We start from the raw sequence: 576,716 nt of genomic DNA, 5'->3' as shown, positions 1-576,716 counted from the left end.
TCCGTTGCTTTAATCTCGAACACACGCTTTTCGCGCAATTCCGAGAGAATTGTCTAAATGCATCCACGACGACTTGTAAAACTGACGTGCTTATACCTATCTCGTTACGTTCTAAAACAACCTATCCTGTTCTTTTAGCATGAATGCATGCTTTTACCGCAGTTCTGAGAGATCGTATTTATGCGCATCACATAAAGAATCGTAAAACCGATGTGCTTAGATCTGGCTCGTTCCGCGCAAAAACAACTTATCCCGTTGCTTTAATCACGAGCACACGCTTTTCGCGCATTTCCGAGAGAATTTTCTAAGCGCATCACACGACGAATTGTAAAACGGACGTGCTTAGACCTGGCTCGTTACGTTGAAAAACAAGTTCTCCCGTTGTTTTAAGCATGAATGCATGCTTTTCGCGCAGTTTTGAGAGATCGTTTTGACGCGCATCCCATAAAGAATTGTAAAACCGATTTGCTTAGATCTGGCTCGTTCCTCGCAAAAACAACTTATCCCGTTGCTTTAATCACGAGCACACGTTTTCGCGCAATTCCGAGAGATTTTTATAAGCGCATCACACGACGAATTGTAAAACCGACGCGCTTAGACCTGGCTCGTTACGTTGAAAAACAAGTTCTCCCGTTGTTTTAAGCATGAATGCATGCTTTTCGCGCAGATCTGAGATCGTTTTGACGCACATAACACAAAGAATTGCAAAATCGATGTGTTAGATCTGGTTTGTTCCACGCTAAAACAACTTATCCCGTTGCTTTATTCACGAGCACACGCTTTTCGCGCAATTCCGAGAGATTTTTCTAAGCGCATCACACGAAGACTTGTAAAACCGACGCGATTACACCTGGCTCGTTACATTCTAAAACAACTTCTCCTGTTGTTCTAGGCATGAATGCATGCTTTTCGCGCAGTTCTCAGAGATCGTTTTGACGCGCATCACACGAAAAATTGGAAAACCGATGTGCTTAGATCTGGCTCGTTCGAGCCTAAAACAACTTGTCCCGTTGCTTAAATCACGCACAGATGCTCTTGTCGCAATTCTGAGAGATTTTTCTAAGTGCATCACACGACAACTTGTAAAACCGACGTGCTTAGACCTGACTCTTTACGTTCTAAAACAACTTCTCCCGTTGTTTTAAGCATGAATGCATGCTTCTCGCGCAGTTCTGTGATTTTTCGAAGTGCATAAAACGACGACTTGTAAAACCGACCTGCTTAGACCTGGCTCGTTACGTTCTAAAACAAATTCTTCCATTGTTTTAAGCATGAATGCATGCTTTCCGCGCAGTTCTCAGAGATTGTTTTGACGCGCATCACACGAAAAATTGCAAATCCGAAGCGGTTATACCTGGCTCGTTCCACGCTAAAACAACTTGTCCCATTGCTTTAATCACGAACACACGGTTTTCGCGCAATTCTGAACGATTTTTCTAATTGCATCACACGACAACTTGTAAAACCGACGCGCTTAGACCTGGCTCGTTACGTTCTAAAACAACTTATCCAGTTGTTTTCGGCATCAATGCATGCTTTTCGCGCAATTCTGAGATCGTTTTCACGCGCATCACACGAAGAATTGTAAAACCGATGCCCTTAGATCTGGTTCGTTCTGCGCTAAAACAATTTGTCCCGTTGCTTTATTCAGAACACACGTTTTTCGCGCAATTTTAATAGGTTTTCTAAGTGCATCACACGACGACTTGTAAAACTGACGTGCTTAGACCTGGCTCGTTACGTTCTAAAACTCCCGTTGTTTAAAGCGTGAGTGCATGCTTTTCGCCCTGTACTTAAAGATCCTTTTGCCGCGCATCACACGACGCATTGTAAAACCGACATGCTTAGACCTGGCTCGTTACGTCCTAAAACAACTTCTCTGGTGGTTTTAAGCATGTATGCATGCTTTTCGCGAAGTTCTTATAGATCGTTTTGACACGCATCACATAAAGAATTGTAAAACCGATGTGCTTAGATCTGGCTCGTTCCGCGCAAAGACAACTGATCCCGTTGCTTTAATCACGAGCACATGCTTTTCGCGTAATTCCGAGAGATTTTTCTAAGCGCATCACACGACGAATTGTAAAATCGACGTGCTTAAACCTGGCTCGTTACGTTGAAAAAGAAGTTCTCCCGTTGTTTTAAGCATGAATGAGTGCTTTTCGCGCAGTTCTGAGATCGTTTTGACGCGCATCGCATGAGGAATTGTAAAACCTATTTACTTAGATCTGGCTCCTTCCGCGAAAAAACAACTTATCCCGTTGCTTTATTCACGAGCACACGTTTTTCTCGCAATTCCGAGAGATTTTTCCTAGCGCATCTCACAACGAATTGTAAAACCGAAATGCTTAGACCTGGCTCGTTACTGTCTAAAACAACTTCTCCCGTTGTTTTAAGCATGAATGCTTGCTTTTCGCGCAGTTCTGAGAGTTCGTTTTGACGCGCATAACACGACGAATTGTAACACCGATGCGCTTAGATCTGTCTCGTTCTGCGCTCAAACAACTTGTCCCGTTGCTTTAATCACGAACACACGGTTTTCGCGCAATTCTGAACGATTCTTCTAATTGCATCGCACGACGACTTGTAAAACCGACGCGCTTAGACCTGGCTCGTTACATTCTAAAACAACTTATCCAGTTGTTTTCGGCATCAATGCATGCTTTTCGCGCAATTCTGAGATCGTTTTCACGCGCATCACACGAAGAATTGTAAAACCGATGCACTTAGACCTGGCTCGTTCTGTGCTAAAACAACTTGTAACTTTGCTTTAATCAGAACACACGCTTTTCGCGCAATTCTAAGAGATTTTTCTAAGTGCATCACACGACGACTTGTAAAATTGACGTGCTTAGACCTGGCTCGTTACGTTCTAAAACTTCCGTTGTTAAAAGCATGAATGCATGCTTTTCGCGCAGTTCTCAGAGATCGTTTTGACGCGCATCACACGAAAAATTGTAAAACCGAAGCGCTTATACCTGGCTCGCTTCAGGCTAAAACAACTTGTCCCGTTGCTTTAATCACGAACACACGCTTTTCGCGCAATTCTGAACGATTTTTCTAAATGCATCACACGACGACTTGTAAAACTGACGAGCATAGACCTGGCTCGTTACGTTCTAAATCAAACTATCCAGTTCTGTTAGGCATGAATGCATGCTTTTCGCGAAGTTCGTATAGATCGTTTTGACACGCATCACATAAAGAATTGTAAAATCGATGTTCTAAGATCTGGCTCGTTCCGCGCAAAAACCACTTACCCCATTGCTTTAATCACGACTACATGCTTTTCGCGCAATTCCGAGAGATTTTTCTAAGTGCATCACACGACGAATTGTAAAACCGACGAGCTTAGACCTGTCTCGTTACGTTGAAAAACGTTCTCCCGTTGTTTTAAGCATGAATGCGTGCTTTTCGCGAAGTTCTTATAGATCGTTTTGACGCGCATCACACAAAAAATTCTAAAACCGAAGCGCTTAGATCTGGCTCGTTCCGCGCTAAAACAACTTGTCCCGTTGCTTTAATCATGAACACACGCTTTTGGCGCAATTCCGAGAGATTTTTCTAAGTGCATCACACCACGACTTGTAAAACCGACGTGCTTAGACCTATCTCGTTACGTTCTAAAACAACTTATCCCGTTGTTTTAGGCATGGATGCATGCTTTGCGCACTTCTGAGATTTTTCAAAGTGCATAAAACGACGTTTTGTAAAACAGACATGCTTGGACATGGCTCTTTACGTTCAAAACAAATTCTTCCATTGTTTAAGCATGAATCCATTCTTTTTGCGCAGTTCTTAGAGATCGTTTTGACGCGCATCACAGGAAAAATTGTAAAACCGAAGCGCTTAGATCTGGGTCGTTCCGCGCTAAAGCAACTTGCCCCGTTGCTTTATTCACGAACACGCGCTTTTCGCGCAATTCTGAACGATTTTTCTATATGCATCACACGACGACTTGTAAAAAAGATGCGCTTAGACCTGGCTCGTTACGTTCTAAAACAACTTATCCAGTTGTTTTACGCACGAATGCTTGCTTTTCGCGCAGTTCTGAGAGATCGTTTTGACGCGCATCACATAAAGATTTGTAAAACCGATGCACTTAGATCTGGTTCGTTCCGCGCTAAGACAACTTGACCCGTTGCTTTAGTCACGAATACCTGGTTTTAGCGTAATTCTGAGAGATTTTTCTAAGTGCATCACACGACGACTTTTAAAACTGACGTGCTTAGACCTGGCTCGTTACGTTCTAAAATACCCGTTGTTTAAAGCATGAATGCATGCTTTTCGCGCAGTTCCTAGAGATCGTTTTGACGCCCATCACACAACGAATTGTAAACCTGATGCTCTTAGATCTAGCTCGTTCTGCGCGAAAACAACTTGTCCCATCGCTGTAGTCACGACCACAAGCTTTTCGCGCCATTATGAGAAATTTTTCTAAATGCATCACACAACGACTTGTAAAACCGACGCGCTTGGACATGGCTCGTTACGTTCTAAAACAAATTCTTCTATTGTTTTCAGCATGAATGCATGCTTTTCGCGCAGTTCTTAGAGATCGTTTTGACGCGCATCACAAGAAAAATTGTAAAATCAATGCGCTTAGATCTGGCTCGTTCCGCGCTAAATCAACTTGTCCTGTTGCTTTAATCACGAACACAAGCATTTCGCGCCATTCTCAGAGATATTTCTAAATGCATCACAAGACGACTTGTCAAACCGACGTGCTTGGACTTGGCTCGTTACGTTCTATAACAACTTCTCTCATTGTTTTAGGCATAGATGCATGCTTTTCGCGCAGTTCGGAGATATTACTTTGACGCGCATCACACAAAGAATTGTAAAACAGATTCGCTAAGATCTGCCTCGTTCTGCGCTAAAAAAACTTCTCCCGTTGCTTTAATCTCGAACACACGCTTTTCGCGCAATTCCGAGAGAATTGTCTAAATGCATCCACGACGACTTGTAAAACTCACGTGCTTATACCTATCTCGTTACGTTCTAAAACAACCTATCCTGTTCTTTTAGCATGAATGCATGCTTTTACCGCAGTTCTGAGAGATCGTATTTATGCGCATCACATAAAGAATCGTAAAACCGATGTGCTTAGATCTGGCTCGTTCCGCGCAAAAACAACTTATCCCGTTGCTTTAATCACGAGCACACGCTTTTCGCGCAATTCCGAGAGAATTTTTTAAGCGCATCACACGACGAATTGTAAAACAGACGTGCTTAGACCTGGCTCGTTACGTTCTAAAACAACTTATCCCGTTGTTTTAGGCATGGATGCATGCTTTGCGCACTTCTGAGATTTTTCAAAGTGCATAAAACGACGTTTTGTAAAACAGACATGCTTGGACATGGCTCTTTACGTTCAAAACAAATTCTTCCATTGTTTAAGCATGAATCCATTCTTTTTGCGCAGTTCTTAGAGATCGTTTTGACGCGCATCACAGGAAAAATTGTAAAACCGAAGCGCTTAGATCTGGGTCGTTCCGCGCTAAAGCAACTTGCCCCGTTGCTTTATTCACGAACACGCGCTTTTCGCGCAATTCTGAACGATTTTTCTATATGCATCACACGACGACTTGTAAAAAAGATGCGCTTAGACCTGGCTCGTTACGTTCTAAAACAACTTATCCAGTTGTTTTACGCACGAATGCTTGCTTTTCGCGCAGTTCTGAGAGATCGTTTTGACGCGCATCACATAAAGATTTGTAAAACCGATGCACTTAGATCTGGTTCGTTCCGCGCTAAGACAACTTGACCCGTTGCTTTAGTCACGAATACCTGGTTTTAGCGTAATTCTGAGAGATTTTTCTAAGTGCATCACACGACGACTTTTAAAACTGACGTGCTTAGACCTGGCTCGTTACGTTCTAAAATACCCGTTGTTTAAAGCATGAATGCATGCTTTTCGCGCAGTTCCTAGAGATCGTTTTGACGCCCATCACACAACGAATTGTAAACCTGATGCTCTTAGATCTAGCTCGTTCTGCGCGAAAACAACTTGTCCCATCGCTGTAGTCACGACCACAAGCTTTTCGCGCCATTATGAGAAATTTTTCTAAATGCATCACACAACGACTTGTAAAACCGACGCGCTTGGACATGGCTCGTTACGTTCTAAAACAAATTCTTCTATTGTTTTCAGCATGAATGCATGCTTTTCGCGCAGTTCTTAGAGATCGTTTTGACGCGCATCACAAGAAAAATTGTAAAATCAATGCGCTTAGATCTGGCTCGTTCCGCGCTAAATCAACTTGTCCTGTTGCTTTAATCACGAACACAAGCATTTCGCGCCATTCTCAGAGATATTTCTAAATGCATCACAAGACGACTTGTCAAACCGACGTGCTTGGACTTGGCTCGTTACGTTCTATAACAACTTCTCTCATTGTTTTAGGCATAGATGCATGCTTTTCGCGCAGTTCGGAGATATTACTTTGACGCGCATCACACAAAGAATTGTAAAACAGATTCGCTAAGATCTGCCTCGTTCTGCGCTAAAAAAACTTCTCCCGTTGCTTTAATCTCGAACACACGCTTTTCGCGCAATTCCGAGAGAATTGTCTAAATGCATCCACGACGACTTGTAAAACTCACGTGCTTATACCTATCTCGTTACGTTCTAAAACAACCTATCCTGTTCTTTTAGCATGAATGCATGCTTTTACCGCAGTTCTGAGAGATCGTATTTATGCGCATCACATAAAGAATCGTAAAACCGATGTGCTTAGATCTGGCTCGTTCCGCGCAAAAACAACTTATCCCGTTGCTTTAATCACGAGCACACGCTTTTCGCGCAATTCCGAGAGAATTTTTTAAGCGCATCACACGACGAATTGTAAAACAGACGTGCTTAGACCTGGCTCGTTACGTTCTAAAACAACTTATCCCGTTGTTTTAGGCATGGATGCATGCTTTGCGCACTTCTGAGATTTTTCAAAGTGCATAAAACGACGTTTTGTAAAACAGACATGCTTGGACATGGCTCTTTACGTTCAAAACAAATTCTTCCATTGTTTAAGCATGAATCCATTCTTTTTGCGCAGTTCTTAGAGATCGTTTTGACGCGCATCACAGGAAAAATTGTAAAACCGAAGCGCTTAGATCTGGGTCGTTCCGCGCTAAAGCAACTTGCCCCGTTGCTTTATTCACGAACACGCGCTTTTCGCGCAATTCTGAACGATTTTTCTATATGCATCACACGACGACTTGTAAAAAAGATGCGCTTAGACCTGGCTCGTTACGTTCTAAAACAACTTATCCAGTTGTTTTACGCACGAATGCTTGCTTTTCGCGCAGTTCTGAGAGATCGTTTTGACGCGCATCACATAAAGATTTGTAAAACCGATGCACTTAGATCTGGTTCGTTCCGCGCTAAGACAACTTGACCCGTTGCTTTAGTCACGAATACCTGGTTTTAGCGTAATTCTGAGAGATTTTTCTAAGTGCATCACACGACGACTTTTAAAACTGACGTGCTTAGACCTGGCTCGTTACGTTCTAAAATACCCGTTGTTTAAAGCATGAATGCATGCTTTTCGCGCAGTTCCTAGAGATCGTTTTGACGCCCATCACACAACGAATTGTAAACCTGATGCTCTTAGATCTAGCTCGTTCTGCGCGAAAACAACTTGTCCCATCGCTGTAGTCACGACCACAAGCTTTTCGCGCCATTATGAGAAATTTTTCTAAATGCATCACACAACGACTTGTAAAACCGACGCGCTTGGACATGGCTCGTTACGTTCTAAAACAAATTCTTCTATTGTTTTCAGCATGAATGCATGCTTTTCGCGCAGTTCTTAGAGATCGTTTTGACGCGCATCACAAGAAAAATTGTAAAATCAATGCGCTTAGATCTGGCTCGTTCCGCGCTAAATCAACTTGTCCTGTTGCTTTAATCACGAACACAAGCATTTCGCGCCATTCTCAGAGATATTTCTAAATGCATCACAAGACGACTTGTCAAACCGACGTGCTTGGACTTGGCTCGTTACGTTCTATAACAACTTCTCTCATTGTTTTAGGCATAGATGCATGCTTTTCGCGCAGTTCGGAGATATTACTTTGACGCGCATCACACAAAGAATTGTAAAACAGATTCGCTAAGATCTGCCTCGTTCTGCGCTAAAAAAACTTCTCCCGTTGCTTTAATCTCGAACACACGCTTTTCGCGCAATTCCGAGAGAATTGTCTAAATGCATCCACGACGACTTGTAAAACTCACGTGCTTATACCTATCTCGTTACGTTCTAAAACAACCTATCCTGTTCTTTTAGCATGAATGCATGCTTTTACCGCAGTTCTGAGAGATCGTATTTATGCGCATCACATAAAGAATCGTAAAACCGATGTGCTTAGATCTGGCTCGTTCCGCGCAAAAACAACTTATCCCGTTGCTTTAATCACGAGCACACGCTTTTCGCGCAATTCCGAGAGAATTTTTTAAGCGCATCACACGACGAATTGTAAAACAGACGTGCTTAGACCTGGCTCGTTAAGTTGAAAAACAAGTTCTCCCGTTGTTTTAAGCATGAATGCATGCTTTTTGCGCAGTTTTGAGAGATCGTTTTGACGCGCATCTCATAAAGAATTGTAAAACCGATTTGCTTAGATCTGGCTCGTTCCGCGCAAAAACAACTTATGCCGTTGCTTTAATCACGAACACACGTTTTCGGGCAATTCCGAGAGATTTTTCTAAGCGCATCACACGAAGACTTGTAAAACCGACGCGCTTAGACCTGGCTCATTACATTCTAAAACAACTTCTGTTGTTCTAGGCATGAATGCACACTTTTCGCGCAGTTTTGAGAGATCGTTTTGACGCGCATCACACGACGAATTGTAAAACCGATGTCCTTAGATCTGGCTCGTTCCGCGCTAAAACAACTTGTACCATTGCTTTAGTCGCGGCCACATGCTTGTCGCGCCATTCTGAGAGATTTTTCTAAATACATCACACGACGACTTGTAAAACCGACGTGCTTAGACCTATCTCGTTACGTTCTAAAATAACTTATCCCGTTGTTTTAGCATGAATGCATGCTTTTCGCGCAGTTCTGAGAGATCGTTTTGACGCGCATAACACGACGATTGTAACACCGATGCGCTTAGATCCGGCTCGTTCTGCGCTCAAACTACTTGTCCCGTTCCTTTAATCAAAACACACGCTTTTCGCGCAATTCTGAGATTTTTCCTAAGTGCACCACATGACGACTTGTAAAACCGACGCGCTTAGACATGGCTCGTTACGTTGTAAAACAACTTATCAAGTTTTTCGCAAGAATGCATGCTTTTCGCGCAGTTCTGAGATCGTTTTCACGCGCATCACACGAATAATTATAAAACCGATGAGCTTAGATCCGGCACGTTCCGCGCTAAAACAACTTGTCCTGTTGCTTTAATCACGAACACACGCTTTTCGCGCAGTTATGAGGGATTTGACGCGCATCACACGACGACTTGTAAAACCGATGTGCTTAGATCTGGCTCGTTCTGCTCTAAAACAACTTGTCCCGTTGCTTTAATCACGAACAAACGCTTTTCGCGCAGTTATGAGAGATTTGACGCGCATCACACGAAGAATTGTAAAACCGATGCGCTTCGATCTGGCTCGTTCCGCGCTAAAACAACATTTAGCCTTGATTTATTCACGAACACACGCTTTTCGCGCCATTATGAGAGATTTTTCTAAGTGCATCACACGACGACCTGTAAAACCGACGTGCTTAGACCTGGCTCGTTACGTTCTAAAATACTCCCGTTGTTTTAAGCATGATTGCATGCTTTTCGTGCAGTTCTGAGATCGTTTTGACGCGGATGACATAAAGAATTGTAAAACCGGTGCGCTTAGATCTGGCTCCTTACGCGCAAAAACTACTTGTAACGTTGCTTTGATCACCAGCACACGATTTTCGCTCCATTATGAGAGTTTTTCTATGTGGCTCAAACGACGACTTGTAAAACCGAGTTGTTAGACCTGACTCTTTACGTTCTAAAATAAATTGTCCCGTTCTTATAAGCATGATTGCATACTTTCTGTGCAGTTCTGAGAGATCGTTTAGACGCGTATGACATAAAGAAATCTAAACCGATGCGCTTAGATCTGGCACCTTCCGCGCAAAAACAACTTGTCGCGTTGCCTTAATCACGAACACACGTTTTTCGCGCAATCCTGAGAGGTTTTTCTAAGTGCATCACACGATGACTTGTAAATCCGGCGTGCTTAGACCTGGCTCGTTACTTTCTAAAACAACTTCTCCCGTTGTTTCAGGCATGAATGCAAGCTTTTGGTCCAGTTCTGAGAGATCGTTTTGACGCTGATCACACGACAAATTGTAAAACCGATGCGCTCAGATCTGTCTCGTTCCGCGCTAAAACAACCTTTAGCGTTGCTTTAATCACGAACACACGCTTTTCGCGCAATTATAAGAGTTATTCCAAGTGCATCGCACGACCACTTGTAAAGCCGACGTGCTTAGACTTGGCTCGTTACTTTCTAAAACAACTTCTCCCGTTGTTTTAGGCTTGAATGCATGATTCTCGCGCAGATCTGAGATTTCTCTAAGTGCACCACACGACTTCTTGTAAAGTCGACGTGCTTTGACATGGCTCGTTACGTTCTAAAATTTCTCACGTTGTTTTAAGCATGAATGCATGCTTTTGGCGCCGTTCTGAGATCGTTTCGACGCGCATCATACAAAGAACTGTAAAACCGATGCGCTTAGATCTGGCTCGTTCCACGCTAAAACGACTTGTTCCATTACTTTAATCAGTGACACACGCTTTTAGCGCAATTCTGGGTGATTTTTCTAAGTGCACTACACGAAGACTTGTTAAACCGACGTGCTTAGACACGAGCCGTTACGTTCTAAAACAACTTATTCCGTTTTTTAAGCATGAATGCATGTTTTCGCGCAGTTCTGAAAGATTGTTTTGACGCGCATCACATTAGCATTGTAGAACCGATGTCCTTAGATCTGGCTCGTTCCGCACTAAAACAACTTGTCCCGTTCCTTTAATCGTGAACACACGCTTTTCGCGCAGTTATGAGAGATTTGACGCGCATCACACGAAGAATTGTAAAACCGATGCGCTTAGATCTGGCTCGTTCCGCGCTAAAACAACTTGTCCCGTTACTTTAATCACGAACACACGATTTTAGCGCAATTCTGAGATATATTTTTAGGTGCATCACACGACGCATTGTAAAACCGACGTGTTTAAACCTGGATCGTTACATTGAAAAACAAGTTCTCCCGTTGTTTTAAGCATGAGTGCTTGCTTGTCGCGCAGTTCTGAAATCGTTTTGACGCTCATCACATACAGAATTGCAAAACCGATGTGCTTAAATCTGGTTTGTTCCGTGCTTAAACAACTTGTCCCGTTGCTTTAATCACGAACACGCGCTTTTCTCGCAATTTTGAGAGATCTTTCAACGTCCATCACACGAAATCAACATCTGCTGTTGTTTTAGGCATGAATGCATGCTTTTCGCGCAGTTCTGAGATTTTTCTAAGTGCATCAAACGACTTGTAAAATAGACGTGCTTGGACATGGCTCGTTACGTTCTAAAACAAATTCTTCCATTGTTTCAAGCATGAATGCATGCTTTTTGCGCAGTTCTTAGAGATCGTTTTGACGCGCATCACAAGAAAAATTGTAAAACCGATGCGCTTAGATCTGGCTCGTTCCGTGCTAAAACAACTTGTCCTGTTGCTTTAATCACGAACACAAGCTTTTCGCGCCATTCTGAGAGATTCTTCTAAATGCATCACACGACGACTTGTAAAACCGACGTCCTTGGACATGGCTCGTTACGTTCTAAACCAACTTCTCCCGTTGTTTTAAGCATGAATGCATGTTTTCGCGCAGTTCTGAGATCGTTTTCACGCGCGTCACATATAGAATTGTAAAATCGATATGCTTAGATCTGGCTCGTTCCGCGCTGAAACAGCTTCTCCCGCTGCTTTAATCACGTACACATGCTTTTCGCACACTTCTGACAGATTTTTCTAATTGCATTGCACGACGACTTGTAAAACTGACCTGCTTATACCTATCTCGTTACGTTCTAAAACAACCTATCCTGTTCTTTTAGCATGAATGCATGCTTTTACCGCAGTTCTGAGAGATCCTATTTATGCGCATCACATAAAGAATCGTAAAACCGATGTGCTTAGATCTGGCTCGTTCCGCGCAAAAACAACTTATCCCGTTGCTTTAATCACGAGCACACGCTTTTCGCGCAATTCCGAGAGAATTTTTTAAGCGCATCACACGACGAATTGTAAAACAGACGTGCTTAGACCTGGCTCGTTAAGTTGAAAAACAAGTTCTCTCGTTGTTTTAAGCATGAATGCATGCTTTTTGCGCAGTTTTGAGAGATCGTTTTGACGCGCATCTCATAAAGAATTGTAAAACCGATTTGCTTAGATCTGGCTCGTTCCGCGCAAAAACAACTTATACCGTTGCTTTAATCACGAACACACGTTTTCGGGCAATTCCGAGAGATTTTTCTAAGCGCATCACACGAAGACTTGTAAAACCGACGCGCTTAGACCTGGCTCATTACATTCTAAAACAACTTCTGTTGTTCTAGGCATGAATGCACACTTTTCGCGCAGTTTTGAGAGATCGTTTTGACGCGCATCACACGACGAATTGTAAAACCGATGTCCTTAGATCTGGCTCGTTCCGCGCTAAAACAACTTGTACCATTGCTTTAGTCGCGGCCACATGCTTGTCGCGCTATTCTGAGAGATTTTTCTAAATACATCACACGACGACTTGTAAAACCGACGTGCTTAGACCTATCTCGTTACGTTCTAAAATAACTTATCCCGTTGTTTTAGCATGAATGCATGCTTTTCGCGCAGTTCTGAGAGATCGTTTTGACGCGCATAACACGACGAATTGTAACACCGATGCGCTTAGATCCGGCTCGTTCTGCGCTCAAACTACTTGTCCCGTTCCTTTAATCAAAACACACGCTTTTCGCGCAATTCTGAGATTTTTCCTAAGTGCACCACATGACGACTTGTAAAACCGACGCGCTTAGACATGGCTCGTTACGTTGTAAAACAACTTATCAAGTTTTTCGCAAGAATGCATGCTTTTCGCGCAGTTCTGAGATCGTTTTCACGCGCATCACACGAATAATTATAAAACCGATGAGCTTAGATCCGGCACGTTCCGCGCTAAAACAACTTGTCCTGTTGCTTTATTCACGAACACACGCTTTTCGCGCAGTTATGAGGGATTTGACGCGCATCACACGACGACTTGTAAAACCGATGTGCTTAGATCTGGCTCGTTCTGCTCTAAAACAACTTGTCCCGTTGCTTTAATCACGAACAAACGCTTTTCGCGCAGTTATGAGAGATTTGACGCGCATCACACGAAGAATTGTAAAACCGATGCGCTTCGATCTGGCTCGTTCCGCGCTAAAACAACATTTAGCCTTGATTTATTCACGAACACACGCTTTTCGCGCCATTATGAGAGATTTTTCTAAGTGCATCACACGACGACCTGTAAAACCGACGTGCTTAGACCTGGCTCGTTACGTTCTAAAATACTCCCGTTGTTTTAAGCATGATTGCATGCTTTTCGTGCAGTTCTGAGATCGTTTTGACGCTGATGACATAAAGAATTGTAAAACCGGTGCGCTTAGATCTGGCTCCTTACGCGCAAAAACTACTTGTAACGTTGCTTTGATCACCAGCACACGATTTTCGCTCCATTATGAGAGTTTTTTCTATGTGGCTCAAACGACGACTTGTAAAACCGAGTTGTTAGACCTGACTCTTTACGTTATAAAATAAATTGTCCCGTTCTTATAAGCATGATTGCATACTTTCTGTGCAGTTCTGAGAGATCGTTTAGACGCGTATGACATAAAGAAATCTAAACCGATGCGCTTAGATCTGGCTCCTTCCGCGCAAAAACAACTTGTCGCGTTGCCTTAATCACGAACACACGTTTTTCGCTCAATCCTGAGAGGTTTTTCTAAGTGCATCACACGATGACTTGTAAATCCGGCGTGCTTAGACCTGGCTCGTTACGTTCTAAAACAACTTCTCCCGTTGTTTCAGGCATGAATGCAAGCTTTTGGTCCAGTTCTGAGAGATCGTTTTGACGCTGATCACACGACAAATTGTAAAACCGATGCGCTCAGATCTGGCTCGTTCCGCGCTAAAACAACCTTTAGCGTTGCTTTAATCACGAACACACGCTTTTCGCGCAATTATAAGAGTTATTCCAAGTGCATCGCACGACCACTTGTAAAGCCGACGTGCTTAGACTTGGCTCGTTACTTTCTAAAACAACTTCTCCCGTTGTTTTAGGCTTGAATGCATGATTCTCGCGCAGATCTGAGATTTCTCTAAGTGCACCACACGACTTCTTGTAAAGTCGACGTGCGTTGACATGGCTCGTTACGTTCTAAAATTTCTCACGTTGTTTTAAGCATGAATGCATGCTTTTGGCGCCGTTCTGAGATCGTTTCGACGCGCATCATACAAAGAACTGTAAAACCGATGCGCTTAGATCTGGCTCGTTCCACGCTAAAATGACTTGTTCCATTACTTTAATCAGTGACACACGCTTTTAGCGCAATTCTGAGTGATTTTTCTAAGTGCACTACACGAAGACTTGTTAAACCGACGTGCTTAGACATGAGCCGTTACGTTCTAAAACAACTTATTCCGTTTTTTAAGCATGAATGCATGTTTTCGCGCAGTTCTGAAAGATTGTTTTGACGCGCATCACATTAGCATTGTAGAACCGATGTCCTTAGATCTGGCTCGTTCCGCACTAAAACAACTTGTCCCGTTCCTTTAATCGTGAACACACGCTTTTCGCGCAGTTATGAGAGATTTGACGCGCATCACACGAAGAATTGTAAAACCGATGCGCTTAGATCTGGCTCGTTCCGCGCTAAAACAACTTGTCCCGTTACTTTAATCACGAACACACGATTTTAGCGCAATTCTGAGATATATTTTTAGGTGCATCACACGACGCATTGTAAAACCGACGTGTTTAAACCTGGATCGTTACATTGAAAAACAAGTTCTCCCGTTGTTTTAAGCATAAGTGCTTGCTTGTCGCGCAGTTCTGAAATCGTTTTGACGCTCATCACATACAGAATTGCAAAACCGATGTGCTTAAATCTGGTTTGTTCCGTGCTTAAACAACTTGTCCCGTTGCTTTAATCACGAACACGCGCTTTTCTCGCAATTTTGAGAGATCTTTCAACGTCCATCACACGAAATCAACATCTGCTGTTGTTTTAGGCATGAATGCATGCTTTTCGCGCAGTTCTGAGATTTTTCTAAGTGCATCAAACGACTTGTAAAATCGACGTGCTTGGACATGGCTCGTTACGTTCTAAAACAAATTCTTCCATTGTTTCAAGCATGAATGCATGCTTTTTGCGCAGTTCTGAGATCGTTTTCACGCGCGTTACATATAGAATTGTAAAATCGATATGCTTAGATCTGGCTCGTTCCGCGCTGAAACAGCTTCTCCCGCTGCTTTAATCACGTACACATGCTTTTCGCACACTTCTGACAGATTTTTCTAATTGCATTGCACGACGACTTGTAAAACTGACCTGCTTATACCTATCTCGTTACGTTATAAAACAACCTATCCTGTTGTTTTAGCATGAATGCATGCTTTTACCGCAGTTCTGAGAGATCGTATTCACGCGCATCACATAAAGAATCGTAAAACCGATGTGCTTATATCTGGCTTGTTCCGCGGAAAAACAACTTATCCCGTTGCTTTAATCATGAGCACACGCTTTTCACGGCATTCCGAGAGATTTTTCAAATTGCATCACACGACGAATTGTAAAACCGACGTGCTTAATCCTCGCTTGTTACGTTGAAAAACAAGTTCTCCCGTTGTTTTAAGCATGAATGCAGCTTTTCTCGCAGTTCTGAGATCGTTTTAACGCGCACAACACAAAGAATTGCAAAATCGATGTGCTTAGATCTGGTTTGTTCCGAGCTAAAACAACTTGTCCTGTTGCTTTAATCAGGAACACGCGCTTTTCGCTCAATTTTGAGAGATCTTTCTAAGTGCATAAAACGACGACTTGTAAAACCGACATGCTTGGACATGGCTCGTTACGTTCTAAAACAAATTCTTCCATTGTTTTAAGCATGAATGCATGCTTTTCGCGCAGTTCTTAGATATCGTTTTGACGCGCATCACACGAAAAATTGTAAAAACCAAGTGATAGCTCTGGCTCTTTCCGCGCTAAAACAACTTGTCCCGTTGCTTTAATCACGAACACACGCTTTTCGCGCAATTCTGGATGATTTTTCTGAATGCATCACACGACGACTTGTAAAACCGACGAGCTTAGAAATGGCTCGTTACGTTCTAAAACAACTTTTCAGTTGTTTTAGGCATGAATGCATGCTTTTCCGCAGTTCTGAGATCGTTTTCACGCGCATCACACGAAAAATTGTAAAACAGATGCGCTTAGATCTGGCTCGTTCCGTGCTAAAACAACTTGTCCCATTGCTTTAATCACGACAACACGCTTTTCGCATAATTTCGAGATTTTTCTAAGCGCATCACGCGACGAATAGTGAAGCCGACCTGCTTAGACCTGGCTCGTTACGTTGAAAAACAAGTTTTCCCGTTTTTTTAAGCATGAATGCATGCTTTTCGCGAAGTTCTTATAGATCGTTTTGACACGCATCACATAAAGAATTGTAAAACCGATGTGCTTAGATCTGGCTCGTTCCGCGCTAAGACAACTGATCCCGTTGCTTTAATGACGAGCACACGCTTTTTGCGAAATTCCGTGAGATTTTTCAATGTACATCACACGACGACTTATAAAACCGACGTGCTTAGACCTGGCTCGTTACGTTCTAAAACAACTTCTCTCGTTGTTTTAAGCATGAATGCATGCTTTTCGCGAAGTTCATATAGATCGTTTTGACACCGATCACATAAAGAATTGTAAAACCGATTAGCTTAGATCTGGCTCGTTCCGCGCAAAGACAACTGATCCCGCTGCTTTAATCACGAGCACACGCTTTTCGCGTAATTCCGAGAGATTTTTCAAAGCGCATCAAAGACGAATTGTAAAATCAACGTGCTTAAACCTGGCTCGTTACGTTGAAAAACAAGTTCTCCCGTTTTTAAGCATGAATGCATGCTTTTTGCGCAGTTTTGAGAGATCGTTTTGACGCGCATCACATAAAGAATTGTAAAACCGTTTTGCTTAGATCTGGCTCGTTCCGCGCAAAAACAACTTATCCCGTTGCTTTAATCACGAGCACATGCTTTTCGCGCAATTCCGAGAGGTTTTTCTAAGCGCATCACACGACGAAATGTAAAACTGACGTGCTTAGACCTGGCTCGTTACGTTGAAAAACAAGTTCTTCGGTTGTTTTAAGCATGAATGCATGCTTTTCGCGCAGTTCTTAGTGATCGTTTTGACAAGCAACACATAAAGAATTGTAAAACCGATGTGCTTAGATCTGGCTCTTCCGCGCAAAGACAACTGATCCCGCTGCTTTAATCACGAGCTCACGCTTTTCGCGAAATTCCGTGAGATTTTTCTAAGTGCATCACACGACGACTTGTAAAACCGACGTGCTTAGACATGGCTCGTTACGTTCTAAAACAACTACCGTTGTTTTAAACACGAATACATATTTTCGCGCAGTTGTGAGAGATTGTTTTCACGCGCATCATATATAGAATTGTAAAACCGATATGCTTAGATCTGGCTCGTTCCGCGCTGAAACAACTTGTCCCGTTGCTTTAATGACGAACACATGATTTTCGCGCACTTCTGACAGATTTTTCTAAGTGCATTACACGACGACTTGTAAAACCGACGTGCTTAGACATGGGGCGTTACCATAAAAAACAACTTCTCCCGTTGTTTTTATGCATGAATGCATGTTTTCGCGCAGTTCTGAAAGATTGTTTTCACGCGCATCACATAAAGCATTGTAAAACCGATGTGCTTAGATCTGGCTCGTTCCGCGCTAAAATTTGTCCCGTTGCTTTAATCACGAACACACGCTTATCGCGCAATACAGAGAGATCTTTCTAAGTGCATCACACGACGACTTGTAAAACCGACTTTGTTAGACCTGGCTCGTTACGTTCTAAAACAACTTCTCCCGTTGTGTTAGGCATCAATGGATGCTTTTCGCGCAGCCCTGAGAGATCGTTCTCACGCGCATCACACGGCGAGTTGTAAAACCGATGCACTTAGATCTGGTTCGTTCCGCGCTAAGACAACTTGACCCGTTGCTTTAGTCACGAATACATGGTTTTAGCGTAATTCTAAAAGATTTTTCTAAGTGCATCATACGACGACTTGCAAAACGGACTTTGTTAGACCTGGCTCGTTACGTTCTATAAGAACATCTCCCATTGTTTTAAGCATGAATGCATCCTATCGCGCAGTTCTGAGAGAGCAAGTTTTGACGCGCATCACAGGACGAATTTTAAAACCGATGTGCTTAGATCTGGCTCGTTCTGCACTAAAACAACTTGTCCCGTTGCTTTAATCACGAACAAACGCTTTTCGCGCAGTTATGAGAGATTTGACGCGCATCACACGAAGAATTGTAAAACCGATGCGCTTAGATCTGGCTCGTTGCGCGCTAAAACAACTTGTGCCGTTGCTTTAATCATGAACACACGCTTTTAGCGCAATTCTGAGAGATTTTTTTAAGTGCATCACGTGACGACTTGTGAAACCGACGTGCTTAGACCAGGCTCTTTGCGTTCTAAAACCACTTCTCCCGTTGTTTTCGGCATGAATGCAGGCTTTTCGCGCAGTTCTGAGATCGTTTTGACGCGAAACACGAAAAATTGTAAAACCGATTTGCTTAGATCTGGCTCATTCTGCGTTAAAACAACTTGTCCGGTTGCTTTAATCGAACACACGCTTTTCGCGCAATTCTGAGAGATATTTCTAAGTGCCTCACACGACGACTTGTAAAACCAATGTGCTTAGGCCTGGCTTGTTCCGTTCTAAAACAACTTCTCTCGTTGTTTTAAGCATGATTGCATGCTTTTCATGCAGTTCTGAGAGATCGTTTTGACGCGGATCACATAAAGAATTGTAAAACCGATGTGCTTAGATCTGGCTCGTTCCGCGCTAAAACAACTTGTAACGTTGTTTTAATCACGAGCACACGATTTCGCCCCATTATGAAAGATTTCTCTAAGTACCTCAAACGACGACTTGTAAAACCCAGTTATTAGACCTAGCTCGTTACGCTCTAAAACAACTTCTGCCGTTGTTATAAGCCTGATTGCAAGCTTTTCGCGCCGTTCTGATAGATCGATTTGACGCGCATCACACGAAGAATTGTAAAACCAATGCGCTTAGATCTGACTCGTTCCGCGCTAAAAAACCTTGTCCTGTTACTTTAATAACGAACACATGCTTATAGCAAAATTCTGAGAGATTTTTCTAAGTGCATCACACGAAGACTTTTAAAACCAACGTGCTTAGACCAGGCTTCTTACGTTCTAAAAACTTCTCCTATTGTTTAAAACATGGGTGCATGCTTTTTGCGCAGTTCTTAGAGATCGTTTTGACGCGCATCACATAAAGAATTGTAAATGCGATGCACTTAGATCTGGCTCGTTCCGCGCTAAAATAAATTTTCCCGTTGCTTTAATCACGAACACATGCTTTTCGCGCAATTCTGAGATTTTTCTGTGCATCACACGACGACTTTTAAAACTGACGTGCTTAGACCTGGCTCGTTACGTTTTAAACACTTCTCCTATTGTTTAAAACATGAGTGCATGCTTTTGGTGCAGTTCTGAGAGATCGTTTTGACGCTGACCACAAGAAGAATTGTGAAACCGATGCGCTTAGATCTGGCTTGTTCCGCGCTAAAACAACATTTAGCATTGCTTTATTCACGAACACACGCTTTTCTCGCAATTCTGAGAGAATTTTCTAAGTGCATCACACGATGACTTGTCAATCCGACGTGCTTAGACCTGGTTCGTTATGGTCTAAAACAACTTCTCCCGTTCTTTTAGGCATGAATACATGCTTTTCGCGCAGTTCTCAGATTTTTCTAAGTGCACCACACGACTTGTAAAACCGACGCGCTTATACATGGCTCGTTACGTTCTAAAACAACTTCTCCCGTTGTTTTAAGCATGAATGCAAGTTTTCGCGCAGTTCTGAAAGATTCTTTTTGCGCGCATCACATAAAGCATTGTAAAACCGTCGTGCTTAGACCTGGCTTGTTTTGTTCTAAAACGACTTCTCCCGTTGTTATAAGCATGATTGCATGCTTTCCGTGCAGTTCTCAGAGATCGTTTAGACGCGGATGACATAAAGATATGTAAAACCGATGCGCTTAGATCTGGGTCCTTACGCGCAAAAACAACTTGTCGCGTTGCCTTAATCACGAACACACGTTTTTCGCGAAATCCTGAGCGGTTTTTCTAAGTGCACTACACGATGACTTTTAAATCCGACGTGCTTAGACCTGGCTCGTTACGGTCTAAAACAACTTCTCCCGTAGTTTTAAGCATGAATGCGTGCTTTTCGCGCCGTGCTGAGATCGTTTTGACGCGCATCACACGAAGAATTGTAAAACCGATGCGCTCAGGTCTGGCTCGTTCCGCGCTAAAGCAACTTGTCCCGTTACTTTAATCACGAACACCCACTTTTAGCGCAATTCTGAGAGATTTTTCTAAGTGCATCACACGAAGACTTTTAAAACCAACGTGCTTAGACCAGGCTTCTTACGTTCTAAAAACTTCTCCTATTGTTTAAAACATGGGTGCATGCTTTTTGCGCAGTTCTTAGAGATCGTTTCGACGCGCATCACATAAAGAATTGTAAATGCGATGCACTTAGATCTGGCTCGTTCCGCGCTAAAATAAATTTTCCCGTTGCTTTAATCACGAACACATGCTTTTCGCGCAATTCTGAGATTTTTCTGTGCATCACACGACGACTTTTAAAACTGACGTGCTTAGACCTGGCTCGTTACGTTTTAAACACTTCTCCTATTGTTTAAAACATGAGTGCATGCTTTTGGTGCAGTTCTGAGAGATCGTTTTGACGCTGACCACAAGAAGAATTGTGAAACCGATGCGCTTAGATCTGGCTTGTTCCGCGCTAAAACAACATTTAGCATTTGCTTTATTCACGAACACACGCTTTTCTCGCAATTCTGAGAGAATTTTCTAAGTGCACCACACGACTTGTAAAACCGACGCGCTTATACATGGCTCGTTACGTTCTAAAACAACTTCTCCCGTTGTTTTAAGCATGAATGCAAGTTTTCGCGCAGTTCTGAAAGATTCTTTTTGCGCGCATCACATAAAGCATTGTAAAACCGTCGTGCTTAGACCTGGCTTGTTTTGTTCTAAAACGACTTCTCCCGTTGTTTTAGGCATGAATGCAAGCTTTTGGTGCAGTTCTGAGAGATCGTTTTGACGCTGATCACATAAAGAATTGTAAAACCAATGTGCTTTGATCTAGCTCGTTCCGCGCTAAATCAACTTGTCCCGTTGCTTTAATCACGAACACACGCTTTTTTCGCAATTCTGAGAGATTTTTATAAGTGCAGCATACCACGACTTGTAAAACCGAGTTGTTAATCCTGGCTCGTTACGTTCTAAAACAACTTCTCCCGTTGTTATAAGCATGATTGCATGCTTTTCGTGCCGTTCTGATTGGTCGTTTTGACGCGCATCACACGAAGAATTGTAAAACCGATGCGCATAGATCAGGCTCGTTCCGCGCTAAAACAACTTTTCCCGTTACTTCAATCACGAACACGCGCTTTTCGCGCAATTCTGGGGTTTTTCTAAGTGCATCACACGACCACTTGTAAAGCCGACGTGATTATACCTGGCTCGTTACGTTCTAAAACAAGTTCTCCTGTTGTTTTAAGCATGAATGCATGGTTTTCGCGCAGTTCTTAGAGATCGTTTTGACGCGCATCACACGAAGAATTGTAAAACCGATGTGCTTAGATCTGGCTCGTTCCGCGCTAAAACAACTTGTCCCATTACTTTAATTACGAACACACGCTTTTCGCGCAATTCTGAGAGATTTTTCTAAGTGCATCACACTATGAATTGTAAATCTGACGTGCTTAGACCTGGCTGGTTACGTTCTAAAACAACTTCTCCCGTTGTTTTAAGCATGAATGCATGTTTTCGCGCCGTTCTGAACGATTATTTTGACGCGCATCACATAAAGCATTGTAAAACTGACGTGCTTAGACCTGGCTTGTTTTGTTCTAAAACAACTTATCCCGTTGCTTTAGCATGAATGCATTCTTTTCGCGCAATTCTGAGAGATCGTTTTGACACGCATCACATAAAGAATTGTAAAACCGATTAGCTTAGATCTGGCTCGTTACGCGCTAAAACAAATTGTCCCGTTCGTTTAATCACGAACACACGCTTTTCACACAACTCAGATTTTTCTATGTGCATCACACGACAAATTGTAAAACCGATGCGCTTAGTTCTGGCTCGTTCCGCGCTAAAACAACTTTTAGCGTTCCTTTAATCACGAGCACACGCTTTTCGCGCGATTATGAAAGAATTTTCTAAGTGCCTCACACGACTTGTAAAACCGAGTTTTTAGACCTGGCTCGTTACGTTCTAAAACGACTCCCGTTGTTTTAAGCATGAATGCATGTTTTCGCGCAGTTCTGAGAAATCGTTTTCACGCGCATCACATATATTTATTTTATTTATTTTATTTGTACATACTATCAGTCCAGCTGGACTATGATAGGAGTGGGTACGACATCAAAATTTATAAACGCAGGCCAGTACGATAAAACAGCCAGTACAGTCAAACACAGTTCATAAAATACAGTCAATGTAATGTACAAATTATGTGCACTCATGCGTTAAATATTTGCACATGAGGGTAGCAAATTGCTCTCGGGATTGGGCATTCACAACATGGTTAGGAAGGTTGTTCCAATCGGACGATGTGGCAGGAAAAAAAGAGTATTTAAAACAGCCTTTAAAGAATTTTTCTACCTGGACGTGTTTATTATGTTTATTACGTTTGACGCGTGTCTTTGCTTCGTTAATGTATTGTTCTTTCTTAACAAGACTGAACCATTTATTACACAATAAAAAAGAGTTACTGGTTTTCCTTTTCGTCGGTGGGAAAGAAGAGGCACATCTGCTTGGGCATAAGGAGGGGTCACTGAATCCAATCGTCGATAGCGGGAGAAAATGAAGCGTAGCGCCCGTCTCTGTATCTGCTCAAGCTTAGAGACAGACTTTTTGTGATATGGGTCCCATATTTCGCATGCGTAATCAAGTAAAGGCCGTACAAGCATCTTGTACGCGGTCAGTTTTGTGTCCGTAGAAGCCTGTTTTAGGACGCGCCTAATGTAGCCTAATCGCTTGTTTCCCTTCGCGACAATGTTGTCAATATGTTTTGCCCAGCTAAGATTTGAGGTGATGGTCAAGCCGAGGTACTTGTATTCAGTTACTCTGGAAAGCGGGTTACCTTGCAAGTTATACACATAATTCAGGGGCTCAAGCTTGTGAGTAATTGTCATGCAAACTGTCTTGTGCGGGTTCAGTGACATCTGCCATTCTGTACACCAACTATCTATTTTGAGCAGATAATCATTAAGCTGAATTTGGCCCTTAACGCATCTAATTTTATGGTAGATAATACAATCGTCTGAGAATAGCCTCGCTTTTACTGGTGAATCCCGGATCATGTCATTAATGTATATCAGGAATAAGGGGGGGCCAAGAACTGACCCCTGGGGTACACCCGATCAAACTTCGCAACAATCGGACCTCTTGTCCCCAATGACAACATACTGTCTGCGACCTCTTAGGAAGTCCTCTACCCATCTAAATAAACAGTTATGTCCCAAAACAATTTTTACCATAATTAGAAGCTTTCTGTGGTTAACCTTGCCGAAGGCTTTTTTGAAGTCTAAGAATATAACATCCATCTGTCCCCTGCAGTCAATCGCTTTACAAAAATCATGACAACATTCCAATAGTTGCGTCACTGTTGACAAGCCCTCCCGAAAGCCATGTTGGTATTCACTAAAAAAATCATTGCGCGTTAAGTGCTGGCGAATGTGTTTTGATACAATATGCTCTAAAAGCTTACAACACACAGATGTTAGTGCTATTGGCCTGAAATTGGAAACATTAGCAGTGTCACCATCCTTAAAAACTGGGGTAACCTTAACAATCTTCCAGTCATCAGGAAGCGTACCTGTGGTTAAATATTTTTTAAAAATTATGAAGAGATAACTAGCCGTCCATTCAGCGTACCTCTTTAAAAATAAGTTCGGTATTTCATCCGGGCCTCCAGCCTTTGAGGTGTCTAGCTTCAGCAGTGAAGCCAGGATTCCCTCGTATGACACTTGCAATTCGTCGAATTCGGGTAAATTGTTATGCGACGTAAACTGTGTCGGTGCTCCATCATCTGAAGTAAAAACACTTGCAAAGAACCCATTGAAAGCCTCCGCAATTTTAGCCTTATCCTCAGTGAGACCCTGTCGCGTATTCATTTTTGTTATTGGTGTCTTGGATGCCGACAAGTGTCTCCAAAACTTTTGGGGAGATTCGCGAAGATATTTACTCATTGTGATGTAAAATTTATGTTTCGATTCATTAATCGTAGATTTCAACCTTTCACTTAATATCATTAAGTCATGAGCTAACGCCGGGTTCCCTGATCGCCGCAACCTTGCTTTACGTCTGGACACTTTTCTTTTTAGTTGAAGAATTTCTCTCGTAATCCACGAATTGTGGATACGTTTTTTTCTTACATTTCATGGGTACATATTGTGTTATACATTTGTGAACAGTTCCTTTGAAAGTTAGCCATAGTTCATTTATGTGTGCGGACTCATCGTGGCTTAGTTTGTCAAAGTAATCATAACGGTAGCTTAATTCGTCAATTATGTAGTGTCATCTGCTCTATTGAAATCCCTGTAGTATGTCAGGCGCTTTTGCGTACAAGAGAATGGACCCAACTGCAAAGTTATACTGACTAAGGAATGATCCGAAATTCCAGGTAGAATGGAAACATTGTGCAGCCATGATGCTACACTGTCTGTTATGAAGACTAGATCCAGAACGGATCCACAATCACCGTGAACACGAGTAAGCTCCCTGACTACCTGTGTGAGCCCGTGGGAAAAACACATGTCAACAGCAGCTATCCCAGATTCATTCTCCCGTGAACCCGGTTCCATTTCATCCCATTTTACATCCGGAAGGTTAAAATCTCCAGCAACAACATGTTTGTGCTGTGCGCGCAGGTCATAAAGAAAATCGTTTAGCTTATTAATACCGTTTGAACCGGACCCAGGTGCACGATACACAGCCCCTACAAACAGCTCTTTTGTTCCTAAAAAAATTTTACACCATAATGTTTCGATGTCGGTCATTTTGCAAATGAATCTGTAATTAATCGGCTTTTTAATAAAAATAGTTACCCCGCCCCCTCTGCTGCCACCAGGTCTCGGTCATGACAACAACATCAGGGTCATGTTCAATCAGCACATGTTCGAAATCAGCACACTTATTTACAAGGCTACGAGCGTTAAGGTTCAGCAGCCTGAACACTCCGTCATGCGCAAGTCAATCCCCTGCGTGGTCGTGAGCCGCTGGCGCTTTATCGGGTAGAGGTTCTTTCACACGACAGCGCCGGTTTGTCGCTTCGTCCCACGCGTAAGTCACACCTTTTATGTTAATTTTGTCGAAAACAAGTGAAACTTTTTTCCATTTTTCCTATCGTTTACTGCGCTGCTCCAAAGACGTTGTCGTATTCGTCTTAATTCATATAAAAAGTCTTCGTGAATGAAGAACTTTATTCCTTCCAGTCTGGTCAGGTAGCGCAATATTTCTTTCTTTTCGTTATATCTTCCAAGCCGCACAATGACTGGTCTCGAGTTTCCCGTAGAAGGCTTTCCAATTCTGTGTACCCATTCTGCACTCGTCACCGGTACGTTCAGTTTCTGCGCGAAGACGCCCGCAATCACTTTCTGCTTCAATTGTTCCTCGGTTTCATTTTGTAGCTTAAAAATGCCCCGGATCACCAAGTTCTTACTGCGGCTACGATTTTCGATATCATCAAGCTTTTTTAATACGCCTCCAACACTGGAGCTCAAATCTGCAATTTCATGTTCAGCCTGCTCAATCCTCTTACATTCTTCTGATGTCTTCGAGAGCCCCATTTCTAGGTGAACGAGCCTTTGCTTCAATTCAGCTATACCCGCTTTAATTTCATGCTGCCCGTCCAAGAGCATCTGCATCATACCTATTATATCACTGTCAGGACCTGGATTTGCTTCAATATCCCCGCAACACATCAGCAACAGTGCCATTGTGTCCCAAAAGTCAGCAATACTTACACAAAGTGCCTGTGGGCTTGGCAGCACAAGTAGGCCACGACAGTCGTCTCTGATAGCAGGTACAAAACGCTTTTCACCAAACTGTGCGAACAACAGAAGAGCGTTGGTCATTGTCGTTGTCAAACCGGTGCCGCCCAACCCACTGACGGTACGACGGAAATCCCGGCCCGAAGAAAACGCCCCCTCTGTTGATGTCCATTTTCCTGGCGTTGTCGAAGTGAAATCGTCGACCGCCGGCAACTCGGCGAGTAAATGCCTGTGGTGGTCAAATTTGTCGGTCTTGATGTAGGTATCCTCGTCTGGCCTTACTGCGAAGAATTCACCGCTGGCCTGCTCTGGAGAAGAACAAAGCAGCAGCAGGACCTGTGCGAACAACAGAAGAGGGTTGGTCATTGTCGTTGTCAAACCGGTGCCGCCAAGCCCACTTTATTTTTAGAATATTAAAACCGATATGCTTAGATCTAAGTCGCTCCGCGCTGGAACAACTTGTCCCGTTGCTTTAATCACGAACACACGCTTTTCGCGCACTTCTGACAGATTTTTCTAAGTGTATTGCACGACGACTTGTAAAACCGACGTGCTTAGACATGAGCCGTTACGTTCTAAAACAACTTCTCCTATTGGTTTAAACATGAATGCATGTTTTCGCGCTGTTCTGAAAGATTGTTTTGTCGCGCATTACATAAAGCATTGTAAAACCGATGTGCTTAGACCTGGCTCGTTACGTTCTAAAACAACTTCTTCCGTTGTTTTAAACATGATTGCATGCTTTTCATGCAGTTCTGAGAGTTCGTTTTGACGCGGATCACATAAAGAATTGTAAAACCGATGTGCTTAGATCTGGCTCGTTTCGCGCTAAAACAACTTGTAACCTTGCTTTAATCACGAGCACACTTTTCGCGCGATTATGAGAAATTTTTCTAAGTGCCTCACACGACTTGTAAAACCATGTTGTTAGACATGGCTCGTTACGTTCTAAAACAACTTCTCCTGTTGTTTTAAGCATGATTGCACACTTTTCGTGCAGTTATGAGAGATCGTTTTCACACGGATGACAAAGAATTGTGAAATCGATGTGCTTAGATCTGGCTTGTTCGGCGCTAAAACAACTTGCCCCGTTGCTTAATCACAAACACACGCTTTTCGCGCAATATTGAGATTTTTTTAAGTGCATCACACGACCACTTGTAAAGCCGACGTGCTTGGACCTGGCTCGTTATGTTCTAAAACAACTTCTACCGTTGTTTTAGGCATGAATGCATGCTTTTCGCGCAGATCTGAGCTTTTTCTAAGTGCATCACACGAAGAATTGTAAAACCGATGCGCTTAGATGTTGCTCGTTCTGCACTAATACGACTTGTCTCATTACTTTATTCACGAACACACGCTTTTAGCGCAATTTTGGAGTGATTTTGCTAAGTGCACTACACGACGACTTGTTTTGCCGACCTGCTTAGACATGGCTCGTTACGTTCTAAAACAACTTCTCCCGTTGTTTTAAACATGAATGCATGTTTTCGCGCAGTTCTGAAAGATTGTTTTCACGCGCATCGCATAAAAAATTGTAAACCAGATGTGATTAGATCTGCCTCCTTCTGCGCTAAAACAAATTGTCCTGTTGCTTTAATCAGAACACACGCTTTTCGCGCTATTCTGAGAGATTTTTCTAAGTGCCTCCCACGACGACTTGTAAAACTGATGTGCTTAGACTTGGCTAGTTAAGTTCTAAAACAACTTCTCCCGTTCTTTTAATCATGATGCATGCTTTTCATGCAGTTCTGAGAGATCGTTTTGACGCGGATCACATAAAAAATTGTAAAATCGATGTTCTTAGATCTGGCTCTTTAGCGTTAAAACAACTTGTAACGTTGCTTTAATCACGAGCACACGCTTTTCGCGCGATTATGAGAGATTTTTCTAAGTGCCTCACACGACTTGTAAAACCGTGTTGTTAGACCTGGCTCGATACGTTCTAAAACAACTTCTTCCGTTGTTTTAAGCATGATTGCATGCTTTTCGTGCCGTTCAGAGAGATCGTTTTGACGCAGATGACAAAGATTTGTAAAACCGATGTGCTTATATCTGGCTCTTTTCGCGCTAAAACAACTTGCCAAGTTGCTTTAATCACAAACAAACGCTTTTCGTGCAATTTTGAGATTTTTCTAAGTGCATCACAAGACCACTTGTAAAGCCGACGTGCTTGGACCTGGCTTGTTACGTTCTAAAACAATTTCTCCCGTTGTTTTAATCATGAATGCATGCTTTTCGTGCAGATCTGAGATTTTCCTAAGTGCCTCACAGGACGACTTGTAAAACTGATGTGCTTAGACTTGGCTAGCTACGTTCTAAAACAACTTCTCCCGTTGTTTTAAGCATGATTGCATGCTTTTCATGCAGTTCTGAGAGATCGTTTTGACATGGATCACATAAAAAATTGTAAAATCGATGTTCTTAGATCTGGCTCGATTGCGTTAAAACAACTTGTAACCTTGCTTTAATCACGAGCACACGCTTTTCGCGCGATTATGAGAAATTTTTCTAAGTGTCTCACACGACTTGTAAAACCCTGTTGTTAGACCTGGCTCGCTACGTTCTAAAACAACTTCTTCCGTTGTTTTAAGCATGATTGCATGCTTTTCGTGCCGTTCAGAGAGATTGTTTTGAGGCGGATGACAAGGATTTGTAAAACCGATGTGCTTAGATCTGGCTCGTTTCGCGCTAAAACAACTTGCCCCGTTGCTTTAATCACAAAAAATGCTTTTCGTGCAATTTTTAGATTTTTCTAAGTGCATCACACGACCACTTGTAAAGCCGACGTGCTTAGACCTGGCTCGTTACATTCTAAAACAACTTCTCCCGTTGTTTTAATCATGAATGCATGCTTTTCGTGCAGATCTGAGATTTTCCTAAGTGCACCACACGACGACTTGTAAAACCGACGTGCTTAGAAATGGTTCGTTACGTTCTATAAACACTTCTCCCATTGCTTAAAGCATGAATGCATGCTTCTCGCGCAGTTCTAGAGATCGTTTTGACGCGCATCCCACGACGATTTGTGAAACCGATGCGCTTAGATCTGGCTCCTTAGCCCCAAAAACAACTTGTCGCGTTGCCTTAATCACGAACACACGCTTTTCGCGCAATTCTGAGAGATTTTTCTAAGTGCATCACACGATGACTTGTAAATCCCACGTCCTTAGACCTGGCTCGTTACGGTCTGAAACAACTTCTCCCGTTGTTTTAGGCATGAATACATGCTTTTAGCGCAGTTCTCGGATTTTTCTAAGTGCATCACACGACTTCTAAACCTGACACGCTTATACATGGCTCGTTACGTTCTAAACCAACTTCAACCGTTGTTTTAAGCATGATTGCATGTTTTCGCGCGGTTCTGAAAGATTATTTTGACGCGCATCACATAAAGCATTGTAAAACCGACGTGCTTAGACCTGGCATGTTTTGTTCTAAAACAACTTATGCCGTTGTTTTAGCATGAATGCATTCTTCTCGCTCAGTTCTGAGAGATCGTTTTGACGCGCAGCACAAAGAATTGTAAAACCGATGAGCTTAGATCTGGCTCGTTCCGTGCTAAAACAAATTGTCGCGTTGCTTTAATCACGAACACACGCTTTTCACGGAAATCTGAGATTTTTCTACGTGCATCACACGACGACTTCTAAAACCGAGTTGTTAGACCTGGCTCGTTACGTTCTACAACAACTTCTCCCGTTGTTTTAAGCATGAATGCATGTATCCGCGCAGTTCTGAGAGATCGTTTTCACGCACATCACATATACAATTGTAAAACCGATATGCTTAGATCTAGCTCATTCCGCGCTGAAACAACTTGTCCCGTTGCTTTAATCACAAAAACAAGCTTTTCGCGCACTTCTGACAGATTGTTCTATGTGCATTGCACGACGACTTGTTAAATTTACGTGCTTAGACATGGCTCGCTACGTTCTAAAACACTCCCGTTGTTTTAAGCATGATTGCATGCTTTTCTTGCAGTTCTGAGATCGTTTTGACGCGAATGACACAAAGAATTATAAACCTGATGCCCTTAGATCTGGCTCCTTACGCGCAAAAACAACTTGTAACGTTGTTTTAATCACGACCACACGATTTTCGCGCCATTATGAGAGATTTTTCTAAGTGGCTGAAACGACGACTTGTAAAACCGATTTGTTAGACCTGGCTCGTTACGTTCTAAACTAACTTCTCCCGTTTTTATAAGCATGATTGCATGCTTTCCGTGCAGTTCTCAGAGATCATTTAGACGCGGATGACATAAAGATATGTAAAACCGATGCGCTTAGATCTGGCTCCTCACGCGCAAAAACAACTTGTCGCGTTGCCTTAATCACGAACACACGTTTTTCGCGCAATCCTGAGAGGTTTTTCTAAATGCATCACACGATGATTTGTAAATCCGACGTGCTTAGACCTGCCTCGTTACGGTCTAAAACAACTTCTCCCGTAGTTTTAGGCATGCATACATGCTTTTCGCGCAGTTCTCAGATTTTTCTAAGTGCACCACACGACTTGTAAAACCGACACGCTTATACATGACTCGTTACGTTCTAAAACAACTTCTCCCGTTGTTTTAAACATAAATGCATGTTTTTTCGCCGTTCTGAAAGATTATTTTGACGCGCGTCACATAAAGCATTGTAAAACCGGCGTGCTTAGACCTGACTTCTTTTGTTCTAAAACACCTTATCCCGTTGTTTTAGCATGAATGCCTTCGTTTCGCGCAGTTCTGAGAGATCGTTTTGACGCGCATCACATAAAGAATTGTAAAACCGATGAGCTTAGATCTGGCTCGTTCCGCGCTAAAACAACTTTTAGCGTTGCTTTAATCACGAACTCACGCTTTTTGTGCAATTATGAGAGTTTTTCTAAGTGCATCACACGATGACTTGTAAATCCGACGTGCTTAGACCTGGCTCGTTACGGTCTAAAACAACTTCTCCTGTAGTTTTAGGCATGAACACATGCTTTTCGCGCAGTTCTCAGATATTATTTATAAGTGCACCACACGACTTGTAAAACCGACACGATTATACATGGCTCGTTACGTTATAAAACAACTTCTCCCGTTGTTTTAGGCATGAATGCATGCTTCTTGCGCAGATCTGAGATTTCTCTAAGTGCACCACACGACGACTTGTAAAACCGACGTGCTTAGACATGGCTCGTTACGTTCGAAACTTTCGCACGTTGTTTTAAGCATGAATGCATGCTTTTCGCGCCGTTCTGAGATCGTGTCGACGCGCATCACACGAAGAATTGTAAAACCGATGTGCTTAGATCTGGCTCGTTCCGCGCTAAAACGACTTGTCCCATTACTTTAATCACTGACACACGCTTTTAGCGCAATTCTGAGAGATTTTTCTAAGTGCATCGCATTACGACTTGTAAAACCGGCGTGCTTAGACCAGGCTCGTTACGTTCTGAAAACACTTCTCCCATTGCTTAAAGCACGAATGCATGCTTTTCGCGCAGTTCTGAGAGATCGTTTTGACATGGATCACATAAAAAATTGTAAAATCGATGTTCTTAGATCTGGCTCGATTGCGTTAAAACAACTTGTAACCTTGCTTTATTCACGAGCACACGCTTTTCGCGCGATTATGAGAGATTTTTCTAAGTGCCTCACACGACTTGTAAAACCCTGTTGTTAGACCTGGCTCGCTACGTTCTAAAACAACTTCTTCCGTTGTTTTAAGCATGATTGCATGCTTTTCGTGCCGTTCAGAGAGATTGTTTTGAGGCGGATGACAAGGATTTGTAAAACCGATGTGCTTAGATCTGGCTCGTTTCGCGCTAAAACAACTTGCCCCGTTGCTTTAATCACAAAAAATGCTTTTCGTGCAATTTTTAGAGTTTTCTAAGTGCATCACACGACCACTTGTAAAGCCGACGCGCTTAGACCTGGCTCGTTACATTCTAAAACAACTTCTCCCGTTGTTTTAATCATGAATGCATGCTTTTCGTGCAGATCTGAGATTTTCCTAAGTGCACCACACGACGACTTGTAAAACCGACGTGCTTAGAAATGGTTCGTTACGTTCTATAAACACTTCTCCCATTGCTTAAAGCATGAATGCATGCTTCTCGCGCAGTTCTAGAGATCGTTTTGACGCGCATCCCACGACGATTTGTGAAACCGATGCGCTTAGATCTGGCTCCTTAGCCGCAAAAACAACTTGTCGCGTTGCCTTAATCACGAACACACGCTTTTTGCGCAATTCTGAGAGATTTTTCTAAGTGCATCACACGATGACTTGTAAATCCCACGTCCTTAGACCTGGCTCGTTACGGTCTGAAACAACTTCTCCCGTTGTTTTAGGCATGAATACATGCTTTTAGCGCAGTTCTCAGATTTTTCTAAGTGCACCACACGACTTCTAAACCTGACACGCTTATACATGGCTCGTTACGTTCTAAACCAACTTCAACCGTTGTTTTAAGCATGATTGCATGTTTTCGCGCGGTTCTGAAAGATTATTTTGACGCGCATCACATAAAGCATTGTAAAACCGACGTGCTTAGACCTGGCATGTTTTGTTCTAAAACAACTTATGCCGTTGTTTGAGCATGAATGCATTCTTCTCGCTCAGTTCTGAGAGATCGTTTTGACGCGCAGCACAAAGAATTGTAAAACCGATGAGCTTAGATCTGGCTCGTTCCGTGCTAAAACAAATTGTCGCGTTGCTTTAATCACGAACACACGCTTTTCACGGAAATCTGAGGTTTTTCTATGTGCATCACACGACGACTTCTAAAACCGAGTTGTTAGACCTGGCTCGTTACGTTCTACAACAACTTCTCCCGTTGTTTTAAGCATGAATGCATGTATCCGCGCCGTTCTGAGAGATCGTTTTCACGCACATCACATATACAATTGTAAAACCGATATGCTTAGATCTAGCTCATTCCGCGCTGAAACAACTTGTCCCGTTGCTTTAATCACAAAAACAAGCTTTTCGCGCACTTCTGACAGATTGTTCTATGTGCATTGCACGACGACTTGTTAAATTTACGTGCTTAGACATGGCTCGCTACGTTCTAAAACACTCCCGTTGTTTTAAGCATGATTGCATGCTTTTCTTGCAGTTCTGAGATCGTTTTGACGCGAATGACACAAAGAATTATAAACCTGATGCCCTTAGATCTGGCTCCTTACGCGCAAAAACAACTTGTAACGTTGTTTTAATCACGAGCACACGATTTTCGCGCCATTATGAGAGATTTTTCTAAGTGGCTGAAACGACGACTTGTAAAACCGAGTTGTTAGACCTGGCTCGTTACGTTCTAAAATAACTTCTCCCGTTTTTATAGGCATGATTGCATGCTTTCCGTGCAGTTCTCAGAGATCATTTAGACGCGGATGACAAAGATATGTAAAACCGATGCGCTTAGATCTGGCTCCTCACGCGCAAAAACAACTTGTCGCGTTGCCTTAATCACGAACACACGTTTTTCGCGCAATCCTGAGAGGTTTGTCTAAGTGCATCACACGATGATTTGTAAATCCGACGTGCTTAGACCTGCCTCGTTACGGTCTAAAACAACTTCTCCCGTAGTTTTAGGCATGCATACATGCTTTTCGCGCAGTTCTCAGATTTTTCTAAGTGCACCACACGACTTGTAAAACCGACACGCTTATACATGACTCGTTACGTTCTAAAACAACTTCTCCCGTTGTTTTAAACATGAATGCATGTTTTTTCGCCGTTCTGAAAGATTATTTTGACGCGCATCACATAAAGCATTGTAAAACCGGCGTGCTTAGACCTGACTTCTTTTGTTCTAAAACACCTTATCCCGTTGTTTCAGCATGAATGCCTTCGTTTCGCGCAGTTCTGAGAGATCGTTTTGACGCGCATCACATAAAGAATTTTAAAACCGATGAGCTTAGATCTGGCTCGTTCCGCGCTAAAACAACTTTTAGCGTTGCTTTAATCACGAACTCACGCTTTTTGTGCAATTATGAGAGTTTTTCTAAGTGCATCACACGATGACTTGTAAATCCGACGTGCTTAGACCTGGCTCGTTACGGTCTAAAACAACTTCTCCTGTAGTTTTAGGCATGAACACATGCTTTTCGCGCAGTTCTCAGATATTATTTATAAGTGCACCACACGACTTGTAAAACCGACACGATTATACATGGCTCGTTACGTTATAAAACAACTTCTCCCGTTGTTTTAGGCATGAATGCATGCTTCTTGCGCAGATCTGAGATTTCTCTAAGTGCACCACACGACGACTTGTAAAACCGACGTGCTTAGACATGGCTCGTTACGTTCGAAACTTTCGCACGTTGTTTTAAGAATGAATGCATGCTTTTCGCGCCGTTCTGAGATCGTGTCGACGCGCATCACACGAAGAATTGTAAAACCGATGTGCTTAGATCTGGCTCGTTCCGCGCTAAAACGACTTGTCCCATTACTTTAATCACTGACACACGCTTTTAGCGCAATTCTGAGAGATTTTTCTAAGTGCATCGCATTACGACTTGTAAAACCGGCGTGCTTAGACCAGGCTCGTTACGTTCTGAAAACACTTCTCCCATTGCTTAAAGCACGAAAGCATGCTTTTCGCGCAGTTCAAGAGATCGTTTTGGCGCGCATCACACGACGTATTGTAAACCCGATGCGCTTAGATCGGGCTCCTTACGCGCAAAAACAACTTGTCGCGTTGCCTTAATCACGAACACACGTTTTTCGCGCAATCCTGAGAGGTTTTTCTAGTGCATCACACGATGAATTGTAAATCCGACGGGCTTAGACCTGGCTCGTTACGGTCTAAAACAATTTCTCCCGTAGTTTTAGGCATGAATACAGGTTTTCGCGCAGTTCTCAGATTTTTCTAAGTGCACCACACGACTTGTAAAACCGACGCGCTTATACATGGCTCGTTACGTTCTAAAACAACTTCTCCCGTTGTATTAAGCATGAATGCGTGCTTTTCGCGCCGTGCTGAGATCGTTTTGACGCGCATCACACGAATAATTGTAAAACTGATGCGCTCAGATCTGGCTCGTTCCGCGCTAAAGCAACTTGTCCTGTTACATTAATCACGAACACCCCCTTCTAGCGCAATTCTGAGAGATTTTTCTAAGTGCATCACACGAAGACATTTAAAACCAACGCGCTTAGACCAGGCTTCTTACGTTCTAAACACTTCTCCTATTGTTAAAAACATGAGTGTATAGTTTTGACGCGCATCACACGGCGAATTGTAAAACCGATGCGCTTAGATCTGGCTCCGGAAGCGCAAAAACAACTTGTCGCGTTGCCTTAATCACGAACACACGTTTTCGGGCAATTCTGAGAGATTTTTCTAAGTGCATCACACGATGACTTGTAAAACCGACGCGCTTATACATGGCTCGTTACGTTCTAAAACAACTTCCCCCGTTGTTTTAAGCATGAATGCATGTTTTCGCGCCGTTCTGAAAGATTATTTTGACGCACATCACATAAAGCATTGTAAAACTGACGTGCTTAGACCTGGCTTGTTTTGTTCTAAAACAACTTATCCCGTTGCTTTAGCATGAATGCATTCTTTTCGCGCAATTCTGAGAGATCGTTTTGACACGCATCACATAAAGAATTGTAAAACGATTAGCTTAGATCTGGCTCGTTCCGGGCTAAAACAAATTGTCCCGTTCGTTTATTCACGAACACACGCTTTTCACGCAAGTCTGAGATTTTTCTATGTGCATCACACGACAAATTGTAAAACCGATGCGCTTAGTTCGGACTCGTTCCGCGCTAAAACAACTTTTAGCGTTGCTTTAATGACGAGCACACGCTTTTCGCGCGATTATGAAATATTTTTCTAAGTGCCTCACACGACTTGTAAAACCGAGTTTTTAGACCTGGCTCGTTACGTTCTAAAACGAATCCCGTTGTTTTAAGCATGAATGCATGTTTTCGCGCAGTTCTGAGAGATCGTTTTCACGCGCATCACATATATTTATTTTATTTATTTTATTTGTACATACTATCAGTCCAGCTGGACTATGATAGGAGTGGGTATGACATCAAAATTTATAAACGCAGGCCAGTACGATGAAACAGCCAGTACAGTCAAACACAGTTCATAAAATACAGTCAATGTAATGTACAAATTATGTGCACTCCTGCGTTAAATATTTGCACATGAGGGTAGCAAATTGCTCTCGGGATTGGGCATTCACAACGTTTTTAGGAAGGTTGTTCCAATCGGACGATGTGGCAGGAAAAAAAGAGTATTAAAAACGGCCTTTAAAGAATTTTTCTTCCTGGACGTGTTTATTATGTTTAATACGAGTGACGCGTGTTTTTGCTTCGTTAATGTATTGTTCTTTCCTACGAAGACTAAACCATTTATTACACAATAAAACAGAGTTAGTCGTTTTTTTTTTCGTCTGTGGGAAAGAAGAGGCACATCTGCTTGTGCATAAAGAGGGGTCACTGAATCCAATCGTCGATACCGGGAGAAAATGAAGCGTAGCGCCCGTCTCTGTATCTGCTCAAGCTTAGAGACAGACTTTTTGTGATATGGGTCCCATATTTCGCATGCGTAATCAAGTAAAGGCCGTACAAGCATCTTGTACGCTGTCAGTTTTGTGTCCGTAGAAGCTTGTTTTAGGACGCGTCTAATGCAGCCTAATCGCTTGTTTCTCTTCGCGACAATGTTGTCAATATGTTTTGCCCAGCTAAGATTTGAGGTGATGGTCAAGCCGAGGTACTTGTATTCAGTTACTCTGGAAAGCGGGTTACCTTGCAAGTTATACACATAGTTCAGGGGCTCAAGCTTGTGAGTAATTGTCATGCAAACTGTCTTGTGCGGGTTCAGTGACATCTGCCATTCTGTACACGAACTATCTATTTTGAGCAGATAATCATTAAGCTGAATTTGGCCCTTAACGCATCTAATTTTATGGTAGATAATACAATCGGCTGAGAATAGCCTCGCTTTTACTGGTGAACCCCGGATCATGTCATTAATGTATATCAGGAATAAGAGGGGGCCAAGAACTGACCCCTGGGGTACACCCGATCAAACTTCGCAACAATCGGACCTCTTGTCCCCAATGACAACATACTGTCTGCGACCTCTTAGGAAGTCCTCTACCCATCAAAATAAACAGTTATGTCCCAAAACTGTTTTTACCATAATTAGAAGCTTTCTGTGGTTAACCTTGCCGAAGGCTTTTTTGAAGTCTAAGAATATAACATTCATCTGTCGCCTGCAGTCAATCGCTTTACAAAAATCATGACAACATTCCAATAGTTGCGTCACTGTTGATAAGCCCTCCTGAAAGCCATGTTGGTATTCACTAAAAAAATCATTGCGCGTTAAGTGCTGGCGAATTTGTTTTGATACAATAAGCTCTAAAAGCTTACAACACACTGATGTTAGTTCTATTGGCCTGAAATTGGAAACAGCAGTGTCACCATCCTTAAAACTGGGGTAACCTTACCAATCTTCCAGTCATCAGGAAGCGTACCTGTGGTTAAATATTTCTTAAAAATTATGAAGAGATACCTAGCCGTCCATTCAGCGTACCTCTTTAAAAATAAGTTCGGCATTTCATCCGGGCCTGCAGCCTTTGAGGTGTCTAGCTTCAGCAGTGAAGCCAGGATTCCCTCGTATGACACTTGCAATTCGTCTAATTCGGGTAAATTGTTATGCGACGTAAACTGTGTCGGTGCTCCATCATCTGAAGTAAAAACACTTGCAAAGAACCCATTGAAAGCCTCCGCAATTTTAGCCTTATCCTCAGTGAGACCCTGTCGCGTATTCATTTTTGTTATTGGTGTCTTGGATGCCGACAAGTGTCTCCAAAACTTTTGGGGAGATTCGCGAAGATATTTACTCATTGTGATGTTGTAAAACTTATGTTTCGATTGTTTATTCGTTGATTTCACTTAATGTCATTAAGTCATCAGGTAACGCTGGGTTCTCTGATCGCCGCAACCTTGCTTTACGTCTGGACACTTTTCTTTTTAGTTGAAGAATTTCTCTCGTAATCCAAGGATTTTGGATACTTTTTTTCTTACATTTTAAGGGTACATATTGTGTTATACATTTGTGAACAGTTTCTTTGAAAGTTAGCCATAGTTCATTTATGTGTGCGGACTCATCGTGGCTTAGCTTGTCAAAGTAATCATAACGGTAGCTTAATTCGTCAAGTATGGTAGTGTCATCTGCTCTATTGAAGTCCCTGTAGTATGTCAGGCGCTTTTGCGTACAAGAGAATGGACCCAACTGCAAAGTTATACTGACTAAGGAATGATCCGAAATTCTAGATAGAATGGCAACTTTGTGCAGCCATGATGCTACACTGTCTGTTATGAAGACTAGATCCAGAACGGATCCACAATCACCGTGAACACGAGTAAGCTCCCTGACTACCTGTGTGAGCCCGTGGGAAAAACACATGTCAACAGCAGCTATCCCAGATTCATTCTCCCGTGAACCCGGTTCCATTTCATCCGATTTTACATCCGGAAGGTTAAAATCTCCATCAACAACAACATGTTTGTCTTGTGCGCGCAGGTCATAAAGAAAATCGTTTAGCTTATTAATACCGTTTGAACCGGACCCAGGTGCACGACACACAGCCCCTACAAACAGCTCTTTTGTTCCTAAAAAAATTTTACACCATAATGTTTCGATGTCGGTCATTTTGCAAATGAATGTGTAATTAATCGGCTTTTTAATAAAAATAGTTACCCCGCCCCCTCTGCTGCCACGGTCGTTCCTAAGCACGTTGTAACCCAGCGGGCATATTTCAAAGTCACGTACATCATCGTGTAACCAGGTCTCGGTCATGAGAACAACATCAGGGTCATGTTCAATCAGCACATGTTCGAAATCAACACACTTATTTACAAGGCTACGAGCGTTAAGGTTCAGCAGCCTGAACACTCCGTCATGCGCAAGTCAATCCCCTGCGTGGTCGTGAGCCGCTGGCGCTTCATCGGGTAGAGGTTCTTTCACACGACAGCGCCGGTTTGTCGCTTCGTCCCACGCGTAAGTCACACCATTTATCTTAATCTTGTCGAAAACAAGTGTAAGTTTTTTTTCCATTTTTCGTATCGTTTACTGCGCTGCTCCAAAGACGTTGTCGTTTTCTTCTTACTTCATATGAAAAGTCTTCGTGAATAAAGATGTTTGTTCCTTCCAGTCTGGTCCGGTAGCGCAATATTTCTTTCTTTTCGTTATAATTTCCAAGCCGCACAATGACTGGTCTCGAGTTTCCCGTAGAAGGCTTTCCAATTCTGTGTACCCATTCTGCACTCGTCACTGGTACGTTCAGTTTCTGCGCGAAGACGCCCGCAATCACTTTCCGCTTCAATTGTTCCTCGGTTTCATTTTGTACTTTAAGAATGCCCCGGATCACCACGTTCTTACTGCAGCTACGATTTTCGATATCATCAAGCTTTTTTATACGTTTCCAACACTGGAGCTCATATCTGCAATTTCATGTTCAGCCTGCTCAATCCTCTTACATTCTTTTGAGGTCTTCGAGAGCCCCATTTCTAGGTCAACGAGCTTTTGCTTCAATTCAGCTATACCCGCTTTAATTTCATGCTGCCCGTCCAAAAGCATCTGCATCATACCTATTATGTCACTGTCAGGAGCTGGATTTGCTTCAATATCCCCGCAACACGTCAGCAACAGTGCCATTGTGTCCCAAAAGTCAGCAATAATTACACAAAAGTGCCTGTGGGCTTGGCAGCACAAGTAGGCCACGACAGTCATCTCTGATAGTAGGTACAAAACGCTTTTCACCAACCTGTGCGAACAACAGAAGAGGGTTGGTCATTGTCATTGTCAAACCGGTGCCGCCAAACCCACTGACGGTACGACGGAAATCCCGCCCCGAAGAAAACGCCCCCTCTGTTGATGCCCATTTTCCTGGCGTTGTCGAAGTGAAATCGTCGACCGCCGGCAACTCGGCGGGAAAATGCCTGTGGTGGTCAAATTTGTCGGTCCTGATGTAGGTATCCTCGTCTGGCCTTACTGCGAAGAATTCACCGCTGGCCTGCTCTGGCGAAGAACAAAGCAGCAGCAGCACCTGTGCGAACAACAGAAGAGGGTTGGTCATTGTCATTGTCAAACCGGTGCCGCCAAGCCCACTTTATTTTTATAATTGTAAAACCGATATGCTTAGATCTAGGTCGTTCCGTGCTGAAACAACTTGTCCCGTTGCTTTAATCACGAACACACGCTTTTCGCGCACTTCTGACAGATTTTTCAAAGCGCATTGCACGACGACTTGTAAAACCGACGTGCTTAGACATGAACCGTTACGTTCTAAAACAACTTCTATTGTTTTAAACATGAATGCATGTTTTCGCGCTGTTCTGAAAGATTGTTTTGTCGCGCATTACATAAAGCATTGTAAAACCGATGTGCTTAGACCTGGCTCGTTACGTTCTAAATCAACTTCTTCCGTTGTTTTAAGCATGATTGCATGCTTTCATGCAGTTCTGAGAGATCGTTTTGACGCGGATCACATAAAGAATTGTAAAACCGATGTGCTTAGATCTGGCTCGTTTCGCGCTAAAACAACTTGTAACCTTGCTTTAATCACGAGCACACTTTTCGCGCGATTATGAGAAATTTTTCTAAGTGCCTCACACGACTTGTAAAACCATGTTGTTAGACTTGGCTCGTTACGTTCTAAAACAACTTCTCTTGTTGTTTTAAGCATGAATGCATGCTTTTCATGCAGTTCTGAGAGATCGTTTTGACGCGGATCACATAAAGAATTGTAAAATCGATGTGCTTAGATCTGGCTTGTTCGGCGCTAAAACAACTTGCTCCGTTGCTTAATCACAAACACATGCTTTTCGCGCAATATTGAGATTTTTTTATGTGCATCACACGACCACTTGTAAAGCCGACGTGCTTAGACCTGGCTCGTTACGTTCAAAAACAACTTCTCCCGTTGTTTTAAGCATGATTGCATGCTTTTCGTGCCGTTCAGAGAGATCGTTTTGACGCGGATGACAAAAATTTGTAAAACCGATGTGCTTAGATCTGGCTCGTTCCATGCTATAACAACTTGCCGCGTTGCTTTAATCACAAACAAACGCTTTTCGTGCAATTTTGAGATTTTTCTAAGTGCATCACACGACCACTTGTAAAGCTGACGTTCTTAGACCTGGCTCGTTACGTTCTAAAACAACTTCTCCCGTTGTTTTAATCATGAATGCATGCTTTTCGTGCAGATCTGAGATTTTCCTAAGTGCACCACACGACGACTTGTAAAACCGACGTGCTTAGAAATGGTTCGTTACGTTCTAAAAACACTTCTCCCATTGCTTAAAGCATGAATGCATGCTTCTCGCGCAGTTCTAGAGATCGTTTTGACGCGCATCACAACACAAATTGTGAAACCGATGCGCTTAGATATGGCTCCTTAGGCGCAAAAACAACTTGTCGCGTTGCCTTAATCACGAACACACGCTTTTCGCGCAATTCTGAGAGATTTTTCTAAGTGCATCACACGATGACTTGTAAATCCGACGTCCTTATTCCTGGCTCGTTACGTTCTAAAACAACTTCTCCCGTTGTTTTATGCATGAATGCATGTTTTCGCGCCGTTCTGAAAGATTACTTTGACGCGCCTCACATAAAGCATTGTAAAACCGACGTGCTAAGACCTGGCATGTTTTGTTCTAAAACAACTTATGCCCTTGTTTTAGCCTGAATGCATTCTTCTCGCTCAGTTCTGAGAGATCGTTTTGACGCGCATCACATAAAGAATTGCAAAACCGATGAGCTTAGATTTGGCTCGTTCCGCGCTAAAACAAATTGTCCCGTTGCTTTATTCACGAACACACACTTTTTGCGGAAATCTGAGATTTTTCTATGTGCATCACACGACGACATTTAAAACCCACGTGCTTAGACCAGGCTCGTTACGCTCTAAAAGAACTTCTCCCGTTGTTGTAGGCATGAATGGAAGCTTTTGATGCAGTTCTCCGAGATCGTTTTGACGCTGATCACACGACAAATTGTAAAACCGATGCGCTTAGATCTGGCTCGTTCCGCGCTAAAACAACTTGTCGCGTTGCCTTAATCACGAACACGCGCTTTTCGCGCAATTATGAGAGATTTTTCTGAGTGCATCACACGACCACTTGTAATGCCGACGTGCTTAGACCTGGCTCGATACCTTCTAAACCAACTTCTCCCGTTGTTTTATGCATGAATGCATGCTTTTCGCGCAGATCTGAGATTTTTCTAAGTGCACCACACCACAACTTGTAAAACCTACGTGCTTAGACATGGCTCGTGACGTTCTAAAACAACTTCTCCCGTTGTTTTAAGCATGAATGCATGTTTTCGCGCAGTTCTGAGATCGTTTTCACGCGCATCATATATAGAATTGTAAAACCGATATGCTTAGATCTGGCTCGTTCCGCGCTGAAACAACTTCTTCGGTTGTTTTAAGCATGATTGCATGCTTTTCATGCAGTTCTGAGAGATCGTTTTGACTCGGATGACAAAGAAATGTAAAACCGATGCGCTTAGATCTGGCTCCTTACGCGCAAAAACAACTTGTCGCGTTGCCTTAATCACGAACACGCGTTTTTCGCGCAATCCTGAGAGGTTTTTTTAAGTGCATCACACGATGACTTGTAAATCCGACGTGCGTAGACCTGGCTCGCTACGGTCTAAAACAACTTCTCCCGTAGTTTTAAGCATGAATGCGTGCTTTTCGCGCCGTGCTGAGATCGTTTTGACGCGCATCACACGAAGAATTGTAAAACCGATGCGCTCAGGTCTGGCTCGTTCCGCGCTAAAGCAACTTGTCCCGTTACTTTAATCACGAACACCCCCTTTTAGCGCAATTCTGAGAGCTTTTTCTAAGTGCATCACACGAAGACTTTTAAAACCAACGTGCTTAGACCAGGCTTCTTACGTTCTAAACACTTCTCCTATTGTTTAAAACATGAGTGCATGCTTTTTGCGCAGTTCTTAGAGATCGTTTTGACGCGCATCACATAAAGAATTGTAAATGCGATGCACTTAGCTCTGGCTCGTTCCGCGCTAAAATAAATTTTCCCGTTGCTTTAATCACGAACACATGCTTTTCGCGCAATTCTGAGATTTTTTTGTGCATCACACGACGACTTTTAAAACTGACGTGCTTAGACCTGGCTCGTTACGTTCTAAAACAACTTCTCCCGTTGTTTTAGGCATGAATGCAAGCTTTTGGTGCAGTTCTGAGAGATCATTTTCACGCTGATCGCACGAAGGATTGTGAAACCGATGCGCTTAGATCTGGCTTGTTCCGCGCTAAAACAACTTTTAGCATTGCTTTATTCACGAACACACGCTTTTCTCGCAATTCTGAGAAATTTTTCTAAGTGCATCACACGATGACTTGTCAATCCGACGCGCTTAGACCTGGTTCGTTATGGTCTAAAACAACTTCTCCCGTTCTTTTAGGCATGAATACATGCTTTTCGCGCAGTTCTCAGATTTTTCTATGTGCACCACACGACTTGTAAAACCGACGCGCTTATACATGGCTCGTTACGTTCTAAAACAACTTCTCCCATTGTTTTAAGCATGAATGCATGTTTTCGCGCAGTTCTGAAAGATTCTTTTGGCGCGCATCACATAAAGCATTGTAAAACCGTCGTGCTTAGACCTGGCTTGTTTTGTTCTGAAACGACTTCTCCCGTTGTTTTAGGCATGAATGCAAGCTTTTGGATCAGTTCTGAGAGATCGTTTTGACGCTGATCACATAAAGAATTGTAAAACCAATGTGCTTTGATCTAGCTCGTTCCGCGCTAAATCAATCACGAACACACGCTTTTCGCGCAATTCTGAGAGATTTTTCTAAGTGCCTCACACGATTAATTATAAAACCGATGCGCTTAGATCTGGCTCTTTCCGCGCTAAAACAACCTTTAGCGTTGCTTTAATCACGAACACACGCTTTTCGCGCAATTCTGGGGTTTTTCTAAGTGCATCACACGACCACTTGTAAAGCCGACTTGATTATACCTGGCTCGTTACGTTCAAAAACAAGTTCTCCTGTTGTTTTAAGCATGAATGCATGGTTTTCGCGCAGTTCTTAGAGATCGTTTTGACGCGCATCACACGAAGAATTGTATAACCGATGCGCTTAGATCTGGCTCGTTCCGCGCTAAAACAACTTGTCCCATTAGTTTAATTACGAACACACGCTTTTAGCGCAATTCTGAGAGATTTTTCTAAGTCCATTGCATGACGACTTGTAAAACCGACGTGCTTAGACCAGGCTCGTTACGTTCTAAAAGCACTTCTCCCATTGCTTAAAGCTTGAATGCATGCTTTTCGCGCAGTTCTAGAGATCGTTTTGACGCGCATCACACGACGAATTGTAAAACCGATGCGCTTAAATCTGGCTCCTTAGGCGCAAAAACAACTTGTCGCGTTGCCTTAATCACGAACACACGCTTTTCGCGCAATTCTGAGAGATTTTTCTAAGTGCATCACACGATGAATTGTAAATCTGACGTGCTAAGACCTGGCTCGTTACGGTCTAAAACAACTTCTCCCGTTGTTTTAAGCATGAATGCATGTTTTCGCGCCGTTCTGAAAGATTATTTTGACGCGCATCACATAAGGCATTGTAAAACTGACGTGCTTAGACCTGGCTTGTTTTGTTCTAAAACAACTTATCCCGTTGCTTTAGCATGAATGCATTCTTTTCGCACAGTTCTGAGAGATCGTTTTGACACGCATCACATAAAGAATTGTAAAACCAATTAGCTTAGATCTGGCTCGTTCCGCGCTAAAACAAATTGTCCCGTTCGTTTAATCACGAACACACGCTTTTCACGCAACTCCGAGATTTTTCTATGTGCATCACACGACAAATTGTAAAACCGATGCGCTTAGTTCTGGCTCGTTCCGCGCTAAAACAACTTTTAGCGTTGCTTTAATCACGAGCACGCGCTTTTCGCGCGATTATGAAAGATTTTTCTAAGTGCCTCACACGACTTGTAAAACCGAGTTTTTACACCTGGCTCGTTACGTTCTAAAACGACTCCCGTTGTTTTAAGCATGAATGCATGTTTTCGCGCTGTTCTGAGAAATCGTTTTCACGCGCATCACATATATTTATTTTATTTATTTTATTTGTACATACTATCAGTCCAGCTGGACTATGATAGGAGTGGGTACGACATCAAAATTTATAAACGCAGGCCAGTACGATAAAACAGCCAGTACAGTCAAACACAGTTCATAAAATACAGTCAATCTAATGTACAAATTATGTGCACTCATGCGTTAAATATTTGCACATGAGGGTAGCAAATTGCTCTCGGGATTGGGCATTCACAACGTGGTTAGGAAGGTTGTTCCAATCGGACGATGTGGCAGGAAAAAAAGAGTATTAAAAACAGCTTTTAAAGAATTTTTCTACCTGGACGTGTTTATTATGTTTATTACGAGTGATGCGTGTCTTTGCTTCGTTAATGTATTGTTCTTTCTTAACAAGACTGAACCATTTATTACACAATAAAACAGAGTTAGTGGTTTTCCTTTTCGTCTGTGGGAAAGAAGAGGCACATCTGCTTGGGCATAAAGAGGGGTCACTGAATCCAATCGTCGATAGCGGGAGAAAATGAAGCGTAGCGCCAGTCTCTGTATCTGCTCAAGCTTAGAGACAGACTTTTTGTGATATGGGTTCCATATTTCGCATGCGCAATCAAGTAAAGGCCGTTCAAGCATCTTGTACGCTGTCAGTTTTGTGTCCGTAGAAGCCTGTTTTAGGACGCGCCTAATGTAGCCTAATCGCATGTTTCCCTTCGCGACAATGTTGTCAATATGTTTTGCCCATTTAAGATTTGAGGTGATGGTCACGCCGAGGTACTTGTATTCAGTTACTCTGGAAAGCGGGTAACCTTGCAAGTTATACACATAGTTCAGGGGCTCAAGCTTGTGAGTAATTGTCATGCAAACTGTCTTGTGCGGGTTCAGTGACATCTGCCATTCCGTACACCAATTACATATTTGGAGCAGATAATCATTAAGCTGAATTTGGCCCTTAACGGATCTAATTTCATGGTAGATAATACAATCGTCTGCGAATAGCCTCGCTTTTACTGGTGAATCCCGGATCATGTCATTAATGTATATCAGGAATAAGAGGGGGCCAAGAACTGACCCCTGGCGTACACCCGATCAAACTTCGCAAAAATCGGACCTCTTGTCCCCAATGACAACATACTGTCTGCGACCTATTAGGAAGTCCTCTACCCATCGAAATAAACAGTTATGTCCCAAAACAGTTTTTACCATAATTAGAAGCTTTCTGTGGTTAATCTTGCCGAAGGCTTTATTGAAGTCTAAGAATATAACATCCATCTGTCGCCTGCAGTCAATCGCTTTACAAAAATCATGACAACATTCCAATAGTTGCGTCACTGTTGACAAGCCCTCCCGAAAGCCATGTTGGTATTCACTAAAAAAATCATTGCGCGTTAAGTGCTGGCGAATGTGGTTTGATACAATATGCTCTAAAAGCTTACAACACACTGATGTTAGTGCTATTGGCCTGAAATTGGAAACATTAGCATTGTCACCATCCTTAAAAACTGGGGTAACCTTAACAATCTTCCAGTCATCAGGAAGCGTACCTGTGGTTAAATATTTCTTAAATATTATGAAGAGATACCTAGCCGTCCATTCAGCGTACCTCTTTAAAAATAAGTTCGGTATTTCATCCGGGCCTCCAGCCTTTGAGGCGTCTAGCTTCAGCAGTGAAGCCAGGATTCCCTCGTATGACACTTGCAATTCGTCTAATTCGAGTAAATTGTTATGCAACGTAAACTGTGTCGGTTCTCCATCATCTGAAGTAAAAACACTTGCAAAGAACCCATTGAAAGCCTCCGCAATTTTAGCCTTATCCTCAGTGAGACCCTGTCGCGTATTCATTTTTGTTATTGGTGTCTTGGATGCCGACAAGTGTCTCCAAAACTTTTGGGGAGATTCGCGAAGATATTTACTCATTGTGATGTTGTAAAATTTATGTTTCGATTCATTAATCGTTGATTTCAACCTTTCACTTAATGTCATTAAGTCATGAGCTAACGCCGGGTTCCCTGATCGCCGCAACCTTGCTTTACGTCTGGACACTTTTCTTTTTAGTTGAAGAATTTCTCTCGTAATCCAAGGATTTTGGATACTTTTTTTCTTACATTTTAAGGGTTTATATTGTGTTATACATTTGTGAACAGTTTCTTTGAAAGTTAGCCATAGTTCATTTATGTGTGCGGACTCATCGTGGCTTAGTTTGTCAAAGTAATCATAACGGTAGCTTAATTCGTCATGTATGTAGTGTCATCTGCTCTATTGAAATCCCTGTAGTATGTCAGGCGCTTTTGCGTACAAGAGAATGGACCCAACTGCAAAGTTATACTGACTAAGGAATGATCCGAAATTCCAGGTAGAATGGAAACATTGTGCAGCCATGATGCTACACTGTCTGTTATGAAGACTAGATCCAGAACGGATCCACAATCACCGTGAACACGAGTAAGCTCCCTGACTAACTGTGTGAGCCCGTGGGAAAATCACATGTCAACAGCAGCTATCCCAGATTCATTCTCCCGTGAACCCGGTTCCATTTCATCCCATTTTACATCCGGAAGGTTAAAATCTCCAGCAACAACAACATGTTTGTGCTGTGCGCGCAGGTCATAAAGAAAATCGTTTAGCTTATTAATACCGTTTGAACCGGACCCAGGTGCACGATACACAGCCCCTACAAACAGGTCTTTTATTCCTAAAAAAATTTTACACCCTAATGTTTCGATGTCGGTCATTTTGCAAATGAATGTGTAATTAATCGGCTTTTTAATAAAAATAGTTACCCCGCCCACTCTGCTGCCACGGTCGTTCCTAAGCACGTTGTAACCAGGCGGGCATATTTCAAAGTCACGTACATCATCGTGTAACCAGGTCTCGGTCATGACAACAACATCAGGGTCATGTTCAATCAGCACATGTTCGAAATCAGCACACTTATTTACAAGGCTACGAGCGTTAAGGTTCAGCAGCCTGAAAACTCCGTCATGCGCAAGTCAATCCCCTGCGTGGTCGTGAGCCGCTGGCGCTTTATCGGGTAGAGGTTCTTTCACACGACAGCCCCGGTTTGTCGCTTCGTCCCACGCGAAAGTCACACCATTTATCTTAATCTTGTCGAAAACAAGTGTAACTTTTTTCCATTTTTCCTATCGTTTACTGCGCTGCTCCAAAGACGTTGTCGTATTCATCTTAATTCATATAAAAAGTCTTCGTGAATGAAGATCTTTATTCCTTCCAGTCTGGTCCGGTAGCGCAATATTTCTTTCTTTTCGTTATATCTTCCAAGCCGCACAATGACTGGTCTCGAGTTTCCCGTAGAAGGCTTTCCAATTCTGTGTACCCATTCTGCACTCGTCACTGGTACGTTCAGTTTCTGCGCGAAGACGCCCGCAATCACTTTCCGCTTCAATTGTTCCTCGGTTTCATTTTGTACCTTAAGAATGCCCCGGATCACCAAGTCCTTACTGCGGCTACGATTTTCGATATCATCAAGGTTTTTTAATACGCCTCCAACACTGGAGCTCAAATCTGCAATTTCATGTTCAGCCTGCTCAATCCTCTTACATTCTTCTGAGGTCTTCGAGAGCCCCATTTCTAGGTCAAGGAGCCTTTGCTTCAATTCAGCTATACCCGCTTTAATTTCATGCTGCCCGTCCAAGAGCATCTGCATCATACCTATTATATCACTGTCAGGACCTGGATTTGCTTCAATATCCCCGCAACACATCAGCAACAGTGCCATTTTGTCCCATAAGTCAGCAATAATTACACAAAGTGCCTGTGGGCTTGGCAGCACAAGTAGGCCACGACAGTCGTCTCTGATAGTAGGTACAAAACGCTTTTCACCAACCTGTGCGAACAAGAGAAGAGCGTTGGTCATTGTCGTTGTCAAACCGGTGCCGCCCAACCCACTGACGGTACGACGGAAATCCCGGCCCGAAGAAAACGCCCCCTCTGTTGATGTCCATTTTCCTGGCGTTGTCGAAGTGAAATCGTCGACCGCCGGCAACTCCGCGGGTAAATGCCTGTGGTGGTCAAATTTGTCGGTCTTGATGTAGGTATCCTGGTCTGGCCTTACTGCGAAGAATTCACCGCTGGCCTGCTCTGGCGAAGAACAAAGCAGCAGCAGCACCTCTGCGAACAGAAGAGGGTTGGTCATTGTCGTTGTCAAACCGGTGCCGCCAAGGCCACTGACTGTTCGACGGAAATCCCGGCCCGAAGAAAACGCCCCCTCTGTTGATGTCCATTTTCCTGGCGTTGTCCAAGTGAAATCGTCGACCGCCGGCAACTCGGCGGGAAAATGCCTGTGGTGGTCAAATTTGTCGGTCTTGATGTAGGTATCCTAGTCTGGCCTTACTGCGAAGAATTCACCTCTGGCCTGCTCTCGCGAAGAACAAAGCAGCAGCAGCACCTATGCGAACAACAGAAGAGGGTTGGTCATTGTCGTTGTCAAACCGGTGCCCCTAAGCCCACTTTATTTTTAGAATTGTAAAAACGATATGCTTAGATCTAGGTCGCTCCGCGCTGAAACAACTTGTCCCGTTGCTTTAATCACGAACACACGCTTTTCGCGCACTTCTGACAGATTTTTCTAAGTGCATTGCACGACGACTTGTAAAACCGACGTGCTTAGACATGAACCGTTACGTTCTAAAACAACTTCTATTGTTTTAAACATGAATGCATGTTTTCGCGCTGTTCTGAAAGATTGTTTTGTCGCGCATTACATAAAGCATTGTAAAACCGATGTGCTTAGACCTGGCTCGTTACGTTCTAAATCAACTTCTTCCGTTGTTTTAAGCATGATTGCATGCTTTCATGCAGTTCTGAGAGATCGTTTTGACGCGGATCACATAAAGAATTGTAAACCCGATGTGCTTAGATCTGGCTCGTTTCGCGCTAAAACAACTTGTAACCTTGCTTTATTCACGAGCACACTTTTCGCGCGATTATGAGAAATTTTTCTAAGTGCCTCACACAACTTGTAAAACCATGTTGTTAGACTTGGCTCGTTACGTTCTAAAACAACTTCTCTTGTTGTTTTAAGCATGATTGCACGCTTTTCGTGCAGTTCTGAGAGATCGTTTTCCCGCGGATGACAAAGAATTGTGAAATCGATGTGCTTAGATCTGGCTTGTTCGGCGCTAAAACAACTTGCCCCGTTGCTTAATCACAAACACACGCTTTTCGCGCAATATTGAGATTTTTTTAAGTGCATCACACGACCACTTGTAAAGCTGACGTGCTTAGACCTGGCTCGTTATGTTCTAAAACAACTTCTACCGTTGTTTTAGGCATGAATGCATGCTTTTCGCGCAGATCTGAGCTTTTTCTAAGTGCATCACACGAAGAATTGTAAAACCGATGCGCTTAGATGTTGCTCGTTCTCCACTAATACGACTTGTCCCATTACTTATTTTACGAACACACGCTTTTAGCGCAATTTTGAGTGATTTTGCTAAGTGCACTACACGACGACTTGTTTTGCCGACCTGCTTAGACATGGCTCGTTACGTTCTAAAACAACTTCTCCCGTTGTTTTAAACATGAATGCATGTTTTCGCGCAGTTCTGAAAGATTGTTTTCACGCGCATCGCATAAAAAATTGTAAACCACATGTGCTTAGATCTGGCTCCTTCTGCGCTAAAACAAATTGTCCTGTTGCGTTAATCAGAACACACGCTTTTCGCGCTATTCTGAGAGATTTTTCTAAGTGCCTCCCACGACGACTTGTAAAACTGATGTGCTTAGACTTGGCTAGTTAAGTTCTAAAGCAACTTCTCCCGTTGTTTTAATCATGATGCATGCTTTTCATGCAGTTCTGAGAGATCGTTTTGACGCGGATCACATAAAAAATTGTAAAATCGATGTTCTTAGATCTGGCTCTTTTGCGTTAAAACAACTTGTAACCTTGCTTTAATCACGAGCACACGCTTTTCGCGCGATTATGAGAGATTTTTCTAAGTGCCTCACACGACTTGTAAAACCGTGTTGTTAGACCTGGCTCGCTACGTTCTAAAACAACTTCTTCCGTTGTTTTAAGCATTATTGCATGCTTTTCGTGCCGTTCAGAGAGATCGATTTGACGCAGATGACAAAGATTTGTAAACCCGATGTGCTTAGATCTGGCTCTTTTCGCGCTAAAACAACTTGCCCCGTTGCTTTAATCACAAACAAACGCTTTTCGTGCAATTTTGAGATTTTTCTAAGTGCATCACACGACCACTTGTAAAGCCGACGTGCTTAGACCTGGCTTTTTACGTTCTAAAACAATTTCTCCCGTTGTGTTAATCATGAAAGCATGCTTTTCGTGCAGATCTGAGATTTTCCTTAGTGCCTCACACGACGACTTGTAAAACTGATGTGCTTAGACTTGGCTAGTTACGTTCTAAAACAACTTCTCCCGTTGTTTTAAGCATGATTGCATGCTTTTCTTGCAGTTCTGAGAGATCGTTTTGACGCGGATCACATAAAAAATTGTAAAATCGATGTTCTTAGATCTGGCTCGTTTGCGTTAAAAGAACTTGTAACCTTGCTTTAATCACGAGCACACGCTTTTCGCGTGATTATGAGAGATTTTTCTAAGTGCCTCACACGACTTGTAAAACCCTGTTGTTAGACCTGGCTCGCTACGTTCTAAAACAACTTCTTCTGTTGTTTTAAGCATGATTGCATGCTTTTCGTGCAGATCTGAGATTTTCCTAAGTGCACCACACGACGACTTGTAAAACCGACGTGCTTAGAAATGGTTCGTTACGTTCTATAAACACTTCTCCCATTGCGTAAAGCATGAATGCATGCTTCTCGCGCAGTTCTAGGGATCGTTTTGACGCGCATCACACGACGAATTGTGAAACCGATGCGCTTAGATCTGGCTCCTTAGCCGCAAAAACAACTTGTCGCGTTGCCTTAATCACGAACACACGCTTTTCGCGCAATTCTGAAAGATTGTTCTAAGTGCATCACACGATGACTTATAAATCCCACGTCCTTAGACCTGGCTCGTTACGGTCTGAAACAACTTCTCCCGTTGTTTTAGGCATGAATACATGCTTTTCGCGCGGTTCTGAAAGATTATTTTGACGCGCATCACATAAAGCATTGTAAAACCGACGTGCTTAGACCTGGCATGTTTTGTTCTAAAACAACTTATGCCGTTGTTTTAGCATGAATGCATTCTTCTCGCTCAGTTCTGAGAGATCGTTTTGACGCGCAGCACATAAAGAATTGTAAAACCGATGAGCTTAGATCTGGCTCGTTCCGCGCTAAAACAAACTGTCGCGTTGCTTTAATCACGAACACACGCTTTTCACGGAAATCTGAGATTTTTCTACGTGCATCACACGACGACTTCTAAAACCGAGTTGTTAGACCTGGCTCGTTACGTTCTACAACAACTTCTCCCGTTGTTTTAAGCATGAATGCATGTATCCGCGCAGTTCTGAGAGATCGTTTTCACGCACATCACATATACAATTGTAAAACCGATATGCTTAGATCTAGCTCATTCCGCGCTGAAACAACTTGTCCCGTTGCTTTAATCACAAAAACAAGCTTTTCGCGCACTTCTGACAGATTGTTCTATGTGCATTGCACGACGACTTGTTAAATTTACGTGCTTAGACATGGCTCGCTACGTTCTAAAACACTCCCGTTGTTTTAAGCATGATTGCATGCTTTTCTTGCAGTTCTGAGATCGTTTTGACGCGAATGACACAAAGAATTATAAACCCGATGCGCTTAGATCTGGCTCCTTACGCGCAAAAACAACTTGCAACGTTGTTTTAATCACGAGCACACGATTTTCGCGCCATTATGAGAGATTTTTCTAAGTGCATCACACGATGACTTGTTAAACCGACGTGCTTAGACCTGGCTTGTTACGTTCTAAAACAACTTCTTCCGTTGTTTTAAGCATGAATGCATGTTTTCGCGCAGTTCTGAACGATTGTTTTGACGCGCATCACATAAGGCATTGTAAAACCGACGTGCTTAGACCTGGCTGGTTTTGTTCTAAAAGATCTTATCCCGTTGATTTAGCATGAATGTATGCTTTTCGCGCAGTTCTGAGAGATCGTTTTGACGCGCATCACATAAAGATTTGTAAAACCGATGCACTTAGATCTGGCTCGTTCCGCGCTAAAATAAATTTTCCCATTGCTTTAATCACGAACACATGCTTTTCGCGCAATTCTGAGATTTTTCTGTGCATCACACGACGACTTTTAAAACTGACGTGCTTAGACCTGGCTCGTTACGTTCTAAAACAACTTCTCCCGTAGTTTTAGGCATGAATGCAAGCTTTTGGTGCAGTTCTGAGAGATCATTTTCACGCTGATCGCACGAAGGATTGTGAAACCGATGCGCTTAGATCTGGCTTGTTCCGCGCTAAAACAACTTTTAGCATTGCTTTATTCACGAACACACGCTTTTCTCGCAATTCTGAGAGATTTTTTAAGTGCATCACACGATGACTTGTCAATCCGACGTGCTTAGACCTGGCTCGTTACGGTCTAAAACAACTTCTCCCGTTCTTTTAAGCATGACTACATGCTTTTCGCGCAGTTCTCAGATTTTTCTAAGTGCACCACACGACTTGTAAAACCGACGCGCTTATACATGGCTCGTTACGTTCTAAAACAACTTCTCCCGTTGTTTTAAGCATGAATGCATGTTTTCGCGCAGTTCTGAAAGATTGTTTTGGCGCGCATCACATACAGCATTGTAAAACCGTCGTGCTTAGACCTGGCTTGTTTTGTTCTAAAACGACTTCTTCCGTTGTTTTAGGCATGAATGCAAGCTTTTGGTGCAGTTCTGAGAGATCGTTTTGACGCTGATCACATAAATTGTAAAACCAATGTGCTTTGATCTAGCTCGTTCCGCGCTAAATCAACTTGTCCCGTTGCTTTAATCACGAACACACGCTTTTCGCGCAATTCTGAGAGATTTTTCTAAGTGCCTCACACGACGAATTATAAAACCGATGCGCTTAGATCTGGCTATTTCCGCGCTAAAACAACCTTTAGCGTTGCTTTAATCACGAACACACGCTTTTGGCGCAATTATGAGAGAATTTTATAAGTGCATCACACCACGACTTGTAAAACCGACGTGCTTAGACCTGGCTGTAAGTTCTGAAACACTCCCGTTGTTTTAAGCATGATTGTATGCTTTTCAAGCAGTTCTGATATCGTTTTGACGAGCATCGCACGAAGAATTGTAAAACCGATGTGCCTAGATCTGGCTCGTTCCACGCTAAAACAACTTGTCACCTTGCTTTAATCACGAGCACACGCTTTTCGCGCGATTATGAGAGATTTTTCTAAGTCCATCGCATGACGACTTGTAAAACCGACGTGCTTAGCCCAGGCTCGTTACGTTCTAAAAACACTTCTCGCATTGCCTAAAGCTTGAATGCATGCTTTTCGCACAGTTCTAGAGATCGTTTCGACGCGCATCACTCGACGAATTGTAAAACCAATGCGCTTAGATCTGGCTCCTTAGGCGCAAAAACAACTTGTCGAGTTGCCTTAGTCACGAACACACACTTTTCGCGCAATTCTGAGAGATTTTTCTAAGTGCATCACACTACCACTTGTAAAGCCGATGTGCTTATACCTGGCTCGTTACGTTCTAAAACAAGTTCTCCCGTTGTTTTAAGCATGAATGCATTCTTTTCGCGCAGTTCTTAGAGATCGTTTTGACGCGCATCACACGAAGAATTTTATAACCGATGCGCTTAGATCTGGCTCGTTCCGCGCTAAAAGAACTTGTCCCACTACTTTAATTACGAACACTCGCTTTTAGCGCAATTCTGAGAGATTTTTCTAAGTCCATCGCATGACGACTTGTAAAACCGACGTGCTTAGCCCAGGCTCGTTACGTTCTAAAAACACTTCTCGCATTGCTTAAAGCTTGAATGCATGCTTTTCGCACAGTTCTAGAGATCGGTTTGACGCGCATCACTCGACGAATTGTAAAACCAATGCGCTTAGATCTGGCTCCTTAGGCGCAAAAACAACTTTTCGCGTTGCCTTAGTCACGAACACACACTTTTCGCGCAATTCTGAGAGATTTTTCTATGTGCATCACACGATGAATTGTAAATCTGGCGTCCTTATACCTGGCTCGTTTCGGTCTAAAACAACTTCTCCTGTTGTTTTAAGCATGAATACATGCTTTTCGTGCAGTTCTCAGATTTTTCTAAGCGCACCACACGACTTGTAAACCCGACGCGCTTATACATGGCTCGTTACGTTCTAAAACAACTTCTCCCGTTGCTTTAAGCATGAATGCATGTTTTCGCGCCGTTCTGAAAGATTATTTTGACGCACATCACATAAAGCATTGTGAAACCGACGTGCTTAGACCTGGCTTGTTTTGTTCTAAAACAACTTATCCCGTTGCTTTAGCATGAATGCATTCTTTTCGCGCAGTTCTGAGAGATCGTTTTGACGCGCATCACATAAAGAATTGTAAAACCGATTAGCTTAGATCTGGCTCGTTCCGCGCTAAAACAAATTGTCTCGTTCGTTTAATCACGAACACACGCTTTTCACGCAAGTCTGAGATTTTTCTATGTGCATCACACGACAAATTGTAAAACCGATGCGCTTAGTTCTGGCTCGTTCCGCGCTAAAACAACATTTAGCGTTGCTTTAATCACGAGCACACGCTTTTCGCGCGATTATGAAATATTTTTCTAAGTGCCTCACACGACTTGTAAAACCGAGTTTTTAGACTTGGCTCGTTACGTTCTAAAACGACTCCCGTTGTTTTAAGCATGAATGCATGTTTTCGCGCAGTTCTGAGAGATCGTTTTCACGCGCATCACATATATTTATTTTATTTATTTTATTTGTACATACTATCAGTCCAGCTGGACTATGATAGGAGTGGGTATGACATCAAAATTTATAAACGCAGGCCAGTACGATGAAACAGCCAGTACAGTCAAACACAGTTCATAAAATACAGTCAATGTAATGTACAAATTATGTGCACTCCTGCGTTAAATATTTGCACATGAGGGTAGCAAATTGCTCTCGGGATTGGGCATTCACAACGTGGTTAGGAAGGTTGTTCCAATCGAACGATGTGGCAGGAAAAAAAGAGTATTTAAAACGGCCTTTAAAGAATTTTTCTACCTGGACGTGTTTATTATGGTTACTACGAGTGACGCGTGTCTTTGCTTCGTTAATGTATTGTTCTTTCTTAACAAGACTAAACCATTTATTACACAATAAAACAGAGTTAGTCGTTTTTCTTTTCGTCTGTGGGAAAGAAGAGGCACATCTGCTTGTGCATAAAGAGGGGTCACTGAATCCAATCGTCGATACCGGGAGAAAATGAAGCGTAGCGCCCGTCTCTGTATCTGCTCAAGCTTAGAGACAGAGTTTTTGTGATATGGGTCCCATATTTCGCATGCGTAATCAAGTAAAGGCCGTACAAGCATCTTGTACGCTGTCAGTTTTGTGTCCGTAGAAGCCTGTTTTAGGACGCGTCTAATGCAGCCTAATCGCTTGTTTCTCTTCGCGACAATGTTGTCAATATGTTTTGCCCAGCTAAGATTTGAGGTGATGGTCAAGCCGAGGTACTTGTATTCAGTTACTCTGGAAAGCGGGTTACCTGGCAAGTTATACACATAGTTCAGGGGCTCAAGCTTGTGAGTAATTGTCATGCAAACTGTCTTGTGCGGGTTCAGTGACATCTGCCAATCTGTACACCAACTATCTATTTTGAGCAGATAATCATTAAGCTGAATTTGGCCCTTAACGCATCTAATTTTATGGTAGATAATACAATCGTCTGAGAATAGCCTCGCTTTTACTGGTGAATCCCGGATCATGTCATTAATGTATATCAGGAATAAGAGGGGGCCAAGAACTGACCCCTGGCGTACACCCGATCAAACTTCGCAAAAATCGGACCTCTTGTCCCCAATGACAACATACTGTCTGCGACCTATTAGGAAGGAAGTCCTCTACCCATCGAAATAAACAGTTATGTCCCAAAACAGTTTTTACCATAATTAGAAGCTTTCTGTGGTTAATCTTGCCGAAGGCTTTATTGAAGTCTAAGAATATAACATCCATCTGTCGCCTGCAGTCAATCGCTTTACAAAAATCATGACAACATTCCAATAGTTGCGTCACTGTTGACAAGCCCTCCCGAAAGCCATGTTGGTATTCACTAAAAAAATCATTGCGCGTTAAGTGCTGGCGAATGTGGTTTGATACAATATGCTCTAAAAGCTTACAACACACTGATGTTAGTGCTATTGGCCTGAAATTGGAAACATTAGCATTGTCACCATCCTTAAAAACTGGGGTAACCTTAACAATCTTCCAGTCATCAGGAAGCGTACCTGTGGTTAAATATTTCTTAAATATTATGAAGAGATACCTAGCCGTCCATTCAGCGTACCTCTTTAAAAATAAGTTCGGTATTTCATCCGGGCCTCCAGCCTTTGAGGCGTCTAGCTTCAGCAGTGAAGCCAGGATTCCCTCGTATGACACTTGCAATTCGTCTAATTCGAGTAAATTGTTATGCAACGTAAACTGTGTCGGTTCTCCATCATCTGAAGTAAAAACACTTGCAAAGAACCCATTGAAAGCCTCCGCAATTTTAGCCTTATCCTCAGTGAGACCCTGTCGCGTATTCATTTTTGTTATTGGTGTCTTGGATGCCGACAAGTGTCTCCAAAACTTTTGGGGAGATTCGCGAAGATATTTACTCATTGTGATGTTGTAAAATTTATGTTTCGATTCATTAATCGTTGATTTCAACCTTTCACTTAATGTCATTAAGTCATGAGCTAACGCCGGGTTCCCTGATCGCCGCAACCTTGCTTTACGTCTGGACACTTTTCTTTTTAGTTGAAGAATTTCTCTCGTAATCCAAGGATTTTGGATACTTTTTTTCTTACATTTTAAGGGTACATATTGTGTTATACATTTGTGAACAGTTTCTTTGAAAGTTAGCCATAGTTCATTTATGTGTGCGGACTCATCGTGGCTTAGTTTGTCAAAGTAATCATAACGGTAGCTTAATTCGTCATGTATGTAGTGTCATCTGCTCTATTGAAATCCCTGTAGTATGTCAGGCGCTTTTGCGTACAAGAGAATGGACCCAACTGCAAAGTTATACTGACTAAGGAATGATCCGAAATTCCAGGTAGAATGGAAACATTGTGCAGCCATGATGCTACACTGTCTGTTATGAAGACTAGATCAAGAACGGATCCACAATCACCGTGAACACGAGTAAGCTCCCTGACTACCTGTGTGAGCCCGTGGGAAAAACACATGTCAACAGCAGCTATCCCAGATTCATTCTCCCGTGAACCCGGTTCCATTTCATCCCATTTTACATCCGGAAGGTTAAAATCTCCAGCAACAACAACATGTTTGTGCTGTGCGCGCAGGTCATAAAGAAAATCGTTTAGCTTATTAATACCGTTTGAACCGGACCCAGGTGCACGATACACAGCCCCTACAAACAGGTCTTTTGTTCCTAAAAAAATTTTACACCCTAATGTTTCGATGTCGGTCATTTTGCAAATGAATGTGTAATTAATCGGCTTTTTAATAAAAATAGTTACCCCGCCCCCTCTGCTGCCACGGTCGTTCCTAAGCACGTTGTAACCAGGCGGGCATATTTCAAAGTCACGTACATCATCGTGTAACCAGGTCTCGGTCATGACAACAACATCAGGGTCATGTTCAATCAGCACATGTTCGAAACCAGCACACTTATTTACAAGGCTACGAGCGTTAAGGTTCAGCAGCCTGAACACTCCGTCATGCGCAAGTCAATCCCCTGCGTGGTCGTGAGCCGCTGGCGCTTTATCGGGTAGAGGTTCTTTCACACGACAGCGCCGGTTTGTCGCTTCGTCCCACGCGAAAGTCACACCATTTATCTTAATCTTGTCGAAAACAAGTGTAACTTTTTTCCATTTTTCCTATCGTTTACTGCGCTGCTCCAAAGACGTTGTCGTATTCATCTTAATTCATATAAAAAGTCTTCGTGAATGAAGATCTTTATTCCTTCCAGTCTGGTCCGGTAGCGCAATATTTCTTTCTTTTCGTTATATCTTCCAAGCCGCACAATGACTGGTCTCGAGTTTCCCGTAGAAGGCTTTCCAATTCTGTGTACCCATTCTGCACTCGTCACTGGTACGTTCAGTTTCTGCGCGAAGACGCCCGCAATCACTTTCTGCTTCAATTGTTCCTCGGTTTCATTTTGTACCTTAAGAATGCCCCGGATCACCAAGTCCTTACTGCGGCTACGATTTTCGATATCATCAAGGTTTTTTAATACGCCTCCAACACTGGAGCTCAAATCTGCAATTTCATGTTCAGCCTGCTCAATCCTCTTACATTCTGCTGAGGTCTTCGAGAGCCCCATTTCTAGGTCAAGGAGCCTTTGCTTCAATTCAGCTATACCCGCTTTAATTTCATGCTGCCCGTCCAAGAGCATCTGCATCATACCTATTATATCAATGTCAGGACCTGGATTTGCTTCAATATCCCCGCAACACATCAGCAACAGTGCCATTTTGTCCCATAAGTCAGAATTAATTACACAAAGTGCCTGTGGGCTTGGCAGCACAAGTAGGCCACGACAGTCGTCTCTGATAGTAGGTACAAAACGCTTTTCACCAACCTGTGCGAACAAGAGAAGAGCGTTGGTCATTGTCGTTGTCAAACCGGTGCCGCCCAACCCACTGACGGTACGACGGAAATCCCGGCCCGAAGAAAACGCCCCCTCTGTTGATGTCCATTTTCCTGGCGTTGTCGAAGTGAAATCGTCGACCGCCGGCAACTCCGCGGGTAAATGCCTGTGGTGGTCAAATTTGTCGGTCTTGATGTAGGTATCCTGGTCTGGCCTTACTGCGAAGAATTCACCGCTGGCCTGCTCTGGCGAAGAACAAAGCAGCAGCAGCACCTCTGCGAACAGAAGAGGGTTGGTCATTGTCGTTGTCAAACCGGTGCCGCCAAGGCCACTGACTGTTCGACGGAAATCCCGGCCCGAAGAAAACGCCCCCTCTGTTGATGTCCATTTTCCTGGCGTTGTCCAAGTGAAATCGTCGACCGCCGGCAACTCGGCGGGAAAATGCCTGTGGTGGTCAAATTTGTCGGTCTTGATGTAGGTATCCTAGTCTGGCCTTACTGCGAAGAATTCACCTCTGGCCTGCTCTCGCGAAGAACAAAGCAGCAGCAGCACCTATGCGAACAACAGAAGAGGGTTGGTCATTGTCGTTGTCAAACCGGTGCCGCTAAGCCCACTTTATTTTTAGAATTGTAAAAACGATATGCTTAGATCTAGGTCGCTCCGCGCTGAAACAACTTGTCCCGTTGCTTTAATCACGAACACACGCTTTTCGCGCACTTCTGACAGATTTTTCTAAGTGCATTGCACGACGACTTGTAAAACCGACGTGCTTAGACATGAACCGTTACGTTCTAAAACAACTTCTATTGTTTTAAACATGAATGCATGTTTTCGCGCTGTTCTGAAAGATTGTTTTGTCGCGCATTACATAAAGCATTGTAAAACCGATGTGCTTAGACCTGGCTCGTTACGTTCTAAATCAACTTCTTCCGTTGTTTTAAGCATGATTGCATGCTTTCATGCAGTTCTGAGAGATCGTTTTGACGCGGATCACATAAAGAATTGTAAAACCGATGTGCTTAGATCTGGCTCGTTTCGCGCTAAAACAACTTGTAACCTTGCTTTAATCACGAGCACACTTTTCGCGCGATTATGAGAAATTTTTCTAAGTGCCTCACACGACTTGTAAAACCATGTTGTTAGACTTGGCTCGTTACGTTCTAAAACAACTTCTCTTGTTGTTTTAAGCATGATTGCACGCTTTTCGTGCAGTTCTGAGAGATCGTTTTCCCGCGGATGACAAAGAATTGTGAAATCGATGTGCTTAGATCTGGCTTGTTCGGCGCTAAAACAACTTGCCCCGTTGCTTAATCACAAACACACGCTTTTCGCGCAATATTGAGATTTTTTTAAGTGCATCACACGACCACTTGTAAAGCTGACGTGCTTAGACCTGGCTCGTTATGTTCTAAAACAACTTCTACCGTTGTTTTAGGCATGAATGCATGCTTTTCGCGCAGATCTGAGCTTTTTCTAAGTGCATCACACGAAGAATTGTAAAACCGATGCGCTTAGATGTTGCTCGTTCTGCACTAATACGACTTGTCCCATTACTTTATTCACGAACACACGCTTTTAGCGCAATTTTGAGTGATTTTGCTAAGTGCACTACACGACGACTTGTTTTGCCGACCTGCTTAGACATGGCTCGTTACGTTCTAAAACAACTTCTCCCGTTGTTTTAAACATGAATGCATGTTTTCGCGCAGTTCTGAAAGATTGTTTTCACGCGCATCGCATAAAAAATTGTAAACCACATGTGCTTAGATCTGGCTCCTTCTGCGCTAAAACAAATTGTCCTGTTGCGTTAATCAGAACACACGCTTTTCGCGCTATTCTGAGAGATTTTTCTAAGTGCCTCCCACGACGACTTGTAAAACTGATGTGCTTAGACTTGGCTAGTTAAGTTCTAAAGCAACTTCTCCCGTTGTTTTAATCATGATGCATGCTTTTCATGCAGTTCTGAGAGATCGTTTTGACGCGGATCACATAAAAAATTGTAAAATCGATGTTCTTAGATCTGGCTCTTTTGCGTTAAAACAACTTGTAACCTTGCTTTAATCACGAGCACACGCTTTTCGCGCGATTATGAGAGATTTTTCTAAGTGCCTCACACGACTTGTAAAACCGTGTTGTTAGACCTGGCTCGCTACGTTCTAAAACAACTTCTTCCGTTGTTTTAAGCATTATTGCATGCTTTTCGTGCCGTTCAGAGAGATCGATTTGACGCAGATGACAAAGATTTGTAAACCCGATGTGCTTAGATCTGGCTCTTTTCGCGCTAAAACAACTTGCCCCGTTGCTTTAATCACAAACAAACGCTTTTCGTGCAATTTTGAGATTTTTCTAAGTGCATCACACGACCACTTGTAAAGCCGACGTGCTCAGACCTGGCTTGTTACGTTCTAAAACAATTTCTCCCGTTGTGTTAATCATGAAAGCATGCTTTTCGTGCAGATCTGAGATTTTCCTTAGTGCCTCACACGACGACTTGTAAAACTGATGTGCTTAGACTTGGCTAGTTACGTTCTAAAACAACTTCTCCCGTTGTTTTAAGCATGATTGCATGCTTTTCTTGCAGTTCTGAGAGATCGTTTTGACGCGGATCACATAAAAAATTGTAAAATCGATGTTCTTAGATCTGGCTCGTTTGCGTTAAAAGAACTTGTAACCTTGCTTTAATCACGAGCACACGCTTTTCGCGTGATTATGAGAGATTTTTCTAAGTGCCTCACACGACTTGTAAAACCCTGTTGTTAGACCTGGCTCGCTACGTTCTAAAACAACTTCTTCTGTTGTTTTAAGCATGATTGCATGCTTTTCGTGCAGATCTGAGATTTTCCTAAGTGCACCACACGACGACTTGTAAAACCGACGTGCTTAGAAATGGTTCGTTACGTTCTATAAACACTTCTCCTATTGCGTAAAGCATGAATGCATGCTTCTCGCGCACTTCTAGGGATCGTTTTGACGCGCATCACACGACGAATTGTGAAACCGATGCGCTTAGATCTGGCTCCTTAGCCGCAAAAACAACTTGTCGCGTTGCCTTAATCACGAACACACGCTTTTCGCGCAATTCTGAAAGATTGTTCTAAGTGCATCACACGATGACTTATAAATCCCACGTCCTTAGACCTGGCTCGTTACGGTCTGAAACAACTTCTCCCGTTGTTTTAGGCATGAATACATGCTTTTCGCGCGGTTCTGAAAGATTATTTTGACGCGCATCACATAAAGCATTGTAAAACCGACGTGCTTAGACCTGGCATGTTTTGTTCTAAAACAACTTATGCCGTTGTTTTAGCATGAATGCATTCTCCTCGCTCAGTTCTGAGAGATCGTTTTGACGCGCAGCACATAAAGAATTGTAAAACCGATGAGCTTAGATCTGGCTCGTTCCGCGCTAAAACAAACTGTCGCGTTGCTTTAATCACGAACACACGCTTTTCACGGAAATCTGAGATTTTTCTACGTGCATCACACGACGACTTCTAAAACCGAGTTGTTAGACCTGGCTCGTTACGTTCTACAACAACTTCTCCCGTTGTTTTAAGCATGAATGCATGTATCCGCGCAGTTCTGAGAGATCGTTTTCACGCACATCACATATACAATTGTAAAACCGATATGCTTAGATCTAGCTCATTCCGCGCTGAAACAACTTGTCCCGTTGCTTTAATCACAAAAACAAGCTTTTCGCGCACTTCTGACAGATTGTTCTATGTGCATTGCACGACGACTTGTTAAATTTACGTGCTTAGACATGGCTCGCTACGTTCTAAAACACTCCCGTTGTTTTAAGCATGATTGCATGCTTTTCTTGCAGTTCTGAGATCGTTTTGACGCGAATGACACAAAGAATTATAAACCCGATGCGCTTAGATCTGGCTCCTTACGCGCAAAAACAACTTGCAACGTTGTTTTAATCACGAGCACACGATTTTCGCGCCATTATGAGAGATTTTTCTAAGTGCATCACACGATGACTTGTTAAACCGACGTGCTTAGACCTGGCTTGTTACGTTCTAAAACAACTTCTTCCGTTGTTTTAAGCATGAATGCATGTTTTCGCGCAGTTCTGAACGATTGTTTTGACGCGCATCACATAAGGCATTGTAAAACCGACGTGCTTAGACCTGGCTGGTTTTGTTCTAAAAGATCTTATCCCGTTGATTTAGCATGAATGTATGCTTTTCGCGCAGTTCTGAGAGATCGTTTTGACGCGCATCACATAAAGATTTGTAAAACCGATGCACTTAGATCTGGCTCGTTCCGCGCTAAAATAAATTTTCCCATTGCTTTAATCACGAACACATGCTTTTCGCGCAATTCTGAGATTTTTCTGTGCATCACACGACGACTTTTAAAACTGACGTGCTTAGACCTGGCTCGTTACGTTCTAAAACAACTTCTCCCGTAGTTTTAGGCATGAATGCAAGCTTTTGGTGCAGTTCTGAGAGATCATTTTCACGCTGATCGCACGAAGGATTGTGAAACCGATGCGCTTAGATCTGGCTTGTTCCGCGCTAAAACAACTTTTAGCATTGCTTTATTCACGAACACACGCTTTTCTCGCAATTCTGAGAGATTTTTTAAGTGCATCACACGATGACTTGTCAATCCGACGTGATTAGACCTGGCTCGTTACGGTCTAAAACAACTTCTCCCGTTCTTTTAAGCATGAATACATGCTTTTCGCGCAGTTCTCGGATTTTTCTGAGTGCACCACACGACTTGTAAAACCGACGCGCTTATACATGGCTCGTTACGTTCTAAAACAACTTCTCCCGTTGTTTTAAGCATGAATGCATGTTTTCGCGCAGTTCTGAAAGATTGTTTTGGCGCGCATCACATACAGCATTGTAAAACCGTCGTGCTTAGACCTGGCTTGTTTTGTTCTAAAACGACTTCTTCCGTTGTTTTAGGCATGAATGCAAGCTTTTGGTGCAGTTCTGAGAGATCGTTTTGACGCTGATCACATAAATTGTAAAACCAATGTGCTTTGATCTAGCTCGTTCCGCGCTAAATCAACTTGTCCCGTTGCTTTAATCACGAACACACGCTTTTCGCGCAATTCTGAGAGATTTTTCTAAGTGCCTCACACGACGAATTATAAAACCGATGCGCTTAGATCTGGCTATTTCCGCGCTAAAACAACCTTTAGCGTTGCTTTAATCACGAACACACGCTTTTGGCGCAATTATGAGAGAATTTTATAAGTGCATCACACCACGACTTGTAAAACCGACGTGCTTAGACCTGGCTGTAAGTTCTGAAACACTCCCGTTGTTTTAAGCATGATTGTATGCTTTTCATGCAGTTCTGATATCGTTTTGACGAGCATCGCACGAAGAATTGTAAAACCGATGTGCTTAGATCTGGCTCGTTCCACGCTAAAACAACTTGTCACCTTGCTTTAATCACGAGCACACGCTTTTCGCGCAATTATGAGAGATTTTTCTAAGTCCATCGCATGACGACTTGTAAAACCGACGTGCTTAGCCCAGGCTCGTTACGTTCTAAAAACACTTCTCGCATTGCCTAAAGCTTGAATGCATGCTTTTCGCACAGTTCTAGAGATCGTTTCGACGCGCATCACTCGACGAATTGTAAAACCAATGCGCTTAGATCTGGCTCCTTAGGCGCAAAAACAACTTGTCGAGTTGCCTTAGTCACGAACACACACTTTTCGCGCAATTCTGAGAGATTTTTCTAAGTGCATCACACTACCACTTGTAAAGCCGACGTGCTTATACCTGGCTCGTTACGTTCTAAAACAAGTTCTCCCGTTGTTTTAAGCATGAATGCATTCTTTTCGCGCAGTTCTTAGAGATCGTTTTGACGCGCATCACACGAAGAATTTTATAACCGATGCGCTTAGATCTGGCTCGTTCCGCGCTAAAAGAACTTGTCCCACTACTTTAATTACGAACACACGCTTTTAGCGCAATTCTGAGAGATTTTTCTAAGTCCATCGCATGACGACTTGTAAAACCGACGTGCTTAGCCCAGGCTCGTTACGTTCTAAAAACACTTCTCGCATTGCCTAAAGCTTGAATGCATGCTTTTCGCACAGTTCTAGAGATCGTTTCGACGCGCATCACTCGACGAATTGTAAAACCAATGCGCTTAGATCTGGCTCCTTAGGCGCAAAAACAACTTTTCGCGTTGCCTTAGTCACGAACACACACTTTTCGCGCAATTCTGAGAGATTTTTCTATGTGCATCACACGATGAATTGTAAATCTGACGTCCTTATACCTGGCTCGTTTCGGTCTAAAACAACTTCTCCCGTTGTTTTAAGCATGAATGCATGTTTTCGCGCCGTTCTGAAAGATTATTTTGACGCACATCACATAAAGCATTGTGAAACCGACGTGCTTAGACCTGGCTTGTTTTGTTCTAAAACAACTTATCCCGTTGCTTTAGCATGAATGCATTCTTTTCGCGCAGTTCTGAGAGATCGTTTTGACGCGCATCACATAAAGAATTGTAAAACCGATTAGCTTAGATCTGGCTCGTTCCGCGCTAAAACAAATTGTCTCGTTCGTTTAATCACGAACACACGCTTTTCACGCAAGTCTGAGATTTTTCTATGTGCATCACACGACAAATTGTAAAACCGATGCGCTTAGTTCTGGCTCGTTCCGCGCTAAAACAACATTTACCGTTGCTTTAATCACGAGCACACGCTTTTTGCGCGATTATGAAATATTTTTCTAAGTGCCTCACACGACTTGTAAAACCGAGTTTTTAGACTTGGCTCGTTACGTTCTAAAACGACTCCCGTTGTTTTAAGCATGAATGCATGTTTTCGCGCAGTTCTGAGAGATCGTTTTCACGCGCATCAGATATATTTATTTTATTTATTTTATTTGTACATACTATCAGTCCAGCTGGACTATGATAGGAGTGGGTATGACATCAAAATTTATAAACGCAGGCCAGTACGATGAAACAGCCAGTACAGTCAAACACAGTTCATAAAATACAGTCAATGTAATGTACAAATTATGTGCACTCCTGCGTTAAATATTTGCACATGAGGGTAGCAAATTGCTCTCGGGATTGGGCATTCACAACGTGGTTAGGAAGGTTGTTCCAATCGGACGATGTGGCAGGAAAAAAAGAGTATTTAAAACGGCCTTTAAAGAATTTTTCTACCTGGACGTGTTTATTATGGTTACTACGAGTGACGCGTGTCTTTGCTTCGTTAATGTATTGTTCTTTCTTAACAAGACTAAACCATTTATTACACAATAAAACAGAGTTAGTCGTTTTTCTTTTCGTCTGTGGGAAAGAAGAGGCACATCTGCTTGTGCATAAAGAGGGGTCACTGAATCCAATCGTCGATACCGGGAGAAAATGAAGCGTAGCGCCCGTCTCTGTATCTGCTCAAGCTTAGAGACAGAGTTTTTGTGATATGGGTCCCATATTTCGCATGCGTAATCAAGTAAAGGCCGTACAAGCATCTTGTACGCTGTCAGTTTTGTGTCCGTAGAAGCCTGTTTTAGGACGCGTCTAATGCAGCCTAATCGCTTGTTTCTCTTCGCGACAATGTTGTCAATATGTTTTGCCCAGCTAAGATTTCAGGTGATGGTCAAGCCGAGGTACTTGTATTCAGTTACTCTGGAAAGCGGGTTACCTGGCAAGTTATACACATAGTTCAGGGGCTCAAGCTTGTGAGTAATTGTCATGCAAACTGTCTTGTGCGGGTTCAGTGACATCTGCCAATCTGTACACCAACTATCTATTTTGAGCAGATAATCATTAAGCTGAATTTGGCCCTTAACGCATCTAATTTTATGGTAGATAATACAATCGTCTGAGAATAGCCTCGCTTTTACTGGTGAATCCCGGATCATGTCATTAATGTATATCAGGAATAAGAGGGGGCCAAGAGCTGACCCCTGGGGTACACCCGATCAAACTTCGCAACAATCGGACCTCTTGTCCCCAATGACAACATACTGTCTGCGACCTCTTAGGAAATCCTCTACCCATCGAAATAAACAGTTATGTCCCAAAACAATTTTTGCTATAATTAGAAGCTTTCTGTGGTTAACCTTGCCGAAGGCTTTTTTGAAGTCTAAGAATATAACATCCATCTGTGCCCTGCAGTCAATCGCTTTACAAAAATCATGACAACATTCCAATAGTTGCGTCACTGTTGACAAGCCCTCCCGAAAGCCATGTTGGTATTCACTAAAAAATCATTGCGCGTTAAGTGCTGGCGAATGTGTTTTGATACAATATGCTCTAAAAGCTTACAACACACTGATGTTAGTTCTATTGGCCTGAAATTGGAAACATTAGCAGTGTCACCATCCTTAAAAACTGGGGTAACCTTACCAATCTTCCAGTCATCAGGAAGCGTACCTGTGGCTAAATATTTCTTAAAAATTATGAAGAGATACCTAGCCGTCCATTCAGCGTACCTCTTTAAAAATAAGTTCGGTATTTCATCCGGGCCTGCAGCCTTTGAGGTGTCTAGCTTCAGCAGTGAAGCCAGGATTCCCTCGTATGACACTTGCAATTCGTCTAATTCGGGTAAATTGTTATGCGACGTAGACTGTGTCGGTTCTCCGTCATCTGAAGTAAAAACACTTGCAAAGAACCCATTGAAAGCCTCCGCAATTTTAGCCTTATCCTCAGTGAGACCCTGTTGCGTATTCATTTTTGTTATTGGTGTCTTGGATGCCGACAAGTGTCTCCAAAACTTTTGGGGAGATTCGCGAAGATATTTACTCATTGTGATGTTGTAAAACTTATGTTTCGATTGTTTAATCGTTGATTTCATCCTTTCACTTAATGTCATTAAGTCATCAGGTAACGCCGGGTTCTCTGATCGCCGCAACCTTGCTTTACGTCTGGACACTTTTCTTTTTAGTTCAAGAATTTCTCTCGTAATCCACGGATTTTGGATACGTTTTTTCTTACATTTCAACGGTACATATTGTGTTATACATTTGTGAACAGTTTCTTTGAAAGTTAGCCATAGTTCATTTATGTGTGCGGACTCATCGTGGCTTAGTTTGTCGAAGTAATCATAACGGTAGCTTAATTCGTCAAGTATGGTAGTGTCATCTGCTCTATTGAAGTCCCTGAAGTATGTCAGGCGCTTTTGCGTACAAGAGAATGGACCCAACTGCAAAGTTATACTGACTAAGGAATGATCCGAAATTCCATGTAGAATGGCAACTTTGTGCAGCCATGATGCTACACTGTCTGTTATAAAGACTAGATCCAGAACGGATCCACAATCACCGTGAACACGAGTAAGCTCCCTGACTACCTGTGTGAGCCCGTGGGAAAAACACATGTCAACAGCAGCTATCCCAGATTCATTCTCCCGTGAACCCGGTTCCATTTCATCCCATTTTACATCCGGAAGGTTAAAATCTCCAGCAACAACAACATGTTTGTCTTGTGCGCGCAGGTCATAAAGAAAATCGTTTAGCTTATTAATACCGTTTGAACCGGACCCAGGTGCACGATACACAGCCCCTACAAACAGCTCTTTTGTTCCTAAAAAAATTTTACACCATAATGTTTCGATGTCGGTCATTTTGCAAATGAATGTGTAATTAATCGGCTTTTTAATAAAAATAGTTACCCCGCCCCCTCTGCTGCCACGGTCGTTCCTAAGCACGTTGTAACCAAGCGGGCATATTTCAAAGTCACGTACATCATAGTGTAACCAGGTCTCGGTCATGAGAACAACATCAGGGTCATGTTCAATCAGCACATGCTCGAAATCAACACACTTATTTACAAGGCTACGAGCGTTAAGGTTCCGCAGCCTGAACACTCCGTCATGCGCAAGTCAATCCCCTGCGTGGTCGTGAGCCGCAGGCGCTTTATCGGGTAGAGGTTCTTTCACACGACAGCGCCGGTTTGTCGCTTCGCCCCACGCGTAAGTCACACCATTTATCTTAATCTTGTCAAAAACGAGTGTAACTTTTTTCAATTTTTCCTATCGTTTACTGCGCTGCTCCAAAGACGTTGTCGTTTTCTTCTTACTTCATATGAAACGTCTTCGTGAGTAAAGATCTTTGTTCCTTCCAGTCTGGTCCGGTAGCGCAATATTTCTTTCTTTTCGTTATAATTTCCAAGCCGCACAATGACTGGTCTCGAGTTTCCCGTAGAAGGCTTTCCAATTCTGTGTACCCATTCTGCACTCGTCACTGGTACGTTCAGATTCTGCGCAAGACGCCCGCAATCACTTTCCGCTTTAATTGTTCCTCGGTTTCATTTTTACTTTAAGAATGCCCCGGATCACCAAGTTCTTACTGCAGCTACGATTTTCGATATCATCAAGCTTTTTTTAATACGCCTCCAACACTGGAGCTCATATCTGCAATTTCATGTTCAGCCTGCTCAATCCACTTACATTCTTCTGTGGTCTTCGAGAGCCCCATTTCTAGGTCAACGAGCTTTTGCTTCAATTCAGCTATACCCGCTTTAATTTCATGCTGCCCGTCCAAAAGCATCTGCATCATACCTATTATGTCACTGTCAGGACCTGGATTTGCTTCAATATCCCCGCAACACGTCAGCAACAGTGCCATTGTGTCCCAAATGTCAGCAATAATTACACAAAAGTGCCTGTGGGCTTGGCAGCACAAGTAGGCCACGACAGTCGTCTCTGATAGTAGGTACAAAACGCTTTTCACCAACCTGTGCGAAAAACAGAAGAGGGTTGGTCATTGTCGCTGTCAAACCGGTGCCGCCAAACCCACTGACGGTACGACGGAAATCCCGGCCCGAAGAAAACGCCCCCTCTGTTGATATCCATTTTCCTGGCGTTGTCGAAGTGAAATCGTCGACCGCCGGCAACTCGGCGGGAAAATGCCTGTGGTGGTCAAATTTGTCGGTCTTGATGTAGGTATCCTGGTCTGGCCTTACTGCGAAGAATTCACCGCTGGCCTGCTCTGGCGAAGAACAAAGGAGCAGCAGCACCTGTGCGAACAACAGAAGAGGGTTGGTCATTGTCGTTGTCAAACCGGTGCCGCCAAGCAAGCCCACTGACGGTACGACGGAAATCCCGGCCCGAAGAAAACGCTTCCTCTGTTGATGTCCATTTTCCTGGCGTTGTCCAAGGGAAATCGTCGACCGCCGGCAATTCGGCGGGAAAATGCCTGTGGTGGTCACAATTGTCGGTCTTGATGTAGGTATCCTAGTCTGGCCTTACTGCAAAGAATTCACCTCTGGCCTGCTCTGGCGAAAAACAAAGCAGCAGCAGCACCTGTGCGAACAACAGAAGAGGGTTGGTCATTGTCGTTGTCAAACCGGTGCCGCCAAGCCCGCTTTATTTTTATAATTGTAAAACCGATATGCTTAGGTCTAGGTCGTTTCGCGCTGAAACAACTTCTCCCGTTGCTTTAATCACGAACACACGCTTTTCGCGCACTTCTGACAGATTTTTCAAAGCGCATTGCACGACGACTTGTAAAACCGACGTGCTTAGACATGAGCCGTTACGTTCTAAAACAACTTCTCCTATTGTGTTAAACATGAATGCATGTGTTCGCGCAGTTCTGAAAGATTGTTTTGTCGCGCATCACATAATACATTGTGATTACGAGCGGGCAGATGACACTTCTGTTTTTGCTCGCCTGGAATCTTGTTACCCAGCATTTGAAGCACTCAATGACGTATGTGAAATGTGGTCCTATTTCAAAAAAACTGTTCACTTCTGCGAAAAGCAGTACATTCCTTTGAGGAATAAACGTGTGAACCGAGAATATCCGTGGATAACGCGAGAAATTATCCATCTGAAAAGAAAGATTAAGCGGCGGCGCAAGCGTTGCCTATCAAGCAACTTTGCATGCCTTGTCAGTACACTCAAAGGTAAAATTCGAGCTGCGAAAACACGTTTCTTCTCGGAGACGGTACCGTCATTTATGAAGCATGACCCGGCAAAGTTTTGGCGCTACTTAGCATGCTAGCAATCCACAGTTTCTGAAATAAAAACGTCCAGTGAAACTATAACCAACACTGCCGCTATTGCTACCAAATTTAACTCGTTCTTTCAGTCTGTTTTCTCACGCTCGGTTTCAGGTGCTTCCCTTGATTCTTACTCCATCACTCATCCCATGTCAGAAATAAACATTAGTGAAGACGGCATTTTCTGCCTGCTGCGCAATCTAGACGTAAAGAAATCTCCGGGGCCTGATGACATCTCAAATAATTTCCTGAACAGATACGCCTTCTGGGTTTCCAAATATTTGTTCCGAATTTTCACTCTGTCGTTGCAAACCCTAACAGTCCCGGATGACTGGCTCAGGGCTAAAGTAGTTCCAATTCATAAAGGCGGTCCCAAAAATGAACTAAACAACTACAGACCGGTCTCGCTAACAAGCTCTACTTGTAAAACACTCGAACATATTATTTACAAAGCAATTATTAACCACTTAGAGGTTAACAACCTCCTCTACAGTAGGCAACATGGCTTTAGGTCGAAATTATCAACAACCACACAGTTGGCAGAGATAACGCACGATATCGCAAGCGCCCTTAATGTAAGGAGTCAGTTAGACGCCATTTTTTAGACTTCTCTAAGGCATTTGATTTAGTTCCTCACCTAGATTTAATAACAAAACTGCAGGCTATAGGGATCGAAAACACTATCAGTTCATGGGTTGAGTGCTTTTTGAAAAATCGTAAACAGTGCGTCAAACTGAAAAGTTCCGAATCTGATAATTTGGATGTCTACTCAGGTGTACAACAGGGTTCAGTCCTCGCCCCCTTATTGTTTTTAATATATATCAATGATATTTATCTATGCGTTGACCCTGAGGTACAAATTCGGCTCTTTGCGGACGACTGCGTGGTATATAAGGAAATAGACATCATTAATAATCAAATTAAACTAAATGAATCTCTATCGTCTATTCAGACTTGGTGCACTAGGTGGGGAATGAGACTTAATGCCACCAAAACAAAGAGCATAACTTTCAGTAAGAAAAAAAACCCACTAGATTTTTTATACACTATAACTAATGTTCCTGTCGAGAGAACTAATAACATTAAATACCTAGGAGTGACACTATCCAGCAATCTATGCTGGGAACAGCACATTAAAAACATATATCATAAGGCCCAAGGTAAGCTGTATTTCCTTAGAAGAAGATTACGCAACGCACCTCCTAACGTGAAACTTAATGCGTATAAAACACTCGTAAGACCGACCTTAGAATACGCGGATCTTATTTGGAGCCCACACCAAAAATATTTGATAGGCAAGCTGGAACGTATTCAAAACCTAGCAGTACGCTTCATATACTCAAATTTTTCTAGACATTCTAGCGTATCTAACCTACTTCACAAAGCAGATCTTCACACCTTAGCACAGCGCAGAATAACATCAAGGCTTAAATTTCTGTACTTACTTTATTACGGTCATTTGAACATCTCAAGAGAAACATACCTCCAGGAACCATTCCGTCACTCTTCAAGAAATAACCATGAAAAAGCACTTCATCAACCCATAAGCCACATTAATGCTCATAAATATTCTTTATTCCCATCGGCTATTTTTTGCTGGAATAAACTACCACCGGCTGCTGTAAACTGCAACTCAATCGAATCATTCATAGAGCATGTTAACAGAGTTGAATCACTGTCAGTACCACCGTGATGAACCTATGTCGCCCAATTTCCATTTGTGTTTTCTTTGCAATTACATGTGTTTCCTTTTCAACCCGCTAGTTTCTTCTCCTGGCTTTGACGTCATTAGTACCCTGTGCCACTGTAGCGATGAAATGTTATTTTTGTACCCTTGTACTTTACGTATTCCCTTTGTTTTATATTCCCTCCTTGTAACCACTCCTGCATGGGCCCGAGAAGGGCCTGCAGAATCTGTAAATAATAAATAATAAAAAACCGATGTGCTTAGACCTGGCTCGTTACGTTCTAAAACAACTTCTTCTGTTGTTTTAAGCATGACTGCATGCTTTTCATGCAGTTCTGAGAGATCGTTTTGACGCGGATCACATAAAGAATTGTAAAATCGATGTGCTTAGATCTGGCTTGTTCGGCGCTAAAACAACTTGCTCCGTTGCTTAATCACAAACACACGCTTTTCGCGCAATATTGAGATTTTTTTAAGTGCATCACATGACCACTTGTAAAGCCGACGTGCTTAGACTTGGCTCGTTACATTCTAAAATAACTTCTCCCGCTGATTTAAGCATGATTGCATGCTTTTCGTGCAGTTCTGAGAGATCGTTTTGACGCGGCTCACATAAAGAATTGTAAAACCGATGTGCTTAGATCTAGCTCGTTCCGCGCTAAAACAACTTGTCCCGTTGCTTTAATCACGAACACACGCTTTTCGCGCAATTCTGAGAGATTTTTCTAAGTGCCTCACACGACAACTTGTAAAACCGATGTGCTTAGACCTGGCTAGTTATGTTCTAAAACAACTTCTCCCGTTGTTTTAAGCATGATTGCATGCTTTTCGTGCCGTTCAGAGAGATCGTTTTGACGCGAATGACAAAAATTTGTAAAACCGATGTGCTTAGATCTGGCTCGTTCAGCGCTATAACAACTTGCCGCGTTGCTTTAATCACAAACAAACGCTTTCCGTGCAATTTTGAGATTTTTCTAAGTGCATCACACGACCACTTGTAAAGCCGACGTTCTTAGACCTGGCTCGTTACGTTCTAAAACAACTTCTCCCGTTGTTTTAATCATGAATGCATGCTTTTCGTGCAGATCTGAGATTTTCCTAAATGCACCACACGACGACTTGTAAAACTGAAGTGCTTAGAAATGGTTCGTTACGTTCTAAAAACACTTCTCCCATTGCTTAAAGCATGAATGCATGCTTCTCACGCAGTTCTAGAGATCGTTTTGACGCGCATCACACGACGAATTGTGAAACCGATGCGCTTAGATCTGGCTCCTTAGGCGCAAAAACAACTAGTCGCGTTGCCTTAATCACGAACACACGCTTTTCGCGCAATTCTGAGAGATTTTTCTAAGTGCATCACACGATGACTTGTAAATCCGACATCCTTATACCTGGCTCGTTACGGTCTAAAACAGCTTCTCCCGTTGTTTTAGTCGTGAATACATGCATTTCGCGCAGTTCTCAGATTTTTCTAAGTGCACCGCACGATTTCTAAAACTGACACGCTTATACATGGCTCGTTACGTTCTAAAACAACTTCTCCCGTTGTTTTAAGCATGAACGCATGTTTTCGCGCCGTTCTGAAAGAGTACTTTGACGCGCATCACATAAAGCATTGTAAAACCGACGTGCTAAGACCTGGCATGTTTTGTTCTAAAACAACTTATGCCCTTGTTTTAGCATGAATGCATTCTTCTCGCTCAGTTCTGAGAGATCGTTTTGACGCGCATCACATAAAGAATTGCAAAACCGATGAGCTTAGATTTGGCTCGTTCCGCGCTAAAACAAATTGTCCCGTTGCTTTATTCACGAACACACACTTTTTGCGGAAATCTGAGATTTTTCTATGTGCATCACACGACGACATTTAAAACCCACGTGCTTAGACCAGGCTCGTTACGCTCTAAAAGAACTTCTCACGTTGTTGTAGGCATGAATGCAAGCGTTTGATGCAGTTCTGGGAGATCGTTTTGACGCTGATCACACGACAAATTGTAAAACCGATGCGCCTAGATCTGGCTCGTTCCGCGCTAAAACAACTTGTCGCGTTGCCTTAATCGCGAACACGCGCTTTTCGCGCAATTATGAGAGATTTTTCTAAGTGCATCACACGACCACTTGTAATGCCGGCGTGCTTAGACCTGGCTCGATACGTTCTAAACCAACTTCTCCCGTTGTTTTATGCATGAATGCATGCTTTTCGCGCAGATCTGAGATTTTTCTAAGTGCACCACACGACAACTTGTAAAACCTACGTGCTTAGACATGGCTCGTGACGTTCTAAAACAACTTCTCCCGTTGTTTTAAGCATGAATGCATTTTTTCGCGCAGTTGTGAGATCGTTTTCACGCGCATCACATATAGAATTGTAAAACCGATATGCTTAGATCTGGCTCGTTCCGCGCTGAAACAACTTCTCCCGCTGCTTTAATCACGAACACATGGTTTTCGCACACTTCTGACAGATTTTTCTAAGTGCATTGCACGACGACTTGTAAAACCGACGTGCTTAGATATGAGCCGTTACGTTCTAAAACAACTTCTCCTATTGTTTTAAACATGAATGCATGCTTTCGCGCCGTTCTGAAAGATTGTTTTGTCGCGCATCACATAAAGCATTGTAAAACCGATGTGCTTAGACCTGGCTCGTTACGTTCTAAAACAACTTCTCCCGTTGTTTTAAGCATGATTGCACGCTTTTCGTGCAGTTCTGAGAGATCGTTTTGACGCGGATGACATAAAGAATTGTAAAATCGATGTGCTTAGATCTGGCTTGTTCGGCGCTAAAACAACATGCCCCGTTGCTTAATCACAAACACACGCTTTTCGCGCAATATTGAGATTTTTTTAAGTGCATCACATGATGACTTGTAAAACCGACGTGCTTAGACCTGGCTCGTTAAGTTCTAAAACAACTTCTCCAGTTGTTTAAGGGCATGAATGCAAGCTTTTGGTGCAGTTCTTAGAGATCGTTTTGACGCTGATCACACGACGAATTGTAAAACCGATGCGTTTAGATCTGCCTCGTTTCGCGCTAAAACAACATTTAGCGTTGCTTTAACCAAGAACACACGCTTTTCGCGCAATTCTGAGAGATTTTTTTTAAGTGCATCACACGATGTCTTGTAAAACCGACGTGCTTAGACCTGGCTCGTTATGTTCTAAACAACTTCTCCCGTTGTTTTAAGCATGAATGCATGTTTTCGCGCAGTTCTGAAAGATTGTGTTGACGCGCATCACATAAAGCATTGTAAAACCGACGTGCTTAGACCTGGCTTGTTTTGTTCTAAAACAACTTATCCCGTTGTTTTAGCATGAATGCATGCTTATCGCGCAGTTATGAGAGATCGTTTTGATGCGGATCACATAAAGAATTCTAAAACCGATGTGCTTAAATCTGGCTCGCTCCGCACTAAAACAACTGGTCCCGTTGCTTTAATCAGGAACACACACTCTTCGAGCAATTCTGAGATTTTTCTAAGAGCATCACACGACGACTTGTAAAAACTACGTGCTTAGACCTCGCTCGTTACGTTCTAAAACTACTTCTCCCGTTGTTTTAAGCATGAATGCACGCTTTTCGCGCAGTTATGATATCGTTTTGACTCGCATCACATAAAAAATTCCAAACACGATGTGTTAACATCTGGCTCGTTCCGTATAAAACGACTTGTCCCGTTGTTTTAGTCATGGACACACGCTATTCGCGCAATTCTGAGAGATCTTTCTATGTGCACCACACGACGACTTGTAAAACCGACGTGCTTAGACATGGCTCGCTACGTTCTAAAACAACTTCTCCCGTTGTTTTAAGCATGAATGCATGTTTTCGCGCAGTTCTGGGAGATTGTTTTCACGCGCAACACATATAGAATTGTAAAACCGATATGCTTAGATCTGGCTCGCTCCGCGCTGAAACAACTTGTCCCGTTGCTTTAATCACGAACACATGCTTTTCGCGCACTTCTGACAGATTTTTATAATTGCATTACACAAAGACTTGTAAAACCGACGTGCTTAGACATGAGCCGTTACGTTCTAAAACAACTTCTCCCGTTGTTTTAAGCATGAATGCATGTTTTCGCGCCGTTCTGAAAGATTGTTTTGACGCGCATCACATAAAGCATTGTAAAACCGATGTGCTTAGATCTGGCTTGTTTTGTTCTAAAACAACTTATCCCGCTGTTTTAGCATGAATGCATGCTTATCGCGCAGTTATGAGAGATCGTTTTGACGCGGATCACATAAAGAATTCTAAAACCGATGTGTTTAAATCTGGCTTGTTCCGCGCTAACACAATCTGTCCCGTTGCTTTAATCACGAACACACGCTTATTGCGCAATACAGAGAGATCTTTCTAAGTGCATCACACGACGACTTGTAAAACCTACGTGCTTAGACCTGACTCGTTACGTTCTAAAAGAACTTCTCCCATTGTTTTAAGCATGAATGCATGCTATCGCGCAGTTCTGACAGATCAAGTTTTGACGCGCATCACACGACGAATTTTAAAACCGAGGTGCTTAGATATGGCTCGTTCTGCGCTAAAACAACTTGTCCCGTTGCAGTAATCATGAACACACGTTTTCGCGCAATTATGAGAGATTTGACGCGCATCACACGACGACTTGTAAAACCGATGTGCTTAGATCTGGCTCGTTCCGCACTAAAACAACTTGTCCGTTGCTTTAATCACGAACACAAGCTTTTCGAGCAGTTATGAGAGACTTTACGCGCATCACACGAATTGTAAAACCGATGCGCTTAGATCTGGCTCGTTCCGCGCTAAGACAACTTGTCCCGTTGCTTTACTCTCAAACACACACGTTTAGCGCAATTCTGAGAGATTTTTTTAAGTGCATCACACGACGACTTGTAAAACCGACGTGCTTAGACCAGGCTCGTTGCGTTCTAAAACCACTTCTCCTGTTGTTTTAGGCATGAATGCATGCTTTTCGCGCAGTTCTGAGATCGTTTTGACGCGCATCACAAGAACAATTGTAAAACCGATGCGCTTAGATCTGGCTCGTTCCGCGCTAAAACAACTTGTCCCGTTGCTTTAATCACGAACACATGCTTTTCGCGCAAATTTGAGATTTTCTATGTGCATCACACGACTACTTTTAAAACCGACGGGCTGAGACCTGGCTCGTTACGTTCTAAAACACTCCCCTTGTTTTAAGCAAGATTGCATGACTTTCGTGCAGTTCTGAGATCGTTTTGACGCGGATCACATAAAGAATTGTAAAACGATGTGCTTAGAACTAGCTCGTTCCGCGCTAAAACAACTTGTCCCGTTGCTTTATTCTCGAACACACGCTTTTCACGCAATTTTGAGAGATTTTGCTAAGTGCCTCACAGGACGACTTGTAAAACCGATGTGCTTAGACCCGGCTCGTTACGCTCTAAAACAATCTCTTGCGTTGTTTTAAGCATGATTGTATGCTTTTCAAGCAGTTCTGAGATCGTTTTGACCCGCATCGCACGAAGAATTGTAAAACTGATGTGCTTAGTTCTGGCTCGTTCCACGCTAAAACAACTTGTAACCTTGGTTTAAACACGAGCACACGATTTTCGCGCCATTATGAGAGATTTTTCTAAATGGCTCAAACGACGACTTGTAAAACCGAGTAGTTAGACCTGACTCGTTAAGTTCTAAAACAACTTCTCCCATTGTTTTAAGCATGGTTGCATGCTTTTCGTGCCGTTCTGAGAGATCGTTTTGACGCGGATGACATAAAGAATTGTAAAACCCATGTGCTTAGATCTCGCTTGTTCCGCGCTAAAACATAAGCCCCGTTGCTTTAATCACAAACAAACGCTTTTCGCGCAATAATGAGAGATTTTTCCCAAGTGCATCACACGACGACTTGTAAAACTGACGTGCTTAGACCTGGATCGTTACGTTCTAAAATAACTTCTCCCGTTGTGTTAGGCTTCAATGCATGCTTTTCGAGCAGTTCTGAGAGATCGTTCTGACGCGCATCACACGGCGAATTGTAAAACGGACTTTGTTAGACCTGGCTCGTTACGTTCTAAAAGAACTTCTCCCATTGTTTTAAGCATGATTGCACGCTATCGCGCAGCTCTGAGACATCGTTTTGACGCGGATCACATAAAGAATTCTAAAACTGATGTTGTTAAATCTGGCTCGTTCCGCACTAAAACAACTTGTCCCGTTGCTTTAATCACGAACACACGCTTTTCGCGCAGATCTGAGATTTTTCGAAGTGCACCACACGACGACTAGTAAAACCGACGTGCTTAGACATGGCTCGTTACGTTCAAAAATTTCTCCCGTTGTTTTAAGCATGAATGCGTGCTTTTCGCGCCGTTATGACGTCATTTTGACGCGCATCACACGAAGAATTGTAAAACCGATGCGCTTAGATCTGGCTCGTTCCTCGCTAAAACGACTTGTCCCATTACTTTAATCACGAACACACGCTTTTAGTGCAATTCTGAGAGATTTTTCTAAGTGCATTACACGACGACTAGTAAAACCGACGTGCTTAGACATGGGCCGTTACGTACTAAAACAACTTCTCCCGTTGTCTTAAGCATGAGTGCATGTTTTCGCGCAGTTCTGAAAGATTGTTCTGACGAGCATCACATAAATAATTGTAAAACCGACGTGCTTAGATCTGGCTCGTTCCGCGCTAAAACAACTTGTCCCGTTGCTTTAATCACGAACACATGCTTTTAGTGTAATTGTGAGATATTTTCCTAAGTGCGTCTCACGACGACTTTTAAAACCGGCGTGCTTAGACCTGGCTCTTTACGTTCTAAAAGAACTTCTCCCATTGTTTTAGGCATGAATGCATGCTATCGCGCAGTTCTGAGAGATCAAGTTTTGACGAGCATCACACGACGAAATTTAAAACCGATGTGCTTTGATATTGCTCCTTCCGCGCTAAAACAACTTGTCTCGTTGCTTTATTCACGAACACACGCTTTTCGCGCAATTCTGAGAGATTTTTTTAAGTGCATCACACGAGGACTTATAAAACCGACGTGCTTAGACCATGCTCACTGCGTCCTAAAAAAACATCTCCCGTTCTTTTAGGCATGAATGCACGCTTATCGCGCAGTTCTGATATTGTTTTGACGCCCATGACACGAAGAATTGTAAAACCGATTCGCTTAGATCTGGCTCATTCTGCGCTAAAACAATTTGTCCTGTTGCTTTAATCAGAACACACGTTTTTTGTGCAATTCTGAGAGATTTTTCCAAGTGCCTCACACGATGACTTGCAAAACCGATGTGCTTAGACCTGGCTTGTTACGTTTTAAAACAATTTCTCCCGTTGTTTAAGCATGATTGCATGCTTTTCATGCAGTTCTGAGAGATCCATTTACGCGGATCACAAAGAATTGTAAAGCCGAGTTGCTTAGATCTGGCTCGTTCCGCGCTAAAACAACTTGTAACGTTGCTTTAATCAAGAGCACACGCTTTTCGCGCCATTATGAGAGATTTTTCTAAGTGCCTCAAACGACGACTTGTAAAACAGAGTTGTTAGACCTGGCTTGTTACGTTCTAAAACAACTTCTCCCGTTGTTATAAGCATGATTGCATGCTTTTCGTGCAGTTCCTAGAGATCGTTTTCACGCGAATGACATAAAAAATTGTAAAACCGATCTGCTTAGATCTGGCTCAATCCCTACTAAAACTACTTGCCCCGTTCCTTTAATCACGAACACACGCTTTTCGCGCCATTCTGAGAGATTTTTCTAAGTGCATCACACGACGACTTGTAAAGCTGACGTGCTTAGACCTGGCTCGTTACGTTCTCAAACAACTTCTCCCGTTGTTTTAGGCACGATTGCATGCTTTTCGCGTAGATCTGAGATTTTTCTAAGTGCGCCACACGACGACTAGTAAAACCGACGTGCTTAGACAAAGCTCGTTACGTTCTAAAACAACTTCTCCCGTTGCTTTAAGCATGAATGCATCCTTTTAGCGCCGTTCTGATATCGTTTTGACGCGCATCACACGAAGAATTGTAACACCGATGCGCTTAGATCGGGCTCGTTCCGCGCAAAAACAACATGTCCCGTTACTTTAATCACGAACACACGCTTTTAGCGCTTTCTGAGAGATTTTTCTTATTGCATCACATGACGACTTGTAAAACCGACGTGCTTAGACCGGGCTCGTTACGTTCTAAAAAACACTTCTCCCATTGTTTAAAGCATGAATGCATGCCTTTCGCGCAGTTCTTAGAGATCGTTTTGACGCGCATCACACGACGAATTGTAAAACCGATGCACTTAGATCTGGCTCTTTACGCGCAAAAACAACTTGTCGCGTTGCCTTAATCACGAACACACACTTTTCGCGCAATTCTGAGAGATTTTTCTTAGTGCATCACACGATGACTTGTAAAGCCGACGTCCTAAGACCTGGCTCGTTACGTTATAAACAACTTCTCCTCTTGTTTTAAGCATGAATGCGTTTTCGCGCAGTTCTGAAAGATTTTTTGACGCTCATCACTTAAAGCATTGTATAACCGACGTGCTTAGACCTGGCTTGTTTTGCTCTAAAACAACTTATCCCGTTGTTTTAGCATGAATGCATTCTTTTCGCGCAGTTCTGAGAGATCGTTTTTGACGCGCATCACATAAAGAATTGTAAATCCGACGCGCTTAGATCTGGCTCGTTCCGTGCTAAAACAAATTGTCCCGTTGCTTTAATCACGAACACATGCTTTTCGCGTATTTCTGAAAATTTTTTATGTGCATCACACGACGACATTTAAAACGGACGTGCTTAGACCTGGCTGGTTACGGTCTACAACAACTTCTCCCGTTGTTTTAGTAATGAATGCAAGCTTTTGGTGCAGTTCTGAGAGATCGTTTTGACGCTTATCACACGACTAATTGTAAACCAGATCCGCTTAGATCTGGCTTGTTCCGCGCTAAAACAACTTTTATCGTTGCTTTAATCACGAACACACGCTTTTCGCGCAGTTATGATAGGTTTTTATAAGTGCATCTCACAGCGACTTGTAAAACCGACGCGCTTAGAACTGGCTTGTTACGTTCTAAAACAACTCCCGTTGTTTTGAGCATGATTGCATGCTTTTCGTGCCGTTCTGAGACATCGCTTTGACGCGGATCACATAATAATAATAATGATAATAATAATTGGTTTTGGGGGAAAGGAAATGGCGCAGTATCTGTCTCATATATCGTTGGACACCTGAACCGCGCCGTAAGGGAAGGGTAAAGGAGGGAGTGAAAGAAGAAAGGAAGAGAGAGGTGCCGTAGTGGAGGGCTCCGGAATAATTTCGACCACCTGTGGTCTTTAACGTGCACTGACATCGCACAGCACACGGGCGCCTTAGCGTTTTTCCTCCATAAAAACGCAGCCGCTGCGGTCGGGTTCGAACCCGGGAACTCCGGATCAGTAGTCGAGCGCCCTAACCACTCGGCCACCGCGGCGGGGCGGGATCACATAAAGAATTCTAAAACCGATGTGCTTAAATCTGGCTCGTTCCGCACTAAACCAACTTGTCCCGTTGCTTTAATAACGAACACACACTTTTCGCGCAATTCTGAGATTTTTCTAAGAGCATCACACGACGACTTATAAAACCGACGTGCATAGACCTGGCTCGTTACGTTCTAAAACTACTTCTCGCGTTGTTTTAAGCATCAGTGCATGTTTTCGCGCAGTTCTGAGATCGTTTTGACGCGCATCACACGAAGAATCTTAAAACCGATTAACTTAGATCTGGCTCGTTCCGCGCTAAAACAACTTGTCTCGTTGCTTTAATCGGAACACACGCTTTTCACGCAATTCTGAGATTTTTCTAAGTGCACTGCACGACAACTTGTTAAACCGACCTGCTTAGACATGGCTCGTTACGTTCTAAAACAACTTCTCCCGTTGTTTTAAGCATCAATGCATGTTTTCGCGCAGTTCTGAGAGATCGTTTCCACGCGCATCACATATAGAATTGTAAAACCGATATGCTTAGATCTGGCTCGTCACGCGCTGAAACAACTTGTCCCGTTGCTTTAATCACGAATATATGCTATTAGCGTAATTCTGAGAGGTTTTTCTAAGTGCATCACACGACGACTTTTAAAACCGACTCGCTTAGACCTGGCTCGTTACGTTCTAAAAGAACTTCTCCTATTGTTTTAAGCCAGAATGCATGCTATCGCGCCGTTCTGAGAGATCGTTGTGACGCGGATCACAGGACAAATTTTAAAACCGATGTGCTAAGATACGGCTCGATTCGCGCTAAAATAACTTGTCCCGTTGCTTTAATCAAAAACACACACTTTTCGCGCGTTATGGGAGATTTGACGCGCATTACACGACGACTTGTAAAACCGATGTGCTTAGATCTGGCTCGTTTCGCTGTAAAACAACTTCTCCCGTTGTTTTAAGCCCAAACACACGCTTTTCGCGCAGTTCTGAGAGTTTAAGTTTTCACGCGCATCACACGACGACTTGTAAATCCGATGTGCTTAGATCTGAACCATTTAACTCTATAACAACTTCTTCCTTCGTCCCAAGCACGAATGCACTCCTTTCGCGCAGTTCTGAGAGAATAAATTTTGACGCGCATTACACGACGACTTTTAAAACTGATGTGCTTAGATCTTGCTCGTTTCACTCTAAAACAACTTCTGCCGTTGTTTTATGCACGAATACACGCTTTCCGCGCAGTTCTCAGTTATTGAGTTTTGACGCGCATCACACGACGACTTGTGGTACCGATGTGTATGGATCTGTCTGGTTTTGCTCTAAAACAACTTCGCCTTTTGTTCTATGGACGAACGCACGCATTTCGCTTAGGTGAATATGACGGGAGATTAGGAAAAAATTTGGTACGGCACTTTTGGTGAGGCTCCACTTCCCTCGCGGAACTTTCATGGTTTTGCCCTCAATTACGTGTGTGATCGTTTTCAGAACATATTGCTCGTGCAAATACGGGTCACATACTCTCGAATTCCCTGAGAGGTACTTGTCCGCACGTAGAATGGCTCTATTCCACGCAGCCAGAGATGAAAAGTGATGCCGGGCTGAATTGCTCTTGTCTTTTCGATAGCCACTCGTGCAGCCGCGCACGCTGCACGTCGGCATGGTTCCTTTCAACATAAAAGCCCGCAAATCATCACTCTTGCGCCGAACACACACGACACTTTCAAAATGTGACGCCGCTATGTCGGGAGCTTCGAATAATTGGACGGCGGGAACAGCGTCTTGTTTTGCCTCTATTCTTCGAGCCTAATGCGACTGCAGCGCTACTGACTCGCACATGAGGTGGCAGTTCCGCGCATCACGACGCAGTTTGAGAACTAACCTGGTTGTAGTAACATTTGTTTGTGACAAATGGGCAATATATTTTATTCTTTACAGTGGTTCATTTATGCCTGTCGAAATTTAGTAGGGTCGCGCTCGTTTACAATATAGTCTTGTAGCAGGTACCAGTTTTCTTTTTCAATTGACAGCAAATATTTATTAAATGCTAATGTCAAGCCATGTATACGTTGACGGCTGAGAAGGTTAAAACAGGCGGCTTGAACTTCTGATGGGAGCTAGTAATAATGTGTCACGAAGATCAGGAAAATTGCATTGCAATTTATGAAAAAGGATCAGTCGTGCGATTTTTCGTCGGTGCTCTAGTGGCTGAATGTTAAGTGTAGATTTAATCCTGGCGATACTGTTGTGTCTACTGTAATTTGAGGATATGAAACGGGCTGCTCGGTTTCCTTTCTTTTGATCATTTTTTGAAGGAAAGCACTTGTGTTAGCGACTCTTCAGTATGCCTCCGTAGAAATGAAGTTTCCTTTCTTGATAATTTTTTGTGATATCATGTACTGTGCGACTTTTCTGCCCTGCATTTCTAGCAGCCGTCTGTAGTTTATTGTTTTTTTTTTAGGTGGGCTGGTAATTTTTTATCGGTTTTCTCGTTTTGGTGTTTGTTCTTTTCGGTTTCTCACTGCTTTTGCTTCATACGTTTGACCCTGCTTTTGCTGCGATTGTTATTTGTTATTGCTTTTTTACTTTTGTTTTGTATTTGTTTTTTTTGTTTCTGACTGCTTTTGCTTCTGATGTATGACTATTTTGTTGCTACGAATTTTTGACACTGCGTTTGCTAGAAGATGGCCCCCTCCTTTTAGATTCTAATTCCTTTAATCAGAATCTGCAGGGGTTAAGTTTTCTTGTCCGTTATCCTGATGTTACTGCTTTTTACTCCACGTGCTAGGTTCGGAGCGATAATGCGACGAGTGTCATGCTTGAGCTGAATGTTTAAATATGGCACTTTTATGCGCAATAAATAGTTGGTAGTGTGCGCATGTGGTGTCTCTTGTTCGTGTCTTTGTTTGCGCCGCCGTTCATTTCATCATGCACCAACTCGCCCTCAGGCCGTTATTCTGGAGTACCTGAAGGATGATTGTCGACTACTGTGTATTGGGAGCGACCTGTTAAGAAGCAGTGCCTCCAAGCTAGAACGACAGGATCGATGGACAGACCAGATATTTTAGACATGAATGAATGAACGTTTATTTCAGGCAGACCAGGCACAAAAAAGTACATGTCTGTATAAGAGGCTGACAAAAAGGCACGGATGCCTCACTGGTGTCAGTCTCTCAATGCACACAACCCGTCAGCACAGGGTGAGAAAAAAACAATCTGTTGATTCACTACAGAACTGAAAACAGCGGCAAAAATAATACAGGCATTCACACACAGCGGCACTCGAGGGTTAGAAGATATAATGGAGGCATTCAAACCAACCGACATGATTTAAGAAATCAAATTTCTCCAAAAGTAACAACAAGTATGCATTCAACTTTCTTCAGAAGATTGCTAAAAACATCGTCGATTTACTAACGTCATAATGGCATGGTGGTGATTTAAAAAAATCTGGTATAACAAATGATTGCTGTTGCATGCCGTAATTGGTTCGTATTTTACCCTCGTTGTAACTTGTGTACATTGCGATATAATGGTGTTCATTCGGAAAGTATTTTCGATGAAATTCTCTTTCATTAAGGTTGATTGCGTGAAATATTGTAATTGCTGTTTTCCTGTTAATGAGGTTTCCAACTGTTAATAAATTGTTCTTCTTGAAGTGCGGAGCGGAATTACGGGTGAACGGTGCGTTCTCAATAATGCGAAATATGCGTTTATTTAAAACAGATAACTTATCTGTATTGGTTTTTGTTGTTCCCCAAACGGATAAGAGCATAGAAGGCGTGAATGCACTAGACTATAACATAGCTGTTTTTTAATTGTGGAGGTAATAGATTCCTTAGTTTATAATACCAACGGGTCTCGCAATACTGTTTTTTATGTTGTCGATATTTGACCAGTTAAAATATTCTGTATGCACATCTCCAGGAAATCTATGAAATGAGCAGCGGTGGCTGACTTCATCATTGCACTTTAATACTATGGTTTCATCGATATGCCTAACACGAGGCCGAAAAATAATGTATTTCGTTTTCTTAGTGTGTAATTCTAATTTGTTTATTCTAAGTCCCTCATAAACTGTCATTAGCCAGATATTTGCTTCTCGCTGGACAGCGCATAAGTTTCCACCAGAAAAAAAACTTTAGGGTCATCGGCATATACGCTTATGTCTGCAATAAGAGGCACGTTAATGATATCATTGAGGTACAAAACGAAAAGAAGCGGATCGAGAATAGACACTTATGGTATACCAAATTTGGTTTCTCCTTGCGCTGATTGCGAACTAAGTATTTCTTAATAAGGTAGAACTTTGGGCTTGTTGGTGCAACACATTTGAAAAAGACAGCGCATCACTTTTGATCTTTGACCGCGCTCTAACCAAAAATTCAACACTGAACCCGTTGCTAAAGTTTTTAGGTACTTTGACGCCTTCCTGGTCCTTTTACAACAAATGGAAGATAATATCGCTTTTATGGCTGACAAAGTTCTTCACGCTTTTTCATCTGTTTCTAAGGGCCTAAAATTCACCTTTCAGCTCCCACAACATCATTCACTGCAGTTTTTAGATTTGAGATTGTTTCTTAACTAGACTAGCTACATTTGTTGGGCCTATGTTTCCCGTTCAACTAAGGCTGTGTTGCCGTTTGAGTCTTCGCAATCTAAACTCGTGAAAAGAAGGAATAGTTGCGTTGTCTTTTTAGAGCCGCGCTTTTAAAGTCTTCAAAGCGCTACAGACGGGACAAGGTGAAAAAGGAGACACAACAGCAGTGCTACTAACAACTGAAAGAAATTTATTGCTACAAGAGCAATATATACCCTTTGGCACGCTCACTGCGTAAAAACATGAAAAATAGAAGGTAAAACAGTATCAAGATTCTATGCATGATCAGTCATCGAGGAATCTAACCTCTTTTCTTTTTAGCGTTAAGGAGGGCGCGCTAACGCAGGTTATCCCTCTGCAATGAATAAGATAAGCTTCATACAGTTCGTGCACACGCTGATGCTGGTATTTTCTCAGAACCGTGCTTTTGTTAATGTTAGCCGTGCACTTGCATATTGCCACGTGGTCAGGTAAGTTTTTCGTGGCGCCATCTTTTAAGTCTTTGCTATGCTCCCGTAGCCTATCGTTTAGGCAGCGTCCTGTCTGCCCAATGTAAGATGACCCGCATGATAGTGGTATCTCATATACGACTTCTTTTTTTTTGCATTCAGCTAACTTCCTTTCATGTTTCTTTTCGCAGAGTTTTGACGCTGGGCGATCCTTGTTTACAAAGTTGCAAAGCTTTTCCAACTTGTTGGGGGCAGAAAACACGAGCTTCACGTTGGCCCGGCCCATGACCTTTTTCAAAGGTTGGCTTATCCCATGCATGTAGGGAATCACCACAGCTCTTGCTTGGACCACTTGCCTCTGGGTAGCTGTGCAAGCTCGAGTTAAATATTTCACCAACTTGTCACATACACTGCGTAGAACGGTATCCGGGAACCCCGCAACGCGAAGTCTTTGCAGTTGGCGCTTGAAGCTCTGATCAATACGATGATTGCATGACCGGTTAAGGCTATTCTTCAAGGCACTTGTGGTGATTGATCTTTTGACTAGCTTGGAGTGTGCTGAACTGTATGGCAGCAGGCCTTTCTTTGAGCGTGGAGAATAGCTCCAACAGATGTGCCTTGGGTTTATAAAAAGTCGCAAATCAAGGAACTGAAGCTGGTTTTCTGTCCGCGATTCCAACGTCAGAGTGAAGCCTCTTAGCGTTTCTGAGAGTCTTGAAAATCCTCTCTACATCATTCCGCGAACTTGCAGCAGATTCTTTGTAGATGACCAAAAAATCGTTCACATAGCGAAAAACGCTAACCACGCTGCTGTTTTCCAGAGCTTTTTCCAAAATTCTGTCATAGTGGCCGAGTAGCAGATCGCTAAGAATCGGCGCTACGCACGATCCTATGCAGACCCCTTGTATCTGGATGTAAAGCCCATCTTGGAAAGATATGAAGGTTGAGTTGAGATAGAACACCAAAACATCAAGAAGGTTGTCGCAGCTTACTCCACAGGCATTTTGAAATCTTACAGCTCCCACAGCATCAATCCTTTCCTTAACTACTTCAAACAAGCGTTCGTGGGGTAGCGAATAGTACAGGTCTTTTAGGTCGATCGAGAAGAGGTTTGCTCCTTCTGGGCACTGTTCTTGTAGGTACTTTGAGACCTGCTCTGGCTTTTTTATCAAGTAAGGGTCGTCCATAGTTAGCAAGGTGAGCGAGTCTTGGAGGAACCGGCCGCCAAAAGACATGTTGCCAGCTACCTCGTTCCGACCGATTGTTCTCAAAGGCCAGACTTCTTTGTGGTTCTTCACCTTGAAAAAAGCATTCAAACTCGCATCCTTAGCCTTTATTAAAGCCTGCCCAATCTTGGTTAAACCACATTCGTCACAAAGCTTTCTTGCCTTTTTCCTCACAGCTTCCACCTTAACCTTGTCCACTCTTCGAAAATTTGCCTTGATCGCCTCTTGAGCTTTTTCCCAAAACGTACCAGTAGGCAAAACTACAAATCCACCCTCGTTATCGAAAGTCAAGAGGCGAAGGTCTTTCGTTTTGGAAAAAAGCTCAAGAGGCGATCAAGGCAAATTTTCGAAGAGTGGACAAGGTTAAGCCCGAAGCTGTGAGGAAAAAGGCAAGAAAGCTTTGTGACGAATGTGGTTTAGCCAATAATGGGCAGGCTTTAATTAAGAGTAAGGATGCGAGTTTGAATGCTTTTTTCAAGGTGAATACCCACAAAGAAGGCTGGCCTTTGAGAACAATCGTGTCGGAACGACGTAGCTGGAAACATGTGTTGGGGCGGTTCCTCCAAGACTCCCTCGCCTTGCTAACTATGGACGACCCTTACTTGATAAAAAAGCCAGAGCAGGTCTCAAAGTACCTACAAGAACAGTGCCCAGAAGGAGCAAGCCTCTTCTCCATCGACCGAAAAGACCTGTACTATTCGCTACCCCACGAACGCTTGTTTGATGTAGTTAAGGAAAGGGTTGATGCTGTAGGAGCTGTAAGATTTCAAAATGCCTGCGGAGTAAGCTGCGACAACTTTCTTGAAGTTTTGGGGTTCTATCTCAACTAAGCCATCATATCTCTCCAAGATGAGGTTTAAATCCAGAAAGAAGGAATCTGCATAGGATCGTGCGTAGCGCCGATTCTTAGCGATCTGCTACTCGGCCACTATGACAGAATTTTGGAAAAAGCTCTGGAAAACAGCAGTGTGGTTAGCGTTTTTCGCTATGTGGACGATTTTTTGGTCATCTACAAAGAATCTGCTGCAAGTTCGCAGAATGATGTAGAGAGGATTTTCGAGACTTTCTGAAAAACGCCAAAAGAATTCACTCTGACGTTGGAATCGCCGACAGAAAGCCAGCTTCAGTTCCTTGATATGCGACTTTTTTTAAACCCAAAGCACATCAGTTGGAGCTATTCTCCACTCTCAAAGAAAGGCCTGCTACCCTACAGTTCAGCACACTCCAAGCTAGTCAAAAGATCAATCGCCACAAGTGCCTTGAAGAATAGCCTTAACCGGTCATGCAATCATCGTATTGATGAGAGCTTCAAGCGCCAACTGCAGTCCTCGCATTACGGGGTTCCCGGACACCGTTCTACGCAGTGTGTGTGTGATAAGCTGGTGAAAGATTTAACTCGAGCCTGCACAGCTACCCAGAGGCAAGGGGACCAAGCAAGCACTGTGGTGATTCCCTACATGCATGGAGATAAGCGATCCTTTGAAAAAGGTCATGGGCCGGGCCAACGTGGAGCTCGTCTTTTCTGCCCCCAACAAGTAGGAAAATCTTTGCAATTTGGTAAACAAGGATCGCCCAGCGTCAAAACTATGCGAAAAGAAACATGAAAGGAAGTTCGCTGACAGCAAAAAAAAAAGTATATGAGATACCACTATCATGCGGGTAATCTTACATTGGGCAGACAGGACGCTGCCTAAACGATAGGCTACGGGAGCATAGCAAAGACTTAAAAGATGGCGACAGGAAAAACTTACCTGCCCACGTGGCAATATGCAAGTGCACGGCTAACACTGACAAAAGCACGGTTCTGAGAAAATACCAGCATCAGCGTGTGCGCGAACTGTATGAAGCTTATCTTATTCATTGCAGAGGGATAACCTGCGTTAGCGCGCCCTCCTTAACGCTAAAATAAAAGAGGTTAGATTCCTCGATGACTGATCATGCACAGAATCTTGATACTGTTTTACCTTCTTTTTTTCATGTTTTTACGCAGTGAGCGTGCCAAAGAGATATATTGCTCTTGTAGCAATAAATTTCATTTGTTAGTAGCGCTGGTGTGTTGTGTCTCCTTTTTCACCTTGTCCCGTCTGTAGCGCTTTGAAATCTTTCTGTCATGAACCAACTGGCCCAGCTGACTCCCCTCTTGGATCCAATTTCTTCTACATCGGACACATCTTTTCCATGGTTTCTCCAAGATTCTTCTGTGTGCATCAGTCTCACCGTGACAGCCACATGCAGAGCAAGGCTACTGACCTATTCCATCAAAAATTACTACATTCCACGTGAGGTACGCTGCGTGATAGGACCGCTACCTCCTTCTGGAAGACATGGTACCAGGATGTGCCACTTACTGCGGTCTGAAGCATGGTACCAGGTAGGCTACTTCAAGGACTGTTTAAAGTTGGCGTGTTTCCGGGAGGCCCCTCCGGGTGGAGGGGAAAAACGCTTTTTTCAGTCCCTTCGCACTCTATCTCAAACATCTGACTTTCTTTGGAGAAAGTTTCTACCAAACCTTCCGAAAAAACACCCACGTTCCGCTGGGCGCGAAACAGTGCATGTTTTTTATTCCACAGAAATACCTGTAGAAGCAGCGAAAGCCTTGAACCTGGGACCAAAGTTATGTGTGGAACCTCGCCTCGATAAGTTCGAGCTTCTTTCTCTAGTCAGACAATGTGCTGCAAAAGCACACCCAGAAGATGCCGAAAGATGTATCAGCGAAGGCGTAGACGCCATGAAGAATGCCCCTGCGAAGAAGGCTCAGATGAATCTCTCCAAAGTAGCAGCAAGGCTAAAAAAAGAAAGACCTTCGGCTCTTGACTTCCGATAAGGAGGGTGGATTTGTAGTTGTGCCTACTGGTACGTTTTGGGAAAAAACTCAAGAGGCGATCAAGGAAAATTTTCTAAGAGTGGACAAGGTTAAGCCGGAAGCTGTGCGGAAAAAGGCAAGAAAGCTTTGTGACGAATGTGGTTTAACCAAGATTGGGCAGGCTTTAATAAAGGCTAAGGATGCGAGTTGAAATGCTTTCTTCAAGGTGAAGACCCACAAAGAAGGCTGCCCTTTGAGAACAATCGTGTCGGAACGATGTAGCTGGCAAAATGTTTGGGGCGGTTCCTCCAAGACTCGCTCACCTTGCTAACTATGGACGACCCTTACTTGATAAAAAAGCCAGAGCAGGTCTCAAAGTACCTACAAGAACAGTGCCCAGAAGGAGCAAGCCTCTTCTCGATCGACCTAAAAGACCTGTACTATTCGCTACCCCACGAACGCTTGTTTGAAGTAGTTAAGGAAAGGATTGATGCTGTGGGAGCTGTAAGATTTCAAAATGCCTGTGGAGTAAGCTGCGACAACCTTCTTGATGTTTTGGTGTTCTATCTCAACTCAACCTTCATATCTTTCCAAGATGGGCTTTACATCCAGATACAAGGGGTCTGCACAGGATCGTGCGTAGCGCCGATTCTTAGCGATCTGCTACTCGGCCACTATGACAGAATTTTGGAAAAAGCTCTGGAAAACAGCAGCGTGGTTAGCGTTTTTCGCTATGTGAACGATTTTTTGGTCATCTACAAAGAATCTGCTGCAAGTTCGCGGAATGATGTAGAGAGGATTTTCAAGACTCTCAGAAACGCTAAGAGACTTCACTCTGACGTTGGAATCGCCGACAGAAAGCCAGCTTCAGTTATTTGATTTGCGACTTTTTATAAACCCAAGGCACATCTGTTGGAGCTATTCTCCACGCTCAAAGAAAGGCCTGCTGCCATACTGTTCAGCACACTTCAAGCTAGTCAAAAGATCAATCGCCACAAGTGCCTTGAAGAATAGCCTTAACCGGTCATGCAATCATCGTGTTGATGTGAGCTTCAAGTGCCAACTGCAAAGTCTTCGCATTGTGGGGTTCCCGGATACCATTCTACGCAGTGTGTGACAAGTTGGTGAAAGATTTATCTCGAGCTTGCACTGCTACCTAGAGGCAAGTGGACCAAGCAAGCACTGTGGTGATTCCCTACATGCATGGGATAAGCCATCCTTTGAAAAAGGTCATGGGCCGGGCCAACGTGAAGCTCGGCTTTTCTGCCCCCAACAAGTTGGAAAAGCTTTGCAACTTGGTAAACAAGGATCGCCCAGCGTCAAATTTATAAGAAATGAAACATGAAAGGAAGTTCGCTGACTGCAAAAAAGAAGTCGTATATGAGATACCACTATCATGCGAGTCATTTTACATTGGGCAGACAGGACGCTGCCTAAACGATAGGCTACGGGAGCATTGCAAAGACTTAAAAGATGGCGCCAGGAAAAACTTACCTGACCACGTGGCAATGTGCAAGTGCACGGCTAACATTGACAAAAGCACGGTTCTGAGAAAATACCAGCATCAGCGTGTGCGCGAAATGTATGAAGCTTATCTTATTCATTACAGAGGGATAACCTGCGTTAGCGCGCCCTCCTTAACGCTAAATAGAAAAGAGGCTACATTCCTCGATGACTGATCATGCACAGAATATTGATACTGTTTTACCTTCTATTTTTCATGTTTTTACGCAGTGAGCGTGCCAAAGGGTATATATTGCTCTTGTAGCAATAAATTTCTTTCAGTTGTTAGTAGCGCTTGTGTTGTGTCTCCTTTTTCCCCTTGTCCCGTCTGTAGCGCTTTGAATTCTTTCTGTCATGAACCAACTGGCCCGGCTGACTCCCCTCTTTTAAAGTCTTGTTTGCACATTGTGGGTTCAAGTTTTGACGTCCAAGTTGAGCGACTCAAGGAAGCTGGTTTTCCTGTGTCAGTTCTCACGGCAGTAGCAGAAACCCTGATGAAGAAATTACGTCGGGAAGAAAGGCGGTTCGGTTTCAAGAAAGAAAATCATAAAAAGAAATTTGAAGTACTGCATTACGGCCACAGCATTTCGCATAATTTAAGAAGAGTAGCTGGAAAATTCGGGCGTTTTCACAGCCCCCCGAAAGCTTTCAAGTCTTTGTGCTCTTTCTAAGAGGAGTAATGCCAAGAAACCAGCTTGCAACATCAAGCATTATTCTAAATTTCTTGAGTACACTCTTTGCTTTGTGTACGAAATGCCTCTAAGCTGCGGCAGCGTCTACATAGGCCAAACTGGCTGATGCTGGAATGATCGCTTACGCGAGCACTTCAATTCACTCGAGGGTGTAAGCGGTAGGCACTTGCCCATGCATTGTAGGGACGGCAGATGCCGTCCTCTTTTGTACAAAACTAAGGTTGTTGGCCGCGCCAAAGACCACCTTGCCAGAGATATTCTTGATGCGCCTAACATCCAAAAGACTGGAAGGAACAAGTGTGTTAGCGAACCTTCCCTTGCTCTCTTGCATAAAGAATTTTGTTTCCTTAAATCAAAGTAAAATTTTTTCTTCGTGCTGAAAGTTAAAGATCAAAGGGGATTTTTCCTGTTACCATTTGTCTGGGGCTCTGAATTTTTGTAGATGTGATGTTTTCATGATGACTGTATCGGCGTCCTAATCTTTCCGTTTGTTGCTGTGTGGCTGAGCATGCGGACTGTTTCCCTCGAGTGTGGATTTCAAATAATCCTGCAGTTGTCAGTTCGCGCTCCTCCTGTGTTGTCTCTGCTCTGTCCTGTCTTCATGCGCTCTTTTCTGTGTACTGCAGTCTGTTAGTTAAATAACTTGGAACTAGGTTAAGAGCAAGTCCCTTTATCCCATACTTATTTAACTTTTGCAATATGATGTCAAGCTTGATGCCTTTTTAAAGTGAAGAAATATCCCTATTGTATACAGTTTATTCTCATAGTGGCTGGCTATTATTTTTAATGTTTAGCAGCGCCAATTCCGTACACTGTTGCTTCCGAAACCCATATCGTTTTTCTGTTATAATATTATTTACAGAGCAGAAATCTAGTATACGTTCATTAATAACTTGTTCAACAAATTTTGAAAAAATTGGCAGGATTGAAATTGGTCCGTAGTTGTTAGTCATTCCTGTCACCCCCTTTAAATATTACCGATACCTTTCCAATACTTAATTCATCAGGGGAAAATACCAGTCAACAATATGAGATTTCTGATGTATGACGGTGGTTCGCTTATGTACATCGCGACTGTTTTTATAGGCTCTGCTGTAATGCCATCAACACCACAGGCTGCTGAGTTCTTTAATTTGAGCAGTTGGTTACTTATCTCCGCGTCATTTGTAGGGGCGAGAAATAAAGACCTGCTTATACTAGCCGAAATATAAGATCTATAGGCAAGGTTGAAAGTGTCCAAAGCACTTGATGACCCGCTTTTTCGAAAATGTTGATTAAACTTATTCGCGAGCGAATCTCCTGTGTATATTGTTCCGTTATCCCTTATCTTAGAAGCAACTTTCTTTAATGTTAAGAAACAGTTCATTTACCGCTTTCCTGACTTTTTTTGGTCAATAAGAATATTAGTGAATTTATTCTTATTATACCATTCGCGTGCTAACTTTATATCTCGGCTCAGTCTGTTTCTCACTTTTTTTTTTAATTTTCCGGTTGCCTTGTCTTTATAAAAGTTGCAAACAGTCTTTCTCTTTGTTTAATTTTTTTAACAGCTCGTTGTCAATACATGTTTTTCTACATTTGTTATTGCTTTTAGAGTGTCCTAAAGGAAATGCTTCATTATAAAGCTTTTTGATTAATGCAGCAAATTGGCTGAATGCCTTTACAGGATCTGCCAGGTTGTACATGAGAGTCCATTCCATTTTTCTTACTGATCTCGCAAAATCTGCAATCGTGTTCTTATTTATCGCTTTGTGTGGTGGTCGCGCTTTGCGTTCACTTTGTCTTCGTTTTTGTTTCAGGTGTAGAGAATACAAATATCGGCATATGATCAATTACTTCGTATATCAGGAGATCTCATTCTAGACCAGTCGTTTGCGCCTCGAAGCACAAACCAAGCAGGCTCTCAGATGCATTCGTCCCTACATTTTCATAGCCAAAGAGAAAAACACGTCCAAAAATGCCTGTGCGTAGGGCCCGAAAAAAAAACAGGTTAATATTAAAATCACCCGTGACAATCAGGGATTTACCAAGTTGTGAGCAGTAATCAAGTATGCGTAGCACATTCAGTCATGAGAGATTCATAGTGGCCATGCATAACAGAGAAATCACGAATGACATCAAAGGAGAACACACATTTAACATAAAAGGCCACACCTCATCCTTTTTTAGTTTTCCGAGATAGTGAGGCGCATCTCTATCCTGGGAAGTGTGCCACACCAGAATCATCCAGGAACCTTGTCTCCTTAAAATCCAAAATATCAACTTTGTGGTCTAATTCATCTAGGAGCCTGCAGACCGACTCGTGTTTACTTTTTAAATTTTGGACATTCAAATGGAACAAAAAAAACACCGGTTGTTGTGATGTAAGGTGGTGCTTTGTTTAAACGAATGCTCATCGTAGTATTGTCATCCGTGGAACGGGCCTGTCATTTTCACTGACGACTAAACAAATAACTAAAACTGTTTAATGCCTTTGCCAAATTTTGTTAAGGTGTTCCATCGTGACAATTCTGATAACTCCAGAGCGGAGAGCACAGCGTACAAACATTTTACCATTTTTGTGCCACGCAAACTGATACTCTTTTTCATCGGCAAGTGACTTCGTGTGCCAGAAAACCTTTTGTTTTACACTGTAAGATTTTCATTCAGATAAATGTTTTTCCTTAATTTTTTTCAGTTCAGTCTTTTTCTCGAGCCATGCATCTCTTCTTGTACGGGATGAAAACCGAGCCAGAACTGAGGGAAACTTTACATTCTTATTTGTATTAGCATTCACGGTTTCGACGTCTGTCGTCTCAGCTCATGATTTCAACGGAAGGCGGCGGGCGTGTTCAATGTCTTGTCCGGAGAGATGCGGAAGCTGCAGATCATCTGCGAGGCGGTTAAGCTTTTCTAGCAGGTTTTCACTTTCATTTGGTGTAAGTCTAGACTAAGCCACTTCTAGATTAAGCCGCCTGCCACACTGACGAAGGTCGTTAACTTGCTGCCGATGCTCTGCGATTTCATGATCATTTACTTTGTCTTCCAGCTTTTCCACACGTTTGCGTTGACCTGCAATATCTGCATTTTGTTGCTCATCTGAATGATGACCTCATATTTTGAAGAAATTTCTTGCATGGACTGTTCCACGCTTGCCACTGTTTCTTAGATTTCTTAGAGATCATCTACCTTAACTTTCATTTCTAGCAGGACGGAAACTTTACGGTGAATCTCCGATATTTCATCCGGAAGGCAAAGTTAAGCTATGTCATCATCAGTTGTGGAATTTTGACCACTTCGTGCTTTGGCTGTTTTGCAAGTCACACATTTTAAGGATTTTAGGGCAGCCTCTGATTTGTTTTTTGGTGCGCACTTAGCGTTACCACAGAAAAGGTGCCCACATGATAACTGAATTGGCTTTCAGAACGAGATAACTGCAATTCGCAGCCCTTAAACGAGTTGAAACAGATAAGGCAGGAAGAGAGTTTACAGGAACTTCTATTTGGGCTAGATGGTTCATTTCGATCCTGAAAGGAAAACAGCAGCGCCGAAAAACAAATACACAGTAGAAGAACGACGTAGGACAATCGCAAACTTCATCTGACTAATCCTTGAAAAGCAAGCAAACATACAGAAAATCTAGGCATTAGCAGGCAGAAATCTCACGTGCGGTCAACAAAACCGTCCAAGATGTTAAATCTCGGCTTTAACAAGGTTCACAGATAATTCGCTGACACACCCTTTTCCTCTTTTTCTGATGTGGTAAGCCTCGAAAACCTCTCCTGCCTTATTATCACCGCTCCTGCCAAGAATCTTTATCTCGTCAAGTCGTGGTTCACACTTTTTGCACTGTTTGCAATTTTCCCCTGCAGAATGTTCAGCCGCTCGGTGACACTCTGCGCAGTGTATGAGTGGATGCGTGTCACATATAATAAGGAGTTCAAAATAAAATTATGAAGGAAAGAGTTGTGAAGAAGACGACATGGAATAACCGAAGAATAAAGAAGATGAAGAAGAAGCATTCGGTGAGGTGGAGAGAGATGATTGATGGAGAAGAGAAGACGACGACGACAAGGCTTAGGTGTACTAACGCCAAGGCTATAAAAGGGCGAGCGACAGTGAGGCACGGGGGGAAGAACAGAGAAGCGGAGCCTCCGGCAGGTCAGGGACGCGTCGGCTGGAAGAGAGCGACGCCGGCTACTGCTCCGGTGAGCTCGCGTTCTACGGCTTTGCATCGTGGACTCCCTGCTGTGCCTGAGCCCGTTCCGGGGAGTCAACGGAGGACGCTACCACCTACTACGGCCAGGGGTGTCTCTAGAGCTGTTGTCAATCATCCGGGTAGTGCACCCAAGGCCAACAACACAGGCATCACCTCCACGGGCACTTGGACAGGGAGCTTGTACGACGCAGCCAGCGACGCCAGCCCAAGCACGTCGGACGCCGCCTCGACGCCGGATACGGGATCCATATAACGCCGCAGCCGCACCGAACCAACCGTGAGCATGAACGCCGACCACGAATAGTAGAGCACTAGTAGTAGATGATGGTAGCAGTGTGCCCGGGTCGTGCGTAGTTAGTCTATGTGTTTTGTGTTAGTTGTGTTCTAGTGTGTGTGTCACGTAGGGGGGGGGGGCATTATATGTGCGTCTGTGTGTACACATGTCACCTAGTCCATTCTTCCGGTCCGAGTGTACTCCGGGGAAATCCGTGACAAAGATAAGTGGCGAGCCTGCCAGGATTCATTTCCTTTTTTTCTTTTTGCTTTGTCTCGGATCTTTCCGATCTCTCGACGGTAGAAAATATAGACTTGGCAAAAACGTTACAGCTGGCGCTCAAGCTAGGGTTAAGCAAGGAAGAGGCAATCCACCTTTATGAGGAGGAGAGAAATAGGCTGGGAGAGAGGAAAGGGCGCAAGCACGCGCAGACGCTAGCGAGGCAGAAGAGCGAGAAGCTAGAAGAGCGCGCGAGGCAGAAGAACGGGAGAAAATAACGATAGAACGGGAGAAGGAGATTCGTTTGTGGAAACAGGCGCATGTCGCGGGAGGATATGAGGAGATCACGGACAGTGATCAGCGTTCCTTAGCGGGTAGATAATCTCCTAGTCCGGCCAGAATTTGTCCAAGGAAGCTGACGGCTCCCTTCGATGACAAAAGAGATGATCTGAACGCATATCTGCAACGATTCGAGCGGATAGCTTTGGGCAAGGTTGGGAGCGCAGTGAATGGGCTGCGGCATTGAGCATGTGTTTAGTCGGATAGGCGCTGAATGTGTTTGGAAGTATCATCATCATCATCATCATCATCATCATCATCATCATCATCATCATCATCAGCCCTACTACACCCACTGCAGGGCAAAGGCCTCTCCCATGTCTCTCCAATTAACCCTATCCTTTGCCAGCTGCATCCACCCTTTGCCTGCAAACTTCTTAATCTCATCCGCCCATCTAACCTTCTGCCGCCCCCTGCTACGCTTACTTTCTCTTGGAACCCACTCCGTTATCCTTAAAGACCAGCGGTTATCTTGCCTTCGCATTACATGCCCTGCCCAAGCCCATTTCTTTCTCTTGATTTCGACTAGGATGTCATTAACCCGTGTTTGTTCCCTCACCCACTCTGCCCACTTCCGATCTCTTAACGTTACACCTATCATTTTTCTTTCCATGGCTCGCAGCGTTGTCCTTAACTTAAGCTGATCTCTTTTCGTTAGCCTCCACGTTTCTGCTCCGTAGGTGAGTACCGGTAAGATTATGCTGTTGTACACTTCACTCTTGAGGGAAATTGGTAAACTGCCACTCATGATCTGCGAGAATTTGCCATATGCGCTCCACCCCATTCTTATCCTTCTAGTTATCTCCCTCTCATGATCCGGATCAGCTGCCACTACCTGCCCTAAGTAGACGTATTCCGGCACAATTTCTAGGCTCTCGCTGCCAATTGTGAACTGTTGTTCCCTTGCTAGGCTGCTGAACATTACCTTGGTTTTCTGCATGTTAATTTTTAGACCCATCGATCTGCTCTGCCTGTCTAACTCGTTGATCATGATTTGCAGTTCACCTCCTGAGTGACTCAGCAAGGCAATGTCATTAGCAAATCTCAGATTATTTAAGTATTCTCCATTTATTCTTATTCCCAACTGTTCCCAATTCAGGCCTCGAAATACCTCCTGCAAACATGCGGTGAACAGCATTGGCGAGATCGTGTCTCCTTGCCTGACGCCCTTCCTTATTGGAATATTATTGCTGACTTTATGGAGGACTATAGTAGCTGTGCAGTTGCTATATATATCTTCCAGTATTTTAACATAAGGCTCTTCTACCCCCTGATTACGCAATGCCTGTATGACTGCTGAGGTTTCCACTGAGTCGAATGCTTTCTCGTAATCAATGAAAGCTATATATAGAGATTGGTTATATTCTGCGCATAACTGCTGCTGATTCCATGGACTACGAGAAAATAAACAAGGCGCTCCTCCAAATGTTCAGGCTTACGGCAGAGGGTTTTCGTGAGAGATTTCGCACCGCGAAACCTGAGGATTCGGAAACCGCTAAGCAGTTTTCCTGCAGTATGACCAACTATTTTGATAGCTAGCTTGATATGTTAAACACAGAAAGAAGGTTTGAAAGGGTGCGTGACAAGCTGGTCACAGAGCAATATTTACTGTGTTGCAACTCAATGCTAGCGCTATTCCTGAAGGAAAGTTGTGTTCATTGGAAGAGTTCGCCAACACTGCACACCAATTCCTCGAGGCTCAATGGCTAAGAAATTTGAGTATGGCAAAGGAGGAAACCCGAAAGCTCCTAGAGACCTATACGGCAAACCCAAGAGCATATTACGGTGGATCTGAGGCGCCAGTAACGTGTTTTCTCTGCGCTCAAAGTGGCACACCGTGCAATTGACTGTCAGACTCGTAGCGCTGCCCAAAAAACACAGGTTGTGTGTCAAGGTTGTAAGAGGAGGGGTCATACTCTGGATGAGTGCCGATACAGAACGCAGGACCGAGCTGCATGCGTTGTGGAATCTAGGGTAGAACTTGTCACGCCATCTGAAGTTCCACAGCTGAAAGGAAAGCAAACGCCGCTGGAAAATGAGGCAGTGAGTGGAAGACCCAAGTCGAAAGCAGAAATGCCGGTGGCGGTTGGGCAAATAGGGGACCGTCCTATATTGGTGCATAGAGACAGCGGCGTCAACAGTCTTGTTTCGGAGAACCCTGGTGAAGGACGAGGGTCTTACAGGGGAAGCATTGGCCGTCACTCTTGTAGATAGCGAAGTAAATTACCTTCCTGAAACCAGGATTCTTGTGTCCACGCCAAATTATACTGGGAACGTAGTGGAAAAATGCGTAGACCACCCTATTTACGATCTCATCTTGGAGACATTACGGGTGCAAGAAGTGTCGAAGACCCCGATCCCGAGTGCAGGATGCTCCACGTTGAGCAACGTCCAAAGGAGGAAAGGCCCGCGACAGCTCAGACGGGTGCAGTCAGTTTCTCGCCGGCAGTAGAGAAAAGAGCTCAAACGACAGCCCGAGCAACGCAGCGTCCGCTCTCTACTCCTATTACGATGTGCCTGAGCGTAACGCCGGGCAAAATTGCAATTAGGCAAAAAGAAGACCCGAGCTTGAAGGCCTGCTTCGAAAGAGTCGGGGAAAAAGTGAAAAGAAAGAAGAGCCCTACGTCATTCGAATATCAATTGGTGAATGGTCTTCTGCAAGGGAAATACATAGTTAGTTCAGGGAGGCGGGTCCAACAGCTGGTGTTACCGAGAGATATGCGAGAGACCGTGCTACCTTTAGGACATGACGCCATTATGGCCGGACACCATGGTGTTCAAAAACGGTGTCTAGGATCACCGAGGAGGTCTTTTGGCCGGGTGTTCAGAGTGACGTTAGGCGCTTTGTTCGCTCATCTGACGTGTGCCAGCGCACAGGTCTGAAGGGAAGAGTTGGTCCCGTACCTCTAGGCAAAATGCCAGCCATCTACCTACCGTTTCAAAGAGGGGCTATTGACATTGTGGGGGTGGGATAAGGTACTAATGAACCCTATTTTCAATGAAGACAGAGGATAACGTTAGAACGGACTTCATGAGTAGAGCCAACTGAACAGATGTAGGTATCTCTGGGAGGTATCTTGTTGCTGTTGTTGGTGTTATATGTGATTATACAAGGGAGTGTGTTGCGGACACCAACATGTTTAATAAGAACTCTGTACGGACAACGGCAGTGGTGTGTTAGTGTTCTGAAAACGCCGTTTGGTGTGTTATGTTAGCGGTGCGCTCTTGATGTCTGCTGGACATTAGCGGTGTATTGTGTGCTGGGTCCAGAATCGCCACAGAAGTTAGTCGGTTGGCGGGATGGCTTGAAGATGAGTATGACGTGAGCAGTTTTTCATGGAAAAACTCTTGATAGAGGAGGCCCTTGTCACATATAATCATCATCAGCATCATCATCATCAGCCTTACTACACCCACTGCAGGGCAAAGGCCTCTCCCATATCTCTTCAATTAACCCTATCCTTTGCCAGCTGCATCCACCCTTTGCCTGCAAACTTCTTAATCTCATCCGCCCACCTAACCTTCTGCCGCCCCTGCTGCGCTTACTTTCTCTTGGAACCCACTCCGTTACCCTTAAAGACCAGCGGTTATCTTGCCTTCGCATTACATGCCGTGCCCAAGCCCATTTCTTTCTCTTGATTTCGACTAGGATGTCATTAACCCGTGTTTGTTCCCTCACCCACTCTGCCCGCTTCCGATCTCTTAACGTTACACCTATCATTTTTCTTTCCATGCAGCAAGCATCGCTCGCTGCGTTGTCCTTAACCTGAACTCTTTTCGTTAGCCTCCACGTTTCTGCCCCGTAGGTGAGTACCGGTAAGATTATGCTGTTTTACACTTTCCTCTTGAGGGAAATTGGTAAACTGCCATTCATGATCTGCGAGAATTTGCCATATGCGCTCCACCCAATTCTTATCCTTCAGTTAACTCCCTCTCATGATCCGGATCAGCTGTCACTAGCTGCCCTAAGTAGACGTATTCCGTCACAATTTCTAGGCTCTCGCTGCCAATTGTGAACTGTTGTTCCCTTGCTAGGCTGTTGAACATTACCTTGGTTTTCTGCATGTTAATTTTTAGACCCATCGATCTGCTCTGCCTGTCTAACTCATTGATCATGATTTGCAGTTCACCTCCTGAGTGACTCAGAAAGGCAATGTCATCAGCAAATCGCAGATTATTTAGGTATTCTCCATTTATTCTTATTCCCAACTGTTCCCAAGTCAGGCCTCGAAATACCTCCTGTAAACATGCGTTGAACAGCATTGGCGAGATCGTGTCTCCTTGCCTGACGCCCTTCCTTATTGGAATTTTATTGCTGACTTTATGGAGGACTGTAGTAGCTGTGCAGTTGCTATAAATATCTTCCAGTAATTTGACATAAGGCTCTTCTACCCCCTGATTACGCAATGCCTGTATGACTGCTGATTGATAGTGTGAATATGATCTATTGTGGAATATCCTTTACGAAAGCCTGCCTGATCATTTGGTTGATTAAAGTCTAACGTTGCCCTGACTTTATCAGCGATTGCCTTAGTAAATACTTTGTAGGCAACGGACAGTAAGCTGATCGGCCTGTAATTTTTCAAGGCCTTGGCGTCTCCCTTATGAATTAAGATAATGTTTGCATTTGTCAAAGCTTCTGGTACAGTTAGGTCATAAGGCATTGCGTATACAGGGTGGCTAGTTTTTCTAGCACGATGTCCCCTCCATCCTTCAACAGATCTGCTGTTACCTGATCCTCCCCAGCTGCTTTTCCCCTTTTTATTGCTTCTAAGGCTTTCTTTACTTCATCTTTCGTTACTCGCGGGATGGCGCATTGCTGTGCACTGCTGTCTTTCTCATTAACGCTCTGATTACATTGGCTACTGTGCAGGTCTGTGTAGAACGCTTCGGCTACGTTAACTATCTTATCCATATTGCTAATGAAATTGCCCTGCTTGTCTCCTAATGCATACATCTGGTTTTTACTTACGCCTAGTTTCCTCTTCACTGTTTTTATGCTACCTCTGTTCTTTATAGCATGCTCGATTCTCTCCATATTAAACTTCCTTCTGTCGCCTAACTTGCGCTTATTTATTAACTTTCATAGCTCCGTTAGTTCTATTCTATCGGTAGGGTTAGATGCCGTCATGTTTTGGCGCTTCTTAATCAGATCTTTCGTCACCTGAGATAGCTTCCCGGTATCTTTTTTTCGAACTGTTCTACCGCCTACTTCTACTGCGTACTCCGTAATCATTGATGTCAGATTATCGTGCATTGAATGAACATCAAGATCATCTTCCTCAGTTAAAGCCGAATATCTGTTTTGCTGCGCTATCCTAAACTCCTGTGCTTTCCCTCTTACGGCTAACTCGTTAATGGTCTTCTTCACAAGCTTCTTCGGTTCCCTCTTCAAGACTAAGCTAATTCTAGACCTTACCATTCTGTGGTCGCTACAACACACCTTTCAGAGGACGGCCACATCCTGAATGATGCCAGGTTTAGCGCATAGTATGAAGTCGATTTCATTTTTAATCTCACCATTGGGGCTCGTCCAGGTCCACTTCCTGTTTTCTCGTTTGCGAAAGAAGGTATTCATGATCCGTAAATTATTTCTATCCGCGAATTCGACTAATAACTCTCCCCTGCTATTTCTACAGCCTATCCCATAGTCACCTACCACGTGGTCGTCAGCCTGCTTCTTGCCCACCTTCGCATTGAAGTCGCCCATCAGTACAGTGTACTGCGATTTTACTTTATTCATTGCCGATTCTACGTCCTCATAGAAACTTTCAACGGTCTGGTCATCATGCCAGGAAGTGGGTGCGTAGGCCTGCACCAATTTCAGCTTGTGTCTCCTATTCAGCCTAATTACTATAGCTGCTGCCCTCTCGTTAATAGTGTAGAGCTCCTCTACGTTGCCAGCTATATCCTTAATAATGAGGAATCCCACACCTAGTTCTCGTCTATCCTTTAACCCTCGATAGCACAGTATGTGTCCGTCCTTTAGTACTGTATACGCCTCACCCGTCCTCCTAACTTCGCTAAGCCCTATCACATCACATTTAATTCCCGCTAGTTCCTCAAACAGCACTGCTAGGCTAGCCTCACTAGCTAAAGTTCTAGCGTTAAACGTTGCCAGGTTCAGATTCCAATGGCTGCCTGTCCGGAGCCAGAGCTTCTTAGCACCCTCCGCTGCGTCACAGGTCTGACCGCCGCCGTGGTCAGTTGCTCTGCAGCCACTGGGAACTGAGGGCCGAGGGTTAATTGGTTTGATCATAGATGGTTGTGGCCAAGTACTACACCAGGGTGGCCAAATCCTGATCTGGTGAGAGAGTGCGTTGTCGGTTCTGGTCACCGATATCAGGCCGCACTCCAGGCCTGGTTACGCAATTCCATCGACACGCGGATTTTTTTTTCAACCCGGTGGAGAATTGCGCGGCACCAGGATTTGAGCCCCGGTCCTCTATCACGCGAGGCGGATGATCTACCTCTACGCCATCGCTGCATCACCGCTTCACATATAATAAGGAGTCCAAAATAAAATTATTGAAGGAAAGAGGTGTGAAGAAGACGACGTGGATTAAGCGAAGAATAAATAAGATGAAGAAGCATTCGGGGAGGCGGAAAGAGATGATTGGTGGAGAAGCATCCGGTGAGGTGGAGAGAGATATTTAGTGGGGAAGAGAAGAAGACGACGGCAAGGCCTACGTGTTCTAATGCCAAGGCTATGAAATGGCTAGGGAGAGCGAAGCACTGGGAGGGGGGTGGGGGTGGAGAGAACAGAGAAGCGGAGGCTCCGGCGGGTCAGGGACGCGTCGGCTGGAAGAGAGCGATGCCGGCTACTGCTCCGGTGAGCTCGCGTTATACGGCTTTGCATCGTGGACTCCTGCCGTGCCTGAGCCCGTTCCGGCGAGTCAACGGAGGAAGCTACCAGCAGCTACGGCCAGGGGTGTCTCCAGGGTTGTTGACAGCCATCCGGGTGGTGCCCCCAACGCCAACAACACCGGAATCACCTCCACAGACGCTTCGACCGGGAGCTTATACGACGCAGCCAGCGACGCCGCCAGCGACGCCAGCCCAAGGACGTCGAACGCCGCCTCAACGCCCGCTACTGGATCCGCACCGAACCAACCGTGAGCACGAACGCCGACCACTAATTGTAGAACGCTAGTAGTAGACGCTGATAGCAGTGTGTCCGGGTCGTGTGTATTATATAGTAGTTGTGTTTCGTGTTATTTTTGTGTTCTAGTGTGTGTGTGTGTGTTGTAGGTGGCATTGAATGTGCGTCTTTGTGTGTACACCTGTCGCCTAGCCCATTCTTTCGGCCCGAGTGTTCTGCGAGGAGATCCGTGACAATGCGCTCCTCCTACTTCTTTGAGCGAGCGCGCATGCTCTGCATCACGGTCATTGATGCACCTGCCCGTTTGGCGCACATAGGCCTTCCCGCAGGTCAGTGGCATCTCAGAGGCCACACCAGTGCAGCACTTCGCAAACTGTTTTCTATGGTTTTTGCTGCAACCGTTCTTATTTCTATAGTGGTGGTTCAAATGCGCGAAAGACCGTACAGACCAAGTAGGAGCCGAGACACACAAACCAGTGCGGAACATACAACTGATTTTTTATTAGGAAGAAGCACGTCATATATACATTCACGGAAAAAGCGCGCACATGCGGAATATCAACAAGACACCTAGTGATAGTACATGGCAAAAACCGCTTTAAAAGCATGGGTGCATCTACAGGACCCCTGCCCACTATGTAGCATATTGATTTCACGAGGCGATAATGAAATAGATGGCGTACTCACGCATCCTTCACTTTTTCTGATAATATAGAAAACCTCAGCTACTCCTCGAGTGCGCTGTTCAGGATGAGCGAGCCGGACATCAGTATCATCAAAAAACGGCGTGCATTTTCACGTGAAACAACGTTTAGCTAGGTTGGTTCCTTTCTTTGTTAAAGAATTAGCGTGCTCCATGAGCCGCACGTTAACGCAGTGGCTCATAAACCATGAGAATAAATGAAAATAGAGAAAATAGAGAAAATTGCAGCAAAACCATGAAATTAGATATGCTTCCTGCGAGACGTGCGTAGTGTATCAAATTCCCCTGTCCTGTGGCCTTACATACATAGGACAGAATGACCGCTGCGTCAACTGGTGGTCGAAGTGAAAGGTGGTCAAATGGAGCTGGCTTGTGGAACGGACAGGGCACGTGCAAGTGACGGGATTAAACCTGTAACATATGAACGATGAACGTATGTCTTAGGCGAACGCCAGGAACATTCGGCACCGCTGCTGCTGAGTGTGTGTGGAAACTGCGGTCGATATGTGTGCCTTTTGTAGTCGTCTTGAGGTGACGTAGCGGTGATGTGGCGGTGACGCGGCTTTGAACGGCGCCGAGGCGTTGTCTGCTGGTGGTTAAATGGAGCTGGCTTGCAGAACGGACAGGGCACGTGCAAGTGACGGGATTAAACCTGTAACATATGTACGATGAAAATCTGGCTCAGACGAATGCCAGGAACATTCGGCACTGCTCCTGCTTAGTGTGTGTGGAAACTGCGGTCGATATGTATGCCTTTTGTAGTCGTCTTGATGTGACGTAGCGGGGATGTGGCGGTGACGCGGCTTTGAACGGCGCAGAGGCGTTATCTGCGGGTGGTCAACTGGAGTAGGCTTGCTGGACGTACATGGCACGTGCAAGTGACGGGAGTGAAACCTCTAACGTATGAACGAATAAGGCCTGGCTTAGACGAACGCCAGGAACATTAGGCACCGCTGCTGCTGAGTGTGTGAGGAAACTGCGGTCGATATGTGTGCCTTTTGTAGTCGTCTTGAGGTGACGTAGCGGTGATGTGGCGGTGACGCGGCTTTGAACGGCGCAGAGTCGTTGTCTGCTGGTGGTCAACTGGAGCTGGCTTGCGGAACAGACAGGGCACGTGCAAGTGACGGGATTAAATCTGTAACATATGAACGATGAAAGTCTGGCTTGGACGAACGCCAGGAACATTGGGCACCGCTGCTGAGTGTGTGTGACGAAGATGGGGTACTCGATGAAAGGCTTCAGAAAATCTTAAAGCATAATGTCAGTTTTGGACGAAAAGTTCAAATTTATGTGGAGGTAATTTCTAAGTTGAAACGGCTGAGTTTCACCCAAGAGAGCGGAACAAAAATCATGCTACTTAGTAAAAAGAATTTGTTCTGATCTAGGTGTGGTGCAACATGCGAATATATGACGTGCTCAAGAAACTCGCAGACAATGCATGTAAGAGAGATTGGGTGATAATTGGACAGATCTGATTTGTTACCGGCACAGCTTTGCTTATTTTCCAGTCTTTCAGAAGGAACCCGTTGACAATGACTGTTCGATAATCACTTGAAGGAATACGCTAGAACTTTTCCAGCTTGCAATTCTTACTTAAGTAATATTTTGTATTCCCAGTACATATCTCGGTAATTAAAATACTCAAAGAAAAATGTAGGAGGAAACTCTCCGCTACTTTGTGAAGATTTTTAGCGTACGCCTAGAGGCAGTTTTCTATGCAGCGTGACACATCAGCCAGAGCAATTGCAGTTGTTCGTGGTACTGGAACATGACAGCTGGTATACGGCAGTGCCTTCATTCAGTAGGGTATAGATTTCCGACGCTGAACAAATTGGCGCGGCTCTCACCTGAGATCAGCGGGCGATAAATTGGCACCTAAGAGAAGATACCTCTGCTTCGTCCCCTGTAGAACGGGGGTCAACTACAAGATACCGTTGTGCTATGGAAACAGCGGACAGACGGGTCTCAAAGACAGAGCACCGCAAGGAAGTCCAATCGCTTGTGGCGTGCAGCCACCTGGCCGAATATCGCAGCCGCAGCCAAAGCAAACCTAGCACATCACTGAGCACTACTGCGCTCTGGAGTACACAAGGAGAGCGGTTTTGAGGCCTCGGAGACATGTACCCAACGCGCAAAGGTGTTAGCATTGCTAAAGACCAACATGACAGGAGCAACTAGGTTTTTCTGGTGGTTTTCTAATTTTATTTTATTTTGAGCAGCAGGCGAAGCGTTAGGGAAAATGCTTGTGATCTGGTGCTGTTTGTGTTCTTGCTTGCGCGTACATATTTCACCTTCAATTCAGCTTTTGTCCTGCGTTTGTCTCTGTCTACCTCGTGTATTCTAAAAAATGCATTCGAGTAAACAAAAACAATTAGCCTCTCCTCAAGTTGGCCCTTGGCAAGAATAGTTTATTTCCTCGTCACTGCTGGCAGCAGCGCTAGAGGCAGATGCACCTCTTGGGATGCTCGCTGTCGCAGACGCCCCGGCTGTTCATCAGCACCCGGCAGCGGGTGTGGCACACCTCTTCGTGCTCGGGGCAGCCGGCGTACTTCTCCGCTGCGTCCGGAAAGAACAAACACACAATGCCACTGAACAGCAAGCGAATAATTTTCACTGGTGTGTGAGCAGCCAATTGTACATTCAGCATATTCGTACTTTAAATAATGAGGTTCCGCAAAAAGGACGACCACAAAAGGAAGGCGCCATGAACAAAGAAACCGCATCCTTCGCGCCGTACATTTTATTCAAAGTATGTGCCACCAGCTAGGCCAGCAACGAGTTTTATTCAGCACATCCGCACTGTGTGCATTCAACTCAAGGAGCGCTTGCTTCATGTGTAGGAACAGCAACTCTCTCTACTCTTTTGCTGCATTTTATTTACTTTCGTGAGCTCGGTGAAAAGCGCCAAGGCCCGAAAAAATATATGTAGATAAGCAATCGTTTTATTCTGTCTGGAAAGCAAGATATCACACCTCGCCGGAGGAAGAGATTAAAAACGCGTGAATCAAAATATTGCCGCGAATATTTGCAGTGTTTATTCGTTTTTCAAATCTGCCGCGACACCACCTTATCGCTTCGTTTGCGACGCAAGACGCGACTAGATTTATCTCGATTGATCGCAGCCAGGCAAAGCTGATTCTACGTTGTTCCGGAATGTTCTAGTAACTTTGCGCCATTTATCTCGAATGTTCGCTATCAGCTTTAAATTGAGCACGGCCGACAGCGGCGGGCATTCTGTTCGACGACCGCCGAGCACGCTTGTCGCTTCGCCGCCGCCGAGTGATTCATTCCATTTTGGGTGCAAGTCAATCCAATAAACAGTTCTTTTAGAAGATCCTTTCGTCCGTCTTCATCGCTGCTTCGACAGCCGTCACCACTACGTGACAATATGAAAGTTTACACTGTAAAATTATTAACCCCGCAATACTGCCTAACTATCATGGACGATATTAGCTCCTCAGCGACGATGCAGACTGCACTGTCTGCTGCTGAGCTGGTCTGTAAACCTTCTCAGGTTTCAAGTTTGAAGTTTACTTACATCATATATATGCGGGTAGTTCCGGGTAAAAGTGATCGCAGATCACTTGAGGGACCCCCGCACCCACTTTACATGGCATACAGCACGAAATATGTGTTTTATGTAAAAGAATGAAAACATCGGAAGATCGGCCAACAGAATAGACAAGTTTTTCCACGTCCACAGATATACATACAAAATAATTTATACAACAAAAATATACTGAACAACCTTTTGCTGCTTATGTAAAGACAGCTTTAATTTCGCGCAAGCTGCTCTTTGAAATATCGATATTCATAGACTGGAACTAGTTAACAAGCGTGGCATATTGCAACGTAACATATGACTGCCATAGTTAGTGCTGCAAAAAGGAATAAATCATTTTCTGTATTGCGCGCAGTATAATCCGGTAAAGTTTTAGTGAGGCAAGTCAAGTCTCAAATCCTCGGTCATTGTATTGTAAAGAATTTTTGTATCTGGTTGGTAAGTAATATTTGTATATGCTATGAACAGGTATAATCTGGTACTCTGAAAATAAGTGATCATTAGGGGCATGGCAGTCAACATGGCCAATGTAACAGACAGCTTTCTTTCGCCGTAGGTAAATTTTATGCGTATTTGTCTCTCTTGTAGTTCTGGTGTGGAAGACTCCAGCGATTCTGGGCTTCGGTGGTAACTTTCTTCAGAGATGTTCTACAGCTTGAGCATCATTTCTCTGAAATGCCCTCTTGAGGATTTAAAACGTGCAGCGTTGAATTCCAACGTGCCAGTTTTCCCCAGGTCCAGTGAGGATCGTGATGCCGTTCAAGGAGTTTAAAACAAAGCCTTTTGAAATGCCGCGGCTGCGCCTCCAAATGCCATCTTAGCACTTAATAAAGCAGTGTTCCGCATATCAGACAGTATAAAAGAGCGAATTAAAATTAGCTGCGATTTAACTGCTGTTGACCTGGTTAGAGAGCCAAAGCTCTGTAACGGTTGTAACGATGAGTGCCTTCTGAACTACTGCCGGCAACCGAGTTCATCGAAGCGACTGCATCTCATTCTCGTCCATGTCGCCGCCGTCTGTGGCGATCGAAAGCATTCTGGGTGGGCCCCTTTTCAATGCGCACATTGATGCCATGCTGCGTCACGAGACTAACATTGCGTTATAACGTGTATCAGGTCATCCGTTCACCCATTGTTATTCTTATGCTTCGCTAACTTATCGGTTGCTATTGCAACATACATATTAACTGATTTACCATCATATTTATCAGCCTGACTACACCCACTGCAGGGCAATGGCCTCTCCGATGTCTCCGTTTCCTTTGCCAGCTGCGCCGACCCTATGCCTGCGAACTTCTTAATCTAATCCGCCCACCTAACCTTCTACCGTCCCTGTTACGCTTGCGTTATATTGGAATCCACTCCGTTGCCCTTAAGAACCAGTGGTTATCTTGCCTTCGCATTACATACACTGCCTAAGCCCAATTCTTCCTCTTGATTTCGACTAAGATGTCATTAACCCGCGTTTGTTCCCACACCCACTCTGCCCGCTTCCGGTCTCTTAACGTTACACCTATCATTTTTCTTTCCGTGGCTCGCTTCGTTGTCCTTAACTTAAGCTGAACCCTTTTAGTTAGCCTCCATGTTTCTGCCCCGCATAGTTTTTGCATGACAAAGGTTTTATTCGATGTTATTACCCACATGACAAGAAGAGTTTGCAATTAACAGCCGATGAACTTTCTCATTTGCAGTTAAACAGTTAAGCTCCCTATGCGAAGAGTTAGTTCTGTTTTGGGATGCAGTCTGCTTTCTATTTCGTATTTGTGCTTACTGTCTATGTTGGGGTGCCTGCACAAAGTTGTGCAGCAGGTTTTGATGCTTTGCTTTACTTGGGGTTTTCATTAGGTAAAACAAAAGGAAAGCTAATCTGCCTAGCAGCTTGTGTTATTACTTACCTACCTTACCTCCAACGCTTTGAATAAAATGCATCTTTTATATTTCCACATTTCTGTACCTGTGCATCAACAGCAGATGTGCCAGCCATAGAGGACATCTGTCCGTACGTTGGCTAGTGTTTCTTCTTCGACCAGGCTCCGAACACTAAGTGCACGACAGCAAAATGGCTACAGGCTCTCCTCTGCCTTGTTGGGAAGCCACTTTGATTTACTTTCGGTTCCTAGTGAGCATTCAAGAGATGCTATAAAACAAAGCATTTGTTTTATTACTCCTTTTTCATCTACATAAAACAGTAACTAGCATTGGGAAATCAAGCACAGGAATTCTTAACATTCCGAGCAGCAAGATAAATGTAAATGCATGTAATGTCCCACACCACCATACAGGCTGTCAAATGCATTGCATGGCTAATTTTGTGTGTGAGTGAGGTTCTTGTACGCGTACCGAAGCCCCAGTAAATGGGCGCACCTCTCTCAGTGCTGGAATAGCTGCTATGTCACTTGCCTATCCATGCCCTTGACGCACATTAGTAGAGGTTTTCAGCCACAATATCTAGGCACATGCTCGGTGCAATTCGTACTGGCAGAAAGAATACAGTAGTGCTGAAAATTCAAGACATTTGTAATGCAGTTGCATTTTTGCATTACACACGAACTGATATTCAGTTGCTTGAGACAGGTGTTATGACAGCCAGCTAGGGCAGTAATTATACCATAAGCCATAGCAAATATTCGAGAAAAGTAGTTGACCTGACAAGAACACAGCCGACAGAAAAACAGATTGTGCACCTTTGCTAAGGCTGTGAAGCATTGTTAAGTACAATGGAATGAGCTCAACGTGCCGCATGTGCATGTTTTAGCGCAACTAAAACGCGGTCTACCTTGATTGCAGGCAATGCTGCTCCGGTGCTACCGCGTGCAAGAAATCTTTGCAGCTCTGATGCCATGTACATGAAAGCTTTGTACACTAGAAAATCACTAAATATTGTAAATTGTATGGTGGTGCGTCTAGAAGCGATCAATGGGGAATGAGGTATGTCGTAGTGAAGGGGTTCAGATTAGTTAAGACGGGTTCTATCGCACAGCAAACGGCGCCTTTCGCGCTCCGCCGCCATCGAAACGCGGCTTCCGCGCCCCGGATTGAACCCTGGTCCACCGTTTCGGTAGCCGAGTGCCCTAACCACTAGGCAACCGGGGCTGCTTTAGAAAAACCACCTCAAGTCCTCCGAAGATTTGCATGATGCAAGCTCTTCGCCGTCGTAGCCACTCTGTTGCAATGTCCGCAGCACTACGCTTGTAATGCTAAGCTACGGTCGCTGGTAGTTCATATATTCAGCGCCTGGTAGCGGAGAACATCTCGGAAATATGTACGCTAACGTATATTAGGGATCAATGCAGCAGCCGAATAACAACAACAGAACTTTTTTTTTGAAGCGAAATTTATTGCCCCTGTGCATCAATGACGGGTGAAGGTGTGATGAATGATGTAGTAGAGATAAAATGAATGGAAAAAGGTTAGCTGATTTGATGAAGTCCAGTAGAGAACAATTGTACGGTCCCTGCGTCCATGCAATGTATGAAGCAGAGTTGCTTGGTGAAAGACCTGCTACCATCAGGTGCCGGATATTTGTATGCTTGAGAGCTGGGCAGTCCCACAGTAAGTGATGAATGCCGGCCTCAATGTCCTCGTGTTTACATATCAGACACCCTGGCTGAGGAAACAATTCTCGGTACTGAGGCCACTTTTGAGTTATGGCTGGTGTGAGGGAAACCCCTACCCGGATACTCCTAAGCGCAACCTCCTCTACACGGGTAAGACCGCGGGGGAGGGTTACCGCACACAAAGGGATGAGAGCACGTGTGCGGCGTCGGAAGAGTTCCTTTCTTGATGAAAGGAGGGTAAAATTGTCCAAATGAAGGAGCCGAGGCGGTGACGAGTTTGTATTCGCAAGGCTGGTCGCTAAATCTGCCTCGCTTTGATATGTCAGCAGTTCCCGTGGGACCCACTCAATACGTGCTGGCTGCGGGATGCGTGCCGTGAGCCGGTGGATGTCCTGACATATCGTTGGACAGCGGCTAACACGTCGTAGCAACCGGACAATTTTAAGGGCGTCAGTGCGGATGACAACGCGGGCCGGAGGGAGCATAGTTATGTCGGCCACGGAGCTGAGTGCTTCTTGAACTGCAACGAGCTCAGCACAAAAGGACGAAGGGGGTTCCGTAAGCTGAAACCAAGAGGTTCGATTCAGGGCAGGTCTGCCAGGGCAGTAGATAGCTGCTGTTGCTTTGCAGTCATGTTTGCGTCTACGTAGACAACAATGGATCCTTCAGGGAGGCAAGCATCTCGTTCCTCAAATTTCTGGCGAAGCAACGATGCTGAATGAGCAGATGTTAGCCGGCGATTATCGGTTGGCTTGTTGTCGCTGAGCTGTAAAAACTTCCATGGGGGAAGAACTGGCGTTAGCGGCTGAAGAATGGAATGTGACGTTGCATAAGTCCTCAATGCATGCGTGGAGTGCGATAGACTGGCCTTAAGGCTGCGCGCTTCACAGCGCTGCTGCACCAGCTCATCAATGGTAATGAGCTGCGCATTTTCTTGTAAAGCTATGACCGGTGTGATGCGTGTAAGGCACGTAATGGTCCTCATAGCCTCTCGGTTCACGGCTTCAAGGCGATCCCATTGGGCTCTTGTCAGATGTTGCAGCTGGGCTTCATAAACAATACGGGGCTGCAGAACTGCCCTCACCAATTGCCGTGCAACGAACGAGCCTGGGCCACCAGTGTTAGGGGCAATTCTAATCAAACCCAAAGCCTGAATAGCTTGCCTTTTCGCCTGAGAAAGTCATGCAGTCGCTGATCCTGATCGGTGAATCATTAAGGCAAGGATTTTTACACTGGGACTTTCCTGTATTAGGGTGCCTCATAGACAAAGACGGATTGGACTTGCAGCACGTTAACGGCGTCCCCAGCGGTTGGCGACTGACGTGTATGTTGTTTTATGCACGGAAAGCTGAGGTCCGATGGATGATGCGTAATTACAGGTAACATCCAAGGCAGATTGAAGGGCAGCCTCCTGAGTACGGAGATATTGGTGAGTACTCCACACCGTGATGTCGTCAGCGTACTGAAGAAATTTTATGTCACGAATGTCATATAAGCGCCAAGCCAGCGGGATGAAAGCAATATTAAGTAACGTCGGCGACAATACTGATCCCTGGGGCACACCGCAGAGAGGAACAAATGATCCGACCGCTTCGCCGCTGAGGTGTATTGCAAATTTTCTGCCTTCCAAAAATGATAGGACAAAACTACGCACTCTCAGAGGTGGATGAAGCATGTCAATGGAGTTCAGAATGGCTGCATGACAGATGTTATCATGTGCCTTTTCAACGTCCATTGCCAAAACAGTACGCACATTGCGGCTGCGGGTAGATGACAAAACTGCAGATGCTAAGACAGCCAACCCAACCTCTGTACCAATATATGGACGAAAGCCGATTTGTGCTGGGTGATAAAAGCCGTGCTGCTCTAACCACCATGACAATCGTGTGGCTAGCATTTTCTCCGCCAGCTTGCACAGCGTAGGAGTTAAGGAGATAGGTCGCAAGTTTGCAAGGTCCGTCGGAGGCTTTCCTGCTTTCGGGGTAGGAATCACGACAGCGGATTTCCAGCTCTCGGGCACTACGCCATCCAACCATACTTTGTTTATGGTTTCAAGTAGTTGAGGGAGTGCAGCGCTACTAAGGTTCTTGTACACCTCGTACTGCATATTGTCCGGGCCTGGCGCTGTTTTCCGTTTCGCATCATCTATTGCAGCCAGCAACTCCGGCATAGAGAATGGACACGCAAAAACATCTACGCCGACATCAGACGGCATTTGATATACATGCTCTGTGATGCCTGCCATATTTAAACAAGCGGATAAAGAATGCACAGCATCGTATTTTGGGAAAACTTTCGCGTTGCTTCTTTGGCGAGATCATTTGGCGACAAGTTAGCCGCGAAGCATGCAGTTGCCGCTGCGTCAGTCGAACGGCGACCGCGTTCCATTGTACCGAATGTTCGCCAGAGAGAGGCATTCGAGGATTTTGCAGAATATTGCTCGCACCAAGTATGCCACTGCCGCCGAGAGAGGTTGCGCTTATATTTGCGTGCCTTAGCAGTAAGATAGTGCAATCGCGTACGCGCCTCCGACGAAGTAGGCTCTCGCGTAGCAGCCAGCTCGGCTTGACGGCGTGCCGCCCACAAGTTAGGAAGGCCGAGGCCAGGTGCCGGTCGACCAACATCAGTCCAGGTGGTATTTGTAGCACTGTTGAGTGCTGTTTGCATGCGCTGAACAAGGATTGACGAAGAATCTGAGGAGAGATTGTCCATACAGGAGCGAAAACTGTCCCAGTTGATCGCAGAACATTTGTAGCGTAACGGTCGGAAATCTGATGTGTGAACCCGATGATGATAGGGTGATGATCAGTTCCCCAACAGTCTGGCTCCATGTGCCAGGAGGAAACACCCGGACCCGACCACCACGTCAAGTCTGCAGCATAGGAAGCACTGCAAATTTGACGAACTGGCCGTGTTGCTGTTCCAGGACGGTTGAGCAGCACAAATTGGGCATCCGTGAAGGTGTCCCGCACACGCCTGCCACGAGGGCTCGAAGTGGGGTACCCCCAATCCTGATGAGATGCGTTAAAGTCTCCTCCGACTAAAATCGGACACCCGGGATACTGCCGACGGACACTTGTAAACCAGTCAATATTAATACGGGAGGAAACACCACCGGCTGGTCTAACGTAAAATTAAACGACCACAACGGTTCCCTTGTATAGTTTCGCAGCCACTACCACTACCTCTTGATACGACGTGCATCAGTTTTCGAGAGAAGGCGTACATGCGGAAAACGTGAGTCCACATACACCGCCGCCTTTCCCGGGCGAGCAGCAGTTTGTACACGGCGGTCTATCATTGAAGGAGACATGTAGGCACTGAAGCCTGGAGTAGATGGCAAGGAGTGTTTCCTGTAGCAGCATGGGCCATACCTGGAGCTTGTGAATTTGTAGTCGGGTCTTGAGCTCTCCCACCTTCGTGGAGATTCCTCTGCAGTTCCACTCCAGCACTCCAGCACGACTGGAACTTGCAATTTCTAGTTACTAGCCCAAGCGCTGTTGCACCACGGACGTCAGGTTGGACAACTGGTCGACCATAAACCGAAGCAGAGAAGTCGCAGAGCTGTGCAATGGCATTGCGGTAATCTTGGAAGAGGCGGCAGGAGATGACAATGGTGGGCGGCAAGAAGGCGATGTTGCTGCGTCATTGATAGATGTGGCGGATGATTCCGCTGCCCCTCTACGTCGAGCGAGCAGTTCACGGTGTTGCCGGAGCTTGGTGACTTCCGCTAAGAGACGTGCGATCTGTTCGTCGACTGCGGCCATATCATCCTGCGGTAGTTCAGGCACACTGCGCTGCTTTGTTGGCTATTTTCAGAGGCGTTCTTTTCGCACAGTACAGTTAGAAGGCTGCTGAGCTGAAGGATCATGCGAGGTGTGCTCAGGGAGCTCCGGCCACTCGTCGTCATCCGACTGGAGAGCTGCGAACCAGTTGGATGTCTGCAATGAAGTTATACTGTCTTGTATTGGCCAATGCTTAGTCATTCGATGTCTAGCGTTTTGTGTTGCCTTTTTTTTTGTCGGACAGCTTGGAGATGTTATCTCGTGGTCGTCGGATTTACAAAGGCCACATCGATAAGCCACTTTCCCTTCCGACGTACTTTCACCGGCAGCAGTGAAGGGGCAAAATTTGCGCACATGTCCAGTACAGAAGCAGTTTTACCAAATACCAACTCGGTTTAATGAACGAGGCCGTAAAATACAGCCAAATAGTACAGACGGGCTGGTAGTGTCAGACGTCCTTGCAAGGTGACTATGCAAGAGCGCCCCTTTCCCATGCGTCGGGCCTGGATTGCACGGTGCGCGGGGCAGTAGAGCTCACGCTGGAGTGCAGTTTGATCCTCAGTGATATCGACGTTGTAGACGACGCAGCGCTGCAAGTCGGAGCCTTCAACTAAATACACTTGTACTGGCACTGAGATTTCGCTTGTCAGAGAAATACTGGTGAGCGTTTGCAGCCGTTCTACGACAGTCAGAGTTGGAAGCCACACTGCAATGATGTTGGACGTGGTCCTGGCTGTGAAGCCCCAAAAGCCTTTGGTTCCGGGGCAGGCGTCCAAGTTAACTTGTAAAATCTTGTTCGGTATATCCGTAGGCTTTTGTTGGCCAGTGATTTAATGGTCACTTTGTAGGAAGACGATCCGGGTGTAGGCTCCACCGAGTTCTCGATCGTAAGACAAGTGCACTGACCTTGGGAGCCATCACTTGCCGAAGATGGAATCGGTTGGCTGTAGTTTGAGGGGCGCTTGTGAGTTGCACGAGGGCACTTTTGCACCGGTAGAGGTGCCGATAAGTCCATTGGAATGCCCGGTTCATCACTCCGTGCGGTTTGAGGCCCATCCTGTGGCGTAGAGTTGACAGTCATGTGCCCTGGTTGCAGACCGCTCACGAGCAGTCCGCCATTTCGGCATTGCTGTTCAGAACTTTTTAGCGAGTGAATGAAGCGTCCTGAACCTGTGCGCGAACAGACGACGCACGCCGAAACGTTCGCACTTGAAACGCTGTTTCGCCATTAATTCAAATACGGAACGTCGAGCGCGGGCATAATAATGATGCACGTAAAGCATGCTCACCCTTTTTACGACTTTATCTCCACGTATTAGCACATCAAGAGCGGATTCAAGCTTATCAATTTCGCATTTCAGGCAGTGCTCCACACGCGTATCTAGCCGGACGACACAGAAGTCGGAGTACCCAGCATGCTTTGTGGCTCGTTCAGATTGGACACCTCCTATTCCAGCACCCGTACACATTGTAAGTGAAAACTGGAAGCGAAACTGGATTTCTGCCGCTATGCGGCCACACCGAAGGGCCTCTATGCGCAGTGTACAGAGATTGCTGAAAAGGAATACAGGCCCCTATCGCAGGCATTTCTGGAAATTAGTGGAGCTTACGACAACGTTATTCAAGAGGATTTGCGGGACATACTGGGCACATCAGATTATTCTTTTCAATTTATTTTAAGTAATTATTCTTTTAAAAGATATATATAAAGGTAACAGAGCGCTTATAAACTGTGAAAAAAATGTATCAGGGCATATTATGATGCAGCGGAGGCGTAGGCAAGGATGCCATCTGTCTCCTTTGTTGTTCATGTTGTACCTGCAAGGGTTGGGGACCAAACTAGAGACGAGCGCACTAGACTTCAACCTTTCTTTTTTCAAGCAAGGCGAATGGATTAAACAGTCATTACCGGGACTAATGTACGCGGATAATTTAGTGCTAATGGCTGACAACAGGGAAGATTTCCCGAAGTTGATAGACATCAGCGGTACAAAGGAAGATAGATTAGGTAATACGCTTAGCAATGAAAAATCTTCAGTCATGATATTTAACGAAGAGGGCGGTGAGCATGATGAGTGCGGTGGGCACGCTAAAAGTACCGGATGAGTACAAGTATTTTGGGGTGTGGATAAACAACGGTTCTAAGTATCTGACAGAGCGTTAGAAATGCGTAATGAATAAAAATTGTGGGAATACAGCTGTCATGAAAAATAGGCACTGTGGAATTACTTTAGGTATGAAGTAGTAAGAGGGATCTGGAGAGGGGTGATGGTTCCTAGCCTGACTTTCGGTAATGCGGCCCTGTGCATGAGACCAGATGTTCAAGGGAGGATAGAAATTAAACAGCGCGGCGTAGGGAGGCTAGCTTTGGGAGCACAAGGCAATACCCCAAATCAGGGGGTAGAGGGTGATATGGGATGGGCGTCGTTTGAGAGCAGAGAAGCTAGCAGTAAGATAGCATTTGAGGAGCGATCGAGAAAAGTGATGGAAAAGCGGTGGGCTAAGAATGTTTTCAGGTATCTATACATAAGAAATGTTGACACGAAATGGAAAAAGCAGACTAGAAAATTTTCAAGCAAATATCTGGACAGCAGTAGAGGGGCAAACAAGCAATTATCTATTAAGAAAAAGGTTAAGGAAACAGATAGAGCTCTATGGAAAACAGGGATGCTGATGATATCGGTACTGGGAACATACAGGATCTTTGAGCAGGAAATTGCGAAAGAAAATATCATTGATAATTGTAGGGGAAGCGCGTTGTTGTCTGAGGCCAGGAAGGGAGTTTTGCTTACTAAGACATATAGAGTCAGGTACCACGAGATAGACATGTTGTGCATTGCGGGCGGAGAGGAGGAGGAAACGGCTGAACCCTTGATACTTTTCTGTAAAGGGCTTCACCCTGCAGGGGAAAGCAGCGCAGTTGATTTACTCAAAGCATTGGGGTTTAAGGACAGTAAAGGGAAAGTAGATCTTAAGCGGGTAGAAGTAACGAAGCGAAGGTTTTGTGATTGGTGGCTAAAATCAAAACAAGAATAAAATTTCACAAGTCATGGCTAGGGAGCCTGAACCGCCGCCCGATGTAAAGGGTTCGGCCTTATGCATCCATCCATCCATACTTTGTTGATTTTTTTTTCCGGCCTGTAATGTGGGTGCGTCGTCAGGCGTCGTGGTCTGTGCGCTTAAGTGGTTGATGAGAACGGCGTTTTTGACCGTGTGTTTCGAGGTATCGTAGTGAACTGAAGTGGTTTTAGTGTGCATATATACCTAGAAAAGTGCGTAGGTTTGTTGATTGCTGTCCAAGTACCTTGTATGACGCATCACGACAGAAGCAGCCTTTAGAGGCTCTGCCGAATGCCTTTCTTTCTTCTAGATTGCCAGAAAGGGCGGCGCTCGCTCACGTTTGAAAGATTTCAAGTCGGAAATCACGGGCGAAGTTATGTGCGTGTGTTAATGTGGCAGAATGTATTTGTAATGCAGCAATCGTTGTCCTAAAGTCGGCGTCATTGCCCTGATGTGGAGACCTGGGGCAGCTCGGCACGACTGCCTCGAATCGTGCATCTTCATGCATGCTTTTTCCCAATTACAAAGGATATGTAATGAAAGAGCGGCCTCAGGTCGTGCCGCTTCTTAGTATCGAAGCGCCAAGATCTGCAGTGCGACTGGCCGCTCTTTCCTTGTATTCTAGCAAGGAAAGCAGCCTTGAACAGAGTTCGCCGACAACCATTTTGCGCATGGTTGTTTTTGTTTTGACGGAACGAATGTTTTAGTGTACTACAGCATGCTGCTTAAAAGCTCTAGTATCTGTGGTCTGTCAAATTTAGAGCCCTTTAACGCTATTTCGTCAAATTCGTTGTCCTACTGTTCATTTTTGGGTGGTAATTTTTGCAGCTGTGCGTAGGGTCCGTAACTTAGCTCAGAATAAAGTGCATTGCGTGTCGTCTGAGATAAACGTTCAATTTTATCTGCTGCACAGGCGCTGATTGCCGGTCGTTTTGTGCCTCAGACCGCTTTGCAATTTGTTGACGCTGCCGTCTATTTTGGTTTTTAGTTGTTTTTAGAACGACACCCAGATTAAGAAATCCTGTGCTGGTCAAGCTACGCATATTTCAAATCAAATCAAATCAAATTTTATTTCTGCCTTGAAGAGGTACAGACAGCGGAGGCGCAGAAAAAGCTATAAGATACAGCTTGACAAAGCCGCAGCCCCCTTTAGCTTGCCAGCGGCTTGACAGCAAGGCTTATAAAACAAAGACAGTTGGTTAACGTATTAACAGGCCTACAATAATGAATATAAAAAGTAAATTGAAACAACATTATTCAATATTGAATCGACATTCGTACTCGACAAACACAGATCGATAGCAAAGACAAAGAGTAAACATATTCTACTTGTCAACGTACATAGCACGCAAAGATTTTTTTGACGAACTAAAGAGGTGAAAATTATTATATGCATGTGTATTTAACAGGGAAGTAAGAGTGAATTGCAGGCGTTCTCTACCTGAATTTATTCGAGGAGTCGGTACCACCTAAGTATCCGCATACCTTTTCGTGTAGCTGGCTTCTCGGGCATGCAATTAAGCAAGGTTACGTATGTAGTTTACATTCCTACGTGTTTCAAGTTTAAATCGGATACCTAGACGATATTTATACAAGTTGTGAATTTTTACCACACCACTTTCTAAAAAAAGATCTGCGCTTGGAGAGTCCCAGGGATATTGTAAATAAGACGAAGAAACTTTTTCTGCAGAATATAGATACGTTGAAGACAGCTATCCCTGGCTGTACCACACACTAAGTGGCAGTAGTTTAAATAGGAGTAGAAAAGAAATTATAGAGGAGTAGCTTTATTTTTCTTGGAATAACATATCTCAGCCAACTTATGGCCCGGTTAGTTGAGCCAGCTTCGTTGCTATATGGTCCACATCGTGATCCCAAGTCATGTTGGAAGAAAAAACTACTCTTAGACATTTAAATTGTTCAACCAAATCTATACACCGTGAGCTTAATTTATTCTCAATGGACGAAGGAAGCACTATATTTTTAGGACGAAAAATAACATCTTGTGTTTTCTTAACATTCATACGCATTCATTTGGATTCATACCATTTTTTAATTCAATCTTGGTTTCATTGCATTCCTGAACAAGGAGATGAAGGTCATTTCCAGTAAAAAATATACTTGTGTCTTCAGCGTAAATAATAAATTTTGCAGCGGAGTTAATGTTAGAGATATCATTTAGATACATATTAAAGAGTAATGGTCCCAATATACTGCCTTGTGGGACACCAGACGTAACACGTTTTAGTTCAGATTTCATATTGTCTATGCATACAGCTTGTTTTCTGTGCGATAGATATGACTTCAGAAGCATCTGGGTCTGTCCTCGAATACCATAACACTCTAAGTTTTTTAGGAGTATACAGTAGTTCACTAGATCAAATGCCTTCGAAAGGTCTACGAAGACACCAATAACGAAGGCCTTCTTTTCAAACTGTGTTAGTATATATTCCTTTTGCTCGAGTAGCGCTACCTCGGTCGATTTATCTTTACCGAATCCAAATTGATTTGGAGACAAAAGTTTATGTTTGTAAATAAAATGAGACAACCTTGTATGTAGCACTTTTTCAAGAGCCTTCGAAAAGATAGGGAGCATAGATACTGGTGTAGAATTTCCTAAATCTTTGCGGTCACCTTTCTTATACAGAATCGTTATTTTGGCTATTTGCATTTTGTCAGGAAATACCGGTAGTAAAAGGTAAATTAAATAGATTCGAAAGAACAGGGGCAATAACTGCAACAACATGGTTCACAGGCTTGATTTGAATGCCATCAATGTCACAGGCATGGCTGTTATTAAGGTTCTGTGCGACTGATATACTTCTGCCGTAACCGCGTTCAAAAATATTGTATCATTATTGTAGGAACTAATGTAACTATTGCAATCATGTGATGGTTTGGTATGAGAGAGGGTTGTGAAAAACTTGTTAAAGGCATCTGCTAGCTCTATCCCAAATATATCTTTATCATCAAGCCTTAATGTCCGTGTGGCAGGGTGCGGTTGCTCGCGCCTTAGTAAGCAATTTAATCTTGACCCCAGCAGGTCGTGGCGACCATTTTTAACTTCGTGAAATTTCGCGTAGTAATCTGTGCATGCGAGACGTGCCTTTTTTGTTAACGTATTCCTGAGTTTCTTAAACTTGCTCAAGATATCTGCAGAACGCGTGTTTAAAAAGATCCTGTAGAGCTTTTCTTTAAGTTTAATTTCATGGTGTACCTCACAAGTTATCCAGGGTTTGCGAGTTTTAAGGTTTGTTCCACGCACATTTAATGGGAAGCATGAATGGTATACTTGCGTAAATACTTGGAAGAGCTTGTTATAAGCCTCATTTACGTCACTGATATTGTCAGTGCTATCCCACTTAACTTGTGCCAGTGAACATTGAAATAAATTTAGGGTAGCATTGGTTACACATTTATACATATCTTTTATCTTTTCGGTACTTTACTGGTCTAGTCCTATATACACATACAAACACTGGCAGATGGTCACTGAGTGCACATGATATTACACCTGAGTAAGCTATTGGTTGGGAGGAGTTCGCAATCAGCAGATCGAGAAGAGACTCGCTTTCTTGTGTAATCCTAGTTGGAGTGGTTACAAGGTTAATAAAGCCGTTAGAAACCAAGACAGTGTTAAAGTCTCTAACCAAAGAATTGTCCCTCAACATACCAACATTAATATCCCCTGCAGCTATTACAGTGTATTTGCCGTCTGTTATAAACGAAAGAAAGCAGTCGCAAAATTCCAAGAAACTTTAACACATTTTCCGTCGGAGGACGATAGCAAACTGAAACTGAAAACACGATCCTGCCGGTACAGACAGATAGGACCTCAAAATAATTCATAATTAGGCTATACGAGTCGAGCTTGTCGCATTCAAAGTCGTTAGATACCAATAAGGCTACTCCCCCGCCACAGAGACCAGAGCGGTTCAAGTTATAAGTTGTATAGTTGGTCCTCCTAAAAATGTCAGAATCATTTGTGCTCCAAGTTTGACTGAGCATGATCCCAAAAAATAAAAGAGTATTCAGTTTAAAATTCCTCTAAACACATTGTCTTGTTTTTTACAGAGCGTGCCTTCAAGTGAACAGCTTTAAGCGATGTCGGCGCAACATACGAAGCTGTGCGGTTCAGATCGCTGGGCAGATAACATATGTGCAGCATTTTGGTTATATTTCAAGAAGAAAACACAAAAGATATAATCAAAAATGCTATATCCGATCCAAGTCGCTCTTTTCACTCACGTGAATGGAACTCATTTCTTACATTTTCCTGACCAAAACCTTTTCATTGGCATACCAAGTAAACTTATAGCCTTTATCTTTGGCGCAGTCTTTTGTTGCTTGAAGAAGTTCTATGTTGCGGCGTGTTAAGTTTTCTTGCAAGAAAATGGGTGGATCGCTTTCCTTCAGGTTTTTCTTATTCTTAATCCAGTTCTATCTTATCGCTTCCCTCGTGAAACGCACAATGATGCCTGGCACCTTATCACGTTTGGCTGGATGTCGCAGAACGTGTGGAATTTCCTGTTCCGTCAAGTGAGACACTCGAAGTTTATCAGCCACGTTATTTAATATGGCTGTCAGATCCTCATCTTGTGCTTTTATTCCATGCACTTCTACGTTCAGCTGCCTGCTCCTGAATTCGAGGTCATGTACGTCCTTTTCCAACTGGGCTTGGGCTACCTGTTTCAGGCCATCTTTTTCTTCAAGCTTTTCTTTGGCTTGCTTTTTCAAGTTTTTAAAAGCTTCATTATTTGGCCAAAGTGAACTAATTTCTAAATTTTGGCGGTCTGTAATCGAGATGGTAAATGTCTGCAGGGGAAAACATCTGCATCTACATGGGCGCCCCATGCTTTCTTGTTGTTGCCACTAGGAAATATTCATGAGCAGTATAGAAGCAAAGGTACTTAAGTTTTTCGGCAAGGTTCTCTTTATTTTGTAAGTTAGGTTCTCTTTCGGGTCACTCTGCCTTCTTTTCTTCATCAAGCGGTTTCATAAAACAAGGTACATAGCCGAACGATGGCCTCATTTATTTGTACATCCTTGCTATTTGTAGTCAGCACAGGGCTATTGCAAACCAATTTGTGTGTTGTTGAACGTAGTTTTATTAAACCCTGGATTAAACGAATAAGTGTCATATGTGTGGGTGATTTTTTACATTTCTATAATATTATCCAATACCTTGCGCTTGGCGCGTGATGGCCTCAGTTGCCTATGTGCCATAAAGCCGAACACACCAACATACAAGGCAAAGAAGCTGATAAAAACGTTTCAGAGATAAAAAAACGTAAAACATGTCAGCAAAAAATTCTATATTTGAGGCACATTGAGCCATCTGGTACGTGGTAAGGTGATAATTATTTGTTTTCTAATGGCAGTGGATTTATTTCTAAAAGTTTAATGGGAAAAAATGTTTTTTAAAGCGCGAAAAAAGTTTGCAAATTTTGTCCCTGCGTTCACCTCGAGCATTGCATGCTGCATGGTGTTCCAGGTAGATGCTTCTCATATTTTGGTTTTGAAGGGTCTGATGGCGTGTTCATTCCCATTTTGTCACATTCAACTCGAGCACGATGTAATAGCAGCATGCACCTTTGAGAAAGAGATAAAGGGTCGATATGGCGAAACTTGCGTATTCCTCTTTATGGTAGTGCTCTTGTAAACTGCCTAGTGAGATCAGATTCGTTTTCTGCAATTATATTTTGGAGCACTCACACCTCATAGAGGGTTATTATATGCCCTTTGTATGGCCTCTGAACACTTTCTGTAGCTGCCAAAGGTCTCACAGTTCCTCCAGTGCAGTCACAAGCTCTCTTTGCATGTGACGTGGCGAGAAAGTCCATTTCATTGAAAAACTGAAATAATTTTTATGGCAACACAGGTTTTAACTCTGATTGGTCAGACAGCAAAGTGTGCTCTGTACTGTTTGTGTTGAGGAAGAATAGCAGTTCTGCCATTCAGCCACTTCATTTTTACTTTTGGTAAATGTACCTTTCAACACGTTTCTGTATTGCCTAACCTAGTGGTATTGGCGGGCAATGGAGTGCTTGTTTTTTTATGTATATTTGCAGCCGGCGGCAAAATGTGCTCGAGTGAGAAGGCATGAAACAATTTTGATGTTGAATGCAGAACTAAGCTCGCAAAATTGTTTTCTCACTTGAAACAAAAATGCTCCGATTAAACTCCTAGAAATAAATGCCATTAAATGGCATTGTGCAAATTCCTATATTTCATAATTTCATTGAAATCACCTCATTATGGAATAGGCTGCTCAATATGTCTCAAAAAGCTAATTTTCTCAACTTTAAAATTATTTATCTGACATGTCTTAGGCTTTCTGCTCTCTGAAACATTATTACCTTCTTTGCATTCTGGACACCTCAGAAAAATTTTTGGAATAAATGCTGTAAGAGCATAAAATTTGATCAAATATTTCAAATTTTCATATTTTATAATTTCTTCTTGTGTTCTGTTTAAAACAAAATAAGTTCAATTTACTGCACAGGTAAGTGCAATACCTTTTTTTATGTAAAAAAAAGTTTCATAATCATGAGTAAGAATGTTTATTTTTACAAATCTTTTGCTAGTCTAGGTTTGGCTATCACTTAGAAACCTGAGATGGCGGCCACGACAAAAAAAAACCTATTCCGCCAAAAAGACGCTGTTTGTAATAGTGACGCAATAAGGCTAGAAAGAAATCGAAGATGGTTGAGTACTAAGTCTGGATCAGTTGGCGTGGAATGACGCAATTACACTGAAATGCTGTGGGCTCTTTTGAAAGTGCCTTTATGATAATTTTGTAGCTCGATTAATATTGGATTGTAGGTAGAGTGCAATTTCTCTGCTTGTATAATTGTCAGGGTTCCATATCATGCCATTAACTTTGCCTCTTGTGTGGAAACTTGTATTCCTTTGTAAATAATTTTATGTGCAGGCACTCACCCCATGCGGATACTGCTGCTCCTGAGTAGTATACTTAACTGGAACAGTGAAGTGGTATGACTTGATGTACGTTTCTTAAAGTTCTGAGAAAAAATTATGAATTCATCTGGCTGCTTGGTATTTTCATGTTTCATATGTAATGGCAGATGAAATGTAGGTCTGTCCTAAGGATGAATTTGGCCATTTGTTAACACCATTTTACAGTACCGATGTTCCCAAATTGATTTATTCTATTTATCTAGTTTGTACTTTTGTTCACTACATGATGCATACACTGCATAGGGAAAGAGAACCAGAACTCCTGGAGTAAAAAAAATTGCCTGATTTGTTTGTTGTTAACATTGTGATGATACAGCTAGCATTTGTGATCACCAAGTGCACATGTTTATTTTTATGTATTTTTTTCAAGAGTAGGTGCAGAAAGCAAACATCTGCTTGGAACCCCTTGTGGTCGTTTTCCGGATCTAGACTTCATTTTTTAAGAATGTGCGAGAGTATATTAGTCTTGACAAAACAGCACGCTGGGTAACAGGACACACGCAACACACAGATACAACGCTGAATAACAACTGAGAAATTTGTTGCTTTGAGGAGAATAAATACAGGAATCATCTGCCAAAATGCATAGGAGGAAAGTCAGTGTATCGTCATTTTGTCACATCTGTTTTGATTATTTAGCCACATAGTCAATTTCCTTTTTTTCTTTAACATTACTGATGATGTGCTTACGCAGATTGAAGAATTACTATGTATGATGTACGTCTGGTATATGTCGCGCATGATCTATTGATTATATTTCTGCAGAATTTACATTCTCGAAATTCTGGAATGCACTCATTTTCCGAAAGTTGCCTTGCTACCATGCTGCCAGGTCCTATCTTTGTTGCCGACATGTTCTATTAGATGAATGTTGACACACCGACCCTACATCCCAACATATGACGCTCCTCACGACATAGGGATCTTCTAAATTAAGGCACTGTAGCATACTGTGAATTTGTATGCGCTTCGTGTTACGTTCGGCTGTCTTTGAAGCACCTTTACTGAGCATGTTGCATACTAATTTCAGTTGCTCTATGCGAAAACAAATGAAACTACTGCAAAGAACTTCTGCAAGCTGCAAAACAAGGTCAAGCGCCAAACATTTAAGAACGAAGCCCTAAAACTTGTTCAAGGTAGGGCTGGCTGTGAAGAAGGGTGAGGGTTTATGCCTGAATGCCTTCTTTACGGCAGTAACACCCAACGAAAACTGGCTTTTCCGTGTTGTTGTCTCTGTACAATAATCGTGGAAGCAACCCTTAGGGTAGCATCTGCTTGAATTGCTCCCCTTGCTTACCGTGGAATACTTTTTCCTGATAAAGAAGCCAAAAATGTCAGCATTCCTCTCGAACAGCTGTCCAGAAGAAGTGTCTATTCCATTGTAATCAAGGACTTATATTACACGCTGCACACATACCATTTTATTTGAGATGGTGAGACAAAGCATTGATTCCATGGGAGCAGTACGATTCCAGAACCAATGGGGAATTAATGGGGATGGATTCCTAGAATTGTTAACCATCTATTTGCATTCTACCTATGTAAAGTTTAATGATGATCTGTAGATTCAGTGGCAAGCAGTATGCACCGGTTCCTGGATTGCACCAATTCTCAGTGACCTTCTGCTGGCCTGTGAAGATCGCCAATAGAAGGTTTCGTGTCACCAATCTGATAACGACCTTCTGTTTTCTGTACGGCTTCCTGGTAGTCCACAAGGTAACCAGGGGCTTCACAAGTACAATGTTGGCATCTTTAATACCTCCGAAGTTATTACCAACTTTGAGCTGACCAAAGAAATGCCATTAGAGGTACCTACAGTTTCTCGATCTATGGCTGTACATCAGAGACGCCCATACGTGCTGGTGCTATGTTCCACAGTCGAAAAAAGGCTGTGGTTACAGACGCACTGAAAAATGCCCTAAACAGATCGTGTATTGACTGTCAGCAGGAAAGTGTCGAGGCCCAACGGACACGGTTACGTGAAGCTTGTTTCCCAGATGACCTCCTCTGCAGCGTTGGCTTCAAGGTGAAATTTGCCGATATATCCTAACGAGGCTTCAGAATGAAGGGAAGTTAGTTGTCATGTCATATGTGCACGCTGTCAGCCACGCACAACAGAAATTGGTCGGGTGGGCTGCTGCGATCTTTGTATGCAACTCGCCTAGCAAAGGTGCTTCAAAGACAGCCCAATGCAAGAAGAAGCAAGGAGACAAATTCACAGCATGTGGCAGTAACTTAGTTTACAAAATCCCTTCGTCATGCGGAGCATCGTATGTTGAGAAAAAAGGCCGGTGTGTCAACACTGGTCTAATGGAACATGTCAGCAACGCAGACAGGATATGGCAGCAAGCAAGCAAGCAAGACACGGGCTGGACAGTGAGTGCATTCTGCGCTTTGGACGTTGTAAAACTCGGAGGAAATATAATCGATAGCCCATGCGCGGGAGATAGAAGGTGCACATCATATTCCTCTACCTGCGTAAGGACATAATCGCTAATGGTAATTAAAATAAGACATTGGCTAGATATATAATTGTCATGGATATACTCCGTGATTATATCTGGGTAAATCACGACAGATGTCACAAAATTACGATTCCATGTCCTTCCTTCTCTGTGTTTTAGATGATGCTTCCTCTGTTTATTGCGAGCAAAGCAATAAATTTCTCAGTTTTTAGTCAGCACGGTATCTGTTTAAAATTCTTGGTGTTCTATTAACCTGCGCGGGTTTTGCAAAAAATCTTGGACGAACTACCCCGGCAGCTTTCTGTGAAGTAGCTTAGCTGCCTCGTGAAAATTTTTCTTAAAGCGTTTTTGAGTTTACTAGCTGCAGACACGGAAGATATGTTAACGTAGCACTGCTGCCTGCCTTTCAAGCTTTCACATGATTGGTATAATAATGAATGCACGTTTTGTGTTGCGTTGAAGCGAACCACTGTCACAGAAGGGGTTGCATTGTTAACTTTGACTCAGATACTATATTTTCTTCTGTCACAGTGTGCCAGTTCACTCTCCCGCCAGGCCAATGGTGTGCACTAGCTTTTAGGAGTTCATGCAGAATTAATTGTTTGTCCTAACCACCTTCACTACATTTCCTAACAGGCAGCTTACTAGCTCAAACATTGTTTTTATAATGCCGTTTAGGGCTATTTTCTCTGCAACCACAATGGCCTCTTTGTAATGGTTAAGGGAACAGCAGGTGGCGCTTTCTCGCCATAGGGGCAGATTTTGTTATTTCTTTTAGCGTTAGCATGCATAATATCACAAAATATTACTGAGACGTATGTTAACATTTTATAATAATCATTGAGCAATGTGAACTGATATGAAATATTGTACTGTTTGTGTGTAAAATGCAGACTGGCATCATGCATGCCGTTCATCGAAGGAAACCCTGAGGTGGCTGAGAACCTGTCCGTCGAGGGACGATGACTACTGAGCAGGCTCCCAACTTCGTTTCACTCTACGACTGCCATACTGTCAAAATTATTGCTGTTCAGCATAAGCTACCTTATGTTTACGTACCAGCCATTCCTGAGAGTTAGTCACAATACAAGCATTCCTCAATGCTGCACCGACATGAATTTTTAATTTTCTCTGAAAAAATTAGGAGGCAGATGTAACTGCAGTTGAATCTTCTTTTTGCAGCAACATAACCCCAATAAAAGCAGGTATGGTTCAGTAGTTCCAATCATTGCATTAGTGTTCCTTGGATGCCAGTAAAGAATTCAATGGCGAATCTTCTTGCGCTTTGTTTATGGATGTCTTTGTTCTGATAATGAAAATTTTCCACATTTTTATAGTACTGTGATTTGCGTGTCAGTAAACGTTTTTGTTCCCGCACAGACTGTCTACTGCTATGAAGAGCTCCGGTAATACAGGTATATAACGTTATGCAAGCATTATAATGTTAAATGTAAAGAAAACTTAGGAAAAGTAATAAGAGTGGAAAGAAAATATGAACCCTTTACATGCCTTTTTCCTGAAGCGTGTAGGGTTGTAAGCAGCGCTAAAACGCCAATGGCTGGCGCTAATAGCGTGTGAATGGGCCCAACACCTTTAGGTCACTTTTTCATTTTTGGGAAAATTCTATCGAGAAACACCCCGGGTAAAAGATGTATGAAAGCACAAGACCCCCTTCTGGGCCGGGTGCAAGGGTGCGAGTTATAGACCCCTGAAAATGTCTTTAAAGATGTTTTATTTTTTACAGCGTAGTAAATGCACAGCTACCATAGTCCTCCACAAATTCAGCAATAAAATTCCACTAACGAAGGGCGTCAGGCAAGGAGACACGATCACACCTATGCTGTTCACCGCCTAAAACAGGAGGTATTCCGATGTTTGAATTGGAAACAGTTGGGCAGAAGAATTAATGGAGAATACCTAAATATTCTGCGATTGGCGCATGACATTGCCTTGCTGGGTCACTGAGGAGATGAACTGCAAATCATGATCAATGAGTTCGACAGACAGAGCAGTACGGTGGGTCTTAAAATTAACATGCAGAAAACAAAAGTAATGTCCCACAGTCTAGCAAGGGGACAGCAGTTCACAATTGGCAGCGAGGTATTGGAATTCGTAAAGGAATACATCTCCTTAGGGCATGTAGTGACAGCTGATCCGGATCATCAGAGGGAAATAACTAGAAAGATTGGGATGGGGTGGAGCGCATATGGCAGTGCAGCGAACCATGACGGCTGCGCCTGATGCCGCATAGGCAGATCACTGGCGAAGCATGGATGAAGACGAGGCGCCCATGAAAGACAAAGCGTCGCCGCGCTGCACGAGATCGCTTGGTTTGGGCTGGCCGTCGGCGCGGCCCGCCGTTCTGCTCGCCGTTTTGTGTCGCTCGCCGTAAACTCTTTCCCCTGAACTATTTCTGCACAAACCCCCTTTCATTTGGTGGAGGTGCGGATTTGCTGACATCCTGCAGCTTCGAAGCCGTACGCTTTCGGTCATCACCATGCCCAAAGATTCCGGCCCCAGTCCTGCAGCACTGCCGCCGACCGTCGTCTGCGCTAGAGCTTTGCGCCAGCGCGATCCTGCTGTATTCAGTGGTACCGGGGACCACGACGTCGAAGACTGGATAGCCTAGTACGAGCGGGTCAGCACCCTACCCATAACAAATGGGACGATGCCTTCAAACTTAACGTCATCTTCTATCTCACGGACGTTGGGAATCTGTGGTACCGCAACCATGAGGCTGACATCACATCGTGGTCCGCCTTGAAGCAGAATTTCGTCGACGTCTTCGGTCGGCAGGCGGTGCGCAAGTCGCGCTCCGAGCAAAGCCACCGCGCTTGGGCTCAGCTTCCTGGCGAAAATTTCACCAGCTACATTGAAGATGTTGTGCACCTGTGTAAGCGTGTGAATTCTTCGATGCCGGAGCGCGCCAAGATCGATCCCATCCTGAAGGGCATCGACGACGACGCGTTTCAGATGCTTTTGGCCAAAAATCCAGCAACCATCGTCGACGTCATTACCCAGTGAGAGAGCTATGAAGAACTGCGCAAGCGCCGTCTTCTCGCTCGCTCTCCGCTCTCGCACCCAGAGCCTCTGGCGGCTTTGACGTCTGACTCCGGCCAGTCGCCACTGTTACCTTAGATAAAGCAGTCTGTTCGCGAAGAGGTTGCTCGTGAGCAGTCTCTCGTTCGCCCGACTCCTGACGCTGAGTCTCCTCTTCTGCATTCGCTTCAGCGCGTCACCCGAAAACAAGTCACCGAGGCTCTCCCTACCCTGCCTGAAGTTCCTTCCGTCCCTCCTTTGTCGTACGCCGAAGCCGCGGCACGTTATAGCCCCCTCCCACTCCTTTTGCGGCGTACTTGACCTATGCTGCCTAGGCCGCGCGGCCTCGGCCTGTGGCGTTACCACCTTGTCTCCTGTCCTGCGTCCTGCACCAGTTCCACCAGCGGCCCCGCTTCATCCTACCTCTTTGGCACATTACAACCCTTGGTACACACCAGACAATCGTCTTATATGCTTTTCGTGCGGTTTTCGCGGCCACGTGGCCCGCTTCTGTATTCGCTGTATGGTCGCCCCTCCAGCGTTTGCGCCTTCTGCCGGCTCACCACAGCTGCTTCGGGCTGCTCCACCTCCAGAAGCGTACGCCACCGACCAGCGTCCGCGTACGATCCGTCGATTCCCGTCCACACGTCGCCATTCACTGTCGCCTGTGCGCCGTCGTCCTACGTCCGCTAACGAGGGAAACTAAGTTCCACAGTTCCAGAGGCAAGAACTGGGTGCTCTTCGAACAGTTCAAGGCCTCATCGTTCTCCTACGAACATTCTAGTGGTTCCTGTCGACTGGCTGTCGTTGTCCGCCCTTGTCGACACGGGTGCTGCTGTGCCAGTGATTGATGAGGGACTGTGCCGTCGCTTACGAAAAGTGACGACGTCATTTTCTGGTTTGTCACTTCGCACTGCAACTGAAGAGAGGACCGCACATTTGACCACACGCACAGCGCGGGTTGTCATTGCTGACATTTTGTACAGTGCCAAATTCTTGGTCTTGCCGTTTTGTTTACACGACGTGATTCTCGGGTGGGCCGTTTTATCAAAAATATGCCGTGATCGATTGCGCCCGCGCTGAGGTAGAATCCTCTGCATTGTGTGAAAAACTGGCCTACGACATCCATTTCATGTGTTCGCAGAAGCTCACCGTCACTGAAGAAGTCGATGTCGCTCCGGAGGCTTCAGCCCTTGTATCCGTCTCGTGTCCTGCCACGCCGGTCGTCACCGTTTTATTTACGCCGTCTTCCTTTCTTCACCGCAAAAACCTGCCGTTGCCGTCTGCTGTTCTCGATGTTCACGGAGGTCTCACGACGATGCCTATCTATAATCCATCTCCTTCCCCACTTACCCCGCTACGTGTGTGACGGATCTCCCCGGGGAGCACTCGGACCGAAAGAATGGACTAGGCGACAGCTGTACCCACACAGACGCACATTTAAAACACCCTACGAGACAACCACACTAGAACACAAAAATGGCAAAAACACAAAAAATAAAAATACACACGACCCGTGAACACTGCTACCAGCGTCTACTATTAGCGTTCTACTGTTAGTAGTTGGCGTTCGAGCTCACGGATGGTTCGGAGCGGCTGCGGCGTTGTATGGATCCAGTAGCCGGCGTCGAGGCGGCGTTCCATGTGCTTGCGCGGGCGTCGCTGGCGGCGTCGCTGGCTGCGTCGTATAAGCTCCCGGACGAAGCGTCTGTGGAGATGATGCCGGTGTTGTTGGCGTTGGGCGTACCACCCGGCAGGGTGGCAACAGCGCTGGAGACACCCCCGGCCATAGCGGGTGGTAGCGTCCTCCGTTGACTCCCCGGAACGGGCTCAGGCACGGCAGGAAGTCCACAATGCGAAGCCGTAGAACGTAAGCTCACCGGAGCAGTAGCCGAGTGGCTCTCTTCCAGCCGAAGCGTCCCTGACCCGCCGGAGCCTCCGCTTCTCTGTTCTCCCTCCCCGTCGCCGTGCCTCGCTCTCCCTCGCCATTTTATAGCCTTGGCATTAGCACACGTAGGCCTTGCCGTCATCTTCTTCTCTTCCCCACTAATCATCTCTCTCCACTTCACCGAATGCTTCTTCTTCTTTATTCTTCGGTTAATCAACGTCGTCTTCTTCACACCTCTTTCCGTCATAATTTTATTTTATACTCATCATATGTGACAAGAATCTCCTCTCTCAAGAGTTTTTCCATGAAAAACTGCTCACGTCATACTCATCTTCAAGCCATCCAGCCAACCGGCTATCTTCTGTCGCGATTCTGGACCCAGCACACAACGCACCGCAGATGTCCAGCACACACCACTAACACAGCATACCAAATTGCGTTTTCAGAACACTAACACACCACTGCCGTTGTCCGTACAGAGTCCTTAATAAACATGTTCGTGTCCACAACACACTCCCTTGTATAATCACATAACACCAACAACAGCAACAACAAGATAAATCCCAAAGATACATTAACACAACAACAAGATAGATGCCAGAGATACCTAGAGCTGTCCAGTCGGCTCTACTCAAGACGTTCGCTCCAACGTTATCTCTGACTTTAATATATTCCGCTTGAAATGAGTATTCTTGCGAGGCCAAACCCCATCTATTACCTTAACTATTGTTCATTTTGGCCTTGGTTAAGTATTCGCGAGGCTGTTGATCTGTTTGAATACTGAAATATCTCCCATAGAGAAAAATGGGGAATTTCTTTACCACCCGCACCACCGCCAAACATTCCTTTTCAACAGTGGAGTATTTTCGTTCACGAGCCGATAATCTCTTGCTTGCAAAAAATTCCGCATGTAGCACGCGATTCTCTTCTTGCAAGACTACGGCTTCTAAAGCTCCGTCTGATGCATCAGTGTGAAGCACAAACTCTATCCTGTTTCGGGGCAAGCAGAACGGGCGGTTTTGCTATATGCCCTTTTTACATCACGAATGCATTTCATGTTCAGCAGTCCAATTCAACTTATTGCTTGCCCCCTTCTTAGTGAGTTCAGCAAGCGGGTCGGCTATGTGGGCATAATTGGGAGTAAAGCCCGTGTATTATCCGTTAAACCCACCCTGGAACGACTGTACCTCTTTCTTGGTCTTCGGTGTCTGGGCCCGCTGTATTTTGTCCAGGATGTCCTCTTTCGTCGCGATGCGGCCCATCCCAGCTTGTGTCCGAGAAATAAAATGGCTTCAAAGCCCACCTCACATTTTGACGGTTTAATGGTAAACCTGGCTCGCTGAGTTCTATCAAATAGTTTTTACAGCGTAATTACATGCTCTTCCCACGCATCTGTTCCCACAAGGATGTCATCAAAATAGTGTTCTACATTTTGGAGCCCATACAAAACCTTTCTCATCAGCTTTATGAATATTGCAGATGCTGTCTTCAAAACAAAAGGCATGAATTTAAACTAGAATAAACCCGCCGAGCACGAAAAGGCAGCCTTCTCTTTAGACTAATATTCCTTTGGCATTTGCCAAAACCCTTTAGCTAAGTCAAATTTAGAAAAAAACCTTTTGTGGGCCACCTTAGCGAACACCACGTCCGCCCTTGGTATGGGTTCTGCATCGGTACTATGATGTCATTTAGCCGACGAAAATCCACACACAGTCGGTTAGTACCATCGGGTTTATGACATCCATGAGAGGCGCATTGTATGCTGACCACGACCTCTCAATCACACCAATCTCCAACAAATCCCGCACCTCATTTTCAATTGATTTTCGAACTGCTGAAGGTAGTGGGTATTGCTTCACGCTGATTGGTATCTCTGTAGAGAGATCTAGTCTGCAACATATGGCATCCGTTTTGCCCGGCACATCTGAAAACACATCCCCTTTGCTTTGGAGTAGGGACTTTCTCTGTGATCTTCGGTCTTCATTAAGATTGGGTTTTATTAGCTCCTTATCCCATCCTACAGTTTTCTCCCCACTGCACGTGGCCACCTAGATATCATCTGTCTTCTCTGCTACTACAGAGCATGCTACCTTGGGCGCGCACTGTACGGGAACTCTTTCTTCGAACTTTCTCAACACGTTTGCATGGAAAACCTTCTTGGTGTTATTTTTCAAAACCTCATAATCCATGTCATTTTTCTTCTGCGTCACACAGTAAGGGCCCTTCAACTGCATAAGTAACATACTATGGTCCGTGGGTAGCAGGATGAGAACCTTATCGCTCGGATTCAGATTCCTGTGAATGGCTTTCTTGTCATAGTAGCCCTTATAGCATTAGCGCACCCTTTCCAGGCCTTGATGTGCAAGCCTGCATGTTTCTTCCAAATTGTCCCGTAACTCAGGAACCTATGTGTATGCTGTCTTGAGATCTGATGCAATCTCCTTATTAGCCCACAGCTCCTTGAGTATTCTATGTGGGCCTCTAATGGTTCTCCCATACAACATCTCGAAGGGCGAGAAACCAAGACTCGTTTGCGGTACTTCGCGGTGAGCGAACAAAAAAGCTGGGAGACATCTATCCCAATCAGTAGGTCTCTCCTGGCACATTTTCTTGATCATATTTTTGAAGGTGCCAATGACCCGCTCTACAAGCCCATTACACATGGGATGGTAAGGTGTCGTCAGTAACTGCCTTACTGAAAAAGGGCGGTTAACCTCCTTCATTAGTTCCGATGTGAAGTTCGAGCCCCGGTGACTCAAAACTTCCCTCGGGAACCCATAACGCGAAAACGTTTCCACAAGACTCCCCGCCACTTGGATACTGTCAATAGTTCTCAGTGGAATAGCGTCACGATAACGAGTGGCCACGTCAACCAGAGTAAGCACATATTTATTGCCTTTGGCGGATACTGGAGAGATTGGCCCCACAATGTCATTAGTCACTCGCTGAAACGATAGGCCGATGGCTGGCATCTTGCCCAGAGGTACGGGACCAACACTTTCCTTCGGAACTGTGCGCTGGCACACATCACATGGGCGAACAAAGCGCTTAACGTCACTCTGAACACCCGGCGAAAAGATCTCTGTGATCCTAGACACCGTTTTTTAAACACCCTGGTGTCCGGCCATAATGGCGTCATGTCCTAAGCGTAGCACGGTCTCTCGCATATCTCTCGTTAACACCAGTTGTTGGACCCGCCTTCCTTAAATACACATACATTCCCTGTGCAGAAGACCATTTACCAATTGATATTCGAATGACGTACGACAATTCTTTCTTTTCACTTTTTCGCTGACTCTTTCGAAGCAGGCCTTCTATCTCGGGTCTTCTTTTTGCCTAATTGCAATTTCGCCCAGTGTTACGCTCAGGCATGTCGTAACAGGAGTAGAGAGGGGACGCTGCGTTGCTCGAGCTCTCGCTTGAGCTCTTGTCTCCACTGCCGACGAGAAACTGACTGCACCCGTCTGAGCTGTCCCGGGCCTTTCCTCATTTGGATGCTCTTCAACGTCGAGCATTCTCCACTCGGGATCGGGGTCTTCGACACTTCTTGCACCCGTAATGTTTCCCAAGATGAGGTCGTAGATGGGTTGTTCTACGCATTTTGCCACTACCTACCCTGCATAATATGGCGTGGACACTATAATCCTGACTTCAGGAAGGTACCTTACTGTGCTATCTACAAGGGTTACTGCCGACGCTTCCCCTGTAAGATCTTCGTCCTTTACCAGGCTTCTCAGAACCAAAACTGTGTTCGCTCCGCTGTCTCTAAGCATCAATATAGGACGGTCCTATATTTGCCCAACCACCACCGGCATTGCTGCTTTCGACTTGGGTGTTCCACTCACTGCCTACATTTCCAGCGGCGTTTGCTCTCCTTTCCGCTCTGGAATTTCAGGCGACGGGAGGTTCTACCCTAGAGTTCACAACACATGCAGATCGGTCCTGCGTTCTGTATCGGCACTCATACAGAGTATAAACGCGCCTCTTACAACCTTGACACACAACCTGTGTTTTTTGGGCAGCGCTACTAGTCCGACAGTCAACTGCACGGTGTCCCACCTTGCCGCAGAGAAAACACCTTACCGGCGCCTTAGATGCACCGCCATAGGCTCTTGGTTTTGCCGCATCTGTCTCTAGGATCTTTTGGGTTTCCTCCTTTGCCTTACTCAAATTTCTCTGCCCTTGAGCATCGAGGAATTGGTCCGCAGTGTCGGCGAACTCTTCCAATGAAAACAACTTTCTTTCAGAAATAGCGCTAGCATTAAGCTGCAACACGCTAAAAACTGATCTGTGACCAGCTTGTCACGTACCCCGTCAAAACTTTTCTGTGTTTACATATCAAGACACCTATCGAAATAATTGGTCAGCCTACAGGAAAACTGCTTAGTGGTTTCTGAATCCTCAGGTTTCGCGGTGCGAAATCTCTGACGAAAACCCTCTCACGTAAGCCTGAATTTTTGGAGCAGTGCCTTTTTGACTTTCTCGTAGTCCACAGAATCAGCAGCAGACATCCTTCCAAACACATTCAGCGCCTCTCCGACTAAACACATGCTCAATGGCGTGGCCCGTTCAAAGCGCTCCCAGCCTTGCCCTAAAGCTATCAGCTCGTATCGTTGCAGATATGCGTCCAGATCATCTCTATTGTCATCGAAGGGAGCCATCAGCTTCCTTGGACAAATTCTGGCCGGTATAGGAGATTTTCTACCCGCTAATTAAAGCTGATCACTGGCCGTGATCTCCTCATTACCTCCCGCGACATGCGCCTGCTTCCACAAAAGATACTCCATGTCCCGTTCTATCCTTCTTTTCTACTGTTCTTCTGCCTCGCGAGCTCTTCTAGCTTCTCGCTCTTCTGCCTCGCGAGCTCTTTTCTCTTCTCCCTCTTCTGCCTCGCGAGCTCTTTTCTCGTCTTGCTCTTCTGCCTCGCGAGCGTATACGCCTGCTTGCGCCCTTTCCGCTCTCTGCCTCTTTTCCTCCTCCTCCTCGTAGAGACGCATCGCCTCTTCCTTGCTTAACCCTAGATTGAGCGCCATTTCTAACGTTCTTGCCAAATATATACTTTCTGCCATCGAGAGATCGGAAAAATTCAAGACAAAGCAAAAAAGAAACAAGGAAATGAATCCTGGCACACAAGGCATGCCACTTATCTTTGTCACGGATCTCCTCGGAGAACACTCGTACCGAAAGGATGGACTAGGCAATAGGTGTACCCACACAGACGCACATTTAATACACCCTACGTGACGCACACACTAGAACACAAAACTAACAAGCTAACACAAAACACAAAGAATAAAAATACACACGACTCGGGAACACTGCTACCAGCGTCTACTATTAGCGATCTACTGTTAGTGGTCGGCGTTCGTGCTCACGGTTGGTACGGAGTGGCTGCGGCGTTGTACGGATCCAGTAGCCGGCGTCGAGGCGGCGTTCTACGGGCTTGGGCTGGCGTCTCTGGCGGTGTCGCTGGCTGCGTTGTATAAGCTCCCTGTCCAAGTGCCTGTGGAGGTGATGCCGGTGTTGGTGCTGGGAGTACTACCGGAATGGGTGGCAACAGCGCTGGAGGCACCCCTGGCCGTAGCAGGTAGTAGCGTCCTCCATTGACTCCCCGGAACGGGCTCAGGCACGGCAGGAAGTCCACGATGCGAAGCCGTAGAACGCGAGCTCACCGGAGCAGTAGCCGGCGTCGCTCTCTTCCCTCCGAAGCGTCCCTGACCCGCCGTAGCCTCCGCTTCTCTGTTCTCCCCCCCCCCCCCCTTCCGTGCATCGCTCTCGCTCGCCCTTTTATAGCCTTGGCTTTAGTCCACGTAAGCCTTATCGTCGTCTTCTCCTTCTTCTCTTCTCCACCTATCATCTCTCTCCACCTCACCGAATGCTTCTTCTTTATTCTTCGGTTAATCCACGTCATCTTTTTAACACCTCTTTCCTTCATAATTTTATTTTAGACTCCTTATTATATGTAACAAGGTGGGGAGTCTCCTGGTTCAGTTCAACCTGCCCACCTCCTCTCTAACCTGGATGCTCCCGTGACCTCCAGCAGTTCCTCCAACAACGCTCTTCATTCCGATTCAGCACCTGATCCATAGTCCGACGCCGCCTTCCATGCTGCCATCGACGACGCTCGTCCTCCCGCCCACCGGCCGCAGCTCTCAGCCCTTCTGCACCCGTTTTGCTCCGCTCTCGACGTCGCTCACACTCGTCTAGGCCGGACTTCTACCGTCGTTCATCGTATACAGACCGATTCTCACCCGCCTTTTCGACAGCGGCCATATTGTGTGTCGGCGGCCGAGCGCCGCGTGATTTGCGAACAAGTTGAAGACATGCTACACCGTGTTGTCATCCGTCCGTCGCAAAGCCCTTGGTCTTCGCCTATGGTGCTTGTGAAGTAGGAAGATGGTTGAATTCGTTTTTGTGTCGACTGCCGCCGCCTGAACAAAATTACCCGCAAGGACAATTACCCTCTTCCCCGCATCGACGACGCACTTGATTGCCTCCAAGGCGCTGAGTACTTTTCTTCCCTTGACCTACGTTCCAGCTACTGGCAAGTACCGACGGCTGCACCTGACAGAGGAAAGACAGAATTTGTTACACCCGATGGCCTCTACGAGTTCAATGTCATGCCGTTCGGTATGTGCAACGCACCCGCCTCATACGAAAGGATGATGGATAACATCTTGCGGAAGTTCAAGAGGCATAGATTCCTCTGGTACTCGGACGACATTGTTGTCTTTTCAGCCGATTTCACCACGCACCTCGCAAGCTTACGGCAGGTTTTGACTTGCCTGACTGACGCTGGCCTACAGCTGAATCTCAAGTGCCACTCTGTAGCTCGGGAGTTGACCATCTTGGGGCACATCTTCTCCAAGGAAGGCGTTCTCCCCGACCCGGCCATGCTCCGTACTGTGGCTCAATTTCCTAACCTATGTCGCTCAAGCAACTTCGAAGCTTCATAGCTGTGTGTTCCTATTTGCGGCACTTCGTACTCAATTTCGCGTCGATCATTGCACTGAAGAACCTACTTGGCGGATACAATGACATGTATGGCTGGTCGGCCGAGTGCGACGACGCGTGCAATATCCCGCGCCATCTTTTGACTTCGCCGCCAATACTCCGAAACTATCACCCAACAGCACCTTTTCTTCAGCTATTCAACCTTGACACGCGCACTCATAGTCATAACACCAGACACAATAATTCATGGGTCGAACGTTTCTGCCGCACAACATATGGCAATCAATCTTTATCGTACCACATCGCCGTCCTCTTGAACGCACTCAGTCGCGTTGGTGCTGATACACATACAGAATCTGCACGCTCACTTTTCAAAAAATTAGATCGTAATGCATCCGCTTTCTGTTAATACCCTCACCATTGTCTCTGGCTTCATTTCTTATCCTCCGCTGCACTATTGCCCACCTGTATGATTTGATATCCCTTCCTTTTTTCTTTATATCGTGCAGCTAACGACATTTTTGCTTACATATTGCAGCAACTACGCCCTGTACCACGTGCATTGTATTATGTCAGCCGCTTACTTTTTGCATCTCACGTATAAAACCCTGACATTGTCGTCCATATGTATATATCTTGTACAATGCTTGTCATTGAGCGTCCTTTGTTTATTTTTCTTGAATTGCTGCTGAACTGTACCCAAGGGGGCCGGGCTTCGTCAAGCTGCGCATGTGCAGCTTTTTTCCGTTGCCCCCTTTCTTCCTCTCGGAGAAAAATAAATTTGACTTTGACTTTGACTTTGACCGAGGTCCATACTGATGCGAGTGGCGTAGGCCTCGGAGCTGCCTTGGCTCAGCGAAAACATGGGTCTGAAGAATATGCAGTTGCGTATGCGAGTCACGTGCTCACCAAAGCTGAATACAATTATTTCGTCACGGAGAAGGAATTTTAGCTATTGTATGGGCACTAACGAAATTCCGGCCCTATCTGTAAAGCAGCCGGTTTGACGTCGTCATGGACCACCAAGTTCTCTGCTGATTATCGTCTATTAAAGATCCATCCGGTCGCCTCGCTCGATGGTATGACAGAGAGAGACGGGCTAGTTGGTTTCTGTCCTGTTGGTTTCTTCCTCGTCCCTTGTCTTTTTTGCATGGTTCCAAGATGCATTCTTCGCTCCATGGGCTCTTCGCGTTCAAGAGTTTGACATCTGCGTCATCTACCGTTCCGGCCGTAAGCACATAGACGCCGATGCTTTGTCTCGGTCTCCCATTCCCAGCGAAGCTGCCTGCTCCTCGGCGACATGATCCCGTGCTTTCGTCTCTTACCATCGCTGATATGCCTGCAGAGCAGCGGAAAGACCCGTGGCTTGCTTCTCTAATAGACGGCGGGTCTTCGTCACAAAACGTTGCGCCTTCAAGTACATTACGCGTCAACCTCTGCACTTTGCCCTCCGGGACGGCCTTCTATACCGCCGCAACTAAAAGCGGTGGCTTCTCGCGATTCCCCGCCATTTACGATCTCAAATTTGCGCCTCTTACCCCAGCTACCCTCAGTGCGCGCACACTGGTGTGCTGAAAACATTCAAAAGACTTTCGCAGCGTTAATATTGGCGTGGCATGTACGTCTATGTTCGGAATTACGTCCGATCGTGCATCGCCTGTCAGCGGCGGAAGACATCCACTCCTCGTGTGACCGGCCTATTGCAACCACCCTCTTGCCCGGCACGTCCTTTCGATCGTGTCGGCGTTGACCTTTACGGCCCGTTTCCCTGTACGGTCGCTGGGAACTGCTGCATTATAGTCGGCGTGGACCACCTTACCCGGTATGCCGAGACAGCCGCCCTTCCTGCTGCTACCGCCCGCGAAGTTGCGATGTTCCTGCTGCATCATTTTGTTCGCCACGGCGCGCCGCGCGAGCTCCTAAGTGGCAAAGGCCGCGTCTTCCTTTCCCACTTCCTTGAAGCTCTGCTTACCGAATGTCGCATCGTACATAGGACCACCACTGCCTACAACCCTCAAACTAACGGGCTGACCGAGCGCTTCAATCGCACTCTCGGAGACTTGCTCACGATGTGCGCCGCAGCGGATCAGACAAACAGGGACGCTCTCCTTCCTTTCGTGAGGTTCCTGTACAACACCTCCACGCAGTCAACCACCAATTGTACCCCTTTCTTTTTGCTGTATGAGCATGAGCCGTCGTACACGATGGATACCATCTTACGATATACTCCTTACATATACTCCTCCTAGTGAACGCCCATCTCCGAAGTCGCAAAGCACGCGGAGGAATGCCGCCAGTTGGCACGCTCTTTCACCTCGGCATCCCAAGACCGCTGAAAGCATCGTCACGATAACTATAACAGGCCACACGTTTTTCCGATAGGATCCCTAGTTTGGCTCTGGGTTCCCGGCCTACCACCAAGATTTTCGTCAAGATTCCGTACAGAATACGACGGCCCTTATCATGTCGTCCAGCAACCGTCACCTGGGAATTACATCGTGGAGCCGCTCAACCCCTCTTCGTACTTGCGCCATCGCGGCGGAGAAACCGTCCACGTCAGCCGCCTGAAGACCTACTACGATCCGCTCCACGTGTCCTCGTCATAGGTCGCCAGGGTGGCTCCTCTTCTTTCCCGGGGCAATTGCAGGGAACCATGACAGCCGCACCTGATGCCGCATAGGCAGATCACTGGCGAAGCGCTGATGCAGATTAGGCGCCAATGAAAGGCGAAGCGTCGCCGGGCTGCACGAGATCGCTTTGTTTTGGACTGGCCGTCGGCGCTGCCCGCCGTTCTGCTCGCCGTTTTGTGTCGCCTGCCGTGAACTCTTTTCCCTGATCTACATGTGCACAAACCCCCTTTCAGCAAGTTCTCTAAGATCATGAATAGCAGGTTACCAATATCCCTCAAGAGAAAAGTGTACAACAGCTGCATGTTACCGGTACATCCCTACTAGCAGAAACATGGAGGCTAACAAAAAGGGTTCAGCTTAAGTGAAGGACAGCGCGGCGAGACATGGAAAAAAATGATAGGTGTAACGTTAAGCGTCCGGAAGCGGGCAGAGTGGTTGACGGGACAAACGCGTGTTATTTACATTCTAGTCAAAATCAAGAGGAAGCAATGGGCTTGGGAATGATATGTCATGCGAAGGCCAGACAACCGCTGGTCCTTAAGGCTAACAGAGTAGATTTCAAGAGAAAGCGAGCGTAGCCGGGGGCGGCACAAGATTAGGTGGGCGGATGAGATTAAGAAGTTAGAAAGGGCTGGGTTAATTGGAGAGACATTAGAGAGGCCTTCCTCTGCAGTTGGTGTAGTCAGGCTGATGATCTACGTACAAACGTTAGCGCAAAATAAGACAAAATCGCAAGAATGGTGGACTGGACAGCGCGTTGTCTTGTCCACCGTTCTTGTGATTGTGTCTTATTTTGCAATATAACCTTGAATGCCATTAATGGCTGCTTATTTCAAAGCCAATGCGGCCAAGTCAGATGCCATTACAGACCTTTATTGGAGCCCCCTGTTCCACCTTTATAAGCGTGCTGAAAGCCCCATTACGCAAAAAGCCGGCCGCGTGTGCTTGTGTGCGCCCCCGCAGACGGCAGAGAGAATCCCTCCAATGATAAGAATAGTATAGTCACGTCATCAACCGGCAGTGTGATGCCGACAGCAAGCCAAGCGCTGGAACGGAAAACAATAATTTAAACCTGAGTCGTCTCGCATACCCCCACTAGATAGCATCAATGTGCTGGCAGCATTCCCGTCTGCATTCGTAGCAAAAATGTGAGAAACCGCTCGTCTTGCAGTGCAGTGGCTGATGTCTTACGATTCCTCGTTGTATCTCTGTCTTTGCATCTTTCTCTTTGCGTATAGCTTAGATGGTCTAGTCAAATTGGAGAATATCTTTCGACAGGGATCGACTAGAGACGACGACATATGCGTTTCCAATTCTGTGCCTCCCCACACTTTACCTCTCATCTTAAGGCGCGGCTGAGGTGTCCACCGATATTCGAGACAGTTACTGCGCCATTTTCCTCTCTCAAAAGCCAATTGTCCTTAATAAACCTTTTGTCGTAAACCGTTGCGGGTGGTGTCATACAGTTCCTCTTTTCTTGGTTATGTTAGAAGCTAGGTCGCCTGGTGATGATGATGATGATTATGATGATTAATTTTTATGGCGCAAGGGCAGCTTTGGGCAAAGAGCGCCATAGCACAAGGTAGTTTCCATTTCAGAAGTTTGAGTCACTGACCCATTTCCCAAGCATTTCACCCTAATACCGCATTTACACGGGCGACCTTAACCACAGTTAAGGTAACTACGGTTCCCCGTAACTATAGTTAGCCGCGCTCACACGGCAGACGAAATTGCAGTTACGCCACCTAACCACAGTTACCCAAACCGAGCTTGCTGACCACTGTTTGCTACTTAACCGACAAGATGGCGGCGCCCGTGGCAGCAGCAACATCGAACGACTCGTCCTCCCAGAGTTGTGTCATCTGGCTTGATTCAACAACCGCGGCCCTGATACGGCCCTGATATACATCTGACACGGATCTGACGCGGTAACACGCGCAACGCTCGGATATATGCTGTGATTGTAGAGGAACTGAACGCCGGGCTGAAAATGGAAAACCTCAACAAGAAATACCGGTAAGTGCGACCTTTACCGAACGATGCTCGTGCTATCGGGTTCTTGGCGCTGTTTTCATAGTGCAGATTAACTGCTTACGTCAGCCTCGCATGTGCGACAGTAGCATGTGTTGTCGCTGGAGCAACGCGTCGATCGATTCTCTTCGCCGTCGTCGCACAGTTCTTGAGTGTCGAAAACGATCTTGAGAATGCATTGCTGAGGTAGTAACGACTCGAGAGTAATGTCCACAGGCAGGAACAGCATACCCAGCACTTAGAATCTCCGCTCGTGCACGCGTGCACGGAGCTGCATGCAAACTTCGTCTTCCTCGTTACACACGTGTTGTTCGTCGTTTTTAGTTGCAAATTGCGAGCTGCAGCTCTGACAGCATTGCTGTACGCGTCGCTATTTTTGGCCACCTGCTAGAGCAACAATGTGTTTAATTGAATTTCTGGATTGATTTCATATTTCTTTACCAGGCTTCACTGTCTACTAGCAGCATTTGTGAAGTAGTATACACAGTGCAGCCTGGGAAGGATATATGAAAGAAATAAATCTAGAAATTAACCAAGTAAGATATTGCTAGAATGACAATAGTTGAACCATAATGCACAGTCGTGGCTTCAATTGCAAAACAGCAACTAGCAGGATGTAGTTTAGCCACATTGCAAATGTAAATTGAATGCATTAATTTCAGCAGTACCTGTGCATATGCATTACACACTTATCTATGAAATTTTATTCTTGCATTGAGAGTGTGTGCAGTGAAGCTTAATCCACTGAGAGAAATGCTGTGTGATGACCCCCATAATGCGCAGGTCCACACGGGACGGAGAGGCAAAGAGACACCGTATGACTCAGTTTAAACAAACAGGTATATTCAATAATTACACATGATTAGGATTATACATCAGACGCTGGGGCGTCCGAGCTTACGTGCCGACGACTTCATGGGGGCGATGGAGTGGCTCCGGAGTTGGGCTCGAGCGGTTGCTGGCAGAAGCTGCACGCCGTCGGGCTTCGGCGCTGAAGGCCCTCTTCGCGAACGATGTCGTCCTGCTCGGCTTGCGTGTATGCAGTAGAATTTCAATAGTCGTCCGTTTCTTCGAGGATGGTTCCCAAACCCTTCCTCTAGTGTCGTTCGGCTTGGAAGATGAACAGGAGGCGAGCTTGTAGATGATGACAGCAGAGCATAATTTTTCAACAGAACAAACTTTGCACTACTTTACTCATCGACCGGGCAGGTTAGTGCCTAAGTAGCATCACATTACATGCTAAGCATGGAGCCCCAGCTCAGACTGGACTGCATCCGTTTACGTGTGCTTTTAAGCACTTGATTAACAAAGGACTAAGGGCGGTCATTTCCAGTGGCCCGCCCAAAGCATCAATTCTACAATCCAAAATAACATGCGAGATGGGGACCACCCCTTTGGGTTGGGCTTAGCCTCGAACCCAGAGTCTGTTAACAATACAAACTAAATAAACAACAAAAACGCCACCACTCTCTCTCAAGTGAGAGTATACACAGGCTCTCTCTTCGGAGCTAATTCACTAGCGCCTGTCTTTCCACATTCTTGGCGAGTACTGCCTGTCCGCCATGACAGGTGTCCGTCGCGGCCCTTCTGGGAAGCTGTGGGTGCCTTCCCGGCGATAGCCCACGACAAAGGGGGGGGAGGGAAAGAATGTCGTCTTCGCGGTATCGCATAGCGTCGGCTGTGGTACGGCGCGCTCTGGCCCGCTGACAGCTCCCTTGTCCTGGAATGTAACCGGAAATTGGGGAGGATAAAGCCTGTTTCCCCGGGGCGGCGGCGGGTCCGGTTTTTCTGGTCGTCACTCAAAGAGCATGGCTGGGTAATTGATGATGCCGCTGTCACGGGTCTCCGTCTACGCCGCGCCGTCGAACGTGGATCCTCGTAGCACACACGGAATGTCACACTCGCTCACCCTCCAGAAGAATGTTCTCCGAACATTTGAGTCCACGCAGCTCCCCTTGTCTTTCTGAATCGCCTCGCACAGTGCGTCCGACAAAACACTTTTCGCTGCACTCAACACCACTGCACAACACCATATGCCTCCGCTGTCAATACTGGCGTCTCCAGGGGCAGCACTGATCTTCTTTTACAGATAAACATGAAACTCAGCACCCAAGCCTCTCCTTTCTAGTCCAAACTGGACGAAATAAATTTACCACAGTTACAAAGGAGCTCCCACTTCTAGCACGAACACGGCACAGACAAAAATATAGATAACGAAAGGAAGTAGGGCAGGTTCTGCATGCGCTCCGCATGCTCTCCTGTGAAGGTGTTACTTAATGACAGAAAGGTTTTACTACCAACTCCGATAACTTAACACATAAGCACATAGCAATGTTATGAGCTGTGGCATTACACAATTCTAACCAGTTCAAAACTCCGCTCTGTTTACGCCATTAGTCCGACTTAGCTTTCCGATTTCGCAGCGGATATCGGCCTTCATGAGTCATACTAAGTAAGTCTGTACCCCTTTGTCTGCTTTGGGACTCGCGAGGGCTCGTGGCAGGAGCCTCTCCTGGCGTTATCTGCGCGGCAACCTCGCGCGCTTCTTCTTCTAGCAATGCATGAAGTAAATCCGGTGGCATTCCGGCCGTCACCTCGGGCGCCTGCCGAACAAATGCAGGAGAGGGCGTTTCTTGCGAACTATTTGCGCGCTCCGCTTCACTTCTGTCCCCATCAAAATCCGCGCTTTCCCTTTCCTTATTTCGTGAATACTGAACCGGTGCCGACTTGAGGCGATTTGCGTGTATCCTTATCAAACGCCGGTTCACGTCTCGGACTCTGAAGTTTACCGGAGAAAGCTTCTCGACAACCTCGCACGGTCCTCTCCACTTCGTCTGGAACTTACGAGCTAGCCCAATCTGCCTTTGGCAGTTTTCTATGTACACGCTGTCCCCCACATTAAACGGCGCGTCTCGAGCACTGCGATCGTGCACCTCCTTCCTGCGCTTCGCCGCTTTCTTTAAGGACTCCTTTGCGATGTCCCTCGCCACTTGCAAGCGCGATTCTAGATCAACCTTATTGTCGTCCAGTGAAGCGTATGGGACACGACGGGGGCCCTCTGGCACTTCACTAGGCTGGTCCGGGTCTCGGCCGTAGAGAAGAAAGAATGGCGATTCGCCCGTGCTCTCGTGTGCTGCGGAATTGTAGGCAAACATTGCATACGGGAGCCACAAGTCCCAGTCCCGCTGGTCGCGCGAAACAAAATGCGACAGGAACCCGGCCACGGTTTGGTTCAGTCGCTCCACCGCGCCGTTGCAAGCCGGATGGTACGGTGTTGTCTGCTTCTTAGCGATCTTAAGCAGCTCGCAAACTCTCCTCATTAGCTGCGACACGAAGTTCGTTCCCCGATCTGTCAAGAGTTGCCTCGGGGGTCCATGTCGGAGCACGATCTGTTCGACAAATGCTCTTGCAACCGTGTCTTCCTTCTGATCTGGGAGTGCTACCGCTTCCGCGTATTTTGAAAGGTGATCGACAAATACTAAAATGTACTTGTTTCCAGAAGTGGTCGTGGGCAATGGGCCCATTATGTCCATACCTGTCCGCTCGAAGGCAGCCGAAACCTCAGGGAACGGCTGAATTGGAGCTGGTCTTCGTCCCTTGGGTGTTTTTCTTTCGAGACAGGAATGACACTTCGCACAGTAGTCTCTAACATCCTGTCGCATGCCACTCCAAAAGTACAAACGCTCCACACGCCTGCGTGTCTTCGCTACGCCAAAATGACCGGCGCATGGCGCATCGTGAAACGCGCGAAGAACCCTTTCTGTCCACGACCGAGGTATGACGACTCTCTCCCAAGCGGTTTTCTGTGGTCTCCCTTTCCTGGTTGGCCTCGTGCGCCGACACAGGGTGCCGTCTTTGCCAATGAAATAACCTAGCTGTTCGGGGTGAGACGGTGCGCCCTCTAAGCTTTCGATTATTCGCTTCAGGTCAGGATCTTTGCACTGCTCTGTGCGTAATTCGGCGGGGTCGACTACGGGGACAAACTCATCTATAGCTGCCACGGCAGCTGTGCGGCTGAGTGCATCAGCATTCAGATGTGTCTTTCCTAACTTGTGCTCAACTTCAAAGCAGTATTCCTGCAGGTGTAGATTCCATCTAGCGAGTCGCGAGCTAGGGTCCCTGACACTCATCACCCATTTCAGAGGATGGCAGTCTGTGACTAGCTTGAATTTGCGGCCGTAAAGGTAGCCTCAAGTGCTTTACTGCCCAGACAACGGCGAGGCACTCCCTTTCCGTAGCTCCGTACTTTTGCTCTGTGGGGCTCAGCTGTCGGCTAGCAAAAGCAACGGGATGTTCTTTGCCCTCGATAACCTGAGATAGCACGGCACCAACTGCGAACTTTGACGCATCTGTGGCCATAACGAAGGGCAAATTAAAATCCGGGTGGCGCAACAGCGGTGCACTCATTAGCTTCCTTTTCAGGGCCCCAAAAGCATCCTCCGCGTTTTCGTCCCAGCGAAAGGCGACATTTTTGGCTGTTAAGGCGGTGAGCGGCTTAGCGAGCTTGGCGAACTCCTCTATGTGCCTTCGGTAGTAACCGATCAGGCCGAGAAACTGCCGGACCTGGCGGACGCTAGTCGGGGATGGAAAATCCGAGACACACCTTAGTTTCTCAGGGTCCGGTCGCACGCCGTCAGCTGAAACAACGTGCCCGAGGTATTTCACCTCGTTTTTGAGGAATTGGCACTTAGAGGGCTTCAGCTTGAGACCCGCTGCTCTTAGTCGCACCAAAACCTGCTCAATATCGCGCAAATGGTTATCAAAACTGTCACTGTATATGATAATGTCATCCATATACACGAAGCACAGCCTCCCCAGAAGACCTGCCAGGATAACATCAGCGGTTCTCTGCCAGACAGCAGGGCTGTTGGCCAGACCCATCGGCATTCTTTTCCATTCATAGTGCCCTGAGGGCGTGTTGAATGCCGTTTTCTCGGCATCTGCCGGATCCATTGCTATCTGCCAGAATCCCGCCGCCATGTCCACTACCGTGAAGTACCTGGCAGAGCCCAGCTGAGAAAGCGTCTCCTGTATATTGGGGATGGGGTATGGATCGATGCGAGTTACGGCATTTAGTTTGCGGTAGTCCACTACCAATCGATACGAGCCATCTGGCTTTTCCACCAATAGTGCTGGTGCTCCCCAGGGTGACTTTGAGTGTTCGACAATGCCGCGATCAATCAGGTCCTGCACCTGCCGCTCCATCTCCTCACGTTGGGAGTAAGGAATCCTGTACGCACGCTGGTAAACGGGCGATGAAGTGCCGGTTTCTATCCGGTGCTTTATAACGCCACAGCAGCCCAAATCCAGGTTGGACGCGGCGAATACCTCCGAGTAGTCGTTCAGCAAACCAGCCAGAGCCTCCCTCTCCCTGGATTTTACGTGAGAAAGATCGAACGACACCTTTGGAGCAGCCGAAGGACTAGCATGCTCTACAGTTGCGAGTACCGTATCGGTGGGCTCACGTTGCTCTATCGCAGAGGTGAAGAAAGCCAATGTTTTGTTCTTGGGAAGGCTCAGTGGCTGCTGGCTACAGTTAACCACCCGTAGGGGCACTCTGTGGGCGTCATTAACTGTCACGAGGCACGCGGCTGCCTTCAGGCCATTGCTGAGAGAGTCGACCGGCTCAAGCACTCCCACGGCGCCGCTCTCTACATCTGAAGGCACAAACGCGTACAAAATGTGCTCCGACCAAGGAAGGACGACCGCCTCATCGACCAGCCTGACGGCAACCCGCGAATATACCTTCTCCAATGATCCCACTGTTTGACGGGTGTCAATATCGGTAATGCGAATCTCAGCCCCTCTCCTGTTCAAAAACGAAACTTTTGAGCCGCCCGCATTAACCTCTTCCTCAGAGAATGAGACTACTACCTTCCCTTTTCTCAAAAAATCCTGCCCTAATATACCTGACACTCCGTTTGGCAGAGACACCGTGTCCGGGCATACGTAGCAGGGGTGCTCCAATGCAATTCCGCCGAGAGAGAAGTGTAACCGGTAGAGTCCACTTATGCCAAGAGGATCCCCCGTTATGCCTACAAATTTGGTTGCCATACCACCAGACGCTTCCAACACCTCGCGGTCCCCCTTCCTTCGAAGCGTGTTAAAACTGCTCTCCTTAAGCAATGTCACCTTTGACCCCGTATCTATCAACAATTCCATACAACAACCATTTAACTTGCAACGCACAACAGGGCATGACTCGTCGGCCACACAAACTACCACCACCTCATCATCTACTGCTCCCTCCCCACGCTCCTCAGGCTGGGGAGGACTAACTAGTTTTTTGACTCGGTATCTGGAGTCCCGCTGTCGGCTTGCTTAGGGCGTGTCTCGCCTGCTTCTCTTTGTGGCTCCCCACGGCGCACGTTTTGGCAGAACCTGGCGATGTGTCCGCGACCCTGGCAAGCGAAGCATACGATTTCTTCAAAATCTCGCATACCGCGCCTGTAGCTTTGTGGCGGTCTCCGGTTTCCAGCGAATGGGCGCTGTTGAGCGCGCGCTTCAACCTGGCGTTCTACCTGCTGAGTTAGCAGCTGTTCCAAGCGATCTAACCGCTCTGTCAAGAGAGCAACCTCAGGGTTGAGCACCGCTCTCTCTATGACGCGTACTCTCGCTGCGGCTGTCGTTAACGCCTCATTTTGTTCCTCATCTAATGCGGCCTCCACGGCTTGGTCGAAATTGCTCGGCTTGCGCGAGAGCACGAACTGGCGCACGGGGTCTTGCAGACCAGCCACGAACAAAGCGGTCATTTCCTCTTTAAGTATATCCTCCGCGTATTTCTTCCTTAGCTGGTCTCCTTCCTCCTCCCTGCTTAACGTATCGCGTGCTAGGCGCTGAAGCCGCGACGCAAATGTTCGCACGTCCTCCCCTACCATCTGTCCGGCGTCATGGAACCTCTGTACCCGCACGTGACGTGGTTCAGTGTCGAAATGCTCAAACGCGAGCTTCTTAAATTCCGCAAATGATTTTGTGGATTTTACTTTTTCGTCTCGCCAGGCAAAATCATGAGCAGCTCCTGCCATCTTACACCTCGCCATTCCCAGCATTTGAGCATCGGACCATCCCCCCATTTTTCCAATCTCTTCTAGCATGGAAAAGAAATCGCAGATTGGAACCCCTGTCTTATCTCCCGTAAACGTCGGAATGACGCTTCCTAATGCCAGCATGCTTGCTCCGAGCGACGGCTGTGGAGTGGGAGCTCCCTCAGATACAGTCATTTTTTTTTCAAGCCCTCCAGTGCCTCAAGCCTCTCAAATGGGGGTAAAAGTCCCACAATCAGTCCCGTGATACCCTTTTGATTACAATTTTGAAGTCATGAATGTCACCGCATTCAGAGGACATTTGCTTTTGAGACCCCACTTCTGACACCAGTGTGATGACCCCCATAATGCGCAGGTCCACACGGGACGGAGAGGCAAAGAGACACCGTATGACTCAGTTTAAACAAACAGGTATATTCAATAATTACACATGATTAGGATTATACATCAGAGGCTGGGGCGTCCGAGCTTACGTGCCGATGACTTCATGGGGGCGATGGAGTGGCTCCGGAGTTGGGCTCGAGCGGTTGCTGGCAGAAGCTGCACGCCGTCGGGCTTCGGCGCTGAAGGCCCTCTTCGCGAACGATGTCGTCCTGCTCGGCTTGCGTGTATGCAGTAGAATTTCAATAGTCGTCCGTTTCTTCGAGGATGGTTCCCAAACCCTTCCTCTAGTGTCGTTCGGCTTGGAAGATGAACAGGAGGCGAGCTTGTAGATGATGACAGCAGAGCATAATTTTTCAACAGAACAAACTTTGCACTACTTTACTCATCGACCGGGCAGGTTAGTGCCTAAGTAGCATCACATTACATGCTAAGCATGGAGCCCCAGCTCAGACTGGACTGCATCCGTTTACATGTACTTTTAAGCACTTGATTAACAAAGGACTAAGGGCGGTCATTTCCAGTGGCCCGCCCAAAGCATTAATTCTCCAATCCAAAATAACATGCGAGATGGGGACCACCCCTTTGGGTTGGGCTTAGCCTCGAACCCAGAGTCTGTTAACAATACAAACTAAATAAACAACAAAAACGCCACCACTCTCTCTCAAGTGAGAGTATACACAGGCTCTCTCTTCGGAGCTAATTCACTAGCGCCTGTCTTTCCACATTCTTGGCGAGTACTGCCTGTCCGCCATGACAGGTGTCCGTCGCGGCCCTTCTGGGAAGCTGTGGGTGCCTTCCCGGCGATAGCCCACGACAAAGGGGGGGGGGAGGGAAAGAATGTCGTCTTCGCGGTATCGCATAGCGTCGGCTGTGGTACGGCGCGCTCTGGCCCGCTGACAGCTCCCTTGTCCTGTAATGTAACCGGAAATTGGGGAGGATAAAGCCTGTTTCCCCGGGGCGGCGGCGGGTCCGGTTTTTCTGGTCGTCACTCAAAGAGCATGGCTGGGTAATTGATGATGCCGCTGTCACGGGTCTCCGTCTACGCCGCGCCGTCGAACGTGGATCCTCGTAGCACACACGGAATGTCACAGCTGTGATCACAATCTTCAAATGTTTTTTTAGCAACACATTTATTAGCTCACATCATTTTTGTCCAGGCAGCTGAGATGGACAGGCACTGCAACTGGGTCACCTGGTGTCTCATGGATTTTCTACTGGCAGCTTCAGATACCTCGGCTGCCTTCCCATCAACGATGATGGGCGAGTCGAGGAAATTTTAGAGGTAATTTGTGATTTATACCATTGCGTGTAATCTGTCGTTCAGATCACTTCAGAATTCTATTGCTGCTCATTTCTCAGTGCGGAACTCATACTCATTATAAAATGCTGGCCAACAATAGGTAATAAAGAACAGACTCGAGCAGTTCTGTAAGCCACTCCCACAAACATGGGCACTGGCCTCCACGTCTACATTTTTGACTTGTGCTGTTGTTCTTTGTCATGAAACGTGAACCAATTAGCCAAGCAACTCACTGCTCGTCCATAAATCCTTGTTTTTTTTCTAGCGATTCTACATATCGGTAGTTAACTGGTTGTCTCCCCATATGCTTAATGTTACCATGCCAGAGAAAAGACCTCTTTGTTGTACATGGAGTTCAATGTACATTGCTGGTTTAGGTTACGTCCTTTTTATTTCGGGTGGGAATCATGTCAAAAGGCACTCACTGCGCATGGATACGACCTAAATCTCTAGTAAAATGAAGTTATGGTACGCACCAAAATTTCGGTGCCTTTGTTTGCGTGATATATTAATATTGCTAGTGCTGTACGACAATTCATCTTTCACACCTGTGCACATGCAGCCTCACCTTCATCCTTCTCTTGTAGATACTCATCTTCGTCCATTGATTCTATTAGCAACTGGGCTTGAATACAGTGGAGTAATACAGCAACCTGTGGATCATAAGCTGTTATTGCGAACTGTTGTTTCTCTACAGGAACACTGAAGGGAAATAGCAAAGAGATAATAAATTTCTCTGTGATATCTGTAATGTCCAAGTAATTCAATAAAACAAAGTGGTGAGCTAGTTGGTAATTCATACTTGGAATGAACGACAGCGTAAAAAAGGACAACCAAACAAGAGAAGCGTACTTTGTGTCGTGTCCTCTTCTGTGGTTCTGTGGTCCTCTTCTGTCCTTTTTTGCGCAGTCTTCGTTCGAAGTATATAAGTAATATCTGTATTGTCTTAAGTTTTTGTCTATGAGCTCTTTGTGCATGCTTTCTGTATTTATTGCCATTTCACATAAAACACACTCATTTGCAGGTTCAGTGCTGTATATTCCTTCTTTCTGTATCATCCAATTTTTCGTGCTGTTTTTAAGCCTTGAAAGATGAATCAACTTACCCAGCAATCCTTCCTTTGGAACCATTGGACACATTTGGGGGGGGGGGATGTGGAGTAAGCTACTCCCACAACCATGGGCATTAATGGCAATCGGGAGCGGAAATGGCACTTGCGTCTTCAAATCGCAGCGCCTAGATGTGCCAGAGTTCGCACCTCACTTTCCATGTACTTCTGTTCAACTCAACCTCATCAGCTCGGTTTACCCTTGGTCAACCATGCCCCACATGCTTGCAAATGTTTAACATATTGCTTGTTATTGACATTTATCAGTTTGGTATACTGTCTTGTTCAGCTGATCATTCATTTATTTATTTGTACATACTGCGAGCCATAACTATGGCCCAAGCAGGAGTGGCACACAACTATAAAAGCCATAAAACCATTAGCCGCAACAGCGGCAAGTCACTTAAAGGACATAAAATCCAACATTAATCACAACACCAACACTAGGAGCCGTACAAAAATTCTCCAACTCCATCACAAAATATTTCGAGTCACATAAACCTAAAGGAAGGCGATCGCACTCCGCCACAGTATTCAGGAAAAAACTGAACTGAACCCATTGGTTCATGTGAAAGTTGGGGCTAGGGAATGCTGATGTACATGTCTGGATTTTCATATATCTACTTAGTTATGTTCAGAAAACAAAAATTTGAACCGCTGCCTTCTTTCCAGTTTGGCCATCACAAGTTCGTGTTTTTCTCATGTAGCGGATGATTGCTCTCTTTTCTGATAACATGTTGTCTTGTATGTTTCATCATGTGGAGCTGCCAGTTGTCAATGAGGCACCGGACGGCTCAGAAGTGCTCCTGTCATGGGAGGACAGCCTGCCTGAAGGAAGCAGAAGAGACGACCTCTCACAACTTGCGGCCAGCTCCCCCATTTGCAGTGCCATTGCTGCAGTACCTGTACTGCATAGCACAGACAACAGCAGCGGCGACACAAGCAGAGCCAGTGCTGGCGTAAGCATCAGTGCCACTGCAGCGGCAAGCAGCAGTGCCGGTGCTGGTACAAGCGCCAAAAGAAGGGAACCCCAAAAAAGCCGTCACAAGCGACAAGGATCTGCTATAGAGCAGCTAGTTGCCGTCCATAAAGGAGAAAGTGAGGCAGCAGCAAAGGCTGACCGCAAGGCACACAAAATGCGCAAAATAATGGTGTGCCTCCAGAAGGAAGCGAATGCCATAAATGCAAGCATGGTGCAACTTCTTGCAAAATTTCTAGATAACAAAGAACATAATGACTTGCTCAATAAAGAGTGATCAAAACAGCTGGAAGTTATTTGATATTACAGCATGTGATGAGATGAAAGGTCTTTTACTGCTGAATGTTTTGTATTGTGTTTTAAACAGTGAATTGTATTGTGCGGGCTGGCTACCGTAGTAGCTTGCAGTATTATTTATTAACAGAGCCCATGCATACACTGCAGGGGTACACAAGTGCAATAATCAAAAAAGTCTGTTGCAAGTACATTGCTGCTGCTCTCGCAGTAACACTCCACCTGCTTCTCCACTCAGAACCAATGGCTGTTGCATGTTCACCAGGAACTGTTTGCTACAAGGCTGATATTTTTCTTGTAACATAACTGGTTTTGTTATAGAGTTATAGAACAGTGGGGAATTTTGACAACAATAAAATAGTAATGACATGAAATTGTTCACAAAAGTATACTTTGGATAAACTAGTTGGGATGGGAATGTAATGAAATTTATCACACTGTAAGTCTTTCAAAGCTCTTACCATTGAGTCACATTTACGTTTAATTTTTGTGTTTGCTTTGCGTGTGGATCATGTGTGCCAAAATGTGAAGCTTCCACCTGTGACCGACATGATTTCGTTACCTTCATGAGCAAAAGGAAAAAAAATTTCTCGCAACTATTGCTTAATCTTTGACTAGATATGAAATGTTCACTGTAATATGATTGTAAGTACCAACAGCTTTTTTGTCAGAGGTATCCGCTTCCATTGGGCTAGCATCGGGTGCATGCAACAGCCTAGCGAAAAAATATGGTGATACCCAGGGGGCCCTTATTGAAAAGGTCTATATAGTGAATGCCTTTCATTCACTATACTGCTTTTAGAATAAAGTTAAATGGCGCAACGGAACAAACACAGGAAGACACATAGACAGAAAAAGCACCACTGCTGTGTCTTCCTCTGTTTCTTCGTTTGTGCCATTCAACTTTATGATGAACCAACTAACTCCTCAGCAAGTACTTCTGCTTTCAGAAGTAGGAGTGCAAGACTAAAAGCTTGTACTGCTTGACAAGGTACCAACAAGTTGCTGATTGGCAATGTGGCAAGACGATGGCCAGTTATACACAAAAATTATAAGCAAACTGCAAGTGATAGAATAGCTGCCAATACCCAGACCATGTGACACAAACACAGCAATGAAAAAGGTAGTACAATGGCAATGAAACAGCAACATAAACAGCAGTCCTCAACAAGAATGAATCCTATAAAAATGGAAAGCTCATGCTGGCATTTCACTATCGTCTGTGAGGAAAACTGTTTGAAGAAAGAGATTTGTTTACAGGAAGTAATGAAATCTTCATTATTAGTGCATTAGAGATGGTTGCATGTAGGTGAAGGTTTGTTTGTCATAAGGAATACTAGTAGTTGGTACGAACGACTTCGCTTTGTAGTTTAACAAGAACCAATAATTAACATTAGCTATATAATGCAAGACTATTTTCTGAAAGCCTGGCCACAACGGCAGCTTTTCAATGGAGGTGTAAAGCAAGACACTCGTGTACTGTGCAATGTCAGTGCATGTTAATGAACCCCATGTGGCCGAAAATTCTGCAGCCCTTCACTAAGGCATCACTCATAGCCCAAGCCGCTTTGGAACGTTAAAACTCCATAAACCAAACCTATTTTATGAAGAACATGTAGATTACGAAAATTACACTAGTTGTAAGCCTCATAACCTTCACCCCAGTAAGGAGTATGCATCATGTGCGTGCAATGGTAGCCATTTAAGGGGAGCCGAACCCAGAGTCTGCTCCTTCAATAATGTGTGCGTAGCTCTGTTCAGGGCTCTTCCCTCTTGGTAGAGGTGTCCTTCTTAGCTGCTCTTGAGTTCCCCACGGACTGGGTTCTAGCTCAAGGCAAGGTGCTTGGCCAGGGTGCCCCGACAGCCACACCTGACATCTCTTCTCGGTTGCTGGTGCACACCGGCTGAGGCCGCCTTTCATCAGCGCTCTACACCACACCAAACTAGCTTGAATCACAGCGGTCACTAAGCTGCTCACAAATGTTGTACAGCCCACAAGCAGCACGGATCACATAACTGACATTGTGGATGTCATACTCAAAGCCCTTGAGCACCATTCTAAAGCGTGCCTTGAAACATCCAAAAGCATTTTCGACAACACGTCTGGCACTCGGCAGCCGGTAGTTAAAGGTCTGTGAGGGGGACCCAGATGCACCTGTAAGGGGTACAGCTTCATCAGGTGCGTCTGCAAGAGGAAAGCTTGATCACCAAGAATTCTGCCAACTCCCACACCTTCAATGAGCTATGTTTCTTGTCGGAACAGCTCACTAGCCAGAGTAGCTGGCAGTTGAGACTTCCTGAAACAGTGCCGGGTCATTGTTCCTACCAAAGCTCCCAACATTCGTGCATAGGAACCTGTATGTGTGGTCGACGACAGCAAGTAGAGCGACACTGTACCACCCCTTATGATTGTATTATTCAGTAGCCTCTTGCTTTGGGGGCACACCTCGATATGACAGCCATCCACTGCACCGACACCTTGAGGGAAACCAGACTGCTGTGAATTTACACATATGCTCGTAAAGGTCAGCTGGTGTTGGGAAATGCGCAAATCGTGCTTCCAACTACTCCACTACCACGCCGAAAAATTTGCGAAATATTAAATTAATGCAGTGACTGCTGTGAAATTGCACATGTGCTCGTGAAGCTCAGCTGGTGTTGGGAAATTCACAAATCGTGCTTCCAACTGCTCCACAACCACGCTGCAAAATTCGTGAAATATTAAATTAACTGACGCAGTGCTGACGCCAAATAAGTTGGCAGCAGTCCGCTCTTCTGCTGATGTCGCGAGGCGGTACAAGCCGATCGCCACGCGTTTCTCCAGCGGAATCGCTTTCCGCATGTTGGTATCTTGCCGGCTCATGCTTCCACAAACAGCCACCGTGTACCGGAATGTGCCGCAGTTGATCCGAAAGTTTTCTCGGAGTCCGCTGTCCGGAAGGTGCGGAAGCGTCGTCTCGTACCACGAGTCTGGGCGCGGGTACGCCGACAGATCACGGATGGACAGGTGCGCCGCCACCAACAAAAAGAGCTTCGGACGCCCCCGGTGTCACTTCCTCGTCTCTTAAAGCATGACAATTTCAGCGCTCAGCGCCAGCATCTGTACGTGCAGGCGTTGTAGCGCTTCCTGATGCGCCACGAATGCAGCCAAAATTGAGCGCCACCCTCGTTCACGACAAGGCTGCTAAGGGCCAACATAGGCTTGACACACAAGACGTCCGAAGGATCTTTACTACACAAGCACAGCACTCACTGTGAAAGAAAAGCCACGAAAATAAACAACGATAGCAGTGAGCAGTGACGCGTCGCAGCGAGCAGTCACGGGGAAAAGAGGCTGAAGTAGCCAAAGCAGAACGCGAAGTCGGCTACGAAGTAGACTGTGATCATTGTTTAGAACTTATTTTTATATTTCGGCTAACGACAGACAAAAGCACAAAGAAAAAGTTTTCAAGCCTGTCTTAGCACCAGAAACAACGTTTTTCTTGTTATGTGTTCTTTTCAACGTAGCCCTGTTTAATAATACGCCTGAGTGGGCGACGTTTTAACTTCAATGAGACGAGTATCACATGATCTGTTTCGTCGCACTAACCGAGATGGCTAAACTGTGTGTAAGCGCGGCGAACTGCAGGTAACTCTAACCGTGGTTAAACGCCTTAACTTTAGTTAAGCTAAACAACGGTTAAGGCTGCCCGTGTAGAGAGGGTATAAGAAGCCGAGCACCAGGCAGGGAAAAGCTTGTACCCTATTCTTACATTCACCGAATAGCCAAATATGGCCGAATAGCCATTGCGTTAGGATGTGCAAACTCTTGCGCTCGGAATGTGCAGATTGTACCCTATTGTGTCACCGGTGGGTACCCGGCGGCACTGGGGATTGAACCCAGCACCTCCCGTATGCGAGGTGGGTGTTCAAACCACTAGGACACCGCTGCGGTATGCTAGGTCGCGTGGGGTATTCGAATCGGTTGTCCGAGTGTTCCGGTGGTGCGGCTTCATTTTATTAATACGAAAGCATTGTTTAGCTCGTTTGTGTCCACAGATCTTGTCCACAAAGCGTGTCCACAGGATGAAGTCACTCCAGGTGAATGAACGTGTAAAAGTTTCATGATAATGAGTAATAAATTAAAGGTGTCATATGCCGTGATGAGGAATGATTTCACACCATTACTTAGTGAAAGCAAGCAAGAAATTGTTAGTGCAATTAAAAATGAGTTAACCAGTTAAGTTGGAAATAACAAAATACAAAACGATGGCTTCATCACTAATTATGGTGTCAGCATGCTGCTTACGATCATATTCCTCGCCCAGCTGAGCATTCCTAGAAGTCTTGGACAGCTTCGACCCTCGCACACTTTCTCCGAATTAGTCGCTGGAGGAACGCCGACGAGAACGCACCGCGCCTGCAAAAAAAAGCCGCCGCAGTCTGAAAGACGTTGAATTAACGAGCATTAGTATTATTGGCCGCGTGTACAGCGACAGCCCTTCCGCATATAGCGGGGCCAGTGAAGAAAACCCTGAGCGGTTCCGAATGCAGACGCGGTTGAAGACGAGGACGTCATGGTTTCATTGGACATGAAATCAAGGTTCACGTGCGTCCCTGTGGACTTCGCAATACAGTTCTGCAAGGAATCTCTTTCCGTAGGCAGCTCATTGCCTTCAAGGGCTCCGTTCTATGTGGACGACTTATGCCGTCTCTTGCGATGTTGTCTGCTGTGCCGAGGCAGCGCTTCGGCACAGCAATGGGAGCCTCTATCTCCGTTGTCTGCGCTAAGCTCGCATTAGAAGCCATTGAGGGAACGGCCATTTCCACGTTCCAATCGGCCCCAAAGTTGTTCCTACGTATGTGGACGACTGTTTCAGCATTATGCTTCACGAAGATGTGCAACCTTTCCTACTTTATTTAATTTCAATTCAGCCCTCAGTACAATTTACCGTGTAAAATGAAGCCAACAGAAAAATCTATTTTCTTGATGTCGTCGTGCATCGAAAACCAACCGTGCTTGAAACCTCACTATATCGAAAACCGACGCACACCGCGAAATACCTAACTTTCAGTCCGCGCATCTAATTGGTCACAAGCGGTCAGTCGCCAAATCGCTTTTTATTCGCGCTTTCACGCTATGCTCGAGCCAAGAAAAACTCCGCTGAGAAATCGACAAAGCGAAGCAAGACATAAAGAACAATGGATATCCTCAGCAGCTAAAGAAAAGCCAACACGCTCCCCTCACGCCTCCACTCCTGGCCAAGAGCAGAAAAATGCAGAAGCCAAGCGAGCGAGCATTGCTTATGCTTCCGAGGTAAGCGAAGCACTTTCACGCATTTTAAGGCTATGAAGTGCACATTTCTCATGTGCCTACCAGCAAGATATAACAACAGCTGGTCCGGGTAAAAGATAGCCTAGATCTCTCAAGGTACCCGGGCGTGGTATGCAAGATACCGTGTCAAGTCTCTAACGCCGCTTACATTGGCCAAACCGGAAACTTCAGACGAAGACTCAAAGGGCGAACGGCCGCTTCACATCTAATACTTTCGCAGAACACAGCGTATCACCGGGACACACAATCGATTGGGACGAAGCATCAGTCATTGCCACAAAGAAAAACTTATCGCGCCTTCTTTTAGAATCTTTTCATATACATAACACGAAGCATGCTCTTAACAGGACGCGTGGAAATCTTCCAGAGATCTAAAATCTAACATTACGCAATTTTAACCGTACTTAAGCCAGCGTCCTTTCATGAGGCGCTCTGGGGACAAAGATGGACCTAGAGTTCGGCTCGCAATGCAATATGGTAACGCTTCATTGGCGGGCTTTTACGTTGCGTTGTGACGAAGGTTTTTGTGTTGGAGTTTTGGCGTTCTTTTAAGATGCGTAGTGAACCGGACGATGGGTCGGCAAGCTAGGAAAGTCAAGGTGTACGGGGACTGGGATTTAGTGCAGTGCCGAGTGCCACCGTTGGTGCTATTTAGACGAGAACAAGTTCAGAAACTTAGCCGAGGCAGATGGGACTAGCTTCGCGTGCAAGATATGTAAGCGTTTTGAGGTGGCCGTTCAGATGTTGAAAGGGGACTGGGCAGCTACGATTAAGGAACTCAAAGGGGACCTGAAGGTGGAACGAGGGAAACGGATTAATTAGAAACTCAGGTCGCCAAGTGGCTTCAGAGGGAGGAGGCTAATGGCGACCAGTTGCCGGGGATTGTGGGCGAGCTGAAGGAGAAGCGGGAAAGCGGGCCCAGCTAGAAGAGCAGGTAGAAGCGCTCAGGTCTCGGCCGGCAGGGCACCCCGGTTCAGAGCAGTGTCAGGTGGGGGACGAGGCTCGTCGATCCTATAGTGCTGTAGCGCAGCAGGCATTGAGTGGGGAAGGGAGAGAGGTAAAAACTCGCTACAGTAGCGTAAGGCGGCGGGAGAGACAGGTAGTGCGATCCGGAGGGCAACAGTCGCCGTCAGGAAGCGAACGGTTAGAGCGGAGGAGGGTTCTGGTAGTCGGTGACTCGAACGTAGCGAGGGTTGAGGGAGGCGTTTTGACGACAGTGAAGGCGAACAGGCGGGTGCAGGTGGAGGCCCAGTCAGAGAAGTTCATGGTAGATGCAATGGCCAAAGCCCAGGAGGTGGTAGGGGGCAGCATGGATGGCGAACACCTTGTCGTTATCCATGCTGGTCTCAACGATGTGCTGAAGGGGAGAAGCCAGAATCTCGAGAAGCAGTTAGAAGTGGGGATGGGTAGGCTTAGAGAGGCCTCTGAGAGTGCGCATGTGACCATATGCACAATCCCAGAGGTCCAGAAGCAGGCTAGCGAAACGGAAAGGAGGATCGTTGAGGCTAACCGTGTAATTAGGTTAATGAGTCTACGACTAAGATACGGAGTAATGGAAGTTAACAAGGAAGTGTACGAGGCGAGGCCCCACCCTTTTGCTCAGGATGGCATTCACTACGGTGGTTCCACTGGCAAGAGGGTGGGTAGTAGGATAGGTCGCCAGGCAACAGCTTTTGTTGGGAGACCCAGAGCTCTGAGGGAACCAGTGTAAAGAAGGAAGAACCAAGATCAAAGGGACGATGGAACCATGGGAGAAGAAATAGACACAAACGCCTGGGTCAAGTTAATTCAAATATATGTTTCATTGACATGCAAGGTGGCAGGAATAGACTGAAATGGGAGGAAATAGAACAGTTAAGGCAAGAGGAATTAATGGTATCTGGTTTAGTGGAAACGCATCTTAGAGACATGGAGCAACCACCCTGTAACCCAGGCTACCCATCGGAATATTGCAACAGAACAGAGGGCAGCAGAAAGGGGGGGGGGTGGAACTGGAGCGTTCAATCATAAAAGTAAGAATTTCCGATGGGTTAAACTGGGATGCAAGGAACATTTATGGCTAAAAGGAGAAGTGGCAGGGGAGCAAACACTCCTTGGCTTTGTATACCTGTGGACAAGAGCTAATGCCAAAGAGGAAAACAGGAAAATGTTAGAATGTATGCAAGCGACATTGATGAGCTAGTAAGACAGGGCGAGATAATTATATCAGGCGACATGAACGCACATATAGAAGACCTGGATGGGTTCGCAGATTCGACAGGAAGCATGCTGCAGGACATGTGTGACAGGCATGATTTAGTTTTATGCAACAGTACCGAGAAGTGTGAAGGGCTCATAACTTGGGAGGCAGGGAGTCTGCACTCGACAATAGATTATGCACTAATGTCACACAGGATGTAAAATAGATTAGGGGTAATGAGCATAGATGAACATGGTTCCAGAAGTCTAGGTAGTGGCCACAAGCGTATCAAGTTCAGTTTGAGAAGAGAAACTAAAGTAGGACTGAAGGGAGATGAACATTTAGAGGGGAATGTTTACTCAGAAAAGTAATTGGAACCAGCAGGCAAACAAATTGAGAAAGTAATTTTTGAGGATAGTGAAACAGAATGGGCTTATATCAAAATAACTCGATTACTGGAGCTAGAGCTAGCTAAGGTGCGAGTAAAGCTAAAAGGAAAAAGACGCAAACCCAAGCGTTGGTGGGATGAGGAGGTCAAGAAGGCGATAGAGAAACGTCAGGAAGCGTCCAGGGAGCACAGATATTCAAGAAGAGGGGGCACCAAAACCCGAAGTAGACAGAAAATGGGATACCTTCATAAAGTGTAGAAGGGACGGATCCTATTTGATTAATGAGAAAATTAGAAGAAAGGGGGCCCAATGGATGTCAAAAGTAAATAAAAAGGATAGAAAAGCAGCCCAAAAATTCTGGAAACATCTAAATGCAATGAGTAATAAAACTAGGCTAGAATAAAGGTTTATTGTTACAGTTGAGGGTATTCGACTAGAAGGGGATGAAGCAATAAAACACATAGGAACAAGGATGACGGAAAAATTGTCAGCTAGGCACGTGGTACATAATTTATCGCAGGAGGATAGACCGGTTACAGCAATAGCTTCACTTGAGCAAGGAGAGTGGGAAAGGGCAGAGAAGAAGGTTCCTAGAGGCACATCAACAGGACCAGATTGTATCCCGATTATGTTGATAAAGAAGTTAGGACAAAAATCCAAGCAAACAATAATACAGGTAGTGAACAAAATGATAGTGGATGAGAAAGTCCCCGATGAATGGCGATTAAGTAGAATGAACATGATATATAAGGGAAAGGGGGACAAAGCAGACGTAAGTAACTATCGCCCCATAACAGTGACATCTGTTGTTTACAGGGTGGTGATGCAAATTATAAAGGATAGACTGCAGGCTTGGGTGGAGAACGAGGGGGTGTTAGGGGAACTACAGAATGGGTTCCGGAAACAAATGAGGTTGGAGGACAATCTATTTTCATTGAGACAGTGTATAGAAATTGCGGAAAAGGAACATAGGCCCTTATGGCTAGAATTTCTGGATATTAGGGGAGCCTATGACAACGTCACTCAGGAGCATTTGTGGGACATACTGGGCACATTGTATGTGGAAAATGGAGTAAATAATCTTTTAAAAGATATATATAGAGGTAACAGAGTGCTCATAAAATGGGAAATAAATGTATCAGGGCCTGTAGAGATAAAGCGGGGGCCTAGGCAAAGATGTCCTCTGTCTCCTTTGTTGTTCATGTTGTAGCGGCAAGGGTTGGAAGCCAAGCCAGAAAGGAGCGGAATAGGCTTCAACCTTTCTTTTTTCAAGCAAGGAGAATTGATTAAACAATCGTTACTGGGACTAATATACACCGATGATATAGTGCTAATGGCTGACAACAAGGAAGATTTACAGTTGATAGACATATGTGGTACAGAGGGAGATAAATTAGGTTTCAAGTTTAGTAAGAAAAAATCTGAAGTCATGATATTTAACGATGAGGCTGGCGAGCATAGAATGCAGGAGTTAACGCTAGAAGTAGTGGATTGGTACAAGTATCTTGAGGTGTGGATAAATAACGGTGCTGAGTATCTGATAGAGTATGAAAAATATGTAATGAATAAAGGTATTAGGAATGCCACTGTCATGAATAATAGGGCACTGTAGAATTACAATAGGTATGAAGTGGTAAGAGGGATCTGGAAAAGAGTGATGGTTCCTAGCCTGACTTTCGGTAATGCGGTCCTGTGCATGAGACCAGATGTTCAAGCGAGGTTAGAAATTAAACAGCGTGGCGTAGGGAGGCTAGCTTTGGGAGCACATGGCAATACCCCAAATCAGGGGGCACAGAGTGATATGGGATGGGCGTCGTTCGAGATCAGAGAAGCTAGCAGTAAGGTAGCATTTGAGGAGGGATTGAAAAAAATTGGTGAAAATCAGTGGGCTTGGAAAGTTTTCAGATACCTGTATTTAAGGAATGTTGATACGAAATGGAGAAAGCGAACTAGAAAATTGACAAGTAAATATCTGTACAGTAGTAGGGGGGATCAGCAATTATCGGTTAAGAAAAAGGTTAAAGAAACAGAGACAGCCCTGTGGAAAACAGGGATGCTGACGAAATCAGCACTGGAAACAGAGGATTTTTAGGCAGGAAATTGCCAAAAAAATATCTGTGATAATTGTAGGGGAAGCTGTTTGTTGTTTGAGGCCAGGACGGGAGCTTTGCGGACTAACACATATAGTCAGGTACCACGAGATAGACACGTTGTGCGTTGCATGCGGAGAGGAGAAGGAAACTGCTGAACACATGATACTTTTCTGTCAAGGGCTTCACTCTACAGTGGAAATCAGCGGGGCTGACTTATCCATGGCATTAAGGTTTTAGGACAGTGAAGGAAATATAGATTTTAAGCGGGTAGAAATAACCAAGCGAACGTTATCTGATTGTTGATGAAAATCAAGAAAAGACTAAAATTTCATGTCATGGCTAGGTGGCTTGAGCCTCCGCCCGATTTAAAGAGCAGCCGTATCCATCCATCCAGGTAGCAGACCCCACGCAATCTCCCAACGTGATGGCTAAGAGCTCACGCTCTTAAAAGGGAAAGTGGACATGCCAGAGCAAGGCCGGTCTCGAGGAGAGCGCGCTTGTTTAAGGCAAAAGCCTTTAATGGCTCGCGGTCGCGTCCGTCCTTGCGCTGTAATCGTGCCCACTGAGCCCTCTCCCACGAGCTGCGGCGCCACTCCCTTATCAACTGGCGCGCCGGTGGGGGGCGCAGCTGCGCATAGCAGCCATGACCTCAGAGTTCCGTCTGGACTTCCGATGAGAATGGACGTCCCCAGCATCTCCTATAAGTGTTCGCGCCTGTTGGTGACACTGCCACGCCCCAGCCCTTGCAGAGCCCGGCACACCCTCCTGCCCGCCCTTTGGAGGAGCTCGAGGAGCCCCGCGCGTGCTCAGCGGCGTCCGGCGCCCGTCCGCCCCACTAGGTCTTCCCCAGCGCCCGTCGGCCGCTTAGGCGGCCTTCCCTACTCCAAGTAGGCCTGTCTACCCGTCGGCCGCTTCGGCGGCCTTGTAGCCGTCGCCCACCGGGACAGCCTCTCCGGGCCATCCAGCTGCAGCGGCGACGGTCAATGTTCCTGCAAGCCCCCAGCAGCCGTCACAGCGGACTACGATGGCGGGGGCCCCTAAACGCCTGCTGTGTGTGCTGCCCCGGACGAGATAGTGGCCTTCCTGCTGCTTTCTGCCCTCCCCGCGTGCACTTGTGCATCTGGGGCCTCTTCGCGCCGCTCCCCACGGCGGTTTCCCGCGTTCCTGCCCTACTGCCATCCTGCTTCAGCTCCCAGCGGTACGTCCAGACACGTATCCTGCGCTCCTGGTAACGACCGCCGGTCCTCGTGGTGCCAGCTGCTTGACGCCACTGCTGTCCGAACAGCCTCCTACGCGCCGCCGGATACGGCGGTACACAGCGTTCCCCGCCGCGCTGCTGCCAAGTAGCTGTTCACAGCGGTTCCCACCTGCCGCTGCTTGGTCAAGCCAACGTGGTGGCCTCCTGCAGACAGCCCCAGCTGCCCTGGCAAGCCCTGCGGCTGGTCGGAGGTCATGCTGCTTGCATCCAGCAAGCCCCTGACGCGCGCGCCACTCCCAGCGCGCTGTCGTTCATCCTCCCCTCCCCTGGTGCTTAAGCGCGCCTAGGCGCGCGCGCCGCCGGCTGCAGCTGCACCGCCGCTCCTTCGCCAGACGTCTCGGTGCAGTCGAGTGAGGGAGACGCATGGCTCCGAAGCTGCCCAGTGATTCCGCGCCAAGCGGTTCGGGGAGCGGCAGCGGACGCTGGATTCCCCCAACGCCAGAAGAACGAGGAGAGAATGCGCATGCGACGACTGAACATGTCACCAGATGCGAAAGCAAGGGAGAGAGAACGGAAACGCCAGCAGCGACTGATTAGATCACCGGGTACGAATACCGTGAATAAAGACGCATAGAATGTATAGAGAGTCCTTCGTTTACTACAAGCACCTTTGGTTAATTCAGAGATCCGCGAAAACTAGCCATTCGACTGAGGCGCCATGTACAACGTGGTCTATGCAGTAGGTTGACCACAATGCTTTCGCCAAGCACAACTTAGAATTTCCAAAGTATCGTGGGTAATTTGTGCTCTTAAGGCCTTCGCAATGGGGTCTCTTTGCGACTCGCGCCGCACATCGGTCGGGCGCCACCACTCCGCCGCTGCGACCGCCGTTCAAGCGAAAGGGGAACGCGCGTACACTACCAGTTCTCTCCGAGTCAATGGTAACCTTCAAGCCTTGATATTTTACGTCTTACGCTTACGCAAAGACCGCGTAGTCAGCCCGTTGGCCGTGGGAAAAACCTCAAAAAACAACGGATTAACGTTTCCGCGCTCTCTGTTTTAGTCCGGCGGTGTGTGGTCGAATGTATGCTTCGATCACAGACGTCAACACGATCTACCCTTATATTTGGCTGAAAAGCAAGGCTATCTGCCACTGTAGTTCGTCTTCCGGCAGGTCTGAATGAGTTTGTAGATTGATATGCGACGTGTAACACTTGGATGGAAAGTTCCAAAGAGTAAAGGATATTGCAGAGTAGATATCGGCCCTGAAATTTCAAGCGGTGCTGATTTAATTTTGCGCAACAGCGGCATTAGCAAGATTTCATGGTGCTCCCCAGGAAAGCGCATCATATCATTCGCGAATGGAAGGGCCATAGACGGAACCCAACCGTGGCAGCAGGAGCAGATCACGTTGCACGCACGCACGTTGCAAAGGCATTTTGAAATTTGGTGGCGTCTCACGACCACCCGTTCCACTCGATGACAACGCAAAAACTAATTGCCACAAAGCCAAATTAGTTCGCAACTGCTCTCTATCTAAATCAAATCGGCCTTTACGAGCGAACAGACTCATCTGAGAGGCGATGACTAGCAGCTTTGTATTATTCTGCATTTCTGAAGCTCATCATCGCTTTCGATAAACCTCCCGAGAGCGTGAACATTCCTCACGTCTTTTAGGAAACGAAGTATCACCCCCTAGAGAAGTTTTCCGGAACCCAACGGAGCTCCACTACACCTCGCAGCAATGCGTGTTATATCGGCTGGCTTAGCTTACAATGTAAGACACTAAAAATTAAGATTTGCGATATTTACATGTGAATAAAACGCCGTGAGTTTATTTAATTATTTATTTTTATTTATTTACAGATACCTTACAGGCCTACGGAGAGGCATTGTGTGAGGGGGGTATAATGCACACGTTTGTGCAAAAGTGATAAAAACAGAAAACTCTGCGTCATGTAACAAAAGTAGTGAAATGCACAAAAAGTTATACAAAAGCAAAAGAAAGCATATCAGGCATACACGAGGAAAGCTGCGCATCAACAGAACCAAAGAGGCAATAGTCTTAAGCAGCTGAAAACGAACTTTATATGAATCGTAAGCATAAAAATGACGTGCGTTATCAAGGAAGTGCTTGAGTAGATGTTCGCGAAAGGTATCACGATTACCCAGCAGGGCGATGCAGTCCAAAAGATCGTTCCAGAGGCGGATGGCACGCGGAAGTGATGAGAAGTTGAAAGCATGTGTGTTACCATAAATGAGGGCATAGCTGTAGTTATTGTGCAATCTTTGTGATAAGTAGGAGGGGCGTTGTAGATGTGCTTGCGGTGAATCAGTGGCATGGACGTGTTTGTGAAAAATGAATAAAAGGGCAATGCGCAACTAATTTGCACCCGCCGCGGTGGCTCAGTGGTTAGGGCGCTCGACTACTGATGCGGAGTACCCGGGTTCGAACCCGACCGCGGCGGCTGCGTTTTTATGGAGGAAAAACGCTAAGGCGCCCGTGTGCTGTGCGATGTCAGTGCACGTTAAAGATCCCCAGGTGGTCGAAATTATTCCGGAGCCCTCCACTACGGCACCTCCTTCTTCCTTTCTTCTTTCACTCCCTCCTTTATCCCTTCCCTTACGGCGCGGTTCAGGTGTCCAACGATATATGAGACAGATACTGCGCCATTTCCTTTCCCCAAAAACCAATTATTATTATTATTAACTAATTTGCACCGGATGGAGCCAAATTTTGATCTTTAGTTTAGATACACTGGACTGATAGCTTTAATTTTGCGAAATGAAACAAGCCCTATTCTGGACGGCTTTCAACTTCTCTATTAGATATTTCTGATGAGGTGACCGGATGGAATAATCGTACTCTAGCTGCGGTCTCACAAGAGTCATGTAGGCTTTTCTACGCACGTCAGGGGCAGTGCATTTCAGGTTACGGCGAAGGAAACCTAGTGACCGGGAAGCATTAGCGAAAATTATGGTTATGCAGTCAGCTCAAGAAAGGTTTGGTGAAAGATGGACGCCTAGATACTTATACTGCGTAGTCAGAGCCAATGTATCGTTATCAATGTGGTAGGGAAAATCTCTATTGACTTATTTTCGGCTAAAAGGAATTATCTTACCCTTAGAAATGTTTAGTCTTAGACCACGTTTTGCACCAGTCGTTAATGCGATCGAGGTCACTTTGAAGTTCAAGGTGGTCATTAGTGCTGTTTATTGGTCGATAAATAATGCAGTCGCCGGCAGATATGCGTATCCAAGATGAGATGCTTACTGGCAGGTCATTAATGTAAATTAAGAGCAATGGACCGAGGTTGCTTCCTTGCGGCACGCTCGATGTAACGTCGGTGAGAGCAGAGGAATAATTATTAACAACAGTGAACTGGTGGCGATTAGGAAGAAAATTACGGACCCATGACAAAGTTTAAGAATTTAATTTGAGCGCAGAAAGCTTAGATATTAGTCGGCAATGTGCTACCCTATCAGATGCTTTGGCAAAGTACAAAAAGATGCGATCAGTTTGTAAGGTACTGTTCATGTTGAAGTGTAGGTAGTGTAGATATTTAAATAACTGCGTCTCACAGGAAAAACCTTTTCTGAAACCATGCTGCTTAGTGAAAAAAATAGCTTCCAGGTGATTGTAGGTATGTAATGCGAAAATGTGTTCAAGCATCTTGCAACAGATGCAGTTAAGTGAGATGGGGCGGCAGTTTTCGTGCGAGTGTTTGTTGCCGCTTTCGAAAACCGATACAACCTTTCCTATTTTCCAATCGGTGGGGAGCTCACCTGTAGATATTGACTGCTTAAAGATATGAAGTAAGATGATGCTGGAGACAGAAATGGTATTTTTTTAGTATTTTTCAATTAATTTCACCAACACCAAAGGAAGAGTATACTTTAAGGCTATTAGGCCGCCGCGGTGGCTGAGTGGTTATGGCGCTCGGCTGCTGGCCCGAAAGATGCGGGTTCGATACCGGCCGCGGTGGTCGAATTTCAATGGAGGCGAAATTCTAGAGGCCCGTGTGCTGTGCGATGTCAGTCGGGCAGTCGGCCTTGCAGGGTCAAAATGTGCTAAAAGTCTAGCGAACGTAAGCAGCTCTTTGCTTTTCTGGGAAGCTTGCTCCTCTTCAGACGTCCAGCACCACCTGGCCCCTGCCCCCAACAAGCGGATCAGGCGGTGCAACACACTAGACACCTTTAGCATAAACCTTCTATAAAAGTTGATCACACCCAAGTAGCTCTGTAGCTCCTTCACATTCAGAGGCAGTGGTCCTGCCAGCACGGCTTCGGTCTTGGTTGGGTTCTCTTGAAGACCGGCTGCACTGACGATGTGCCTTAGATACTACACCTTAGGTACCAGGAACTCAAGTCGTTTATTTTCAACTTCTGTCGTACAACAACTGTGGGTGACGAAAAAAAAGGCGGTTGGCAATGACCGCTTGATGAGCTTCGTCACCCGTAGAAGTCGGCAGGATTAGCAGAGACAGTTACACAGGAGAATCATTATACATTGGTATAGAAAGAAGAAAAAAAGAGAGAAATGACAGGTAAAAACATTTCAACACAGTAACAAAATACAACCTACTCAATGAACAGTTCCCTAAGTGCAGAAGAAGTAAATTTTGTTAAACTGCTATAGAGAGGAGTGTTCAAACATTTCGGAAGAATATATTTAAACATTGCACAACCGTAGTTTGTTCTGCATCTGAGTATTGCAAACATTCCATGGTCTCGAGTTGCATAGGGTGTGACATATAATGCAAGAGGAACAATGCGGCTCAAAAAAGGATAATTTCGGGCCGTGATTTTTTATAAAAGTAGGCAAGCCTGTAATCAAATAGCTTATTAACCAGAATAATTTTGTACCTTTGCCTTATGGGTTGGGTCGGGAAGTCAAAGGAAGCATTTCTAATTATCCGTAGCATTTTTTTTTCTGTTGTGTAAAACTTTTTGTATATTTGACACAGTAGTATTTCCCCATACCAAGTAACAATAACATATATGAGAAAAAAAAGCGTAATAAAGGCTAGTTTTCACGGGTAAAATATGTTTCTTACGAGCGATGATACCTATGAATTTAGACAGGGTAATGCATATCTTGCTAACGTGGGTATTTCATTACATTGTGGGAGTAAACTCTATACCAAGTGAGGTGAATGCCTCGACGTATTGTAGTTCTGTGCCGCTGAAAATTATTGGTGGAGGATTCACGACTACTTTGCAATTGCAATGAAATATTATTGCCTTTGTTTTCTCTCGGTTTACTAATAATGAATTCAATGAAGACCATTCCCTCAAGTTATCCAGTGCTGTGTTCGCGATGTGTGTCAGTCGTTGCATGTCTGAGGAGGAGCAGATTAAACTGGTGTCGTCAGCATAAATAATATATTTTATCTCTTTGGTTATGTTGACTATGTCGTTATATATATATATATATATATATATATATATATATATATATATATATATATATATATATATATATATATATATATATATATATATATATATATTAAGAAGTATAGGACCTAGAAGGCTGCCTTAGGGCACACTGTTTGAAATTCGTAGAATTTCAGAATGGCAATTATTCATGGAAAAATACTGTGATCGCGAGCACATATATGATTTGAAAAGATTAAGAGCATGACCGCGTATACCGTAATGTTCAAGCTTTACAAAGAGAGCACTATGATTAAGCGTACCAAAAGCCTTACTAAGGTCTACAAAAATTCCTAATATAAGCTTCTGGGATTCAATATTGCTTAATGTATACTCCTTTTGATCAAGCAATGTCTGTTCTGTTGATCTGCGGCATTTAGAAAGCTTCAGCCGCAGCCCGGCTCTCCTCAATCGCTCCACGACACGGCACACATTAGCCCAACGGTCGCTGTCGTTGGTGCCGGTCTTCAGTATAGCGTCAAAGTATACTTTGACATGGTCAAGATTGGGCAGAAGGTTCTCCATCTCGCGTTGAAGTAAAGCAGGGGCAGACGACACCTCTAACGGAAGTCGGGTGAACTGCCACAAGCTATTCGGGGTTTTGATGGTGAGAAATGTTTGAGTTCGTGCAGCTTAACCTGCTGGTATGCATCTCTAAGGTCCAGCTTTGTAAACTAAGCGCCCCCCCCCCCATCAGTTTTGCAAGCAGCTCCTGGATGCGAGGGATTGGGTACGACTTCAGCACCGTCACTTGGTTGACTGTCATCTTGAAGTCTCCGCACAGGCGAACGCGGCCGTCCCGCTTTACTACGGGAACGATGGGCGCGGTCCTTTCGGACGTCTTTACAGAGCAGATGACTCCATCACGCTCCATTCTCTGGAACTCCTCGGCAACTCTGTCTCGTAGCGCGAACGTGACGGCCCGCGGTTTATAATTCTTGGCTTAGCACCCTTTTGCACGGTAATTTGGGCAGTCACGCCGTCAAGAGTGCCCAGTCGCTCCGAGAATACCGCATGGAATTGACTCACCACTTCTTCCACGGACGTCACCGCATTGACTGTTTCTGCCTTGCCGATTCAGAGCTAAAATTCTTTCATCCAACTTCTTCCGAACAGCGTTGGGCAGGTGCCTTTAACGACGAACAAAGCTAGCAGTCATTCACTCTCACCGAGCTTCACGCTTGCCAAAAACTTGCCTACCATCGGGTTCGTGTCGCCGAAAACTCCTGAGCTGTATCTCCGATGTCTGCAGTCTCGCCGAGGGGAACTGCTCCGTAGACTTCCTCTCGCTGATCGTTGACACACTGGCGCAGGTATCAAGCTCCATGTCCAAAGTCACCTCATTGATGGAAACTTCAACACGCAGTGGCTCTGGACCCGCCGCTTGAAGCGTCCATAGGCCGTACGCTCCCGCCTTCTCCGGCCTGTATTCCGTCGCCACCAGCTCGTCGTCCAGGTTGTGGACAGGATTCAGTCCATTCCGGAACCTCGCTTTTGCAGTCTGTGAAGTGCTTGACAGGCATACTCAGGCCAGATGACCTCTCTGCTCTCTCTTGAAGCAAACGCTGCTCATGTGACGGCATTGGGGTGCCTGATGATTCCCCCCGCAGCAAAAACAAGACCCATTTGCCTGCTGCTTGGTTGTCACAACATTCGCAGGCTACTCGGATTGTACTGGCATCGCTTGGGGTAGCTGAGCACATATTGCATGGGAATCTTTCCGTGCAGCCTGCATGGCAAAGGCGGTAATCTTTGCGGTCTCAAACTCCAAATCTGCCGTTTCCTGCAGCCGAGTCTGCATTGTGACATCGTTGATGCCGCTCACGATTTGGTCCCGCACCAGCCGCTCTAGAAACGATGCGAACTTTCAGTCATCGGTAAGCTTCTTTAGTGATGCGGTGAAGTCGCTAACTGACTCTCCTTCCCGCCGGTGTCGAGAAAAAAACTTAAAACTGGCCACAACCTCTGATACATTTGGCGAGTAGTGCTTGTTCAGAGCGTCGAAAATTGCAGCCAAGGGGTGTCGGCAGGCTTTGCAAGGGCTTGAAGGCTCAGCAGCAGCTAGTACGTTTCTGACCCACAGCACGTCAGAAACACAGCAGTCTTCTTCGCTTCAGCGATGTCGCTTGGTGCGAAGTACAGTTCCACCCGTTCACGATACTCTGTCCAATCCGACGTACCCGCGTCGAATGGCTCCACCTTCCCGACAAGAGACATGGCCTATACAGGGAGGCGAATAACGCAGACGTGTCCGTTGTTTATCGCTTGTCGCCAGTTGTGATAAGCCGGGCCGGGAACATTTCCCGGCCAGGAGTGAAAGACAACACGCCAGTCGTGGGCGTACCCCGCGCTGACTAGCCCAGTCATGCGTGCTTTTCACTGACCGACGAGGTGGCGCCCTGTAGTGATCAATAACGTCACAAGTTGCCTGTCAAATGTTTGATGGAGGAAATAATGCAAGCTGTCCTAAAGATCTCAAGATCGGAATCGGTATTCATAGCCAATAATGCGAGCGATTTTTTATGCCTAAGTGTACGCCCCCGACTCGCTTATGAATGCGATCACGCCTGTATATATTATATGAGTTGGAGCCAGAAAGAACTTCGCTGTCTTTGATATCGGGATGTAGCCATGTTTCGGTGAAAGCTGTATTATCGGAGTCGCTGTCTTCGAGAAAAGATAAGGCATGAGCGCTTTTGGATATTGACAAAAACAGCCAAACTGATATCATATTACTCGACTTTGCTAAAGCCTTCGACTGCGTATGCCATTCCAAACTAATCGTAACACTACGGGGTTACATCGGTGATGGGGAACTTTTGGCTTGGATTGAAGATTTCTTGTGGCAACGTTCCCAACTCGTTTTGTATAATAACATTCAATCTGAAACGGTACCAGTCACATCCGGAGTTCCTCAAGGGTCTATCCTTGGGCCACTGCTGTTTCTTATATTTATTAATGACATTACCACCGACATTACCTGTAACATAGAACTCTTTGCAGAGGATTGCATAATTTACAGAGAAATCAGAAGCCATCAAGATCATGCCATACTTAACAGATCATTGCAGAAACTTTTGGACTGGTGTAGTGACTGGCAAATGTCAATTAACAAAGTGAAATTTGTAGCAATTGCAGTAACTAGAAAAAAGAAACCATCAAATTTCTTGTACAAAATCAATGGTACTCCACTGGCTTTCGTCAATGAACACAAACACTTAGGAGTTACATTAACTAACGATCTTAGATGCTGCAAACACAATGACAACATTACTTCAACTGCATTACGAAAACTGTTCTTCCTTAAAAGGTGTCTCCGTCTTGCGCCAACACAAACTAAACTTTTAGCTTATAAAACGTTTGTTAGACCTGTACTAGAATATGCTAACACTGTTTGGTTTCCTCAGTCTGTAACCAATATTTCGCGACTTGAAAGAATTCAACGTAAAGCAGTGAGGTTTATTCACAACAGATACAAAAAAACGACTCACCAACACAACTAGCTGAAATCTCCATGCTTGAAACGCTGTCAACAAGGGCAAAGCGCGCGCGACTAAAATTTCTTTATCAGCTCCTTAATAACAATTTTAAGATCGATTCATCAAAGTACTTTTCACTGTCACTAAAACGTGCATTAAGAAACCAGCACGCGTATACGCTAACCGAATATCCTTATCACAGTGACACCTTCAAAAATTGTTTCTTCCCGCTAGTAACAAGAGAATGGAACCGTCTAGACGAATCCATAACTAACGCCGATTCATTTTCAAATTTTTGTACCGAACTAGAAGCCGTGTTTTAAAACTAGAGGAGTGGTTAGAAAGATTTTTTCTGCATTTTTGTCTATTTTATGGAGTACACGACGTGTTGTGCCCATGTTGATGTTCATGTTTGTTGTGCCCGTGTAAATGTTCATGCTTTCGAACGAGCATGTTTTTTTCTTCAGTTACTTGAGCAAATATGTCAACTTCTTTTGAGTTTTTTTTCTGTGATATGAACTGTCTTATAGCTGTCTTTCGCACAGCCGCTTTTAGAAATGTTATCCTCTGCTTTGATACGTGTTATGCCCACCTGCTAAGGTCTCAACTAGAGACTGGCAGTATTTCAAATAAATAAAATAAAAAATATTAGTAAATGACACTGATAAAGGGGAAGATATGACAGGTTTAGTTTTTTGTGGATGCGCGTACTGTTGCCTCGTATAAGCTACTGATCTAACTGCACGAGAGCACCAGTAGCACATTGTAGATGTACAGGTGCTCGCAGAATAATTCGGAACGCCGCGAAGGCGGCCGGGCGCCGGAAGAGCGCGCTGGCGGAAGATTACTGCAGCGGATTGCTTATGCGCTGGCTCCCTAAGGAGCGAGCCTCGTTCCCTAGTGGGCCTAGATTAGCCCTGCTGCTCCAGAGCGCTAGCGCACGGGCATCTTAGCGCAGGGGCAGGTAGGCTGAGCAGTGCAGTGTCTGCGACGTGCTATTTTCGCGCGCTGCCCACCGTAATTTCTAATCGCATGTGGACTGCTTACGGCGCTTTGGCGACGGTATATGAATCCATTCTGTGATGCAGCCGAGGTTTCCATATTTGTGTGCGAGCTCCGCGCATTGGCTACCATAGAACTGCTGGCACCTTCTGAGATTCGATAGCCGATGCGCGAAGTCTATTTCTTGCGCAATTACTTCCTCAGTTTCACTTTATATCGTGAATTAAAGAAACATTCTGACCAAGGCTTGACGGGTCCTTTAGTTGGAGTTAAAGGGCTAACGGCAATAAAACTGTTCGAGAAATAAATTAAGGGGCGGATTTCTCAGTGCCTATACTTCATCCACAGGAAGATTTTAATGATGCATCCAGCAGTGTATTAAAATTATACGTATTTAAGGCTCAAGAATAACACTGAGGGTAGCAGGTATTTCTACACTGCGCCCTTGTGGCATCGGTAGCTTCGCTTCTCCCCTTGTAGCGAGTATTCTTGCATTTGACCGCGTGTTTGCATTTGTTGGCTTGCCTATACGATTTTAATCAAGTGTAGGCCCTACGAGTTAAATACAACTAAGACAGTATGGAGAGCACTGTGAAGATATACAGCAGGAATCATGCTCAGTTTATATTTCCCCAGAGAAGCAAAAAAAAGAACAGAAAGGTAACTCTGCGTTGCCTTGCCCGACGTGCAAACGTTTTCCATTCAACTCGTATGACATCAGTGAGGTTTATGTTTCCCCTGAACAGCAAAAAAAAAAGGACATAAAGGTAACTCTGCGTTGCCTTGCCCAACGTACAAACTTTTTTGCATTCAACTCGTATGACCTCAGTAAGTGACCTTGAATAGACTACTAATAAGAGCCGGCTGCATAAAGTTTTTACAAGAGGGGAGTCAGCCGGGCCAGTTGGTTCATGACAGAAAGAATTCAAAGCGCTACAGACAGGACAAGGTGAAAAAGGAGACACAACACACCAGCGCTACTAACAACTGAAAGAAATTTATTGCTACAAGAACAATATATACCCTTTGGCACGCTCACTGCGTAAAAACATGAAAAATAGAAGGTAAAACAGTGTCAAGATTCTGTGCATGATCAGTCATCGAGCAATCTAACCTCGTTTCTTTTTAGCGTTAAGGAGGGCGCGCTAACGCAGGTTATCCCTCTGAAATGAATAAGATAAGCTTCATACATTTCGCGCACACGCTGATGCTGGTATTTTCTCAGAACCGTGCTTTTGTCAATGTTAGCCGTGCACTTGCATATTGCCACGTGGTCAAGTAAGTTTCTCCTGGCGCCATCTTTTAAGTCTTTGCTGTGCTCCCGTAGACTATCGTTTAGGCAGCGTCCTGTCTGCCCAATGTAAGATGACCCGCATGATAGTGGTATCTCATACACGACTTCTTTTTTGCAGTCAGCGATCTTCCTTTCATGTTTCTTTTCGCATAGTTTTTGACGCTGCGCGATACTTGTTTGCCAAGTTGCAAAGCTCTTCCAACTTGTTGGGGGCAGAAAAGACGAGCTTCACGTTGGTCCGGCCCATGACCTTTTTGAAAGGATGGCTTATCCCATGCATGTAGGGAATCACCACAGTGCTTGCTTGGTCCACTTGCCTCTGGGTAGCTGTGCAAGCTCGAGTTAAATCTTTCACCAACTTGTCACACACTGCGTAGAACGGTATCCGGGAACCCCGCAAAGCGAAGTCTTTGCAGTTGGCGCTTGAAGCTCTCATCAATACGATGATTGCATGACCGGTTAAGGCTATTCTTCAAGGCACGTGTGGCAATTGATCTTTTGACTAGCTTTGAGTGTGCTGAACTGTAAGGCAGCAGGCCTTTCTTTGAGCGTGGAGAATAGCTCCAACTGATGTGCTTTGGGATTATAAAAAGTCGCAAATCAAGGAACAGAAGCTGGCTTTCTGTCGGCGATTCCAACGTCACAGTGAAGTCTTTTAGCGTTTCTGAGAAAGTTTTGGAAATCCTCTCTACATCATTCTGCGAACTTGCAGCAGATTCTTTTTAAATGACCAAAATATCGTCTACATATCGAAAAACGCTAACCACACTGCTGTTTTCCAGAGCTTTTTCCAAAATTCTGTCATAGTGGCCGAGTAGCAGATCGCTAAGAATCGTCGCTACGCACTATCCTATGCAGACCCCTTCTTTCTGGATGTAAAGCCCATCTTGGAAAGATATGAAGGCTGAGTTGAGATAGAACCCCAAAACTTCAAGAAAGTTGTCGCCGCTTACTCCGCAGGCATTTTGAAATCTTACAGCTCCCACAGCATCAATGCTTTCCTTAACTACTTCAAACAAGCGTTCGTCATCTTTTGGTCGTCTACAAAGAATCTGCTGCAAGTTCGCAGAATGATGTAGAGAGGATTTTCAAGACTGTCTCAGAAACGCTAAAAGACTTCACTCTGACGTTGGAATCGCCGACAGAAAGCCAGCTTCAGTTCCTTGATTTGCGACTTTTTATAAACCCAAAGCACATCTGTTGGAGCTATTCCCCATGCTCAAAGAAAGGCCTGCTGCCTTACAGTTCAGCACACTCCAAGCTAGTCAAAAGATCAATTCCCACAAGTGCCTTGAAGAATTGCCTTAACCGGTCATGCAATCACCGTATTGATGAGAGCTTCAAGCGCCAAGTGCAAAGACTTCGCATTGCGAGGTTCCCGGATACCATTCTACGTAGTGTGTGTGACAAGTTGGTGAAAGATTTAACTCGAGCTTGCGCAGCTACCCAGAGGCAAGTTGACCAAGCAAGCACTGTGGTGATTCCCTACATGCATGGGATAAGCCAACCTTTGAAAAAAGACATGGGCCGGGCCAACGTGAAGCTCGTCTTTTCTGCCCCCAACAAGTTGGAAAAGCTTTGCAACTTGGTAAACAAGGATCGCCCAGCGTCAAAACTATGCGAAAAGAAACATGAAAGGAAGTTCGCTGACTGCAAAAAAGAAGTCGTGCTTGAGATATCACTATCATGCGGGTCATCTTACATTGGGCAGACAGGACGCTGCCTAAACGATAGGCTACGGGAGCATAGCAAAGACTTAAAAGATGGCGCAAGGAAAAACTTACCTGACCACGTGGCAATATGCAAGTGCACGGCTAACATTGACAAATGCAAGGTTCTGAGAAAATACCAGCATCAGCGTGTGCGCGAAATGTATGAAGCTTATCTTATTCATTGCAGGGGAATAACCTGCGTTAGCGTGCCCTCCTTAACGCTAAAAAGAAACGAGGTTAGATTCCTCGATGACTGATCATGCACAGAATCTTGATACTGTTTTTCCTTCTATTTTTCATGTTTTTACGCAGTGAACGTGCCAAAGGGTATATATTGCTCTTGTAGCAAAAAAATTTGTTCAGTTGTTAGTAGCGCTGGTGCGTTGTGTCTCCTTTTTCACCTTGTCCTGTCTGTAGCGCTTTGAATTCTTTCTATAAAGTTCTTGTGTACGAAATATCTGCTGAGAAACACGACGCTTAATGTATTTAAATAAATAAACGTTTTATTACTATACTTTTACACCAATCAACGAACCCGCGCCCTTTTTTAAATAGGCGCTTCATTCATGACATAAAATTAAATTGAGGCAGGAATTGCGCTAGAAGTGGGATTTCCCAGAGCCGACCTACGTGTTTTAAAATATAAGTAGCACTTCTATGCTAGCCACAGCGCCAATCACAGGCAGCGTGACTGTCTCGCCAAATGGGTTATGGTTTATGGGGGGTTTAACGTCCCAATGCGGCTCAGGCTATGAGGGACGCCGCAGTGAAGGGTTCAGGATATTTTGACCACCTGGGGTTTATTGACGTGCACGGACATCGCACAGTGCACGGGCCTCGAAAATTTCGTCTGCATCGAAATTTGCCCGCAGCGGCCGGGATCGAACCCGCGTCTTTCGGGTCAGCAGCCGAGAGTCATACCCACTGAGCGACCGTGACGGCTGTCTCGCCAAATGAATGCAGAAGTCAACGCAACGCAAGCAAGCCGCACGCGCCAGAGAATACGGAGGGCAGCGCGTCACAGACACCGCTCACCCAGCCCCTTTCTCAAAGCTACGAAGCCCCTAGCGCTAGCCTTCTTGGAGCAAGGCAGCTCTAATCTAGGTTGACAAGAGAAGGATGCTTCGCTAGTTAAGGAGCCCGCGCAAGCGCAGTCTGCCTCCGTATTCTTACGCCGGCGCGCTTCGCCGGCGAGCGGCCGCCTCTCCGGCGTGTCGTGTTATTCTTTGAGCACCTGTACGTTTTTGAGCCATGCGCAGTTTATCAACTGACAACTTATACTTCAATTTATGCTGCGTTACGAACTCGGTCAGCTTTGACCTTACCTTGCGCGTTGCAAGCGAAAAATCCTCACGGACTGCAAAATCTGTTGCCTTAAGTTTAGGCCCTGATGACAGGATAAGTGCTTTGTCCTTGAGAAAGGTCAACTTTGCAGTTCTGGCCTCCACTTCTCAGCCTTATATTTCCCCCGTCGGTGAACCCTCTCAAATTGATGGCTGGTAGACAAACTTTCTAACTTTTCCACGCAGACTTATTATTTTCTCCTCGGACATTGTCCAGTCTTCATCTCATTAATCTTCTCTTCCGAACAAGGTATGAACGCCGCATCATATTTCCTGCATCGTCACACCTTAACGCAATGGCTGTCAGCTTATTCGATACGCACACTATGTGGGCATTTTTTTCTTCCTTTGTTATACTACGTGATGCGATGGCTATTTCTAAGGTCGCTACCTTTGCACTAAGTAGCCGAATTTCGTTTTCCCTTTTTGCCTGTTTTTATTTCGCAAATTTTATGTCCACCAGTAGGAGAGCCCAACTGTCTTCAAGTTTACGGATAATTTCAAGGGCCTCGGCAAATGTGTCGGTTCGCCTTTAGACATGGGACCGGGGAGGATTCAACATCACCAGAGAGCATTAGCAAGATGTTGCACAAGCAGGAAAAAAGCCACTAAACAAACGCGAACATTCGCTTAACATGTCTTCAAGAGCAGGTGGGCAGGACACCGCCAAAGACAGCAATTGTTACTCTTAACACAAGTCGCGTTGTTCAAGTAACTAACCTGCAACATCAAGACGCGTGAGTGCATCATCCCAGATGCGATATCGTGCCCGAAGTGTGGGCTTGCTGGGTGGTTCGTATACTGCGCGCCAACCGCCTCGAACGCTGGTGTTGTAGGTCCGGGTTGCCTGACGAAAGGGCAGGCTTCTTCCAGACGTGGCGCGTTTCGACTGGAATTCGGCGAAGCCCGTAGCAGGTACGGTGACGGGAGGTGGCCTTGGTGAAGGAGCCATGAACAGACCGTCCAGGTGAGAGTGGCGTGCAACATCAAGCACCGTGAGTGCATCATCCCAGGTGCGATGTCGTACCCGAAGAGTGGGCTTGCTGGGTTTTTCTTATACTGCGCGCCAACCGCCTCGAACGCTGGTGTTGTAGGTCCGGGTCGCAAGACGAAAGAGTTGGATTCTTCCAGAAGTGGCGAGTTTCAACTGGAATTCGGCGAAGTCCGCAGCAGGTACGGTGAAGGGAGGTGGCCTGGGTGAAGGAGGTATGAACAGCCCGTCCAGGTGAGAGTAGCCTGCAGTATCAAGCAGTGTGAGCGCATCATTCCAGGCGCGATGTCGTGCTCGAGGTGTGAGCTAGCTTGGTGGTTCTTATACTGCGCGCCAACCGCTTCGAAGGTTGGTGTTGAAGGTCCGGGTTGCCAGACGAAGGGGTAGGATTCTTCCAGAAGTGGCGCGTTTCGACTGCAATTGGACGAGCTCAGTAGCAGGTACGGTGACGCGAGGTGGCCTTGGTGAAGGAGCCACGAAAAGACCGTCCAGGTGAAAGCGGCCAGTAACATCAAGCAGCGTAAGTGCATCATCGCAGGTGCGATATCGTGCCCGAGGAATGAGCTTGCTGGGTAGTTCTTATACTGCGCGCCAACCGCTTCGAACGCTGGTGTGGTAGGTCCGGGTTGCCCGACGAAAGAGTAGGATTCTTCCAGAAGTGGCGCGTTTCGACTGGACTTCGGAGAAGTCCGTTGCAGGAACAGTGATGGGAGGTGGCCAGGGTAGAGGAGCCATGAACAGACCATCCAGGTGAGAGCAACATGCAATATCAAGCAGCGTGAGCGCATCATTCCGGGCGCGATGTCGTGCCCGAGGTGTGGGCGTGCTAGGTGGTTCTTATACTGCGCGCCAGCCGACTCGAAGGCTGGTGTTGTAGGTCCGGGTTGCCAGACGAAAGTGTAGGATTCTTCCAGAAGTGCGCATTTCGACTGCAATTCGGCGAAGCCCGTAGCAGGTCCAGTGACGGGAGGTGGCCTGGGTGAAAATGAACAGACCGTCCAGGTGAGAGCGACCTGCAACATCAAGCAGCGTAAGTGCATCATCCCAGATGCGATGTCGTGCCCGAAGTGTGCGCTTGCTGGGTGGATCTTATACTGCGCGCCTACGGCCTCGAACGCTGGTGTTGTAGGTCCGGGTTGCCAGACGAAAGGGTAGGATTCTTCCAGAAGTGGCGCGTTTCGACTGCAATTCGGCGAAGCCCGTTTCAGGAACAGTGACGGGAGGTGGCCTGGGTACAGCAGCCATGAACAGACCGTCCAGGTGAGAGTAGCCTGCAATATCAAGCAGCGTGAGCGCATCATACCTGGCGCGATGTCGTGCCCGAGGTGTGAGCTAGCTTGGTGGTTCTTATACTGCGCGCCAACCGCTTCGAAGGTTGATGTTGTATATCCGGGTTGCCAGACAAAATTGTAGGATTCTTCCAGAAGCGGCGCGTTTCGACTGCAATTCGGCGAAGCCCGTAGCAGGTCCGGTGACGGGAGTTGGCCTGGGTGAAAGAGCCATGAACAGGCCGTCCAGGTGAGAGCGACCTGCAACATCAAGCAGCGTAAGTGCATCAACCCAGGTGCGATGTCATGCTCGAAGTGTGGGCGTGCTAGGTGGTTCTTATACTGCGCGCCAACCGACTCGAAGACTGGTGTTGTACGTCCGGGTTGCCAGACGAAAGTGTAGGATTCTTCCAGAAGTGGCGCGTTTCGACTGCAATTCGGCGAAGCCCGTAGCAGGTCTGGTGACGGGAGGTGGCCTGGGTGAAAGAGCCATGAACAAAACCTCCAGGTGAGAGCGACCTGCAACATCAAGCAGCGTAAGTGCATCATCCCAGATGCGATGTCGTGCCCGAAGTGTGCGCTTGCTGGGTGGATCTTATACTGCTCGCCAACCGCCTCGAACGCTGGTGTTGTAGGTCCGGGTTGCCAGACGAAAGAGTAGGATTCTTCCAGAAGTGGCGCGTTTTGACTGGAATTCGGCGAAGTCCGTTGCAGGAACAGTGATGGGAGGTGGCCAGGGTAGAGGAGCCATGAACAGACCGTCCAGGTGAGAGCAACCAGCAATCTCCAGCAGCGTGAGCGCATCATTCCAGGCGCGATGTCGTGCCCGAGGTGTGAGCTAGCTTGGTGGTTCTTATACTGCGCGCCAACCGCCTCAAAGGTTGGTGTTGTAGGTCCGGGTTGCCAGACGAAAGGGTAGGGTTCTTCCAGAAGTGGCGCGTTTCGACTGGAATTCGGCAAAGTCCGTAGCAGGTACGGTGACGGGAGGTGGCCTGGGTGAAAGAGCCATGAACAGACCGTCCAGGTGAGAGCGACCTGCAACATCAAGCTGCGTAAGTGCATCATCCCAGATGCGATGTCGTGCCCGAAGTGTGCGCTTGCTGGGTGGATCTTATACTGCGCGCCAACCGCCTCGAACGCTGGTGTAGTAGGTCCGGGTTGCCAGACGAAAGAGTAGGATTCTTCCCGAAGTGGCGCGCTTCGACTGGAATTCGGCGAAGTCCGTAGCAGGTACGGTGACGGGAGGAGGCCTGGGTGAAGGAGCCATGAACAGACCTTCCAGGTGAGAGTAGCCTGCAATATAGAGCAGCGCGAGCGCATCATCGCAGGCGCGATATCGTGCCCGAGGTGTGAGCTAGCTTGGTGGTTCTTATACTGCGCGCCAACCGCTTCGAAGGTTGGTGTTGTAGGTCCGGGTTGCCAGACGAAAGGGTAGGATTCTTCCAGAAGTGGCGCGTTTCGACTGGAATTCGGCGAAGTCCGTAGCTGGTATGATGACGGGAGGTGGCCTGGGTGAAGGAGGCATGAACAGACCGTTCAGGTGAAAGTGGCGTGCAACATCAAGCAGCGTGAGTGCATCATCCCAGGTGCGATGTCGTGCTCGAAGTGTGGGCGTGCCAGGTGGTTCTTATACTGCGCGCCAACCTACTCGAAGGCTGGTGTTGTAGGTAAGGGTTGCCAGACGAAAGTGGAGGATTCTTCCAGAAGTGGCGCGTTTCGACTGCAATTCGGCGAAGCCCGTTTCAGGAACAGTGACGGGAGGTGGCCTGGGTACAGCAGCTATGAACAGACCGTCCAGGTGAGAGTAGCCTGCAATATCAAGCAGCGTGAGCGCATCATACCTGGCGCGATGTCGTGCCCGAGGTGTGAGCTAGCTTGGTGGTTCTTATACTGCGCGCCAACCGCTTCGAAGGTTGATGTTGTATATCCGGGTTGCCAGACAAAATTGTAGGATTCTTCCAGAAGCGGCGCGTTTCGACTGCAATTCGGCGAAGCCCGTAGCAGGTCCGGTGACGGGAGTTGGCCTGGGTGAAAAAGCCATGAACAGGCCGTCCAGGTGAGAGCGACCTGCAACATCAAGCAGCGTAAGTGCATCAACCCAGGTGCGATGTCATGCTCGAAGTGTGGGCGTGCTAGGTGGTTCTTATACTGCGCGCCAACCGACTCGAAGACTGGTGTTGTACGTCCGGGTTGCCAGACGAAAGTGTAGGATTCTTCCAGAAGTGGCGCGTTTCGACTGCAATTCGGCGAAGCCCGTAGCAGGTCTGGTGACGGGAGGTGGCCTGGGTGAAAGAGCCATGAACAAAACCTCCAGGTGAGAGCGACCTGCAACATCAAGCAGCGTAAGTGCATCATCCCAGATGCGATGTCGTGCCCGAAGTGTGCGCTTGCTGGGTGGATCTTATACTGCTCGCCAACCGCCTCGAACGCTGGTGTTGTAGGTCCGGGTTGCCAGACGAAAGAGTAGGATTCTTCCAGAAGTGGCGCGTTTCGACTGGAATTCGGCGAAGTCCGTTGCAGGAACAGTGATGGGAGGTGGCAAGGGTAGAGGAGCCATGAACAGACCGTCCAGGTGAGAGCAACCTGCAATCTCCAGCAGCGTGAGCGCATCATTCCAGGCGCGATGTCGTGCCCGAGGTGTGAGCTAGCTTGGTGGTTCTTATACTGCGCGCCAACCGCCTCAAAGGTTGGTGTTGTAGGTCCGGGTTGCCAGACGAAAGGGTAGGGTTCTTCCAGAAGTGGCGCGTTTCGACTGGAATTCGGCAAAGTCCGTAGCAGGTACGGTGACGGGAGGTGGCCTGGGTGAAAGAGCCATGAACAGACCGTCCAGGTGAGAGCGACCTGCAACATCAAGCTGCGTAAGTGCATCATCCCAGATGCGATGTCGTGCCCGAAGTGTGCGCTTGCTGGGTGGATCTTATACTGCGCGCCAACCGCCTCGAACGCTGGTGTAGTAGGTCCGGGTTGCCAGACGAAAGAGTAGGATTCTTCCAGAAGTGGCGCGTTTCGACTGGAATTCGGCGAAGTCCCTTGCAGGAACAGTGATGGGAGGTGGCCAGGGTAGAGGAGCCATGAACAGACCGTCCAGGTGAGAGCAACCTGCAATATCCTGCAGCGTGAGCGCATCATTCCAGGCGCGATGTCGTGCCCGAGGTGTGAGCTAGCTTGGTGGTTCTTATATTGCGCGCCAACCGCCTCGAAGGTTGGTGTTGTAGGTCCGGGTTGCCATACGAAAGGGTAGGATTCTTCCAGAAGTGGCGCGTTTCGACTGGAATTCGGCAAAGTCCGTAGCAGGTACGGTGACGAGAGGTGGCCTGGGTGAAGGAGCCATGAACAGACCGTCCAGGTGAGAGTGCCGTTCAACATCAAGCAAGGTAAGTGCATCATCCCAGATGCGATGTCGTGCCCGAAGTGTGGGCTTGCTGGGTTGTTCTTATACTACGCGCCAACCGCCTCGAACGCAGGTGTTGTAGGTGCGGGTTGCCAGACGAAAGAGTAGGATTCTTCCAGAAGTGGCTGGTTTCGACAGAAATTCGGCGAAGTCCGTAGCAGGTATGGTGACGGGAGGAGGCCTGGGTGAAGGAGCCATAATCAGACCGTCCAGTTGAGAGCGACCTGTAACATCAAGCAGGGTGAGTGCCTCATCCCAGGTGCGATTTTGTGCCCGAAGCGTGGTCGTGCTGGGTGGTTCTAATGCTGCGCGCCAACCGCCTCGAAGGCTGGTGTGTTAGGTCCGGGTTGCCAGACGAAAGGGTAGAAATATTCCAGAAGTGGCGCGTTTCGACTGGAATTCGGCGAAGTCCGTTTCTGGAACAGTGACGGGAGGTGGCCTGGGTAGAGCAGCCATGAACAGACCGTCCAGGTGAGAGTAGCCTGCAATATCAAGCAGCGTGAGCGCATCATTCCTGGCGCGATGTCGTGCCCGAGGTGTGAGCTAGCTTGGTGGTTCTTGTACTGTGCGCCAACCGCTTCGAAGGTTGGTGTTGTAAGTCCGGGTTGCCAGACGAAAGGGTAGGATTCTTCCAGAAGTGGCGCGTATCGACTGGAATTCGGCGAAGTCCGTAGCTGGTATGATGACGGGAGGTGGCCTGGGTGAAGGAGCCATGAACAGACCGTCCAGGTGAAAGTGACGTGCAACATCAAGCAGCGTGAGTGCATCATCCCAGGTGCGATGTCGTGCCCGAAGTGTGGGCGTGCTAGGTGGTTCTTATACTGCGCGCCAACCGACTCGAAGGCTGGTGTTGTAGGTCCGGGTTGCCAGACGAAAGTGTAGGATTCTTCTAGAAGTGGCGCGTTTCGACTGCAATTCGGCGAAGCCCGTAGCAGGTCCGGTGACGGGAGGTGGCCTGGGTGAAAGAGCCATGAACAGACCGTCCAGGTGAGAGCGACCTGCAACATCAAGCAGCGTAAGTGCATCATCCCAGATGCGATGTCGTGCCCGAAGTGTGCGCCTGCTGGGTGGATCTTATACTGCGCGCCAACCGCCTCGAACGCTGGAGTTGTAGGTCCGGGTTGCCAGAAGAAAGAGTAGGATTCTTCCAGAAGTGGCGCGTTTCGGCTGGAATTCGGCGAAGTCCGTTGCAGGAACAGTGATGGGAGGTGGCCAGGGTAGAGGAGCCATGAACAGACCGTCCAGGTGAGAGTAGCCTGCAATATCAAGCAGCGTGAGCGCATCATTCCAGGCGCGATGTTGTGCCCGAGGTGTGAGCTAGCTTGGTGGATCTTATACTGCGCGCCAACCGCCTCGAACGCTGGGGTTGCAGGTCCGGGTTGCCAGACGAAAGGGTAGGATTCTTCCATACGTGGCGCGTTTCGACTTTAATTCGGCAAAGCCCGTAGCAGGTACAGTGACGGGAGGTGGCCTGGGTGAAAGAGCCATGAACAGACCGGACAGGTGAGAGTGGCGTGCAACATCAAGCAGCGTAAGTGCATCATCCCAGATGCGATGTCGTGCCGGAAGTGTGGGCTTGCTGGGTTGTTCTTATACTGCGTGAAAACCGGCTCGAAAGCTGGTGTTGAAGGTCCGTGTTGCCAGACGAAACGGTAGGATTCTTCCAGAAGTGGCGCGTTTCGACTAGAATTCGTCGAAGTCCGTAGCTGGTATGGTGACGGGAGGTGGCCTGGGTTAAGGAGCCACGAAAAGACCATCCAGGTGAAAGCGGCCTGTAACATCAAGCAGCGTGAGTTCTTCATCCCAGGTGCGATGTCGTGCCCGAGGTGTGGGCTTGCTGGGTTGTCCTTATACTGCGCGCCATCCGCCTCGAACGCTGGTGTTGTATGTCTGGGTTGTCAGACGAAAGGGTAGAATTTTTCCAGAAGTGGCGCGTTTCGACTGGAATTCGGCGAAGTCCGTAGCAGGTACAGTGAAGGTAGGTGGCCTGGGTGAAGGAGCCATGAACAGACCGTCCAGGTGAGAGCGACCTCCAACATCAAACAGTGCGAGTGCATCATCCGAGGTGCAATTTTGTGCCCGATGTGTGGGCGTGCTGGGTGGTTCTTATACTGCGCGCCAACCGCCTCGAAAGCTGGTGTTGTAGGTCCGGGTTGCCAGACGAAAGGTTAGGTTTCTTCCAGAAGTGGCGCGTTTCGACTGCAATTGGGCGCGCTCAGAAGCAGGTATGGTGACGAGAGGTGGCCTTGGTGAAGAAGCCATGAACAGACCGTCCAGGTGAGAGCGACCTGCAACATCAAGCAGCGTAAGTGCATCATCCCAGGTGCGATGTTATGCTCGAAGTGTGGGCGTGCTAGGTGGTTCTTATACTGCGCGCCAACCGACTCGAAGACTGGTGTTGTAGGTCCGGGTTGCCAGACGAAAGTGTAGGATTCCTCCAGAAGTGGCGCGTTTCGACTGCAATTCGGCGAAGCCCGTAGCAGGTCCGGTGACGGGAGGTGGCCTGGGTGAAAGAGCTATGAACAGACCGTCCAGATGAGAGCGACCTGCAACATCAAGCAGCGTAAGTGCATCATCCCAGACGCGATGTCGTGCCCGAAGTGTGGGCTTGCTGGGTGGATCTTATACTGCGTGCCAACCGCCTCGAACGCTGGCGTTGTAGTTCCGGGTTGCCAGACGAAAGGGTAGGATTCTTCCAGAAGTGGCGCGTTTCGACTGGAATTCGGCGAAGTTCGTTGCAGGAACAGTGATGGGAGGTGGCCAGGGTAGAGGAGCCATGAGCAGACCGTCCAAGTGAGAGCAACCGGCAATATCCAGCAGCGTGAGCGCATCATTCCAGGCGCGGTGTCGTGCCAGCGGTGTGAGCTAGCTTGGTGGTTCTTATACTGCGCGCCAACCGCCTCGAAGGTTGGTGTTGTAGGTCCGGGTTGCCAGACGAAAGGGTAGGATTCTTCCAGAAGTGGCGCGTTTCGACTGGAATTCGGCAACGTCCGTAGCAGGTACGGTGACGGGAGGTGGCCTGGGTGAAAGAGCCATTAACAGACCGTCCAGGTGAGAGTGCCGTTCAACATCAAGCAAGGTAAGTGCATCATCCCAGATGCGATGTCGTGTCCGAAGTGTGGTCTTGCTGGGTTGATCTTATACTGCGCGCCAACCGGCTCGAAAGATGGTGTTGAAGTTCTGTGTTGCCAGACGAAAGGGTAGCATTCTTCCAGAAGTGGCGCGTTTCGACTGGAATTCGTCGAAGTCCGTAGCAGGTATGGTGACGGGAGGTGGCCTTAGTGAAGGAGCCATGAACAGAGTGTCCAGGCGAGAGTGGCGTGCAACATCAAGCAGCGTGAGTGCATCATCCCAGGTGCGATGTCGTGCACGCAGTGTGGGCGTGCTGGGTGGTTCTTATATTGCGTGCCAACCGACTCGAAGGCTGGTAATGTAGGTCCGGGTTGCGAGACGAAAGGGTAGGAATATTCCAGAAGTGGCGCGTTTCGACTGCAATTCGGCGAAGCCAGTAGCAGGTCCGGTGACGGGAGGTGGCCTGGGTGAAAGAGCCATGAACAGACCGTCCAGGTGAGAGTAGCCTGCAATGTAGAGCAGCGCGAGCGCATCATCGCAGGCGCGATGTCGTGCCCGAGGTGTGAACTAGCTTGGTGGTTCTTATACTGCGCGCCAACCGCCTCGAACGCTGGTGTTGTAGGTCCGGGTTGCCAGATGAAAGGGTAGGATTCTTCCAGAAGTGGCGCGTTTCGACTGGAATTCGGCGAAGTCCGTTGCAGGAACAGTGACGGGAGGCGTCTGGGTAGAGCACCATGAACAGACCGTCCAGGTGAGAGTAGCCTGAATATCAAGCAGCGTGAGCGCATCATTCCAAGCGCGATGTCGTGCCCGAGCTGTGAGCTAGCTTGGTGGTTCTTATACTGCGCGCCAACCGCTTCGAAGGTTGGTGTTGTATGTCCGGGTTGCCAGACGAAAGGGTAGTATTCTTCCAGAAGTGGCGCATATCGACTGGAATTCGGCGAAGTCCGTAGCTGGTATGATGACGGGAGGTGGCCTGGGTGAAGGAGCCAGGAACAGACAGTCCAGGTGAAAGTGACGTGCAACATCAAGCAGCGTGAGTGCATCATCCCAGGTGCGATGTCGTGCTCGAAGTGTGGGCGTGCTAGGTGGTTCTTATACTGCGCGCCAACCGACTCGAAGGCTGGTGTTGTAGGTCCGGGTTGCCAGACGAAAGTGTAGGATTCTTCCAGAAGTGGCGCGTTTCGACTGCTATTCGGCGAAGCCAGTAGCAGGTCCGGTGACGGGAGGTGGCCTGGGTGAAAGAGCCATGAACAGACCGTCCAGGTGAGAGCGAGCTGCAACATCAAGCAGCGTAAGTGCATCATCCAAGGTGCGATGTCATGCTCGAAGTGTGGGCGTGCTAGGTGGTTCTTATACTGCGCGCCAACTGACTCGAAGACTGGTGTTGTAGGTCCGGGTTGCCAGACGAAAGTGTAGGATTCTTCCAGAAGTGGCGCGTTTCGACTGCAATTCGGCGAAGCCCGTAGCAGGTCCGGTGACGGGAGGTGGCCTGGGTGAAAGAGCCATGAACAGACCGTCCAGGTGAGAGCGACCTGCAACATCAAGCAGCGTAAGTGCATCATCCCAGATGCAATGTCGTGCCCGAAGTGTGCGCTTGCTGGGTGGATCTTATACTGCGCTCCAACCGCCTCGAACGCTGGTGTTGTAGGTCCGGGTTGCCAGACGAAAGAGTAGGATTCTTCCAGAAGTGGCGCGTTTCGACTGGAATTCGGCGAAGTCCGTTGCAGGAACAGTGATGGGAGGTGGCCAGGGTAGAGGAGCCATGAACAGACCGTCCAGGTGAGAGCAACCTGCAATATACTGCAACGTGAGCGCATCATTCCAGGCGCGATGTCGTGCCCGAGGTGTGAGCTAGCTTGGTGGTTTTTATACTGCGCGCCAACCGCCTCGAAGGTTGGTGTTGTAGGTCCGGGTTGCCAGACGAAAGGGTAGGATTCTTCCAGAAGTGGCGCGTTTCGACTGGAATTCGGCAAAGTCCGTAGCAGGTACGGTGACGGGAGGTGGCCTGGGTGAAGGAGCCATGAACAGACCGTCCAGGTGAGAGTGCCGTTCAACATCAAGCAAGGTAAGTGCATCATCCCAGGCGCGATGTCGTGCCCGAGGTGTGAGATAGCTTGGTGGTTCTTATACTGCACGCCAACCGCCACGAATTCTGGTGTTGTATGTCCGGGTTGCCAGACTAGAGGGTAGGATTCTTCCTGAAGTGGCGTGTTTCGACTGGAATTCGGCGAAGTCCGTAGCTGGTATGATGACGGGAGGTGGCCTGGGTGAAGGAGCCATGAACAGACCGTCCAGGTGAAAGTGGCGTGCAACATCAAGCAGCGTGAGTGCATCATCCCAGGTGCGATGTCGTGCTCGAAGTGTGGGCGTGCTAGGTGGTTCTTATACTGCGCGCCAACCTACTCGAAGGCTGGTGTTGTAGGTCTTGGTTGCCAGACGAAAGTGTATTATTCTTCCAGAAGTGGCGCGTTTCGACTGCAATTCGGCGAAGCCCGTAGCAGGACCGGTGACGTGAGGTGGCCTGGGTGAAAGAGCCATGAACAGACCGTCCAGGTGAGAGCGACCTGCAACATCAAGTAGCGTAAGTGCATCATCCCAGATGCGATGTCGTGCCCGAAGTGTGGGCTTGCTGGGTTGTTCTTATACTGCGCGCCGACCGCCTCGAACGCTGGTGTTGTAGGTCCGGGTTGCCAGACGAAAGGGTAGGATTCTTCCTGAAGTGGCGCGTTTCGACTGGAATTCGGCGAAGTCCGTTTCTGGAACAGTGACGGGAGGTGGCCTGGGTAGAGCAGCCATGAACAGACCGTCCAGGTGAGAGTAGCCTGCAATATCAAGCAGCGTGAGCGCATCATTCCTGGCGCGATGTCGTGCCCGAGGTGTGAGCTAGCTTGGTGGTTCTTGTACTGCGCGCCAACCGCTTCGAAGGTTGGTGTTGTAAGTCCGCGTTGCCAGACGAAAGGGTAGGATTCTTCCAGAAGTGGCGCGTATCGACTGGAATTCGGCGAAGTCCGTAGCTGGTATGATGACGGGAGGTGGCCTGGGTGAAGGAGCCATGAACAGACCGTCCAGGTGAAAGTGACGTGCAACATCAAGCAGCGTGAGTGCATCATCCCAGGTGCGATGTCGTGCTCGAAGTGTGGGCGTGCTAGGTGGTTCTTATACTGCGCGCCAACCGACTCGAAGGCTGGTGTTGTAGGTCCGGGTTGCCAGACGAAAGTGTAGGATTCTTCTAGAAGTGGCGCGTTTCGACTGCAATTCGGCGAAGCCCGTAGCAGGTCCGGTGACGGGAGGTGGCCTGGGTGAAAGAGCCATGAACAGACCGTCCAGGTGAGAGCGACCTGCAACATCAAGCAGCGTAAGTGCATCATTCCAGGCGCGGTGTCGTGCCAGCGGTGTGAGCTAGCTTGGTGGTTCTTATACTGCGCGCCAACCGCCTCGAAGGTTGGTGTTGTAGGTCCGGGTTGCCAGACGAAAGGGTAGGATTCTTCCAGAAGTGGCGCGTTTCGACTGGAATTCGGCAACGTCCGTAGCAGGTACGGTGACGGGAGGTGGCCTGGGTGAAAGAGCCATTAACAGACCGTCCAGGTGAGAGTGCCGTTCAACATCAAGCAAGGTAAGTGCTTCATCCCAGATGCGATGTCGTGCCCGAAGTGTGGTCTTGCTGGGTTGATCTTATACTGCGCGCCAACCGGCTCGAAAGATGGTGTTGAAGTTCTGTGTTGCCAGACGAAAGGGTAGGATTCTTCCAGAAGTGGCGCGTTTCGACTGGAATTCGTCGAAGTCCGTAGCAGGTATGGTGACGGGAGGTGGCCTTAGTGAAGGAGCCATGAACAGAGTGTCCAGGCGAGAGTGGCGTGCAACATCAAGCAGCGTGGGTGCATCATCCCAGGTGCGATGTCGTGCACGCACTGTGGGCGTGCTGGGTGGTTCTTATATTGCGTGCCAACCGACTCGAAGGCTGGTAATGTAGGTCCGGGTTGCCAGACGAAAGGGTAGGAATATTCCAGAAGTGGCGCGTTTCGACTGCAATTCGGCGAAGCCAGTAGCAGGTCCGGTGACGGGAGGTGGCCTGGGTGAAAGAGCCATGAACAGACCGTCCAGGTGAGAGCAGCCTGCAATGTAGAGCAGCGCGAGCGCATCATCGCAGGCGCGATGTCGTGCCCGAGGTGTGAACTAGCTTGGTGGTTCTTATACTGCGCGCCAACCGCCTCGAACGCTGGTGTAGGTCCGGGTTGCCAGATGAAAGGGTAGGATTCTTCCAGAAGTGGCGCGTTTCGACTGGAATTCGGCGAAGTCCGTTGCAGGAACAGTGACGGGAGGCGCCTGGGTAGAGCACCATGAACAGACCGTCCAGGTGAGAGTAGCCTGAATATCAAGCAGCGTGAGCGCATCATTCCAAGCGCGATGTCGTGCCCGAGCTGTGAGCTAGCTTGGTGGTTCTTATACTGCGCGCCAACCGCTTCGAAGGTTGGTGTTGTATGTCCGGGTTGCCAGACGAAAGGGTAGGATTCTTCCAGAAGTGGCGCATATCGACTGGAATTCGGCGAAGTCCGTAGCTGGTATGATGACGGGAGGTGGCCTGGGTGAAGGAGCCAGGAACAGACCGTCCAGGTGAAAGTGACGTGCAACATCCAGCACCGTGAGTGCATCATCCCAGGTGCGATGTCGTGCTCGAAGTGTGGGCGTGCTGGGTGGTTCTTATACTGCGCGCCAACTGACTCGAAGACTGGTGTTGTAGGTCGGGGTTGCCAGACGAAAGTGTAGGATTCTTCCAGAAGTGGCGCGTTTCGACTGCAATTCGGCGAAGCCCGTAGCAGGTCCGGTGACGGGAGGTGGCCTGGGTGAAAGAGCCATGAACAGACCGTCCTGGTGAGAGCGAGCTGCAACATCAAGCAGCGTAAGTGCATCATCCAAGGTGCGATGTCATGCTCGAAGTGTGGGCGTGCTAGGTGGTTCTTATACTGCGCGCCAACTGACTCGAAGACTGGTGTTGTAGGTCCGGGTTGCCAGACGAAAGTGTAGGATTCTTCCAGAAATGGCGCGTTTCGACTGCAATTCGGCGAAGCCCGTAGCAGGTCCGGTGACGGGAGGTGGCCTGGGTGAAAGAGCCATGAACAGACCGTCCAGGTGAGAGCGACCTGCAACATCAAGCAGCGTAAGTGCATCATCCCAGATGCAATGTCGTGCCCGAAGTGTGCGCTTGCTGGGTGGATCTTATACTGCGCTCCAACCGCCTCGAACGCTGGTGTTGTAGGTCCGGGTTGCCAGAAGAAAGAGTACGATTCTTCCAGAAGTGGCGCCTTTCGACTGGAATTCGGCGAAGTCCGTTGCAGGAACAGTGATGGGAGGTGGCAAGGGTAGAGAAGCCATGAACAGACCGTCCAGGTGAGAGCAACCTGCAATATACTGCAACGTGAGCGCATCATTCCAGACGCGATGTCGTGCCCGAGGTGTGAGCTAGCTTGGTGGTTTTTATACTGCGCGCCAACCGCCTCGAAGGTTGGTGTTGTAGGTCCGGGTTGCCAGACGAAAGGGTAGGATTCTTCCAGAAGTGGCGCGTTTCGACTGGAATTCGGCAAAGTCCGTAGCAGGTACGGTGACGGGAGGAGGCCTGGGTGAAAGAGCCATGAACAGACCGTCCAGGTGAGAGCGAGCTGCAACATCAAGCAGCGTAAGTGCATCATCCCAGGTGCGATGTCGTGCTCGAAGTGTGGGCGTGCTAGGTGGTTCTCATACTGCGCGCCAACCTACTCGAAGGCTGGTGTTGTAGGTCTTGGTTGCCAGACGAAAGTGTAGGATTCTTCTAGAAGTGGCGCGTTTCGACTGCAATTCGGCGAAGCCCGTAGCAGGTCCGGTGACGGGAGGTGGCCTGGGTGAAAGAGCCATGAACAGACCGTCCAGGTGAGAGCGACCTGCAACATCAAGCAGCGTAAGTGCATCATCCCAGATGCGATGTCGTGCCCTAAGTGTGCGCCTGCTGGGTGGATCTTATACTGCGCGCCAACCGCCTCGAACGCTGGAGTTGTAGGTCCGGGTTGCCAGAAGAAAGAGTAGGATTCTTCCAGAAGTGGCGCGTTTCGGCTGGAATTCGGCGAAGTCCGTTGCAGGAACAGTGATGGGAGGTGGACAGGGTAGAGGAGCCATGAACAGACCGTCTAGGTGAGAGTAGCCTGCAATATCAAGCAGCGTGAGCGCATCATTCCAGGCGCGATGTTGTGCCCGAGGTGTGAGCTAGCTTGGTGGATCTTATACTGCGCGCCAACCGCCTCGAACGCTGGGGTTGCAGGTCCGGGTTGCCAGACGAAAGGGTAGGATTCTTCCATACGTGGCGCGTTTCGACTTTAATTCGGCGAAGCCCGTAGCAGGTACAGTGACGGGAGGTGGCCTGGGTGAAAGAGCCATGAACAGACCGGACAGGTGAGAGTGGCGTGCAACATCAAGCAGCGTAAGTGCATCATCCCAGATGCGATGTCGTGCCCGAAGTGTGGGCTTGCTGGGTTGTTCTTATACTGCGTGAAAACCGGCTCGAAAGCTGGTGTTGAAGGTCCGGGTTGCCAGACGAAAGGGTAGGATTCTTCCAGAAGTGGCGCGTTACGACTGGAATTCGTCGAAGTCCGTAGCTGGTATGGCGACGGGAGGTGGCCTGGGTAAAGGAGCCACGAAAAGACCGTCCAGGTGAAAGCGGCCTGTAACATCAAGCAGCGTGAGTTCATCATCCCAGGTGCGATGTCGTGCCCGATGTGTGGGCGTGCTGGGTGGTTCTTATACTGCGCGCCAACCGCCTCGAAAGCTGGTGTTGTAGGTCCGGGTTGCCAGACGAAAGGTTAGGTTTCTTCCAGAAGTGGCGCGTTTCGACTGCAATTGGGCGCGCTCAGAAGCAGGTATGGTGACGAGAGGTGGCCTTGGTGAAAAAGCCATGAAAAGACCGTCCAGGTGAGAGCGACCAGCAACATCAAGCAGCGTAAGTGCATCATCCCAGGTGCGATGTTATGCTCGAAGTGTGGGCGTGCTAGGTGGTTCTTATACTGCGCGCCAACCGACTCGAAGACTGGTGTTGTAGGTCCGGGTTGCCAGACGAAAGTGTAGGATTCTTCCAGAAGTGGCGCGTTTCGACTGCAATTCGGCGAAGCCCGTAGCAGGTCCGGTGACGGGAGGTGGCCTGGGTGAAAGAGCTATGAACAGACCGTCCAGGTGAGAGCGACCTGCAACATCAAGCAGCGTAAGTGCATCATCCCAGACGCGATGTCGTGCCCGAAGTGTGCGCTTGCTGGGTGGATCTTATACTGCGCGCCAACCGCCTCGAACGCTGGCGTTGTAGTTCCGGGTTGCCAGACGAAAGGGTAGGATTCTTCCAGAAGTGGCGCGTTTCGACTGGAATTCGGCGATGTCCGTTGCAGGAACAGTGATGGGAGGTGGCCAGGGTAGAGGAGCCATGAGCAGACCGTCCAATGAGAGCAACCGGCAATATCCAGCAGCGTGAGCGCATCATTCCAGGCGCGATGTCGTGCCCGCGGTGTGAGCTAGCTTGGTGGTTCTTATACTGCGCGCCAACCGCCTCGAAGGTTGGTGTTGTAGGTCCGGGTTGCCAGACGAAAGGGTAGGATTCTTCCAGAAGTGGCGCGTTTCGACTGGAATTCGGCAACGTCCGTAGCAGGTACGGTGACGGGAGGTGGCCTGGGTGAAAGAGCCATTAACAGACCGTCCAGGTGAGAGTGCCGTTCAACATCAAGCAAGGTAAGTGCATCATCCCAGATGCGATGTCGTGCCCGAAGTGTGGTCTTGCTGGGTTGATCTTATACTGCGCGCCAACCGGCTCGAAAGGTGGTGTTGAAGGTCTGTGTTGCCAGACGAAAGGGTAGGATTCTTCCAGAAGTGGCGCGTTTCGACTGGAATTCGTCGAAGTCCGTAGCAGGTATGGTGACGGGAGGTGGCCTTAGTGAAGGAGCCATGAACAGTGTCCAGGCGAGAGTGGCGTGCAACATCAAGCAGCGTGAGTGCATCATCCCAGGTGCGATGTCGTGCACGCAGTGTGGGCGTGCTGGGTGGTTCTTATATTGCGTGCCAACCGACTCGAAGGCTGGTAATGTAGGTCCGGGTTGCCAGACGAAAGGGTAGGAATATTCCAGAAGTGGCGCGTTTCGACTGGAATTCGGCGAAGCCAGTAGCAGGTACGGTGACGGGAGGTGGCCTGGGTGAAAGAGCCATGAACAGACCGTCCAGGTGAGAGTAGCCTGCAATGTAGAGCAGCGCGAGCGCATCATCGCAGGCGCGATGTCGTGCCCGAGGTGTGAACTAGCTTGGTGGTTCTTATACTGCGCGCCAACCGCCTCGAACGCTGGTGTTGTAGGTCCGGGTTGCCAGATGAAAGGGTAGGATTCTTCCAGAAGTGGCGCGTTTCGACTGGAATTCGGCGAAGTCCGTAGCTGGTATGATGACGGGAGGTGGCCTGGGTGAAGGAGCCAGGAACAGACCGTCCAGGTGAAAGTGACGTGCAACATCAAGCAGCGTGAGTGCATCATCCCAGGTGCGATGTCGTGCTCGAAGTGTGGGCGTGCTAGGTGGTTCTTATACTGCGCGCCAACCGACTCGAAGGCTGGTGTTGTAGGTCCGGGTTGCCAGACGAAAGTGTAGGATTCTTCCAGAAGTGGCGCGTTTCGACTGCAATTCGGCGAAGCCAGTAGCAGGTCCGGTGACGGGAGGTGGCCTGGGTGAAAGAGCCATGAACAGACCGTCCAGGTGAGAGCGACCTGCAACATCAAGCAGCGTAAGTGCATCATCCCAGATGCAATGTCGTGCCCGAAGTGTGCGCTTGCTGGGTGGATCTTATACTGCGCTCCAACCGCCTCGAACGCTGGTGTTGTAGGTCCGGGTTGCCAGACGAAAGAGTAGGATTCTTCCAGAAGTGGCGCGTTTCGACTGGAATTCGGCAAAGTCCGTAGCAGGTACGGTGACGGGAGGTGGCCTGGGTGAAGGAGCCATGAACAGACCGTCCAGGTGAGAGTGCCGTTCAACATCAAGCAAGGTAAGTGCATCATCCCAGATGCGATGTCGTGCCCGAAGTGTGGGCTTGCTTTGTTGTTCTTATACTACGCGCCAACCGCCTCGAACGCAGGTGTTGTAGGTGCGGGTTGCCAGACGAAAGAGTAGGATTCTTCCAGAAGTGGCGCGTTTCGACTGGAATTCGGCGAAGCCCGTAGCAGGTACAGTGACGGGATGTGGCCTGGGTGAAAGAGCCATGAACAGACCGTCCAGGTGAGAGTAGCCTGCAATGGAAGGCAGCTTAAGCGCTTCATCCCAGGCGCGATGTCGTGCCCGAGGTGTGAGCTAGCTTGGTGGTTCTTATACTGCACGCCAACCGCCACGAATGCTGGTGTTGTATGTCCGGGTTGCCAGACGAAAGGGTAGGATTCTTCCAGAAGTGGCGCGTTTCGACTGGAACTCGGGGAAGTCCGTTGCAGGAACAGTGACGGCAGGCGCCAGGGTAGAGCACCATGAACAGACTGTCCAGGTGAGAGTAGCCTGCAATATCAAGCAGCGTAAGTGCATCATCCCAGATGCGATGTCGTGCCCGAAGTGTGGGCTTGCTGGGTTGTTCTTATACTGCGCGCCAATCGCCTCGAACGCAGGCGTTGTAGGTCCGTGTTGCCAGACGAAAGGGTAGGATTCTTCCAGAAGTGGCGCGTTTCGACTTCAATTGGGCGAACTCAGTAGCAGGTGCGGTGACGCGAGGTGGCCTGGGTGAAGGAGCCACGAAAAGACCGTCCAGGTGAAAGCGGCCTGCAACATCAAGCAGCGTGAGTGCATCATCCCAGTTGCGATGTCGTGCCCGAAGTGTGCGCTTGCTGGGTGGATCTTATACTGCGCGCCTACCGCATCGAACGCTGGTGTTGTAGGTCCCGGTTGCCAGACGAAAGGGTAGGATTCTTCCTGAAGTGGCGCGTTTCGACTGGAATTCGGCAAAGTCCGTTTCAGGAACAGTGACGGGAGGTGGCCTGGGTAGAGCAGCCATGAACAGACCGTCCAGTTGAGAGTAGCCTGCAATATCAAGCAGCGTGAGCGCATCATTCCTGGCGCGATGTCGTGCCCGAGGTGTGAGCTATCTTGGTGGTTCTTAGACTGCGCGCCAACCGCTTCGAAGGTTGGCGTTGTATGTCCGGGTTGCCAGACGAAAGGGTAGGATTCTTCCAGAAGTGGCGCGTATCGACTGGAATTCGGCGAAGTCCGTAGCTGGTATGATGACGGGAGGTGGCCTGGGTGAAGGAGCCATGAACAGACCGTCCAGGTGAAAGGGACGTGCAACATCAAGCAGCGTGAGTGCATCATCCCAGGTGCGACGTCGTGCTCGAAGTGTGGCCGTGCTGTGTGGTTCTTTTACTGCGCGCCAACCGACTCGAAGGCTGGTGTTGTAGGTCCGGGTTGCCAGACGAAAGTGTAGGATTCTTCCAGAAGTGGCGCGTTTCGACTGCAATTCGGCGAAGCCCGTAGCAGGTCCGGTGACGGGAGGTGGCCTGGGTGAAAGAGCCATGAACAGGCCGTCCAGGTGAGAGCGACCTGCAACATCAAGCAGCGTAAGTGCATCATCCCAGATGCGATGTCGTGCCCGAAGTGTGCGCTTGCTGGGTGGATCTTATACTGCGTGCCAACCGCCTCGAACGCTGGCGTTGTAGTTCCGGGTTGCCAGACGAAAGGGTAGGATTCTTCCAGAAGTGGCGCGTTTCGACTGGAATTCGGCGACGTTCGTTGCAGGAAAAGTGATGGGAGGTGGCCAGGGTAGAGGAGCCATGAGCAGACCGTCCAAGTGAGAGCAACCGGCAATATCCAGCAGCGTGAGCGCATCATTCCAGGCGCGGTGTCGTGCCAGCGGTGTGAGCTAGCTTGGTGGTTCTTATACTGCGCGCCAACCGCCTCGAAGGTTGGTGTTGTAGGTCCGGGTTGCCAGACGAAAGGGTAGGATTCTTCCAGAAGTGGCGCGTTTCGACTGGAATTCGGCAACGTCCGTAGCAGGTACGGTGACGGGAGGTGGCCTGGGTGAAAGAGCCATTAACAGACCGTCCAGGTGAGAGTGCCGTTCAACATCAAGCAAGGTAAGTGCATCATCCCAGATGCGATGTCGTGCCCGAAGTGTGGTCTTGCTGGGTTGATCTTATACTGCGCGCCAACCGGCTCGAAAGATGGTGTTGAAGTTCTGTGTTGCCAGACGAAAGGGTAGGATTCTTCCAGAAGTGGCGCGTTTCGACTGGAATTCGTCGAAGTCCGTAGCAGGTATGGTGACGGGAGGTGGCCTTAGTGAAGGAGCCATGAACAGAGTGTCCAGGCGAGAGTGGCGTGCAACATCAAGCAGCGTGAGTGCATCATCCCAGGTGCGATGTCGTGCACGCAGTGTGGGCGTGCTGGGTGGTTCTTATATTGCGTGCCAACCGACTCGAAGGCTGGTAATGTAGGTCCGGGTTGCCAGACGAAAGGGTAGGAATATTCCAGAAGTGGCGCGTTTCGACTGCAATTCGGCGAAGCCAGTAGCAGGTCCGGTGACGGGAGGTGGCCTGGGTGAAAGAGCCATGAACAGACCGTCCAGGTGAGAGTAGCCTGCAATGTAGAGCAGCGCGAGCGCATCATCGCAGGCGCGATGTCGTGCCCGAGGTGTGAACTAGCTTGGTGGTTCTTATACTGCGCGCCAACCGCCTCGAACGCTGGTGTTGTAGGTCCGGGTTGCCAGATGAAAGGGTAGGATTCTTCCAGAAGTTGCGCGTTTCGACTGGAATTCGGCGAAGTCCGTTGCAGGAACAGTGACGGGAGGCGCCTGGGTAGAGCACCATGAACAGACCGTCCAGGTGAGAGTAGCCTGAATATCAAGCAGCGTGAGCGCATCATTCCAAGCGCGATGTCGTGCCCGAGCTGTGAGCTAGCTTGGTGGTTCTTATACTGCGCGCCAACCGCTTCGAAGGTTGGTGTTGTATGTCCGGGTTGCCAGACGAAAGGGTAGGATTCTTCCAGAAGTGGCGCATATCGACTGGAATTCGGCGAAGTCCGTAGCTGGTATGATGACGGGAGGTGGCCTGGGTGAAGGAGCCAGGAACAGACAGTCCAGGTGAAAGTGACGTGCAACATCAAGCAGCGTGAGTGCATCATCCCAGGTGCGATGTCGTGCTCGAAGTGTGGGCGTGCTAGGTGGTTCTTATACTGCGCGCCAACCGACTCGAAGGCTGGTGTTGTAGGTCCGGGTTGCCAGACGAAAGTGTAGGATTCTTCCAGAAGTGGCGCGTTTCGACTGCAATTCGGCGAAGCCAGTAGCAGGTCCGGTGACGGGAGGTGGCCTGGGTGAAAGAGCCATGAACAGACCGTCCAGGTGAGAGCGAGCTGCAACATCAAGCAGCGTAAGTGCATCATCCAAGGTGCGATGTCATGCTCGAAGTGTGGGCGTGCTAGGTGGTTCTTATACTGCGCGCCAACTGACTCGAAGACTGGTGTTGTAGGTCCGGGTTGCCAGACGAAAGTGTAGGATTCTTCCAGAAGTGGCGCGTTTCGACTGCAATTCGGCGAAGCCCGTAGCAGGTCCGGTGACGGGAGGTGGCCTGGGTGAAAGAGCCATGAACAGACCGTCCAGGTGAGAGCGACCTGCAATATACTGCAACGTGAGCGCATCATTCCAGGCGCGATGTCGTGCCCGAGGTGTGAGCTAGCTTGGTGGTTTTTATACTGCGCGCCAACCGCCTCGAAGGTTGGTGTTGTAGGTCCGGGTTGCCAGACGAAAGGGTAGGATTCTTCCAGAAGTGGCGCGTTTCGACTGGAATTCGGCAAAGTCCGTAGCAGGTACGGTGACGGGAGGTGGCCTGGGTGAAGGAGCCATGAACAGACCGTCCAGGTGAGAGTGCCGTTCAACATCAAGCAAGGTAAGTGCATCATCCCAGATGCGATGTCGTGCCCGAAGTGTGGGCTTGCTTTGTTGTTCTTATACTACGCGCCAACCGCCTCGAACGCAGGTGTTGTAGGTGCGGGTTGCCAGACGAAAGAGTAGGATTCTTCCAGAAGTGGCGCGTTTCGACTGGAATTCGGCGAAGCCCGTAGCAGGTACAGTGACGGGATGTGGCCTGGGTGAAAGAGCCATGAACAGAGCGTCCAGGTGAGAGTAGCCTGCAATGGAAGGCAGCTTAAGCGCTTCATCCCAGGCGCGATGTCGTGCCCGAGGTGTGAGCTAGCTTGGTGGTTCTTATACTGCACGCCAACCGCCACGAATGCTGGTGTTGTATGTCCGGGTTGCCAGACTAAAGGGTAGGATTCTTCCTGAAGTGGCGTGTTTCGACTGGAATTCGGCGAAGTCCGTAGCTGGTATGATGACGGGAGGTGGCCTGGGCGAAGGAGCCATGAACAGACCGTCCAGGTGAAAGTGGCGTGCAACATCAAGCAGCGTGAGTGCATCATCCCAGGTGCGATGTCGTGCTCGAAGTGTGGGCGTGCTAGGTGGTTCTTATACTGCGCGCCAACCTACTCGAAGGCTGGTGTTGTAGGTCTTGGTTGCCAGACGAAAGTGTATTATTCTTCCAGAAGTGGCGCGTTTCGACTGCAATTCGGCGAAGCCCGTAGCAGGACCGGTGACGTGAGGTGGCCTGGGTGAAAGAGCCATGAACAGACCGTCCAGGTGAGAGCGACCTGCAACATCAAGTAGCGTAAGTGCATCATCCCAGATGCGATGTCGTGCCCGAAGTGTGGGCTTGCTGGGTTGTTCCTATACTGCGCGCCGACCGCCTCGAACGCTGGTGTTGTAGGTCCGGGTTGCCAGACGAAAGGGTAGAATTCTTCCTGAAGTGGCGCGTTTCGACTGGAATTCGGCGAAGTCCGTTTCTGGAACAGTGACGGGAGGTGGCCTGGGTAGAGCAGCCATGAACAGACCGTCCAGGTGAGAGTAGCCTGCAATATCAAGCAGCGTGAGCGCATCATTCCTGGCGCGATGTCGTGCCCGAGGTGTGAGCTAGCTTGGTGGTTCTTGTACTGCGCGCCAACCGCTTCGAAGGTTGGTGTTGTAAGTCCGCGTTGCCAGACGAAAGGGTAGGATTCTTCCAGAAGTGGCGCGTATCGACTGGAATTCGGCGAAGTCCGTAGCTGGTATGATGACGGGAGGTGGCCTGGGTGAAGGAGCCATGAACAGACCGTCCAGGTGAAAGTGACGTGCAACATCAAGCAGCGTGAGTGCATCATCCCAGGTGCGATGTCGTGCTCGAAGAAGTGGGCGTGCTAGGTGGTTCTTATACTGCGCGCCAACCGACTCGAAGGCTGGTGTTGTAGGTCCGGGTTGCCAGACGAAAGTGTAGGATTCTTCTAGAAGTGGCGCGTTTCGACTGCAATTCGGCGAAGCCCGTAGCAGGTCCGGTGACGGGAGGTGGCCTGGGTGAAAGAGCCATGAACAGACCGTCCAGGTGAGAGCGACCTGCAACATCAAGCAGCGTAAGTGCATCATCCCAGATGCGATGTCGTGCCCGAAGTGTGCGCCTGCTGGGTGGATCTTATACTGCGCGCCAACCGCCTCGAACGCTGGAGTTGTAGGTCCGGGTTGCCAGACGAAAGGGTAGGATTCTTCCAGAAGTGGCGCGTTTCGACTGGAATTCGGCGAAGTTCGTTGCAGGAACAGTGATGGGAGGTGGCCAGGGTAGAGGAGCCATGAGCAGACCGTCCAAGTGAGAGCAACCGGCAATATCCAGCAGCGTGAGCGCATCATTCCAGGCGCGGTGTCGTGCCAGCGGTGTGAGCTAGCTTGGTGGTTCTTATACTGCGCGCCAACCGCCTCGAAGGTTGGTGTTGTAGGTCCGGGTTGCCAGACGAAAGGGTAGGATTCTTCCAGAAGTGGCGCGTTTCGACTGGAATTCGGCAACGTCCGTAGCAGGTACGGTGACGGGAGGTGGCCTGGGTGAAAGAGCCATTAACAGACCGTCCAGGTGAGAGTGCCGTTCAACATCAAGCAAGGTAAGTGCATCATCCCAGATGCGATGTCGTGCCCGAAGTGTGGTCTTGCTGGGTTGATCTTATACTGCGCGCCAACCGGCTCGAAAGATGGTGTTGAAGTTCTGTGTTGCCAGACGAAAGGGTAGGATTCTTCCAGAAGTGGCGCGTTTCGACTGGAATTCGTCGAAGTCCGTAGCAGGTATGGTGACGGGAGGTGGCCTTAGTGAAGGAGCCATGAACAGAGTGTCCAGGCGAGAGTGGCGTGCAACATCAAGCAGCGTGAGTGCATCATCCCAGGTGCGATGTCGTGCACGCACTGTGGGCGTGCTGGGTGGTTCTTATATTGCGTGCCAACCGCCTCGAACGCTGGTGTTGTAGGTCCGGGTTGCCAGATGAAAGGGTAGGATTCTTCCAGAAGTGGCGCGTTTCGACTGGAATTCGGCGAAGTCCGTTGCAGGAACAGTGACGGGAGGCGCCTGGGTAGAGCACCATGAACAGACCGTCCAGGTGAGAGTAGCCTGAATATCAAGCAGCGTGAGCGCATCATTCCAGGCGCGATGTCGTGCCCGAGCTGTGAGCTAGCTTGGTGGTTCTTATACTGCGCGCCAACCGCTTCGAAGGTTGGTGTTGTATGTCCGGGTTGCCAGACGAAAGGGTAGGATTCTTCCAGAAGTGGCGCATATCGACTGGAATTCGGCGAAGTCCGTAGCTGGTATGATGACGGGAGGTGGCCTGGGTGAAGGAGCCAGGAACAGACCGTCCAGGTGAAAGTGACGTGCAACATCAAGCAGCGTGAGTGCATCATCCCAGGTGCGATGTCGTGCTCGAAGTGTGGGCGTGCTAGGTGGTTCTTATACTGCGCGCCAACTGACTCGAAGACTGGTGTTGTAGGTCCGGGTTGCCAGACGAAAGTGTAGGATTCTTCCAGAAGTGGCGCGTTTCGACTGCAATTCGGCGAAGCCCGTAGCAGGTCCGGTGACGGGAGGTGGCCTGGGTGAAAGAGCCATGAACAGACCGTCCAGGTGAGAGCGAGCTGCAACATCAAGCAGCGTAAGTGCATCATCCAAGGTGCGATGTCATGCTCGAAGTGTGGGCGTGCTAGGTGGTTCTTATACTGCGCGCCAACTGACTCGAAGACTGGTGTTGTATGTCCGGGTTGCCAGACGAAAGTGTAGGATTCTTCCAGAAGTGGCGCGTTTCGACTGCAATTCGGCGAAGCCCGTAGCAGGTCCGGTGACGGGAGGTGGCCTGGGTGAAAGAGCCATGAACAGACCGTCCAGGTGAGAGCGACCTGCAACATCAAGCAGCGTAAGTGCATCATCCCAGATGCAATGTCGTGCCCGAAGTGTGCGCTTGCTGGGTGGATCTTATACTGCGCTCCAACCGCCTCGAACGCTGGTGTTGTAGGTCCGGGTTGCCAGACGAAAGAGTAGGATTCTTCCAGAAGTGGCGCCTTTCGACTGGAATTCGGCGAAGTCCGTTGCAGGAACAGTGATGGGAGGTGGCCAGGGTAGAGAAGCCATGAACAGACCGTCCAGGTGAGAGCACCCTGCAATATACTGCAACGTGAGCGCATCATTCCAGGCGCGATGTCGTGCCCGAGGTGTGAGCTAGCTTGGTGGTTTTTATACTGCGCGCCAACCGCCTCGAAGGTTGGTGTTGTAGGTCCGGGTAGCCAGACGAAAGGGTAGGATTCTTCCAGAAGTGGCGCGTTTCGACTGGAATTCGGCAAAGTCCGTAGCAGGTACGGTGACGGGAGGAGGCCTGGGTGAAAGAGCCATGAACAGACCGTCCAGGTGAGAGCGAGCTGCAACATCAAGCAGCGTAAGTGCATCATCCCAGGTGCGATGTCGTGCTCGAAGTGTGGGCGTGCTAGGTGGTTCTCATACTGCGCGCCAACCTACTCGAAGGCTGGTGTTGTAGGTCTTGGTTGCCAGACGAAAGTGTATTATTCTTCCAGAAGTGGCGCGTTTCGACTGCAATTCGGCGAAGCCCGTAGCAGGACCGGTGACGTGAGGTGGCCTGGGTGAAAGAGCCATGAACAGACCGTCCAGGTGAGAGCGACCTGCAACATCAAGTAGCGTAAGTGCATCATCCCAGATGCGATGTCGTGCCCGAAGTGTGGGCTTGCTGGGTTGTTCTTATACTGCGCGCCGACCGCCTCGAACGCTGGTGTTGTAGGTCCGGGTTGCCAGACGAAAGGGTAGGATTCTTCCTGAAGTGGCGCGTTTCGACTGGAATTCGGCGAAGTCCGTTTCTAGAACAGTGACGGGAGGTGGCCTGGGTAGAGCAGCCATGAACAGACCGTCCAGGTGAGAGTAGCCTGCAATATCAAGCAGCGTGGGCGCATCATTCCTGGCGCGATGTCGTGCCCGAGGTGTGAGCTAGCTTGGTGGTTCTTGTACTGCGCGCCAACCGCTTCGAAGGTTGGTGTTGTAAGTCCGCGTTGCCAGACGAAAGGGTAGGATTCTTCCAGAAGTGGCGCGTATCGACTGGAATTCGGCGAAGTCCGTAGCTGGTATGATGACGGGAGGTGGCCTGGGTGAAGGAGCCATGAACAGACCGTCCAGGTGAAAGTGACGTGCAACATCAAGCAGCGTGAGTGCATCATCCCAGGTGCGATGTCGTGCTCGAAGTGTGGGCGTGCTAGGTGGTTCTTATACTGCGCGCCAACCGACTCGAAGGCTGGTGTTGTAGGTCCGGGTTGCCAGACGAAAGTGTAGGATTCTTCTAGAAGTGGCGCGTTTCGACTGCAATTCGGCGAAGCCCGTAGCAGGTCCGGTGACGGGAGGTGGCCTGGGTGAAAGAGCCATGAACAGACCGTCCAGGTGAGAGCGACCTGCAACATCAAGCAGCGTAAGTGCATCATCCCAGATGCGATGTCGTGCCCGAAGTGTGCGCCTGCTGGGTGGATCTTATACTGCGCGCCAACCGCCTCGAACGCTGGAGTTGTAGGTCCGGGTTGCCAGAAGAAAGAGTAGGATTCTTCCAGAAGTGGCGCGTTTCGGCTGGAATTCGGCGAAGTCCGTTGCAGGAACAGTGATGGGAGGTGGCCAGGGTAGAGGAGCCATGAACAGACCGTCTAGGTGAGAGTAGCCTGCAATATCAAGCAGCGTGAGCGCATCATTCCAGGCGCGATGTTGTGCCCGAGGTGTGAGCTAGCTTGGTGGATCTTATACTGCGCGCCAACCGCCTCGAACGCTGGGGTTGCAGGTCCGGGTTGCCAGACGAAAGGGTAGGATTCTTCCATACGTGGCGCGTTTCGACTTTAATTCGGCGAAGCCCGTAGCAGGTACAGTGACGGGAGGTGGCCTGGGTGAAAGAGCCATGAAAAGACCGGACAGGTGAGAGTGGCATGCAACATCAAGCAGCGTAAGTGCATCATCCCAGATGCGATGTCGTGCCCGAAGTGTGGGCTTGCTGGGTTGTTCTTATACTGCGTGAAAACCGGCTCGAAAGCTGGTGTTGAAGGTCCGGGTTGCCAGACGAAAGGGTAGGATTCTTCCAGAAGTGGCGCGTTTCGACTGGAATTCGTCGAAGTCCGTAGCTGGTATGGTGACGGGAGGTGGCCTGGGTAAAGGAGCCACGAAAAGACCGTCCAGGTGAAAGCGGCCTGTAACATCAAGCAGCGTGAGTTCATCATCCCAGGTGCGATGTCGTGCCCGAGGTGTGGGCTTGCTGGGTTGTCCTTATACTGAGCGCCATCCGGCTCGAACGCTGGTGTTGTAGGTCCGGGTTGTCCGACGAAAGGGTAGAATTTTTCCAGAAGTGGCGCGTTTCGACTGGAATTCGGCGAAGTCCGTAGCAGGTACAGTGAAGGGAGGTGGCCTGGGTGAAGGAGCCATGAACAGACCGTCCAGGTGAGAGCGACCTGCAACATCAAACAGTGCGAGTGCATCATCCGAGGTGCGATTTTGTGCCCGATGTGTGGGCGTGCTGGGTGGTTCTTATACTGCGCGCCAACCGCCTCGAACGCTGGCGTTGTAGTTCCGGGTTGCCAGACGAAAGGGTAGGATTCTTCCAGAAGTGGCGCGTTTCGACTGGAACTCGGCGATGTCCGTTGCAGGAACAGTGATGGGAGGTGGCCAGGGTAGAGGAGCCATGAGCAGACCGTCCAAGTGAGAGCAACCGGCAATATCCAGCAGCGTGAGCGCATCATTCCAGGCGCGATGTCGTGCCCGCGGTGTGAGCTAGCTTGGTGGTTCTTATACTGCGCGCCAACCGCCTCGAAGGTTGGTGTTGTAGGTCCTGGTTGCCAGACGAAAGGGTAGGATTCTTCCAGAAGTGGCGCGTTTCGACTGGAATTCGGCAACGTCCGTAGCAGGTACGGTGACGGGAGGTGGCCTGGGTGAAAGAGCCATTAACAGACCGTCCAGGTGAGAGTGCCGTTCAACATCAAGCAAGGTAAGTGCATCATCCCAGATGCGATGTCGTGCCCGAAGTGTGGTCTTGCTGGGTTGATCTTATACTGCGCGCCAACCGGCTCGAAAGATGGTGTTGAAGGTCTGTGTTGCCAGACGAAAGGGTAGGATTCTTCCAGAAGTGGCGCGTTTCGACTGGAATTCGTCGAAGTCCGTAGCAGGTATGGTGACGGGAGGTGGCCTTAGTGAAGGAGCCATGAACAGTGTCCAGGCGAGAGTGGCGTGCAACATCAAGCAGCGTGAGTGCATCATCCCAGGTGCGATGTCGTGCACGCAGTGTGGGCGTGCTGGGTGGTTCTTATATTGCGTGCCAACCGACTCGAAGGCTGGTAATGTAGGTCCGGGTTGCCAGACGAAAGGGTAGGAATATTCCAGAAGTGGCGCGTTTCGACTGGAATTCGGCGAAGCCAGTAGCAGGTACGGTGACGGGAGGTGGCCTGGGTGAAAGAGCCATGAACAGACCGTCCAGGTGAGAGTAGCCTGCAATGTAGAGCAGCGCGAGCGCATCATCGCAGGCGCGATGTCGTGCCCGAGGTGTGAACTAGCTTGGTGGTTCTTATACTGCGCGACAACCGCCTCGAACGCTGGTGTTGTAGGTCCGGGTTGCCAGATGAAAGGGTAGGATTCTTCCAGAAGTGGCGCGTTTCGACTGGAATTCGGCGAAGTCCGTTGCAGGAACAGTGACGGGAGGCGCCTGGGTAGAGCACCATGAACAGACCGTCCAGGTGAGAGTAGCCTGAATATCAAGCAGCGTGAGCGCATCATTCCAAGCGCGATGTCGTGCCCGAGGTGTGAGCTAGCTTGGTGGTTCTTATACTGCGTGCCAACCGCTTCGAAGGTTGGTGTTGTATGTCCGGGTTGCCAGACGAAAGGGTAGGATTCTTCCAGAAGTGGCGCATATCGACTGGAATTCGGCGAAGTCCGTAGCTGGTATGATGACGGGAGGTGGCCTGGGTGAAGGAGCCAGGAACAGACCGTCCAGGTGAAAGTGACGTGCAACATCAAGCAGCGTGAGTGCATCATCCCAGGTGCGATGTCGTGCTCGAAGTGTGGGCGTGCTAGGTGGTTCTTATACTGCGCGCCAACCGACTCGAAGGCTGGTGTTGTAGGTCCGGGTTGCCAGACGAAAGTGTAGGATTCTTCCAGAAGTGGCGCGTTTCGACTGCAATTCGGCGAAGCCAGTAGCAGGTGCGGTGACGGGAGGTGGCCTGGGTGAAAGAGCCATGAACAGACCGTCCAGGTGAGAGCGACCTGCAACATCAAGCAGCGTAAGTGCATCATCCCAGATGCAATGTCGTGCCCGAAGTGTGCGCTTGCTGGGTGGATCTTATACTGCGCTCCAACCGCCTCGAACGCTGGTGTTGTAGGTCCGGGTTGCCAGACGAAAGAGTAGGATTCTTCCAGAAGTGGCGCGTTTCGACTGGAATTCGGCAAAGTCCGTAGCAGGTACGGTGACGGGAGGTGGCCTGGGTGAAGGAGCCATGAACAGACCGTCCAGGTGAGAGTGCCGTTCAACATCAAGCAAGGTAAGTGCATCATCCCAGATGCGATGTCGTGCCCGAAGTGTGGGCTTGCTTTGTTGTTCTTATACTACGCGCCAACCGCCTCGAACGCAGGTGTTGTAGGTGCGGGTTGCCAGACGAAAGAGTAGGATTCTTCCAGAAGTGGCGCGTTTCGACTGGAATTCGGCGAAGCCCGTAGCAGGTACAGTGACGGGATGTGGCCTGGGTGAAAGAGCCATGAACAGACCGTCCAGGTGAGAGTAGCCTGCAATGGAAGGCAGCTTAAGCGCTTCATCCCAGGCGCGATGTCGTGCCCGAAGTGTGCGCTTGCTGGGTGGATCTTATACTGCGCGCCTACCGCATCGAACGCTGGTGTTGTAGGTCCCGGTTGCCAGACGAAAGGGTAGGATTCTTCCTGAAGTGGCGCGTTTCGACTGGAATTCGGCAAAGTCCGTTTCAGGAACAGTGACGGGAGGTGGCCTGGGTAGAGCAGCCATGAACAAACCGTCCAGTTGAGAGTAGCCTGCAATATCAAGCAGCGTGAGCGCATCATTCCTGGCGCGATGTCGTGCCCGAGGTGTGAGCTATCTTGGTGGTTCTTAGACTGCGCGCCAACCGCTTCGAAGGTTGGCGTTGTATGTCCGGGTTGCCAGACGAAAGGGTAGGATTCTTCCAGAAGTGGCGCGTATCGACTGGAATTCGGCGAAGTCCGTAGCTGGTATGATGACGGGAGGTGGCCTGGGTGAAGGAGCCATGAACAGACCGTCCAGGTGAAAGTGACGTGCAACATCAAGCAGCGTGAGTGCATCATCCCAGGTGCGACGTCGTGCTCGAAGTGTGGGCGTGCTATGTGGTTCTTTTACTGCGCGCCAACCGACTCGAAGGCTGGTGTTGTAGGTCCGGGTTGCCAGACGAAAGTGTAGGATTCTTCCAGAAGTGGCGCGTTTCGACTGCAATTCGGCGAAGCCCGTAGCAGGTCCGGTGACGGGAGGTGGCCTGGGTGAAAGAGCCATGAACAGGCCGTCCAGGTGAGAGCGACCTGCAACATCAAGCAGCGTAAGTGCATCATCCCAGATGCGATGTCGTGCCCGAAGTGTGCGCTTGCTGGGTGGATCTGATACTGCACGCCAACCGCCTCGAACGCTGGTGTTGTAGGTCCGGGTTGCCAGACGAAAGAGTAGGATTCTTGCAGAAGTGGCGCGTTTCGACTGGAATTCGGCGAAGTCCGTTGCAGCAACAGTGATGGGAGGTGGCCAGGGTAGAGGAGCCATGAACAGACCGTCCAGGTGACAGCAACCTGCAATATCCAGCAGCGTGAGCGCATCATTCCAGGCGCGATGTCGTGCCCTAGGTGTGAGCTAGCTTGGTGGTTCTTATACTGCGCGCCAACCGCCTCGAAGGTTGGTGTTGTAGGTCCGGGTTGCCAGACGAAAGGGTAGGATTCTTCCAGAAGTGGCGCGTTTCGACTGGAATTCGGCAAAGTCCGTAGCAGGTACTGTGACGGGAGGTGGCCTGGGTGAAAGAGCCATGAACAGACCGTCCAGGTGAGAGCGACCTGTAACATCAAGCAGCGTAAGTGCATCATCAGATGCGATGTAGTGCCCGAAGTGTGCGCTTGCTGGGTGGATCTTATACTGCGCGCCAACCGCCTCGAACGCTGGTGTTGTAGGTCCGGGTTGCCAGACGAAAGAGTAGGATTCTTCCAGAAGTGGCGCGTTTCGACTGGAATTCGGCGAAGTCCGTTGCAGGAACAGTGATGGTAGGTGGCCAGGGTAGAGGAGCCATGAACAGACCGTCCAGGTGAGAGCAACCTGCAATATCCTGCAGCGTGAGCGCATCATTCCAGGCGCGATGTCGTGCCCGAGGTGTGAGCTAGCTTGGTGGTTCTTATATTGCGCGCCAACCGCCTCGAAGGTTGGTGTTGTAGGTCCGGGTTGCCAGACGAAAGGGTAGGATTCTTCCAGAAGTGGCGCGTTTCGACTGGAATTCGGCAAAGTCCGTAGCAGGTACGGTGACGGGAGGTGGCCTGGGTGAAGGAGCCATGAACAGACCGTCCAGGTGAGAGTGCCGTTCAACATCAAGCAAGGTAAGTGCATCATCCCAGATGCGATGTCGTGCCCGAAGTGTGGGCTCTCTGGGTTGTTCTTATACTACGCGCCAACCGCCTCGAACGCAGGTGTTGTAGGTGCGGATTGCCAGACGAAAGATTAGGATTCTTCCAGAAGTGGCTGGTTTCGACAGGAATTCGGCGAAGTCCGTAGCAGGTACGGTGACGGGAGGAGGCCTGGGTGAAGGAGCCATGAACAGACCTTCCAGGTGAGAGTAGCCTGCAATATAGAGCAGCGCGAGCGCATCATCGCAGGCGCGATGTCGTGCCCGAGGTGTGAGCTAGCTTGGTGGTTCTTATACTGCGCGCCAACCGCTTCGAAGGTTGGTGTTGTAGGTCCGGGTTGCCAGACGAAAGGGTAGGATTCTTCCAGAAGTGGCGCGTTTCGACTGGAATTCGGCGAAGTCCGTAGCTGGTATGATGACGGGAGGTGGCCTGGGTGAAGGAGCCATGAACAGACCGTTCAGGTGAAAGTGGCGTGCAACATCAAGCAGCGTGAGTGCATCATCCCAGGCGCGATGTCTTCTCGATGTGTGGGCATGCCAGGTGGTTCTTATACTGCGCGCCAACCTACTCGAAGGCTGGTGTTGTAGGTACGGGTTGCCAGACGAAAGTGTAGGATTCTTCCAGAAGTGGCGCGTTTCGACTGCAATTCGGCGAAGCCCGTAGCAGGTCCGGTGACGGGAGGTGGCCTGGGTGAAAGAGCCATGAACAGACCGTCCAGGTGAGAGCGACCTGCAACATCAAGCAGCGTAAGTGCATCATCCCAGATGCGATGTCGTGCCCGAAGTGTGGGCTTGCTGGATTGTTCTTATTGTGATGACCCCCATAATGCGCAGGTCCACACGGGACGGAGAGGCAAAGAGACACCGTATGGCTCAGTTTAAACAAACAGGTATATTCAATAATTACACATGATTAAGATTATACATCAGAGGCTGGGGCGTCCGAGCTTACGTGCCGACGACTTCATGGGGGCGATGGAGTGGCTCCGGAGTTGGGCCCGAGCGGTTGCTGGCAGAAGCTGCACGCCGTCGGGCTTCGGCGCTGAAGGCCCTCTTGGCGAACGATGTCGTCCTGAGCGTGTATGCAGTAGAATTTCAATAGTCGTCCGTTTCTTCTAAGATGGTTCACAAACCCTTCCTCTAGTGTCGTTCGGCTTGGAAGATGAACAGGAGGCGAGCTTGTAGATGATGACAGCAGAGCATAATTTTACAACATACATATACAGAGAGTTAAACTGGAAAAAGCAGAACTGAATTTACAAAAGAACAAACTTTGCACTACTTTACTCATCGACCGGGCAGGTTAGTGCCTAAGTAGCATCACATTACATGCTAAGCATGGAGCCCCAGCTCAGACTGGACTGCATCCGTTTACATGTGCTTTTAAGCACTTGATTAACAAAGGACTAAGGGCGGTCATTTCCAGTGGCCCGCCCAAAGCATCAATTCTCCAATCCAAAATAACATGCGAGGTGGGGACAACCCCTTGGGTTGGGCTTAGCCTCAACCCAGAGTCTCTAACAATACAAACTAAATAAACAACAAAAACGCCACCACTCTCTCTCAAGTGAGAGTATACACAGGCTCTCTCTTCGGAGCTAATTCACTAGCGCCTGTCTTTCCACATTCTTGGCGAGTACTGCCTGTCCGCCATGACAGGTGTCCGTCACGGCCCTTCTGGGAATGCGCTTTTGTTCACGAGGCACGGCGGGAAGCTGTGGGTGCCTTCCCGGCGATAGCCCACGTCGAAAGGGGAAGGAGGGAAAGAATGTTGTCTTCGCGGTAGCGCATAGCGTCGGCTGTGGTACGGCGCGCTCTGGCCCGCTGACAGCTCCCTTGTCCTGGAATGTGCCCGGGAGGGCCGCACCTGGAACGGCCACGCAAATTGGGGAGGATAAAGCCTGTTTCCCCGCGGCGGCGGCGGCGGGTCCGATTGTTCTGGTCGTCACTCAAAGAGCATGGCTGGGTAATTGATGATGCCGCTGTCACGGCGGCGGGTCCCTTCGTTCTGGTCGTCACTCAAAGTGCATGGCTGGGTAATTGATGATGCCGCTGTCATCTGGGTCTCCGTCTACGCCGCGCCGTGGAACGCGGAACCTCGCAGCACACACAAGGAATGTCACATTATACTGCGCGCCAACCGCCTCGAAGGCTGGTGTGTTAGGTCCGTGTTGCCAGACGAAAGGGTAGGATTCTTCCAGAAGTGGCGCGCTTCGACTTCAATTGGGCAAACTCAGTAGCAGGTACGGTGACGCGAGGTGGCCTGGGTGAAGGAGCCACGAAAAGACCGTCCAGGTGAAAGCGGCCTGCAACATCAAGCAGCATGAGTGCATCATCCCAGTTGCGATGTCGTGCCCGAAGTGTGCGCTTGCTGGGTGGATCTTATACTGCGCGCCTACCGCCTCGAACGCTGGTGTTGTAGGTCCGGGTTGCCAGACGAAAGGGTAGGATTCTTCCTGAAGTGGCGCGTTTCGACTGGAATTCGGCAAAGTCCGTTTCAGGAACAGTGACGGGAGGTGGCCTGGGTACAGCAGCCATGAACAGACCGTCCAGGTGAGAGTAGCCTGCAATATCAAGCAGCGTGAGCGCATCATTCCTGGCGCGATGTCGTGCCCGAGGTGTGAGCTAGCTTGGTGGTTCTTATACTGCGCGCCAACCGCTTCGAAGGTTGGTGTTGTATGTCCGGGTTGCCAGACGAAAGGGTAGGATTCTTCCAGAAGTGGCGCGTATCGACTGGAATTCGGCGAAGTCCGTAGCTGGTATGATGACGGGAGGTGGCCTGGGTGAAGGAGCCATGAACAGACCGTCCAGGTGAAAGTGACGTGCAACATCAAGCAGCGTGAGTGCATCATCCCAGGTGCGATGTCGTGCTCGAAGTGTGGGCGTGCTAGGTGGTTCTTATACTGCGCGCCAACCGACTCGAAGGCTGGTGTTGTAGGTCCGGGTTGCCAGAAGAAAGTGTAGGATTCTTCCAGAAGCGGCGTGTTTCGACTGCAATTCGGCGAAGCCCGTAGCAGGTCCGGTGGCGGGAGGTGGCCTGGGTGAAAGAGCCATGAACAGGCCGTCCAGGTGAGAGCGACCTGCAACATCACGCAGCGTAAGTGCATCATCCCAGGTGCGATGTCATGCTCGAAGTGTGGGCGTGCTAGGTGGTTCTTATACAGCGCGCCAACCGACTCGAAGACTGGTGTTGTACGTCCGGGTTGCCAGACGAAAGTGTAGGATTCTTCCAGAAGTGGCGCGTTTCGACTGCAATTCAGCGAAGCCCGTAGCAGGTCTGGTGACGGGAGGTGGCCTGGGTGAAAGAGCCATGAACAAAACTTCCAGGTGAGAGCGACCTGCAACATCAAGCAGCGTAAGTGCATCATCCCAAATGCGATGTCGTGCCCGGAGTGTGCGCTTGGTGGGTGGATCTTATACTGCGCGCCAACCGCCTCGAACGCTGGTGTTGTAGGTCCGGGTTGCCAGACGAAAGAGTAGGATTCTTCCAGAAGTGGCGCGTTTCGACTGGAATTCGGCGAAGTCCGTAGCAGGAACAGTGATGGGAGGTGGCCAGGGTAGAGGAGCCATGAACAGACCGTCCAGGTGAGAGCAACCTGCAATCTCCAGCAGCGTGTGCGCATCATTCCAGGCGCGATGTCGTTCGTGCCCGAGGTGTGAGCTAGCTTGGTGGTTCTTATACTGCGCGCCAACCGCCTCGAAGGTTGGTGTTGTAGGTCCGGGTTGCCATACGAAAGCGTAGGATTCTTCCAGAAGTGGCGCGTTTCGAATGGAATTCGGCAAAGTCCGTAGCAGGTACGGTGACGGGAGGTGGCCTGGGTGAAAGAGCCATGAACAGACCGTCCAGGTGAGAGTGCCGTTCAACATCAAGCAAGGTAAGTGCATCATCCCAGATGCGATGTCGTGCCCGAAGTGTGGGCTTGCTGGGTTGTTCTTATACTATGCGCCTACCGCATCGAACGCTGGTGTTGTAGGTCCCGGTTGCCAGACGAAAGGGTAGGATTCTTCCTGAAGTGGCGCGTTTCGACTGGAATTCGGCAAAGTCCGTTTCAGGAACAGTGACGGGAGGTGGCCTGGGTAGAGCAGCCATGAACAGACCGTCCAGTTGAGAGTAGCCTGCAATATCAAGCAGCGTGAGCGCATCATTCCTGGCGCGATGTCGTGCCCGAGGTGTGAGCTATCTTGGTGGTTCTTAGACTGCGCGCCAACCGCTTCGAAGGTTGGCGTTGTATGTCCGGGTTGCCAGACGAAAGGGTAGGATTCTTCCAGAAGTGGCGCGTATCGACAGGAATTCGGCGAAGTCCGTAGCAGGTACGGAGACGGGAGGAGGCCTGGGTGAAGGAGCCGTAAACAGACCGTCCAGGTGAGAGCGACCTGTAACATCAAGCAGTGTGAGTTCCTCATCCCAGGTGCGATTTTGTGCCCGAAGTGTGGTCGTGCTGGGTGGTTCTAATGCTGCGCGCCAACCGGCTCGAAGGCTGGTGTGTTAGGTCCGGGTTGCCAGACGAAAGGGTAGAAATATTCCAGAAGTGGCGCGTTTCGACTGCATTTCGGCGAAGCCCGTAGCAGGTACGGTGACGGGATGTGGCCTGGGTGAAAGAGCCATGAACAGACCGTCCAGGTGAGAGTAGCCTGCAATGTCAAGCAGCGTAAGCGCTTCATCCCAGGCGCGATGTCGTGCCCGAGGTGTGAGCTAGCTTGGTGGTTCTTATACTGCACGCCAACCGCCACGAATGCTGGTGTTGTATGTCGGGGTTGAAACACTAAAGGGTAGGATTCTTCCTGAAGTGGCGTGTTTCGACTGGAATTCGGCGAAGTCCGTAGCAGGTACGGTGACGGGAGGTGGCCTGGGTGAAGGAGCCATGAACAGACCGTCCAGGCGAGAGTAGCCTGCAATATCAAGCAGCGTGAGCGCATTATTCCAGGCGCGATGTCGTGCCCGAGGTGTGAGCTAGCTTGCTGGTTCTTATACTGCGCGCCAACCTACTCGAAGGCTGGTGTTGTAGGTCTTGGTTGCCAGACGAAAGTGTAGGATTCTTCCAGAAGTGGCGCGTTTCGACTGCAATTCGGCGAAGCCCGTAGCAGGTTCGGTGACGTGAGGTGGCCTGGGTGAAAGAGCCATGAACAGACCGTCCAGGTGAGAGCGACCTGCAACATCAAGTAGCGTAAGTGCATCTTCCCAGATGCGATGTCGTGCCCGAAGTGTGCGCTTGCTGGGTGGATCTTATACTGCGCGCCGACCGCCTCGAACGCTTGTGTTGTAGGTCCGGGTTGCCAGACGAAAGGGTAGGATTCTTCCTGAAGTGGCGCGTTTCGACTGGAATTCGGCGAAGTCCGTTTCTGGAACAGTGATAGGAGGTGGCCAGGGTAGAGGAGCCATGAACAGACCGTCCAGGTGAGAGCAACCTGCAATATCCAGCAGCGTGAGCGCATCATTCCAGGCGCGATGTCGTGCCCGAGGTGTGAGCTAGCTTGGCGGTTCTTATACTGCGCGTCAACCGCCTCGAAGGTTGGTGTTGTAGGTCCGAGTTGCCAGACGAAAGGGTAGGATTCTTCCAGAAGTGGCGCATATCGACTGGAATTCGGCGAAGTCCGTAGCAGGTACGGTGACGGGAGGTGGCCTGGGTGAAGGAGCCATGAACAGACCGTCCAGGTGAGAGTAGCCTGCAATATCAAGCAGCGTGAGCGCATCATTCCTGGCGCGATGTCGTGCCCGAGGTGTGAGCTAGCTTGGTGGTTCTTATACTGCGCGCCAACCGCTTCGAAGGTTGGTGTTGTATGTCCGGGTTGCCACACGAAAGGGTAGGATTCTTCCAGAAGTGGCGCGTATCGACTGGAATTCGGCGAAGTCCGTAGCTGGTATGATGACGGGAGGTGGTCTGGGTGAAGGAGCCATGAACAGACCGTCCAGGTGAAAGTGACGTGCAACATCAAGCAGCGTGAGTGCATCATTCCAGGCGCGATGTCGTTCGTGCCCGAGGTGTGAGCTAGCTTGGTGGTTCTTATACTGCGCGCCAACCGCCTCGAAGGTTGGTGTTGTAGGTCCGGATTGCCATACGAAAGCGTAGGATTCTTCCAGAAGTGGCGCGTTTCGAATGGAATTCGGCAAAGTCCGTAGCAGGTACGGTGACGGGAGGTGGCCTGGGTGAAAGAGCCATGAACAGACCGTCCAGGTGAGAGTGCCGTTCAACATCAAGCAAGGTAAGTGCATCATCCCAGATGCGATGTCGTGCCCGAAGTGTGGGCTTGCTGGGTTGTTCTTATACTACGCGCCAACCGCCTCGAACGCAGGTGTTGTAGGTGCAGGTTGCCAGACGAAAGAGTAGGATTCTTCCAGAAGTGGCCCGTTTCGACTTCAATTGGGCGAACTCAGTAGCAGGTACGGTGACGCGAGGTGGCCTGGGTGAAGGAGCCACGAAAAGACCGTCCAGGTGAAAGCGGCCTGCTACATCAAGCAGCGTGAGTGCATCATCCCAGTTGCGATGTCGTGCCCGAAGTGTGCGCTTGCTGGGTGGATCTTATACTGCGCGCCTACCGCATCGAACGCTGGTGTTGTAGGTCCCGGTTGCCAGACGAAAGGGTAGGATTCTTCCTGAAATGGCGCGTTTCGACTGGAATTCGGCAAAGTCCGTTTCAGGAACAGTGACGGGAGGTGGCCTGGGTAGAGCAGCCATGAACAGACCGTCCAGTTGAGAGTAGCCTGCAATATCAAGCAGCGTGAGCGCATCATTCCTGGCGCGATGTCGTGCCCGAGGTGTGAGCTATCTTGGTGGTTCTTAGACTGCGCGCCAACCGCTTCGAAGGTTGGCGTTGTATGTCCGGGTTGCCAGACGAAAGGGTAGGATTCTTCCAGAAGTGGCGCGTATCGACAGGAATTCGGCGAAGTCCGTAGCAGCTACGGAGACGGGAGGAGGCCTGGGTGAAGGAGCCGTAAACAGACCGTCCAGGTGAGAGCGACCTGTAACATCAAGCAGTGTGAGTTCCTCATCCCAAGTGCGATTTTGTGCCCGAAGTGTGGTCGTGCTGGGTGGTTCTAATGCTGCGCGCCAACCGGCTCGAAGGCTGGTGTGTTAGGTCCGGGTTGCCAGACGAAAGGGTAGAAATATTCCAGAAGTGGCGCGTTTCGACTGCAATTCGGCGAAGCCCGTAGCAGGTACGGTGACGGGATGTGGCCTGGGTGAAAGAGCCATGAACAGACCGTCCAGGTGAGAGTAGCCTGCAATGTCAAGCAGCGTAAGCGCTTCATCCCAGGCGCGATGTCGTGCCCGAGGTGTGAGCTAGCTTGGTGGTTCTTATACTGCACGCCAACCGCCACGAATGCTGGTGTTGTATGTCGGGGTTGAAACACTAAAGGGTAGGATTCTTCCTGAAGTGGCGTGTTTCGACTGGAATTCGGCGAAGTCCGTAGCAGGTACGGTGACGGGAGGTGGCCTGGGTGAAGGAGCCATGAACAGACCGTCCAGGCGAGAGTAGCCTGCAATATCAAGCAGCGTGAGCGCATTATTCCAGGCGCGATATCGTGCCCGAGGTGTGAGCTAGCTTGCTGGTTCTTATACTGCGCGCCAACCTACTCGAAGGCTGGTGTTGTAGGTCTTGGTTGCCAGACGAAAGTGTAGGATTCTTCCAGAAGTGGCGCGTTTCGACTGCAATTCGGCGAAGCCCGTAGCAGGTTCGGTGACGTGAGGTGGCCTGGGTGAAAGAGCCATGAACAGACCGTCCAGGTGAGAGCGACCTGCAACATCAAGTAGCGAAGTGCATCTTCCCAGATGCGATGTCGTGCCCGAAGTGTGCGCTTGCTGGGTGGATCTTATACTGCGCGCCGACCGCCTCGAACGCTTGTGTTGTAGGTCCGGGTTGCCAGACGAAAGGGTAGGATTCTTCCTGAAGTGGCGCGTTTCGACTGGAATTCGGCGAAGTCCGTTTCTGGAACAGTGATAGGAGGTGGCCAGGGTAGAGGAGCCATGAACAGACCGTCCAGGTGAGAGCAACCTGCAATATCCAGCAGCGTGAGCGCATCATTCCAGGCGCGATGTCGTGCCCGAGGTGTGAGCTAGCTTGGCGGTTCTTATACTGCGCGCCAACCGACTCGAAGGCTGGTGTTGTAGGTCCGGGTTGCCAGACGAAAGTGTAGGATTCTTCCAGAAGTGGCGCGTTTTGACTGCAATTCGGCGAAGTCCGTTGCAGCAACAGTGATGGGAGGTGGCCAGGGTAGAGGAGCCATGAACAGACCGTCCAGGTGACAGCAACCTGCAATATCCAGCAGCGTGAGCGCATCATTCAAGGCGCGATGTCGTGCCCGAGGTGTGGGCGTGCTAGGTGGTTCTTATACTGCGCGCCAACCGACTCGAAGGCTGGTGTTGTAGGTCCGGGTTGCCAGACGAATGTGTATTATTCTTCTAGAAGTGGCGCGTTTCGACTGCAATTCGGCGAAGCCCGTAGCAGGTCCCGTGACGGGAGGTGGCCTGGGTGAAAGAGCCATGAACAGACCGTCCAGGTGAGAGCGACCTGCAACATCAAGCAGCGTAAGTGCATCATCCCAGATGCGATGTCGTGCCCAAAGTGTGCGCCTGCTGGGTGGATCTTATACTGCGCGCCAACCGCCTCGAACGCTGGAGTTGTAGGTCCGGGTTGCCAGAAGAGTAGGATTCTTCCAGAAGTGGCGCGTTTCGGCTGGAATTCGGCGAAGTCCGTTGCAGGAACAGTGATAGGAGGTGGCCAGGGTAGAGGAGCCATGAACAGACCGTCCAGGTGAGAGCAACCTGCAATATCCATCAGCGTGAGCGCATCATTCCAGGCGCGATGTCGTGCCCGAGGTGTGAGCTAGCTTGGCGGTTCTTATACTGCGCGCCAACCGCCTCGAAGGTTGGTGTTGTAGGTCCGAGTTGCCAGACGAAAGGGTAGGATTCTTCCAGAAGTGGCGCGTTTCGACTGGAATTCGGCGAAGTCCGTAGCTGGTATGATGAAGGGAGGTGGCCTGGGTGAAGGAGCCATGAACAGACCGTCCAGGTGAAAGTGACGTGCAACATCAAGCAGCGTGAGTGCATCATCCCAGGTGCGACGTCGTGCTCGAAGTGTGGGCGTACTATGTGGTTCTTATACTGCGCGCCAACCGACTCGAAGGCTGGTGTTGTAGGTCCGGGTTGCCAGACGAAAGTGTAGGATTCTTCCAGAAGTGGCGCGTTTTGACTGCAATTCGGCGAAGCCCGTAGCAGGTCCGGTGACGGGAGGTGGCCTGGGTGAAAGAGCCATGAACAGGCCGTCCAGGTGAGAGCGACCTGCAACATCAAGCAGCGTAAGTGCATCATCCCAGATGCGATGTCGTGCCCGAAGTGTGCGCTTGCTGGGTGGATCTGATACTGCGCGCCAACCGCCTCGAACGCTGGTGTTGTAGGTCCGGGTTGCCAGACGAAAGAGTAGGATTCTTGCAGAAGTGGCGCGTTTCGACTGGAATTCGGCGAAGTCCGTTGCAGCAACAGTGATGGGAGGTGGCCAGGGTAGAGGAGCCATGAACAGACCGTCCAGGTGACAGCAACCTGCAATATCCAGCAGCGTGAGCGCATCATTCAAGGCGCGATGTCGTGCCCGAGGTGTGAGCTAGCTTGGTGGTTCTTATACTGCGCGCCAACCGCCTCGAAGGTTGGTGTTGTAGGTCCGGGTTGCCAGACGAAAGGGTAGGATTCTTCCAGAAGTGGCGCGTTTCGACTGGAATTCGGCAAAGTCCGTAGCAGGTACTGTGACGGGAGGTGGCCTGGGTGAAAGAGCCATGAACAGACCGTCCAGGTGAGAGCGACCTGTAACATTAAGCAGCGTAAGTGCATCATCAGATGCGATGTCGTGCCCGAAGTGTGCGCTTGCTGGGTGGATCTTATACTGCGCGCCAACCGCCTCGAACGCTGGTGTTGTAGGTCCGGGTTGCCAGACGAAAGAGTAGGATTCTTGCAGAAGTGGCGCGTTTCGACTGGAATTCGGCGAAGTCCGTTGCAGCAACAGTGATGGGAGGTGGCCAGGGTAGAGGAGCCATGAACAGACCGTCCAGGTGACAGCAACCTGCAATATCCAGCAGCGTGAGCGCATCATTCCAGGCGCGATGTCGTGCCCGAGGTGTGAGCTAGCTTGGTGGTTCTTATACTGCGCGCCAACCGCCTCGAAGGTTGGTGTTGTAGGTCCGGGTTGCCAGACGAAAGGGTAGGATTCTTCCAGAAGTGGCGCGTTTCGACTGGAATTCGGCAAAGTCCGTAGCAGGTACTGTGACGGGAGGTGGCCTGGGTGAAAGAGCCATGAACAGACCGTCCAGGTGAGAGCGACCTGTAACATCAAGCAGCGTAAGTGCATCATCAGATGCGATGTCGTGCCCGAAGTGTGCGCTTGCTGGGTGGATCTTATACTGCGCGCCAACCGCCTCGAACGCTGGTGTTGTAGGTCCGGGTTGCCAGACGAAAGAGTAGGATTCTTCCAGAAGTGGCGCGTTTCGACTGGAATTCGGCGAAGTCCGTTGCAAGAACAGTGATGGTAGGTGGCCAGGGTAGAGGAGCCATGAACAGACCGTCCAGGTGAGAGCAACCTGCAATATCCTGCAGCGTGAGCGCATCATTCCAGGCGCGATGTCGTGCCCGAGGTGTGAGCTAGCTTGGTGGTTCTTATATTGCGCGCCAACCGCCTCGAAGGTTGGTGTTGTAGGTCCGGGTTGCCAGACGAAAGGGTAGGATTCTTCCAGAAGTGGCGCGTTTCGACTGGAATTCGGCAAAGTCCGTAGCAGGTACGGTGACGGGAGGTGGCCTGGGTGAAGGAGCCATGAACAGACCGTCCAGGTGAGAGTGCCGTTCAACATCAAGCAAGGTAAGTGCATCATCCCAGATGCGATGTCGTGCCCGACGTGTGGGCCCTCTGGGTTGTTCTTATACTACGCGCCAACCGCCTCGAACGCAGGTGTTGTAGGTGCGGATTGCCAGACGAAAGATTAGGATTCTTCCAGAAGTGGCTGGTTTCGACAGGAATTCGGCGAAGTCCGTAGCAGGTACGGTGATGGGAGGAGGCCTGGGTGAAGGAGCCATGAACAGACCTTCCAGGTGAGAGTAGCCTGCAATATAGAGCAGCGCGAGCGCATCATCGCAGGCGCGATGTCGTGCCCGAGGTGTGAGCTAGCTTGGTGGTTCTTATACTGCGCGCCAACCGCTTCGAAGGTTGGTGTTGTAGGTCCGGGTTGCCAGACGAAAGGGTAGGATTCTTCCAGAAGTGGCGCGTTTCGACTGGAATTCGGCGAAGTCCGTAGCTGGTATGATGACGGGAGGTGGCCTGGGTGAAGGAGCCATGAACAGACCGTTCAGGTGAAAGTGGCGTGCAACATCAAGCAGCGTGAGTGCATCATCCCAGGCGCGATGTCGTGCTCGAAGTGTGGGCATGCCAGGTGGTTCTTATACTGCGCGCCAACCTACTCGAAGGCTGGTGTTGTAGGTACGGGTTGCCAGACGAAAGTGTAGGATTCTTCCAGAAGTGGCGCGTTTCGACTGCAATTCGGCGAAGCCCGTAGCAGGTCCGGTGACGGGAGGTGGCCTGGGTGAAATAGCCATGAACAGACCGTCCAGGTGAGAGCGACCTGCAACATCAAGCAGCGTAAGTGCATCATCCCAGATGCGATGTCGTGCCCGAAGTGTGGGCTTGCTGGGTTGTTCTTATTGTGATGACCCCCATAATGCGCAGGTCCACACGGGACGGAGAGGCAAAGAGACACCGTATGGCTCAGTTTAAACAAACAGGTATATTCAATAATTACACATGATTAAGATTATACATCAGAGGCTGGGGCGTCCGAGCTTACGTGCCGACGACTTCATGGGGGCGATGGAGTGGCTCCGGAGTTGGGCTCGAGCGGTTGCTGGCAGAAGCTGCACGCCGTCGGGCTTCGGCGCTAAAGGCCCTCTTGGCGAACGATGTCGTCCTGAGCGTGTATGCAGTAGAATTTCAATAGTCGTCCGTTTCTTCTAGGATGGTTCACAAACCCTTCCTCTAGTGTCGTTCGGCTTGGAAGATGAACAGGAGGCGAGCTTGTAGGTGATGACAGCAGAGCATAATTTTACAACATACATATACAGAGAGTTAAACTGGAAAAAGCAGAACTGAATTTACAAAAGAACAAACTTTGCACTACTTTACTCATCGACCGGGCAGGTTAGTGCCTAAGTAGCATCACATTACATGCTAAGCATGGAGCCCCAGCTCAGACTGGACTGCATTCGTTTACATGTGCTTTTAAGCACTTGATTAACAAAGGACTAAGGGCGGTCATTTCCAGTGGCCCGCCCAAAGCATCAATTCTCCAATCCAAAATAACATGCGAGATGGGGACAACTCCTTGGGTTGGGCTTAGCCTCGACCCCAGAGTCTGTTAACAATACAAACTAAATAAACAACAAAAACGCCACCACTCTCTCTCAAGTGAGAGTATACACAGGCTCTCTCTTCGGAGCTAATTCACTAGCGCCTGTCTTTCCACATTCTTGGCGAGTACTGCCTGTCCGCCATGACAGGTGTCCGTCACGGCCCTTCTGGGAATGCGCTTTTGTTCACGAGGCACGGCGGGAAGCTGTGGGTGCCTTCCCGGCGATAGCCCACGTCGAAAGGGGAAGGAGGGAAAGAATGTTGTCTTCGCGGTAGCGCATAGCGTCGGCTGTGGTACGGCGCGCTCTGGCCCGCTGACAGCTCCCTTGTCCTGGAATGTGCCCGGGAGGGCCGCACCTGGAACGGCCACGCAAATTGGGGAGGATAAAGCCTGTTTCCCCGCGGCGGCGGCGGGTCCGGTTGTTCTGGTCGTCACTCAAAGAGCATGGCTGGGTAATTGATGATGCCGCTGTCACGGCGGCGGGTCCCTTCGTTCTGGTCGTCACTCAAAGTGCATGGCTGGGTAATTGATGATGCCGCTGTCATCTGGGTCTCCGTCTACGCCGCGCCGTGGAACGCGGAACCTCGCAGCACACACAAGGAATGTCACATTATACTGCGCGCCAACCGCCTCGAAGGCTGGTGTGTTAGGTCCGCGTTGCCAGACGAAAGGGTAGGATTCTTCCAGAAGTGGCGCCTTCGACTTCAATTGGGCAAACTCAGTAGCAGGTACGGTGACGCGAGGTGGCCTGGGTGAAGGAGCCACGAAAAGACCGTCCAGGTGAAAGCGGCCTGCAACATCAAGCAGCATGAGTGCATCATCCCAGTTGCGATGTCGTGCCCGAAGTGTGCGCTTGCTGGGTGGATCTTATACTGCGCGCCTACCGCCTCGAACGCTGGTGTTGTAGGTCCGGGTTGCCAGACGAAAGGGTAGGATTCTTCCTGAAGTGGCGCGTTTCGACTGGAATTCGGCAAAGTCCGTTTCAGGAACAGTGACGGGAGGTGGCCTGGGTACAGCAGCCATGAACAGACCGTCCAGGTGAGAGTAGCCTGCAATATCAAGCAGCATGAGCGCATCATTCCTGGCGCGATGTCGTGCCCGAGGTGTGAGCTAGCTTGGTGGTTCTTATACTGCGCGCCAAATGCTTCGAAGGTTGGTGTTGTATGTCCGGGTTGCCAGACGAAAGGGTAGGATTCTTCCAGAAGTGGCGCTTATCGACTGGAATTCGGCGAAGTCCGTAGCTGGTATGATGACGGGAGGTGGCCTGGGTGAAGGAGCCATGAACAGACCGTCCAGGTGAAAGTGACGTGCAACATCAAGCAGCGTGAGTGCATCATCCCAGGTGCGATGTCGTGCTCGAAGTGTGGGCGTGCTAGGTGGTTCTTATACTGCGCGCCAACCGACTCGAAGGCTGGTGTTGTAGGTCCGGGTTGCCAGACGAAAGTGTAGGATTCTTCCAGAAGCGGCGCGTTTCGACTGCAATTCGGCGAAGCCCGTAGCAGGTCCGGTGACGGGAGGTGGCCTGGGTGAAAGAGCCATGAACAGGCCGTCCAGGTGAGAGCGACCTGCAACATCAAGCAGCGTAAGTGCATCATCCCAAATGCGATGTCGTGCCCGGAGTGTGCGCTTGGTGGGTGGATCTTATACTGCGCGCCAACCGCCTCGAACGCTGGTGTTGTAGGTCCGGGTTGCCAGACGAAAGAGTAAGATTCTTCCAGAAGTGGCGCGTTTCGACTGGAATTCGGCGAAGTCCGTAGCAGAAACAGTGATGGGAGGTGGCCAGGGTAGAGGAGCCATGGACAGACCGTCCAGGTGAGAGCAACCTGCAATCTCCAGCAGCGTGAGCGCATCATTCCAGGCGCGATGTCGTGCCCGAGGTGTGAGCTAGCTTGGTGGTTCTTATACTGCGCGCCAACCGCCTCGAAGGTTGGTGTTGTAGGTCCGGGTTGCCAGACGAAAGGGTAGGATTCTTCCAGAAGTGGCGCGTTTCGACTGGAATTCGGCAAACTCCGTAGCAGGTACGGTGACGGGAGGTGGCCTGGGTGAAAGAGCCATGAACAGACAGTCCAGGTGAGAGCGACCTGCAACATCAAGCTGCGTAAGTGCATCATCCCAAATGCGATGTCGTGCCCGAAGTGTGCGCTTGCTGGGTGGTTCTTATATTGCGCGCCAACCGCCTCGAAGGTTGGTGTTGTAGGTCCGGGTTGCCATACGAAAGCGTAGGATTCTTCCAGAAGTGGCGCGTTTCGAATGGAATTCGGCAAAGTCCGTATCAGGTACGGTGACGGGAGGTGGCCTGGGTGAAAGAGCCATGAACAGACCGTCCAGGTGAGAGTGCCGTTCAACATCAAGCAAGGTAAGTGCATCATCCCAGATGCGATGTCGTGCCCGAAGTGTGGGCTTGCTGGGTTGTTCTTATACTACGCGCCAACCGCCTCGAACGCAGGTGTTGTAGGTGCAGGTTGCCAGACGAAAGAGTAGGATTCTTCCAGAAGTGGCTGGTTTCGACAGGAATTCGGCGAAGTCCGTAGCAGGTACGGTGACGGGAGGAGGCCTGGGTGAAGGAGCCGTAAACAGACCGTCCAGGTGAGAGCGACCTGTAACATCAAGCAGTGTGAGTGCCTCATCCCAGGTGCGATTTTGTGCCCGAAGTGTGGTCGTGCAGGGTGGTTCTAATGCTGCGCGCCAACCGCCTCGAAGGCTGGTGTGTTAGGTCCGGGTTGCCAGACGAAAGGGTAGAAATATTCCAGAAGTGGCGCGTTTCGACTGCAATTCGGCGAAGCCCGTAGCAGGTACGGTGACGGGATGTGGCCTGGGTGAAAGAGCCATGAACAGACCGTCCAGGTGAGAGTAGCCTGCAATGTCAAGCAGCGTAAGCGCTTCATCCCAGGCGCGATGTCGTGCCCGAGGTGTGAGCTAGCTTGGTGGTTCTTATACTGCACGCCAACCGCCACGAATGCTGGTGTTGTAGGTCCGGGTTGCCAGACTAAAGGGTAGGATTCTTCCTGAAGTGGCGTGTTTCGACTGGAATTCGGCGAAGTCCGTAGCAGGTACGGTGACGGGAGGTGGCCTGGGTGAAGGAGCCATAAACAGACCGTCCGGGTGAGAGTAGCCTGCAATATAGAGCAGCGCGAGCGCATCATCGCAGGCGCGATGTCGTGCCCGAGGTGTGAGCTAGCTTGGCGGGTCTTATACTGCGCGCCAACCGCCTCGAACGCTGGTGTTGTAGGTCCGGGTTGCCAGACTAAAGGGTGGGATTCTTCCAGACGTGGCGCGTTTCGAGTTTAATTCGGCGAAGCCCGAAGCAGGTACGGTGACGGGAGGTGGCCTGGGTGAAAGAGCCATCAACAGACCGTTCAGGTGAGAGTTGCCGGCGACATCAACCAGTGTCCGTTCGTCATCCCAGGTGCGATGTCGTGCCCGAGGTGTGGGCTTGCTGGGTTGCTCTTATACTGCGCGCCAACCGCCTCGAACGCTGGTGTTGTAGGTCCGGGTTGCCAGACGAAAGGGTAGGATTCTTCCAGAAGTGGCGCGTTTCGACTGGAATTCGGCGAAGTCCGTTGCAGGAACAGTGACTACAGTGACGGGAGGCGCCTGGGTAGAGCACCATGAACAGACCGTCCAGGTGACAGTAGCCTGCAATACCAAGCAGCGTGAGCGCATCATTCCAGGCGCGATGTCGTGCCCGAGGTGTGAGCTAGCTTGGTGGTTCTTATACTGCGCGCCAACCGATTCGAAGGTTGGTGTTGTAGGTCCGGGTTGCCAGACGAAAGGGTAGGATTCTTCCAGAAGTGGCGCGTTTCGACTTCAATTGGGCGAACTCAGTAGCAGGTACGGTGACGCGAGGTGGCCTGGGTGAAGGAGCCCCGAAAAGACCGTCCAGGTAAAAGCGGCCTGCAACATCAAGCAGCGTGAGTGCATCATCCATGTTGCGATGTCGTGCCCGAAGTGTGCGCTTGCTGGGTGGATCTTATACTGCGCGCCTACCGCCTCGAACGCTGGTGTTGTAGTTCCGGGTTGCCAGACGAAAGGGTAGGATTCTTCCAGAAGTGGCGCGTTTCGACTGAAATCCGGCGAAGTCCGTAGCAGGTACGGTGAAGGGAGGTGACCTGGGTGAAGGAGCCATGAACAGACCGTCCAGGTGAAAGCGGCCTGCAACATCAATCAGAGTGAGCGCATCATTCCAGGCGCGATGTTGTGCCCGAGGTGTGAGCTAGCTTGGTGGATCTTATACTGCGCGCCAACCGCCTCGAACGCTGGGGTTGTAGGTCCGGGTTGCCAGACGAAAGGGTAGGATTCTTCCATACGTGGCGCGTTTCGACTTTTATTCGGCGAAGCCCGTAGCAGGTACAGTGACGGGAGGTGGCCTGTGTGAAAGAGCCATGAACAGACCGGACAGGTGAGAGTGGCGTGCAACATCAAGCAGCGTAAGTGCATCATCCCAGATGCGATGTCGTGCCCGAAGTGTAGGCTTGCTGGGTTGTTCTTATACTGCGTGCCAACCGGCTCGAAAGCTGGTGTTGAAGGTCCGTGTTGCCAGACGAAAGGGTAGGATTCTTCCAGAAGTGGCGCGTTTCGACTGGAATTCGTCGAAGTCCGTAGCTGGTATGGTGACGGGAGGTGGCCTGGGTTAAGGAGCCACGAAAAGACCGTCCAGGTGAAAGCGGCCTGTAACATCAAGCAGCGTGAGTTCATCATCCCAGGTGCGATGCCGTGCCCGAGGTGTGGGCTTGCTGGGTTGTTCTTACACTGCGCGCCATCCGCCTCGAACGCTGGTGTTGTAGGTCCGAGTTGTCAGACGAAAGAGTAGAATTTTTCCAGAAGTGGCGCGTTTCGACTGGAATTCGGCGAAGTCCGTAGCAGGTACAGTGAAGGTAGGTGGCCTGGGGGAAGGAGCCATGAACAGACCGTCCAGGTGAGAGCGACCTGCAACATCAAACAGAGCGAGTGCATCATCTGAGGTGCGATTTTGTGCCCGATGTGTGGGCGTGCTGGGTGGTTCTTATACTGCGCGCCAACCGCCTCGAAAGCTGGTGTTGTAGGTCCGGGTTGCCAGACGAAAGGGTAGGTTTCTTCCAGAAGTGGCGCGTTTCGACTGCAATTGGGCGCGCTCAGAAGCGGGTATGGTGACGCGAGGTGGCCTTGGTGAAGGAGCCATGAACAGACCGTCCAGGTGAAAGCGGCCTGCAACATCAAGCAGCGTGAGTGCATCATCCCAGTTGCGATGTCGTGATCAAGGTGTGCGCTTGCTGGGTGGATCTTATACTGCGCGCCAACCGCCTTGAACTCTGGTGTTGTAGGTCCGGATTGCAAGACGAAAGGGCAGGATTCCTCCAGACGTGGCGCGTTTCGTCTGGAATTCGGCGAAGCCTGTAGCAGGTACGGCGACGGGAGGCGCCTGGGTGAAAGAGCCATGAACAGACCGTCCAGGTGAGAGTAGCCTGCAATGTCAAGCAGCGTAAGCGCATCATCCTGGCGCGATGTCATGCCCGAGGTGTGAACTACCTTGGTGGTTCTTATACTGCGCGCCAACCGCCTCGAACGCTGGTGTTGTAGGTCCGGGTTGCCAGACGAAAGGGTAGAATTCTTCCAGAAGTGGCGCGTTTCGAATGGAATTCGGCGAAGTCCGTAGCAGGTACGGTGACGGGAGGAGGCCTGGCTGAACGAGCCTGAACAGACCGTCCAGGTGAGAGCGACCTTCATCATCTAGCAGAGTGAGTGCATCATCACAGGTGCGATTTTGTGCTCGAAATGTGGGCGTGCTCTGTGGTTCTTATACTGCGCGCCAACCGCCTCGAAGGCTGGTGTTGTAGGTCCGGGTCGCCAGAAAAAAAGGGTAGGATTCTTCGAGAAGTGGCGCGTTTCGACTTCAATTGGGCGAACTCAGTAGCAGGTACGGTGACGCGAGGTGGCCTTGGTGAAGGAGCCACGAAAAGACCGTCCAGGTGAAAGCGGCCTGCAACATCAAGCAGCGTGAGTGCATCATCCCAGTTGCGATGTCGTGCCCGAGGTGTGAGCTAGCTTGGTGGTTCTTATACTGCGCGCCAACCGCCTCGATTGCTGGTGTTGTAGGTCCGGGTTGCCAAACGAAAGGGTAGGATTCTTCCAGACGTTTCGCGTTTAGACTGGAATTCGGCGAAGGCCGTAGCAGGTACGGTGACGGGAGGTGGCCTGGGTGAAAGAGCCATGAACAGACCGTCCAGGTGAGAGTGGCGTGCAACATCAAGCAGCGTAAGTGCCTCATCCCAGATGCGATGTCGTGCCCGAAGTGTGGGCTTGCTGGGTTGTTCTTATACTGCGCGCCAACCGACTCGAATGCTATTGTTGTTGGTCCGGGTTGCCAGACGAAAGGGAAGAATTCTTCCAGAAGTGGGCGTTTCGACTGCTATTGGGCGAATTCAGTAGCAGGTACGGTGACGCGAGGTGGCCTGGGTGAAGGAGCCACGATAAGACCGTCCAGGTGAAAGCGGCCTGTAACATCAAGCACCGTGAGTTCATCATTCCAGGTGCGATGTCGTGCCCGAGGTGTGGGCTTGCTGGGTTGTTCTTATACTGCGCGCCAACCGCCTCGAACGCTGGTGTTTTAGGTCCGGGTTGCCAGAGCAAAGGGTAGGATTCTTCCAGAAGTGGCGCGTTTTGACTGGAATTCGGCGAAGTCCGTACCAGGTACGGTGAAGGGAGGTGGCCTGGGTGGAGGAGCCATGAACAGCCCGTCCAGGTGAGAGTGGCCTGCAGTATCAAGCAGTGTGAGCGCATCATCCCAGGCGCGATCTCGAGCTCGAGGTATGAGCTAGCTTGGTGGTTCTTATACAGCGCGCCAACCGCCTCGAATGCTGCTGTTGTAGGTCCGGATTGCAGACGAAAGGGCAGAATTCCTCCAGACGTAGCGCGTTTCGACTGGAATTCTGCGAAGCCCGTAGCAGGTACGGTGACGGGAGGTGGCCTGGGTGAAAGAGCCATGAACAGACCGTCCAGGTGAGAGTTGCCTGCAATGTCAAGCAGCGTAAGCGCATCATCCCAGGCGCGATGTCTTGCCCGAGGTGTGAGCTAGCTTGGTGGTTCTTATACTGCACGCCAACCGCCACGAATGCTGGTGTTGTAGGTCCGGGTTGCCAGACTAATGGGTAGGATTCTTCCAGAAGTGGCGCGTTTCGACTGGAATTCGGCGAAGTCCGTATCAGGTACGGTGACGGGAGCAGGCCTGGGTGAAGGAGCCATGAACAGACCGTCCAGGTGAGAGTAGCCTGCAATAAAGAGCAGCGTGAGCGCATCATTCCAGGCGCGATGTTGTGTCCGAGGTGTGAGCTAGCTTGGTGGTTCTTATACTGCGCGCCGACCGCTTCGAAGGTTGGTGTTGTAGGTCCGGGTTGCCAGACGAAAGGGTAGGATTCTTCCAGAAGTGGCGCGTTTAGACTGTAATTCGGCAAAGTCCGTAGCAGGTACGGTGACGGGAGGTGGCCTGGGTGAAAGAGCCATAAACAGACCGTCCGGGTGAGAGTAGCCTGCAATATAGAGCAGCGCGAGCGCATCATCGCAGGCGCGATGTCGTGCCCGAGGTGTGAGCTAGCTTGGCGGGTCTTATACTGCGCGCCAACCGCCTCGAACGCTGGTGTTGTAGGTCCGGGTTGCCAGACTATAGGGTGGGATTCTTCCAGACGTGGCGCGTTTCGAGTTTAATTCGGCGAAGCCCGAATCAGGTACGGTGACGGGAGGTGGCCTGGGTGAAAGAGCCATCAACAGACCGTTCAGGTGAGAGTTGCCGGCGACATCAACCAGTGTCCGTTCGTCATCCCAGGTGCGATGTCGTGCCCGAGGTGTGGGCTTGCTGGGTTGCTCTTATACTGCGCGCCAACCGCCTCGAACGCTGGTGTTGTAGGTCCGGGTTGCCAGACGAAAGGGTAGGATTCTTCCAGAAGTGGCGCGTTTCGACTGGAATTCGGCGAAGTCCGTAGCAGGTACGGTGACGGGAGGAGGCCTGGCTGAACGAGCCTGAACAGACCGTCCAGGTGAGAGCAACCTTCATCATCTAGCAGAGTGAGTGCATCATCACAGGTGCGATTTTGTGCCCGAAATGTGGGCGTGCTCTGTGGTTCTTATACTGCGCGCCAACCGCCTCGAAGGCTGGTGTTGTAGGTCCGGGTCGCCAGAAAAAAAGGGTAGGATTCTTCGAGAAGTGGCGCGTTTCGACTTCAATTGGGCGAACTCAGTAGCAGGTACGGTGACGCGAGGTGGCCTTGGTGAAGGAGCCACGAAAAGACCGTCCAGGTGAAAGCGGCCTGCAACATCAAGCAGCGTGAGTGCATCATCCCAGTTGCGATGTCGTGCCCGAGGTGTGAGCTAGCTTTGTGGTTCTTATACTGCGCGCCAACCGCCTCGATTGCTGGTGTTGTAGGTCCGGGTTGCCAAACGAAAGGGTAGGATTCTTCCAGACGTGGCGCGTTTAGACTGGAATTCGGCGAAGGCCGTAGCAGGTACGGTGACGGGAGGTGGCCTGGGTGAAAGAGCCATGAACAGACCGTCCAGGTGAGAGTGGCGTGCAACATCAAGCAGCGTAAGTGCCTCATCCCAGATGCGATGTCGTGCCCGAAGTGTGGGCTTGATGGGTTGTTCTTATACTGCGCGCCAACCGACTCGAATGCTATTGTTGTTGGTCCGGGTTGCCAGACGAAAGGGAAGAATTCTTCCAGAAGTGGGCGTTTCGACTGCTATTGGGCGAATTCAGTAGCAGGTACGGTGACGCGAGGTGGCCTGGGTGAAGGAGCCACGATAAGACCGTCCAGGTGAAAGCGGCCTGTAACATCAAGCACCGTGAGTTCATCATTCCAGGTGCGATGTTGTGCCCGAGGTGTGGGCTTGCTGGGTTGTTCTTATACTGCGCGCCAACCGCCTCGAACGCTGGTGTTTTAGGTCCGGGTTGCCAGAGCAAAGGGTAGGATTCTTCCAGAAGTGGCGCGTTTTGACTGGAATTCGGCGAAGTCCGTAACAGGTACGGTGAAGGGAGGTGGCCTGGGTGGAGGAGCCATGAACAGCCCGTCCAGGTGAGAGTAGCCTGCAGTATCAAGCAGTGTGAGCGCATCATCCCAGGCGCGATGTTGTGCCCGAGGTGTGAGCTAGCTTGGTGGATCTTATACTGCGCGCCAACCACCTCGAACGCTGGTGTTGTAGGTCCGGGTTGTCAGACGAAAGGGTAGGATTTTTCCAGAAGTGGCGCGTTTCGACTGGAATTCGGCGAAGTCCGTAGCAGGTACGGGGACGGCAGGAGGCCTGGGTGAAGGAGCCATAAATAGACCGTCCAGGTGAGAGCTACCTGCAACATCAAGCAGCGTGAGTGCATCATCCCAGGCGCGATGTCATGCCCGAGGTGTGAGCTATCTTGGTGGTTCTTATACTGCGCGCAAGCCGCCTCGAACGCTGGTGTTGAGGGTCCAGATTGCCAGACGAAAGGGTAGGAATCTTCCAGAAGTGGCGCGTTTCGACTGGAATTCGGCGAAGTGCGTAGGAAGTACGGTTAAGCGAGGTGGCCTGGGTGAAGGAGCCATGAACAGACCGTCCAGGTGAGACTAGCCTGCAATATCAGGCAGCGTGATCGCATCATCCCAGGCGCGATGTCGTGCCCGAGGTGTGAGCAAGCTTGGTGGATCTTATACTGCGCGCCAACCGCCTCGAACGCTGGTGTTGTAGGTCCGGGTTGCCAGGCGAAAGGGTAGGATTCTTCCAGACGTGGCGCGTTTCTACTTTAATTCGGCGAAGCCCGAAGAAGGTACAGTGACGGGAGGTGGCCTGGGTGAAAAAGCCATCAACAGACCGTTCAGGTGAGAGTGGCCGACGACATCAAGCAGCGTGAGTTCGTCATCCTAGGTGCGATGTCGTGCCCGAGGCGTGGGCTTGCTGGGTTGTTCATATACTGCGCGCCAACCGCCTCGAACGCTGGTGTTGTAGGTCCGGGTTGCCAGACGAAAGGGTAGGATTCTTCCAGAAGTGGCGTGTTTCGACTGGAATTCGGCGAAGTCCGTTGCAGGAACAGTGACGGGAGGTGGCCTGGGTAGAGGAGCCATGAACAGACCGTCCAGGTGAGAGTAGCCTGCAATATCAAGCAGCTTGAGCGCATCATTCCATGCGCGATGTCGTGCCCGAGGTGTGAGCTAGGTTGGTGGTTCTTATACTGCGCGCCAACCGCCTCGAAGGTTGGTGTTGTAGGTCCAGGTTGCCAGACAAAGAGTAGGATACTTTCAGAAGTGGCGCGTTTCGACTTCAATTGGGCGAAATCAGTAGCAGATACGGCGACGTGAGGTGGCCTGGAGGAAGGAGCCACGAAAAGACCGTCCAGGTGAAAGCGGCCTGCAACATCAAGCAGCGTGAGTGCATCATCCCAGTTGCGATGTCGTGCCCGAGGTGTGGGCATGCTGGGTTGTTCTTATTCTGCGCGCCAACCGCCTCGAACGCTGGTGTTGTAGGTCCGGGTTTCCAAACGAAAGGGTAAGATTCTTCCAGAAGTGGCGCGTTTCGACTGGAATTCGGTGAAGTCCGTAACAGGAACAGTGACGGGAGGTGGCCTGGGTAGAGGAGCCATGAACAGACCGTCCAGGTGAGAGTAGCCTGCAATGTCAAGCAGCGTAAGCGCATCATCCCAGGCGCGATGTCGTGCCCGAGGTGTGAGCTAGCTTGGTGGATCCTATACTGCGCGCCAACCGCCTCGAACGCTGGTGTTGTAGGTCCGGGTTGCCTGACGAAAGGGTAGGATTCTTCCAGAAGTGGCGCGTTTCGACTGGAATTCTGCGAAGTCCGTAGCAGGTACGGTGACGGGAGGAGGCCTGGCTGAAGGAGTCTGAACAAACAGTCCAGGTGAGAGCGACCTGCAACATCAAGCAGAGTGAGTGCATTATCCCAGGTGCGATTTTTTGCCCGAAGTGTGGGCGTGCCCTGTGGTTCCTATACTGCGCGCCAACCGCCTCGAAGGCTGGTGTTGTAGGTCCGGGTCGCCAGAAAAAAGGGTAGGATTCTTCGAGAAGTGGCGCGTTTCGACTTCAATTGGGCGAACTCAATAGCAGGTACGGTGACGCGAGGTGGCCTGGGTGAAGGAGCCACGAAAAGACCGTCCAGGTGAAAGCGGCCTGCAACATCAAGCAGCGTGAGTGCATCATCCCAGTTGCGATGTCGTGCCCGAGGTGTGAGCTAGCTTGGTGGTTCTTACACTGCGCGCCAACCGCCTCGAACGCTGGTGTTGTAGGTCCGGGTTGCCAAACGAAAGGGTAGGATTCTTCCAGAAATAGCGCGTTTCAACTGGAATTCGCCGAAGTCCGTAGCAGGAACCGTGACGAGAGGTGGCCTGGGTAGAGGAGCCATGAACAGACCATCCAGGTGAGAGTGGCGTGCAACATCAAGCAGCGTAAGTGCATCATCTTAGATGCGATGTCGTGCCCGAGGTGTGCGCTTGCTGAGTGGATCTTATACTGCGCGCCAAACACCACGAAAGCTTGTGTTGTGGGTCCGGGTTGCCAGACGAAAGCGTAGAATTCTTCCAGAAGTGGCGCGATTCGACTGGAATTCGGCGAAGGCCGTAGCAGGTACGGTGACGGGAGGTGGCCTGGGTGAAAGAGCCATGAACAGACCGTCCAGGTGAGAGTGGCGTGCAACATCAAGCAGCGCAAGTGCATCATCCCAGATGCGATGTCGTGCCCGAAGTGTGGGCTTGCTGGGTTGTTCTTATACTGCACGCCAACCGCCTCGAACGCTGGTGTTGTAGGTCCGGATTGCCAGACGAAAGGGTAGGATTCTTCCAGAAGTGGCGCGTGTCGACTGGAATTCGGCGAAGTCCGCAGCTGGTATGGTGACGGGAGGTTGCCTGGGTGAAGGAGCCATGAACAGACCGTCCTGGTGAGAGTGGCGTGCAACATCACGCTGTGTGAGTGCATCATCCCAGGTGCGATGTCGTGCCCGAAGTGTGGGCGTGCTGCGTGGTTCTTATACTGCGCGCCAACCGACTCGAAAGCTGGTGTTGTAGGTCCGGGTTGCCAGACGAAAGGGTAGGATTCTTCCAGAAGTGGGCGTTTCGACTGCTATTGTGCGAACTGAGTAGCAGGGACGGTGACGCGAGGTGGCCTGGGTGAAGGAGCCACGAAAAGACCGTCCAGGTGAAAGCGGCCTGTAACACCAAGCAGCGTGAGTTCATCATCCCCGGTGCGATGTCGTGCCCGAGGCGTGGGCTTGGTGGGTTGTTCTTATACAGCGCGCCAACCACCTCGAACGCTGGTGTTGTAGGTCCGGGTTGCCAGAGGAAAGGGTAGGATTCTTCCAGAAGTTGCGGGTTTCGACTGGCATTCGGCGAATTCCGTAGCAGGTACGGTGAAGGGAGGTGGCCTGGGTGAAGGAGCCATGAACAGCCCGTCCAGGTGAGAGTAGCCTGCAGTATCAAGCAGTGTGAGCGCATCATCCCAGGCGCGATGTCGTGCCCGAGGTGTGCGCTTGCTGGGTGGATCTTATACTGCGCGCCAAACACCACGAAAGCTTGTGTTGTGGGTCCGGGTTGCCAGACGAAAGCGTAGAATTCTTCCAGAAGTGGCGCGATTCGACTGGAATTCGGCGAAGGCCGTAGCAGGTACGGTGACGGGAGGTGGCCTGGGTGAAAGAGCCATGAACAGACCGTCCAGGTGAGAGTGGCGTGCAACATCAAGCAGCGTAAGTGCATCATCCCAGATGCGATGTCGTGCCCGAAGTGTGGGCTTGCTGGGTTGTTCTTATACTGCACGCCAACCGCCTCGAACGCTGGTGTTGTAGGTCCGGATTGCCAGACGAAAGGGTAGGATTCTTCCAGAAGTGGCGCGTGTCGACTGGAATTCGGCGAAGTCTGTAGCAGGTGCGGTGAAGGGAGGTGGCTTGGGTGAAGGAGCCGTGAACCGACCGTCCAGGTGAGAGTAGCCTGCAATATCAAGCAGCATGAGCGCATCATCCCAGGCGCGATATCGTGCCCGAGGTGTGAGCTAGATTGGTGGATCTTATACTGCGCGCCAACCGCCTCCAACGCAGGGGTTTTAGGTCCGGGTTGCCAGACGAAAGGGTAGGATTCGTCCAGACGTAGCGCGTTTCGACTTTAATTCGGCGAAGCCCGTAGCAGGTACGGCGACGGGAGGTGGCCTGGGTGAAAGAGCCATCAACAGACCATCCAGGTGAGAGTGGCCGGCGTCATCAAGCAGCGTGATTTCGTCATCCCAGGTGCGATGTCGTGCCCGAGGTGTGAGCTTGCTGGGTTATTCTTATTCTGCGCGCCAACCGGCTCGAAAGCTGGCGTTGAAGGTCCGTGTTGCCAGACTAAAGGGTAGGATTCTTCCAGAAGTGGCGCGTTTCGACTGGAATTCGGCGAAGTCCGTTTCTGGAACAGTGACGGGAGGTGGCCTGGGTGAAGAAGCCATGAACAGACCGTCCTGGTGAGAGTGGCGTACAACATCAAGCAGCGTGAGTGCAACATCCCAGGTGTGATGTCGTGCCCGAAGTGTGGGCGTGCTGGGTGGTTCTTATACTGCGCGCCAACCGACTGGAAAGCTGGTGTTGTGGGTCCGGGTTGCAAGAGCAAAGGGTAGGATTCTTCCAGAAGTGGCGCGTTTCGACTGCAATTCGGCGAAGTCCGTAGCTGGTACGGTGAAGGGAGGTGGCCTGGGTAGAGGAGCCATAAACAGACCGTCCAGGTGAGAATGGCGAGCAACATCAAGCAGCGTAAGTGCATCATCCCAGATGCGATGTCGTGCCTGAGGTGTGAGCTAGCTTGGTGGTTCTTATACTGCGCGCGAACCGCTTCGAAGGTTGGTGTTGTAGGTCCGGGTTGCCAGACGAAAGGGTAGGATTCTTCCAGAAGTGGCGCGTTTCGACTGTAATTCGGCAAAGTCCGTAGCAGGTACGGTGACGGGAGGTGGCCTGGGTGTAAGAGCCATGAACAGACCGTTCAGGTGAGAGTGGCGTGCAACATCAAGCAGCGTAAGTGCATCATCCCAGATGCGATGTCGTGCCCGAAGTTTGGGCTTGCTGGGTTGTTCTTATACTGCGCGCCAACCGGCTCGAAAGCTTGTGTTGAAGGTCCGTGTTGCCAGAAGAAAGGGTAGGATTCTTCCAGAATTGGCGCGTTTCGACTGGAATTCTTCGATGTCCGTAGCTGGTATGGTGACGGGAGGTGGCCTGGGTGAAGGAGCTATGAACAGACCGTCCAGGTGAGAGTGGCGTGCAACATCAAGCAGCATGAGTGCATCATCCCAGGTGCGATGTCGTGCCCGAAGTGTGGGCGTGCTGGGTGGTTCTTATACTGCGCGCCAACCGACTCGAAGGCTGGGGTTGTAGGTCCGGGTTGCCAGACGAAAAGGTAGGATGTTTCCAGAAGTGGCGCGTTTCGACTGCAATTGGGCGAACTCAGTAGCAGGTACGGTGACGCGAGGTAGCCTGGGTGAAGGAGCCATGAACAGCTCGTCAGGTGAGAGTAGCGTGCAGTATCAAGCAGCGTGAGTGAATCATCCCAGTTGCGATGTCGTGCCCGAGGTGTGCGCTTTGTGGATGGATCTTATACTGCGCGCCAACCGCCTCGAACGCTGGTGTTGTAGGTCCGTGTTGCCAGACTAAAGGGTAGGATTCTTCCTGAAGTGGCGTGTTTCTACTGGAATTCGGCGAAGTCCGTAGCAGGTACGGTGACGGGAGGTGGCCTGGGTGAAGGAGCCATGAACAGACCGTCCAGATGAGAGTAGCCTGCAATATAGAGCAGCGCGAGCGCATAATCGCAGGCGCGATGTCGTGCCCGAGGTGTGAGCTAGCTTGGTGGTTCTTATACTGCGCGCCAACCGCCTCGAACGCTGGTGTTGTAGGTCAGGGTTGCCAGACGAAAGGGTAGGATTCTTCCAGAAGTGGCGCGTTTCGACTGGAATTCGTCGAAGTCCGTTGCAGGAACAGTGACGGGAGGTGACCTGGGTAAAGGAGCCATGAACAGACCGTCCAGGTGAGAGTAGCCTGCAATATAGAGCAGCGCGAGCGCATCATCGCAGGCGCGATGTCGTGGCAGAGGTGTGAGCTAGCTTTGTGGATCTTATACTGCGCGCCAACCGCCTCGAACGCTGGTGTTGTAGGTCAGGGTTGCCAGACGAAAGGGTAGGATTCTTCCAGAAGTGGCGCGTTTCGACTGGAATTCGGCGAAGTCCGTTGCAGGAACAGTGACGGGAGGTGGCCTGGGTAAAGGAGCCATGAACAGACCGTCCAGGTGAGAGTAGCCTGCAATATCAAGCAGCGTGAGCGCATCATTCCAGGCGCGATGTTGTGTCCGAGGTGTGAGCTAGCTTGGTGGTTCTTATACTGCGCGCCAACCGCTTCGAAGGTTGGTGTTGTAGGTCCGGGTTGCCAGACGAAAGGGTGGGATTCTTCCAGACGTGGCGCGTTTCGACTTTAATTCGGGGAAGCCCGAAGCAGGTACGGTGACGGGAGGTGGCCTGGGTGAAAGAGCCATGAACAGACCGTACAGTTGAGAGTGGCGTGCAACATCAAGCAGCGTAAGTGCATCATCCCAGATGCGATGTCGTGCCGGAAGTGTGGGCTTGCTGGGTTGTTCTTATACTGCGTGCCAACCGGCTCGAAAGCTGGTGTTGAAGGTCCGTGTTGCCAGACGAAAGGGTAGGCTTCTTCCTGAAGTGGCGCGTTTCGACTGGAATTCTTCGAAGTCCGTAGCTGGTATGGTGACGGGAGGTGGCCTGGGTGAAGGCGCCACGAAAAGACCGTCCAGGTGAAAGCGGCCTGCAATATCAAGCAGCGTGAGCGCATCATTCCAGGCGCGATGTTGTGCCCGAGGTGTGAGCTAGCTTGGTGGATCTTATACTGCGCGCCAACCACCTCGAACGCTGGTGTTGTAGGTCCGGGTTGTCAGACGAAAGGGTAGGATTTTTCCAGAAGTGGCGCGTTTCGACTGGAATTCGGCGAAGTCCGTAGCAGGTACGGGGACGGCAGGAGGCCTGGGTGAAGGAGCCATAAATAGACCGTCCAGGTGAGAGCTACCTGCAACATCAAGCAGCGTGAGTGCATCATCCCAGGCGCGATGTCATGCCCGAGGTGTGAGCTATCTTGGTGGTTCTTATACTGCGCGCAAGCCGCCTCGAACGCTGGTGTTGAGGGTCCGGATTCCCAGACGAAAGGGTAGGAATCTTCCAGAAGTGGCGCGTTTCGACTGGAATTCGGCGAAGTGCGTAGGAAGTACGGTTAAGCGAGGTGGCCTGGGTGAAGGAGCCATGAACAGACCGTCCAGGTGAGACTAGCCTGCAATATCAGGCAGCGTGATCGCATCATCCCAGGCGCGATGTCGTGCCCGAGGTGTGAGCTAGCTTGGTGGATCTTATACTGCGCGCCAACCGCCTCGAACGCTGGTGTTGTAGGTCCGGGTTGCCAGGCGAAAGGGTAGGATTCTTCCAGACGTGGCGCGTTTCTACTTTAATTCGGCGAAGCCCGAAGAAGGTACAGTGACGGGAGGTGGCCTGGGTGAAAAAGCCATCAACAGACCGTTCAGGTGAGAGTGGCCGACGACATCAAGCAGCGTGAGTTCGTCATCCTAGGTGCGATGTCGTGCCCGAGGCGTGGGCTTGCTGGGTTGTTCATATACTGCGCGCCAACCGCCTCGAACGCTGGTGTTGTAGGTCCGGGTTGCCAGACGAAAGGGTAGGATTCTTCCAGAAGTGGCGTGTTTCGACTGGAATTCGGCGAAGTCCGTTGCAGGAACAGTGACGGGAGGTGGCCTGGGTAGAGGAGCCATGAACAGACCGTCCAGGTGAGAGTAGCCTGCAATATCAAGCAGCTTGAGCGCATCATTCCATGCGCGATGTCGTGCCCGAGGTGTGAGCTAGGTTGGTGGTTCTTATACTGCGCGCCAACCGCCTCGATGGTTGGTGTTGTAGGTCCAGGTTGCCAGACAAAGAGTAGGATACTTTCAGAAGTGGCGCGTTTCGACTTCAATTGGGCGAAATCAGTAGCAGATACGGCGACGTGAGGTGGCCTGGAGGAAGGAGCCACGAAAAGACCGTCCAGGTGAAAGCGGCCTGCAACATCAAGCAGCGTGAGTGCATCATCCCAGTTGCGATGTCGTGCCCGAGGTGTGGGCATGCTGGGTTGTTCTTATTCTGCGCGCCAACCGCCTCGAACGCTGGTGTTGTAGGTCCGGGTTGCCAAACGAAAGGGTAGGATTCTTCCAGAAATAGCGCGTTTCAACTGGAATTCGCCGAAGTCCGTAGCAGGAACCGTGACGAGAGGTGGCCTGGGTAGAGGAGCCATGAACAGACCGTCCAGGTGAGAGTGGCGTGCAACATCAAGCAGCGTAAGTGCATCATCTTAGATGCGATGTCGTGCCCGAGGTGTGCGCTTGCTGAGTGGATCTTATACTGCGCGCCAAACACCACGAAAGTTTGTGTTGTGGGTCCGGGTTGCCAGACGAAAGCGTAGAATTCTTCCAGACGTGGCGCGATTCGACTGGAATTCGGCGAAGGCCGTAGCAGGTACGGTGACGGGAGGTGGCCTGGGTGAAAGAGCCATGAACAGACCGTCCAGGTGAGAGTGGCGTGCAACATCAAGCAGCGTAAGTGCATCATCCCAGATGCGATGTCGTGCCCGAAGTGTGGGCTTGCTGGGTTGTTCTTATACTGCACGCCAACCGCCTCGAACGCTGGTGTTGTAGGTCCGGATTGCCAGACGAAAGGGTAGGATTCTTCCAGAAGTGGCGCGTGTCGACTGGAATTCGGCGAAGTCCGCAGCTGGTATGGTGACGGGAGGTTGCCTGGGTGAAGGAGCCATGAACAGACCGTCCTGGTGAGAGTGGCGTGCAACATCACACTGTGTGAGTGCATCATCCCAGGTGCGATGTCGTGCCCGAAGTGTGGGCGTGCTGCGTGGTTCTTATACTGCGCGCCAACCGACTCGAAAGCTGGTGTTGTAGGTCCGGGTTGCCAGACGAAAGGGTAGGATTCTTCCAGAAGTGGGCGTTTCGACTGCTATTGTGCGAACTGAGTAGCAGGTACGGTGACGCGAGGTGGCCTGGGTGAAGGAGCCACGAAAAGACCGTCCAGGTGAAAGCGGCCTGTAACATCAAGCAGCGTGAGTTCATCATCCCCGGTGCGATGTCGTGCCCGAGGCGTGGGCTTGGTGGGTTGTTCTTATACAGCGCGCCAACCACCTCGAACGCTGGTGTTGTAGGTCCGGGTTGCCAGAGGAAAGGGTAGGATTCTTCCAGAAGTTGCGGGTTTCGACTGGCATTCGGCGAATTCCGTAGCAGGTACGGTGAAGGGAGGTGGCCTGGGTGAAGGAGCCATGAACAGCCCGTCCAGGTGAGAGTAGCCTGCAGTATCAAGCAGTGTGAGCGCATCATCCCAGGCGCGATGTCGTGCCCGAGGTGTGCGCTTGCTGGGTGGATCTTATACTGCGCGCCAAACACCACGAAAGCTTGTGTTGTGGGTCCGGGTTGCCAGACGAAAGCGTAGAATTCTTCCAGAAGTGGCGCGATTCGACTGGAATTCGGCGAAGGCCGTAGCAGGTACGGTGACGGGAGGTGGCCTGGGTGAAAGATCCATGAACAGACCGTCCAGGTGAGAGTGGCGTGCAACATCAAGCAGCGTAAGTGCATCATCCCAGATGCGATGTCGTGCCCGAAGTGTGGGCTTGCTGGGTTGTTCTTATACTGCACGCCAACCGCCTCGAACGCTGGTGTTGTAGGTCCGGATTGCCAGACGAAAGGGTAGGATTCTTCCAGAAGTGGCGCGTGTCGACTGGAATTCGGCGAAGTCTGTAGCAGGTGCGGTGAAGGGAGGTGGCTTGGGTGAAGGAGCCGTGAACCGACCGTCCAGGTGAGAGTAGCCTGCAATATCAAGCAGCATGAGCGCATCATCCCAGGCGCGATATCGTGCCCGAGGTGTGAGCTAGATTGGTGGATCTTATACTGCGCGCCAACCGCCTCCAACGCAGGGGTTTTAGGTCCGGGTTGCCAGACGAAAGGGTAGGATTCGTCCAGACGTAGCGCGTTTCGACTTTAATTCGGCGAAGCCCGTAGCAGGTACGGCGACGGGAGGTGGCCTGGGTGAAAGAGCCATCAACAGACCATCCAGGTGAGAGTGGCCGGCGTCATCAAGCAGCGTGATTTCGTCATCCCAGGTGCGATGTCGTGCCCGAGGTGTGAGCTTGCTGGGTTATTCTTATTCTGCGCGCCAACCGGCTCGAAAGCTGGCGTTGAAGGTCCGTGTTGCCAGACTAAAGGGTAGGATTCTTCCAGAAGTGGCGCGTTTCGACTGGAATTCGGCGAAGTCCGTTTCTGGAACAGTGACGGGAGGTGGCCTGGGTGAAGAAGCCATGAACAGACCGTCCTGGTGAGAGTGGCGTACAACATCACGCAGCGTGAGTGCAACATCCCAGGTGTGATGTCGTGCCCGAAGTGTGGGCGTGCTGGGTGGTTCTTATACTGCGCGCCAACCGACTGGAAAGCTGGTGTTGTGGGTCCGGGTTGCAAGAGCAAAGGGTAGGATTCTTCCAGAAGTGGCGCGTTTCGACTGCAATTCGGCGAAGTCCGTAGCTGGTACGGTGAAGGGAGGTGGCCTGGGTAGAGGAGCCATAAACAGACCGTCTAGGTGAGAATGGCGAGCAACATCAAGCAGCGTAAGTGCATCATCCCAGATGCGATGTCGTGCCTGAGGTGTGGTCTTGCTGGGTTGTTCTTATTCTGCGCGCCAACCGGCTCGAAAGCTGGCGTTGAAGGTCCGTGTTGCCAGACGAAAGGGTAGGATTCTTCCAGAAGTGGCGCGTTTCGACTGGAATTCGCCGAAGTCCGCAGCTGGTATGGTGACGGGAGGTGGCCTGGGTGAAGAAGCCATGAACAGACCGTCCAGGTGAGAGTAGCCTGCAATATAGAGCAGCGCGAGCGCATAATCGCAGGCGCGATGTCGTGCCCGAGGTGTGAGCTAGCTTGGTGGTTCTTATACAGCGCGCCAACCCCCTCGAACGCTGGTATTGTACGTCCGGGTTGCCAGACGAAAGGGTAGGATTCTTCCAGAAGTGGCGCGTTTCGACTTCAATTGGGCGAACTCAGTAGCAGGTACGGTGACGGGAGGTGGCCTGGGCGAAAGAGCCATGATCAGACCGTCCAGGTGAGAGTGGCGTGCAACATCAAGCAGCATAAGTGCATCATCCCAGATGCGATGTCGTGCCCGAAGTGTGGGCTTGCTGGGTTGTTCTTATAATGCACGCCAACCGCCTCGAACGCTGGTGTTGTAGGTCCGGATTGCCAGACGAAAGGGTAGGATTCTTCCAGAAGTGGCGCGTTTCGACTGGAATTCGGCGAAGTCCGTAGCAGGTACGGTGAAGGGAGGTGGCCTGGGTGAAGGAGCCATGAACAGACCGTCCAGGTGAGAGTAGCCTGCAATATAGAGCAGCGCGAGCGCATAATCGCAGGCGCGATGTCGTGCCCGAGGTGTGAGCTAGCTTGGTGGTTCTTATACTGCGCGCCAACCGCCTCGAACGCTGGTGTTGTAGGTCCGGATTGCCAGGCGAAAGGGCAGGATTCCTCCAGACGTGGTGCGTTTCGACTGGAATTCGGCGAAGCCCGTAGCAGGTACGGTGACGGGAGGTGGCCTGGGTGAAAGAGCCATGAACAGACCGTCCAGGTGAGAAATGCCTGCAATGTCAAGCAGCGTAAGCGCATCATCCCAGGCGCGATGTCTTGCCTGAGGTGTGAGCTAGCTTGGTGGTTCTTATACTCTGCGCCAACCGCCTCGAAGGCTGGTGTTGTAGCTCCCGGTTGCCAGACGAATGGGTAGGATTCTTCCAGAAGAGGCGCGTTTCGACTTCAATTGGGCGAACTCAGTAGCAGGTACGGTGAAGCGACGTGGCCTGGGGGAAGGAGCCACGAAAGGACTGTCCAGGTGAAAGCGGCCTGCAACATCAAGAAGCGTTAGTGCATCATCCCAGTTGCGATGTCTTGCCCAAGGTGTGCGCTTGCTGGGTTGTTCTTATACTGCGCGCCAACCACCTCGAACGCTGGTGTTGTAGGTCTGGGTTGCCAGACGAAAGGGTAGGATTCTTCCAGAAGTGGCGCCTTTCAACTGGAATTCGGTGAAGTCCGTAGCAGGTACGGTGACAGGAGGTGGCCTGGGTGAAAGAGCCATGAACAGACTGTCCAAGTGAGAGTGGCGTGCAACATCAAGCAGCGTAAGTGCATCATCCCATATGCGATGTCGTGCCCGAAGTGTGGGCTTGCTGGGTTGTTCTTATACTGCGCGCCAACCGGCTCGAAAGCTGGTGTTGAAGGTCCGTGTTGCCAGACGAAAGGGTAGGATTCTTCCAGAAGTGGCGCTTTTCGACTGGAATTCGGCGAAGTCCGTAGCAGGTACGGTAAAGTGAGGTGGCGTGGGTGAAAGAGCCATGAACAGACCGTCCGGGTGAGAGTGGCCGGCGACATCAAGTAGCGTGAGTTCATCATCCCAGGTGCGATGTCGCGCACGAGGTGTGGGCTTGCTGGGTGGTTCTTATACTGCGCGCCAACCGCCTCGAACGCTGGTGTTGTAGTTCCGGGTTGCCAGACGGAAGGGCAGGATTCTTCCAAAAGTGGCGTGTTTCGACTGGAATTCGGCGATGTCTGTTGCAGGAACAGTTACGGGAGGTGGCCTGGGTAGAGGAGCCATAAACAGACCGTCCAGGTGAGAGTGGCGTGCAACATCAAGCAGCGTAAGTGCGTCATCCCAGGCGCGATGTCGTGCCCGAGGTGTGAGCTAGCTTGGTGGATCTTATACGGCGCGCCAACCGCCTCGAACGCTGGTGTTGTAGTTCCGGGTTGCCAGACGAAAGGGTGGGATTCTTCCAGAAGTTGCGCGTTTCGACTGGAATTCGGCGATGTCCGTTGTAGGAACAGTGACGGGAGGTGGCCTGGGTAGAGGAGTCATGAACAGACCGTCCAGGTGAGAGTGGCGTGCAACATCAAGCAGCGTGAGTGCATCATCCCAGATGCGATGTCCTGCCCGAGGTGTGAGCTAGCTTGGTGGTTCTTATACTGCCCGCCAACCGCCACGAATGCTGGTGTTGTAGGTCCGGGTTGCCAGACGAAAGGGTAGGATTCTTCCAGAAGTGGCGCTTTTCGACTGGAATTCGGCGAAGTCCGTAGCAGGTACGGTAACGTGAGGTGGACTTGGTGGAGGAGCCATGAACAGACCGTGCAGGTGAGAGTAGCCAGCAATATAGAGCAGCGTGAGTGCATCATCCCAGGCGCGATGTCGTGCCCGAGGTGTGAGCTAGCTTGGTGGTTCTTATACTGCGCACCAACCGCCTCGAACGCTGGTGTTGTAGGTCCGGGTTGCCCGACGGAAGGGTAGGATTCTTCCAGATTTGGCGCGTTTAGACTTTAATTCGGCGAAGCACGTAGCAGGTACGGTGACTGGAGGTGGCCTGGGTGAAAGAGCCATCAATAGACCGTCCAGGTGAGAGTGACCAGCGACATCAAGCAGCGTGAGTTCGTCATCCCAGGTGCGATGTCGTGCCCGATTTGTGGGCTTGATGGGTTGTTCTTATACTGCGCGCCAACCACCTCGAACGCTGGTGTTAGATCCGGGTTGCCAGACGAAAGGGTAGGATTCTTCCAGAAGTGGCGCGTTTCGAATGGAATTCGGCGAAGTCCGTTGCAGGAACAGTGACGAGAGGTGGCCTGGGTAGAGGAGCCATGAACAGACCGTCCAGGTGAGAGTGGCGTGCAACATCAAGCAGCGTGAGTGCATCATCCCAGGTGCGATGTCGTGCCCGCAGTGTGGGCGTGCTGGGTGGTTCTTATATTGCGCGCCAACCGACTTGAATGCTGCTAATGTAGGTCCGGGTTGCCGAACTAAAGGGTAGGATTCTTCCAGAAGTGGCGCGTTTCGACTGCAAATGGGCGAATTCAGTAGCAGGTACGGTGACGCTAGGTGGCCTGGGTGAAGGAGCCACGAATAGACCGTCCAGGTGAAAGCGGCCTGTAACATCAAACAGCGTGAGTGCATCATCCCAGGAGCGATGTCGTGCCCGAAGTGTGGGCGCGCTGGGTGGTTCTTATACTGCGCGCCAACCGACTCGAAGGCTGATGTAGGTCCGGGTTGCCGGACGAAAGGGTAGGATTATTCCAGACATGGCGCGTTTCGACTTTAATTCGGCGAAGCCCGTAGCAGGTACGGTGACGGGAGGTGGCCTGGGCGAAAGAGACATCAACAGACCGTCCAGGTGAGAGTGGCGTGCAACATCAAGTAGCGTAAGTGCATCATCCCAGATGAGTTGTCGTGCCCGAAGTGTGGGCTTGCTGGTTTGTTCTCATACTGCCTGCCAACCGGCTCGAAAGCTGGTGTTGAAGGTCCGTGTTGCCAGACGAAAGGGTAGGATTCTTCCAGAAGTGGCGCGTTTCGACTGAAATTCGTCGAAGTCCATAGCAGGTACGGTGGCGGGAGGTGGCCTGGGTGAAAGAGCCATGAACAGACTGTCTAGGTGAGAGTGGCGTGCAACATCAAGCAGCGTAAGTGCATCATCCCAGGTGCGATGTCGTACCCGAAGTGTGGGCTTGCTGGGTTGTTCTTATACTGCGCGCCAACCGCTTCGAAGGCGGGTGTTGTAGGTCCGGATTGCCAGACAAAAGGACAGGATTATTCCAGACGTGGCGCGTTTCGACTGGAATTCGGCGAAGTCCGTAGCAGGTACGGTGACGGGAGGTTGCCTGGGTGGAGGAGCCATGAACAGACCGTGCAGGTGAGAGTAGCCTGCAATATAGAGCAGCATGAGCGCATCATCCCAGGCGCGATGTCGTGCCCGAGGTGTGAGCTAGCTTGGTGGATCTTATACTGGGCGCCAACCACCTCGAACGCCGGTGTTGTAGGTCCGGGTTGCCAGACGAAAGGGTAGGATTCATCCAGAAGTGGCGCGTTTCAACTGAAATTCGGCGAAGCCCGTAGCAGGTACGGTGACGGGAGGTGGCGTGGGTGAAAAAGCCATCAACAGACCGTCCAGGTGAGAGTTTCCGGCAACATCAAACAGTGTGAGTTCATCATCCCAGGTGCGATGTCGTGCGCGGGGTGTGGGCTTGCTGGGTTGTTCTTATACTGCGCGCCAACCGCGTCCAACGCTGGAGCTGTAGGTCCGCGTTGTCAGACGATTGGGTAGGATTCTTCCAGAAGTGGCGCGTTTAGACTGGAATTCTGTGAAGTCCGTTGCAGGAACCCTGACGGGAGGTGGCCTGTGTAGAGGAGCCATGAACAGACCGTCCAGGTGAGAGTGGCCTGCAACACCAAGCAGCGTGAGTGCATCATCCCAGGAGCGATGTCCTGCCCGAGGTGTGGGCTTGATTGGTTGTTCTTATACTGCGCGCCAACCGCCTCGAAAGCTGGTGATGTAGGTCCACGTTGCCAGACGAAAGGGCAGGATTCTTCCAGAAGTGGCGCGTTTCGACTGGAATTCGGCGATGTCTGTTGCAGGAACAGTGACGGGAGGCGGCCTGGGTAGAGGAGCCATAAACAGACCGTCCAGGTGAGAGTGGCGTACAACATCAAGCAGCGTAAGTGCATCATCCCAGATGCGATGTCGTGCCCGAAGTGTGGGCTTGCTCGGTTGTTCTTATACTGCGCGCCAACCGGCTCGAAAGCTGGTGTTGAAGGTCCGTGTTGCCAGACGAAAGGGTAGGATTCTTCCAGAAGTGGCGCTGTTCGACTGGAATTCGTCGAAGTCCGTAACTGGTCTGGTGACGGGAGATTGCCTGGGTGAAGAAGCCATGAACAGACCGTCCAGGTGAGAGTGGCGTGCAACATCAAGCTGCGTGAGTGCATCATCCCAGGCGCGATGTCGTGCCCGAGGTGTGAGCAAGCTTGGTGGATCTTATACTGCGCGCGAACCGCCTCGAACGCTGGTGTTGTAGATCCGGGTTGCCAGACGAAAGGGTAGGATTCATCCAGACGTGGCGCGTTGCGACTTTAATTCGGTGAAGCCCGTAGCAGGTACGGTGACTCGAGGTGGCGTAGGTGAAAGAGCCATCAACAGACCGTCCAGGTGAGAGTGGCCGGCGACATCAAGCAGCGTGAGTTCTTCATCCCAGGTGCGATGTCGTGCCCGAGGTGTGGACTTGCTGGGTTGTTCTTATGCTGCGCGCCAACCGCCTCGAACGCTGGTTTTGTAGGTCCGGGTTGCCAGACGAAAAAGTAGGATTCTTCCAGAAGTGGCGCGTTTCGACTGGAATTCGGCGATGTCTGTTGCAGGAACAGTGACGGGAGGTGGCCTGGGTAGAGGAGCCATGAACAGACCGTCCAGGTGAGAGTGGCGTGCAACATCAAGCAGCGTGAGTGCATCATCCCAGATGCGATGTCCTGCCCGAGGTGTTGGCTTGATGGGTTGTTCCTATACTGCCCGCCAACCGCCTCGAAAGCTGGTGATGTAGGTCCACGTTGCCAGACGAAAGGGTAGGATTCTTCTAGAAGTGGCGCGTTTCGACTGGAATTCGGCGATGTGTGTTGCAGGAACAGTGACGGGAGGCGGCCTGGGTAGAGGAGCCATAAACAGACCGTCCAGGTGAGAGTGGCGTGCAACATCAAGCAGCGTAAGTGCATCATCCCAGATGCGATGTCGTGCCCGAAGTGTGGGCTTGCTGGGTTGTTCTTATACTGCGCGCCAACCGGCTCGAAAGCTGGTGTTGAAGGTCCGTGTTGCCAGACGAAAGGGTAGGATTCTTCCAGAAGTGGCGCTTTTCGACTCGAATTCGTCGAAGTCCGTAACTGGTCTGGTGACGGGAGGTTGCCTGGGTGAAGGAGCCATGAACAGACAGTCCAGGTGAGAGTGGCCGGCGACATCAAGCAGCGTGAGTTCGTCATTCCAGGTGCGATGTCGTGCCCGAGGTGTGGGCTTGCTCGGTTGTTCTTATGCTACGCGCCAACCGCCTCGAACGCTGGTGTGGTAGGTGCGGGTTGCCAGACGAAAGGGTATGATTCTTCCAGATGTGGCGCGTTTCGACTGGAATTCGGTGATGTCCGTTGCAGGAACAGTGACGGGAGGTGGCATGGGTAGAGGAGCCATGAACAGACCATCCAGGTGAGAGTGGCGCGCAACATCAAGCAGCGTGAGTGCATCATCCTAGATGCGATGTCCTGCCCGAGGTGTGGGCTTGATGGGTGGTTCCTATGCTGCGCGCCAACCGCCTCGAAAGCTGGTGATGTAGGTCCACGTTGCCAGACGAAAGGGTAGGATTCTTCTAAAAGTGGCGCGTTTAGACTGGAATTCGGTGAAGTCCGTAGCAGGTACGGTGACTGGAGGTGGCGTGGGTGAAAGAGCCATGAACAGACCGTCCGGGTGAGAGTGGCCGGCGACATCAAGTAGCGTGAGTTCATCATCCCAGGTGCGATGTCGCGCACGAGGTGTGGGCTTGCTGGGTGGTTCTTATACTGCGCGCCAACCGCCTCGAACGCTGGTGTTGTAGTTCCGGGTTGCCAGACGGAAGGGCAGGATTCTTCCAAAAGTGGCGCGTTTCGACTGGAATTCGGCGATGTCTGTAGCAGGAACAGTGACGGGAGGTGGCCTGGGTAGAGGAGCTATAAATTGACCGTCCAGATGAGAGTGGCGTGCAACATCAAGCAGCGTAAGTGCATCATCCCAGATGCGATGTCGTGCCCGAAGTGTGGGCTTGCTTGGTGGATCTTATACTGCTCGCCAACCACCTCGAACTCGGTGCTGTAGGTCCGGGTTGTCAGACGAAAGGGTAGGATTCTTCCACACGTGGGCGTTTCGACTTTAATTCGGCGAAGCCCGTAGCATGTACGGTGACTGGAGGTGGCCTGGGTGAAAAAGCCATCAACAGACCGTCCAGGTAAGAGTGGCCGGCGACATCAAGCAGCGTGAGTTCATCATCCCAGGTGCGATGTCGTGCCCGGGGTGTGGGCTTGCTGGGTTGTTCTTATACTGCGCGCCAACCGCGTCGAACGCTGCAGTTGTAGGTCCGGGTTGTCAGACGAAAGGGTAGGATTCTTCCAGAAGTGGCGCGTTTCGACTGGAATTCGGCGAAGTCCGTTGCAGAAACCCTGACGGGAGGTGGCCTGGGTAGAGGAGCCATGAAGAGACCGTCCAGGTGAGAGTGGCCTGCAACACCAAGCAGTGTGAGTGCATCATCACAGATGCGATGTCCTGCCCGAGGTGTGGGCTTGATGGGTTGTTCTTATACTGCGCGCCAACCGCCTCGAAAGCTGGTGATGTAGGTTCACGTTGCCAGACGAAAGGGTAGGATACTTCTAGAAGTGGCGCGTTTAGACTGGAATTCGGTGAAGTCCGTAGCAGGTACGGTGACAGGAGGTGGCCTGGGTGAAGGAGCCATGAACAGGCCATCCAGGTGAGAGTGGGCTGCAACATCAAGCAGCGTGAGTCATCATCCCTGGTGCGATGTCGTGCACGATGTGTGGGCTTGCTGGGTGGTTCTTATGCTGGGCGCCAACCGCCTCGAACGCTCCTGTTTTAGGTCCGGGTTGCCAGACGAAAGGGTAGGATTCTTCCAGACGTGGCTCGTTTCGACTTGAATGCGGCGAAGCCCATAGCAGGTACGGCGACTGGAGGTGGCCTGGGTGAATGAGCCATGAACAGACCGTCCGGGAGAGAGTGGGCGGCGACATCAAGTAGCATGAGTTCATCATCCCAGGTGCGATGTCGCGCACGAGGTGCGGGCTTGCAGGGTGGTTCTTATGCTGCGCGCCAACCGCCTCGAACGCTGGTGTAGTAGCTCCGGGTTCCCAGACGAAAGGGCAGGATTCTTCCAGAAGTGGCGCGTTTCGACTGGAATTCGGCGATGTCTGTTGCAGGAACAGTGACGGGAGGTGGCCTGGGTAGACGAGCCATAAACAGACCGTCCAGGTGAGAGTGGCGTGCAACATCAAGCAGCGTAAGTGCATCATCCCAAATGCGATGTCGAGCCCGTTGTGTGGGTTTGCTGGGTTGTTCTTATACTGCGCGCCAACCGGCTTGAAAGCTGGTGTTGAAGGTCCGTGTTGCCAGACGAAAGAGTAGGATTCTTCCAGACGTGGCGCGTTTCGACTTTAATTCGGCGAAGCCCGTAGCAGGTACGGTGACTGGAGGTGGCCTGTGTGAAAGAGCCATAAAGGGTAGGATTCTTCCAGAAGTGGCGCGTTTCGACTGGAATTCGGCGATGTCCGTTACAGGAACAGTGACGCGAGGTGGCCTGGGTGAAGGAACCACGAAAAGACCGTCCAGGTGAAAGCGGCCTGTAACATCAAGCAGCGTGAGTGCATCATCACAGATGCGATGTCCTGCCCGAGGTGTGGAGTTGATGGGTTGTTCCTATACTGCGCGCCAACCGCCTCGAAAGCTGGTGATGTAGGTCCACGTTGCCAGACGAAAGCGTAGGATTCTTATAGAAGTGGCGCGTTTAGACTGGAATTCGGTGAAGTCCGTTGCAGGAACCCTGACGGGAGGTGGCCTGTGTAGAGGAGCCATGAACAGACCGTCCAGGTGAGAGTGGCCTGCAACACCAAGCAGCGTGAGTGCGTCATCCCAGATGCGATGTCCTGCCCGAGGTGTGGGCTTGATGGGTTGTTCTTATACTGCGCGCCAACCGCCTCGAAAGCTGGTGATGTAGGTCCACGTTGCCAGATGAAAGGGCAGGATTCTTCCAGAAGTGGCGCGTTTCGACTGGAATTCGGCGATGTGTGTTGCAGGAACAGTGACGGGAGGCGGCCTGGGTAGAGGAGCCATAAACAGACCGTCCAGGTGAGAGTGGCGTGCAACATCAAGCAGCGTAAGTGCATCATCCCAGATGCGATGTCGTGCCCGAAGTGTGGGCTTGCTGGGTTGTTCTTATACTGCGCGCCAACCGGCTCGAAAGCTGGTGTTGAAGGTCCGTGTTGCCAGACGAAAGGGTAGGATTCTTCCAGAAGTGGCGCTTTTCGACTCGAATTCGTCGAAGTCCGTAACTGGTCTGGTGACGGGAGGTTGCCTGGGTGAAGGAGCCATGAACAGACCGTCCAGGTGAGAGTGGCGTGCAACATCAAGCTGCGTGAGTGCATCATCCCAGGCGCGATGTCGTGCCCGAGGTGGGAGCTAGCTTGGTGGATCTTGTACTGCTCGCCAACCGCATCGAACGCTGGTGTTGTAGATCCGGGTTGCCAGACGAAAGGGTAGGATTCTTCCAGACGTGGCGCGTTTCGACTGGAATTCGGCGATGTCCGTTGCAGGAACAGTGACGCGAGGTGGCCTGGGGGCAGGAGCCACGAAAAGACCGTCCAGGTGAAAGGGGCCTGTAACATCAAGCAGCGTGAGTGCATCATCCCAGGTGCGATGTCGTGCCCGAAGTGTGGGCGTTCTTAGTGGTTCTTATACTGCGCGCCAACCGACTCGAAGGCTTGTGTTGTAGGTCCGGGTTGCCGGACGAAAGGGTAGGATTCTTCCAGAAGTAGCTTGTTTCGACTGCAATTCGGCGAAGCCCGTAGCAGGTACGGTGACGTGAGGTGGCCTGGGTGAAAAAGCCATCAACATACCGTCCAGGTGAGAGTGGCCGGCGACATCAAGCAGCGTGAGTTCATCATCCCAGGTGCGATGTCGTGCCCGGGGTGTGGGCTTGCTGGGTTGTTCTTATACTGCGCGCCAACCGCGTCGAACGCTGCAGTTGTAGGTCCGGGTTGTCAGACGAAAGGGTAGGATTCTTCCAGAAGTGGCGCGTTTCGACTGGAATTCGGCGAAGTCCGTTGCAGAAACCCTGACGGGAGGTGGCCTGGGTAGAGGAGCCATGAAGAGACCGTCGAGGTGAGAGTGGCCTGCAACACCAAGCAGTGTGAGTGCATCATCCCAGACGCGATGTCCTGCCCGAGGTGTGTGCTTGATGGGTTGTTCTTATACTGCGCGCCAACCGCCTCGAAAGCTGGTGATGTAGGTCCACGTTGCCAGAAGAAAGGGTAGGATTCTTCTAGAAGTGGCGCGTTTAGACTGGAATTCGGTGAAGTCCGTAACAGGTACGGTGACAGGAGGTGGCCTGGGTGAAGGAGCCATGAACAGGCCATCCAGGTGAGAGTGGGCTGCAACATCAAGCAGCGTGAGTCATCATCCCTGGTGCGATGTCGTGCACGATGTGTGGGCTTGCTGGGTGGTTCTTATACTGCGCGCCAACCGCCTCGAACGTTGGTGTTGTAGTTCCGGGTTGCCAGACGAAAGGGCGGGATTCTTCCAGATGTGGCGCGTTTCGACTGGAAATCGGTGATGTCTGTTGCAGGAACAGTTACGGGAGGTGGCCTGGGTAGAGGAGCCATAAACAGACCGTCCAGGTGAGAGTGGCGTGCAACATCAAGCAGCGTAAGTGCATCATCCAAGGCGCGATGTCGTGCCCGAGGTGTGAGCTAGCTTGGTGGATCTTATACGGCGCGCCAACCACCTCGAACGCTGGTGTTGTAGGTCCGGGTTGCCAGACGAAAGGGTAGGATTCTTCCAGAAGTGGCGCGTTTCGACTGGAATTCGGCGATGTCCGTTGTAGGAACAGTGACGGGAGGTGGCCTGGGTAGAGGAGTCATGAACAGACCGTCCAGGTGAGAGTGGCGTGCAACATCAAGCAGCGTGAGTGCATCATCCCAGATGCGATGTCCTGCCCGAGCTGTGGGCTTGATGGGTTGTACCTATACTGCGCGCCAACCGCCTCGAAAGCTGGTGATGTAGGTCCACGTTGCCAGACGAAAGGGTAGGATTCTTCTAGAAGTGGCGCGTTTAGACTGGAATTCGGTGAAGTCCGTAGCTGGTCTGGTGACGGGAGGTGGCCTGGGTGAAGGAGCCATGAACAGACCATCCAGGTGAGAGTGGCGTGCAACATCAAGGAGCGTGAGTTCATCATCCCAGGTGCGATATCGTGCCCGAGGTATGGGCTTGTTGGGTAGTTCTTATACTGCGCGCCAACCGCTTCGAACGCTGGTGTTGTAGGTCCGGTTGCCAGACGAAAGGGTAGGATTCTTCCAGACATGGCGCGTTTCGACTCGAATTCGGCGAAGCCCGTAGCAGGTACGGTGACAGGAGGTGGCCTGGGTGAAGAAGCCATGAACAGACCGTTCGGGTGAGAGTGGCCGGCGACATCAAGTAGCCTGAGTTCATCATCCCAGGTGCGATGTCGCGCACGAGGTGTGGGCTTGCTGGGTGGTTCTTATACTGCGCGCCAACCGCCTCGAACGCTGGTGTTGTAGGTCCGGTTGCCAGACGAAAGGGTAGGATTCTTCCAGAAGTGGCGCGTTTCGACTGGAATTCGGCGAAGTCCGTTGCAGAAACCCTGACGGGAGCTGGCCTGGGTAGAGGAGCCACGAAGAGACCGTCGAGGTGAGAGTGGCCTGCAACACCAAGCAGTGTGAGTGCATCATCCCAGACGCGATGTCCTGCCCGAGGTGTGTGCTTGATGGGTTGTTCTTATACTGCGCGCCAACCGCCTCGCAAGCTGGTGATGTAGGTCCACGTTGCCAGACGAAAGGGTAGGATTCTTCTAGAAGTGGCGCGTTTAGACTGGAATTCGGTGAAGTCCGTAACAGGTACGGTGACAGGAGGTGGCCTGGGTGAAGGAGCCATGAACAGGCCATCCAGGTGAGAGTGGGCTGCAACATCAAGCAGCGTGAGTCATCGTCCCTGGTGCGATGTCGTGCACGATGTGTGGGCTTGCTGGGTGGTTCTTATACTGCGCGCCAACCGCCTCGAACGCTGGTGTTGTAGTTCCGGGTTGCCAGACGAAAGGGCGGGATTCTTCCAGATGTGGCGCGTTTCGACTGGAAATCGGTGATGTCTGTTGCAGGAACAGTTACGGGAGGTGGCCTGGGTAGAGGAGCCATAAACAGACCGTCCAGGTGAGAGTGGCGTGCAACATCAAGCAGCGTAAGTGCGTCATCCCAGGCGCGATGTCGTGCCCGAGGTGTGAGCTAGCTTGGTGGATCTTATACGGCGCGCCAACCGCCTCGAACGCTGGTGTTGTAGTTCCGGGTTGCCAGACGAAAGGGTAGGATTCTTCCAGAAGTTGCGCGTTTCGACTGGAATTCGGCGATGTCCGTTGGAGGAACAGTGACGGGAGGTGGCCTGGGTAGAGGAGTCATGAACAGACCGTCCAGGTGAGAGTGGCGTGCAACATCAAGCAGCGTGAGTGCATCATCCCAGATGCGATGTCCTGCCCGAGGTGTGAGCTAGCTTGGTGGTTCTTATACTGCCCGCCAACCGCCACGAATGCTGGTGTTGTAGGTCCGGGTTGCCAGACGAAAGGGTAGGATTCTTCCAGAAGTGGCGCGTTTCGACTGGAATTCGGCGATGTCTGTTGCAGGAACAGTGACGGGAGGTGGCCTGGGTAGAGGAGCTATAAACAGACCGTCCAGGTGAGAGTGGCGTGCAACATGAAGCAGCGTAAGTGCATCATCCCAGATGCAATGTCGTGCCCGAAATGTGGGCTTGCTGGGTTGTCCTTATACTGCGCGCCAACCGGCTCGAAAGCTGGTGTTGAAGGTCCGTGTTGCCAGACGAAAGGGTAGGATTCTTCCAGACGTGGCTCGTTTCAACTTGAATGCGGCGAAGCCCGTAGCAGGTACGGTGACGGGAGGTGGCCTGGGTGAAGGAGCCATGAACAGACCGTCCAGGTGAGAGTGGCGTGCAACATCAAGCAGCGTTAGTGCATCATCCCAGATGCGATGTCGTGCCCGAAGTGTGGGCGTGCTGGGTGGTTCTTATACTGCGCGCCAACTGACTAGAAGGCTGGTGTTGTAGGTCCGGGTTGCCGGACGAAAGGGTAGGATTCTTCCAGAAGTAGCGCGTTTCGACTGCAATTCGGCGAAGCCCGTAGCAGGTCCGGTGACGGGAGGTGGCCTGGGTGAAGGAGCCATGAACAGACCGTACAGGTGAGAGTGGCGTGCAACATCAAGCAGCGTGAGTGCATCATCCCAGGCGCGATCTCGTGCCCGAGGTGTGAGCTTGCTTGGTGGATCTTATACTTCGCGCCAACCGCCTCGAACGCTGGTGTTGTAGGTCCGGATTGCCAGAGGAAAGGGCAGGATTCTTCCAGACGTGGCGCGTTTCGACTGGAATTCGGTGAAGCCCGTAGCAGGTACGATGACGGGAGGTGGCCTGGGTGAAAGAGCCATGAACAGAACGTCCAGGTTAGAGAAGCCTGCAATGTCAAGCAGCGAAAGCGCATCTTCGCAGGCGCGATGTCGTGCCCGAGGTGTGAGCTAGCTTGGTGGTTCTTATACTGCCCGCCAACCGCCACGATTGCTGGTGTTGTAGGTCCGGGTTGCCAGACGAAAGGGTAGGATTCTTCCAGAAGTGGCGCGTTTCGACTGGAATTCGGCGAAGTCCGTAGCAGGTACGGTGACGGGAGGTGGCCTGGGTGAAGGAGCCATGAACAGACCGTCCAGGTGAGAGCAGCCTGCAATATAGAGCAGCGTGAGCGCAACATCCCATGCGCGATGCCGTTCCCTAGGTGTGAGCTAGCTTGGTGGTTTTTATACTGCGCGCCAAATGCCCCGAACGCTGCTGCTGTAGGTCCGGGTTGCCAGAAGAAAGGGTCGGATTCTTCCAGAAGTGGCGCGTTTCGACTGGAATTCGGCGAAGTCCGTTGCAGGAACCCTGACGGGAGGTGGCCTGGGTAGAGGAGCCATGAAGAGACCGTCCAGGTGAAAGCGGCCTGCAACACCAAGCAGTGTGAGTGCATCATCCCAGATGCGATGTCCTGCCCGAGGTGTGGGCTTGATGGGTTGTTCTTATACTGCGCGCCAACCGCCTCGAAAGCTGCTGTTATAGGTCCGGGTTGCCAGACGAAAGGGTAGGATTCTTCCAGAAGTGGCGCTTTTCGACTGGAATTCGTCGAAGTCCGTAACTGGTCTGGTGACGGGAGGTGGCCTGGGTGAAGGAGCCATGAACAGACCGTCCAAGTGAGAGTGGCGTGCAACATCAATCAGCGTGAGTGCATCATCCCAGGCGCGATGTCGTGCCCGAGGTGTGAGCTAGCTTGATGGATCTTATACTGCGCGCCAACCGCCTCGAACGCTGGTGTTGTAGGTCCGGGTTGCCAGACGAAAGGGTAGGACTCTTCCGGACGTGGCGCGTTTCGACTTTAATTCGGTGAAGCCCATAGCAGGTACGGTGACTGGAGGGTGGCCTCGGTAGAGGAGTCATGAACAGACCGTGCAGGTGAGAGTGGCGTGCAACATCAAGCAGCGTGAGTGCATCATCCCAGATGCGATGTCCTGCCCGAGGTGTGGTCTTGATGGGTTGTTCCTATACTGCGCGCCAACCGCCTCGAAAGCTGGTGTTCTAGGTCCGGGTTGCCAGACTAAAGGGTAGGATTCTTCCAGAAGTTGCGCGTTTCGACTGGAATTCGGCGAAGTCCGTAGCAGGTACGGTGACGGGAGGTGGCCTGGGTGAAGGAACCACGAAAAGACCGTCCAGGTGAAAGCGGCCTGTAACATCAAGCAGCGTGAGTGCATCATCCCAGGTGCGATGTCGTGCCCGAAGTGTGGGTGTTATGGGTGGTTCTTATACTGCGCGCCAACCGACTCGAAGGCTGGTGTTCTAGGTCCGGGTTGCCAGACTAAAGGGTAGGATTCTTCCAGAAGTTGCGCGTTTCGACTGGAATTCGGCGAAGTCCGTAGCAGGTACGGTGACGGGAGGTGGCCTGGGTGAAGGAGCCATGAACAGACCGTCCAGGTGAGAGCAGCCTGCAATATAGAGCAGCGTGAGCGCAACATCCCATGCGCGATGCCGTTCCCTAGGTGTGAGCTATCTTGGTGGATCTTATACTGCGCGCCAACCGCCTCGAACGCTGGTGTTGTAGGTCCGGGTTGCCAGACGAAAGGGTAGGATTCTTCCAGACGTGGCGCGTTTCGACTTTAATTCGGCGAAGCCCATAGCAGGTACGGTGACTGGAGGTGGCCTGGGTGAAAGAGCCATCAACAGAAAGTCCAGGTGAGAGTGGCCGGCGACCTCAAGCACCGTGAGTTCGTCATCCCAGGTGCGATGTCGTGCCCGAGGTGTGGGCTTGCTGGGTTGGTCTTATACTGCGCGCCAACCGCCTCGAACGCTGGTGTTGTAGGTCCGGGTTGCCAGACGAAAGGGTAGGATTCTTCCAGTGGCGCGTTTCGACTGGAATTCGGCGATGTCTGTTGCAGGAACAGTGACGGGAGGTGGCCTGGGTAGAGGAGCCATAAACAGACCGTCCAGGTGAGAGTGGCGTGCAACATCAAGCAGCGTAAGTGCATCATCCCAGATGCGATGTCGTGCCGGAAGTGTGGGCTTGCTGGGTTGTTCTTATACTGCGCGCCAACCGGCTCGAAAGTTGGTGTTGAAGGTCCGTGTCGCCAGACGAAAGGGTAGGATTCTTCCAGACGTGACTCGTTTCAACTTGAATGCGGCGAAGCACGTAGCAGGTACGGTGACGGGAGGTGGCCTGGGTGAAGAAGCCATGAACAGACCGTCCAGGTGATAGTGGCGTGCAACATCAAGCAGCGTTAGTGCATCATCCCAGATGCGATGTCCTGCCCGAGGTGTGGGCTTGATGGGTTGTTCCTATATGCGCGCCAACCGCCTCGAAAGCTGGTGATGTAGGTCCACGTTGCCAGACGAAAGGGTAGGATTCTTCCAGAAGTGGCGCGTTTCGACTGGAATTCGGCGATGTCCGTTGTAGGAGCAGTGACGGGAGGTGGCCTGGGTAGAGGAGTCATGAACAGACCGTCCAGGTGAGAGTGGCGTGCAACATCAAGCAGCGTGAGTGCATCATCCCAGATGCGATGTCCTGCCCGAGGTGTGGGCTTGATGGGTTGTTCCTATATGCGCGCCAACCGCCTCGAAAGCTGGTGATGTAGGTCCACGTTGCCAGACGAAATGGTAGGATTCTTCTAGAAGTGGCGCGTTTAGACTGGAATTCGGTGAAGTCCGTAGCTGGTCTGGTGACGGGAGGTGGCCTGGGTGAAGGAGCCATGAACAGACCGTCCAGGTGAGAGTGGCGTGCAACATCAAGGAGCGTGAGTTCATCATCCCAGGTGCGATGTCGTGCCCGAAGTGTGGGCGTGCTGGGTGGTTCTTATACTGCGCGCCAACTGACTAGAAGGCTGGTGTTGTAGGTCCGGGTTGCCAGACGAAAGGGTATGATTCTTCCAGTAGTGGTGCGTTCCGACTGCAATTGGGCGAACTCAGTAGCAGGTACGGTGACGCGGGATGGCCAGCGTGAAGGAGCCACGAAAAGTCCGTTCAGGTGAAAGCGGCCTGTAACATCAAGCAGCGTGAGTGCATCATCGCAGGTGCGATGTCGTGCCCGAAGTGTGGGCGTTATGGCTGGTTCTTATACTGCGCGCCAACCGACTCGTAGGCTGGTGTTCTAGGTCCGGGTTGCCGGACGAAAGGGTAGGATTCTTCTAGAAGTAGCGCGTTTCGACTGCAATTCGGCGAAGCCCGTAGCAGGTCCGGTGACGGGAGGTGGCCTGGGTGAAAGAGAAATGAACAGACCGTTCGGGTGAGAGTGGCCGGCGACATCAAGTAGCCTGAGTTCATCATCCCAGGTGCGATGTCGGACACGAGGTGTGGACTTGCTGGGTGGTTCTTATACTGCGCGCCAACCGCCTCGAACGCTGGTGTTGTAGGTCCCGGTTGCCAGACGAAAGGGTAGGATTCTTCCAGAAGTGGCGCGTTTCGACTGGAATTCGGCGATGTTTGTTGCAGGAACAGTGACGGGAGGTGGCCTGGGTAGAGGAGCCATAAACAGACCGTCCAGGTGAGAGTGGCGTGCAACATCAAGCAGCGTAAGTGCATCATCCCAGATGCGATGTCGTGCCCGAAGTGTGGGCTTGCTGGGTTGTTCTTATACTGCGCGCCAACCGGCTCGAAAGCTGGTGTTGAAGGTCCGTGTTGCCAGACGAAAGGGTAGGATTCTTCCAGACGTGGCTCGTTTCAGCTTGAATGCGGCGAAGCCCGTAGCAGGTACGGTGACGGGAGGTGGCCTGGGTGAAGGAGCCATGAACAGACCGTCCAGGTGAGAGTGGCGTGCAACATCAAGCAGCGTTAGTGCATCATCCCAGATGCGATGTCCTGCCCGAGGTGTGGGCTTGATGGGTTGTTCCTATATGCGCGCCAACCGCCTCGAAAGCTGGCGATGTAGGTCCACGTTGCCAGACGAAAGGGTAGGATTCTTCCAGAAGTGGCGCGTTTCGACTGGAATTCGGCGATGTCCGTTGTAGGAACAGTGACGGGAGGTGGCCTGGGTAGAGGAGTCATGAACAGACCGTCCAGGTGAGAGTGGCGTGCAACATCAAGCAGCGTGAGTGCATCATCCCAGATGCGATGTCCTGCCCGAGGTGTGGGCTTGATGGGTTGTTCCTATATGCGCGCCAACCGCCTCGAAAGCTGGTGATGTAGGTCCACGTTGCCAGACGAAATGGTAGGATTCTTCTAGAAGTGGCGCGTTTAGACTGGAATTCGGTGAAGTCCGTAGCTGGTCTGGTGACGGGAGGTGGCCTGGGTGAAGGAGCCATGAACAGACCGTCCAGGTGAGAGTGGCGTGCAACATCAAGGAGCGTGAGTTCATCATCCCAGGTGCGATGTCGTGCCCGAAGTGTGGGCGTGCTGGGTGGTTCTTATACTGCGCGCCAACTGACTAGAAGGCTGGTGTTGTAGGTCCGGGTTGCCAGACGAAAGGGTAGGATTCTTCCAGAAGTGGCGCGTTTCGACTGGAATTCGGCGATGTTTGTTGCAGGAACAGTGACGGGAGGTGGCCTGGGTAGAGGAGCCATAAACAGACCGTCCAGGTGAGAGTGGCGTGCAACATCAAGCAGCGTAAGTGCATCATCCCAGATGCGATGTCGTGCCCGAAGTGTGGGCTTGCTGGGTTGTTCTTATACTGCGCGCCAACCGGCTCGAAAGCTGGTGTTGAAGGTCCGTGTTGCCAGACGAAAGGGTAGGATTCTTCCAGACGTGGCTCGTTTCAACTTGAATGCGGCGAAGCCCGTAGCAGGTACGGTGACGGGAGGTGGCCTGGGTGAAGGAGCCATGAACAGACCGTCCAGGTGAGAGTGGCGTGCAACATCAAGCAGCGTTAATGCATCATCCCAGATGCGATGTCCTGCCCGAGGTGTGGTCTTGATGGGTTGTTCCTATACTGCGAGCCAACTGCCTCGAAAGCTGTTGATGTAGGTCCACGTTGCCAGACGAAAGGGTAGGATTCTTCTACAAGTGACGCGTGTAGACTGGAATTAGGTGATGTCCGTAGCTGGTCTGGTGACTTGAGGCGGCCTGGGTGAAGAAGCCATGAACAGATCGTCCAGGTGAGAGTGGCGTGCAACATCAAGCAGCGTGAGTTCATCATCCCAGGTGCGATGTCGTGCCCGAAGTGTGGGCGTGCTGGGTGGTTCTTATACTGCGCGCCAACTGACTAGAAGGCTGGTGTTGTAGGTCCGGGTTGCCAGACGAAAGGGTATGATTCTTCCAGTAGTGGCGCGTTTCGACTGCAATTGGGCGAACTCAGTAGCAGGTACGGTGACGCGAGATGGCCTGGGTGAAGGAGCCACGAAAAGACCGTCCAGGTGAAAGCGGCCTGTAACATCAAGCAGCGTGAGTGCATCATCCCATGCGCGATGCCGTTCCCTAGGTGTGAGCTAGCTTGGTGGTTCTTATACTGCGCGCCAACTGCCCCGAACGCTGCTGCTGTAGGTCAGGGTTGCCAGAAGAAAGGGTAGGAATCTTCCGGAAGTGGCGTGTTTCGACTGGAATTTGGCGAAGTTCGTCGCAGGTACGGTGAAGGGAGGTGAATTGGGTGAAGGAGCCATGAACAGACCGTCCAGGTGAGAGTGGCGTGCAACATCAAGCAGCGTGAGTGCATCATCCCAGGTGCAATGTCGTGCCCGAGGTGTGAGCTATCTTGGTGGATCTTATACTGCGCGCCAACCGCCTCGAACGCTGGTGTTGTAGGTCCGGGTTGCCAGACGAAAGGGTATGATTCTTCCAGTAGTTGCGCGTTTCGACTGCAATTGGGCGAACTCAGTAGCAGGTACGTTGACGCGAGATGGCCTGGGTGAAGGAGCCACGAAAAGACCGTCCAGGTGAAAGCGGCCTGTAACATCAAGCAGCGTGAGTGCATCATCCCAGGTGCGATGTCGTGCCCGAAGTGTGGGCGTTATGGGTGGTTCTTATACTGCGCGACAACAGACTCGAAGGCTGGTGTTCTAGGTCTGGGTTGCCAGACGAAAGGGTAGGATTCTTCCAGACGTGGCGCGTTTCGACTTTAATTCGGCGAAGCCCATAGCAGGTACGGTGACTGGAGGTGGCCTGGGTGAAAGAGCCATCAACAGACCGCCCAGGTGAGAGTGGCCGGCGACCTCAAGCACCGTGAGTTCGTCATCCTAGGTGCGATATCGTGCCCGAGGTATGGGCTTGCTGGGTAATTCTTATACTGCGCGCCAACCGCTTCGAACGCTGGTGTGTTAGGTCCGGTTTGCCAGACGAAAGGGTAGGATTGTTCCAGACATGGCGCGTTTCGACTGGAATTCGGCGAACTCGTAGCAGGTACGGTGACGGGAGGTGGCCTGGGTGAAAGAGCCATGAACAGACCGTCCAGGTTAGAGAAGCCTGCAATGTCAAGCAGCGAAAGCGCATCTTCGCAGGCGCGATGTCGTGCCCGAGGTGTGAGATAGCTTGGTGGTTCTTATACTGCGCGCCAACCGCCAAGAATGCTGGTGTTGTAGGTCCGGGTTGCCAGACTAAAGGGTAGGATTCTTCCAGAAGTGGCGCGTTTCGACTGGAATTCGGCGATGTCTGTTGCAGGAACAGTGACGGGAGGTGGCCTGGGTGGAGGAGCCATAAACAGACTGTCCAGGTGAGAGTGGCGTGCAACATCAAGCAGCGTAAGTGCATCATCCCAGATGCGATGTCGTGCCCGAAGTGTGGGCTTGCTGGGTTGTTCTTATACTGCGCGCCAACCGGCTCGAAAGCTGGTGTTGAAGGTCCGTGTTGCCAGACGAAAGGGTAGGATTCTTCCAGACATGACTCGTTTCAACTTGAATGCGGCGAAGCCCGTAGCAGGTACGGTGACGGGAGGTGGCCTGGGTGAAAGAGCCATGAACAGACCGTCCAGGTGAGAGTGGCGTGCAACATCAAGCAGCGTTAGTGCATCATTCCAGATGCGATGTCCTGCCCGAGGTGTGGTCTTGATGGGTTGTTCCTATACTGCGCGCCAACCGCCTCGAAAGCTGGTGTTGTAGGTCCACGTTGCCAGACGAAAGGGTAGGATTCTTCTAGTAGTGGCGCGTTTCGACTGCAGTTGGGCGAACTCAGTAGCAGGTACGGTGACGCGAGATGGCCTGGGTGAAGGAACCACGAAAAGACCGTCCAGGTGAAAGCGGCCTGTAACATCAAGCAGCGTGAGTGCATCATCCCATGTGCGATGTCGTGCCCGAAGTGTGGGCGTTATGGGTGGTTCTTATACTGCGCGCCAACTGACTCGAAGGCTGGTGTTCTAGGTCCGGGTTGCCAGACTAAAGGGTAGGATTCTTCCAGAAGTGGCGCGTTTCGACTGGAATTCGGCGAAGTCCGTAGCAGGTACGGTGACGGGAGGTGGCCTGGGTGAAGGAGCCATGAACAGACCGTCCAGGTGAGAGCAGCCTGCAATATAGAGCAGCGTGAGCGCAACATCCCATGCGCGATGCCATTCCCTAGGTGTGAGCTAGCTTGGTGGTTCTTATACTGCGCTCCAAATGCCCCGAACGCTGCTGCTGTAGGTCCGGGTTGCCAGAAGAAAGGGTAGGAATCTTCCAGAAGTGGCGCGTTTCGACTGGAATTCGGCGAAGTTCGTAGCAGGTACGGTAAAGGGAGGTGGATTGGGTGAAGGAGCCATGAACAGACCGTTCAGGTGAAAGTAGCCTGCAATATCAAGAAGCGTGAGCGCATCATCTCAGGCGCGATGTTGTGCCCGATGTGTGAGCTATCTTGGTGGATCTTATACTGCGCGCCAACCGCCTCGAACGCTGGTGTTGTAGGTCCGGGTTGCCAGACGAAAGGGTAGGATTCTTCCAGACGTGGCGCGTTTCGACTTTAATTCGGCGAAGCCCATAGCAGGTACGGTGACTGGAGGTGGCCTGGGTGAAAGAGCCATCAACAGAAAGTCCAGGTGAGAGTGGCCGGCGACCTCAAGCACCGTGAGTTCGTCATCCCAGGTGCGATGTCGTGCCCGAGGTGTGGGCTTGCTGGGTTGGTCTTATACTGCGCGCCAACCGCCTCGAACGCTGGTGTTGTAGGTCCGGGTTGCCAGACGAAAGGGTAGGATTCTTCCAGAAGTGGCGCGTTTCGACTGGAATTCGGCGATGTCTGTTGCAGGAACAGTGACGGGAGGTGGCCTGGGTAGAGGAGCCATAAACAGACCGTCCAGGTGAGAGTGGCGTGCAACATCAAGCAGCGTAAGTGCATCATCCCAGATGCGATGTCGTGCCGGAAGTGTGGGCTTGCTGGGTTGTTCTTATACTGCGCGCCAACCGGCTCGAAAGTTGGTGTTGAAGGTCCGTGTTGCCAGACGAAAGGGTAGGATTCTTCCAGACGTGACTCGTTTCAACTTGAATGCAGCGAAGCCCGTAGCAGGTACGGTGACGGGAGGTGGCCTGGGTGAAGAAGCCATGAACAGACCGTCCAGGTGATAGTGGCGTGCAACATCAAGCAGCGTTAGTGCATCATCCCAGATGCGATGTCCTGCCCGAGGTGTGGGCTTGATGGGTTGTTCCTATATGCGCGCCAACCGCCTCGAAAGCTGGTGATGTAGGTCCACGTTGCCAGACGAAAGGGTAGGATTCTTCCAGAAGTGGCGCGTTTCGACTGGAATTCGGCGATGTCCGTTGTAGGAACAGTGACGGGAGGTGGCCTGGGTAGAGGAGTCATGAACAGACCGTCCAGGTGAGAGTGGCGTGCAACATCAAGCAGCGTGAGTGCATCATCCCAGATGCGATGTCCTGCCCGAGGTGTGGGCTTGATGGGTTGTTCCTACATGCGCGCCAACCGCCTCGAAAGCTGGTGATGTAGGTCCACGTTGCCAGACGAAATGGTAGGATTCTTCTAGAAGTGGCGCGTTTAGACTGGAATTCGGTGAAGTCCGTAGCTGGTCTTGTGACGGGAGGTGGCCTGGGTGAAGGAGCCATGAACAGACCGTCCAGGTGAGAGTGGCGTGCAACATCAAGGAGCGTGAGTTCATCATCCCAGGTGCGATGTCGTGCCCGAAGTGTGGGCGTGCTGGGTGGTTCTTATACTGCGCGCCAACTGACTAGAAGGCTGGTGTTGTAGGTCCGGGTTGCCAGACGAAAGGGTATGATTCTTCCAGTAGTGGTGCGTTCCGACTGCAATTGGGCGAACTCAGTAGCAGGTACGGTGACGCGGGATGGCCAGGGTGAAGGAGCCACGAAAAGTCCGTTCAGGTGAAAGCGGCCTGTAACATCAAGCAGCGTGAGTGCATCATCGCAGGCGCGATGTCGTGCCCGAAGTGTGGGCGTTATGGCTGGTTCTTATACTGCGCGCCAACCGACTCGTAGGCTGGTGTTCTAGGTCTGGGTTGCCGGACGAAAGGGTAGGATTCTTCCAGAAGTAGCGCGTTTCGACTGCAATTCGGCGAAGCCCGTAGCAGGTCCGGTGACGGGAGGTGGCCTGGGTGAAAGAGAAATGAACAGACCGTTCGGGTGAGAGTGGCCGGCGACATCAAGTAGCCTGAGTTCATCATCCCAGGTGCGATGTCGGACACGAGGTGGGGCTTGCTGGGTGGTTCTTATACTGCGCGCCAACCGCCTCGAACGCTGGTGTTGTAGGTCCGGGTTGCCAGACGAAAGGGTAGGATTCTTCCAGAAGTGGCGCGTTTCGACTGGAATTCGGCGATGTTTGTTGCAGGAACAGTGACGGGAGGTGGCCTGGGTAGAGGAGCCATAAACAGACCGTCCAGGTGAGAGTGGCATGCAACATCAAGCAGCGTAAGTGCATCATCCCAGATGCGATGTCGTGCCCGAAGTGTGGGCTTGCTGGGTTGTTCTTATACTGCGCGCCAACCGGCTCGAAAGCTGGTGTCGAAGGTCCGTGTTGCCAGACGAAAGGGTAGGATTCTTCCAGACGTGGCTCGTTTCAACTTGAATGCGGCGAAGCCCGTAGCTGGTCTGGTGACTTGAGGCGGCCTGGGTGAAGAAGCCATTAACAGATCGTCCAGGTGAGAGTGGCGTGCAACATCAAGCAGCGTGAGTTCATCATCCCAGGTGCGATGTCATGCCCGAAGTGTGGGCGTGCTGGGTGGTTCTTATACTGCGCGCCAACTGACTAGAAGGCTGGTGTTGTAGGTCCGGGTTGCCAGACGAAAGGGTATGATTCTTCCAGTAGTGGCGCGTTTCGACTGCAATTGGGCGAACTCAGTAGCAGGTACGGTGACGCGAGATGGCCTGGGTGAAGGAGCCACGAAAAGACCGTCCAGGTGAAAGCGGCCTGTAACATCAAGCAGCGTGAGTGCATCATCCCATGCGCGATGCCGTTCCCTAGGTGTGAGCTAGCTTGGTGGTTCTTATACTGCGCGCCAACTGCCCCGAACGCTGCTGCTGTAGGTCCGGGTTGCCAGAAGAAAGGGTAGGAATCTTCCAGAAGTGGCGTGTTTCGACTGGAATTTGGCGAAGTTCGTAGCAGGTACGGTGAAGGGAGGTGAATTGGGTGAAGGAGCCATGAACAGACCGTCCAGGTGAGAGTGGCGTGCAACATCAAGCAGCGTGAGTGCATCATCCCAGGTGCGATGTCGTGCCCGAGGTGTGAGCTATCTTGGTGGATCTTATACTGCGCGCCAACCGCCTCGAACGCTGGTGTTGTAGGTCCGGGTTGCCAGACGAAAGAGTATGATTCTTCCAGTAGTTGCGCGTTTCGACTGCAATTGGGAGAACTCAGTAGCAGGTACGGTGACGCGAGATGGCCTGGGTGAAGGAGCCACGAAAAGACCGTCCAGGTGAAAGCGGCCTGTAACATCAAGCAGCGTGAGTGCATCATCCCAGGTGCGATGTCGTGCCCGAAGTGTGGGCGTTATGGGTGGTTCTTATACTGCGCGACAACAGACTCGAAGGCTGGTGTTCTAGGTCCGGGTTGCCAGACGAAAGGGTAGGATTCTTCCAGACGTGGCGCGTTTCGACTGGAATTCGGCGAACTCGTAGCAGGTACGGTGACGGGAGGTGGCCTGGGTGAAAGAGCCATGAACAGACCGTCCAGGTTAGAGAAGCCTGCAATGTCAAGCAGCGAAAGCGCATCTTCGCAGGCGCGATGTCGTGCCCGAGGTGTGAGCTAGCTTGGTGGTTCTTATACTGCGCGCCAACCGCCAAGAATGCTGGTGTTGTAGGTCCGGGTTGCCAGACTAAAGGGTAGGATTCTTCCAGAAGTGGCGCGTTTCGACTGGAATTCGACGAAGTCCGTAGCAGGTACGGTGACGGGAGGTGGCCTGGGTGAAGGAGCCATCAACAGACCGTTCAGGTGAGAGTAGCCTGCCATATAGAGCAGCGTGAGCGCAGCATCCCATGCGCGATGCCGATCCCTAAGTGTGAGCTAGCTTGGTGGTTCTTATACTGCGCGTCAACTGCCCCGAACGCTGCTGCTGTAGGTCCGGGTGGCCAAAAGACAGGGTAGGAATCTTCTAGAAGAGGCGCATTTCGACTGGAATTCGGCGAAGTTCGTAGCAGGTACGGTGAAGGGAGGTGGATTGGGTGAAGGAGCCATGAACAGACCGTCCAGGTGAGAGTGGCGTGCAACATCAAGCAGCGTGAGTGCATCATCCCAGGTGCGATGTCGTGCCCGAGGTGTGAGCTATCTTGGTGGATCTTATACTGCGCGCCAACCGCCTGGAACGCTGGTGTTGTAGGTCTGGGTTGCCAGACGAAAGGGTAGGATTCTTCCAGAAGTGGCGCGTTTCGACTGGAATTCGGCGATGTCTGTTGCAGGAACAGTGACGGGAGGTGGCCTGGGTGGAGGAGCCATAAACAGACTGTCCAGGTGAGAGTGGCGTGCAACATCAAGCAGCGTAAGTGCATCATCCCAGATGCGATGTCGTGCCCGAAGTGTGGGCTTGCTGGGTTGTTCTTATACTGCGCGCCAACCGGCTCGAAAGCTGGTGTTGAAGGTCCGTGTTGCCAGACGAAAGGGTAGGATTCTTCCAGACATGACTCGTTTCAACTTGAATGCGGCGAAGCCCGTAGCAGGTACGGTGACGGGAGGTGGCCTGGGTGAAAGAGCCATGAACAGACCGTCCAGGTGAGAGTGGCGTGCAACATCAAGCAGCGTTAGTGCATCATCCCAGATGCGATGTCCTGCCCGAGGTGTGGTCTTGATGGGTTGTTCCTATACTGCGCGCCAACCGCCTCGAAAGCTGGTGATGTAGGTCCACGTTGCCAGACGAAAGGGTAGGATTCTTCTAGAAGTGGCGCGTGTAGACTGGAAATCGGTGAAGTCCGTAGCTGGTCTGGTGACGGGAGGTGGCCTGGGTGAAGGAGCCATGAACAGACCGTCCAGGTGAGAGTGGCGTGCAACATCAAGCAGCGTGAGTTCATCATCCCAGGTGCGATGTCGTGCCCGAAGTGTGGGCGTGCTGGGTGGTTCTTATACTGCGCGCCAACTGACTAGAAGGCTGGTGTTGTAGGTCCGAGTTGCCAGACGGAAGGGTATGAATCTTCCAGCAGTGGCGCGTTTCGACTGCAATTGGGCGAACTCAGTAGCAGGTACGGTGACGCGAGATGGCCTGGGTGAAGGAGCCACGAAAAGACCGTCCAGGTGAAAGCGGCCTGTAACATCAAGCAGCGTGAGTGCATCATCCCAGGTGCGATGTCGTGCCCGAAGTGTGGGCGTTATGGGTGGTTCTTATACTGCGCGCCAACCGACTCGAAGGCTGGTGTTCTAGGTCCGGGTTGCCAGACTAAAGGGTAGGATTCTTCCAGAAGTGGCGCGTTTCGACTGGAATTCGGCGAAGTCCGTACCAGGTACGGTGACGGGAGGTGGCCTGGGTGAAGGAGCCATGAACAGACCGTCCAGGTGAGAGTAGCCTGCAATATAGAGCAGCGTGAGCACAACATCCCATGCGCGATGCCGTTCCCCAGGTGTGAGCTAGCTTGGTGGTTCTTATACTGCGCGCCAACTGCCCCGAACGCTGCTGCTGTAGGTCCGGGTTGCCAGAAGAAAGGGTAGGAATCTTCCAGAAGTGGCGTGTTTCGACTGGAATTCGGCGAAGTTCGTAGCAGGTACGGTGAAGGGAGGTGGATTGGGTGAAGGAGCCATGAACAGACCGTCCAGGTGAGAGTGGCGTGCAACATCAAGCGGCGTGAGTGCATCATCCCAGGCGCGATGTCGTGCCCGAGGTGTGAGCTATCTTGGTGGATCTTATACTGCGCGCCAACCGCCTCGAACGCTGGTGTTGTAGGTCCGGGTTGCCAGACGAAAGGGTAGGATTCTTCCAGACGTGGCGCGTTTCGACTTTAATTCGGCGAAGCCCATAGCAGGTACGGTGACTGGAGGTGGCCTGGGTGAAAGAGCCATCAACAGACCGTCCAGGTGAGAGTGGCCGGCGACCTCAAGCACCGTGAGTTCGTCATCCCAGGTGCGACGTCGTGCCCGAGGTGTGGGCTTGCTGGGTTGGTCTTATACTGCGCGCCAACCGCCTCGAACGCTGGTGTTGTAGGTCCGGGTTGCCAGACGAAAGGGCAGCATTCTTCCAGAAGTGGCGCGTTTCGACTGGAATTCGGCGATGGCTGTTGCAGGAACATTGACGGGAGGTGGCCTGGGTAGAGGAGCCATGAACAGACCGTCCAGGTGAGAGTGGCGTGCAAATTCAAGCAGCCTGAGTGCATCATCCCTGTTACGATGTCGTGCACGAAGTGTGGGCTTGCTGGGTGGTTCTTATACTGGGCGCCAACCGCCTCGAACACTGCTGTTGTAGGTCCGGGTTGCCAGACGAAAGGGTAGGATTCTTCCAGACGTGGCTCGTTCTGACTTGAATGCGGCGAAGCCCGTAGCAGGTACGGTGACTGGAGGTGGCGTGGGTGAAAGAGCCACCAACAGTCCGTCCAGGTGAGAGTGGCCGGCGACATCAAGCAGCGTGAGTTCGTCATCCCAGGTGCGATGTCGTGCCCGAGGTGTGGGCTTGCTGGGTTGTTCTTATGCTGCGCGCCAACCGCCTCCAGCGCTGGTGTTGTAGTTCCGGGTTGCCAGACGAAAGGGTAGGATTCTTCCAGAAGTGGCGCGTTTCGACTGGAATTCGGCGATATCCGTTGCAGGAACAGTGACGGGAGGTGGCCTGGGTAGAGGAACCATAAACAGACCGTCCAGATGAGAGTGGCGTGCAACATCAAGCAGCGTAAGTGCATCATCCCAGATGCGATGTCGTGCCCGAAGTGTGGGCTTGCTGGGTTGTTCTTATACTGCGCGCCAACCGGCTCGAAAGCTGGTGTTGAAGGTCCGTGTTGCCAGACGAAAGGGTAGGATTCTTCCAGAAGTGGCGGTTTTCGACTGGAATTAGTCGAAGTCCGTAACTGGTCTGGTGACGGGAGGTTGCCTAGGTGAAGGAGCCTTGAAAAGACCGTCCAGGTGAGAGTGGCGTGCAACATCTAGCAGCGTGAGTGCATCATCCCAGGATCGATATCGAGCCCGAGGTGTGAGGTAGCTTGGTGAATCTTACACTGCGCACCAACCGCCTCGACCGCTGGTGTTGTAGGTCCGGGTTGCCAGACGAAAGGGTAGGATTCTTCCAGACGTGGCGCGTTTCGACTTTAATTCGGCGAAGCCCGTAGCAGGTACGGTGACTGGAGGTGGCGTGGGTGAAAGAGCCATCAACAGACCGTCCAGGTGAGAGTGGCCGGTGACATCAAGCAGCGTGAGTTCGTCATCCCAGGTGCGATGTCGTGCCCGAGGTGTGGGCTTGCTGGGTTGTTCTTATGCTGCGCGCCAACCGCCTCGAGCGCTGGTTTTGTAGTTCCGGGTTGCCAGACGAAAGGGTAGGATTCTTCCAGAAGTGGCGCGTTTCGACTGGAAATCGGCGATATCCGTTGCAGGAACAGTGACGGGAGGTGGCCTGGGTAGAGGAGCCATGAACAGACCGTCCAGGTGAGAGTGGCGTGCAACATCAAGCAGGGTAAGTGCATCATCTCAGATGCGATGTCGTGCCCGAAGTGTGGGCTTGCTGGGTTCTTCTTATACTGCGCGCCAACCAACTCGAAACCTGGTGTTGAAGGTCCTCGTTGCCAGACGAAAGGGTAGGATTCTTCCAGAAGTGGCGCGTTTCGACTGGAATTCGTCGAAGTCCGTAGCTGGTCTGGTGACGGGAGGTGGCCTGGGTGAAGGATCCATGAACCGACCGTCCAGGTGAGTGGCGTGCAACATCAAGCAGCGTGAGTGCATCATCCCGGGTGCGATGTCGTGCCCGAAGTGTGGGCGTGCTGGGTGGTTCTTATACTGCGCGCCAACCGACTCGAAGGCTGGTGTTGTAGGTCCGGCTTGCCGGACGAAAGGGTAGGATTCTTCCAGAAGTAGCGCGTTTCGACTGCAATTCGGCGAAGCCCGTAGGAGGTCCGGCGACGGGAGGTGGCCTGGGTGAAAGAGAAATGAACAGACCGTCCAGGTGAGAGTGGCGTGCAACATCAAGCAGCGTGAGTTCGTCATCCCAGGTGCAATTTCGTGCTCTAGGTGTGGGCTTGCTGGGTTGTTCTTATGCTGCGCGCCAACCGCCTCGAACGCTGGTGTTGTAGGTCCGGGTTGCCAGACGAAAGGGTAGGATTCTTCCAGAAGTGTCTCATTCCGACTTGAATGCGGCGAAGCCCGTAGCAGGTACGGTGACTGGAGGTGGCCTGGGTGAAAGAGCCATGAACAGACCGTCAGGGTGAGAGTGGCCGGCGACATCAAGTAGCGTGAGTTCATCATCCCAGGTGCGATGTCGCGCACGAGGTGTGGGCTTGCTGGTTGGTGTTTATACTGCGCGCCAACCGCCTCGAACGCTGGTGTTGTAGTTCCGGGTTGCCAGATGAAAGAGCAGGATTCTTCCAGAAGTGGCGCGTTTCGACTGGAATTCGGCGATGTCTGTTGCAGGAGCAGTGACGGGAGGTGCCCTGGGTAGAGAAGCCATAAACAGACCGTCCAGGTGAGAGTGGCTTGCAACATCAAGCAGCGTAAGTGCATCATCCCAGATGCGATGTCCTGCCCGAAGTGTGGGCTTGCCGGGTTGTTCTTATACTGCGCGCCAACCGGCTCGAAAGATGGTGTTGAAGGTCCCGGTTGCCGGACGAAAGGGTAGGATTCTTCCAGAAGTAGCGCGTTTCGACTGCAATTCGGCGAAGCCCGTAGCAGGTCCGGTGACGGGAGGTGGCTTGGGTGATAGAGAAATGAACAGACCGTCCACGTGAGAGTGGCGTGCAACATCAATAAGCGTGAGTGCATCATCCCAGGTGCGATATCGTGCCCGAGATATGGGCTTGCAGGGTGGTTCTTATACTGCGCGCCAACCGCTTCGAACGCTGGTGTGTTGAGTCCGGTTTGCCAGACGAAAGGGTAGGATTCTTCCAGACATGGCGCGTTTCGACTGGAATTCGGCGAACTCGTAGCAGGTACGGTGACGGGAGGTGGCCTGGGTGAAAGAGCCATCAACAGACCGTCCAGGGTAGAGAAGCCTGCAATGTCAAGCAGCGAAAGCGCATCTTCGCAGGCGCGATGTCGTGCCCGAGGTGTGAGCTAGCTTGCTGGTTCTTATACTGCGCGCCAACCGCCACGAATGCTGGTGTTGTAGGTCCGGGTTGCCAGACTAAAGGGTAGGATTCTTCCAGAAGTGGCGCATTTCGACTGGAATTCGGCGAAGTCCGTACCAGGTACGGTGACGGGAGGTGGCCTGGGTGAAGGAGCCATCAACAGACCGTCCAGGTGAGAGTAGCCTGCAATATAGAGCAGCGTGAGCGCAACATCCCATGCGCGATGCCGTTCCCTAGGTGTGAGCTAGCTTGGTGGTTCTTATACTGCGCGTCAACTGCCCCGAACGCTGCTGCTGTAGGTCCGGGTTGTCAGAAGACAGGGTAGGAATCTTCCAGAAGACGCGCGTTTCGACTGGAATTCGGCGAAGTTCGTAGCAGGTACGGTGAAGAGAGGTGGAATTGGGTGAATGAGCCATGAACTGACCGTCCAGGTGAGAAATGCCTGCAATGTCAAGCAGCGTAAGCGCATCATCCCAGGCGCGATGTCTTGCCTGAGGTGTGAGCTAGCTTGGTGGTTCTTATACTCTGCGCCAACCGCCTCGAAGGCTGGTGTTGTAGCTCCCGGTTGCCAGACGAATGGGTAGGATTCTTCCAGAAGAGGCGCGTTTCGACTTCAATTGGGCGAACTCAGTAGCAGGTACGGTGAAGCGACGTGGCCTGGGGGAAGGAGCCACGAAAGGACTGTCCAGGTGAAAGCGGCCTGCAACATCAAGAAGCGTTAGTGCATCATCCCAGTTGCGATGTCTTGCCCAAGGTGTGCGCTTGCTGGGTTGTTCTTATACTGCGCGCCAACCACCTCGAACGCTGGTGTTGTAGGTCTGGGTTGCCAGACGAAAGGGTAGGATTCTTCCAGAAGTGGCGCCTTTCAACTGGAATTCGGTGAAGTCCGTAGCAGGTACGGTGACAGGAGGTGGCCTGGGTGAAAGAGCCATGAACAGACTGTCCAAGTGAGAGTGGCGTGCAACATCAAGCAGCGTAAGTGCATCATCCCATATGCGATGTCGTGCCCGAAGTGTGGGCTTGCTGGGTTGTTCTTATACTGCGCGCCAACCGGCTCGAAAGCTGGTGTTGAAGGTCCGTGTTGCCAGACGAAAGGGTAGGATTCTTCCAGAAGTGGCGCTTTTCGACTGGAATTCGGCGAAGTCCGTAGCAGGTACGGTAACGTGAGGTGGCGTGGGTGAAAGAGCCATGAACAGACCGTCCGGGTGAGAGTGGCCGGCGACATCAAGTAGCGTGAGTTCATCATCCCAGGTGCGATGTCGCGCACGAGGTGTGGGCTTGCTGGGTGGTTCTTATACTGCGCGCCAACCGCCTCGAACGCTGGTGTTGTAGTTCCGGGTTGCCAGACGGAAGGGCAGGATTCTTCCAAAAGTGGCGTGTTTCGACTGGAATTCGGCGATGTCTGTTGCAGGAACAGTTACGGGAGGTGGCCTGGGTAGAGGAGCCATAAACAGACCGTCCAGGTGAGAGTGGCGTGCAACATCAAGCAGCGTAAGTGCGTCATCCCAGGCGCGATGTCGTGCCCGAGGTGTGAGCTAGCTTGGTGGATCTTATACGGCGCGCCAACCGCCTCGAACGCTGGTGTTGTAGTTCCGGGTTGCCAGACGAAAGGGTAGGATTCTTCCAGAAGTTGCGCGTTTCGACTGGAATTCGGCGATGTCCGTTGTAGGAACAGTGACGGGAGGTGGCCTGGGTAGAGGAGTCATGAACAGACCGTCCAGGTGAGAGTGGCGTGCAACATCAAGCAGCGTGAGTGCATCATCCCAGATGCGATGTCCTGCCCGAGGTGTGAGCTAGCTTGGTGGTTCTTATACTGCCCGCCAACCGCCACGAATGCTGGTGTTGTAGGTCCGGGTTGCCAGACGAAAGGGTAGGATTCTTCCAGAAGTGGCGCTTTTCGACTGGAATTCGGCGAAGTCCGTAGCAGGTACGGTAACGTGAGGTGGCCTTGGTGGAGGAGCCATGAACAGACCGTGCAGGTGAGAGTAGCCAGCAATATAGAGCAGCGTGAGTGCATCATCCCAGGCGCGATGTCGTGCCCGAGGTGTGAGCTAGCTTGGTGGTTCTTATACTGCGCACCAACCGCCTCGAACGCTGGTGTTGTAGGTCCGGGTTGCCCGACGGAAGGGTAGGATTCTTCCAGATTTGGCGCGTTTAGACTTTAATTCGGCGAAGCACGTAGCAGGTACGGTGACTGGAGGTGGCCTGGGTGAAAGAGCCATCAATAGACCGTCCAGGTGAGAGTGACCAGCGACATCAAGCAGCGTGAGTTCGTCATCCCAGGTGCGATGTCGTGCCCGATTTGTGGGCTTGATGGGTTGTTCTTATACTGCGCGCCAACCACCTCGAACGCTGGTGTTAGATCCGGGTTGCCAGACGAAAGGGTAGGATTCTTCCAGAAGTGGCGCGTTTCGAATGGAATTCGGCGAAGTCCGTTGCAGGAACAGTGACGAGAGGTGGCCTGGGTAGAGGAGCCATGAACAGACCGTCCAGGTGAGAGTGGCGTGCAACATCAAGCAGCGTGAGTGCATCATCCCAGGTGCGATGTCGTGCCCGCAGTGTGGGCGTGCTGGGTGGTTCTTATATTGCGCGCCAACCGACTTGAATGCTGCTAATGTAGGTCCGGGTTGCCGAACTAAAGGGTAGGATTCTTCCAGAAGTGGCGCGTTTCGACTGCAAATGGGCGAATTCAGTAGCAGGTACGGTGACGCTAGGTGGCCTGGGTGAAGGAGCCACGAATAGACCGTCCAGGTGAAAGCGGCCTGTAACATCAAACAGCGTGAGTGCATCATCCCAGGAGCGATGTCGTGCCCGAAGTGTGGGCGCGCTGGGTGGTTCTTATACTGCGCGCCAACCGACTCGAAGGCTGATGTAGGTCCGGGTTGCCGGACGAAAGGGTAGGATTATTCCAGACATGGCACGTTTCGACTTTAATTCGGCGAAGCCCGTAGCAGGTACGGTGACGGGAGGTGGCCTGGGCGAAAGAGACATCAGCAGACCGTCCAGGTGAGAGTGGCGTGCAACATCAAGTAGCGTAAGTGCATCATCCCAGATGAGTTGTCGTGCCCGAAGTGTGGGCTTGCTGGTTTGTTCTCATACTGCCTGCCAACCGGCTCGAAAGCTGGTGTTGAAGGTCCGTGTTGCCAGACGAAAGGGTAGGATTCTTCCAGAAGTGGCGCGTTTCGACTGAAATTCGTCGAAGTCCATAGCAGGTACGGTGGCGGGAGGTGGCCTGGGTGAAAGAGCCATGAACAGACTGTCTAGGTGAGAGTGGCGTGCAACATCAAGCAGCGTAAGCGCATCATCCCAGGTGCGATGTCGTACCCGAAGTGTGGGCTTGCTGGGTTGTTCTTATACTGCGCGCCAACCGCTTCGAAGGCGGGTGTTGTAGGTCCGGATTGCCAGACAAAAGGACAGGATTATTCCAGACGTGGCGCGTTTCGACTGGAATTCGGCGAAGTCCGTAGCAGGTACGGTGACGGGAGGTTGCCTGGGTGGAGGAGCCATGAACAGACCGTGCAGGTGAGAGTAGCCTGCAATATAGAGCAGCATGAGCGCATCATCCCAGGCGCGATGTCGTGCCCGAGGTGTGAGCTAGCTTGGTGGATCTTATACTGGGCGCCAACCACCTCGAACGCCGGTGTTGTAGGTCCGGGTTGCCAGACGAAAGGGTAGGATTCATCCAGAAGTGGCGCGTTTCAACTGAAATTCGGCGAAGCCCGTAGCAGGTACGGTGACGGGAGGTGGCGTGGGTGAAAAAGCCATCAACAGACCGTCCAGGTGAGAGTTTCCGGCAACATCAAACAGTGTGAGTTCATCATCCCAGGTGCGATGTCGTGCGCGGGGTGTGGGCTTGCTGGGTTGTTCTTATACTGCGCGCCAACCGCGTCCAACGCTGGAGTTGTAGGTCCGCGTTGTCAGACGATTGGGTAGGATTCTTCCAGAAGTGGCGCGTTTAGACTGGAATTCTGTGAAGTCCGTTGCAGGAACCCTGACGGGAGGTGGCCTGTGTAGAGGAGCCATGAACAGACCGTCCAGGTGAGAGTGGCCTGCAACACCAAGCAGCGTGAGTGCATCATCCCAGGAGCGATGTCCTGCCCGAGGTGTGGGCTTGATTGGTTGTTCTTATACTGCGCGCCAACCGCCTCGAAAGCTGGTGATGTAGGTCCACGTTGCCAGACGAAAGGGCAGGATTCTTCCAGAAGTGGCGCGTTTCGACTGGAATTCGGCGATGTCTGTTGCAGGAACAGTGACGGGAGGCGGCCTGGGTAGAGGAGCCATAAACAGACCGTCCAGGTGAGAGTGGCGTACAACATCAAGCAGCGTAAGTGCATCATCCCAGATGCGATGTCGTGCCCGAAGTGTGGGCTTGCTCGGTTGTTCTTATACTGCGCGCCAACCGGCTCGAAAGCTGGTGTTGAAGGTCCGTGTTGCCAGACGAAAGGGTAGGATTCTTCCAGAAGTGGCGCTGTTCGACTGGAATTCGTCGAAGTCCGTAACTGGTCTGGTGACGGGAGATTGCCTGGGTGAAGAAGCCATGAACAGACCGTCCAGGTGAGAGTGGCGTGCAACATCAAGCTGCGTGAGTGCATCATCCCAGGCGCGATGTCGTGCCCGAGGTGTGAGCAAGCTTGGTGGATCTTATACTGCGCGCGAACCGCCTCGAACGCTGGTGTTGTAGATCCGGGTTGCCAGACGAAAGGGTAGGATTCATCCAGACGTGGCGCGTTGCGACTTTAATTCGGTGAAGCCCGTAGCAGGTACGGTGACTCGAGGTGGCGTAGGTGAAAGAGCCATCAACAGACCGTCCAGGTGAGAGTGGCCGGCGACATCAAGCAGCGTGAGTTCTTCATCCCAGGTGCGATGTCGTGCCCGAGGTGTGGACTTGCTGGGTTGTTCTTATGCTGCGCGCCAACCGCCTCGAACGCTGGTTTTGTAGGTCCGGGTTGCCAGACGAAAAAGTAGGATTCTTCCAGAAGTGGCGCGTTTCGACTGGAATTCGGCGATGTCTGTTGCAGGAACAGTGACGGGAGGTGGCCTGGGTAGAGGAGCCATGAACAGACCGTCCAGGTGAGAGTGGCGTGCAACATCAAGCAGCGTGAGTGCATCATCCCAGATGCGATGTCCTGCCCGAGGTGTTGGCTTGATGGGTTGTTCCTATACTGCCCGCCAACCGCCTCGAAAGCTGGTGATGTAGGTCCACGTTGCCAGACGAAAGGGTAGGATTCTTCTAGAAGTGGCGCGTTTCGACTGGAATTCGGCGATGTGTGTTGCAGGAACAGTGACGGGAGGCGGCCTGGGTAGAGGAGCCATAAACAGACCGTCCAGGTGAGAGTGGCGTGCAACATCAAGCAGCGTAAGTGCATCATCCCAGATGCGATGTCGTGCCCGAAGTGTGGGCTTGCTGGGTTGTTCTTATACTGCGCGCCAACCGGCTCGAAAGCTGGTGTTGAAGGTCCGTGTTGCCAGACGAAAGGGTAGGATTCTTCCAGAAGTGGCGCTTTTCGACTCGAATTCGTCGAAGTCCGTAACTGGTCTGGTGACGGGAGGTTGCCTGGGTGAAGGAGCCATGAACAGACAGTCCAGGTGAGAGTGGCCGGCGACATCAAGCAGCGTGAGTTCGTCATTCCAGGTGCGATGTCGTGCCCGAGGTGTGGGCTTGCTCGGTTGTTCTTATGCTACGCGCCAACCGCCTCGAACGCTGGTGTGGTAGGTGCGGGTTGCCAGACGAAAGGGTATGATTCTTCCAGATGTGGCGCGTTTCGACTGGAATTCGGTGATGTCCGTTGCAGGAACAGTGACGGGAGGTGGCCTGGGTAGAGGAGCCATGAACAGACCATCCAGGTGAGAGTGGCGCGCAACATCAAGCAGCGTGAGTGCATCATCCTAGATGCGATGTCCTGCCCGAGGTGTGGGCTTGATGGGTGGTTCCTATGCTGCGCGCCAACCGCCTCGAAAGCTGGTGATGTAGGTCCACGTTGCCAGACGAAAGGGTAGGATTCTTCTAAAAGTGGCGCGTTTAGACTGGAATTCGGTGAAGTCCGTAGCAGGTACGGTGACTGGAGGTGGCGTGGGTGAAAGAGCCATGAACAGACCGTCCGGGTGAGAGTGGCCGGCGACATCAAGTAGCGTGAGTTCATCATCCCAGGTGCGATGTCGCGCACGAGGTGTGGGCTTGCTGGGTGGTTCTTATACTGCGCGCCAACCGCCTCGAACGCTGGTGTTGTAGTTCCGGGTTGCCAGACGGAAGGGCAGGATTCTTCCAAAAGTGGCGCGTTTCGACTGGAATTCGGCGATGTCTGTAGCAGGAACAGTGACGGGAGGTGGCCTGGGTAGAGGAGCTATAAATTGACCGTCCAGATGAGAGTGGCGTGCAACATCAAGCAGCGTAAGTGCATCATCCCAGATGCGATGTCGTGCCCGAAGTGTGGGCTTGCTTGGTGGATCTTATACTGCTCGCCAACCACCTCGAACTCGGTGCTGTAGGTCCGGGTTGTCAGACGAAAGGGTAGGATTCTTCCACACGTGGGCGTTTCGACTTTAATTCGGCGAAGCCCGTAGCATGTACGGTGACTGGAGGTGGCCTGGGTGAAAAAGCCATCAACAGACCGTCCAGGTAAGAGTGGCCGGCGACATCAAGCAGCGTGAGTTCATCATCCCAGGTGCGATGTCGTGCCCGGGGTGTGGGCTTGCTGGGTTGTTCTTATACTGCGCGCCAACCGCGTCGAACGCTGCAGTTGTAGGTCCGGGTTGTCAGACGAAAGGGTAGGATTCTTCCAGAAGTGGCGCGTTTCGACTGGAATTCGGCGAAGTCCGTTGCAGAAACCCTGACGGGAGGTGGCCTGGGTAGAGGAGCCATGAAGAGACCGTCCAGGTGAGAGTGGCCTGCAACACCAAGCAGTGTGAGTGCATCATCACAGATGCGATGTCCTGCCCGAGGTGTGGGCTTGATGGGTTGTTCTTATACTGCGCGCCAACCGCCTCGAAAGCTGGTGATGTAGGTTCACGTTGCCAGACGAAAGGGTAGGATACTTCTAGAAGTGGCGCGTTTAGACTGGAATTCGGTGAAGTCCGTAGCAGGTACGGTGACAGGAGGTGGCCTGGGTGAAGGAGCCATGAACAGGCCATCCAGGTGAGAGTGGGCTGCAACATCAAGCAGCGTGAGTCATCATCCCTGGTGCGATGTCGTGCACGATGTGTGGGCTTGCTGGGTGTTTCTTATGCTGGGCGCCAACCGCCTCGAACGCTCCTGTTTTAGGTCCGGGTTGCCAGACGAAAGGGTAGGATTCTTCCAGACGTGGCTCGTTTCGACTTGAATGCGGCGAAGCCCATAGCAGGTACGGCGACTGGAGGTGGCCTGGGTGAATGAGCCATGAACAGACCGTCCGGGTGAGAGTGGGCGGCGACATCAAGTAGCATGAGTTCATCATCCCAGGTGCGATGTCGCGCACGAGGTGCGGGCTTGCAGGGTGGTTCTTATGCTGCGCGCCAACCGCCTCGAACGCTGGTGTAGTAGCTCCGGGTTCCCAGACGAAAGGGCAGGATTCTTCCAGAAGTGGCGCGTTTCGACTGGAATTCGGCGATGTCTGTTGCAGGAACAGTGACGGGAGGTGGCCTGGGTAGACGAGCCATAAACAGACCGTCCAGGTGAGAGTGGCGTGCAACATCAAGCAGCGTAAGTGCATCATCCCAAATGCGATGTCGAGCCCGTTGTGTGGGTTTGCTGGGTTGTTCTTATACTGCGCGCCAACCGGCTTGAAAGCTGGTGTTGAAGGTCCGTGTTGCCAGACGAAAGAGTAGGATTCTTCCAGACGTGGCGCGTTTCGACTTTAATTCGGCGAAGCCCGTAGCAGGTACGGTGACTGGAGGTGGCCTGTGTGAAAGAGCCATAAAGGGTAGGATTCTTCCAGAAGTGGCGCGTTTCGACTGGAATTCGGCGATGTCCGTTACAGGAACAGTGACGCGAGGTGGCCTGGGTGAAGGAACCACGAAAAGACCGTCCAGGTGAAAGCGGCCTGTAACATCAAGCAGCGTGAGTGCATCATCACAGATGCGATGTCCTGCCCGACGTGTGGAGTTGATGGGTTGTTCCTATACTGCGCGCCAACCGCCTCGAAAGCTGGTGATGTAGGTCCACGTTGCCAGACGAAAGCGTAGGATTCTTATAGAAGTGGCGCGTTTAGACTGGAATTCGGTGAAGTCCGTTGCAGGAACCCTGACGGGAGGTGGCCTGTGTAGAGGAGCCATGAACAGACCGTCCAGGTGAGAGTGGCCTGCAACACCAAGCAGCGTGAGTGCGTCATCCCAGATGCGATGTCCTGCCCGAGGTGTGGGCTTGATGGGTTGTTCTTATACTGCGCGCCAACCGCCTCGAAAGCTGGTGATGTAGGTCCACGTTGCCAGATGAAAGGGCAGGATTCTTCCAGAAGTGGCGCGTTTCGACTGGAATTCGGCGATGTGTGTTGCAGGAACAGTGACGGGAGGCGGCCTGGGTAGAGGAGCCATAAACAGACCGTCCAGGTGAGAGTGGCGTGCAACATCAAGCAGCGTAAGTGCATCATCCCAGATGCGATGTCGTGCCCGAAGTGTGGGCTTGCTGGGTTGTTCTTATACTGCGCGCCAACCGGCTCGAAAGCTGGTGTTGAAGGTCCGTGTTGCCAGACGAAAGGGTAGGATTCTTCCAGAAGTGGCGCTTTTCGACTCGAATTCGTCGAAGTCCGTAACTGGTCTGGTGACGGGAGGTTGCCTGGGTGAAGGAGCCATGAACAGACCGTCCAGGTGAGAGTGGCGTGCAACATCAAGCTGCGTGAGTGCATCATCCCAGGCGCGATGTCGTGCCCGAGGTGGGAGCTAGCTTGGTGGATCTTGTACTGCTCGCCAACCGCATCGAACGCTGGTGTTGTAGATCCGGGTTGCCAGACGAAAGGGTAGGATTCTTCCAGACGTGGCGCGTTTCGACTGGAATTCGGCGATGTCCGTTGCAGGAACAGTGACGCGAGGTGGCCTGGGGGCAGGAGCCACGAAAAGACCGTCCAGGTGAAAGGGGCCTGTAACATCAAGCAGCGTGAGTGCATCATCCCAGGTGCGATGTCGTGCCCGAAGTGTGGGCGTTCTTAGTGGTTCTTATACTGCGCGCCAACCGACTCGAAGGCTTGTGTTGTAGGTCCGGGTTGCCGGACGAAAGGGTAGGATTCTTCCAGAAGTAGCTTGTTTCGACTGCAATTCGGCGAAGCCCGTAGCAGGTACGGTGACGTGAGGTGGCCTGGGTGAAAAAGCCATCAACATACCGTCCAGGTGAGAGTGGCCGGCGACATCAAGCAGCGTGAGTTCATCATCCCAGGTGCGATGTCGTGCCCGGGGTGTGGGCTTGCTGGGTTGTTCTTATACTGCGCGCCAACCGCGTCGAACGCTGCAGTTGTAGGTCCGGGTTGTCAGACGAAAGGGTAGGATTCTTCCAGAAGTGGCGCGTTTCGACTGGAATTCGGCGAAGTCCGTTGCAGAAACCCTGACGGGAGGTGGCCTGGGTAGAGGAGCCATGAAGAGACCGTCGAGGTGAGAGTGGCCTGCAACACCAAGCAGTGTGAGTGCATCATCCCAGACGCGATGTCCTGCCCGAGGTGTGTGCTTGATGGGTTGTTCTTATACTGCGCGCCAACCGCCTCGAAAGCTGGTGATGTAGGTCCACGTTGCCAGAAGAAAGGGTAGGATTCTTCTAGAAGTGGCGCGTTTAGACTGGAATTCGGTGAAGTCCGTAACAGGTACGGTGACAGGAGGTGGCCTGGGTGAAGGAGCCATGAACAGGCCATCCAGGTGAGAGTGGGCTGCAACATCAAGCAGAGTGAGTCATCATCCCTGGTGCGATGTCGTGCACGATGTGTGGGCTTGCTGGGTGGTTCTTATACTGCGCGCCAACCGCCTCGAACGCTGGTGTTGTAGTTCCGGGTTGCCAGACGAAAGGGCGGGATTCTTCCAGATGTGGCGCGTTTCGACTGGAAATCGGTGATGTCTGTTGCAGGAACAGTTACGGGAGGTGGCCTGGGTAGAGGAGCCATAAACAGACCGTCCAGGTGAGAGTGGCGTGCAACATCAAGCAGCGTAAGTGCATCATCCAAGGCGCGATGTCGTGCCCGAGGTGTGAGCTAGCTTGGTGGATCTTATACGGCGCGCCAACCACCTCGAACGCTGGTGTTGTAGGTCCGGGTTGCCAGACGAAAGGGTAGGATTCTTCCAGAAGTGGCGCGTTTCGACTGGAATTCGGCGATGTCCGTTGTAGGAACAGTGACGGGAGGTGGCCTGGGTAGAGGAGTCATGAACAGACCGTCCAGGTGAGAGTGGCGTGCAACATCAAGCAGCGTGAGTGCATCATCCCAGATGCGATGTCCTGCCCGAGCTGTGGGCTTGATGGGTTGTACCTATACTGCGCGCCAACCGCCTCGAAAGCTGGTGATGTAGGTCCACGTTGCCAGACGAAAGGGTAGGATTCTTCTAGAAGTGGCGCGTTTAGACTGGAATTCGGTGAAGTCCGTAGCTGGTCTGGTGACGGGAGGTGGCCTGGGTGAAGGAGCCATGAACAGACCATCCAGGTGAGAGTGGCGTGCAACATCAAGGAGCGTGAGTTCATCATCCCAGGTGCGATATCGTGCCCGAGGTATGGGCTTGTTGGGTAGTTCTTATACTGCGCGCCAACCGCTTCGAACGCTGGTGTTGTAGGTCCGGTTGCCAGACGAAAGGGTAGGATTCTTCCAGACATGGCGCGTTTCGACTCGAATTCGGCGAAGCCCGTAGCAGGTACGGTGACAGGAGGTGGCCTGGGTGAAGAAGCCATGAACAGACCGTTCGGGTGAGAGTGGCCGGCGACATCAAGTAGCCTGAGTTCATCATCCCAGGTGCGATGTCGCGCACGAGGTGTGGGCTTGCTGGGTGGTTCTTATACTGCGCGCCAACCGCCTCGAACGCTGGTGTTGTAGGTCCGGTTGCCAGACGAAAGGGTAGGATTCTTCCAGAAGTGGCGCGTTTCGACTGGAATTCGGCGAAGTCCGTTGCAGAAACCCTGACGGGAGCTGGCCTGGGTAGAGGAGCCACGAAGAGACCGTCGAGGTGAGAGTGGCCTGCAACACCAAGCAGTGTGAGTGCATCATCCCAGACGCGATGTCCTGCCCGAGGTGTGTGCTTGATGGGTTGTTCTTATACTGCGCGCCAACCGCCTCGCAAGCTGGTGATGTAGGTCCACGTTGCCAGACGAAAGGGTAGGATTCTTCTAGAAGTGGCGCGTTTAGACTGGAATTCGGTGAAGTCCGTAACAGGTACGGTGACAGGAGGTGGCCTGGGTGAAGGAGCCATGAACAGGCCATCCAGGTGAGAGTGGGCTGCAACATCAAGCAGCGTGAGTCATCGTCCCTGGTGCGATGTCGTGCACGATGTGTGGGCTTGCTGGGTGGTTCTTATACTGCGCGCCAACCGCCTCGAACGCTGGTGTTGTAGTTCCGGGTTGCCAGACGAAAGGGCGGGATTCTTCCAGATGTGGCGCGTTTCGACTGGAAATCGGTGATGTCTGTTGCAGGAACAGTTACGGGAGGTGGCCTGGGTAGAGGAGCCATAAACAGACCGTCCAGGTGAGAGTGGCGTGCAACATCAAGCAGCGTAAGTGCGTCATCCCAGGCGCGATGTCGTGCCCGAGGTGTGAGCTAGCTTGGTGGATCTTATACGGCGCGCCAACCGCCTCGAACGCTGGTGTTGTAGTTCCGGGTTGCCAGACGAAAGGGTAGGATTCTTCCAGAAGTTGCGCGTTTCGACTGGAATTCGGCGATGTCCGTTGTAGGAACAGTGACGGGAGGTGGCCTGGGTAGAGGAGTCATGAACAGACCGTCCAGGTGAGAGTGGCGTGCAACATCAAGCAGCGTGAGTGCATCATCCCAGATGCGATGTCCTGCCCGAGGTGTGAGCTAGCTTGGTGGTTCTTATACTGCCCGCCAACCGCCACGAATGCTGGTGTTGTAGGTCCGGGTTGCCAGACGAAAGGGTAGGATTCTTCCAGAAGTGGCGCGTTTCGACTGGAATTCGGCGATGTCTGTTGCAGGAACAGTGACGGGAGGTGGCCTGGGTAGAGGAGCTATAAACAGACCGTCCAGGTGAGAGTGGCGTGCAACATGAAGCAGCGTAAGTGCATCATCCCAGATGCAATGTCGTGCCCGAAATGTGGGCTTGCTGGGTTGTCCTTATACTGCGCGCCAACCGGCTCGAAAGCTGGTGTTGAAGGTCCGTGTTGCCAGACGAAAGGGTAGGATTCTTCCAGACGTGGCTCGTTTCAACTTGAATGCGGCGAAGCCCGTAGCAGGTACGGTGACGGGAGGTGGCTTGGGTGAAGGAGCCATGAACAGACCGTCCAGGTGAGAGTGGCGTGCAACATCAAGCAGCGTTAGTGCATCATCCCAGATGCGATGTCGTGCCCGAAGTGTGGGCGTGCTGGGTGGTTCTTATACTGCGCGCCAACTGACTAGAAGGCTGGTGTTGTAGGTCCGGGTTGCCGGACGAAAGGGTAGGATTCTTCCAGAAGTAGCGCGTTTCGACTGCAATTCGGCGAAGCCCGTAGCAGGTCCGGTGACGGGAGGTGGCCTGGGTGAAGGAGCCATGAACAGACCGTACAGGTGAGAGTGGCGTGCAACATCAAGCAGCGTGAGTGCATCATCCCAGGCGCGATCTCGTGCCCGAGGTGTGAGCTTGCTTGGTGGATCTTATACTTCGCGCCAACCGCCTCGAACGCTGGTGTTGTAGGTCCGGATTGCCAGAGGAAAGGGCAGGATTCTTCCAGACGTGGCGCGTTTCGACTGGAATTCGGTGAAGCCCGTAGCAGGTACGATGACGGGAGGTGGCCTGGGTGAAAGAGCCATGAACAGAACGTCCAGGTTAGAGAAGCCTGCAATGTCAAGCAGCGAAAGCGCATCTTCGCAGGCGCGATGTCGTGCCCGAGGTGTGAGCTAGCTTGGTGGTTCTTATACTGCCCGCCAACCGCCACGATTGCTGGTGTTGTAGGTCCGGGTTGCCAGACGAAAGGGTAGGATTCTTCCAGAAGTGGCGCGTTTCGACTGGAATTCGGCGAAGTCCGTAGCAGGTACGGTGACGGGAGGTGGCCTGGGTGAAGGAGCCATGAACAGACCGTCCAGGTGAGAGCAGCCTGCAATATAGAGCAGCGTGAGCGCAACATCCCATGCGCGATGCCGTTCCCTAGGTGTGAGCTAGCTTGGTGGTTTTTATACTGCGCGCCAAATGCCCCGAACGCTGCTGCTGTAGGTCCGGGTTGCCAGAAGAAAGGGTCGGATTCTTCCAGAAGTGGCGCGTTTCGACTGGAATTCGGCGAAGTCCGTTGCAGGAACCCTGACGGGAGGTGGCCTGGGTAGAGGAGCCATGAAGAGACCGTCCAGGTGAAAGCGGCCTGCAACACCAAGCAGTGTGAGTGCATCATCCCAGATGCGATGTCCTGCCCGAGGTGTGGGCTTGATGGGTTGTTCTTATACTGCGCGCCAAACGCCTCGAAAGCTGCTGTTATAGGTCCGGGTTGCCAGACGAAAGGGTAGGATTCTTCCAGAAGTGGCGCTTTTCGACTGGAATTCGTCGAAGTCCGTAACTGGTCTGGTGACGGGATGTGGCCTGGGTGAAGGAGCCATGAACAGACCGTCCAAGTGAGAGTGGCGTGCAACATCAATCAGCGTGAGTGCATCATCCCAGGCGCGATGTCGTGCCCGAGGTGTGAGCTAGCTTGATGGATCTTATACTGCGCGCCAACCGCCTCGAACGCTGGTGTTGTAGGTCCGGGTTGCCAGACGAAAGGGTAGGACTCTTCCGGACGTGGCGCGTTTCGACTTTAATTCGGTGAAGCCCATAGCAGGTACGGTGACTGGAGGGTGGCCTCGGTAGAGGAGTCATGAACAGACCGTGCAGGTGAGAGTGGCGTGCAACATCAAGCAGCGCGAGTGCATCATCCCAGATGCGATGTCCTGCCCGAGGTGTGGTCTTGATGGGTTGTTCCTATACTGCGCGCCAACCGCCTCGAAAGCTGGTGTTCTAGGTCCGGGTTGCCAGACTAAAGGGTAGGATTCTTCCAGAAGTTGCGCGTTTCGACTGGAATTCGGCGAAGTCCGTAGCAGGTACGGTGACGGGAGGTGGCCTGGGTGAAGGAACCACGAAAAGACCGTCCAGGTGAAAGCGGCCTGTAACATCAAGCAGCGTGAGTGCATCATCCCAGGTGCGATGTCGTGCCCGAAGTGTGGGTGTTATGGGTGGTTCTTATACTGCGCGCCAACCGACTCGAAGGCTGGTGTTCTAGGTCCGGGTTGCCAGACTAAAGGGTAGGATTCTTCCAGAAGTTGCGCGTTTCGACTGGAATTCGGCGAAGTCCGTAGCAGGTACGGTGACGGGAGGTGGCCTGGGTGAAGGAGCCATGAACAGACCGTCCAGGTGAGAGCAGCCTGCAATATAGAGCAGCGTGAGCGCAACATCCCATGCGCGATGCCGTTCCCTAGGTGTGAGCTATCTTGGTGGATCTTATACTGCGCGCCAACCGCCTCGAACGCTGGTGTTGTAGGTCCGGGTTGCCAGACGAAAGGGTAGGATTCTTCCAGACGTGGCGCGTTTCGACTTTAATTCGGCGAAGCCCATAGCAGGTACGGTGACTGGAGGTGGCCTGGGTGAAAGAGCCATCAACAGAAAGTCCAGGTGAGAGTGGCCGGCGACCTCAAGCACCGTGAGTTCGTCATCCCAGGTGCGATGTCGTGCCCGAGGTGTGGGCTTGCTGGGTTGGTCTTATACTGCGCGCCAACCGCCTCGAACGCTGGTGTTGTAGGTCCGGGTTGCCAGACGAAAGGGTAGGATTCTTCCAGTGGCGCGTTTCGACTGGAATTCGGCGATGTCTGTTGCAGGAACAGTGACGGGAGGTGGCCTGGGTAGAGGAGCCATAAACAGACCGTCCAGGTGAGAGTGGCGTGCAACATCAAGCAGCGTAAGTGCATCATCCCAGATGCGATGTCGTGCCGGAAGTGTGGGCTTGCTGGGTTGTTCTTATACTGCGCGCCAACCGGCTCGAAAGTTGGTGTTGAAGGTCCGTGTCGCCAGACGAAAGGGTAGGATTCTTCCAGACGTGACTCGTTTCAACTTGAATGCGGCGAAGCACGTAGCAGGTACGGTGACGGGAGGTGGCCTGGGTGAAGAAGCCATGAACACACCGTCCAGGTGATAGTGGCGTGCAACATCAAGCAGCGTTAGTGCATCATCCCAGATGCGATGTCCTGCCCGAGGTGTGGGCTTGATGGGTTGTTCCTATATGCGCGCCAACCGCCTCGAAAGCTGGTGATGTAGGTCCACGTTGCCAGACGAAAGGGTAGGATTCTTCCAGAAGTGGCGCGTTTCGACTGGAATTCGGCGATGTCCGTTGTAGGAGCAGTGACGGGAGGTGGCCTGGGTAGAGGAGTCATGAACAGACCGTCCAGGTGAGAGTGGCGTGCAACATCAAGCAGCGTGAGTGCATCATCCCAGATGCGATGTCCTGCCCGAGGTGTGGGCTTGATGGGTTGTTCCTATATGCGCGCCAACCGCCTCGAAAGCTGGTGATGTAGGTCCACGTTGCCAGACGAAATGGTAGGATTCTTCTAGAAGTGGCGCGTTTAGACTGGAATTCGGTGAAGTCCGTAGCTGGTCTGGTGACGGGAGGTGGCCTGGGTGAAGGAGCCATGAACAGACCGTCCAGGTGAGAGTGGCGTGCAACATCAAGGAGCGTGAGTTCATCATCCCAGGTGCGATGTCGTGCCCGAAGTGTGGGCGTGCTGGGTGGTTCTTATACTGCGCGCCAACTGACTAGAAGGCTGGTGTTGTAGGTCCGGGTTGCCAGACGAAAGGGTATGATTCTTCCAGTAGTGGTGCGTTCCGACTGCAATTGGGCGAACTCAGTAGCAGGTACGGTGACGCGGGATGGCCAGCGTGAAGGAGCCACGAAAAGTCCGTTCAGGTGAAAGCGGCCTGTAACATCAAGCAGCGTGAGTGCATCATCGCAGGTGCGATGTCGTGCCCGAAGTGTGGGCGTTATGGCTGGTTCTTATACTGCGCGCCAACCGACTCGTAGGCTGGTGTTCTAGGTCCGGGTTGCCGGACGAAAGGGTAGGATTCTTCTAGAAGTAGCGCGTTTCGACTGCAATTCGGCGAAGCCCGTAGCAGGTCCGGGGACGGGAGGTGGCCTGGGTGAAAGAGAAATGAACAGACCGTTCGGGTGAGAGTGGCCGGCGACATCAAGTAGCCTGAGTTCATCATCCCAGGTGCGATGTCGGACACGAGGTGTGGACTTGCTGGGTGGTTCTTATACTGCGCGCCAACCGCCTCGAACGCTGGTGTTGTAGGTCCCGGTTGCCAGACGAAAGGGTAGGATTCTTCCAGAAGTGGCGCGTTTCGACTGGAATTCGGCGATGTTTGTTGCAGGAACAGTGACGGGAGGTGGCCTGGGTAGAGGAGCCATAAACAGACCGTCCAGGTGAGAGTGGCGTGCAACATCAAGCAGCGTAAGTGCATCATCCCAGATGCGATGTCGTGCCCGAAGTGTGGGCTTGCTGGGTTGTTCTTATACTGCGCGCCAACCGGCTCGAAAGCTGGTGTTGAAGGTCCGTGTTGCCAGACGAAAGGGTAGGATTCTTCCAGACGTGGCTCGTTTCAACTTGAATGCGGCGAAGCCCGTAGCAGGTACGGTGACGGGAGGTGGCCTGGGTGAAGGAGCCATGAACAGACCGTCCAGGTGAGAGTGGCGTGCAACATCAAGCAGCGTTAGTGCATCATCCCAGATGCGATGTCCTGCCCGAGGTGTGGGCTTGATGGGTTGTTCCTATATGCGCGCCAACCGCCTCGAAAGCTGGCGATGAAGGTCCACGTTGCCAGACGAAAGGGTAGGATTCTTCCAGAAGTGGCGCGTTTCGACTGGAATTCGGCGATGTCCGTTGTAGGAACAGTGACGGGAGGTGGCCTGGGTAGAGGAGTCATGAACAGACCGTCCAGGTGAGAGTGGCGTGCAACATCAAGCAGCGTGAGTGCATCATCCCAGATGCGATGTCCTGCCCGAGGTGTGGGCTTGATGGGTTGTTCCTATATGCGCGCCAACCGCCTCGAAAGCTGGTGATGTAGGTCCACGTTGCCAGACGAAATGGTAGGATTCTTCTAGAAGTGGCGCGTTTAGACTGGAATTCGGTGAAGTCCGTAGCTGGTCTGGTGACGGGAGGTGGCCTGGGTGAAGGAGCCATGAACAGACCGTCCAGGTGAGAGTGGCGTGCAACATCAAGGAGCGTGAGTTCATCATCCCAGGTGCGATGTCGTGCCCGAAGTGTGGGCGTGCTGGGTGGTTCTTATACTGCGCGCCAACTGACTAGAAGGCTGGTGTTGTAGGTCCGGGTTGCCAGACGAAAGGGTAGGATTCTTCCAGAAGTGGCGCGTTTCGACTGGAATTCGGCGATGTTTGTTGCAGGAACAGTGACGGGAGGTGGCCTGGGTAGAGGAGCCATAAACAGACCGTCCAGGTGAGAGTGGCGTGCAACATCAAGCAGCGTAAGTGCATCATCCCAGATGCGATGTCGTGCCCGAAGTGTGGGCTTGCTGGGTTGTTCTTATACTGCGCGCCAACCGGCTCGAAAGCTGGTGTTGAAGGTCCGTGTTGCCAGACGAAAGGGTAGGATTCTTCCAGACGTGGCTCGTTTCAACTTGAATGCGGCGAAGCCCGTAGCAGGTACGGTGACGGGAGGTGGCCTGGGTGAAGGAGCCATGAACAGACCGTCCAGGTGAGAGTGGCGTGCAACATCAAGCAGCGTTAGTGCATCATCCCAGATGCGATGTCCTGCCCGAGGTGTGGTCTTGATGGGTTGTTCCTATACTGCGAGCCAACTGCCTCGAAAGCTGTTGATGTAGGTCCACGTTGCCAGACGAAAGGGTAGGATTCTTCTACAAGTGACGCGTGTAGACTGGAATTAGGTGAAGTCCGTAGCTGGTCTGGTGACTTGAGGCGGCCTGGGTGAAGAAGCCATGAACAGATCGTCCAGGTGAGAGTGGCGTGCAACATCAAGCAGCGTGAGTTCATCATCCCAGGTGCGATGTCGTGCCCGAAGTGTGGGCGTGCTGGGTGGTTCTTATACTGCGCGCCAACTGACTAGAAGGCTGGTGTTGTAGGTCCGGGCTGCCAGACGAAAGGGTATGATTCTTCCAGTAGTGGCGCGTTTCGACTGCAACTGGGCGAACTCAGTAGCAGGTACGGTGACGCGAGATGGCCTGGGTGAAGGAGCCACGAAAAGACCGTCCAGGTGAAAGCGGCCTGTAACATCAAGCAGCGTGAGTGCATCATCCCATGCGCGATGCCGTTCCCTAGGTGTGAGCTAGCTTGGTGGTTCTTATACTGCGCGCCAACTGCCCCGAACGCTGCTGCTGTAGGTCCGGGTTGCCAGAAGAAAGGGTAGGAATCTTCCGGAAGTGGCGTGTTTCGACTGGAATTTGGCGAAGTTCGTCGCAGGTACGGTGAAGGGAGGTGAATTGGGTGAAGGAGCCATGAACAGACCGTCCAGGTGAGAGTGGCGTGCAACATCAAGCAGCGTGAGTGCATCATCCCAGGTGCAATGTCGTGCCCGAGGTGTGAGCTATCTTGGTGGATCTTATACTGCGCGCCAACCGCCTCGAACGCTGGTGTTGTAGGTCCGGGTTGCCAGACGAAAGGGTATGATTCTTCCAGTAGTTGCGCGTTTCGACTGCAATTGGGCGAACTCAGTAGCAGGTACGTTGACGCGAGATGGCCTGGGTGAAGGAGCCACGAAAAGACCGTCCAGGTGAAAGCGGCCTGTAACATCAAGCAGCGTGAGTGCATCATCCCAGGTGCGATGTCGTGCCCGAAGTGTGGGCGTTATGGGTGGTTCTTATACTGCGCGACAACAGACTCGAAGGCTGGTGTTCTAGGTCTGGGTTGCCAGACGAAAGGGTAGGATTCTTCCAGACGTGGCGCGTTTCGACTTTAATTCGGCGAAGCCCATAGCAGGTACGGTGACTGGAGGTGGCCTGGGTGAAAGAGCCATCAACAGACCGCCCAGGTGAGAGTGGCCGGCGACCTCAAGCACCGTGAGTTCGTCATCCTAGGTGCGATATCGTGCCCGAGGTATGGGCTTGCTGGGTAATTCTTATACTGCGCGCCAACCGCTTCGAACGCTGGTGTGTTAGGTCCGGTTTGCCAGACGAAAGGGTAGGATTGTTCCAGACATGGCGCGTTTCGACTGGAATTCGGCGAACTCGTAGCAGGTACGGTGACGGGAGGTGGCCTGGGTGAAAGAGCCATGAACAGACCGTCCAGGTTAGAGAAGCCTGCAATGTCAAGCAGCGAAAGCGCATCTTCGCAGGCGCGATGTCGTGCCCGAGGTGTGAGATAGCTTGGTGGTTCTTATACTGCGCGCCAACCGCCAAGAATGCTGGTGTTGTAGGTCCGGGTTGCCAGACTAAAGGGTAGGATTCTTCCAGAAGTGGCGCGTTTCGACTGGAATTCGGCGATGTCTGTTGCAGGAACAGTGACGGGAGGTGGCCTGGGTGGAGGAGCCATAAACAGACTGTCCAGGTGAGAGTGGCGTGCAACATCAAGCAGCGTAAGTGCATCATCCCAGATGCGATGTCGTGCCCGAAGTGTGGGCTTGCTGGGTTGTTCTTATACTGCGCGCCAACCGGCTCGAAAGCTGGTGTTGAAGGTCCGTGTTGCCAGACGAAAGGGTAGGATTCTTCCAGACATGACTCGTTTCAACTTGAATGCGGCGAAGCCCGTAGCAGGTACGGTGACGGGAGGTGGCCTGGGTGAAAGAGCCATGAACAGACCGTCCAGGTGAGAGTGGCGTGCAACATCAAGCAGCGTTAGTGCATCATTCCAGATGCGATGTCCTGCCCGAGGTGTGGTCTTGATGGGTTGTTCCTATACTGCGCGCCAACCGCCTCGAAAGCTGGTGTTGTAGGTCCACGTTGCCAGACGAAAGGGTAGGATTCTTCTAGTAGTGGCGCGTTTCGACTGCAGTTGGGCGAACTCAGTAGCAGGTACGGTGACGCGAGATGGCCTGGGTGAAGGAACCACGAAAAGACCGTCCAGGTGAAAGCGGCCTGTAACATCAAGCAGCGTGAGTGCATCATCCCATGTGCGATGTCGTGCCCGAAGTGTGGGCGTTATGGGTGGTTCTTATACTGCGCGCCAACTGACTCGAAGGCTGGTGTTCTAGGTCCGGGTTGCCAGACTAAAGGGTAGGATTCTTCCAGAAGTGGCGCGTTTCGACTGGAATTCGGCGAAGTCCGTAGCAGGTACGGTGACGGGAGGTGGCCTGGGTGAAGGAGCCATGAACAGACCGTCCAGGTGAGAGCAGCCTGCAATATAGAGCAGCGTGAGCGCAACATCCCATGCGCGATGCCATTCCCTAGGTGTGAGCTAGCTTGGTGGTTCTTATACTGCGCTCCAAATGCCCCGAACGCTGCTGCTGTAGGTCCGGGTTGCCAGAAGAAAGGGTAGGAATCTTCCAGAAGTGGCGCGTTTCGACTGGAATTCGGCGAAGTTCGTAGCAGGTACGGTAAAGGGAGGTGGATTGGGTGAAGGAGCCATGAACAGACCGTTCAGGTGAAAGTAGCCTGCAATATCAAGAAGCGTGAGCGCATCATCTCAGGCGCGATGTTGTGCCCGATGTGTGAGCTATCTTGGTGGATCTTATACTGCGCGCCAACCGCCTCGAACGCTGGTGTTGTAGGTCCGGGTTGCCAGACGAAAGGGTAGGATTCTTCCAGACGTGGCGCGTTTCGACTTTAATTCGGCGAAGCCCATAGCAGGTACGGTGACTGGAGGTGGCCTGGGTGAAAGAGCCATTAACAGAAAGTCCAGGTGAGAGTGGCCGGCGACCTCAAGCACCGTGAGTTCGTCATCCCAGGTGCGATGTCGTGCCCGAGGTGTGGGCTTGCTGGGTTGGTCTTATACTGCGCGCCAACCGCCTCGAACGCTGGTGTTGTAGGTCCGGGTTGCCAGACGAAAGGGTAGGATTCTTCCAGAAGTGGCGCGTTTCGACTGGAATTCGGCGATGTCTGTTGCAGGAACAGTGACGGGAGGTGGCCTGGGTAGAGGAGCCATAAACAGACCGTCCAGGTGAGAGTGGCGTGCAACATCAAGCAGCGTAAGTGCATCATCCCAGATGCGATGTCGTGCCGGAAGTGTGGGCTTGCTGGGTTGTTCTTATACTGCGCGCCAACCGGCTCGAAAGTTGGTGTTGAAGGTCCGTGTTGCCAGACGAAAGGGTAGGATTCTTCCAGACGTGACTCGTTTCAACTTGAATGCAGCGAAGCCCGTAGCAGGTACGGTGACGGGAGGTGGCCTGGGTGAAGAAGCCATGAACAGACCGTCCAGGTGATAGTGGCGTGCAACATCAAGCAGCGTTAGTGCATCATCCCAGATGCGATGTCCTGCCCGAGGTGTGGGCTTGATGGGTTGTTCCTATATGCGCGCCAACCGCCTCGAAAGCTGGTGATGTAGGTCCACGTTGCCAGACGAAAGGGTAGGATTCTTCCAGAAGTGGCGCGTTTCGACTGGAATTCGGCGATGTCCGTTGTAGGAACAGTGACGGGAGGTGGCCTGGGTAGAGGAGTCATGAACAGACCGTCCAGGTGAGAGTGGCGTGCAACATCAAGCAGCGTGAGTGCATCATCCCAGATGCGATGTCCTGCCCGAGGTGTGGGCTTGATGGGTTGTTCCTATATGCGCGCCAACCGCCTCGAAAGCTGGTGATGTAGGTCCACGTTGCCAGACGAAATGGTAGGATTCTTCTAGAAGTGGCGCGTTTAGACTGGAATTCGGTGAAGTCCGTAGCTGGTCTTGTGACGGGAGGTGGCCTGGGTGAAGGAGCCATGAACAGACCGTCCAGGTGAGAGTGGCGTGCAACATCAAGGAGCGTGAGTTCATCATCCCAGGTGCGATGTCGTGCCCGAAGTGTGGGCGTGCTGGGTGGTTCTTATACTGCGCGCCAACTGACTAGAAGGCTGGTGTTGTAGGTCCGGGTTGCCAGACGAAAGGGTATGATTCTTCCAGTAGTGGTGCGTTCCGACTGCAATTGGGCGAACTCAGTAGCAGGTACGGTGACGCGGGATGGCCAGGGTGAAGGAGCCACGAAAAGTCCGTTCAGGTGAAAGCGGCCTGTAACATCAAGCAGCGTGAGTGCATCATCGCAGGCGCGATGTCGTGCCCGAAGTGTGGGCGTTATGGCTGGTTCTTATACTGCGCGCCAACCGACTCGTAGGCTGGTGTTCTAGGTCTGGGTTGCCGGACGAAAGGGTAGGATTCTTCCAGAAGTAGCGCGTTTCGACTGCAATTCGGCGAAGCCCGTAGCAGGTCCGGTGACGGGAGGTGGCCTGGGTGAAAGAGAAATGAACAGACCGTTCGGGTGAGAGTGGCCGGCGACATCAAGTAGCCTGAGTTCATCATCCCAGGTGCGATGTCGGACACGAGGTGGGGCTTGCTGGGTGGTTCTTATACTGCGCGCCAACCGCCTCGAACGCTGGTGTTGTAGGTCCGAGTTGCCAGACGAAAGGGTAGGATTCTTCCAGAAGTGGCGCGTTTCGACTGGAATTCGGCGATGTTTGTTGCAGGAACAGTGACGGGAGGTGGCCTGGGTAGAGGAGCCATAAACAGACCGTCCAGGTGAGAGTGGCATGCAACATCAAGCAGCGTAAGTGCATCATCCCAGATGCGATGTCGTGCCCGAAGTGTGGGCTTGCTGGGTTGTTCTTATACTGCGCGCCAACCGGCTCGAAAGCTGGTGTTGAAGGTCCGTGTTGCCAGACGAAAGGGTAGGATTCTTCCAGACGTGGCTCGTTTCAACTTGAATGCGGCGAAGCCCGTAGCTGGTCTGGTGACTTGAGGCGGCCTGGGTGAAGAAGCCATTAACAGATCGTCCAGGTGAGAGTGGCGTGCAACATCAAGCAGCGTGAGTTCATCATCCCAGGTGCGATGTCATGCCCGAAGTGTGGGCGTGCTGGGTGGTTCTTATACTGCGCGCCAACTGACTAGAAGGCTGGTGTTGTAGGTCCGGGTTGCCAGACGAAAGGGTATGATTCTTCCAGTAGTGGCGCGTTTCGACTGCAATTGGGCGAACTCAGTAGCAGGTACGGTGACGCGAGATGGCCTGGGTGAAGGAGCCACGAAAAGACCGTCCAGGTGAAAGCGGCCTGTAACATCAAGCAGCGTGAGTGCATCATCCCATGCGCGATGCCGTTCCCTAGGTGTGAGCTAGCTTGGTGGTTCTTATACTGCGCGCCAACTGCCCCGAACGCTGCTGCTGTAGGTCCGGGTTGCCAGAAGAAAGGGTAGGAATCTTCCAGAAGTGGCGTGTTTCGACTGGAATTTGGCGAAGTTCGTAGCAGGTACGGTGAAGGGAGGTGAATTGGGTGAAGGAGCCATGAACAGACCGTCCAGGTGAGAGTGGCGTGCAACATCAAGCAGCGTGAGTGCATCATCCCAGGTGCGATGTCGTGCCCGAGGTGTGAGCTATCTTGGTGGATCTTATACTGCGCGCCAACCGCCTCGAACGCTGGTGTTGTAGGTCCGGGTTGCCAGACGAAAGAGTATGATTCTTCCAGTAGTTGCGCGTTTCGACTGCAATTGGGAGAACTCAGTAGCAGGTACGGTGACGCGAGATGGCCTGGGTGAAGGAGCCACGAAAAGACCGTCCAGGTGAAAGCGGCCTGTAACATCAAGCAGCGTGAGTGCATCATCCCAGGTGCGATGTCGTGCCCGAAGTGTGGGCGTTATGGGTGGTTCTTATACTGCGCGACAACAGACTCGAAGGCTGGTGTTCTAGGTCCGGGTGGCCAGACGAAAGGGTAGGATTCTTCCAGACGTGGCGCGTTTCGACTGGAATTCGGCGAACTCGTAGCAGGTACGGTGACGGGAGGTGGCCTGGGTGAAAGAGCCATGAACAGACCGTCCAGGTTAGAGAAGCCTGCAATGTCAAGCAGCGAAAGCGCATCTTCGCAGGCGCGATGTCGTGCCCGAGGTGTGAGCTAGCTTGGTGGTTCTTATACTGCGCGCCAACCGCCAAGAATGCTGGTGTTGTAGGTCCGGGTTGCCAGACTAAAGGGTAGGATTCTTCCAGAAGTGGCGCGTTTCGACTGGAATTCGACGAAGTCCGTAGCAGGTACGGTGACGGGAGGTGGCCTGGGTGAAGGAGCCATCAACAGACCGTTCAGGTGAGAGTAGCCTGCCATATAGAGCAGCGTGAGCGCAGCATCCCATGCGCGATGCCGATCCCTAAGTGTGAGCTAGCTTGGTGGTTCTTATACTGCGCGTCAACTGCCCCGAACGCTGCTGCTGTAGGTCCGGGTGGCCAAAAGACAGGGTAGGAATCTTCTAGAAGAGGCGCATTTCGACTGGAATTCGGCGAAGTTCGTAGCAGGTACGGTGAAGGGAGGTGGATTGGGTGAAGGAGCCATGAACAGACCGTCCAGGTGAGAGTGGCGTGCAACATCAAGCAGCGTGAGTGCATCATCCCAGGTGCGATGTCGTGCCCGAGGTGTGAGCTATCTTGGTGGATCTTATACTGCGCGCCAACCGCCTGGAACGCTGGTGTTGTAGGTCTGGGTTGCCAGACGAAAGGGTAGGATTCTTCCAGAAGTGGCGCGTTTCGACTGGAATTCGGCGATGTCTGTTGCAGGAACAGTGACGGGAGGTGGCCTGGGTGGAGGAGCCATAAACAGACTGTCCAGGTGAGAGTGGCGTGCAACATCAAGCAGCGTAAGTGCATCATCCCAGATGCGATGTCGTGCCCGAAGTGTGGGCTTGCTGGGTTGTTCTTATACTGCGCGCCAACCGGCTCGAAAGCTGGTGTTGAAGGTCCGTGTTGCCAGACGAAAGGGTAGGATTCTTCCAGACATGACTCGTTTCAACTTGAATGCGGCGAAGCCCGTAGCAGGTACGGTGACGGGAGGTGGCCTGGGTGAAAGAGCCATGAACAGACCGTCCAGGTGAGAGTGGCGTGCAACATCAAGCAGCGTTAGTGCATCATCCCAGATGCGATGTCCTGCCCGAGGTGTGGTCTTGATGGGTTGTTCCTATACTGCGCGCCAACCGCCTCGAAAGCTGGTGATGTAGGTCCACGTTGCCAGACGAAAGGGTAGGATTCTTCTAGAAGTGGCGCGTGTAGACTGGAAATCGGTGAAGTCCGTAGCTGGTCTGGTGACGGGAGGTGGCCTGGGTGAAGGAGCCATGAACAGACCGTCCAGGTGAGAGTGGCGTGCAACATCAAGCAGCGTGAGTTCATCATCCCAGGTGCGATGTCGTGCCCGAAGTGTGGGCGTGCTGGGTGGTTCTTATACTGCGCGCCAACTGACTAGAAGGCTGGTGTTGTAGGTCCGAGTTGCCAGACGGAAGGGTATGAATCTTCCAGCAGTGGCGCGTTTCGACTGCAATTGGGCGAACTCAGTAGCAGGTACGGTGACGCGAGATGGCCTGGGTGAAGGAGCCACGAAAAGACCGTCCAGGTGAAAGCGGCCTGTAACATCAAGCAGCGTGAGTGCATCATCCCAGGTGCGATGTCGTGCCCGAAGTGTGGGCGTTATGGGTGGTTCTTATACTGCGCGCCAACCGACTCGAAGGCTGGTGTTCTAGGTCCGGGTTGCCAGACTAAAGGGTAGGATTCTTCCAGAAGTGGCGCGTTTCGACTGGAATTCGGCGAAGTCCGTACCAGGTGCGGTGACGGGAGGTGGCCTGGGTGAAGGAGCCATGAACAGACCGTCCAGGTGAGAGTAGCCTGCAATATAGAGCAGCGTGAGCACAACATCCCATGCGCGATGCCGTTCCCCAGGTGTGAGCTAGCTTGGTGGTTCTTATACTGCGCGCCAACTGCCCCGAACGCTGCTGCTGTAGGTCCGGGTTGCCAGAAGAAAGGGTAGGAATCTTCCAGAAGTGGCGTGTTTCGACTGGAATTCGGCGAAGTTCGTAGCAGGTACGGTGAAGGGAGGTGGATTGGGTGAAGGAGCCATGAACAGACCGTCCAGGTGAGAGTGGCGTGCAACATCAAGCGGCGTGAGTGCATCATCCCAGGCGCGATGTCGTGCCCGAGGTGTGAGCTATCTTGGTGGATCTTATACTGCGCGCCAACCGCCTCGAACGCTGGTGTTGTAGGTCCGGGTTGCCAGACGAAAGGGTAGGATTCTTCCAGACGTGGCGCGTTTCGACTTTAATTCGGCGAAGCCCATAGCAGGTACGGTGACTGGAGGTGGCCTGGGTGAAAGAGCCATCAACAGACCGTCCAGGTGAGAGTGGCCGGCGACCTCAAGCACCGTGAGTTCGTCATCCCAGGTGCGACGTCGTGCCCGAGGTGTGGGCTTGCTGGGTTGGTCTTATACTGCGCGCCAACCGCCTCGAACGCTGGTGTTGTAGGTCCGGGTTGCCAGACGAAAGGGCAGCATTCTTCCAGAAGTGGCGCGTTTCGACTGGAATTCGGCGATGGCTGTTGCAGGAACATTGACGGGAGGTGGCCTGGGTAGAGGAGCCATGAACAGACCGTCCAGGTGAGAGTGGCGTGCAAATTCAAGCAGCCTGAGTGCATCATCCCTGTTACGATGTCGTGCACGAAGTGTGGGCTTGCTGGGTGGTTCTAATACTGGGCGCCAACCGCCTCGAACACTGCTGTTGTAGGTCCGGGTTGCCAGACGAAAGGGTAGGATTCTTCCAGACGTGGCTCGTTCTGACTTGAATGCGGCGAAGCCCGTAGCAGGTACGGTGACTGGAGGTGGCGTGGGTGAAAGAGCCACCAACAGTCCGTCCAGGTGAGAGTGGCCGGCGACATCAAGCAGCGTGAGTTCGTCATCCCAGGTGCGATGTCGTGCCCGAGGTGTGGGCTTGCTGGGTTGTTCTTATGCTGCGCGCCAACCGCCTCCAGCGCTGGTGTTGTAGTTCCGGGTTGCCAGACGAAAGGGTAGGATTCTTCCAGAAGTGGCGCGTTTCGACTGGAATTCGGCGATATCCGTTGCAGGAACAGTGACGGGAGGTGGCCTGGGTAGAGGAACCATAAACAGACCGTCCAGATGAGAGTGGCGTGCAACATCAAGCAGCGTAAGTGCATCATCCCAGATGCGATGTCGTGCCCGAAGTGTGGGCTTGCTGGGTTGTTCTTATACTGCGCGCCAACCGGCTCGAAAGCTGGTGTTGAAGGTCCGTGTTGCCAGACGAAAGGGTAGGATTCTTCCAGAAGTGGCGGTTTTCGACTGGAATTAGTCGAAGTCCGTAACTGGTCTGGTGACGGGAGGTTGCCTAGGTGAAGGAGCCTTGAAAAGACCGTCCAGGTGAGAGTGGCGTGCAACATCTAGCAGCGTGAGTGCATCATCCCTGGATCGATATCGAGCCCGAGGTGTGAGGTAGCTTGGTGAATCTTACACTGCGCACCAACCGCCTCGACCGCTGGTGTTGTAGGTCCGGGTTGCCAGACGAAAGGGTAGGATTCTTCCAGACGTGGCGCGTTTCGACTTTAATTCGGCGAAGCCCGTAGCAGGTACGGTGACTGGAGGTGGCGTGGGTGAAAGAGCCATCAACAGACCGTCCAGGTGAGAGTGGCCGGTGACATCAAGCAGCGTGAGTTCGTCATCCCAGGTGCGATGTCGTGCCCGAGGTGTGGGCTTGCTGGGTTGTTCTTATGCTGCGCGCCAACCGCCTCGAGCGCTGGTTTTGTAGTTCCGGGTTGCCAGACGAAAGGGTAGGATTCTTCCAGAAGTGGCGCGTTTCGACTGGAAATCGGCGATATCCGTTGCAGGAACAGTGACGGGAGGTGGCCTGGGTAGAGGAGCCATGAACAGACCGTCCAGGTGAGAGTGGCGTGCAACATCAAGCAGGGTAAGTGCATCATCTCAGATGCGATGTCGTGCCCGAAGTGTGGGCTTGCTGGGTTCTTCTTATACTGCGCGCCAACCAACTCGAAACCTGGTGTTGAAGGTCCTCGTTGCCAGACGAAAGGGTAGGATTCTTCCAGAAGTGGCGCGTTTCGACTGGAATTCGTCGAAGTCCGTAGCTGGTCTGGTGACGGGAGGTGGCCTGGGTGAAGGATCCATGAACCGACCGTCCAGGTGAGTGGCGTGCAACATCAAGCAGCGTGAGTGCATCATCCCGGGTACGATGTCGTGCCCGAAGTGTGGGCGTGCTGGGTGGTTCTTATACTGCGCGCCAACCGACTCGAAGGCTGGTGTTGTAGGTCCGGCTTGCCGGACGAAAGGGTAGGATTCTTCCAGAAGTAGCGCGTTTCGACTGCAATTCGGCGAAGCCCGTAGGAGGTCCGGCGACGGGAGGTGGCCTGGGTGAAAGAGAAATGAACAGACCGTCCAGGTGAGAGTGGCGTGCAACATCAAGCAGCGTGAGTTCGTCATCCCAGGTGCAATTTCGTGCTCTAGGTGTGGGCTTGCTGGGTTGTTCTTATGCTGCGCGCCAACCGCCTCGAACGCTGGTGTTGTAGGTCCGGGTTGCCAGACGAAAGGGTAGGATTCTTCCAGAAGTGTCTCATTCCGACTTGAATGCGGCGAAGCCCGTAGCAGGTACGGTGACTGGAGGTGGCCTGGGTGAAAGAGCCATGAACAGACCGTCAGGGTGAGAGTGGCCGGCGACATCAAGTAGCGTGAGTTCATCATCCCAGGTGCGATGTCGCGCACGAGGTGTGGGCTTGCTGGTTGGTGTTTATACTGCGCGCCAACCGCCTCGAACGCTGGTGTTGTAGTTCCGGGTTGCCAGATGAAAGAGCAGGATTCTTCCAGAAGTGGCGCGTTTCGACTGGAATTCGGCGATGTCTGTTGCAGGAGCAGTGACGGGAGGTGCCCTGGGTAGAGAAGCCATAAACAGACCGTCCAGGTGAGAGTGGCTTGCAACATCAAGCAGCGTAAGTGCATCATCCCAGATGCGATGTCCTGCCCGAAGTGTGGGCTTGCCGGGTTGTTCTTATACTGCGCGCCAACCGGCTCGAAAGATGGTGTTGAAGGTCCCGGTTGCCGGACGAAAGGGTAGGATTCTTCCAGAAGTAGCGCGTTTCGACTGCAATTCGGCGAAGCCCGTAGCAGGTCCGGTGACGGGAGGTGGCTTGGGTGATAGAGAAATGAACAGACCGTCCACGTGAGAGTGGCGTGCAACATCAATAAGCGTGAGTGCATCATCCCAGGTGCGATATCGTGCCCGAGATATGGGCTTGCAGGGTGGTTCTTATACTGCGCGCCAACCGCTTCGAACGCTGGTGTGTTGAGTCCGGTTTGCCAGACGAAAGGGTAGGATTCTTCCAGACATGGCGCGTTTCGACTGGAATTCGGCGAACTCGTAGCAGGTACGGTGACGGGAGGTGGCCTGGGTGAAAGAGCCATCAACAGACCGTCCAGGGTAGAGAAGCCTGCAATGTCAAGCAGCGAAAGCGCATCTTCGCAGGCGCGATGTCGTGCCCGAGGTGTGAGCTAGCTTGCTGGTTCTTATACTGCGCGCCAACCGCCACGAATGCTGGTGTTGTAGGTCCGGGTTGCCAGACTAAAGGGTAGGATTCTTCCAGAAGTGGCGCATTTCGACTGGAATTCGGCGAAGTCCGTACCAGGTACGGTGACGGGAGGTGGCCTGGGTGAAGGAGCCATCAACAGACCGTCCAGGTGAGAGTAGCCTGCAATATAGAGCAGCGTGAGCGCAACATTCCATGCGCGATGCCGTTCCCTAGGTGTGAGCTAGCTTGGTGGTTCTTATACTGCGCGTCAACTGCCCCGAACGCTGCTGCTGTAGGTCCGGGTTGTCAGAAGACAGGGTAGGAATCTTCCAGAAGACGCGCGTTTCGACTGGAATTCGGCGAAGTTCGTAGCAGGTACGGTGAAGAGAGGTGGAATTGGGTGAATGAGCCATGAACTGACCGTCGAGGAGAAAGTAGCCTGCAATATCAAGAAGCGTGAGCTCATCATCTCAGGCGCGATGTCGTGCCCGAGGTGTGAGCTATCTTGGTGGATCTTATACTGGGCGCCAACCGCCTCGAACACTGCTGTTGTAGGTCCGGGTTGCCAGACGAAAGGGTAGGATTCTTCCAGACGTGGCTCGTTCCGACTTGAATGCGGCGAAGCCCGTAGCAGGTACGGTGACTGGAGGTGGCCTGGGTGAAAGAGCCATGAACAGACCGTCCGGGTGAGAGTGGCCAGCGACATCAAGTAGCGTGAGTTCATCATCCCAGGTGCGATGTCGCGCACGAGGTGTGGGCTTGCTGGGTGGTTCTTATACTGCGCGCCAACCGCCTCGAACGCTGGTGTTGTAGTTCCAGGTTGCCAGACGGAAGGGCAGGATTCTTCAAGAAGTGGCGCGTTTCGACTGGAATACGGCGATGTCTGTTGCAGGAACGGTGACGGGAGGTGGCCTGGGTAGAGGAGCCATAAACAGACCGTCCAGATGAGAGTGGTGTGCAACATCAAGCAGCGTGAGTGCATCATCCCAGGTGCGATGTCGTGCCCGAAGTGTGGGCGTGCTGGGTGGTTCTTATACTGCGCGCCAACCGACTCGAAGGCTGGTGTTGTAGGTCCGGGTTGCCAGACGAAAGAGTAGGATTCTTCCAGAAGTGGGGCTTTACGACTGCAATTGGGCGAACTCAGTAGCAGGTACGGTGACGCGATGTGGCCTGGGTGAAGGAGCCACGAAACGACCGTCCATGTGAAAGCGGCCTGTAACATCAAGAGGCGTGAGCCCATCATCCCAGGTTCGATGTCTTGCCCGAAGTGCGGGCTTGCTGGGTGGTTCTTATACTGCGCGCCAACCGACTCGAAGGCTGGTGTTGTAGGTCCGGCTTGCCGGACGAAAGGGTAGGATTCTTCCAGAAGTAGCCCGTTTCGACTGCAATTCAGCGAAGCCCGTAGCAGGTCCGGTGACGGGAGGTGGCCTGGGTGAAAGAGAAATGAACAGACCGTCCAGGTGAGAGTGGCGTGCAACATCAAGCAGCGTGAGTGCATCATCCCAGGTGCGATATCGTGCCCGAGGTATGGGCTTGCTGGGTAGTTCTTATACTGCGTGCCAACCGCTTCGAACGCTGGTGTTGTAGGTCCGGTTTGCCAGACGAAAGGGTAGGATTCTTCCAGACATGGCGCGTTTCGACTGGAATTCGGCGAACTCGTAGCAGGTACGGTGACCGGAGGTGGCCTCGGTGAAAGAGCCATCAACAGACCGTCCAGGTTAGAGAAGCCTGCAATGTCAAGCAGCGAAAGCGCATCTTCGCAGGCGCGATGTCGTGCCCGAGGTGTGAGCTAGCTTGCTGGTTCTTATACTGCGCGCCAACCGCCACGAATGCTGGTGTTGTAGGTCCGGGTTGCCAGACTAAAGGGTAGGATTCTTCCAGAAGTGGCGCGTTTCGACTGGAATTCGACGATGTCTGTTGCAGGAACAGTGACGGGAGGTGGCCTGGGTAGAGGAGCCATAAACAGACCGTCCAGGTGAGAGTGGCGTGCAACATCAAGCAGCGTAAGTGCATCATCCCAGATGCGATGTCGTGCCGGAAGTGTGGGCTTGCTGGGTTGTTCTTATACTGCGCGCCAACCGGCTCGAAAGTTGGTGTTGAAGGTCCGTGTTGCCAGACGAAAGGGTAGGATTCTTCCAGACGTGACTCGTTTCAACTTGAATGCAGCGAAGCCCGTAGCAGGTACGGTGACGGGAGGTGGCCTGGGTGAAGAAGCCATGAACAGACCGTCCAGGTGATAGTGGCGTGCAACATCAAGCAGCGTTAGTGCATCATCCCAGATGCGATGTCCTGCCCGAGGTGTGGGCTTGATGGGCTGTTCCTATATGCGCGCCAACCGCCTCGAAAGCTGGTGATGTAGGTCCACGTTGCCAGACGAAAGGGTAGGATTCTTCCAGAAGTGGCGCGTTTCGACTGGAATTCGGCTATGTCCGTTGTAGGAACAGTGACGGGAGGTGGCCTGGGTAGAGGAGTCATGAACAGACCGTCCAGGTGAGAGTGGCGTGCAACATCAAGCAGCGTGAGTGCATCATCCCAGATGCGATGTCCTGCCCGAGGTGTGGGCTTGATGGGTTGTTCCTATATGCGCGCCAACCGCCTCGAAAGCTGGTGATGTAGGTCCACGTTGCCAGACGAAATGGTAGGATTCTTCTAGAAGTGGCGCGTTTAGACTGGAATTCGGTGAAGTCCGTAGCTGGTCTGGTGACGGGAGGTGGCCTGGGTGAAGGAGCCATGAACAGACCGTCCAGGTGAGAGTGGCGTGCAACATCAAGGAGCGTGAGTTCATCATCCCAGGTGCGATGTCGTGCCCGAAGTGTGGGCGTGCTGGGTGGTTCTTATACTGCGCGCCAACTGACTAGAAGGCTGGTGCTGTAGGTCCGGGTTGCCAGACGAAAGGGTATGATTCTTCCAGTAGTGGTGCGTTCCGACTGCAATTGGGCGAACTCAGTAGCAGGTACGGTGGCGCGGGATGGCCAGGGTGAAGGAGCCACGAAAAGTCCGTTCAGGTGAAAGCGGCCTGTAACATCAAGCAGCGTGAGTGCATCATCGCAGGCGCGATGTCGTGCCCGAAGTGTGGGCGTTATGGCTGGTTCTTATACTGCGCGCCAACCGACTCGTAGGCTGGTGTTCTAGGTCCGGGTTGCCGGACAAAAGGGTAGGATTCTTCCAGAAGTAGCGCGTTTCGACTGCAATTCAACGAAGCCCGTAGCAGGTCCGGTGACGGGAGGTGGCCTGGGTGAAAGAGAAATGAACAGACCGTTCGGGTGAGAGTGGCCGGCGACATCAAGTAGCCTGAGTTCATCATCCCAGGTGCGATGTCGGACACGAGGTGTGGGCTTGCTGGGTGGTTCTTATACTGCGCGCCAACCGCCTCGAACGCTGGTGTTGTAGGTCCGGGTTGCCAGACGAAAGGGTAGGATTCTTCCAGAAGTGGCGCGTTTCGACTGGAATTCGGAGATGTTTGTTGCAGGAACAGTGACGGGAGGTGGCCTGGGTAGAGGAGCCATAAACAGACCGTCCAGGTGAGAGTGGCGTGCAACATCAAGCAGCGTAAGTGCATCATCCCAGATGCGATGTCGTGCCCGAAGTGTGGGCTTGCTGGGTTGTTCTTATACTGCGCGCCAACCGGCTCGAAAGCTGGTGTTGAAGGTCCGTGTTGCGAGACGAAAGGGTAGGATTCTTCCAGACGTGGCTCGTTTCAACTTGAATGCGGCGAAGCCCGTAGAAGGTACGGTGACGGGAGGTGGCCTGGGTGAAGGAGCCATGAACGGACCGTCCAGGTGAGAGTGGCGTGCAACATCAAGCAGCGTTAGTGCATCATCCCAGATGCGATGTCCTGCCCGAGGTGTGGTCTTGATGGGTTGTTCCTATACTGCGAGCCAACTGCCTCGAAAGCTGTTGATGTAGGTCCACGTTGCCAGACGAAAGGGTAGGATTCTTCTACAAGTGACGCGTGTAGACTGGAATTAGGTGAAGTCCGTAGCTGGTCTGGTGACTTGAGGCGGCCTGGGTGAAGAAGCCATTAACAGATCGTCCAGGTGAGAGTGGCGTGCAACATCAAGCAGCGTGAGTTCATCATCCCAGGTGCGATGTCGTGCCCGAAGTGTGGGCGTGCTGGGAGGTTCTTATACTGCGCGCCAACTGACTAGAAGGCTGGTGTTGTAGGTCCGGGTTGCCAGACGAAAGGGTATGATTCTTCCAGTAGTGGCGCGTTTCGACTGCAATTGGGCGAACTCAGTAGCAGGTACGGTGACGCGAGATGGCCTGGGTGAAGGAGCCACGAAAAGACCGTCCAGGTGAAAGCGGCCTGTAACATCAAGCAGCGTGAGTGCATCATCCCATGCGCGATGCCGTTCCCTAGGTGTGAGCTAGCTTGGTGGTTCTTATACTGCGCGCCAACTGCCCCGAACGCTGCTGCTGTAGGTCCGGGTTGCCAGAAGAAAGGGTAGGAATCTTCCAGAAGTGGCGTGTTTCGACTGGAATTTGGCGAAGTTCGTAGCAGGTACGGTGAAGGGAGGTGAATTGGGTGAAGGAGCCATGAACAGACCGTCCAGGTGAGAGTGGCGTGCAACATCAAGCAGCGTGAGTGCATCATCCCAGGTGCGATGTCGTGCCCGAGGTGTGAGCTATCTTGGTGGATCTTATACTGCGCGCCAACCGCCTCGAACGCTGGTGTTGTAGGTCCGGGTTGCCAGACGAAAGGGTATGATTCTTCCAGTAGTTGCGCGTTTCGACTGCAATTGGGCGAACTCAGTAGCAGGTACGGTGACGCGAGATGGCCTGGGTGAAGGAGCCACGAAAAGACCGTCCAGGTGAAAGCGGCCTGTAACATCAAGCAGCGTGAGTGCATCATCCCAGGTGCGATGTCGTGCCCGAAGTGTGGGCGTTATGGGTGGTTCTTATACTGCGCGACAACAGACTCGAAGGCTGGTGTTCTAGGTCCGGGTTGCCAGACGAAAGGGTAGGATTCTTCCAGACGTGGCGCGTTTCGACTTTAATTCGGCGAAGCCCATAGCAGGTACGGTGACTGGAGGTGGCCTGGGTGAAAGAGCCATCAACAGACCGTCCAGGTGAGAGTGGCCGGCGACCTCAAGCACCGTGAGTTCGTCATCCTAGGTGCGATATCGTGCCCGAGGTATGGGCTTGCTGGGTAATTCTTATACTGCGCGCCAACCGCTTCGAACGCTGGTGTGTTAGGTCCGGTTTGCCAGACGAAAGGGTAGGATTGTTCCAGACATGGCGCGTTTCGACTGGAATTCGGCGAACTCGTAGCAGGTACGGTGACGGGAGGTGGCCTGGGTGAAAGAGCCATGAACAGACCGTCCAGGTTAGAGAAGCCTGCAATGTCAAGCAGCGAAAGCGCATCTTCGCAGGCGCGATGTCGTGCCCGAGGTGTGAGCTAGCTTGGTGGTTCTTATACTGCGCGCCAACCGCCAAGAATGCTGGTGTTGTAGGTCCGGGTTGCCAGACTAAAGGGTAGGATTCTTCCAGAAGTGGCGCGTTTCGACTGGAATTCGACGAAGTCCGTAGCAGGTACGGTGACGGGAGGTGGCCTGGGTGAAGGAGCCAGCAACAGACCGTTCAGGTGAGAGTAGCCTGCCATATAGAGCAGCGTGAGCGCAGCATCCCATGCGCGATGCCGATCCCTAAGTGTGAGCTAGCTTGGTGGTTCTTATACTGCGCGTCAACTGCCCCGAACGCTGCTGCTGAAGGTCCGGGTGGCCAGAAGACAGGGTAGGAATCTTCTAGAAGAGGCGCATTTCGACTGGAATTCGGCGAAGTTCGTAGCAGGTACGGTGAAGGGAGGTGGATTGGGTGAAGGAGCCATGAACAGACCGTCCAGGTGAGAGTGGCGTGCAACATCAAGCAGCGTGAGTGCATCATCCCAGGTGCGATGTCGTGCCCGAGGTGTGAGCTATCTTGGTGGATCTTATACTGCGCGCCAACCGCCTGGAACGCTGGTGTTGTAGGTCTGGGTTGCCAGACGAAAGGGTAGGATTCTTCCAGAAGTGGCGCGTTTCGACTGGAATTCGGCGATGTCTGTTGCAGGAACAGTGACGGGAGGTGGCCTGGGTGGAGGAGCCATAAACAGACTGTCCAGGTGAGAGTGGCGTGCAACATCAAGCAGCGTAAGTGCATCATCCCAGATGCGATGTCGTGCCCGAAGTGTGGGCTTGCTGGGTTGTTCTTATACTGCGCGCCAACCGGCTCGAAAGCTGGTGTTGAAGGTCCGTGTTGCCAGACGAAAGGGTAGGATTCTTCCAGACATGACTCGTTTCAACTTGAATGCGGCGAAGCCCGTAGCAGGTACGGTGACGGGAGGTGGCCTGGGTGAAAGAGCCATGAACAGACCGTCCAGGTGAGAGTGGCGTGCAACATCAAGCAGCGTTAGTGCATCATCCCAGATGCGATGTCCTGCCCGAGGTGTGGTCTTGATGGGTTGTTCCTATACTGCGCGCCAACCGCCTCGAAAGCTGGTGATGTAGGTCCACGTTGCCAGACGAAAGGGTAGGATTCTTCTAGAAGTGGCGCGTGTAGACTGGAAATCGGTGAAGTCCGTAGCTGGTCTGGTGACGGGAGGTGGCCTGGGTGAAGGAGCCATGAACAGACCGTCCAGGTGAGAGTGGCGTGCAACATCAAGCAGCGTGAGTTCATCATCCCAGGTGCGATGTCGTGCCAGAAGTGTGGGCGTGCTGGGTGGTTCTTATACTGCGCGCCAACTGACTAGAAGGCTGGTGTTGTAGGTCCGAGTTGCCGGACGGAAGGGTATGAATCTTCCAGCAGTGGCGCGTTTCGACTGCAATTGGGCGAACTCAGTAGCAGGTACGGTGACGCGAGATGGCCTGGGTGAAGGAGCCACGAAAAGACCGTCCAGGTGAAAGCGGCCTGTAACATCAAGCAGCGTGAGTGCATCATCCCAGGTGCGATGTCGTGCCCGAAGTGTGGGCGTTATGGGTGGTTCTTATACTGCGCGCCAACCGACTCGAAGGCTGGTGTTCTAGGTCCGGGTTGCCAGACTAAAGGGTAGGATTCTTCCAGAAGTGGCGCGTTTCGACTGGAATTCGGCGAAGTCCGTACCAGGTACGGTGACGGGAGGTGGCCTGGGTGAAGGAGCCATGAACAGACCGTCCAGGTGAGAGTAGCCTGCAATATAGAGCAGCGTGAGCACAACATCCCATGCGCGATGCCGTTCCCCAGGTATGAGCTAGCTGGGTGGTTCTTATACTGCGCGCCAACTGCCCCGAACGCTGCTGCTGTAGGTCCGGGTTGCCAGAAGAAAGGGTAGGAATCTTCCAGAAGTGGCGCGTTTCGACTGGAATTCGGCGAAGTTCGTAGCAGGTACGGTGAAGGGAGGTGGATTGGGTGAAGGAGCCATGAACAGACCGTCAAGGTGAGAGTGGCGTGCAACATCAAGCGGCGTGAGTGCATCATCCCAGGTGCGATGTCGTGCCAGAAGTGTGGGCGTGCTGGGTTGTTCTTATACTGCGCGACAACCGGCTCGAAAGCTGGTGTTGAAGGTCCGTGTTGCCAGACGAAAGGGTAGGATTCTTCCAGACGTGGCTCGTTTCAACTTGAATGCGGCGAAGCCCGTAGCAGGTCCGGTGACGGGAGGTGGCCTGGGTGAAAGAGAAATGAACAGACCGTTCGGGTGAGAGTGGCCGGCGACATCAAGTAGCCTGAGTTCATCATCCCAGGTGCGATGTCGGACACGAGGTGTGGGCTTGCTGGGTGGTTCTTATACTGCGCGCCAACCGCCTCGAACGCTGGTGTTGTAGGTCCGGGTTGCCAGACGAAAGGGTAGGATTCTTCCAGAAGTGGCGCGTTTCGACTGGAATTCGGCGATGTTTGTTGCAGGAACAGTGACGGGAGGTGGCCTGGGTAGAGGAGCCATAAACAGACCGTCCAGGTGAGAGTGGCGTGCAACATCAAGCAGCGTAAGTGCATCATCCCAGATGCGATGTCGTGCCCGAAGTGTGGGCTTGCTGGGTTGTTCTTATACTGCGCGACAACCGGCTCGAAAGCTGGTGTTGAAGGTCCGTGTTGCCAGACGAAAGGGTAGGATTCTTCCAGACGTGGCTCGTTTCAACTTGAATGCGGCGAAGCCCGTAGCAGGTACGGTGACGGGAGGTGGCCTGGGTGAAGGAGCCATGAACAGACCGTCCAGGTGAGAGTGGCGTGCAACATCAAGCAGCGTTAGTGCATCATCCCAGATGCGATGTCCTGCCCGAGGTATGGTCTTGATGGGTTGTTCCTATACTGCGAGCCAACTGCCTCGAAAGCTGTTGATGTAGGTCCACGTTGCCAGACGAAAGGGTAGGATTCTTCTACAAGTGACGCGTGTAGACTGGAATTAGGTGAAGTCCTTAGCTGGTCTGGTGACTTGAGGCGGCCTGGGTGAAGAAGCCATTAACAGATCGCCCAGGTGAGAGTGGCGTGCAACATCAAGCAGCGTGAGTTCATCATCCCAGGTGCGATGTCGTTGCCCGAAGTGTGGGCGTGCTGGGTGGTTCTTATACTGCGCGCCAACTGACTAGAAGGCTGGTGTTGTAGGTCCGGGCTGCCAGACGAAAGGGTATGATTCTTCCAGTAGTGGCGCGTTTCGACTGCAACTGGGCGAACTCAGTAGCAGGTACGGTGACGCGAGATGGCCTGGGTGAAGGAGCCACGAAAAGACCGTCCAGGTGAAAGCGGCCTGTAACATCAAGCAGCGTGAGTGCATCATCCCATGCGCGATGCCGTTCCCTAGGTGTGAGCTAGCTTGGTGGTTCTTATACTGCGCGCCAACTGCCCCGAACGCTGCTGCTGTAGGTCCGGGTTGCCAGAAGAAAGGGTAGGAATCTTCCAGAAGTGGCGTGTTTCGACAGGAATTTGGCGAAGTTCGTAGCAGGTACGGTGAAGGGAGGTGAATTGGTGAAGGAGCCATGAACAGACCGTCCAGGTGACAGTGGCGTGCAGCATCAAGCAGCGTGAGTGCATCATCCCAGGTGCGATGTCGTGCCCGAGGTGTGAGCTATCTTGGTGGATCTTATACTGCGCGCCAACCGCCTCGAACGCTGGTGTTGTAGGTCCGGGTTGCCAGACGAAAGGGTATGATTCTTCCAGTAGTTGCGCGTTTCGACTGCAATTGGGCGAACTCAGTAGCAGGTACGGTGACGCGAGATGGCCTGGGTGAAGGAGCCACGAAAAGACCGTCAGGTGAAAGCGGCCTGTAACATCAAGCAGCGTGAGTGCATCATCCCAGGTGCGATGTCGTGCCCGAAGTGTGGGCGTTATGGGTGGTTCTTATACTGCGCGACAACAGACTCGAAGGCTGGTGTTCTAGGTCCGGGTTGCCAGACGAAAGGGTAGGATTCTTCCAGACGTGGCGCGTTTCGACTTTAATTCGGCGAAGCCCATAGCAGGTACGGTGACTGGAGGTGGCCTGGGTGAAAGAGCCATCAACAGACCGTCCAGGTGAGAGTGGCCGGCGACCTCAAGCACCGTGAGTTCGTCATCCTAGGTGCGATATCGTGCCCGAGGTATGGGCTTGCTGGGTAATTCTTATACTGCGCGCCAACCGCTTCGAACGCTGGTGTGTTAGGTCCGGTTTGCCAGACGAAAGGGTAGGATTGTTCCAGACATGGCGCGTTTCGACTGGAATTCGGCGAACTCGTAGCAGGTACGGTGACGGCAGGTGGCCTGGGTGAAAGAGCCATGAACAGACCGTCCAGGTTAGAGAAGCCTGCAATGTCAAGCAGCGAAAGCGCATCTTCGCAGGCGCGATGTCGTGCCCGAGGTGTGAGCTAGCTTGGTGGTTCTTATACTGCGCGCCAACCGCCAAGAATGCTGTGTTGTAGGTCCGGGTTGCCAGACTAAAGGGTAGGATTCTTCCAGAAGTGGCGCGTTTCGACTGGAATTCGACGAAGTCCGTTAGCAGGTACGGTGACGGGAGGTGGCCTGGATGAAGGAGCCATCAACAGACCGTTCAGGTGAGAGTAGCCTGCCATATAGAGCAGCGTGAGCGCAGCATCCCATGCGCGATGCCGATCCCTAAGTGTGAGCTAGCTTGGTGGTTCTTATACTGCGCGTCAACTGCCCCGAAAGCTGCTGCTGTAGGTCCGGGTGGCCAGAAGACAGGGTAGGAATCTTCTAGAAGAGGCGCATTTCGACTAGAATTCGGCGAAGGTCGTAGCAGGTACGGTGAAGGGAGGTGGATTGGGTGAAGGAGCCATGAACAGACCGTCCAGGTGAGAGTGGCGTGCAACATCAAGCAGCGTGAGTGCATCATCCCAGGTGCGATGTCGTGCCCGAGGTGTGAGCTATCTTGGTGGATCTTATACTGCGCGCCAACCGCCTGGAACGCTGGTGTTGTAGGTCTGGGTTGCCAGACGAAAGGGTAGGATTCTTCCAGAAGTGGCGCGTTTCGACTGGAATTCGGCGATGTCTGTTGCAGGAACAGTGACGGGAGGTGGCCTGGGTGGAGGAGCCATAAACAGACTGTCCAGGTGAGAGTGGCGTGCAACATCAAGCAGCGTAAGTGCATCATCCCAGATGCGATGTCGTGCCCGAAGTGTGGGCTTGCTGGGTTGTTCTTATACTGCGCGCCAACCGGCTCGAAAGCTGGTGTTGAAGGTCCGTGTTGCCAGACGAAAGGGTAGGATTCTTCCAGACATGACTCGTTTCAACTTGAATGCGGCGAAGCCCGTAGCAGGTACGGTGACGGGAGGTGGCCTGGGTGAAAGAGCCATGAACAGACCGTCCAGGTGAGAGTGGCGTGCAACATCAAGCAGCGTTAGTGCATCATCCCAGATGCGATGTCCTGCCCGAGGTGTGGTCTTGATGGGTTGTTCCTATACTGCGCGCCAACCGCCTCGAAAGCTGGTGATGTAGGTCCACGTTGCCAGACGAAAGGGTAGGATTCTTCTAGAGGTGGCGCGTGTAGACTGGAAATCGGTGAAGTCCGTAGCTGGTCTGGTGACGGGAGGTGGCCTGGGTGAAGGAGCCATGAACAGACCGTCCAGGTGAGAGTGGCGTGCAACATCAAGCAGCGTGAGTTCATCATCCCAGGTGCGATGTCGTGCCAGAAGTGTGGGCGTGCTGGGTGGTTCTTATACTGCGCGCCAACTGACTAGAAGGCTGGTGTTGTAGGTCCGAGTTGCCAGACGGAAGGGTATGAATCTTCCAGCAGTGGCGCGTTTCGACTGCAATTGGGCGAACTCAGTAGCAGGTACGGTGACGCGAGATGGCCTGGGTGAAGGAGCCACGAAAAGACCGTCCAGGTGAAAGCGGCCTGTAACATCAAGCAGCGTGAGTGCATCATCCCAGGTGCGATGTCGTGCCCGAAGTGTGGGCGTTATGGGTGGTTCTTATACTGCGCGCCAACCGACTCGAAGGCTGGTGTTCTAGGTCCGGGTTGCCAGACTAAAGGGTAGGATTCTTCCAGAAGTGGCGCGTTTCGACTGGAATTCGGCGAAGTCCGGACCAGGTACGGTGACGGGAGGTGGCCTGGGTGAAGGAGCCATGAACAGACCGTCCAGGTGAGAGTAGCCTGCAATATAGAGCAGCGTGAGCACAACATCCCATGCGCGATGCCGTTCCCCAGGTGTGAGCTAGCTTGGTGGTTCTTATACTGCGCGCCAACTGCCCCGAACGCTGCTGCTGTAGGTCCGGGTTGCCAGAAGAAAGGGTAGGAATCTTCCAGACGTGGCGCGTTTCGACTTTAATTCGGCGAAGCCCATAGCAGGTACGGTGACTGGAGGTGGCCTGGGTGAAAGAGCCATCAACAGACCGTCCAGGTGAGAGTAGCCTGCAATATAGAGCAACGTGAGCACAACATCCCATGCGCGATGCCGTTCCCCAGGTGTGAGCTAGCTTGGTGGTTCTTATACTGCGCGCCAACTGCCCCGAACGCTGCTGCTGTAGGTCCGGGTTGCCAGAAGAAAGGGTAGGAATCTTCCAGACGTGGCGCGTTTCGACTTTAATTCGGCGAAGCCCATAGCAGGTACGGTGACGGGAGGTGGCCTGGGTGAAGGAGCCATGAACAGACCGTCCAGGTGAGAGTGGCGTGCAACATCAAGCGGCGTGAGTGCATCATCCCAGGCGCGATGTCGTGCCCGAGGTGTGAGCTATCTTGGTGGATCTTATACTGCGCGCCAACCGCCTCGAACGCTGGTGTTGTAGGTCCGGGTTGCCAGACGAAAGGGTAGGATTCTTCCAGACGTGGCGCGTTTCGACTTTAATTCGGCGAAGCCCATAGCAGGTACGGTGACTGGAGGTGGCCTGGGTGAAAGAGCCATCAACAGACCGTCCAGGTGAGAGTGGCCGGCGACCTCAAGCACCGTGAGTTCGTCATCCCAGGTGCGACGTCGTGCCGAGGTGTGGGCTTGCTGGGTTGGTCTTATACTGCGCGCCAACCGCCTCGAACGCTGGTGTTGTAGGTCCGGGTTGCCAGACGAAAGGGCAGCATTCTTCCAGAAGTGGCGCGTTTCGACTGGAATTCGGCGATGGCTGTTGCAGGAACATTGACGGGAGGTGGCCTGGGTAGAGGAGCCATGAACAGACCGTCCAGGTGAGAGTGGCGTGCAAATTCAAGCTGCCTGAGTGCATCATCCCTGTTGCGATGTCGTGCACGAAGTGTGGGCTTGCTGGGTGGTTCTTATACTGGCGCCAACCGCCTCGAACACTGCTGTTGTAGGTCCGGGTTGCCAGACGAAAGGGTAGGATTCTTCCCAGACGTGGCTCGTTCTGACTTGAATGCGGCGAAGCCCGTAGCAGGTACGGTGACTGGAGGTGGCGTGGGTGAAAGAGCCACCAACAGTCCGTACAGGTGAGAGTGGCCGGCGACATGCAAGCAGCGTGAGTTCGTCATCCCAGGTGCGATGTCGTGCCCGAGGTGTGGGCTTGCTGGGTTGTTCTTATGCTGCGCGCCAACCGCCTCCAGCGCTGGTGTTGTAGTTCCGGGTTGCCAGACGAAAGGGTAGGATTCTTCCAGAAGTGGCGCGTTTCGACTGGAATTCGGCGATATCCGTTGCAGGAACAGTGACGGGAGGTGGCCTGGGTAGAGGAACCATAAACAGACCGTCCAGATGAGAGTGGCGTGCAACATCAAGCAGCGTAAGTGCATCATCCCAGATGCGATGTCGTGCCCGAAGTGTGGGCTTGCTGGGTTGTTCTTATACTGCGCGCCAACCGGCTCGAAAGCTGGTGTTGAAGGTCCGTGTTGCCAGACGAAAGGGTAGGATTCTTCCAGAAGTGGCGGTTTTCGACTGGAATTAGTCGAAGTCCCGTAACTGGTCTGGTGACGGGAGGTGGCCTAGGTGAAGGAGCCTTGAACAGACCGTCCAGGTGAGAGTGGCGTGCAACATCTAGCAGCGTGAGTGCATCATCCCAGGATCGATGTCGAGCCCGAGGTGTGAGGTAGCTTGGTGAATCTTACACTGCGCACCAACCGCCTCGACCGCTGGTGTTGTAGGTCCGGGTTGCCAGACGAAAGGGTAGGATTCTCCCAGACGTGGCGCGTTTCGACTTTAATTCGGCGAAGCCCGTAGCAGGTACGGTGACTGGAGGTGGCGTGGGTGAAAGAGCCATCAACAGACCGTCCAGGTGAGAGTGGCCGGTGACATCAAGCAGCGTGAGTTCGTCATCCCAGGTGCGATGTCGTGCCCGAGGTGTGGGCTTGCTGGGTTGTTCTTATGCTGCGCGCCAACCGCCTCGAGCGCTGGTGTTGTAGTTCCGGGTTGCCAGACGAAAGGGTAGGATTCTTCCAGAAGTGGCGCGTTTCGACTGGAAATCGGCGATATCCGTTGCAGGAACAGTGACGGGAGGTGGCCTGGGTAGAGGAGCCATGAACGGACCGTCCAGGTGAGAGTGGCGTGCAACATCAAGCAGGGTAAGTGCATCATCTCAGATGCGATGTCGTGCCCGAAGTGTGGGCTTGCTGGGTTGTTCTTATACTGCGCGCCAACCAACTCGAAACCTGGTGTTGGAGGTCCTCGTTGCCAGACGAAAGGGTAGGATTCTTCCAGAAGTGGCGCGTTTCGACTGGAAATCGGCGATATCCGTTGCAGGAACAGTGACGGGAGGTGGCCTGGGTGAAGGATCCATGAACCGACCGTCCAGGTGAGAGTGGCGTGCAACATCAAGCAGCGTGAGTGCATCATCCCAGGTTCGATGTCTTGCCGAAGTGTGGGCTTGCTGGGTGGTTCTTATACTGCGCGCCAACCGACTCGAAGGCTGGTGTTGTAGGTCCGGCTTGCCGGACGAAAGGGTAGGATTCTTCCAGAAGTAGCGCGTTTCGACTGCAATTCGGCGAAGCCCGTAGCAGGTCCGGTGACGGGAGGTGGCCTGGGTGAAAGAGAAATGAACAGACCGTCCAGGTGAGAGTGGCGTGCAACATCAAGCAGCGTGAGTGCATCATCCCAGGTACGATATCGTGCCCGAGGTATGGGCTTGCTGGGTAGTTCTTATACTGCGTGCCAACCGCTTCGAACGCTGGTGTTGTAGGTCCGGTTTGCCAGACGAAAGGGTAGGATTCCTCCAGACATGGCGCGTTTCGACTGGAATTCGGCAAACTCGTAGCAGGTACGGTGACGGGAGGTGGCCTGGGTGAAAGAGCCATCAACAGACCGTCCAGGTTAGAGAAGCCTGCAATGTCAAGCAGCGAAAGCGCATCTTCGCAGGCGCGATGTCGTGCCCGAGGTGTGAGCTAGCTTGCTGGTTCTTATACTGCGCGCCAACCGCCACGAATGCTGGTGTTGTAGGTCCGGGTTGCCAGACTAAAGGGTAGGATTCTTCCAGAAGTGGCGCATTTCGACTGGAATTCGGCGAATGCCGTACCAGGTACGGTGACGGGAGGTGGCCTGGGTGAAGGAGCCATCAACAGACCGTCCAGGTGAAAGTAGCCTGCAATATAGAGCAGCGTGAGCGCAACATCCCATGCGCGATGCCGTTCCCTAGGTGTGAGCTAGCTTGGTGGTTCTTATACTGCGCGTCAACTGCCCCGAACGCTGCTGCTGTAGGTCCGGGTTGCCAGAAGACAGGGTAGGAATCTTCCAGAAGAGGCGCGTTTCGACTGGAATTCGGCGAAGTTCGTAGCAGGTACGGTGAAGAGAGGTGGATTGGGTGAATGAGCCATGAACAGACCGTCCAGGAGAAAGTAGCCTGCAATATCAAGAAGCGTGAGCTCATCATCTCAGGCGCGATGTCGTGCCCGAGGTGTGAGCTATCTTGGTGGATCTTATACTGGGCGCCAACCGCCTCGAACACTGCTGTTGTAGGTCCGGGTTGCCAGACGAAAGGGTAGGATTCTTCCAGACGTGGCTCGTTCCGACTTGAATGCGGCGAAGCCCGTAGCAGGTACGGTGACTGGAGGTGGCCTGGGTGAAAGAGCCCATGAACAGACCGTCCGGGTGAGAGTGGCCAGCGACATCAAGTAGCGTGAGTTCATCATCCCAGGTGCGATGTCGCGCACGAGGTGTGGGCTTGCTGGGTGGTTCTTATACTGCGCGCCAACCGCCTCGAACGCTGGTGTTGTAGTTCCAGGTTGCCAGACGGAAGGGCAGGATTCTTCCAGAAGTGGCGCGTTTCGACTGGAATACGGCGATGTCTGTTGCAGGAACGGTGACGGGAGGTGGCCTGGGTAGAGGAGCCATAAACAGACCGTCCAGATGAGAGTGGCGTGCAACATCAAGCAGCGTGAGTGCATCATCCCAGGTGCGATGTCGTGCCCGAAGTGTGGGCGTGCTGGGTGGCTCTTATACTGCGCGCCAACCGACTCGAAGGCTGGTGTTGTAGGTCCGGGTTGCCAGACGAAAGAGTAGGATTCTTCCAGAAGTGGGGCTTTACGACTGCAATTGGGCGAACTCAGTAGCAGGTACGGTGACGCGATGTGGCCTGGGTGAAGGAGCCACGAAACGACCGTCCAGGTGAAAGCGGCCTGTAACATCAAGAGGCGTGAGCCCATCATCCCAGGTTCGATGTCTTGCCCGAAGTGTGGGCTTGCTGGGTGGTTCTTATACTGCGCGCCAACCGACTCGAAGGCTGGTGTTGTAGGTCCGGCTTGCCGGACGAAAGGGTAGGATTCTTCCAGAAGTAGCGCGTTTCGACTGCAATTCAGCGAAGCCCGTAGCAGGTCCGGTGACGGGAGGTGGCCTGGGTGAAAGAGAAATGAACAGACCGTCCAGGTGAGAGTGGCGTGCAACATCAAGCAGCGTGAGTGCATCATCCCAGGTGCGATATCGTGCCCGAGGTATGGGCTTGCTGGGTAGTTCTTATACTGCGTGCCAACCGCTTCGAACGCTGGTGTTGTAGGTCCGGTTTGCCAGACGAAAGGGTAGGATTCTTACAGACATGGCGCGTTTCGACTGGAATTCGGCGAACTCGTAGCAGGTACGGTGACGGGAGGTGGCCTCGGTGAAAGAGCCATCAACAGACCGTCCAGGTGACAGTGGCCGGCGACATCAAGCAGCGTGAGTTCATCATCCCAGGTGCGATGTCGTGGCCGGGGTGTGGGCTTGCTGGGTTGTTCTTATACTGCGCGCCAACCGCCTCGAACGCTGTTGTTGTAGGTCCGGGTTTTCAGACGAAAGGGTAGGATTCTTCCCGAAGTGGCGCGTTTCTACTGGAATTCGGCGAAGTCCGTTGCAGGAACCGTGACGGGAGGTAGTCTGGGTGAAAGAGCCATGAACAGACCGTCCAGGTGAGAGTGGCGTGGAACATCAAGCAGCGTAAGTGCATCATCCCAGATGCGATGTCGTGCCCTAAGTGTGGGCTTGCTGGTTTGTTCTTATACTGCGCGCCAACCGCCTCGAACGTTGGTGTTGTAGGTCCGGATTGCCAGAAGAAAGGGCAGGATTCTTCCAGACGTGGCGCGTATCGACTGGAATTCGGCGACGCCCGTAGCAGGTACGATGACGGGAGGTGGCCTGGGTGAAAGAGCCATGAACAGACCGTCCAGGTTAGAGAAGCCTGCAATGTCAAGCAGCGAAAGCGCATCTTCGCAGGCGCGATGTCGTGCCCGAGGTGTGAGCTAGCTTGGTGGTTCTTATACTGCGCGCCAACCGCCTCGAACGCTGGTGTTGTAGGTCCGGATTGCCAGAAGAAAGGGCAGGATTCTTCCAGACGTGGCGCGTATCGACTGAAATTCCGCGAAGCCCGTAGCAGGTACGATGACGGGAGGTGGCCTGGGTGAAAGAGCCATGAACAGACCGTCCAGGTTAGAGAAGCCTGCAATGTCAAGCAGCGAAAGCGCATCTTCGCAGGCGCGATGTCGTGCCCGAGGTGTGAGCTAGCTTGGTGGTTCTTATACTGCGCGCCAACCGGCTCGAAAGCTGGTGTTGAAGGTCCGTGTTGCCAGACGAAAGGGTAGGATTCTTCCAGAAGTGGCGGTTTTCGACTGGAATTCGTCGAAGTCCGTAACTGGTCTGGTGACGGGAGGTGGCCTAGGTGAAGGAGCCTTGAACAGACCGTCCAGGTGAGAGTGGCGTGCAACATCTAGCAGCGTGAGTGCATCATCCAAGAATCGATGTCGTGCCCGAGGTGTAAGGTAGCTTGGTGAATATTACACTGCGCACCAACCGCCTCGACCGCTGGTGTTGTAGGTCCGGGTTGCCAGACGAAAGGGTAGGATTCTTCCAGACGTGGCGCGTTTCGACTTTAATTCGGCGAAGCCCGTAGCAGGTACGGTGACTGGAGGTGGCGTGGGTGAAAGAGCCATCAACAGACCGTCCAGGTGAGAGTGGCCGGTGACATCAAGCAGCGTGAGTTCATCATCCCAGGTGCGATGTCGCGCACGAGGTGTGGGCTTGCTGGTTGGTTCTTATACTGCGCGCCAACCGCCTCGAACGCTGGTGTTGTAGTTCCGGGTTGCCAGATGAAAGAGCAGGATTCTTCCAGAAGTGGCGCGTTTCGACTGGAATTCGGCGATGTCTGTTGCAGGAGCAGTGACGGGAGGTGGCCTGGGTAGAAGAGCCATAAACAGACCGTCCAGGTGAGAGTGGCTTGCAACATCAAGCAGCGTAAGTGCATCATCCCAGATGCGATGTCCTGCCCGAAGTGTGGGCTTGCTGGGTTGTTCTTATACTGCGCGCCAACCGGCTCGAAAGATGGTGTTGAAGGTCCCGGTTGCCGGACGAAAGGGTAGGATTCTTCCAGAAGTAGCGCGTTTCGACTGCAATTCGGCGAAGCCCGTAGCAGGTCCGGTGACGGGAGGTGGCTTGGGTGATAGAGAAATGAATAGACCGTCCACGTGAGAGTGGCGTGCAACATCAAGCAGCGTGAGTGCATCATCCCAGGTGCGATATCGTGCCCGAGATATGGGCTTGCAGGGTAGTTCTTATACTGCGCGCCAACCGCTTCGAACGCCGGTGTGTTGAGTCCCGTTTGCCAGACGAAAGGGAAGGATTCTTCCAGACATGGCGCGTTTCGACTGGAATTCGGCGAACTCGTAGCAGGTACGGTGACGGGAGGTGGCCTGGGTGAAAGAGCCATCAACAGACCGTCCAGATTTGAGAAGCCTGCAATGTCAAGCAGCGAAAGCGCATCTTCGCAGGCGCGATGTCGTGCCCGAGGTGTGATCTAGCTTGCTGGTTCTTATACTGCGCGCCAACCGCCAGGAATGCTGGTGTTGTAGGTCCGGGTTGCCAGACTAAAGGGTAGGATTCTTCCAGAAGTGGCGCGTTTCGACTGGAATTCGACGAAGTCCGTAGCAGGTACGGTGACGGGAGGTGGCCTGGGTGAAGGAGCCATCAACAGACCGTCCAGGTGAGAGTAGCCTGCAATATACAGCAGCGTGAGCGAAACATCCCATGCGCGATGCCGTTCCCTAGGTGTGAGCTAGCTTGGTGGTTCTTATACTGCGCGTCAACTGCCCCGAACGCTGCTGCTGTAGGTCCGGGTTGCCAGAAGACAGGGTAGGAATCTTCCAGAAGAGGCGCGTTTCGACTGGAATTCGGCGAAGTTCGTAGCAGGTACGGTGAAGGGAGGTGGATTGGGTGAATGTGCCATGAACAGACCGTCCAGGAGAAAGTAGCCTGCAATATCAAGAAGCGTGAGCTCATCATCTCAGGCGCGATGTCGTGCCCGAGGTGTGAGCTATCTTGGTGGATCTTATACTGGGCGCCAACCGCCTCGAACACTGCTGTTGTAGGTCCGGGTTGCCAGACGAAAGGGAAGGATTCTTCCAGACGTGGCTCGTTCCGACTTGAATGCGGCGAAGCCCGTAGCAGGTACGGTGACTGGAGGTGGCCTGGGTGAAAGAGCCATGAACAGACCGTCCGGGTGAGAGTGGCCAGCGACATCAAGTAGCGTGAGTTCATCATCCCAGGTGCGATGTCGCGCACGAGGTGTGGGCTTGCTGGGTGGTTCTTATACTGCGCGCCAACCGCCTCGAACGCTGGTGTTGTAGTTCCAGGTTGCCAGACGGAAGGGCAGGATTCTTCCAGAAGTGGCGCGTTTCGACTGGAATACGGCGAAGTCTGTTGCAGGAACGGTGACGGGAGGTGGCCTGGGTAGAGGAGCCATAAACAGACCGTCCAGATGAGAGTGGCGTGCAACATCAAGCAGCGTGAGTGCATCATCCCAGGTGCGATGTCGTGCCCGAAGTGTGGGCGTGCTGGGTGGTTCTTATACTGCGCGCCAACCGACTCGAAGGCTGGTGTTGTAGGTCCGGGTTGCCAGACGGAAGAGTAGGACTCTTCCAGAAGTGGGGCTTTACGACTGCAATTGGGCGAACTCAGTAGCAGGTACGGTGACGCGATGTGGCCTGGGTGAAGGAGCCACGAAACGACCGTCCAGGTGAAAGCGGCCTGTAACATCAAGAGGCGTGAGCCCATCATCCCAGGTTCGATGTCTTGCCCGAAGTGTGGGCTTGCTGGGTGGTTCTTATACTACGCGCCAACCGACTCGAAGGCTGGTGTTGTAGGTCCGGCTTGCCGGACGAAAGGGTAGGATTCTTCCAGAAGTAGCGCGTTTCGACTGCAATTCGGCGAAGCCCGTAGCAGGTCCGGTGACGGGAGGTGGCCTGGGTGAAAGAGAAATGAACAGACCGTCCAGGTGAGAGTGGCGTGCAACATCAAGCAGCGTGAGTGCATCATCCCAGGTACGATATCGTGCCCGAGGTATGGGCTTGCTGGGTAGTTCTTATACTGCGTGCCAACCGCTTCGAACGCTGGTGTTGTAGGTCCGGTTTGCCAGACGAAAGGGTAGGATTCCTCCAGACATGGCGCGTTTCGACTGGAATTCGGCAAACTCGTAGCAGGTACGGTGACGGGAGGTGGCCTCGGTGAAAGAGCCATCAACAGACCGTCCAGGTGAGAGTGGCCGGCGACATCAAGCAGCGTGAGTTCATCATCCCAGGTGCGATGTCGTGGCCGGGGTGTGGGCTTGCTGGGTTGTTCTTATACTGCGCGCCAACCGCCTCGAACGCTGTTGTTGTAGGTCCGGGTTCTCAGACGAAAGGGTAGGATTCTTCCCGAAGTTGCGCGTTTCTACTGGAATTCGGCGAAGTCCGTTGCAGGAACCGTGACGGGAGGTGGTCTGGGTGAAAGAGCCATGAACAGACCGTCCAGATGAGAGTGGCGTGGAACATCAAGCAGCGTAAGTGCATCATCCCAGATGCGATGTCGTGCCCTAAGTGTGGGCTTGCTGGTTTGTTCTTATACTGCGCGCCAACCGCCTCGAACGCTGGTGTTGTAGGTCCGGATTGCCAGACGAAAGGGCGGGATTCTTCCAGACGTGGCGCGTATCGACTGGAATTCGGCGAAGCCCGTAGCAGGTACGATGACGGGAGGTGGCCTGGGTGAAAGAGCCATGAACAGACCGTCCAGGTTAGAGAAGCCTGCAATATAGAGCAGCGTGAGCGCAACATCCCATGCGCGATGCCAATCCCTAGGTGTGAGCTAGCTTGGTGGTTCTTATACTGCGCGCCAACTGCCCCGAACGCTGCTGCTGTAGGTCCGGGTTGCCAGAAGAAAGCGTAGGAATCTTCCAGAAGTGGCGCATTTCGACTGGAATTCGGCGAAGTTCGTAGCAGGTACGGTGAAGGGAGGTGGATTGGGTGAAGGAGCCATGAACAGACCGTCCAGGTGAAAGTAGCCTGCAATATCAAGAAGCGTGAGCGCATCATCTCAGGCGCGATGTCGTGCCCGAGGTGTGAGCTATCTTGGTGGATCTTATACTGCGCGCCAACCGCCTCGAACGTTGGTGTTGTAGGTCCGGGTTGCCAGACGAAAGGGTAGGATTCTTACAGAGGTGGCGCGTTTCGACTTTAATTCGGCGAAGCCCATAGCAGGTACGGTGACTGGAGGTGGCCTGGGTGAAAGAGCCATCAACAGACCGTCCAGGTGAGACTGGCGTGCAACATCAATCAGCGTAAGTGCATCATCCCAGATGCGATGTAGTGCCCGAAGTGCGGGCTTGCGGGTTTGTTCTTTTACTGCGCGCCAACCGCCTCGAACGCTGGTGTTTTAGGTCCGGATTGCCAGACGAAAGGGCAGGATTCTTCCAGACGTGGCGCGTTTCGACTGAAATTCGGCGAAGCCCGTAGCAGGTACGATGACGGGAGGTGGCCTGGGTGAAAGAGCCATGAACAGACCGTCCAGGTTAGAGAAACCTGCAATGTCAAGCTGCGAAAGCGCATCTTCGCAGGCGCGATGTCGTGCCAGAGGTGTGAGCTAGCTTGGTGGTTCGTATACTGCGCGCCAACCGCCACGAATGCTGGTGTTGTAGGTCCGGGTTGCCAGACTAAAGGGTAGGATTCTTCCAGAAGTGGCGCGTTTCGACTCGAATTCGGCGAAGTCCGTAGCAGGTACGGTGACGAAAGGTGCCCTGGGTGAAGGAGCCATGAACAGACCGTCCAGGTGAGAGTAGCCTGCAATATAGAGCAGCGTGAGCGCAACATCCCATGCGCGATGCCGTTCCCTAGGTGTGAGCTAGCTTGGTGGTTCTTATACTGCGCGCCAACTGCCTCGAACGCTGCTGCTGTAGGTCCGGGTTGCCAGAAGAAAGAGTAGGAATCTTCCGGAAGTGGCGCGTTTCGACTGGAATTCGGCGAAGTTCGTAGCAGGTACGGTGAAGGGAGGTGGATTGGGTGAAGGAGCCATGAACAGACCGTCCAGGTGAAAGTAGCCTGCAATATCAAGAAGCGTGAGCGCATCATCTCAGGCGCGATGTCGTGCCCGAGGTGTGAGCTATCTTGGTGGATCTTATACTGCGCGCCAACCGCCTCGAACGCTGTTGTTGTAGGTCCGGGTTGCCAGACGAAAGGGTAGGATTCTTCCCGACGTGGCGCGTTTCGACTTTAATTCGGCGAAGCCCATAGCAGGTACGGTGACTGGAGGTGGCCTGGGTGAAAGAGCCATCAACAGACCGTCCAGGTGAGACTGGCGTGCAACATCAATCAGCGTAAGTGCATCATCCCAGATGCGATGTAGTGCCCGAAGTGCGGGCTTGCGGGTTTGTTCTTATACTGCGCGCCAACCGCCTCGAACGCTGGTGTTTTAGGTCCGGATTGCCAGACGAAAGGGCAGGATTCTTCCAGACGTGGCGCGTTTCGACTGAAATTCGGCGAAGCCCGTAGCAGGTACGATGACGGGAGGTGGCCTGGGTGAAAGAGCCATGAACAGACCGTCCAGGTTAGAGAAACCTGCAATGTCAAGCTGCGAAAGCGCATCTTCGCAGGCGCGATGTCGTGCCCGAGGTGTGAGCTAGCTTGGTGGTTCGTATACTGCGCGCCAACCGCCACGAATGCTGGTGTTGTAGGTCCGGGTTGCCAGACTAAAGGGTAGGATTCTTCCAGAAGTGGCGCGTTTCGACTCGAATTCGGCGAAGTCCGTAGCAGGTACGGTGACGAAAGGTGCCCTGTGTGAAGGAGCCATGAACAGACCGTCCAGGTGAGAGTAGCCTGCAATATAGAGCAGCGTGAGCGCAACATCCCATGCGCGATGCCGTTCCCTAGGTGTGAGCTAGCTTGGTGGTTCTTATACTGCGCGCCAACTGCCTCGAACGCTGCTGCTGTAGGTCCGGGTTGCCAGAAGGAAGAGTAGGAATCTTCCGGAAGTGGCGCGTTTCGACTGGAATTCGGCGAAGTTCGTAGCAGGTACGGTGAAGGGAGGTGGATTGGGTGAAGGAGCCATGAACAGACCGTCCAGGTGAAAGTAGCCTGCAATATCAAGAAGCGTGAGCGCATCATCTCAGGCGCGATGTCGTGCCCGAGGTGTGAGCTATCTTGGTGGATCTTATACTGCGCGCCAACTGCCTCGAACGCTGTTGTTGTAGGTCCGGGTTGCCAGACGAAAGGGTAGGATTCTTCCCGACGTGGCGCGTTTCGACTTTAATTCGGCGAAGCCCATAGCAAATACGGTGACTGGAGGTGGCCTGGGTGAAAGAGCCATCAACAGACCGTCCAGGTGAGAGTGGCCGGCGACCTCAAGCACCGTGAGTTCGTCATCCCAGGTGCGATGTCGTGCCCGAGGTGTGGGCTTGCTGGGTTGTTCTTATACTGCGCGCCAACCGCCTCGAACGCTGGTGTTGTAGGTCCGGGTTGCCAGACGAAAGGGTAGGATTCTTCCAGAAGTGGCGCGTTTCGACTGGAATTCGGCGATGTCTGTTGCAGGAACAGTGACGGGAGGTGGCCTGGGTAGAGGAGCCATAAACAGACCGTCCAGGTGAGAGTGGAGTGCAACATCAAGCAGCGTAAGTGCATCATCCCAGATGCGATGTCGTGCCCGAAGTGTGGGCTTGCTGGGTTGTTCTTATACTGCGCGCCAACCGGCTCGAAAGCTGGTGTTGAAGGTCCGTGTTGCCAGACGAAAGGGTAGGATTCTTCCAGACGTGGCTCGTTTCAACTTGAATGCGGCGAAGCCCGTAGCAGGTACGGTGACGGGAGGTGGCCTGGGTGAAGGAGCCATGAACAGACCGTCCAGGTGAGAGTGGCGTGCAACATCAAGCAGCGTGAGTGCATCATCCCAGGTGCGATGTCGTGCCCGAAGTGTGGGCGTGCTGGGTGGTTCTTATACAACGCGCCAACCGACTCGAATGCTGGTGTTGTAGGTCCGGGTTGCCGGACGAAAGGGTAGGATTCTTCAAGAAGTTGCGCGTTTCGACTGGAATTCGGCGAAGCCCGTAGCAGGTCCAGTGCAGGAGGGGGCCTGGGTGAAAGAGAAATGAACAGACCGTCCAGGTGAGAGTGGCGTGCAACATCAAGCAGCTTGAGTGCATCATCCCAGGTGCGATATCGTGCCCGAGGTATGGGCTTGCTGGGTAGTTCTTATACTGCGCGCCAACCGCTTCGAACGCTGGTGTTGTAGGTCCGGGTTGCCAGACGAAAGGGTAGGATTCTTCCAGACATGGCGCGTTTTCGACTGGAATTCGGCGAAGCCCGTAGCAGGTACGGTGACGGGAGGTGGCCTGGGTGAAAAAGCCATCAACAGACCGTCCAGGTGAGAGTGGCCGGCGACATCAAGCAGCGTGAGTTCATCATCCCAGGTGCGATGTCGTGCCCGGGGTGTGGGCTTGCTTTGTTGTTCTTATACTGCGCGCCAACCGCGTCGAACGCTGGTGTTGTAGGTCCGGGTTGCCAGACGAAAGGGTAGGATTCTTCCAGAAGTGGCGCGTTTCGACTGGAATTCGGCGAAGTCCGTTGCAGGAACCCTGACGGGAGGTGGCGTGGTTAGAGGAGCCATGAACAGACCGTCCAGGTGAGAGTGGCCTGCAACACCAAGCAGCGTGAGTTCATCATCCCAGGTGCGATGTCGTGCCCGGGGTGTGGGCTTGCTGGGCTGTTCTTATACTGCGCGCCAACCGCCTCGAAAGCTGGTGTAGGTCCGGGTTACCAGACGAAAGGGTAGGATTCTTCCAGAAGCGGCGCGTTTCGACTGGAATTCGGCTCAGTCCGTAGCAGGTACGGTGACAGGAGATGACCTGGGTGAAGGAGCCATGAACAGACCGTCCAGGTGAGAGCGGCCTGCAACATCAAACAGTGTGAGTGCATCATCCCAGGTGCGATGTCGTGCCCGAAGTGTGGGCGTGCTTTGTGCTTCATTTACTGCACGCCAACCGTTTCGAACGCTGGTGTTGTAGGTCCGGGTTTCCAGGCAAAAGGTTGGGATTCTTCCAGAAGTGGTGCGTTTATGTTTTATTGGGTGTAAGCGAACCCTGAGAGTGTCCACCAGCGCCACCCTCGTCCGTAGCGGCGGACGTAGCACGTCCTTCATTACCGCGAGAGTGACGACACTTCTTGACAATTGCTCGCATAAGGACGTGCTACGTCCGCTGCTATGGAGGAGGGTGGCTCTGGTGAACACTCTCAAGGTTCGCTTACACGCAAAACATAAATACCCACGCAAGCAGCAGATTGGACAGCCGTCGCCGTAGCTCAGTAGAACACCGGACGCGATATTCGGAGGTGGTCGGTACGGATCCCACCATCGGCATGGTTGCTTTTTTCTGCTGCTTTATAATTAATTTTCTTCAGGCGATAGATTAATCGAAGCATTAAACAAACAAAATATTTAAGAAAAAAATAGAAACATTCTTCTGTGCACAATGGTTTCGGTGACTATCGGCTTCCTTCATATGTTTTTCAAACGAGCGGAATCCGCCGCCACCGCCGAAATGTTGTTTTGCTCTCCTCTTTGATTTTTTGCCCCGATACTGCCTGCTATCCTTTATTTCTGCTGCCCCAGCTCATGTGCTTCAATATGGATGGCAGATGGCGGGGCTAGCAAAGATCTCTTCCTTCCTATTTACTATTATTTTAATAAAGAAAACACTACCACCACCACCACCATCCACATTTGCTGGCAACCGCGCCGCCGGTACGACAAGAAGCCCTACACCGATACCCCGATACACCGATAGGAACGAGATTTCGCGTGGCCTGACTCGAACGCCGGCACGGGCGCGCCGCTAGGGTAGCCAGTTCGGCCGTGTCTCATGCGCGCCTGTTAAGTCTGTCTCGTTTTGTGCTGACGCGCGTTGTCTCATTCGCGTTCGACTTGCTGACCGTGAACAATAATGAGCGATTCAGAAGAGGAGGAAATAATCTTGATTCTTCTGGAAACTTGTTGCTGGCCACGCGGCAACGACAGTGTATCCGGGACGCAGCGAAGAAACGATACCAGCGACATTGGTGGATGCGACCTGCCCTTCAGCACCGTGAGGAGCTCGGCCACGCGTACAACTGCTGCCCTTTCTACGTTCCCGCAACGTGGAATATTATTGAGAGTAAGTTCGGATAAAATTATGTGCTTTCTGACAAATTCCTGTCATGTTCATCGTAGCAGTGGGGGTGCTGAAACAGTGAATGGCGAATGGCTCCTTTCTTTTTTGTAGTTACCTAAGAATGCGTCCTCAAGCATTTGAGAATATCTTGGAGCTGGTCAGGAAAGAATCCTTAGAAAGGACACAAAGTTTCGCAGAGCGATCCCGCCAGACCACCGACTTGCCCAAAGAGTGAGGTAATGGCCCCGCTTCAGCAAACGCTAAACGATTGAAGACTGTTGATTTGTTAACTCGCACGCGGCCTCATTTCTCACTGGAAACACTCTTTTCTTCAGGTGCTTAGCTGTCGGCGACACATTGCGTTCGTAATCGTTTTGTTTTTTGAATGGACGTTCAACCGCCTGTGGAATCATCTCAACATGCCGGAAGATTTCGGAGGTCGTTGGCCCCATATGTGTCGCATGCCCAACGGAACCCGAGGAGTGGTTGCAGGTAAACATATACGCAAACAGGTTGATCACCACGTAAAACATGTTTATTCTTGCTGTGAAACTAGGAAACAGATTGCTCCTGCGCGCCGTTATTTTTGACGAAAGTTGAAGGCGCCGACCAAAAGAAAGAATTTAATTACGTTTCGGCTCCCCAAAGAGAGCCTTGTTCACAATGAGGCTCGTCGCTTCATCATTTATTTAAACACGGCGCATGAGCGAACCCAGGCACCTGGCGTAGATTGGGTGCAAGTTTCCGTCATATCGATTAATCGTGTGCGCTGTCGCCTGAATAACAAGCGATTCTAGATAGAGCCGTGACTTCCTGTCCCTTTTTTTGCGAAAAAACGTGCCTTTGCCAAGTTTATGTCGTGTGTGGCGGACTCCGGGTGCTCGGAAAGAGCATTTTGATCTGCGCGCCGGTTTCTGACGTCACTCTGGTGATCACGTATTCTGCCCTCAAAGTCACTCGGCTCGCCGATATAGAAAGACGGGCAGTCCATACATGGTATCGAATACTTGACACCTGGGAACTTGTCCTTCTTTAGCTTGTCTTTGAGTGAAGCTTGTATTTGACCGGTGGTCGCTAAGGCAAATGTAGCTGCAAGGGTTGGCAGCGAGTTAGTGCAGGGCAAACTCCGCTTTGACAGGGCGCATGCTCCATTTCTGAACTGTTGACGGAATTTGTCCTTTATAAAATGAGGGTAATGCGACAAAAAATAAGGACAACAGAAGAAGTTCGTGTGTTTTAGCGCAGTATCCCCGTTTTCAAGATGAACTTCCGCCGACTTGTCCAGATTGCTCCTTACCTACTTAGGGCACTCGACTTTAATGCCAGGAGTCTAGAAAATAAATCTTTCGAACTTGGATTACTTCCAAAATATAACCCACACATAACCATCGTAACATAAACGTGGCTGCGTTATGCTATTCGAGATGATTACGCAATATCTTCATCATCACCAGCCTGTCTAAACCCAGTGCAGGGCAAATGCCTCTCCCATTTCTCTGCAATTAACCCCGTCATTTTCCAGCTGCGCCCACCCTATGCCTGCAAAATTCTTAATCTCATCCGCCCACCTAACCTTCTGCCGCTCCCTGCTACGCTTGCCTTCTCTTGGAATCCTCCCCGTTACCCTTAAGGACCAGCGGTTATCTGGCCTTCGCAGTACATACCCTGCCCAAGCCCATTTCTTCCTCTTGATTTTGACTGCGATGTCATTAACACGCGTTTGTTTCCTCACCCACCCTGGCCGCTTCCGGTCTCTTAACGTTATACATATCATTTTCTTTCCATGGCTCGCTGTGCTGTCCTTAATTTAAGCTGAGCCCTTTTCGTTAGCCTCCACGTTTCTGCTCCGTAGGTGACTACCGGCAAGATACAGCTGTTGTACACTTTTCTCTTCAGGGATATTGGTAAACTGCCGTTCATTATATGAGACAACATGACATATGCGCTCCACGCCATTCTTATCCTTCTATTTATTTCCCTATCATGACCCGAATAAGCTTCCACTACCTGCCCTAAGTAGACATATTTCTTTACGACTTCTAGTACCCTCGCTGCCAATTGAGAATTGCATTTCTCTACCTAGACTGTTGAACATTATTTTGGTGTTCTGCATATCAATTTTCAGACCCGCCGTTCTGCTCTGCCTGTCTAACTCATTGATCATGGTTTGCAGTTCACCTCCCGAGTGACTCAGCAAGGCAATGTCATCAGCAAATCGCAGATTTAGGAGAGCAGAAAGTTGGGCTAGTTGGTTGATATGCATACTGAAGCGCTCGTCTTTGTCCACGCTTGTGCTCGTTTTTTCGCGCCTAATTCTTCAGTCAGAATTGCAGATTATTTAGGTAGTCTTCATTAACACTTATACCCAACTGGTCCCAATCCAGGCCTCGGAATACCTCCTGTAAATAGGCGGTGACTAGCACTGGCGAGATCATGTCTCCTTGCTAGACGCCCTTCCTTATTGGAATTTTATTGCTGTCTTTATGGAGTACTATGGGAGCTATGGAGTTTACATATATTGGTTGCTAACAACTTTATTTAAATTCCTGCAGAGCTTTCACCGACGGCGCCTTAGGTCGCCCACGTGGAGACGCCGAGGTGTGCCTCGCCGTCGCCTCGCGGGCCTGCTATACGGCCCAGAGGCGGTCAGCGAGGCTGGCTGCTGCGCAAGGCAGCGGCCCACCCCGGCGGGAGGGTTCTGGAGTTTGCCCCGTGTGGGTTTTTGTTACCGCCCCAGAGCATGTGAGTTAAAGTGGCTATATCAGTGCGGCAGACCTTGCATATATTTGTCGGGATGGGCCGGTGTAGAGCCTGTGGTATTTTTCCGGGTTGGGGTACGTGAGCGTCTGCAGTTGTCTGAGGGCCACCGCGTGCGCCCTGTCCAGCTTGTCGCTGTGCAGAGGGAAGGTTCGGCGGGCCAGGCAGAGGGCCTTGTTGATTTCGTTGTAGCTGGTCAAGCAGTCGTTCGTGCTGTCCCATGGACGACGGTCGCCGGCGCGGTTCGCGAGCTCGCACGCCTTGGCGTGTGCCGTATCGTTTCGGTTGCGATATGTCTTCGATACTTCTCCCATGTGCGCCGGGAACCACTGAATTTTGGTCTGAAAATCTACCTCCCGTTGAACTTATCGATTGCTCATGACTCGGGCCGCTTTCTGTGAGATCCATCCTTTGGCGAAGTTTCGCGAGCCGCAGAGAACCATGGTGCACGTCGGATCCGTGAGGGCGAGTGCCACCGCCGCTTCCTCCGCTTCTTTTGCGCGCTCGCACGCTACACTTGCCGTTATGAGCGTTCTGCCACTCGGATCGACGACCGCAACCGCGAATCGCGAGCGTTATAAGTATTCCGCGGCGTCAAAGAACCTTGTCCCCGTTTTGTCTGCTTGGCTGTGTAGGAGAGCTGTGGCCCTGGCCACTCTTCTTCCCCGGTTTTGTTCCGGGTGGGCGTTCTGTGCATTCGGACCGACTCTTAGCGTTTGTCTGATCGCGTCCGGAACGGTGATTTATGGCTTTGTTGTGCACGGTAACGGATGCCAAGAATTTTCATGATCTGGCGTCCTGCTCTCGTGCCCGCTAATCTTTCTAGTTTAAGTGCACTGCGCCTCGGGGATTTAAGTAAGCGTGTTGTGAAGCCCGAGCTGGAACAAGAGGTGCGTGCTGGTGGAGTCGGGTAGACCCAGTGCTATTTTGTACACCCTGCGGATGAGGACGTTGATCTTGACTTCTTCTTTCTTGTACCAGTTGTAGAATGCCGCGACGTCCACAAGATGCTCATAACGAAAGAGTGTATGAGTCGTGTGAGACTCGGCTCCCTCATTCCGCTTCTTCTGCTAGCGACCCTCTTGAAGATGCGCATGGGGTTAGCCGTCTTGTGCTTTAATTTAGTGAACGTTTCGCCGTTGACGCCGTTTGCCTCGATTGTCATGCCGAGAACCCTAATTCTGTGCACTATCGGGATGGTTGCTCCGTTGCTCATGCGTAGTCTGACATCTTCGTATTCTCGTCTAGTTGTTGCCGCATTCCGACCCCACCCGGGTAGTCTGCCCCTCAGCGTAGGGCGGTAGAGTAGGAGTTCCGACTTTTTCGGCGAATATCGTAATCCCGTACCCACAAGGTATTACTCTATTGTCTCGATTGCTAGTTGCAGTGCCGTTTCGATGTGACTGCCGCTGCCTTCGTGCACCCAGAGGGTTATGTCGTCGGCGTATATGGTGTGCCGGACGTCTTTGAGTTCTTGTAGCTTTTCTGCTAGCCCGATAATGACTAGGTTGAAGAGTGTGGGCGAGATGACGGAGCCCTGCGGGGTGCCAGTGCTTCCCTTCCCAGCGTTTTCTCTTCTAGCTGGAGGTCCCCTGCCACTAATACAGCTCGCCTGTCTGTAAAGAAATCTTTTACGTAGTTGTACGTGCGTACACCTAGGTTTTGCTGCGATATCTCTTCTACGATCGCCGAGTGCGCGATTCTAACGAACGCGCTTTCAAGGTCGAGGCCAAGAATTGCTCTGGTGCCTCTCGTCCTGCAATCAAGCTCCTGGTGCTTCAGTTGTATCATTGCGTCTTGCGTGGACAATTGTGGGCGGAATCCTATTATGGACGGTGGGTATGCCCCTTTCTGCTCTATGTGGGCTTGCCAGCGGTTAAGCAGTGCGTGCTCCATGGTCTTGCCGACGCAAGAAGTTAACGATATAGGGCGAAGGTTGTCGAGGCTCGGCGCTTTTCACGGTTGCAGGATTAGTATAATTCTCGCAGTTTTCTACTGTTGCAGGAGACTGCCGCGCTGCCAGCAGCCATTGATGAATGCCGCTAACTGTTCCACGGATCGGTCGTCGAGATTCTTCAGGGCGCGATTCGACACCCAGTCGGGGTCTGGCGCCGATCAGCTGTGGAGGTTGTGCAGCGCCGTCCTGATCGCTTGTGCTCTAAAGTCCTTGTCCAATTCTGTGTTCGGATCCTCCCCATATGGGCCGTGTTGTGCAATCGAAATGGGCGGCAAGTTCTTCGCTCGTAACCGGACGGTCACTGCATCTTCACCGTGTTTCTCGATCTCCCCGTGTCATAGACGTCTGAGGCAGTTCCTCTGGTGGGACTTGGTCTTCGTTTCGTCCAACAGATACCTGAGCAGGTTCCACGATTTCCCGTTGTGAAGTTGACCGTCGACAGTATTACATAACTCGCGCCATTAATGGCGCTTGAGCGTTCAGTAGAGCTCCTCGATGTTGCGGTTGACCTCCTCTATTTTCTTTCTGAGTCTCCGATTGAGTCACTGTCCTTTCCACCTGGCCAGGACAGAGTTCTCCGCCTTGATGCGATGCGCCAGGCGGCTGTTCATCTTGTCCGTTTCAACCTCGGTTTCGACGGTCTTGGTTGACGCTTTGGCGTCTGCAACCAGCGAGCTGGTCCAGGCTTCGATGTCCGTCATCTTGTCTCCTGAAGACCGTTGTTCGTCTCGTTTCTTTCTGAAATCTTCCCAATCGGTCGATTTGAATTTTCGCTTCCTGCCCTGCGCCTTGTCCGGCGTCTCTGCGTGTATTTCGACGATCATGTGGTCGCTCCCCCGGTCGGCCGTCGCCCCGGCATTTCGGATGAACGTCAGGTCCGGAGTCGTGTCCCTGGTAGTGGAGCGACCGATTCTCGTCAGGGGCGCCGGATCCGTAAGCAACGTGAAGTCTATTTCCTGCGCATCTTGCCCGAGTTGTCTTCCATTGGTCGTGCTGTAGCCGCAACCCCATGCTGTGTCTGCCGCGTTGAAATCGCTTCCTGCAATCACCGTCCGGGACCCGACAATCTTCTGAAACAGCACACGGAAGCGTTGGCGGTGTTTCTATGGGCTGCTGTATACGTTCAGTATGAATATACTTTGTTTCCTCTGCTCTCTGGGTATCAGTTCGATTAAATCGTGTTCCATCTGGATGCCGCTAAGTTCGCGGTCAACGAATGTGAGACGCTTCCTAACAAGCGTGCATACACCCCTCCCCTCGATTTTCCTGCCGTACGTTTTGTAGCCTGTTAAGGTAGCCGCGTTGGTGAGTGTTCTGGGAGTAATATTAGGTCCGGTTTACGTGCTGCGTGCCTGATGTGTTGCTGTAGAACCGCCTTTTCGCCATCAACGCCGCGGAAGTTCCACTGCCATATTACTATCCCTTGATTATCGTTGGCCATGTTGATGCTGATGCTAGTTACCCGGCTGCCCTTGATGGTGGCTTGGTCCCGGACCGCTGCTCGCCGGTGCGTATTCGTGTTGCGTGAATACGGAGCGATTCATTATTATTTGCATGTTTCCTTCGAGGTTAGTGGTCCTGTTTGCGAGCCCGAGGAGTGTTGCGTGTAGGTTCTCAATTTCCCCTCGCACCTGGCTCTCGAAACCGCCCGTGTGCTGGAATGCTCGCCGGTGCCTGCTGTTGTGCGTTCTGTTTGTTTTGTTCCACCACGGCGCGCTCGCGTCTGCGCTCTCGCATCTCTTGCATCAGCTTTTGTACTTGTTCGCGCATTACCGCGTTGTCTTTTCGCATTTCGGCGTTCTCTTTCCTTAGCGCCACTAAAGTACCATTATCGGCTGTTTGATTTTGCTCTGGGACTGCGGGTGCTGTTACGACCCTCTCCCGCGCGATGCCCCAGACAGTGTCCGCCCAGCTCACCTTGTCTCCGGGAGTTGGTGTCCTGGATCTCGATCTTGTCAGAGCGCGGCTGTGTCTATGCCAGCTGCGGGACCGGGACCGGCCACGCGATCGCGACGTGGATCTGGGTCTATGCGGCTGGATGGGCGGGAAGTCTTGCTTTGTCAGTTGGGCATGTGCGTTTTGGCGCTCCCATCGTCGCCTGCGAATCACGTACGGAGCCTTGTACCTTGCTTTGCAGGCCTTGTCGACCGTCATGTGAGCGCCGCCACACAGGTTACACTTGGGCGAACACTGGTGTTCCTGGTCTAGGTTGCAGAGGCCGCAACCGTTGCAAAGGGGTTGGCGGGATTTGGGCAAACGTCCATGCCGTGGCCGAGGCATTCGCACTGGTAACAGATTTCAATTTGCTTGCGATACAACGTGCAATGGACGAGTGTTGCGCCGTACTTGACGAGGTTGGTCACTTTGAGTCAGTCGAAGGCAATTACAACCGTGGTCGTAGTGCCTCTGCGTTTGGCCGCCAGTGCCAGTGGGTTTCTAGGGTTTACGATGTTCTCACCCAGAGCTCGGTGTCCGTCCTCAATGGGGATGGCACGAACTGTGTGACTTCGGACAGACCTTGTCTTCAGCACTTTCGTATCCCGTTATGCCGCCGGCCGCGAAGATTGCGGCGGGGACCGTCGGGGCGCCGAGACTAACGATGTCGAGGCCGCTGTTTGGTCGAACCACGATTTCGGTTTCCTCCTTCGGTAGTCTGGGCATGCGTCCCGCATTGATAACCTTTCCTTTAACATGCTTGGGTTTAGTACCTTGCAGGCCGGTGACCAGGCGCGTTCGTTCTTGCATCGATGTTGTGCGTCGAGATCGCACCGCGGTATCGGGGTCTCGAACGAAGTGCTCCGGCGGTCATCTATCTGGCTTCTTCGGTAATTTCCGGAAATGTCTTCTCCCATCACTTGCACGTTCATTCCTGAGTCACGTTCGTCGTCTTGCGCCGCTTCGTTAAGAAGAGTTCGTATAGGTGGCAACGCGTCCGTCGCCGGCGCACAGCTGTTGCGCCGGCTAGGCCTAGCGCCTGGCGTACACGCCTAGACCTAGTGAGGCTACGGCGTGGTCGGAGCGCAGAAAGTTCAATATCTCTGCCAGCAATGGTGGCCCTCCTTAACACTGGGTATCCATCGATGCCTCTCGACTTGACGGATCCGTTGGTGAAATATTGGCGGTAAAATACGGCTGAAATTGCTGCGCAATTATTTGTTGAAGACAGAACCGATGTGAACGCGTCCGCTCACCTCAGCGATTGCAGCGCCCCATCGTTGCTCTATATATCTTCTAGTATTTTGACATAACGCTCATCTACACTCTGATTGCTCAATGCCTTTATGACTGCTGTGGTTTACAGTGAGTCGAATGCCTTCTCGTGATCAATGAATGCTATATACAAGGGTTGGTCCCGCATTTCTCTTAATGATAGTGTAAATATGACGTATTGTGGAATATGCTTTACAAAAGCCTGCCTGAACATTTGGTTTATAAAAGAGTCAGGTTGCCCTGGCTATATAGGCTCGATAGGCGGTTGTAGGCAACGGACAGTAAGCTGATTGTTCTGTAATTTTTCAAGTCCTTGGCGTCTCCTCTCTTAAATTAATATAATGTTTGCGTTCTTCCAAGCTTCTGGTACTGCCGAGGTCACATAAGGCATTGCGTATACAGGGTGGCTGGTTTTTTCCTAGTGCAATCTCCCTCTGTTCTTCATCAGATCTCCTGTTACCTGATCCTCAGGAGCTGTTTTTTCTCTTTGCAGTGCTCCCGAGACTTTCTTTACTTCCTCTTTCGTCACTGGAGGGATGACGCCTTGCTGTTCACTGCATTATCTACATTAACGTTGTGATTACTCTGGCTACTGTATAGATTTGTGTAGAACTCTTTGATTAGTCATCCATATTGCTATTGCATTGCCTTAATTGCCTCTTAACACGTACATCTGGTTCTTACCTGGGCATAGTTTCCTCTTCGCCGCTTCTAGACTACCTCCGTTCTTTTTAGAGCGTGCTAGATTCTGTCCATATTAAACTTCCTTATGTTCTACTCTGTCTATAGGGTTAGACGCTCTCATGCGTTGACGCTTCTTAATCAGATTTTTCATCTCCTGAGATCGCTAGCCAGTATCCTGTCGACCTGTCCTACCGCCTACTTCTACTGCGCAATCCGTGATGATAGCTGTCAGATTATCGTTCAATGTATGGGCATCAATATCGTCTTCCTCAGTTAAAGCCAAATATCTGCTCTGCCAGCGATATCCTGAATTCTTGTACTTTCCCTCTTACCGCTAACTCGTAAATGTACTTCCTCTTCACGAGCTTCTTACCGATTACATTCGCCAAACCATTAGGGTGTGCCCCCCACCTAGGAACATGGACCCAAACTTGCACGCGGCAAGGCGAGCCGCAAGGGCAGAATATGTAAAAAAGCACCTCGCGAATGACAAAAACGTAGTATATACAGATGGGGCCCTACATCCGTGGAACAGAAACTCTAAAGAACACAGAGTTGCGTCAATGGTGGTGAATCACAAAGGTGACATGATCACCTGCACAACACTGAGAGGCTGTACGGTATCCGAGAGGGAAGAAGCCGCCGTAGCTCTAGCGGTAGCGGAAGGGTACCTTAGGAACGAGTCGCTCACAATTCTCACGGACTCAAAAACGGCATGCAGACACTACACCGCAGGCAGATTCAGCAAAGGGGCGCTGCGCATAATCCTCCAAGCAGGGCCCCCGAGCACACAAATACAACATAAGATTTTCTGGGTACCGGGACACGCCGGAGTGAATGGGAACCAGAGGGCCGATTATCTAGCTCGCGAGCTTACTAACCGAGCGGATACATCAATGGACTTGGAGTCCACCACGACGGTGGAGCCAACGTTCACGGAGATACTCAATTATCACAGAGGCAGGACAAACGTATCCCCCGCCACACCCACTCTTAACACAACACGAAGCAGTCGGCTGGCGAAGACTGCAGACAGGAACCTTCCACAGCTTACATACACTCCACAAAATGTATCCGAACCAATACGCGCACACATGCACGTGGTGCGGGGCAACCCCCACGTTATACCACATCACATGGGAATGCAACAAAAACCTCTCCTTCCATAAGTTAAAAGACCCAATGCGGAACAGTGGGAGGGCCTGCTCACCAGCAGCGAGCTGTTGGTCCAAAGATGACTAGTGCAGCAGGCATACGAGGTGGCACGGCTCAGTGGGGCCCTGGAAAAAGGGAACCAACCACCAGATGAGCAAGGGATGAAGACATCCGGAAGCCGCTAACACCTCTGCTTAATAGAGCAATAAAGGTTTTTATTGCAAAAGCAATACTGCTCGAGGTTTCTGCTCTTGGCCGTCGTCCGGGAGAATCCACCATTGACCTTTAGCGTGACCTATGTGTGACGACATACCAGCTGTGGAGAAGCGGGGCCCCAACTCGGCTCGTCGCGATAGCACCAGTGAATCCTCCATGCTGCAGCTGCGCGCCGCTGCCGCGAGGGGCTCTCGCTGTACGTGACGTCTTGCCAGCTGTGGAATAGCGGCCCCCCAACTCGGCTCGTCGCAATCGTCCCAGCGAATCTTCCACGGTATGTCGGATGATGTGTATAAGGTGAAGCTGCAACGATGTGCTTCAGCTAAGAAGCGGCGGCGTGCGGAAGAAACGGATGAAGAGCGGGAACAACGTTTAGCTAAACAGCGTGCATATTATGCAACCAGGCGAATGTGTCCAAATTCCATATTTTAGGCAATGCTGTCACGGGTCGTTCAGAGGACGCGGGTCGAAGGCACAAAACGTAGCCGCCACGGTCGGGTTCAAACCCCGGCGCAGGGGCTGCGTTTTATGGCGAAAGCAATACTACTCTAGGTTTCCGCTCTTGGCCGTCGTCCCGGAGAATCCACCATTGATCTTTTTCGTGACCTATGTGTGACGTCATACCAGCTGTGGAAAAGCGGAGCCCCAACTCGGCTCGGCTCGTCACGATCGTCCCAGCGAATACTACACGCGCCGCTGCCGCGAGGGGCGCTCGCTGTAAGTGACGTCATGCCAGCTGTGGAAAAACGGCCCCCCCAACTCGGCTTGTCGCGATCGTCCCAGCTGATCCTCCACGCGCCGCTGCCGTGGGGGAGGCGCTCGTTCTACGTGAAGTCATGCCAGCTGTGGAAAAGTGGCCCCCAACTTGTCTCGTCGTAGTCGTCCCAGCGAATCCTCCCCGCGCTGCTGCCGCGAGGGGCACTCGCTGTACGTGACGTCATGCCAGCTGTGGAAAAGCGGCCCCCCCAACTCGGCTCGTCGCGATCGTCCCAGCTAGTCATCCACGCGCCGCTGCCGTGGGGGAGGCGCTAGCTCTAGGTGAAGTCATGCCAGCTGTGGAAAAGCGGCCCCCAACTTGGCTCGTCGCAGTCATCCCTGCGAATCCTGCACGCGCCCCTGCCGCGAGGGGCGCTCGCTGTCCGTGACGTCATGCCAGCTGTGGAAAAGCGCCCCCCCCCCCAACTCGGCTCGTCGCGATCGTCCCAGCTAATCCTCCACGCGCCGCTACCGTGGGGGAGGCGCTCGCTCTACGTGAAGTCATGCCAGCTATGGAAAAGCGGCCCCCAACTTCGCTCGTCGCAGTCGTCCCAGCGAATCCTCCATGGTATGTCGGATGATGTGTATGAGGTGAAGCTGCAACGATGTGCTACAGCTAAGAAGCGGCGGCGTGCGGAAGAGACGGATGAAGAGCGGGAACAACGTTTAGCTAAACGGCGTGCATATTGTGGAGGTTTTGTGCTGGCGGCGGCAGTGTCCGGCCGAAGCCAAGGTCCCAAGGCGTCCAGCGGCCGCGCGTTGCGCGATTTATGAAGGCAAAACGCTAAGGCGCCCGTATGCCTTATGACGTTAGTGCACGTTAAAAATCCCCAAGTGGTCGAAATTATTCCGGAGCCCTCCCACTGTTCCGGACTCGAAATGTTCTTTGCATTGTCATGTGATGTGGTATAGGGTGGGCTTTTCGCCGCACCATGTACATGTGTTCCTCAAAGAAGTCATGCAACTTCCCGGAGTGACTGTTCAACTGCGGAAGAGACCGGTTTGAGTTCTTGAGAGCGTCGGAGTGAGACGCTGCGTAGACGATGTGCCGAGGAAGCGAAGCTTTCGCAATTCAACTAGGTTTAACCAGAGCTAAACCACAGACAATTTTTCCCCCTCCTCCTCCGCTCCCTCTGCAAATCTAAGCTGTTTCGAGACCTTACCATTCTGTGGTGGCTAGAGCACACCTTCCCGAGCACGTCCACATCCTGAACGATGTGAAGTTGAACGCATAGTATGAAGTAGATTTCATGTTTAGTCTTACCACTGGGGCTCTGACAGGTCCACTTCCTGTTCTCTCGTTTGCGGAAGAGGGTATTCATGACCCGTAAATTATTTATATCAGTCACTCAACTAATAACTCCCACCTGATAATGCTAGACCCTGTCCCATAGTCGCCTACCGCCTGGTCGCCAGCCTGCTTGTTGCCCACCTTCGCATTGAAGTCGCCTATCAGTACAGTGTACTGCGATTTTACTTTGTTCATTGCCGATTCCAGGTATTCATAGGAGCTTTCAACGGTTTGGTCATCACGGCTGGATGTTGGCGCGTAGGCCTGCACCACCTTCAGCTTGTATCTCCTATTGAGCCTAATTAGGAAAGCTTCAACCCTTTCGTTAATACAATCGTGCTCCTCTACGTTGCCAGCTATATCCTGATTAATGAGGATATCCCGCCTAGTCTATCCTCTAATCCGCGACAGCTCAGTATGTGCCCGTCGTTTAGTGCCATGTACGCCTCACCTGACCTCCAAATTTCATCAAGCCCTATGACATCCCATTGAATGTCCGCTAGTTCTTCGAAGTGCACTGCTAGGCTAGCCTCACTAGTTATGGTTCTAGCGTTAAGTGCTGCCACGTACAGATTCTAGTGGCGGCCTGTCCAGAGCCAAATATTCTTATTACCCTCCGCTTTGCCACAGGTCTGACCGTCTTCTTGGTCAGTTGCTACACAGCCGCTGGGGACTGAGGGCCGAGGGTTAATTGGTTTGTTCAAGGAAGGTTGAGGCCAAGTACTACACCAAGGTGGCCAAATCCTGTTCTGGTGATAGAGTGCGTTGTCGGTTCTCGTCACAGAGATCAGGCCGCACCCCAATCCTGGATATGAAATTCCATCAACACACGGAGTTTTTTTTTTACAAACTCGGTGGAGAATTGCGCGGCACCGGGGTACGAGCCTCGGTGCTCTTGTGCGCTAGGCGGGCGCTCTAACTCTACGCCATCGCTGCATCGCTGCATAATACCACTCTTCAGTATCAGTTTTTCAGGCGTGAACGTATATTACGAGTTCATTGAATTGCCATAATTGTTAATCCATTTCCGACAAGCGTGCTTCTACAAACTGAGAGTGACAAGAGCTTTTTCTTGACGTTCGACTGTTGGGGCCATGCTATTGCAGGGTGTGCGCTTTATCGTCCATCATCGGCCCGTCCTCAGTTCGTTCCGTCACAGTACCACTGCATGCCGAAATTAAATAGCGAAAGGTAATTTACCAGCAGGCGATTTGAATCTTTGATTCATAATCATTGTCAACCTGACTACGTCCACAGCAGGGCCTCTTCCATGTCTCTTCTGTGCCAGCTGTGCACTTGGTGGTTCGGGCAGCGCGGATATTCACGGTCGGCGTCCTTCCAGAGTGAGTGGCTGCGGCGACAGTAGTCGCGTAGTTCGTTATAGCGGATCTTTATCTGTGCAATCGTTGTGACTCACCGCGGTGGCTCAGTAGTTATGACGCTCGGCTGTTGATTCGGAAGACGCGGGTTCGATCCCGGCCGGCCGCGGCGGTCGAATTTCAATAGAGACCAAATGCTAGAGTCCCGTGTACTGCGCGATGCACGGTAAAGAACCCCATGTGGTACTACCAGGGATGACCAGGGGCTCTTCGGTGGCCGAATGACATCGCTGTGCAGCTATTGCTCATCCTGGTCCAGATAGTCTTCGCATGTCCTGACACGGCTTTGGCGCAGAGGGCGGGTTTTTTCACCGGTTTTAATGGGATGTTTTGCAACACATGTTCGTCGGACCTTTGAGGCAGAAAAACTCGCAGTAACTCTGAAGACTATTGCGGTTCTTGTCTTGCCTATGCCCGGGCAGCGCTGGGGTCGAAGGTAGTGGTATGGTCTTGGAAGAGCACGACTTTCCAGATGAGGGTGAAAGCATCTCGAATATAGGTGACTTCATTGAGAAATAAAATCGCAGTGCCTTTTTAGAGGTGTCGGTATTCTTCGCCAAAAGTTTTTCAGGGGCACTTCACCTTGGCCATTGCGGAAATGCGCGATGCTGATTCTGTAGAAGAACTGCAGATTGGGCTAGTTGGTGATGCATAGTGGTGGATCAACAGCGCAACAGCACACACAGACCAAGTAGGAGACGAGACACACAAACCAGCGCTGAACTTACAACTGATTTTTTATTGGGAAGAAGCACGTCATACATACAGTCACGAAAAGCAGCGCACATGCGCAATGTCAACAAGACTCATAGTGATAGTACATAGTAAAAACCGCTTTAAAAGCACGTGTGCCTCCTCTGGACCGCTACCCACTATGTAGCATATTGATTTCTCGAGGTGATAATGAAACAGATGGCGTACTCACATCCTTCACTTTTTCTGATAATATGAATGCCTCAGCTACTTCTCGAGTGCGCTGGTCCGGATGAGCGAACAGGACATCAGTGTCATCAAAAAACGCCGTGCATTTGCACGTGAAACAATGTTTAGCTAGGTTAGTTTCTTTCTTCGTTAAAAAGTTAGCGTGCTCCATGAGCCGCACGTTAACGCAGCGGCCAGTCTGTCCTATGTATGTAAGTCCACAGGACAGGGGAATTTGTTACACTAAGCCCGTCTTGCAGGGAAGATATCAATTTTCATGGTTTATGCTGCAAGCATTTCTTCTGCGCCCTTCATGCCTTCTTTGAACCGCCTCCCCCACTCTTTCTAGTTTGTTAGGTGCAGAGAACAGAACCTTTACCCCATGCTTGCTCCCCACCAATTCGGCGCGACAGCTTGTGGACATATGGCATAACCACTACCCTTCTCCGTTCTTCCGAACCATTTTTCAGCCCCGAGGTACTTGCAGACGATTTCAGGGAACGGCGAACTTTGTCTGCACTCGAAACGAGAACTGAGTCCGGGAAACGAGCTTCCCTACATCTGTCTGCTTGGGCTAAGAGACTGGGCATCATTTTATGATAACAAGATTTTTTTACTGCCATGCATAAGCATCCCATAACGATACCGCTTTTTACAACCTTTGAATGGAAAGACCTGCAATCCAAAAGAGGCTTTTGAATTCACTAATGGGTGAATACTGCCAACAGACATGGTTGGGTTCGAAAGACAACTTTAAATCAAGGAATTGCAACACTGTTTCCTGAGGGACTTCATGTGTGAACCTCAGCCCCGACTCATTCCGTGCAAAAACATCGAGACATTTGACACAAATTCTGGATTCATGGACCTATCCAGCACCAGGTAATCGTCCACATAACGAAAAATGCGTATACAACAACCGGCTAGATCAGTCTCAACTTTCATGTCAACTCGGCTTGGATAATTGTTACTGAGAATGGGGCTACCCTCGCACCTATGCACACAGCCGATTTTTGCATATAAAGTTGGCCATCCCACTCAAAAAACATGCTACTCAGGTAGTAGGTTAACAGTAGTAAACAGTAGGAGGTTAACAGTTGGTTTGTGTGTCTCGTCTCCTACTTGGTCTGTGTATGCTGTTGCGCTGTTGAACCACCACGATGCTGATTCCTCTCTTTAGAAGCAGCTCATTGTTACTGTGGATAATAGCTTGGATGCCCTTGGCATCCGTTGTGCCCGCGATGACCATGACGCTTGAGCACGGTTGCACGTCCACCCGTTCGCCAAGGACCCAAGGGGAAATGTGATGCTCTAGGGCTGTCACCGAAGGGATCAATTCATCCATCAAAATCATGATGAGCTTGTATCAAGTTCGATGATCGCCTGTCGCTTACTAAGGAAATCTGTGCCCGTCGCGGGAACATTCCTGCAGCACAACGAGGATCGCAGGATAGACGTGTCCATTGACAATAACTGGCGCTGTGCACCCTGCATAGAAATTCTGAGGGTGCTTAATAAGCCTGCTTACGTAGAGAAATGCGAAAGCGTATGTTTTGAGGAAAAGGAAGTAGCTCTCAACCTTCGACATCTTGGTGGGCAGCTCAACCGCGCCTTAAAGCATGCAGCTAAAGTTGCGTAAGTCATCGGTCCGAACCCCTGTCGCAAGGTAGCCTCGAAATTTACATAACCGCACCCTAAGAGAAAACCCAGTCCCAGATAGCATGCAATTCAGGATGCAATGTCGTATGTAGAACGGTTGGTCGCAATTTTAGTGAACATATTCGGGAATACTGCCGCCATATTTAGGTTAAACAGTTAGTGACATCACTGGGATTCCGTCTAAACATGCGATATTTTTTCCTCAAACCAGCGTAGTCGCTTCGGCGGACGCGGTTTTGTCCTTGCAGCGGGTCTCTTTCCACCATTGTTCCTGTCTGCACGTGGCAGCGATTGTGACTCAGCTCGGGTATGACGTCGTCGCACACCCAATTCTGCGTCATTTGTCACGTCATGTCGGAAGGCGGCGGCCTGGTTTCGATTCTCACCTAGACCTAATTTTCTTTTCTTATTTTTATTCTAATGTGTTATGATTCATGACGTCATATGACCGAAGACAACTACCAAGTGATGTCACAGGAGAGTAACTTCAGGCGAGACATTTTGCGGACACTTCCCTTGGCAGCATAGCCTCCTAATGCTTTCACATTGATAAGTATGCGTATTTGGGGGCGGTCCCAACCAGTCGTGACTTTCTTTAGTAGGAAAGTGGAGTTTTGGGCCAGTTGGGAGCCACGGGAGCATTACTGAGATGCAGTCAACAAAGCTTTTTCGTCTCTGCCTGTTGCAGCTACCAGACCTTATTAGCGCGTGCGCAGCCTCGACGCCTGAACAGGAATCCAGCGGCGAATTATGACATGTGTTGCACGAGCCGGCACCTGCTGAAACTGACTTGTGCTTCATCGCCCCTTGGGATGCCGTTCTGATACAAGTCCCCGTGGCTCTCCCCGAATCGTCCACCCATCAACATCGACGGCAGCGGCTCCGCCTACTTAAGTCTTCAACCATCCTCACGGTTTCAGTGGGCATGGGAGCAACACTGTGATGCAGTCAACAAAGCTTTTTCGTCTCTGCCTGTAGCAGCTACAAGCCCTTCTTAGCGCGTGCACTGCCTCGACTCCTTATCAAGGATCCAGCGCCGAGTTCTGCCATGTGTTGCACGAACCGGCACCTGCAGAAATTGACTTGTGCTGCATCGCCTCTTGGGATGCCGTTCTGATGCAAGTCCCCGTGGCTCTCCCCGAATCGTCCACACCATCAACATCGACGTCAGCGGCTCCGCCTACTTAAAAGCCTTCAACCACCCTCACGATTTCAGTGGGCATGGGAGCAACACGGTGATCGAGTCAACAAATCTTTTTCGTCTCTGCCTGTTGCAGCTGCCAGCCCTTCTTAGCGTGTGCGCTGCCTCGACGCCTTATCAGGGATCCAGCGGGGAATTCTGCCATGTGTTGCACAAGCCGGCACCTGCTGAAACTGGCTTGTGCTCCATCGCCCCTTGGGATGCCGTTCTGATGCAAGGACTCCGTGGCTCTCCCCGAATAATCCACCCCACCAACACTGACGGCAGCAGCTCCGCCTACTTCAAAGCCTGCAACCATCCTCACGATATCAGTGGGCATGGGAGCAACACTGCGATGCAGTGAACAAAGCTTTTTCGTCTCTGCCTGTTGCAGGTTAGTCCTTTCTCCTCTAAACGTTCGAACGATATTTTTTTCTTTTTATGCTCCCATGCCCACAAGTCCTTATTGAATGTGCATGAGAGTGTTTTGCTGTGTTAAGAAGTTTTGTTATGAGGAGACGTAGAATTGAATCCTGGTCCTAATGCTCGTACGGCTGCGCAAAATGATGTACCAGCAGGAACTGATTTCAATGCTATTTTTGAAATGCTTCGCGACCTCCATAAACAGACTTCTAGTATTAAAATTGGCCCGGCGCGCATCCTTGACTCAATTAAGAATTTTTCAACCGATCAGAAGGAATTGCAAACTATAGTTATTAAGATTTGCAGACTAGATTGTGTAGAAAATAAGCTTGAGGTGTTAGAATCATGTCAACATAACGTTGCCTCGGCGAAAAAAAAACCACTGAGAGTATAATAAAGGAGAGTGAGACGCTCAAGGCACGACGCAATGATTCAGAGGATGGATCCCACAGGGATAATCTATTATTTTGCAGTATCCCAGAAGAACCTGATGAGTCGTGGGCGCAGTCCGAAGAAAAAATAAAAAAGCGTAATAAAGAATGAAATGTCCATAAATATACAGGACGCAGACCTTGTGCGTGCTCACAGGGTAAGTGCAGGCGTTTCAGGAAATTCGGGGCCTATAATAGTTAACTTCGCCAGTTATAAAATTAAAGAAAACGTTTCCAACGCGAGGTCAAAACTGAATGAATTAGAGATATCGGTTACTGCAGATTTCTGTCTTTCTACCAGGCATGCGCGTAAAAAGATCGTGCAGGCCTTCCGCAAAGCCCGAAGGTTCAAGGAGGCCCCCGCACTTGGCGCTAGAAGCGTAGAAAACACAATGGTCCGCTTTCCGCTCCACCGAGTAAGTAAAGAAACGATGAGAGTAGTGGTATTTCACTGACGGCCACGAGGACCCCGCCGAAGCGAGGCCGTATCCCGCGACCTACCACTTATGCTACACCTCTCATGTCTCTTCACAGAGTCAGACTAGAGTCAAGCTCAACAGGGTCTTCTTTCCCCGCTGATTTTGCCAAGCCCGTTCCCTTGGCTGTGGTTTCGCTAGATAGTAGATAGGGACAGTGGGAATCTCGTTAATCCATTCATTCGCGTCACTAATTAAATGACGAGGCATTTGGCTATTTTTTTTGCGGTCCTCCCCACCTCCCGCCGCTGTCACTCGCGAAGCCCTCTAAGCCAGGCTGGCCTCATCAGCTTTAGATCAATGGGGGACTTCGGAGCGGCAACTGCGCCGCGTTAGCCGAATCAGAATTCTGCTACATTAGCGCGCAGGATTTCAGGAACGGATTCCCACTGTGACGCAGTGGTACAATGTTAGTAGTGGCGCGGGGCTGCAGCCGGAGGGCCCGAACCTCAGGCCACCAACGTGCCCGTCATACGCTGGTGCATCCTAAGGCACCTTACCCCACCTTCTAGACAACGAACTGTTAGTATTTTAAAGTCACTCTTTGGACCACCAAGAAGTTCAAGGGACTTAAATGATTCCCTTGCCCAAACCCCCCGATAACTTAAAGTGTGGACAACACAATGGTCCGCTTTCCGCTCCAACGAGTAAGTAAAGAAACGATGAGAGTAGTGGTATTTCACTGACGGCCACGAGGACCCCGCCGAAGCGAGGCCGTATCCCGCGACCTCCCACTTATGCTACACCTCTCATGTATCTTCACAGAGTAAGACTAGAGTCAAGCTCAACAGGGTCTTCTTTCCCCGCTGATTTTGCCAAGCCCGTTCCCTTGGCTGTGGTTTCGCTAGATAGTAGATAGGGACAAAGAGTATGGTGGAGCTGCCATAAAAAAAAACGTAAACCAATAAGCTCCTGCCTGTACCACTAAAGTATCACAGGCTTAACCCAATCGTAATATAAATGGGAATCTCGTTAATCCATTCATGCGCGTCACTAATTAGATGACGAGGCATTTGGCTATTTTTTTTGTGGTCCTCCCCACCTCCCGCCGCTGTCACTCGCGAAGCCCCCTAGGCCAGGCTGGCCTGATCAGCTTTAGATCAATGGGCGACTTCGTCAGTAGCAGAATGCCTCAATAAGAAACGACGGGAACAACATCCACCTGCACCCAATGGAAACGACCGCAAAAAAGTTGTCGTTATACCCTATGTGCACAACGTCAGCCATAGCCTGAAAAAAGTTGGCAAACGTGCAGGCGCGGACGTGGTGTTTTCGGCACCCCATAAGCTCTCCTCGCTCTGCAAGAGAGTTAACAGTAGTAGAGTTCCTCGTGGCTGTGGGCAGACGCATGGAAATCCCCACGTTTCATGCGCCACAGGTGTTGTGTATTCAGTTCCCCTGTCCTGCGGAAAGAAATACATAGGCCAAACGGGGAGATGTATAAACACCAGGCTACAAGAACACCACAATAATATGAGCAGGGTAGCTATCACCGGGAACCTTGCAAAACATTGCAAAAAGTGTAATAACGACATCTGCACCCCTATATACGACGGGTGCGCGATCATTGGCAAAGGACGGGACCGCTTATCTAGAGAAATATTCGAAGCCATCGAAATCCGGCGTGCCAAGGACTCCTGTGTGAGCAGTCCGTCCATCTGCCTTTCTGAGAAAGAATTGATGTTCTTAAAGGCACCTGGGCATACCTTTTGAGAGGTGACTTAACTCAGGGTATTTGTGTTCTAGCAGACATTTTTTTCCCCTCTCTCTTGTTCTTTGGGGTTCAGGTGCTTTGGTTTTTGGCGTTTTTCGTTGACTGCCTTCAAAAAACTTTTTAGTCTTTTTAACGTTTGGACCCTGTTAAACTTGAGAAATGTTGAACGCCCTCTTTACATGTTTTTAGCCGCACACAGCAATTTTTATTGTTTTTAATGTTTTTATTCTTTCACTATCGTTTCCACGAGTTTTAAACATTTATAAACCAATCTTTTTCGCCATACTTCCGCATTCTGTTTAATCCTTCATCTTTTTTTCTTAGTTCGCGTGACGGCCCTCTACACTGTGCAGTTTTTTATCGGTTTTAGTCTGTTATTTCGCCTTTTCCCTTCCGTCCTTCTCAGCCTCAGATGTCTAAATTCATTATCTGACGTGACTATTCACTGTTTCCATGTGACCGCGCATACCTGATTGTACACCCTTGCTGCCACCTTATATATGTTTGTGCTCCAAAATAAAGATTCAGTTGACAGTCAGCGCCCGTCCCTGTGCTTCCATATTTGACTTCTGTCCTGTTCTTAGCGCTGTTCCTACACCATGCAATACCAACTAGCCCGTCAACTCGCTCTCCTAAGCTTATCGAGTTTGCTAAAAAATCTGCTCCCGAAGGAAAGTTTAGCCTCCGATATAATAAACGTATTATGAACAGTAAGTGCTACGTGTACTGCTCAAGCACTCATAGTGTTCGAGAGATAAATAGAGCGCGGGTAGTCACCAACAGTTCCCAATCTAACTCTTCTGAATAGCTGACCGACCGTGCGCATGAATGCCGAGAGATATCTCGATTCTTTTTACGAACGTACGGAGTGTCATTCACAACCGCGTTTCTTTGTCTTGTGCATCCACCACTACATCATCTGACATTATCGTGCTGACGGAAACTTGGTTGCACAGTTCTGTACGCGACAACGAGCTTTTTTCATCGCAGAAAAACATATTTCGCTGTGACCGCGCTTAGGCCGTGGTTGCGGCGTATTAATAACAGTCTCTGAATGCATAGAATGTTTTCATGTGAATGTTGCCCCCTCCTTAGAATTTGTTTGCGTGAAGATAACAATCGATCATCAAAAGTTTATAATCTGCGACTGCTACCGCGCACCCTCTGCACCGATTCGATTTTGTCACTATCTTCATGACATTGTAAATGTTATTTATACCAGGTTTCTGTATCTACCAGTTTTCTGTTCGGTAATTTCAATTTCCCTGATATTGACTGGTCGTGTTCTACTATTGAAAGTAACGGGTCATCTGAGTCGTCAAATTTTGCAATGCTTTGTTCGAATTTCTCGTTGGTCCACGTAATTACAGAATCAACCAGGGTGACATCTTCCATGTCCAACATATTGGGTCTATTACGTACCACTTTTCCCGATCTAGTTTCTAGTATAACGTAAGTTTATGGTAAGCCTTGAATAAGTGACCACATGTTGTTGCACATTTCATTGAATCTCCCAGCAGCTACATCACGAAACAAAAAGAAGATAATTTACAACTATTCTAAGGAAACTTTTTTCGCAACTAACCATGCTCTCGAAGTTTTTCTTCGCCCTTTTATTGACAAATTTGAAGAGCGATTGGTTAATGAGAATTGGTTGATATTCAAAAATCAGCTTCCATACCTAATAAACCTACACAATCCTCGTAAAATTATAGTTACTAATCGGCATGCTTCGTGGTACAACCAGACGCTGAAACGTCTCGCAAACAGAAAGCGAAGGCTTTTCTCGAAAACAAAATATTCCAAAAGTCAGGGGCTGTGGTCAGCCCTAAGGACAGCCGTCTGTACTTATAAGAAAGCACTGAAGGAGGCGAAACATGAATTTTTAACGTAACACTGCCATCGATTCTATCAAACAATCCCCAAAAATTCTGGAGCATTATCAACTCGGCAATATCACTCCTCGATTCACACTCCAAAATTGTGTCCAGCAATGAATGCGCCAACATTCTAAATGAGACCTTCGCTGAAGCCTTTTCATGTGAAACTAATTCCCCTCTCCCCATCTACAACGGCGCTTCTAAATTTCCGATAGATCCAGTAATATTTGACTATGATGGTTTGTTGAACATAATAGATTGCTTAAAATTGTCCTCTTCCTGTGGCCCAGACAATATTAGTAGCAAAGTGCTAAAAAGCACAAACACATGTTCCGGGATCGCATTATCCAAGATATTTGAACAGTCGCTTCTGCTTGAAATGTTGCCTGACGAATGGAAGATTGGCAGCGTTGTTCCGCTTCATAAATCGGGTGACAAAGACGTGGAAACTAACTATCGAACAATATCTTTAACTTATATATCATGCAGAGTCATGGAACACGTCATCTTCTTTCACTTAGCAAGCTTTCTAGAATCGACGTCATTTTTTTTCCTTCCTGTCCGCACGGTTTTAGGGAACATTTCTCATGCGAAACTCAATTAGTTGCGTTTACCAACGAGATTTATTATTTACTTGATGCGGGGTTTGAAATTGGTTGCATATATTCGGATTTTCGGTGAGTTCTTCATGAAGTGTCCCACAGACATCTTTTTAAATTGAGTAAACTAAATATTGACGAGAATGTACTAGCCTGGATTGCATGCTTTTTACACACGGCTCCCAGTTCGTGCGCGCTAATGGTTACATATCTCTCCCTGTAACACCAGGTGTCCCACAGGGGTGCGTGCTTGGCCCCCTTTTATTTCTAATCTACGTTAACAACCTACCAAACAATCTTAAATCTTCAGTCACACTTCTTGCTGATGATTGTGTCTTCTACCGGGCAATAAAGACTACTAACGATATATATGTGTTTCAAGGTGATCATAGTGTTACTTCCGATTGGTGCTCGACATGAAATATGACATTTAACAGGACAAAAGGTAATCTAATGCGTTTCTCACGCCTCAGAATTACATGTCCTCCCTGTTACTGCCTTAATCATGATCCACTAACAACAGTAATGTCTTATAAGTACCTCGGCGTTATTCAAACATCGAACCTGACCTGAAATGAACACATTATTTCTATTATCACAAAAACTAACCGCATCTTTTTGGTTACAGGCGCGAAAACACACACAACACAAGGTACAAAGACGGAACGGAGTGCCTCCGTCCCGTCTTTTTACCTTCTCCGTCCCGTCTTTCTACCTTGTGTCTGTTTTCGCGCCTGTAACAAAAAAGATGTACAGTTAGCAACTTGCCCAGCAAGACGTTCTTTTAAGCTAACCGCATGCTAGGCTATATTAAATGCAACTTTTCTATCGCACCGTCATCTGTGAAACTAATTCTTTATAAAACACTTGTTCGCTCTAAACTCGAATACGCCTCATCAGTATGGGACTTACATACCGACGAATTAACCAATGTCCTTGAAGCAGTCCAAAATTGCTCCGCACGTATTATTCTTGGTGACTATGGTCGTTAAACCGCATTTTTCTGGTTACAGGCGCGAAAACAGACACAACACAAGGTAGAGAGACGGGACGGAGGCGCTCCGTCCCTTCTTTCGACCTTATGTTGTCTGTTTTCGCGCCTGTAACAAAAAAGATGTACATTTACTAACTTGCCCAGCAAGACGTTCTTCTAACCTAACCGCATGGTAGCAACTTTTCTATCGCACCGTCATCTGTGAAACTAATTCTTCATAAAACACTTGTTTGCTCTAAACTCGAATACGCCTCATCAGTATGGGACCCACATACCTACGAATTAGCCAATGCTCTTGAAGCAGTCCAAAATCGCTCCGCACGCATTTTTCTTGGTGACTATGGTCGTCTAACCGCATCTTTTTGGTTCCACAAATCCAATTCTAAAAAATGGACTGATCACGTCACCAACATATGTATCGTCGCGCGTCGATAATCCGTGCAAAGTAGGCATATCCCACTTCCGCACTACATCCTATCAATATTTAATCATTCCTAAAACAGCAATACAGTGGAATCGTCTGCCTGCCGCGCTGGTGCTTAGTAACAATATTGAAGTGTTCAGAAAAAACCTATGCTTGCATTATAACTCATAGAAGTTTCTTAGTTTCTTTATTCTAACTCCTTTAGTTTCACAGTTTTCAGTTATATTGTTGTGTGTTTTAAGTGCTTTCATGTTGTGTTCTACTCTCTTCGTTTTTAACGACAAACATTGACGAGTGTTGCCACTTATTAGCTATGTTTCCCATGCGACGTTAGTACTTTTTGTTATTCCAAATTATCGTGTGCTTTTCAGACTTGATTAATTCCTGGCGCACTCCTGTATTCCAATTTGTGTGTTCCTTTGTTTTTGTTGTAGTGTATCACTGCTCCTTCACGACCGTCGATAGCCACTTCCAAGTCGGATGACATCCCGCAGGCATATGATATCCAGGAGGCTGTCTCCGAGTGCTGTGCCATCCGATATGGTTGTCGAGGCCGCTTTAAGCATGTCGAGGAGAATGGCGGGCTCTAGATTTGAAGGATTTCTCAATGCTGGCCACTTCGCTAGTGAATTCACGAACGGTCTTCGGTGGATTTCGGTTCAGACCAACGAAACGTGCATCCTTAGCACGTCTCATCAAAAGCTTCACCTTTTTCTCTTCCTTCATGTCAGTACCAGTGCGTCGAAAAAATCGCTTCATTTCCTCTATGTATGCGGTCACTGTATCATTCGGGCGCGACACGCGTGTCAACAGACATACCCACACAGCTGCATTTTTTTTAAAGCGAAAGCTTTACTGACCGCGAACTTGCGATTTCGCCGTGGCGATGCTCCGAGGAGGCGCGTGACGTCACAACGCGCGCCTCGCCGCGGAGCCGAACCGGTCTGGCCCGGCCGGCGGCGGCTGGCGAACTCGGCACGAAGTAGACACATGCTCCAAGTCTCCGTAGGCGAACAAGCGGAGTTGAGTATGGAGGGTCTCGATCTGGCCGACGTGACGTCGCTTGCAGCGCGCGCGTGTTACGCCGGAGTATAAGCGTGCCTTAACACAGCCTGCGCTTAACCGCTAACCAACGTATTCTGTGGCGGCATCTATGGCAGCCACTGAAACCCCCCGCACACTCACTGAATAAAAAAAACCTGTGCCGAAGCTCTAAATCGAACCAGGTTCTTTGGCATTTAAGGCAGAGACGCTACCACTCCACCACGACGGCTCTTTTTTTCTTTCTTTATTCCAAAACATAAAAAGTCTGGGAGGCACACACGTGCATCCAGATAGGGGAGCCAGCTAGGCGGCTCTTGCAGGAGAGCGTGTACACCCCGCACCAAAGTGCATTGTTCACAAAACAAAGATATCGACGACCGTGGTGATTCAGGGTCGTGGTCCATCATGCGGCTCTTCCAGAGGCTAAATAGTTCCAGCAACATAAATAGATCGTATGGCACAAAGCTGCTTTTCTCCACAGGCGAGAATCGGATACTGTAGGGTGTGCGTCAATGAATTCTTAATTGTTCGTTGTAAAATGCCCCATAAGAATATAGCATCAATGCAGAGAATAAAATAATGGTCAATTATATCAGGTGTATTGCACAGGCGGCAATTCACCGTCCATGGAGCAAGCATCTCTTTAGCATGAAGGCATGTATTCACAGGCAGCGTTGACGTGTGCAGCTTAAGAAAATGTTTTCGCGGCAAAATCCTAACGCGTTTGAAAACAATGGTGTCAAGGAACTCCAGAAAAGGTTGCCGATACAAAGGTACAGGGAACAAATAGCCTGTAAGTGCCTGAGTTATCTGCCTTCTGGAGAGGTTATAGAGGTACCCTAAAGAAAGCGCACAATGAGGAAATTCAAGGTGTCGGCAATTTCCTTATGGAATCACCATAAAGGCCCCCCACGAGTGTGTCCCGTCGGTGCGAGTAGGAAAGGGAAATGAGTACTGAGAAGCATAATAAGCACCGCTACTAAAGAAGGGTAGTTTGGCGATTGAAAAAGAAAAAAAAACGCAAGACAAGCTGATGCACGAGTAAGTGAACAAGGCCGATTTCACCAGACCCAAGAGAAAGAAATAGGTTATAGCGACGCATTGGTTCCCATTGGGAACGCCATACGAATGTAGCAAATTTTCTTTGCATCACCTGCACTTTCTTCCTCGCACAGTGGAGAACCTGCAACACATAGGCGAGTTTTGCAAATAAAAAAAATGTTACAGATTTGAACCCGACCAAACACTGATAGATCCCTACCCATCCAAGCCTGGGTTTGTCGCCTCATGGAGACTATCTGTGAATCCCAGAAGGCGCCACTGTTGCGAATTTGGTGAAGAGGAACCGCTAGGTAGTGAAGGGGCCCGCAGTCCCAGTATATTCCACCATAATGACTAGGCGTTGTACCCCAATGGCCCAACCAAAACCCCTCGGATTAAGTGCCGCACCTGATACCTCGCAAAACTGTTTTGTCAAATGCAATGCCTCAAGTGCACTCTTTTTGTCAACACAAAAGAGGGCGACATCATCCGCTATAGACTAAAATCTCAATATCGCACTGCGCCAGGGAGAAACCATGGATAGATTCGCAGTTAATAATATTGAGGAAAAGTGGTTCAAGAAATAGGGCAAACAAAGGCGATAAGGGACAGCCTTGGAGAACAGATAATTTCAATAGAATTGGTTTGGTTAGCTCATGGTTAACAATTAGCCCTGTATGGGACTCCTTATAGCACAATCTTATGCCCCTAAGCAAAACATCTCCAATATTTGCATGCTCTAAGACCGCAGACAAGAAATCGTGACGAACTTTATTAAAGTTATTGGGAAGGTCAATATGAATTATAGCTACTTGTCTGATCTCATCTGATACTGTCCGCACTACTGAACGTGCAATATGAATATGGGTTTGGATGCTGCGGCCTCTGGTACCACATACCTGATGCGTGACTATTAAGTAAGCGACAACTAGCTGCAGACGATTGCACAGAACCTCTGCAAAAAGTTTGTAACCTACATTACGCCGGGAAATTGGACGATATCCCTCAACTGTTTTCAACCGATTTGAATATGTGCTTTTGGAATTAATATAGCATGCCCAGAATAGAAAGTGGTGGGCAAAAAAACCAACATCGTATCAAGCCATGAAAACCTCCAGCAAGATAGGCGCTAGGCAAGTGAAAATTGGTTTATAGAACTGGCTAGTAATGCTATCTGGCCCAGGAGATTTCTGAGCCGTCAGGTCAGAAATGGCAGGCTTAACTTCGTCCGAAGTGACAGGCCCCTACACTACAGCACGTTGCTCATCGTCAAGTCGGGGCAAGGTTTCGAATAAGCGACTGTAATTTTATGCCGCATTTGTGCCCGCACAACCACCAAGCAGCTTTCGATAATAGTCAAAGAAATCATAAATAATACTAGGAGCATCGCTGCATGTGCAACCACCATACTGAATTTCCAATATTTTTTTTAGCTAGAGCACTCTGCCTTTAATCACTCAGTGCCCGACGAGATGGTTGCTCATCCAGAAATTTACGGGTCCAAGATCTTATCAAGGTTGTTTGTATCTTTCGGTTTCAAACTGAAGAAAATCTGCTTTTACTTTGCATGGAAACAGCGCAGCAGACGGGACGAAGGAAGGAAGACACACACACGGGCACTGACTATCAACTGAAATTTATTTCAGCAACGTTAATATATAAAACCCATACGTATTATAAAAGCGTGAAACCTTAAAACTAGGTGGCAAGATTCTTCTAATCAGCCATCGAGAAATCTGACTTCTTTTGTTTTCAAGTTAACAGAAGGAGATTGGTTTATGGTTTATGGAGGTTTAACATCCCAAAGCGACTCAGGCTATGAGAGACGCCGTAATGAAGGGCTCCGGGAATTTCGACCACCTGGGGTTCTTTAACGTGCACTGACAGCGCACAGTACACGGGCCTCTTGAATTTCGCCCCCATCGAAATTCGACAGCCACGGCCGGGATCGAACCCGCGTCTTTCGGGCCAGAAGCCGAGCGCCATAACCACTAAGCCACCGCGGCGGCTTTAACAGAAGGAGTGCTGACGCACTTCTCCCCTCGTTGATGTATGGTATACGCCTCAAAAAGTCCGCGGTCAAGCTGGTTCTTGTAGTGTTTAAGAACCTTGGTCCTGTCCAAAGTGGCAGTGCACTTGCATGAGGTCACGTGTTCAGGCAAGTTTTTCCTTGCGCCGTCTTTTATATCTTTATTATGCTCTCTGATCCAGGGCCCCGTCATTCTTTACGACAGTGATATCATCTACATAGGCACCTTGGCTAATCCCCTCTAACTCATGTAGCTCAACCAAAGTACGGCTGAGCTCTCGAATGTGATGTCTCTTCAAAAACGCGATTCTTGCTGGGGTTTCAATAGCAATGTTTTTTTTGTTTCTTGTTTAAATAAGTCCCATTTTTGCAAAACTGAGAGATCACAGCGTGACCACGTGTTCTTTAAGCAAGTAGATACAGCACGTTTGAAGATTTCATATGAGAGCAGGCAGCTATTCAGCTTCCACAGCTCCCATCGAGGATGCAGTATGTACCGACTGTACCTGACTATTTGAAGATACACCATGCAGTGATCACTGAAGAATATGGGCCGCACCCAGTAACCAAGAACTCTAGATAACATGTCTGCTGAAACGTAAATCCTGTCAAGCCGAGCTCTAGAGGAGCACTGAAAATGAGTTAAATGACTTTTCGGTATTCATCCCTGCAAACACAATTGAAATCCCCCAAAAGCATAATTTCACAATCCGTGGACAAATTGTCGACTAATGACAGGAAAAATAGCTTTCTATCACCACGACGGCTAATGTTCCACCATGAATAAAGCCGCATCTAGTGAATGCAATCTTCTGATGCAGAAGTCTCTGCGCTTTCGCTACGTACATCCTGGCTTAACAGAGCTAGGCCAGAAGCAATTTTTTCCTGAGAACTCTCGCCTAAACGATTCCTACGTCGCCGAGGTTTTCAAATCAAATCCTGGTTGGGCCGAAGAACGGATGCTTTGCTTTCGCCTCTTTATGCCAGTTGAACATGGCCGCAAGTTCTAATCGCTCGAGGTATTCTTTAGGATCTTTGCCTGGTGAGCCGTTGAACTTGTGCCGGACTCGGGGCTGATGTAGAGTAATGGACGACGGTGTTGTAGTCATGGTTGACTGAGGAGCCCTTCTGCACTCGTGTGCGGTTAGGTAGTACTCCGTGTTGAGGTGGAAGATGCAGAAGGCGCCAGCTGCTTGTTAGTTCCCCTTCAATTGGCGGCGATTCGTTCGCTTTCCCAATGCCTGCTTCTGGAGATACGAGGGGGTGAGGTCGACGATGACATCTGCGACTCAGCACCTGCACTAGAAATAAACATCACTAACGTTTGCGGCAATAGTTACCCTATAGAATAGTGTTGTGTGGAAAAATCTTTGTTTTTAACCGCAGTAATCGTTGTGATGAACCTCAGGTGTCATCTGCTGTTTCGTGAACGCCTCAGAGCGGAGCCGAGGCGGCCGCGACAGAAAGGAACGAAGCGTTAATTTTTTTTATGACTGTGAAGCACTGCTGCGAGTCAGGCGCAGCTCAGCGCGAACTTGCAAATTATGACATCATTTGACACAGCCCACCCCAACGCGGACGAGCGGGTCATCTGGTGGTGGTTGCAAAAACTTATTCTGAAAGATAATTCGAGGAACGCAGGCAGGCACGTAGCCAGAGATTTTCTTTCGGGAGGGCGCACCTCCAATTCAGCTGCGCCGCCTCTCCCTTGACAGTCATTTCCGAACTTGTCCGGGCACACGACCGGTGGAGCAGATTGAGTCAGCAGCGTCTCGACTGGTGCACGTGCTGCTCGCACCGCTGGCACTCTCTCTTTCATTGTGTGCACGTGCAGCCCTGCTCGCAAGAGCACAAAGAGGGATTGCCGCTTGTTGTGAGTCGCAGCGTTCAAAGACTGGAGAAATTATTGCGTCGGGGGCTGTCACAAAGTTCTCTCAAAACCAAGGCCCAAGAGCTGCGCCTAGAATTCTGCAGATTTCCTGGACATTTCCTACATTCTTGGGGAAAATATTTTAATATTTTCAAGTTACTTATTGCCACTTTTAGTCCAGGGGACCATCCAGAGTTTGTGTTTGTACCACTCTGAAAAATAAACGAACTGAATTGAATATTGGTAAATTGTAAGCTACTGTAATGGAAATATTTAAGCTAATGGTCCCTCCTTTCAATGTGTAATAGACGCTAGCAAAAACGTTTACAGCAAAAATTAAGTGCAGTTGCCTGTAGATGGGAAAATGTTACAGTCAAACCTTCCAGTATATAAAAAATGCGTTTATACACTCTTTCCCGTTCATAAATGCTTTTGTCCGGAATTGTTGAGTATGAAAAGGTTGTGAACGAGAGACGGCAAGCCTGGATAACTGATGCGTAGGGTCGAGTAAGCATTTTTGTCATGCTAAACGTTTCGTATGTTGCACATGCAATATTATTTCTGACCAGTTTTCGTTTTAATTCATTAAGCACGCAGTATTTAGTAGTATAGATCGCACTAACGATACTCTTATTTTTTTCGCCACTAAAGCCCTCCGCCGGTCAGATAAAGGAAAAAATTATTTTCGAGACTTACATCAACAGCTTCGTTATGCAGATGCGTGGGAGGAAATGTCAGTGACCACCTCATTGTTCCGAGGTGTGACGCCAGGCTCAATTTACGAAGTTCACTACATGTAAAAAATTTCTAAAAATATAAGTACTACAAGTATCATACACTTAAAGATGGAGCTTCTATTCACCAAAATTTTTTGGATCGCAGCCAAGACTGCTGGAAGTTGGGGTTCAGCGGAGCTGGGTTTGCGTTGGTACTGGTGCTCGAACCTAGCTAAAGTTGCGCTGAAGGTTGGGTGTGTCACTTTTGACTTTTCAGGGGATATATCCGTGATCGTTCTTTTTTGTGCGTGTGAAAAAAAACGTTAACAACTGGGCTTCTAAAATAAATACGGAGAGAATTCTCCTGAAATTTCCAACAAGAATAACAGCTGAAAAGCTCAACGTGTACGCATGAATGGTTCATGGCACCATTCTAAAATATCTTACCTACCCCTACTTATCTCACAAAAATGAAATCTGCGGCCCCAGTCGGCGCAGTGGTGCAAATCGGGCAGCGCGTCGGGCAGAGGACGTGTATCTATGCTATCAGAAACTAAGTTATTGCTTATCACATGCTGCCTGCAAAGTGAAGACTGCCGAATATTATGTGCTAAAACAGGTTGCGGCTTTGGCAACCTGAATGACTGCAGTTGGAGTAAAATGTCACGAGTCGATGGCTCGGTGGCATATTTGAGCAGCTATGGTTCAGCCGCGTCCGTCCGTCCGTCCGTCTGTCCGTCCGTCCGTCCGTCCGTCCGTCCGTCCATCCATCCATCCATCCATCCATCCATCTGAACGGCCGCAGCAGCGTCAGCCGGCGAACACGGCGTCCGCATCGCAGCGCGCTCCACGAATGTGAAATCCGACAGCTCGCGAGCACATGGTTTTGATAAAGCAGCGCAGCATGGCGCGCAATGTTTATAAGGCGCCGGTGCAAGCTACGCGCCAGATTTTGATGCTTCTCTTTTTCTCTGGTGGAGGTCCTTGCTCAATAAATGCGCCTCTTCAAACAGGAGGAGTTCTGGGTGCGTTTTCAGATTTAAAAAATAACGTTCGACAAAAACGTGTATGTGTTATCGCACTTATGCGCACACTGCCCCCCCCTCCCCCTCAAAGGTGTACAAAAGTCCATCTGCAGACCAAGCGCCAAAACCACGCGGCACATCTATCTGAATACAGGTCTGGTATGGCCGATTTGCACTCTGAACTAGACGGGTCTGTCTAGTTTGAGCTCCGGACCGGACAGGTCTGTCCGGTTTGAGCTCCGTATTGGCCTGGTCTGTGCGGTACGAGCTTCGAATCGGGCATGGTCTCTCCGGTTTGAGTTCTATACCAGACTCGACTGTCCGGTTTGGGATCCATACCGCACCGATATGAAACCGATATGTTCCGGTAAAATCTGGTTTGCCCCGATACAGGGATTTTCTAAGAGAGAAAACGTCAATAGGATTGCTCTGCGAGGTCACGAATCTCGTGCACTTGATTCTGTACAAAGGTCTTCCAGTTGTTCGTGTCTTTCCCGATCCAGCAAGGAGTGATCGTGAGCCTAACCAAATATTACTCCGGAAAAGCCGTAATCGCAGTTCCTCGATATGTTGCTGTACATTCCCGCTGCTATTAAGGGCGACAATAATTCGTCTTGCAGAGTCATTGCTTTTAGCGGTGTAACTCTGGTCTTCGCAAGCAGCAGGTTTGTCTGAATCTTCTGTGAGCTCCATGTATGCACACGTATACGCTACAGCGCCATATGCTCTCCGACTTGCGTCTGCAAAATTGTGAATCTCCATGCTACCTTCCATTTCTGCACCCAAACCTATGAACGCTGAAGTTGTGAAGAGTGGCTGCTTCTCCACTCCATTCGCACCTGACCTTTTCCAAAGGTGGCGGCAGAATGTCATCCGAATCAAGGTCGGCCTTCTGGAGGGCTTGTGAAATAATTTCAACATAGGTCCACCGAAATTTCGACATCTGACAGCTACTGCGTCCTTTCCTAATAAATCTTTCCTTTCCACAAAACACATGCTTTGCATTCCTCCACGTAAACAGACAAGAGTCCTCACAGATAGCTAGTAATTAGTGATTCGCTATTTAATAGTTAGTTAAAAAGTCGTACATCATCATCATCATCAGCCTGACTACACCCACTGCAGGGCAAATGCCTCTCCCATGTCTCTCCAATTAAGCCCGTCCTTTGCTGCTGCGCCCACCATATGCCTGCGAAGTTCTTAATCTACTCCGCCCACCGAACCCTCTGCTGACCCCTGCTACGCTTACGTTCTATTGGAATCCACTCCGTTACCCTTAAAAACCAGCGGTTGTCGAGCCTTCCAGTCACATGCCCTGCCCAAGCCCATTTCTTCCTCTTGATTTCGACTAGGATGTCATTAACCTGCGTTTGTTCCCTCACCCACTCTGCCCGCCTCCGGTCTCTTAACGTTACACCTACGAGTTTTCTTTCCATGGCTCGCTGCGTTGTCCTTAACTTAAGCTGAACCCTTTTCGTTAGCCTCTACGTTTCTGCCGTTTAGGTCAGTACCGGGAAGATAAGTTGTATAGTAATTGGTAATTGTTTAAATCGTAAATCAACGAAATAATTAGTACAATAAGAAGGTAAGACAAGATAAGTTGTATAATATATGATAATTGGTTAATAAGTACATTAGCTGATTAGTAACACTAGCGGTTGGTGTAGTAAGGCGTAACTTAGAACTCGGTATACAATTATGCACTGCGCACGCGCAAGGCAACAGCAGACAACGCACCTGCGCCTAAGTCTACTGCGCATGTGTGTGATGTCACTGAGTGGCGCCACCATCGTTAGAGAGGAGCGCTCCCCGGGCAATATTCTTTTAGGCCTCCTGAACGCCGATCTGGAAGGATGCCGCCTGAACGCCCTCCTGTTTCTGCGTGCGCGCGCTAATGAACGTCAGCGAAAGTGCCGTAAAGCGAACAATTGTGTAGTCTTTAATCAACATCTCCACCACACATCAGAGACAAAAGTCGCAACACCGCGCTAAACGCTTTCGCCTCACCGCGCTTTAGGTCAACAGAGTGCCCCCCTGAATTTTCTGCCTGCTACTTGGAGAATGCCTGTCAAGATATGCGTCGCCGATCCTTCTTCCCTCTTGTTGCCCGCCAAACACACCCTCTGTCAAGAATTCCTTTCCAATAAACTCGCAACCCAATTAGCAGGATATGGCTGCAGCGATAAACTTCCTTTGAATCCTTCCATTTCGAAGAAGTCGGTAAAGAGCAGATGCAGTAACTCCTGAGGTTCTAACCTTCAAACTTTGTAGGAGGTCTAGGAGGACTAGTTATATTGATTTTAATGGTGCGAAAACAACCGAGGCTGTCATGGGCCAAACACACAGTTTTTATTAAAGGTGAGGCTTTTTAGTAGATAGAGTTTGTTTAAAACATTGGCTTGCTTGAGAAACTTAAAAAATACTTGAAAAATTAACCAGGGCTCTCTCATCTAAAAGCAACATGGCGTGTACCGGGATGCATTCATTTTAAAATTTTCTGGCACATTTCTTGCTTAGTTCTTCCAGTTTACACATGAAATTAAAATTTTCACTTAACAAAACACGTTGTGAGGCTAGTTGGTTAAGCTTGGTTTTTTGTCGTTTTTTTTTTCGTCAGCGCCACAAAAACGAGAACACCGAAAGGAAGAAGCACACAGGACGGGCGCTGACTCCAGCTTAATTTAATGAAGCTGACACATTCTACATTTATAGACAATGAAGGACCAGTGTGCACGCGGGTGGGAAATTTCTTGTATGTTTGAGCATACTCAGGGAATCGGTGTAAATGATGCTATTTTAAAGTTCTCTCTTGGTGTTTGCTCAACCGCTACAAAGATGACATGACACTCGGCAGTAAAAATCTATGCGTACTGTGGTAGTCGTACTACTTTTTCATTTTTCCTTTAATTATTGCACATCGAACACGAATTTAGTGTTTGGTGCATCTAGTACTGCTAAATCTTCGCATTTATCTTCAAGGCGCTGTATTAGTGGCCAGATAAATTGTGGTTTGTTGTTGAATAATTTTTTAGATGAGCACTTGGTGACAATGGGAGGCAGAGATGTTTAGGAAGAGAACGGGTTTTGTCTGCTGTGTTGGGTTTTATGGCACACAGGCAACTAAGGGCATTATGCGCCAAGCTCAAGGGATGAAAAGTTTCCTTCACAATTCTATAGAAAAGTGAAAAATCATTGGTGGTGCAGCGCCTAAACTGTTAGTACTACCCAATGATGACGAACGAGATGTTTAAGAAATGCCCACTGAGAAAAGCGTTCAAGAGGGTCGGGTAACCTCAGCACCCATCCTCGCCTGGGCAATGATCTCGAGGCTGCTGACCAGTGAAATAGACACCTCACCCTTTTTCTCACGATGAGAAAGCGGCTGAGTTCTGGTTAAAAAGTGTTTATTGTTATATATTGACTATATATTACCAAATCTACAATTTATTGAGAACACCTGCTCTCTTTGAAAACTTAAAATCCTGTGAAATGTCCACAAGTGCATCTCCACCTAAGTTTAATGTTGAGTGAAATGGTACATGTTGTTTGTAACACACTGCATAATGACTTTTTAAGTGTTTTTACTTGAGACATATTTCTAGTTAGCGCATGTTCGCATAATCCACATTGGGGCTTCTCTTCTTTTGTCAGTATGAAATGATATATCAGGTGTGCATCCTATAGGAAGACGGCAGATAATACCTTCCATGGAACGTTCGGTGCAGGACTTCCACTCACGTGAGACTGGTTTTACCAAGAGTAATTTGTTTCATTGTCCCAAGCCGAATGCCATTTTTTATTACTTCTCGATGTACTAAATTCATGCAATCTTTTAAGGGAATATTTACTTTGTTATTTGCTTCCCACGAGCTTGAGCAGCACAGAGGTCTGCGCTCTCGTTACCTTTTATGCTGACATGACTGGGCACCCAGCAGAGTTTTATGTCTTATCCTTCAGCGGTGGCGATTGTTATGCTGTGTGTCATGCCGGCAAGCAGCGGAGTGCCTGTATTTCTAGAGTTAAGCGCTGTACGCACACTTAGCAAGTCTGTGTAAATAACACCATTAATCCTTTCTTACGGTGTCGTGCCCCCTTGACACCCTTGACAGTTGGCGGAATCTGTTAGGCCCGATACTTTATTATCTATGTGTAAAGCGCACCTGGTTTTGCATTTACATGCTTTTTCTGGTGATATTCAGTTGAACCCTTGACCCCCAATCCTTGAATCCATATCAGAGGTCATTGCACGAATGGAGCTCTCACAAAATAGAATGCTGTCCGAGGTTGCTTTGATACGTTCTGCCCAAACAAATATCGAATCCCTTGACAGCCATCTTTCCAGCCATGTTGACATACTAGAAAAAAAAGTAGAAGCTTGTCAATCTGAAGACCAGCCTGCCGCTAATACCTTTATTGAAAAGCTGACCGCCGAAGTCAAGGCGCTCGCAGGGAAATGCGACGATTCACAAAACCGCCTTCGCCACAACGATCTGCCTTTTTTCGAACCCCTGACTCCAGCGACAAAACGTGGGCAGAGTCGCAATCAGAAGCCGTCTCTTTTTTTGCTGAGCACCTTCAAGTAGCTATCCCGAGCTCAGATATTGAGCGAGCTCACCGATTTGGCCGCTTCCACGAAGATAGAAAATGTCCTATTATCCAACTATCCTGCTTTAAAACAAAGTCAAACATTCTTTCCGCCGGATCTAAGGTAACGAAACCAAATTTTCAATTCGGGAAGATTATTCAGGGCGTGTGCCTACAGCTCGAACAGAACTATACTTGCGTGACCTTGATAGGAACTTAGCTGTTAAGATAAGCTTCGATAAGTTGCTCATGGGAGAAAAGCAGTACACCTACGATGCTGAGTCAGATTCTGTCCACGAGGTGAAATCATAGCGTTCACTGAATAGTTCAAAGCCTCCTCAATCTGCATCGTATCAGCCGGTACAATACCGAGTCCGCGCAGCAGCGCACCACGAAACATCAGCTGTTCTCACAAACATCCGTAGCTACTTACCCAAAAAGGACTGCGTCGAAGCCATCCTCTCAGATAACCTCACTGATATTGCTATTTTTATGGAAGCATGACTAACCCCTCACATCTCATTCGAAGAGATGCTGAATAATGTGTCATTCGCAATACACAGGCGTGACAGGGTGTGACGAAAAGGCGGTGGTATCCTAGTATTCGTTAATCGAGCCTTGCCTTCATTTACTATTCATATTAAAAGTCACAGTGAAATTATCAGCGTTAGCATCGATGGCAATGCCGGGGCTAGCAAAAATCTTTCCCTTCCTTTTTACTACTATTTTAATAAAAAAACATTACTACTACTACTACATATCCCTTCCTCGAAGCTATATCATACTAATCGCTTGCTATGGAGCACCTGATTGTGATCTTTCCTTCGTCAATGAACTGCACTTTGCACTTCTCGACTTATCCGCCGCGGTGGCTTAGTGGTTAGGGCGCTCGGCTACTGATCCTGAGTTCCCGGGTTCGAACCCAACGGCAGCGGCTGCGTTTCGATGCAGGCAAACCGCTAAGGCGCCCGTGTGCTGTGCGGTGTCAGTGAGCATTAAAAATCCCCAGGTGGTCGAAATTATTCCCGACCCCTCCACTACGGCACCTCTTTCTCCCTTTCTTCTTTCACTCCCCCCTTTATCGCTTTCCTTACGGCGCGGTTCAGGTGTCCAACGATATATGAGACAGATACTGCGCCATTTCCTTTCCCAAAAACCAATTATTATTCTCGACTTAAAACAGCCGCTTTCCCCGAGCAAATTTCATATTTTGTGGCGATTTCAGTTACCCAGACATAGCTTGGGATAACTTAGCCACCACTTCTCGTCAATCTAAAGAATTTGTCGATCTTCCACTTTTGTTTAACCTCACGCCGATAGTCAAAATGCCAACAAGGATCAGCAATACGCTTGACCTTGTTTTTGTTTACACTCCAGAAATGATCCACTCAATGTCTTCTACAAACAGTCTCAGCGATCACAACCTAATGTTATTTAATGCAGCAGGGCCGAAGCCGCTTCGCTACCCTTTCACTAAAATCATCCGTGAATATAAGAGGGCAAATTTCCCTTTTATAAATGCCAAACTGGAAAACTTGTTCCACACTCTTTAACCGCCCGCTTCTTCAAGAACTGTCGACCAAAATTGATTATTATTGAAGCAGAAACTTTTGACAGTAATTGAAACCCATGTTCCCGTCATTTCCGTTCGTGGCGGTGCAGGCAAATCATGATTAAGCAGTGAAGCTTTCACGTAAGAAAAAACGTCTTTTTCACATTGCTAAGCAATCAAACTCAGCCCTCAGGTGGGAAAAATATTTCACGTGTCTCAAAGACTATACAAGCCTACTGAAGCAGTTCAAAAAGAAGTTCTTCCACGAGGATCTTCTGCGCATAATGAACAAAAATTTCCAAAAATTTTGGACTCTACTTTCTCCGCCTAGTCATCATGCGCACATGTCACTTTCTAACTAGGATGGTTCACATGTGCTGCCAGACGAACAATCCGATGTAATGAACTCGCACTTTTCTTCAGTTTTCACCTATGAGACGAAAGTTAAAATTCACACCTTTCATGGAACCAGTTCCTCACGGATGCCGCCCTTTATAGTCACTGTGGAAGGTATCGAAAAGCTGAAGTTATCAAGTAGCCCCGGTCCCGATAGCATCTCTGCCAAAGTTCTTAAAGCAACTAAAGTCCCGACCAGCCGTTTATTGCAGATAATATTTGCCCGTCCCTCGCTGAAAGCGCTCTTCCGACACACTGGAAAATTAACAAAGTAGTTCTGGTATTTATAAGTGGTAACAGGTCGGATCCATCAAATTATCGCATAATATCTTTAACATACATCGCCTGCAAACTAATCATTTATTCTCAAGTTGCCTCACACCTTGATAACAACATTCTTCTTCGCCAACCAACATGGTTTCCGCTCAGGTCGCTCTTGTGAATCGCAGCTTGTTGAATTCACCACTGGTCTTCATTTAAACCTTGATTCATTTTTTCAAACTGATGTTATTATAGAGTTTTCTAAGGGCCGCATTCTAAAACGCTCCTTACCTTACTAAGGGCGCCTCACGCACCGTAAGGCTACCTTATGTCAATTCTGAAACGTCCCTTACTAAGGAGCCCTAAGTTAGGGCCTCCTTCGTGCTTCCCCACTCTAAGGGAGCGGGCATGCTACCTTCATGCTTCCTAACCCCGCTCCTTTACCTGAAGGGTTGCTTTTCCACAAGGGTCTGCACACAGTACCGCGCGCACCTCCCGCAGCAGCTCTGCGCGCGCGTAGCGAAGACAGCCGTCGAGCCAGCCGAGCAGGCGCGAAGTGCCTGCCCGCCCCGTCGTCTTTCTTCCTGTGGCGCGTGATTTTCGTCGAGTGTGCTTCGTGAGTTCATGACAATGCTGTCACGCGCGTACGTCTCGGACGACGGCAGTTTTGAAGCCTACGGAAGGTTTTTACGCCGCGCAGCTGGACTTCTGCACGGCGATGTTTATAGACCTCCGGTGTCGCCTCAGCTGCGGAGTCTCGCAGATCGCCTCAACCCATTGGAGCTCTACAATGTCCACGAATTTTTAGCACGCTACCGCTTTTCCAAAGAAGCCGTGCTAACCATACTGGCGGAGCTGCAAACTACGGACAAGGCAGACAACAGAGGAGCTCCGCTGCCACCCGCACTCAAGCTGCTCATTGCACTCCGCTTTCATAGGACCGGTGCCATGCAGACTGTTGTGGGGGACCTTGTGAATGTGTCGCAGCCTGCAGTCTGCAGAAGCATTTGGGAGATGACACAACTGATATGCGTGCGTCCGTTCCCCAAGTATGTGAACGTGCCGAACTCAACGGAAGCAAGGGCAGCGATGACGAAGTTTTACAAGATCGGTGGGTTTCCCGGTGTCGCGAGGTGCATTGACTGCAGCCATGTGCCCATCAAAAGCCCCGGTGGGGATGACGCTGAAGTCTACAGGAATAGAAAAGGTGTCTTTTCGATAAATGTGCAGGTAAGTGAACGCCGTACACTCTTTGAATAGTGCCTGCCTATGTTTACTCACTGTAATAGTTACTAATCGTTATGTAATAATATTGCGTTATTTGTATGAAGGACACTACGTTATGGTAAATGTGAGCAAAATAACTGCCATTAGGGCAGCTTGAAACCCCAAACCCGTACACTGGTAGTGCAGCATCAATGCTCCTCACATTAAACCACATACCCTGAGGTTAAACGCACACAAACGTGTCTGCTACAGTTTAAGTTTTTTTTCTTTTGCAGGCTGTAACAGGCCCTGGGCTTCAATTTTACGACGTCGTCGCAAGGTGGCCCGGCTGGGTTCACGGTAACCGAATTTTTAACAACAGTAGGGTCATGGTGAGGTACGAGGACAAGGAAGTACCTGGCACTCTACTTGGTGACCAGGGATACGCATGTTTGCCTTATCTCATGACACCACTGAGAAACCCTCGAACGTCTCCACAAAAAAGGCAAGTAAGACAATTTGCGTTAGTGATCTCAAGTACACAAGCCTATTATCTTGTCTTCCTTTTCTCATAGGTACAACAGGAGCCACATAAGAACTCGCAACTCTATTGAGCGCGCGTTTGGAGTGTGGAAAAGAAAGGTTTGCGTGTCTGAGCAAGAAACTGGAAACCAAACTTGAAAGAACAACTGCAATCATCACAGCATGCGCAGCTCTTCACAACGTTGCCTGCTCTTTGAGGGACCCACTTCCTAATGGATATGAGCCAGAACTTGAAGAGGATGATGAAGCAGGGCCAAGTGTTCCTGATAGTCATCTGGGCACGCAGCATAGAACCCGCCTTATCGATCGCTGCTTCACGAGGGACCAAAGTGACGCAAACGACAATGAAATGGATTCCGATTAGAGGTAATACTTGGAGATTACTGCAGTGTAAAATTTTTGCCTGTAGTAAGGAGGCTGAAAAAACTATTAATAACTGAAAATAACATGCAAAAAAGCACACTGGAATGTCCCTGAGTCCAGTAGAAATTTAATTTGCCCTTTATGGCATCTTCAAGCCGTTGTGGTTCGTGCTTTTCACTGCTTCAAGCTGCTTGGAAAGAACAGCTTGTTTTAGTTGCTCAGTTTCTAGTTTCGCTCTCAAGACCCTCATTTTCAATTTGTGAACGGCACTTCTCTTGTGCCTTTCATCCACATATTGTTCTTGTTTTGCTGCATGCTCATCAGTAATCATCTTCATTCTTGACTTGTGTTCTATGCGCCTTTGACTTTTGTCATCCTCCGCAGCCTGAAGACGAGCCCCGAGCTCAGCAGACACCGCCTGCTCTACAGCCACAGCTCGACCTCCTTGCCTGCGGCGCCCTGCAGGCTCTGATACTTCATCCAGCCTGCATGGTGGTGCAACTCTCTCATCCTCAGTTGACGGCCCAGCAGCACTAATGTCAGGTGCTGTGAGGCCAGCAGCGTGGCATCAGAAAGTCCGTCCTCGCTTTGGAAGATCACTGTAGACTCTGCAAGAATTGTAAATAAAACATTCTATAGTCCAGTTTGTTGCAGATTACTATTAGTAATTTTTCGTACTGTGCACGACTACCAACCAGGCAGGCAATACGAACTTTGATGTCATTGTTTAAGGCATGGCAGCTTGCAAACTGCGACTTCAGGCCATCAGCAGGCAGATGGCCTGCAGGACAGTGGTGCACCAAACAAAAGCTGCAGTGGTATAGCAAATTTGTAAACTTAAGTGGGTGACAACCGAAAGGCTTCCTTCTCACACCAGAGGTGCCCCGCCGGAGGTCTTTCGATGATTTACCATGTCAGATTAGTTTCCAGACTGCATGACACGACCTCCAACTTCGGGAAATAAATACTCTCCCTAAACTGCACGCAAAAAAGAAACATTAAAATTATTTAAAACCTGCGAAATTCCTAGCAATGGCCTCGAAATGACTGGTTTCATGTTACGCGTCCAGACCAACAGCTTCTGTAGTGTGCTGTCATTCCTTCAAGAAAAAAAGCAAACGTACAAACATTCCTCGTCGTCTTAACTCAAGGAATTTTCCTTGAGGTTGGTTGACCTCCGGATCTCCCGGTTGTTTGGCACAAAAAAATTGTTTGAGGGACTGCCGCCGTCGCTGACAACAGTGGCACCTGGGCCGGCTGACAGTCCCCACAATGAGCTAAGCCGTTCCGTCGCCAGCGCTTTTCTGGCCCTCAGGTTGGCACGACCGCTGCCAATTCGTCAGGTAGAAGCACTCAAGGCGCTTTGTTAAGTGCACAGACATTACTACGCGAATGCTGAAGCGAAGGGAGCTCGCATGGCAGCCATGGGCAAAGGGACGCCGAAGCGCGCCTGAACCAGCTTCGCACACCGCGAGACACCACGCCGTTTCTGGAAATCGGCCCTTTCAACAGCCACCTGTTCAATGCGCTGCTCTTTGCTTTCGACGGGGCGCTTCTGGCATCGCGTAGCCACTGTAATCGCAGTGACATGTGGAACTGAAGGCTGCGAAAAACTATTCTACTGACGACAAGAACGCATTCTTGTCGCTAGCGAAGCGGACACCAAAAAAAAGATTCTTCGAATATATCGACAGCAGCAAGTGTTCATCAGAAGTGGCGACCATTACACTGTTCACAAGACAAAATAATCTCATTATGATAGCACCGCCAACTACAAAATTTCCTGACTGCAGACAAGTATACTTTGGCGAACTGCATTACATAGGGATAGGAAAAATGTGCAGCTATGAAAGCAGCAACAATAAAAAAATATATATGGTAAAAGCAGCGCAGTAAGTTGCACTTACCGCCGTCACTCTCGTCGAGCCGGGCATCTCCTTGGACCATGCTGGCGATTATATTAGAAACGTCGGCGCTGGCTCGAGGCCGGTCACTGACAAAAGCGTTTGGTGCCGTCGTAGTGATGTGCGGCACAATCGCTTCTATTTGTGGGAGCCTTTCGTCCACCGGCTTTGGTGGAGGACCACCACCTGTCATGAAACATGCACACTTCGAATTAGTACTTATCATTTGCAAAAAGCACGGAAACTTACCTGTACCCATAACTCCTCTTGATAGCCTAGCCAGTTCTTTCTTCGCCTTCTGCTTCATGTTGTCCCACAATTTCTTCAGTTTCTTCACTTCGCGAGGTCGCACATTCGGCATGCTATTATATTCACAGCGCAACCGCTCCCAAGCTCTTGATTTTGCGATGAGTGAAACTCCGTCGGTTTTCTTACATTCAACTAAATGTTTGTATTTTTCTATCAGCTCTTGAAGAATATCTTTCTCTTCCTCGGTGAAATACAACTTCCCGGGCATATCGGCGTAAATAATATACACAACCCGAGCACAAACGACACACACACGAGAACCGCTGCCACCCCGCCGGTGGCAGCGGTTTTGTTGCCAGACTCAGTTTGCTTCGTTGCCAAAATCAGACATTTTAAAACAGTCAACGAAGTTTTTACGAACTAGATAGACACTGTGCTGACGAATAGCAAATAAAGGTAATTTTATGAGCAAGTTCATTTTAATTTTCGCAAATAGTGCTAAAATCTTTGAGTTCTTGTGCATAATCTCGACACCACTACGGCCATGACACCTCCCTTCCTCCGTAAGGAGCTCCTTTCGTGAGGAAGCCCTAAGGAAGCTTTCAGCATTCCGAGCGACCATCTTAGGCCGCCTTACGTTTAGGCAGCATGAAGGCCTCCTAACTAAAGTTAAAGAAATGGTGTAAGTTAAGGAGCGTTTTAGAATTCGGCCCTAAGCCTTTTGATTGTGTTCCTCATTTTCGAGTCATCTGTGACCTTTCTAATCTCAGCCTGGACCCATTAATGATATCTTGAATTGAATGCTTCCTCACCGACCGTTTTCACTACGCCGTTATAGGAGGGCATCCTACAGCCTCAACCAAGGTTCTTTCTGGCGTTTCACAAAGCTCAGTGCTGGCCCGCTTCTTTTTATCATCTATATTAACGACCTCCTCTGTGGCTTTCAACATTAATACGTGTCTTCGCAGATGGCTGTGTCCTCTACCTCCGAATTTCTTCTCAAAGCGACCAGAGCATGCTTCAGGATGACAATTTTAATACATGAGTGGTGTAATAAGTTGCCGATGCAGCCTAATATTTCAAAATGCAAGTTTATGCCAGTTTCGCGCAAACGCTCAAACATCACCCACGTGTGCTCTTTAAACTCAGTCAGTATATCACAAGTACAAATGAATCGTTACCTCGATGTCTTAATCTCAAGCAATTTAAATTGCTCCGAACGTATCATACAACTGGTCGCTGAACTGGTCGCTAAAACACTAGGCTTTATTAGAAGAACATTATCGATGTCCCCCCCCCCCCCTTCCGTCCGTAAACTGTCATATGAAACCTTCGTACGATCTAGGCTAGTATGCGCATGCGCAATTTGGTGTCCACATCATAATTAACTCCGTAACTCTGTAGAATCTGTTCAGAACCGTGCCGCCGCTCGCTTTATATCTTCAATGTACCACAAAATCAGTACCAGAAGTATAAAATCATCACTGGATCTTCCCTCATTGGTCTTTCGCCGTATAAGATATCACTATGCCTCTTCCACAAGATATAATATCATATCACGCATCTGCGCCAATCTCTTCTTCACCCACAAGCACGTTCATCTCGACGTTTGTTCAAAAGCTTAAGTGGACTGTCGCGATCAATTTGAAGGCGATCGCTGGAGAGGCGACCGAAACAAATAGCGCCACGTTACGTCGCACCTTCCGTGGCGAGGTAAACTTCAGTGTAGCTTCGCTTTGTCTTTTCGCTGTGGCAATGTAAAGCGCCGAAACCCATTGATGGAGGACGCATTTCAAGTCAGAGCAGGAGTCAGTTGAGTATATCTTAAAGAATCTTTATGATTTAGCACTATCTCCAGAAGATGAGGAAAGTATTGAAAGCCATGAAGCCCGAAACAGGTTGGAAGAAAATGACATCCCTTTCATAGAGCAAGAAGTAGACTATATAGTATCATCGTTAAAGAAATTGGTAGCATCCGGACCAGATGCTGTTCGAACAGCCTTCATTCAGTCATTGTAAATGAGTAATAAGAAGTTCCTCCTAACATTTTTAACTCATGTCTAAGACTGGGCTGTTTTGGTGGCAGTTGGAAAGTTTGAAAAGTGATTTTAATTCCCAAGGGAAAAGGAGAAAATAAAGAGAACAATTTTAGACCAATAGCGATAAACTCAATCCTTTGTAAAATACATGAGAAGTTGCATAACAATCTTATATTTTTTCTTTGAAAAAGAACGACATGTAACAAGAAGCCCAGTTTGGGCTCAAGCATAATGCTTAAGCAAATATGGCATTAAACTCCTTCATGAAAAATAATAAAAAATCAGACTGAAAAAGGCCACAAAATGATTATGATTTCATTAGACGTAAAAATGCTTTCAATTACTTTAATAGAGAAGCTATATATATATATATATATATATATATATATATATATATATATATATATATATATATATATATATATATATATATATATATCATTTGAAATAGCAAAAATTACAATCAACTTATATACATTTACGCTCCAAGATTTAAGCAAGAAAGTAATTAAATATGATTCAATTAATCGTTCACTGGAATAAAACTTAGAAAAGAATCTATCCAAGGATCACCTCTGAGCGCAGTTTTTCGGAATTTAATATTGGACAAACTCCTTAAATACGACACTTTGAAATTCAGGGCTTTTGCTAACGGCATCACCGTATTAGTAATTGGTAAATCTAGACTTGAACAACATTGTGAACAAGCACTCAACCAGGTTTCACACTGGGCCGACGAACTTTTAACTCTGAGAAATGTCAATTTCTACTCGTTGGAAAAACCTATCAGAAAATACCCCCAAAGGTCAAAATGAAAGGTAAGAATCGCCCCCGATGTAAAGAACTAAAAATATTGGGTGTTGTTTTTGGTGTTGTTTTTGTCTTTCATCCTTCATATCCAAGAAAAAAATACTAGCGTTACCTTAAAACTAGCAGCATTCACTAGCAACAATTTCAGTATGTCACCAGAACATTTAAGACAGTTATATTTTACAGGACTTGAAAGAATAATCGTATGTAGTTCTCCAATTTGGTATACATTCCACTCACATATTCTACGTAAATTAAGAGCATTTGAACGCATTTCCCGCCTAAGATAATGCAAAGCATACCGAACCACATCTAACTTGACTCTTGGAGTATTTCTAACACCCCACCCCTTCATTTAAATATCTGTTTAGTTTGGTTTATGGGGGTTTAGCGTGCCAAAGTGACTCAGGCTATGAGAGACGCCGTAGTGCAGAGCTTCGAAAATTTCGACCACCTGGGGTTCTTTAACGTGCACTGACATCGCACAGTACACGGGCCTCTAGAATTTCGCCTCCATCAAAATCCGACCACCGCGGCCGGGATCGAACCCGCGTCTTTTGGGCCAGCAGCCGATCATTTAAATATCGAAAAAGAATGTCTATATTGAAATTTTACATAACAATGGTGTATTTGAGTGTGAAGGAAAGGATTTTATAGCAAATGAGATAGGTCACGAATGTGGATAAGTGGACTGTACATCCGGCTAAGAAAACTAAAATCATCTTCCACAAGACAATTATTCCATCTGATTCCTAAATTTTCACTGATGAAACAGAATCAGCAATTACAGTAGGGGCAGTATTTGCAGTCTTCAACAAAAGTGGATAAGTTATACATTCAGCACAATTTCGATAACCATACTACAGTATTAATTTTATTGCTGAAACAACGCAGTCAAAGATGCGATTAATATTGTCAAACACCATAATAAGGCCAAGCATTATCAGATAATAACTGATACCCTATCAACCTTACAAGGTTTACATAATCCTCATAACTGTAACTATTTTATTCAGAATATCAGAAATGAACTAATAAATGAAAGTGTAGCATATAAAATCTTTCCTATGTCAAAGCCCGTCAGGGTATTATGGGAAATGAAATTGCTGACGAATTAGCAAATAAAGCAAGGCTCCAAGGCATACATGTTGAACATCCAATAACTAAGCAATTCATTAAGACAGAATTATATACGGAAACAAAAAAGAAATTCAACCGTATTTGGCAAGGCGAAGGCTCAGAGACATATAGTTACCAATGGACCCCAACAGTTCCAAATATACCAAAATTTTCAAAACTAACCATCTTTCTTCTCAAGCGATTAGCGGACAAGGGCGCTTTCCTTTTTATTTGAAATGATTCGGTATCCTAGAAAGAGACCAATTTATTTGTAAAAAATTAGCACCAACCTTTCGTCACTATCTAAATGACCGCAGCTATACAAAAGAACAATCCATGCTCTTAAAAAACTAATATCAGGTGATGCTGCAAGACAAACCTGAAATAGTTAAACATGATAAGGTACTGAAATTACTTGAAGAAATCGTACAGATCGGAAGCGAAAAAATTGCCACAAATAAATAAAACACTGACCGGGCATTTCATCGCCGGATGGGAGGAAAGACACTGGCAATAGGGAACTTTTGTAAAGCTTCCCCTAAACCATATGGCTTATCGAATATCAAAGGAATACACCCTGAATCCCACCAGATGCGGACAATCACTGCCCACGGTTGAGTGGACAAAGCGGCTCTCGACAAGAAGGCCAACTGAAAGGCTTATATGCAGTTCTGCACTGCCCAGCCACTCTTCACCCTCACAGATACGGAGCAGTCGTCCCCATGCTCCCGCCGATGGAACTGTCAGCCTTTTCAACCACTTTCACTAGGTTCAGCTACCAAGCTCACCTTATCATGCAAGCTCCTTTCGGGTAGAGCAACCTAAACCGGATGTGAACTCTACCACGGTGTAAATTCGCTCCCCTCGGGTTGAGCAGCCTTTGAGGAAATGTCTGTTCCCTCCCCTGGTTTTCACAGAGCGGGGATTGGACGTAACCCCCGAGGCAGGCATGTTTCTCGGTCAGTGCAAATCGGGAAAAATGGGGGAAGGAATAAAAACCGGGAACATCTTGTTCCATCAGCTTAAATAAAAAAGGAGGGAAAAGAAAAGGGGAAAAGAGATCGAAACATTCAGATAACGTAAGATACCTTATCCATGCCCACTGTCCTAAAAACGTGGAAAGAATATCACTGCTGACTGTATAATTAAACCCAATGTACTAATCAGCCAAACCGCAGTAGCGGTTTTCTATTTTACTTTGCATTTATATCTTATTCTTTCATCCACATTACTAATTATTAATTTAGGAACAGTACTATTTACATTCTAAATTATCTAACAGTCCATCTACCCAGATAGGTCACAGGATAACAATCTTCAAAATGAATACGTCTTCCTGTGTACGTCTTCTCGTTTGCGCAACGCCATCTCAAGAAATATAGAGAATAGTAGAAATTATTATTCAGCAGGAAGTAAATGTACCTGACATAGCTCATGCATTTATTTACTCATTTTCTTGTTCCTCTCTGGTTCAAATGTTTTTTTTTTCAATACGTAGCTATTGACTGACCTATTAAATTTTCTGTTTCTAAGCAGACACTAATACTTACTTTTTTTGCCTTGCAGAAAGAAATCGGGAAGACGGAATTACAACATCTACGAGAGCACTTCAACACGAGTCGGCAAACAGGAAACAACATACATGTTCGTCAAGATGTGTAATTATTAAGGTAGACAGTAGAAGCCTTGTATGTTCACAAGATACATGTAAGTTAACTTTCCAAGAGCTCCGTAAATGAAAGTATAAATGCCGCTGAGCCGGGCCCCCCCTCGATTGTGGTTTTGCTGATGATGGCAGACCTAGATTTTTTTTTCTGCAATGCGTAATTGCTCTTAAAGCAGACAGCTGGGCTAGTTGGTGATCTTTAGATTCACTGCACATGGTAACTGCGCTAGAGACACGGACAAAGATAGAGGGACACCACGAACGCTCGTGGTGTCCTTCTATCTTTGTCCGTGTCTCTAGCGCAGTTTTCATGTGCACTGAATCTAAAGCGTAATTCCTTGTCATCCTTATTATTTTATATTATACTGGTTTAAGCCTGTTGTGCTCTATGCGGTGCGGGCTGGACACTATTATTCTTAATCCCTTTTAGGTCGCCCACATTAATTTTTGCCTCTCCTCAAATTAGCCTAGTACACGTCAGTGGTGCAGGCAGGGGCGTATTATTTTCAATTTATTATTTTGCCCCAACCTAATATATGTCTCTCGTCAATTCCATGTTCCTTGAGGAGCTGTCACCCCTTTTCTAGGAAGTCCCAGGTTTCCGTTGTCCTTTTTTTTTTGTACACGTCAACGGGCAGCGGTGAGACGGCGCATGCGTATTCTTCTCTATACTGTGTGAGTGGACGCAATCAGGGGGAAGGCTATCGTGTGAGTGCCAACACATGTTAAAAATAGCCGCCTTCTGCGGGATTTTTTTCACCTTTCAGGAGTGAAATTACGCTAGCTCCGTTGCCCTCAGGCTGTTCCACAAAGAGCGGGCTCTCTTCTCACTAATGATGCACGGTGTTAAAGTTCTCATTTTTTCTTAATTCCTACTTTGCACAGCAGACTGTCGCAGCTATTATCTGTGCGCTGTCAGGGCATGTAAAAGCTTCCCACGTGTTCAAATTTATTTACGAAAAGGAATGTATGGGTGATCGGCAGAAAATTGCGTCCAGAAAAAAGCGACACCGTAAACCGTTAATGGTAGAGGATCATAGAAATAGAAAGGTGCTCTCTCTATCCTGCTGCTTAGGAGGGCCCCTACTCTTCACTGCAACTGCACACCTGAATTTTTAATAGCAAAAGAGTGAATGGAGGAAAATCAAGAAAGGGAAGGCACGGTCCAGTATCTTTTCTTAGTGGGGTATACCTGAACGGTGGGTGGGGGGGTGGGGGGTGCGATAACTGCCTACTCGTAATAGGAATCGCTTAAGTTAATCGACTAATTATCACTTACTGATCTACGCAATTAACACCTCGAAATTAGTCTCAAGGGCCCCTGTAGCTGTTCTGGTGCCCTCCACTTCGCAATTTCCCCATCCGTTTCTTCCCCCTTGCCCCACGGCCAGGTGGAGGTGTCCTCGAAAACGAGGGTAACATCTACTTCTCGAGCTTCCTTTTCCTGCAATTAGAATATTGTACTACTATCAACTGCTTCGGCGTTTAACACTGCCGTTGATTTCCACTCTTCCCCTGCAGCAAAAAATGTTGCTAACAAAAAAGAACTAAGGCATGACGTTGATGAACTTTTTATTCAGTGCAAAAAAAAAATAATTCTCTGCACACTGCACTTTTCCACAGCACGCAACCTGAGATTGTCGTTAATGCCCGCTTCAGAAACGTATAGACTTGCTTCCAATACTTCATAGGGTCTCCTTTCTTGCCTTTGGAGCTTTTCTGGGCAAGAATGTGTAGAGCGACTCAGCATTAGCCGGGCCTCTACGAATGAGATTCCATTGAGATTCTACTGCTTGGCACAATGTTTCGGAACCCCTGTGTCCGGATGCACGCGAGCCAGATTAGATTTCATATTGCCCAAGAGTTCTCATTTACATTTAGGTCAGAACACCGCGGCAATAGGGTTTTTTTCAATTTTTTTCTATGAAGCACCGGTCCGGCGCATGTGAGCTGTAGGAGACAGGGAAATCTAAACCTGTGAGAGCAAAAAAACCACAGCCTGGTTATACCAATAACAGTAAAGAAAGGATATAAAAAAGATAAAGCGACGCCCAGACCATATTGTTCGTAATAGAATAGTAGTGCTTCATTCAGCAGCCAAACGGCAAAGGAAGGTCTCTTCATTTTGAAGTCGAGAGTTGGACGAAAACTCGTCTGGTCGAGGACAATCATAATAAAACTTAAAAGGAGGACGCCGACCGAAAGTAAAAAACAAAAAACAACAAAATGACGTTTCGGCTCCCGTACGGGAGCCTTGTTCACATCACATTGTGAACAAGGCACCCGATTGTGAACAAGGCTGCCGTACGGGAGCCGAAACGTCATTTTGTTGTTTTTTGTTTTTTTACTTTTGGTCGGCGTCCTCCTTTTAAGTTTTATTATCTTCATTTTGACTTCGTCTGGTAAAAATGTGCCACAAAAAGAAGGCCGCCGTCTGGAAGGCGTTGAAGTAACGAGCGTTAGCTTTTTGGTTTACTAGATGAAGAAAGCGAAGAACGCGCCGCTGGCGTCGAGAAACGGAATGCAATACCCTTTGAAACGGGGTGGATTGCCACCATGGTCGGCTACGCGTGCACACACGCCGCCTTGCGGCACGATCGCCGGCTAGCGCCGTCTATCAGAGAAATTAAAATGGACGTCTACTCATTGTCGAGTTGACCTCCCTCAAGATACGTCCGAAACGGAATTTGCATCGTTTGAGGGTCAAGGTGGGCGTAGATTCGGCTTGCGGTGCGATATGGTAACGCTTAAATTAGTAATTGCTTGGATACAATGTTTATCTATTATGTAATTGTGGTTTTATTTCTATACTACCATTCATAGGGCTTTATTTGCCAAGGAAGTTTGGTAGACAACTGTCCCCGGATGGGTGCTCGTTGTTGTCGTAGTATATATAGCGGAACGAATGTATACATGTATAGCGGTCCCGTAACGGGAAAGTTTTTCTATCCCTTTTAGGGTATCTTTTGGTGAGTGGGAAGGAATGAGAGAGCGTGACCAATTTTAATGGCCGCTATCTTGGATTCGGGAAACTGAAACTATGGCGACATTTCGTCCCCTGACGTCATACTCACATACTTCCAGCTCTATCGACCATATTGGTCTGTGACCTCATCATCTGCACGTGGCAGGCGGTTGTTTCTACAATCCTATTGTCACGTAGTGGTGACGGCAGTCGAAGCAGCGATGAAGACGGACGAAAGGGTCTTCTAAAATAGCTGTTTATTGGGCTGATTTGCACCCAAAATGGACTGAATCCCTCGGCGGCGGCGAAGCCACAAGCGTGCTCGGCGGTCGTCGAACAGAATGCCCGCCGCTGTCGGCCGTGCTCAATTTAAAGCTGATAGCGAACATTCGAGATAAAGGGCGCAAAGTTACTAGAACATTCCGGAACAACCTAGAATCAACTTTGCCCGGCTGCGATCAATCGAGATAAATCTAGTCGCGTCTTGCGTCGCAAACAAAGCGATAAGGTGGTGTCGCGACAGATTTGAAAAACGAACAAACACTGCAAATATTGGCGGCACTATTGTAGATCGCGCTGCGAGTCTCAATGCGAGATGCGCTGTTACTAGTTGCAGCCACAGATGGCGCTTTGATGTCAAGGTGGTAGCAAGCTCGCAAAAATGGAAATAGACGAAGAGGGGAAGTACAGCCTCGGTAGTGATCATAAGCGTATTAGTCTACAGTTAGGAGCCCTCCTCGAAAGAGAAATGAGGGGGAGTCAAAAGAGTACGCTAAATTAAATTACAAACAAAGAGCGCAAATAGCGGCCTGCGTAGAGGAAGCAATAGAGACACATCCTATGAAAAAGTGGGATTATAAGAAGTTAGAACTACTCATTAGTACAAAAATAAATTCAGTAAAAGGAGTGTACAGCTGGAGAGGAAAGAGGAAGCCACGAAGTTGGTGGAATAAGGAAATTAGGGAGGCCATCGAACAACGGCGGTTGGCATCACGGGAACACACAGATGCAAATAGGGCGCAGTTATTTGAAGAGGAAATAGGCCGAAATTGGGTATCTTATCGACGAAAGAAACAGCAAGTGCAGGTCCTCGTCCAGGCTAAAATAAAGCAGTCCTCTGATCGCTGGTAGTCTGAAGTTCGCGATGCAACTAAAGTGGAGCCAAGAAAATTCTGGAATCATATAAGCTGGCTGCGCAAAGCGAATCACAGAAAGCAGGAACAGATTCACGATGCCGAGGGAAAATATTTAGAGGAAGATGACGCTGTGAACTACATTTCATTAGTTATAGCTGAGTCATTTAAGAATGACGATAGAGTAATTATCCAAAATGAGGGAGCAACAGAGGACAGCACAATAGAAAACAGCGTGGAACTCACGAATCTGAACTGGAAAAAGGCGCAAGCAAATTTTCCAAGATGTACGTCCGCAGGGACCGACGAAATTCTAATCAAGCTAATTAGTGAACTCGGCCCAAGAGGCAAGGAAACGCTGATGAAAGTATTGGGGGCAGTCATAAAAAATCAGCAAATTCTGCACAGCTGGAAACAGTGTAAATTGAATTTGATTTATAAAGGGAAAGGCAATAAGACGAACATAGAATCCTTCCGACCGATTACGATAAGATCAGTTACATACAGGCTGGCGATGCAGGCGGTAGAAATAAAAATGCAGTCATGGGTAGAAAGTAATAAGATACTCAGAGAACTTCAGAACGGGTTCAGAAGTGGTAGGCGCTTAAATGATAGCGTCTGTATTTAGCCTTCCTGGACACAAGCGGTGCATACGACAACGTTAACAGGGAACTCCTGTGGAACATATTAAAAAGCGAAGGTGTCGGTCATGAGGTAATTAATTTTCTACAGGAAATATATCGAGAAAATGAACTTCAAATAATGTGGGAAGGAATTAAGAGTACAACAACTGTCCAGGTACACAAAGAATTAAGGCAAGGTTGTCCTCTATCACCGCTGCTGTTTATGCTTTATATGATAAGTATGAAAAGAAGGCTACAAGGAAGCAATCTAGGTTATGATCTGTCTTACACATTAGGCGGAAAGGTTGTTGAGCAAAGACTACCGGGTTTAATGTATGCTGACGATATTGTACTGTTAGCAGATAGACAGGAAGATATGCACGAACAGTCTCTCATAGCAAAAGAGCGAAGAGATGCCGGAAGAATGAAACATAGGGCATTGTGGGGGCACAACAGGTATGAAGTCCTCAGAGGTATTTGGAAAGGAATAATGTAGCCGGGGCTTACTTTAGGGAATGCGGTTCTATGCTTAAGGGCTCAAGTTCAGTCGCGATTAGCAGTAAATCAGAGAACTGTTGGAAGGTTAGCACTAGGTGCCGACGGGAAAACCACAAACGAGGCAGTACAGGGGATATGGACTGGGCAACGTTCGAAGCACGGGAAACTCAGAGTAAAGTACTATACGAAGAACGGCCGGGGAAATTGGACGATAACAAGTGGGCAGCTAAGGTATTTAAATACCCGTACAGAAAGAGCGTTGACACACAGTGGCGGAAAGGAACTAGAAAGCTGACCAGTAAGTTTGCCAGAGACAAGGAAGGAGAAGGAAAGCGCATTAAACGACAGGTTAAAAACGTCGAAGGTAAAAACTGGATAGATTCAATGAAAAAAAGAAGCATAGTGTCGAACTATATCGATGCTGGAAAAGGCAGATCAGGAAGGAAACGTTTTATTATAACTCAAGAGGCAGTGCCCTCTTCTTTGCATCTAGGATAGGGTGCCTAAGAACGCGCAGCTACGAAAAGAAATTTAACGAAGAAGCAGACACATGTCCTGTGTGTGGTAAATCTGCGGAAACAATAGAACACCTCATTCTAAAACGTGATGGTATTCATTCCGAGGTCGATGCGGGCACAGTCACTCTTCCTGAGGCCTAAGGGTTTAGAGATAACAATAGTCATGTAAATAAATCTGCGGTGAAAATCTAAAAAGCAGAGCGGTGACATGTTTAAAATGTAGGAAGGCGTATTTAAAAAAATGGCGAATTTTATCAACAACTTACAGCACAGTTAAACAAAAATAAAGGAAAAAACTGAGCATGGTGGCAACTACCACTGCCCCGTTTCAAAGGGGATGCTCCTACCTTCCATCCGTCCATCAGTAGGAGACCTCACGAAATCTCGAAACGTGAAGAGTAGTTGCTGCCTCAGATGGCGCTCAGGGATGCTCCTACCTTCCATCCGTCCATCAGTAGGAGACCTCACGAAGTCTCGAAACGTGATAAGCAAGAGCTAGCACTCTTAAAAGATGTTGTCTTAAAGATTCGTCACCCTTCGCGAGATAACCTTTACGCTCATTCCGATGACCTTATCATCTTTTGCACTCAGGCGTCATTGTTAACCAAGGCATGCGGCAACGACTGGCACACACGATTGCCAGGAAAGGAAAACAAACGCAGAAAAAATGTTGCCATTTAGTCATAGGGATGAGGGTTGTAGCCCGGAAGAGTCAACGGGGAGAAGGCAGTGCAATCCGTATCATCGCAGTACCGAAATCGGCCGCTTTGCAGCTTGAAAGGAGAGCCCGTCGATGCTCGCGTGAGAACCTTCAAATTGATTGCGACTGTACAGCGCCGACTGTCATGGAAAGTGACCCCGTATTATTCAAAGAGCTTTTACTGTCTGGCTTTGAAGATTAAATTTGTCTGAATTTCTTTTCTCACTTTTACTTTGATGCACTTGAGCAACTCATTTGTAGTTGCATTGCACTTCTCGATTGTATTTTTAAGGACGTTATCTCTTATTCATTACGTGTCTCGATTTGTTGAGGTCTGCTACCACCTCCATTAGGCGTGAAGTTTTCTGCCTGAAGAATTCAAGATTGTGGCCCCCATTGTAAATCGATATATCAATTCAATTGGTGATTGGTGAAAAACTATGCAAAAGCACCGAAGTTTGGGCCAGTTGGTATTGATCCATCTTGAAAAAACGAAGCAGCACGAAAAAACGGGGACAAAATAGACACACATACGGCAGGACAAATGCAACACTTCAAAATGATTCTTATTGAAAAGACCAAAGCTTAAGTACACCGCTACTATCGCCTAGTGGCAATCAACCGCAATGCCTAAATCATTCCGGTTGATTGCCACGAGGCGATAGTAGCGGTGTGCTTAAGCTTTGGTATTCTCAATAAAAATCAGTTGGAAGTGCAGCATTCGTCCTCTCGTATGTGTGTTATTTCGTCCCCGTTTTTTCATGCTTCTTCATTTTTTCAAGACGAGTGATTGGTTAAGTCACTTATTTTCTGACGTCAGAATTAACTAGTCACGTTACCGTGTTTATTCAATTATGTCTGACTAATTAATAAGGTCACAAATTAGATAGTAAATAATATTAACGAATGAAACAAATATTTAGTTATCATTAGGCTTAAATTTAACTGAACATAATTAATAACTGATTATGCCAAGATCTAACTAATGGCTTATTCGTAACGGGCTCGATTAGTAGAACATGTTAGACACCAGAATCACCTAATTCGGTTAATATTCAGTTATGGTTAGGCTTAACAAGGCAGCCGTGCCGTCAGCCCTCGGCACCGCACAATTTCATATCTCATGGCGACCGAGCACCTACCGCCTTGAGGAAAAGAGAAATGGCCCTCCAAAGACTCGAAACACTTTTTTCGGCCGAAATTGGTCAAATGTGGTAGCACATCGCATGGCCGATAGATGGCGCTACCAAACAGCTAGCGCTCGTTACTTCCGCGTCTTCCAGACGGTGGCGGCATATTTTTTGTGGCTGTTTAAGCTGGGTTCTCATCTCATTTTAATAATCGTATTTGTTGGCTTCATTGTTGTCATTGTATGTTCATATCTGTTTTACTAGATTTCTTTTTTTTGATGTTTGAACCTCTTCGGCTTTGATCATGTATTGTTCTATGTACATCGCCCTCCCCGCCCCTTATGTAATATCCTGTAAAAGGTGCTTCAGAGTTCAATAAATGATGGCGATGATGTTGACGTTGCTCTTTACTATTTTCTCTACGGCTACACAAATGGCGTAACAATCGGGTGTGAAGATAGCTAGATGCACACTGTGCAATTCTTATTATTTCTTTCTCATTTACTTGTACTACAGCACTTCCTATGTAAGCACTCGTTTTCGAACCATCACTACAAAAGTCGGTGAAACTTTTAGTTTTCGTATAGTGCAAGAAATTCTCGTGCTATATGTTGTAGGGGAATTTACCTTTTGTGGAATTCTGTAAGAGTGAAATCACAGACTGCGGGAAAGCTAAACCATGGATCTCGTCTCTACGAGTGAGATTCCACTCAGCTTGACTGCACTATTGTAGTGGAAAGTGAAGCTTACCCGCGCAGGAGGCTTCTACTCCAGTCGTGGCACATCGAACAGACACGGAAGAATGTTAATCGCTCCCTGGGGACACTTCCCCCTTCTTACATCCATGGTTTGCGGCCACGGACCCGGGAGTCTTCAAAACGAGGGCTTAAAAAGCCAAGCTGCGCCTCGCCCGTAGTAACACCATGAAGAAGGGACCGTGCCGGTCCCGAAACGTCGCGTTTTTTCAAAAACTAACTTGATTGGCCTGGTAGTTTGTGGTTTGCTGTTAAATTGGGTTCTAGATGGGCATTTTGTATCTATTTGGCGGCAGATATGTTTCGGTAGGGAACGAATTTCTAAAATGTATGAGCGTGTGAGAACTCTTCTTCTGTCTGTAAGTGGTAGTTCATTTGTTTCTACATACAGACTGGTTATAGGTGACGTCCTGTATGCACAAGTTGAAAGACGCAAACATAAATACTGTACTGGGTCTAGTCGATTCAAGTACGACGGCCTTGCTGAACTATATGGTATACTACCATAGTCTCAGCAAGATCTTACTACAGAGCAATAAATTTGTAGAAGACTTGCCCTGTCTGAACCACAGTGTTTATGTGAAAGCATCTTAATGAAATGGCGGCACATAAGCAAACAGACAGAAAGAAGAGGAAAAGCGCTGATGTCTTTCTGTCTGTGTTTGCTTGTGCGCTGCCATTTTAATAAGACGCGAAAAAAACTAGCACAGTCTTCCGCTTTACTTATGTGAAAGGGCTTTGAGTAAGTTCAGTAATCGGTTGTTTTCTTTCTAACTCGTTTTTTGATGCAGGAAACGTAGTTTTCTGTCAAACGTTATAGTTAGAAATTTGTGTTCTTTTGTTACGGTTAACTCAGTATTATTCAGGTGTAGGGTCGAATTTGCCTGTAATCCTCGTTTGAGTGAGAAAAAAATTGGCACTGTTTTCTGTGTACAAAACCGGAATCCATTTGTGTCTGCCAATGGTGCCAGTTTATTGATAATCGTATTTGTCTTTCGAATGCTTATATGTTGGAGGATGAGCAAGCTATCAGGAGATCGTCAACCGCTTGACTGACCTTCGGATTATTTTGCAAAGAGAATTTATTTTTACAATAAAAAGAGTGGTGCTTAAAATACACCCTGAGGTACTCCATATTCCTGAATAATAATAATAATATTAATAATAATAATAATAATAATAATAATAATAATAATAATAATAATAATAATACAAAGTCAAAGTAGAACGTGTCGGGCTAGTTGGTTGAATACTTCAGACATGGAAGTTGTGCGAAACACACACACACAAGACAGGGTACGGGACGAGCGGAAACTTACAACTGATTTTATTCAATGAACACGTCACATATTTGAAGGGAAAAGAATGCACTTTGAACATGCGCAGCGAAAGGGTACAGCATATGGCAATCCGTAGCACACCAAGGCCAGCACCTACGCCGTCTTATCAAGGAAGGCTACCTCATTATTGAACAGTACAATCGAAGTATCACCGATACATGCATCTTCTCTCCTCTTTATGAAATAGGCTTCCATAACTTCACGTGCGCTTGAATCGCGACTCTTGCCCACAACTCTAATCTCATTCAGCAGTGGCTGACAGTCACTGCAAGACAGGCAATGCTTAGCCAAATTAGATCCCTCCCCCGTTGTTAGCGATAACCCATGTTCCGTGCACGATCGTTCAAGTAGCGTCCAGTTTGGCCTACGCACGTTTTTCCACAAGTCAGTGGTATTTCTTAAAAAAACACCGACGGCACATCCCGCAAAGGGCCCAGCGTGCTTCTTGTCACAACCACTTTACTTTGTTCCTTGATTGGTGATGCGAGGGCATAGCTTTGCCAGTTTCAACAGTGCTGTGAACACCATCGGCACATTGTACTTTTCCGCCACCTTCTTCAGGTTGTGTGACACTTTGTGCACGTACGGCATACTGGTCTTGCTTTCTTTTCAGCCCTTTACCGCGCTTTCCCTTTCATCTTTTTGCAGTAGCATCTCAGCCACAGCCGCCACGATCAAGTTGGCGGGCTTTTATCTGCCGGGTTCCCGTGTGCGATTGTGCGAAATTTACCCCCGGGTTATGTTTTGTTGCTTTTTCGCTTCCCTGCAGTCTTTTGTCCACCACACTTTGTTGTTTTGTCGAACCACTCCTGAAGCCTGTGGAATAGCTAAGTGTGCAGCAGTTATGATACAGTTTTCGAACTTTTCATTCATCTCATCGGAAGCAATGCTGTAATGGCGGCTAGTTGGTTTGCCATCATCAGGCTTGCGCTCCATACTTTGGCACAAGGACTGGTTACAAAAACAGGACAAGACAGGTACGTGCGCGAATTGTCATAATGAATTGTGATAAGCGTGTTGTGTACATCATCCCGCTGTCTTGCGGCAAAAGGTGCGTGGGCCTGACAGAAAGATGCATAAACATCAGACTGGGTCAGCATCGAAGAACTGCGGCAAAGGTAACAATCCAAGCAATCTCGCCAAGCATTTAGCTCGCTGCAAAGAATGCATCCCAAGATTCGAGGAACGATCGGACATTTCACAGACCGGAATGAAAGAGTAATCTTTGAAGCATACGAAACGACACGGGCCGGTGCCACGGAATGCGTTACAAGCGATCCGTCGATAGTGCTGACAGGCAGCGACATTCAATTGTTACCAAGCAGCGTGATGGAAAGCGTTGATGCACGGGTTACGGTTTCATGAATTGTATCTCATACGTGTTTGCATTTGTTCTTTCTATGTGAGTATATAAGGAGAGCAGTACGTATAATAAAAAGTGATCAAGGCCCCCGTAAGCAGGGCCGAAATGTTGTTTTTAAACGATTGGTCGGCGCTTTAAGAATTTCCGTCATGAACATACTTGACCATACAGGTTTCCGTCGAACCCTGGATTTCACATTTTAAAAAGTTGAAAATTCGCGCACGTATCTGTCTTGTCTTTATTCTTGTAACCAGTCCTTGTGGAAAAGTATAGCGCGCCAACCTGAAGAAGATCTCATAGATGCTGAGATATTCTGAAACCATTTTCTTAAAGTGGCTCCTACTCTAAAAAGCTTCCAGTCTGCTAAACGAAGCTTCCAACGACGCGGTTTTGTTGGGATGATTTCTGGTGGTGGGGTTAAACTAATCAGTATAGGGAGGTGATCGCTATATGGGTTGTTGATGACATCCCATTTAAAATCGTTAAAAACGCAAGGTAGAGGAGCAGAATGTGGCCTTCTCCGTATTTGCAAGATATAAATTATTTGCAAGGATAAAATCTTCGATTATTTGGCCCCTAGGGTTACAGCGTTCGCTTACCCAAAAAGGGGAGTGCGCGTTTAAATCTCTAACTACTAGGGAGGGCTCTGGAAGTTCATAGATGATTTCTTTTAGATTATGGACTGTTAATGTAAAGTTTGGAGGAATATAGACAGAATTGATTGTTATTGTTTTATAGCTGGCGATGTTGACCGCAACACCTTAATGTTTTGTTTTCAGTTTGATTTCTTGAGTAGTGACGCAACTTTAAGTGAAAATCGCAACGCCTCCGGAAAGTATACTTGCCTGCTCGTGATTGCGTAGAAACGTTTTGTAATCTCTCAGGATATTTATGTGTTGTGGACCGAAATATTGGTTTCATGAAGACAAGGCTACAGACAGCACTGACTAAGATATGTGTGATGTCACTGTAATTTCTCAGCAGTCCTCTACGCTTGCATACAATTTATAAAGTCATGTTCATGTTTCTGGGTGGGATTTAAAGGGGGTTTACTTACATTGTTTACCCGTTATGAGGGCTCTGCCTTTTCACGCTCCACAGAGCTGTTCCGCTCCTGGAAAGCGGGCGGACTGGGAGTTATCCATCGCCTCGCCAGATTGGCTGGAGGATCACGGAGAAGCCGCGGTTGTGTTAGTTTCCGGTCACCCGCGAGAGAGGGAAGTCCTCTGGGGTGCCGGTCCATAGACCGGCGCTCCTTGCTTTCGAAATGGCAGGACAGCTTTGGCTGTCCCTGCCTGGGGCATGGATGGCCCTTCCATAGGCTCAGTGAAAGTAGCCTCGGCAGGTGCCGGAGAGCTGTGTGGTGCTCCGGCCCTGTGCACGACATCAGCGAAGTTGGGCTTGCTGTGAAGGAGAATGTGTTGGTAAGCGCAAAAAGACTTCTCGATTCTTTCAATGAAATGTTTTCTTTGTCTTTATAGTGATCATCTCTTTTTGTCTTTCTTTCAGTAGGGACATGCGCTGAAGTATGCAGCACGGTCTCCTTCACGGTTTGCGCAGCGCGGCGCTGCGTGACATTCATCAGAATAATGATCCCTCGAGCCACATTTTGCGCAAGTTTTTCGACCGCAGCAACTCTGAGCCGTGACCGAAGCTCTGAGAATTGAAACATCTGTGAGGGTTGGGAATGAATGGTCTTACATTAACTTTCAAATATGGCACTTAGATGGGGTCTGGCACTGTGTTGGTGTTGCACGCGAGGATCAAATGTTTTGTGTATATTTCCTTATTGTCCTTCCGTATCTTCATTCGGTGGACATCTATGACGTGTTCGTCACTGAGCCCTTCGAGCAATTTTTTTCGGTCATGTGGACAAAATAGGTTTCAAATTTTACGCCTTGGACAGTCTTCAGAGATCGATGCGAAGTCATGGATACAGGGCTTTTACCTATGGATTCAAGGTTCGAGAGTTTAGATTGTCGGACGTTGTCGCGCAGCTCGAGCAATAAGTCGCCGCTGGCCATTTCTGATACCTTGTAGCCAATGCCCAAGGTTTCTGCTAAGCACTTCGATACAAGGAAGGGGATAGTGTTCTTCCTTGCTTCTCTTCTACTTTGCTACGGATCACATTGGATTTGAGTAACGTTATTTTTCTTTTTTCAAAAGTGTTATCTGCCTTGTTCCACCCTGTTTTGTGAGAGTGATAATTTTTGTAAAGCGGGGAGCCATAAAAAAATTTAATTTATCGGTAACAGTGCCAGGTACTGACGACTGAGCCCAACAAGGGGACGGGACACGAACTTGCAACTCCTGCCCACGCCAGCTGTACACCTCAGCAGTATCCGCACATGCCGAAATTCATGGTAGTTCGCTACACAAGGTTAACGCGATCCGCCAGGCAAAAATGAAAAAACAAAGAGAGGAGAAGGATACAGGGGAGTTGTGAGGAAGAAAATAGGAAAGTGAAAGATGGATCGGAGGACAGGAAAAGGCGAGTGCCGATTTGCCGCGGTCGGGTCTGGCTGGAGGTGCTGTCTACGAGAATCGTGGGCCAAAGTGCCGTGTTGCCTCCGCCTTAAAGGTCCAAACGCTCGGCATCGGCTCAACCACCAGGAGCGCCTTTTGTCCGGACACGGCGAGGCCACGCACGGCTAAGCGCGGGTGCTCAGGTCCATGGTGACGCACTGGTCACCATCATGCCCCTGCGCGGGATATCCCTGCGGATGCTAAGGCGCCCGTGGTGTCGCAACTCGGCAACATCTGCACGAAGCAGATGACCCTCAGTGGGGAATAACGGGTTTTTAGGACATATCATGCCAGTGCGACTCTTCGATCCTCTAGTGCGGGCTCATTAGCTTGAACGTAAAGACTGTTTACCGGGGATGATCTATATGTTCCACTTGATAGGCGAAGACCAAGATTATGAACAGAGTACAATCGTTTCAGGTAGAATGTTGTTGCTATACTATACACTATATAGTATATATACTATACAGGCTATATACTATACTATACTATATGTACTATACAGGCGTGCTGTATCGTACTCCCGCCGTTTTCGGGAGAACACGTTTAATGCATAACGGATTTGGGATGCTCTTTTTTTAAGGTTGTTAATATTTGGTAGAAATGTGAGCTTCTTGTCGAAAGTGACGCCTCAATATTTCTGTTCTTATTTATTTGGCAGTGCTGTTCGGTCCCAGTATAGATTGAGATCGACCTGTAGGCCTCGTTGCAGAGATAAGCACAGCTACTATATTTTGAGGAGAAAACTTGTATTTGAATGATTTGTATTTGTCACTCACAGGACGATTGGCGGCAGCAAGTGTATGCTATCGGTAGGTCATCTACATAAACAATACATTATGGACGCGAGTATTACTTCAGCTAAGGAATTCATTTTTCCTGCGAAGCGGGTCGTGCTTAGAATGCACCCTTGAGGTACGCCATTCTCTTGGATGAAAGTCATGGAGACAGTTGCTCCTAGGCGCACTCTGAATGTGCGGTTAGCCAGAAAGTCATCCTAGCAGTTCAGCATCCTGCCGCGTATACCTAGCTTTACTAGGTCACGGAGGATGCCGAACTTCCACGTGATATATAGGCCTTCTCCAGGTCGAAGAAGACCCCGATGAAGTGCTGCTTGTGGATGAACGCCTCCCAGATAGTGCTTTCTAGGCGGACAAGGTGATCAGTGGTCGGGCATGCTTTTTGAAATCAACATTGATGAATTTCTAAAAGTTGCCGGGATTCAAGTTCAACGGTTAGTCTAATGTTTTTACTCTTTCGAAAGATGTAGCAATGTGGCGGGTGAGAGCAATCGGTCTGTAACTTTTAGGATCTGTTGGTGGTTTTCCGGGTTTCAGAAAAGGTACTTTGACAGCTTTTTTCCACTCCTCAGGTATTTTCGACAATTTCAACAATGCCTCTACGGCAGCCTCAAAGAAATGGGCAAGCATAGCGCAATGCATGTTGCCTGGGTGCGGTGCTTTCTTTTTACCAGATGATAAGACCCTATTTATTTTCTGCAGAGTGATAGGCTGGTTGTCGTCTTCATGCATGCCTGGTCCAAATGGAAGTTTTTTTTCAGCTATCCATTGGCTTTTCTGAATTCACTTTCTGTAGTTGGGTGACCTTGACACTTCAGCAAAATGATCGCCCAATCTATTGCCTTATTATTCTAACGATGTTGTTTTTGTACCCGGTGTTGTCAGCCACGCTGTATACGCAATGCCTTATGAATTCGACCGTGCCTGAAGCTTAAAAGAGCGCAAATATTGTCTTAATTCATAAACACGGAGAGGCCAAGGACTTGAAAAATTACACACCGATCAGCTTACTATCCGTTGCCTGCGAGGTATTAACTAAGGTAAACGCTAATAGAGTGAAGGCAACCTTAGACTTCAATCGTCGAAATGATGCGGAAGGCATTCGTAAAAGATATTCCACAATAGGGCATACTCACATTATCATTAAGGTGTTAGAGAAAAGCACAGAATATAATCAACCCCTGTATATAGCCTTCATTGATTACGAGAAAGCATTGGACTCAGTGGGAACCTCAGCAGTCACAGAGGCATTACGGAATGAGGTTTTACAAAAGTCTTATGTGAAAATATTGGAAGATATCTCTAACGAAGAACAGCTACCATAGTCCTCCATAAAGTCAACAATTAAATTCCAATAAGAAACGCCGTCAGGCACGAAGACACGAGCTCGCCAATGCTATTCCCCGCCGGTTTAAAAGAGGTATTCCGGGGCCTGAATAGGGAACAGTGGGGGATAAGAGTTTTTAGCGCCCCTCGTGCAGCGCTCAGCTCGCAGACCATGGCACGCGGCGCCGGGCAAGAAAGAGGAAGTTAGACTGGGCCGCTGCAGCGCGAGCAGCGCAAATAAATTGTTTGATAGGCTAACAACAACAACAATAAACAGTTCGAACCTCAACGCTGTCGGAGCTGGTTATTCCTCGCCTTAACTCCGAGAAGTTAATGGGGAATATCTAAGTAATCTTAGATTCGCGGATGACATTTCCTTGCTGTGTCACTCAGGAGGTGAACTGCAAATCATGATCAATGAGTTAGACAGGCAGAGCATAAGGGTGGGTCTAAACATTAACATGCACAAAACGAAAGCATTGTTTAACAGTCTAGCAAGGGAACAGCAGTTCACAATTGGCAGCGAGGTGCTGCAAGTGGTAAAGTAATAACGTCTACTTAGGGCAGGTAGTGGCAGCTGATCTGTATAATAAGAGCGAAATAACAAAAGTATAAGGCTGCGGTGTAGCGCATATGGCAGATTTTTTGAGATCATGAATGGCAGTTTACCAATATCCCTCAAGAGAAAAGTGTGCAATAACTGTAACTTATGGGTACTAACCTACGGGGCAGAAACGTGGACTCTACCGAAAAGGGTTCAGCTTTATTAAGTTACAGATAACACAGCCAGCCATGGAAAAAAAACATGATAGGTGTATCGTTAAGACATCGGAAGCAGGAAGAGGCGGTGAGAGAACAAACCCGGGTTAATGACATCCTACTCCAAATCAAGAGGAAGAAATGGGCTTGGTCAGGACATGTAATCCGAAGGCAAGATAACCGCTGGTCCTTAAGGGTAACAGAGTGGATTCCAAGAGGAGGCAAGCGTAGCAGGAGCCAGCAGAACGTTAGGTGGGCGGATGAGATGAAGTTTGCAGGCGCACGTTGGGAGCAACTGGCAAAGGACAAGGTTAATCGGAGAGACATGGGAGAAGCCTTTGCCCTGCACTGAGCCTTGCGAGACCAATGATGATAATCATGGTGGTATCAACAGCGGAAGTGTGAAAGGAGTATGGTAAGGAGTTAAAGCAGTATGACCCACATTTTCTTGGATGGTATTGAATTGTTACTGAGGTCACATATTGCTGCCAGGTTGTTTACTTTGCATTTCTGTTCACGCACCACCCTTTGGCCTTGACCTTCTTGAAGGTGAGTGCTCTACAGTGGGCTACCGACAGAGAGCGCCCTTATGCTTTGTTTTGCTGTTCTTTTGCCAATGTGCATTCTTGTGTCCACCATGCTTTGTGTTTCTTCTCTACGAGTCCTCTTCTGTACAAAAGCGACTATATGTGGCTTTTACCGCATTTGAAAGACAAACAAAATTTAAGACGATAAAAGCTTCGATTTTTGCCCCCTGAGTCAAAGCGTTCGCTTCCCCAAAACGGGGAGTGAGCATTAAAAACGCCTACTACCAGGTATGGCTCCCGCAGTTAATCGATAAAAGCCTTCTAAATATTGGATTTTTAATGTGATGTAAGGAGAGATGTACAGTGCGCATTAGTATTGTTTTGTAGGTAAGGACGCTAACCGAAACTGTCTCAAGTTTGTGTTAAATTCGATTTCTTGTGCAGTGACACCGCTTTGAATGTCAATTGCGACGCCTCCCGAGAGATTTGCCAGCTCGCGATTGTGTGCAAATGTATTATAGTGTTTCAAGATATTCGCATATTTTGGAGCATGAGTGGTTTCTTGAAGACACAAAGATAGACGAAACATTGACCATAGAATGTGTGCTTTGCCACTGTAGCTCCTCAGCAGTACTCTACAATTTCATTGAACCACTAACGTCATGTTTGTGCGGGAATGAAATGAAAGGGGATTTCGTTCTGGGCCCCATATTCAGGCTCTGTCTTTTTTCCGCTCAATAGAGATGTTCCGCCGCTACAGAGCGGGCGGACTGGGAGTTACATTCATCGCCTCATCACAGGTGCTGGAGGACCACGAAGCCGCAGATGTCTGATTTTTATACCTCACCCGGTGGGGGGACGTCCTGCGGGATGCCGATCTATGGACCGGCGCTCCCTGCTTTGGCAATGGCAGGGCAGCCTTTGCTATACCTGGCTGGAACATGGATGGGCCTGCCGTAAGCTCGGTGAAAGTGGCTTCGGCAGGTGCCGGAGAGCTGTGTGATGCACCGCTCCTGCTGTTCCCGCCATGAACCTGAACACTTGCGATGCTGCAGTAATGCTCGCACGGAGGTTTTTGATCTGAGGTGACCATGACAGATTATAGTCGATTATCTACATCAAGCAATAAGACTCTCAATGCCGCACGGAACAACTACCTGCGAATATGTCTTGGCCTCCTAAAGGGTTCCTCTGCATCAGGAACGGTAGCGGAGGCAGGATGTCTCCCACTAGAGGTAATTGCCGCCCAGGAAACTATGCGTACCCATCTCCGCCATCAACATCAGAGATACATTCGAAGTTTTCTCACGAAATCTGATGCGTCCCAAATGGCTAAAAGTATTGCGTATGAAGAAACGTATCGGCTTTGGAGTTTGCCGACACATCAGTACCAATTTCTTCACTCAATCGACCCACATCTTAGATCAAGACTCTCACCCAGAATTCCTCGACAACTCGAAACACTTTATCACCGACTTCGTCTGAATGCTGCATATACAAATGGCCTGCGATACCGTTTTGGACAAATGAACAGTCCGCATTGTGACAACTGTGCTTCGATAGAAACTGTGGAACATCATTTTGGCTTCTGTTGGATGGATAATGTCACTTTCTGCGATAACGCCTCGGACTGTACTAATAGATCGGTTGGGAGTCGCGGAGACAGAGATATCCCCTATAGACTCACTCAAAATTTGAGAATTTCGAGCACTGGATGCGGTCGCGCAGTTCAAGCAGTAAGTCGCCGCTGTCCATTTTTGAGACCTTGTAGCCAGGGCACAATGTATCCGTTAAAAATTTCGACATAAGGAATGATAATATATCCTGGCTTGCTTTTCTTCACAATCACTGTGGGCTATGTGGAACTTCGAGAATGTCGGTTTATTTTTAGAGCAAAATCTACTACTTTGTTAAACACTCTTTTCAGAGTGCAATCATGTAATAAAAAGACGGGAGCCATGAAATGTGTGTTATTCTGTCACGGTACCATCTACCTACCACAGAGTCCGACAAAGGGACGGGACAGGAACTTGTTAGCAACTACTGCTCACGCCATCTGTACATCCTGAATATAAACAAATATGACACAACTCAGGATAGTTCGCCACAAAAGCTTAACCCTTGCCGCCAGGAAAAAAGGAGAAGCCAAGAAGTGAAAAGGAGACAGGAGAGTTCTGAGAAAGAAGATAAAAAAGCGAAAGATGAAAGAAGTTTCCTTTTGTTTCTGGAAGCACTAGGCAGTCCAACTGGTCCGCACTCTTTTTTGAGGGCGATCATTTTGTTGCGAGGGAGAGCCATGAAATATGTGTATTGTTCGGTTAAGGTGCCAGCCGCCCACAAAAGAGCCGAGAGAGAGGGCGCCAGAAGAACTTGAAAAGTACTGTCCACGCCAGCTGTACACTACTCTTATAACCAAATATGGTTAACTCTTGGTAGTTACGCCACACAAGGTTAGCTCTAGGCTCCTATGCAAAATGAAACAACAGAGAAGAAATATGGAGACAGTAAAGTTGTAAGAAAGATTATAGTAAAGTGTAAGGTGTAAGGAAGGTAGTCGAGCGTTTGACGGAATCCCGCCTGGCGATGAGGGAACATAATAGCAGAAAAAGAGGAGCACTCGCCAAAAAAGAAAAAAGGAAAAACAAGGACGTTTCGGGGCCCGTGCGGGTCCCTTGTTCACAATGGCAGTGGATAGGCGAAGGTGGTTACTTATGTACGGTGCAGGTGACGTAATGAGCATGCGTAGATCTCAGGAAGATTATTACCCCTCGTTCGGTTTAATACATGTGGTGTCGTTTGGATGTGAAGTGATTCTAGAAGTAAACGGGACAATAAATACTTCTCCGTCGCGATGACTGAGGCGTTGTTCCAATCGGTGGCATGGGATGCAACTTGATAGTGTTCAGCCAAGGCATTTTCTTTCGTGCTGCCTTTGGCGACGTCATTTTGATGTTGTTTTAAGCGCCTGATAAAATTGCCTGATTCGCCGATGTATGCAGCTTTGCAGTCCTTGCAGGGGATCTTGTACACCACTCCGGGGAATCTGTTTCTTTCAACCCGGTCTTTAACTCTGACAAGTTTTTGCTTCAGCTTACTTGGTGGCACGTGGTCGATATGGACATTGTAGTCATTGAAGGCCCTGGCTAAGGCCCCGCTCATTCCTGGAGCGTAGGGGATGTTTGCTCGCTTGCTTTTCTTGGTGGCCGTTGTTTCCGCGTTTCGACGTGAACAGCGGCGTTCTGCAGTGATTATCATATTTTTCGGGTACCCGTTGTTGGCAAGATCCTTCCTCACAATTTTTAGTTCGGATCTGAGTGTCCTCGGGCTTGAACAAAGGCAAAAAGCGCGGCCGAAAAGTGCAGATGCAACAGAGCGTTTATGTGCGACAAGGTGTGCCGAATGAAAACTCAGGTACCGACCAGTGTGTGTGGGCTTGCGGTAAACGCTCGTTGCGAGCCAATTGCTTGTTCTTTGCACAAGCACATCCAGGAAGGGAATGGCTCCATTCTGTTGTTCTTCTTTGGTGAATTGAATTGTCGGCTGAAAGGAGTTCAGGTGCTCAAAGAAATGGCTTGCATCCTGTCGGCGAATCACACAAAAACAGTCATCGACGTACCGGAGAAACACTTTAGGGGCTGGATGAAATGAACCAAGTTCCTCTGCTTCAATGCGCTCAAGAACAATGTTTGCGCACACGACGGAGACGGAAGCACCCATGGCTGTGCCAAAACGTTGTTTGTAGTGTTGCTTCCTAAACACAAAATATGTGTTGCGCAAGCAGAAATCGAGCAGACGACAAAAGTCAACAACCTCAAAAGGCGTACGTGAAGGGAGCGAGGCGTCGTTTTCTAAAAGGCGTTTCCAGGATGAAACTGCGAGGTCTACCGGGACTGACGTAAACATTGACTTCACGTCGAAAGAGACTAGGACATCCTCGTCGTCTATAGTGACGTCCTTAAGCTTGTTGACGAAATGGGAGGAGTCCTTTACATACGTCGTTGTTCTTCCAACCACAGGGCGAATCACTTGATGTAAGTATCCGGAGAGCGCGTGCAAAGGAGAGCGCGTAAAGTCTACGATAGGGCGTAGTGGCACGTCCGGCTTGTGCACCTTAGGAAGGCCGTAGATAGCAGGTGCCGTACCGTTGTGGCACAGCAGCCGAAAATAGAGGTTCTTATTCTCTGGTGGGATGAACTTGAAGACATCGGAAAGTACACTTTGAAGTTCTGTCTCTACCTTCTTTGTGGGGTCACGTTTAACTTTTTCGTACATCGCCTCGTCCTTCGTCATATAAATTGTGCAGCGGACGAACGCCGGCTGATGAAAATATAGGTTTCAGTTCCAGCATACCTTGCAGGTGATCTTGATGTATAGAACGTCCATCGCCGAAAGGCTTCTGAAACAACTGGATGGTGTCCTTGCAACGGTCGGCGGACGGCTGAAGGCCTGCGATCGCTGACGCTGCTGTCCCAGTCAGGAGCGTATGAGTGGAACAGTTCAAGTTAGCCCGCTCTCGGCGACGTTCTCTCAAGAAGTTCTCACAGACGGCAACCGGCAGTTCCTTGATATGGATTTATTTCTGGAAACCCACTTGCGCTGGGAGCACACAACACTCAGTGATCAAGGCCTAGTGCCATATGACTCGATCAGTCAAGCTGATCAAGCAAAACATAGCAATGTCTTGTTTCGAGCAAGTCATAAATAAGTCCTGCAGTCACAAGACGAGAAGTCTCAACAACCAGGCAGCAGGACTGTCACATATATTACGGAGCCTAACTTAAATTTTAAAGGAAAGAGGTGTGAAGAAGACGACGTGGATTAACCGAAGATTAAAGAAGATTAAAGAAGAAGCATTCGGTGAGGTGAAGAGAGATGATTGGAGGAGAAGAGAAGAAGAAGAAGACGACGACAAGCCTTACGTGGACTAACCCCAAGGCTATAAAAGGGCCGGGGAGAGCGAGGCACGGGGGGGGGGTGGACAGCAGAGAAGCGCAGGCTCCGGTGGGTCAGGGACACATCGGCTGGAAGAGAGCGACGTCGGCTACTGCTCCGGTGAGCTCGCGTTCTACGGCTTCGCATCTTGGACTGCCTGCCGTGCCTGAGCCCGTTCCGGGGAGTCAAAGGAGGACGCGACCACCTGCTACGGCCATGGGTGCCTCCAGCACTGTTGCCGCCCATCCGGGTGGAGCCCCAAACGCCAACAACACCGGCATCACCTCTACGGGCGCTTGGACCGGGAGCTTGTACTGCGCAGCCAGCGACGCCGCCAGCGACGCCAGCCCAAGCACGTCGAACGCCGCCTTGACGCCGGCTACTGGATCCATACAACGCCGCAGCCGCACCGAACCAACCGTGAGCACGAATGCCGACCACGAAAGTAGAACGCAAGTAGTAGACGCTGGTAGCAGTGTGCCCGGGTCGGGTGTATTTATAGTCTTTGTGTTTTGTGTTAGTTTTGTGTTCTAGTTTGTGTGTCACGTAGGGTGTAATAAATATGCGTTTGTCTTGGTACACCTGTCGCCTAGTCCATTCTTTTGGTCCGAGTGTTCTCCGGGGACATCCGTGACAAGGACTGGTAAAAACTGATTATCCGAGACCACTCCTAGTACCATTAGCACAAAAAGTACTTAAAAGAGAAAGATTAAGACGAACGGAGAGGCAAAAAAGTACTTAAAACATTTGTGAAAGGTAGAGACCAAAGCAAAACGAAACAAAGAAAAGGCCAGTGGTTCTAGCGTACATTCACGCACTTTTCCCCAACATTTAACACGTCTGAAAGGCATAAAGTGCAGATAGTTTGTCTGCACAAAGAAAATTAAAATGAATGTGCGCGAAGGTAAATGACCGCGCCAATCCTAGAGAAGTGGCGTGCTGTGGCGTAAGGAGCCCAAATAGGTTCGTAGAAGGCTGTGGAGGAGTGTTTTAGAAATACCGCTATATTGTTCTGGAGCATATGTATGGGTATAAATTGGTATAGCCGGGACCCATCCTCTGGGGATGAGAACCACATGGCAGTGGCAGCTACTCCCACGCGGCTGTGAGGGCCAGTTGCGCTCCTGAGATCCGATGCTTGATCGGAGGCAGGCCTGGGTCTATACTCAGGCTGGACCCACGAAATCCGGCGCGGAAAGCATGTGAAAGGTGCAAAAAATTTCCAACTACTTGCTACCTCCGCACGCGGGGGCGTGCAGGTCTGGCTACTGACGCGCCGGTTTCTGGTTCCGGATAACCCCGGTCCGCACAGAGGTTTACAGTAGCCGGGCTATAAACCGACACCTCGGGAAGCAGTCTCACGGCTGGCCACAATACTTAACGGCTATTGCGGGACGCCGAGGTAGGGGTGCATAGTACGAGCAGCGCGAAAACCGTCGATGTTGTGGAGTACCGGCGGAGAGAGCCCGGGTCATCTCATACTAAGGCACGTTCTTGGTATGTGGCCCGGTCAGCCCAGCCTAGAGCACGTCCTCCTTAGTAGGAGCGGAGCAATCTACGGGAGAAAAGTGCATGGTTGGTTGGTTCGAAGCACAGGTGGACCCCCCCAGAGGTGTTACCTCATGGTGCGGAGGGCCGGACGGGCCGATAGGCTGACGACCAAAGCCTCTTCTGGCCACATCACACCACGCATACTTCGGGTGTCTGTAAACCTGCGAAAAGCAATCTGCGGTTAGTAGCTGGCAGGTTGAAAACAACCCCTGAAAGTCGAAGAGTAGTTGTCGGGTCTCCGGTGGACGGAGCCCTTTGCGTTTTCTGGGTGGTCTGGTATCCCGTGAGCGTGGGGCGCACGTTTGGGCAATCTTGACGTCCTTCCTGCCCTGGCCAGGCAGGCCAGCAATGGAGTCGATATAATTGAAGGATCAGAAATAAAATTCGCTGTCCCCAATCCCATCCCGATTCCCATAGCCCGTTACCTGGTAACCATTCATTCTATCCATTTCACCAATCCTCTCCGCTACTTCCCAGGGCAGATCAGGGGTGTCTGCGTGGGCCCGCTCTCCTGGATGTGAGTCGCTACAGTAGCTCCTCCCGTTTTATTTTCATTTTTCCACACCTAAGGGTGGTAAAATTATTATTGCCCTCGGGCCTCTTCTTTTATTTTGGAATTGAATTAAGCCTGTTATTTATCATGGGGTGCAGGCAGGGGCTTATTATTTTTCATTCTTTTGGCTGCCCCAACCAACTCATTTTTGTATACACTGTCCGTGTCTGTTTATTCGCGCCAGTAACATGTGTGACTACAACCAACTAGTCCAACTGAGAGCCTTAGCCTGGGTAGAACACCTCGGTCAGGAGGTGGGCCCCACGCCTTCTTGAGAGCTCCATCAGCACGTGACCAACGGGGTAAGGATCACTCCAGCCCTTATCTTTCTAAGGTTTACCTCCTCCAGTAATGTTAAGTTTTGAGGGACGTGCAATATGTATGCATGATTGAGGGCGCGTGCATCCTTAAGGAGTATACTAAGGTCGGGAAGGCGGACCAGACATGAATGGATGAATGCATCCCTGGTGGGGGATGCATCAGTGTATGGAACTTGTTGTGTGAGGTTATCTACTTCACTCTGCTCGGCGTTCACAGCATTGTCATGTGTCGAGTGTATCTGGGTGCGTCGTCATCATCATCATCATCATCAGCCTGACCACAACAACTGCCGGGCAAAGGCGCCTGCAATGTCTCTCAAATTAACCCTGTCCTTTTCCAGCTGCGCCCACCGTCCGCCTGCAAACTTCCTAATATCTTCCGCCCACCTAACCTTCTGCCGTCCCCTGCTACGCTTGGATTATCTTGTAATCCACTCCGTTACTCTTAAAGACTAGCGGTTACCTTGCCTTCGCATCACATGCCCTGCCCAAGTCCATTTCTTCCTCTTGATGCGCTCCACCCCATTTTTATCCTCCTAGTTATTTCCCTCTCATGATCCGGATCAGCTGTCAATACCTGCCCTAAGTAGACGTATTTCGACTAGGATGTCATTAACCCGCGTTTGTTCTCTCATCGCCTCTGCCAGCTTACGGTCTCTTAACGTTACACCTATCATTTTTCTTTTCATGGCTCATTGCATTCTCCTTAACTTCAGCTGAGCCCTTCTCGTGAGCCTCCAGTTTTCTGCCCCGTAGGTGAGTAGCGGTAACGTACAGCTGTTGTACACTTTTCTCTTTAGGGACATTGTTAAACTGCTATTCATGATCTGAGAGAAACTGCCATTTGCGCTGCACCCCATTCTTACCCTCCTAGTTTTTTCCCTCTCATGATCTGGATCAGCGGTCACTGCCTGCCCTAAGTACACGTATTCATTTGCCACTTCCAGCACCTGAACTGTTGTTCCCTTGCTAGGCTGTTGAACATTACTTTGGTTTTCTGCATGTTAATTTTTAGTCCCACCGTTTTCCGCTGCCTGCCTGAATCTTTATTGAAATTTTATTCCTGACTTTATGGAGGGCTATGGTAGCTGTGCAGTTCCTATAGATATCTTCCATTATTTTGACATAAGGCTCTTCTACAGCCTGATTCCCCAATGGCTGTATGGCTACCGAGGTTTCCAATGACTCAAATGCTTTTTTTTGTACTTAATGTAGGCTATATATAGGGTTGATTATATTAGGCCTGCCTGATCGCTTGGTTGATTAAAGTCGAACGTTGCCTTCACTCTGTTAGCGACTAGCTTGGTAAATACCTTTTAGGCAAAAGACATTAAGCTGATCGGTCGGCAATTTTTCTAGGGCTTGGCGTCTCCTTTCTTACGAAATAAATTGATGTTTGTGTTCTTCCAATCTCCTGGTATGGTGGAGGTTATAAATCATTGCGTATACAGGGTGGCCAGTTTTTCTAGCACAATCCCCCCTTTCGTCCTTCAACAGATCTCCTGTTACCTGTTCCTCACCAGCTGCTCTTCCTCTTTGCATTTCTTCTAAGGCTTCATCTTTCGTTTCTGGCGGGATGCCACATTGCTGTGGGCTACTGTCTCTATTATTAGCGTTCTGTTTACATTGGCTACTGTATAGATTTGTGCAGAACTCTTCGGCTGCATTAACTATCTTATCCTTCGATAGCTCTGCAAGTTCTATTCGGTCTGTGGAGTTAGGCGCCTTCATGCTTTGACGTTTCTTAATCAGATATTTCATGTCCTGAGATAGCTTGTCGGTATCCTGTCGAGCAGTCCTACCGCGTACTTCTACTGCGGACTCCGTAATGATTGATGTCAGATTACCCAGACTTAACCCAGGCAATAATCTGGATACGTATCTTTGCTTTTTTATAGGGAGGATTGATCTCCTGAGTTACTCCAAGGTTTAAAAAAAGCGCAAAAGAAACACGAATGACGGAAATAACGACGTAGACGGGCGCTAGCTCGTACCTGTGGTTTATTGCTGAAACGCGCAATTTATACACGTCACTTTGAAATAGCATAAAACAAATAGCCCCTCCTTCATGGAAGCCCAAGTCAAAGCAAGAAACGAATTGCAAGCGGCACGTGCCACTCATCGCTAGGGAAGAAAGAATTTAGCAAAAAGAACCGTTCTCGAAAAGAATACCACGGCAATGCGCAGACTAAAAAATCAATTTTACAATTTGGCATGGTAACAAAGCGCCCGCTGACACACAAAGTTTTGATATTTCCCTGTATGGAATGCCTCCATACTCTCTCGTACGAGCTGGTGGCGATGTCTGAAAAGTACGGTGGTTCTTCTCAGTATGAACGAAATCTTAGCATCCCTGACGTTTTGCAGGTTTTTAAAGATTGCAGCTCAGGCTTGAAGTTCACCGTTCAACCACCTAAAGAAGGGATTCTTCAGTTCTTAGACTTATCGCTCTCTGTGTGACAGGACCGCATTTGCTGGACTTAAAGCCCCCGGTCTGTCTAAGCTCTTCTTGATTATGCCTCTGAGCACAAAGAATTATCAAGAATGGTATCGTGACGTCCTGTATTAGGGCAACCATCACAAAACCTTGCATTCACTCCTTACGAAAGAGCGTCTCTGCACAAGTGAGCAGGCTCAAAGAATTGGGGTATAATAATAACATTAATAATATTAATGCCTTTATTTTCCATTCCAAGGGTGTGGGAGGCAGAGAGAAAAAGCTAGATTTCCAGTTTGACGGGCTGTCGCCTCCCCCGATGCAAATACATAACTTTTCGAAAAAAAAGGCATACAGTACAGGCGTTTCAACACACACAAAGAGAAATATAAAGCAAAAAAGTACAACTTTTACACAACTGTATTAATCATAACAAACAAAATGATGTGCATATTATCATGTCGCACATCAAACAAAAGATGGTACCCACTCGCGTATAGATGAAACAAAATGACGCAAATCTTTTGACCGAATACTGTGAAGATTGAAATCGTAAATTTGGCACAAGTTTAAGAAATATGGAAGACGGTTTCTAAGCATATGTTGTCCGTAACCTGTTCTGAATGAGTGTATGTGCCAAATATCGATGTTTCTGGTTGTGTACGTGATATCTTTTTCTGCAGTGAAGCCAGTTATGCAATGAACGAGATATTGTTTTTGAGCTCAGTGATGTATTTGGAAATTAAGCGGTATGCGTACAGATCATGAAGTCGCATTATGTTGTCTTTAATAAAGAGCGGTTTAGATGGATGAATATATGCTACATTGTATATTATTGTCAACATTCTTTTCTGCTGAACGTGTAATTTTCGTAGGTTCGTGAGAAATGTTTGCCCCCATACCAAATGACAGTAATTTAGATGGGAACAGATCAATGAATTATGAAGCAGCATTTTTACTTTTTTGGGGAGGATGTGCTTATGAGTGTAAATCAATCCAATGACTCGCGACAACTTTGATGCTACGTATTTCGTTTGATTATCCCATGTCATTTTCTCGTTGAAAAGTACGCCTAGTACTTTAAAGGAATGCACTACCTGTATTTTATAATCATTAAGAGTGATATCATCGTTAATACCAACATCCTTGTTTCTTGAACGGTAAATAATGACCTTTGTCTTGGTAGTGTTAAATTTTGGAGCGTTGTATTTTGTCCACTTTTCAAGCTGCCTAAGTGCTGTATTTGCTTTCAAGGCCATATTCGATGCGGCTGCGGCTGAAAAGAATAAACTGGTATCATCAGCATAAATGACCATTTTTGTTTCGCTGTCTATCTCTGTAATGTCGTTGACGTATATATTAAAAAGGAAGAGGCCCAAAATGCTGCCTTGCGGCACACCGGAAAAGAAAGCTTTAACATTAGTTTGGTGACCGTTTATTTCAACATACTGTTGTTGACTCCCGAGGTAGCTGCTCAAAAGCATCAATGATGTTCCTCGAAAGCAATATACTTGAAGATTTTTTAAAAGTAACGTGTGGTTTGAAAAATATACGTATATTCCTAAAGCTAAATTCCTGTCATCCAGAGATTTTAGAATGTATTCTATTTGTTCTAATAGAGCTAGTTCGATCGACTGGTGTTTCCGAAATCCGAATTGGGAAGGTGTCCGTATATCATGTTTATTACAGAAATTATTCACCCGGGTCAAAATTACTTTCTCTAGACCTATCGATAAAACAGGCAGTATTTACAAAGGCCCATAGTTTGCAAAGTAATTCTTGCCGCCTTCCTTATAAACAACTGTTACCCTTGCACTCTGCATTTGGTGTGGAAAGACACCATTTTTCAGACAAAGGTTGAATTTATGGGTAAGGCATGGTGCTGTTACATCAATGACATATTTTACAGGTTTTATCTTAATGCCGGCTTTATCACAGCTCCCAGAATTATTTAATGCAAGAAATATGCTCTCTACTTCAGTCTCAGTTACAGGACTAAGGAAACATGACTGATCTGCGGTACAGATTCTGTAGTCCAGAGCCATCACATCATAATCATTTCTCTGGAGGTCAATAAAAAAACTATTAAACGCATCAGCAAACTTCCTGTCCGACAATTCTTTGTTGTTCAGTATAATTTTTGTAACTTGGTTTCATAGGGAGGGAGATTAATAACACTTTTTTAACTTTTTAAGTGTCCCGTCATTCCTAGAGTTTGAGTTAAAAAGTAAATTATAATAATACTCATCTATAGCAGCTCTGATATCTTTCGTTAGCTTGTTACGAAGGCGTTTCTATGTTTTAAAAAGATCAGAATCACGAGTTTTCAAGAACTTCATGTACATTTTATCCTTCGCTTGGATTCTAGTTGGCATGCTTGGCGTTATCCAGGGCTTGCGTATTTTTTTTTTCAATACGGTAGCGAGGCGGGCGAGTTGGTGATACATATTTGAAAAATTACAGCGCGGAAAACGGGGACTATAAGGGTAGACAACACAGTTTTCTACCCTTATTGTCACCGTTTTCTGCGCTGTATATTTTCAAATATGTATCATAGCGCTTGTCCTGTGTTCTCTACACTATAGTCCCCGTTTTCCGCGGTGTAAATTTTCAAATATGTATTTTTTTACTGCCTAAGGTACTTGTTTGGAAATGATTCATTGTATAATTTCACAAAGCTGCTCAAGAATAAGTTTTATGCACGATCTGCTTCTGCTTCGCAGAAAACATTGCTCCAATCAAAATTATTTACTTTCTGTTTGAAAAGTTTTAAGTTTTTAGGAGTATTTCTTGGAACTGAACACGCTGTGTGCTCTTTGGGCGTGCATTATTATTTTCAAGGTACATGTATATGGCATTGTGATCGCTGACATCACTGCATATTACTCAGGCTTGGCAAGAAGGTGTGTAGGTATTTGTTATAAACAGGTCTAGTAGTATTACAGATGTGGCGGTAATTCTGGTAGGAGAACTAATAACATTTGTGCATCCAAAGGAAAGAATGAGCTGCTCTATTCCTCTTTTAGCAGGAGCATCAGTAAGTTGATATTGAAGTCTCCGCCCATTATCATAGTGTACTTATTATCACCGACAAAAGCCAGTAAAGACTGGAAAAAATAAACCAGTTGCGTACGACTACGCTCGGAGGCCTGTAAACAACAGCAATATTAGTTCTGTCCTTTTAATGACAGGATTTCATAGTCTCTGTGAATGCATGACTAAGTCGGCAAGATTGCACAAGAAAGCAGTTTTTTTTACAAGCACTGCTACACCGCCCCCGCGCCAAATGGATCTGTTACGATAAAAATTACTGTACTCCTTCAAGTTAAAGGCGTTTGAATTATCAACGTACCATGTTTCCGTTAACATTACAAAGTCGAAGTGCGACTGAATTTCAGAAAAGACTTCTCGAGTTCGGGACCTTATTTCTGGCAGACTGCACATTCAAGTGAAAGAACTATAAAAAAATAGAGTTTAGATTACAAGATATTTTGCCAAGATCTGAAGGTTGGACATAATCGGATTAAGCCAGGGTAAACAGTATTACACAGCTTAGAACAGGGGTTCAAACGAACTAAACGAGCTTATCTAGGTCATTCTCGTGGCGGACGTTGATAGCGTTGTCACCGTCTTTCCGGCGAACATATATGTTAACGTTTCGATGCCAGGCATACTTGAAGCCATGCCTTCGTGCGCAGTCTTTTACACATCACAAGAAATGACCTGTTCCGTTTCGTGAGATTTTCAAGGATGTGACATTGTTCATTCAGTGTGTTTAGTTCCTTTCCTTGTTTTATAAACGCCTCTTTGGTCGTCTGCCTTCCGAAGCGGACGATAATTCCAGGTACCTTATCCTTATCGGCTGGCAGCCTGTGAATAGTGACATCATCATGATCGGTCAGCTCCGGGACTTTAACCTTCCTTGCAACTTCATTTACCTTTGCATGGGTATCCCATGCATGTGATTTTGATTACTTGTGGCAAACTGGCGCGATGGATTCAAGGGTGTCGTATATCCGATGTTGTTGGGCGAGAGTGCGAAAAGGTTGGCGTGGAGCCCTATGTGCATAGCATTGGCTAAACTAGGTAGGGAGTCGTTATGGCGCCCCCGTTGTGGTTTCAGCACCGAATAAGTTTAGCACTTTGCATTCGGAACAGGCAAGAAGCTGATGGTATTCATGATGTATTTTTGGGGGGCTAGTGGCTGCTGCTCTACCGTAATCGACACGTCCGTGTATGAAATACATGTGCTTTGGCATACATCAGTTGCTGCACGATTAACCACGAAGCTGTCCGATCTCATCACTAGCAATGCGGAAAGAGCTTTACTGCTTTGAACGAACGCCGGAAGAATCCAAGACCTAAATTGCTGTTCAGCATTTTTCACAATCAAGCATGAATTAGTGCGTCAGTTTATATACAGCAACCCCATTAGTTTATTCCCTATGTGATCACAAGCTGCATTTTCGTTCATACTACTGCCGCACAGGTTTCTTGAAACTTGTTACCAGAAGATGCGGCTTTCTCCCCGCTATAATGACCTAGTGACGGTGCGGGTTTGTAAGAATAAGGAAGCTGAATTAAGCACATGACGAAAAGCGTCAAAAGAACGAGTGCTGTCGCATGCACCCATGTCTCCCCCGCTCCTCACGGTCGTCACGCGTAGTCCCACCAACGCGTAAAATTTTTATTGCGGAAGCTTTTAATGCCTATGTTTTCGGTTTCGCGTCATCATGAGCTTGTCATCACGGTAAAGTTCGAACAAATTAAGTTATAAGAAAAAGAATGGTTGCATTAAATAGAGCATCGAAACATTTCGCAGAGGAAATCTTGGGGTGCATGTGGGGTAATTAGTTAGAGCCAAAATTGTCCAAAAAGTGGCCGTGGCCGAAGCAAAAGTGGCCCCAAAAATGAAAGCACTGGAAGTGGGCGGAGCTAAAGCGTGGCGGCAAAATTTGAAAAACCGGAAAAGCGGACAGAGCGAATCGTGGCGCAAATTTCAAAGCGAAGCATAGCGCCAAGTTTGAAAACTCAAAATAGGCAACGATGGAAGTTGAATAATTAAGGCATTTAATTGAGATAATTGAGGAGGCATCAAAGCTTCCGCATTCCTCCAATGCGGATGGTGATCTGATAATTTTTTTTTCAAACACAATCATATTTGCTACCGCTTGTTTCGATAGGAGGAAAGAGTAAAACATACGCACAGGACAGAAGCTAGTCTACATGTCTTATAAATCTTCTTAAGGTCTAAAAAATCGCACACGTGCAGTAGTAGTGCCACGCTTCAGGAACGATATCTCTTTTTTGGAGAGACACAAGGAGTGCTGACACGGTTTGTTCCTTTGATATCAACACATAAGGCGTCAAAAATTTCCTGCTCTGATTGCGAATGTATCTTGAATAGCATGCTGGTTTCCTGGAAGACAGGAGTGCAAGGTAAAGGGTCAGGGTAGTCAGGATATCATTCGATAAGACAGAGTTAACAGTGATCAGCGAGGCTTCCCCCAACCGATAAAGATTTTGCTGCCAAGAAGTGCTCTCTAATCTACTCATTTAGGCATCCAGCAGACTGCCCAATGTATGACTTGCCACAAATGAGCGGAATTCGGTACACGAAACCGACTTTGCAAAGGACGAAGTGCGTTTGGTGGTTCGTAGTGCAACTTGGCTGCCTTGCTTCGCCGTTCACGAGTGGGAACAGACGCACAAGCTATTGTGGGGGAGTCAATACAGGATCGACGCCACACTTTTCTGCCATCTTTTTTTTAGGCTGTGGGACACATTGTGCACATATGGTATGGCCGTAAGTCGAGTTGGTCGGCGTGGATCCTCGCGGTATTGTCGCTGCCCCGTTCTCATTTCTTTCAGCAGCTTTTCTGCCACAGATGTTATGGTTTCTTCAGAAAACGCGGCTCCCTTTAGGCGCAGTTTTTTAAAAGCCACGCTTCAATAAATGGCAGTTGCAGACTAGTGTCTGTCCTGTGCGTATGTGTTACTCTGTCCTCGTGTTGAAACATGCGCTAGCAAATATGATTGTGAATGATTTTCAACTAGCCCAAATATCCGCTTTAAGAGGTATCATTTTTTTCAAGCGTCTTCCCAGAGGCGGTTTCCAGTAGTGCCATTGTAGCAGTGCACGCGACAGCCGCAAAAGCGACCTAAACAAGTTCAATCAGTTAGTGCGTGTTCGAGACAAAAAAACGGTCATTTTACGGCTCCTGACGCAACACATTATGATGTCGAAATTTCGGTGGAGCAAAGGACGAGAACGAAACATGAACGCAATAAAGTCGTCAGCTTCAGCTGCTGCGGCTAGGAAAGCTGCTCCCCAAAATAATGCGTGTGCATTGAGGGTGCACTGCACATACTATGCTGCAAAAAAGTTTGCTGGTCGGTTTGTTTTTGTCCTTCTGGTGTTACGCGTATTCGTTTTGCGCTGCTTTAGGTGTGTGGCATGGTTTTTTTCGGGAACCCTACAAAGGGATGTATCTTGTCACTAACTCAACTAGCATCTCCCACATAGCCCCTGATATGAGACAGAAGTCACTAATACAAAGTAGCAAAAGTTCTGCATACCAGCGGGAATTTTCTCCTCGGTCGTCAACCCATTGAAACAGGCATCTGAAACAAAGATACGTACATAGCTTTTGTATCGCTGTTTTAATGTCCTATCAGCTTTCCCACTTTTCCGCCCTCATCAAATAGGAAACGGCGGCCACCACGGTTATGAATGGCGCAAGCCAGCTCTACCCTGTGAGCGCCATGACACAAAAGTGTTTTCGTCTAAAGATGGCGGGATTGATTATCTTTTATTCAAGCATTTGCATACACCAGTGAAGCCAAGCCCCAGGCGAGGGAAAAGCTTCTGCTGTTGGAAAACAGTGGGTATCCTGTGTTATTCCTCATCATCATCATCGGCAGCAGCAGCAGCCTTACTACACAAACTGCAGGGCAAATGCATCTCCCATGCCTCTCCAATTAACCCTGTCCTTTGCCAGCTGCATCCACCTTTTTCCTGCAAACTTGTTAATCTCATCCGCCCACCTAACCTTCTGCCGCCCCCTGCTACGCTTACTTTCTCTTGGAATCCGCTCCTTTACCCTTAAGGACCAGCGGTTATCTTGCCTTCACATTACATGCCGTGCCCAAGCCCATTTCTTTCTCTTGATTTCTACTAGGATGTCATTAACTCGTGTTTGTTCCCTCATCCACTCTGCCCGCTTCCGGTCTCTTAACGTTACACCTATCATTTTTCTTTCCATGGCTCGCTGCGTTGTGTTTAACTTAAGCTGCACTCTTTTCGTTAGCCTCCACGTTTCTGCCCCGTAGGTGAGTACCGGTAAGATAAAGCTGGTTTACACTTTTCTCTTGAGGGAAATTGCTAAACCGCCGCTCATGATCTGCGAGAACTTGCCATATGCGCTCCACCCCATTCTTATCCTTCTAGTTACCTCCCTCTTATGATCCAGATCAGCTGTCACTACCTGCCCTAAGTAGACGTATTCCATCACAAATTCATCGCTCTCGCTGCCAATTGTGAACAGTTGTTCCCTTGCTAGGCTGTTCAACATTACCTTGGTTTTCTGCATGTTAATTTTAGACCCATCGTTCTGCTCTGCCTGTCTAACCCATTGATCCTGATTTACAGTTCACCTCCTCAGTGACTCAGCAAGGCAATGTCATCAGCGAATCGCAGAGTAATTAGGTGTTCTCCATTCATTCTTATTGCCAACTGTTCCCAATTCAGGCACTGCTGTCTTTCTCACTAACGCTCTGATTACAATGGCTACTGTACAGTTCTGTGTAGCACTCTTCGGCCACGTTAACTATATTATCCATATTGCTAATGACATTGCCCTGCATGTCTATAAAAGCATACATCTTGTTTTTACCTATGCCTAGTTTCCTCTTCACTGCTTTTAGGCTACCTACGTTCTTTAGAGCCTGCTCGATTCTCTCCATATTAATCTTCCTTATGTCGGCTACCTTCCGCTTATTTATTAACTCTGAGAGCTCTGTTAGTTCTATTCTGTCGGTAGGGTTAGACGCTTTCATGCTTTGGCGCTTCTTAATCAGATCTTTCGTTACCTGAGATAGCTTTCCTGTATCCTGTCCAACTGTCCTACTGCCTACTTCTACTGCACACTCCGTAATTATTGATGTCAGATTATCGTTCATTGTATGAACATCAAGATCGTCTTCCTCAGTTAAAGCCGAATATCAGTTTTGCAGCGCTATTCTAAACTCATGTGCTTTCCCTCTTACGGCTAACTCATCAATGGTCTTCCTCTTCACTAGCTTCTTCCGTTCCCTCTTCAAGTCTAAGCTAATTCGAGGCCTTACCATTCTGTGGTCACTACAGCGAACCTTTCCGAGGACGGCCACATCCTGAATGATGCCAGGTTTAGCGCATAGTATGAAGTCGATTTCATTTTTAGTTTCACCATTGGGGCTCTTCAAGGTCCACTTCCTGTTTTCTCGTTTGCGGAAGAAGGTATTCATGATCCGTAAATTATTTCTATCCGCGAATTCGACTAATAACTGTGCTCTGCTATTTCTAGAACCTATCCCATAGTTACCTACCGCGTGGTCGTCAGCATGCTTCTTGCCCACCTTCGCATTGAAGTCGCCTATGAGTACAGTGTAATGTGATTTTACTTTATTCATTGCCGATTCTACGCACTCATAGAAACTTTCAACGGTCTGGTCATCATGGCTGGATGTGGGTGCGTAGGCCTGCACCACTTTCACCATGTACCTCCTATTGAGCCTAATTACTATAGCTGCTACCATCTCCTTAATACTATAGAACTCCTCTACGTTGCCAGCTATATCCTTATTAATGAGGAATCCCACACCTAGTTCGTATCTTTAGTCTTTTAGCTTGGGGAACTTTTTTGAGCACAGATGGAAGTTGATGGAGAGACGATTACATGCAATGCACAGCGCGAGAGTGTGTTGCAGCTTAACACAATGCGTGGTCGGCTGCGGCGATTCCATCGTGCAGTGGGTTGCGAAGCTGATCTGTCCGCGCCGCCAAGTATTCGAAACCTAGTCGCGTCTTTATTGAAGCGGTAGCTTCCCTGTTAGAGGTCACGGGTTGACGTCGCCATGCACTTCAAATGAGCTTCAAGGCTCAGCCAAGGTCAAGCTTTCAGTTTATAAGCTTGGAGAACCAGTGAATGGTTCATGGTGAGACCAATTGTCAAGCGATTGCAAAAGTCAAATGTCGAGGTATTTTCAACGTCCAGTCAATGTCAAGTTAAATTCTAGTCAAGGTCAACCAAAATGGGATCACGTGATCGACTCTTGGCTCTTCGAGGAGCCGAAACAAGGCGTTTACGTGATAGGGCGTGACGTCGCGCCCTCCTTAGGCGAGTACATAAAGGGAGGAGCGCCGGCGCGCCCAGGAACGAAGTCGACATGCCGCGTTCACGTGCTAGGCCGTGACGTCGCGCCTTCAGGCGAGCATAACAGGGGAGGCGCAGACGCCTACCAGTCAGAGCCATGCTTCAGATTACAAGTGTATTCATTAGTTAAACTTGCTCGACATTTCAATGAAAAGTTAACGGTGGTTTAGCTTTGGTTCAACCGAGGGAGAAGCAGTCTTCACGATGGTTTAGCCTTGCAGAAACCGAAGAAACGACCAAAGCATAACATAAGATTTTGCCAGGCTAAACCATCGTGAAGACTGCTTCTCCCTCGGTTTAACCAAAGCTAAAACACTATTATTTAAGAGTTTTAGCTATTACTCAGCACGTTTCGAGATTTCGTGGGGTTTGCTACCACCCTGAGAATACAGCGCTATCTGTGGCAGCAACTAGAAGCACATCTCGCATTGAGACTTGTAGCACCATCGACCATGCCATTGCAGAAGCCAACCACGTGCCGTATGCCATTGATGACGTCAAGGCTCAATGTGGTCGATAGAGGTGGAATTATGTGAGTATGACGTTAGGGGATGAAATGGCGGCGTAGTTTCTGTTTCTAGAGTTCAATATGGCGGCCATTGAAACTGGCGGCTTCGCACCTCAGTGCACGAGAGGATGCTGATATCTCTTTCCCTCATGGCATTAATTTTTTCTTTATTGCGATCTTCAGCACGTGATTTACAAACCAATCCACGCGAAGAACACAACACAGATGCGAAAGCTACGTCACCCGCACTTGGTGCTACATGAACACATTAAAATTCGCGCATGTATAACAAAGCTTCCATTCTCGGAAGCCACTCAGGCACTGGGTATTTTATCTTGTGGCCTTCAATACCTGTTCAAACAGATTGACGAAAATGCTCTCTTATGGACCTCGCGTGAATGTCAGTCTGTCTGACTGCCATCTCGGATCGCCAAATACTGTGCAGGCTTAATATCATGATCATGTCGTCACTGTCAACAGGCAAAAAACTTATTCCGAAAACATCCACCAGTAAGTCCTTTTTAATCGTGCGTTATAGAATGTCTAAAAAAAAACGTTTCGCAGCAATCTAAGAGAACGTGTTCTATAGTTCACGCTTTCGGCATATGAAACAATGATTTCTCTAAGCTAAAATTAAACGCTTCTGTTCTAGATGCGTCTTCACTTCAGATGTCTTCGTATGTAGCCTAAAAAAGAAACGTTTAACATCAGCTGCTAAAGCCATGTTTTTCACTAGTTTTAGAACTGTCTGCCATGAACCTGTCTGCCTTGAGACCGGAAGAAGGGCATCACACAGGTCTTTATTATGTTTCTCTCGCGACACAGCTGACAACTATTCCATTGGAAATCGCGCTTGCAAGGCGCGACATGCAATGTACACCTTTTTAAGGAAGCCGAAAATGCCCTCTTTCATATACACCGAACTAACAACTAAATTTGCCGAGACCCTGCCCAGCCTCACTTGACACACACTTCGCAGAAAAGGGTCACTCTCGTTCCGAAATAACATATATAAATTAACCAACTGGCTCAAATTGAAATGCACCAAACCTACTCCACCAGAGCGGAGACGATGAAAGAGATTGGTTGGCCGTGTCCGCTCCCACGAGCTTCCCCTTACAGAAACACCATAAAACCGGCGACTCGCACTTCTGCACATTGACTCGCGAACAAGGAATTACTTGCATAACATACCAAATCTTATTTACAAAATAAAGCCTACATAATGTGGCACGCGTGAAAATAGACCAACTGAAGCCTTTTAGCCGGTCGGCCTACTCCAGCACTTAAGCAACTTCGCGTTTCCAATAGGGCACACTGTTGTGATCTCTCTAGCAGCACTGCTAAATATTTTACCGCGGTTACTGTCAAAGTCATGCTTGGGGTTATGGGTAAGTCGCCGTGCCTTACATTGCATTTACTACACGCATGAACAGAAAAGGGACGTGTACTGGAGGCTATACGTTGCAGTAGACACAGGACCGAAGGAGGTGACGACACAAGGTGTACCAAACATCGACGGACAAGCGTTATTTCGCATCAAGGGGGCAGGTGCTATTTCGAAGGCAAAAGGCATAAGCCCTAGCTCTCCCCCATCGAAGAAGCGATAATTGAAGAGCTCACTGCGCACTGATCTTCGGGAGTCAAGGAACACGTTAAAAAGCCTACTTCTGGGGACACGTAACTCATGAGGGTAGATGTGTAGGCCAGTTGGTGAGACATGAGGAGGCTATACACTGCAGCAGAAACAAGACAGAGGGAAGCAACGACTCAGGCCGGTAACAAACTTTTACCCGCCGCGGTGGCTCCGTGGTTAGAGCATTCGGCTACTGATCCGGAGTTCCAGGGTTCGAACCCGACCGCGACAGCTGCGTTTTTATGCAGGCAAAACGCTAAGGCTCCGGTGTGCTGTGCGATGTCAGTGCACGTTGAAGATCCGCAGGTGGTTGGAATTATTCCGGAGCCCTCCACTACGGCACCTCCTTCTTCCTTTCATCTTTCACTCCCTTCTTTATTCCTTCCCTTACGGCGCAGTTCAGGTTTCCAACGATATAGGAGACCGATACTGCGCCATTTACATTCCCACAAAACAAATTATTATTATCGACGAAACATCAAGGGGGAAGGTGTTATTTCGAAGGCAATAAGTATAAGCCCTAGCTCTACACGTCGAAGAAGCGGTGATTGAAGAGAACACTGCACACTGATCTTCGGGAGTCAATCAACACTTAGATGTCTGCATCTGGGGAAATGTAACTTAGGAGGGAAGATGTGCCGGCTAGTTGATGAGATATGAGGAGGCTATACGCCGCAGCAGAGACAAGACAGAGGGAGGTGACGACACAGGCCGGAAACAAACATCGACGAAACATCAAGGGGGCAGGTGTCATTTCGCAGGCATTAGGCGTACGCCTTAGCTCTGCACGTCGAAGAAGCGATGATTGGAGAGAAGGCTGCACACTGATCTTCGGGAGTCAAGGAACACGTAAAGAACCTATGTCTGGAGACATGTAACTTAGAAGGGTAGATGTTCAGGCCAGTTGGTTAGACATCAGGAGGCTAAACATCGCAGCAGAGACAACACTGAGGGTGGTGGCGACAGAAGGCGGTACGAGACATCGACGAAACATCACGAAGGCAGGTGTTACTTCGCAGGCAATAGTCATAAGCCCTAGCTCTGCGCATCGAAGAAGCGATGATTGAAGAGTAAACCGCACATTGATCTTCGGGAGTCATGGAAAAGCCTACTTCTGGGGACACGTAACTTAGGACGGTAGATGTGCAGGTAAATTGGTGAGACATCAAGAGGCTATACACTGCAAAGGACACAGTACAAAGTGAGGTGAATACCCAGGCAGGCTCCAAACATCGACGAAACATCAAAGGGGCAGGTGTTATTTTGCAGGCAATAGGCATAAGCCATTGCTCTGCACTTCGAAGAATCGATGATTGCATAGCACACTGCACACTGATATTCTGGAGTCAAGGAACACATAAAAAAGTTTACGTCGGCAGAAACGAATCATGAGAGGTTAGATGCGTAAGCAGTTGGTGAGACAGGAGGCTGTAGACCGTAACAAACACAGGACAGTCGGAGGTTACGACACGAGGCGGCATCAAGCATCGACGAAACATCAAGGCGGCAGGTGTTATTTCGCAGGCACTAGGTACAAGCTCTGCCTCTACACGTCGAAGATGCGACGATTAAGGAGCACACTGAACACTGAACTTCTGGGGTCAAGGAACACATAAAAAGCCTATGTCTCCGGACATGAAACTTAGGAGGGTGCAAGCTCTTTGTGAGACATCAGGAGGCTACACACCGCAACAGACACAGGACAGAGGGAGGTGACGACATTGGCCGGTACCAAATATTTAGGAAACATCAAGCTGGCAGGTATTCCTTTGCAGGAAATAGGCATAGGCCTTAGCTCTGCACGTCGAAGAAGCGGTGTTTGAAGTTTTAAGAACACTCTGCACATTGATCTTGGGGAGTCACTGGAACACATAAAAGAAGAAACATCTCGGCACTTCTAATTTAGAAAGGTAGATGTGTAGGCCTGTTGTTGAGATATTACGAGGTCATACCGCGCATTAAACACAGGACAGAGCGAGGTGACGACCAGGGGGAGGGGGGTACCAAACATCGACAAATCTTCAAGGGAGCAGGTGTTATTGCGCAAACAATAGGCATAAGCCCTTGCTATTAACGTCGAAGAAGCGGTGATTGAAGAGCACACTGCACATTGATCTTCGAGAGTGAATGAACACAAAAAATCCTATGGCTGGGGACACGTGACTTATGAGGGTAGATGTGTAAGCATTTGGTGAGACATCAAGGGGCTATACACCACGAAAGACACAGCTCAGAGGGAGGTGACGATATAGGCCTTTACCAAACGTCGGAGAGACATCAAGGGTGCAGGGGTAATTTCGTAGGCAATAAGTACATGCCCTAGCTCTGCACGTCGAAGAAACGCCGATTGAACAGCACACTGCACAATGATCTTATGGGGTCAAAGAACACATAAAAAAATCGTACATGTAAGTTAGGAGGATAGATGTGTAGGCCACTTGGTGAGACATTAGGAGGCTGTACACCGCAACAGAACCAGGAAAAAGGTGTTGACACATGCCGGTACCAAACATCAACGAAGCAACAAGGAGGCAGGTGTTATTTCGCAGACAATAAGCATAAGCCCTTGCTCGGCACGTGGGAGAAGCGATGATTGAGGAGCACACTGCACTCTGACAATCGTGAATCAAGGAACACGTAACAGTACGACCGGGGAAATTTAACTTAAGAGGGTAGATGTATAGACGAGTAGGTGAGATATCAGGAGGCTATGAACTGCAGCAGACACAGGACAGAGTGAGGTGGCGATACATGCCGGGCACAAACATTGAAGAAAAATCAAGTGGCAGGTGTTTTTTTCGCAGGCAATACGCATAAATTTTGCTCTGCACGTCGAAAAAACCGTTGAATGAAGGAGCACACTGTAAAATGATCTACGGGAGACAAGGAACACATAATACTACGTCCCTGGGACATGTAACCTAGGAGGGTAGATGTGTAAGCCAGTTAAGGAAAAACATCCGGGAGGCTATACACCGCAGCAGGACACAGGAAAAGACGGGAGGTGAGGACACAAGGCGGTACCAAACGGAAGAAACATCTAGCGGGAATGTGTTATTTCGCAGGCAATAGGCATAAGCCCTAGCTCTGCACGTCGAAGAAGCGATGAATAAAGAGAACACTGTAGACTGACCATCGTGAGTCATGGAACACGTAAGACTACGTCGGAGAAAATTTCACTCAATAGGGTAGATGTGTAGGCCAGTTGGTGAGATATCAGGAGGCTATGAACTGCAGGAGACACAGGACAGAGTGAAGGGGCGATAGAGGCCTGTACCAAACATCGAAGAGACATATGGGTTCATATTAGAACAGCGCAATAAAACAACGGACACGACGAAGAAAGGACACCGCTAGCGCTGACTCGCAACTAGATTTTTAATTCACGTCCAAGGCATCTTAAATACTAAGAACGCCAAACACAAACAAGAGGGAAAAAACCAAAAGAAAAACGACACAAAGCTGCTAATAATGCCCACAAAGGTGACAATCAGCACGAGCGCGAGACTACACATCTTGGCCGGATAAAAACATCATCTCTTTATCAGTTATTGTGGCAGAAGGACCACTAATGCAGCTATCAGGTTCCAAGCGGATGTGAAAAGCCTCCAAAATTTCCCGCGTTAGGCTGTCATGTTTTCCTAGGATGACGGTGTTAGACAACAGAGGGGTGCAAGTACCTTCTCTCCAGTGGCGGCAAGGTTAGAAGAAGACCCATTATCTCGCACCTGTGGTGCTCACTAAGAGGAGCGTTGATGCAACGTCCTGTCTGGCCAATATAACTCAACCCGCAAGTGCACAGAATCCTGTAGACAACCCCTACATTACAGGGCACAAAAGGGCTCTTATGGTTGGTCTGACAACCCCCAAGCATTTTTCTTCGCGGTTGTTGCCTTAGCCTTCTCTTCCATCTGCCTGCAAACACCTCTAAGTTTTTTAGGCGCTGAGTCCGCCCAGTTCGCAGCTTTAATGAGACATATGGGGACAGGTGTTATTTCGCAGGCAATAGGGCTACGCCCTTGCTCTGCACGTTGAAGAAGCGATGATTGAAGAGCACACTGCACACTGATCTTCTGGGGTAAAGAAAACACATTAAAAACCTACGTCTTGGGACATGTAACTTAGGAGCTTAAATGTGTAGGCCAGTTGGTGAGAAATGAGGAGGCTACCCACCGCAGCAGACGCAGTTGTAAGGGGAGGTGAGAACACAGGCTGGTACAAGCATCACAACGAAACAACAAGGCAGGTGTTATTTATTTCGCAGACAGTACGCATAAGCCCTAGCTTTACATGTTGAAGAGGCGTTGATTGATTAGCACGCTCTACACTGATCTTCGGGAGTCAAGGAACACATAAGACTACGATCGGGAGACCTAACATAGGGTGGTAGATGCGTAGGCCAGTAGGTAAGAAATCAAGAGGCTATGCACCGGGTAACAAGAATGATTTCGGTAATTACAGGCCAATCAGAATTCTTCCCGTTTTTTCTAAATGCCTGCAAAAAATTATTCTAATACAAATAGAAAAATTTCTTCTATGTCAGAACATAATTACTAGTTCAAAGTACGAATTTAGACAATAAATCAACAGAACTCTGTCCTTCTTCACCATAAGGAATATATATTAGAATACAATGGAAGGTGAACGTTATTCTTTGGTATTTTTGTCGACTTTACTAAGCTTTCAACAGAATTACCCATAACTATCTTTTAGAAAAGCTAGAATTATTTGGGATACGAGGACAAGCCTTACTTCTTATGAAATCTTATTTATCATCTCGAAACATTTTGTTCAGGATTAGTAACTTTAAATCATAACAACGTTCATTTAGTACCGGTGTCCCTCAAGGCAGTATCGTGTGTCCTATGCTGTTTAATCTGTATATTAATGATATTGTTACTATTGAAACGTTTCGCCCGATTTATAATTTATGCAGATGATACTACAATCATCATACCTGGTGGTACTTGCAATGATCTAAGCATGCATGCTAATCGTGTTCTCGACAAACTAGCGGATTGGTCACACATGAATTCCCGCTCAATAAACGTGAAAAAAACTGAAGCTGCAGTTTTCCGTCCGAAGAATAAAACTTGTAGTACTGAAATAGCTTTTTTTTACAAATCACAAATAACTGAAACAGTAAAATCATTTAAATCGTTGGGTGTTTATCTTCAAGAAAACATGCAAGGGATGATCATGTTAATTACGTCATGCTGAAGGCATCTAAGATTATTGGCTTTCCATCGCTTAACAGAAACATTTTACCGAAAAAGACAATCTTGCGTTATAAAATTCTTTATTCTGCTCTCACCTAAATTACAGTACATCAGTTTGGGCAACAACAACACATTCTAAATTACAAAGGATATTGGTACTTCAAAAAAAATCCCTTGTATAGTGTATGACATACCCAGCAGACACACAACCGTTATATGTTAACTACCCTCGGCATCTTTACATTAAAAAATTTTTATGCTTATATACTGTTGCGCCTATATAAGTTCAGCAAAAACGTCGTATCGATACCATACATTTCCGCTTCTGCTGGTTGGATCAGTCTGATTCGCCCTATCCGCACCGCCATAAACAACAGTGGTTTTTACCATTGACAAGAACCACTATGGCAGTCAAATGGTTAATTTTCAGTTACCCGCTCGCACTACACAAGCTAATTGAAGCTAACGTTAGCGTTCCCGATATTACCTCCTCTGCTCTCTGCGAAATATTCTGGTTCATCTCAGTTACCACTAATACATCAACCGTTTTGTATATGATAGACTTTCTATTCCTAATTGTTGTTTGATGCTTAGCCGCCTATTTCATTTCGTTCCTTAAAGTTTCCTTGTATTTCTGATTGAATGCGTTTATTTTCTTGACTGTATACTATTGTGTTTTGAAGCTGACTGTTATGCTAAAAAAATTGTTTCTCGTACGTGTCACTGCCGCATGAACAGGAGGTGAGAACTCTGTGAAGCGGAACGGCGCTTTTTATGCGAAGCATACTAGCCGCACAACCGAGCTCTTCCTTGCTACGCCGCGCGCGGCCGCGTAGCTACCACTTGACCTACATCGGCGCACCACGTGATATGACGTCACAACAGCTGTGAAAGCTGGGTCTCAACTCGAGCGCTCGCTTGCGGACGCGCAGCCTCCGCCGGCGGCCTAACTCCCGCTCCTACCACTAGGAGATACTGACATCACGCAATTGTATAAAAGGCGACGCACTCGTTGTGTCAGTTCAGCAGCGAGATGTCGGCCAGGGAGAGGGCGGCTCGCCAGACCGCAAAGCGCAAGTTACAAAGAGCCACGGAAACGGGAGAAAAACGAGAAGTACGGCTTGCCAAGCGACGTATGCTTCGCATCCTAGGCTTAACCATAAGCTAAGCCAGGCCATTTTTTCTCCCCTCCTCCATCAAATTGCATTTGATCTGATGGAAATAAACTTTATTATTATTATTATTATTATTATTATTATTATTATTATTATTATTATTATTATTATTATTATTATTATTATTATTATTATTATTATTATTATTATTATTATTATTATTATTATTATTAAAAGACACAGTACAGAAGGAGGTGATGACGATTGAAGCGCACACTGCACACTGATCTTCTGGGGTCCATGATCACATAAAAAACATGCGGCTGGGGACATGTAAGTTAATAGGAAAGATGTGTAGGCCAGTTGGTAAGACATCAGAAGGCTGTACACCGTAACAGACACAGGAAAAAGTGAGGTGGTGACACAGGCCGGTAGCAAACATCGATGAAACAACAAGGAGTCAGGAGTTCTTTCGCAGACAATAGGCATAAGCCCTAGCTTTGAATAAGCCCTAGCGTTAATTGACGAGCACACTCTATAGTGATCTCCGGGAGTCAAGGAACACATAACTCTACGTCGCGAGAGATGTAACTTAGGATAGTAGATGTGTAGGCCACACACCGCTACATACACATGACAGAGGGAGGTGACGATACAGGCCGGTACCAAATATGGATGAAACATCAAGGGGGCAGGTGTTATTTCGCAGGAAAAAAGCAAGTCCTAGCTCTGCAGGTCGAAGAAGCGATGATTGAGGAGCACACCGTACACTGATCTTCGGGAATCAAGGAACGCATAAGACTACGTCTGGGGACATGTAACTTCGGAGGGTAGCGCGCGTCTGCTGGGTGTCAAACAAGTGGAGGAGCTCAGGGTGCTAGGCATGCTAATTCTGTAGACGGGCAGCGTATCATCAACGCTAAACAAACTAAAACACCCGGCCAGGAGTGTATCAAGTCTCATAAGAATCGTCCGGAGTAAGAAAGGTATGGAGGAGGAGGACAGTAGGAGACTGGTACAAGCCTTCGTCATCAGCCGCATTACGTACGCTCTGCCATACCAGCTTTCACGCAGATGTGAACAGAGCAAGCTAAGGAACTCCTACGCACTGCCTGCAATGCTGCACCGGGCCTCCCTGACTGCACTGGCGTAGAGGGCCTGGAGAGTCTGGGTATTTGCAATACATACGAGGAACACGCCGCGGCTGTCTTGATCGCACAGAGAGAGAGACTCAACTCGACAAGCCAAGGTAGAGCTTTACTACAGAGACTTCACTACCCTTTGGTACCCCAATTCTGCGGGGAGGAGACGCACCAAATACCCAGATAAGACAGGGAACGCATACACAAGGGCGCAGTACCCAAGAACACGCACCCTAACGCCGGCCGCAGACCAGCGAGAGCGTTGGTACTAGAACGGTTACGCAGCGACCCAAATACTCACTACACAGACGCAACTCCCTACCCCTTGAGGATGAAAACATTTGCAGCGGTAGTCACTAGAAGGAACCAAGCAATCACGTAGGCTACGATCCGCACCAAGAGCACGGCCGTGGCGGAAGCGGCAGCCATAGCACTAGCCATACGAGCGGCAGAGGGCAAGAGGCAAACTGCACGTGTTCTCACGGATTCGCAAGAAGCTTGCTGACTGTTTCTCAGTGGCGTCCTCCCTCGGAGCGTTCTATGCATACTAGGAACCAACCTTCGAGAAGATCGCATCATCACGTGGTGTACTTAGAAACAGCGGGAAGAAACACGGACACCACGAAGAAACGACATGAACGAGCGCTGACTCATAACTGAAATTTATTTTGAAGAAAAGATGCTTATATAGAAGACATGAAAGGGTGGTTAACAGGGCTCCTGCAGCGATAACCGGCAATAGTGTGGTCGCGTCACAAAATTCCAAAAGCAGGAACGAACGAAGTAAACGATAAAAACACGATGTAAAGAGCCGCAAAAAGGCGGTCATGTGACAGTAACAAAAACAAGAGAAATGAAAAATTGCCCCCCCAAAAAACGGGGGGGGGGGGTGGAATGCGTTATAACCATGAGGGACAGCGATGGGAAAATACAAGTGAAACATAAAAAATGAAAGAAGTAAAAGCTTTACAAACGTGCCCACAAGGGGGGCTAAAAGCGTTAAAATATTTTGAGACGCTGCGGAGTATAAAACAATATAAAGGCACTACCAACAAGGGATCATTAAATTATTTGGCTGTGAATGGCACAAAAGAAACCTGGAGTGTTCATCAAACTACACAGAAAATTCAGCTCTTTTTCCGACAAGGAGAGGGATGCAGTGCTCACGCATTGTTCACCAGCGGGAAGAAACACGGACACCACGAAGAAACGACACGCACGAGCGCTTACTCACAAGTGAAATTTATTTTGAAGAAAAGATGCTTATATAGAAGACATGAAACGGTGGTTATCAGGGCTGCTGCAGCGATAACCGGCAATCAGTGTGGTCGCGTCACAAAAATTCAAAAACAGGAACGAACGAAGTAAGCGATAAAAAGACGATGTAAAGAGCCGAAAAAGGGTGGTCATGTGACAGTGACAAAAGAAGACAAATGAAAAATTACCCCCCCCAAAAAAGGGGGGGGGGCGGGAATGCGTTATAACCCTGGGGGACACCGATGGGAAAATACAAGTGAAACATCAAAAATGAAAGAAGTAAATGCCTTACAAACGTGCCCAAAAGGTGGGGGGGGGGGGGGGGTTAAAAGCGTTAAAATATATTAAGACGCTGCGGAGTATAAAACAAGATAAAGGCACTACCAACAAGAGATCATTGAATTATTTGGCTGTGAGTGGCACAAAAGAAACCTTGAGTGTTCATCAAACCACCCAGAAAATTCAGCTCTTTTTATTCTGACAAGGAAAGGGATGCAGTGCTCACGCATTGTTCACCAGCATGATGAATTTGGAGGGCTTCGACGATTTCACTCGTCAACCTATCTCGTCCTCGGCCGATAGTGGTGCAGCGATTAAAGCCAGGGGTGCAGATTCTTTCAGAGTCGTCTTCAGTGATTTTGCACTTCTTACAGTGCTTAGCCAGGTGCCCAGAAAGGCTATACTTTTTACGTTGTTTTGATGTTCTTGGAGACGAATATTGATGCACCTTCCCGTTTGACCGATGTACCTCTTCCCGCATGACACTGGGATGGAGTAATTTATTTCTGAATCACAGAGGACATATTGTTAAGAGGGTGTCACCCTACACCCTCGGATTTCAGGCGGGTTATTCACTTTAGAACAGAGGGCGCAAAGCTTGTTGGGAGCCGTGAAGACGACATCCACGCCTGCGCGCTGTGCGACTTTCTATAGACGATGGCTGATTGTGTGGAGGTAGGGCATTATCACAACATTTCTGCGGTTCGTTTGAAGCAGCATGTCCGACGTGCGGCAAGGACTTCTTGATCATGGAGCCGGCTACGGTTACAAGCAGATGCAATGGGTAGCCTGCTGTTTAAGGGGATTGTTCTGATTGTTGAAGCTGTCCAGGAAGAGATGCTCACATGATTTTTGCAGCGCGTTTTGGAAACGCAAGTCTAGTGTGGGCTGGCGCGAAGGGCAGGAGTGGCTTTTTGCCTCTAGGTTGGTAAGACCGGCGGGTATGATTATCGGAAAATCGGAGGTTCAGATCAAGAAATCTGATCGACTGATAGTTGGGTGTTTCATGCGTCAAAGGGAGAAACAAGCATCGATCAAATAAGGAAAGGGCCTGCGATACCGCTGAGGTGGAAGTTTCCTGGCTGCAATTTAAAAGGACGATATAGTCGTCAACGTACTAGAAAATTGTTACCACGGCCGTCTCAAGAATCGTGTCATGCAGCTTTCTCTCATGTTGGGCTAAAAAAAGTTCACTTAGAATGGGCGCTACACAAGACCCAATACACAAACCCTGCTTTTGAATATACTTGTGGTCATTCCAAGTAACGAATAATGATTTTAGGTAGAAGTCCAAAAGTCGCAAAAAATCACGGACGGAAAGACCGACTTTGTTTTGGAAGCTTATGGCTCCGAAAGTATCAATAGAGGCTTCAATGCACAGCACTAATTCATTATGCGGTAACGAGTAATATAAATTCTATAAGTCTACGGAAAAGGCATTTAAGTTACTGCCATGGATAGTGTTTAAATATTCGATGATCTTATCTGATCCGTTGACCACGAAAGGGTTGTCAATGGTTATTAACTTCAGCTTGTCCCTAAGAAGAACTGCGACCGACTTTTGCCAAGATTCATTTTCAGAAATTATAACACGAAACGGGGTCCCAGAATTATGGGTCTTTGCGGAGAAAAACACGTTCCCGCTGAGAAGACTCGCAGACTGACATCGTTTCTTCTGTGGAAGACAGTCTGTAGGGCGCTGGTGGCTCTTGAAATGACGTAACCCGCCGGGAGCAAAGTGAAGCCGCCTTCCTTCTCGGATTGAACCAGAAACAGGTCCTTGGCTCGAAGAAAGGTGACGGTTTAGCGCAGCGGGAAATTCTTGGAAGACGTTTGGCGTCTTTGCAGGACGTCGACGCCTTCGGAAATGCACCTAGCTTTGTGAGAGTCGGCAGCTCGTTGCCCTGTCTCACTAGTCGGAGAAGTTCTACCGCGGACTTTTTGGGCTCGACGGCAAATTTGGCACCTAGGCTGAGGAGCCCCCGCACATTGTCCGGTAGGTGAGCATCGCCCACCGTGTGCACAGGATTCGAAGGTCTCGCTGTATTTTTTGGCAGCCACATCCGCAGGATGATGAAGCATCTTTGCCAGAGGAATTCCACCGCAATGCCGATGACTCGAAGGCATTCTTTCCAAGCCTGGTTCGAAGCATTCCTTTAGCACACCCGTAGGAATAGGGCGTCTATGTAGAGGCGACGTTGTCCCTGCCATTCTGTCTTTAGAAGCTTCAGTACCCGGATCCCATGGCCGGACGAGGAAGCAAACCCGCCGAATAGAGCCAGGACGTCCGGGGCCAGGATCTTGTGACGGATGCAAAACGAGAGGGTTCGGGACCGGCAAATTGCATTAGCATCCTGAGAGCAGATGAAACTTGGATCAGAGGTGAAACAATTATTAGAGCCCGAAGAACAAGAGATGAAGTTCAGAAGAGCAAAGTTCCGGGCTAGTTGGTAATGCATTGTACTTAGAAACAGCGCTAACACAGCAAACCAGTGGTAGTTTCTTATGTTTATATACTTTCGCACGGGACTAAGAAAGTTGCTGGCAGGTATGAAATTCGTGTCATGTTTTCGGCTCCCAAAAACTGTCATCATTATTATCTGCCGTTCACGCTAAGGCGGAGCTGGGCTCAAAGAAAAGAAAAGCAGGATGTGCTGTCAGACATATATCACCGTAAGTCGCGTGCAAAGTGGGCACAGCGTACAAAATGCCCATATCATGCGGAAAAGTGTACATAGGCCAGAGTGGTCAATGAATAAATGTACAGCTGATGTAGCATGCCGCAGATTTGTAAAAAGGCAACACTTCAAACAATATGGTTCTTCGTTGTCGTGACTGCAGCAAACGCAACAATAAATGTTCTCTCCTTTTTTCCACAACGTCTGTTCTTTTTCATCACGGAGATCGCGTAACGCGGGAGATAGTTGAAGCCTATAATATAGAGGAAAAAGGGCATACATATGTTACCGACCCTTAAGTTGGCTTGCCTTGCCTGGAAGGATAAGTTTTTTTCAAGAGCGATTGAAAACTGCGTGTTAACCTTTCCTCCACATTGGACGGCATGTGGCGTGCGATTACTCTTGGTCAGTGTTAGTTTTTGTTCTATATATAGAAACCTCTATATAAAAATTCTTGTAGGTGCGACAAATCGCTGTGCCCTTCTGTGTCGTTCTTTGTTAGGAACTGGATTTTTCATAATGAACGTATACCAACTAGCTCAGTTTTCTGCCCCGTTGGAAATAGGCATCAGCCCTAGCTCTGCATGTCGAAGAAGCTTTGATAAGAGAGCACACAGTACACTGATCTTCGGGAGTCAAGGGACATATTAGACTACGCCCGGGGACATGTAACTTAGGAGGGTAGATGTTTAGGCCAGTTGGTGAGATATCAGGAGGCTATGCACCTCAGCAGACATAGGACCGAAGGGCGTGACGATACAGGCCAGTACCAAACATCTAAGAAACATCAAGGGGACAGGTGTTATTTCACAGGCAACACGCATAAGCCCTAGCTGTGCATGTCGAAAGGATGATTGAAGAGCCCACTGCACACTGATATATGGGAGTCAAGGAACAAATAAAAGAGCTTACTTCAGGATACACGTAACTTAGGACTGTTGATGCGTAGGCCTCTTGGTGAGATATCAGTTCACTATGCGCTGCAGCAAACACAGGCCAAAGGCAGGTGACGACCCAGAGAGGTACCAAAAATTGACGAAAACATCAATGGGGAGTTTGTTATTTCGCAGGCCACAGGCATAGGCCCTAGCTGTGCATGTCGAAAGGATGATTGAAGAGCCCACTGCACACTGATATACGGGAGTCAAGGAACACATAAAAGAGCTTACTTCAGGATACACGTTACTTAGGACTGTTTATGTGTAGGCCTCTTGGTGAGACATCAGTTCACTATGCGCTGCAGCAGACACAGGCCAGAGGCAGGTGACGACCCAGAGAGGTACCAAAAATCGACGAAAACATCAATTGGGCACGTGTTACTTCGTAGGCCGCAGGCATAAGCCCTAGCTCTGCACGTCGAAAAAGCAATGATTGAAGAGCACACCGCATACTGATCTTCGGGGTTCAAAGAGCGCATTAAAGAGATTACTTATCGGGATGCGTAACTTAGGACGGTAGATGTTTAGGCTGGTTGGTGAGATTTCAGCAGGTCATAAATCGCAGCAAACACAGAACAGTGGGAGGTGACGACACGAGGCGGTGCCAAATATCGAAGGAACATCAAGCAGGCAGGGGTTATTTCGCAGGCAATATATATAAGTTCTTGCTCTGCACGCCGAAGAAGCAATGATTGAAGAGCACACTGCACACTGATATTCGAGAGTCAAGGAACACATAAAAGAGCCTACGTCAGAGGACACGTAACTTAGGAGAGTAGATGTGTAGGCCAATTGTTGAGACAAAAGGAGGCTATACACCGCAACAAACAAAAAACAGAGGTAGTTGACGATACAGGCCGGTACCAAATATCGACGAAACATCAAGGTGGCCGGTGTTTTTTCGCAGGCAAATTGCATAAGCCTTAGCTGTGCACATCGAAGAACGGATGATTGAAGAGCACACTGCACACTGACCTCCTGGGGTGGAGGACCACCTAAAGAAAGCCTACGTCTGGGGACATGAAACTTAGGAGAGTAGATGTGTATGCCAGTTGGTGAGGCACGCCGATTTCGTTGACATGTATCTCGTGTAAACTCTTCGAGCATATACTATACTCACATATTGCATCTCACCTCGATCAGACATGCAAACCTGTGCATGCTGTAGCAGTGATATTTCCCACGCATGACTCTCACCTGTTGACACGTGCCTGATGTGCTGGTGATTTTTAATATCACCCAAATCAAGTGTGCTTGTATCCATCCCGGCCACCAGGGCAGTACTTATATTGTCTGGCGGCCAATAAAAGTTTCAGTTGTGAGTCAGCGCTCTGTGTTGTGTCCTCTCTCCTCTGTCCTGTCTGTTGCGCTGTTATGGATGATTCAGTTGGTGAAACATCAGGAATCTCTACGCCGCACCAGACATAGGACAGAGGCAGGTGACGACACAAACTGGCACCAAACATGGAGGAACCATCAAGGAGGCGGGTATTATTCTCAGGCAGTAGGCATAAGCCTTAGTTGTGCACGTCGAAGAAGCGATGATTGAAGAACTTACTGCACACAGGTCTTGGGGAGTCAAGGAACGCATAAAAGAGCCTACGTCTCGGGAAGCGTAACTTACGGGTGTAGATATATAGGCCTGTCGGTGAGACATCAGAAGGCTGAACACCGCAGCAGACAGAGGACAGAGGAAGGAGACGACACAGAGAGGTGCCAAACATCGACGAAAACATTAAGAGCGGCGGCATTATTTCGCATGCTATAGGCACTAGGTTAGAAGGACTTGGTTGTAGGCCAGTTGGTAGGACATCGTTAGGAGCAAAACTGCTTTGAGGTGCACAACACATCTGCGAAGGATTTTTGAACGCTGTGCGTCGACAGTGGTGCGTCGGATAGCGGTGCGCTGTGCGTGTCAGCATAGCGTTGCGCGTGTGCACGTGCGAATGGTGTATGCGAGGCGACGGCGACAGGGAGCGCGGCGAGCACGAGGAGCGGGGAGCTGACGAGTCTGAAAACCGAGTTGTGAAGGGAAATTGAGCAGCGCAGGTAGTGTCATTCAATCGTGGAGATGGCAGCCGACGGACGTTAGGTCCGTGCTGCCGTGACCTCCCTTTGATCACCGAAGTAAGCGTCCTGCGTTCTTTGCAAGTTTGGAGGTGGCATCCGATGGACTGAGAATCCGTGCTGGCTAAATGCACCCTTAGATACAATGCTTTAAGAATACGGCGTTTCGTGGTGCCGCCTACAATACCTGGCTATGTGTTTCCTGCTGCTGCCAAGTTCTTCAGGCTCTTGACGGACGACCATCGGTGTCTCCTTGCGTTCCTCTCCGCTCGTGCCACCACCTCGCTCCCTTTCGTCGCTTTCTTCGACGCAAAGCCAGTGACGCATCGCACTACATCCACCCGCGTGCGTCCTGTCTGCAAGGCATCTCCACTTCACCTGGGACGCTTAGTACCTGGTGAACCTTTTATTCTGTAGTGTTGTGCGCGTTTTGTGTGTGTCTTTCTTGATTTCATGTCCGTTTATTATTGGCTCCTTTCCTGTAAATTATAAATACGGCTTCGTTATGTTTTTGATCCCTTTGTTCCCTTGTCCTCTTTTTCTAATCTGCACGCGATAGCGTTCACCTGCAGAAAGTCGGGGACGCGTTTCCGATTCGTGACAATTTGCGTCCGTGCGACAGGACGAAGCCGTGGGCTTTTTCTCCCTTTTGTGGGTCCATTAAATGAAACGATAAGCACGCTAAGGGGGTTAATTGAATAAGGCAAAGAGTTGGGGTTGAAAGGCGACGAGCTGCGAACGTGGGTGGCTGGTGAGGAAGAGAGGGAACGCGCTGCACGGGCAGCTGAACGCAAGCACGCGAAGGCGCAAGGAGAAGCCGAGCGCGAGCATGCAAAATCGCTAGCAGAGGCTGAAGAGCTTAGATTGCAGCTCTAGTTATGGCTTGCAGAAGCTGGTAGAGGTAATCGTGAACTCGCATCGGGACCCTCAGCAGCGGTTAGCTCACAAAAATTGATCCAGCCTTTCGACGACCGCAGGGTTCACTTGGATGCGTACCTCAAACGTTTTGAACGCATCGCAGAGCGGCACAGCTGGCCCAAGGAAAAAGGGAAGAAAAATGGATAGGGAGGATTTCCGTGTGTTCCGTCGAATGTCTCGAGCAAATTCAATGGATTATGATAACGCAAAAGGAGCCCTCCTTCTATATTTTCGGTTTACAGAAGGATATCGCGAAAGGTTTCGTGAAAGTGAGCCGCTATATAAAGAAACAGGCAAGCAATACGCAGCACGCCTGCTCAGTCTTTTCGATCGATGTGTTGAGATGTCGGGAACGGCCACAACGTACAAGGATTTACGTGACTTGGTGGTGGCTGAACAGTTCATGAGGAACTGTCATAGTCGTCTCGCGATTTTCCTTCGAGAAAGAGAGTGCAAGGCGCTGGACAAAATGGCTGAGGCAGCAGACAACTTTGTAGAGTCCCAGCAGCAAAGAAACTTGTCTTCGTTCAAAGACTCGTTCGAGGTGGGCATTCCGAGAGAGCAGGATGTACCATCAAGTAGACAGGAAGGTATCTTATTTGTAACCGACTTGGACTTAAGGCTGCCGACTGTCGCTGTAAGCCGAAACAGCTTTATTGCGTTTATTGTCGAAAAACAGGGCGTGATGTAAGCTCCTGCTCACGAAAGCACCAAAACCCGAAGCAGTCGTCCTGTTGTGCTCAGCCCGAGAGTGTTGCGCATAAAACTGTGTCCACAACAGCAGATAGGCTTGAACCAGCTGAAGATGAGGTGGTGGTCTGCAGACACCCAAGCCTGCAGACGCCCAACACAAGCCTGTACTAGAGGGACATCTCCGAGGGCTGCCCGTGCGTGTTTTATGGGACACGGGGAGCAATACAGTGGTTGTTCAGAAAGCCATAGTCCCTGACTCAGCTCTCAACGGCTCGAGATCTACAGTGTTCCTTGTTGATAATCAGTAGTCTGGAAGTTCCTGAATTTCGCTGGCACGGCCCTGGCAAAGTGGATGGAGACACTATTTTACGATGACATAACTGGAAATATACCAGAGGCCTCTGAGCCGTCAAATCCAGATTTATTTGTTTATTTATACAGAATACCCCTAAAGGCCCTCGAGAGGGTATTACATAGGGGGGGGGGGGCACAGGCAAATGAACAGAATAAAACAAAACCACAAATATAAAACAACAAAAGCAAAAATAAGACACTTCGCATGATATAAGTAAGCAAAAGAATCAAAAGAATGGCAGCGCGGCAAAGAACGAAGATTACTGCAGTATTAAAATTATACAAACAGAACACTAATGCAATGAATCATTTAATAACATATTCTGCAATAACATACCCTGTAAAGGAAGCCATGAAAAAATAACAATGAATGCGAAGAGTTAAGCAGTAGTTATTGAAGATATAAGATTAAAATATTTATCAGGATCAGTGGTGGTTGCGATATGTGAAGGCAGAGTTTTCCGGTCAGTTATTGTGCGTGGTAAAAATGAATGCGCATAGTAAAATGTTCTGCACGTGAAACGCCTAACTTTAAAGGGATGATCGCGGCGGTCAAAATCGAAAGAGGCAAAGAAAAAAGTCGTTATGAAGTGATGGATGATGATAAAATTTATAAAAAAGTGATAGTCGTGCAATTTTGCGGCGGAGACATAAATCCTGGAGACCCGCGCGTTTCTTTAAGGCTGTGATGCTGGTGTTACGTGAATAATCGGAGTAAATAAAACGAACGGCGCGGTTCTGCAATGATTCAATGTTATTTATTAGGTAAGATTGGTAAGGGTCCCAAATAGCCGAGGCATATTCGATTTTAGGTCGAATTAGAGGGGTATAGGCATGGGCACGGAGGTGAAGGGGAACATGCTTTAGGTTATGTTTTAAGAGACCTAATGACCGATTAGCAGATGCAAGCATAAGGTTAATATGGTGGTTCCATGCTAAGTCTGAATAAAGGTGAAGTCCTAAGTACTTATACGTGGTTACTTGCTCGAGTGAGCTATTATTTAAGGAGTATGCTGTTTGAATTCGAGACATTCGGTTAGTAAAAGACATCAATCAGTTTTTGAATGATTAAGTTGCATAAGCCAGGTTGAGTACCATGCTGTTACTGAATCCAGGTCAGATTGAAGGGATTGGCAATCGGTGTTAGAATAAATTTTGCGATAAATTATACAATCATCAGCAAAAAGTCTGATATGGGAAGAAATGGAATCCGGTAAATCGTTGATAAATATTAAGAAATGTAAGGGGCCAAGCACACTTCCTTGTGGGACGCCAGAGTGTACTTGACTGAAAGACGAATTGTGGTTATTGACAGCTGTAAATTGAGACCTGGAAAAGAGAAAAACTTTAACCCATGCAATGACAAGAGGGTGAATATTAAGCAGTGCTAGTTTCATTAATAACCGGTGGTGAGGTACTCTGTCGAAAGCTTTAGAAAAATCAAGACATATGGAGTCTACTTGAATGCCAGCATCAATCGATGAATGTATGTCTTGAATGAATCCGGCAAGTTGCGTTTCGAATGAGTAGCCTTTACGGAACCCATGTTGATATTTAAAGATAATGTTATGTTCTTCAAGATAGTTAATTACCTGCGAGTGAATTACGTGTTCAAGAAGTTTGTAAACAGTGCTAGTTAATGAAATGGGTCGGTAATTTAGTGGTGAGGAACGATCACCAGACTTGAAAATTGGCACACCTTTAGCTAGGCGCCAGTCCAGCGGAATCACGCCTGATGATAGAGATTGTGAAAAAATAGCGGACAAGATGCAATGAATACCATCAGATGAATTTTTGAGTATTTTGTTATTAAAGCCAAGGTGATCTGATGCTGATGTTGTTTTAAGCTTCCCTAGTAAGGATAAGTTACCTGTCTCACTGATACATATTTCGGACATTGACGTATTAGAAGTGCTGACAGAAATAGGAGGTAGAGGGCGATCTTCACGGGTAAAAACGGATGTGAATGCGTTATTGAAAAGTTCGGCGCATTCGGCCACTGGAACACTGCTGCCTTTCGCGTTGGTAAGAGTAATGTCAGGATGATTAGCGGGGTTTATTATCTGCCAGAACTTCCGTGGATTGTTTGTTAGCATTGCCGGTAGATCGTGTGTGAAGAAGTGCCTACGGACAGATATCAACTCAGACTGATATTCCTTATCACATAGTTTGTACCGTTGCCAAGATTCGGAGTGTCTGTTCTTGTCGTCTTGTCTGTAAAGGCGCTTTTTCTTGTTATTAAGGCGACGTAGATGCCTATTAAACCAAGGCGCTGTTTTAGTGCATGGGATACTGATGACTGGTATGAATTTGTCAATGAGAGTAGCAAGTTTCACGCTGAACAGGTTCCAGTTCGTTTCCACGGAGCCTGACGAAAAATCGTGAAGAAAATGATCGGCAAAGACTGACAACTGAGCGTTTATTTCACCGAAGTTTGCTCGGTTGTAGCACCTTATTTGTTTAGTGCGAGTTACCTTTTTATATGGCACAAAATTCAGGTTACCCGTGATTATGGAATGGTCGGAAAGGCCTTCTAAGAGCGCAATGTTGGAGCAAAGGTAAGGATCACTTGTCAAGATAAGATCGAGAATATTTGCTGTAGTGGTGGAACGACGCGTAGGTTCAAAAATAAGTTGTTGCAAAGAGAAATCGAGACAGGACTGGAGGAAAGCCTGAGCTTCAGGATCATTGGCAGGAGCTGTTAATGACGACCAGTTAATAGCCGGAAAGTTGAAGTCACCAAGTAAAAGTAAGCTTTAATTCGGGAAACGACAAATAAGATCGCTTAGTAAATTAGAAAACTGACTTGCGAATGAAGAATTCATGTCCGGAGGGCGGTAAATGACGCCAATGATGGCGACCGTGGGAACACAACTCAACTGGACCCATACCGATTCTACGTACGACGTGACCTCGATAGGCACAGCAGTGAGCACTTTATTGACAGCCAGAAGGACACCGCCACCTCTACGGCCCGTGCGGTCACAACGAAATATGTTGAATTCGGAGTCACAGGTGAGAACGACATCATCAGGAACCATGTCATTTAACCAAGTCTCGGTAAGCGCGATGACCGAGGAGCAGCATGAATCAATTAAAGAAGAAAGTGCTACGTTTTTAGAAAGAACACTCCTTATGTTAGTGTACAGAAAACTGACATCGTAATTGGAGCAACGCTGCGCGTTTGGCCGCACGGGTGGTTTGCCAGCCACTTTACGGGAACTGGAAGGGATGCGTCAGGCAAGGGACACGCGCACTGCGCTACTGGTTTGATCATCCCAGAAATACGAGACACCATTGATAAGCAGTTTATCAAAAGACAAACGGACCTTGTCACCTTCTTTTTTTTACTGATTTGGCATACTTCCACAGTTGGCTGCGTTTCTCACGAACCGTTTTCGAGTAATCTCGCAAAATGCTGAAATCGGTATTTTTGAGTTTATAGCCTTACTAATAAGCGTTTCGACTTCTTTTTCGTTGAACAGCTTTGCAATAATGGCTCTCTTTTTTTCCTGGGAAAAACGGCCTATGCGGTGAGCACGGGCTAAGGAAGACAACGTGATACCAAGTTTGCTAGAACAGAATTCGTTCACATGACGCTCAGAGTCTTCCCAAGTTTCAGACTCATCAGTGTCCTGAACACCATAAAAAAGAATGTTAGACCGGCGGGAACGATTTTCCAGGTCAAGTTTTACTTGAATGTTTGATACATCGTGTGTACAACTCGTAGCAGATACTGTGCTAGGCACTGACTGTTTTTTAAGTTCCAGTTCCTGCACACGGGTAGCTAAAGACTGTAAGTCACTTTGAATAACTGGAATAGACTCGATTTTAAGTTCAAGCTCATGCACACGATCGTTTAAAGTCTTCATTAATTGTGTAAATTGTGTAAATATTAATTGTGTAAAAACGAAGATGTGACAACGAGGTAGCGGCAGTGCTATCGCTGAGCGCGTGCTGCTGCCGAGCTCTAGAATAACCGCGGACGCCTAGAAGGCCTCGTTCTGCGCCTCGTTCTGCCTTCCTGGTTCTCGCGGTGCCTGAGCTATTAAACCCCCTTTCAAGTGGTGTAGGTTGCTCCTGATCCCGTCCTGGAGCTCCGCAGCGGCACTGTAACGTCAGCAATGCCGAATAACGCTCCCCTGGCTCCCCAGCCACCGGCTGCTCCGCTTGTCTGCTCCGGCACACCTCGACAACAGGACCCGGATGTCTTCAGTGGGCTCGGCGACTCTGACGTCGAGGACTGGCTGGCTTCCTACGAGCGGGTCAGCACGCACAACCGCTGGGACGACGCCATGAAACTAAACAACGTCATCGTTTATCTGGCTGATGTCGCCAACCTCTGGTTCCGTAACCACGAAGCCGATATCGCCACATGGTCCACGTTCAAGACGAGCTTCACTCAGGTATTTGGCCGTCCTGGCGGGCGCAAACTTCGCGCCGAACAGCGCTTACGCGAACAGGCTCAGCAGCCTGGCGAGACATTTACTAGTTATATTGAGGACGTGGTGGATCTTTGCAAGCGCGTGAACAGCGATATGACCGAGGCTGATAAGATCCAAAATATCATGAAGGGTATCGATGAAGATGCGTTCCAAATGCTTCTAGCCAAGCAGCCGGCCACCGTGGCCTCCGTCATCAGCGTGTGCCAGAGCTACGAGGAGCTCCGCGAGCAACGCGTCCTCACTCGTCGCACCGTACAGCCTGCCGACGTCCTGTCCGCTAATGTCGAGACCGCAGGAGGGCAGCAGCTCAGGCATGACATTCAGAAGTTCATTCGAGAGGAGATCGCACGCCAACTAGCGGTCATCTCTGGAGTTCGGAACCCCCCGGCAGCGCTGTCTCTCACCCTTCAGCAGACGATCCGAGCCCAAGTCGCGGAGGCCCTGCCACCCCTGCCCCAGCAACCTGTGGCTTCCCCTCTTACGTACGCCGCCGTTCTTGCCAGACCACCATCCCATCCCTTGAGGCCTTTTCAAGACGCCACTCAAGCGCCGCCACCTTCGACGCCCCCGCCTTATTTCTCGTATCGGGCACAGGTGGCACAACCGTCGCCTCGCTTCACGCCGGCAGTCTCGCACTACGGTCGTTTGTGGCGTACTCGCGACAATAGGCCTATTTGCTTGCCTACGGCTTCGCCGGCCATGTAGCCCGCTACTGCCGCAGACATCCTTCTTCGCCTGCTGACGTCCAGCCACCATCTGCGTATGGGTCTTACATACAGCCGCCCCGCGTGCAATCGGACCCATTGCCTCCTGCCTTCTCCACCAACCGCCAGGCTGCAACCTCTCATTGTTCCTCTTCTCCGCGGCGCCGTTCCCTATCTCCTATGCGCCGTCGGGCTAGCCCTTCCGCTGCGGAAAACTAATGAGCGCAGTTCCCGAGGCAAGCGCTGCGTCCCCTGGGAACTCCACAAGGCCTCTGCTCTCACCAACAAACATTATTGATGTTTTTGTCGAAGGTGTTGCAACCTGTGCTCTCGTGGACACCGGAGCTGCTGTCTCAATTATGGACGCGAAATTTTGTCGAAAACTGAAGAAAGTCATCACGCCATTTTCGGGAGTTTCTCTTCGCACTGCTACCGCCGAACAAGTCGACGCGCTCGCAACCTGCACCGCGCGAGTCGTTATTCAAGACGTCTTGCACATCATTAAATTCCTGATCCTCTCCTCTTGCTCCCATTATGTAGTTCTAGGATGGGACTTTCTGAGCACTCCGCCGTCGTCGATTGTGCCCGCGCCGAATTTACTTTCTCTGCCCTGCCCAACGCCTACCCGGCCGCACCGTCCCCTGAATATACGGCCAAAGTACACCTGTCTCACGATGTCGAGCTCCCGGCAAATTCCTCTGTCATTTTATCCCTCTCGTGCGCCCCAGCACGCAACCAACCTGCTGTAACTGTACTCTTTACCCCCTCAGAGTTATTTCTTCGCCGCAAGAACATGCCGCTACCCTTCGCTGTCCTCACGGTGACCTCCGGAACGACAGCCATGCTCGTGAGCAACCCTCTCTCATCTCCAGTGACCCTGATTCATGGTGAATGCCTTGGGTGCGTCGAACCGGCTGAACTTCTGCAACTTGACGACGACCGAGAAACTGCTCTCCCGCCATCGCTGGACTCTCTTACTTCTGTTCCTCTGTCACCCCCACTGCCCTCCGACTTTCTGTATAGCGCCATCGATCAATATCTCACTTCTGTTCTCAGCTGTCTCAGCTGTTCCACCTGTTACACCAATTTCGTTCATCTTTTGACGCGTGCCAGTCTCCCCTCGGGCGTTCTTCACATGTCCACCATACCATCGATACCGGTTCCCATCCGCCTCTGCGACAGCGCCCATATCGCGTGTCAGCGACAGAGCGTCGAGTCCTCAACGAGCAAGTGGACGACATGCTCGAGCGTGGGATTATACAGCCGTCGCACAGCCCTTGGTCATCCCCGGTCGTGCTGGTTCGAAAGAAAGATGGCTCCATAAGATTCTGTGTGGATTATCGCCGCCTAAACACAATAACTAGGAAAGACGTTTATCCTCTACCACGCATCGATGACGCCCTCGATTGTCTGCAAGGTGCGGAATTCTTTTCGTCCCTGGATCTGCGTTCTGGATACTGACAAATCCCCATGTCCAAATGCGATCGTGAAAAACCTGCTTTCGTCACGCCCGACCGACTATACGAATTTAACGTCATGCCAATTGGTCTTTGCAATGCTCCCGCAACATTCGAACGCATGATGGATAACGTCTTGCGCGGCTTGCGCTGAAAGACGTGACTTTGCTACCTCAACGACATCGTTGTTTTCTCGGCCGACTTCTCCACACGTCTGACTCGTCTGCGCCAAGTGTTGACCTGTTTCACCGCCGCCGACCTGCGACTAAATTTGAAGAAATGCCACTTCGGCGCTCGCCAACTCACCGTACTCGGCCATGTTGTATACAAAGCGGGCATCCTTCCGGATCCAGCAAAACTTCGCGCTGTTGCCGACTTTCCAAAGCCCTCTACTCTCAAAGAACTGCGGAGTTTCATTGGCCTCTGTTCCTACTTTCGGCGCTTCATCCGAAATTTCCCTACAATCATTTCGCCTTTGACGCGGGTTCAAGCCCAGAACTCCTTGTCGTCATGGTCATCTGAGTGCGATGAAGCTTTTGTTACCCTACGTCGACTCCTTACTTCACCTCCCATCCCTCGCCATTACGACCCTAACGTCTCGACAGAAGTACACACAGATGCTAGCGGCGTGGGCATTGGTGCTGTGCTCGCCCAGCGAACACCTGGATTTCCAGAATACGTTTTCGCCTATGCGAGCCGCACGCTGTCTAAGGCCGAGATCAGTTACTCCGTCACAGAAAAAGAATGCTTGGCCATTTTGTGGGCGATAACCAAATTCGGACCATACCTCTACGGCCACCCCTTCGACGTAGTCACCGATCATCACACTTTGTGCTGGCTGTCATCGTTGAAGGATCCATCGGGTCGCCTTGGCCGCTGGGCTCTGCGCCTTCAGGATTACGACATCCGAGTCGTCTACCGCTCTGGCCGTAAGCACTCTGACGCTGACGCCCTCTCCCGGTCTCCGCTGCCTTCCGACACTGCGACCATCTCGAGCATTGACTCCGAGCTGTCCTCGTTGCGCCCGGTAAACATGCTTGTGGAACAGCGCTAGGACCCCTGGATTACATCTCTCGTGCACCATCTGTCTGGGCCCCCAACGGCAGCTGCCACGCGCTCACTTCGGCGACAAGCCAGCCACTTCACTCTGCATGACGGTCTCCTCTATCGTCGCAATTACATGCCCGACGGTCGAAAATGGCTCCTCGTCATCCCTCGCCAACTACGAACTGAAGTCTGCGCCTCTGTTCATGCCGACCCCCAGACTGCTCATGCTGGTATTTTGAAAACCTACACTCGACTTCGGCACCGGTACTACTGGCGTGGAATGTACAGCTTTTTACGCAAGTTCATTCGCTCATGCATTGCGTGCCAACGCCGCAAGTCTCCGTCACAGCGCCTTTATGGCCCATCGCAGCCATTACCTTGCCCTGCCCGTCCCTTTGCGTCGGCATCGACCTTTACGGGCCCCTGCCCTCTACCCCTTCATGTCACCGTTGGGTCATAGTCGCCATAGATCATCTCACGCGCTATGCTGTAACGGCGGCTCTTCCGGCGGCTACAGCACGAAACGTGGCCTTCTTCATTCTCCACCACCTCATTATCCGCCACGGCGCCCCTCGTGAGCTTCTGAGCGACCGCGGCCGTGTGTTTTTATCCGAGGTTGTCAAGGCGCTTCTGCAAGAGTGCCGCATCGTTCACAGAACCTGCACAGCGTACCATCCTCAGACCAACGGCCTCACCGAACGGTTTAACCGGACACTCGGTGACATGCTCACCATGTATATCAGTCCCGACCATTACTACTGGGACCTCGTTCTTCCGTTCGTCACCTACCCATAAAATACCGCCGTCCAGTCCACCACAGGCTATTCTCCATTCTTTCTTCTTTACGGCCGCGAACCTACAAGCATGCTTGACACCATTCTTCCCTACCATCTTGATGCATCTGACTGCGCAACTGCTTCTGAGATTGCCAAGTATGCCGAGGAATGCCGCCAGCTCGCCCGTTCCCTCACGTCCGCTGACCAGAATCGACAAAAAGAGCGTCGGGATTCCGGTAGTCAAACTCACGTACCCCTTTCCCCCGCCTCACTTGTCTGGCTCTGGATCCCTGCTGGCCTCCTGGCCTGTCGTCCAAATTCCAAGCCAAATATCAAGGCCCTTACCGTGTTCTTTCTCATCCTTCCCTGTGAACTTTGTCGTCGAACCACTGACACCCTCCTCTGACCTTCGCCGTCGTGGCCGTGAAACGGTGCATGTCAGTCGCCTCAAGCCTTACCATGACCCCTTGATCTGCACTACGCCTTGAGTCGCCAGGATGGCTCCTTGCATTCCCGGGGGCCATTGTAAAGACGAAGATGTGACAACGTGGTAGCGGCAGTGCTATCGCTGAGCGCGTGCTGCTGCCGTGCTCTAGAATAACCGCGGACGCCTAGAAGGCCTCGTTCTGCGCCTGGTTCTGCCTTCCTGGTTCTGGTGGTGCCTGAGCTATTAAACCCCCTTTCAATTGGAAGAAATCAGAGGGCCCTGCTAAAAAATGTCCTGGCATAGTCAATGACGAGGTTACCAATGAAAATGGTGAGGGCGAGGGTCTAAAAGTGGTGTTCGCTGGAAAGGAAGTTTCTGGACGAAGGAGGGAAAGTACTGCGTTAAGCGTTGGAACCATGGGACTCACCAAGGAAATGCTAGAAGCAGAGCAAAAAGACGATGAGTAATCGAAGGCTTGTTGGGTGAAAGTAGGAAAAGTGTTCCATGGCAAGCACGTCACTTCACACCCGTATTCTGGTGAAAAGGCTTTGCTGCACCACTGCTATCATCTCGCTGCCGGGAGAGAGATTCGACAGGTAGTATTTGCAGTCTTGTATATCGCAGGTGTTAAGCCTTGCCACGGTAGCCCGTTGGCGGGGCATCAGCGCCTTAAGAAGACTACAGATTGAGTTCTGGGGGAATTATACCGACCGGGAGTGCAGGGGGAGATGAAGAGGTATGCCAGGTCGGGCGACAATAGCCAAAGGACATGCCCGAAAGGCAAAGTAGGGAAAGGTCCGTTGGCACGCATGCGTCTCATCGACACTCCATTTCATCGAGTCGCTGTCGATATTGTCGGTCTGCTGTCACCCACAAAGGTGAAAGGGAATAGATATATTGCCGCCAATATTTGCAGTGTTTGTTCGTTTTTCAAATCTGCCGCGACACCACCTTATCGCTTTGTTTGCGACGCAAGACGCGACTAGATTTATCTCGATTGATCGCAGCCAGGCAAAGCTGATTCTACGTTGTTCCGGAATGTTCTAGTAACTTTGCGCCCTTTATCTCGAATGTTCGCTATCAGCTTTAAATTGAGCACGGCCGACAGCGGCGGGCATTCTGTTCGACGACCGCCGAGCACGCTTGTCGCTTCGCCGCCGCCGAGTGATTCAGTCCATTTTGGGTGCAAGTCAGCCCAATAAACAGTTCTTTTAGAAGATCCTTTCGTCCGTCTTCATCGCTGCTTCGACTGCCGTCACCACTACGTGACAATATTCTCACTCTCGTCGATTTTGCCACGCGGTATCCCAACGCCGTGGCTCTGCCAAAGATGGATTCAGCGGCCGTGGCAGAAGGTTTGGTGGAGATGTTTTCACGAATAGGTTTTCCGAGAGAGAACCTTTGTGACCAGGGCTGCTGTTACACTTCCGAAATTATGGTAGATCTCAATGATGTCTTGGCAGAGAAACATCTCAGCACGACCCCTTCCCATCCAATGTTCAATAGGATGGTGAAAAAATTTAACGGCGCACTCAAGCAGATGCTGCGGAAGCTCAACAGGGGGGTTGTTTACCGTACACCCCTGTCCTGGGTAATAGCTACATCGGACAAACTGGACGTTGCATAAACGTCAGTCTTCAGGAGCACCACGTAGGAGAAGACGCATCGGCGGGGGGAAGCATGTGGGGCCTTGTCTTTAGCGCGTCTTTACTATCCTGTCTTTCTATCCCATCTTTCAACTCTCCTACTGTCTGCACGTGGTAGCGATTGGCTCGGCTTGAGCCAGTGAGCAGGCATGTGCACTTTTCTTTTCTTTCTTCCTGGCAACAACAGACAGACAGACAGGGCGTGTGGCCGACCATTGTCGCCACTGCTGTGGTTGCACGCCTCGGTCCCGCGATAGCACTATCTTGAATAAGGTCGGGACTAAACTAAGCAGAGAAGTTGACGAGGCCTACTATAGTAAAAACGAATACGGCTCGCATGTCAATAAAACCTCGGCAAACCTGTCTGATGAAGAGTATTCGTATCCAGATAGCATGATGTCCCATGCACTCCTGCTCACTAGTGTCAATCGATGATCGTTTGTCATGTTATAATGTGTTTAAGATGATTGTATAAATGTGACGCACTGTTATAATAAACCAGTTGAAGTTCCGTGCTTTCTCTTGTTAGTTTCTTAACCGTCCTTAGTCTTCTTTGCGCGGTTTCAAGATGCATTGTTTGATCTTCGGGAGTCAAGGAACACATAAAAGCGCCTACCTCTGGGGACACATAATTTATACGAGCGTAGATGTGTAGACCAGTTGATGAGACATCAGGAGTCTATGCAACGGAAAATAAATAGGACACAGGAACGTGACGACACTGAGGGGTACCAAACATCGACGAAAACATCAATCGGGCAGGTGTTATTTCGCAGGCAATAGGCATAACCCCTAGCTGTGCTCGTCGAAGAAAGAGTGATTGAAAAGCACAATGCACACTGATCTACGGTAGTCAAGGAATACATAAGAGGCTACGTCTGGGGAAGTATAACTAAGGATGGTAGATGTGTAGGCGAGTTGGTGAGACACCAGGAGGCTATGCATTGCAGTAGACACAAGCCAGAGGGAGCAAACATCAATGAGGGAGATGTTATTTCGCAGGCAAGAGGCATAAACCCTATCTGTGCACGTCGAAAAAAGGATGATTGAAGAGCACACTGCACACTGATCTTCCGGAGTCAAGGAACACATAAATGAGCCTACGTCTCGGGATGCGTAGCTTAGCAAGAGAGATGTGTAGGCCTATTGGTGCGATATCGGGAGGCTATGCACCGCTAGACATAGGACAGATGAAAGTGACGACACAGAGAGGTACCAAACATGGACGAAAACGTCAATGAGGTTGGTGTTAGCTCGCCGGCAATAGGCAACAGCGCTAGCTGTGGACGTCGAAGAAGGGATGATTGAGGAGCAGACTGCACACTGATCTTCGAGAGTCATGGACCACATAAAGGAGCCTACGTCTTTGGACACGTAACGTAGGAGGGTAGATGTATAGGCTACATGGCGAGACATCAGGACGCTATGCACCGCAACAGACATGAGATAGAGGGAGGTAACGACGGAGAGAGGTACCAAACATCGACGAAACACCAATGAGGCAGGTGTTGTCTCGCAGACAATGGGCATAAACATTAGCGGGGCATGTCGAAGACAGCATGATTGAAGAGAACACTGCATACTGATCTTCGGGAATCAACTAACACATACGACTACCTCCGGGGCATGTAACTTAGTGTAGGCCAGTTGGTGAGATTTCAGGAGGCTATGCACCACAGCAGACACAAGCCAGATGAAGGTTACGGCACAGCGAGCTACCGAACATCGACAAAAACTTCAATGGAGAGGTGTTATTTCGCAAGCAATAGCAATAAGCCCTATCTGTGCACGTCGAAAAAAGGATGATTGAAGAACACACTGCACACTGATCTTCGGGACTCAAGGAACACATAAATGAGCCTACGTCTCGGGATATGTAGCTTAGAAAGGTGTATGGTGGACAATTGGTGAGACATCAGGAGGCTGTGCGCCGCAAGAAACAAAGGATAGGAGGAGGTGAGGACACCGAGTGGCACCAAACATCGAAGAAACATCAAGGGGCAGGTGTTATTTCGCAGGCAATAGAAGTAAGCTCTAGCTCTGTGCATCGAAGAAACAATGACTGAAGAGCACAGTGCACACTGATCTCTGAGAGTCAAGGGACACATAAAAGAGCCTACGTCTGGGCACACATAAATTAGTAGGGTACATGTGTATGCCAGTTGAGAGATCAGGATTTTATACACCGCAGTAGACACACGACAGTAGAAGGTTATGACACAAGGCGGTACCAAACATAGAAGAAACATCAAGGGGCATGTGTTATTTCGCAGGCAATACGTATAAGCCCTTGCTCTGTGCATCAAACAAACAATGACTAAAGAGAACACTGCTCACTGATCTTCCAGAGTCAAGGAACTCATAAAAGAGCCTACGTCTGGGCTCACGTAACATAGGAGGGTAGATGGGCAGGCCAGTGGGCGAGACTTCAGGAGGCTACACACCGCAGCAGACAGTAGGGAGGTTATTACACAGAGCGGGACAAACATCTGCGAAACATCAAGGGGTCAGGTGTTTTTCGCATGTACTAAGCATAAGCCCTGCCTCTGCACATCGAAGCGATGATTTAAGAGCACTGCACACTGATCTTCGGGTGTCAAGGGACACATAAAACAGCCTACGTCTGGGCACACGTAAACCGGCAAGGTAGATGTGTAGGCCTGTTGCGGAGACACCACGAATTTATATACCGCAGCAGACACAGGACAGTCTGAGGTTGCGGCACAAGGCGGTACCAAACGTCGACGAAACATCAAGGGGGCAGCTGTTATTCGCAGGTACTAGGAAAACGCCGTGCCTCTGTGCACTTAAGTGATGACTGAAGAGCCCACTGCACACTGATCTTCTATGGTCAAGGAAGGCATAAAAAGCCTACATCTGTGCACACGTAACATAGCAGCTCAGATGTGTACACCAGTTGGTGAGACATCAAGATGCTATACACCGCAGTAGACACAGGTCAGTGGGATGACTCGACATGCAGCGATACCAAACATCTACGAAATATCTACGTGGCAGGTGTTATTTCGCAAACACTAGGGATATGCCCTGCCTCTACACGAAAAAGAAGCAATGATTGAAGAGCACGTCACTTAGCAGAGCAGATGTGTTGGACAGTTGGTGAGACATCAGGAGGCGATACACATTAGCAGACACAGCACAGTGGGATGTTACGACACGGCGAGGTACCAAGCATGGACAAAAAGTCAAAAGACAGGTGGTATTTTGCAGGCAATAGCCAAAAGTGCTAGCTTTGTACATGAAAGAAAGAACGACTGAAGAGCACACTGATCATCGCTAGTCACTAAACACTTAATAGAGCATGCGGCTGGGCACACGTTATTTAGCAAGGTAGATGTGTAGGCCAGTTGGTGAGAATTCAGAAGGCTATACACTGCAGCAAACGCAGGAAAATGGAAGGATACGACACGGTGTGGTACCAAACATCGACGAACATCAAGGGGGAGGTATTATTTCACAGGCACTAGGCATAAGCCCTGCCTCTGCACGTAGAAGCGATGATTAAAGAGCACCATGCACACTGAACTTCGGGAGTCAAGGAACACATAAAAGAGCCCACGTCGTGGTGCATGTAACATCGCAGGCTAGATGTGTAGGCCAGTTGGTGCGACATCTGAGCGCTATACACCGCCCAAACAAAGGAGAGAGAGGTTACGACACAAGGCAGCACCTAATACTGACGACTTATCAAGAGGCAGGAGTCATTCCGCAGGTAGTATGCACACGTAACCTAGCAGGGTAGATGTGAAGAGCAGGAGGTAGACATCAGGATTCTATACACCGCAGCAGACAAAGTACTGTGGAATTTTGTCACGGATCTCTCCGGAGAACACTCGGACTGAAAGAATGTACTAGGCGACGGGTGTACCCACAGAAACGCACATTTAATACACCTTACGTGACACACACACACTAGAACACAAAACTAACAAAACTAACACAAAACACAGAGACTAACTACACACGACCCGGGCACACTGCTACCAGCATCTACTACTAGTGCTCTACTATTCGTGGTCGGCGTTCGTGCTCACGGTTGGTTCGGTGCGCCTGCGGCGTTATATGGATCCCATAGCCGGCGTCGAGGCGGCGTCCGACGTGCTTGGGCTGGCGTCGCTGGCTGCGGCGTACAAGCTCCAGGTCCAAGCGGCTGTGGAGGTGATGCCGGTGTTGTTGGCGTTGGGGCACCACCCGGATGGGCGGCAACAGTGCTGGAGACACCCCTGGCCGTAGCAGGTGGTGGCGTCCTCTACTGACTCCCCGGAACGGGCTCAGGCACGGCAGGAAGTCCACGATGCGGAGTCGTAGAAGGCGAGCTCACCGGAGCAGTAGCCGGCGTCGCTCTCTTCCAGCCTAAGTGTCCCTGACCCGCCGGAGCCTCCGCTTCTCTGCTCTTCCCCCTCGGGCCTCGCTCTCACTCGCCCTTTTATAGCCTCGGTGTTAGTCCACGTATGCCTTGTCGTCGTCTTTTTCTCTTCTCCACCAATCATCTCTCTCCACCTCACCGAATGCTTCTCCACCAATCATCCCTCTCCACCTTAACGAATGCTTCTTCTGCTTCTTCTTCCGCTTCTTTATTCTTCTCACTACGGCGTCCCTCATAGCCCGAGTAGCTTTGGGACGTTAAACCTCCATAAACCGATAAACCGATTATTCTTCTGTTAATTCGCGTCGTCTTCTTCACACCTTTTTCCTTTCAAATATAATTTAGGCTCCTTAATATATGTGACAGTATTTACGGTACAGGCCGGAACGAAATATCGACGAAACATCAAGGGGCAGGCGTTGTTTCGCAGGCATAAGCCCTAGTTGTGCAGGATGAAGAAGCGATGATTGAAGTGCACACTACACACTGATCTTCAGGAGTCAAGGAACATTAAAGAAAAAAGAATGCGGTCACTGATCATGTCATGAAATTCAAAGACGTTCCGGAACCTCATACGGGTTCCTTGATCACTGAGCGGGACAAGAAATTGTCGCGACTTATATACGTAACACGTGGCGCAAGGAGCGTGCGTATATGGGTGGCATGGTTCCTTGCACCCGGTTCATGGTAGCTGGTGTCGACTGTATGATTAGAGATTCCATCAACCGCCGACATGACACGTTCCTTCGCGTTGACAGTGGCGTGGTCCCAGTCAATCGTATGAGTATGCTTTTGCACATGCTCGGCAATGGCGTTCGTCGTGTGATTATTATTTCTGACGTCACGTTTGTGGTCGTTAAGCCTTCTGGGGAACTTTCCTGTTTCGCCAACGTAAACCTGGGGGCAATCAGCACATGAGATCTGGTAGATGACACCTGAAAATGCTTCAATCAGCAGTTTATCTTCCACGTGGCATGTCATATTTTGAAAACACGCGGGATAGTGCTTCGCTGATTCCCTGCACGTAAGGAATGGCAGCACGCGCCTGGAAAGTCTCGTTGCTTTGTGTTTTCGGCTGTAAGATCCGCTTCTGAATATTGTGGACAAAGCGACTAGGGTAACCGTTATTAGTCAGTTCTCGGTGAATCGTCCTCAGCTCATTTTGCAATGAATTTTCATCTGAGCATATGTGTACGGCACGTGTTATTAAAGACGATACCACCGACGTCTTGTGGCCAGGCGGACGACACGACATAAGATTGAGGTAGCGATCTGTATGCGTAGGCTTCCTATAGACCGAGAAGGTGAGGGCGCCCTCATCCCTGCGAACCATTACATCCCGGAATGGCAAAGAGCCGTCTTTCTCAAGTTCAAGGGTGAACTGTATATGCGCATTCTGGGCATTTAGGCTGTCCAGGAAGCGTGTGACGTCTTGTTTCTTCAAAATGCAGAAGCAGTCGTCTACGTAGCGGTAGAATACTTTGGGTGCAGGAATGAAGGTGGCTAGCACTTTTTCTTCCAGGGCTTCCATTACTAAATTGGCCGTTGTAACTGATTTTGACGCCCCCAGTGCCGTGCCTTGTGTCTGCTGATAGAAACTGCCGCCGTAGGAAAAATAAGTGTTGCCAAGACAAAATCTCCGCAGCTCGCAAAGTTCCGGAACGTCGAAGGGTGTGCGGCCAGGGAGACCAGTGTCAGCTTCCAGGGCTTTTTCACATGTAGCTACTGCTAAATCCACTGGTACGCTAGTAAAAAGCGATGTCACGTCAGACGAAACCATAATGTCGTCTTCACTCATCGAGATGCCATGTAACTTAGATGCAAACGTGGACGAATTTCCGACATGCGTTGATGTCTTACCGGCTAGAGGACTCAACACCTGGTGAAGATAGCCTGATAGTCTATAAAGTGGTAATCTGGTGAAGTCGACAATAGGTCGAAGCGGTAACCCAGGCTTGTGGACTTTAGGCAGGCCGTAAAAGTCCAGGCCGTAAAGACCACAAGACTGGGGTACCGCTTCGACCTATTGGCCATTGGAATCTGAACCTGGCAACGTTTAACGCTAGAACTTTAGCTAGTGAGGCTAGCCTAGCAGTGCTGTTTGAGGAACTAGCGGGAATTAAATAGGATGTGATAGGGCTTAGCGAAGTTAGGAGGACAGGTGAGGCGTATACAGTACTAAAGGACGGACACATACTGTGCTATCGCGGGTTAGAGGACAGACGAGAACTAGGTTTGGGATTCATCATTAATAAGGATATGGCTGGCAACGTAGAGAAGTTCTGCAGTATTGACGAGAGGGTAGCAGCTATAGTAATTAGGCTGAATAGGACGTACAAGCTGAAAGTGATGCAGGCCTACGCACCCACATCCAGCCATGATGACCAGACCGTTGAAAGTTTATATGAGGACGTAGAATCGGCAATGAATAAAGTAAAATCGCAGTACACTGTACTGATGGGCGACTTCAATGCGAAGGTGGGCAAGAAGCAGGCTGGCGACCACGCGGTAGGTGACTATGGGATAGGCTCTAGAAATAGCAGGGGAGAGTAATTAGTCGAATTCGCGGATAGAAATAATTTACGGATCATGAACACCTTCTTCCGCAAACGAGAAAACAGGAAGTGGACCTGGAAGAGCCCCAATGGTGAGATTAAAAAGGAAATCGACTTCATACTATGCGCTAAACCTGGCATCATTCAGGATGTGGCCGTCATCGGAAAGGTGCGTTGTAGCGACCAGAGAATGGTAACGTCTACAATTAGCTTAGACTTGAAGAGGGAACGGAAGAAGCTAGTGAAGAAGAAGACCATTAACGAGTTAGCCGTAAGAGGGAAAGCACAGGAGTTTAGGATAGCGCTGCAAAACAGATATTCGGCTTTAACTGAGGAAGATGATCTTGATGTTCATTCAATGCACGATAATCTGAAATCGATAATTACGGAGTGCGCAGCAGAAGTCGGCGGTAGGACAGTTCGAAAAGATACCGGGAAGCTATCTCAGGGGTCGAAAGATCTGATTGAGAAGCGCCAAAACATGAGGGCATCTAACCCTACCGATAGAATAGAACTAACGAAGCTATCAAAGTTAATAAATAAGCGCAAGGTAGCCGACATAAGGAAGTTTAATATAGAGAGAATCGAGCATGCTATAAAGAAAGGAGCTAGCCTAAAAACAGTGAAGAGGAAACCAGACATAGGTAAAAACCAGATGTATACATTAAGAGACAAGCAGGGCAATGTCATTAGCAATATGGATAAGATAGTTAATGTAGCCGAAGAGTTCTACACAGACCTGTACAGTAGCCAATGTAATCAGAGCGTTAATGAGAAAGACAGCAGTGCACAGCAATGCGTCATCCCGCCAGTAACGAAAGATGAAGTAAAGAAAGCCTTAGAAGCAATGAAAAGGGGGAAACAGCTGGGGAGGATCAGGTAACAGCAGATCTGTTGAAGGATGGAGGGGACATCGTGCTAGAAAAACTAGCCACCGTGTAATCGCAATGCCTTATGACCTTAACCGTACCAGAAGCGTGCAAGAATGCAAACATTATCTTAATTCTTAAGAAGGGAGACGCCAAGGACTTGAAAAATTACAGGCCAATCAGCTTACTATTCGTTGCCTACAAAGTATTTACTAAAGTAATCGCTAATAGAGTCAGGAAAACGTTAGATTTTAATCAACCAAATGATCAGGCAGGCTTTCGTTAAGGATATTCCACAACAGAAAATATTCACACTATCAATCAGGTGATAGAGAAATGCGCAGAATATAACCAACCTCTATATGTAGCTTTCATTGATTACGAGAAAGCATTCAACTCAGTGGAAACCTCAGCAGTCATACAGGCATTGCGTAATCACGGGGTAGAAGAGCCTTATGTCAAAATACTGGAAGATATATATAGCAACTGCACAGCTACTATAGTCCTCCATAAAGTCAGCAATAAAATTCCAATAAGGAAGGGCGTCAGGCAAGGAGACACGATCTCGCCAATGCTGTTCACCGCATGTTTACAGGAGGTATTTCGAGGCCTGAATTGGGAACACTTGGGAGTAAGAATAAATGGAGAATACCTAAATAATCAGCGATTTGCTGATGACATTGCCTTGCTGAGTCACTCAGGAGGTGAACTGCAAATCATGATCAATGAGTTAGACAGGCAGAGCAGATCGATGGGTCTGAAAATTAACTTGCAGAAAACCAAGGTAATGTCCAACAGCCTAGCAAGGGAACATCAGTTCACAATTGGCAACGAGAGCCTCGAAATTGTGACAGAATACATCTACTTAGGGCAGGTAGTGACAGCTGATCCGGATCATGAGAGGGAGATAACTAGAAGGATAAGAATGGGGTGGAGCGCATATGGCAAATTCTCGCAGGTCATGAGTGACAGTTTACCAATTTATCTCAAGAGGAAAGTGTGCAACAGCATAATCTTACCGGTACTCACCTACGGGGCAGAAACGTGGAGGCTAACGAAAAGAGTTCAGCTTAAGTTAAGGACAACGCAGCGAGCCATGGAAAGAAAAATGATAGGTGTAACGTTAAGAGATCGGAAGCGGGCAGTGTGGGTGAGGGAACAAACACGGGTTAATGACATCCTAGTCGAAATCAAGAGAAAGAAATGGGTTTGGGCTGGGCATGTAATGCGAAGGCAAAATAACCGCTGGTCCTTAAGGGTAACGGAGTGGATTCCAAGAGAAAGTAAGCGTGGCAGGGGGCGGCAGAAGGTTAGGTGGGCGGATGAGATTAAGAAGATTGCAGGCAATGGGTGGATGCAGCTGGCAAAGGATAGGGTTAGTTGGAAAGACATAAGAGAGGCCTTTGCCCTGCAGTGGGTGTAGCAAGGCTGATGATCATGATGAGGTGAAAGATTTAGCTCTGCATGTCCGAGACGCAATGATTGTAGGGCACACTGCACACTCAACTTGGGGAGTCAAGGAACACTTAAAAGAGCATACGTCTGCGGACATGTAACTTAGGAGGCTAGATGTGCAGGCCAGTGGGCGAGACTTAAGGCTATACACCGCAGAAGACATAGTACAGAGAGTGGTTACGACACAAGGCGGTACCGAAAATTGACGAAACATCAAGGGGCAGGAGTTATTCCTCAGGCAATAGGCATAAGCTCTGCATCTGCACGTCGAAAAAGCGATGGTTCAAGAAAACACTCCACTCTGCTCTTCGGGAGTCTAGGAACTCATAAAAGAGCCAATGTCTGTACACACGTAACCTAGCAGTATAGATGTTTAGGCCAGTTTGTGAGACATCAGGAGTCTATGCACCACAGCAGACAGGACAGTGGGAGGTGACGACACGGGGCGGTACCAAACATCGACGAAACATAAAGGGCGCAGGTGTTATTTCGCAGGCACTAGGCATAAGCCGTTCCTCTGTAGATCGAAGTGATGATTGAAGAGCACACTGCACACTGATCTTCTATGGTCAAGGAACACATGAAACAGCTTACGTCTGAGCACACGTAACATCGCAGGGTAGATGTGGAGGGCAGTTGGTGAGATATCAGGGGGCTATACACCACAGCCCACACAGGACAGTGGGAAGTTCCGACACGCGACGGTACCAAACATCGAGGAGGCAGGTGTTATTTTGCAGACAATAGGCATAAGGTTTTGCTCTGCACTTCGAAGAAGCGATGATTGAAGAGCACACTCACCCAGATCTTCGAGAGTCAAGGAGCACATGAAAGAGCCTAAGCCTGGGCACACGTACCTTAGCAGGGTAGATGTCTACGCCAGTTTCGAAGACATCAGGAGGCTTACACTACAGCCGACACAGGACAGTGGGAGGTGACGATACAGGCCGGTACGAAATATCGAGGAAACATCAAGGAGCAGATGTTATTCAGCAGGCGTGTGAGTAAGCACAACCGATGGGACGCGACCCGCAAGCTTGCAAACGTCATCTTTTACTTGGCGGGCACGGCGCGAGTATGGTTTCAGAAGCATGAGAAAGAACTTGCCTCTTGGAACAACTGCCAGCAGGAGCTCCGCGACTTTGTTGGCAAGCCAATTGTACGCAAGCTCGCCGCTAAAAAAAGACCTCGCTTCTCGAGCTCAGTCATCCACCGAGTCTTACATCTCTTACATCCAGGACGTCCTCGCTCCTTGCCGTAAGGTAGACAGCGCCATGTCAGAGACCGACAAGGTGGGCCACATCCTCAAGGGGATCACCGACGACGCTTTTAACTTGCTACTCTGCAAATACTGCGCAACGGTCGACTCTGTCCTTCAGGTATTCCGGCAGTTTGAGCAAGCCAAACAACGCCGATTGCTCCCCGTTTCGACCGCCTTCCGAACACGGCGGCGACATCCTCTTGCGAAGACCTGCCAACACTGCAACATCCGTCCCATCCTGCCAACTTAACCAGAATTGTGCGGAGGGAACTGGAGGCTATGACTCCCATCGCCTTCACCCCTCAGCCGCCTGACGCTACGAATGCTCTGGTCCAGGCCGTTGTTCGCCAGGAGTTCGCGAACGTGGGACTCAATTCTGGCATACCCTCTGCGTCGCCCTGTACACCAACCAGCGCTCCATTGATTGCCGCTGCTTCACCGACTCCGGCCATCCCACCGCGTTATCGATACCGGAACCCTGCTGACTGCTGAACCTCGGACGGCCGGCCTATCTGCTTCACCTGCTCGCGTGTCGGCCACATTTCCCGCCACTGCCGCAGCGTATGGTTTTCCCCACCTCACTCTAACTCTAATTATTATCGTCGTATGGACTACGGACCTCGTTCTGATTACGATCGTTGTGCTCACTATGGACCACGCCAGATGTCTCTCCGCCCCGAATTTTCACACGCCAACGACACTCCGACCCCACGCAGGTGCAGCCGCTCGCCTTCACCTTAGATCCGTCGCTCCCGTTCGCCGCAACTTCAACGCCTGTCGACTCCTCCCTTACCTGGCTCTCATACGGAAAACTAACCAATGCAGCTCAGGGAGGTGAAGCTGCATTGACGACCCGGCCCGAAACTCCTCTCCTGTCTCCCACTGCTCGCCGCAACCTTCTCGATATCTAGGTGGACGGTACACCAATTAAGGCTCTGAATGACACTGGCGCTCAAATTTCTGTCTTGAGCTCTTCCTTTCGCTTTCGTTTGAAGAAGATTGTGACACCCGCAGTTTCATCAGCCGTTCGTGTCGCCGGCGGCGGTTCTGCTCCCGTCGTTGGAATGTGCACTGCGCGTGTTTGCATTGCCGGGCGTACTACAGCCGTTCTGTTCACTGTGCTCGACCACTGCCTCTACGATGTGATCCTCGGCATCGACTTTTTAACAACCCACGCGGCGCTAATTGATTGCTCGACTGGCCTTCTTCGTTTGGACCTCCGCTCTGCTCTGAAAGCGCCGATTCCAAGCCGTACCGCTTACGTGCCGCTGAATTTGCTCGCCTGCCGCGAGATTCTGCAGTCTATGTTCCAATGTCCCCGGTTCCTCCCGTTCCTGATGGTGCCTACGTCACTTGCGCAATCATGGACGTTGTCCTTCAGCGAAAGGTGATCCTTCCACACACCGTACTGACCGTCATCGGTAACCGCACCTACATTCCGATTCTAAACTTCAGCCTCTCTACACTAGTTTTACCCTGTGGAATCGCACTCGCTGAACTATTTCCTTTGGCCGAATGCACAGTTTCTGCCCTCCAAGCCGAGCCTCAGACTGGTTCCCTGATCCCCGCTCGGCAGCTTCACGTCCGGACCTTATTTCTGCAATGATCGCGGCGGATTTGCCACCTCCCCACGCCAACGCGCTCACCACCATGTCAGTTTCCTAAAGTGACGTCTTCGATATTGGGAATAGTCCTCTGTCCAAACTACCGTCGTGATCCATCACATAAATACGGGCGATGCCAGCCCCATACACAGAAGGCCCTATCGTGTCTCCCTTTCTGAGTGCCATGTCATTCAGACGGAGGTGGAAAGATGCTGGCGAACAACATTATCGAGCCTTCTAGCAGTCTGTGGGCATCCCCTGTTGTGTTATTAAAAAGAAAGATGGCAGTTGGCGTTTCTGTGCCGACTATCGCCATCTTATTCACATAACAAAGAAAGATGTCTATTCTCTTCGGAGAATTGATGACGCCTTCGACTGCCTACATGGCGCCAGCTATTTTTCTTCTATTGATCTCCGCTCCGGCTACTGGCAAATTGCTGTTGACGAACGGGATCGTGAGAAGGCAGCCTTTGCCACCCCCGATGGCCTGTACCAATTCAATGTCATGCCCTTTGGCCTCTGCAACGCTCCTGCCACCTTTGACCGTATGATGGAATCGCTCCTGCGTAGATTCAAATGGACGACGTGCTTGTGCTACCTGTATGACGTTGTCGTTTTCTCCCCCACTTTCGAAAGCCAGCTACATCGTCTTTCTACTGTCCTTTCCATCTTCCGCCTCGCCTACCTCCAACTCAACTCCAAGAAGTGCAGTTTCGGCCAGCGCCAAATCAAGGCCCTCAGCCACTTGGTCGATGCTTCTGGTGTCAAGCCCAACCCTGACAAAGTTCGTGCCGTACGCGAGTTCCCCACCCCCCGTTCCTCGAGCAATGTGCGAAGTTTCCTCGGGCTCTGCTCGTACTTCCGCCGGTGTATCCCGAACTTCGCCGACACGGCCCGTCCCCTTACTTCCCTCCTGAAGATAGATGTGCCTTTCTCCTGGAGCCTTGACCAAGCTAGCGCCTTCACCGCACTTATTGCGGCCCTCACTGCTCCACCTGTGCTGGCCCATTTTCACCCTTCTGCGCTTACGGAACTTCGCACCGACGCCAGTGACCATGGTATTGGGGCCATCCTTGCGCAGCGCCAGCACGACCACTATCGTGTCATTGCTTACGCCAGCCGCCTGCTATCTCCCTCTGAACGTAACTATTCCATCACTGAGCGGGAGTGCCTTGCACTTGTTTAGGCGTTAACAAAATTCCGCCCTTATTTGTTTGGGCGGCCCTTCTGCGTCGTAACGGACCACCATGCCTTGTATTGGCTCTCCTCTCCAAAAGACCCCACAGGCCGGCTGGGTCGCTGGGCCTTGCGCTTGCAGGAATACACATTTACTGATGTTTACAAGTCTGACCAGTTGCACCAAGACGCTGACTGTTTGTCGCGCCATCCTGTCGATCCTCCTGATTCCCACAACCATGATACCGACGATTGTGTTTTGTCCATCTCGGACTTTCTACACATGGACTACGAGCAGCGCCGTGATTCATCTCTGTGCCCTATAATCGACCGCCTCCGAAGCGGCACTTCCGATCCTGACCTGAACCTGTTCGTGCGGCAGCACGATATTCTCTACGGTCGAAATGTGCACCCTGATGGCGCCGGCCTCTTGCTCGTCGTCCCGACGCATCTCCGCCCCACGGTCCTTGCCCTGCTGCATGACGCACCTACTGCAGGGCACCTCGGCGTGTCCCGCACGTACGACAGCGTGCGCCGGCAGTTCTTCTGGCCTGGCCTTTACCGCTCTGTCCGCGGTTACGTTGCTGCCTGCGATCAATGTCAGCGCCGGAAAACGCCCCCGCTCCCGCCAAGTGGCCCGCTTCAGCCCATCGACATGACGACTGAGCCATTTTTTCGTGTTGGTCTCAATCTGCTCGGGCCTTTTCCCACATCAACTTCCGTGAACAAGTGGATTGCGGTTGCGACCGATTACACTACCTGGTACGCTATCACGCGCTATCCCGACCAGCTGTGCCTCCGATGTCGCCGACTCTCTCCTCCATGACGTCGTCTTGCTTCATGGTGCTCCACGTCATCTGCTTACAGACCGACGCCCCTGCTTTGCTTCTAAAGCGGTCCACGACCTTCTCCGCTCCTGCTCCACCCGTAAAATCCCCAAACTAACGGCCTTACTAAGCGACTTAACCGCACCCTGACGGACATGCTGCCCATGTATGTCTCCGACCACCATCGTGACTGGAACGTCAGTTTACCCTTCGTGACGTTCGCCTACAATTCATCACGCCATTGTACCACCGGATACTCCCACTTCTACCTGCATTTTGGCCGCGACCCGTTCCTACCTTTTGAGAGCTTACTGCCTTCTGACCCTTCTACTAGCAGTTTGCTGACGCCGCCGGCCAAATCGCTAGAGATCGTCTCCACGCTTCTCAGACCGCTCAAAAACGTCGTTACGACTTTCATCATCGCGACGTCCATTACCCTCCCGGCTCCCTGGTACTGCTCTGGCTCCCTGCACGCCGTGTGGGACTGTGTGAGAAGCTCCTGCCTCGTTACGTCGGTCCTTACCGCGTCTTGAGGCAACTGAGCTATGTGATCTATGAACTCACGCCGCTGCACCCCCACTCTCTTTCCGTGGCCCCCTCCACACAGCTTGTGCATGTCGCCCGTCTTAAACCCTACCACACTCACCCACCTTGCCTAGGCCTTCCCGGGTCTGTGCCTTCTCCCGCGGGGCAGAGGGCGGGGTAGTGTTACGGTACGCATTCGCCAAGCGAAGACGATATTGTTGTGTCGTTGAGTAGTCGACGAAGACGAAAACGCTACCGCTAGTGCTTGTGTCCTTACTAAGGAGAAGAAGAAGAGGTGCTTGTGTGAGCGGTTTCGTGGTGTGTCTTCTGTGTACGGCGTACCGTTTCTGCTGCTGAACTAACCTCGTAATAGTATGCCCTAGCTGTGCACGTCGAAGAAGCGATGATTGAAGAGTACATTACACACTGATCTTCGGGAGTCACGGAACACTTAAAAGAGCCTCGGTTTGGGGACATGTAATTAAGCAGGGTAGATGTGTTGGACAGTTGCTGAGACATCAGAAGGCTATTCACCGCAGCAGACAGAGGACAGACCAAGGTGACGACTCAGGCCGGTACCAAACATCGAATAAAATCAAGGGGCACGTGTTATTTCGAAAGCACTAGGCATAAGCCCTGCATCTGCACGTCGAAGAAGCGGTGATTGAAGAGAATACTACACACTGATCTTCGGTAGTCAAGGAACACATAAAAGAGCCTACGTCTGTGCACACGTAATTTAGGATTGTAGATGTGTAGGCCAGTTGGTGAGACACCAGGAGGCAATACACCGCAGCAGACAAAGGACAGTGGGAGGTTAGGACACGGGACGGTACCAAACATGGACAAAGATCAAGGGACAGGTGTTATTTCGCAGGCAATAGGCATAAGTCCTAGCTCTACACCTTGAAGAAGCGATAATTGAAGAGCACACTGCACACTGATCTTCGGGAGTCAGAAACACTTAAAAGAGCCTACTTCTGGGACATGTCGATATGCAGGCCACTTGGCGAGACTTCAGGAGGCTATACACCCAGCAGGCACAACACAGTGCGAGGTGACGACACAGGGCGGTGCAAAACATCGACGAAGCATCAAGAGGGTTGGCGTTATTTTTATTTCTTTTCATTTCATTTTATTACTTAAAGGCCCCAAAAGAGGAGTGTGACATAAAGGGTGGGAACAATTAAAAGCACAGATTCACAATAACAGGAAACTTTTTTACATTTTCAGCGAAAAGACTCGGGTAAGTGATGATGGCAACGTTGTTTAAAAGGCCGTTCCAGTCTGCGGCTTCACGAGGAAAGAAGGAATTAGAAAAAATGACGGTGCGTGAGCGTGGACGGGCAACTTGTAGGTGATGGCTGGTGCGATGAGATATGCGTGCTGGGGGGAGAATATAAGGTGTGATGTGCATAGGGCTGTGGAAGAATTTGTGAAATAAAGACAGGCTGGCAATGCGACGGCGGAGCGATAGGGGTGATAATCCGGATGCTGTTTTTAAGGGGGAAACGCTGATGTCAAAGAGTAAGATGAATGAATGAAGCGAGCAGCGCGATTTTGAACAGATTCGAGGGCATTGATGAGGGGAGCTTGATGAGGATTCCAAATAGGCGATGCAAATTCTAGTTTTGACCTGACGAATGATTTGTAAGCTAATAACTTTACACGTTGGGAGGCGTGGTGAAGATGACGATTGAAGAAACCTAGCGTCTTGTTTGCTGACGATAATGTTAGTAACATGCAAGCTCCAAGAAAGATCGCTAGAAATTGTTATGCCTAGGTAATTGTATGACTGAACTAGGTGTACGGGAACTTCTGATATTTCGTTCGAGAAAATTTTAGGATTACGGAGGTGGCTGATAGACAAAAAATTACATTTACGTGGGTTAAGTTTCATTAGCCACTTATTACACCACTCCTGAACAGCATTGAGATCATTTTGAAGAGAAGATTGGTGAGCAGTGTTGAGAATAGCGCGATAAAGCAGACAGTCGTCAGCGAACATGCGTATGTTAGATGTTACGTTTGAAGGCAGATCATTACTGTTTATGAGAAACAGTAGTGGGCCAAGCACAGATCCCTGTGGAACGCCCGACGTTACTAAGAGTGAGTTAGAGTTCTTATTGTTAACGAAGACAAATTGCGAACGATCAGTTAAAAACTCTTCAATCTACTTCAAAATATGGGGGTGCAAATTTAATTTAGAATGTTTTATCAGCAGGCATTTATGGCGTACTTTATCAAAGGCTTTCGCAAAATCTAAAAAATACGATGTCAGTCTGTAGATTACAATCAAGGCTAGCATGCAGAAGATCATGAATGAACGAAGCAAGTTGGGTCTCGCAGGAATAACCCCGGGGAAAACCATGCTGAGCAGGACGGAAAAAGTTGTTCGAATCAAGGAATGCCATGATATGGGTATAGATGACATGTTCCATGATTTTTCAGGGAATACTAGTTAGAGAGTTGGGACGGTAATTAAGCGAGGAGTTCTTGTTACCTGATTTGTAGACTGGAACAACCTTCCCAATTTTCCAATCTATGGGCAGTGGACCTGTGAAGAGTGACTAAGCTAATAACAAGCACAACAGATATGAACACATATCTTTGGTATTAATCAGTATTTTAGCGTTGACATTGTCAGTTCCTGCAGAGGATGAAAGTTTAATGTTTTCAATTTGGGACGAAATTCCTGCTGAAGAAAATGTAAGAGAAGGCATAGTATCTTGAATAACTGGGGCGTTTGGAGAAAATTTCGGCTCTGTTTCATTTGTAAACACGGAAGAAAAGGCTGCGTTGAACATGCTGGCGCATTCTGTTTCGCATTCAGTTTCAGCCGAACCATCGGTGAGGGAAATAGTGCGTGTGTGCTGGGGGTTAATGACTCTTCAGAGCCTACGGGGGTTAGTTGACAACATTTTAGGCAGATCCGAGTCGAAAAAGGTGCGCTTGACTTCTCGAATACCTGATAAGTAAGTTTTTTTCGGCTGCGTTATATTTGTTCAAAGCGTTCATACTAGGAAGCAACTTGGCCGATCGGAAAAGACGCTTGTTTTTATTTTCAATGCGTTTCAGTGTATTTATGAACCATGGTTTTTGAGGGTTAGTTCATATATTTATGCTCGGAATAAACCTGCCGGCCCATTGGTCGATTTTCCTCTTAAAAAAAGACCAGTTATTATGAATGGATCTTTGATTAAAGTTAGATTGAAATCCTGGCAAATATGCGTGAAGTTCAATATTTATTGCTCTATAGTTTCCTTTATCGTACAATCGGACAGTTCGTTTAGTTCTTGTGCGTAAATACGGTTTAATAGTGAAGCCGGCATGTATGACGTGATGATCGCTGACGCCTGGTAGATACGTGATAGATGAACGCATTCAGGGTTATCCGTTAATAATAGATCTAGAATATTTGCGCAGTCTTCGGTTACGCAAGTTGGCTCAGATACAGTTTGAATGAGGTTAAAATTAAGGCAAACGTCTAGAAATTCATCAGCATCTTCATTATCTTAAGCGGTTAGATTATTCCAGTCGATACTCAGAAAATTGAAGTCTCCGAATAGGTGAGTGCATGTGTTAGGGTGTTTAGCTTTATTTTCATTAAATGTGTCATTAAGTTTTCGAGGAAAATCTGGGCTGTTAGGAGGCATGTAGCAAACGCCGATCACAACTGATTTAGGTGAAGCGTGGCATAAAACCCATATTATTTCTATATCTGATGAAAGGCTAATAGCTGAGCATGATAGGTCTCGAGCGGTGGCAATCAGTACCCCTCCTCCCCTTCGATCTGGACGATCTTTGCGAAAAATAGAGAAATTGGGCAAGTCGGCAAGCACTTCACTATCGGAAAAATCGCTGTATGTTCGTGGCAGATGAAGTGGCGATATCGGAAACAATGTCGCGTTTTGAAATGAAACTTCGCACGTTAGTATAGGTTACTGACAATGAAAGGGCTTCTTGGTGTACATGCCTAGAACAATCTGTCCACAGGTGCGGAGATGGTTGCTATTTTACCTCTTTGACTGTTTGTGATGATTCATCGAATATGTAGCGTTTAGGAGTAATATGTAACGTTTTAAAGCGCAAAGAGAACTTTTCGGATACCGATTTGGTAAATGCTACAAGATGTTTGTGGGCGTTACGAACTAGAAGGGAGTCTTCGCCAATACTGTAGTTGGTGTCATTTAGCTTATTGCCTAAGGAAAGGATGCTTTCTTTACTTATTGATGAGGTGAATTTGACGATGATTGGCCTGGTGCGATCCGTAGTGCGGCGCCCGAGGCGGTGAGCACGCTCGATTAGATTGGGTTCGATGGCAAATCCTATTTGAGTGGAGCAATGGCGAATGACTGTTTCTTCCGAGTCTGCATACGTTTCAGTGGGGTTAGTGTCAGGAATATTGTAAAATATGATATTGTTACGGCTAGACCGATTTTCTGCATCGTTCATACGTGCTTCCAGTTTGTCGACCTTACAGGTAAGTTCAGTAAAGTGATGTAGTCGAGGGTTCGACAGCATACCGTCTAGTCAGGAATCATGGCTTGATGAGGTTCACTTGTCACTGACCAAGGTCAACAAATTAATGACGTTTCGGGAGCGCTACGGCTCCCTTGTTCACAATGAGCAACCAGCTGGACGTCCCGGGCTTTTTGTAGCGGTCACTATCGTTCTGAGGCATTTCAGTGAGGTATCAGGGATCAGCGAGGCGCTGGTGCGGATGTTCCGCAAGCACGGCGTCCATGTTGCACATGTCCCAACAAGCAAGAAAAGATATGAGCTTGTAAACGTGAAACACAAGCTCCCTCGAGCCAATTTTTGTCGGCGTGGTTTACAAGATTGCCTGGGCCGACTGTTCATCAGTTTGCATGGGCGAAACGAAAGATTTCAACAGACGCCTCAAAGAACATCAGTACGATGTACGAAAAGGAAAAGTGACAACGAACGCAATGGCGGAACATGCCCAAGAGACTGGTCATAAAATTAACCAGGATGAAGCAGATATATTGACAACAGAAAAAATGTATCAGCCCGCCTAAATCTCGAGTCATTAATCATCCAGAGTACGCCCAACACAATAAACAAGAATTACGGCACATTGCACCGTATCTACGCGAAATGCCACAGAACGATAGTAACCGCTCCATCGGCACGCTGATTTTTTTTTCGAACCCCATAGAAAATTGCGCGGCACCAGGATTTGAACCATTGTCCTCTTGCACGCGTGACGGACGCTCTACCCCTACGCCATCGCTGCACGTACACTTAACTTAGCAGGGTAGATATGTAGGCCTGTTGGTTAGACATCACGATTCTATACACCGCAGCAGACACTCGACAGTGGGCGGTTAGGACAAGACGGTACGAAACATCTAAAAAACATAAAAGGGGGCAGGTGTTATTTCGCAGGCAATAGGCATAAGCCCTAGGTCGGTAAGTCGAAGAAACAATAACAGAAGAGCAAACTGCACACTGATCTTCGTGAGTCAATAAACTCATAAAAGAGCCTATGTCTGAGCACACGTAACTTAGCAGCGTAGATAAGTTGACCAGTTCGTGAGACAACAGGAGGCTGTACACCGCAGCAGCCATAGGACATTTCATAGGTTGGGGCAACCTAAAAAGAATGAAAAAAAATAAGCCCCTGCCTGCACCACATACGTACAACAGGCTTTATTCAATCATAAAATAAAAGAAAAGGCCCAAAGGCAATACTGTACTTTCGCCACCCGTAGGTGGGGAGATAGGAAAAAAATGAGGGAAGGGGTATAAGCCACATAGCGAACCACGGCCGAGGGAGCGGGCCCGGGTAGACTCCCCTGATCTACACTGTGACATAGCGGAGGTGGTGGGATGACGGGTCGTGGAATCGGGAGTTAGGGTGGGGTTATGGGAATTGGGAAGAGAATGGGGACAGAGACTGGTGACTCTGATCCTTCAATTGTCTCGACTTCATTGCTGGCCCGTCTAGCCAGCACATGGAGAGCATCGAGATTGCCCAATGGTGCAGCTCCACTCACAGGATGCCCGACCACCCACAAACGCAACGGGCTCCGACCGCCGGAGACAGGAAAACAGAGCCCAGCTACCTCGGGCTGCTTCACGACTTTGAGGGTTCCTTTCGTACCTGCCAGATACTCGCCGTCGAGTGCTTTTCGTGATTTTTCAGATTCCGGATGTATGTGTGGCGTGGAACAGCCAGTAGAGACTTAGGTCGTCAGCCTATCGACCCTCCAACCCTCGGTGCAATGACCTAACACCTCTGGGGGGACCCACCTGTGCTTACAACCAACCAACCATGCACTTATTTTCTCCCCAGATGGCTGCACGCCTACTGAGGAGGGAGTGTTCTAGGCCGGGCTGACCGGGCCACAAACCAAGAACAGGGCTTAAGGTTGGATGGCCCGGGCCTACTGCGGTTCTTGCACTGGTCTTACTACGGACCCATTACCCCGGCGTCCCGCAATAGCCATTACAGTCCCGCTGTCACCCGTGAGGCTGCTTCCCTGAGGACATCGATTCCAAGGAGCCTGGCTGCTGTGAACCCCCCCCCCCCCGGACCTGGGCTCCCCTTAGCCAGAAACTGGCGCGTCGGTCGCCAGACGCGCACCCTCCGCGTGCAGTGGCTGGATGCATGTATCTGAAAAAATTTTTGCTTTTTGACATGCCTTCCGTGCCGGATTCCGTGGGTCCGCCTGATGATATACCCACGCCCGCCTCCGCTCAGGCATCGGACCTCACGGACGCGACTGGCCCTCAAAGTCGTCTGGGAGTCGCTGCCACTCCCATGGGGTTTTGCATCCCCAGGGAATGGGCCCCGGCCAACCCATCCCCCCAGCTGGCGCTGCATGGGAACAAAGCCTAGTAGCCGAAATTACACCGGCCCGTATCCGGTGGTGGAGGGGGGGGTGGCAAGGGCAGGCCGCACAGTTGGATTTCCCAACCGCACACATAGCACTGTCGAAAGTAACGACACAGGGCGGTACAAAACATCGACTAAACATCCAGGAAACAGGTTTTATATCGCAGGCACTAGGCAGAAGCCCTAGCTCTATACGTCGAAGAAACAATGACTGAAGCGAACACTGCACACTGATCTGCAGGAGCGAAGGAAAAAAGACTCCACATCTGGAGAAACATAACCTAGGTGGGTACATGTGTAGGCCAGTCGGTGAGACATTAGGAGGCTATACACCGCAGCAGACACAGGGTAGTGGGAAGTTACGAGACGGGACGGCACCAAACATCGACGAAACATTAAGGAGGCAGGTGTTATTTCGCAGGCACTAGGCGAAAAGCGCGAAAAAAAAACACACGGACGCAAAGAAACACGAAGGTGAACCGCTAGATTCCAACCGGCGCTAACTTCTAACTAAAAAGATCAGGCTGCAGAATACATCAATGCCAAGAGGCATGCTGATTGTACTTAAGGCATCGTTTATAAGATACCACAGACATGCGGCTGTTTTTACGTCGGTTAGAGTGGACGATGCGTGAACCATCGTTTCCGAGAACTTGCCAATAATTGAAACAAATGCTGGAAAATTTGCAATTCACTGCCGTGACTGTGAATATGAGGGTGGTGGCCATTGTGCTCCGGATCCCCAACAATCTGTAAATTTCGACCGGCATACTTTGCAAATCACAAGGTAGATAGTGGAGGTGCTAGAGATTGATAGGACTTGCAGTCGTTGCGTGAGCACGCAATCAAGTGGCCTTTAAAAAAAATTAGATGATCTCTCTCAGCTGGTATCGAGTGACATGTCTTTTTGTATGCTGCTGTGATTAGTTTTTGTCTCCCCCGTTTCATGTGCCTATATATCTTTCCGTGTTTCTTATAAACGCCAGATGGAAGTTGGCGCATGTCACTCGTCTTTCTCTGCGTCCGTGCGTCTTTTCGCGCTTTTCGTCTTACAATGCATTACCAACTATCCCGCACCACACCTTACATAAAAAAGCGTACATCTGGGTCATGTAGCTTAGAAGAGTAGATGTGCAGGCAAGATGGTGAGTCATCAGAAGACTATGCACCGCAGCAGACACACGTCAGAGGGAGGTGGCGTCACAGGGCGGTAGCAAACATCCACGAAACATAAAATGGGCATGTGTTATTTCGCAGGCATTAGACATAAGCCCTAGCTCTGTACATTGAAGAAACAATGACTGTAGAGCACACTGCACTTCGGGAGTCAATGAACTTATAAAGGAGCCAAATTCTGTGCACACATAACTTACCAGGATAGATGTGTGGGACAGTTGGTGAGACATCACTATACTATTGTCACGAGGTGGTGACGGGAACTCCGCCGGGGTCACGTAGCACCGACTGGGGTCCGGTCTTGAGGAAGGCACAGAGCAGCTCGTAAGAGAATACTTTAATAGGCTGGCTTACGCCCACTAAGAACAGCTCTGAAAACTCAGCGGCGGCGATAGCAGCGAACGTGCTCGGCGGTCGTCGACTAACAGAATGCCCGCCGCTCTTAGCCGCGCTCGATTTTAAAGGCGGCATGGAAAGTTCCAGAACATAGTAGGCACACTTGCGCGAGGCTAGGAAAAATCGAGATAACTCTGGTCGCGTCTCGCGTCCCAGAAAATTGATAATGCGGCGTGCCTGCCGCGATAAGAAGATCAGACAAAAAGCAAGCTTCGCGGCATTACTCCCCCCTTAAAGAAGCATCGACCCGATGCTTAAAAACAGGGAAAACGGACATAAAGATACAGAGCATACAAAATAAATACTCATAATGTAAACACAAAGAGTCATTAGCGCGAATAGTAAGGCTTCAGACGGGCGACGTGGACAACTTCTGAGCGTGTGCGGCGTCTCTGGGATGCTGTAACGCCGTCAGGGACGACTTCATAGTCCAGATTACCCAGTCTGCGAAGAATCCTGTACGGGCCGAAATAGCGGCGCAGAAGTTTTTCACTCAGTCCGCGGCGGCGAATCGGCGTCCAAACCCAAACTCTATCGCCTGGCTTGTATTGCACTGCGCGTCTTCGAAGATTGTAGCGTCGGGCGTCGGTGCGCTGCTGGTCTTGTATTCTCTCACGGGCAAGTCGTCGAGCTTGTTCTGCGCGCTGCAGGTAGGCGGCGACGTCGAGGTTACTTTCGTCGGTAACGTCGGGCAGCATGGCGTCGAGTGTGGTCGTGGCCTCCCTCCCGTGGACGAGACTAAATGGTGTCATTTGGGTGGTCTCTTGCACAGCGGTGTTGTAGGCGAACACCACATAGGAAAGAATGACGTCCCATGTCTTGTGTTCTGCGTCTACGTACATAGAAAACATATCGGCAATGGTCTTGTTGAGGCGTTCTGTAAGCCCGTTTGTCTGCGGATGGTACGCAGTTGTTCTCCGGTGACTTGTATGGCTGTGCTGCAGAATGGCCTGGGCTAGCTCCGCCGTGAACGCTGTCCCCCTGTCTGTTACCAGTATTTCGGGGGCGCCGTGTCGTAAAAGAATGGAATCGACGAAGAATTAGGCGACTTCTGCTGCTGTGCCGTTCGGGAGGGCCTTTGCTTCGGCGTACCTGGTGAGATAATCGGTCGCCACAATAATCCACTTGTTGCCCGTCGTTGATGTTGGGAAGGGGCCAAGTAGGTCCATACCGACCTCCTGGAAAGGTCTTGATGGCGGTCGAATCGGCTGTAGGAACCCTGCTGGTCTTTTCGGTGGCGGTTTCCGGCGTTGGCATTCACGACAACTCTTAAAGTAGTGCGCGACGTCGGAGGATAGACGAGGCCAGTAATATCTCTCTTGGATTCGGCGGAGGGTGCGAGTAAACCCGAGGTGGCCAGCCATTGGTTCGTCATGCGAAGCCTGCAGAATTTCCTCCCGAAGGCTCTTCGGGACGACGAGAAGGTAGGCGGCCTTGTTCGGTGAGAAATTCTTCTTCACGACGATTCCCTGTTGCAGACAGTAGGACGATAGTCCACGCCTGAAGAGGGCAGGAGGTGAAGGAGACTTCCCCTCAAGATACTCGTGCAGGCGCTGTGGGTCAGGATCAGATTGCTGCTGTCGTGCGAAGTCGCTGGAACTTAGCAGTATAAGGAAAGCGTCGTCGTCATCGTCTTTTGGCGGCGTGTCGACAGGGGCTCGTGACAGGCAGTCAGCGTCGGAGTGCTTTCGCCCAGACTTGTAGACCACCGTGACGTCGAATTCTTGGAGGCGCAAGCTCCATCGAGCGAGACGGCCAGAGGGGTCCTTCAAGTTAGCCAGCCAGCACAATGCATGGTGGTCGCTCACAACCTTGAACGGGCGTCCATACAAGTAGGGACGGAACTTCGATGTAGCCCAGACGATCGCAAAGGCACTCCTTTTCAGTGGTCGAATAGTTCGCTTCTGCTTTCGACAATGAACGACTTGCATATGCTATTACTTTTTCGACTCCTTCGTTTTTCTGGACGAGCACGGCGCCTAGACCAAAGCTGTTTGCGTCGGTATGGATTTCTGTCTCGGCGTTTTCGTCAAAGTGCCCTAGCACCGGTGGAGACTGCAGGAGACGCTGAAGTTCGTTGAAGGCTTCCGCTTGTGCCGAATTCCATGTGAATGGTACGTCTGCCTTGGAGAGCTTGGTCAGAGCTTCCGCGAGGCGCGAAAAATTCCTCACAAAGCGTCTGTAATAAGCACACAATCCCAGAAATCTGCGGACCGCCTTCTTGTCATGAGGCGGCGGGAAATTGGCAATGGCGGCTGTCTTCTGCGGGTCGGGGCGCACGCCGTCCTTGCTGATGATGTGGCCGAGAAACAATAGTTCGTGGTAGGCAAACCGGCACTTTTCAGGCTTCAGGGTAAGTCCGGATAACTTGATTGCGTCGAGTACTGCCTTCAGCCTCCGGAGGTGTTACTCGAAGCTCGCTGCGAAGACTACAACGTCGTCTAGATAGACGAGACAGGTTTGCCACTTGAGGCCTGCCAACACTGTGTCCATTACCCTTTGGAAAGTTGCGGGTGCGGAGCAAAGCCCAAATGGCATGACTTTGAACTCGTACAGTCCGTCCGGTGTGATGAAGGCAGTCTTTTCCCGGTCTCTTTCGTCGACTTCAATCTGCCAATATCCACTCTTGAGATCCATCGACGAGAAATGCTTGGCGTGGCAGAGCCTGTCCAGAGTGTCGTCGATCCTCGGGAGGGGGTAGACGTCTTTTTTCGTAATCTTGTTCAGTCGCCGATAATCGACGCAGAATCGAAGAGCACCGTCTTTCTTTCTCACTAGAACGACCGGTGCCGCCCATGGGCTCTTCGAAGGTTGGATGACGTCGTCGCGAAGCATTTCCTCTACTTGGTCCCGGATGGCCTGTCGTTCTCGCGGCGACACACGGTAAGGGCTTTGGCGGAGAGGTCTGGTGTGTTCGTCGGTTATAATTCGATGTTTGGCTATCGTCGTTTGTCGCAGCTTCGCGGCACTATATGCCACAGCAGACGCAGGACAGTGGGACAAGGCCGTAACAAACACGGACGATACATCAAGGGTCAGGCATTATTCCGCAGGATAGGCGTAAGCCCTAGCTCTGCCCGTCGAAGAAGCGATGATTGTAGAGCACATTGCAAACTGATCTTCGGAAGAAAAGGAACACATAAAGAGCCTTCGTCTGGGCACACATAACTTATCATGGTAATGTGTAGGCCAGCTGGTGAGACATCAGGAATCTATACACAGCAGCAGAGACGACAGTGGGAGGTTACGACCGAAGGCGGTACCAAACATCGACGAAACATCAAGGGCAGGTGTTATTCAGCATGCAATAGCCGTAAGCCCTAGCTCTGCACATCGAAGAAGCGATGATTAGAGAGCACCCTGCAAACGTATCTCCGGAAGTCAAGGAACACTTAAAACAGCCTCCGTCTAGGGACATGGAACGTATGGTGGTAGATGTGCAGGCCAAATAGCGAGACTTCAGGAGGCATGAGCCTTGCCTTTGCACGTCGCAGAAACGATGATTGAAGAGCACAACCCACACTGATCTTTGTGCGTCATGGAAGACATAAAAAAGCCTATATCTGGGGACATGTAAATTAGGTGTATTGATGTGTAGGCCGGTTATTAAGACATCAGTAAGCTTTACACCTAAGCACACACTGGAGAGAATGAGGTGACAACACCGCCCAGTACCAAACATCGAAGAAAATTCAATGGAGCAGATGTTGTTTCGCAGACGATAGGCATAAGCCCTAGCTTTCTACTTCGAAGCAACAATGACTGAAGAACACACTGCACACTGATCGTCGGAGCTGAAGGAAAAAAGACCCTCCGTCTGGAGAAACGTAAATTTAGAGGGTAGATGGGTAGGCCAGTTGGTGAGACATCAGGAGTCAATACACCGCTGCAGACACAGGACAGTGGGAGGTTACGAGATGGGACGGCACCAAAGATCGAAGAAACATCAAGAAGGCAGGTGTAATTTCGCAGGCACTAGGCATAAACCCTGCCTCTGCACGTCGAAGAAGCGGTGATTCAAGAGAAACTGCAGATTGATGTTCGGTAGTCAAGGAAGACATAAAAGAGCATACTTCTGGGCACACAGAACATAGCAGAGTAGATCTCTAGGCCAGTTGGTGAGACATCAGGCGGGTATACATCCCAGCAGACACAGGACAGTGGGAGGTTAAGACATGGGGCGGTATCAAACATTCACAATACATCAAGGGGGCAGGTGTTATTACGCAGGCCCTAGGCATAGGCCTTACCTCAGCACATCGAAGAAGCGATGATTGAAGAGCATACGGCACCCTGATCTTCGAGAGTCAAGGAACACAAAAGAGCATACGCCTGGGCACACGTAACTTAGCAGTGTAGATGTGTCGGCCAATCGGTGAGACATCAGGAGGCAACACACAGCAGCAGACACAGGACAGTGGGAGGTGACGATACAGGCCGGTACCAAATATCGATCAAACATCAAGGGGACCAGCGTTATATCGGAGGCGATAGGCGTAAACCCTAGCTCAGAGCATCGAAGAAACCATCACTGAATTGCACACTCCCCACTGATCTTTGGGAGTCAACGAACACATAAAGAGCCTACGTCTGGCATGCGTAACTTAGCAGGGTAGATTTGTTGGCCAGTTGGGGAGACATCAGAATTTTATACATAGCAGAAGACACAGGAGAGAGGGAGGTTCCGACACAAGGTGGAACCAAACATCGACGAAGCATCAAGGGCAGCTGTTATTCCGCAGGCAATAGGCGTGAGCCCTAGCTGTGCACGTCGATATAGCGATGATTGAAGAGCAAATTACACAATTTTCTACGGGAGTCAAGGAACAATTAAAGGAGCCAGCATCTGGGGACGTGTGACATAGAAGGCTAGACTTGTTGGACAGTTGCTGAGACTCCAGGACTCTATACACCGCAGCAGACACACGACAATGGGAGGTTACGACACAAGGCGGTATCAAACATCGTCGATACATCACGCAGGTGTTATTTCGCACGTAATATTCATAAGCACTGCCTCTGCACGTTTAAGAAGCGGTGATTGAAGAGCAAACCGCACACTGATCTTCGGTAGTCAAGGAACACACAAAAAGCCAACAGGGCACATGTAATTTAGGAGGATAGGTCTATAGGCCAGTTGGTGAGACATCCGTAGGCTTTACACGAAAAAACACACCGAACAGAGGGAGGTGACGTTACACGCCGGCCATAATTATATACCAAGCATCAAGGGTCAGGTGGTATTCCGCAGGAAATAGGCGTAAGCCCTATCTCTGTGCATCGAAGAAACAATGACTGTAGGGCACACTGCACACTGATCTTCGGGAGTTAAGGAACACATGAAACAGCCTATGTGTGGGCGCGCGTAACTTAGCAGAGTAAATGTGTAGGCCAGTTGGTGTGACATCAGGATTCTATATATCGCAGCAGACAGAGGACACTGGGAGATTACGACGCAAGGCGGCACCAAACATCGACGAAACATCAAGGGGGTAGGTGTTATTTCGAAAGCAATAGGCGTAAGCCGTAGCTCTGTAAGTCGAAGAAACAATAACTGTAGAGCACATTTCACACAGCTGTTCAGGAATCAAGGAACATATAAAAGAGCCTACTTCTGGGAAAACGTAAATTAGGAGGGTAGATGTGTAGGCCTGCTGGTGTACATCAGAATCCTATACAACGCTGCTGACACAGGACAGTGGGAGGTGACGACACGGAGCGGTACCAAACAGCGACGGAACATCAAAATGACAGGTGTTATTTCGTAGGCAATAGACATAAGCCCTGGTTCTGCACGGCGGAGAAATGATCCCAAGAGCACACTCAACACTGATCTTCGGGAGTCAAGGAACACATAATATAGCCTATGTAGAGGCACACGTATCTTAGGAGGGTAGATGTGTAGGCCAGATGGTGAGACATCTCGCAGCTCTAAAACGCAGAAAACACAGGACAGTGCGAGGTTATGGCACGGGGCGATACCAAACATCAATGAAACATTGAGCTGCAGGTGTTATTCCGCAGGCAATAGGCGTACGCCCTATCTCTGTGCATCGAAGAAACAATGACTGATGGGCACACTGCACACTGATCTTCGAGAGTCAGGGAACACAGAAAAGATCCAACGTCTGAGCACACGTCCCTTAGCATGGTAGATGTGTAGGCCAGTTTGTGAGACTTCAGGAGTCTATACACCGCAGCATACACAGGACACTGGGACGTGACGACACGGGCGGTACCAAACATATTCGACAGATCATCAAGATGACAGCTGTTATTTCGCAGGCAATAGACATAAGCCATGGCTCTGCACGGCGAAGAAACGATGTCTGACGAGCACACTCCACACTCATCTTCGGGAGTCAAGGCGCACATAAAAAGCCTACGTCTGGGCACACGTAACTTAGGAGGGTAGATGTGCACGCCAGTTGGCGAGACTTCAGGAGGCTATACACCGCAGCAGACACAGGGAAGCGGACGCTGACGACACAGAGAGGTACAAAACCTCGAGCAAGAAATTAAGGGGACGCTGTTATTTTGCTGTCAGTACACATAAACCCTACCTCTACAATTCGAAGAAACAATGACGAGAGCACACGGTACACTGAACTTCGGGAGTCAAGGAACACATAAAAAAGCCTATGCCTGGGGACACGTAACTTAAGAGGGTAGATGAGTAAGTCTGTTGGTGAGACATCAGGAAGCTATAAGCCGCAGCTGACACGGGAAAGTGGGAGGCGAGGACACGGGGCGGTACCAAACATAGACTGAAAAATAAGAGCAGATGTTATTTCGCAGCCAATAGACAGAAGCCCTGTCTCTGCACGGCGAAGAAACGATGACTGAAGAGCACACTGCACACTGATAATCGGGAGTCAAGGAACACATAAAATAGCCTACATCTGGGGACATGTAAGTTAGGAGGGTAGATGTGCAGGCCAGTTCGAGAGACTTCAGGAGGCAATACACCGAAGTGGCAGAGGGAAGTTACGACACAAGGCGGTGCGAAACATCTGCGAAACATCAAGGGGGCAAGCGTTTCGCAGGCAATAGGCATAAGCCCTGCCTTTTCACGTCGAAGGAGCGATGATTGAAGAGCACACTGGACACTGATCTTCGGGATTCAAGGAACACATAAAAGAGCCTACGTCCGGGCACACGTCACTTAGCAGGGTAGATGTGTTGGACTGTTGGTGAGACATCAGGAGGCTATTCACCACAGCAGAGGACAGACGGAAGGGACGAAAAAAGCCGGTACAAAACTTCGAAGTATATCAAGGGGCAGGTGCTGTTTCGAAAGGACAAAGCATAAGCCCTCCCACTGCCCTTAGAAGAAGCGGTGTTTGAAGAGCGCACGGCACATTGATCTTGGGTAGTCAAGGAACACATAAAAAAGCCAACATCTGGGGACATATAGTTTAGGAGGATAGATGTGTAGGCCGGTTTATGAGACATCAGTAGGCTTTACACCGAAGAACACACAGGACAGAGGGAGGTGACGATACAGGCTGGTCATAATTATCAACCAATCATCAAGAGGCAGGTGCTATTCCCCAGGAAATGAGCGTAAGCCCAATCTCTGGGCATCGAAGAAACAATGGCTGAAGGGCACAGGGCACACTGGTCTTCGGGAGTAAAGGAACACATAAAAGCGCCTATGCCTGGGGGCACGTAACTTAAGAGGGTAGATGTGTAGGTTAGTTGGTGAGACATCACGAAAATATACACCGCAGCTGGCACAGGATAGTGGGAGGTGACGACATGGGGCGGAACCAAACATCGATGGAACATCAAGATGGCAGGTGTTATTTCGCAGGCAATATACATTATCCCTGGCTCTGCATGGCGCAGAAATGTTGACTGAAGATTACACTACACACTGGTACTCGGGAGTCAAGGAACACATAAACGCCTATTTCAGGGGACATGTAACTTAGGAGAGTAGATGTGCAGGCCAGTTCGAGAGATTTCAGGAGGCAATACACCGAAGCACACAGCGCAAAGGGAGGTTACGACACAAGGCGATACCAGACGTCGACGAATCCTCAAGGGTGCCGGTGTTATTTCGCAGGCAATAGGCTTAACCCCTGGCTCTGCACGACAAAGAAGCGATGATTGAAGAGCACACTGCGCACTGATCTTTGGGGGTCAAGGAACCCCATAAAATAGCCTACGTCTGGGCACACATAACACAACATCGACGGAACATAAAGGGGCAGGATTATATCGCAGGCAATAGGCATAAGCCCTAGGTCTGTACATCGAAGAAACAATGACTGAAGAGCACACTGCACACTGATCTTCGGGAGTCAACAAACTAATAAAAGAGCCTATCTCTGGGCACACGTATCTTAACAGGGTAGATATGTTGGTCAGTTGGTGAGACATCAGGAGGCTGTACACCGCAGCAGCCATAGGACACTTCATAGGTCAGGGCAACCTAAACAGAATGAAAAATAATAAGCCCCTGCGTGCACCACATACGTACAACAGGCTTTAATCAATCATAAAATAAATGAAAAGGATCAAAGGCAATAGTGTACTTTCGCCACCCGTAGGTGGGGAAATAGGAAAAAAAATGAGGGAGGGGGTATAAGCCACTTAGCGACCCACAGCCGGAGGAGCGGGCTCGGGTAGACTCCCCTGATCTACCCTGGGACTTAGCGGAGGAGGTGGGATGACGGGTTGTAGAATCGGGAGTTAGGGTGAGGTTATGTTAAATGGGAAGGGAATAGGGACAGGGAGTTGTGGCTCTGATCCTTCAATTGTCTCGACTCCATTGCTGGCCTGTCTAGCCAGGACTTGGAGAGCATGGTGATTGCCCAATAGGCCGGCTCCATTCACAGGATGCCCGTGCACCCACAAAAGCAACAGGCTCCGACCGACGGAGACAGGAAAACCTAAGCCGGGGTCCGCTACCTCGGGCTGCTTCACACTTTGAGGGTTCGTTTCGGACCTGACAGCTACTCGCCGTCGATTGCTTTTCGCGGTTTTTCAGACCACGGAGGTATGTGTGGCGTGGTCAATCGACTAGAGGCTTAGGTTGTCAGCCTATCGACCCTCCGGCCCTCGGCGCCATGACCTAACACCTGCGGGGGGACCCACCTGTGCTTACAGCCAACCAACCATGCACTTATGGCGAATTCCACTGGTGGATCCGAAGCAAAGCGCTTGAATGGTAACAGAGCGCCCCAAACCGCCTCGGAGCACAGCGACCGTTGTCGACCAACGGAACATGTAGAGCACGCAGCGGAAGTACTGGTTCCGGAAGTTGAGGACTGGCAATTCTGGCGCCAAAATAAGCGTAAGCAGACGTCGAGAGGCAGGCACTTTCGCGATGGAACCTATTAGTCGCTTTGATAATGTTATGCCTGGGGTGCACCGCATTTTGTTGAACTTCGTAGGCAATGAGGAGCACAGTTTTGCTCTAGGTAAGTTCATCAATGAATATATATCGCATGTCTGCAGAGTGCTTACGGGGCAATTTCCAACGAGGCAATTGCCCTCCGCAGGGGCTTCTGCGAAATGTTCCGCGAAAAATGCTTCGAAGAGGTAATTTTTGTTGTCGCTGCTGCTCTCCGAGGGCGCGGACCCAGATTCCGACGAGCTCTCGTCAGACACCGTGAGGGCTATTGCCATTCCATACGATGCCATAATTGAGAGTTGTAACCGCTATGATGCAGGTGACGAAGGCGACATACGCGCGCAAAACGCGCGCGCGCGATACAGCGCTCAGTGTCCCCCGCTGACATTCCTGCACGCACTAAAAATAACCAAAAATCACAAGTGTGTCTCGGAAGTTACATCACCGACTACAAGTTCCGGTGAGATCCGCCGCTGGTCGGCGTATCAACCTAGTGCGCTCCGGATGGAACGGAGTTGCTCCAAACGACCAGCGGAATTCGGGCGGTCGGTCCAGGTCGACCAGTGGAACTCGAATTCCTCGTCGCGGAGCAAGAAAAGCTGCTTCAGCACGACCAGCGGAAATCGCCATTATTTTCTCCCCTAGATTGATCCAGGCCTACTGAGCAGGGAGTGTTCTAGGCCGGGCTTACCAGGCCACAAACCAAGAACATGGTTTAAGATGAGATGACCCGGGTCTACTGCGGTTTTTGCACTGGTACTTCTACGGACCCCAAACCCCAGCATCCCGCAATGACCATTACAGCCCCACGGTCAGCCGTGAGGCTGCTTCCCCGAGAACATCTATTGCGAGGAGCCTGGCTGCTATGAACCCCCGCGCAGACCTGGGCTCTCCGTAGCCAGAAACCGGCGCGTCGGTGGCCAGCAGCGCACCCTCCGCGTGCAGTGGCTGGATGCATGTATTTGAAAACCTTTTTGCTTTTTTCATGCCTTCCGTGCCGGATTCCGTGGGTCCAGCTGATGATATAACCACGCCCGCCTCCGCTCAGGCATCGGACCTCGCGGACGCGACTGGCCCTCACATTCGCCTGGGAGTTGCTGCCACTAACACGGGGTTTTGCATCCCCAGGGGATCGGCCCCGGCAAACCCATCCCCACAGCTGGCGTTGCACGGGAACAAAGCCTAGTAGCCGAAACTACACCGGCCCGCATCCGATGGCGGGGGGGGGGCACGGGCAGGCCGCAAAGTTACATTTCCCCCCGCAGATATAGGGCAGCCGAAAGTAACGACAGGTGGTGGTACAAAACATCGACGAAACATCCATGGAACAGGTGTTATATTGCAGGCACTAGGCATAAGCCCTAGCTCTCTACGTCGAAGAAACAATGACTGAAGAGAACACTGCACACTAATCATCGCGGGTGAAGGAAAACCCTACGTCTGGAGTAACGTACATTAGGAGGGTAGATGTGTAGGCCAGTTGGTGAGACATCAGGAGGCTGAGACATCAGGAGGCTGTACACCGCAGCAGACACAGGACCGTGAGAAGTTACGAGACAGGACGGCACCAAAGATCGACGAAACATCAAGGAGGCAGATGTTATTTTGCAGGCACTTGGCGAAAAGCGCGAAAAAAACATACGGACGCAAAGAAAACGAAGGACAAGCGCTAACTTCCAACTGGCGCTAACTTCTAACTAAAAAGATCCAGGCTGCAGGATACGACATGCCAACAGGTATGCTGATTGTACTGAAGGCATCGTTTATAAGATACCACTGACATGCGGCCGGTTTTACGTCGGTCAGTGTGGACGATGCGTGAACGAGCGTTTCCGAGAACATGCCAACAATTGAAACAAATGCCGGAAACTTTTGCAATTCACAGCCGAGACTGTGAATATAAGGGTGGCGGCCATTGTGATCCGGATCCCCAACAATCTGTAAATATCGACCGGCATCCTTTGCAAATCACAAGGCAGATATTGAAGGCGCTAGATATTGATAGGACGGGCAGTCGTTGCATGAACACGCAATCAAGCGGCCTTTGAAAAAAATTAGATGATCTATCTCAGCGGGTATCGAGTGACAGGTCTTTTTGTATGCTGCTGTGATTGTTAGTTTTTGTCTCCCCCTTTCATGTCCCTATATATCTTTCTATGTTTCTTATAAACGCCAGCTGGAAGTTGGCTCATGTCACTCGTCTTTCTTGGCGTCCGTGTGTTTTTTCCCGCTTTTCTTACAACGCATTACCAACTATCTCGCACCATACCTTATATAAAAAAGCCTACATCTGGGGACATGTAGCTTAGAAGAATGTATGTGCAGGCCAGATGGTGAGCCATCAGAAGAATGTGCACCGCAGCAGACATAGGCCAAAACGAGGTGATATCACAGGGCGGCACCAAACATCCACGAAACATCAAAGGGGCATGTGTTATTTCGCAGGCAATACACATAAGCCCTTGCTCTGTACGTCGAAGAAACAATGACTGAAGAGCACACTGCTCTTCGGGAGTCAGTGAACTTATAGTCAGCGAACAAAAGATGTATTCACTAGAAACCCGCCACACTGGCTAGTTCCCTATTTCCGCACCCAAAACAAGTTTCAATGATTAAAGCATTATGTTCTATCACTTCTTAACAAATATCCAAAGAAAGTTTTTCCATCTAAGAAAGAAAGTAAAAATTATTTCTGTAACCTCAACTGAACTCTTACGTGTCACCCTGATTTGATCTATCTTGCCTTGGTTTTAAACTGTGTAATTCTCCTTTTACCGCGTGTTTTCATATCATCTCATGATTTTCTTTTTGTCCCACTGTTTGTTTCGTGCACATATGCGCTTTTGAGACCTGCTTTATAGTCCATGTATTTTCGATGTTACCTTTGATGAGTGCGGTTTTCTTTGTTTTGTTTAATAATCTGCGTCGACTGCTGTCTTGTAAGTTTGCCCTTGGGCCGTCGTGAAGTTGCTTAGTGCTGCTTTTAGTCCACGGGACCATTCAGAGTTTGTGTTTGTACCTCTCTGAAAAATAAACTACTTTAATAAAAGAGCCAAAGTCTGTGCAGACGTAACTTAGCAGGGTAGATCTGTAGGCAAGTTGGTAAGACATCAGAAATTTATCTGCCACAGCAGACAAAGGGCAGTGGGAAGTTACGACACAAGGCGGTACCAAACACGGACGAAGCATCAAGGGTCAGGTATTATTCCGCAGGACAGGCGTAAGCCCTAGCTCTGCACGTAGCAGAAGCGATGATTGAAGAGTGCACTGCAAACTGATCTTCGGGACAAAAGGAACACATAAAAGAACTTACATCTGGGCACACATAACTTATTATGGTAGATATGTAGGCCAGTTGCTGAGACACCAGGAATCTATACACCTCAGCACACAAACGACAGCGGGAAGTTACGACCGAAGGCGGTACCAACCATCGACGAAACATCAAGGGGAGGTGTTATTCAGCAGGCAATAGCCGTAAGCCCTAGATCAGCACGTCGAAGAAGCGATGATTGAAGAGCACCCTGCATGCCTATCTTCTGAAGTCAAGGAACACTTAAAAGAGCCTAGGTCTGGGAACATGGAACTTGAGGTGGTAGATGTACAGGCCAAATAGCGAGACTCCAGGACGCATAAGCCTTGCCTTTGCACGTCGCAGAAGCGATGATTGAAGAGCACACCGCTCACTGATCTTTGTGGGTCAAGGAAGACATAAAAAGCCTACTTCTGGGGGCATGTAAATTAGGAAGATCGATATGTAGGCCGGTCGGTAAGACATCAGCAATCTTTACACCAAAGCACACACAGGAGAGAGGGAGGTGACAACACAGGCCGGTACCAACGTCGAAGAAACGTCAATGGGGCAGTTGTTCTTTCGCAGGCAATAGGCATAAGCGCTAGCTCTCTACGTCGTAGGTACAATGACTGAAGAGCACACTGCGCACTGATCTTCGGAGCTGAATGAAAAAAAGACCATACGTATGGAGAAACGTAAATTTGCAGGGTAGATGTGTAGGCCAGTTGTTGAGACAACAGGAGGCTATACACCGCAGCAGGCATAGGGCAGTGGGAGGTTACGAGAGGGGACGGCAGCAAACATCGACGAAACATCAAGAAGGCAAGAGCTATTTCGCCCTGCCTCTCGACGTCGAAGAAGCGGTGATTGAAGAAAACACTGCACACTAATCTTCGGTAGACAAGCTACACAAAAAGAGCCTATTTCTGGACACACGTAACATAGCAGAATAGATCTGTAGGCAAGTTCGTGAGACATCACGCGGCTATACACCCCCGCAGACACAGAACAGTGAGAGGTTACGTCATGTGGCGGTATTAAACCTTCACAATACATCGACGGGGCAGGTGTTAGACGCAGGCACTAGGCATACGCCTTAGATCAGCACTTCGATGAAACGATGATTGAAGAGCGTACAGCACCCTGATATTCGAGATTCAAGGAACACAAAAGAGCCTACACCTGGGCACGCGTAACTGAGCAGCGTAGATGTGTAGGCCAAACGGTGAGACATCAGGAGGAGGTGGCATCCGCTGTTTCGAAGGCGGCTTCTGGTGATGGTTCATTGTGCCGCGGCAGTGAGTATACACCTCAGCAGACACAGGACAGTGAGAGGTGACGATACAGGCCGGTACCAAATATCGATCAAACATCAAGGGGGCCAGCGTTATTTTGCAGGCGATAGGCGTAAGACGTATAAAATAGCGCAACGCCAGACAAGGATATGAAATAACACACACGAGCGCTCGTGTGTGTTCTTTCATGTCCTTGTCTGGTGTTGAGCTATTTTATACGTCATGCACTACCAACAAGCCCAAACCGCCAACTGATAGGCGTGAGCCCTAGCTATGTGCATCGAAGAAACCATCACTGAATTGCACACTGCACACTGATCTTCGGGAGTCAACGAACACATAAAGAGCCTACGTCTGGGCATGCGTAACTTAGCAGGGTAGATGTGTGGGCCAATTGGCAAGACATCAGAATTTTATACACCGCAGCACACACAGGACGGAGGGACGTTACGGCACAAGGTGGAACCGAACATCGACGAAACATCAAGAGACAGGTGTTATTCTGCCGCCAATAGTCGTTAGCCCTAGCTTTGAACGTCGAAGAAGCGATGATTGAAGAGCACATTACACACTGATCTTCGGGAATCAAGGAACATATAAAAGAGCCTACTTCTGGGAAAACGTAAATTAGGAGGGTAGATGTGTAGGCCAGTTTGTGAGACTTCAGGCTTCTATACACCGCAGCTGACACAAGACACTGGGAGGTTACGACACAGGGCGGTACCAAGCATCGGCGAAATATCAAGGAGGCAGGTAGGCAATTTCGTAGGCAATAGGCGTTTGCCCGAGCTGTGCACGTCGGTGAAGCGATGATTGACGAGGACACTGCACAGTGATCTTCGGGAGTCAAGGTGCACATAATAAGCCTACGTCTGGGACACGTAACATTGGAGGATAGATGTGCACGCCAGTTGGCGACACTTCCGGACGTTATACACCGCAGCATACACAGGAAAGTTGGAGGTGACGACACGAGGCGGTACCAAACATCGACAAAATATCAAGAGACAGGTGTTATTGTGCTCTCAATAGGCATAAACCTTACCTCTACACTTCTAAGAAACAATGACTGGAGAGCACACGGCACACTGATCTTCGGGAGTAAAGGAACACATAAAAGCGCCTACGTCTGGGTACATGTAACTTAGGAGGGTTGACGTGCAGGCCAGTTCGAGAGATTTCAGGAGGCAATACACCGAAACACACAGGGCAAAGGGAGGTTACGACACAAGGTGGTACCAAACATCTGCGAAACATCAAGGGGGCAGGTGTTTCGCAGGCAATTGGCATAAGCCCTGCCTCTGCACGTCGAAGAAGCGCTGATTGATGAGCACACTGGACACTGATCTTCGGGATTCAAGGAATACATAAAAGAGCCTATGCCCGGGCATACGTCACATAGCAGGGTAGATGTGCTGGACTGTTGGTGAGACATTAGGAGGCTATTCACCGCAGCAGACAGAGGACAGACGGAGGTGACGACACAGGTCGGTACAAAACTACGAAGAAAATCAAGGGGCATGTGTTATTTCGAAAGCACTAGGCATAATCCCTCCCTCTCTACTTCGAAGAAGCGGTGTTTGAAGAGCGCACTGCACACTGATCTTCGGTAGTCAAGGAACACATAAAAGGGCAACATCTGGGGACATGTTGTTTAGGAGGATAGATGTGTAGGGCGGGGTAGTGAGGCATCAGTAGGCTTTGCACCGAAGAACACAGAGGACAGTGGGAGGTGACGGTACACCCTGGTCATAAATATCGACCAAGCATCAAGAGGCAGGTGCTATTCCGCAGGAAATAGGCGTAAGCCTTATCTCTGGGAATCGAAGAAACAATGGCTGAAGGGCACATGGCACAGTAAAGGAATACATAAAAGTGCCTATGCCTGGGGACACGAAACTTAAGAAAGTAGATGTGTAGGTCAGTTGTTGAGACATCAGGAAGTTATACACCGCCGCTGACACGGGATAGTGGGAGGTGACGACATGGGGCGGAACCAAGCATCGATGGAACATCGAGATGGCACGTGTTATTTCGCAGGCAATAGACATAATACCTGGCTCTGCACGGCGAAGAAACGATGACTGAAGAATACACTGCACAATGATCTTCGGGAATGAAGGAACACATCAAGAAGCCTATGTCTGGGGACATGTAACTTAGGAGGTAGTTGTGCAATCCAGTTGTTGAGACATAAGGCTATACACAGCAGCAGACACAGGACGGTGGGAGGTTACGACACACTGCGGTACCAGACGTCGACGAATCATCAAGGGTGCAGTTGTTATTTCGCCGACAATAGGCATAAGCCCTGGTTCTGCACGGCAAAGAAGCGATGACTAAAGAGGACACTGCACACTGATCTTTGGTGGTCAAGGAACACATAAAAGAGCCTGCGTCTGGAGACACGTAAAATGGTAGAAGTGCAGGCCAGTTGGCGAGACTTCAGGATGATATGCACCGCAGCAGAGAGGACCGAGGGAGGTTACGACACAAGCCAGTACCAAACGTCGACGAATCATCTAGGGTGCAGGTGTTATTTCGCAGGCAATAGGCATTAGCCCTGGTTCTGCACGGCAAAAAAGCAATGATTAAAGAGCACACTGCACACTGATCTTCGGTTTAGTAGGGTAGAACGTTGGGGCAGTTGGTGTAGCGACATAATTTAAAACTTTGCGCAGAATTACACAGGACGGGAGGGAGAAACACGCACACACACACACCCACACGAGCGCAAACTTGCAACTGTATTTTCAGAAATGAGACACCGCCTTAAGAAGCAGAGAGGGCGCTAGCGTACAAAATTCAGAACATCACGTGTGGGAATAAAAAAGCACGCTCATAGATACAGTAAAAAATGCATCAAGAAAAGGCACATGCAGAATCTTATCAGAACTAATCGGAATTGACCAACAAAAGCAGGCTATCCATTGCGGAGAAAGGCGAGTTTTTTTTTTTGAGAAGGGCCACCGAAGCCTTACTCACGCAGCCTTTCGTGGTACTAATTTTAAGGGCCACTACAATTTCCCGTGCAAGCCTATCGGAAGCTCGCCCCGATAAGAACAGTAGAACAGATGAAAGGACGGCACTTCTGTTTCTTCTTATTCCTGTCAGTATAGTGTTTCCATTTGAGGCAATGCAAAGACAGGTTTGAGCCGCCACTTGCGCCCAGGGAACTGGCATGATCTGAGACAGCGCCCTGTCTGGCCTATGAACACAGACCCACAGCTGAACGGAATCTTAAACACAACACCAACAGTGCAAGGCACAAACTGTGTTTGGCGTTTGATTACACATTTGTTCTTTTTTGCCCTTTTGCTTTGGCACAGGCGGGACAATTTCAAGGGAGCTGTAAACTCGACATCAACTCCAAACCCATTAGCCACCCTCTTGACATTGTGCTTATCTTGTGCACATAAGGAATGAGTAGAATAGGTCTTTTTTCTCTTGGCAGCGTGGTGTGAGGAACATCGACGGCCCTCTCAAGCCTACCAAATTGTTTGAGCAGCGACTCCCCCACAGAACCTATTACCGATCTCGGGAATCCGGCTTGCTCCAAACGTTAAGCCTGGTGGTCAACACTGGATTCGACCCTATGCGTGCGTGACTTTGAAAGGGCTGATCTTAGACAAGAAGACACAATGCCAGGTTTTACGAGCTTAGAATGAGATGAGTCATACGGCAACAATGCTTTCTTCGAACGCGGCATGTAAGCCCAACAAAGGTGTATGTCAATACTGAAAAATAATTTTAGATCTAAAAATTGCAAACAGTTGGCCTGTGGTAGTTCAAGGGTAAAATTCAGTCTTGGAGCAAGCAAAAAACTTCCCAAGACTAAGTCAGCAACCGTGGAAACGTCACTGTCGGTCGTCAAGGAACACGTAAAAGAGCCTCCGTCTGGGGACACGTAAAAAGGGTAGTTCTGTTGGCCAGTTGGTGAGACATCAGGAGGCTATACACCGCAGCAGACAAAGGACTGCCGGAGGTGACGATACAGGCCGGTACCAAACATCGAAGACAATCAGGGGGCAGGTGTTGTTTCGCACGCAAAAGGCATAAATCCTATCTCTGTACGTCAAAGAAACAATGTCTGAAGAGCACACTGTACACTGATCTTCGGGAGAGAAGGAACACTTAAAAGACTCTACTTCTGGAGAAACGTAACTTTGGAGAGTAGATGTGTAGGCCAATTGGTGAGACATCAGAATGCTGCACACCGCAGCACACACAGGACAGTGGGAGTTAACGACATGGGGAGGTACTAAACTTCGACGAAATATAAAAGGGGCAGGTTTTATTTCGCGAGCACTAGGCATAATCCCTAGCTTTTACGTCCAAGAAACAATTACTGAAAAGCACACAGCGCGCTGATCTTCGAGATTCCAAAAACACACAGAAGAGCCTATGTATGGGCACCCGCAAATTAGCAGGATAGATTTGTTAGCCAGTTGGTGAGACATCAGGAGGCTATGCACCGCAGCGCACACAGGACAGTGAGAGGTTACGACCCGGGGCCGTAACAAACAGGGACAAAACATCAAGGGGCAGGTATTATTTCGCAAGCACTAGGCATAACCCTTAGCGCTGTACATAGAAGAAACAAGCATTGAAGAGCACACTGCACACTTATCTTCGGGAGTCGAGGAACACATAAAAGAGCCTACGTCTGGGCACTCGTAACTTAGCAGGGTAGATGGGCACGCCACTTGGTGAGACATCAAGATTCGATACACCACAGCAGACACAGGACAGTGGAGGTTACTACACAAGGCGGCACCACACACCGAAGAAACATCAAGAGGGCAGGCAATAGGCGTAACCCCTTGTAAGCCCTACCTCTGCACGTCGAAGAAGCGATGATTAAAGAGCACACTGCGCACTGATCTTCGGGAGTCAAGTAAGGCATAAATGAGCCTACGTATGGGCAATTGTAACTTAGCAGGCTAGATGTGTAGGCAAGTTCTTGAGACATCAGGAGGCTATACACCGCAGTAGACACAGGACAGTGGGAGGATACGACACGGGGCGCTACCAAACATCGACGAAACATCAAGGGGGCAACCGTTATTTCGAAGGCACCTGGCATAAGCCCTACCTGTCGACGTCGAAGCGATAGCGAGCACACTGCACACTAATCTTCGGCAGTAAAGGAACACATAAAAGAGCCTACATAGGGGAACACGTAACTTAGCACGGTAGATGTGTAGGCCAGGTGTCGAGACATCAGGAGGCTATTCACCGCGGCAGACACAGGACAGTGGGAGGTTGCGACACTGGGCAGCACCAAACATCGAAGAAATATCAAGGGGCAGGTGTTATTACGCAGGCTATAGCCATAAGCCCCAGCTCTTTACATCGAAGAAACAATGACTGAAGAGCACACTGCCCACTGATCTTCAGGTGTTGAGGACCGCATAAAATAGCCTACGTCTGGGCACACGTAATTTAGTAGGTTAGATGTGTAGGCCAGTTGGTGAGACATCAGGATTCTATACACTGCAGCAGACACAGGACAGTGGGAGGCTACGATACAGGCCGGTAACAAACATCGACGAAGCAACAAGGGGGCAGGTGTTTTTACGCAGGCAATAGGCGTAAGCCCTAGCTCTGTGCATCAAAGAAACAATAACTGAAGAGCGCACTGCACACTGATCTTCAAGAGTCAAGGAACACATAAACGAGCTTACGTCTGGGCACACGTAACTTATGAGGGCAGATGTCAATGCCCGTTGGCGAGACTTCAGGAGGCTATACACCGCACCAGACACAGGACAGAGGTAGGTTACGACACAACGCGGTACCAAATATCGACGAAAAATCAAGAGGGCAGGTGTTATTTCGCTGGCAATAGGCATAAGCCTTGCCTCTGCATGTCGAAGCGATGATTGAAGAGCACACTGCACACTGATCTTCGGGAGTCAAAGAACACATAAAAGAGCCGACGTCGGGGGAGATGTAACTTAGCAGGGTAGATGTGTAGGCCAGTTGGTGAGACATCAGGAGGCTATCAGGAGGCATTGCAGCAGACACATGACAGTGGGAGGTTACGACACGGGGCGGTATCAAACATCGACGGAACATCGAGGGGGCAGGTGTTATTTCGCACGCACTAGGCGTAAGCCATTCATATGCATGGCAAAGAAGCGGTGATTGAAAAGTACACTGCTCATTGGTCTTCTGGAATCAAGGAACGCATAAAAAACCTACGTCTAGAACATGAAACTTACAAGAGCAGATATGTAGGCCAGTTGGTCAGAAATACGAGGGCTATACACCGCAGCAGACACAGGGCACTAGGAGGTGACGAAAAAGAGAGGTACTAATCGTCGACGAAAACATTAAGGGGACAGCTATTATTTCGCAGTCATTATGCACAGACCCTAGCTCTACACTTCGAGGAAACATTCACTGGAGAGGACACTGCACACTTATCTTCGGGACTAAAGGAAAACATAAAAGAGCCTACGTCTGAGGAAACATAACTTATGAAACTTATGAGGCTAGATGTGTAGGTCTGTTGGAGAGATATCAGGAGGGTATACACCGCATTTGACGCCGGACAAAGGGAGCGGACGATACATGCAGGTACCAAACATCCACGAAGCATCAAGGGAGCACGTGTTATTTCGCACGCACTAGGCATAAGCCCGGCCTCTGCATGTCGAAGATGCGATGATTGAAGAGCACACTGCACACTGATCTTCGGGAGTCAACGAACACATAGAAGAGCCGACGTCGCGGGAGATGTAACTTAGGAGGGTAGATATGTAGGTCAGTTGGTGGGACATCAGGAGGCTATACACCGCAGCAGACCCAGCACAGAGGGAGGTGGCAACACAGACCGGTACCAAACATCGCAGAACCATGAAGGGAGCAGGCGTTATTTCTCAGACAATAGTCATAAGCCTTAGCTCTGCACGTCGAATAAAGGATTATTGAAGAGCCCGCTGCACACTGATCTTCACGGGTCAAGGAACACGGAAAACAGCCTACGTCTGGGGACTTGTAACTTAGGAGGGTAGATGTGTAGGCCAGTTGGTGAGGTATCAGGATGCAGTACAACGCAGCAGACACAGGCCCGAGGGAGGTGACGACAAAGAGATGTACCAAACCTCGACGAAAACTTCAACGGAGGAGGTATTAATTCGCAGGTAATAGACATTAGCCCTAAGTCTGCACCTCGAAGAAGCTATGATTGAAGAGCATGCGGCACACCAATCTTTGGGAGTCAAGGAACACATAAGTCGACGTCTGCGGACATGTAACGTGGGAGGGTAGATTTGTACACCTGTTGGTGAGACATCAGGAGACATGACTATTTCCACAACGCGGGGTCTTCTCAGACACTTACGAAATACGACAAATTCAAAAACCCAATCGATAATTAGATTAGCAAACGCCAGGCGCGCGATTGAGGAAACAGGTGCGGAATTTATGGACCAACTAGTCAATATGTACATTGGCGATATCCATACTTCCAACCTCCCCTGAATAAGGCCGGGCTCCCGACGAGAAGCTCGACGCACCCATGGTGGAGGCGGAGGTAAGACTACGTCTGCGGACATATGACGTAGGAGGGTAGATTTGTACACCTGTTGGTGAGACATCAGGAGGCTATACACCGCAGCAGACACAGGGCAGAGGGAGGTGACTGCGGAGGGATGTACGAAATATGGGCGAAGACATCAAGGGGGCAGGTGTTATTTCGCAGGCAATAGGCATAAGCCGTAGCTATGCACTTCGAAGAAGCTATGATTGAAGAACACACTGAACTCTGATCTTCGGGAGTCACGGAAAACATAAAAGAGCCTACATCAGGGGTCACCTAACTAAAGAGTGTAGATGTGTAGGCCAGTTGGTGAAACATCAGGAGGCTGCACACCATAACATACACAGAACAGAGGGAAATGACGATATAGGCTGGTGCCAAACATCGGCGACACAACAAGAGGGCAGGTGTTATTTCGCAGACAATAAGGAATAGTCCCGACTACCTTAATCGCTTTGCGAAAAGGGGCCCTGAATCTCGTCTTTCTCTGCTGTGAAAAATATTTAGAATGTTTAGAATATATTTAGAATATTTCTGCAGTGGGAATGGAAAATATTTAGAAAGAAGCGAGAGACAGCTGCCACAGGGAATATCACGAACATAGAAAAATGGAAGGAGACAATCAAGCGTCACTATGGACAGGCAGCAAGGACGCTTGAATATGATGATGCCCCGGAAATAGTCGATAGCAAACTGCTTCACATGTGGGAGGTTAAACATGTTGTGGAGCGCAGACTATAGAAGCAAAAATAGTATCGTAATCTTAGAAAGAGGGTCGCTAGACACAAAAAATAAACTGAAAATAATGCGATCAAATTATGCGAGCCGAATTGGTGCAGCAGGCGTGTCCACTTTGGAAGCGGCATGACCATTTCCACAAAGTGGGGTCTTCTGAGGCACTTATGAGATACGCCAAATTCAAAAACCCAATCGGGAATTAGATTATCCAACGCCAGGCGCGCGATTGAGGAAACAGATGCGGAATTTATGGACAAACTAGTCAATATGTACATTGGCGATATCCATACTACCAACCTCCCCTGCATACGACCGGGTGGAGGCGGAAGTCAGGGCACAATTAATGGAATAAAAACGAAATCGGCCCCTGGCTCTGGCGCCATAACTAACAAAATTTTGAGAAACCTGCACGACGACTCCATCAGTGCTCTGACTGAGTGCATGCAAGAAATTTGGACTAAAAGTCATCTGCATTGACCGTAGAAATCGTTAAATTTAATGTAATTCCCAAACCCGGGCAAACTCCCGAAGCAAGAAAATGTAACACCTATTTCCCTAATCTCATTCATGGGGAAATTGATGGAGCGCGTAGTCCAGACCAGACTGACGCGCTTCGTGATGCAAAACGTTCTGTGACCGCACGAGAAGGTCGGCTTCTGACAGGGCTTGTGCACGCAGGACTTGATGCTCCGACTGAAAGATGGCATATCGACTCTCGCTCTAGAGACGCCAAAGTAATTCTCGGCATAAACTTGACGAAGGCTTTTGATATACTGTGCTATATCAAGATCAATTCCCTCGTTCTGCATAGATGTGGGTTCTAGCTTGGAAACCGTATGGGTTGCTATCATTCTCATAAATAGCAGAGTAATACTAGGCGTCAGTTATCGTCCTCCAAACACCGGAGCAACGCTCATCGATGAACTGCATGATAGTATCAGAATCATTGTGTCTCGCTATCCTGCCTTACCTATATTCTTCTTAGGGGACTTTAACTTTGCGTATAATTCTTGGCAAGGTCCGTTTCCAATCCTTTCTCCATTCCCGGCCAAAAGTAAGAGTTTTCTTGACTTCTGCTCATGTTTTCAATTCTTTCAGCCTGTCAAATAGCCAACCAGCTGTACGTCACAGTCCGCTAATGCGCTAGATCTAATACTGACGACCCACCTGGATTTGTTTTCTTCTATCACTCATCTTCCAGGAATTAGTGACAATGATTTGCTTCGCTTCATGCGCGCATGCTCGGGTATCTACGCCAAAATTTCAGCAAGGCCTCAGTTTCATAAAAAAATACTCCTTTATATGACACTTGTGCGATCCAAACTAGAATACGCCGCTTCCACATGAGACCCTAACCATGATATCTCATGTCAGTCCCTTGAACATGCACAGAATAATGCGGCTCGTTTCATTTTATCTAACTATTATCGCACATCAAGCGTAGAAACTACGAAGAACAGTCTTTCAATACCCTGTTTGTCTCTGCGTAGAAATCTATTTTGTTCATGCCTCTTTTTCAAAGTATACCATCATTCATCTTTAAGACAGCAGCTCATTCTGGAACCCGCTTATCGCTCGTAACGAGTTGACTACAAACACAAGGTTTGAAACATTCCTTGCAGCACGTACTCATTCTCTTACTACATGCGGCGAGTGGAACCACATCCCGGCTGATATCGCATTCGTCAATGATTATGGCCTTTTCAGACAAGCTTTGTCCGCTTTTATGTTTGTTGATGACGTGGCCTAAGGTTTGTAACAACTTTTCCTTTATATTGCTGAAACGAAGCCATGACGTTTTGAACTCGTTGGCAATCATATTACGCCATAAAAATGATATGCTTAAATACTTGGCTCTGTTATTTTTGCCTCTTTTTCCATGGTTGTGTTGCCTTATGTTTTCATACTCGTGAAAGAGCCAATTTGAGCTGTAAGTTTTGTTATCTACATTTTTCATTCTTATGTGTTTGTCGCGAACATTATGTCGGGCTTTTTATGGTTTGTTACTGTTTACTCTAATATTTTTGCAGTCTGGTTATTATAACGGTTTTTTTCCTAAAATCTCCTGCATAAAACTTGCTACTCTTCAACCAAGATTCCTCACAAATGTCCATTACAAATGTTCAGGCCACTTTTAACTTTTCACCCCACTCTCATCTGCAGTGCTTCGGCGATTGAGAGTATTGTAAATAAATTTATATTGTCAAACACGAAGCAATCATCCGCGGTCTTCATGAAATTGGCGTAGGCGCGCGAATATACGATTACATCAAGGGCTTTCCGTCAGACAGAACTGCCTGCATGAAGTTAGAAGAGATTGAGTCACCCACACTGAATTTGAGGAGCAGGGGAACGCCGAAGGGCTCGGTTCTCTCCCCGTTCCTCTTCAACATCGCGATGAGGAGCCTCCACGAAGCTCTGATGGGCATGGAGGAGCTAAATTTCACTATGCATGCGGATGACATCAACCTCTTGATTAACAAGTGTAGCGATGCGAGTATCGAGGCGCGCCGGCAGGCGGCGGCAGACACTGTCGTGGACTATGCTGCCTGTAGGGTTCACTAATGCTCTGCGAAAAAAACAGAATTATTCGTCTATAGCCCCAAGTCACTCCGATGCAAGCACAACTGGGAATTTAACAATAAAGTAGAAGTGAAACTAGATCCAAAGGTAGATCAAATGAGAATCTTAGGGCTATTTATTCAGGACAATTGATGTAAAGATAGGGCAATCAAAAGGCTAGCGAGATTTGCCACGCACGCCATTCGCATATTTAGAAGGGTCGCGCTGAAAGGACGAGTCCTGAAGGAAATAAGCTTGCTTAAACTAACCCAAGCATACGCAATAAGCCGCGTGAGCTATGCAACGCCTTTCTTAAACACGAGGGCTGAGGAGAGGAAGAAACTAGACTCGCTCATTCGATGGTGCATAAAGAGCGCCCTGGGCTTGCCGATTAGCACTTCCACAGAGAAGCTCCTCTCTATGGTAGGGCACAATATCTGAGTCGTCCCAGGCATTGTGCCCAGAGGCTGTCAGAATTTAACAGCTCGAAAGATTAACCCAAACAACCAAGGGCTGAGCCATCCTTGGAATTGTAGGGGTGTAAACAGATAGGGGACCACAAGCCAAATCGAGCATTCCGCAGGATGCAGCGCAATTCTCCACCGGGTTTAAAAAAAAATCCGCATGTCGATGGAATTGCATAACCAGGCCTGGAGTGCGACCTGATCTCGGTGACCAGAACCGACAACGCACTCTATCACCAGAGCAGGATTTGGCCACCCTGGTGTAGTACTTGGCCACAACCTTCTATGATCAAACCAATTAACCAAGAAAATCTAATCATTCCCCCCTCCCTCGTAACATTCATCCCATATTCCACGCTGAGAGGAGAGAGAAGAGAGCAGGAGCACTAATCGGACGCTTTGATCCGCTGGACAGCAAGACAGTTGCATACGTGGACGCGGCAAGTGCAAGTCGGGTGCGGAGGTCGCCGCAGTGGTCGACGGCCGCGGTGCCCCGCATCGGCAGCCACCATTAGAAGCTGCAACATGGAAACAGTTGAAGAAGTTGCGATAGTGCTTGCTTGCGTTTCAACGGAAGACAATGTTATAATTAGCGATACCAAAACGATACCAAACCAAAAGGTTTGGTTTGGTTTATGGAGGTTTAACGTCCCAAGGCGACTCATGCTATGAGATACGCCGTAGTTAAGGGCTCCGGAGATTTCGACCACCTGGGGTTCTTTAACGTGCACTGACATCGCACAGCACACGGGCGTCTAGAATTTCGCCTTCATCGAAATTCGGCTGCCGCGGCAGGATCGAACCCGCGTCTTTCGGACCAGCAGCCGAGCACCATAACCACTAAGCCACCGCGGCGGCCTATATTTTTGGAAAGGGTAGGATCTCGCCAAAGCGACAAGGATTCTGGTCAGCACACGGCTAAGCAGAAAAATTAGCCTAATTTGGACTCCCGCACACGCGTTCGTCCCTGGCAACGACGCCGCCCACGAATTAGCCTGAGCTCTCTACTTCCGGGTAAATGTGTAGATTCCCCACTGCCGGAACATGGACGAGCGTCTGCAAAATTATACGGAGATTGGCGAAAAATATAGTTTACAGAAGAGACTGGTGCCACCACCGTATAAAAGTCAAAGCAATACGGAGGCAATCACATGGCGGCGCCTCCGAGCTGGGAACTTCGTAAACCAGGTCTGGGCACATCTTGTGCAGAAAGATGAGAGACAAAACGATAAGTAGCAAGCATTGTGGGGCGAGAGGGACTCTCGACCACATATTCTTCGAATCCGCTAGCTCCCAAGGGGCTAAAGCAATTATAAATTGCAGAGAGACCTGGGAAGCCCTGCGGCGGAGTGAGGTCCCTACTAAACAGCAACAAGCCAACCATCTGACGGAAGAAGTCAAGACCTCCTTGCCTGCTACTAATCGCCCCAGTCACCCAGGCCTTCGTGTCGGCGGAGGGGAGGAAGGGACCTCGGTATAAAATAAAGTTGGTATCATCACCATCATAGCAAGAAACATTAAAAAATGAATGAAAGTAAAACAAAAACAATAAAATTAAAAATTATAATGAACGCGAAAAATGCCAAAACAAATTAACAAGAAAACACAGGGAAATAAGAACTGAATTAAATATAAAATTGAAAATAATAAAGTAATCAAAACTGGAAAATACAGTGCGTAGAGGCGTAGTGGAGAAAAATGTACTTTCGAGAAAAATAATGAATTAAAGAATGTAATGAACGCAAAAAATTAAAAAGAAAACAAACATGGAATGGAAAGAAAGACGGGACTAAGGGCGGGAATACATTTCTGACACATCTAATGGTCACGTCTTGGGTGGCTGAAGAAAAGGAAGTAAAAGAAGGAAGAGGTGAAAAAATACAAAAGAACAAAGGGAAGCAAAGAGTAGAGGCAGGTACAAACAGCCAGACGTTTACGAAAGCAGGGTAAAAATTCGAAGTACGCAAAAACGTAGTGAAAATATGAATAAAAAATAAACAACACAAGAAATAAAACAGACCGACGTCGTGGAAGAAAACCTTCGTTCTAGAAAGTTACAAGATTTCGCAATTCTGCAAGTAAGCAGACTTAGGTGGTGATGGTGAAGGAACAGCGCTAAGTACGGGACAGGAGACAAACATGGAATCACAAACACGGGCGCCGATTTTCAACTGAATGTTTATTTCGGAGCACAAACATATATCAGGTGGCAGCAACGGGGGCGGTACATTGGGCCATGCGCGGTCACACGAAAACAGTGGATAGTCACGTCAAGTAATAGTATTAATAAAAACCTGAAGCTGAGAATGACAGGTGGGTGAGGGCGATAAAACCGATAAAACCTGCACGGTGTAGAGGGCCATCACGCAAACTAAGAAGAAACAGATGAAGGTGTGTTTAAACAGGATGCGTTAGTATGGCGCAAAAGGGGGTTTTGAGTGTTTAAAACTGATGGAAACGATAGTAAAAGAACGATAAAATTGTTGCGGTGTAGAGGGCCAAACACAAAAAGGAAAAGACATTCAGCAAACGTGAAGCTTAAAAGTGGCCAAAACGGTTAAAAAGTCTGTTACAACCAAGAACGAGGAAGGTTGGCTGCTAAAACACAGAAACACTAAAGGTCAAGCCACCGCTCAAAACGCATGGCCAGCTGCCCTGAGGAACATCAATTCTTTCTCAGATAGGCAGATAGACGGGGTGCTAACGCAGTAGTCATTTGCACTACAGATTTCAATGGTTTCAATTATATCCCTAGATAAACGACCTCGTCATTTGCCGATAATCGTCCATCCATTGTACACTGGGGTGCAGGTGTCGCTTTTAAATTTCTTGCTGTGTTTGGCAAGGTTCTTGCAGCCTGATATTTATGCATCTCCCTGTTTTACCAATGTATTTATTTCCACAAGAGAGGGGGATTGAATATATGACACCTGCGGCGCAAGAAACGTGGGGATAACCATGCGTCTGCCCACAGCCACGAAGAATTGAGTACTGTTGACTCTCTTGCAGAGTGAGGAGAGCTTATGGGGTGCCGAAAACACCACGTCCACGCCTGCTCGTTTGCCAAATTTTCTCAGGCAATGGCTAAAGTTGTGCAGGTAGGGTACGACGGCAACTTTTTTGCGGTCGTTTCCAATGGGAGCTTGTGGACGTTGTTCATGGCGTTTCTTACTCAGGCATTCTGCTACTGCTGTCAGGAGCTGCAAGGGGTAGCACGCTGCAAGAAGGCGGCCTATCTGCTTGTGAAGACTTTCTTGAAGCAGGTTTGGTTTAGGGGGGTTTAACGTCCCAAAGCGACTCAGGCTATGAGGGACGCCGTAGTGAAAGGCTCCGGAAATTTCAACCACCTGGGGTTCTTTAACGTGCACTGACATCTCACAGTGCATGGGCCTCTATAATTTCGCCTCCATCGAAATTCGACCGCCGCGGCCGGGATTGAACCCGCGTCTTTCGGGCCAGCAGCCGAGCGCCATAACCACTCAGCCACCGCGACGGCTTCTTGAAGCAGATGATCACAGGATTTCTGAAGGGCGTTGCGAAGGCACAGGCTGATAATGCCTCGCTTTACTAACTTGGTATGGGTAGACGCAAATGGAAGGAGTGGCTTTCTACCTCGCGGCTCGTAGGCCCAGCAGGTATGTGTGGCGGAAAAATGAAGCCGTAAGTCAAGAAATATCAGTGAATTACATACCGGAATTCCGGATGTCAGTGAAACGGAATGCATAAACCGGTCAAACAAGGATAGCACTTCGGGAACCGCAGTTTTAAAAGCTTCGTCGCTGCATTTTAAAAGAACGAGATAGTCGCCTACAAATCTAAAGACTTCTACTACGCACGTGCCGGGAATCCTGCTCCGCAGCAATCTCTCATAGTGGGCAAGAAACAGCTCGCTAAGAACGGGCACAGCACATGAGCCTATACATACACCTTTCGTCTGGGTGTAGGTCTGGTCGTTTCATTAAACAAAGGAAGATTTTAAATAAAAGTCGACGATACGCAGAAAGTCGTTGACAGAAAGCCCAATTTAGTTCTGGAAGCTGATTACGCAATGGTTGTCAGTAGCTTCTTCGATACATTCCATTAATTGCCGTTGTGCATATGAATAATATAGATCTTTTATATTACCTGAAAAAACCCTTTAGGTTGTTATCATGATGAATGCATAGGAAATTGATAATTTGCTCACAACCGTCGACCACAAAAGGGTCGTTGATCGTTAACAATTTTAGCTTGTATTTAATGAAGCTGGCTATTGACTTCTGCAATGAATCTTTCTCCGAAACTATTGCCTTAAAGGGGTAACCAGTCTTGTGTATTCTGACAGAAAACAAGGTATTTCTGGTCAAACTACTCGTAGATTTTAAGGCACATGCTAACGAATCAAGTTTAGCGGATTTCCATAGGCGCGCGGCTTTACCTTGGAGAGGTTGACGGCGTCCTTCTTGTCAAAGACCGTCTCTAGGCCACTGATGGCTTTCGCATTGTATTCCCCAGATGTATGCACAGTGAAACCGCCTTCCTTGTCGGAAGGAACCAGGAAAAGTTCCTGGCTTCGAAGAAAGGACACGGTCCGATGCACCGGAAAGTTCCTAAGAGATGGCTTGTGCTTGACCAGGACGTCGACTTCTTCGGATATGCACCTGTTCCAGTCGGAGTCAGGAGCTCGGTGTCCCACTTGCCGCACAAGAATCAGAAGTTCTAATGGTTACTTTTTAGGTTCCACCACGAATTTTGGTCCCTGGCTGAGACCATTACGCACGTCGTCTGGCAGGTCAACATCACCAACCTTGTGCACAGTATTCCGGGTCCCCGTCTGCCTCTTTGGTAGCAAGGCTCGAAGTTACAGCAGATATCCCTTACTTAGCTATGTTCCTTCACCATGCAATACCAACTAGCCCGTCAACTCGCTCTTCTAAGACTTAGGTGCCCTCATATTTTGGTACAATCGACGCTTTGAGAGCGCATATTCGACACCTCTCTCGGATTCCCTTTCAGCACATTGCCAGTCGTCCTGCTAACAAGCCGCGTACATCCTTTGCGAAAATGATTGAAGCCCTTCGCGACTTTCTACCATCCCAATTTTCAATAGCTTCTAGACCATTGCAACCTCTCCATTAAGTAGCGTGCACTAACCTCGTGTGTTTCTTTCCGTACGAGACATCAAAAAGAAGGCTGATATGACGCCGACCGCACTAAACAGACTACTGGAATATTTGCATGAGAAGCACGGACGCCGACTGCACCTATACACCGATGGTTCAGTGACGCCCTCGGGCTCCGTGGTCATCCCCGTAAGGACCATAGTTACGAAAGTGGAAATACCACACCACACTTAATCGACTGGTGGCCATTGAGCATATCAGTGAGGAAACACTCTGGCAATGGGTCACTTTCATCTGCCAGAGCAGATGAAATGTGTTTTGGAAAAAAGGAACGATGTATGCAGTAGAACCAAAAGTCCCGCCCCCTTATCAACTGATGGCCACAACCGACGAATTGCAAGTAGAGCCACATAGAACGAGCAATAAAGATGCCTACCGGAGGGTGTAGAATTCCTTCTAAACTCTGGTTATACGGCCACCACAAGGAACAGGAAAACGTCAACAGCAGCCATCGTGTCATTCTGCAGAAACAATCAACTCCGTCTGCTACAAGCAGATCAGGAGAGCCGATTTATAGTTACCTCGGTTCACAACCTCTCAGTAAGAACAGCTCAAGTGGTTAGATAGAAATTTGTTCCTATATCTGTGAAAGCTAGTAAAGTGAAATCCGCTGCCCTGACCTTACGTAATTGAATGGGCTTGACCAGCCTTGCTGAACAGATTGGCAATAGTGAAAGGAGCGCGCTGAAAGTTTTCCTTTGAAACTCCGAAGAAAGGCATGCCGTTTAGAACAGTTGTAACTAAGAAGAGCACGTGGGAAAAAGACGTTAGCATCTATTAAGCAAACATTTCTTTAAGCTACATGGAAAAGATCCGTTTTTGATGAAACGTTGAAGTGAAATCTCTGAATGTGTTGAAGCCAACCGGGAGGTTGGGAGTGCTTTCTCAGTGACGGTTGTAGATTTATTCTATTCTGTTTCTCATGGTGTCTTACTCTCTGCTGTTTTGGAAATTAGGGAGATTTCAGTTCAGAGCTCAGCTGGTGTTTTCAGTGATAACTTTAAAATTCATTGCAGTTTTGCTTGGAATTCACTTTCATCATTTTTGACTAGCAGCTTTGTCGACAGAAATCACGTGGCGCTAAAGGTGGCGCTAAAGCAAAAAAGAAGACGCGGCTGGCGCGCGGATTGAAGGAAGTTGAAGTTCGCCGTTTCTCTCACCGAAGGACGTTCTGCCGTTTTTTGGGATAAAGAAGCGGCTAACAACAACAACAACAAGCTCTGCTCTGCTGGGAACGATCGGCTAAGTTTCAGGTGCCTGGTTGTCGCCTTTTCTCTCTGCGTCTTTGCGCGGTAAGGCAGTAAGCCCGGGCTATGTCGACCCAGTCTCCCGGCCAGGGGAGCTTCCTCTGGTCGGCTTCTCTGTCCACTGATCTCCTGCCGTTGGAATCTTTTTTGCGCAGTGGTGTCGGCAGTATCCCTGTCGCGCTGGTGCCTAAGGATGGTGGTGCAATCAAGATGAACAACCCTGGTGCTGTTCGGGCTGCTCTCCAGTCGGCGACTTCTCATTATGAGTCAATCTCAGAGGTACGCCAGTTTGGACGCGGCGGCATTCTGTGCAGATCGCCAGACCTCGCCTGTGTAAGAGGTTTGCTGAACTCCTCATCCTTTGCCTCCCTTCGGGTAAGTTCCTTCATCCGTTCACATCTGGCGTGCACGAAAGGTATTGTACGAGGCGAGGACTCTTCCCTGTCTCCGGCAGAGACTCTTGAGCTTCTGTCGGCTGCAGGTGTTGTAGCTGTGCACCGCTGTAGCCGGGATGTAAACAACTTGCGGATGCCCACTGAATCAGTGATTGCTACCTTTGCCGGCACTTCCTGCTCCTCTGAAATCAAGGCATGGCCTCTAATTTTTCGGGTAGACCCGTTATCATCTCGACCTCTGCATTCTAACAACTGCTGGCGCTATGGACATCGCGCCGGTGGTTGCAAATCCAACTTGAGGTCTTGCAACTGTGGGGATGGTCATTCAACGAGCACCTGCACTGAGAAGAATGAGAAGTGTTGCCTTTGCGGTGGTGCCCACTCTGCAAATAACTCAAATTGTCCCTCTCGAGCTCAGGAAATCTAAATTCTGGAGATAATTGACAGAAAACGCTGTTCGCGCCGTGACGCTATTTCAGAGGTCAAAGAACGTGCCCACGGTTTCATTTCATTTCATTTCATTTATTCTACCCTCAAGGCCCGAGGGGATTGAAGAGGGGAGTGGTTGTATACAGGGGTTTAGTACAAGGCGTTTGATTTTTAATTATACAATGATAGCTAAGGCGGAACAAAAACGCTGTTGGTCGATGCCGGTGTGACCGCTCGGCAAGGTGTCATGTTATACTCAACGCTGTCGCAGGCAATTGCGGCTGCTGTGGGAGCTTCCATGCCAAAATTGGTAGAAAATATGGTCGCAGGTGTGTCGGAGTGCCTTACAAACGTTCTAGCGACTCAGCTTACACATGCCGTGCAGGCCGGTTTGGCACTTCTTTCTACAGCAATTCCCTCTCCTCTTACCCGGTCTACAATTCCAGTAGCATCACAGCCCCAGGAACAAACTTCTGCCCATTCCGCTGTACCTACCTCGGGTACTTCGAGGGATGTAGCTATAATCTATGATTCCGAGATGGTAGAGCCTGATGCGCGGATTCTTAAGCGCAGCGGGTCCCCCATGTCTCATTCGTTGTCTTCTCTGGGCACCCAGCCCAAATCAAAGAAGCAGCAGCTTGGCACTAAACCCAAGGATACCATTTTGGAGCAGGCAGTTGCTGCGGCTAGGCTTTCGCAACCACAGCGTCGTTGCGAGTTCTGCAGTGGAACTGTCGCTCTATTCTTTCAGCTTCCACTGATTTACACTGCATTTCTAGCCAGCTTAATCCGGATGTCATAATTCTGCAAGAAACGCGGCTTTCAACCGACAAACATTTTGATAAAAAAAATTACCGTTCATTTCGCCTAGACCACCAGTCAAGAGGAGGGGGTTTACACACATTACTCTCTTCAAACTTTTGCCACAGGGCTATGGTATCTTTTCAACAAATGTCTCCTGACTGTGAGATTTTGGCACTAGACTTTGTACTTCCTGGGTGCTCTCCGTTTTCAATAGCAAATTGTTATTTCCCCATTGGAGTCCAGGATGTTAGACATCTGGACTTGTTACACGCTAACTGTAAAAACAGTTCTCGCGGCTGGGGACTTCAATTCTCACCATGTGTCGTGGGGTTTTAGGACTAATACATGCGGGAAGCGCCTTTGGGACTGAGTTTCTGATCACAGCCTGATGAGCTTAAATTCAGGATCGGCCACTTATCTTCGCTCACACACTCAATCTGTTTTAGATCTCACGTTCATTAGTCCTGGAATTGGCGTAACGAGTTGGTCGACTGTTGATAGCGGCACCCCAAGTGACCATATACCTATTCATTTTGATATCGTATGTCGTGTTACTCCGGCATCTTCTCAGTTGCGGTCACATGTAAATTATGACAGATTTCAGACGGCGTTGCGCTCTGCCCTTGCTTCAGTGTCTAACATCGCCGAGGTCTACCAGTCAGCAAGCATATGTCTGGCTAAAAAGGAAAGCCGTAAAAAGTCAGAGTTTCTGGTGAGGCCAACAACAGGGAATTCTTCTAACTGGTGGAATGCGAACTGTGCAAGAGATTACAGGCGGAGGAAGGCAGCATGGAAAAAGCTTCTTCATAACCAATGCCCGAATAACTGGAGTGATTATAAATTTATTGCAGCCACCTATAAACGCAGTTTCTCGCGCGAAGGAAAAATATGACTCAGAACACTTCGATTATCTTTGAAAGGTGGGCAACCGACGTGCTCTATTCGGTTTTCTACGGTCTAGGAAACAGCTCATGTCCTCTCATAATTTTCAGTCATTAGTTACGTCACCTGAAGAAGCTATCCAGGCGGTTGAATTAATTACCACAGGCCTGCAAAAGCGGTTCTCGTTTTTACTACCTTTGCGCCCAATGTTGTTTGCACCAGTCGTGCCAAGTGATAATGCCTCACAAGTAAATCTATCAGAGCTTTCACAAGTTGTCCAGAGATTGCCAGCTACTGCTCCTGGTCCTGATGGTGTTACTACAAAGATGCTCAAGATTCTCTTTGAAGAGTCTCCCAACTCCTTATTGCACCTAATAAACTACTCTCTCAAACACACTTGGATACCTTCTCAGTGGAAGCTCTCCAAGGTGATCCCTTTACTTAAAAACAGGGTGGAGGCTATAAATTGGATGATATTAGGCCAATTTCTTTAACATCAAACGTGGTAAAGTTGATGGAAAGGGTGTTACTAATTCGGGTGTCAGCCATTGAGAACCGCAAAACTATACTTAGCCCGTGCCAACTCGGTTTCCGGCCACGGTGTTCGATATAGAATGTACATGCTGATCTTGAGAGCAGAATTCTCCTTGCTCGTCGTCAACGCCTGGTCGCGGCTTTGGTTCGTTAGACGTCGCCAAAGCTTACGACAGTGTAGAACACTCCATCCTGATACATAGGCTACAGTCTCTTCAATTCCCAGATTATATAGTTGCATGGATATCTGCATTTCTTTATAACAGGGAATTCTCTTGCGTCCATAATGGTGTTCATTCAGAGTGGTACAGACAAACGCGAGGTGTACCGCAAGGAGCTGTTCTTTCTCCTGTGCTCTTTATTATTCTGTTGAGCTCAATTCCTCTCCTCCGCCATGTACGCACTTACGTCTATGCGGACAACATTGCGTTTTTTGCTGCTGCGCAGGATATCAATTCCCTGTATGGTCTGTTGCAGTCATATTTGAATACACTTGAGCACTGGTTGAGCGCCTTACACCTGAAGTTAAATGTTGGCAAGTGCGCCACCCTTGTTTTCCCTCTATACACTCCTGTAGTGGTCCTATCACTTGCCAGTTAAAAATAATAACGCAGGTTCAATCCCTAAAATACCTAGGGGTCATTTATGACAACAAACTCACCTGGCGACCTCACAACGACCATGTCGCGGCGAAAGGGGCTCGTGCCGTGGGCAAGTTACGGAGATTGTCGTTACCGGTACGGCATGCGCAGAGATGCGCTATTAATGATCTACACTGTGTATGTCAGGCCAATTTTAGAATTTGGATCACTGTTGTTTTCAGGCGCGGCTACATATAAACTTCGTCCTCTCGTCCTTTTAGAGAGGGAAGCACTTCGCATGTGCCTCGGCCTTCCAAAATTTGTGGCTATCAATGTACTGTACCTTGAAGCCCGCATTCCGCCTCTTTTATCACGACTTCAATTTTTTACTGTGCAAACTTACCTCAGGATCTATGAATCCCATTTCCACCGTTCCCAAAGCAATTTCTGTTGTCAGCCGACCTCCTTTTTGGTGTCCCCTGGTCTCGTTTCAGTTCCCCTCAGGTAGTGTTTGTGCAAAGATTACTTCAGCCATTAGATGTAAACATTTATGATATCCTTCCTGCGCTTCGCAATGGGCCCGCTATCCACATCGTTTTCGACGACATATTCCGAAAAAATGCAAAACTTTTGCCAACGAGTATTCTAAATGGTCTTCTAGAAGATCATCTGAGGACCCTACCTACAGATATATCAATAGCCACAGACGCATCGCAATGCAATGAAAAAGCAGGTGTGGGAATATTTTGCTCGCATTTAGACTGGTCCTTTTCACTGCGCCTTCCAGATTTCACCCCTATTTTTCAAGCAGAGTTTCCAGCAGTTGTACTTGCTCTACGCAAGCTAGACCCCTCTATTACCGCAGTTGCAGTAATTACTGATTAAGGGAACGTTGTGAAGCCGCAATATTGCGGCTTTTTTTTCCTACTCCTCAGCCGTGTGATTTTCTTTACATGTCTGGAATAAAGTTGACTTGACATGACTTTATCTTTGTGTTCGTCCCTCGCTGCATATGTTGACGGTCCCATTTTAACAACTTTCGTATCCCTACTTCCTCCGCATTTGAGCCTTGTTCATTTAGTATGGGTTGCCGGTCACAGCAGTGTGACAGTAAATGAGATTGCTGACAATCTCGCAAAATCATCCCTCAGCGGCCCCGTGTTGCCAATCATCCCGGCTACAGCCTTTATTACAGCATCTACATTTCAGCGACGTGCGTTTTTAAGCACGCAAGACACAACACTTTTAACATCGGCGGATTATGAGCACCTTAAATATTATTGGAACAGGAAAATTTGTTGCTCTTGGCAGCTTGAAGTATCACTGACGAGGCTGCGCTGCCGCATCCCCCCTCTAAATTTGGCGCTCTCTCCCCTTTGTGCATTTTGCCGTGAGCCTGAATCTATAGAACATTTTTGGCTGTATTGTCGCCGATTCAACTCTCTGAGAAAAAGGTTGCTGGAGGAGCCCTTGCAGCATCTTGGCCTTAGTTTGAGCAGCCCGCTCTTGCTATCATTTGGCGCCACCACATTTGGGTTCAGCCATAGATCTGTTTGTACCGCTGTTCTAAATTTCCTGATAGAATCTCACCGACTGCCTTGCTAAGTGCCCCAAACTTTTCTTTTCTATCAATTATTACATTTTGACTTAATAATTATTATTTATTCCCTCTCTTTATTATTATTCTTATAATTTGCAAATCAAAACTCTCATCCCTTTTCTGTTCATGACGAAGAATTCACCGGTGTTGCGCTGCCACGTGCATTTCCTTTTTATTAACTACGTTCAGGTGAATAGCCACCCGATTCTTGGCCGATCCCCCAGTGTGGGTATGTGCCACCTTTTGATAGGCTAACAACAACAACAACGTTCTGCCGAACCCTCTCTTGCCGGGTCCCTGTCTTGTGACCAACACCGTGACAAATCTGGTGGGGGTGGGATCGATCTCATGTCCCGTCTCATGTCCGATCTCATGTCAACGGTTAGCCGGCGCTCCAGTCCTATACCCGTCAAGACGTTCGTGCACCGTGCTCGCCGCCGGATTCGAGGCTTACCACCAGAGCCTGAACCATCGGGTATGTCCTCGGAGCAACTTGGCGCCGCCTCAATGCCTGGTGCGACTACTCCAATGCCTAGGGCGCCCACACCCTACTTCACACTCCATAACGCCCGCATCCCGAAGTCCTTCCACGGTGATATCTTTGAGGACGTGGAAGACTGGTTGCAGCGCTACGAGCGAGTTACCGCATTCAACCAGTCGGACGACGCCGCCCACCTCAGAAACGTCTACTTCAGTCTAGACGACGGCGCTCGGACCTGTTTTGAAAACCGTGAAGATCAATTGTCCTCTTGGAGTGAGTTCCGGCGTCGTCTCCTAGAAATATACGGCAGCTCAGATCGTCGCGGACGGGCAGAACGCGCTTTGCAATCTCGCGTTCAGCGTCCAAATGAAAACGTTGCAGCGTATGTAGAGGACATGACGCGCCTCTTCAGGCGCGCGGACCCTGCAATGCCTGAGGACCAAAAGGTACGCCATCTCATGCGTGGTGTCAAGGAGCAACTTTTTGCTGGCCTTGTCCGCAGCCCTCCGAAGACTGTCGCCGAGTTTCTCACTGAGTCCTCCACGATTGAAAGGGTACTTCAGCAAAGAGCGTCCGCGTACGATCGATCCGTGTCCGCCGCCTCCGTTTCCGGTGAGTTGCCATTCCACGGCACCGACTCCTCCCCGCTACGCGATCTCAAACGTTCGATTGTGCGCGACGAACTGCACGGGGCCCCTCCCACAGCTCCAAGCTCCATAGCGACCGTTGTCCGCGAGGAGGTGCAGCAAGCGCTCCGGCCGTCCTTTCCTGCTGATGAGCCTTGTCCATCCCCTCCTCCTGTCTCGCGTGACCGTCGTCTCACCTACGCCGAAGCCTTTCGGTGCCCTGCTCCGGCTTCGGCGTCCTTCATTCCGGCTCCTGCTGAAGTGCCGGGGCCGCCCGCACCCGTGCTGCAGTACGTGGAAGCTGCCCGACTGTCCGCGCGCAAAGCCGACGTGTGGCGCACATCCGACCGACGCCCCTTATGCTTTCACTGCGGCGAACCAGGTCACCTGTATTGGCACTGCCCCTACCACCGTCTGGGCCTCGAAGGCTTTCCCGCCGATTCTCCTCGACCACGCTATGGCGAACGACCCCGGGACATCGCGGATTTCCTTGAAGAGCAACGTTGGCTTCAGTCTCGTCGCCAGCAGGCCCGATCTCCATCCCCCAGGGGTTGTTCTTCACCATCTACCGCGAGATTTTCCCGGGCAGCGCAAGGCCGCTCGCCAAGCCCACGCCGGGAAAACTGCAGCCAGCGACCTTAGAGGGTGGGCTCGCTGGACATCGTTGTGCGTGCGACCCCCCATCGATGCGGACACGACATGCCAACGCCTTGACGGTTCCGAAGTCCGCGGTCATCGTTCACTCCGACACGGCGACGCTTCCTCGACACAACGACGCTTCGACGGTTTCGAGGTCCGCGGTACCCGCTCGCTTCGACACATCGACGCTGACACATGACGGCGCCTCGACGATTACGACGCCTGCGCTCTCCGGTCCCTCCGACGCACTGACGCCATTAGAAAGCACACACCACGCCGACGAGTTCCCGGTGCCAAAGCCTGCAGACAACGATGCCTGCGCCCGATCATCCCCTCCGGAGCCTCCAACTCACGAGCGGCTTTCCTTAGACATACCTGTGATACTGGATGGTCACCACGTTCGAGCATTATTAGATACTGGTGCTGATTATTCGATTCTAAGCAGCCAGCTCGCCACAATTCTCAAAAAGATTCTCACGCCATGGGCTGGCAGACACGTTCGCACTGCGGGTGGTCATCTGATTGCACCTGTCGGCATGTGCGCCGCCCGAGTTCAAATCCAAGGGTCCACAATTGGCGTGTGCTGCCTTGTTCTGAATAACTGTTCGCGCTACCTCATCTTAGGTGTCGATTTTCTGCGTGAATATGGGGCGGTTATTGACCTACGCGATAAAAAGGTCATGTTTTCAACTGAGAATGCTGTCGTCCTCAGCAATGCACCGCAACCAAGCCAGGCGCTTCGAATTTCTATGGACACTGTCACCCTGCCCCCTCGAACCAGCGCCCTCATTACGGTTGAGTGCGAATCATTTCAGGACTGTGACGCCATCGCCGAAACCAACCTTTCGTTACTGCTGACGCAAGGTGTGTGCATGGCCAGCAGTCTGATCCATCTTAATAGTGGCCAGTCACATGTACTTGCTACCAATTTTACGCACGAGCATCGGCATCTTTTTCGCGGCACTTCCGTAGCCTTTGTCGAACGCATCTCCGATGTTCCCGAGTGCTTCTCCTCAGAACCAGTGCAGCCTCCCTTCTCCCTCGAGAGCCTCGATGTAAACTCCGAGCTGTCAACCAGCCAACGGGAACAGCTGTGTGCGCTATTGTTCGAATTCAGATAGTGTTTCGCCTCCTCGTCGAAAGTGCGTCAAACGACCATAGCAAAGCACCACATCGTGACGTACGAGGACGTACACCCAATCCGTCAACACCCCTATCGCGTATCGTCTACAGAGCGCGAAGTCATTCTGTCCCAAGTTAGGGAGATGCTCGAAGATGACGTTATCCATCCTTCCAACAGCCCATGGTCCTCGCCGGTCGTCCTCGTTAAAAAGAAAGACGGCACTCTGCGTTTTTACGTCGACTACCGGAAGCTGAACGCAGTCACGAAGAAGGACGTTTACCCATTGCCACGTATTTACGACTCTCTCGACCGCCTTCGGCGTGCTCGGTATTTTTCGTCCACCAACCTAAAAAGTGGCTACTGGCAAATCGAGGTCGATGAACGGGATCGTGAGAAAACGGCCTTTGTCACTCCAGGCGGCCTTTATGAATTTAAGGCTCTACCTTTCGGTCTTTGTTCTGCGCCTGCCACCTTTCAGCGGATAATGGACACTGTCCTTGCCGGTCTTAAATGGCAGTGTTGCCTAGTCTATCTCGACGATGTGTTGGTTTCCGCAGACTCGTTTAGTCAACATCTTGAACGCCTGCGGACGGTCCTCGAAGCCCTTCGTTCAGCTAACCTCACACTGAAGCCCCAGAAATGCCATTTCGGTTACCAGGAGCTGAAATTTCTCGGCCATGTCGTGAGCGCCGCCGGCGTGAATCCCGACCCCAACAAGCTTGCAGCGGTTGCAGAATTCCCCTCCCACGCGACAAGAAAGCTGTTCGGCGTTTCTTAGGGCTCTGCAGTTACTACCGGCGTTTTATCGAAAATTTCGCAGACCTCGCAGAACCACTGACTCCCCTCACCCGCGACGCAACACCTTTTGTTTGGTCCCGCGAGCAAGACGTGGCATTCGCCGAGCTCCGCCTGCGTCTTCAAACGCCGCCCGTTCATGGCCATTTTGAGGAGCGGGGTGACACTGAAATACACACAGACGCCAGCAACATCGGGCTCGGCGCGGTTCTCGTGCAGCGCCCGATGGCGTTGAACGAGTCATCGCTTATGCAAGCCGCGCTCTGTCACGTGCAGAGGTTAACTATTCCATGACTGAAAAAGAATGCCTCACAATTATTTGGGCCGCTGCGAAATTTTCGCCCCTATCTTTATGGTCGCGCTTTCGAAGTGGTCACTGATCATCACTCCTTGTGTTGGTTGGCCAACCTGCGTGACCCGTCTAGACTCCTGGCGCGATAGAGCCTTCGCCTGCAGGAGTTTGACATCACCATTGTCTATAAGTCCGGACATAAGCATGAAGACGCCGACACCCTCTCTCGTGCGCCTGTCGAACTCGCTACACCCGACACGGACGATGACATCAGTTTCCCTGGGGTAATCGATTCTTCTGATTTGTCAACTCAGCAGCGCGCCGATTCAGTGTTACGACCCCGCATTGATTATCTGGAAGGTCAGTCGGTCACCGTACCTAAAAGTTTTTCTAGACACCTTTCGTCGTTTTCTCTGCAACGAGGCGTGCTCTATAAGAAGAACCCTGGTTTCAGTTCGCGAGCGTACCTCCTCGTCGTGCCGACAACACTTCAAGAGGAAATACTTTCTTTATGCCACGGCGAATCAACCTCTGGCCATTTAGGATGCTCTCGCACGCTTTCCAGAATACGCCAGCTGTTCTAATGGCCCAAACTTGCCACCGCTGTTAAACACTATGTGCAGAGCTGTCGGCAATGTCAGCGCCGTAAGGCCCCGGCCGCCAAGCCTCCGGGGTTCCTCCAACCTATTGCAACACCACGTGCCCCTTTCAATCAGGTCGGCATGGACCTTCTGGGCCCTTTCCCTTTGTCCTCGGGTGGCAACCGGTGCATCATAATTGCCACAGACTACCTCAATCGATACGCCGAGGCCAGAGCGTTAGTTCGTGGCACAGCGTCCGAGGTGGCGGATTTCTTCATGAATCAGATCGTCCTTCGGCACGGCGCCCCGACCTACGTCATTACCGACCGAGGGACAACCTTTAATTCCCAGCTGATGGCCGAAACTTTTCAGCTAAGCGGTACGACCCACCGTAAAACTACTGCTTACCACCCGCAGACAAATGAGCTGACAGAGTGGCTTAATAATACCATGGCGAACATGCTGGCGATGTACGTCGATGTGCAACACAGGACTTTGGACATGATCATAACGTACGTGACATTAGCCTATAACACAGCAGTTCAAGAGACGACCCATTTCACACCGTTCCGCCTCCTCTACTGCAGAGAGGTTCAGACGATGTTCGACGCAATGCTCCCTTGCGCGACTGATGACCAGTTTTCTGCTGACGCTGAGGAGTTTGCCCACGAAGCCGAGCAGGCTCGTCAGCTAGCACGTGTTCACATCACACAGCAACAAGATAAAGACTCACACCGATATAACCTCCGGCACAGACAAGTCTTCTACAATCCCGGCGACCAGATATGGGTATGGATACCTGTTCGACGGCGAGGCTTGTCCGAAAAACTACTTTGCCGTTATTTCGGTCCCTATAAAGTCTTGCAGCGCGTCAGCGACGTTAATTTCGAGGTACTACCGGACACGGCACTTTCCCAGCAGAGAAGCCGTCGACTACCACGTCCAGAGATCGTCCATCTTCTACGCATGAAGCCGTATTTTGCACGGTGACCCCCCAGATACTTCGAGCCTTTCTTGTGTGGTACAGTGTGCTTGTGTGTGTGTTCGCGCGCTCCTCTGCGCCCTTTTTTTAAGAGGGGAGGAATTCCAGGTGGCGCTAAAGCAAAAAAGACGTTGACGCGGCTGGCGCGCCGATTGAAGGAAGTTGAAGTTCGCCGTTTCTCTCACCGAAGGGCGTTCTGCCGAGCCCTCTCTTGCCGGGTCCCTGTGTTGTGACCAACACCGTGACAATATGCATTGGGTCTTGTGTGGCACTTGTGCTACCTCACACTTCTAACTCAGATTTAAAAAGCCATGCAGCAAGTTTTACGCAATAACAAGTTTGTTTAGTTTTTGGCTATGTTGATGACTTTATGATCTGTTTAACTAAACTCTTTTATCAGTTTAAGGAAACAGTGCAGAGTGTTTTATCTTCATTTGGACAGCATGGAAAAGGCCTCCATGGAGTTCACGTGTGGACTTCCTGACCATAATTCGCGGCAGTTTTTTGGCTTGAAACTTGAGCTGTGTGGTCATCGGGTCCGTTGGTGGCATTCCCCGTGTGCAAAGAAGCACCGGCTGCCATTTGACTTCTCTCATCCCAAAATTGTGAAACGAGGGGTTGCTTCGCTTTGCCTTGGATCGGCGCTCAGAAAGCTGTGCCCTCATAAAATTCGGGAGAGCTTTAATCAACTGGCTAGGCTCTTTCCAGCCGGGTTTCCCCGCTCGCTCGCGACAGCGGTGGCCGAAAGTCTCCTAAATAGACAAACAATGGTACTCGTAGAGCTAGGCCAGAGGTCCCTTGATTAGAGGTAAGACCAGTGGTGGTGCCATGTGTGCATCGAGTTGCTCACAATTTGAAAAACGTTGCCAGTACGGCCACTTTCCTCTGCACCGGGAAAGCTGGACGTACCGAAAAAGAGGAAAGAGGCTGCGGAACAAAGCACGTGAAATGTGTCGTAGGAGTGGTTTACGGAATCCCTCTGTCTTGTGGCCACTTCTATATAGGTCAGACTGGCCGGTACGCGAATGAGCGAACGAGGAAACATGAGACAAATTTAGAACGGATGAGAGAAGGCAGACATCTTCCCATACAAAAATGTCCTATGGCCGGCTATAGAATTTTGGCCCAAATAGCTATAGACCTTTCCTATTTCTGTCTATAACTGTCTATACAGGCTGATATATTTTTCTATAGAGAGCTTAAGACAATTTTATGGTTCCAAAGCTATAGCTTTAGTGGCATAGATTTTTCAATAGCTGGCAATAAGCACCTTTATGGGTGCTTGTAGACGTTCATAAAAGGCCATAAAGGGACATAGCCTTTTTCATAAACGCCCATAGGACTTTTGTATGGGTTTCTAGGCAAATTAAAGAGCGCGTCTTGCAATTGTGAGCCGGTCTTCAATTACGTACGCATTCTGGCCAAAAACAAAGGCACTAAAGCTACGGACTTGATAACAGCGTTTTTTATCAAAAAGAAAGTCAACTTGTGCGTATGTGATACATCAATATTGTCACGTAGCGGTGACGGCAGTCGAAGCAGCGGTGAAGACGGACAAAAGGGTCTTCTAAACCAAAACTGTTTATTGGGCCGATTTACACTAAAAATGGACCGAATCACTCGGCGGCAGCGAAGCGACAAGCATGCTCGGCGATCGTCGAACAGAATGCCCGCGGCTGTCGGCCGCGCTCAATTTAAAGCTGATAGCGAACTTTCGAGATAAAGAGCGCAAAGTTACTAGAACATTCCGGAACAACGTAGAATCAGCTCTGCCTGGCTGCGATCAATCGAGATAAATCTAGTCGCGTCTTGCGTCGCAAACAAAGCGATAAAGTGGTGTGGCGGCAGATTTGAAAAACGAACACTGCAAATATTCGCGGCATTACTCCCCTTTCAAAGAAGCATCGACACGAGGCATTAAAACAAATAATGTGACTAGTAATGAAAAAAAACGGATCTTGCGAAAATAGAGCATGGAAATGCAGCGGCCTTGAGCGCTCATAATACGACTTCAGACGGACTACATGGACAACTTCTGGTCATACGCGGCGTCGCAGGGATGCAGTCATTGAGTCAGGGATGACTTCATAATCCAGTTCACCCAGCCGACGAAGAACCTTGTACGGGCCGAAATAGCGGCGCAAAAGTTTTTCGCTCAATCCACGGCCGCGTATGGGCGTCGACACCCAGTCTTGGTCTCCTGGCTTGTATTCCGCGTTGCGTCTTCGTAGGTTGTAGTGTCTGGCGTCGGACTGCTGCTGATCTTTGATCCGTAATCGGGCAAGCCTTCGAGCTTCTTCTGCGCGTTGAAGGTAGGCGGGAACGTCGACGTTCTCTTCTTCTGTAACGTTGAGCAGCATGGCATCTAGTGTGGTCGTGGCCTCCCTGTCATGAACGAGCCTAAAAGGCGTCATCTGGGTGGTCTCCTGCAGTGCAGTGTTGTAGGCGAAGACGACGTAAGGCAGGATGACATCCCAGGTTTTGTGTTCGGCATCGGCATACATGGCGAGCATATCGGCGATGGTTTTTTTCAGGCGCTCGGTCAGTCCGTTGGTCAGCGGATGGTATGCAGTTGTCCTCCGGCGACTGGCTTGGCTGTCGCGCAGGATGGCTTGCGTTAGTTCCGCCGTGAATGCTGTTCCTCTGTCCGTGATGAGCACATCGGGGGCGCCGTGTCGAAGAAGAATGCACTCCACGAAAAACTTGACGATTTCTAATGCTGTTCCTTTCGGTAGGGCTTTCGCCTGGGCGTAGCGGATCAGGTAGTCGGTCGCTATGATGATCCGCTTATTTCCAGATCTTAACGTTGGAAAAGGGCCAAGCAAGTCCATGCCGAACTGCTGAAAGGGCCTTGAGGGAGGTTCAATGGGGTTCAGAAATCCTGCTGGTCGTGTGGGAGGGGTCTTTCGTCGCTGACAATCTCGGCAGGATTTCACATAGTGTGCGACATCGGCAGACAGTCGGGGCCAGTAATACTTGTCTTGAATGCGGCGGAGTGTGCGAGTAAACCCGAGATGTCCAGCTGTCGGCTCGTCGTGTGAAGCCTGTAGAAATTCTTCGCGGAGACAAGCAGGTACAACAAGGAGGTAGGCTGTATTGCTCGCTGCAAAGTTCTTCACGAGGAGCTTATTGTGCACACAGAAGGAAGACAGTCCTCGCTTGAATGAAGCGGGGGGTGTAGAAACCTTGCCTTCCAGGTACTCGATGAGGCGTTTTAGGTCGGGGTCCGAGCGTTGCTGCTGAGCAAAAGAGCTGGGGCTCATGGGTCCCAGGAAGGCGTCCTCATCGTCGTCCTTCGGCGGTGTATCTACAGGGGCTCGTGAGGCAATCGACGTCAGAGTGCTTGCGTCCGGACTTGTAAACGACGGTGACGTCAAACTCCTGGAGACGCAGACTCCATCGAGCTAGTCGGCCAGAGGGGTCCTTCAGATTGGCTAGACAGCACAGCGCGTGGTGATCGCTGACCACCTTGAATGGTCGTCAGTACAGGTAGGGGCGGAATTTTGACGTGGCCCAGATGATGACAAGGCACTCCTTCTCAGTTGTCGAATAGTTAGCCTCGACCTTGGAAAGGGAACGGCTAGCGTATGCGATGACCTTCTCCAGCCCTTCACTTTTTTGAACGAGAACGGCACCTAGGCCCACGCTGCTTGCGTCGGTATGAACTTCAGTATCGGCGTTTTCATCAAAATGCGCAAGGATCGGTGGGGACTGTAAACGACGCTGAAGTTCCTTGAAGGCTTCTGCTTGCGGCGCTTCCCATTTAAATGGCACGTCTGTTTTCGTCAATTCGGTCAGGGGGTCGGCGATGTGCGAAAAGGTTTTCACAAATCGTCGGTACTATGCGCACAGTCCGAGAAATCTGAGCACTGCTTTCTTATCGGCCGGCGGTGGAAACTGTTCAATAGCAGCTGTTCTCTGCGGGTCCGGGCGTACTCCCTCCTTGCTAACGATGTGGCCTAGAAACATTAGCTCTTCGTAGGCAAAGTGGCACTTCTCTGCCTTCAAGGTTAGGCCAGACGACTTGAAGGCGTCTAGTACTGTTCGAAGTCTTTTGAGGTGCTCTTCAAAGGTCGAGGCGAAGACAACGACGTCATCTAAATATACCACACAAATTTGCCACTTCAGGCCTGCCAGCACTGTATCCATTACTCGCTGAAACGTCGCCGGTGCAGAACAGAGACCAAATGGCATCACTTTGAACTCAAACAGCCCATCCGGAGTGATGAATGCTGTCTTCTCGCGAGCTCTTTCATCGACCTCAATTAAACAATAGCCACTCTTGAGGTCCATCGACGAAAAATATTTGGCGTTGCAGAGGCGGTCCAGTGTGTCGTCGATGCGGGGGAGGGGGTAGACGTCCTTCTTTGTTATGTTGTTCAAGCGGCGGTAATCAACGCAGAATCGAAGTGCGCCGTCTTTCTCACTAGAACAACCGGTGCCGCCCATGGGCTGTTTGAAGGCTGGATGACGTCGACGCGAAGCATTTCGTCGACTTGGTCCCGGATGCCTTGTCGTTATCGCGGTGACACACTGTAGGGACTTTGACGGAGAGGTCGGACGTGTTGGTCTGTTATAATGCGATGCTTGGCAATTGGCGTTTGTCGCACCTTCAGCGATGTCGAAAAACGCTCACTGTAGCTTTGAAGCAGATTCCGGATCTGGTCTTGTTTTTTCCGGTGCAGGGCTGGGTTGATGTCGAAAGTGGGCGAGTTCTCTCGGTCAGGCGAATCTTCTGCGGAGGGGTTGAAGAGGGGCGAAGGAGTCTCGTACGTCGGATATTTCGTCGAAGAAAGCAATCGTCGTTCCTTTGTTAATGTGCCGGTATTCTTCGCTGAAGTTAGTCAGCAGTACTTAGGCCTGCCCATTGCGGAAATGTGCGATGTCTCTTGCGACGCTGATTCCTCGGTCTAGAAGCAACTGCATGTTCCCCTCGATCATGGCTTCAGCGTTAATGGCTTTTGTGGCGCCTACGGTCACGATAACGCTTGAACGGGGTGGGACGCTCACTTCTTCCTCCAGGACACTTAGGGCAACGTGATTTTTCCGAGTTTTCATCGACGCGATGGCTTCGTCCGTCGAAAGCGTGATCAGCTTGGATCGCAGGTTGATGATCGCTTGATGCTCTTCAAGGAAATCCATACCCAAGATTACTTCGCGGGAGCATTGCGGTAGCAAAACAAAGGTCGCAGGATTGGTATGTCCTTTGACAGTCACTCGCGCTGTGCATCGTCCTGATGGCGTAATGAGGTGGCCCTCTGCGGTTCGAATTTGTGGGCCGTCCCAAGCCGTTGTGACTTTTTTCAGACGCGCAGCGAATGTTCCATTCATCACCGTGTGATCGGCTCCTGTGTCGACTTGAGCGGTAACTTTCCGGCCGTCGATGGTCACTTCTAGGTCGGAGGTCCTGGCTTTTGCATTGCATGTCGCTCTCGGCGCCGGGTCAAGGCTTCGTCGCGTATGCGAGTCGCGGGTGGGGCCTGTGGTCGCATCTCTTCTGGGTGGCGGCGTCGTTTTCAAGGCAGCTTGCGTCGTGGTCGGGGTTCTCATTGTGTGCGGCGTCGGTGCAGCGAGTGTCGGTTCTTCATGCGGCGTAGTAGGTGCAGCGTCTTCATGGGGCGTGGTCGGTGGAGGATCTTCGGCGTTTAGCTCGTGAGCAACTTCACCTCCAGAGGTTGCTGCCTTTAGTTTCCCCTACAAGGGCTATGAGACCTTCCTCGTACCGCGGATGCGCTGCTGCGGCGTGGCGACGCAAAACGCGAGGTTGACGGCGATGGTGAGCGCGAAAAGCGGTTCGGCGTGTACTCTTCTCGACGCAGGTACTCGTCGATTTCCTGCGGATGTTGTCCGAAGCGTGGTCGCGTGGCATTTACGGCAAATCCTCGAAGACCGATACGTCGGTACGGGCAGTGACGAAGAATATGACCGGCCTCACCGCAATGGAAGCACAACGGCCGGTTGTCGGAAGTCCTCCAGGCGTCGCATTTCCTGGGGTTTGAGCGTCGGTCATAGGCTGGGCGGGCGGGGGCTGGGAGGCGGCGTTGTGGAGCAAGTGGCTCATCTCGGGGAGGACGTGGGGGTTGTCGTTGGGGCTAAGCAGTCCTTACTGCAGCGGCGTAGGTCATAGCCGGTGGTTCTGTGGCCGTCGGCGTTCCAAGTGCCTGCTGCACTTCTTCCCGTACCACATCCATCAGAGTCGCTGCTTGTGGCTGTGGGGAGAATGGCAGTAACCGGCGTAGCTCCTCTCGGACGATTTCGCGGATAACAGCTGTCGCTGGTGGTGGCCGGCGTGTCCGAACGAATTGCACAGGCAGAGGAAGGGCGATTGTACTGCCGAGCTCGGACGTCGAGGGTCTTCTCAATCATGCAGGCTTCTTGCATGAATTACTCGACTGTGTTTGGCGGCTGGAGGACGAGGTTGGCGAAGAGTTGTTCTTTTACGCCGCGCATTAAAAACTGAGCTTTCTTTTCCTCGGTCATCTCGGGATCGGCGCGGCGAAATAGGTGCTTCATCTCCTCGACGTAACCGCGGAGGGGCTCATTCGGAAGCTGGATCCTTGACTCGAGGAGTCCTTCGTCTCATTCTTTCCTCACGACACTGGTGAATACCTTCAATAGTTCTCTCTTGAATAGCACCCATGTCGTAAGGGACGACTCGTAGTTTTCGTACCACGCGTGTGCGGAGCCCTCCAATGAGAAAAACACGCGTCCAATTTTTGCGGCATCATCCCACTTGTGGAATGACGCCACGCGCTCGAATTTGTCCAATCATTCTTCAGGATCTTCGCCTAGGGATCCATTGAAAGTTGGCGGCACCCGTGGCTGCTGCAGTATGATCGGTGTCAACATCTTCGGCGAGGTTGCGGGGCTCATAGAAGCGTCTTTTCGTTGTCTGGTGCGGTCCGGCAGGTTCCTGAACTCAGGCTCCTCTTTCTGAAGACGTCGGCTGGCTCGCTGAGCTGCTGGCTCGTCCTCGGGGGCGAAGCGCTGAGGGCTGGATTCACGACTTGAAGGGGGCGTCCGGAACATGGAAGGCTACCCAGCACCTCCACCAGATGTCACGTAGTGGTGACGGCAGTCGAAGCAGCGATGAAGACGGACAAAAGGGTCTTCTAAAAGAAAACTGTTTATTGGGCTGACTTACACCCAAAATGGACTGAATCACTCGGCGGCAGCGAAGCGACAAGCGTGCTCGGCGATCGTCGAACAGAATGCCCGCCGCTGTCGGCCGTGCTCAATTTAAAGCTGATAGCGAACTTTCGAGATAAAGAGCGCAAAGTTACTAGAACATTCCGGAACAACGTAGAATCAGCTCTGCCTGGCTGCGATCATTCGAGATAAATCTAGTCGCGTCTTGCGTCGGAAGCAAAGCGATAAAGTGGTGTGGCGGCAGATTTAAAAAAGAACAAACACTGCAAATATTCGCGGCAATACCATTGTATAAATGTGTAGAAAAACTTCTGGGGTGTACCTTATCGCGTCGTTCTTGACCTTTCGATGACTTGCCTGCACGTGTGACGACGAAAGCAATACATGTACGTTTCGTGTATGTAATAAAACCAGTTGGAAGTTGGCGTTTCGTCTTGCCCTGTTCCTATCTGTCTGTCTTCTTTAAGGCGTTAAATATTCAAATAAGAAACGTGCTTGCACGTTTTTAGATTTTATTTTGGTTGCAATTGGTTATTTTTGTCTTTGCTATCCAGATGTCTGACCTTACACCGTCAGCGTGAGAACCCCTCATATAGTCTCCCCTGTTTTTTATTTGCACCTACATGAACCCTCTACGTGCCAATACAGCGTCTCGGACGAAATACGGGCGTACCTGTGGTTCCACTGGAAAATCTGACAGCTGTGCCTTTTTGGCGGCATCAGAATCTGCCTACTTACGCGTCTGCTGTGGCGGCCAGAAAATGAACAGCACGAGAATAAACCCGCTGGCGCTGATGCTCGACGTCATGGCGCAGCAGCTGCCGGTGGCAATACGGCCTGTTCGGCTAGTGACGCTTGAATGATGGAAGCACAGTTGGCTGGGGCTTGAAAACGTTGTTTTCAATCGACAGAGGCTCATAAACACAGAGTGTATGAAAGCAACGCGCACGCTTTTTGCGCTACATCATACGGGTGAAGGTTTGCAGCAAGGGGTGGTTACATTGTGAGCCTACTGTTCGAGATTTTCTGAATAGAATTCAAGATTGTGGCTTCTACAGAACGCTAGTTGCGCTCAGAACAGATGTCAGGCTTTCAAATCAAAACCTATTGGGAGCTGTTCGTGCAGCTTGAATTATTCCGGAAATTTTGAAAATCGTAACGACAAAAGCATTGCACCGTTTGGTACACCTAAACAAGGCTATCTCATCCGTACTTTCTCAAATCAGAAAAATTTGGTGGATGTGGAGAACATCTTCAGAACCGCAATTTGCTCGTTTTCAGCTAATTCGTGATTTTTAAGAGCCTCAGCTCTTACTCATCCCGTTCTGAGATCTCGCGGGGTATGCTAACACCCTTGATCACAGCGCATCAGTGGCAGCAACTACTCATCATGTTTCGAGATTTCGTGAGGTCTCCAACTACCCTGAGATTAAAGCGCCACCTGTGGCCGTAACTAGAAAACAGCGCATCTGGCATTGAGCCTTGTAGCGCCATCTACAATGGCATTGTAGATACAACCACCTTCCGCGTGCCAGTGATGACACCATAGTCCTTTCGGTGGATAGAGATGGAAATATGCGAGTATGAGTTCAGGGCGCGAAATGCGGCAAAGTTACGCCTTCTCGAATCCAAGATAGCGGCCGTTAAAATTGGTTGTGCTCTATCATCCAGCCGGGGGACTAGTTCTAAAAGTAATTTCAAATTGCTGATGGCATTTACAGCTCTCAGGAATTGAACAGGTCGCGGTGCGTCTATTAACTGAATTCTCACCAAAGAGCAAGCTGCGTAGAAAGGGAGGCGTTTGTCGCAAAATACTGTGAAATGTAGCGCTTGGGTGGATGGTAAGGAGGAATTACTCTTTTATTACCAATCTACTCTACTTTGAGTGATCCTTTAATCATTGTACCCAATATATAAAATTACGAAAGGCAGGCACTCAAGACAACTTAAGTGCTGTGAATTCATGCGGAGTGTTCGTTTGCTGCGATAGCTTACTACACTATGCAGTGACCAGCAAAGCTGATCTGTTCTTCGCGCCACCCGAATTGAAGTTTTTTGAAGACGACGATACCGACACACAGCGTGAGAGACCGGCAGGTGAGCACACGGGGTGTTGTGCTGCGGGGATGGCGCATTCCAAGGCTCGTGTTTTTTATATTCTCCGCCGAAGCAGATAAGTTGGCCATAAACCGAGGTACTGTTGCGGCGTCTGCCGCCAGTAATATTTACCATACTGTTCTGCCCGTTTTCCTGCTGGAAAGCTGGTTTTCAACTCTGCTGACCTGCATGGGGACCTTGCTGGCCATCATTACCGTGCCCAAGGCTTCATATATTTTTTACGTGGTGTCGTCGACCAAAGGCTTCCAAGACAACGTTATCCGAAACTGTCTTTCTCTTCAAAACCGTCGTTCTCTGGTAACTAACCCAGAACCGAAGACTCAAGCTTGTCTAGCTTAAGCTTGAGAGCACCTTCAATCAGAGCTGAGTTTCGTAAATGCAGGGAATGCGAACTTTTAATGGAGACGTTGCCTTGCCTCTTGCTGATGGCGTCATCAACAACGTGCCTCATCACTTGACACGTTGTGGTCTAGAGTGCCTGGATTTAGTTCCAGGAAGCCCACCCTTGTGCCTTCGTTGCGACAAGGTAGGACATACGCGCCGTCACTGCCGTACTCCTCGGTGTGATGACTGTCGGCGTTTCGGCCATGCTACTGAAGAATGCTTAGGGTCATGTGTTGATACACTCCACAGCGGCGGCTATGCCGTGGATAGCACTCTGCAGGAGTCTGGAGAATCTGACGGATGCGACAAGATGTTTTGTATGCTGGCGACCGTATGTCAGATGTTGCACGCACTGAATGAGCAACTACTGGCTCAGTGTGTGGTGCCGTTCATGGTTTGAAGCATAAGCCTACCAAGCCTTCAAGGACGGATGAGCTATCTGCAAATGTCGACTAACAATGGTCGCACAACACGCACCGGTAATACACAGCGTCAATGTGGACACTTGGTGCGCTGTGCGTGTGTCGGAGAAAGAAAATGATTGTAGTGTGGCAGCGTGGTGTGTACCTGCACTGCTTTGATCCCTGATGCCACTCACGGATGTGCCTTATAGGTGGCTGATTGCCATCCTGGCAGTTCACTACCAGACTTTGGCGCCAAGTTCAGCTGTGGTCTCGAAGGATGGCATGTCGCCGAGGTCTGCCTCCTCAGAAGGACGTCGACGCTGCCAAGCACAAGTCCCACCGTCGAAAGTCAGAGCAAGAAATCTCAGCGCTCCAGATCAAGGAGAAAGGATGCCAGCTCTAGAAAGATCTTACCTTCGGGATTAGCTCCATACATCACGGGAACCGAAAGTCCAGCAGTCGATCGTCGCAACACTCAACGTCCATAATCTCCAGTCTGCCTGTAAAAAGTCTGTTTCTGACTTTCGTATCAGCATAACACAGAATATACGCCTGATATGCTGTGACTTTCATCTGCAGGGCGGATCGTGGAGGTTCGGCAACGTATATGCTTCAAGTAATCGGGTGCAGCGAGCAGTTTTCTTTCAGGGTACTGCAAATCGTCTTCACTGTAATGGAAATATGGTATTCATCGGTGATTAACGGTGTCTCCGACCCATGCCGCCATACAGGGCGCAGGGAAAATGCCGATAAAAGACGTATGTTATCAGCACTGAAAACCCATGTGTAGCTGACGCCAGGTTGCCGTCCACCTTCTCACACATGACAGAAGCCTCACATTCACATCTGTATCAGATTTACGTTTCAACACATCTCTTTAAATTGAGTACTTCGTGCAGTGTCACTCCCGTTTATTTCTCTGATCATGCCATAGTTATTGAGCGGATTGGACAATGTGCCCGTCCCAAGTTTACGTCACAATGTGGAAGCCTAATTCTCTATTGCCAAATGAGGAGGAGAGCTTTGAATTATTGTTTGATCATGAAAGTAGCATTTTTCGCAGCTTAGGAGATGTTTAAGCAAGAAATTCAAGTCATAGCTATCGAGATGGGCTCCATGAGGTCGTACTTTAAGCATGCTGAGGAGAGCCTTTATACTGTGCACGGACTTCAATGCAATGCTCCAGGTCTGTACACAGATGAAATTGCGACGATAAAGTGCGCCATCAAAAGTTCGATGCGGAACGCTTTCGAGCGGGCCGTGTACAATCAGCCAGCAATTATTCTTTGCACTGTGAGGAGCCAACGTGGCAGGCCTCGCTTAATGAAGGTCGCTACAGACGGAGAATCATGCGAGTCTCCGAGCTTTACTGTGGTCACAAGTTCAGATGAATTAGATACCGAGTTTGCAGGCAGTGCGCAATCACGGTGTACAATCGTCTTATGTGAAAATACTATAAGATATCCATAACGACAGCACCGCTACCATAGTTCTCCATAAAGTGAGCAGTAAAATAATATTAGGAAGGGCGTCAGGTAGCGAGACAAAATCTCGATAATGCTATTCATGCCGTACAGAATAGCGCCATCCGTTTTATAACATCTTGCTGTTCGAGGAAAACAAGTATCGCCGCGCTGACACAGTCCCTTGCCATTTCATAACTCGAGTCACGCCGCATCGTATATCTCCTCTGCCTTCTTCATCATTTCTATTATCACCCTCGCACGAGACACGAAAAGCTACAACCCCCGCACAGGAGGTCTAGCCGCCTAAGCCACGACCATGGCATTGCAAGCATCAACTGTCACACCTTAGCACTAAAGTCTTCATTTTTTCCGGACGCGATAGCACTATGGACTCGCCTACCAAATCCCATCGCATCATGCACTAACCGCAAATCATTCCGGGAAAAACTAAACGACCATTTTTCATTAGGGCAAAAATTTTCTGCCATATTCTCCTCGGCACTTTGAACAGCTTTGTATTGCTACTTTTCTTTTTATGCCATGCCTTTTGCATTTTATTTTTGTCTCGTGTTGTTTGAATGTTGCATATATAATTTTTTTCCCGTTTCGAACCCGTGCATTTCACTTCGACGTTTGTCCGTAAAGTTTCGAGACTAACTTAATTTCTTCTCAGAAATGATTCCCCAAAACGAATGTTGGTGCGTACGTGTAAGGCCATCTATTCGGGCTAACCTGAGCTATTTATGTTGATTTCAATTCAATTCAATTTATTTTCCGTGTATACATGGTGAGGGTCGGGGGAAAAAGCCAGAAATTGTGGCTTGACATGCCCCTCGGCCCCTACATTGCAGGGCAGCAGGCAACATACATACACAAAAATCATTAGAAAAGACAATGAGGAAATGGAGCGTACACAAAAAATGATAACAAAACAGCAACAGAAAAATATACTTCACAGAAAAACATTTCATTGGTTATTCAAATCAGGTAAACACTTTATGGAACAAAAGTGATAAGGAAGCAGTGAAAGCATGGTGAAATCTAAAAAGTAGCACATACATCCTGTATATTTTTGCGGCATGCTCGTGATACATCAACTTTTGCAGCATGAAACTGTGGCATCCGCTAGATGGCACTACATGTAGAAATATACGTTGTGACTAGTCGTCCGCGCCTTCTACTGCGAGTAAATGTGGAGAGATGGACGGCCACGTCGTACACCGTGTTAACATAAAATTATGCGTGGAGCTTGGAAAGACAGCCACACAGACATATGAGCGCCTTCGTAACGCTTGCGACAACGAGACACTATCGCGGGCGCGAGGTTTCGAGTGGCACAATAAGTTCATTTCGGAGAGAACGTCGGTGGAAGACAACACAAGGCAAGGGCGCCCTAAAACAGCACGAAATGAAAACAACGTGGCTCGAATCAGGGAAATCGTACAGCAAGACCGCACCATTAGCGTCCGCATGCTATCATATGCTATCGACATTAGAAAGACAACAAACCACCAAACATTGCGTGAAAATTGGGGAAACGAAAGCTGAATGCCAGATTTGTGCCATACTCCCTCACCCAAGACCGGAAGGACACGTGGACATCAATGAGCGCTGATATACTCTTCGAAGCAGAGAAAGATGCTGCATTCGTCGACAGCATCATTGCTGAAGAAAAAACAGTGTGTTTTCAATACAATCCTTTAACAAAGGCAGAGCGCCGAATGGTGGTCCACAAGCTCCCCGGCGTCGAGAGAGGTGCGGCGACAGAACACCGAAACAAAGACGATGTTGACAGTATTTTGCGATGCCAGAGGTGTCATACATCACGAGGTCGTCCCACAAGGGCAGACGGTGATTCAGGAGATTTATATCCGCGTGTTCTAGCACATGCGTGATGATCTGCGACGCCGTCGCCCTGACTTACGGGCATCTGGACAATGGAGCTTTCTCAACGATAGCGCAAGGCCGCACACTGCTCTCACCGTGGCAAAATTTGTCACCAATCACAGCATTAATGTACTTCCCCATCCGTCATACTCGCCTGACGTCTCCCCATGCGATTTTTTCCTGTTTCCTCGTGTGAAAAGAGCCCTAAAAGGTCGCTGGATGGGGAGCTTGGAGGCCCTTCAAGACGCCACGACAAAAGAGTTGACAGCCCTGCCAAATGAAGCGTTTTCCAACTGTTATTAGGACCTCAAGAAGCGTTGGAAGCTGTGTATAGATTGCAAGGGGGACTATTTCTAAGGGGTGCTGCACAAATAATTTCAATGTAAACGCATTTTGTAATAGACTCATTCTGGGAACTTTACGGACAAAGATTGTACACGCGTAACAAGATCATTTAACTGTTACATACTTTTTGTTTTTGTTATTGTTCTTTTATCCATTTATTCTTTCTCTGTTTTGATCTTGATTTTGCTCCCCCATATCTAATGCCTTCGGTATTTGAGGGAAAAAATTAATGAAATGAAAAAACATCTATTTATAAGGAATAGTTGGGGAAGAGAGTTAGTGGAGAATACTTAATAATTGTTGTTGTTAGGTTATTTAATAAATAACCTAAATAATAATAAGGACCAGCGTTGTCCTGTGTTCCTGTTCTGTGTCTCCGCCTTTTGCGCTGGCTTTCTTACTGCAATCATGTACCGACTCACCTAGCTCACCACCCTACTGTATCATGTACCTGAATAATCGCCGATTTGCTGATGACGTTGCCTAGCTGAGTCAATCAGGAGATTTTTTATTGATACTGTCATTTCTGTATGGGGCTTCTACAAGAGTGAAAAAAATAATAAAAGTCAATAACAAGTAGCACATCCAAAAGCAGATATTTGTAATAATATTAAAGCAGGCTGTAAACAGCACTCGGAGTTAGAAACAAAATATTTGCAGTTTGCACAGAATAAACAAAGATTACATAGCAGGTATGAAATCCTAAAAGCACTTGCAAATAAAAGAAGCTCATTGGCTGGCAAATACAAGAGTGTCTGTGATGCTTGTCGTGAATTTTTCGACAGACGTGCATTATGCAGCAGTGTCAGGTAGAGAATTCCAAGCATCAATCGCTCTTGGGAAAAAGCTGTACTTATAATAGTTAGTGCGAAAAGATGGGGTTTGAACCAACATAGAATGACGATGGCAGGATGTCTCGTTAGGAAGAATTTCAAATAATTGCGATCTGTCGATAATAATTTGATTATGAATAATTTGGCACAAGTATTTTAGCCCATCAAGCTTTGTACGCGACTCTCACATATGAAGACTAGCTTGAGGACCGAGATTAGAAGGTCAGGTAACATTTGTTGAATATGAACCTGGCAGCAAGACGCTGGACCTTGTCAATCATTGAGCAATTATTTTTAATGTAAGGGTCCCAGACAAGCTTCGCGTATTCTATGATTGGCATGATCAACGTTTTACATCCTAGACATTTTATTTTAGTGGTAGCATGGTATATGTCTCGCCTAAGGCTCCAGAGTGCCTTTCGAGTTTTTGAGCACACAAAATCTAAGTGAGTGTTCCACAGAAGATATGAAGTAAATATGTGCCACGCATCTCCCCGGAGCACAATTAGACCGGAAGAGTGAACTAGGCGACAGGTGTACCCACAGATACGCACATTTAAAACATCCTGCGTGATACAAACACTAGCACACAAAACTAACTAACAAAACACACAAAACACAAAGACTACTCAGTGTAATAGCATTCGGCGTCCGTGCTCACGGCTCGGTGCTGATGAAGCGTTTCATGGGTTAAGTCAGTGGCATCCAGGTAGCCGGCGTAGAGGTGGAGATCGCAGTACTAAGGCAGGCAATTGCTGAGGCTGTCGTTGGCGCCGTAGAACAATCTCCCGGTTCAAGTGCCCGTGGAAGCGATGCTGGTGATGTACTTTGTATTTGCTGTATTTGTATTTGGTGAAGTTCGCTTTTGGGGCACCACGCAGATGGGTGGCAACAGCGCTGGAGGCACCCTTGGCTGTAGCAGGTGGTTGCGTCAGCCGTTTACTCCCCAGAACGGGCTCAGGAACTGCAGGAAATCCACGGTGCGACGCCGTAGACCTCGAGATCACCGGAGCAGTAGCCGGCTTTCCTATCTTTCATCCGAGGTGTTCCTGACCCGCCAGAACCTCCGCTTCTCTGTTCGTAACCCCTGTGTCACGCTATCCATCGCGCTTTTATAACGTTGGCATTGGTCCAAGTCATCCTTATCATCATCGTCGTCGTCTTCTATTCTCCACAAGGCATCTCTTCGCACCTCACCGAATACTTCTTATTCACCTTTGTTTTTTGTTATACACGTCATGCTTATCGTCAACCTCGTCGTCTTCTTCAAATTTCTTTAGTTCATACTTCTATCTCAAACTTCCTATCACATGAGGCAAGGGCTCCCTCTATAAGAGTTTTTCCATAAAATGCTGCTCACACCATCCTCATCTTCAAGCCTTCCAGCCAACCGACTATCTTCTGGGGCGATTCTCGACCCTACACAAAACAGTCTGCAGATGTCAAGCGCACACCAAAAGCACACCACTGACAGAGCACACGAAATTTCACTTACGGAACATTAATACGCCACTGCCGTTGTCCGTACGGTGTCCTGTCGTATTTGTATGTCTTTTGTCCCCGTTTTTCGCGCCGTTTTTTGTGAATCTTGAACCAACTAGACAACATTAGAGTTCTCAATAAACATGTCAAGGTCCACAACACACTCTGTTGAATAACAACAAAAAGATACATCCCAGAGATAGCTAAACCTGTTCAGTAGGCTGTACTCATAAAGTAGGCTAATAACGAGCATGCTACCATGAGGGTGCACCCTACGGGAACTCTTCGTATTTCTTCAACCCATTTGCATTTCCTTGGTGTTATTTATCAATTTTCCTTCTGCGTCACAATGTAAGGGCCCTTCCATTGCAATAGTTAATTTATCCGTGGGCAGCAGGATGAGTAGGTCTCTACTGGCATTATTTCCTGATCATATAGGGTGCCGTTGAGCCGCTCTACAAGCCCATTACACATGGGATGGTATTTTGTTGTTAGCAAAAGCCTTACTGACAAAGGCGGTTAACCTCCTTCATTAGTTCCGACGTGAAGTTCGAGCCCCAGTCACTGAAAATTTCCTTCGGGAACCAATAACGCGAGAACATCTCCACAAGACCCTCCGCCATTTGGATACTGTCGACAGTCTTCAATGGAATAGCGTCAGGATAACAAGTTGCCACGTCAACCATAGTAAGCACTTATCTGTTGCCTCTGGCGGATACTGCAGAGATTGGCCCCAGACTGTCAATAGCCACTCATTGAAACGGGAGGTCCATGGCTATAATCCTGCCCAGAGGTACGGAACCAAATCTTCCATTCGAAACTGTGTGGTGGCACACGTCACACGAGCGAACGAACCGTTTGACGTCACTCTAAAGACCTGGTCAGAAGAACTCTTCGACGATCCTAGGCACCGTTTTTTGAGCGCCTTGGTTTCCGTACATAATGGCCTCATGTCCTAAGCGTAACACTTATCTCTATCATATCTTTCGGTTACACCGTCTCATCGACCCGCCTTCCTCAGCTAAATAATAGGAGCGTGTGAATAATTTCGAATACGAAACGAATATGTTTGATATTCTATTCATATTCGCATTCGAGAAATTGATATTCGAGAATTTCCGAATATTCAAAAATTCCCGAATACTGAGCAGACTCATAAATTCGACCGTGGCAAAACCGAATATGTGGGCCAATTAGCCGACCATTGAGTTAAAAATCCAGGAAAACAATAAAGAGCTCCTATTGCCTTCCTTCTCAGTCGTTTATTACGCGGACCGATCGCATTACGACACCGCTAGGCTTGACCTCTTGCGAAATTCCGCAAGTAGGCTTTCCCACACAACACACGTGCTCCGAACAAGATGGCCGATGGCCCACTTCGAACAGCGGCAACAAGAAATTGCGCTTTTTTTAATCCTTCCCTACTACGCAACATAATTATTGCACACATCCGAAGAATGCGTCCTGTGGCCTTCGTAACTCTCCGAGCGTGACCTCTGCCATCCCGTTTTGTAAACTACGCTATGCGGTAAAGCATACTCGCTGAGTCTCGCACGAGCCTTCTGAAGGGGCGCGTCGCGACGTCACAAAGGGCAAGCGATACTGTAAAAATCCCGCCTATTGCATGGTGCATTGTGACCCGCGCACCTCTTTAGTGGGCGTAACGGCAAGCGTGACAACGATCGCAAGGCCCCTGTCGCTAGCCTGTAGATCGCCTTGCCACGTAGTTTGGGTGTCTGAGCTTCGTCGCTGCCCCGCGGCAACTGCGACTGCCGGCCCGCGCATTCGCCGGTAGTCCAATCCCAGCTCCACACGGGTTTGAACGCCGACTGGCGCATCACAGGTGATTTATTTTTCCTTTATAGAAACCGTCTCGCCATTCTGACGCCAGCGAACATGCAGTATGTACCGTGTCACTGGCCCCCCGGAAAGAAAGCATCGTCCCGATGCTTAGCCTGTGTGTATACAAAAATGTGCACTATATCACTGCATGATGTGCTCGCGAAAGTACAGCTCTACCACTACAGCTCGTAGTAAGGCATGAGACGGACAACGTGTACCACCTTAGGGTGCAGGGATCGCCGAGACTTCTGAAAGCCGTCAGGAACAACCTCATAGTTGAGGTCTCCAATTGGCCTGATCACTTTGTAGGGTCCAAAATACCGGCAGAGGAGCTTTCCGCTAAGTCCGCGTCGGCGAATGGGAAAGCGAACCTACACACGGTCTCCTGATGTGTACCGAGCATCACGGCGTCGAAGGTAATAGTGTTGGGCATCTGGGCATTCTTGGTCGAGAATCCGCACTCTGGCCAGCTGACGAGCCTCTTCAGCCAGGTGCAGGAAGGAGTGAAGATCCGCATTCGGGTCGATGTCGTCTACGTTAGGTAGCATGGCGTCCAGCATCGTGGCTACGTCGCGGCCGTAAACGAAACGGAACGGTGGCATGTTTGTCGTTTCCTGTACGGCCGGCCGTATTGTATGCGAAGGTGACGTATGGAAGCATTTCGTCACAAGTTCTGTGTTGAACGTCGACATACATTGATAGCATGTCACCTAGCGTTTTGTTTATTCATTCCGCTAAACCATTCGTCTGAAGGGGGTAGGATGTCTTTCAGTGGTTTGTAACATTGTGGCGTAAAATCTGCAGTAGGAGGTCAGCCATGAATGCTGTACCCTTGTCGGTGATTAGGATCTCCAGTGCACCGTGACACAAAATGATTTGCTGCATGAAAAATTTTGCCACGTCAAGGGCTGTGGCGCTTGGCAGAGCTTATGTCTCCGCGTATCGTGTCAGGTAGTCAGTTGCCACGATGACCCACTTGTCTCCCGAATGAGAAAGAGCGAATGGGTCCAGCATGTCCATCCCGATCTGCTGGAAAGGTCGCGTTGGTTGTGCTAGAGGCTTAAAGAATCCAGCTGGCTTTGTTGAGTGCACTTTGCGACGCTGACAGCCTCGGCACGTTCTGGCGCAGGGTACAACGTCCGACTGAAGGCGGGGCCAGTAATACTTCTCTTCGATGCTTGCAAGCGTGCGGGCTGCACCCAAATCCTCAGAAGCCGGTTCATCGTGTGAAGCTTGAAGGATTTAACAAGTAGGGTAGTCGGTATGACAATAAGGTATTGCTGATAGTCTCCGGCGAAACGTTTCTTCACGAGAACACCATGGCGAACGCAGAGTGACGCTACCGAGCGCTTGAAAGCCTTCGAGACAGTCGGCGGGTACCGTTAAGAAACTCCATGAGGTGCCGAAGTTCCGGGTCAGCGTATTGTTTTTTAGCGAGTCTTGATGCACTGATCGCATTTAAGATGATGTCGTCGTCGTATTTACCGCCCTCCGTTGGGCATTCGACCGGGGCGCGTGAGAGGAAATCGGCGTCCGAGTGCATCCGCCCGTACTGTACGCCACTGTCATGAATTCTTGGAGGCGCAGACTCCATCTGACAAGGCGCGCTGACGGATCTTTGAGGGTCGCGAGCCAACACAAGGCATGATGGTCCGTAACTACAGTAAAACGTTTACCATAAAAGTAGAGTCGAAATTTCGACGTCGCCCACACGCTAGACACTCTTTCTCAGTTGCTGAGTAGTCATCTTCAGCGTGAGACAAAGAGCGGCTGGCGTTAGCAATGACTCCTCGACTGCTGTGCATTTGAACAAGAACGGCACCCAGGCCGACGTTGCTTGCGCCAGTACGAAGCTCCGTATCTGCGTTTTCGTCGACGTGAGGCATAACTGAGAGTGCTTGCAGTTGGCGGTGAAGAGTTTGAAATGCTTGTGCTTGAGGGGCGTCCCACGTGAAACGTGTCCGGGCTCGGCGATTCGGGCGAAATCTTTCAAAAAGCGACGGTAGTAGGCACGTAATCCTAGAAAGTGGCGGACTGCCTTTTGGTCCTGCGGTGGAAGAAAAGGGGCAATAGCTTTGATTTTATCTGGGTCCGGCTGAACTCCCTCGTCACTGAAGACGTGACGCATGAACTTTAGCTCAGTGTAAGCAAAGTGACATTTCTCATTTATTAACGTTAGCCCAGAAGACATTATGGCTTGCAGCACAACTTCGAGGTGCCGAAGGTGTTCCTCGAAAGTTGGGGCGAACACAACAACGTCATCAAGGTAGACGGCGCATGTCAGCCACTTCAGGTCTGCCAGAACTGTGTCCATCAGCCGTTAGAACGTCGCAGGTGCAGGGCACAAACCAAATGTCATTGTCTTAAACTCATAGAGCCCGTCCGAAGTAATAATTGTGGTTTTTTCTCGGTCCCGTTGATCTACCTTGATTTGCCAATATCTTAATTTGAGGTCCATGGATGAGAAATATTTTGCATAAAAGAGGCGATCGAAAGCGCCGTCGATTCGAGGAAAGGGATAAAATTCTTTTTTCGTTACTTTGTTTAGGCGACGGCAGTGAAGACAAAACCGCAGTGTACCACCTTTTTTCTTCACGAGGACGACAGTTGCTACCCCGGGTCTGCGGGAGGACTGAATGACGTAATCTCGAAGCATATCCTTAATTTGGCGGCTGATTGCGGCGCGTTCAGTGGGAGACACACGGTAAAGTGACTGCACTGAGAGAGTGCACGGCGTCATCAGTTATTGTCCAATGCTTGGCCAAGTGTGTTCTTCCGACGCAGGAAGAAGTCGAGAAGGTATTGCAGTAGCGCTGGAGGAGATTTTCTACCTGGTCTCCCCTCTCCGGCGAAAGCGCGGGGTTAATGTCGTACTGAAAGTCGGGAACACCGGAGTCAACTTCTGTTGACGGCAACATGGCAAGGCTGGGCGCTCGTCGAACGTCGGCGATACCACGAATATGGGCCACAGTGGTCCCGTGGCTGAGAGGTTGGTGCTCACCTCCAAAATATGTAAGCAGTACTTCGGTTTCTCTGTTTTCGACGCAAACGACCCCTCTTGCGACAGCAAGACAGCGGTCGAAAAGCACAATTTGCTTCCTATCGACGACACCATCAAAATTCCTCAGCGTCTTCGCGCCGACAGATGCCACAACGTTCGAACGGGGTGGATTGGTGGTTCGGAAGCAATGTGGATTGCGTTCTCGGTGAAGAACGTTACTGACTTTGATTTAAGGTCCCTGACCGCGCCACTTTCTGTTAAAAAAATCCATTCCGAGGATTGCGTACCAGGAACACTGGTCGAGTACGACGAAGGTGGCCAGGTACGTGCCCTCTTCGATGGTCGCTCTTGACATGCACTTGCCAGCTGGGGTGATCAAATGGCTCCCGACAATATGAAGCCGTGGGCCCGTCCAAGGTGTGGTCAATTTTTTAAAAGTCGTGGCAAAAAGTTCGCTGATTACCGAGTAGTCGGCGCCGGTGTCCCGGTGACGTCAGTACCGTCGATTGAAATATTCAGATCAACAGTTCAAGCCGTAACTGTACGGGAACGTCGCGGAGTCCGCTCGAGGCTGCGGTGCTGTGCAGGCGATTTCGTAGCGGCGGAGAATTGATGCGGCGTGGCGTGTTATCGGGCTGGTGATCGTCGTTGCGTCGTAGAAGCGGTCGGTCAAGTCTGTGCAGCGGTGAAAGATCTTGGACGTGTTGCCGGTGCGGAACGTACCCAAAAGGTTCCGGCTGCTAGTTTTCCCGACTGGGACTAAGAGACCTTCTGCGCGAAATGTCGGCGGAAGAACGTTGCGGAGACGAGGAACGACGTGGAGAGGGCGACCGGGCATAGTAGTGTGGTGCTCCGGGTGCCGCAGCCAGATAATCGCTTATTTATCGAGGCCATTAACCACGCTGCGGTCGGTGCGCATCGGCACTATATCTGTGCAGACGCATACGTCGGTAACTACAGTTGTGGTAGACGTGACAGGGCTTGCCGCAGTGTTAGCACAGAGGGCAATGATCGGCAGTACGCCAGACGTCGCTCTTGCGAGGGGGTACCCGAGTACAAGAACCCTTTTCCGCAACTCAAGAACGTAGTTGTATGTTGTCTTGAGATCTGATGCAATCTCCTCATTAGCCCACGGCTCCTTGAGTATTGTAAGTGGACCTCTAACGGTTCTCCCATACAACATCTCGAAGGGCGAGAAACCAAGACTCGTTTGCGGTACTTCGCGGTAAGCGAACAAAAGAGCTGGGAGATATCTATTCTAATCAGTAGGTCTCTCCTGGCACATTTTCTTGATCATATTTTTGAGGGTGCCGTTGAACCGCTCTACAAGCCCATTACACATTGGATGGTAAGGCGTCGTCAGTAACTGCCTTACTGTCAAAGGGCGGTTAACCTCCTTGAGTAGTTCCGATGTGAAGTTCGAGCCCCGGTCACTCTAATCTTCCCTCGGGAACCCATAACGCGAAAACATTTCCACAAGATTTTCCGCCACTTGGATACTGTCAATAGTTCTCAGTAGAGTAGCGTCAGGATAACGAGTGGCCACGTAAACCAGAGTAAGAACATATCTATTGTCTTTGGCGGATACTGGAGAGATTGTCCCCACAATGTCAATAGCCACTCGCTGAAACGGTAGGTTGATAGCTGGCATCTTGCCAAGGGGTACAGGGCCAACTCTTCCTTTCAGAACTGTGCGCTGGCACACTCCGCATGAGCGAACAAAGCGCTTAACGTAACTCTGAACACCGGGCCAAAAGAACTCCTCGGTGATCCTAGACACCGTTTCATTAACACCCTGGTGTCCGGCCATAATGGCGCCATGTCCTAAGCGTAGCACAGTCTCTCGCATATCTCTCGGTAACACCAGCTATTGGACCCGCCTTTCTGAACTCAATAAGCATTCCCTGTGCAGGTGGCCATTTACCAATTCATATTCGAAGGACGTACGACTCTTCTTTCTTTTCACTTTTTCCCGGCTCTTTGGAAGCAGGCCTTCAAGCTCGGGTCTACTTTTTGCCCAATTGTAGTTTCGCCCGGTGTTACGCTCAAGCACATCGCAACAGGAGTAGAGAGCGGACGCTGCGTTGCTCGGGCTGTCGCTTGAGCTCTTGTCTCCACTGCCGACGAGAAACTGACTGCACCCGTCTGAGCTGGCGCGGGCCTTTCCTCCTTAGGTTGTTCTTCAACGTCAGACATCCTCCACTTGGGATTGGGGTCTTCGACACTTCTTGCACCCGCAATGTTTCTCAACATGAGACCGTAGATCGGTTGGTCGACGCATTTTGCCACTACCTGCCCAGTGTAATATGGCGTGGACACTAGCATCCTGGCTTCAGGAATGTACCTTACTTTGCTATCTACACGAGTGACGGCCGAAGCTTCCCCTGTAATATCCGCATCCTTCACCAGCCTTTTCGAACCAAAACTGTGTTGGCTCCGCTGTCTCTAAGCACCAATATAGGACGGTTCCCTATTTGCCCAGCCACCACCGGCATTGCTGCTTTCGACTTGGGTGTTCCACTCACCGCCTTATTTTCCAGCGGCGTTAGCTCTCCTTTCAGCTGTGGAACTTCGGGTGGCGTTACAAGTTCTACCCTAGAGTCGACAACGCATGTACCTCGGTGCTGCGTTCTGTATTGGCACTCATCCAGAGTATGACCTCTCTTCTTACAGCCTTGACACACAACCCTGTGTTTTTTGGGCAGCGCTACTAGTCCGACAGTCAACTGCACGGTGTCCCACCTTGCCGCAGAGAAAACACCTTATTGGCGCCTTAGATGCACCGCCATATGCTCTTTGGTTTGCCGCATCGGTCTCTATGATCTTTTGGGTTTCCTCCTTTGCCTTACTCAAATTTCTTAGCCCTTGAGCCTCACGGAATTGGGCTGCAGTGTCGGCGAACTCTTCCAATGAACACACCTTTCTTTCTTTCAGGAATAGTTCTAGCTTTGAGCTGCCGCATGCTAAAAATTGCAATGTGACCAGCTTGTCACACACCCCTTCAAAACTCTTTTCTGTGTTTGACATATCAAGCCACCTATCAAAATAGTTGGTCAGCCTGCAGAAAAACTGCTTAGCGGTTTCCGAATCCTCAGGTTTCGCGGTGCGAAATCTCTCACGAAATTCTTCTGCCGTAATACTGAATTTTTAGAGGAGCGCCTTTTTAACTTTCTCGTAGTCTATGGAATCAGCAGCAGGCATCCTTCCAAACACATTCAGCGCCTGTCCGACTAAACACATGCTCACTAAACACTAAACACTGCGCTCCCATCCTTGCCCCAAAGCTATCCGCTCGAATCGTTGCAGATATGCGTCCAGATCATCTCTTTTGTCATCGAAGGGAGCCATCAGCTTCCTTGTACATATTCTGGCCGGTCTAGGAGATTCTCTACCCGCTAAGGAACGCTGATCACTGTCCGTGATCTACTCATATATTCCCGCGACATGCGCCTGTTTCCACAAAAAAAAAAACTCCTTTTCAAGTTATATCCTTCTTTCGCTCTTCTGCCTCGCGACCGCTTTCATCAGTTTCGCAAGCGTCTGCGCGTGCTTGCGCCCTTTCCTCTCTCTGCTAATCTGCCTCCTATTTCTGCCTCTTTCCCTCCTCCTCATAGAGACGCATCGCCTCTTCCTTGCTTAACCCCAGCTTGGGCGCCAGTTCTATGTTTTTGCCAAATCCATCCTTTCTGCCGTCGAGAAGTCGGAAAGATCCGAGACAGAGCAAAACGAAAAAAGAGCAAATGAATCCTGGCGCAGGCTCGCCACTTATCTTTGTCGCGGATCTCCCCAAATAACACTCGGACTAGGCGACAGGTGTACCCACACAAACGCACATTTAATACATCCTACTAGAACACAAAACTAACAAAACTAACACAAAACACAAAGTATAAAAATACACACGACCCGGGCACGCTGCTACCAGCGTCTACTATTAGCATTCTACTGTTAGCGTTCGGCGTTCGTGCTCACGGTTGGTTCGGAGTGCCTGAGGCGTTGTCTAGATCCAGGCGCCTACGTCGAGGCTGCGTTCGACGTGCTTGGGCTGGCGTCGCTGGCTGCTTCGTATTAGCTCCCGGTCCAAGCGCCCGTGGAGGTGGTGCCGATGTTGTTGGCGTTGGCGGCACCACCCGGATGGGTGGCAACAGCTCTGGAGACACCCCTGGCCGTAGCAGGTGGTAGCGTCCTCCGTTGACTCCCCAGAACGGGCTCAGGCATGGCAGGATGTCCACGATGCGAAGCCGTAGAACTCGAGCTCACCGGAGGAGTAGCCGGTGTCGCTCTCTTCCAGCCAAAGCCGCCCTGACCCGCCGGAGCCTCCGCTTCTCTGTTCTTCCCGCCGTGCCTCTCTCCCTCGCCCTTTTATAGCCTTGGCGTTAGCCCACGTAAGCCTTGTCGTCACCTTCTCCTTCTTCTCTTCTCCACCAATCATCTCTCTCCACCTCACCGAATGCTTCTTCTTCATCTTTATTCTTCGATTAATCCACGTCGTCATCACACCTGTTTCCTTCATAATTTTATTTTAGCCTCCTAATTACATGGGAACGAGTATGGCGTGACAGCATTAAAGATTTCCGTTTCCCAGCTCCCTTGCCGATCCTGGTTTCATACATGCACTTTGCTGCTTGCTCAAAGCGGTAATGCCGCCATTTTTCAGACTCTAATTGTTTATTGCATGTTATTCGCTATTCGTCTGTGAGAAACTGGAAAAATATGAGCTCATTTGCTGAATCGAGTAACTTGTAATTGAATTTTAGAAGTCCTGAACAGTTCGGATGTCGGGTGGCACTGGCACGCTCGCGGTTCGTCATCGAGGGAGCAACGAGATCACATTGTTAGTTTATTCTTAGCTAAGTATTACTTTTATGTGTGTGTTTTGTAGACGTGGGTTATGGTGTAGTGAGCCGCGGCCGATTTAAACAGGAGGTAAGACTAGGGAACTAGATTATATATGCTACGCAGAAGCTAGCAAAGGCAAATTAGGCTGGCGCTGAGCCCAAGTAGGCTTGGCATGGACCACGTGCCAGAACTTTATGTGCCAGACCATACGCTAGGTCCCCGCTGGGGGGCGTCTGCAGCTTGCAGACGTTGGTATGTGGCGACACCACGGGTTCCCGAGCATACGCAGGGACATCCCCGCAGGGGGATGATGGTGAACAGTGCATCACCACGGACCTGAGCACCCGCGCCTAGCCGTGCGTGGCATCACCGTGTCCGGGGAAAAGGAGTTCCTGGTGGTTTTGCCGATGCCGAGCGTTTGGACCTTTAAGGTGCCTCCGCGGAGGCAACAGACAACTTTGGCTCCAACTTCCTAGAGACGGCGCCTCCGGCCTGACCCGACCGGGAGAAATCTGCAGTCGCCATTTCCTGTCCTCCCCTCCATCTATCGCTTTCCTGTGTCTTTCTCACAAGTCTCCTGTCTCCTAATCACTTCTTGGTTTTTCCTTTTCTCCTGGCGGCGAGGGTTAACCTTGTGTGACCGACTACCCTGAGTTGCGTCACATGTGGTTATAGTTAAGGTATGCAGCTGGCGTGGGCAGGACTTGCTTTAAAGTTTCTGTCCGGTCCCCTCGTTCAACTCCTTGGTTGGGTGGCTGGCACCCTGGCCGAAAAACTAAATTTTTTATGGCTCCCCTCTTTTCAAAACCAGATCGCTCTCTCAAAATAGAGCGGAACGAGGCAGACGACTTTTTTCAAAAAGAAAAGCAACATTTCTCAAATATCATATGATCCACAGTAAAGAACAAGATAAGCAGGCAAGAATAATATCCCTCTTCCTTGTGTCAAAGTGCATGACAGAAACCTTAGGCATTGGCTATAAGCACTCAAAAATGGCCAGCGGCGATTGATTGCTCGAAATGTGCGACAATGTCCAACACTCTAAGCTCTGAAAGCTAAAGTAAATAGGGGAAATCCCTGTCTCTGACTTCCCATCCATCATTGGACACTGTACGGGGCGTAATATCGGAAACTGATTTTGTACACATCACCGAAAAAGAAATGCTCGAAGGTTTCACCGACCAAGACGTCATAGATGTCCACCGAATCAAGATCCGGTAGGACAATAAGGAAATAGAGGTAAAACACTTCATCCTGACGTTCAACCCCAGAACATTGCAAGACACAATCGACGGGGGATATTTGAAAGTTAATGTAAGACCATACATAACCAACCCTCGCAGATGTTTCAATCGTCAAAGGTTCGGCCACGGCTCACAGAGTTGCAACGGTCGTAAAACTTGCGCAGAATGGGCTTCGAAGGATCATTATTCTGCAGAATGTGACGCAGCGCCGTGCTGCGCCAACTTTGAAGGAGACCATGCGCTGCATACTCCACGGCGAGTCCGTCCTGGAGGAAAGAAAAAGAGATAATCACCATAAAGACAAAGAAAGACATTTATTTTAAAGAAGCGAGAATGCTTTTTCCGCTTACAAACGCATTCTCCTTCACAGCAACACAAAACATCACTGATGTGGTGCGCCGGGGCGAAGCAACACACAGAATTCCGACACCTGCCAAGGCCGCTTTCACAGAGCCTATGACAGGGCATCCACGCCCCAGGCAGGGTCGACGAAAGCTGCCCTGCCTGGGTCTGCAAAACAGGAAGCACCGGTCCATGGGTCGGCACCCCACAGGACCTCCCCTCGTCGGGGGAGGCCTGAAACTAACACAACCGCGGCTTCTCCGCGGTCCTCCAGCACCTATGGCAAGGTGATGGATATAACCCCCAATCCACCCACTTTGCAGCGACGGAACAGATCTCTTGAGCGAAAAAGAGACAGACCCCTCATAACAGGCCCACCACATAAATAAATCCTCTTTCATTCCCTCTCAAAAACCGAAACATGGTTTTTTTTTATTCAGTGGAACTGTAGAGGTCTTATGCGGAGTTACAGTTACAGAACACATATGTTAGGTCCATGTCACCCATAGTTTTAGGTCTTCAGGAAACCAATCTTGGTCCACAGCGTGTGCATGTCCTGAAACATTATAAAACTTGTACACCCGATCGCAAGCACTCTCGGGAGTCGTCATAGTTGTCATTCAAAGCGGCGTCCCAACTGAAGAAATCGAATTCAAAACGAAACTTAAGGCGGTTGCAGTCAGCATAGTCAGCTACAAAACACTAACAATCTGTTCTGTATACTGTCCTCCACATTCACCATTAACAGTCCATAATCTACAAGAACTGATCACTGAACTTCCGGAGCAATATCTGTTAGTTTGGGATTTTAACGCTCACTCCTCCCACTGGGGAAGCGAACGCTGTGACACTAGAGGTCAAATAATCGAAGATTTTATCCTCACAAATAATGTACGTCTTTTAAATACGGAAAACGCCACATACTGTTGCCCAGCGACTGGAAAAATGAGCTCTTTTCACCTTTCTTTTTGTTCACCCTCTGTTTTCAGCGATATTAAATGGGGTGTTTTAGACAACCCGTATGCGAGTGATCACCTGCCAGTTTCTATCAGCCTACCGTCCTCACCTGTAGTCATCCCAACCCACGACGTTGGAATCTCCATTTAGCTGACTGGGCGTTGATTAGAGAAAGAGCCAGTTTAGAAAGCATTTTCTCAGAAACACTTGGCATAGATGAACTCAATGAAATTCTCACAAAGTGTATCATCGATGCTGCACGCCTAGCTATTCCCCAGTCTAGAGTTGTGGTGCGCCAGAACCACAAAGACGATAGAAGGTAGGCAAGCCAAACATCAACAAATTAAAGCATGGGGTGTATTTCATTGGTGTCCTACTCAAGCGAATCTTATAATTTAAAAAGAGCCTAAAGCTAAAGCCCAAGATGTACTTCGGAATGCCGAAAAAATGGCTTGGCAAAAGTATGTCTCTCCGATAAACAGCACAATAGCATAAAAAAATGTGGGAGCAGGTAAGAAAAATAAATGGGAGGTACTCCGCATCCATCCTTTCTCTGCTGATGGACCCTACTAAACAGACAAGTATGAACGAACAAGTAGGCATTTTGTGTCAACATATTTTTGCAGTTTCTACTTCCTCACACTATACACAGTAATTCTTAAAATACAAAACCAAAACCAGAAAACAAAGCCTCTCTGCAGCAGGCAGCACAAACGAGCCTTACAATAGCTTGATTGCACTTCAAGAAAAGCAGGGTACTGTCTATAGGTAAACAGACTGCACCAAGCCTTGATTAAATTCATTATGAAATGGTGTCCCTTCCATGTGAACACTCTAAAGAAGTTCTCTTAAAATTTTTTAACAAAATATAGGTACTAGGAAATATACAAGCTGCTTGGAAAAAAGCCATTATTGTTCCGTTCCTAAAACCAGGAAAGCCACCAACCTACCCTAGTAGTTACAGGCCTCTAACCCTCACAAGCTGTCTTGCCAAATCTTTTGAAATTGTTACGAATATTAAATTAATGTTTATTCTAGAATCCCGTGAGCTTCTTGATGTCCACCAATGTGGCTTTAAGAAAACATGTTCCAGAGTTGACCAGTTAGTCCGCCAGGAAAACACAGACCGAGGGGCCTTTATACACAGACAACCCTGCCTTACAGTCTTTTTCGTTATGGAGAAGGCAAATGACACGACCTAGAGGTTCAGGATGCTTCGTCACCAGGCAGAGCGTGGCATCCGCGGGAGGATGCTGCAATATTTGAGCGACTTTTATCCAACCGTTCATTTTAAGTTCGTCTCGGTGCTACCTTCACGAATAATTTCATTCAGGAAAACGGTGTTCCTCAGGGATACATTCTACGTACTACATTTTTCATAGTAAAAATGAAATCATTACCCAGTATAAATTCACAGTCCATTATGCAATCGGTCTACGACGGTGACCTTCACATTGCGTGCACATCTTCTAGCTTGTCAACTTGTGGGAGACAAATGCAACTCACAATAAACAACATGGGTTCTCTGGAGGGCTATTTAGTGCTTCTCGTTGATGATTAAACTACGCGAAAGAAACAGGGACAAACACAAGAAACACGTACACACACAGAGCGCAGACAACTTTTATTCGAAATACGCTTCGAGCATTCCTTTTATAAGCATCAAACCACCGCATGGCAAAGCCAGGATCCAGCACAGCAGATAAGTTTAACAGTTCAGTGGAGCCAATCTGGAGACCCAATCTAAAAAACCCCAAGTGTGTGCATGCCTAAACACCCTTGATACCAAGATAAAAGGAAAGAGGACGGTAAAAAAACATGACGATGAAACTAAAAATTCGAAAAGAATGTAATACAGAAACGTCCGAACCATATATTACGGGCTAAAACTTAGTAAATAAAAGAGATGAGACATGAAACCAAAAGTAACAACAGTAACAAATGAAGGTGCAGGCACTAAAAAGCAAGCAGAAAAGCATAAAAGCTAAGCCATATGAATGATACAAAAAAAATTAACAACTACGCTAAAACCGTGAAACCGAGAGTGAATTATGGAAACCACAATAAGCAAGGTAAAGGCGACGCGAAAATGACAAAGGCTAAAACCACGCTAAAATATCTGAACGATGGAAACATGTAACAAGAATAAAGGTGCATGGTTAAAAAGGTCAGTTTAAAGTGTAACTTTCTAAAAACGAGATTTCTTTATTCGAAAGCAGAAGGGACGGTGTGCTCACACAATTGTTAGCATTCTTTGCGATTAACAAATCCTGAATTATTTCCCTTTCTGTTTTGCTTCTAGCCGTAGCGAGGAACATTGTGCTTTCGAGAAACAGGTGGCAATCACTTTTTTGCACATCTTACAATGTAAAGCTAAATTGCCTCCTGAGTTCGTAGAGAGATTTCGAGCGTGTTCAGCCGGCCTCTAATTGCAACATCGCCCAGTTTGTCCGACGTACATCTTTTCACAGGATAATGGAACCTGATAGATAACTTCTCTGGCACATTCTGTGTACTCAAGGCTGTGATTTTAGGTGCATCTGTGCTGTCTAACTTCTCTGTTCATGATAGCCAAGACTTTAGCGAGCTTACACGGGCCGCAAACACGAGATGGACGCCGTATCCTCCTGCAACTTTCTTTAAACTGTGTGACACACGGTGCACGCAGGGCATGACACACACAGGTTTTCGTTCTTCGTTCGCTTGGCGGTTCGTATTCTTCATCCTCTGTAGTAAGCTTTCGCAAACACAGGCTATCAGTTGCCTCGGATACCCAGCAGCATACAGTCTCTCAGTCTAACGGTGAAGACTCATTTTGTGCTGACATGACTTTTCTAGGGCGGAACGGCAGGCAAGGTGAACGATCGCTCTTTTTACTAACTTTGAATGTGCACTCTCATAGGGTACAAACTGCTTGTTCATTCTGGGGTTGTAGGACCAACAGATATGTGAGGTTGCGAATTCTAGATTGATATCAAGAAACTGGATTTGGTTACCCTTAGGCAATTTATTTATTTATTTGGTCATACTGTTAACCCTTCATGAGGGTCGTTACAGGGGGGGACAAAAACAAATACATTTGATAAGCACTTCAATAAGCAATCACGAATCAGAATTCAAACTTTATACTCCATTTCTCAAAAACATATCGACACCTAACTCAAATTGTTGCACGTTCGCACTCTCCACAACATCACTTGGCAGTTTGTTCCATAATTCGATGACATTAGGAAAAAAGGAATACCGGTATACATCCGTACGTGCGTTAATAGGTTGTAGTACCCTGCTGTGGTTTTTTCGGGAACCACGTTTTAGAGGCGCTTTCACATAATGTTCTTTATTTATTTTTAATGCTCCTTGCATTATCGGGAAAAAAAGTTTGATTCGATGTTTTATCCTTCTAATTTCCAGCGTTTCCAGTTCACACTGCTGCATCATCTCTGTAACCGAGTCAGTACGGCGATACTTGGAGCATATAAAACGTGCTGAAATGCGCTGAATTCTTTCCGCCTTCTTGTTTAAGCATTTTTGGTGTGGGCTCCACACAGCATTCGCATATTCCAGAACTGGTCGTATAAACGTTTTATAGGCGACCAATTTAATTTCTTTAGTCGCATCTGGTAGTTTTCTCCTAAGAAAGCAGAGCTTTTGATAAGCTCTTGAATAGATATTATCAATGTGAAAACTCCAGTCTAGATTTTGCGTCACTGTCACTCCTAAGCATCGGAAACTCTGTACCTCGACCAAGGCATTTTCTCCTATATTATATTCAAATCTGATAAGGTTCTGTTTTTTACTTACGTGAGTGCATGTGGATTTTTTGAAGTTAATTACCATGCCGCAACTTTGGCACCACGAATTTAATGATTGTAGGCATCTATTTAGTTCAATCTGATCTTCAGCGTGAATTAAGACTTGAAAACATCCTCATTGTTCTCAAAGGTGAAGGAAAAGGATTTCATTTCACGCATGAATAGCCTAAGGAAAATTGGTCCTACAACCACGGAATGAACGAGCAGTTACTACCCTACCACAGTGAACATTCACAGTTGGTAAAAATAGCGATCGTTCACCTTGCCTACCGTTCCTCCCTAGAAAGGTCATATCAGCACAAAATGAGTTTGTCTTAACCGTCAGATTGAGAGATTGTCTGCTGCTGGGCATCCGAGGCTACAGATAGCCTTTGTTTGCGAAAGCTTCCTACAGAGGATGATGAATACGAACCGCCAAGCGAACAAAGAACAAAAACCTGTGTGTTCATGCCTTACGTGCACCGATTGTCACACAATTTAAAGAAAGTTGCAGGAAGATATGGCGTACAACTCGTGTTTACTGCGCCGTGTAAGCTCGCTAACGTGTGTGCTATCGTGAACAGAGACGAGAGACAGCAAAGTTGCACCATAAACCACAGCCTTAAGTACACAGAATGTGCCAGAGAAGTTATCTATCAGGTTCCATTATCCTGTAAAAAGATGTACGTCGGACAAACTGGGCGATGTTTCAATGAGAGGGCGGCTGAACACGTTCGAAATCTTCCTACCAACTCTGGAGGCAATTTAGCTTTACATTGTAAGAAGTGAAAAAAAAGTGATTGCCACCTGTTTCTCGAAAGCGCAAAGTTCCTTGCTGCAGCTAGAACCAAGAAATAAAGGAAAATAATTGAGGCCTTCTTAATCGCAAAGAATGCGAACAATTGTGTGAGCACACCGTCCATTCGGTTTTGAATAAAGAAATCGCGTTTTTAGAAAGTAAAGATTTAAACTGTTATTTTTAACCCTGCACCTTTACTCTTGTTACTTGTTTTTCTCCTTAATAGATTTTAGCCGGCTTTACTAGCCTTTGTCATTTTCGCGTCGCCTTTACCTTTCTATATTTTTGTTTCCATAACTCACTCTCGGTTTCACGGTTTTAGCGTTGTTGTTAATCTTGATTTGTATCATTCATATGGTTTCGCTTTCATGCTTTTCTCGTTACTTTTTAGTGCTTGCCCCTTCATCTTTTACTGCAGTTACTGTTGGTTCCACGTCTGATCCCTTTTGCTGAGTAAGTTTTCGCCCGTAATATATGGTTCAGCCGTTTCTGTTTTTCATTCTATTTGAGTTTTTAGTGTCGCTGTCAGGTTCTTTTTACCGTCCTCTCTGTTTTTGTCGCGATATCAAATGTGTTTAGGCATGCACACACATGAGGTTTTTTTGGATTGGTTCTCCAGATTAGCTCTACTCAAATGTTAAACTTATCTGCTATGTTGGATCCTGGCTGTGTCATATGGTGGTATGGTGCGTATAAAAGGATTTCTCGAAGCGTTTTTCGAATAAAAGCTGGAAGCCTGCGCTCTGTGTGTGTACGTGTTTCTTTTCTTTGTCCCCGTTTCTTTCGCGCAGTTTAATCATGAGCGAGAATCATAATTGACAAATTAGCACTTTGGGATGACAGAAATAGATTTATGTTTTCTCCACAAAACACTGTTGCGGTTCTTTTCTCACTGCTCAGAGTACTGCAGATTGATCCCACCCGCCACTTGAATGACACCGTACTTCCAGTAAAACGAACACAAATTTTTAGGCCTAACTTTTGACAGGAAGCTCAAGTTCCTCTCGCACATCAACACCCTAAAAAAGAAAGCTACCCAATGCCTGAATATACTCACAGTACTGTCACGAAGGCGCTAGTGGTCCGATAGGATGCGCCCATTGCACATCTATCGCTCACTAATACGCTCTTAATTAGACAAGGGATGCATAGTGTGCGGGTCTGCGAGACCGTCATAACTTCAAAGGCTGGATCCAGTACAAAAGCTCGGCTTGCGCCTTTCAACTGGTGCTTACAGAACATCCCTCGTAAGTTGTCTTCACATAGAAGGAAGTGAACCGCCCCTCACCGACAGGAGAACAATACTTACCAGTGCATACATACTGAAATAAAGGTCGCTACTAAAACATCTCTGTTACCCCATAATTACTAAATGCCCGTCCAGAACACTCTTCACCAAGAAACCTCAAGCTGCAAAACAACTACTCCTCCGCTTCGAAGAAAAATGCCAAGAAATGAACATACTAGATGCACTTCCCGATGTTGCCCGGAGACCCCGATCAGTTGTCACCTTGGTACATATTTCCTGCTCTATGTGATTTCGCACTAGCACATATTCATAAAAGGCATACCCCACAGGAATACATACAGCAAGAGTTTCTTGGAGTAAGTGAAAAATATAAGAATGGCACCGATTTCTAGACAGACGATTCTAAAACAGCACTCTATGTGGGCAGCGCAATAATACAAGGGAAGTGGGAGAAAGTAGCCAGGCTGCCTCAGTGCACTTGAATCTTTACACAGAATGCTACGCCATTGCTGCAGCGGTAGAATAAATAATGAAAAAAAACATGGAGAACAGTGTTATCTACACTGACGCCCTGAGTGTAATTACAGCAAAAACCCTAGCAATGCTGTCGAACCCTTAATAGGAAACATGATACATAATGTAATACGAGCTGATACACAATGCCCTACAATAAAGTTCTGCTCTGTTCCTAGTCACGTGGGCATCAGCGGGAACGAGAGCGCTGTTGCAAGCGCCGCACTTGTCCGAAATGGTAAAGTAAAGCCGTTAAACATACTGCTTAAAGATTGCATCAAGTTAGTGAAGATTAAACTCAGAGAAATATGGCAGGCTTCATGGGACAACGAAGGTAACAAGCTGCACTTTGTAAAGCCCGTCCAGGGTAAATGGAAGACCTCAATCAATCAATCAATCAATAATTTTATTTCTTCCTCACAAAAAGATTAGCGGAGGACGAGGAGGGCTCGAAGAAAAAGTGGAAGTTTCCACTTGACGAGCTTCGGGCCCCCTATTTATGAGGCATATACAGTGGAACATTAGGAAACATACATCTTTACACATTAGAAAGTTTAAAAGTCAGTATGTGTAATATGCAATACAAAAATAATATACTCATTTTAGAGCCACAAATAAAGGTCAGTATGTACAAGGAATGCAGCCACGGTAGCACACCAATTCTACAAGAGAATTTCTAAAAAAAAATACAACAACAATTTCATACACGCTCACTGTCGCGTTACAAAGGACTTAAGCATATTGTTGGTAGTGGTGCTTATGTTAATTCCTTGACAATGAAGGTGGTTTAATAGGGTCGGTAGGGCATGACGGAGCATTTGTTCAGATAGTCTTAAGCGTGAGTAAGGAATTTTCCAAATTAGATTAGTGCGTGTATTGTAGTGTCGTGTTTGAGGGGTCAAGTTAGCAAGTGTACGGAGAATTTCAAGCGAGTCATGCTTATATCGCTTTGCAAGGTAGAATGAGTACATATGATGGATGGAAAGAATGTCAAATTTAGTGAAAAGTTCGGATGTATGTTCACGATAATGAACATTTGCTATGCTGCGGATCGCTCTTTTCTGTAGGACATGTATGCGATTTAAATTACCAAGTGTTGTTTTACCCCACACTAAGAGACAGTAGTTAACATGTGAAAGGAAAAGTGAATTGTAAATGTGTAATTTAACGGCCGTCGGTAAGAACGATTTATATTTAGTTATGACCCCAGCAGCTTTTGCTATCTGTGTGGTAACGTGGTCAATGTGCGTGTCCCAGGACATATTTTTGTGAAAGTGGACACCAAGACATTTTACAGAATCTACGATTTCTACATCTGCGTCGCCCAAAGTGAACGTCATCTCTGGAGCGCTGGCTGCTTGTCTGGTAGTGAAAATAATGGCCTTTGTTTTATTAGCATTAATCTGTAAAGAGTTTATTTCGCTCCAGGTGGTCAGTTTTTCCAGAGTGCTGTTTATTTCGGATTGAAGAGAATGATAGGAACGACTGCGAAAAAATATTGTCGTGTCGTCTGCATATGTTACGTATTCTGCGTTGCTACTAATGCACGTAATATCATTTGTGTACAAGTTAAATAATAGGGGACCAAGTATGCTGCCTTGGGGGACACCTGCTTTTATTGGCTGGCAAGAGGATAAAATTTCCTGTATGGAAACGCACTGCATTCTGTTTTCGAGGTAAGACTTTAAGAGGTCGAGAGGTATTCCACGTATTCCATATACTTCTAGTTTTTTTAACAAAGTAACATGGTTTATGCTATCGAATGCCTTCGAAAAGTCTATATATACACCTGCAATTACATATTTTTCTTCGATTGCTTTCAAAATTATTTCTTTTTGAGCCAAAAGAGCATATTCTGTGGACATTCCTTATCTAAAGCCAAACTGAGTGGGATTAATTAAATTATGTTTAGTGGCAAACTTGGTAATTCGTATGTGGATGAGTTTTTCTAGACCTTTTGAGAAGACTGGCAGGATGGAAATTGGCCGATAGTTTGTCAGATTATTTTTGTCCCCTTTTTTAAATATAGGGACTACCTTAGCGATTTGCATCTTCCTGGGGAAAGTGCCTGTTGAGAGGCAAATATTGTACAAGTATGTGAGCGGCGACAAAATGAGGTCTAGTGCATATTTTACTGGTTTGATCTGGATATTATCAATATCACAAGCAAAGCTGTTTTTCAGTGAATGGTACACAGCACAGACCTCAGTCTCGCTTGTAGGGTCAAAGTAAAAACTTTGTGGGTTTCTAATCATTCCATTTATTGCCTCCGAGGAATGTGTGCTGGTGACCAAGTTTAGAAAAAAGGTATTAAATTCCTCTGCTAGCATCGCTCCCTTAATGACTTTATTGTTTAATATGATTTCATTAATATTTTCCTTTACGGGAACTCTATTTAGCAGCACATTAATTTTTTTCCACATATGTTCAGCTTTTGGGGCACTACCAACTTCAAAGTAGTTACATAAATAAACCTGTTTTGCCTTTCGCAGCTTAGCATTAGTTTTGTTTCTATGCCTTTTAAAAATTTCCCAGTCTTTCAGATTGCGAGTGTTTAAGAACCTAGTAAATAGCTTTTCTTTTTTTCTTATTAATTTCAAACAATCGTTATTGATCCAAGGTTTTCGAATTTTTCTTCTTTTTTTGCATGTTTTCATTGGAAATGAACTTGAGTATGCATCAATAAACAATCTCAAAAAAAGTTCATAAGCACCATCGGCGCTCGAGGAGCTATACACTGGTTCCCAGTTTACCGCAGAAAGGTTTGTGCGAAATGTGTTCAAAGTTTTTTCATTAATTTCTTGAAATGCTTTAATTACATTGGCTCCGTCCGTATGTTTCCTTAGCGCATTTTTAGCGAGTAAGAAAATAGGCAAGTGGTCACTTATGCCGGACGTGATAACGCCACCAAAAACTTCGTGTTCAGGGATGTTTGTGACAAAGACATCCAATAAGGTACACGACGTTGTTGTTATACGTGTAGCGTCTTTGATCACATTGTGGCAGGAGTGTGATAGGAGTAAGGTTTGTAAGCACTGCTGAGTGTTGGATTTAGTCATCAGATCAATATTGAAATCACCACCCAAAAACAAGTTGAGGTTGTTATTGCTTGCATAGTTTAGGATGTCTTCAAGGTGACGAAGAAAAGAGTCAACTACTCCATTAGGAGGACGATACATGACAACTATAAGATACCTTTGACTTATTGCAGCAAGGCACTCTACATCATCGGAAACAATAGAAAACTGATCAAGCACATCACACTCGATACATTTTTTTACGTGCAACAACAGACCGCCACCACCTTTCCGAGTTCGATTCAGACAAAATGTATTGTACCTGTCATCAGTGATATTATCACACTCTGAATGAAGCCAAGTTTCTGTAAGCATTATTACCTCAAAATCGAAATTAAATTTTTCTAGTAGAATATTAAGAAAATCTTGTTTATTGCGCACTGATCTTATATTAAGGTGAAAGCACTTAATTCCATTTATGTTCTCAGAGGCAGCAATGTGATTTACTTCATGAGGTTCCATCGCCATTTCTGATGACGGCAACGGTCTAGGCTGCATATTGATGCGGTCACACTATCTTTTCAACATCTTGCTCATTTCTGATGTGGATTACTGTCGACGCTTCTTCTTGGCGGGCGAAAATCTTTCCGTCCCTTACCCACACAAATTTCCAACCACAGGCTTTCTTTTTTTCGACAGCTTTAAACATTAGCTTCTTCAGCACCGGGCAAAGATGTTCATTTACATATATGGGGTTTTCATCTGACCACCCAATGTCAGTAGTGGAAAGCCTAACCTTTCTTGCCCTCTGGAGCACTGAGTCACGTTTTGATCGGTGCTTGAATTGCACGATTATGTTAGGAACTGCATTTTCATTTCGAGTTTTAACCCTGTGGCAGACTTCAATGTCATTTGCAGTCACGGGCTCATTCAAAGCAGTGCCAATGTGACCTAGTAATGTGACAATATTCTCATCTTTTTCTTCCTTAATCCCTTTAATTTCCAAGTTGCGGTTTCGAGAGTACTGTTCACTTGTGAGGATTCTGGTCTCATGGTCATCAATTTGTTTCTTTGCATTTCGGTACTCACTTTTCAAAGCATCGTTTTCTTTCTTCAGTGCTTTATTTTCCTTCTCTAGCAGCTCATTTTGGTTTTTCGTCTGCTCATACTGTTCATTTAAAAATTCAAGGCTCTTTTTCACTTCTTGCAGCTCCGTTTTCAGCTGCTGCTCAATCTGTCTTTTGAATTTCTTCATTTCCCTCTCAAACTGCTCTTTGAAATCGCGTAGCTCGCTATTCATTTTATCAAGCTCTCACGCACAAAGACACAGAACAATCAAGCTGCACTTTGTAAAGCCCGTCCAGGGTAAATGGAAGACCTGTAGGTACCAGGAACGATTTATTGAAGTAATTTTATGTTGTCTCCGCATTTGACATACACACATTACACATAATTTCTTACTGTAACGAAACAACACAAACCTATTTGTGAAAGATGTGCCGACGAACTGACACTAAATCATACCTTATTCTCTTGTGCACAACTTGGAAAACTAAGAAATAAGCACGTTGCTAAGATTTGTAATGAATACATTCGTTTACACCCAACTCTGCTCTTAGGTCAAAATGCCAGTGTTAACATGTCTTGTGCTTTTAGCTTTTTACAAGAAGCAGGTCTTCTTGAGGAACTGAAAATTTTAAACCACGGCTTTTCTTTAATATTGACGCCAGCTCTCGTGAAGACGAACGCGCCGATCAAGAAGAGAACGAAGTGTTGAGGAAGCGCTCTTGTCCAGGGTTACGTCGCTACTGACGCTCGGTCGCTTAACGCCGCTGCTGACTCTACGCCAACGCCAACGTGACATCTGGGGCAGGTGATGGGTACGTTGTTCATGTACCGTACGCCCCCTTCAAGCAGCAGTTCAAGTCCCGGAGAAATACCTAAGGTAGACACGCCAATCCACCAGGGCAGTCGCCGATTGCAAGGCCTATGTCCCGAATTTGGATTACTTCCTTCTAATCCACCCCGAAGGGCTCCCACAATAAATACCAGCCCAGCTACAGTACCGCCGATCCTGCTCCACCACCAGCGTGACCCACCGCATTTCCACGGCCCACCCCACGAGGACGCCGAAGACTGGCTGGACCAGTACGGTTGAATGGCCATCCACAATGGCTGGGGCGCCGACTGCAACATGCGTCATGTTTATTTCGCCCTCGATGACTACGCGAGGACCTGGTTTATCAACATCGAATCTGGCCTTGGAACGTGGAATACGTTCCAATCCGAGTTTCTCCAAGTGTTCAAGGACAGCACATTACGCAAGGAGAAGGCTGACCAGCTTTTGCGTGCCCGACATCAACTCCCCAGCGAAAGTGTGACGGTGTACGCCGAAGAAATGAAGCGACTCTTCCGACGTGGGGACCCAAGCATGTCGGAGGAGAGGAAGGTAAGCTTTGTGATGAAAAGAGTTAAGGAGCAGCTGTTAGCCGGCCTGGTTCGAAGTCCTCCAGTGACTGTAACTGACTTCATAAAGGAGGCGAGCTCCATCGAGAAGTATCTTGACATGAGGGCCCGACAGTACGACCGCCCAAAAGCATCGATGCACACGGCCACTGTGGAGGGAGGCACGATGAACTCGGCAGAATCTCTACGTGAAATAATTCGATCCATTGTGCGCGAAGAACTGGCGAAGCTCTTCCGGCTAAGGTACAGCCTCAGGTTGCCACACTTGCTGATGTTGTTCGCGAGCAGGTGCAACAAGCTTTAAGCACGAGAACACCGCTACCTCTCCCAGACGCGGTACAGCCGCAGCACCCTGATCTCAGCTACGCCGCCGTCACACGTCGTTTTATTCCATCCCAGCCGAACCCACGTTACGATGCACCTGCCTCCGCCGCTATGCGGAGTCAACCTCTCCAGCCGAATTCTCCACAGCGCCTAGGACGACGCAGAACGGATATCTGGAGAGCACCAGACAATCAGCCGCTGTCCTACCATTACGGTGAGGTTGGACATGTTTGGCGCCGCTGCCCATACAAGGAGATGGGTCTTCGAGGATTCCCCGTCGGCTGTCCTCGTTCGGCGTGTGGAGAACGACCGCAGGAGATCGCGGACATCTCGCAAGCGGGCTCAGCACAGCGTCGCTTCTCTCGATCACCGTCTCCTCGTCGCTACAGTTCTCTAGGACGAGACCAGTCTCGGAGTTCCCGTAGGGGAAACTAGATTCAGCAGCCTCTGAAGGTGCGGCTGCTCAACGACAAAATGTGCAAGATCCTCCATCGCGGCAAGACAGTTCCAGTTCACAGACAACGCCGAATGCCCTAGCCGTACCGACGACTCATCAGACAAAGTGCCTTAAGACAAGCCGATGTCCTCACGTACCCCTCCGTGGCCGCGACGCCTTTCATCAATGCCGGGCTCCTTCGACGCACTGCAGCCGAGACCGAATGCCTCGACATCCCAAAGACGCTAGCAACAGCCGACTTAGAGATTTCGGTCGATGGCGCCGATGTAACGCGCTGGTGTATACTGGCGCCGATTATTCTGTGCTCAGTGGAAAATTTGCGGCGGCACTGAAAAAGGTCACAACCGATTGGGACGGCCCACAGATGCGTACTGCAGGGGGCCATTTCACCACGCCAACGGGAACATGGAAGTCGCGGGTAACTGTGCAAGGCCAAACATTTCTGGCAACGTTCGTAGTGCTAGCCGAGTTCTCTCGGGACGTCATACTCGGCATGAGCTTTCTGACTGAAAACAGTGCCGTCATTGATCTGCAATCGCAGTCCGTCAAGCTCTCGACCGCGAAGGCCATATCCGTCGATAGTGTTCTCCCAGCGGCGCTGCACATTCTAGACGAACACGTGACCATGCCTCCACGTTCTAGTGTAATGGTAACCGTCGGCTCAAAGAACATACGGCAAATTGAGGGTGTCGTGGAAAACAAGCAATTGTTGCTTCTGGACAGAGGACTTTCTGTCGCCAGGGCGGTTGTCTTCATCGAAGATATCAAGGTGAACGTTCTTCTCACAAATTTCAGCAACGAACACCAGCACCTTAACAAGGGGACGACTGTGGCATATATTGACGCTCATAGTGAAACTAGGTGTGTGCACAGTTTAACGACTGCTTCATCGACTGAGCCTGATATACGTCCTGGTGTTCAGTACGACATTAACCCAGCCCTGCCACTCGAGAAGCGCGACAAAGTGCGCGAACTGCTCGATCGCTACCGTGGTGCCTTCGAGTCGTCGTCACGCGTCGGGCAAACGCATCTTGCGAAACATCGCATAATTACTGATGAAAATGTTCCACCACTCCGGCAGTCACCTTATGGAGTGTCTACTAAAGAACGTGAGGCTATCAGCACACAAGTGAATGAAATGCTCGCCAACGACGTTGTTCGACCTTCTAGGAGCCTGTGAGCGGCACCTGTCGTGCTTGTGAAGAATAAGGACGGCACCTTACGATTCTGTGTTGACTACCGTCGGTTAAACAACATCACCAAAAAGGATGTGTACCCGCTACCCAGAATTGGCGATGCCTTGGATCGCTTATGCAACACCAGATATTTCTTCTCCATGGACCTGAAGGCTGGATATTTGCAAATTGAGGTAGACGAGAGGGACCGCGAAAAAACGGCATTCATCGCTCCAGACGGCCTGTACTAGTTCCAGGTGATGTCATTTGGTCTTTGTTCGGCAACCGTGACATTCCAAAGGCTCATGGATACCGTTATTGCGGCTTTGAAGTGGCAAACTTGTCTGGCCTACCTGGTCGACGCCATCGTTTTTGCCCCGTCTTTCGAGGAGTACCTGCGTCGCCTCGAGGAAGTATTGCAGGCCAAAACGTCATCAGGTCTTACTCTAAAAGCCGAAAAATTCCATTTTGCATACGAAGAGTTAAAGTTCTAGGCCATGTCGTGAACTACGCAGGAGTCCTTCCAGATTCCGAGAAAACATCCGCCATTTACAATTTTCCACCGTCGCGTGATCAGAAGGAAGTTCGTCGATTCCTTGGACTACGCGCGTATTACCGCCGCTTTGTAGAGAATTTTTCTAACATTGCCTCACCCCTTGCTGATCTGACAAAGGCGCATGTGCCGTTCAGGTGGGAACCACCCCAGCAGATGGCGTTTCAAGAGCTTCTACGCCGCCTGCAGTCACCCACTGTGCTGGCGCACTTTGATGAACTTGCAGACACCAGGGTCCACACCGATGCAAGCAACGTTGGTTTTGGCGCTGTCCTAGTTCAAGTTCGACGGGACCAACCACGTGTCATCGCCTATGTGAGCCGCGCACTATTGGAGACAGAAGCCAACTACTCTGCCTCTGAAAAAGAATGCCTCGCCATCGTGTGGGCAGTTTCGAAGATCAGACCATACCTATATGGCCGCCCTTTCAAAGTAGTGGCCGATCATCACGCACCATGCTGGCTTACCAACCTCAAGGATCCGTCCGGGCGCCTCGGAGGATGGAGCCTTCGACTCCAAGAGTTCGATATCACCGTCATTTACAAATCCGGTCACACACGCAGACGTGGACTGCTTATCTCGTGCTCCCGTACAAGCCGCTCCAGACGACGCTGCTGATGACGACGAAGTCTTCTTGAATGCAATACATACCAACGATTTCGCCGAGCATCAACACGCCGACCCCAACCTCCACGACATCATTCGTTATCTTGAAGGTACCAGCAGGAGAGTTCCTAAAGCCTTCAGGCGAGCTTTGTCGTCTCTCTGCATACGAAACGGTGTTCTCTTCAATAAGAATTTCGCCGCGAACAGTACACACTAAACACAAATCAACCCAGATGTGACTTTTTGGCTTGTCCTCTAGCGTCCTCCCAAATTGAGGTTCGATATACACCGTTAGACTTGGGGTAGATTAGACATGGGTGAGATTGGGGTAGACACCAAAAATACGGATGTCTTACGGTTGGCGTGGGGAGCAGATTGGGTGTAGATTTTTACACCAAAAAATACGAAGCACTTTTGGTTGACAATGGGAGGTTTCAACCGCGGCGATACGCTGAGCGGTGACTGCGGTGTCGTGTTTATGCGGGCGCCAAGATTTCGCAACGCCGGCATCTAGGAGGAGGAGGTGATGACAGCGCTCCGTTTTTCTATATTGCATTTTTGCTTTCTTACAAGGCTACTAGAACTGCTAACTATATAGGCGGAACGGTGCTAGTTCGTTAATCACAATAATCAGGTGCGAATCCGCTTTGTAATCATGAACAAAGCCCAATCGAACTTCAATGTTGAGACAACCAGCCTCGTTCCGTCCATGCCGTTACGAAGTAGTACGGTAAGGAACAGGGCAAGAACGCTGGATACAAAGTGCATCATACCGCTGTCTTCACCTCCTCCTGGATGCCTGCATTGCACGATCGTGGCGCCATGCATGCACACGATGTCGCAGTCACGTCGCAACGTACTGCCGTACATCGCGGAAGCAAAACGAGACCAGCGACGGCAGCAAGGAACCGTCTTTAATCTGACTCCGCTGTGTATATGGCACTTCTGTGAAAAATACACAAACCATGGTTCCGGCGCTAGACGAAAGTATCTTGACGGGCTGGTTCGCAATGGGCAAGAAAAGCAGAGTTGGGCAGACGACAGGCAATGAAACTGAAAACAAGACTGTGGTAACGGATCTACGTGCCAAATTCCTGCAGCACATTTTTCTTCTCGTAAAAGTATACCATCACTTCACTGTGGTCCAAAAACCGAATCCCTGAAGTTAAAGAACCTGAATATTGCACAAGCCACTTGCAGGCAGCTCCACATTGAAGAAATAATGTTTGCCATCTCTTTGCCTTTAGAAGTTTTTAAAATGAATGCATTTGTATATTGTATCCTTAAAATCCATTCATTACTGTAACTTATTTTTGCAGTCCATAATAGACGTTTTTAAAGAAAATTTTGAATTCCGTGCTCCACTCACGCATTGAAAATTTTCGAGCACTATTTTCATCTAGTCTATAAGTCCTCAAAGTCGATAAAAGCAGAAGGATTCTCCGTAAGGATTACACAAAAATATTGCATATAGCTTGTGCTCCGTGGTTTTATTTAAGAACAAAAATATAGTTCTTGGATTTTACCTTCATAGTGCAAGGTAGCTGTCTAAGTTTGTTAAACATTTTTTTTTCCGAGACTGCAGTTTTAAGAACTTTACAGAACATTGTTACTAGCACGTCCTGAATACACTGTTCGCAGTTTAACTTGAGCATGCGACTTATTCATTCCATTGGATGTTCGAAAATACTGAATTACACAGACCACCGCTACAAATAGCACTGGATTACCACAAACGTCAGTTACTACCCTACACATACCTGAAATATTAACACCAGCAGCATTAAAAGGCTGCTTAACATGTGAAGCTTATTCAATTGAAAAGAAATTGAAGAGCCTGCGTAAAGTAATGAAAAGGTCACAAAGACCTGTAGACTACAATTTTATTTTTTTAAATGGAGGAAAATAAAGAACATTTGAAACCACAATTCTTGGACAGGTATTAGAGATAGGGACTAACTTTAAATCAGCACCTAAAAGTAATCAAAACGATACAATAGCAAATCTTGACAAACAATGCAGGGTTGACTTTAAAACTTCGCTACACTTCAGGCTAACTGGTGCTGTCAGATAAGATTAGCTAAAAAAATATTATGCGCCAGACAATTCCCAGTGGCAAATTCCAAGTGGCTAACTTCAAGATGCAGATTACAAACTACAGTAAGAGAAATACTAAACCGACATCCTAAAGCGGCCCACTAAATCTACAGTAAAATATCGCAGGTATCCAACCTCTAATGTTTGCTCTTGAGAAACACATAGGATGCACATAACCTTAAAAAACGTATAGAATACATTCAATTTAACACACAATCACATAAAATAACACAAAACAAAACTTTACACTGAATATATGAAGGCCTATGCTATAGAGAAAGTCCATGTGCCCCGAAAGATATGTTAGCCACCCATTTGAAGGAGCCTGTCGCAAATAAAATGCAGCACTCATAACATATATGGAAAAAAATTAGAATACAGAGAAACATGCACCCATGCTTTTCAATCTAGCTAACAAGTAATGACGAATGCTGAAACACTAGGAATTATTCAACCTGGTATTACATGACTCTGCGCACTACATGCAAAGCAAAAACACATGGGCTAAGGTCAAAGCGCCAAGGACACGTGCATTCTGTTTGATCGGGAGAAAGGCATTCATCACCTTCACTTTAGGACGAAGTGAAGAAAAATTCCAGAAAAGTTCCCAAGGCAACTGATCTGACTAAGGACTAGTAACTTTGTGATTAAATAAGTAATTGAATTTCTGAAGACTTGTGTCTAAGCACATATTTGCTTGAAAACTTAATTGTTCACCAAATCCATTATCACCATTATTTTTTTCTAATTAAAGGACGTGTAGAAATGCTAGAAAATGTGTCATGTGGCAGAACGGGAAGTCTACTAAAAACATTAAAAAATTACAAAATGCTGACAGTGCTCCCAGGAAGCTGTCTGAGGTAGATGCAAAAAGATACAAACCATGATTAGCCCATGCAGGGACAAGAAACCAGTGGGGTGATGATTCTTAGGGTCAACGAAATGTTGCTGTTCTTGTTTGTCATGTCTTTCCATGCTGCCACATAATGTGAGTACAGCATTTGTCGAAGTTCAGAGCCCAAGGAATTCGCTTCTGAGCCTTGTTGTGCATAGCTAACATTCCAGATCTCTTGAAGGTAAAGAAAATCTTGCCCTGACCACCGTGATTGCTGGACATCCATGGATGCTCAGAGGCCTTATTATACGGCTTAGAAGCCAAACTCTTTGGCTCTGTACTTTTTGACAAAGGCTATACATCAATTTTCTCACAGATTCATGCTGATATTGTTTTCCTTTTTCTTCGCTTTGGCCAACAGATCATGTTAACATTGATAAGTTATAGCAGCACACTTTGTGTTCCACTACCAGTATTCCAAACAGTACTAAAAAACTAGACATGTAAAACATGTACAGGCAGATAGAAAAGGCAGCTGTGAAGGAAAGACAAGGTGGTTTTTAAAAACTGATGAGCTCAAAACCATCGAAGCGCGGTTTATTTTAAGCCAAGTATCTAAAAGCACTCTCAAGGAAGGTCAGCAGACAGAGTGCCTTCTTCAGATTTTCCAAACGGAACGCCCAGAAGCCTGCAAACAGCAGAATCCCCACAGAAGCGATGAGGTTTTCACTACAGGGTGATGGCCAATGAACAGGAAAACTGCGCCTTGATAGGTGAGGAGGCATGATGTAAGTGCTTGGTCCTGCAAAGTTAAAAACGAAATATCACTGACATTTCTACCACTTGTAGAAGTGCAAAAAATACTGTCGCATTTGAGTATGATGCGCATTATGACTACAGTATCCTAGGGATGAATTCATGAGGGGATAGTCTCCCCTCCTCAAATTGAGAAATTTTACATGAAAAAACCATGCTCAACCCAATTTTTTCAAGAATAAAGTCAAAGAAATGCGAGGTTCAAACATGTCCCTGGCCGATTTTTAAAGGTAATGGTAACCAGGCTAATGTACTTGGAGCTATCAACACTGTCTAGCTAAAACTTCTTTGCCCACCACTATGTGCAGGAGACCTTGGTGACAAGTTTTGTATCAAAACTTTTTAATTCATGATTCGTTTGTATGGATGAATCGCTTTGCGAGAATTTTGCTCGGAAACCAAAGTTTCCATATTACAGAGGTGCGACCGTATATATGATTTGTCCATTACAGCCATGATCACATTTAGTGGGCCACCACAACTATGCAAAAGTTAAACAAAATGCTGCAATGGCCTCCCTGCCAAAAATTTGAAAACCATATTCTAGCTATAAGACAACTGAGCTGCTCAATCTCATTTAATTGCAACCAGTGCAGCAACAGCCTAACTGTAATCGAACTAGAGGCTAAAGAAACAATGGTGAGCCACTGCTCATAAGAGCGCGTGATACTGCGCATTCGAAAGGTACAGCTGCACACGAAAGCTACCACTCTTGCTTTATCCGTGACATTTGATACATATGGCGACTACAGGAATTTTTGCTGAGCATCGAAGAAGCAAATGTTCTCTAGGGAATCACATTTTGAGCACCTATAACAGCCCGGGAAGCAACAATCAGTACTCCCCATGAATCATATTTGCGTCTGCATAATGAAGACCTAAAAATACAAAACTGGTATGGTGTTTTTCAAAGTGTATATCACCATTATACACAGCTTGTGAAGTAGCACTCCACAATGATTGGATGCCATCGAAGACTATCACAAAAAACACTTTTCCAACAGAAAATAAAAATAGCTGCACCATATCCAGACCTCATTACCATCTGTCAATAAAATGAAAAAAACACAGTCGCAAAAGCAAATAATGGTGATCGCCTCTCCATAGTTTCGTGCAAGTCTAAACAAACCACAACCGTCTAAACATTGGATTATTGGTTATTTGAAAAGAGTTGTAGTGAACACGCGTGAAAATGAGACACTAGCAATGCAAATCCCAAATTAGCAGCGAGTCAGTACGCTGTATCTCGTTTAATCATGAAAGTACTCTATTTTCAGAATTGAGCATAGTTGCAGCAGTTAGACTGGCTCCTTATTCCTACTATTGTCTTTTTTTTAATTGCACAAGCAACTATGCCTGAATTTTAAAGAAAATCCCTTGGGGGTCCGAAGCTCTTTACTGTCACTGTTTGCATCCCGCCTCTTTGCAAGATAACGAAACACCAGGGCTTTGTGCCCGCCCCATTCTAAAAATATCACAAAACTCAAGCTTTGCTAGGGCTCGTGACTTCAATGCCTAAATTTGAGTGAATTCTTTTCCTAAAAGGTAGTCATCCGATGCTCAGATAAATACTGAGCTGCAATTTTCGTACAAAAATTTCAGTTCCTGCCTATGTCCACCAATAATTTGCACAAAAATACCTACAAGTGCTGCAGGGGGCATCTTTCTTTGCGACTTTACTCTGAACTGCTTGGTACTGCTTGTAGATTAAACTGATGCAATCTTGGAGTTCTTCACAGATTAGAACCTGTATAGAACAATGTCCAGTCAGGATTAATACCAAACAAATCATCATGAATAAAATGTATGTCGTTCGAATTACTGACTCCCATACCAATAGGTTAGCAAGGCAATGAAGTATGTGATGCTTTGAAGTTAAAGCAGCTGTTATATTTTCACAAATAGTGAAAGCACGTTTATACTGCACCCATCGAAGTTATGCCGCAACGAACCGCAGAACATAAGGCATGAACTGACAGCCGTTGCTTTCTCGCTTCCACTCCTGTTCCAGTGACAAAGAATTTGCGCCATTGACAGAAGGCAACAAATAATCAGACTGGAATTCTAAATGTGGCGGCCGAATCTATGACGGCAAAATACAAGTATGCACTTCAGAAGCTTTGAGCACATTCATTTGCTAAGACGCGCCCGATAAGCAGAATTATGTTTTTTTGTGGGGAACCATGGTATTTTAGAAAAAGCAACATGATTTGTTTTGTTAATAGCGATGCCGCATACCTCGTTCTGCAAACATGCATGAATTTAAGAGTGGCCAAAAATGCTGCACATATCCAGACTACAATTACACAAATGCTTTGGAGGGCACTAAAATAAAAATGCCGAACACCTACAGCCGCTTGCAAGGCGTATTTCAGTGCAGACTCAAGCAGACTTGTACAGAGCGCTCGTGCGGTGCTTTGCGGAATGAAGGCGAACTTGTAACGCAGGCAGTGGGATTGACTGACAATGCAGGTGCTCAAGCGCTGGCGCATAGTCATATAAAACAACCCATACACTGGCAGCGCGTCGTTAAGAAATCTGCGCTAATGTTTTGCTCCATTCCGCAGCACACTGCTTTAGCGCTCCACACAAGCCTGCTCACGTCTTTATCGCACAACGATATTTAAGACGCAAAATCACTTACCATGACAGCGAGATGGATGTGAGACGGCAGGGATTCAGAAATGTCCTTCCGGGCAGCAGTGTCAAGGTAGAAATTTCTTTCCCGCTGGCCAAAGGCGCGGGATAGCTAGCGCTTGTCTCAATTCGCTCACAAAGGCGCCATAGCGCCATTTCAAACCAGAGCGAGGGGCAAGCTCAGCCGTCATTTACGATATCCACTTCAGTGAACACGGTTAAGCATCCATCTTTCCTTTCCCCGTCGCGCATCCAAAAGCAGCAGTGTCAAGCGCGAAGTCGTCGCTCACTATATCGGTTTCAAGAGTGGCTGCAGACAACCCGCCGTGCTCAATTCTGTGACGCAATCCGAGACGGCCCCGCTGGCGCTGCTGGGCCTAGCGCCTACGTCACTCAGTCTCAGCGCCCGGACTCACGACTCTCTCGCCGTCTGCTGATCCTTTGCGCCGCCTGCTGTCGATTGCATCTCGAACGAAACCAAAACTTGCTGCTTCGTTCCGGAACTAAGCGAAACAGATAAAAGTACACAGTTCCACTGGCGCGTTCTTTTGCACAGCAGCAGGAATTCCACCTCGCTCCGTCTCAGTTCCCGTACGGTGTTTTTTTCTACACCATTCGGAAGGTTCCGAATGGCGACAACCACTCTGTTAGAGACGGCTGATGAACGATTGCGGACCTCGTTAGCACACCGTCAGTTCTAGCTGGTGTTGCTTCGGGGTTTATGATATCATGTGTACCGTTTTACCGGTGTTCTCGTCTGGCGATGTGGTGTTTTAAAGCGGACGAACACCGATAAACCTCCAATCTTGTGTCATTCGTGTTTAGTATGTAGGCAATAATTGCTAGTCGTCCCTGTGAACCTACGCGAAGAAATTCTTAACGCCTGCCATGACGAACCAGCTTCCGTCCACCTTGGTGTTACTAGAACACAAGCTAGGATTCAAGACAAGTACTACTGGCCTCGCCTGGGTCCTGACGTTGCGCATTACGTCCACACTTGCCGGTATTACCAGCGCCGCAAAGTTCCGCCCGGGAAGCCAGCCGGATTCCTCAAGCTATTTGAGCCGCCTTCGCAAGTGTTTCAACAAGTCGGCATGGACTTGCTCGGGCCCTTTCCTACATCGGACTCCGGAAAAAGGTGGATAATAGTAGCCACTGATTATCTCATACGTTATGCTGAGACAGCATCTCTTCAAAGTAGCACCGCCACCGAAGCAGCCCAGTTCTTTGTTACTCAAATCGTTTTACGTTATGGTGCTCCACAAGTTTCAATTACGGACAGAGGGGCTGCCTTTACCTCTGAGCTCATGCACCATATTCTAATTTTCAGTCACACCAGTCACCGTCTAACGACTTCTTATCATCCCCAAGCTAACGGACTGACGGAACGTCTAAACAAGACGCTTGCGGACATGCTTTCAATGTACGTGGACGTGGAAAATAAAACCTGGGACGACGTCCTACCCTACGTCACGTTCGCATACAATAAAGCCGTGCAGGAAACAACCAACATGACACCATTTGGCCTAGTTTATGGACGTCAGGTCAAGACAACACTCAATGCCATGCTGCCTCATGTCGACGATCATCCAAATGACGACGTTGCGTCTTTCTTACAACGCGCCGAAGCTGCCCGCCAACTCGCACGGGTTCGAATTCAGGACCAACAGGGCCAGGACGCACAACGCTACAACCTACGGAGGCGGCATGTGGAATACCACCCAGGTGACCTTGTCTGGGTTTGGTCTCCAATCCGACGACGCGGACTGAGTGAAAAGCTCTTGCGCCACTACTTCGGTCCTTACCGAATTGTGCGACGCCTTGGAGCCCTCAATTATGAAGTCGTCCCTCATGAGACTCAACAATCTCGACGCCACCACCGGCCAGAGGTGGTCCACGCGGTTCGCCTAAAGACCTACTACGCAAGGACACCACTCTAGCTCTTCTCGAGACCCCCTGCTTTCTTCTCAGCATCGGCTCGATGATTTCGGAGGAGGGGCTAATGACGCCAGCGCTCGGGAAGACGAACGCGCCGATCAAGAAGAGAACGAAGTGTTGAGGAAGCGCTCTCGTCCAGGGCTACGCCGCTACTGACTCTCGGTCGCTTAACGCCGTTGCTGACTCTGCGCCAACGCCAGCGTGACAATATATGACATACTTTAGCCATTTTCTCATTCGTGAGAAGAAGTCTAAGGTATTTATTTGATTGGTTGGACGCCTCAAGATCCTTTCCCAGCAAAGGATGGCTACTGAGGTTACCAGACCTTCTTCAAGGCGTTTATTATTAACCATTTATAAAATTTCTTTCGTCTCTTATTACTACTAGAACGAATTACTTTGTAAGTCTTCTACATTACCATGGTTCATCCCATCTACTGAAAAGTTTTCCTATAACTTGAGCTTGGCGCATGATAGTCTTAGTTGCTTATGTACCATTAAACACAACACAACACAGGCCATGTGCTGGGAGAGGTTTGAAGATTGGTGGAAGAAGTCAAGGACGGGGAGATTTTGGAGAGTTTTAACCTCTTCTTTATTAAAGCCACTCTGCTTTTTCTTACATCCGTCCGTCTCCCCAGAAAATCCCAGCGCCCTTTATATCTGTCGCTGTTCCATCTGGTGGGGTGGGGTAAAGTTCAGAACACTTCAAACCTACGTGTTCTGCGCTCTCTATGTCGTTTCTACAAGCCACGCACAGGATATGCGTGACTTCTAACTTGGACCAGTAGGGTTTTTTCTAAAAACTCTTGTCATAGCCTCCAAAAAGTGATGAACTGACCCGCGAGTTATTAAATAAATGCTCCTTATTTATGTCCTGTTTTTATACCCTACGTATGCCTAGTGCCGATTTTCTTTGCATTCAAATCAGGGATATTAAAAGCCAAATACAGAGAGAGTAAAAAAACAATGGGGCTAGGCTAGGAGGCACAAGCCTACCACCTGATACACAAGGAAAAACCGTTATCATCTCTCCGTGCTAGCTCGTCATGGAACGACTGAAGAGAGTTCTTTGTTCCGGCTTAAGCTGCGGTGGAAGGAGAGGGGCAAGCTGGATAAGGGCAAAGACAAGAAAGGCCTGTGTGCTTCCCTTTTCTGTGTAGCTTCTGCCGGACATGGCAACATCATAATGGCCGGACTCAAGTAGGAACACACTCTCTGCTGTGCGCGCCCTCAGTTTTGTAGCAGACGGCGCCGCCTGTCTGTGCATCACAAAATGGCTATCGCAGCCATAGGGCAGGGCTTAGAGCTAATAACTTCAAATTAATATTCCTAGCTCAAATAGAAGCGTAGAGCCCTACTTCTTTATTAAATGCGCATAAGAACGTCTTGCCTAGTTGCTTTAGCGTAAAAGAACGATTTGTTGGTAGACCGTGTATAACCCTTTGTTCAGCAATCCACTAATTCATGTCTCTATTATCCCACACATACTCATTAGTGTAGAGTCGTACGGTACCACAGTAGATCAAAGACCACCCGATGTAGGCGAAAATCCTTGCTTTAGGATAACTATGCGAGCGTGTCTGTGTGGCCTTGGAGTAGTGCAGCTCGATTTCCAAAGGATCAAGTTCTGCCAACTCAGCCATGCCAACTCGGCCATATCATCTCTACTAGGACGTCGCACAACCCACCAGCAAATCAGAGCCCGGCCATGTCACCTCTCAACAACAGCGCGCCAGAGGCATGCTTGCGATTTTTCTCTCGCAATGCGGCCACCGTTTTTCCTGGAGAATGAGGTCTCTAACGCTGCCACGTAATGATGACGTTGCACACCTTCACATTACACTCAAACTTTTGTTCCGCAGTTTTCTGGCATAGCTATTTTCTTAACTATAACAAAAAAGTCTTCTCCAGTGTGCTTATAAAAGGGCGTTTGGTGCTCCAAATTTGAAGCTTTAGAACTAAGACCCTCTTTTCATGCCTAAATTCTTCTACTCTGCAGTGGCATGGTAGGCATGGTGAGCCTTCCCACTCATACATGCCGTTATATTTAATAGCCACGCAGCCCCGTATGCTGTCAGGGACTGCTGAATTAAGTCCTGCTGCAGCACCTGTGCCCGTAGCAGCAGCCGTGGCAGCCAGGGCAGCAACCACTGGAAGAGACGGAGAAAGAGTCGCCATCTTCAGTGGCCTCCACGGTCCTTCAAACAGGTAACGGTGCAGTAAACCTTCGAAGCGCATCATCGTAGCATACCGTGCCATAACCTTAAAGGTCCATCCTTGCCTGCAGGTCGCAGATGATGATTGACAGTTTTGGGCGAAAAGCGACAGCTGCAGGCATGCAGCTGGATTTTACAGCTTTGCGACTGTGAGTAGCAAATCGCCAACCGGTCAGCGGTCCCACAGAAGTGAATGGAAGCTTGCTCCACATCCAGTTTCTCTTTGCCAGTAACAGTCAGCATCAACGAATATTGTTCCGAACGAGAGCGATTCGAGAAAATTACCTGCGAGTTGCCCCTAACGAATGTGAACATTGGTACGGTCGAGTGGCCCCCTGCTTGGGACAACCAGTCGCACGCTTTTTGCGACTCGTATGTGTGAATTGGCCTTCAGTCTGTAACTGCAGCGCTTACACTTTATAATCATAATGCCTTGACATTTGGCTTTATGGGAGGATTGGCGTTGTTCCTCTGTTTACTGGTGTGAACGGGAAAGGATTGAGACAGTAGATCTACAGATTGGGCTAGTTAATGTAATGTTGATGCATAGTGGTGGTTCAACAGCGCAAACACAGACCAAGTAAGAGACGAGTCACAAAAACCATTGTCATTGTAGAACTAGCTGTCATTGAGACAGCTAGCTCTAGTTAATTGCCATCCTAACTTTGCTCTAATTCTCAATACTTTGGCTGTTGTTCAGCATTTCAAACAAACGCAGTCGCAGATTAGCACAAATTGAAATTGCTGCTATATGTGATGCCTTTCTCACAAGGGGAATTTTAGTGTCACTCATCTAGCCTGCCATGGCAGACTTTATTCACATTTTCTGTGAAACGAAGTTTTTGAGTGAAGCATAATATGAATAAAGAGACCTAAAGGCGAAGCAAGTGAAGGTTGAATCCTTAGCACGTATACTGGAGACGAGTATCCCTAATGTGGGCTGCAAGCATATCATAGCAAAACTAATGCTACGGAAGCCGTAGCACTCGCGTGCTGCAGCGGAGGGCGGACGCAAGAGCACATAGCAGCGGCTATTGGTTGGTGCAGATAGCAGGTGCCCGTGCTGGTGCGCAGAACTAGCGTGAGCTGCAACACCGAGCGCCGACGCTACTTTATATGCGCTTGGCGGTAGCATAGGCTCGTTGCCGCAGTCAAGACTCATCACTGTCAGCTGTGCTCAACACCCGTGAGCCCTGTGGCGTCTCCTGAGAGCAGGGGCGTAGCCAGTGGGGAGGGTTATGGGGCTTCAACCCCCCTTAATCTTTTTCGAACTGTCACGCTCCGCTGGCCAAAACAACCCCGGCGCCGGAGGTTACTCTAGATTTTGTCACCTACAGTGTCTTCTTCGGACTAGAAAAAGACATTTTGGCGCGAGCATTGCGAACTCGGGTTCGATTTCGTGGCAGTGCCCATGCACCTGGAGTCATGTAACACAAGGGGCCCCATCCTAGCACAAAGTTTCAAGGGCCTACCAATAACTCGCTGTTGCGACTTAAATTTCGGTGCAATTATTCGCTATACATGACCAGTGACATCTGCTGCTGCGCAGTACACTGGAACGAAGGACAGCGTCATTGAGATTTTTCCCTGGCCGTTGCATATGTACAAAAATATAAAAGCTCTTGAACGACAAACATTCATTAAAATTTATCATGGCCGTTACGTTTTTCATATCAGCGGCATGCACTCCGTTGATAGTTCCGCACAGATATAGTTATAGACTTCGTGTGATATTTTCTTTACTTATTATATACGCAAAAACATGGCAACATTAGTGTTAGTTATGTCTGCCACGAGTGAATTATAGGGGGATAGTTGGTATGACATGATTACAATACATAAAACTGAACACGGGACATGACACAGAAGAGAAGCAAACAGGAACAGCTCGTCCTGTTTACTTCTCTGCTGTGTCTTGTCCCCTGCTCAGTTTTATGTTTTGTAATCATTTTTGCCACGATTTTTAAGACATGCGAATACCTTCTTTTATTTCAAAACTACATATTTCACTTCTCTAGACAGTGCGTAGCGTTATCTAATACACAATGGCATTGTCAATGGCAATGCATTTACTATTGTTGCCTTTGATCCTTCCAGAAATTCTATCAGTAGGCCACGCTGCAACATGACCCCCCCCCCAACAAATTTTCAGGCTATGCCACTGCATGACAGCATGTTGCCTCAATTATATAAGCGTCACTCGAGGGCTCTAACCTTTCCACAATGCTGTGCACGTAACTGGCGGCAACAAAAAACATGACGCCGGCGCTCGATCGATCGATGTGTACATCACGTGATCGCGACCCAAGGACCGCGGCACAACGTAAACCTGGAACGGCTTGCGCCTAAGCATCGGCGGCACGGGCGACTGCTCCGGCAGCGAAATCCTGCTTCGGCATGCACCGGAGCGCGGGCTCCCCCAGCCTTGTACGCTCGGCTTTTTTTCTTTTCGATTGTTTTACATCTCTAGTAAACTTGCAGCGCGTTGTACTCGCTATGGGTTAACTTTACCTTTGAGGAGAGGTGTTAGCCAGGGGCTCCTAGTTCGAATTAACAATAGCGGATGCCGACTTGTTCGAATTGGCGGGAATTTTCTGAAATACACAGGGCTATGCCGGAACCCGGGATCAGTTCAAATTAACCAGCTTCGAATAAACGAGCATTAGACTGTATAAACCTCCGGTGGGAGTTTCAAAATTAGAAGAAGCATAGAAGGACTCTGGTAAGGCTTATGGATGATTATCTATTATTGAAATCTTCGATGGGTACCTTACTCCCGTAATGAATCCCCCATACACAAGCACTCTTTGATCATTGAGAATTTTTGTTTCTCACAAAACGTTGCCCAGATTCACATTGTAGTCGTCGCAGTCTGCAGCTCTGTCCTTGGCAGTATGCCAAGATGCTGTGCACCGCTAACATCCCGGCATGTTTACCTTTTGACGAGACCTCTTGTATGGTGGCGTGCTCAGCGAAGTGGGCAGAGTGCCGAGTTTTAGATGCTCTTCCCCGCTTTGTCAAGTGTGTGGAGCCAAACAATGAAACTGCAACTTGCATGCGCTACGACGGGGCATAGCAAATGCACAATTCTCGAGGAATAAAAAAGTCATAGCGCAGGACCCGAACAGCAACAGAAAATTCGTGCCAAAATGACAGAAGGTTGATGTCGAAGTGTGTTGTCCTTATTTTGTTCTGCCGCTGCCACATGAGTGGCGCTGTAAGCAGAGCTATGTTATGTGCTCAACAGGTGGTGCTCACCAACGTCCATAATCATCATCATCATCATGAAATAGGGAGAATATATAGATAAAGCCCATAAATTTGATTGATTAGAGAAATTGGAGAGAAATAAATTCCAAGCATAACGGCACTTGCTGCCACCCTGTTTCAAAGGGGATGCTTCTAACATTCATCCACTCTGTAAAACGCCTTGTGGTTAAGCAGTCATCAACGAAACCACGCATCCCGCGTTTATATCGATGGAGTTTAGCATCGTTTGCTTTAGGAAATCTTCGGTGTATCAGGAAGTGATCTGACCACCTTATGATATTCGCTACAGTCAGCAAATCGCACTTAGATAACAGATTCTCTGAAAACTGGCCCTGATGGGTCAGCTGCGTATTTTTTTTCGCGATGTTCCCACTGTTCCCACTTCGAGTTATTGTTCAATTCGCTCTCGCCCTGCTAAGTAAATGCTTGCCGTCCCGGTTAGCTCAGCTGGTAGAATAACTACTCCCGTGAAGCGGTGGTTCCGGGTTTCACTTTGTTTATTTCGCTTTTTGCCATTACAGAAAGCGTGGGTGACGAAATAAAAGCGGTTCACAATAACCGCTTGACGGGCTTCGTCACCCGAAAAAGTTGACGATGACAGCAGCGGCAGTTTTTGCGGCATACAAATAACAATTCAAATCTCAAACTAAAAAGATTGTGCTATAATGCAGGTAGGGGGTTTGATATATTAAACAATGACAAGGAAAGAAAAAACGGTCGACATATGTATTTCAGTACTAATACAACCTAATCAATAAAAGTTTCACGAAGTGCACGAAAAGACGTGTTTATATTGTTATAAAGAGAAGAGTTCAAACATCTTGGTAGTATATATTTCAGCAGAGCAAAACCATAGTTTGTTCTACATCTGGGTACCGAATACATTTCAGCGTTTCTAGTGGTATACGGCGTGTTGTGTGGTACCAGCTGCACAATACGGGACAAAAAGGGGTCATCTCTTGCAGACTGTTTTTTATAAAAACAGGCAAACCTGTACTCAAACAACCTAGGAGCTGGAATTATTTTGTATTTTATTCGAATGGGGCCAGTTGGGGCGTTATAACAGGAATTTGTAATGGCTCGTAGCGTTTTCTTCTGTTGAAGAAAAAGCTTTTGCAAATTGGACACTGTAGTATTTCCCCATACCAGGTAATAGCAGTACCCTAAGTATGAAAAAAAGAATGCATAGTAAAGGTCAAGTTTTGTCTTTGTAGGTAAGATATATTTATGGCGAGAGACGATACCTATGAATTTAGAGAGCTTGATGCAGACCTTGTTTATGTGAGCATCCCATGACATTGACGGGGTAAAGTCTACACCAAGTGATGTGAATAATTAAACATATTCAATTTTGTGCGCCACTGAAAAAGATAGGCGGTGCATTCTCTACCAACTTGCCCTTAGCATGAAATATTATCGCCTTTGTTTTTTCCTTATTTACTGTCAAGGAGTTTGAGGATGACCATTCCTTCAGAGCAGTCAATACTAAGTTCGCTGAATCGGTTAATCGGTTAATGTCAGTGGAGGAACAGAACAAAGTGGTGTCATCAGCATATATAGTAAATTTTATCTCGTTGCTTATATTAGTGATGTCATTTATATATAAGTTAAAAAGTATAGGACCCAAGAGACTACCCAGTGGCACTCCATTTGAAATTTGTAGGACATCAGAGAGGCAGTTATTGATGACAACATATTGTGAACGCGAGGACATATATGACTTGAAAAGGTTGAGGGCATGGCCACGTATACCATAATGTTCAAGTTTTGTAAAGATGGTGTTATGACTGAGGGAATCAAACGCCTTGCTGAAATCTACGAAGATTCCAGGAGTGAGCTTCTGTGATTCAATATTACCTAATATATATTCTTTTTGATCAAGTAATGCATGTTCTGTTGATTTGTTCTTAGTAAACCCGTATTGGCAGTCATTTATAATAGAGTGCTTTAGAAGAAAATTATGAGTTCGATGATGAATTACGCGTTCTAGCCCCTTGGAGAAGAAAGGTAAGACCGATATGGGCCTGTAATTACTTAAATTATTTCTGTCCCCCTTTTTGAAGATTGCTGCCACCCTAGCAAGTTTCATATCAGCAGGAAAGTGGGCTGTAGTGAGCGCTGTGTTATATATATGCGTTAAGCTGGGAACTATTGAAGGCAGGACATACCTTATTGGGCGACTCTGGAGATCGCAAGAGTCTAAGCCTGTCGTGTCTCTCAAGTTTTTTAAAATAGAGTACACTTCATTTTCATCTGTAGGTTCAAAGAAGAGGGATTGTGAAAGTTTATCACCCAGAAATTTTGAGAAGTCAGGGCTGTGATACCGACTGCCAACGGTAGTAAAAAATTTATAAAAAGCACCGGCCAAACGAGACCCACTCAGGTTAGTTCCATCAACTACTAAACTTGTCATGTGATTTGTATGTGTAATTCTATTCAGAAGTAGATTAAGGCGCTTCCATTTTTGTTTAGGGCGATTGGAGAGTTCCTTACCAAAAAGGTTATTGTGGTAGGTGGTCCTATCTGTTTTGAGTTCTTTGTTCAAAGAGTTCCGAAATGCTTTAAAACGGGGCAATAGTGAAGTATCCCTAGTCCTAATAAATTCAGCAAACATCCTCTGCTTCTTTTTTACAAGTCTTATAAGTCTAGGGGACATCCATGGTTTGCGAGCGTTTTTCGGCAGTTTTACTTCAACAGTAGTAAAAAATTCGTGATAGATTGGTAAAAATAGTCGCAAGAAAGCTGTGCAGGCAGCATTCGAGTCGGTGCTTAGAAAAACAGGTTCCCAGTCTACAAGCTCTATGCGACTTCTAAATGTTTCAAGGTTTTTCTGTGAAATACACTGCCGACGTGGATTAAAGGTTTCTGTTGGGAGGGGTTTAGTCTGAACGCGCAGAAAAATAATAAACGCGCCTCGTATAATTGCGCTTGGCAGCAGCGATGACAAAGAAATGGGTCAGGAAAGTTTGCTTTTACGAGCGCTAACCTGCAGAAGGAAGCAGGGGAGCGCGTTAGGCGTGTCTCGCAAGCTGTCGTCGCTGCTGCCAAGTGACCAGGCCAGGAAGTGAATGCCTCTTATACAGCAAGCGGCGCTCCACCGGAAACCAGGACTGAAGACCACGTGCGCTGCTGACGAGTATCGCCTCCTGACGCCTGTTGCCGTTGATTCCGTGGTTGATCGTGCTGATGAAGCGCGATAGTACGCCGGCATACGTCGGGCGGCTCGTGCACCTGGCAAAAGTGATCTGCAGAAGGAAGCAGGGGAGCGCGTTAGGCGTGTCTCGCAAGCTGTCGTCGCTGCTGCCAACCCCGGACCAGGACAAATGTTTCTTTAACTGCGAAGTTTATATGGAAGCAGTATAGCTTTCCTTTGTAGCCTTATGGAAGCATTTGTGCGAATGTCAGAGAGGAATTTGCTCCTTTATTAGAAAGTATAAACAACTGTTAAATATAAACTACAAAATTGGGGTGTGTGTTCAATATGTGAGTATGTATGGTTTCCTACTCTGCTATAACAGAGTTCCACCGTAATTGTAAGGTACATGAAAGGAACTAATTTCTACAAAGAATCCTTCGGCATATCAGTTTCCGCTTTCATCCACAATCTCCTCCTGGCCTGGTGCTGCAATAACTGATATATGTTCAAGTTTTGTCCTGAATACTTGAGTTCTTTTCAAACTAAAATATTGTCAAAGCGGTCTTTCATGGTAGCCTAATGCATGTTTACATTGTTTCTTTGCTAGACATTGAGCCTTTGCTTTGTGCCAGCAACCAAGGCCAAGCACCAGCTGCGTGCAGCAACCAACGCCAAGCACCAGCTGCCTGCACCTGTACGGAAGATGGCAAAGATTATATGTGACACCTTGTCCAAGCATGCACCTATATCTTGAGAAAAAGTATAATGCACAGTATTGTGGTAGATTTTCGATCATTTCCTCTGGCTGTTTGTCATGTTGTAAGCTTCTGAAGTATTATAAAATGTTTGAATTCTGCCTATCGCCGGACACAACTCGAACACAGCGACTTTTCGCCATGACAGGACCCCCTTCCAGCCAATGGCTTAGGCCAATTCTCAACACCCTACTAGCGTGATAATACAGGGAGCTGCAAATGAAAACGAATGGTCCCCTCTCTGCATTGCTGCTCCGCGCCCTATACTGTCATGCTAACAGGGTAATGAAAATTGACTGACGCCATTGGCTGGAAGGGGGTCCCATGACAGGCTGTGTTCTTGAGATGTATCATATTATAGAGTGTAATATATCATCCATCTGCTATTTTGAGAAAAGGGAATGACTTTGTAACAGTGGGTAAAATATGCGCACAGGCGACTGAGTAATACTTGTTAGGGGATGCATGATGGGGATTGCAGTTGATGCATGTTTCCAGAAAATAGTTGTAGCGCCGAAAAAGACAACACACAGCAAGTGAGACGGGACAGGCGCCACATTCAAATGTTTATTCACCGCGAATGCAAATGAATATAAGGACAACAATCAAGATTGGTAGCAAGAACCACACATGCGCGCGAGGGTGTTACAAAAAAGTGCATAAGGATAGGGGAGGCACACACAGGTATCTCACCCCCGTGTATCTAAAAAAGCAATTTCATTCCTACAAATGGTGATAGATGGTGCACTAACACAATCACTACGGTTGCTTTTAATGTAGAAGGCCTCCAACAGTTCACGGGCTCTGGTCCTTACTTCTGTTTAAAAACTTAGTTTCTTTAAGCCTTGCTACACACTTAACCTTTCTTTCGTCTCCGCGGGCTTTACAATGATGCGGCAAATGTGAACCACTACCATTTTGTAAATCCCTATCATGCTCTGCTAATTGGTCATTAATACAGTGGCCGGTTTGTCCGATATACTTCTTTCCACACGTGAGAGCAATCTGAGAGACGACTCCCCCTGCACATTGAGCAAGCGGAGCTGCATGTCTCTTTTTACGCCAAGTTTTGTTTGCCTTGTTGAGATAAATTTTAACGCACAAGGCAGCCAGTGTCATTGGGGTCGAAAAACCACAGGAACCTTATATTTTGTTGCAATTTGCTTCAAATTGTGGGCCACCTTATGGGTATACGGGATGACAACCGGTCTACTTTTGCTTTTGGTGCCCCCATCTTGGTCACCTTTTTTACTACGTTCTTTCCTCAATTTTCGCAGCAAGGCTTCAGCTACTCCACTTAAAATAGACGTTGGAAAGCCTGTTTTTTGAAACATCCGATTCTGGGCTTGAAAGCTCTCCTCCGCTTTATGGCAACATGACTTCTTCAGCGACGCTTTCAGGCACATTTGAGCAATGGCACGTTTTACTGTCTTTGAATGGGAAGAATCAAAGGGCAATAATTCTTTTTGTGCGCGCGGGCGATACATCCAGCAAAAACTATGGTCTTTAGGGATGATGTCAATGTCTGAAAGCTTCAATCTATTGCCTTGGGCAATAGACTTGGGCATGGGTGAATTCCCAACCTTATCCAAGCAGTTTAAAACTAGATCAAACTTCTTCTACTGTTTGTGGGTAATATGAGGAAACCAGTTTGTTTAAAATAATTAAAAATCATCAACATGTCTGAAAATTTTCAGCACTTTGGCTTCGTCAAAAGTCTCCGACAATGACCTGTCCATCTGCGCAAGGAAGATGTTACATAGCACAGGAGCCACGCAAGAGCCCATGCAAATTTCTTTTTTCCGAACAAACAGCTGGTCTTAAAACGATACCACAGTGCTAGACAAGTAGTACTCTAACATTGCCAAGAAATTAGCAAGAGAAAAACCGGCAGCATTTTGGAAGGAAAACACCCCATTATTTTCAATGCACGACTGTACAGCGGCTAACAACTCACTCTGAATACTTATTGTCATGCAAAAATTTAACATCAAGAGAGTTCCTGCAAGAAAATGGGTCTTCGGCTTTTAAACTATTTAGATGTCTTAGCAGAAAACAACTAAAATGGCTCTGCCAAGCCCCTCTTTCACTGACAATACGTCTGAATGGTCATCCTTCCTTATGTGTTTTCGCGTTAAAAACCACATTTAAGCTATTTCCTTTATAAAGCCGAAAACCTTTAGCAATTCTGTTCATGCCAATACTTTCACACAGAGAAACTGCATTAGATTTGAGCTTGCCCAGATTAACCATGGTCTTGCGGAAATTCTTGTGCGCCGCCACATAAGCCTTCTCGTTAAACATACCAGACGGTATGATGACGAATCCGCCTTGCTTGTCCGCTTGAGTGAGTCGCAGCTTCTGGCCGGCGAACTTGACGACACTTTTGGTGGTCGACCCATGTCTAGTTCCGTTGACGGGCGCGGTCTTGTTGAGGCTGTCCACGCAGTCTATCAAGCACCTTTCCTAGTCCTCCTGGCTAGCTTCACTGGAAATTCTTCGATTCAAGGAAAGTAGCTCATAACCCGGATTTCATGGCTCAATGCTGAACTTGAGGCATTTCCTAAGGAAAGCGACTACATCATCCAGGATACGAATACCCCCCAGAACCCTGAGCGCCATGCTGCTTTCTTGATTTCGTCTTTCAACACTTTTTGATAACACTGGCAACGTCCTTTGCCACAGGAAATCACTAGTTTTGGGCTGCGAGCCGCCTGAAGGACTGAAGTTTCACGCCGGATATGTTCGCAGAGTTCTGGAAAAAACGTATCCATTGGAGTCCATCGTACAGCAGACGTACCTGACGACACAGCTCCGCGCGTAAAATCCTGCATATCCTCTTGAACTTAGAACCAAACAGGCAGGAGATCTCGTGTGGGACTGAGCCTGCCCTAACACAAAATC

At 49.0% G+C, this 576,716-nt stretch overlaps 2 protein-coding genes and 1 long non-coding RNA gene across 3 annotated transcripts; 1 reads left to right on the top strand and 2 right to left on the bottom strand.

The window, feature by feature from the left end:
• Positions 1–109,798: 109,798 nt before the first annotated feature.
• LOC144110053 (uncharacterized) lies at positions 109,799–520,858 on the bottom strand. The gene is made up of 3 exons (XR_013309690.1): positions 520,754–520,858; positions 415,211–415,255; positions 109,799–109,957 (listed from the first exon to the last, which is right to left on the bottom strand). It is a non-coding gene; the product is annotated as an uncharacterized LOC144110053 (long non-coding RNA).
• LOC144110842 (uncharacterized) lies at positions 133,725–165,486 on the top strand. Its single transcript, XM_077643924.1, has 2 exons — positions 133,725–133,831; positions 164,850–165,486. Exons 1-2 carry the CDS (start codon positions 133,725–133,727, stop codon positions 165,484–165,486), a joined length of 744 nt encoding a protein of 247 aa, XP_077500050.1.
• Positions 374,248–376,319, bottom strand: LOC144111221 (uncharacterized). Its single transcript, XM_077644436.1, has 3 exons — positions 376,242–376,319; positions 375,996–376,178; positions 374,248–374,696 (listed from the first exon to the last, which is right to left on the bottom strand). The coding sequence occupies exons 1-3, from the start codon at positions 376,297–376,299 to the stop codon at positions 374,512–374,514; spliced, it is 426 nt and encodes a 141-aa protein (XP_077500562.1). The 5' UTR covers positions 376,300–376,319; the 3' UTR covers positions 374,248–374,511.
• Positions 520,859–576,716: the final 55,858 nt, after the last annotated feature.

Source organism: Amblyomma americanum, chromosome 11 (genome assembly GCF_052857255.1).
Source record: "Amblyomma americanum isolate KBUSLIRL-KWMA chromosome 11, ASM5285725v1, whole genome shotgun sequence".
Taxonomy (NCBI): domain Eukaryota; kingdom Metazoa; phylum Arthropoda; class Arachnida; order Ixodida; family Ixodidae; genus Amblyomma; species Amblyomma americanum.
Note: the sequence above shows the minus strand (reverse complement) of the source record. Positions and strands in the feature narration are given on the sequence as shown.

What these genes read in the sequence shown, in the direction of transcription:
- LOC144110842 (XM_077643924.1), top strand. Translation starts at nt 133,725, where the DNA reads ATGCCGGAGCGCGCCAAGATCGATCCCATCCTGAAGGGCATCGACGAC. An exon ending in ATCGTCGACGTCATTACCCA is followed by an intron (nt 133,832 to 164,849) that starts GTGAGAGAGCTA and finishes AACTCGCTACAG; the next exon opens with TAGCGTAAGGCGGCGGGAGA.
- LOC144111221 (XM_077644436.1), bottom strand. Translation starts at nt 376,299, where the DNA reads ATGAAGCAGAAGGCGAAGAAAGAACTGGCTAGGCTATCAAGAGGAGTT. An exon ending in AAGAGGAGTTATGGGTACAG is followed by an intron (nt 376,179 to 376,241) that starts GTAAGTTTCCGT and finishes GTTTCATGACAG; the next exon opens with GTGGTGGTCCTCCACCAAAG. An exon ending in GCTCGACGAGAGTGACGGCG is followed by an intron (nt 374,697 to 375,995) that starts GTAAGTGCAACT and finishes CAATTCTTGCAG; the next exon opens with AGTCTACAGTGATCTTCCAA.